General features: G+C 47.8%; 2 protein-coding genes across 19 annotated transcripts; one reads left to right on the forward strand and one right to left on the reverse strand.

Moving 5' to 3' along the window:
- The first annotated feature begins 103,043 nt into the window (after positions 1-103,043).
- IQANK1 (IQ motif and ankyrin repeat containing 1) lies at positions 103,044-191,735 on the forward strand. The gene is made up of 13 exons (XM_077810331.1): positions 103,044-103,190; positions 112,492-112,656; positions 113,208-113,399; positions 142,056-142,181; positions 146,690-146,832; positions 147,215-147,275; positions 147,957-148,049; positions 170,558-170,666; positions 171,775-171,871; positions 173,259-173,393; positions 173,823-173,900; positions 189,060-189,065; positions 191,561-191,735. The coding sequence occupies exons 1-13, from the start codon at positions 103,044-103,046 to the stop codon at positions 191,733-191,735; spliced, it is 1,527 nt and encodes a 508-aa protein (XP_077666457.1).
- Positions 191,736-194,372: 2,637 nt separating this feature from the next.
- On the reverse strand, positions 194,373-432,820 carry SCRIB (scribble planar cell polarity protein). 18 transcript variants are annotated; one of them, XM_077809567.1, is made up of 44 exons: positions 432,659-432,820; positions 404,460-404,577; positions 403,802-403,880; positions 402,463-402,552; positions 401,635-401,691; positions 397,096-397,159; positions 395,635-395,709; positions 395,399-395,543; positions 395,040-395,158; positions 393,564-393,763; positions 384,224-384,387; positions 383,437-383,561; positions 382,133-382,258; positions 380,906-381,139; positions 380,163-380,477; positions 377,809-377,871; positions 357,876-357,965; positions 357,365-357,442; positions 348,509-348,823; positions 347,783-347,863; positions 342,122-342,379; positions 341,749-341,859; positions 340,266-340,442; positions 339,462-339,578; positions 335,382-335,570; positions 327,500-327,619; positions 327,155-327,211; positions 307,817-307,900; positions 297,741-297,809; positions 266,202-266,252; positions 265,696-265,737; positions 263,101-263,226; positions 259,498-259,596; positions 259,270-259,317; positions 258,702-258,861; positions 250,526-250,700; positions 248,586-248,675; positions 247,961-248,149; positions 228,679-228,843; positions 227,802-227,941; positions 227,352-227,389; positions 213,461-213,512; positions 213,275-213,309; positions 196,406-196,544 (listed from the first exon to the last, which is right to left on the reverse strand). In XM_077809567.1, exons 1-43 carry the CDS (start codon positions 432,818-432,820, stop codon positions 213,305-213,307), a joined length of 5,262 nt encoding a protein of 1,753 aa, XP_077665693.1. In that variant the 3' UTR covers positions 196,406-196,544; positions 213,275-213,304. The 18 variants fall into 18 exon arrangements, with proteins under 18 accessions (XP_077665685.1, XP_077665689.1, XP_077665688.1 ...); XM_077809568.1 differs by having other exon boundaries at positions 196,413-196,544; positions 213,279-213,309; XM_077809559.1 differs by lacking the exon at positions 213,275-213,309 and having other exon boundaries at positions 194,373-196,544.
- Between the last annotated feature and the right edge of the window lie 38,775 nt (positions 432,821-471,595).

Raw genomic sequence — 471,595 nt, forward strand, 5'->3', positions numbered from 1 at the left:
AAATAATCATATGAATCCTGGACTTTCAGTTTATAAACACGTGCAGGTGAATTGTTCTGTCTGGTTAGATTCTAAGACCTTTGGGATAGGGCATCTTTTGCCGTCTACATTCTGTATGGTTTTAAGACACTCAATTTAAGATTATAGGTGTAGGATCAACTGCCCTTCCAGAGAGTGAGGGGTTAACATTTTCTATTTTAGTGCACATGAGCCCAGAGGACTGGCCTGGCACATATTTATCATCATCATCACGTTTCTATTACGCCTCTGGTGTTTAGGGCAGTGACGAAGCTCCTCCTCTCCTGTCTGTTTCTGGCAAGTCTTTCAATAGTTCCCCAGCTGTGCCCCAGGTTTTTCAGCTTGGCTTCCACAGCTCTTCGCCATGTTGTTTTCGGGCAGCCTCACATTCGCTTGCCTTCAGGTGTCCATCTTATTGCTACTCTGGTGATGGAATCAGTTTCCATCCGAAGCACAACGCCTCTTGGCAATCACGGTGCTCAGATCTTCTTGGCTGCACTGTCTCAATAGATCTTGGTTTGAGATTGTTCTGGGCCAAAAGATACAGAGGATTTTTCTGAGGCACATTGTATGGAATGAAGACAGTTTTGACATGTCATATTTTCTGATTTCCCAGCATTCTGTACTATAAACTAGTGTTGAAAGTACACAGCTCTGATAAATCTTGAGTTTGGTTTTGGTGCTATATTTTGACGATTTCCAGACTGAATTTAAGCTCTTGAAGGTGTCCCTGGATTTATTGATTTTGTTCCAGATGTCCTGGCTTGTTCCACCATCCTGGCTGATGGTGCTGCCGAAGTATGTGAATATTTCTACATTGGTGAGAACATAATCCTCTATCTGTACTGGTGACGGTGAGGCAATATTAAAGGTCATGATATCTGTCTTATTGCGGTTGATTTTCAGTCCAATTTGCTGGCTGAATGTGTTGAGCTGATTTGTTTTTTCTTGTATATGGTGTTGGGTATGTGATGGGAGCTCATCATCCTCTGTGAAGTCCAGGTCTTCAAGGGATGAGAAGAGTGTCCATTTAATGCCTCTTGGCATGTCTTCTGTTGTACGCCGCATTACCCAGTCGATGGCAATGTTGAAGAGGATTGCAGACATGACCACACCTCTGACGTGCTCCTGTCTTGACTTCAAAACTGAGTTCACTGTGATAACACTGCATGTGCCATTGAAATAGAAACTTTGATGACGTTGATTATACGGAAAGGAATTCCATATGCCCGCAAAATGCGCCATAGGCAGGTCCTGTGAATGCTATCAGAAGCCTTCTCGGAGTCTGTGAAATTTATGTAGTGTTGCCGTTGCCATTCTAAGCACATATTCAGATACATACAATTAGAAGCCTTTACCTCAAAGTTTCATCAGGAAAACGAGCAAGCCTGGGAAATATAGTCAGGGTTTTGTTTTTGCAGAGGTACTGAGAAGCCTTAAGTGGTCTCTGAGCCCTGTCTGCACTCAAGCTTTAATCTTTTTAAAGGAGTTGAACAAGACAGTCGGTAATCCCCTTATCAGCAAAGCAAGGCTAGGTGAGAGAGGTTAGCTAGAGTTTAGCATATTACTAACCCCTCTCCTCCAATGAAACCATGAGCTTTAAGAAATGGTCCAACTCATTCAAGATGCTGGAAGGAATTTGAGGCAAGGGGGAGGGAGAAGCATCAGTTACTGACAGACAGCCCCAAGTCTGACAGAGACAGCGAGATTCTGATCCCACTTACATTGCTTGTATGTTAGTGTAGCCATTGATATCCTGCCTCCCTCTGGTGTCAGAGCAGAACCAGTCCCAGTGAGTCAAAAGCCACATTGCCAATGGTGGCTTCAAAGAGAGAAGCCTCAACAATTAGGCCTAAGTTTAAGAAGCTGTAAGTTTAGGCCCTGTGAGCCAAGAGAGCAAATGAACACATGCTTTACAGAGGCCCAGGGTCTGACTTGTTATTGCTCTAAGGCCCTTTATGCCATGTAAGTAACCAATCCATCTTACCCCTACTGGAATGTTCATAGAAGGAGGGTGCTCAGGGGCCAGCTCTACACCAAACCCTCAAGATCCCAGGCTGCCCCAGTAAGGCCTAGAATACTGAGACGTGGCTTTAGGCCATCTTTGCCCACCCCTTGTGCCTACACTAAGTGCATCTAAGATGGGATGACATATTGGGCTGCTCAGATTGGTGCACCAAGAGCTGTGAGAGGCTGACCAGCAATGGAAAGAAATCATCATCTTGTATAGAGAAAGGCATCTCCTATGAAGTCCTGTGCCACCAGGAAAGGTTTACAACTATTTTTAGAGAAAGGTGGAGTCTGCTCATTGCTTCCTGAAGAGCCAGAGACCTAATTTACCTGACTTGGAGACCTGAAATCCTGGGGAAGAGAAACAAGTTCCTGGGCTGCATTTCATATCTGAGACACTAGCTGGATTTAAGAGCCAAGTACCTAGGGCCCAATTTGTCCTAGGCAAATTGAATTAACTGAAGCCAGAAAGTTACACCACAGTGAACTTGGCACCTGGTGCAGACCAGTACCTGACAGACCCTGAGGTATGCAGGAGTGGTCCCGAAATGCCGCTCCCATCCACCCACACTTGGATCAATGCAGCTTGGGAGGAAAATAGAAATTCCAGGAAGGAGCTAGCTTGGGGTGGGGGGAGGAGAGGGCAAAGAAACTCTCAAATCAGCAGGAGCAGAGAAGCCATCTCAGCAGGTATTACAGCCTGAGGGAAAGAGGAAAGATGGGATCCAGCCACAGCCACCCCTCCCCACTAGCAGCCCCTGGACTCAGAGGGACCAGGATGATCCCTGCACAATTCTAGAGGTACTAAGACCCAAGTGATACCTCAGCATCCTCCCCCAACATGCAGCATGTGGGCTTGGGAGAAGAAAAAGTCCAGGAGGAACCGGCTCACTCTGTAGCTGACCTGTCCCAAACTATATGCACCACTCCACAAATCTGTGCATCATCTGCAAACTTTATCAGCAATGCTTTTCTATTTTCTCTAGCTCATTGATAAAAATATTGAATACCAGCTGGGTGAGAACAATTCCCTGCAGGACTGTACTAGAAACCACCTCATTGGATGATGATTCTCCTTTTACATATACTTTGAGAACTATTAGTTAACCAGTTTTTAATCCATTTAATATGTGCTGCATTGATATTTGTTCAGTGCTAATTTTTTAGTCAGACTATCATCTGGGCCTAAGTTAAATGCCTTTCAGAAGTCTGAGTATGGTAGGGTAGGCTAGGTGTTAAAGATTGTTCTTATAAAAGTTATCAACACTTCTTTTTATCACTTTTTCCCATTTGACCCATCTTTCCTCATTGCTAATCTAACATAGGCAGGCAATGGTTCCATTTCTCTAATTATTTTATTCTAACACATTTCTTTAGTGGTAAGATACACTTACTGGTTGCAGTCACAAGAATTCTAAACAGGTGTATCTCTAGTGGAAAATTGTGACTGAATACCTTTTGCACACCAGTCATACAAAATAAATTCAAAGACTTTTGGTTTGCTTTTAGAAAATTAATGCCAGATCTATTTCAGGGATATATCCCACAAATTCCTGTTTATTATAAAGACATGTTTTACCATTTTTATCCATACATTCAAATGTGGGCAACCAAAAGCTGACGTTGCTTTGATAAATTATTACAGGTTTCAGAGGAGTAGCCGTGTTAGTCTGTGGGTTTTAGCCCGTGAAAGCTTATGCCCAAATAAATTTGTTAGTCTCTAAGGTGCCACAACAACTCCTTGTTGTTTTTCATAAATTAGACCCTCATCATCTTAGGATAGGCTTACACTACAGTTAGGTCAACATGCGACAGCTTATGTCAACCTAACTATGTCAGTGTCTACAGTACAGCATTGCTCCCACCGATGTAAGTGCCCTACTACACCGACATAACTCCACCTCCATGAGAGGCAGAGGGCTTATGTTGATGTAGTTAGGGCGAAGAAATATCTGTGTAGACACTGCATTCCTCCACAGGCTGTTGGCTGTCTTGTCAATTTCCTGGCTCTGCTGGAGCTATGAAATTGACAAGAAAGCCAACTCCTGGTTCCCCAGCCAGGCTGCTACCCAGTCTCTACTCCAAGCCGGGCTGTCATGTCCAAACTGGGCTGCCGCCTCCGGGGTCCCAGATCCCTGTTCCCTGCCAGGAGCAGGACAGCTGACCAGACACTGGGCACAGATCTCCCAGCTGGAGGCAAGAAGCCCCAGGCTGCTTTCCCTCGCTCCCAGCTGGGAGTGGGGAGGTGAGAAGACTGGGGGACAGCTAGGCTCCTGGTGGGGAGCTGCGTGGAGCCGAGAGTCTTGGCTCTCAGCCCCCCACACTGCCCCTCTTCAGTTGGTGGAAGCACTCCTGGTGAGGACGCGCACCACTGACAGAAGAAGGATAGCGTGGACATCAGGCACCGCAATAAGTCGACCTAACATAGGTCGACTTAAGATTGTATTGTAGACGTGCCCTTAGAGGTGAAAGATAACAGTGATAGATGCACAGGGCTGAGTCATGAGATCTGAATTGTGTTCCTGGTTCTCCCACAACATTCTTGAGTGATCTTGGGTGCACGAACACTGCAATGAAAGACCTGTTGCTGTTCTGAAAGGAGGCAGCTGACTCAGGCTCATAGGGCTTGTGCTGCAGAGCTATAAAATTGCAGTGCAGACATTTGGGCTCTGGCTAGAGCCCAGGCTCTGAGATCCAGTAAGTAGGGAAGGTCCCAGAGCTTGGGGTCCAGACCAGCCCAAATGTCTACACTGCAATTTTATAGCCCAAGCTCCATGAGCCCAAGTCAGCAGACTTGGGCCAGCCAAGGCTGTGCTGCTGTTTTTTAATCGCAGTGTAGACATACCTCAGGGTAGACCAGCACCGCAAAAAACACCCATTGGCAGTGAGTTTCAGAGCCAAGATCAACTGACTTAGGCTTGTGGGTCTTGCACTCTGGGGCTAAAAATAGAAGTGTAGCTATTCAAACTTGAGCTGGAGCCTGGGCTCCAAAACCCGACGAGGGAGTGTCTCTGAGCTTGGGCTCCAGCATGAGCCCTAATGTCTACACTGCTATTTTTAGCCAGATAGTGTGAGCCCAAATCAGCTGATCCAGGCTCTGAAACTTGCTGCCGTGGGTCTTTTTTCTTTTTTTTTCTTTTTTTTTTTTTTGCAGTGTAGACCAACTATTAGGCAAAAATTTTCAAGCTTGAATACTTAAAGTTAAGCAGCTAAATGAGGGGCCTGATTTTCAGAGGTGCTAAGCAAGTGGAGGTCACATTGACTTCACTAAGAGTTATAGGTGTTCAACACCTCTGTAAACCAGCCCCCTCATTTAGCTGCCTAGCTTTAAGTATCCAGTTTGAAAATGTTAGTCAGAACCTCTTTGTGCCTCAATTTCCCCCTGTGTTCAATAGGGATAATTCTCTTTCCTGCTTCAAAACGGGGTTTGGAAGGATACATGAACTAATGTTTGTAAAGTGTTTTAAGACCATCAGACAACAGAATGCGTCCGATGAAGTGAGCTGTAGCTCACAAAAGCTTATGCTCAAATAAATTTGTTAGTCTCTAAGGTGCCACAAGTACTCCTTTTCTTTTTGTGGATACAGACTAACACGGCTGCTACTCTGAAACTGGACAACAGAGAGGAAACCTTATTATTTATCATTTCCGTTATTTGTTTTTAAAAGCCTGTGTAGTTTTACCATCACTTTTCTGTTCCTGAAATGCAGACTGAGCTCATGCTACTGCTGATGTAAGCTTGGTGAAAGCTGTAGATACTTGTTTTGGGATATTCCTGGACTGATGCCTAATAGATGCATAGTTTAAGGCCAGAAGGAACCATTCGATCAGTATTCTCCAACCTTTTCATGCACAAGATTACTTTATGAATTTAAGATCAAGCCAGGATCTAACCCGCCTCTTCCCCGAGGCCCTGCCCCCTCCCCAAGGCTCTACCCCGCTTACTTCATTCCACACTCCCTCTGTCGCTCGCTCTTCCCCATCCTCACTCACATTCACCGGGCTGGGGCAGGGGTGCGGTGCTGGCTCTGGGCTGGGGCCGAGGGGTTTGGAGTGTGGGAGGGGGCTCCGGGCTGAGCCTGGGACAGGGGGTTGGGGTGCATGAGTGAGGGGTGCAAGCTCTAGGAGGGAGTTTGGGTGCAGGAGTCATATGGTCACACTGCACCTAATCTCATAGAATCCACTGGACATTTCATGAGTTTTACATGAGGCTCTAGGCTGGGGCAGAGTGTTGGGGTGCAGGAGAGGGTGAGGGGTGCGGGCTCTGGGAGGGAGTTTGGTGCAGGAGGGGACTCCAGGGTAGGGCAGAGTGTTGGGGGGAAGGAGGGGGTGAAGGCTCTGGGAGGGAGTTTGGTGCAGGAGAGGGCTCCGGGCTGGTGCATGGGATTGGGGTGCAGGAGGGAGTTGGAGTGCAGGAGGGGGCTCCAGGATGGGAAAGGGGTGCAGGAGGGGGTGCAAAGTGCAGGCTCCAGCTAGGAGGCACTTATCACAGGCAGCTCCTGGTCAGCAGGGCTCAGGCAGGCTGCCTGCCTACCCTGGCCCCACGCCAGTACCAGCAGTGGCTGGCTGCTGGCACCTCTCTGCGGCCCCTTGGGGGAGGGAGGCAGCGGGTCTCCGTGCGCTGCCAACACCCGCAAGTGCCACCCCCACAGCTCCTATTAGCTGCGGCCAATGGGAATGTGGAGCCGGTGCTCGGGGCGGGGGCAGCGTGCGGAGCCGCTTCACTCCCCGCTTCCCCCTCAGGGGCCAGGGGTGGGATGGGGGAGGGGGAGTGTTACAAAATCCTGTCCTAATAATTTTTTGCCACACCACCAATCTTTGTGTCAGCCACAAATTTTATCAGCAGTGTTTTTTTTTATTTATTTCCAGAGCACTGATAAAAATATTGAATAGCATTGGGCCTACTGGGGGGGAGGGATAGCTCAGTGGTTTGAGCTTTGGCCTGCTAAATCCAAGGTTGTGAGTTCAATCCCTGAGGGGGCCATTTAGGGATATGGGGCAAAAATTGGGGATTGGCCCTACTTTGAGCAGGGGGTTGGACTAGATGACCTGAGGTCCCTTCCAACCCTGATATTCTATGATTCTAGTACTGATACTTGCAGACCCTCACTGGAAATATATAATTGGATGATTCTCCATTTTGACAACTGTATTTTGAGATGTGTAAGTCAGCCAGTTCTTTAATCCATTTAATGTGTGCTTTAGTTATTGCACAGTGCTATATTTTTAAATCAGAATATCATGTGATTCCAAGCCAAATGCCTTACAAAAGTCTAGTATATACATCTATACGGTTACGTTTATCAATCTAACTTGTAATCTCATCAAAAAATGAATTCAGGTTTGTTTGACCAGATTTATTTTCCATGTTGATTGGCAATTGTTATATTCTTATCCTTTAATTTTTTATTGATTTGGCTTCTGCATCAGCTGTTTCATTATTTTGCTTCATACTGAAGTCAGGCTAACTGTCCTCTAATTATGTGGATCATCCCACTTACCCTCTTTTGAATATTGGAATAATATTAGTACTCTTAGGTGCAAGTTATCCGGGCCTGCAAATTTAAAAATGTTTATCCATAGTAGATGCTATTTAATACTCATATTAATGGACTAGAAAGTACTTCATTATCCACATGTGATAAGAATACATCCTCCTGCTTCTTTCCAAATTCAGGTCATAACTATGTATTGATCACTTTTGCCTCTTCTACACCATCACTATCAATCTTATCATATCAATTTAGTAATGAACCTATATAATTTTGAGGATTTCTTTTGTTCCTTATATACTTATCCTTATTATCCTTTGCTCTGCCAGCCATAGATATTTTTCTCTGATGTCTTTAGTATCCCTTATCCATTTTCTACACTTCATAATGTCAAATCTATATTGATTGTTGTCTCCTTCCTGTTTTTTTTTTCCATTTGTGGAAAGTGATTTGTATTTGGGAAGAAGCAGGATGATTTACTTTATCACATGTGGACGATGAATACTACATCCACTTCTGTTGTCAACATTTTAAAAAAGATGTTGAAAAATTCAAGTGGGTACAGAAAAGAACCACAGAAATAACAGGTAATAAATGACTGTTAAATCTAGCAGAGAAAAGCAGAGCAAGAACAAACTGCTGGAAGCTGAAGCCAGACAAATTTAAATTTTAAATAAGGCACACATTTTTAAACAGTGAGGTTGATTAACCATGGAACAAGCTGCCAAGGAAAGTGAACAAAAGCACAGCCATACGGGGTCAGACCAAAGGTCCATCTAGCCCAATATCCTGTCTTCCAACAGAGGCCAACGCCAGGTGCCCCAGAGGGAAGTGGTGGATTCTCCATCTCGTGATGCCTTAAAAATCAAGATCTTGCCTTTCCTGAAGACATGCTTTAGACAAACAAGCTATTGGTCTCAGTGCAGGAGTAGCTGGGTGAAATTCTATGGCCTATATTTCTCAAGGAGACAATATTAAAGGCACAAGTGCAAAGGAAAGACAGTAGGAGACCAATATGGTGCTGTCAGGAGTTCTTTAGCTGAAAATCAAAAAGGAATCCTACAAAAAGTGGTAACATGGACAAATTGCCAAGGAAGCGCACAAGAGATTAGCACAAGCACGTAGGGACAAAATCAGATAGGTGTAAATCATTTTGTGCCTTAGCCTAACAAGGGGCATAAGAGAGAAGGAGAGCTAATAACTGATGACATCAAGAGGGCTGAAGTGTTCAATGCCTGTTTTGCTTCAGTCTTCACCAATGTCGTATGTAAGACACAGGAGGCGACTGTCCTGCTCTACTCAGCACTGGTGAGGCCTCAGCTGGAATGCCGAGTCCAACTCTGGGTGCCAGACTGTAGGAAAGATGTGGATAGCTTAGAGAGAGAGCCCAGAGAAAAGCAATAAAACTGATAAAAGGGTTAGAAAACCTGATCTATGAGGAAAGGTTAAAAAATAGCTGAAGCAATCTCCAAACTGTTAGCAATTATCTTTGAGAACTCATACAGGATGAGTGAGGCCCCTGAGTTCTAGAGAAGAGCAAACATAGTACCTATCTTTAAAAAGGGGAACAAATAGATCTGGGGGAATTATAGACCAGTCAGCCTAACTTCCGTACCTGGAAAGATACTGGAAGAAATTATTAAACAATCAATTTATAAGCACCTAGAGAATAAGAAGGTTATCAAGACTAGCCAGCATGGATTTGTTGTGAACAAATCTTGCCAAACCAACCTAATTTCCTTCTTCGACAATTACTAGCCTAGTGGATGGGAGAAACAGATGATGTGATATATTTTGATTTTAGTAAAGATTTTAACATAGTGCCACATGACATTCTCAAAAGAAAATTAGGGATTTGTCCCCTAGATGATATTACTGTAAGGTGGGGTGCACAACTGGTGGAAAGACCATACTCCAAGAGAAATTAACACTGGTTCACTGTCAAACTGGAAGGGCAGATCTAGTGGGGTCCCACAGGGCTCAATGCTGGGTCTAGTACTATTCAATATTTTCATTAAAGACTTGCACGATGAAGTGGAGAAGCTGCTCATAAAATCTACATAAGATAAAAATAGCAAAACTGGGTCAGACCAATAGTCTATCTAGCCCAGTATCCTGTATTCCAACAGTGACTCATGCCACATGCTTCCATCCCCTGTCATCCAGTCATTCTAGCGCTCAGAAATTTAGGGACACCTAGCGCATGGAGTTGCATCCCTGACCATGTTGGCTAACAGCCATTGATGGACTAATCTTCATGAATTTATCTAATTCTTGTCTGAACCCAACTACACTTTTGGTCTTCCCAACATCCCGTGGCAATGAGTTCCTCAGGTTGTGTGAAGAAGTAATTCCTTATTTTTTTTAAAACCCGCTGCCTGTTAATTTCATTGGGTGACCCCTAGTTCTTGTGTTATGCGAACAGGTAAGTAACACTTCCTCTCACTTTGTCCACACCATTCACGATTTGAAAATCTCTGTGGTGACAGGTTTCAGAGTGGTAGCTGTGTTAGTCTGTATCAGAAAAAACAACAAGGAGTCCTTGTGGCACTTTAGAGACTAACAAACTTATTTGGGCATAAGCTTTCGTGGGCTAAAATCCACTTCATCAGATACATGGAGTGAAAAAAACAGTAAGCAGAATATATATTATAGCACATGAAAAGATGGGAGTTGCCTTACCAAGTGCGGGGTCAGTGCTAACGAGCCAATTCAATTAAGGTGGAAGGTGGTAAATTTGTTAGCCTCTAAGGTGCCACAAGTACTCCTTTCCCTTTTGCGAATACAGACTAACACGGCTGCTACTCTAAAACCTGTCATTCTGCTTACTGTTTTTTTCATTCCATGCATCTGATGAAGTGGGTTTTAGCCCATGAAAGCTTATGCCCAAATAAGTTTGTTAGTCTCTAAGGTGCCAGAAGGACTCCTCGTTGTTTTTGATAAATCTCTACGATATCCCCCCTTAGTTGTTTCTTTTCTAACCTGAACAGTCCCAGTCTTTTAAATCTCTCCTCATATTCCATCCCCCGAATCATTTTTGTGGACCTTCTCTGTACCTTTTCCAAGTGCAATAGATCTCTTTTGAGATGGGGCGACCGGAACTACACACAGTATTCAAAATGTGGCTATACCATGGATTTCTATAATGGCATGATGATATTCCATGTCATTATTTATCCCTTTTCCAATGTTTCCTAACATTCTTTTTGCTTTTTTGACTGTATCTGCACATTTAGTGGATTTTTTCAGGGAACTATCCACAATGACTTCAAGATCTTTCTTGAGTGGTAACAGCTAATTTAGACCCCATCATTTTGTATGTATTGGTGGCATTGTTTTCCACTGTGCATTACTTTACATTTATAAACACTGAATTTCATCTGCCATTTTGTTGCCCAGTCACCCAGTTTAGTGAGATCCTTTTTAACTCTTCACAGTCATTTTAGTTAAATCCAATCTTGAGTAATTTCATATAATCTGCAAGCTTTGACACCTCACTGTTTACCCCTTTTTCCAGATCATTTATGAATATGTGAAACAGTATTGGCCCCAGTACAGTAATTTGCAGATGACATCAAGCTGGGAGGGGTTGCAAGGACTTTGAAGGACAGGATTAAAATTCAAAATGAATTTGGCAAATTACTGAATTTCATTGTGTTGATTTCAGACCAGTTTTCTAAAGACAAGTGCAAAGTACTACACTTTGAAAGGAAAAATCAAATGGACAGCATCCATGGCTAGGTGGTAGTACTTCTGAAAAGGATCTGGGGACTACAGGGATCACAAACCCAATGAGTCAACAATGTGGTGCGGTTGCGAAAAAGGCTAATATCATTCTGGGGTGTATTTAACAGGAGCGTTGTATGTACGACACAAGAGGTAATTATCCCATTCTACTTGGCACTGGTGAGGCCTCAGCTGGAGTACTGTGTCCAGTTCTGGGTACCACACTTCAGGAAAGATGTGGATAAATTGGAGAGTCCAGAGAACAGCAAAAATGGTACAAGGTTTAGAAAACCTGACCTATGAGGAAAGGTTAAAAAAAAAAAAAACTTTTAGTTACATGCTCTTTAAAATCCATCTCAGTACTCCTAATTTCTTTCTTACATATTGCTTATTGCCTTCATTAGGGTTAACCTTCCACATTCTGGAGGACCTCTCTTTGTCTTGAATAATCTCTTGAACCTGGTATTTAGCCTTACCAGTTAACTTCTCGCCTTCCTAGTTTTTCTAAAGTCCTCATCTTTTCAATCTCTTTGTGAACAGATGTCTCTCCAAGCTTCCAAGCTTTCTCCTCAACTGCCTCTGAACCCTCTCTTTTTGCTGTACCCTTTCTGAAATAGGGCGCCCAGAATGGAACACAGTATCCCAGATAAGAATATCCTGTTGATTTATATAAAAGGCATAACACTTGCAGCATACTATTCCTAACATTTTGTTTACTGCTTTGAGCCCTGATGCCCACTGACAAGGTCATTTTCCTGACTTCTAATTTAATGATGGGAAGCAAGCAATGTTGCTATTTGTTTATAGTTTGTATTACAGTAACAGCTGGAGAATCTAATCAAGGATCCAGAATCTCATTGTGTTAGGTGCTGTACAAGCAATTAATGTCAGTTCCTGCCTGAGAGATCTCATAATCTAGGTCCCACGAGATACAATGGATGGATGAAAGAGAGAAGTGGGCTATGGCCACGTTACCAGGAAGATGAGCAAGTTTAGCATAGTAGGAGTAGCCCCAGCTCTTGTAGGACAAGTATTTTTCAGGCATAGCAGTAGAAGTAAGTTCTAAGAAGGGATCTGAAGGAGGACAAGGAGTTTTCTCCATGTGTAAGGGCAGCATGGGAAAAAATGGAAAGGTGCAGGGTGGACAAGTGGAATAGCAGGTTCACGACTAGCACTGTAGGCACAGCAGAGTCGGAGGCAGGGTCAATGGCAAGATAATAGAAACATTAAGTAGGATGGGACTAACTTATGAAGGGCCTTAAGAGTCAAGATGAGGCACTTGTGAAGCACTGTGTATGAGGGGTCCAAAATCCCTCTTCCACTGTGAATTTCACCTGCCATTACTTCCCAAGTCAGCTAGCTTGGCTAGGTCTTTCTAGAGTTTCTCAGTCTTGGTACAAGTTCTGGAGTTGTACTTGTGGGACCCAATTCACACACACACTGGAGTGATGCTCTGGCTTACAGTCACTTTTGCATTGCTATAAATGGCCATGTAAGGCACAGGACATAAAAATAATAAAAGGTCAGTTTTCAGAATGGAGAGAGGTAAATAGTGGCATCCCCCCAGGGGTCTGTACTGAGACCAGTGCTGTTCAACATATTCATAAATGATCTGGAAAATGGGTTAAATAATGAGGTGACAAAATTTGCATATGATATAAAATTACTCAAGTCAAAAGCCGACTGTGAAGAGTTACAAAGGGTTCTCACTAAACTGGGTGACTGGGCAACAAAATGGCAGATGAAATTCAGCATGGATAAACGCAAAGTAATGCACATTGGAAAACATAAGCCCAACTATACATACAAAATGATGGGGTCTAAATTAGCTGTTATCATTCAAGAAAGAGATCTTGGAATCATTTTGGATAATTCTCTGAAAACATCTGCTTAATGTGCCGGGCAGTCAAAAAAAGCTAACAATGTTAGAAACCATTAGGAAAGGGATGTATAACAAGACAGAAAGTATCAGAATGCCACTATATAAATCCATGGTACGCCCACATCTTGAATACTGTGTGCAGATTTGGACTCCCCATCTCAAAAAAGTTATATTGCAATTGGAAAAGGTACAGAGAAGGGCCACAAAAATGATATGGGGTATGAAACAGCTTCCATATGAAGAGAGATTAATAAGACTAGGACTTTTCAGCTTGGAAAAGAGATGACTAAGGGGAGATATGACAGAGATCTGTAAAATCTTGACTGGTATAAAGAAAGTGAATAAGGAAATGTTATTTACTCCTTCACATAACACAAGAACTAGGTTTCAGAGTAGCAGCCATGTTAGTCTGTATTCGCAAAAAGAAAAGGAGTACTTGTGGCACCTTAAAGACTAACCAATTTATTTGAGCATAAGCTTTTCAGAATGCATCTGATGAAGCGAGCTGTAGCTCACGAAAGCTTATGCTCAAATAAATTTGTTAGTCTCTAAGGTGCCACAAGTACTCCTTTTCTTTTTACAAGAACTAGGGGTTACCAAATGAAATTAATAGGGAGCAGGTTTTAAACAAACAAAAGGAAGTACCTTTTCACACAACACATAGCCGATCTGTGGAAATCTTTGCCAGACCATATTGTGAAGGCCAACACTATAACAGAGTTAAAAAAAGAACTAGATAAGTTCATGGAGGATAAGTCCAATGGCTCTTAGCCAGAATGGGCAGGGATGCAACACCATGTGTGCCAGAAGCTGGAAGTGGATGACAGGGGATGGATCACTTTTTGATTCCCTGTTCTGTTCATTCCCTCTGGGACAGCTGGCATTAGCCACTGTCAGAAGACAGGATATTGGGCTGGATGGACCATTGGTTTGACCCAGTATAGCCATTCTTATGGAGAGCAACAGAATCAGGTCCACAGGTCTTGCATCCTTCTCCAATTAGCTCTAGAGGCCTATCTTCCCCACCCTTCAGCGTGGCCTTGTCCAAAGAAGCTGGACTGGTCGCTGCTTCTGGGGACCTCTGTACAGGAAGCAGTGTCCTTTCCATTTCTGTATGTACCCAGAGGAGGCTAGCAGGGGAAGGGGAAGAGGAGAAGATCAAGCGTGAGCCCTCTGTTACTATCTGGTAGCTGAGGGAAGCAGTGAAGACCCTTGAACCCACTCCTTTGAAGGAGTACAGTTCATAGGTGTCCCTTAGTACCTTGGGAGGCCTTTCAGTCTAAGAGCCTTATGGGAAGTTTCCCTCTGGGCTGGGCTAGGGCCCAGTTCTACTCCCACACATCCTCATGTAACTTGGAGTGACTCAATTAAACCCAACTCTTTTCTCACTCATTCAGCCCAGTGTGAACCACAAGATTCATTAGTCTGGAAATCCTGCCTTAGACAGCTTCTTTTCTAAACTGAGCAGCCAAAAGCAGAACTCTCTATGACAGAAAGCCGAAACTAGGTACATTCAGATGAGAAATAAGGTGCATTTTTTAAATAGGGAGGGTAATGAACCACTGGAATAACTTATAGGGACATGGTATGTTTTAGGTCACTTGAAGTCTTACTGGATGCCTTTCTAAAATAAATGTTCTAGTTCAACCAGGAGTAATAGGCTCAATATAGGAATCACTAAGTGAAACGCTCTGGCCTGTGTTTACAGAAGGTCCAATTAGATAAATAATAATGGGCCCATCAGGCCTTAAATCTATGAATCAGTAGCAAATGCACAGGACTCAATTTTTCTCTAACCCTCATCTGACCCAGGAGTGAGGCCCCTGAAATCACTGCAGTGTTCTATGTCAATGTAAATCTGCTCTAAGTAAAAGGAGAAGTGGGTCAGAGTCATTCCTTTCTCACTTACATTCTACTGCCTGATGTCAGCTCCCACTGAAGTCTCAGTGCTCCAGGCTCACGCTGTTATTTTCCTGCCTAGTGCTGTGTCTCTGGTGCTTGTTGTTACGTGTTTCACTTGCACAGCTAGTTCCCAGCCTGCCTCTCTCTCAGCTGAGCCCCTCCCTGACTAGACCTGCTTGTCTGCCTCAGACACTCCCAAACATTGAGGTCTTCCTGGTGCTACAAGCACCAGTAGAAAGAAGGGCTGTGAAGCAGCAGTGCATGGGATAATCCCCCTGGAAAAGGGGTGGTTCCATGTGATCTCTGCCTGGTCCTAGCATCAGCCCTGCATGCACAGACACACACACACAACATTTTGGGATCAGGCACCTTGCCTTTCTCAGAGCCCCAACCTTTCAGCACATGAGAGACAAGTAACATGTGGAGAGGAACCGACTTCACAGAAAACTCCTTGACTTGTTGGATCTTTGAGGTACCAATGAAATGCCCAGATCCTACTCAGTAAGGAGGAGCTTCCAAATCCCAATGAGGACAGAGATATAATTCAAAAGGACCTAGAGGGGTTAGAAATCTGGGCAGGGAAGCAGAGGGAGGTGCAGCCTGGACACATGCAGTTAACAAATACTTAGACCTGAGTTCGCAATGGGCTGTGGCAACAAACAGATCAATGTGAGTTTGAAGCTGCATATCCAGAGGCTTCATGTGAACAGTCTCTTGCTAGGGCACTGGTGTGTTTGCACCTGAAATATCATGTTTAGTTCTGGGCACAATGACAGGCAGACACTGACAAATTGAAGGGAGTTCAGAAGAGCGACAGAAACAAGCAGCGGCAAGAAGACCTGAGTTATGGGGGCAGATTTAAATAATTAAACCTGCCTGGTTTGACTAAGGAGCACATCAGAGACCCAAGATGCCTGCCTCTACACAAATGAGAAGAAATAGGACCTTGTTTTCCAGGACATGGGGATGGACACCTTCATAAGAAGGAACAGTTTGGGACTGGCTTGCTGCTCAGGGACACTGGTCTGGGGACACACTTGGACCTTCACAGCCCCACCAGTTGTCTCCACCATGCCCTCACAGCAATTATTCTTTCCCTTTAATGTTTTTTCTTGTGCTTTCTACTGAACTCTCTCTGTTTCTGCCTGCCTGCAAAATGGAGTCTGAGCTGAGGGTTAACAACTTTGCCTGGGCTACAGTGGAGGCTCTTGCAGGGGACTGGACTAGATGACCTCTCAAGGTCCCTTCCAGTCCTATGTTTCTATTGAGGCATGTGCCTTCTTGTGACAGTGTTATGTTATTCACTCTTGCTCCAGACCTCCTCTCTGGGCATCTGACCAGCCTGTATTTGCCACTCTAGGTTAGTGCATTTGACTGGAATACAGTCCCATTCCTAGCACAAAATGGTTTCACATGAGCCAGTCACCATCTGTGCTGCATGATGCAGTGGAAAAAATGAGCAATACCTGCCTGCATCAGTCTAGAAGGAATTTCACTCTTGTTGAGGTCATGATTAGCGGGTGAGGAACTCACTTGCATGTATTCATTCACCTAATCTCTCAATTTCATTCAGTTGCCTGTATCATACCTAGTGTGCATATACACACTTCAGCCCATGAACTAGGCTAACAAGCTCTAACATCCACATTAGTAATGTATTGGGTACAACTGGACACAAGATAGACCTCAGGAAGACAGTGATTGGGGATCCTTCTCAATGCCTGATTGACCCTTCTGGACCCCTTTTCAACGCTACCTTCCCATTCTGTTCAGGAGGGACTTATGGCATATTCCCTCGTGGGGGGTAGACGGCTGGAACATCTAGGTGATTCTGAGACCAGAGTAAGACAAGGAGAAAAGTAGCAAAGTCGTCACATGTTCTAAGCTTCCCTTTGAAGTAGTTACTGGGACAATGAGTCATCCCTGCCTCTCTCACAAAGTAAAAAATCTGCTGTGTTACCGGTGAGGGATAGATAAATCCAGCCTGCACAAAGTCACTTGGACAAAGCCTGATGTTTAGAACTGGTTATTTTCTGCACATGAAAACAGACTGGAAACTAAGGGAGATAGAGCGTGGGAAGAGTCTGTGCAGAAAGTTATACATGGAGAGGGCAGCCCCAAGCAAAGGGGTTGAAGTGACAAAGTCAGACCCTCACACTGGATTTGTACATAGCAGGGAGCCACAGGAGGGATGTCTCATAACAGACAGGGAAAGCAACAAGAGAAGATGTAATTTGGGGAGGGGAGATTATGGCAAATCAGCAAAACTGATTACAAGGTTCCCTCTGTGGTTTGTCCTGGGCCTCTGTTTTCATTACAAGCTGGATTGGGTCATATGAGTTTACTAATAAAACTCCCATCCTTAGTGGGACTGTGCAAAACTTGCCAAATGGAACTTTACTAAAAGTTCAAAATATCTCATTTGGGCTAGAAATGTGCCAGGAACAGCTGCAGGATATTTTTGGTTTAGAATGTTTTGAGCACACGAAAATAGGAGCTCAGAATGCAGGTGTCTCCTGAGCCAGGACTCTCCCCTGGTGCAGTCATACCAGACTATGGAGCATGATACTATCACTTGCCTACTTTGGCATTTTATCCTCCTTCAGCCACAAAACGAGGTTAATGTTGCCTTCTCATAATACCATCACAGTATTCCACCTCTGACAGGGCATGACAGTCCCTCCAGAGCCCCAGACAGAAGAAGATACGCTATCTTGGGCCCATGGCTGGATGGGTAAAGGTGTGCTATAAACCCTCCGCATAGCCCCGGTTAAAGTGTGCTACAGCTTTTCTGCCCAGTGGGTTCTTTGCCTCTTACCACATTCTATGCATACATAGAATCATAGAACCATAAGGTTAGAAGGGAGTGCAAGGGGGCATCCAGTCTAACCCCCTGCCAAGATGCAGGATTTGTTGGGTCTAAACCATCCAAGACAGTTGGCTATCCAGCCTCCTTTTGAAAACCTCCAGTGATGCATCAGAGGTCCCAGATGACTGGAAAATGCAACAGAGGTCCCGGATGACTGGAAAAAGGCTAATGTAATGCCCATCTTTAAAAAAGGGAAGGCAGAGGATCCTGGGAACTACAGGCCAGTCAGCCTCACCTCAGTCCCTGAAAAAATCATGGAGCAGCTCCTCAAGGAATCAATTTTGAAGCACTTAGAGGAGAGAAAAGTGATCAGGAACAGTCAGCAGGGATTCACCAAGGACAAGTCATGCCTGACTAACCTAATTGCCATCTATGATGAGATAATGGGCCAGTTTTGTTCAATATCTTCATTAATGATCTGGCGGATGGCATGGATTGCACCCTCAGCAAGTTTGCAGATGACACTAAACTGGGAGGAGAGGTAGATACACTGGAGGGTAGGGATAGGATACAGAGGGACCTAGACAAATTAGAGGTTTGGGCCAAAAGAAATCTGATGAGGTTCAACAAGGACAAGTGCAGAGTCCTGCACTTAGGATGGAAGAATCCAATGCACCGTGACAGACTAGGGACTGAATGGCTAGGCAGCAGTTCTGCAGAAAAGGACCGAGGGGTTACAGTGGACGAGAAACTGGATATGAGTCAACAGTATCCCCTTGTTTCCAAGAAGGCCAATGGCATTTTGGGATGTATAAGTAGGGGCATTGCCAGCAGATCGAGGGACATGATCGTTCCCCTCTGTTCGACACTGGTGAGGCCTCATCTGGAGTACTGTGTCCAGTTTTGGGCCCCACACTACAAGAAGGATGTGGAAAAATTGGAAAGAGTCCAGCGGAGGGCAACAAAAATGATTAGGGGACTGGAACACATGACTTATGAGGAGAGGCTGAGGGAACTGGGATTGTTTAGTCTGCGGAAGAGAAGAATGAGGGGGGATTTGATAGCTGCTTTCAACTACCTGAAAGGGGTTTCCAAAGAGGATGGATCTAGACTGTTCTCAGTGGTAGCAGATGACAGAACAAGAAGCAATCATCTCAAATTGCAGTGTGGGAGGTCTAGGTTGGATATTAGGAAACACTATTTCACTAGGAGGGTGGTGAAGCACTGGACTGGGTTACCTAGGGAGGTGATGGAATCTCCATCCTTAGAGGTTTCTAAGGCCTGGCTTGACAAAGCCCTGGTTGGGATGATTTAGTTGGGGATTGGTCCTGCTTTGAGCAGGGGGCTGGACTAGATGACTCCTGAGGTCCCTTCCAACCCTGATATTCTATGATTCTATTAAATCAAGTCACCATTGACCTGGAGTGGGCAAACCTTTTGGCCCAAGGGCCACATCTAGGTATGGAAATTGTGTGGCAGGCAATGAGCGCTCACAGAATTGGAGGTTGGGGTGTGGGAGGGGGTGAGGGCTCCGGCTGGGCGTGTGGGCTCTGGGGTGGGGCCGGAAATTAGGAGTTCAGGGTGCAGGAGGGGGCTCTGGGCTGGGGCAGGGGATGTGTTGGGGGGGAACAGGCTCTGGGGTGGGGCTGGAGATAAGGGGTTGGGGGTGCAGGAGGGTGCTCCAGGCTGGGACCGAGGGGTTCAGAGGGTGGGAGGGGGATCAGGGCAGGGGGTTGGGGTGCAGGAGGGGGTCAGGGGTACAGGCTCCAGATGGCGCTTACCTCAAGCAGCTCCTGGAAGCAGCAGCATGTCCCCTCTGAATCCTATGCAGACGCACAACAAGGCAGCTCTGCATGCTGCCCCATCTGCAGATGCTGCCCCTGCAGCTCCCATTGGTCATGGTTCCTGGCCAATGGGAACTGCAGAGGTAGCACTTGGGGCAGGGACAGCGTGAAGCCCCTTGACTGCCCCTACATGTAGGAGCTGGAGGGGGGACATGCCGCTGCTTCCAGGAGCTGTGCAGAGTCATGGCACATGCAGAGCGGGGCAAGCCCCCAATCCCGCTCCTTGGCTGGAGCTCGAGGGCCGGATTAAAATGACTGAAGGGCCGGATGTGGCCCCTGGGCCATAGTTTGCCCACCCCTGCCTAAGAGACTATTCTTCCTTCAAGTCCCCATTTCCAGGATTGTCCCAGCAATACAGAGAGCCCCAGTCTGAAGCCAGCCCAGTGCTGAATTGCATTTCATTCACCAGAACCATTTCTGAGTGCCTGGGAAATGAGGCCTTCCCAGTGCTTGACTCGTGCCAGGGCTGAGCCCCAGCACCTCTAGACTTGGCAGTTCATAGCCCCGGAACCTCTGGGCTTGCTGCATCAGTTACGAATGTAAAAAAATTGCTTGAGCTCAGGCCACTCTTTCATTACAAATTAAGCACTGTGTCTTGCCCTCTCTCTACACAGGTTTCAGAGTAGCAGCCATGTTAGTCTGTATCTGCAAAAAGAACAGGAGGACTTGTGGCACCTTAGAAACTAACAGATTTATTAGAGCATAAGCTTTTGTGGGCTACAGCTCACTTCATCGGATGCACAGAATGGAACATATACTAAGATATATATATATGCACACACATACATACAATGGAACTTGTATGGTAATTCCCAGCTTATGTATCTGTCTATCTATCTATCTCTTACTATATGTTCCATTCAGTGCATCCGCTGAAGTGAGCTGTAGCCCAGGAAAGCCTATGCTCAAATAAATTTGTTAGTCTCTTAGATGCCACAAGTCCTCCTGTTCTCTCTACACACACAGTCAACTTCTGTCATAGGAAAGACAAAGGTTTCCATCCGCAGAGGAAAGCAAGGGAGAGAGAGAGAGAGAGAGAGTGAGTGTGTGCGCGCATATGGAGGGAGGCCAGGGCAGGCAAAGAAGCAGGGGGTGGCAGCAAGTCTTTCTGTGCCCCTGCCCACCTTGCCCCTCCCCTTTCCAGTCCGGTAACCCAGTTAGTCTTTTTCATCTTAATGCTCTGACCAGAACTTCCCAGTGCAGCATTTCCCGTCAAATTACACAGACATTCTGCAGGCGCCCCTCTGAGGAGTGAGTCACACGCATGCAGCTTCCATCAGGTTGTGGATCCCCTCCCAGGTGGAATCAGAAAAGTTACTTTCCGTGGGGCATTCAGAAGAAGACTGGACAGAGACCTGATAAAAAGCTGCAAGGAAGAATCCTGCCCCAGGGCTTGGGGGACAGAGGAGAACAGCTTCCCTCCGCAACGCCCTCCCCGCCATCTAGTCTTTACAGGGACCCTCTTTCCCCCAACAAGCATTTTTGGTTAGTCTCTGCTGCGATCCCCTTTTCCTCCCAGCCAGTCTGCTAGGATCTTCCCCTGCTGGGCTCCCCCTCCCCACCCACTAGTACTTCATAAACTGGGGGAGAATGGCTGTTTAGACACTGCAGCAGCAGCAGCCGCCTGAGGCAACGCACCCCCACTGCGAGCTGGGAGAGTCCCTGGTTCCCAAGCTCCCCCTCACCTGCAGCCTTTGGCTCGCTCACTCCAGGGCCAGGGCCAGGGCGCCAGTGAGTCCCCTGAGACCCTCAGACTAAGTAATGTAGGAAGCCTAAACTTTTCCTACCTTCCCAGGTGAGCCAGTGCAGGTGGCGGGTCTCGCTCTGGGCTCTGCCTCTCCCCCTGACGTGCCTGAAGCTTGATTCACTGGCACCTCAGACAGGCCAGAGTGAAGCTCCACCCAGGGGAGAGGGTGAGTAAGCGAGCGAGCAAGGCACAAACTCTGGAGAGTTATTCCTCGGGATTGCAGAAGAGTGAGAGATAAGGGCACCGCATTCCTGAGCTACAGGCTGTCTGCCTCTCCCTTCCTGTCTTCCCTGCAGCCTATCGCTCAGGTCTCCTCCTGCAGGAAGGGAGTAAACAACTCCCAGGGGCTCCCAGGGATTCTGAAATTCAACACTTCACAGAGCGAAAAGAAAGTGATTTAGACATGCCCTGACTGAGCCTTGCACAGCTCCATTCGGGAGTGTTCCCAGTCCTTTCCATCAGCAGATGACCAGCCCTGAGGTCTGACCAGGCCCAGTGTCCCCCACAGTGTGACGGGATAGCTTGTATTTAGCAGCAGCACTCATTCGGGTTAGTTTCAAAGATGATTTCTAGCTTTTTGGTCTTCACTAGCACAGGCTCATGTTGGCAAAGTTGCAACAAAAACGTTCAAGCCCTGGGGGGCCTATAGTCACTTTGACACCTCCTAAACCCACAGACTTCCAAGTGATGGGTGAGTAGAATAGGATACAATAACTGTGACATCAACCCCACACAGTAAGGGCCATAAATACCCACCTAGATTCCACTTAGAGAGCTAAAATGTTGCCCTTATCTGCACCCAGCACAGCTGCCAGGGCCCGGTGCAGCCGTCATTGTGGGCTGGCAAACCCCTTTGCAACGGAGAGGCCTGGAAATTTGCCATACTTAGAAACTGCAGCTACCTGGAGATTATTGGTTTACAAATTGAAAAGGAGGACTTGTGGCACCTTAGAGACTAACTAATTTATTTGAGCATAAGCTGTCGTGAGCTACAGCTCACCTCATCGGATGCATGCAGTGGAAAATACAGTGAGGTTTACAAATTGGTGCTCAGAATGTGAGCTGTTCGGGGCCTGAACCTATGTCTCACTACCTGAGCAGTGCACAGCACGATTCCAGTGGTTGGAGCCTTCAGCATGACAGTAGTGCTACTAATAATCATTCCCACAGGGGTTACCCCACACCCAAACTGCGTGCACACCCCCAACCTCCCCAGTCAGAGCCAGGGAATGACAAAAAGGGTGAGAAGACAAATGCAGCGTGCTCCAGAGTAGAGGGTTTGAGGTGAGGGAGCTGGCTCCAGCCTAGGTGAAAGAAAGTGGCTGGGCAAAAGAGTCTAGTCCAGATCACAAAGAGTTAACAAAGTGAAATTTCCCTCAGCTGCGGGTGGGGCAGCTGCCTGTTATTTTGTCTTTCATGTTCTACCTTATGAAGCTTGGCAGCAGCTGTGACTGGTTGTGCAAAGGGTGGTGCCCAGGACTGCAGCAGAGGGAGCGGCTCGGGAGGCAGCTCCAATAAGGGAAGCTGTGAGCTGACTCACCTTGGTAACCCAATTCCTGACAAACACAGAGAAGTCTCTCTGATGCGGGGCGGGGGAGGCTTGCAGTGCTTTGTGTTTGCTCTGACAAATGGACACAAGGGATCATAGTCCACACATAGCATGTAGCCTCTGTGGGATCACACACACGCACCTTGACAGAGACCTGAGGGTTTGCTGCCTCTTTCCTTACAGCAGCACTCATAGAGCTGACCATGTGAATAAAATCTCATTGAACTGGACTAAAAATTGCATAGAGACAGACAGGACAGGACAAGACCCTAGCTACAGTAAGTGGGGGAAAGAGTCTAGGACAGTGCTTAGGATAAGATTCACAAGGGGACTTGGCTCCCTGCCATCCAGTGGAATTTACAACTCTGAGTTAAGTGCCTTATACAATGCTTGGGGAAAGTTAGGAGCCTATTATTGTAGTGCCTAGGAGCCCCAGTCATGGACCAGGACCCCATCGTGCTAGGTGCTGTACAAACACAGAACAAAAAGGCAGTCCATGCCTCAGAGAGTTTCCAATGTAAGTAAAAGACAAGGGGAAACAGATGGATGGGGGAGAACAAGGAGACGATATTGGTCAGCATGAGAGGTGGTGGCCTAAGAATGGGATTCCCAAAAACCAGCATGCTGAGCAGGGAACTGTCTAAGCTAGCCAGTAGGAAAATCCAAGGAGAATGGTGTGACCTAAGGCAGTGGTTTTCAAATTGCGGGTTGCAACCCGGCACTGGGTCACGACAGCCAACTGGGCCATTAAAAGTCCCATTGGCGGTGCTGCCCGGGTAAGGCAGGCTAGTCCCTACCTGTTCTGACACTACACCCTAGAAGTGGCCAGCAGCAGGTCCAGCTCCTGGGTGGGCAGGAGGGAGGCACAGGGCTCTGTGCGCTGCCCCCACCCCAAGCACTGGCTCTGCACTACTATTGGCTGGTTCCCAGCCAATGGGAGCTGTGGGGGCTGTGCCTGTGGGCGAGAGCCACGCAGAGCTGCTTGTGCACCTCTGCCTAGGAGCCAGACCTTCTGCTGACCACTTCTGGGGCGCATGCAGTCCACGGTACCAGGACAGGCAGGAAGCCTGCCTTAGCACCCCTCTGTGCTGCTGACTGGGAGCTACCCAAGGTAAGCCTGTCCCCCAACCCCGTGCCTCAATCCCTTGCCTCAGCCCTGAGCCCCCCCAACCCGGAGCCCCTTCCTACACCCCAAACCCCTCATCCATGGCCCCACTCCAGAGCCTGCACCCCCAGCCCAGAGCCCTGACCCCCTCATGCACTCCAACCCTCTTCCCCATCCCTGAGGCCCCCCCACACCCTGAACCCCTCATTCCTGGCCCCACCCTGCAGCCCTCACCTCCACACGCCAACTTTCTGTCCCAGCCCTGAACCCCTCCCACACCCCCAAACCCCTCATCTCCAGCTCCCCTGGGTCACGGGCATCAACAATCTTTTAAAAAGGGAAGAAGGAGAACCCGGGGAACTACAGACTGGTCAGCCTCACCTCAGCCCCTGGAAAAATCATGGAGCGGATCCTCAGGGAAACCATTTTGAAGCACTTGGAGGAGAGGAAGGTGATAAGGAACAGTAAACGTGGATTCACCAAGGGCAAGTCATGTCTGACCAACCTGATTGCCTTCTATGATGAGATAACTAGCTCTGTGGATATGGGGAAAGTGGTGGATGTGATATATCTTGATTTTAGCAAAGCTTTTGATACAGTCTCCCACAATATTCTTGCCAGCAAGTTAAAAAAGTATGGATTGGATGAATGCACTATCAGGTGGATAGAAAGCTGGCTAGATTGTCGGGCTCAAAGGGTAGTGATCAACTGCTCAATGTCTAGTTGGCACCAAGCCGAGTGCCTGAGGTGTCGATCCTGGGGCCAGTTTTGTTCAACATCTTTATTAATGATCTGGATGATGGGATAGATTGCACCCTCAGCAAGTTCACAGATGACACTAAGCTGGGGGGAAAGGTAGATACGCTGGAGGGTAGGAATAGGGTCCAGAGTGACCTAGACAAATTGGAGGATTGGGCCAAAAGAAATCTGATGAGGTTCAACAGGGACAAGTGCAGAGTCCTGCACTTAGGACAGAAGAATCCCATGCACCGCTACAGATTAGGGCCTGAGTGGCTAAGCAGCAGTTCTGCAGAAAAGGACTTGGGAATTACAGTGGATGAGAAGCTGGATACGAATCAGCAGTGTGCCCTTGTTGCCAAGAAGGCTAACAGCATATTGGGCTGCATTAGTAGGAGCGTTGCCAGCAGATTGAGGGAAGTGATTATTCTCCTCTATTCGGCACTGGTGAGGCCACATCTGGAGTATTGCATCCAGCTTTGCTCCCCTCCCCTCCCCCCCCAACGCCCCCAACTACAGAAAGGATGTGGAGAAATTGGAGAGAATCCAGTGGAGGGCAATGAAAATGATCAGGGGGCTGGGGCACATGACTTATGAGGAGAGGCTGAGGGAACTGGGATTGTTTAGTCTGCAGAAGAGAAGAGTGAGGGGGGCTTTGATAGTGGCCTTCAACTACCTGAAGCAGGGTTCCAAAGAGGATGGAGCTCGACCATTCTCAGTGGTGGCAGATGACAGAATGAGGAGTAATGGTCTCAAGTTGTGGTGGGGGAGGTCTAGGTTGGATATTAGGAAACACTATTTCACTAGGAGGGTGGTGAAGCACTGGACTGGGTTACCTAGGGAGGTTGTGGAATCTCCATCCTTAGAGGTTTTTAAGGCCTGGCTTGACAAAGCCCTGGTTGGGATGATTTAGTTGGGGATTGGTCCTGCTTTGAGCAGGGGGTTGGACTAGATGACCTCCTGAGGTCTCTTCCAACCCTAATCTTCTCTGATTCTATGAATTTTCTTCAATTGGGTGGCTAGAAAAAAAGTTTGAAAACCAGTGACCTAAAGGGTTTAGGTACCTAAAGTCAGGCCAAAGGGAAGTGCCTCCCTTAACTTGGAATTTTTAACCCTCTCCTGAAGGTGACTAAGCCAGGTTAGTGTGCTTTAGTGAAAGATAGAGGTGTCCTTCCCCAACCCCCATAACTTTTAATCCACTTATCAGAGCACTCATCCAGGTTGTAGGACACTTCAGATTCAAATCCACCCCCTTCTGCCTCATGTGAAGCAGGGACTTGAGTTTCCCACCTCTCGGGAAAGTGTCCTAATCACTGGGTTAGTGAATACTCTGGAGCAAAAATCTCTCCTGTTGAAGCTTCTCCACTGTGTATAAATAATTATTACTTGGTATATGGGGACTGGAATCTGGGTCTCCTGCTTCCCACATAAGTGCCCTAACCACTGGGCTATACAGTGATTCTTGCCCTGTAGCCCAAAAAATATGTAAATATTTATTTAAGTTGCTGTGCCCAAAAAATGAGGAACATACAATTAGTAGCCACTTGTGAAAAGTTTGGTTTAAGTGACTTGCCCACCATCACACAGGAATTTATGTAAGTGACAGGGACAGAATCCAGTTTTCCAGGTGTCGTTCAGTTGCATTAGTCACACAACCCTCTTCTTTTCCTGCAAACTCCTGCCTTGTTCACTACACATCTTCCAGCTTCTGCAACAAATGAGGCAAGGGTCCAGCAGCCAACAGCCTCCTTCACTACACAACTCCAGTTCACTCCCAGAGCACCATCCATCCTGTGCACGGATTGAGACAGGGCTCTTATGGGAAAATAAGTTTCAGAGTGGTAGCCATGTTAGTCTGTATCAGCAAAAACAACGCACCTTAGAGACTAACAAATTTATCTGGGCATAAGTTTTTGTGGGCTAGAACCCACTTCATCAGATGCATGGAGTGCAAAATACACTATCAGGTATAAATACACAGCACATGAAAAGATGGGAGTTGCCTTACCAAGTGGGAGGTCAGTCTAATGATACAATTCAATTAACAGTAGGATAACAAGTGAGGAAAAATCACTTTTGTAGTGGTAATGAGAGTGGCCCATTTCAGATAAAAGAAAAGGAGTACTTGTGGCACCTTAGAGACTAACCAATTTATTTGAGCATAAGCTCTCGTGAGCTACAGCTCACTTCATCGGATGAAGTGAGCTGTAGCTCATGAGAGCTTATGCTCAAATAAATTGGTTAGTCTCTAAGGTGCCACAAGTACTCCTTTTCTTTTTGCGAATACAGACTAACATGGCTGTTACTCTGAAACCATTTCAGATAATATGTGATCAGATAATTAAAGACTTTATCAGAATGCATATGTATATAGGGGGTGAATTAAGGTTGTGGGAAGAACAGGTTAAACCAGTCTAGAGAGGATCCTGGGGGGGAGGAAATACAGCCTCCTGACCAGGAATCCTGTCCTTACCCCTCTTACTTTCACAGGGTTTCGGCAGTCGAACCCCTGGCTCCATGAGGTCCTCTCTGCTAAGGGTGATCCCCTCCCCCCCTCACGCTGCCCAATTGGAACAGGTTAAGTACAGTCCTGCTTCCCTGCATTCCCACAATAATTACAACATTGATAACACCATTTCACTATCCCTGCATTCAGTACTAATGTGATTTGTGACCCAATACCAGCCAAGTTGATTACAATGAGCAGAATACCACTCCATCTGCTGAACATCTAAGCAAAGCAGAAGCAAACTGTATTTACATAGCCACATCCAGAGTCTCTCACTCTCATGCTGTCAGAGAAGCATTCATTCAGACCCTGCTTACATCTATTGGGAACAAAAATAAAGGTATTGGTCCATTACTAGATGGAAATGGTAGAATTATCAATGCAGAAAAGGCAGAAGTGTTCAATAAATATTTCTGGTATGTTTTGGGGGAAGAAACAGATGACACAGTCTCATCATATGATGATGGTAACACTCTTTCCATTCCAGTATATCTGGCGGATGTTAAACTGAAGCTATTAAAGTCAGACATTTTAAAATCAGCAGGTCCAGATAACTTGAATCCAAGAGTTTTAACAAAGCTTGGTGGGGAGCTCACTGGACCATTAATAATGATTTTCAGTAAGTTGTGGAGCACTGGGGAAGTTCCAGAAGACTGGAAGAAAGCTAATGAGCCATTTAAAAAAAAAGCAAATGGGATGACCGGCTTAATTAAAGACCTTGATCCATGGCAAGAAAACGAAGCAACTGATACATGGGTTTATGGAAAATGGACCGTCAAACTAATTTGATATCTTTTTTTGATGAAATTACAAGTTTGGTTGATAAAGGTAATAATGTTGATGTAATATACTTAGACTTCGGTAAGGTATTTGACTTGGTACTGCACCCTATTTTGATTAGAAAACTAGAATTATATAAAATTAACATGGCACACATTATGTGTATGTCAGGATTCTCTCCCCACTCTGAACTCTGGGGTACAGATGTGGGGATCCACACGAAAGACCCCCTAAGCTTATTTGTACTAGCTTAGGTTAAAAACTTCCCCAAGGCACAGATCCTTTCCTTGTCCTTGGACGGTATTGCTGCCACCACCAAGTGATTTAGACAAAAATTCATGAAAAGGGTCACTTGGAGTCCCTGTTGCCCCAGAATATTTCCCCAAACCCTTTCACCCCGTTTCCTGGGCAGGCTTGAGAATAATATACTAACCAATTGGTTACAATGTGAGCACAGACCAAACCCCTTGGTTTTTAGGACACTGAAAATCAATCAGGTTCTTAAAAGAAGAATTTTATTTATAAAAAAGTAAGAGAATCACACCTGCAAAATCAGGATGGAAGGTAACTTTACAGGGTAAATAAAAAGATTTAAAACACAGAGGATTCCCCTCTGACTCTGCTTCCCAGTTACAAAACAGGAATGAAATTACCTCTTAGCATAGGGAAAATTCACAAGCTAAAACAAAAGAGAATCTAATGCATTTCCTTGCCCTTACAATTTTTGTAATCTTAGATAGATCATTTCAGGTATGCTTTCAAGAGATGTTTTACCTGCCTGGTCTCTCTCTCCATCCAGAGAGGGAACAAACAAAGAGAGCACAAACAAGACCTCCCCTCCCCCCCCCCCATTTGAAAGTATCCTCTTTCCTTATTGGTCCTTTTGGTCAGGTGCCAACCAGGTTATTTGAGCTTCTTAACCCTTTACAGGTAAAGATACAGTACAGCTGCTCAGGAGGGATTTTATGCTACCCTTAGCTATATGTTTATGACATGCCCTCCAAATCACAGATGGTGCTGGACAGCCTGTTCCACGTTGGCTGTGATTTCTTCCTGGAGCTCTAGGAGAAAACAGAGTTAATAAGACACATGCACCTCTAGATATACTACTGATTCTATAAAAACTAACAATATTTCCCACATTTTAAGGATGATTTTAACCACTTGATTCTGGGAAACTTTCATGGGAGATTTCAGAGTAACAGCCGTGTTAGTCTGTATTCGCAAAAAGAAAAGGAGTACTTTTGGCACCATACAGACTAACAAATTTATTTGAGCATAAGCTTTCGTGAGCTACAGCTCACTTCATCGGATGAATTCAGTTTTCATGGGAGAATGCATCAGCCGCTTTGTTAGAAGCTCCTGAAATGTGTTGTGTTCCTTAGCTGTATGTTTATGACAGTGGATTAAAAACAAGCTAACTGGTAGGTCTCAAAATTTAATTGTAATCAGGAAATTGTCATTGAGTGGGTATATTTGCAGCATGGTCTGCAGGAATCGGTTCTTGGCCGTAGGCTGTTAAACATTTTTTATCAATGACCTGGTAGAAAACATAAAAACATTATTGATAACGTTTGCAGATGACATCAAAAATAGGAAGTGGTAAATTATGAAGAGGACAGGTGGGTAATTCAGAGCAATCTGAATTGCTTGATAAACTGGGCACAAACAATAAGCATTTGAATATGGCTAAATGTAAACATACACATCTAGTAACAAACAACTGTCAGTATGGGGGATTCTATCCTGGGAAGCCATGACTTTGAAAAAGATTGAGTGGGGGAGAATGGTGGATAATCCGCTGAACATGAGCCCCAGTATGACACTGTGGCCAAAGAACTAATGTGATCCTGGGAGGCATAAACAGGGAAATCTCTGTAGGAGCAGAGAGGTTGTTTTACCTTTGTACTTGGCACTGGTGTGACCACTGCTGGAATCCTGTGTCCAGTTCTGGTGCCCACATTCAAGAAGGACATTAATAAATTGGAGCGGGTTCAGAGAAAAGCCATTAGAATGATTAAAAGATTAGAAAATATGCCTTCTAACGACAGACTCAAAGAGCTAAATTTATTTAGTTTAACACAGAGAAAATGTTAAGGGTGACTTGATTAGTCTATAAATATCTACATGGGGAACAAATATTTAATAATGGGCTCTTCAATCTAGCAGAAAAAAGTATAGGACAACCCACTAGCTGGAAGTTGAAGCTAGACAAATTCAGACAGGAAGTAAAGTGCACATTTTAAATAGTGAGTGTAATTAACCATTGGAACAATTTACCAAGGGTCATGGTGGATTCTCCATCCTGACCATTTTGAAATCAAGATTGGATGGTTTTGGGGAAGTTCTGTGGCCTGTGTTATACAAGAAGTCAGACTAGCTTGTCCCTTCTGGCCTTGGAATCCATGAATCTGTTTGCCCATAATTAATGTAAGCAGTTTATGATCTGGCCCCTGATCTGTGTTCACCTTCCCCAGATGTATTAGCTGCATGTATCCATGGTATGTCTTACTTTGCCATCCCTGCCCAGGTCTCCAACTCTTCTGGGATGCATTTGGATCATTTCTGTCCTGACTTGGATTTGTGGCTCCTCTCAATTTATTATCATGCGAGAATCTCATTAACCTGTTTAATCCCTCATCCTGGTCATTAATGGGGCGGTTATACCACACTGTTTCTAACCTCGACCTGTGTAACCCCACGGGACATCTTCCAGGCCCCTACCCTCTGCCACTCTATATGTTGCCCTTTATTGTTACTCTTTGCTTATGGTCCTCAGAAAGTCATCAGTCCACACGCTGAGTGATAACCAGACATATTGGAAAGCTAAATTTCATGAGTCACCCTGTCTAATATGTTAATAAAATCCACCTGCATTGAGCCCCTTGGACGCTAGTCTGATTCTACTGGGTTGGTTCAGCAAGATCTTTTATCCATAAAAGCACTCCTGCTCTTTAGTGTTCATAGTTTTGTTCCCCCCGCAGTGGTCAGTGATTTTTGTTTCGACTTCATATTTGTTCAATTATTTTACCAAGTAGGGAAGGTTAGTCATTTGGGTTGGTGCATTCCTTCTTTCCTTTTTTGAAAACAGATGCTACCTCTAGTTTTCTCTGATAACTTGCCTAGTGTCCATGGCTTTTCAAAAATAACTAGTAGTCAGGAAATTTAATTCTGTTAATAGTTTATGATGAATATCATCTGAACCAGCTGCTCTGTTTGTACAAATTTTCCATGTACACAGGAATTACCATATTGGATTAGCCCAGGAATGCATCTAGTTAATTATTATTTATGAATAGTGTCATGATTAGGACCGCATTGTGCTAGGCACTGTTCAAACATATGTCATTGTTATTATTTATTATTTGTATTATCAAAATGCCTAGGAGCGCCAGTCATGGGACAGGACACCGTTGTACTAAGTGCTGTACAAACACGGAAGAAGACAGTCCCTGTTCCAAAGAGTACAATCTAAGCATAACGCTGACTTTTATTTTTCCTGGTGGATGCACACCCCTGGCTCTGCCCTAAGGCTCCATCCCTTCCCCTGAGGCACCACTCTTTCTCTGTCTCTTCCTGCCCCACCTCCCCCAAGGCCCCCCTGCCCTTCGCTCGCTTCTCTCATCCCCCTCCCCTGAGGCCCTTCCTGTGTGCACCACTGGCTCCTCTCCATCCTCCCCCGAGTACCTCCCACCAGCCATCAAACAGCTGATCAGCGGACCTTGCCCAACAGATGATCGGTTGCCAGCTCTGGGGCCTCACCGAACAGCTGATTGATGTCCAGCCCTGGGGCCCTGCCAAACAGTGTGGCTGGTGGGTGCTGAGCACCCCCTACTTTTTTTTCCGTGTGTGCTTGGGCCCTGGAGCACCCACGGAGTCAGCACCTATGAATCTAAGGATAAGACAACGAAGGATACTAACAGATGGGAGAGTACAAGGAAACAGTGAGACTTAGCCTACCAGTAGCCTAACTGTTCTCAAATTTTTTGTAGGCAAAGGAGAGTTTTAAGGAGGGATATGAAGGACAATGACTTGGCTTTGTGAATGTTTATGGGGGGTGTTTCACATCAGAAAAAGCACAAAGATGCTTACTTGAAACTTTAACAAGCAGGTGACAGAGCTGGCATCTTGGGCTGATCAGATGCATGTTGATACGAATTGAAGGAAAGGGAGTGTGGGGATAGGCCAGGCAGAGCCTTGAAACTGAAGACAAATAGATGATATCTGATACAATAGAGATGGGGGAGCCAGTGGAGGGGTGCAAAGAGAGGGGTGACATGCTCAGAGCAACAGGCTAGAAAAATGATTTTTGCAGCAACGTTCTGAATGGATATGAGTGGGGTGAGATGGCCTTTATCAAGGCCAGAGGCAAAAGATGATGAGAGCCAGGATGAAAGTTTTAGCTATGTTGTGGATGGATTTGTAAATTATAAGGCAAAAGGAACAATGGTGATCAGTCTGACTTCATATATAACATAGGCCATAGGACTTCCCTGAATTAATTCCTGTTGGAACTAGAGCACATCTTTTAGAAAAATGTTTAATCTTGTTTTAAAATTGCCAGCGATGGAGAATCCATCACAACTTTTGGGGCTTCTCTACTCAGAGACTTAGCACACAGCAAGCTTGTATGTGAATGTACAATGCAATAACCTGGCACTCACTGTGAGCGTATGTCTACACTATGAAATTAGGTCAATATTATAGAAGTCGATTTTTAGAAATCGATTTTGTAGTCGATTGCTGTCAAGGTTCCTTCCCCACTCTGAACTCTAGGCTACAGATGTGGGGACCTTCATGAAAGACCCCCTAAGCTTATTCTTACCAGCTTAGGCTAAACGCTACCACCACCAAAGTGTTACACAAAGAACAGGGGAAGTGCCCGCTTGGAAATGTCTCCCCCCCAAAATATCGCCTCAAGCACTACACCCCCTTTCCTGAGGAAGGCTTGATAAAAATCCTCACCAATTTGCATAGGTGAACACAGACCCAAACCCTTGGATCTTAAGAACAATGAAAAAGCAATCAGGTTCTTAAAAGAAGAAAAGGTGTACTTGTGGCACCTTAGAGACTAACCAATTTATTTGAGCATAAGCTTTCGTGAGCTACAGCTCACTTCATCGGATGCATACTGTGGAAAGTGTAGGAGATCTTTTTATACACACAAAGCATGAAAAAATACCTCCCCCCACCCCACTCTCCTGCTGGTAATAGCTTAGCTAAAGTGTTCACTCTCCTTACAATGTGTGTGATAATCAAGGTGGGCCATTTCCAGCACAAATCCAGGTTTCCCCCCACACACACACACAGACCCACTCTCCTGTTGGTAATAGCTTATCTAAAGTGACCACTCTCCTTACAATGTGTATGATCATCAAGGTGGGCCATTTCCAGCAAAAATCCAGGGTTTAACAAGAATGTCTGGGGTAGGGGGGTAGGAAAAAACAAGGGGAAATAGGTTACCTTGCATAATGACTTAGCCACTCCCAGTCTCTATTCAAGCCTAAATTAATTGTATCCAATTTGCAAATGAATTCCAATTCAGCAGTCTCTCGCTGGAGTACCATCAACCTCAGCTTGGTCCATTCCACACAAGAGATCCACTTCCTGGACACTACAGTGCTAATAAACGACGGTCACATAAACACCACCCTATACCGGAAACCTACTGACCGCTATTCCTACCTACATGCCTCCAGCTTTCACCCTGACCACACCACACGATCCATTGTCTACAGCCAAGCTCTGCGATACAACTGCATTTGCTCCAACCCCTCAGACAGAGACAAACACCTACAAGATCTCTATCAAGCATTCTTACAACTACAATACCCATCTGCGGAAATGAAGAAACAGATTGATAGAGCCAGAAGAGTTCCCAGAAGTCACCTACTACAGGACAGGCCTAACAAAGAAAATAACAGAACGCCACTAGCCGTCACCTTCAGCCCCCAACTAGAACCCCTCCAACGCATTATTAAGGATCTACAACCTATCCTGAAGGATGACCCGACACTCTCACAAATCTTGGGAGACAGGCCAGTCCTTGCCTACAGACAGCCCCCCAACCTGAAGCAAATACTCACCAGCAACTACATACCACACAACAGAACCACTAACCCAGGAACCTATCCTTGCAACAAAGCCCGTTGCCAACTGTGCCCACATATCTAATCAGGGGACACCATCACAGGGCCTAATAACATCGGCCACACTATCAGAGGCTCTTTCACCTGCACATCTACCAATGTGATATATGCCATCATGTGCCAGCAATGCCCCTCTGCCATGTACATTGGTCAAACTGGACAGTCTCTACGTAAAAGAATAAATGGACACAAATCAGATGTCAAGAATTATAACATTCATAAACTAGTCGGAGAACACTTCAATCTCTCTGGTCACGCGATTACAGACATGAAAGTTGCGATATTACAACAAAAAAACTTCAAATCCAGACTCCAGCGATAGCCTGCTGAATTGGAATTCATTTGCAAATTGGATACAAGTAACTTAGGCTTGAATAGAGACTGGGAGTGGCTAAGTCATTATGCAAGGTAACCTATTTCCCCTTGTTTTTTCCTACCCCCCACCGCCCCCCCTGATATTCTTGTTAAACCCTGGATTTGTGCTGGAAATGGCCCAACTTGATTATCATACACATTGTAAGGAGAGTGATCACTTTAGATAAGCTATTACCAGCAGGAGAGTGGGGTGGGGGGAGGTATTTTTTCATGCTTTGTGTGTATAAAAAGATCTTCTACACTTTCCACAGTATGCATCCGATGAAGTGAGCTGTAGCTCACGAAAGCTTATGCTCAAATAAATTGGTTAGTCTCTAAGGTGCCAAAGTACTCCTTTTCTTTTTGCGAATACAGACTAACACGGCTGTTACTCTGAAACCTGTTCTTAAAAGAGAATTTTAATTAAAGAAAAAGTAAAAGAATCACCTCTGTAAAATCAGGATGCTAAATACCTTACAGTGTAATCAGATTCAAAACACAGAGAATTCCTCTAGGCGAAACCTTAAGTTACAAAAGGACACAAAAACAGGAATATACATTCCATTCAGTACAACTTATTTTATCAGCCATTTAAACAAAACAGAATCTAATGCATATCTAACTAGATTGCTTACTAACTCTTTACAGGAGTTCTGACCTGCATTCCTGCTCTGGTCCCGGCAAAAGCATCACACAGACAGAGAGAACCCTTTGTTCCTCACCCCCCTCCAGCTTTGAAAGTATCTTGTCTCCTCACTGGTCATTTTGGTCAGGTGCCAGTGAGGTTATCTTAGCTTCTTAACCCTTTACAGATGAAAGGGCTTTTCCTCTGGCCAGGAGGGATTTAAAGGTTTTTACCCTTCCCTTTATATTTATGACAATTGTGTATGTCCACACTAAGTGCATTAAGTCGGCAGAGTGCATCCTCACTACCGTGGCTAGCATCAACTTACGGAGTGGTGCACTGTGGGTAGCTATCTCACAGTTCCCACAGTCTCCGCTGCCCATTGGAATTCTGGGTTAAGCTCCCAATGCCTGATGGGCCAAAAACATTGTCGTGGGTAGTTTTGGGTACATGTCGTCAGTCACCCCTCCCTCCATGAAAGCAATGGCAGACAATCATTTTGCGCCTTTTTTCCATGTGGACGCCATTCTGCTTTCAGCAGACAATGTAGGAGGACTCTAACCATCATCACCCACCACTTCTGCTGCAACTCTGCTCTGCTACTATTGTCTCAATGGCGAATTTCTCCATGTTGTCTGTCATGGGCTCCCGGCTACGTGTGTCCTTCCTCGGGAAATGTGCGCAGTGTTAAACGTCATCCTCCACCGCTTCTGCTGCAACTCTGCTCTCATGAATCCACCTTGCAGGTCCTCTCGTCATTCTCTATAAATATCTATTCTCGTGGCATCTGTCATCAGCCACCACTTCCGCTGCAACTCTGCTCTCCTGCAGACACCATACCACGGCAAGCATGGAGTCCGCTCAGATCACTGCAGTGGTTATGAGCATTGTAAACACCTCACATATTATCCTGCAGTATGTGCAGAACCAGAACCTGCAAAAGCAGGCGAGAAGGCAACCGCAGCACGGTGACAAGAGTGATGAGGACATGGATACAGACTTCTCTCAAAGTACGGGCCCTGGCAATTTGGACATCCTGGTGGCAGTGGGGCAGGCTCATACCATGGAACGCCAATTCTGGGCCCGGGAAACAAGCATAGACTGGTGGGACCGCATAGTGTTGCAGGTCTGGGATGATTTCCAGTGGCTGAGATACTTTCGCATGCGTAAGGGCGCTTTCATGGAACTTTGTGACTTGCTTTCCCCTGCCTTGAAGCACAAGAATACCAAGATGAGAGCAGCCCTCACAGTTCACAAGCAAATGGCGATAGCCCTCTGGAAGCTTGCAATGCCAGACAGCTACCCGTCAGTCAGGAATCAATTTGGAGTGGACAAATCTACTGTGGGGGCTGCTGTGATCCAAGTAACCAATGCAATCACTGAGCTGCTGCTATCCAGGGTAGTGACTCTGGGAAATGTGCAGGTCATAGTGGATGGCTTTGCCACAATGGGATTCCCTAGCTGTGGTGGGGCCATAGAAGGAACCCATACCCCTATCTTGGCACCGGAGCACCAAGCCAACGAGTACATAAACCGCAAGGGGTACTTTTCAGTGGTGCTGCAAGCACTGGTGGATCACAAGGGACGTTTCACCAACATCAACGTGGGATGGCTGGGAAAGGTACATGACGCTCGCATCTTCAGGAACTCTGGTCTGTTTGAACAGCTGCAGGAAGGGACTTACTTCCCAGACCAGAAAACAACTGTTGGGGATGTTGAAATGCCTATATGTATCCTTGGGGACCCAGCCTACCCCTTAATGCCATGGGTCATGAAGCCATACACAGGCACCCTGGACAGTAGTCAGGAGCTATTCAACTATAGGCTGAGCAAGTGCAGAATGGTGGTAGAATGTGCATTTGGACATTTTAAAGCACGCTGGCACAGTTTACTGACTTGGTTAGACCTCCAGCGAAACCAATATTCCCATTGTTATTGCTGCTTGCTGTGTGCTCCACAATATCTGTGAGAGTAAGGGGGAGACGTTTATGGCAGGGTGGGATGTTGAGGCAAATTGCCTGGCAGCTGATTACGCGCAGCCAGACACCAGGGCGGTTAGAAGAGCACAGCAGGGTGCGCTGCACATCAGAGAAGCTTTGAAAACCAGTTTCATGGCTGACCAGGCTACAGCGTGACAGTTCTGTTTGATGAAAACCCACCACCTTGGTTCACTCTACTTCCCTGTAACCAACCGCCCTCCCCGCTTCGATCACTGCGTGTAGAGGCAATAAAGTCATTGTTGTTTCAAAATCAGGCATTCTTTATTAATTCATCACACAAATAGGGGGATAACTGCCAAGGTAGCCTGGGAGGAGTGGGGAAGGAGGGAAGCATCGGATAGGGTGGTGGAGGAGGGAAGGACAAGGCCACACTGCACTTCAAAACTTATTGAATGCCAGCCTTCTGTTGCTTGGGCAGTCCTCTGGGGTGGAGTGGCTGGGTTCCCCTGCATAACTTTGACTCCAGAGCCCCCTCCCCTGCGTTCTTGGGTGTCTGGATGAGGAGGCTATGGAAATTGGGGAGGAGTGTGGGCGGTTACACAGGGGCTGCAGCGGTGATTTGTGCCCCTGTTGCCTTTCCTGCAGCTCCACCAGATGCTGGAGCATATCAGTTTGATCCCCCAGTAGCCCCAGCATTGCATCCTGCCTCCTCTCATCACGTTGCCACCACCTCTCCTCTTGCTCCTGCAACCTTTCATCGTGCCTGTCCCTCCTGTCCTCGCGTTCATTTTCTGCTTTCCTGGACTCTGACATTGTTTGCCTCCATGCATTCTGCTGAGCTCTTTCAGTGCGGGAGGAGTGCATGAGCTCAGAACATTTCATCATGAGTGCATTTTTTTTTTGCCTTCTTATATGCACTAGCCTCTGGGATGGAGATGATAAGGGGAGCGTTGAAACATTTGCAGCTGCGGGAGGAAAAAAAGGGAGAGTAGTATTTAAAAAGACACATTTTAGAGAACAATGGTTAGACTCTTTCACGGTGAACCAAGCTGTTAACATTACATAGTACATGTGCTTTCTGTACAAGGTCGCATTTTGCCTCTTATATTGAGGGCCTGCCAGTTTGGTGTGAGAGATCACACACGCAGGGCTGGGAAACAGAATTTGGCTTGCAGGCAGCCATGGTAAGCCACAGTCTTTAGGCTTCTTCAACCTTCATAACATGTGGGAATGGTTTCAAACAGCAGTGCCCTCCTTTCCCATACCAGGCACCCGTTGGATTGGTCATTTAAAAGGAAAGGCTGCGGTTTTCAGGTTAACGTGCAGCACAAACCCAACTAACCCTCCTCCCCCAATTCTCTGGGATGATCGCTTCACCCCTCCTCCCACCGCGTGACTAGTATCAGGGAAGACCCCTACCTGCCAAACGTGAACAGCTCAGTGTGAAAGGGCTCCCACCCACCGCGTGGCTAAAAGAGGGGATGATTTCTTTTCAGCCACAGGCAAACAGCCCAGCAGGAACAGTCACCTCTGAATGTCCCCTTAATAATGTCCCTGGAGGATTTCCACTCCATCCCCAGACACGTTAACAGACTTTTCCAGTAGCTGTACTGGCCGTGAATGCATCCCAAGTCTTCAGGGCAAATTAATCATTAAACACACTTGCTTTTAAACCATGTATTATATTTACAAAGGTACACTCACCAGAGGTGCCTCCTTCGGCTTCATGGTCCGGGAGCCCACCTTGGGAGGGTTGGGAGGGTATTGGTTCCAGGGTGATAAACAGTTCCTGGCTGTTGGGAAGAATGGTTTCTCCACTTGCCTGTTGTGCGCTATCCTCGTCCTCCTCCTCATCTTCCTCGTCCCCAAAATCTTCATCCCTGTTGCGTGAGACTCCCCACTTGCAGGAGTCCATGTATAGGTGTGGGGTAGTTGTAGGGGCACCCCCTAGAATTGCATGCAGCTCATCATAGAAGCGGCATGTCTTGGGGGGGCTCTGACCCGGAGCGGCCATTTGCCTTTTTGTTTTTTTGGTAGGCTTGCCTGAACTCCTTAATTTTCATGCGGCACTGCTGCAGGTCCCTGTTATAGCCTCTGTCCATCATGCCCTTGGAGATTTTTTCAAATATATTGGCATTTCATCTTTTGGAACGGAGTTCTGATCGCACGGATTCGTCTCCCCATACAGCGATCAGATCCAGTACCTCCCGTTCAGTCCGTGCTGGAGCTCTTTTGTGATTCTGGGACTGCATGGTCACCTGTGCTGATGAGCTCACCACGCTGGCCAAACAGGAAAAGAAATGCAAAAGTTCCCGGTGCTTTTCCTGTGTTCCTGGCTAGTGCATTTGAGTTGAAAGCGCTGTCCAGAGCGGTCACAATGGAGCACTCTGGGTTAGCTCCCGGAGGCCAATACCGTCGAATTGTGTCCACACTACCCCAAATTCGACCCGGCGATGTCGATTTCAGCGCTAATGCCCTCATCAGGGAGGAGTACAAAAATCAATTTTAAGAGCCCTTTAAGTCGACAAAAATGGCTTCATCATGTGGATGGGTGCAGGGTTAAGTCAATCTAATGCTGCTAAATTTGACCTAAACTCGTAATGTAGACCAGGGCTAAGTGAGACGATCAAAGTGGCCCCTTCTGGCTTCAGAATCTATAAAAGGATAGAGTACTGGTTCTGAGATTCGGCTAAGAAGAGATCATTAGAGACTTTGGTGAGAGTGGTTTTAGTTGAGTGCAAGAGGCAAAGCCAGATTGAAGAGGCTCTAGGAAGGAACTGGAGGAAAAGAACTCCAGAAAGGAATGGTAAACACCACATTCAATATGTTGAGAGATGAAAAAGAGAAGGGAGATGGTGCAGTAGTTGAAGAGGCACAGTCTGTAGCCAGATTGCTCTCAATCTAGGTTAATGACAGAATGCAACAGGGGATGAAAGAAAGAAAGAGGTAAACAAGAAGAAATGAGCCAGATTACAGTTAGTAGGAGCAGCTGCAGAAGCAGCCAAAGCAGGGACTGCTGCACTGGGGGGAGTGGGGGGGGGGTGGAGGGGGAAGAGGATAAAACGGGGCATAGCTGTGGCTTCCCCTCTTCCTAACGTCCTCTGGAGTCAAAGCTATGCATGGGAGACTCCTCACACACTCTCGGGGCACACCCTTCACCAATATAGCTATGCTAGTATACATTTGAAGCATGCCTCATAAGTGGTGGCTCAAATATTTCTCAGGGGTTGCTATGCTTCAGGTGGTGTCAAGGGATGAAAATTGTGTGAGGGATGGTGGGGAGGGTAACACTGTTGGTCTGGATTAGAGTTTTCTACCTACTCTGGCTCCTGTATTTGATTGATCTTTTCTGTAAAATACAACAAGAAATTTTCTCTTCTCCTTCCTCAGCTGCAGCAGCACAAAGGGAAAGACCTTTCCCCTGGGACTGGAAAAACCAGCTGTCAAGGCTGAATCCCCACCCTGCCCTCACTCTGAGTGCAGGAAGTGGGGGCCTGCAAGGATTTTAAAAATTAATAGGTTTCAGAGCAGCAGCCATGTCAGCCCGTATTCACAAAAAGAAAAGGAGGACTTGTGGCACCTTAGAGACTAATAAATTTATTTGAGCATAAGCTTTCGTGAGCTACAGCTCACCTCATCGGATGCATTCAAAAATTAATACTTGCCACTTCAGGCTTGTATTACACTCTGAAGGTTACAGATTTTCTCTGACCTTGGCTTGGTAAATGCTGCCACCACGCAAATGCAAAAAAACCCGCTTTGAACCCAGGAAGGAGCACTTGGGAATTCCTCCCTGGGGAGTACCCTCAAGCCCTTTCACCCCCGCTCTGGGCAGGAGCTGAGAAAGAAAACAAACAAAATTAGTTGTGGCTACCAGCTAATCAAACAACATGCACAAACCTCTTAGGACACCAAAAATCCAATCCTGTTCTTAAAAAAGGTAAATTTTTTTTACAAACAAGAAGGAAAAAATTACATCTGGAATGTAGGCTTTTTACTACATCTTAAAAGAAACAATTACAAAAATTAAGCACCCAAAATAGCTTTCTTGGGGGTTCATCTTAAAGGTTACAAGCAAACAAAAGCATCTGGGGTTAGCACAGAGGAGAGCCACAAGCCAAATAAAGATAAACCTGATCGCATCTAGCTAAATGTTCCCTATCCACATAATTTCTTCTAGGTATGGAAGATACCTTTTCATACCTGGTTCAAACCTTACACAGCATTTCTGCTTATAGCATTGCTGCTCCATGTCATAGAATCATAGAATATCAGAGTTGGAAGGGACCTCAGGAGGTCATCTAGTCCAACCCCCTACTCAAAGCAGGACCAATCCCCAACTAAATCATCCCAGCCAGGGCTTTGTCAAGCCTGACCTTAAAAATATCTAAAGAAGGAGATTCCACCAACTCCCTAGGTAACACATTCCAGTGTTTCACCACCCTCCTAGTGAAAAAGTTTTTCCTAATATCCAACCTAAACCTCCCCCACTGCAACTTGAGACCATTACTCCTTGTCCTGTCATCTGCTACAACTGAGAACAGTCTAGAGCCATCCTCTTTGGAACCCCCTTTCAGGTAGTTGAAAGCAGCTATCAAATCCCACCTTATTCTTCTCTTCCGCAGACTAAACAATCCCAGTTCCCTCAGCCTCTCCTCATAAGTCATGTGTTCCAGTCCCCTAATCATTTTTGTTGCCCTCCGCTGGACTCTTTCCAATTTTTCCACATCCTTCTTGTAGTGTGGGGCCCAAAACTGGACACAGTACTCCAGGTGAGGCCTCACCAATGTCGAATAGAGGGGAACGATCACGTCCCTCGATCTGCTGGCAATGCCTCTACATATACATCCCAAAATGCCATTGGCCTTCTTGGCAACAAGGGCACACTGTTGACTCATATCCAGCTTCTCGTCCACTGTAACCCCTAGGTCCTTTTCTGCAGAACTGCTGCCGAGCCATTCGGTCCCTAGTCTGTAGTGGTGCATGGGATTCTTCCGTCCTAAGTGCAGGTCTCTGCACTTGTCCTTGTTGAACCCCATCAGATTTCTTTTGGCCCAATCCTCTCATTTGTCTAGGACCCTCTGTATCCTATCCCTACCCTCCAGCGTATCTCCCTCTCCTCCCAGTTTAGTGTCCTCTGCAAACTTGCTGAGGGTGCAATCCACACCATCCTCCAGATCATTTATGAAGATATTGAACAAAACTGGCCCCAGGACCGACCCTTGGGGCACTCCACTTAATACCGGCTGCCAACTAGACATAGAGCCATTGATCACTACCCGTTGAGCCCGACCATCTAGCCAGCTTTCTATCCACCTTATAGTCCATTCATCCAGCCCATACTTCTTTAACTTGCTGGCAGGAATAGTGTGAGAGACCGTGTCAAAATCTTTGCTAAAGTCGAGGAACAACATGTCCACCACTTTCCCCTCATCCACAGAGCCAGTTATCTCATCATAGAAGGCAATTAGATTAGTCAGGCATGACTTTCCCTTGGTGAATCCATGCTGACTGTTCCTGATCACTTTCCTCTCCTCTAAGTGCTTCAGAATTGATTCCTTGAGGACGTGCTCCATGATTTTTCCAGGGACTGAGGTGAGGCTGACTGAGCTGTAGTTCCCAGGATCCTCCTTTCCCTTTTTTAAAGATGGGCACTACATTAGCCTTTTTCCAATGTCCCTGCAGCCCAGAGAACAATAGACAAAAGGAAAGTTTCTTTCCCAATTTTAAAAAGTTCTGCCTTCCCATTGACCCTTTTGGTCAGATGCCCACTCCTTTTCTTTTACCTGGGGGTTTGTTAACCCTTTACAGGTAAAGGAAGCAGAGAACAGACCAAGAGGGATTTTACAGCTAACTGGCTGGCTGGGTGTCCATCAAAGGGAGCTACTCCGTCCCCCCTCCCCCACACCACTTCATGTATCACACCAGCGACGGCAGGCAGAGGAGAACTTAACAGGCTCTGTAGCATCATCTCTTTCCTCCTTCTTCCCAGCAGCAGAGACAGTAGGACACAGTCATCAAATGAGCGAAACTGCAATTGCTATAGCTCTTAAAATACATATTGTGTCTATATAAAACCTCCCTCCATCAATGAGATGCCTCCAACAGCTAGAGGATCTCCACCCTCTCAAGAGGAGCAGAACCTGGGTCCCACCCTCACCTCTAGGAACCAGTTTAGCCGCTAAATCTCGTGGGTCTGGAAGTTTTTAATTTGTGACCCATGAAGCAGTACCCTTGGTCTCTCCAATTCCCTTGCACTGCTGCCAGGTCCCAGCACTGCATCAGGACATGGGTTGCTTGGAGCAAGTAAATGGAGGGGAGTATAAAGTCAGCCTCCCATTTGCACCCCCGCTTTGCACTACTCTAGGCTTCTCTAGTGTTGTCCATTCCCAGAACACAGCAGCAGTCTAGCACACAGGGTTGCTGAGAACATTTTCTATACCTTGGCATCTGACGCATTACCAGCAGCTGGGGAGTGAAGCAGTCTAGCTGCTCTCTGAGTACCTGGCACACCCTAGATCACCACCACTGTCACTGAGGCTGACCATCCAGTTCTGATCCAGGACTTTTTTCGCATGACATGCTACATGAGAGTTGCCAAAGTGCAGAAGAGAGACAGACCCCTCACACCCAAAGCATTGAGGTCATCCCTTCCCTCTACAAGTTATAATAGGAAGAAATAGACAAAGAAAACACCAGCCAGTTGCTGGAAAGACCATTGGCCAGTTAAACCCAATTAATAAACATCTGCCTCGCACAGGCACAACACAGCTTTACAGCAGGATCTCAGCCTCACAATGATCTATGTAAGATCTGTGGTTGATAAGCCCTTCACCGACCTTGTCACAAATAATTTGCTCAGCCTGGCCAGCATCACAAAAGCTCATCATGATGAGAGTTTATCTGTCTCCTCTCTTCTCCCCCACCCATGGGAGCTTGTCTCACCTCCTCACTTTCATGGGCACACCATGAGCTTTTCTGAGATATTCTATTGTTTCTGTTCTTTATTTGTCTTGATGACAAGAAGTTAAGTCATTAACAAACCAAACAGGAAGTAGAGACTGAAACTGTAAACCCTCTTAACTCTATTGGCAGCATCCTACTGTTTATGCTTCTCATCTTTTTCACCTTAAATGACTCTGCTTTTTTGTGAGGGGTGTAAAATGCCCTATCTCTAGGTCACCAGCAAAAAAATTAGCCCATTCTCTTTAGAAAGGACCATTGCGGTTGGCCTTTACTGCAGGTATGTACAGGGCAGTGGGGCATGACCAGCTGTGGGGAATTAATACATTTCCCGAAAGGCTGGGGGGAGGAGAGGCTGGAAGGAAAGTAGGATATAAGAACATAAGAACGGCCATACTTGGTCAGACCAAAGGTCCATCTAGCCCAGTATCATGTCTTCCAACAGTGACAAATGCCAGGTGACCCAGAGGGGACAAACAGAACAGGTAATCGTCAAGTGATCCATCCCGTTGCCAATTCCCAGCTTCTGGCAAACAGAGGCTAGGGACATCATCCCTATCCATCCTGGCTGATAGCCGTTGATGGAACTGTCCTCCATGAATTTATCTAGTTCTTTTTTGAACCCTGTTACAGTCTTAGCCTTCACAACGTCCTCTAGCAAAGAGTTCCACAGGTTGACCGTGCATTGTGTGAAGAAATATTTCCTTTTGTTTTAAACCTGCTGCCTATTTCATTTGGTGACTCTTAGTTTTTGTGTTATGAGAAGGAGTAAATAACACTTCCTTATTTATTTTCTCCACACCAGTCATGATTTTATAGACCTCTATCATATCCCCCCTTAGTAGCCTCTTTTCCAAGCTGAAAAGTCCAAACCTTATTAATCTCTCCTCATATGGAAGCTGTTCCATATCCCTAATCATTTTTGTTTCCCTTTTCTGAACCATTTCAAATTCCTACATATCTTTTTAAGATGGGGAAACCACATCTGCATGCAGTATTCAAGATGTGGGCGTACTATGGATTTATATATAGGCAATAGGATATTTTCTGTCTTCTTATCTATCCCTTTCCCAACATTCGGTTCGCTTTTTTGACTGCTGTTGCACACTGAGTGGATGTTTTCAGAGAACTATCCATAATGACTCCAAGATCTCTCTTGGGTAGTAACAGTAACTAATTTAGACCCCATCATTTTATATGTATAGTTGGGATCATAGGCGCAGACTCCGTGCGTGCTCCAGAGCTGGAGCACCCATGGTGAAAAAATGACAGCCACCCTATCAGCTCCCCCTCCCAGCCCTCAGCCCTTCCTGCCCGCTGGTGGGCCTCACAGATCAGCGCCTCCCGCTCCTTCCCCGCGCCTCCCACCCATCTAAATCTACATCTATCTATCTCAGTGGCCCCTACAATTTAGTATCTGAGCCTCACAGCCACCTACTTTTGTACCTAAATGAAATAAAGTGGAATAATTCTCAGACTGGAATGTCACTTTCACTGTACAGGAGAGAGACAGGAATAGAGGGAGCTAGACGTATGAAAAATTTCTTACTTGTTAAAGGCCAACCATGTACGAGAAACAAATAAAAAGAGATTATCTACCACCAAAGAACTTATAACTGAAGACAGATGGAAAGCCCTAGAGACCCAGGGGGTGGAGTTGCCTGCCAAGAGCCGTAGAGACCCAGTGGGCAAAGTCACTTGTAGTTTTTCTTCCTTGTTTCCCATGCTCCTTGTGTTTGTGCACCGACTCTTCCTGGTGTTTTAAATTTTCTGGTCTGTGTTAGGCAAGAGATCAGACTAGATGATCATAATGATCCCTTTGGCCTTAAAGTCTATTAATAATACTCATTCCTCTTGTTTCTGATCAGTTCCAGTCACTTTCTTATTTTGCACATATGCAGTATAGCATATACAAGATTATCTGGGTTAAGTGCAAGCTCCCCTTCCTCCTCTCTTCCTACTTACTCTGAAGCTGACTAACAAGCCTTGCCAGTTTTTATCCTGAGTCAGTAGCCAGTATCTCTCATGTCAGTATCCAGGAGGTCTCTCCTGTTTAAATACAGATTCTAATCCTGACTGACTCTTAACATAGAAGCTATTAATTGTTCAGCAAATTCAAACACACATCTATACTATCTACAGCCCTGATGACTCCATTGTTTGGTCTCCAGTCTGTCTTCTCATCTCTGGCCTGGTATTTGATACCAAGAGACTCTGTGAGACTATCACCTGCCTTGCTGCCATCCCAGATCCACAAAGTGACTCTCAATTGTATTGCATGTTCCTTCATAGGTGTAGCTGGTGGAGGACATCCACCACTTTATTAATAAACAAGATTGACAGCTGAAGGGGGTCTAAGAGCAGAGGGCTGGAATTAGCATTAGCCCCCTCTAGTTTCACCTGTCAGTTACAGATTTTTTTAAGTATCAGGGGGTAGCTGTGTTCATCTGTATCCACAGAAACAATGAGGAGTCAGGTGGCACCATAAAGACTAACTATTTGGACATAGGCTTTCGTGGGTAAAAAACCCACTTCTTCAGATACATGGAGTGAAAATTACAGATGCAGGCATTATTATACATGAAGAGAAGGGATTTACCTTACAAGTGCAGAACCAGTGTTGACAGGGCCAATTCAATCAGGCTGGATGTAGTCCACTCCCAATAATTGATGAGGAAGTATCAATACCAAGAGAGGGAAAGTTGCTTTTGTAGACACTCCCAGTCTCTTTTCAAGCCCAAATTAATGGTGTTAAATCTGCAAATGAATTTTAGTTCTGCAGTTTCTCTTTAAAGTCTGTTTTTGAAGTTTTTTGTTGAAGTATGACTACTTTTAAATCTGTTATAGAATGTGCAGGGAGATTGAAGTGTTCTCCGACTGGCTTTTGTATGTTACCATTCCTGATGTCTGATTTGTGTCCGTTTATTCTTTTGCATAGAGGCTGTCTGGTTTGGCCAATGTACATGGCAGAGGGGCATTGCTGGCGCATATCACATTGGCAGACGTGCAGGTGAATGAGCCCCTGCTGGTGTGGCTGATGCGGTTGGGTCCTCTGATGGTGTCGCTAGAGCAGATATGGGGACAGAGTAGGTGACGAGGTTTGTTACAGGGATTGGTTCCTGGGTTAGTGTTTCTGTGGTGTAGTGTGTAGTTGCTGCACCACAGAAACACTAACCCAGGAACCAATCCCTGTAACAAACCTCATTGCCTACTCTGTCCCCATATCTACTCTAGCGACACCATCAGAGGACCCAACCACATCAGCCACGCCATCCGGGGCTCGTTCACCTGCACGTCTACCAATGTGATAGATGCCGTCATGCGCCAGCAATGCCCCTCTGCCATGTACACTGGCCAAACTTTATAGTAACAATAATACCAGAGTATTTAACAGTGCATTATCATATATATAGTGTTGTAATTGTAGATAAAACTAGCCATCTTATGAACCAGGATAATATAATCTAAAGTTACTAGTTTTTTTTCTTGGAAATGCTAGCATTGCTCAAGTTTTTCCTTTTTTTTTTTTTTTTTTTCATTCCTCTTTCACTGTTCACTCAGAGTGAATATATTTCATATAACAGTTTCCCAAAATTTCCAATGTTTCCATACTAGGCCTTTGTTTAAAAAAAAAAAAAAAGGAAACTCCCCTCTTTTTTTTAAAGTTTTCATATTTTCCCCAGACCTTCACATCTTTTCTGCACCTTCTTAAATTCTTCCTTTTTAAAAAATGTGGACACTTGAACTGGACATAATATTCCAATATTGATCTCACCAACAGAGGTAAAATCCCCTCCCTACTCTTACTCTTACTCACTACTGCTCTGTTTATGTATCCAAGGATCGCATTACCCTATTTTGCTACAGCACCAAACTGGGAGCTCATGATGAATTGCTTGTCCACTATGACCCCTAAATGCTTTTCAGCCACTGCTTTCCAGGATACATGCCCCATTCTGTAGGTATGGCCTGGATTTTTTGTTACTTGCTGTATAACTGCATTTGGCTGGATAAAAACATGTTTTGTTTCAATATGACTGCCCTGTCCTTATCATTATTTACCACTCTGCCAGTCTTTTGTCACCTGCAAATTTTACTGGCAGTGATTTTATACTTTCTGCCAAATCATTAATAACGTTGAATTGTCTCAGACCTAGAACCAATCCCCGCAGAGCCCCACTAGAAACATCCCCATTCACTAATGACACCCCGACCAGTCAGCCAATTCTTAATTCATTTAACATGTGCTTTATTGATATTTATAGTGCTACTTTTAAAATCAGAATGTCCTGGGTAATAAGTAAAATGCCTTACAGAAACTCCAAGTATATTATATGTAAAGAGACAAGGTGGGGGAGGTAATATCTTTTATTGGACCAACTTCTGTTGGTGAGAGAGAGAAGATTTCAGACTACACAGAGTCTTCAGGTCTGGGTGAGCTCGAAAGTGTCTCTCTCTCACCAACAGAAATTGGTCCATTAAAAGATATTACCTCCTCCACTTTGTCTCTCTAATATCCTGGGACCAATTCTAGGGTTGCCAACTTTCTGACTGCAGAAAACCAAACATCCTTGCCCTGTCCCCTTCCCCAAGGCCCCGCCCCTTCTTCAAGGCCCCTCCCCCTCCACTCACTCCATTCCCCCTCCCTCTGTTGCTTGCTCTCCCCCACCCTCACTCGCTCATTTTCACCAGGCTGTGGCAGGGGGTTGGAGTGCAGGAGGGGGTGAGGGCTCCGGCTGTGGCTGCAAGCTCTGGGGTGGGCCAGGGATGAGAGGTTTGCGGTGCAGGAGGGGGTTCCAGGCTAGGGGATGGAGCTAAGGGGGTTCAGAGTGTGGGAGGGAGCTCCGGACTGGGGCAGAAGGTTTCGGGTGTGGTAGGGGGTACAGGCTCTGGGCTGGGGGTGAGGGCTCTGGCTGGGGGTGCAGGCTCTGGGGTGGGGCTAGGAACAAGGGTTTTGGGGTGCAGGAGGCAGCTCTGGGCTGGGGGGGCCAAGGGGTTTGGAGTGTAAGAGGGTACTCCGTGCTGAGGCAGAAGGTTTGGGTGTGGAAAGGGGTGAGGTTGAGGGCTCTGGCTGGTGGTGTGGGCTCTGGGGTGGGGCCAGAAATTAGGGGTCTAGGGTGTGTGAGAGGACTCTGGGCTGGGGAAGGGGGTTGGGGTATGTGGTGGGGTGAGGGTTCTGGGGTGGGCCAGGGTGTTGTCACGGAGTGTGGGGGAGTCCAGGGCCTGCACCCCTCTTCCTGGGATTCCCCCCCCCCCGCAGGCTCTCTCCTGCAGCCTTTGTCCAGTTTCCCGGGCAGAGGTGTCACCTCCCCCTCCTGGCTCAGGTTACCAGCTCTCCAGTCTCCCATCCCCAGTGAAACTCCCCTGCCACATTCCCAGGTCACCACTCCCCCATCCCTGCTGCATCCCATCTTTCCCCCCTTCGAGACTGAACTGAGCGGGGTCGCTCTGACCAGTGACCTGGGGAAGTTCAGGGCTCCCTCTCCAGGACAGCACATCCGCTATCAGGTTGGCACTTCCCTTCGCATGGACCACGTCCATGTCGTAATCCTGCAGAAGCAGGCTCCACCTCAGGAGTTTGGCGTTGGCTCCTTTCATCTGGTGCAGCCAGGTCAGGGGAGAGTGGTCGGTGTAGACGGTGAAGTGTCGCCCGAAGAGATAGGGCTCTAGTTTTTTGAGGGCCCACACCATGGCCAGGCACTCCTTCTCGATGGCCGCATAGTGTTGCTCCCAGGGTAGCAACTTCTTGCTCAGGTACACGATGGGGTGTCTCTCCCCCTTTTCATCCTCCTGCATTAACACCGCCCCCAGTCCCGTGTCTGAGGTGTCGGTGAACACCATAAAGGGCTTGTCAAAGTCTGGGTTTGCCAGAACTGGGCCACTGACCAGAACATCCTTCAGCGCCCGGAAAGCCTCCTGGCACTGCTCGGTCCAGACCACCTTGTCTGGCTTCCCCTTCTTGCATAGTTCAGTGATGGGGTGGCGATGGCGCTAAAGTGGGGCACAAATCTTCGGTAGTATCCTGCCATCCCAATAAAGGCTTGGACCAGCTTTTTGGTGTGGGGAGCGGGCCAGTCTCTGATCACCTCCACCTTGGCTGGTTCCGGCTTTAGGCGGCTGCTCCCCACCCGATGGCCCAGGTAAGATACTTCCATCATCCCCACCTTGCACTTCTCCGCTTTTACAGTCAGCCCAGCCCCCTGGAGTTGGTCCAGCACTTGTCTAACCTGGGACACATGGTCCTCCCAGGTCTGGCTAAAGACACAGATGTCATCAATATACGCCACGGCAAAACTCTCCATCCCCCTCAGTAGCTGGTCCACCAGGCGCTGGAAGGTGGATGGCACTCCCTTGAGGCCGAAAGGCAGGGTCAGAAACTCATAGAGCCCCAGAGGGGTGATAAAGGCCAATTTCAGCCGGGCATCTGCATCCAGTGGTAAGGTATTGAGCTCCTCCCAATTTGTCTAGGAGCTCATCAGGCCTGGGCATGGGGTAGGCATCAGATATAGTGATGGCACTGAGCTTCCGATAGTCCACACAGAACTGGATCGACCCGTCCTTTTTGGGGACCAGCACCACCGGCAAGGCCCAAGGGCTGGCAGATGGCTGGATCACTCCCAAAGCCAGCATGTCCCTGACCTCTCTTTCCAGGTCCTGAGCAGTTTTCCCTGTGACTCGGAAGGGGGAGCATCTTATCGGCGGGTGCGACCCCGTCTGCACCCAGTGGACAGTCAGATTAGTGCGTCTAGGCTGGTTGGAAAACAGCTGTCCGTACGGATGCAGCACCCCCCTGATCTCAGCTTGCTGGGCAGGGGTTAGCTGATCCGAGAGGGAAATTGTTTCCAGGGGTGAACCAGCTCTGGTCCCAGGGAATAGATCTACTAAAGGGTCATCTCCCTGCTCCTCCCAATGTCCACACACGGCCAACACCACATTCCCCCTGGCATAGTATGGCTTCATCATATTCACATGGTACACCCGGTGGTGGTGCGCCCGGTTAGATGGCTCCATCACAGAGTTCACCTCATTTAGCTGCTTGACAACCTTGAAAGGGCCCTCCCAGGCGGCCTGTAGTTTGTTCTTTCTCACGGGGATGAGAACCTGATCCCCGGTGGCGTAGGCATGGGCCCGCGCCATATGGTCATACCAGACCTTCTGCTTCTTCTGGGCTCTGGCCAGATTCTCCCTGGCCAGGCCCATGAGTTCAGCAAGTCTCTTTCGGAAGATCAGGACATACTCCATTGACTCTCCATTGGGAGTGGCCTTCCCCTCCCATTCGTGTCTCATCAGGTCCGGGGGCCCCTTACCCTCCTTCCATATAACAGTTCGAAAGGCAAAAACCCGGTAGACTCCTGGGGCACCTCCCTGTACGCGAACAGCAGGTGAGGTAAGTACTTGCCCCAATCCAGTACTTGGCCCAGTTGTGCTGGACCCCACATTTCTCCCACAAGCACCGGAGCAGGGCTGACATGAACTTGGATCCTTGGTCTGTCAAGCCTTCCTTGGGGAACCCCACTCGGCTGAAAATGGTCAGGAGCGCATCTGCAACGGTGTCAATTTCAATGGAGGCTAAGGGCACTGCCTCGGGGTAGCGGGTGGCAAAATCTACCACCACCAGAATGTATTTCTTCCCCGACCGGGTCGTCTTGCTGAGAGATCCCACTATGTCCATGGCCACCTTCTGGAAAGGTTCCTCTATGATAGGCAATGGTTTCAAAGCTGCTTTCCCCTTGTCCCGGGCCTTTCCCACCCTCTGACAGGGGTCACAGGATCGGCAATACTGCCGGACAGTGGTAAAGACCCCAGGCCAGTAAAAGTTCTGTAGCAACTGCTGCTGGGTGCACCGGATTCCCTGGTGCCCTGCGAGGGGGATGTCATGGGCCAGGTACAGTAGCTTGCGGCGATACTTCTGGGGGACCACCAGCTGCCTCCTGATCCCACAGGACTCCACTTCCCCTGGGGAGCCCATTCTCGGTACAGGAACCCCTTCTCCCATAGGAACCTCTCCTGGCAATCTCTCCTCATGGTCCGTACCACACTGAGGTCGGCCAGGTCCCTGAGCTTCCACAAGGAGGGATCTTTCTGCAACTTGGCCTGGAATTCAGCGGCTGGGAAAGGGATGGGGCCCGGTTTCCCCTCACTGGCCGGGTCTGAGGCCACAGCCTCTCTGAGCCGTGCCCCTCGGTGCTCCCTCCCCACCAGGGTAGGGTCCTGCGCCTTGGGCAAGGTACCCTCCCCGAGGTCGGGGCGCATTGCCCCTCGCCAGCTCTGGCTACGGGTCACAACCAGGGCGGTCTGGGGGTTGCCTGGCCAATCCTCTACGTCCCCCCCATCAAAACCTCAGTGGGCAAATGGTGGTGTACCCCCACGTCCTTGGGGGCCCTCCTTGGCCCCCATTTCAAGTGTACCCTTGCCACGGGCACCTTGAATGGGGTCCCGCCCACCCCCGTTAGGGTCAGGTAAGTGTTGGGCACCACCCGATCTGGGGCCACCACCTCGGGCCGGGCCAGCATCACCTCCGCGCCCGAAATCCAGTATCCATTGACCTTCTTCCCATCCACCTCCAGGGGAAGAAGGCACTCGCTCCGCAGGGACAGCCCCGCGCCCACCCTGTAAACCGCGAACCCTGAGTCCAGAGCATCCAGCCCTCTGGAGGAGCTGGCTTGGGGTACTCTTCCCTCCTGAGCAGGTGGTAAGCTGCTTTGCCTGGGCCGTCTGCCCCTTGTCCAGCTGGGTTCCTACCCAGTTAACTCTGGGTAGGTTGGGTCTGCTCAGTCTGTCCCTGAGCCTGGGGCACTGGGTCCGTACGTGGCCCCTCTGGCCACAGTGATAGCAGCTCATGTCACGTTGGTCCCCTCGAGCAGGCTGGGTGGTCCTGACGCCAGGCGTTCCCTTTGGGAGGGGGATCTCCATATTTCCCCGCTGGGAGGTCCCATGGTGACTCTCTCTCTGCATCGTGGGGGGCCTGTTCTTTTGGGACTCCTCCCTGCTACCCCCTGACCGACTGTTCACAAACTCGTCGGCTAGCTGCCCTGCATGCTGTGGGTTCTCTAGCTTTTTGTCCACCAATCATAGCCTCAGGTCGGAAGGGCACTGTTCATACAGTTGCTCCAGTACGATTAGGTCAAGCAGGTCCTCTTTAGCTTGGGTCCCAGCTTGCGGGTATATCCCTGCATTCGGTTGACCAGTTGTAGGCATGTGACCGCAGGCGTTTTACGCTGACTCTGGAACCTTTTCCGGTACATCTCGGGGGTCAGCCCAAACTCACGGAGCAGGGCCTTTTTGAACAGTTCGTAGTCCCCTGCCTCCGCCCCTGTCATTTGGCTGTACACCTCCACGGCTTTGGGGTCCAGTAAGGGGGTGAGAAACTGGAGCCTGTCTGCAGGGTCAACCTGGCACATCTCACAGGCATTCTCAAAGGCAGTCAGGAAGCTATGTTCTCTCCCTCCTTACGCTGGGCCAGGAAGAACTTATCAAAGCTCCTTGCAGTCTTGGGTCCCCCCTCACTCACCACAGCCGGGGCTCCTCAGCCTGGCCAGCTCCAGCTCATGCTGACTCTGCTTCTCTTCATGCTGCCTCTGTTTCTCCTTCTCCTCCTGCTCATGCTGACGTTGCTTCTCCTCATGCTGATGCTGCTTTTCATGATTCTCCAGCTCCCTCATTTTCATCTCCCTCTCCCATTCCAGCCCCCTCCGCTCCCGGGATGGGGAGCTCTGCCAGGAGGATCCCCTGATGGCTGCCGGGGTCAGGGTACCCTCGGTATTCGCTGGGCTTCCCCCAACCGCTCCCCCAGGCATAGGTAGGAAGGGTCTCGGGATGTCCTCGGCAGCAGTCTGACCCCTTCCAGCCCGGTTAGGCCCCAGGGCCCACGCTGCATCCACCAGGCGGCTTCCCTCAGGGACAGGGATTGGGTCATCAAAGCGATCCTTCTCCTCTAACTGGGCAATCAGCTGTTCCTTGGTGGACCTCCCAATGTGCAGCCCCCTCTGCCTGCACAGCTCCACCAGGTTGCTCTTAAGGCATTTAGCGTACATCTCCCTGCTGGCCACTCGCAGGCTGGGCAGCTTTCCACTTTTCCAGGAAAAACCCCTAGGGTGCCAGTCCTTCTTGAGGTCACCACCTCTTTGCCAGGGTCGAGCTGCAGACTCCTCTGCCCCTGGGACGGCTTGCTGCAATCCCCCGGGGGACCCTGTTACTGCAAAAGTCCTTCTCTCTGGTCACACACTCCCAGGGCTTAATCACCCCCTGAAACTGTCTCTCTCTGAATCTTCAGCACGCCTGGTCCCCGTCAATCCCCTCTTCATTTTACTGTTCCCCAGTCACTTACTGCAGGAAGCACCGTTCACGGGGTGCAGTACATCCCACCGCTACCACCAGTTGTCACGGAGTGTGGGGGAATCTGGGGCCTGCACCCCTCTTCCTGGGATTCCCTGAGACTCTCAGCCAGCCAGTAAAACGGAAGGTTTATTGGACAATAGGAACACATTCTAAAACAGAGCTTGTGGGTACAACCAGGACCTCTCAGTCAAGTCCTTCTGGGGGGCAGGGAGCTTAAACCCCCAGCCCTGGGGTTCCCTGCGTTCCTCCACCCAGCCCCAAACTGAAACCAAAACGCCCCCCAGCAGGCTCTCTCCTGCAGCCTTTGTCCAGTTTCCCGGGCAGAGGTGTTACCTACCCCTACCCCTCCCCCTCCTGGCTCAGGTTACAGGCTCTCCGGTCTCCCATCCCCTGTGAAACTCCCCTGCCACATTCCCAGGTCAACACTCCCCCCGCCCTGCTGTGTCACAGGGTATGTGGTGGGGTGAGGGCTCTGGGGTGGGCCAGGGATGAGGGGTTTGATGTTCCAGGCTGGGGCCAAGGGGTTCGGAGTGCGGGAGGGGGTGCAGGCTTTGGAAGGGAGTTTGGGTGCAGGAGAGGGCTCACGGTGGGGCAGGCAGTTGGCATGTGGGAGGGGGTGCAGGCTCTGGAAGGGAGTTGGGCTGCAGGGGTTTCAGGGATGGGGGGAGTTCGGGGTGTGGTACAGGCTCCAGGCGGCGCTTGTCTGAGGTGGTTCCCGGAAGCAGCGACATGTCCCTGGCTCCTAGGTGCAGTACCGGCCAGTGATGCTCCGCATGCTTCCCTTGCCTGCAGGCACTGCCCCCGCAGCTCCCATTGGTTGTGGTCCCAGCCAATGGGAGCTGTGGAGCCAGCGCTCAAGGTGGTGGCAGTGCGCAGAGCCTCCCTGGCAGCCTCTGTGGCTAGGGCCCCCAGGGATATGCTGGCTGCTTCCGGGAGCCGGCTGGAGCCAGGGCAGGCAGGGAACTTGTCTTTGCCTTGCCGCGCCACTGACTGGACTTTTAATGCCCCGCTCAGCACTGCCAGGGTCCCTTTTCGACTGGGTGTTCCGTTGAAAAACCAGATGCTTGGCAACCCTAAAATCTGCTACAACATTACATATATTATACCTACATAGTTACCGTTAGCAACCAAACTTGTAATGCCATCTAAGAATGAAATCAGGCTTGTTTGACACGACCCTTTTTTCTTTAAAGCCATGTTGACGTGGGATGGGGGGTGGGTTTAGCCTTTGGAGAGGTGATGTGTGTGTGGGGAGCTGGCACCAGATGGGCGATGATGGTGTGGGGGCTAGTACCACAGAGCTGATGCGGGAGATGGTTATACCTGGATGGGCGACGGGGCTGGGGCAAGTTGGGGATAATTGGGGTGGAGGAGTGGTACCGGGGTGAGGGATGGTGGGTTGGTACAGGGGTGGAGGGTGAGAGGGATGGCGCTGCTTGCACGGGCCATGGCCGGGACGGGAGAAGGCGATGCTTGCAGGAGCACTGCAGATCTAGGGGGGAATGGGGACTAGGTCTCTGCATGGGCATGGGGGAGGAACGGGGGTGGTACCGGAGCGGTGATTGGTGGAGCCGGGGGAGCCGGGCCGCGTGGTACCGGAGCGGGGATTGGTGGAGCCGGGGAAGTCGGGCCGAGGGGGAGGGGTGGTGGTACCGGAGCGGGGATTGGTGGAGCCGGGGGAGCCGCGCCGCGTGGTACCGGAGCGGGGATTGGGGGAGCCGGGGGAGCCGGGCCGGGGGGGAGGCGTGGTGGTACCGGAGCGGGGATTGGTGGAGCCCGGGGAGCCGGGCCGCGTGGTACCGGAGCGGGGATTGGTGGAGCCGGGGGAGCGGGGCCGCGTGGTACCGGCGCGGGGATTGGTGGAGCCAGGGAAACCGGGCCGGGGGGGGGGGGGGGAGGGATGATGGTACCGGCGCGGGGATTGGTGGAGCCGGGGAAGCCGGGCCGCGTGGTACCGGAGCGGGGATTGGTGGAGCCGGGGAAGCCGGGCCGGGGGGGAGGGGTGGTGGTACCGGAGCGGGGATTGGTGGAGCCGGGGGAGCCGGGCCGCGTGGTACCGGAGCGGGGATTGGTGGAGCCGGGCCGCGTGGTACCGGCGCGGGGATTGGTGGAGCCAGGGAAGCCGGGCCGGGGGAGGGATGATGGTACCGGAACGGGGATTGGTGGAGCCGGGGGAGCCGGGCCGCGTGGTACCGGCGCGGGGATTGGTGGAGCCGGGGAAGCTGGGCCTGGGGGTATCGTTAGGCCCTGACGCTGCAGGAAGTGGGCGGGGTTCTGATCTGGGGCGGTCACTTCACCAACTGGGGCGCGACGTGTAGGGGTCAGACCCGCCCTTTCAGTTCCGGTTGGGAACAGGTGCGCTTCCGGCGTCGCCGTTGCCGGGTGACGGTTGGGGCGGCTGCCGTTACGGGCGAAGGCCGCGGGAGCTGGAGCGGCGCCGGCGGAGCGCTCATCCTGGCGGGCGCGACTTTCCCACGGCGGCCCCGGGACAGCAGGTCGGGGCCCGCGGCGCTGCCCGCGTCGGTCAGACGGGGGGGGCGGGAGGCCGGTAGGGAGTCGGCGCGGCGGGGTGGACCGTGGGCACGTCGGTATTTGTCTCCTGAGGACGGGGGGAAAGTCCGCGGGCGCCGCTACTCTACTGGCGCGGGCGCCTGGTGGAGGAGGTCACTGGTGCCCGGAGTTGTGTAAGGTGGTGGATAAAGCTGTATCTGATTTCTATGCAGTTTTTCTAAGGACATCCCTCTGGGATCTCGCCTGGGAGCTATGGGCACGACTGTAATAAAAACCTGGGTAAAGTTAAGATAGTTTGGGTGCGTTAACTACATTTCTATATTGTCAAATATTTAAATTGAGCCTTAAGTTTGAATTTTCTGGGTATTTTTTTTTAGAAGTATAGCATGCTTGTAATTTTTTAAACCTCTACATTACTGATATGTACTCTTATTCTTCACTACACATCTGGAATTTGTTCAGATGAAAATTCCCTTAGGTTCTAAACCACTTTGAAAATGTTTTTGACAAGCATTAGGGGAAGGGACCAAGATATCCCACAAAGATGCTGAGGTTTCTTAGCACCAGAATTAACTTCCCCTTCCCCGCCACATCCCTACCACAAGTGGGCCTGATACTGCAGACACACTCAGGTAATCCCATTGAATTTACTGGGGCTACTCACATGCATTCGTGTTTGCAGGACCAAAGCAGTTGCTGTCTCTTGGCTCATGCAAAGCTGAGCTCATTAGTGCTTTAAAGTTAATAAGAAACCTGCTGGCCTCTATTCTGTTTCAGGGAAATGAGTGACAGGAAAGCAGCAGGAAAAGGTGCAGCTCAGAAAGGTTCCAAACCAGCTTCACTGGTGAAGAAATCAGGAACGGCATCTAGAAAACCAGGTAGAGTTATGGTGGGGGAATCCAGGTTCTGTCTGTTGCTGTTGTCTTTCAGCCTTCTGCATCATCATTAGTTTGGGAGTTACAGCGGTTTCTTTCTGTTTAGGTATGGTGCTACCCTATGCAGCGGATATGGTCAACAATGGAACAGTCATAATGACCTGTGGTGGATGTGCTTTGTTTTCCTACATGCTGGAAAACAGCAGAGATTTCTTGTATAGGAATTTTAAGTTGGTGGCCATGCTGGTGAAGAAGATATATGATCTGGAATCACCAGTATCAGTGCTGCGTACCAACTGAGATGGCAAAGACTTATTGGACAACAAGATTTGGGAATTGTTGCCACCAATTCTACTGGATTGGTGAAGAAGGAACGTAAGAGTGTAGAAACTAAAGAAGATGACTGGCAATTTGTGAACAACAGAGGAAAGAGAAACAGAAGGCATTCAATTCTTCTAGAAGTATTGAATTGCAATATTCAGTGAGGCAACTACAGAAAATGTGTCTGAACATACATTTGGAGGAATGGAACAAAGTTACAGGGGGTAGCTGCTTGCTTCTTACTGGCAAGGATGTCCAAGAGGCTTTTAACGGTTCTAAAATGACAAGCAACCATCAAGTGATTCCATATAAAGAAGAATGGACGGAGAATTCAGCAGGATGATGTGTAGCTTCCCTGGAACAAAGACATGAAGTATAACTGTAAGATTGGATGGGGATCTGAAGTTGGTTGGCAAGTCTCCTGGTGATTATACACATTAGAATACATGATGGACAGCATCACATGGAAGTACAAAGATTATTGAAAATTTCAGGGTTGTTAGCCTTAGGTACTTTTATGGTCCCCATTATTGTAGTATCTGCGCACCTCACAGTCATTAATGTATTTATCCTTAAAACACTCCTGGGAGGTAAAGAAATGCTTTTATCCCCATTTCACAAATGGGGAGCTGAGTGGTTAAGTGATGTGCCCGAGGTCACACAGGATATTGTTGGTGGAGCACGGATTTGAACACACATCTCCTAAATCCTAAGCTAATGCTGTAACTGCTGGACCAAAGACTCATCTGTCTTGGAAGTGTTGTGAAGAAGAAAAATTCCAAGTCATCTCTCAGAGATCCTTCCATTCCTATAAATGAGGGTCAGCAGAAGGCAGAAATTGGTGGAACTGGACCATTATCTATGTGGGTGATATGAAACTGAAGGTTTTGGTTTTGTGGAACATTGGGTCACATTCCAGTGGGAGAAGGGCCTGAACAAATAGGACCTCCAGCAACACAGAAGTAGGTGGGCTAATCTCGGTTGAAAACCAGTTGGAGCAGGTAGGAGTATCTTAAACTAGCAATTCCAGGAGAAGATGCTAAGAAGGCAGTTGTGCTACAAATGCTTAAAGATATCACTCAAGCTCAAGGTACTGTGAATATATTGAGATGAGGTGGGAAAGAATTTGAAGGGGGAAAACATTCAGTTCCTTTTATACAAATGCTAGGACTCCGGGTAATAAGAAAGAAAAGTTGTAATTTAAAACTGTGTCATAGATTTTTAAGGCCAAAAAGGACCATTGTGATCATCTAGTCTGACCTCCTGTGTAATGCAGGCCATAGGACTTCATTGAAATACTTCCTGTTTGAACAAGAGTATATCTTTATAGAAAAATAGTCAATGTTGATTTAAAAATTGTGATTAATGGAGAATCTACCACAACCCTTGGTAAGATGTTCCAATGGTTAATTACCTTCACTGTTTAAAAAAAAAAAGTATGCCTTATTTCTAGTCTGAATTTGTCTACCTTCAGCTTCTAGTCATGGAATCTTGCTATACCTTTGTCTATTAGACTGATGAGCCCATTATCAAATTTTTGTTCCCCATGTAGGTACTTACAGATTGTGATCATGTCGCTCCTTAATCTTCTCTTCTGTTAAGCTAAATAAATTGAGCTCCTGGTACCTATCACTGTACGGTGTGTTTTCTAAACCTTTAATCAATCTCCTGGTTCTTCTTTGAATCCTCTTCAATTTATCAACTTCTTGCAACAATTATGGATACCAGAACTAGACACAATATTCCAGTTGTGATTGCACCAGTCCCAAATACAATGGTAATACAGACTCCCTACTCCTACTCAAGATTTCCCTGGGAATCCAATGATTGTAGTAGTCCTTTTGGCCACAGCTTTACACTGGAAGTTCATCCTCACCCCCAAATCCTTTTTAGAGTCTCTGATGCCATTATCTTTGGCCATTATCTTTGAAAACTCATGGCAATCGGGGGAAGTCCCGGACAACTGGAAAAAGGCTAATGTAGTGCCCATCTTTAAAAAAGGGAAGAAGGAGGATCCTGGGAACTACAGGCCAGTCAGCCTCACCTCAGTCCCCGGAAAAAGCATGGAGCAGGTCCTCAAGGAATCAATCCTGAAGCACTTACACGAGAGGAAAGTGATCAGGAACAGTCAGCATGGATTCACCAAGGGAAGGTCATGCCTCACGAATCTAATCTCCTTCTATGATGAGATTACTGGTTCTGTGGATGAAGGGAAAGCAGTGGATGTATTGTTTCTTGACTTTAGCAAAGCTTTTGACATGGTCTCCCATGGTATTCTTGTCAGCAAGTTAAAGAAGTATGGGCTGAATGAATGCACTATAAGGTGGGTAGAAAGTTGGCTAGATTGTCGGGCTCAATGGGTAGTGATCAATGGCTCCATGTCTAGTTGGCAGCCGGTATCAAGTGGAGTGCCCCAAGGGTCGGTCCTGGGGCCGGTTTTGTTCAATATCTTCATAAATGATCTGGAGGATGGTGTGGATTGCACTCTCCGCAAATTTGCGGATGATACTAAACTAGGAGGAGTGGTAGATATGGTGGCAGGTAGGGATAGGATACAGAGGGACCTAGACAAATTGGAGGATTGGGCCAAAAGAAATCAGATGAGGTTCAACAAGGATAAGTGCAGGGTCCTGCGCTTAGGACGGCACCGCTACAGACTAGGGACCGAATGGCTAGGCAGCAGTTCTGCGGAAAAGGACCTGGGGTGACAGTGGACGAGAAGCTGGATATGAGTCGACAGTGTGCCCTTGTTGCCAAGAAGGGCAATGGCATTTTGGGATGTATAAGTAGGGGCATAGCCAGTGGATTGAGGGACATGGTCGTTCCCCTCTATTCGACATTGGTGAGGCCTCACCTGGAGTACTGTGTCCAGTTTTGGGCCCCACACTACAAGAAAGATGTGGAAAAATTGGAGAGAGTCCAGCGAAGGGCAACAAAAATGATTAGGGGTCTGGAACACATGACTTATGAGGAGAGGCTGAGGGAACTGGGATTGTTTAGTCTGCAGAAGAGAAGAATGAGGTGGGATTTGATAGCTGCTTTCAACTACCTGAGAGGTGGTTCCAAAGAGGATGGTTCTAGACTATTCTCAGTGGTAGAAGATGACAGAACAAGGAGTAATGGTCTCAAGTTGCAGTGGGGGAGGTTTAGGTTGGATATTAGGAAAAACTTTTTCACTAGGAGGGTGGTGAAACATTGGAATGCATTACCTAGGGAGGTGGTAGAATCTCCCTCCTTAGAAGTTTTTAAGGTCAGGCTTGACAAAGCCCTGGCTGGGATGATTTAATTGGGGATTGGTCCTGCTTTGAGCAGGGGGTTGGACTAGATGATCTCCTGAGGTCCCTTCCAACCCTGATATTCTATGATTCTATGCCCAGGATAGAGTCCCCCATTCTGTAAGTCCCTCTGAAGCATCTGGAATTGGCCACTGTTGGAAGACAGGATACTGGGCTAGATCGATCTTTGGTCTGATCTAGTATGTCCGTTCTTATGACTGCTGTCCTCAACCTGGAGCTTTAGGCATTCGTCTAGGTATCCCTGGGTCAAACCATTGAAGGTAAGTACTGAGACCTTAAACTTCATTTATTGTTCTATGGGAAGCCAGCGTACTGAGCGGAAGACGGCCTGTGTTTCTGTATGAGGCAACTTCATTGTGTACTAGTCAAAGTTTCCTGAGGGCTTACATCTTCATTTTCAGGTGGATCACATTGCTGTAGGCCAGCTGCAAAATGACTGAAGTTTGTACAACTGAGCCCAGATCATCATCTTTCAGGATGGGACATGTCATAAATATAAAGGGACGGGTAAACACCTTTAAAATCCCTCCTGGCCAGAGGAAAAACCCTTTCACCTGTAAAGGGTTTAGAAGCTAGGATAACCTCGCTGGCACCTGACCAAAATGACAAATGAGGAGACAAGATACTTTCAAAAGCTGCGGAGAGGGAGAAACAAAGCCTCTCTCTCTCGGTCTGTGTGATGCTTTTGCTGGGGACAGAACAGGAATGGAGTCTTAGAACTTAGTAAGTAATCTAGCTAGATATGCATTAGGTTCTGATTCCTTTAAATGGCTGAGAAAAGAAGCTGTGCTGAATGGAATGTAGATTCCTGTTTTTGTGTCTTTTTGTAACTCAAGGTTTTCCCTAGAGGGATTCTCTATGTTTTGAATCTGTAAGGTATTTACCATCCTGATTTTACAGAGAAGATGTCTTTTTACTTTTTCTCCTATTAAAATTCTTTTTAAGAATCTGAATGTTTTTTTTTCATTGTTCTTAAGATCCAAGGGTTTGGGTCTGTGTTCACTTATGCAAATTGGTGAGGAGTTTTATCAATCCTTCCCCAGGAAAGGGGGTGTAAGATTTGGGAGGATTTTGAGGGGAAAGACGTTTCCACACAGGCTCTTTCCCAACCATATCCCTGTTAGACGTTTGCTGGTGGCAGTGAAAGTCCAAGGGCAAAAGGTAAAATAGTTTGTACCTTGGGGAATTTTTAACCTAAGCTGGTAAAAGTAAGCTTAGGAGGTTTTCATGCAGGTCCCCACATCTGTACCCTAGAGTTCAGAGTGGGGAACGAACCTTGACAGGATGGCAGAGCGGTGGGATTTACTTGAAATCAATTTGAGATTTTTGAATCAGAAGCACAGATTTTAAAAGGGAATTTTTTTTTCCTTTGGGCTGCTGGAAAGCAGGTTTCCAACTGAAAGCAGTTAGAGGTTTTTTTTTCTCTGCTTTGGGGCCAGAGTAGAGACAAAAGGGAATTGTCTTTTGTGAGCTGGAGTTTTCTCTACCTAAAGGCAGGGTAGTTAACCTCTTGCAGGGAAATTCACAAGTCTTCACAGACCTGAAGAAGTTTTTTTATTTTCCCCCCTAAGAGCAACTAGAGGGGTTTTCTGCCTATTTGCCTGGAAACAAAGGTGTTAGGTTGTTTTGTTTTTTTAAGGATTTCTCTGTAGGCTGACAATCACTATCAGAGAACATAGGTATCCTGACAGCTCAGCAAAATTTTACAAGCCAAGTTTTTTGTTTTGTTTTCTTTCTAACTCTTGGGTGTAAAGTTAGTTAAAAACAGAGAGATTAGGATGACGGACTCCACGGTTCAACAAAAGCTGGAATTAGCCAGATCTGAGGCTGAGGAAAAACAAAAGGAACATGAAAGACAGATAGAACTCATACGGATGGAGATGGACTCACACGCGGCCAGGGAAAAAGAAATGGGGACTGCCCACAGGAGGGAAATGGAGGCAAGGGACAAAGAAATGGAGGAGAAGGAAAAAAAGAGGAAGTATGCACTGGAGATGGAGAAGGCAAAGGCTCTGCAGAATATACCAACAAACTCTAGCAATCCTTCTCCAGGTACCACTTCCCATTCCAGAAAGTTCTCCACCTACAATGCAGGCGATGATACCGAGGCCTTCTTAGAAAACTTCGAAAGGGCCTGCCTTGGGTACAGCATCTCTACAGACCAATACATGGTAGAGCTGAGGCCGCAGCTTAGTGGACCCTTAGCTGAGGTGGCGACTGAAATGCCTAAGGAACAAATGAACCAGTATGAACTGTTTAAAACCAAGGCGAGAGTCAGAATGGGGCTAACACCCGAGCATTCCCGTTGGCGATTCAGAGCCCTAAGGTGGAAACCAGACGTGTCATTTACCCGACATGCCTACCACATTGTGAAACATTGGGATGCCTGGATATCAGGAGCAAGTGTTAAATCTCCAGAAGATTTACCCTTCCTAATGCAAATGCAACAGTTCTCAGAGGGTGTTCCTGAGGAAATAGAAAGATACATCCTAGATGGGAAGCCCAAAACTGTAATCGACGCAGGGGAGATTGGAGCCAAATGGGTGGAGGTGGCAGAAAAGAAAAAAACTGGTCGCAGTTGGAGCGGATACCAGAAGGGACAACCTCAGACCACACCCTACTACCGGGGGGCAGCCCAAGGCCCCAACTACCCCCCAAGGAACCCTCCAGACACCTTATCGTCCCGGCACACCATTCTCCAGCAACCCACCTTGCCCCAGTGACCTGTCAGCTGGACGATGTTTTAAATGTAACGAGCCGGGGCATGTAAAGGCCAACTGCCCCAAGAAACCCAACAGATTACAGTTCATTGCACTGGAATCACGCCAGAGGTCCTCAGGCCCAGATACCTCCCAGATACCCTTGGAGCGGAGGGAAACTGTGAGTCTGGGTGGGAAGAAGGTCACCGCGTGGAGGGACACCGGAGCACAAGTGTCGGCTATCCATGTTTCCTTAGTGGACCCCAATTTAATCAACCCAGAGATCCAAGTGACGATTCAACCCTTCAAGTCCAACTCTTTCAATTTGCCTACAGCCAAGTTGCCTGTACAGTACAAGGGCTGGTCAGGAACGTGGACTTTTGCAGTCTGTGATGATTATCCCATCCCCATGCTGTTGGGGGAAGACTTGGCCAATCGCGTGAAGCCAGCCAAGAGGGTGGGAATGGTCACCCGCAGCCAGGCTAAACCAGCCGTCACGCCTAGCTCTGTTCCGGAAACTTCTACCAGGACCCGGTCAGAGGTGATGGACCCAGACCCCAGGCCAATGTCTGCAACAGCAGTAGTGGATCCAGTCCCAGAGACCCAGACAGAGCCAGTCCCAGAACCAGAACCGGCGGAACAACTGGCACCAGACCCACTGCCAGCACTGAACCCAGTACTTGCAACCCCACCACCAGAGGGCCCCACCGAACCTGAACCGGCAGCAGCCGATAACCATACACAAGAGGCTCAGCCAGAGCCTGAACCCCAACACAGTTCCACAACAGAGAGTGGTTCACAGTCAGCGGAAACAGCCCCATCCCCTACATCGCTTCCAGAGGGACTAAGCATAGGTCCACAATCCAATGGGGAACTGATGTCTCAAGCATCAAGGGAACAGTTCGAGACCGAACAGGAAGCAGATGAAAGCCTCCAGAGAGCTTGGACGGCAGCATGGAGCAACCCACCACCTCTCAGCTCTTCTAATCGATCCAGGTTTGTTGTAGAAAGAGGACTTTTTTATACAAGGAAACTCTGGTGGACACCAGGAGGACTGGCATCCTCAGAGACAGTTGGTAGTTCCAACTAAGTACCGGGCCAAGCTCTTGAGCTTAGCCCACGATCATCCTAGAGGCCATGCTGGGGTGAACAGGACCAAAGACCGTTTGGGGGGTCATTCCACTGGGAGGGAGTTGGCAAGGATGTTTCTTTACCTATGTCCGGTCTTGTGAGGTATGCCAAAGAGTGGGAAAACCCCAAGACCAGGTCAAAGCCCCTCTCCAGCCACTCCCCGGCACTGAAGTTCCATTTCAGCGAGTAGCTGTGGATATTCTGGATCCTTTTCCGAAAAAGACACCCAGAGGAAAGCAGTACATACTGACTTTCATGGATTTTGCCACCCGATGACCGGAAGCAGTAGCTCTAAGCAACACCAGGGCTAAAAGTGTGTGCCAGGCACTAGCAGACATTTTTGCCAGGGTAGGTTGGCCCTCCGACATCCTCACAGATGCAGGGACTAATTTCCTGGCAGGAACTGTGGAAAGCCTTTGGGAAGCTCATGGGATAAATCACTTGGTTGCCACTCCTTACCACCATCAAACAAATGGCATGGTGGATAAGTTTAATGGAACTTTGGGGGCCATGATACGTAAATTCGTAAATAAGCACTCCAATGATTGGGACCCAGTGTTGCAGCAGTTGCTCTTTGCCTACAGAATCGTACCACATCCCAGTTTAGGGTTTTCCCCATTTGAACTTGTATATGGCCGTGAGGTTAAGGGGCCATTACAGTTGGTGAAGCAGCAATGGGAAGAATTTACACCTTCTCCAGGAACTAACATTCTGGATTTTGTAACCAACCTACAAAACACCCTCCAAACCTCTCTAGCCCTTGCTAAAGAAAACCTACAGGATGCTCAAAAAGAGCAAAAAGCCTGGTATGATAAACATGCCAGAGAGTGTTCCTTCAAAGTAGGTGACCAGCTCATGGACTTAAAGGCGCTCCAGGCCCATAAAATGGAAGCGTTGTGGGAAGGGCCATTCACGGTCCAGGAGCGCCTGGGAGCTGATAATTATCTCATAGCATTCCCCACCTCCAACCGAAAGCATAAGGTATACCATATTCATTCTCTAAAGCCCTTTTATTCCAGAGAATTAAAGGTTTGTCAGTTTACAGCCCAGGGAGGAGATGACGCTGAGTGGCCTGAAGGTGTCTACTATGAAGGGAAAAGTGCTGGTGGTGTGGAAGAGATGAACCTCTCCATGACCCTTGGGCGTATGCAGCAACAGCAGATCCAGGAGCTGTGCACTAGCTACGCGCCAACGTTCTCAGCCACCCCAGGACTGACTGAATGGGCATACCACTCCATTGACACAGGTAATGCTCACCCAATTAATGTCCAACCTTACCGGGTGTTTCCTCAAGCTAAAACTGCTATAGAACGGGAGATCCAGGATACGTTACAGATGGGTGTAATCCCCTCCTCTGGCAGTGCATGGGCATCTCCAGTGGTTCTAGTTCCCAAACCAGATGGGGAGATACGTTTTTGCGTGGACTACCATAAGCTAAATGCTGTAACTCGCCCAGACAACTATCCAGTGCCACGCACAGATGAACTATTAGAGAAACTGGGATGGACTTAACCAAGGGGTACTGGCAGGTACTGCTAGATGAATCTGCCAAGGAAAGGTCAGCTTTCACCACCCATGTTGGGGTGTATGAATTTAATGTACTCCCTTTCGGGCTGTGGAATGCACCCGCCACCTTCCAAAGATTTGTAGATGGTCTCCTAGTGGGATTAGGAAAATATGCAGTCGCCTACCTTGACGATGTGGCCATATTTTCGGATGCCTGGGCAGAACACCTGGAACATCTACAAAAAGTCTTCAAGCGCATAAGCGAGGCAGGACTAACTGTTAAGGCTAAGAAGTGTCAAATAGGCCTAAACAGAGTGACTGACCTTGGACACCAGGTGGGTCAAGGAACTATCAACCCCCTACAGGCCAAAGTGGATGCTATCCAAGAGTGATGTAGTGGTGGGAGTCTGCTATAGACCACCGGACCAGGGGGATGAGGTAGATGAGGCTTTCTTCCGGCAGCTCACGGAAGCTACTAGATCGCATGCCCTGATTCTCATGGGTGACTTTAATTTTCCTGATATCTGCTGGGAGAGCAATACTGCGGTGCATAGACAATCCAGGAAGTTTTTGGAAAGCGTAGGGGACAATTTCCTGGCGCAAGTGCTAGAGGAGCCAACTAGGGGGGGCGCTTTTCTTGACCTGCTGCTCACAAACCGGGTAGAATTAGTGGGGGAAGCAAAAGTGGATGGGAATCTGGGAGGCAGTGACCATGAGTTGGTTGAGTTCAGGATCCTGACGCAGGGAAGAAAGGTAAGCAGCAGGATACGGACCCTGGACTTCAGGAAAGCAGACTTCGACTCCCTCAGGGAATGGATGGCCAGGATCCCCTGGGGGACTAACTTGAAGGGGAAAGGAGTCCAGGAGAGCTGGCTGTATTTCAAGGAATCCCTGTTGAGGTTACAGGGACAAACCATCCCAATGAGTCGAAAGAATAGTAAATATGGCAGGCGACCAGCTTGGCTTAACGGTGAAATCCTAGCAGATCTTAAACATAAAAAAGAAGCTTACAAGAAGTGGAAGGTTGGACATATGACCAGGGAAGAGTATAAAAATATTGCTCGGGCATGTAGGAATGAAATCAGGAGGGCCAAATCGCACCTGGAGCTGCAGCTAGCGAGAGATGTCAAGAGTAACAAGAAGGGTTTCTTCAGGTATGTTGGCAACAAGAAGAAAACCAAGGAAAGTGTGGGCCCCTTACTGAATGAGGGAGGCAACCTAGTGACAGAGGATGTGGAAAAAGCTAATGTACTCAATGCTTTTTTTGCCTCTGTTTTCACTAACAAGGTCAGCTCCCAGACTGCTGCGCTGGGCATCACAAAATGGGGAAGAGATGGCCAGCCCTCTGTGGAGATAGAGGTGGTTAGGGACTATTTAGAAAAGCTGGACGTGCACAAGTCCATGGGGCCGGACGAGTTGCATCCGAGAGTGCTGAAGGAATTGGCGGCTGTGATTGCAGAGCCATTGGCCATTATCTTTGAAAACTCGTGGCGAACCGGGGAAGTCCCGGATGACTGGAAAAAGGCTAATGTAGTGCCAATCTTTAAAAAAGGGAAGAAGGAGGATCCTGGGAACTACAGGCCAGTCAGCCTCACCTCAGTCCCTGGAAAAATCATGGAGCAGGTCCTCAAAGAATCAATCTTGAAGTACTTGCATGAGAGGAAAGTGATCAGGAACAGCCAGCATGGATTCACCAAGGGAAGGTCATGCCTGACTAATCTAATCGCCTTTTATCATGAGATTACTGGTTCTGTGGATGAAGGGAAAGCAGTGGATGTATTGTTTCTTGACTTTAGCAAAGCTTTTGACATGGTCTCCCACAGTATTCTTGTCAGCAAGTTAAGGAAGTATGGGCTGGATGAATGCACTATAAGGTGGGTAGAAAGCTGGCTAGATTGTCGGGCTCAACGGGTAGTGATCAATGGCTCCATGTCTAGTTGGCAGCCGGTGTCAAGTGGAGTGCCCCAGGGGTCGGTCCTGGGGCCGGTTTTGTTCAATATCTTCATAAATGATCTGGAGGATGGTGTGGATTGCACTCTCAGCAAATTTGCGGACGATACTAAACTGGGAGGAGGAGTAGATACGCTGGAGGGGAGGGATAGGATACAGAAGGACCTAGACAAATTGGAGGATTGGGCCAAAAGAAATCTGATGAGGTTCAATAAGGATAAGTGCAGGGTCCTGCACTTAGGACGGAAGAATCCAATGCACCGCTACAGACTAGGGACCGAATGGCTAGGCAGCAGTTCTGCGGAAAAGGACCTAGGGGTGACAGTGGACGAGAAGCTGGATATGAGTCAGCAGTGTGCCCTTGTTGCCAAGAAGGCCAATGGCATTTTGGGATGTATAAGTAGGGGCATAGCGAGCAGATCGAGGGACGTGATCGTCCCCCTCTATTCGACATTGGTGAGGCCTCATCTGGAGTACTGTGTCCAGTTTTGGGCCCCACACTACAAGAAGGATGTGGATAAATTGGAGAGAGTCCAGCGAAGGGCAACAAAAATGATTAGGGGTCTAGAACACATGACTTATGAGGAGAGGCTGAGGGAGCTGGGATTGTTTAGCCTGCAGAAGAGAAGAATGAGGGGGGATTTGATAGCTGCTTTCAACTACCTGAAAGGGGGTTCCAAAGAGGATGGCTCTAGACTGTTCTCAATGGTAGCAGATGACAGAACGAGGAGTAATGGTCTCAAGTTGCAGTGGGGGAGGTTTAGATTGGATATTAGGAAAAACTTTTTCACTAAGAGGGTGGTGAAACACTGGAATGCGTTGCCTAGGGAGGTGGTAGAATCTCCTTCCTTAGAGGTTTTTAAGGTCAGGCTTGACAAAGCCCTGGCTGGGATGATTTAACTGGGAATTGGTCTTGCTTCGAGCAGGGGGTTGGACTAGATGACCTTCAGGGGTCCCTTCCAACCCTGATATTCTATGATTCTATGATTCTATCCAAAAGTGGCCTGTCCCAAAGTCAAAGAAACAGGTTCAATCCTTCTTAGGCTTGGCCGTTTATTACAGACGATTTGTACCGCAATACAGCCAAATCGCCGCCCCACTGACAGACCTAACCAAAAAGAAACAGCCCAATGCCATTCAGTGAACCAAAGCGTGTCAGAAGGCCTTTAACCATCTTAAAGTGACACTCATGTCTGACCCTGTACTAAGGGCCCCAGACTTTGACAAACGGTTCCTAGTAACCACAGATGCATCCGAGCGTGGTGTGGGAGCAGTTTTAATGCAGGAAGGACCGGATCAAGAATTCCACCCTGTAGTGTTTCTCAGCAAGAAGCTGTCTGAGAGAGAAAGCAACTGATCAGTCAGCGAAAAAGAATGTTACGCCATTGTCTACGCTCTGGAAAAGCTACGCCCATATGTTTGGGGACAGCGTTTCCACCTGCAAACCGACCATGCTGCGCTACGGTGGCTTCATACCGCCACGGGAAATAACAAAAAACTTATTCAGTGGAGTTTAGCACTCCAAGATTTTGATTTCGACATCCAACACATCTCAGGAGCTTCTAACAAAGTGGCTGATGCACTCTCCCGTGAAAGTTTCCCAGAATCAACTGGTTAAAATCGTCCTTGAGATGTGGAAAATATTGTTAGTCTTTATATACTTGGTAGTATATTTAGAGGTGCATGTGTCTTATTAACTCTGTTTTTTCCTAGAGCTCCAGGAAGAAATCACAGTCAGCGTTTCATCCTATCTGTGATTTGGGGGGGGTGCGTCATAAATATAAAGGAAAGGGTAAACACCTTTAAAATTCCTCCTGGCCAGAGGAAAAACCGTTTCACCTGTAAAGGGTTAAGAAGCTAGGATAACCTTGCTGGCACCTGATCACAATGACCAATGAGGAGACAAGATATGGGGAGGCAGAAACAAAGCCTCTCTCTCTGTCTGTGTGATGCTTTTGCTGGGGACAGAACAGGAATGGAGTCTTAGAACTTAGTAAATAATCTAGCGAAATATGCGTTAAATTCTGATTTCTTTAAATGGCTGAGAAAAGAAGCTGTGCTGAATGGAATGTAGATTCCTGTTTTTGTGTCTTTTTGTAACTTAAGGTTTTGCCTAGAGGGATTCTCTATGTTTTGAATCTAATTACCCTGTAAGGTAATTACCATCCTGATTTTATAGAGGTGATTCTTTTTACTTTTTCTTCTATTAAAATTCTTCTTTTAAGAATCTGATTGCTTTTTCATTGTTCTTAATATCCAAGGGTTTGGGTCTGTGTTCACCTATGCAAATTGGTGAGGATTTTTATCAAGCCTTCCCCAGGAAAGGGGGTGTAAGGGTTGGGAGGATTTTGGGGGGAAAGACGTTTCCAAATGGACTCTTTCCCAGTAATATACCAGTTAGACATTTGATGGTGGCAGCGATAAAGTCCAAGGGCAAAAACCTTGGGGAAGTTTTAACCTAAGCTGGTAAAAGTAAGCTTAGGAGTTTTTCATGCAGGTCCCCACATCTGTACCCCAGAGTTCAGAGTGGGGAAGGAACCTTGACAGGACACTATTCTCTGGTCAGATGTAGATGATAGAACATGTTACCTTCTAAATGTTAGAGAGAGCAGGAGGACCCAGAGGCGGATTGAGTAAACGGGCTTCTTTATTGCTGTACTTGTTCCCCTCAACCAAATTGTTGAGTAAGCACTGAATTAGTTACAGCACACTCTTTTTATCTAAGGTAATATGTAAATATCTACATTTACTACAATACCTCCATAACCCTTACTGAGTAATATAAATGCCCATACAATGAATATTAATAGCTATATACTAAATATAATTATTCCCACACCTGATTACTGTTTACAGCATTAGCATACTCTACAGATAACTTTTACTTTGAAGATACATTTCTTCACAATAATTGCAGCTACAAATTTCCTTAATCAGCAGTTTGCAGAGGAGAGAGGAAGGGGCCATGACCCCAAGCTCGTTTGTGTATCTGGAAAAGGAAGGGAGAGGGACGTAACACTGCTTTACCCAAAAGATATTCTTTTAGATCCCCACATTCCTTATGCAGTTGCGAGCTTGTCAATTCTTAACAAGCAGAAGGGAACTTTATGGCAGGATGACATTTTATCTATCAAGCGAAGAAATTTTGCATGCCTTTGCCTACTCCCTAATACCATGCCAGCACACCAGCTGTTTCCCAGGTCTCTACTTAACCCTTACATATCCCAACACTCCCCCACTCTCTTCAAAGAAGGGCCCAGGTGCCCCTCCTTCCCGCACACTGGACGGCGGGACACTCGGGCTGGAGGCCCTGGCTCTGGTTAGCCCGATACCTTGATCCACTGATCATGCTATGGGGAGAGAGAGAAGGCAGGTCATAAAAAGGGTAAGCTGCTGAGTTTACAAGCTTTCGGGGAGAGCCTAGGGCAGCATATAATTTTAAGCACCTCATGAATACAGTTAACATGAATAACACCCCTACAACATGAGCAATATGACCAAGAAGTGAATGAGTGTCCATTAGACCTGTCTGAAGGGCACAGGCTACATCAGTTCAAGTACAATCAGCAGGCAGTTCAATAGCTAGTTGGAAGGCATTCATTCCTTGAAGGGCCTGGGCTTCCAAGACCTGAGTCCGTCATCCGGGCTACCACCAGAAACACTGCTTCTCCTTTAATAGGGTTAAAAAATATACACCATTTTGGGGTGTATATTTTAAATGTGTCCAGTTGTTGACAGTTGCAGTAAGCTGCCCCTACAGTGTTCATGTGCTCTTGTCCATATCATGAGTCCAATGAATATTTATAGAAAAACAGGGTATTATCCAAACTAGCTCGACCACTTGGTATAGAATTGGGTAATGCACTGGTTCAATTGTCCACAGCAATGAGTTTCATAGACCCATTTATGCACGAAAGTCCCAATGGCAGCATGTAGATGTGTATAATTGTGTCAGATGCTTGTGCACTTGTACTCTCAAGTGTTATATTACAGAATTGTGAAGACTTCCAGCAGAACACTCCATACCCCATATACATTACATTTAATTGTCCACCCCTGGGACAGGCCATTGGGTCTGCTCCTTTATGGCCATTGGGGAGGGGCACATTTAAATATATATTTTTGGACAAAATTATTTAACTAATTATTTAAATTTTACACCATTTTAGTCTCCCTATCTATCCCACAGTGGTCCTCCCTTTCTTATTATTTCCATAGGGCTCATGTGGACAACCTTAGTTGCCATCTCATTCCAAGGTACCACTGCAACTATTACCCAGGTGCTAGCCCCCAGTTGAGCATTTCTATACACACCTTTCCCCCCAAGATTCTATACACCCAACCCTGTGGTTCCTGCTGCCCATAGATCCCTTTACAGCGGCAATTCCATGTGTATTCCCTCACCCACTAATTAAATTGTTACTTTAACCCTTCTATGTATGTGCTGCAGTTGGGGTGTACCCAATCCACCCACCATTCTTTGGGGTGTACCGCCCATCCATGTAATGTACTGAAAGGACACATTGACGAGCTCTGGTTGCACCCGCTCCCACAGTGGTTTCCACACGCCCTCCCATAAGGAAGTATTTCTAGCTCCAGGCTGCGGCCAGCTTAAATCAGAATCCTTCCAGCTTGGCATCCATATTACCTGTAGGGTTATATTCTGCAAAGCAGTTAAATTGTCATATTTCCAGCATTCCAGGGGAGACTTTATGCCCAGTCTGGTATGTACAATAGTGCAAGTTTAAGAACTGTCCTCTATGGAGGTACCATTATAGTTACACATAGTAAAACCACACCTCAATTGTGGAACCTCATAACCTCAACACCCCAGGAGACCAAAGGTTTATATGTTTTTGGGGCCCTCCGTGACAAATCACAGGTCCAGATGACTGTTTCCCACTGTCATTCATTATGGCATATTTTAAGGAATACCATGCAATATATACACTGCTGTATATCAGAGCTTAGTGTCAGAAAGGAATTCAGGAGCACTCCTAAACTGTGGTCTGAATTGACCAGCTGTGGTTATGTATCTTCAGCCAGTGGATACTGCACATTGATTGCACGCTCTTCAAAGTGCTTTTCTCTGCCAGTCAGCATAATTTCTGTCTTGCCTGGGTTCAGCTTCTTCCAGCTGCTCTTGTCCAAGCAGTGGGCCAGCTTAGTGCCAGTGATATTGTTGTATGTGGTGAAGCTTGGTAGACGTGTCTGTTATCTACATATTGTGGGCACTTGAGTTAATGTCATCTCGCCAGTTTTCCCAGTAGCAGTATGCAGATGTTGAATAGGACCTAAGAGAGAATTGATAATTTTGGGACTTGAGACAATGTTCCTTCTAATTTTTTCCATCCATGTGCGGAATGAATTTTGTTATGTGCAGCACCAATAGAGAGGATGTGCGCCACCAGTACACAAAAAAAACCCCTAGATACATATTTTTTAAAAGTTCAGAGTTATGGAAGAAAAAGAGAGAATATTAAAACAAGGTGCACTGCTTAAGATGTTTATTTAATATGAAATCAAAAAAAAAATTAACACTGCCCTTGGAGTACATGTATTTTATAATCCTTTCTAACAACTCAAGCTAGTAAACACACCAAAATGTGGCATACTGAAAACAGCTATATAAATAAAACAAAGTCATGGCCATTAAATGAAAGCATAAAAAATATGCACTAGAGGGCCAATTCAGTAACCTAATCCTACCATAGACTACTAAATCTTCAGAGAAAGCTGCTCTCGAAAAATGAAGCAGCTGTCAGAACACTAGCATGCTATGGACTTTTGCAGTTCACAAAACTATCCCTCTTGCATGCATATTATCTGCACACATAGCTCAGCTTTAAGATGCTAAACAAATCTATGAGTCAACTAGAAACAAACAGTCATGCTCTCATCACAAATATTAATACAATATTTTCTGATATTGGAAAGGAGAGTAAAAGGCATTCACTCAGGCTCATACAATTTCTATGGGATGTCAACTCTTAAGTTGATTAATACTTCACACACATAGAATAGTAAAAATAACTAATAAAGCAACTCAGACAGTAAACAAAACCACAAACAAACAAGTGAACAAACAGACAGAACAAGGAGTAATGGTCTCAAGTTGCGGTGGGGAAGGTTTAGGTTGGATATTAGGAAAAACTTTTTCACTAGGAGGGTAGTGAAGCACTGGAATGCATTACCTAGGGAGGTGGTGGAATCTCCTTCCTTTGAGGTTTTTTAAGGTCAGGCTTGATAAAGCCCTGGCTGGAATGATTTAGTTGGGGATTGGTCCTGCTTTGAGTAGGGGGTTGGACTAGATGACCTCCTGAGGTCCCTTCCAACCCTGATATTCTATGAAGTGACAACACTGAAAATACAAAGGGAAGTAAAACATCAAGTGGTTGGTTATGGGTATATTAAATGAGTGTTTAGACCCATGCTGTGCAAGTGCAACAGAGCCCTATAGAAACAGGCAAAGTTAAAGTTCTCCTGGTTTTATATTGTGTGTGTCACCAACTCAAAAACTCAAGAGTAGGCTCATTAAGTTTTTACAAGTCCCTTAAGTAAATAGAGCACATTAAAACATGGCTTCAGAGCTTGCTAATAAGGTCTTCACCATACAAAATCACTTGTCTGCAGTCCAGACAAGTGATTTCCATTACTTTTTAGAATTTGGGGAGAGGGCCAGACAAGAGTTTGGCCCTAACTCATGCACAATAAAGTGCTGGAAGCCCCTGGAAACATTGAAAGCTGTGCTGTTTACTGGTGAACACCCCTGGACACTGGTGAAGACCAGTGAAAATCAAGTACTCCCATTAGGTCTGGGAGACACCCACCATCCCCTAAATGACCAGGTAGTATCAGTGGCTAGAAGGGACCCCCCCAACCTTAAAGTGGTCTGTGGCAAAAAAACAAAAAACCAGAATCACACAAATACAACACCACCTTCTTCCACCGTCACCTGCTAAAATCCTCTACCGCTTCTTCCTTGAAGATCTAGCCTCAATAATCCATGTATTTGTCACCTTCAGACTTGATTACTGTCACTGTACTTGAGGCTAAACATTCGAGCAACAGAGACACCAGCTTGTATAGAATACAACTGCCAGCCACTGTGAGCTTAACTACTTTGTTCTCTGTTGGCTCCCAGAGGCATCTTCCCAGCCAGGGCAGCCCAGCTGGGGCTGGGAGAAAGGAAGCATGTTTCTCCCCAGCTGGGGGAGGGGAGCGGCTGAGCTCACTACCTGCTGCAGTCCTTCATGCCCCAAGTTCCCACCAACCCCTCAGCCCACTGCCCCCGACTATCCCTATTCCTCCCCCCAACACCACCAGCTTACATGTGTGTCCTCTCCAGGGTCCAGGCACATAATTAGTGGAGCCACACCTGCGCGGCTGCACTAATTAGGTTCATGGCCCTTGCTGCCCTCTTGTGCAGCCACTCAAGTGCGCACCTTAGAGGGAATGCAGGTCTGAGAGTATAGGTGCAGTTTCCCACTACTGTCCTTTGGGTGCATCCTGCCAGGGAGGATTCAAACCATTTTAGCATATCTCCCTCAGGCGGAATAGCAGTAGCTCATGACTGACAGTGTTGTTTGCCGAAGAGAGGCCCAGGAGTATGAGAATGAATGTCTGCCCTCCATCAACTTCAAGAGATCATTCATCAACATCACTAATGATGTTCTGTGTCCTGGCCTGACTGAAAACTTCAATGGGATTTGTGGGCGCCCAGCACTTTTGGAAGTTTTACAGATTTAGGAGCTTGTCTTTAGGCATCAGGTAGCCTCTGGTAAATAAAATAGCTAAAGTGTTTTTTTTTCTCCCCCCCCTTTCCCAGCGTTAGGCCAGCAAGCTGAGAGGAAAGGCACAGCTAAGCAAGAGAGCAGCTCCAAGCTCCCAAGGAAATCTAACAATAAGCAGAATGAGCCAGCCCTAATAAACAGCCCGCATATAGGTAGGTGCAATATAGAGTTGTACTGGGAGTGCTTGATCATAACGGGTAACAGGCCTTGTCTTTCTGTAAAGGTGCACTGGTTTAACTAAAGGTGTGATTTTTAAACTGATTTAGTTAACCCAGTGTAAAACCCTGTGGGGACACTCAGTACACTTGTGATCACTTTCACCTTGACAATCACTAATTTTTAATTCAGTGATCAATTAATCTTGGTTAGAAAGAGGTATAATATAGAATTACCTTGAGTTGATAATAGATCGACAGTAGTGATGTTATGGTGGGGGTCTATTTTAGATTACCAAATCAGGAAGAGGAACTGGATGTGTCATTCTACAAGCAGGTAACAAGATTAGCCAACACACATGAGCTAGTGTTAATGGGAGATTTTAACTTCCATGATATCTGTTCAAAGACTATTACAGTAAAACATATGTCCTGCAAATTCTTAGCATGTGTAGGGGACAAAAGTTGAGGAAACAACTAGAGGGTCATCCATTTTGGATCTGGTTTAGACCAACAAGAATGAATTAGTTGAGAATGTGAAGGTAGTCAGGAACTTGGGAGGAAGTGATCATGATCAGATAAAATTCAAGATCCTATGGAAAGGAGAACATGAGAACAGCAAAACTAGGACACCGGACTTCAGAAAAGCGGATTTCAACCGAGTCGGAGAAATAGTAGGCAAGGTCCCATGGAAAGACCAGTTAGGAAGAAAATGAGTTGAAGGGGGCTGGCACTTCCTAAAAGATGTAATCCTGGAGACTCAACATCAAACTATTCTGATGCAGAGGAAAGATAAGAAGAGCCACAGAAGGTCAGTGTGGCTGCACAACGAGATTTTTAGCTATATAAAAAGTAAGGCTGTCAAGTGATTAAAAAAAATTAATCGTGCGATTAATCGCACCGTTAATAATATAATACGATTTATTTAAATACTTTTGGCTGTTTTCTACATTTTCAAATATATTGATTTCAATTACAACAGAGAATACAAAGTGTACAGTGCTCACTTTATATTTATTTTTAGTTACAAGTATTTGCACTGTAAAAATACCAAAAGAAACAGTATTTTTCAATTCACCTAATACCAGTACTGTGGTGTAATCTCTTTATCATGAAAGTTGAACTTACAAATGTAGAATTATGTGCAAAAAACCTGCAGTCAAAAATAAAACAATGTAAAATTTTAGAGCCTGCAAGTGCACTCAGTCCTACTTCTTGTTCAGTCAACTGCTCAGACAAACAAATTTGTTTACATTTGCCGGAGATAATGCTGCTCGCTTCTTGTTTACAATGTCACCTGAAAGTGAGAACAGGTGTTCTCATGGCACTGTTTTAGCCGGCTTCACAAGATATGTGCCAAATGCGCTAAAGATTCATAAGTCCTTTCATGCTTCAGCCACCATTCCTGGGGACGTGCATCCATGCTGATGACAGGTTCTGCTCAATAACAATCCAAAGCAGTGTGGACCGATGCACTTTCATTTTCATTATCTGGGTCAGATGGCACCAGCAGAAGGTTGATTTTCTTTTTTGGTAGTTCGGGTTCTGTAGTTTCCGCATCAGAATGTTGCCCTTTTAAGACTTCCGAAAGCATGCTCCACACCTCGTCCCTCTCAGATTTTGGAAGGCACTTCAGATACTTAAATCTTGGATGGAGTGCTGTAGCTATCTTTAGAAGTCTCACATTGGTACCTTCTTTGCATTTTGTCAAATCTGCAGTGGAAGTGTTCTTAAAACGAACAACATGTGCTGGGTCATCATCCAAGACTGCTAAAACATGAAATATATGGCAGAATGCAGGTAAAACAGAACTGGGGACATACAATTCTCCCCCAAGGAGTTCAGTTACAAATTTAATTAATGCATTATTTTTTTAATGAGCGTCGTCAGCATGGAAGCATGTCCTCTGGTATGGTGGCCGAAGCATGAAGGGGCATACATTGTTTAGCATATTTGGCATGTAAATACCTTGCAATGCCAGGTACAAAAGTGCCATGGAAATGCCTGTTCTCACTTTCTGGTGACATTGTAAATAAGAAGAGGCCAGCATTATCTCCTATAAATGAAAAAAAAAAACTTGTTTGTCTTAATGATTGGCTGAACAGGAAGTAGGACTGAGAGGACTCTAAAGTTTTACATTGTTTTGTTTTTGAGTGCAGTTATGTAACAAAAAAAAAAAAATCTACATTTGTAAGTTGCACTTTCACGACAAAGAGATTCCACTATAGTATTTGTATGAGATGAATTGAAAAATCCTATTTCTTTTGTTTATAATTTTTAAAGTGTAAATATTTGTTATAAAAAATAACATGCAATTTGATTTCAATTACAACACAGAATACAATATATATGAAAATGTAGAAAAACATCCAAAATATTTAATACATTTCAATTGGTATTATATCGTTTAATACTGCAATTAAAACTGTGATTATTTTTTTTGAGTTAATCACGTGAGTTAACTGCAATTAATTGACAGCCCTAATAAAAACCAAAAGGGATACATCCAGGAAATGGAAGGAGGGGCATGTCACCAAGGAGGTAAACAGGAATAGCACGAGGATTTAGGGACAAAATCGGGAAAGCCAAGGAAAGAATGAGTTACAGCTGGCAAGGAACGTTAGAGACAACAAAAAGAGGTTCTTCAGATATGTCAGACAAAAAAGAAAGATCAGAGATTGTGTGGGTCTGCTGCTCAATGGAGAAGATGAACTGGTAATGGAAGATGATAGGAAGGCAGAGCTGCTCAATGGCTACTTTGCTTCAGTTTTCTCACAAAAAATAACATTTGACCAGATCACTAGCAAAATTACCATAGACAATAAAGGGGGAAGGTTCCATATCGGGATAAGTAAATAAATACATGAGAGATCTGACCAGTTTGAATTAATTCAAATCAGCAGGGCCAGATGCTATTCATTCGAGGGTACTGAAGGAATTAGCTAAAGAAATCTCGGAGCCACTGGCAATAATATATACAAACTCATGGATAACAGGAGAGAGCCCTCTCCAGTCTTCCAAGACAATGTAGTGCCCATCTTTAAAAAGAAGGAGCTGGGAATTATAGACCAGTGAGCCTGACTCTCATACCTGGGATGCTACGAGAGCAATGAATAATATACCTGGACTTCAGCAAGGGTTTTGACACAGTCCCACGTGACATTCTGATAGATAAGCTGGAGATATGCGGGCTCGACACAACTACCACGAAGTGGATACATAATTGGTTAAGCAACTGCAAACAGAGGATACTAATGGAATGCTGTCAGACTGAAGGGAGGTCTCAAGTGGGGTTCCACAGGGATCTGTTTTGGGATCTGTTTTGTTTAACATCTTTATTAATGACCTGGATGTAGGAATAGAGAGCATACTGATCCAGTTTGCAGATGACACAAAGCTGGGGGAGGGGTTGCCAACACTTCTGGAGGAGAGAGCTAAAATTCAGAGGGGTCTTGATAATAGGAGAACAGGGCTTTAGACAACAAAGACAAATGTACGGTGCTACACATAGGAAAGAAAAACCAAATGCATAAATTCAGAATGGGGGATAACTGACTTGGCAGCAGCGCTGCTGAAAAGGATCTGGGAGTTCTGGTGGATCACAACCTCAAAATGAGTCAGCAATGTGATGCTATTGCAAAAAAGGAAATACAATTTTAGGTTGTGTTAACAGAGGCATAGCGTGCAAGTCACGGGAGGTGATAGTACTGCTCTACTTGGCTCTGGTTAAACCTCAGCTGGAGTACTGTGGCCAATTTTGGTCACCAATGTATAGAAAGGATGTCAAGAAATTGGAAAAGATCCAGAGGTGAGCGACAAAGATGATCAAAGGGATGGAATGCAAGCCATATGAGTAAAGGCTGAAGAAACTGGTCATGTTTAGTTTAGAAAAGAGGAGATTAAGGGGGAACACAATAGCAGTCTTCAATAAAAGATGGAGAAAAGTTGTTCTCTCTGGCTACAGAGGGGAGGACAAGAGGCAGTGGGTTCAAACTACAGCACAGCAGAGTTAGATTAAATCTCAGGAAAAACTTCCGATGAAGTGGCATCCGATTAAGTGAGCTGTAGCTCACAAAAGCTTATGCTCTAATAAATTTGTTAGTCTCTAAAGTGCCACAAGTACTCCTTTTCTTTTTACTGATATCATAGAATCATAGAATATCAGGGTTGGAAGGGACCCCTGAAGGTCATCTAGTCCAACCCCCTGCTCGAAGCAGGACCAATTCCCAGTTAAATCATCCCAGCCAGGGCTTTGTCAAGCCTGACCTTAAAAACCTCCAAGGAAGGAGATTCTACCACCTCCCTAGGTAACGCATTCCAGTGTTTCACCACCCTCTTAGTGAAAAAGTTTTTCCTAATATCCAATATCAGACTAACACGGCTGCTACTCTGAAACCAGGAAGAACTTCCTAACTGTAAGAACAGTGGGACAACAGAATGGACTGCCTGGAGGTTTTCAAAAGGAGGCTGGACAGCCAACTGTCTTGGATGGTTTAGATGCTACAAATCCTGCATCTTGGCGGGGCTTAGACTAGATGACCCTTGTGGTCTTGTTAACCCTGATTCTGTGAGTCTGTGATTCATGAAGACGTTAATCAGAGCAGACCTAACGGCATTCCTGTCAGTCCCCACTAGATGTCTCACCACCTTTCAACTGATCGTTATATTTGGACATGTTTGAAACTAAAGTAGACAAAGTATTAGAAAAACATGAGTGAGAAATACTGCATTGGACTGTGAAAGGATGGACTAAATGTCACCTGTGAAAAGGCTTTTCCATCTCTAACTTCTGCAGTTCTCTTAGAATTTGCCTTTGTCATGATGTTTTAGCTGCTGGGTGTGTGAGAACTCCCAACTGCTCAAATCAGCCTTTCCTAACAGAACGTGCTGTAGGAAGTGGGGTAGGAACACAGGAGGGAGGGGGAAGCTCCTAGCCACTCCTGCCCCAGCAGAAGATGCTGTAAGGGCGTATGAGGTCTTTGACTATACCTTGGTGGAAAGGTTTTGTGGCTGTGATTCCCTGTGTGATCTTGTGCAGGTCCCATTAATCTTGTGCTTCTGTTTCTCCCTCTGTAAAGTTAAACTAATGCTACTTCCTGACCGCATGGGGCTAGGGTGTATGAGGATGAATTCCTTAATGTTTGTGAGTTGCCCAAATTGGGACCATAAAGACAAGAAAGAAAATGGTTTGGTGGTAATCTGAACTTGGATTGGTTAGTGTTTAGCAGAGAAAGGGCCTCAGCATCTCCTAAAAATTTTGGGTGCATGTTAATTTGGCCCTGCAGATTTAAAGATGTTTAACTTTAGTAGATACTGATTTTTTTTCTCTGGGAAGTTGCTTGAGGCGCGTTTGCCTGCCTCTGCCTGCTTGGGCTGAGAGCTGCAAAATTGTTATGTGAGAGGAATGCGAGCTTGTGCCAGCCTATGCTCATTTGTGCTGGCCTTGTACAAATTCCTAGGAACAGAGGCTGTGAAAACCACCACTGCTGCATCAATGAATAAGCAGTTCTCAGCTCATGGAGAGCAAGAATGCTCAGAACACAAACTGAGGAATAGAATGGCCGAGAGGACTCAGTTCCACTGCTCAGGGACTTCCACCAAGGAAGAGTTTGGACTCCAGAGGTCAAAGTTCAGGTCCACTGCTATGCTGGGGATTGCTCAGAGCAATGTCAGACAAAACAAATCTGAGGAACTGTCCCAGAATGAGGTGTCATTAGAGGAAGTTTTGGAACAAATTGACAAATTTAACAGTAATAAGTCACGAGGACCAGATGGCATTGTCCCAAGATTGTTCTATGCCATCATGGGCCAGCAATGCCCCTCTGCCATGTACATTGGCCAAACCTGACAGTCTCTATGTAAAAGGATAAATGGACACAAATCAGACATCAGGAATGGTAACATACAAAAGCCAGTAGGAGAACACTTCAATTTCCCTGGATACTCAATAACAGATTTAAAAGTAGCCATTCTTTAACAAAAAAACTTCAAAAACAGACTTCAAAGAGAAACTGCAGAGCTACAATTAATTTGCAGACTTAACACCATCAATTTGGGCTTGAATAGGGACTGGGAGTGGCTGGCTCACTACAAAAGCAATTTTCTCTCTCTTGGTATTGACACCTTCTCATCAAGTATTGGATGGAGTGGACCACATCCACCCTAACCAAATTGGCCTTACACCTTACAAATGGAGAACCAACGTTTATCCCTTCTCTTTATGTGCCAATATATATTTATGCCTATATCTGTAATTTTCACTCCATGCATCTGAAGAAGTGGGGTTTTTCACCCAGGAAAGCTTAAGCCCAAATAAATCTGTTAGTCTTTAAGGTGCCACCAGACTCCTTGTTGTTTATACTGACCCAAGAGTTCTGAGGAAACTCATATGTGAAATGGTAGAACTACTAACTGTGGTATGTAGCCTATCATTTAAATCAGCTTCTGTACAAGATGACTGGAGGATAGCTAATGTGATGCCAATTTTTTAAAAGGGCTCCAGAGGTGATCCTGGCAATTACAGGCCAGTAAGCCTGACTTCAGTACCGGGCAAATTGATTGAAACTGTAGAATTGTCAGACACACAGATGGACATAATTTGTTGGGGAAGAGTCAACATGGCTTTTGTAAAGAGAAATGCCTTACCAATCTACTAGAATTCTTTGAGGGAGTCAACAAACATGTGGACAAGGGGGATCCAGTGGATATACTGTACTTAGATTTTCAGAAAGCCTTTGACACGATCCTTCACCAAAGGCTCTTAAGCAGCAGTTCTCAAACTGTGGGTCGGGACCTCAAAGTGGGTCACAACCTTGTTTTAATGGGGTCGCCAGGGCTGGCTTAGACTTGCTGGGGCCCGGTGCCAAAGCCCAAGCCTGAGGGCTTCAGCCCTGGGCGGCAGGGCTCAGGTTACAGGCCTCCAAGCCTGGGGGGTGGGGCTTTGGCTTTGCCCTCATTCCACATACCCCCCCTCTGGGTGGCAGGCTTGGGTGGGCTCAGGCTTCAGTCCCCCCTGCTGGAGTCCTATAGTAATTTTTGTTGTCAGAAGGGGGTCACGGTGCAATGAAGTTTGAGAACCCCTGCTCTTAAGCAAAGTAAGCTGTCATGGGATAAGTCATGGATTGGTAACTGGTTAAAAAAGTATGAAACAAAAGGTAGGAATAAATGGTCAGTTTTCAGAATGGAGAGAGGTAGATAGTGGTGTCCCCCAGGGGTCTGTACTGGGACCAGTACTGTTCAACATATTCATAAATCATCTGGAAAAAAGGATAAACAGTGAGGTGGCAAAATTTGCAGATGATACAAAACTACTCAAGATAGTTAAGTCCAAAGCAGACTGCAAAAAGTTACAAAGGGATCTCACAAAACTATATACACACACACACACACACACACACACACACACCCCACTCAAGAAAGAGATCTTGGAGTCATTATTGATAGTTCTCTGAAAACATCCACTTAATGTGCAGCAGCAGTCAAAAAAGCGAACAGAATGTTGGGAATCACTAAGAAAGGGATAGATAAAAAGACAGAAAATATCATATTGTCTCTATATAAATCAATGGTACGCCTACTTCTTGAATATTGTGTCCAGATTTGGACACCCCATCTCAAAGAATATATATTGCAATTGGAAATGGTACAGAGAAGGGCCACAGAAATAATTTTAAAAAAAGGAGTACTTGTGGCACCTTAGAGACTAACCAATTTATTTGAGCATGAGCTTTTGTGAGCTACAGGTCACTTCATCGGCTGTTACTCTGAAACCAGAAATAATTAAGTTGATGTAAGGAGTATGGAACAGTTTACATATAAGGAGAGATTAATAAAAAGGGACTTTTCAGCTTGGAAAAGAGATGACTAAGGGAGGATAAGATAGAGGTCTATACAATCATGACTGGTGCAGAGAAAGTAAATAAAGAAGTGTTATTTATTCCTCATAACAAAGAACTAGGGGTCACCAAATGAAATTAAATAGGCAGCAGATTTAAAACAAAAGGAAGTATTTCTTCACACAATGCACAGTCAACCTGTGGAACTCTTTGCCAGAGGATGTTGTGAAGGCCAAGATTATAACAGGGTTAAAAAAAGAACTAGATAAATACATGGAGGATAGATCAATCAATGGCTATTAGCCAGGATGGGCAGGGATTGTGTCCCTAGCTTCTGTTTGCCAGAAGCTGGGAATGGGTGACCGTGGATGGATCACTTGATGATTACCTGTTCTGTTCATTCCCTCTGGGGCAGTGGGCATTGGCCACTGTCGGAAGACAGGATACTGGGCTAGATTGTTGCCAGCTTTGCCTGTTATTTTGGGGTATGCTCATTTATTAGGGTTATTCTTCTGGGAGGGTGGGGTGAGGGGTTCTGTATTTCTATTAATGTACTACTTGTGTTCTCATACGGAGCTCTACTTCTCCCTGCTGCAAGTTCCCTCCCAGTGGAGCTATCCTGCAGGACCTAGGTTCCCCGGGGTGGGTTCTTCCAGCCCCAGAATTAGACGAACACACACACACTAACAGAGCGCGTCTGAGAGGACCAGGTTAATCAGCGCTCCCAAACTGACCCCTTGTACCGGTATGTCCCTGGACTCAGCAGGCTGGATTGAGCAGCACTTCCAAGCTGTCACCCTTATATGTCCCTGGACTCAGCAGGCTGGGTTGGACAGCACCGCCAAGCTCATACGCCTCATACGCCTTGGGCACCGCACCGGAATAGAGCCCGCTGGAGCAGGCTAGGTCAAGCAGCACTTTCAATCCACCACTCTCGTATGCCCCTGGATTCAGCAGACCAGGTCGAGCAGCACTTCCAAGCTGCCAACCTCATATGTCCCAGGTTCAGCACGTCCCTATCCCCACTTTCACGTTACCGTTGTTCTGGTTGTAACCCACTGGATGAGCGAACCCCACAGGATTTTGGGGCACCGCAGGGATCTTTAGCTTAGGCACGAGGAGCGTTGCTGCAGAGCAAATGAGGAAACCAGAAACGCCTGGGGAGGCGGGGGGAGGGAGAGAGAGAAGCAACCAGCTTAATCATGAAAGTTATTTATTTCCAGGTAATAACCATAGGGGAGCCAAACAAACAAAACAGTTATAATATTAAATCTAACTTAAACTTGATTATAAAAGTCAGATTTAGAAAACTGTAACTGATCACACAAGTCAGAGTCAGAAGGCTATACTTAGAGAGAGAGAGCTGGGTTCTCACCACTCAATAAAGCTTGAATTGATTGGGGGTCCCAGGTGGTGGTGGTTAGTTAAGGGTCCTGAGTGGTGGAGACAGGCAGAGCCCCCAGCATGATTAGTCAGGAGAAGATGAAGTCCCAGTGGAACTGATGCAGATTTTGGATCCAGGCATCAGAACACTTATTTGAGCATGGATAGGGGTTTTTGAACAGAAGCAACAATGGTTCAAGGGAGAACATTAGATTTGTTTATATGTAAACAAGGGAGAATACCAAAGTTGTTTTGTTCAGGCTAGACATAGGAGCATTCTTGGCTTTGGGCGGTGTTCCTTCGAGGGAGCTCACAGTGCAATTAGGGACTTCACTATTTTGCATACTAATAAAGGATTTATTTCTCAAATTGGTCTGATAACTACTGAGCTGGGAGTGTGCAGGCGTGGGTTCATTAACAGCTGGAGCAGAGATCCCCCATCATGCAGTGCTTCCCTGCTTTTCAGGTCCCAGAGTTCCATGTGGATCTTGCCTTGGAATCTCTGTTCTCCATTCTGTATGCTAATGGCGATGCCTCCTTGTCCCATCTTTGATGCAAATGAGCCTAGGGGAGTTTCCTTAATTTTGTCATCCTTATCCCTAGGGTTTAGGTGTGTCTCCCACTGCCTTTTCATTGCTTTTTGTAAGTCTTTCTTCTGATGCAGATTTGGTTTAAGCAGAGGCTGGGCAGGGGGAAGGTCTTTCATGAGTCAGACAGGCTGGGTACTGCGCTCTGGTTCCCCAAGACACAGAGCTGCTAGGTAACAAGTCCCCCCATTGATGAGGTGCTTGCATTGAACGAGTATCCCCATCACATCCTTACTCCATGGTACCGGTTCTGATCTTCAATCCATTGCAGCCGCTGCATCAGTCGCTGGATCCAGCAAACCAGTAGAACCAGACCAATTGCTAGGATAGTTTGGAAACCGATTATCACCACAATGGGGTGAAGCATGATATTTAAAAGACCTGTTGCACTGGAGCTCCACCCAAGCAAAGTCTCCCACCAGGACTCATGGCCTGTGTTTTTAACTGTAGTTGATAGCCTAGAGATCTCTTGGGTTTGGTGTTGAATCTTGAGCTTGCCATTCTCTCCCAAAGTTCAGAGCTTCTGCAGCTCAGTTTGTAAGAGAGGATGAGTTACTAGTCCCTTAATGGCAGTGAGACCCATTACCAGCAAAATCAGGGAAACCTCCTTGTAGAGCTCAGGATAGGTTTTTAAATATTGTACAGTCCATATAGGCACAGTAAACTTAAATTTCACAACTACCAATAGTGCTTACATTACAGAAACAGCGATTAACGTAAGGCACCATGGGTTGAATCCAATGTCCATTAATCAATACAATATTGCATCTTGTTCTTACACACACATGCTTTACCAACATAGATAAAAACAGACCCCTTTTCGTAGATAACATCGAAGGAACAGTGAGACTTATTCCCAGGTTGTGGGAAGAAGCATTCATCATATTCCTCCAATGCTTGGTCTTCACAGATATAGCCCAAATCTCCTACACCTCTTTACATTTACTGTGTTCCACACATTATCTTTCTGCCCAGCCCAAGCGTTAGGATCTCTGGAGTGCATTACTGAATTATTATTAATCTGCAATCCCAATGGGACTACTGGGTGGATTACTCTAATTTCTTTGCCTGCCACAGTTATCAAGAATAACTGCAAGCTTTGCTGGTGGTGATTGTACAAAGCGTTAACTAGTCTCCACCAGGGCCGGAGGACTAATTCTTCCTCCGTTATGTTAGAGAAGAATGAGCAGAAGGACCCAGAGGCGGATTGAGTAAACAGGCTTCTTTATTGCAGTACTTGCTCGCCTCGACCCAATTGTCGAGTAAGCACTGGATTAGTTACAGCACACTCTTTTCATTTAACTTAGTATGTAAATACCTACATCCACTACAACACCACCAAAACCCTTATTAAGTAATAGAAACACCCATGCTATGATTATACACACCCCTATTGCCTGATTACAGCATTATGCACATTATACACACATCTTTACCTTGACAAAAGATTTCGTTGCAGTAATTTGTTGTCACAAGCTCCCTTAATCAGCAGTTCCCAGGGGAGGGAAGAAGGGGCCATGACCCAGGGCTTGCTTATGTAGCTGGGAAAGGAAGGGAGGGGGAGATAACACTTCTTTTACGCAAAGGGTATTCTTTAGACAACTACATTTCTCATGCAGCTGCAATGCTTAACAAGCAACAGGGAAGGGAAAAGGATGGCAACTTGTTTATCAAACGGAGAAACACTGCTTGTCTGTGCCTTTCTTCCCTAATGCCATGTCAGCACACCAGCAGTTTCCCAGGTCTTTACTTAACCCTAACATATCCCAACACGTTACATGGGGCCAAATTAAGTTGATTTCCTCCATGGGAATTTGTCTTGCTATGGCTTGCTGAATCATTCCCATGATTATGTTCTGGGTGAGAGCCTGAGCTAGCTCACATGCTGAGGTCAATGAGACATTATTCTGGAGGGACTGTACACCGGACATCATTAACTCTGTATCTTTTTCTATGAGGCTTTTCCACCCAGGAAATAACATAAGAATGGCCCTGCTGGGTCAGATCAAAGGTCCATCTAGCCCAGAATCCTGTCTTCCGATAGGGGCCAGTGCCAGGTGCCCCAGAGGGAATGAACAGAACAGGTAATCATCATGTAATCTATCCCCTGTCGCTCATTCCCAGTTTCTGGCAAACAGAGGCTAGGGATACCATTCCTGCCCATCCTGGCTAATAGCCATTGATGGACCTATCCTCCATGAATGTATCTAGTTATTTTTTGAACCCTGTTATGGTCTTGGCCTTCACAATGAACTCCTGGCCAGGAGTTCCACAGGTTGACTGTGCATTGTGTGAAGAAATACTTCCTTTTATTTGTTTTCAACCTGCTGCCTATTTAATTAACAGGGCCTTAGACTATCATATGAGAGAAGGCCTATAAACAGGCAGACTGTGATTTTGATTCTTTCTTTTGTACCTCTATAACTAGCTAAGTGATAAGAATACACCTAATTTCTTAAAGTATAGGCCTTTGCAGACAGACCTGAATATCTATATCCTAACAACATATGCCTCAGGTGTTGTCAGTACTGAGAAAGTTGTTTGTGAAATTGGTGCTGCAGATGAAGCTGGCCATGCAGTGGGTCTCAATAGTACCCCTTGAGGTGCTGGAGTCAACAACTCAACACTGCCAGGGAGCATCCCATTGTCCAGTCCAATCTTCTGGCAGTTGGAGCTTTAGGGTCACCCAGGGCATGGGATTGCATCCCTGACGATCTTGCCTAATAACCACTGATGGACCTGTTCTCCGTATTATGGCTAAAGTGACCCTCACTCAGGTACTTTAAGCAACTGGAGTAGGGATAGCTGTCTGGCATTGACTTATTGCAGCCATGACCAGTACTGAACTAATGTCAATAAAAAACAAAGAAAATGTAATTAAAACAGAAACCTATGAACACTAACTATTAAAACATTTAAACAAACTATTTACAAACGGAGCTTTAGAAATTCTCCAAAGAGGGAAAGCATGAGGAGGTCACACACACTGAGACCACTGATCACAAGTGTTAGGAAGAACCTGCAGAATGTCAGGGCAGCTCCACCCACTTTTGCTCGCATTAAACACCATGAGTGCCTGGAGGGTACAGGTGCTGCCTTGACAGGTACTGCTATGGGAAAAAGTTCTCCAGTTCCAGTGAAATGGACATGTGCAGCCACTTGAAGAACAGGAGAGACTTAGGTGTTGCTAATGCCCCTTCAAATAGAAGGGAACTGATTAGATGAGATATGCCCAGTTGATCCCAACAGGTGATCTATGCCCCAGGCTGCATACAAGATGTTTTTCCTACTTCTGCTTGATATTCCCCATTTTATACATCCAAAGATCACATTCGTTTTTCTGCCAGAGCATTGTTCTGAGAGTTCAAGTGGACGCAATTATCTAGGATGACCCCTAAGTATTTCTGAGTCACTGCTTTCCAAGCCAGTCATCCAGCCTGCATTATTAGTTGCCACCTGTATTATCTTGAATTTCTTCTTCTAACCTTACTCCTTCTATATGGGATTGGGTCTTTGAGTCCTTCATAGAATATCAGGGTTGGAAGGGACCTCAGGAGGTCATCTAGTCCAACCCCCTGCTCAAAGCAGGACCAATCCCCAATTAAATCATCCCAGCCAGGGCCTTGTCAAGCCTGACCTTAAAAACTTCTAAGGAAGGAGATTCTACCACCTCCCTAGGTAACGCATTCCAGTGTTTCACCACCCTCCTAGTGAAAAAGTTTTTCCTAATATCCAAACTAAACCTCCACCACTGCAACCTGAGACCATTACTCCTTGTCCTGTCATCTTCTACTACTGAGAATAGTCTAGAACCATCCTCTTTGGAACCACCTCTCAGGTAGTTGAAAGCAGCTATCAAAATCCCCCCTCATTCTTCTCTTCTGCAGACTAAACAATCCCAGTTCCCTCAGCCTCTCCTCATAAGTCATGTGTTCCAGACCCCTAATCATTTTTAAAAAGAAAACGAGTACTTGTGGCACCTTAGAGACTAACCAATTTATTTGAGCATAAGCTTTTGTGAGCTACAGCTCACTTCATCGGATGCAGTAGCTCACGAAAGCTTATGCTCAAATAAATTGGTTAGTCTCTAAGGTGCCACAAGTTCTCCTTTTCTTTTTGCAAATACAGACTAACACGGCTGTTACTCTGAAACCTAATCATTTTTGTTGCCCTTCGCTGGACTTTCTCCAATTTTTCCACATCCTTCTTGTAGTGTGGGGCCCAAACCTCGACACAGTACTCCAGATGAGGCCTCACCAATGTCGAATAGAGGGGAACGATCATGTCCCTCGATCTGCTGGCTATGCCCCTACTTATACATCCCAAAATGCCATTGGCCTTCTTGGCAACAAGGGCACACTGCTGACTCATATCCAGCTTCTCGTCCACTGTTACCCCTAGGTCCTTTTCTGCAGAACTGCTGCCTAGCCATTCGGTCCCTAGTCTGTTGCACGCCGACCCTTGGGGCACTCCACTTCTTCTCCATTAGAGTCTGACTGGAAGCAATTCCTCAGAAACTCTGCTGCTACTGTGTCCAGTGCTGATGTACACACTTGAAAGGATTGGAAATATTGGAGAGAGTTCACAAAAATGATCCGGGGCTTAAGGAGCTCACATATTCAGCGTATAGAAGAGAAGGTTGAGACGTGATTTGGGCACTCTGTATTTAGCATTTTACAGATAGAAAAGATAATGAGGACTTTAATATAAAGATAATGTCACCCCTGCTGACAAAGGCAATATGAAATCCTGTAGCTGAAAGTTTAAGGCAGACAAATTCAACTTTGAAATAAGATACATTTTCCTAGCAGTGAGGGTAATTAAATGTTGGAACAGGTTATCAGGGAAGGTAATGGACTCACCATCACATGGAATCTTTAAAATGAAATTTCAGGTTTCAGAGTAACAGCCGTGTTAGTCTGTATTCACAAAAAGAAAAGGAGTACTTGTGGCACCTTAGAGACTAACCAATTTATTTGAGCATGAGCTTTCGTGAGCTACAGCTCACTTCATCGGATGCATACTGTGGAAACTGCAGAAGACATTATATACACAGAGACCATGAAACAATACCTCCTCCACTCTCCTGCTGGTAATAGCTTATCTAAAGTGATCATCAAGTTGGGCCATTCTCACCCTCCAACCCCCCCCCCCCCCCACACACACACACACAAACTCAATCTCCTGCTGGTAATAGCTCATCCAAACTGACCACTCTCCTTACAATGTGCATGATAATCAAGGTGGGCCATTTCCAGCACAAATCCAAGTTTAACCAGAATGTCTGGGGGGGGAGGGGGGGGTAGAAAAAAAACAAGGGGAAATAGGCTACCTTGCATAATGACTTAGCCACTCCCGGTCTCTATTCAAGCCTAAATTAATAGTATCCAATTTGCAAATGAATTTCAATTCAGCAGTTTCTCGCTGGAGTCTGGATTTGAAGTTTTTTTGTTGTAAGATAGCGACCTTCAATCTCTCTGGTCACGCAATCAGAGACATGAAGTGTTCTCTGACTGGTTTATGAATTTTATAATTCTTGACATCTGATTTGTGTCCATTTATTCTTTTACGTAGAGACTGTTCAGTTTGACCAATGTACGTGGCAGAGGGGCATTGCTGGCACATGATGGTATATATCACATTGGTGGATGTGCAGGTGAACGAGCCTCTGATAGTGTGGCTGATGTTATTAGGCCCTTTGATGGTGTCCCCTGAATAGATGTGGGCACAGTTGGCAACGGGCTTTGTTGGAAGGATAGGTTCCTGGGTTAGTGGTTCTGTTGTGTGGTTGTTGGTATTTGCTTCAGGTTGGGGGGCTGTCTGTAGGCAAGGACTGGCCTGTTTCCCAAGATTTGAGAGAGTGTTGGGTCATCCTTCAGGATAGGCTGTAGATCCTTAATAATGCGTTGGAGGGGTTTTAGTTGGGGGCTGAAGGTGACGGCTAGTGGCGTTCTGTTATTTTCTTTGTTAGGCCTGTCCTGTAGTAGGTGACTTTTGGGAACTCTTCTGGCTCTATCAATCTGTTTCTTCACTTCCGCAGGTGGGTATTGTAGTTGTAAGAATGCTTGATAGAGATCTTGTAGGTGTTTGTCTCTGTCTGAGGGGTTGGAGCAAATGCGGTTGTATCGCAGAGCTTGGCTGTAGACGATGGATCGTGTGGTGAGGTCAGGGTGAAAGCTGGAGGCATGTAGGTAGGAATAGCGGTCAGTAGGTTTCCGGTATAGGGTGGTGTTTATGTGACCATTGTTTATTAGCACTGTAGTGTCCAGGAAGTGGGGATCTCTTGTGTGGACTGGACCAGGCTGAGGTTGATGGTGGGATGGAAATTGTTGAAATCATGGTGGAATTCCTCAAGGGCTTCTTTTCCATGGGTCCAGATGATGAAGATGTCATCAATATAGCGCAAGTAGAGTAGGGGCGTTAGGTGACGAGAGCTGAGGAAGCGTTGTTCTAAGTCAGCGATAAAAATGTTGGCATACTGTGGGGCCATGCGGGTACCCATAGCAGTGCCGCTGATCTGAAGGTATACATTGTCCCCAAATGTAAAATAGTTATGGGTAAGGACAAAGTCACAAAGTTCAGCCACCAGGTTAGCCGTGACATTATCGGGGATAGTGTTCTTGACGGCTTGTAGTCCATCTTTGTGTGGAATGTTGGTGTAGAGGGCTTCTACATCCATAGTGGCCAGGATGGTGTTTTCAGGAAGATCACCGATGGATTGTAGTTTCCTCAGGAAGTCAGTGGTGTCTCGAAGGTAGCTGGGAGTGCTGGTAGTGTAGGGCCTGAGGAGGGAGTCTACATAGCCAGACAATCCTGCTGTCAGGGTGCCAATGCCTGAGATGATGGGGCGCCCAGGATTTCCAGGTTTATGGATCTTGGGTAGTAGATAGAATATCCCAGGTCGGGGTTCCAGGGGTGTGTCTGAAGCAAATACTCACCAACAACCACATACCACACAACAGAACCACTAACCCAGGAACCAATCCTTGCAACAAAGCCCGTTGCCAACTGTGCCCACATATCTATTCAGGGAACACCATCAAAGGGCCTAACATCAGCCACACTATCAGAGGCTCGTTCACCTGCACATCCACCAATGTGATCTATGCCATCATGTGCCAGCAATGCCCCCCTGCCATGTACATTGGTCAAACTGGACAGTCTCTACGTAAAAGAATAAATGGACACAAATCAGATGTCAAGAATTATAACATTCATAAACCAGTCGGAGAACACTTCAATCTCTCTGGTCACGCAAACACAGACATGAAGGTCGCTATCTTACAACAAAAAAAACTTCAAATCCAGACTCCAGCGAGAAACTGCTGAATTGGAATTCATTTGCAAATTGGATTCTATTAATTTAGGCTTAAATAGAGACTGGGAGTGGCTAAGTCATTATGCAAGGTAGCCTATTTCCCCTTGTTTTTTTCTACCCCCTCTCCCCCCCCCGACGTTCTGGTTAAACTTGGATTTATGCTGGAAATGGCCCACCTTGATTATCATGCACATTGTAAGGAGAGTGGTCAGTTTGGATGAGCTATTGCCAGCAGGAGAGTGAGTTTGTGTGTGTGTGGGGGGGGGGGGGGGTCGGAGGGTGAGAAAACCTGGATTTGTGCTGGAAATGGCCCAACTTGATGATCACTTTAGATAAGCTATTACCAGCAGGAGAGTGGGGTGGGAGGAGGTATTGTTTCATGGTCTCTGTGTATATAATGTCTTCTGCAGTTTCCACAGTATGTATCCGATGAAGTGAGCTGTAGCTCACGAAAGCTCATGCTCAAATAAATTGGTTAGTCTCTAAGGTGCCACAAGTACTCCTTTTCTTTTTCTAAAATTAAATTAGATATCTTTTTAAAAGATATGCTTTAATCTGTCTGCTAGGAGAAATTCTAGATTGTGTGTAGAGGGGTCGGGCTGAATGGTCATGGTGATTTCCTTTGGCCTTGGAATCTGTGAATGTATCAATCACCTGTCAAAGCTTGTCAGGACCAAGCCCCTTGCTAGTCCTGTAACACTCAAAAATGCCTTTAGGCTTTTAAACTCCACAGTAAAATAAACAGTTTGTGGTATGCCTTAACTGAAAGTGACGTCAGACTGGTAGGCCCTGACTTGGGCCCATGTGGTTGGGGTTAGAACTGGGGAGCTCGTCTCCTGTTCTTGCTTCACTAAGCACCCCTTAAAAGAAGTAGGCAAGTCTTCTTACCTCACCTCACCTAATGGGTCTTGCTGGTTCTGCTAGTAGGAGAGCCTGAGTGTCTTCTCTAGGCAGTGCTCAGAGGTCTAAATTCACTGCCGCTCTTTTCCAGGTAATACTCTTCCTTCAGAGGGCGGTGTCAGGGTGATGGTGCCTCCAACAGGAGATAGAGAAGACCTGGTACACCCTGTCACATACCATGTTCATGACCTTTCTTCATGGGTCATGGGGAGAACAGGATTGCCTGCATTGTCCTCAACATGCTCTTAACACTTGCTGCTCTTGACTATAATCAGATCTCATGCTTCAGCTAGTCATGTGCAGGGGTCAGGAGGGAATTTTTCTCCCGATGCACAATAGAACATCAGGGCTGGAAGGGACCTCAGGAGGGCATCTAGTCCAACCCCCTGCTCAAAGCAGGACCAATCCCCAACTAAATCATCCCAGCCAGGGCTTTGTCAAGCCTGACCTTAAAAACTTCTAAGGAAGGAGATTCTACCACCTCCCTAGGTAACGCATTCCAGTGTTTCACCACCCTCCTAGTGAAAAAGTTTTTCCTAATATCCAACCTAAACCTCCCCCACTGCAACTTGAGACCATTACTGCTTGTCCTGTCCTCTTCTACCACTGAGAATAGTCCAGAACCATCCTCTCTGGAACCACCTCTCAGGTAGTTGAAAGCAGCTACCAAATCCCCCCTCATTCTTCTCTTCCGCAGACTAAACAATCCCAGTTCCCTCAGCCTCTCCTCATAAGTCATGTGTTCCAGACTCCTAATCATTTTTGTTGCCCTTCGCTGGACTCTCTCCAATTTTTCCATATCCTTCTTGCAGTGCAGGGCCCAAAACTGGACACAGTACTCCAGATGAGGCCTCATCAATGTCGAATAGAGGGGAACGATCACGTCCCTCGATCTGCTGGCTATAACCCTACTTATACATCCCAAAATGCCATTGGCCTTCTTGGCAACAAGGGCACACTGCTGACTCCTATCCAGCTTCTCATCCACTGTAACCTCTAGGTCCTTTTCTGCAGAACTGCTGCCTAGCCATTCGGTCCCTAGTCTGTAGCGGTGCATTGGGTTCTTCCGTCCTAAGTGCAGGACCCTGCACTTATCCTTGTTGAACCTCATCAGATTTCTTTTGGCCCAATCCTCCAATTTGTCTAGGTCCCTCTGTATCCTATCCCTACCCTCCAGCGTATCTACCACTCCTCCTAGTTTAGTATCATCTGCAAATTTGCTGAGAGTGCAATCCACACCATCCTCCAGATCATTTATGAAGATATTGAACAAAACCGGCCCCAGGACCGACCCTTGGGGCACTCCACTTGATACCAGCTGCCAACTAGACATGGAGCCATTGGTCACTACCTGTTGAGCCTGACAATCTAGCCAACTTTCTACCCACCTTATAGTGCATTCATCCAGCCCATACTTCTTTAACTTGCTGACAAGAATGTCAGCAAGTTAAAGAAGTATGGTGTACCTCAGTTTCCTCTCTTGTACAACTGACCAGGTTTGCAATAGATTCATAGATCCTAAGGTCAGAAGGGACCATTATGATCATCTAGTCTGACCTCCTGCACAACGCAGGCCACAGAATTTCACCCACCCACTCTTGCGAAAAACCTCTCACCTATGTCTGAGCTATTGAAGTCCTCAAATCGTGGTTTAAAGACTTCAAGGAGCAGAGAATCCTCCAGCAAGTGACCCGTGCCCCATGCTACAGAGGAAGGTGAAAAACCTCCAGGGCCTCTTCCAATCTGCCCTGGAGGAAAATTCCTTCCTGACCCCAAATATGGCGATCAGCTAAACCCTGAGCATATGGGCAAGATTCACCAGACAGATACTACAGAAAATTCCTTCCTGGGTAGCTCAGATCCCACCCCACCTAATATCCCATCACAGGCCATTGGGCCTATTTACCATGAATATTTAATTAACAAAACCATGTTACAGTTTCTCTGATGTATCAAGCTTTAAGTTTATTCTCAGTTAATAGCTGAGAGACAGCTTCAGATTTTAGCACTGTACACACCCCCCCACACACACACCCCCTTTAGGGTTAACCTGTTCCCCTTATTTTCAAACTTGACTTGTTTTTTCCCCTCCCTTTCCTGGGGGGCCATAGTCTGAGTCTTCTAGTAGCTTGTTTGCTGACCAGATGTATTCATTATTTGCAGCTCCTTTGTGCCCATCAGCTAAGTAATTTGCATTTACACAGAGGCTTTCTGGCTTGCTTTTGGATCCAAAGCTATTAACAGCTCAGAGACTGTCTTAAAAGGGAAACAGTCCACTTCCACTAGAGTTCTGATTACTTTCATCTCCTGCTCCAAAACACACAGAGATCTGAAAAAGAAAGCACAACCTATTGTGGCTCCTTTTGGAGCCCTAATAGGATTTTAATTAAGTACCATGTTTTGTTTGCATTTTTCCCCCACCCCTTCTCCAATGTACACTGCACACGTCCTGGGAAAATGCACATTCCTTCCATAGTTTAACCTCCATAACATTATATTAGCCATATTAATTTTACACAAGGTGTAACTGCCTCCCCCGTGCCCACAGAGTTTTTATGCACACCCACCAAAGCAACAATCCGATCCCCCAGAGCCACCCCAAGGCTTAGCGTTCCCATCATTCCTCCCCTTTTCCTTTTCTTTTTCCTTTTCCTGTGCACACACAAAATTCTTTTTTACCTAACATCCCTTGCACTGTGATTATTATTTTTTTTAACACAACTGTACCCCGATTACACTGCCATCTTGTACAACTGGACACAACCAGGGCAGCCAAGTTAAGTTCCAATAGAAACCCCTTACATCCTTTAGTGATTTTGATTACATTACCCAACAGTGAAATAATTTTGATCAGATTTTCTCTCTGCCTGCTGCCTACAGCAGTCCCTTATAGATGATTTCTGTGGGAAAAGGGCCCATTTTCCCTCAGAATAGCTGTAAAGGCTTCTGGGGACAGAAGCCTAGTGGTGGTAGTAGCCACTCTACCTGACCCCCCCTTGGATAATTTAATTACCAAGCTTCCATTCAATGTGACTGCACAGAGTTGCACATACAGTTACATTTATATAACTGGGTTTTATCATTAAACAAAAACTTCCTTCCTGTAATACCACAACTGTTACTCTTTTAACATCTTCACAACAGTTACCTTTTACCATTTCCACAACTCCCAAATATTTACTTTCCTGCAAACCCTGTATTATCAATTTTTGCAAAAGCTATTTCTAACCTTTCACTCACTTCTTTAAATCACTTACTCCTACATTCAGTTCTTTAAGGTAGTGCAATTTGTCTGTAACAACTCAGCCACCAAGTACAATTATTGCCACACAGCTGCCTTAACCTGTGCTGTCTTCGCCTTGAGACTGTTCAAAGAGGCAGTAAAACATTTGTCTCCATGGATGCCCATGGATCTTTTACTCCAAAAATTCCAGTGGAATATAGCAGACCTCCCTCATACTTTGTCCAAAATAACCAAAACATTTCACATAAGTATCCAAAGTACCCTCCATTAAAACTTCAGAAAAACAAAAGTGTGGAAAGGCGGGGGAGAGGAGGGTGAAGAGGTGGAAATAAACCAATTAAGCCTGTCAGGTCAGTTTGAAGTATAAGCCACCAGCAGCAAATTAAGTAAACTGAGAAAAAGAAGAAGGAAAACAAGAAAAGCATACAGTTAGCTCTGAGCCAAGAGTAGGCTTCCTGGGTTGCAATAGTTGGGAACCCTTACCCACAGGTTTTCATCCTGGCTCTGGGAGAAGAGTGGGAGTTGTTACCTGCTCCTGAAAACCCTACCATTTTGCACTTTGAAACCTCTTCCCCCCCTCACCACCACTCCCACAGGACCAAATACCAGCTCCAGTCTCTAAAGGTAGTCTGTTAACTCTGCTTTTGACTTTAAACCCTGTTGTGCCAAATCATGTGTAACCACCCCTAACTAATTTACAACCCTTCAGCAGCCCTTGCTGAAGCAGCACCAAACTTGAAAGATTCCTGGCAGCTTCCCATAATGCTGCCCTTACTTCAAACCTCTCACAAGCAGACTAAAGTGCCTCCTTTCCCTGGAGGGCATTCAGTCCCCATGGTCAGGGACCTTCTTCCACTACCCATAAACCAAAGAAGGGTGGGCTCCTCAGCCAGCCCCCATCCCTCTGGGTTCCCTAACGCTTCCTCCATTTCCTTTTTAATCTCATCCCAGGTTGACCCCTGTACCTGGTATGGGCCCTGGTTCTTCCTTATCCATTTATCCAAAAAATCCTTTACGCTGGCTTGCCAGAACCGGGAACTACCATCACGAGAGTTCGCTATACCCCCTCCAAGCAGCTGCACGGACTGTTGGGGAGGGGGACTTACAGGCTGTCAATCACCTATCCAATGTGATGTATCCAAGTCATGGCACTGAGATGTTTGGGGGCTTATTCCTTCACCCACTTACTTCTCTGGTCCTTCTCGCATGAACAGAGAGCAACAATACCAGAAGTCCAAGGTGCAAACAATTCAATGTTTATTGGGGTGAACTTCCAGCAAGCATGATTCTAGTTTCCCCCTTCCCAGCTCTAACACCACAAAGCCTTACCTGTGTCCCTGTTCCCATTAGGAAAACATGATTCCAATTTCCTCACTCCCATTCCCTGTTCCCATTCCCCCCACTTCCTGTTGACTGCAGACTATATAGTAAAACTTGAGTTCTGCTTAGCTATACCTTAACCAATCATTTTACTGAAATTTAACTAAACAATCCTAACATATTGTAATGTGATTATTTAACCAATTATATCCCACCACCTTAATTAGTTTACACCCAGCAAAATTAATTATACAGCAGACAGAAACAATCACAGAACCAGACAGAGATTGTACAGACAAACACTAGGGAAATGGGGACCACAATGATAGAACAACACAGAAATGAGGATTTCACATCCCAGCTGTTGATAAGTGAGTTCTTGCCAGACAGGATGCTCTCAAACTAAGTTTCCTTTTACATTTTCTAGGCACTTCCCTTTCTCTGGAGGCGATAGGCACTATCAGGATTGTATTCCTAACAGCCCAATAGCACCTTCTTTCAATGAGACTAGTTTGGAATGTGAGGAGGTGACTATTCACTTCCCAGCTTATGGCTGCCTCTGTTGCTTAGCCAGAGGCCTTAGCCTAAGAACAGGAGCTCAGACGTCACAGTGAGAGAAGACCCTTACACCGGCAGACTGTGATTTTGATTCTTTCATTTATACCTCTAGAACTAGCTAAGTGATAAGAATACACCTAAATTCTTAGAGTATAGGCCTTTACAGACAGGCCTGGATATCTATATCCTAACACAGGCATTCACCCCTCCCCTTTCAAAACTTCATGAGTCTTTGACCTTCCTCAGCATGGAGAGCTCACAGAGCTGCCGAAGATGCTGCTCCGGGTAGCTGAGGAGGCCCTGGGAGAACTTGGAGGGAATCACAGAACCATGAATGTGGAATCAGGGCCATCCTTACCCATACGCAAAGTATGCAGCTGTGTAGGGCACCAGGAAATTTGGGGCACCATATTTCCTGGTGCCCTGCGTGCTGCTCCAGCCCCTGCTCCAGCTCTTCCCCAGGACCCCGTCCCTGCTCTGCCCCAGCCCCAGTCCCGCCCCCACTCCCCTGAGGACTCCAGAAGCGGTGGGGCCTGCACTCACCAGAAAGTAGACCGGGAAGTGGAGTGACCTGGCCCCAGCCTGCTCTGCTCCCCTGGCTCCCAGCCAGGCCGCCGGCGAGTGCTGCGGGGCGGTTCCCCGCTCCTCCCAAGCCAGGGAGCCAGGGGACCAGAGCACGCTGGGGCCAGGTCACTCCACTTCCCGCAGGAAGTGGCCAGCCCCCCGTCTCCCCCCCAGAGGCCTGGGGCCAGCCCCCCGGTTCCTGCGGAGGCCTGGGGTGGGGCCCCACACAGGCCGCATGTGGAGGCCTGGGGCTGGGCCCCGCCCGTTCCCCCTCTGTGGAGGCCTGGGGCGGGACCCCACACAGCCCCCCCATGGAGGCATGGGGCCAGCCCCCACTGCTCCTCCCTGCAGAGGCCTGGGGCCCCACACAGCCTCCCTGCAGGGGGAGGGGGCTGCGTAGGGCGCCAAAATAGCTTGGGACGGCCCTGTGTGGAATCCTGCTCTCCCAGGCACTCGGAACACAGCAGCAGGCAGGCAGAGGGGGCTGCTGCTGCAGGGATGGGGGGGCGGTGGGTGAGAATGAGGTGCAGTTCAGAGCCAGGGGCTGATGTGTGTGAGGGGCATCCCCCCGTCTCAGGACTGGTCGCTCAGGCTGCTGTCTGAATTTAAAGAGACAGCATGCCGACACACTCTCCCCCAACACACACACACACTCTCGCTTTTTTTCTCTCTCACATATACTCTCGCTCCACACACACTATCTCTCATACACTTCCCCAACACATGCTCTGTTTCTGTCTCTCCCCCCACCGCACTCCCTGTCACATACACTCTCTCCCTTCCTGCCATGTACACTTCAGTTGAAACGTGGCTGGCAATCTAGTAGGATGCCCATGGAAGGATGGGATTGAGAAACCTGCATCATGTGACACTGTAACTGCCCCATGAGGCATTGCAAACCCTTCCCAAAGCACCCTGCAGCCAGTTGCACCGTGGGATAGATACCCACAGTACACTGCTCTCTGTGTCGATGCAAGAACGGCTAGTGTGGATGCGCTCTGTCAACTCAAGGAAAGTAGTGTGAACATGCAACAGTGGTTTAATTAAAGCAGCTTAACTTTTGTCGACAAAACTCTTAGTATAGACAAGGCCTAAAATAAACTAGACTAAATCTGTCATAACTGGAGCAGGCCTCTGCCTAAGCTAGGCTGTACTAAATCTGAAATCTGGGACAAGCTTTGTAATTCTATAACTCTTCCCCTACTAGCAATTACTAAGCGATGGCCCACTTGTTGTTTATAGCTCACCATGCTGCCACTGGAGGCCTGTTTGAAACATGCTCTTTTATCCATGGTAAATTTTTCAGGTCTTGCAACATGATTACTATCAATATATAAAAGGGAAATAATACCTAAACATAGTATTGTCACTCAAGCTGTTTTGGTAAATAGTATGGACAGTGGTGCAAGTAGGGCAGTACGGAACGGTACGCCGTACCAGTAAGATATTTATAACCAGTACGCCATACCAGAAAGACACAGGAGGAGCAAAACATGGGGCCACTGGGCGACCCCACAGTACAGCAGGCCTGCAGGAGGACAGGGCTGGGGGCAGTACAGCCATGCCGGAGGAGCTGCTGGCGTGCGGCCACTGGGTGGCTCCACGTTCTGCTCCATTTGCTGCTATGGTTCCCAGGAGAGCCCTGAACCGCAGCAGCGAAAGGAGCAGAACGTGGGTCCACCCAGCAGCCACACACTGGCAGCTCCTCAGGCGTGGCTGTTACGCCCCCAGCCCAGCCCTGTCCTCCGGCTGGTTCTGGAGAGCCCTGTAGTTCAGAAGTCTCCGGCGCAGCGGGAGGAGTACAGAAACACCCCCCACCTCCAGGTAACATGGGATGGATCATGGGAAAGGGAGGGGAAGACCACAGGGCCCTGGGCTGGGGGTGGGGCGGGGAGGAGTCACGGGGGGGTGTCATGTGGGGAGGTCACATGTGTCCCTCTCCCTTTTAGCTGGTGCAGCATACCGATAAGAAATGAATTCTACTTGCACCACTGAGTATGGAGCACTTTCACCCATTAAAACAGTACTTCTTATTCATATTGAGTACTAGCAACATGTTGGTCATCCAAGATACACACTAATTAATAATAAGGCACTTTAACATGGGGCTGAAAGTAGAAGTTTAATCACAAACTGGTGGAAATCGGTACTTTTTAAAAAAAATGTCAGCCTGGGTCCTTGGTTAGTTCCTGTATTTCCTTCTATCTCCAGGATATTAAATAGCAAAACAGTTATCCCAGGTTGTCTAACAGAGTGAAAGGAAATAGGATTCCATTTGAACAATCTCTCTGGCCTGATTGGAATTTTATGGAGTTTCTAGAAGTTAGAGCTGAAAAAGATCTATTTTGGCATTTGAATGCACAAATCAGTGTTCTGAGTAAGAATGGTGGATGTCCTATCCATTTCCAGCCTTTGACCACTGCTGCACATCGACCAGTTGTTCACAGTGATTCCCAAATCTTCTTTCTGAGTGGCTGGTTACCTTTAAATTATGTATCAGAAGTTTAAATTATTCCTTCCACTGTGCATTACCTTGCATTTGTGAACACTGAATTCTGTCTGCAGTTCTACCGTTTCAAATCCACATTCTGTTGCAGTCTATCTTCATTCATTCTCTATGCACCACACAGAACTGAACAACAAAGAAAAGGCTGTGCTAACGTTGCAGTGTGCTTTCCGTCGCATCCTGGCATGTAGAGCAAGGGAGAAGCGCCTTAGGGAGCAGAGAGAATACACAGAGTTAATGGAGCGCCTCCAGAGAGAGGTAAGAAGTAAGTTTAATTGGAAATACAGAGAGAGCATTTAGAAGATTAGTAACTGCACCAATATAGCAATAGCATATGCATGTGGAGGCCTTAATTGCATTCTGAGGCACAGAGTCCAGCACTCTCAGCCATCAAGTGCACTTCTGACTGACTAATGCCTAAGAACATAAGAATGTCCAGACTGGGTCAGACCAAAGGTCCATCCAGCCCAGTGTCCTTTCTGCTGACAGCGGCCAATGCCAGGTGCCCCTGAGGGAGTGAACCTAACAGGTAATGATCAAGTGATCTCTCTCCTGCCATCCATCTCCACCTTCTGACAAACAGAGGCTAGGACACCATTCCTTACCCATCCTGGCTAATAGCCATTAATGGACTTAATCTCCATGAATTTATCCAGTTCTCTTTTAAACCCTGTTATAGTCCTAGCCTTCACAATCTCCTCAGGCAAGGAGTTCCACAGGTTGACTGTGCTCTGTGTGAAGAAGAAGTTCCTTTTATTTGTTTTAAACCTGCTACCCATTAATTTCATTTGGTGGCCCCTAGTTCTTATATTATGGGAACAAATAAATAACTTTTCCTTATTCACTTTCTCCACATCACTCATGATTTTATGTACCTCTATCACATCTCCCCTTAGTCTCCTCTTTTCCAAGGTGAAAAGACCTAGCCTCGTTCCAAACCCCTAATCATTTTAGTTGCCCTTTTCTGAACCTTTTCTAATGCCAGGATATCTTTTTTGAGATGAGGAAACCACATCTGTACGCAGTATTCAAGATGTGGGTGTACCATGGATTTATATAAAGGCAATAAGATATTCTCCGTCTCATTCTCTATCCCTTTTTTAATGATTCCTAACATCCCATTTGCTTTTTTGACTGCCGCTGCACACTATCCACGATGACTCCAAGATCTTTCTCCTGATTAGTTGTAGTTAAATTAGCCCCCATCATATTATATGTATAGTTGGGGTTATTTTTTCCAATGTGCATTACTTTACATTTATTCACATTAAATTTCACTTGCCATTTTGTTGCCCAATCACTTAGTTTTGTGAGATCTTTTTGAAGTTCTTCACAGTCTGCTTTGGTCTTAACTATCTTGAGCAGTTTCGTATCATCTGCAAACTTTTCCATGTTGCTGTTTACCCCTTTCTCCAGATCATTTATGAATAAGTTGAATAGGATTGGTCCTAGGACTAACCCTTGGGGAACACCACTAGTTACCCCTCTCCATTCTGAAAATTTACCATTTATTCCTACCCTTTGTTCCCTGTCTTTTAACCAGTTCTCAGTCCATGAAAGGATCTTCCCTCTTATCCATGACAACTTAATTTACGTAAGAGCCTTTGGTGAGAGACCTTGTCAAAGGCTTTCTGGAAATCTAAGTACACTATGTCCACTGGATCCCCCTTGTCCACATGTTTGTTGACCCCCTCAAAGAACTCTAATAGATTAGTAAGACATGATCTCCCTTTACAGAAACCATGTTGACTTTTGCCCAACAATTTATGTTCTTCTATGTGTCTGACAATTTTATTCTTTGCTGTTGTTTCAACTAATTTGCCCGGTACTGATGTTAGACTTACCAGTCTGTAATTGCCAGGATCACCTCTAGAGCCCTTCTTAAATATTGGCGTTACATTAGCTATCTTCCAGTCATTGGGTACAGTAGCTGATTTAAAGGACAGGTTACAAACCATAGTTAATAGTTCCGCAATTTCACATTTGAGTTCTTTCAGAACTCTTGGGTGAATGCCATCTGGTCCTGGTGACTTGTTACTGTTAAGTTTCTCAATTAACTCCAAAACCTCCTCTAATGGCACTTCAATCTGTGAGAATTCCTCAGATCTGTCACTGACAAAGGATGACTCAGGTTTGGGAATATCCCTAACATCCTCAGCCATGAAGACTGAAGCAAAGAATTCATTTAGTTTCTCACTTTATCGTCTTTAAGTGCTCCTTTTGTATCTCGATCGTCCAGGGGCCCCAGTGGTCGTTTAGCAGGCTTCCTGCTTCTGATGTACTTAAAAAACATTTTGTTACAGTTTTTGGCTAGCCATTCTTCAAACTCCTTTTTGGCTTTTCTTATTACATTTTTACACTTAATTTGGCAGTGTTTATGCTCCTTTCTATTTACCTCACTAGGATTTGACTTCCACTTTTTAAAAGATGCCTTTTATCTCTCACTGCTTCTTTTACATGGTTGTTAAGCCACGGTGGCTCTTTTTTAGTTCGTTTACTATGTTTTTTAATTTGGGGTATATATTTAAGTTGGGCCTCTATTATGGTGTCTTTGAAAAGTATCCATGCAGCTTGCAGGGATTTCCCTCTAGTCACTGTACCTTTTAATCTCTGTTTAACTAACCTCCTTATTTTTGCATAGTTCCCCTTTCTGAAATTAAATGCCACAGTGTTGGGCTATTGAAGTGTTCTTCCCACCACAGGAATGTTAAATGTTGTTATATTATGGTCACTATTTCCAAGCAGTCCTGTTACAGTTACCTCTTGGACCAGATCCTGCGCCCCACTCAGGACTAGATCGAGAGTTGCCTCTCCCCTTGTGGGTTCCTGTACCAGCTGCTCCAAGAAGCAGTCATTTAAAGTATCGAGACATTTTGTCTCTGCATTTCGTCCTGAGGTGACGTGTACCCAGTCGGTATGTGGATAATTGAAATCCCCCACTATTATCGAGTTCTTTATTTTGATAGCCTCTCTAATCTCCCTTAGCATTTCATCATCACTATCACTGTCCTGGTCAGGTGGTCAATAATAGATCCCTACTGTTATATTGTTATTAGAGCATGGAATTACTATCCATAGAGATTCTATAGAACCTATAGAATCTATGTGGATTCATTTAAGATTTTTACTTCATTTGATTCTACATTTTCTTTCACATATAGTGCCACTCCCCCCGCGCCCTCCCCCCCACAGGACCTGTTCTGTCCTTCCAATATATTTTGTCCCATTGATTGTCCTCACTCCACCAGATTTCTGTGATGCCTATTATATCAATATCCTCCTTTACCACGAGGCACTCTAGTTCACCCCTCTTATTATTTAGACTTCTAGCATTTGTGTACAAGCACTTTAAAAACTTGTCACTGCTTATTTGTCCTTTTCTGATATGTCAGATTCTTTTTTATGTGAATGTTTCTCATCTGATCTGGCCCATACTTCATCCTCTTCTATCCCCTCCTCCTGACTAAAACCTAAAGAATCTCTATCAATAGACTCTCCTCTAAGAGAAGTCTCTGTCTGATCTATGTGCTCCTCCGCAGCAATCAGCTTTCCCCCATCTCTTAGTTTAAAAACTGCTCTGCAATCTTTTTAATGTGAAGTTCCAGCAGTCTGGATCCACTTTGGTTTAGGTGGAGCCCATCCTTTCTGTATAGGTTCCCCCTATCCCCAAAGTTTCCCCAGTTTCTAATAAATCTAAACCCTCCTCTCTACACCATCGTCTCATCCACACATTGAGACTCTGAAGCTCTGCCTGCCTACCTGGCCCTGTACGTGGAACTGGAAGCATTTCTGAGAATGCCACCATAGAGGTCCTGGATTTCAGTCTCTTCCCTAGCAGCCTAAATTTGGCCTCCAGGAGATCATAGAAGTCATAGAAATCATAGAATATCAGGGTTGGAAGGGACCGCAGGAGGTCATCTAGTCCAACCCCTGCTCAAAGCAGGACCAATTCCCAATTAAATCATCCCAGCCAGGGCTTTGTCAAGCCTGACCTTAAAAACTTCTAAGGAAGGAGATTCTACCACCTCCCTAGGTAACGCATTCCAGTGTTTCACCACCCTCCTAGTGAAAAAGTTTTTCCTAATATCCAACCTAAACCTCCCCCACTGCAACTTGAGACCATTACTCCTTGTCCTGTCCTCTTCTGCCACTGAGAATAGTCTAGAACCATCCTCTCTGGAACCACCTCTCAGGTAGTTGAAAGCAGCTATCAAATCCCCCCTCATTCTTCTCTTCTGCAGACTAAACAATCCCAGTTCCCTCAGCCTCTCCTCATAAGTCATGTGTTCCAGACCCCTAATCATTTTTGTTACCCTTCGCTGGACTCTTTCCAATTTATCCACATCCTTCTTGTAGTGCAGGGCCCAAAACTGGACACAGTACTCCAGATGAGGCCTCACCAATGTCGAATAGAGGGGGACGATCACGTCCCTCGATCTGCTCGCTATGCCCCTACTTATACATCCCAAAATGCCATTGGCCTTCTTGGCAACAAGGGCACACTGCTGACTCATATCCAGCTTCTCGTCCACTGTCACCCCTAGGTCCTTTTCCGCAGAACTGCTGCCTAGCCATTCGGTACCTAGTCTGTAGCGGTGCATTGGGTTCTTCCGTCCTAAGTGCAGGACCCTGCACTTATCCTTATTGAACCTCATCAGATTTCTTTTGGCCCAATCCTCCAATTTGTCTAGGTCCCTCTGTATCCTATCCCTGCCCTCCAGCGTATCTACCACTCCTCCTAGTTTAGTATCATCCGCAAATTTGCTGAGAGTGCAGTCCACACCATCCTCCAGATCATTTATGAAGATATTGAACAAAACCGGCCCCAGGACCGACCCCTGGGGCACTCCACTTGACACCGGCTGCCAACTAGACATGGAGCCATTGATCACTACCTGTTGAGCCCGACAATCTAGCCAACTTTCTACCCACCTTATAGTGCATTCATCCAGCCCATACTTCTTTAACTTGCTGACAAGAATTCTGTGGGAGACCGTGTCAAAAGCTTTGCTAAAGTCAAGAAACAATACATCCACTGCTTTCCCTTCATCCACAGAACCAGTAATCTCATCATAGAAGGCGATTAGATTAGTCAGGCATGACCTTCCCTTGGTGAATCCATGCTGACTGATCCTGATCACTTTCCTCTCATGTAAGTGCATCAGGATTGATTCTTTGAGGACCTGCTCCATGATTTTTCCGGGGACTGAGGTGAGGCTGACTGGCCTGTAGTTCCCAGGATCCTCCTTCTTCCCTTTTTTAAAGATTGGCACTACATTAGCCTTTTTCCAGTCATCCGGGACTTCCCCCGTTCGCCACGAGTTTTCAAAGATAATGGCCAATGGCTCTGCAATCACAGCCGCCAATTCCTTTAGCACTCTCGGATGCAACTCGTCCGGCCCCATGGACTTGTGCACGTCCAGCTTATCTAAATAGTCCCTAACCACCTCTTTCTCCACAGAGGGCTGGCCATCTATTCCCCATGTTGTGATGCCCAGCGCAGCAGTCTGGGAGCTGACCTTGTTCGTGAAGACAGAGGAAAAAAAAGCATTGAGTACATTAGCTTTTTCCACATCCTCTGTCACTAGGTTGCCTCCCTCATTCATTAAGGGGCCCACACTTTCCTTGGCTTTCTTCTTGTTGCCAACATACCTGAAGAAACCCTTTATGTTACTCTTGACATCTCTCGCTAGCTGCAGCTCCAGGTGCGATTTGGCCCTCCTGATTTCATTCCTACATGCCCGAGCAATATTTTTATACTCTTCCCTGGTCATAAGTCTAACCTTCCACTTCTTGTAAGCTTCTTTTTTATGTTTAAAATCCTCTAGGATTTCACCGTTAAGCCAAGCTGGTCGCCTGCCATATTTACTATTCTTTCGACACATCGGGATGGTTTGTCCCTGTAACCTCAACAGGGATTCCTTGAAATACAGCCAGCTCTCCTGGACTCCTTTCCCCTTCATAAAAAGAAAAGGAGTACTTGTGGCACCTTAGAGACTAACCAATTTAATTGAGCATGAACTATTCATGCTCAAATAAATTGGTTAGTCTCTAAGGTGCCACAAGTACTCCTTTTCTTTTTGCGAATACAGACTAACACGGCTGTTACTCTGAAACCTTTCCCCTTCATGTTAGTCCCCCAGGGGATCCTACCCATTCGTTCCCTGAGATCTCTCCTACCCTTCCCTATGTCATTGGTACCTACGTGGACCATGACCACCGGCTCCTCCCCAGCACTACACATAAGTCTATATAGATGCCTGCCCTATAGTGACTCATTGCTGTTATCCTGGCATTCATTTTTATTTAAAAAATATTTTTTTAAATCAGTTTTGAGATAAGCTATGTACCGTAACCTTCCACTATGTAGAGATGCTCCTAGGATTATGAGAGAGAAGATTCTAGAGAACGGATTCTAAATACCTTTTCTCTGCTGTCTTAAATATATATATATTTTCTTTTTTTCTAACCTTGTCTCTCTATTTTAAAGGTTCCCTGTACTATCTGGGATCATCCTCTTCCCCCTAACTCCTATCTCTACCTGAAGTTTCCTGCCCTTTCCACAAGAATTTGTAGCCTATCACTTTCTACTGTAAAAACTGAATATTAAATATTGGAAGGCTCTGTTAAATATGATTGGAGGGACCATCAATGGTGAAACTGGAAAATAATAAATGGTGACAACCTCCCATGCTCTGCCTACTACATTCTATGCTCTGTCCACATGTGATGCCAAAATTAACTGCTACTCAGAGTATATTGTGCAGATCTTCAATAATATGATTGTGCCTTTTCTTTCCTGCATGCTTTAATCAGCATTGAACTAATTAATCTTAATACTTAAATTGCCATCATTGGGCTTCATTTTTAATGCCACGTGGAGATGAACGGACTAGCTCACATCTCTCAGAACTATTGTTCTTCTTCGAGTGCTTGTTTATGTCGATTCTCAGTAGGTGTGCGCATGCCACATGCACAGTCGCCAGAAGGTTTTTCCCCTACTGTTATCTGTAGGGGTCGGCTCTGGAGCCCCCCGAGTGACCCCCTGAGTCACGCCCTCGTGGTGCTGTTTAGGGCCCTGCCAACCCCCTGCCTCTTCAGTTCCTTCTTAGTGCCCATGACGGTTGTTGAAACAGTGGTTCTCTCTCGCTTTGGCAAGTGATTTCCCTAGTAGACTCTTTTCTTTCTTCTTGTAAATAGTTAATAGTGTTAGTGTTTTAGTATTGGAAGTTAGGTCCCCACTTATCAGGGTCAATCCTACCCCTTTTTCCCTGAGATTGGGGCATGCCTCTGTCTCAAGGTTTAAACCGTGTGGGGCTTCCCAAAAGCCTATGCCTAGGGGCAATCCCCACATGTCATGTTTGAAGTGTATGGGAGAATCCCATCAAAAAGATCATTGCAAGATTTTCAGGGGATTTCGTCCCAGAATGAACAAGGAGAGGGACTAGAGACTGAAACTCCTCTTGATGGAGCCAGCTCTCCACCCACATTCAGAGCCAAGTCGGTCTGAACCAGTACCCATCACGTCTGCATCGGTGTGGAGTGCACTGGCTTCAATGAGGGAGCCCCCAGCACCAAGGAAAGACTCTGGGACTAAGGGTCCTCTGCACCGTCAAGACTCTCTGGCACCGAAGAGCTCCTCACATGGGGAGGTGCAGCACTGCTCCCAATAGCCAGAGCTGCGAAAGAAGCAGAGAAAGATGGATAGGGGACGCTCACCCACACTGAAAAGAAGCTGAGCGTGAGGGCTCAAGCGGAGTGTGACCAGCACCGGGCCACTCCAGCTCCAGGCCGTCTAGTGCGGTACCGTGGACTCTGGCCCTGCTGAGAGGTCTGTCAAGTCCGGTGCCTCTGGACTCCCCTCAGAGGAAGTAACACAGAGAGACACGAGAGCTTCACTCCACGCCGGAGACTTTTGAGGCAGCTAGGGACCTTATAGCCTTTATGGCACTGCTGTCTCTCACCAGGTGTGAGAGGGCACCGGATGCCAGACCACTTGCACCACAAAGGCACTCGGTGCCATCTAGAGGCAAGCCAGCCATGTCGTGGCACCAGTTGCCTTCTCTTCAGCACTGCTCTCCAACACCGTCCAGCATCGACCCGCCTGGTCACCACGGAGCGAGTCTTCACCATTGGAGGCAGAGTCTTATGCCTCAAAGATAAGTCAGCACCACTCACAGCATCGGCACCTAAGGCCCGATGCGGGGCAGTCTCTCCCCCCTATGCCCTGGCCGGCGCAGTGGCAAGTGCCTGCACAATGGCCCTTTTGGACCCCATGGGCATTTCATCCAGCCCAGAGTTCGTATTCAAGGGGGTCGCTATCAGTTGCCTCCTCTTCCTTCCTTCCTTCCTCCTCTGCTGCCTCCTTTGACCCACAAGCATTCCCGCAGTACCAAGACTGGCATCAGACCCAGCACCGAGGTCGACATCGAGCCTGAGAAACCAGCACTGCGTGATCTTTGAAAGCCACAGGGCAAGAACAGTGTCCCGTAGTGGCCTGAGCATCTTACTCTTCGTCTCTCAATGAAGCGGTGGTGGGGACCTCTGCAGCATCTGCCCATGATAGCAGGGCTCACCAGGTGCTCCTGAGGAGGGTGGCCCAAAACCTGGGGCTCCAGGTAGAGGAGGTGTCAGAGTCCTCAGACCTCATGGTGGGCATCTTGACCCTGGCTGGCCCTTCATGGCTTGCCCTGCCATTAATAAAGACGATCCAGGACATGACCAAAACATTGTGGCAGACTCCAGCATCTTTGCCCTCCACAGCAAAAAGAATGGAGAAGAAGTACTTCATGCCTTCAAAAGGGTACGAATACCTCTACACCCACCCTCCACCGGGATCGCTGGTAATAGTGGCCACAAATGAATGTGAGAGGCAGGGGCAACAGGGGCCCACGGGGTTCAGGCTCTGGGGCAGAGTTTGGTTGAGGGAGGGGGGTCAGGGCTGGATGTGGGAGGGGGTGCAGGCTCTGGGAGGGAGTTTGGGTGTGGAAGGGGGCTCAGGGCTAGGGTAGGAGTGCAGGAGGGGGCAAGGAGTGCAGGCTCCAGCCAGGCGGCGCTTACCTTGTGCGGCTCCCAGAAGCGGACAGCATGTCTGGCTTCTAGGCTCAGGGGCGGCCAGGCGGCTCTGCGCACCGTCCCCTGCTTGCAGGCACCGCCCCCACATCTCCCATTGGCCACAGTTCCTGGCCAATGGGCTTTGCAGAGTCAGCGCTCAGGGTGGGGGCAAATGCGCAGAGACCCGCTGGCCACTCTTGCGCCTAGGAGCTGAACATGTCAGCTGCTTCCGGGAGCTGCGTGGAGCCAGAGCAGGTAGGGAGTCTGCCTTAGCCCCACTGTGCTGGTGACCAGACTTTGGCCTATTAAAATCTCCCGGATTGCCTTTAATAGTCACTGGGAGATTGAGGCCGATTCCGGGAGACTCCCGGCCAATCTGAGAGGGTTAGCAACCCTACTTCAGCCCACTTTTCTTTCCATGTGGGTGCTTGGATCCTCTGTCTTCTCGTGCACATGGCTGAGAGTCCCTTTGAGTTTTGAGTTGTAATGACTGGTTTTATTGCAGGCCTTCATTGCAATGGTGAAGAAGGAGCAGGAAGAAGCTGAACGGGAGAGACAGAAAGAGGAAGAAAAAAGGAAGAAGCAGCAAGAAATACAACAAAGGAAGAAACGGATGCTGGAGGCGGCATTTGATGGGGATGTGGAAGAGATGAAGGCTGTGCTAAAGGAAGTTAGTACTTGGCAGGGGAGAGGTTCCATAGGAACTGGAATACACATAAGAGAGGGTGGGACCTCATGCCCTTTTCTGGGAGCTCTGTTCATTTCCAAATTTATTGATTTGGATCATAGTCCATTGTTGAAGGCTGTAGAAATGGTTCATTCTGAAATATGCTTTATGCAAGAGGCCCCAAGCCTCCTGGTTCCTCCCCTCAGAGACTTGTTCATTAGGTAACAAAGGACAAAACATAAATGAAGTAGGGAGCTAGTAAGGTGTTTGCCATCCATCTGGGTTGCATCATGCTGTGTTTGTCTCTTCCTGCCTCTAATCTCTTTTTGCCTGCTTTGATTGCCTGCTTTGATCGTGAGCTCTTCGATGCCGGGAGTATGCTTTGTGTGTGTCTGGAAAACACCTGAAACTTCACAATGTAAATAAACTGTATGCAAAAAATCTCTCTTCACTAATCTTTCAGATAATACATAATTCCCAGGGGTAGCCAGAGCAGAAGGCATTCTTTTCCCATTCTCCATGTTTATCTTCTCCATTTGTCTGTCTCTCTCCAGGTGTCAGATTTGGATACTAAGAATGGTGTGGGTACCGATGAAAAAGGGAAGGCCACGCGTCTCTGTAATCACATCAACATGGTGGAGTGCACTGACTCCAATGGGAACACGCCCCTTTCAGAGGCAGCAGGAGGTGGCCACCCCAATGCTATCAAGCTGCTGATAGAAAATGGAGCCAATCCCAACTGCAAGGTACGAAATTGTGGTGGTGGAAGGAAATAGGCCACAACTGGAATGGGAACTGCCTGAGATTCAATAGAACAAGACTCACTGCAACCTGTATAAACAGTGTTATGAAAGATAGCTTGGCCAGACCGTGGGGTCAGCTAATGTGTTATATGTCTAATCACACTTCAGTACTCAACTCATACTGCCGTACTTGCTGTAGTGGGGATAAGAGGGCAAGGTTCAATCCTTGGTAGGTAATTAACCCCTAAGACAGTCCATTGGGGGTCCAGAATTGATATCCATATGGGAGAGATCTCCAAGGTGGTAAATAGTTAGGAGGGGCTGTGTTAAGTCCTCCACTAGCAGAATCCCCAGCACAGTAATCAAGTGGTTTCTTCATGTGTTTGTCCACATGGATTGTAGTCTTTGTGCACATGTGTACCATGCATATGAGACTGGATTCTTTTGGCCAGCAGAGTCCATTGGGGCCATGCTTGTGCTCTGGATGCCCTTGCCTCCCCCCAACCCAAGGCCATCAAGTGTGGAGGTGCCCTTCTGTCCCTCAGTTCCTTCCTACCACTAATGGTAGTGAGACAGAATCCCTGCAGTGTCCTGCCAGCATTAGTGTTAAAGTTCTTAGGACTTGGCCACGCAGTGAGTTAATGCGTGGCAAGCTAGTGCACTGTAGATTCACACCCTGGCTTCCCATATGTTAACTTGCTGGGTAGACAAGTTCTTAGTATTATTAATTAGTTGTTTGTTAGTCTGCAAGCATCTCCGTCATCTCAGGCTTAACAGTCAAAGAGCAGCCAATAGCCTGACAAAAGTCCCTCTTCCACCTCAGTGCTGACAGTTAAACAGGTACCAGTGATACCCACGAAACATGTGGCCGGCCCTTCTTCCAGCGCCAACTGCAATGTACTAATCGCTCCAGTGACTTTTCATGGGTACCCAGTGCATAGGTACAGTCCCTGTCCGTACCTAGAGCATATATGGTACCAAGGGATTTAGCTATAGGCCAGGTACTGGAGTCGACATTGCTAGATAGGCTGAAGGTGAGGCTGGCTAGACCACTAGTCACCAAGACCTCTGTACTGCAGATGACAAGTGTCAGCAGTACAAACTCGATCAATACCAGAGTGGAGGGGACATTGTACACTTGAAAGTTTAGCCCCACCTTCAGAGCAGGAGTACTCCTTTTCATTCTCACAGTCAACGCACAGTAGGGGCTCATCTCCCACTTGCTCGCCCTCCCTCCCTTCTATGGGGATTACAGTGGGAATCTGGGAGGGACTCTAGGGACTGGTCTCATGATAGGAAATGGCACGAATCTAATAGGCCCCCTGGTATGTCTTCCAGTGCAGTATCCATATGCCTATTGACCTTGGCCTTACTGGACACCATGGGGCATGTGATCCCATACCTGCAAGCCAGTGTCTACTGCCTCTCACCCGTCGCCCCAAGACTAGATCCCTTTCTCCCCAGAGACAGAATAGACCTTCTCAGACTGGTCAATTACCGTAGCCTCAGATGCTAGAGACAGGAGGAGGAGAGCAATGAAGATCATGCAGATGAAGGAGAACAATTAATCCCATCTGAAATTTCCTCATCCTCTACATCTTCTTCAGACAACTATTTTAAGGGACCCTAAGATCTTATGAAATGCATGGCAGAGGCTCTTGACTTTCAACTGGAGGTGTTAAAAGAGAAATCATAGAAACTGCTGGACATAGCAGCATGGTATGGTAAATAGCAGAGTCCCCCAAGCATGTCTACTGGGACCAGTGCTATTCAACATATTCATAAATGATCGGGGAAAGGGGATGTGACAGGTTGGATCACAGAAACCCCCTTGGGAACTGCCAACTGATGTGCTGAGACTACTTCTGCCCCTGCTTTTCCTGCGAGCTTGAGACTCCAGCACCCTGTCGTGCTGAGCCAGACACGCCAGTCTGCTCCAACACAGACCCAGGGTCTGAACCACGGGCCCCAAAGCTGCAGACTTAACTGAAAGCAACTTAAGAAGTGTTCCTGTCTTTAACACTCAGATGCTCAACTCCCAGTGGGGTCCAAACCCCAAATAAATCCATTTTACCATGTGTAAAGCTTATACAGGGTAAACTCATAAATTGTTCGCCCTCTATAACACTGATAGAGAGATATGCACAGCTGTTTGCCCTCCCTCCTCCCCCCCCCCGGTATTAATACATTCTCTGGGTTAATTAGTAAGTAAAAAATGATTTTATTAAATACAGAAAGTAGGATTTAAGTGGTTCCAAGTAGTAACAGACAAAACAAAGTGAATTACCAAGCAAAATAAAATAAAACACGCAAGTCTAAGCCTAATATGGTAATAAAACTGAATAGAGATAAAATCTTACCCTCAGAGATGTTTCAATAAGTTTCTTTCTCAGACTGGATGCCTTCCTAGTCTGGGCACAATCCTTTCCCCTGGTTCAGTCCTTGTTCCAGCTCAGGTGGTAGCTAGGGGATTTCTCATGATGGCCGCCCACTTTGTTCTGTTCCACCCACTTACATATCTTTTGCATAAGGCAGGAATTCTTTGTCCCTCTGGGTTCCCACCCCTCCTTCTCGATGGAAAAGCACCAGGTTAAAGATGGATTCCAGTTCAGGTGACATGATCACATGTCACTGTAAGACTTCATTACCCACTTGCCAGCGCACACATATACAGGAAGACTTACAAGTAAAACAGAGCCATCTGCAGTCAGTTGTCCTGGTTAATGGGAGCCATCAAGATTCCAAACCACCATTAATGGCCCACACTTTGCATAATTACAATAGGCCCTCAGAGTTATATTTCAAATTTCTAGTTTCAGATACAAGAATGATACATTCATACAAATAGGATGAACACATTCAGTAGATTATAAGCTTTGTAATGATACCTTACAAGAGACCTTTTGCATGAAGCATACCCCAGTTACATTATATTCACACTCATTAGCATATTTTTATAAAATCATATAGAGTGCAACATCACAGGGGGTAAAGAGTGAGGGGGGCAAAGTTTACAGATGGTACTAAAATGACTCAAGATAGTTAAGTCCAAAGCTTATTTAATTGTTCCCATAATATAAGAACTAGGGGTCACCAAATGAAATTAATGGGTAGCAGGTTTAAAACAAATAAAAGGAAGTTCTTCTTCACTCAGCGTACAGTCAACCTATGGAACTCCTTGCCTGAGGAGGTTTTGCAGGCTAGGACTATAACAGGGTTTAAAAGAGAACTGGATAAATTCATGGAGGTTAAGTCCATTAATGGCTATTAGCCAGGATGGGTAAGGAATGGTGTCCCTAGCCTCTGTTTGTCAGAGGGTGGAGATGAATGGCAGGAGAGAGATCACTAGATCATTACCTGTTAGGTTCACTCCCTCTGGGGCACCTGGCATTGGCCACTGTTGGTAGACAGGATACTTGGCTGGGTGGACCCTTGGTCTGACCCAGTATGGCCTTTCTTATGTTCTTACTGGGCAACCAAATGGCAGATGAAATTCAAAACTGTTGATATATGCAAAATGATGCACATTGGACAACATAATCCCAACTATATATATGCAAAATGATGGGGTCTAAATTAGCTGTTACCTCTCAAGGAAGAGATCTTGGAGTCATTGTGGATAGTTCTCTGAAAACATCCACTCAATGTACAGCAGCAGTTAAAAGAGTGAAAAGAATGTTAGGAACCATTAGAAAAGGAATAGAAAAAAAGACAGAAAATATCATAATGCCACTATATAAATCCATGGTATGCCCACACCTTAAATACTGCATGCAGTTCTGGTTGCCCTATTTCAAAAAAGATATATTAGAATTGGAATAAAAACAGAGAAGGGCAACAAAAATGATTAGCAGTGTGGAACAGCTTCCATATGAAAAGAGATTAAAAAGACTAGGACTGTTCATCTTATAAAATAGGTGATTACAAGGGGATATGATAGAGGTGTAAAAAGTCATGAATAGTGTGGAGAAAGTGAATAAAGAAGTGATATTTACTCCTTCACATAACAAACCAGGGTCACCTGATTAATTTAATAGGCAGCAGGTTTAAAACAAACATAAGAAAGTACTGCTTCACACAACTCAGTCAATCTGTGGAACACATTGGCAGGGGATATTGTGAAGGCCAAAAGTATAACTGGGTTGATAAAAGTTTCCTGGAGGATAGGTCCATCAATGGCTATTAGCCAAGATAGTCAGGGATGCAATCTCATGCTCTAGGTGTCCCTAAACTTCTGACTGCCAGAAGCCAGGATGAGACAACAGGGGACGGATCACTCTATAGTTCCCTTTTTCCATTCATTCCCTCTGAAGTATCTGGCACCAGCCACTGTTGGAAGACAGGATACAGTGCTGGATGGACCACTGGTCTGACCCAGTGTGAACTTTTTTATGTTGTAATGTTCTTATGACGTTCTGCACCGTTCCATGCATGGTAGCCTTGCTCTGCCTAAAACAGGGGTTGTTAGATTCTACAAAAGACCTGTGGCAGACCCCAGCATTGATTCTAGATACATTCAAATGTGTAAACAAAGGGTTCTAAGTCGGGGTGGGCAAACGTTTTGGCCTGAGGGCCACATCTGGGTATGGAAATTGTATGGCGGCCATGAATGCTCACAAAATTGTGGTTTGGGGTGCAGGAGGCGGTGAGGGCTCCAGCTGGGGGTGCATGCTCTGGGATGGGGCCAGAAATGAGGAGTTCAGCATGCGGGAGGGGGATCTGGGATGGGGCAAGGGGTTGGGGTGCAGGGCGGGGTGAGGGCTCTGGCTGGGGGTGCAGGCTCTGGGATGAGGCTGGGTTTGGGGTGCAGGAGTGAACTCCGGGCTGGGACCGAGGGGTTTGGAGGGAAGGAGGGGGATCAGGGCTGGGGCAGGGGGTTGGGGTGTGGGAGGAAGTCAGGGGTGCAGGCTCTGGGCAGCGCTTACCTTAAGCAGAACACGAAAGCAGCAACATGTCCCTCTTCCAGCTTCTACGCTGAGGCGTGGCCAGGCAGCTCTCGCGTGCTGCCCCGTCTGCAGGCACTGCCCCTACAGCTCCCACTGGCCGCGGTTCCCAGCCAATGGGAGCTGTGGCGGGTGGCGGTTGGGGTGGGGGCAGCATGCGGAGCCTCCTAGCTGCCCCTACACATAGGAGCCAGAGGGGGCACATGCCGCTGCTTCTGGGAGCCACACGGGTCACAGCATGCGAGGAGCAGGGCAAGTCCCTGACCCTGTTCCATGGTGGGAGCTTAAGGGACATATTAAAAGGTCTGATGGACTGGATGCCCATATTAAAAGGTCTAGATGGACCTTTGGTCTGACCCAGTATGGCTGTTCTTATGTAATGCACCTAAACTGTTTGTGTCCTTTGCTGTTAGTGTTAATGATCAGGCAATATCCTTTTGGGTTATCAAACTGGATCTCTTGCTATGTAAAAACATGTTACAAACTAGCCAAGTTAGAGCTGCCTAGCCACATTAGAGCTTCTTCCACTTAAGTTCAGACAGCCCTGAGACCGTGTATGTTATGCAGACAAAACCACACAGGATCGTTTCAGGGGACAAGACAAGATGTCACATTTATTATCACACAATTTGATTTATGACCAATAACTTATATCTAATACCTATGTACACACACACACACACACTCTCCCAAATGTTCTGCAGCTGCTGTATAGTTACCAGTCCTGAATGTAGCTTGAGTTCATGGCTTGGGTTTGTAGCTTGTGGCGGCTAACTGGCCAGGAAAGCCGGGCACAAGGAAGAGCTGGGTCTCTGTTGGGCATGCACCGGTGCTCTTCCATGTTGGCAGCAGAATGTTACCCTCCAAAATCTTCCATCTCATCCATCCTTTTTTGTAGGCTTTAGTTTGAATCCAGAGTCTATAGGTCTTGCTGTGTCATGCTGCCTCTGGGTTCGGTGTGATTGATCACCCATCAATTGCAGATGTGACTTTCGGCCTCGGACCTGGCTTTGATGTTTCTTCAATTGTACTTTTGTTCTTTTCTTTTTAGGGTGGACTCTTCTTGCTTTGTCAGGGCTGTTGTCTGCATCTTCAGCCGTTGGTGTTTATACTTTATTTCATCAGGACAGGCTGGGGCTGGAGGTTGATTCCATTATCCGTACATACCTCATTCACACATCTAAACTAAACTAATAAGATTACAGCAGGGTTTTGCAAAATGGAATGAGCATTTTAAAATGGAGTTTGAGTTACAATATGGACAAGTGTAAGGAATGACAAACAGTGAGCAGAAGTTACAATGTTGAAACAATGCAAGTTTCAGCTATTTAAGCAGCAATTGGATTGAAAGTGAAACCCGAACAGCTGTGGCTCTTAACAAGCAGCTTAACTGTTAATTAGCCAGTTATTGGGGTATCTGGTTTTATGAATGAATGTAGTTTCATTCATGAAACTTTACTTATGAAGTTATATTAATAAAGTGAACAATTAAAAACAATTTCATTGGTCAGTTCTACATTGTCCCCCTTTTGACCCTTCAATCCAGGGGTATTGAATGGGTCACGCTTTATGTAATTGTTTCAAGGCTATATATTGTGAAACAATGTGGGCCTGTGTTTTCAGCTTAAAATACGTCTGTTTTATCCAGCAGCACATGCAGAGCATTAGAACCAACATAACCGTCAGGGTTACTAATAGAACAATGATGGGATGAAAAATTATATCTAGAACTGCTGACCAGGTGGGCTGCTCCTACAACACTCTGCCCCTTGATCTATGATCATTACAGTAGTTGTTGTCTTTGTAGGGCACAGGTGTTCTGTTGCAAACAAACCAAACGATCATAACCAGGTGAATATAACTAAAACCATTACAACTGACTAAACACCAGATATAACATAAACACTAATGCAAGCAATCATAATAATAATAATTGGGAATACAATAAAACCACCACCATTACCATAATTGGGTACATTGACAAACAAAATGAGGCTCCAGTCTGATGCTGCAATAGCCATCAAACAATAAAAGTAACTGAGGTCAGGATCTCCTTAAGCACACACAAGAAATAAGATTTTGTAGGAGTACATAGTTGTCATGAAAGGTAAAACTTATTTGGACTTAAACTAACATTTAGTTGCTAAAATGTTGCAGAGTCCCCTATTACTAACAGCTGTTCTCAAGAGGTCTCTGGGGACCTGAAAGACGGGGCCCTAAAGTCACGGGCCAAGTCTTACCAGTTATGAGGGCCCATGAACTACCCTTCAGGGCTTGGGGAAGTAGAACCAGAGTGCATACAGGAAGGGGTGGAATTAACAATAAAAGCAAATATAACTAACAATACAAATGTATCAATATAAAAAATCAACAACAAAATGATTATTAGAGTACCTAACAAAAAATAAACCTGATGCATTGGGGATCAAAGTCTTTTGGGCAGAGGTGGATGTGATTGATAATTTGTTTGGAGGTGGGGGAAGTAAACAGAGGAAAAGGCATTTACCCTGTCTTGTTTAGTATCCCCTCTCTTTCTGGACCCAGTGCTAGCACAGGACACCCACTGGAGACAGACACAGAACATGCAACACAGAACATGTAACACAGAACACTGAACACAGACTTTGTCGTGACACTATAACCATGGTATTTTTGACAGGTTTCAGAGTAACAGCCATGTTAGTCTGTATTCGCAAAAAGAAAAGGGGTACTTGTGGCACCTTAGAGACTAACCAATTTATTTGAGCATAAGCTTTCGTGAGCTACAGCTCACTTCATTTTTATAACTTTTCAGCTGGTACCAGCTCTCCTGATGTTCCAGTTCAGAAGCTGAAAGATAGATGCTTAGAAACAAATTAGCACAATGCTCCCACCGTGGCAGACCCTGCTTGTTTGAGTTGTCTGCAGTGTACCCATTTTCCCTCCAGGGTTTTATCTATGCCACCCAGGGTTTTTGCTAACTCTATTGCTTGCACGAGAGTCAAATCGGTCTCTGCCACAGTGTGTCCAGTACTTGAGGCTGCACAAATGCTTATTAAGTGGTGTATTTCTTGTGAGTTTAAATCCTCCCTTTCTTCCAGTAAAAGGGCATTAACACGTATGGGCTTTGAAGGCCAGGGTGGCAGAATTGGAGGAGCTAAGGGAGGCAGAGAGGTATGTTGATGAGGCTTTCTGGGACACTGTAGATTTGTCCCACCTCTGGTCAGACAGCCCCTGAATTGTTAAGGAGGATGAAAGGCCCAGAGGAGAGCAGGCAACAGGAACAGAGGGAAACCTTCCCATAGTTGAGACCCTTCTTCCAGATGATGTTGGTGTATCCTCTCGCACTGAGGTTACCTCTCTGGGGGAGGGAACTCCAGTCATTAGGAAAAGGCAGGTGTTAGTAATGGGAGATTTGATCATTAGAAACATAGATAGCTGGGTTTCTGATGACCAGGAGAACCGTATGGTGACTTGCCTGCCTGGTGCGAAGGTTGAAGATCTCTTGAGGAATCTAGATAGACTTATGTGTAGTGCTGGGGAGGAACCGGTGGTCATGGTACATGTAGATACAAATGACATAGGGAAGGGTAGGAGAGACATCCTGGAGGCCAAATTTAAGCTGCTAGGGAAGAGACTGAAATCCAGGACCTCTATGGTGGCATTCTCAGAAATGCTACCAGTTCCACGCACAGGGCCAGGTGGGCAGGCAGAGCTTTGGAGTCTCAATGCGTGGATGAGACGATGGTGTAGAGAGGAGGGGTTTAGATTCATAGAATCATAGAATCATAGAATATCAGGGTTGGAAGGGAACCCTGAAGGTCATCTAGTCCAACCCCCTGCTCGAAGCAGGACCAATTCCCAGTTAAATCATCCCAGCCAGGGCTTTGTCAAGCCTGACCTTAAAAACTTCCAAGGAAGGAGATTCCACCACCTCCCTAGGCAACGCATTCCAGTGTTTCACCACCCTCTTAGTGAAAAAGTTTTTCCTAATATCCAATCTAAACCTCCCCCACTGCAACTTGAGACCATTACTCCTCGTTCTGTCATCTGCTACCATTGAGAACAGTCTAGAGCCATCCTCTTTGGAACCCCCTTTCAGGTAGTTGAAAGCAGCTATCAAATCCCCCCTCATTCTTCTCTTCTGCAGGCTAAACAATCCCAGCTCCCTCAGCCTCTCCTCATAAGTCATGTGTTCTAGACCCCTAATCATTTTTGTTGCCCTTCGCTGGACTCTCTCCAATTTATCCACATCCTTCTTGTAGTGTGGGGCCCAAAACTGGACACAGTACTCCAGATGAGGCCTCACCAATGTCGAATAGAGGGGGACGATCACGTCCCTCGATCTGCTCGCTATGCCCCTACTTATACATCCCAAAATGCCATTGGCCTTCTTGGCAACAAGGGCACACTGCTGACTCATATCCAGCTTCTCGTCCACTGTCACCCCTAGGTCCTTTTCCGCTGAACTGCTGCCTAGCCATTCGGTCCCTAGTCTGTAGCGGTGCATTGGATTCTTCCGTCCTAAGTGCAGGACCCTGCACTTATCCTTATTGAACCTCATCAGATTTCTTTTGGCCCAATCCTCCAATTTGTCTAGGTCCTTCTGTATCCTATCCCTCCCCTCCAGCGTATCTACCACTCCTCCCAGTTTAGTATCGTCCGCAAATTTGCTGAGAGTGCAATCCACACCATCCTCCAGATCATTTATGAAGATATTGAACAAAACCGGCCCCAGGACCGACCCCTGGGGCACTCCACTTGACACCGGCTGCCAACTAGACATGGAGCCATTGATCACTACCCGTTGAGCCCGACAATCTAGCCAGCTTTCTACCCACCCTATAGTGCATTCATCCAGCCCATACTTCCTTAACTTGCTGACAAGAATACTGTGGGAGACCGTGTCAAAAGCTTTGCTAAAGTCAAGAAACAATACATCCACTGCTTTCCCTTCATCCACAGAACCAGTAATCTCATGATAAAAGGCGATTAGATTAGTCAGGCATGACCTTCCCTTGGTGAATCCATGCTGGCTGTTCCTGATCACTTTCCTCTCATGCAAGTACTTCAAGATTGATTCTTTGAGGACCTGCTCCATGATTTTTCCAGGGACTGAGGTGAGGCTGACTGGCCTGTAGTTCCCAGGATCCTCCTTCTTCCCTTTTTTAAAGATTGGTACTACATTAGCCTTTTTCCAGTCATCCGGGACTTCCCCGGTTCGCCACGAGTTTTCAAAGATAATGGCCAATGGCTCTGCAATCACAGCTGCCAATTCCTTCAGCACTCTCGGATGCAACTCGTCCGGCCCCATGGACTTGTGCACGTCCAGCTTTTCTAAATGGTCCCTAACCACCTCTATCTCCACAGAGGGCTGGCCATCTCTTCCCCATTTTGTGATGCCCAGTGTAGCAGTCTGGGAGCTGACCTTGTTAGTGAAAACAGAGGCAAAGAAAGCATTGAGTACATTAGCTTTTTCCACATCCTCTGTCACTAGGTTGCCTCCCTCATTCAGTAAGGGGCCCACACTTTCCTTGGCTTTCTTCTTGTTGCCAACATACGTGAAGAAACCCTTCTTGTTACTCTTGACATCTCTCGCTAGCTGCAGCTCCAGGTGCGATTTGGCCCTCCTGATTTCATTCCTACATGCCCGAGCAATATTTTTATATTTTTCGCTTTATTTTATTTTATTTATTAGGAATTGAGGAAACTTTGGGGATAGGGGGAAACTATACAGGAAGGATGGGCTCCACCTAAACCAAAGTGGATCCAGACTGCTGGCACTTCACATTAAAAAGGTTGCAGAGCAGTTTTTAAACTAAAAGATGGGGAAAGCCGATGGTTGCAGAGGAGCTGTCATAAATATAAAGGGAAGGGTAAACCCCTTTAAAATCCCTCCTGGCCAGAGGAAAAATCCTCTTACCTGTAAAGGGTTAAGAAGCTAAAGGTAACCTCGGTGGCACCTGACCAAAATGACCAATGAGGAGACAAGATAGTTTCAAAAGCTGGGAGGAGGGAGAAAAACAAAGGGTCTGTGTCTGTCTGTATGATGCTTTGGCCGGGGACAGAACAGGAATGGAGTCTTAGAACTTAGTAAGTAATCTAGCTAGGTATGTGTTAGATTATGATTTCTTTAACTGGCTGAGAAAATAGCTGTGCTGAATAGAATGAATATTCCTGGCTGTGTGTCTTTTTTGTAACTTAAGGTTTTGCCTAGAGGGATTCTCTGTGTTTTGAATCTAATTACCCTGTAAGGTATCTACCATCCTGATTTTACAGAGGTGATTCCTTTACTTCTATTAAAAGTCTTCTTGTAAGAAAACTGAATGCTTTTTCATTGTTCTAAGATCCAAGGGTTTGGGTCTGTGGTCACCTATGCAAATTGGTGAGGATTTTTACCAAACCTTCCCCAGGAAGCGGGATGCAAGGGTTGAGAGGATTTTGGGGGGAAAGACGTGTCCAAACTACGTTTCCCAGTAAACCCAGATAAAGTTTGCTGGTGGCAATGGAAATTCAAGGGTAAAATAATTTTGTACCTTGGGGAAGTTTTAACCTAAGCTGGTAAAAGTAAGCTTAGGAGGTTTTCATGCAGGTCCCCACATCTGTACCCTAGAGTTCAGAGTGGGGAAGGAACCTTGACAGGAGCATGTGGATCGGACAGAGACTTCTCTTAGAGGAGAATCTATTGATAGAGATTCTCTAGGTTTTAGGCAGGAGGAGGGGGATGAAAGAGGACAAAGTATGGGCCAGATCAGAAAAGAAACATTCACAGAAAGAATCTGACACATCAGAAAAGGGCAGACAAACAGTGACAAGTTTTTTAAAGTGCTTGTACACAAATGCTAGAAGTCTAAATAATAAGATGGGTTAACACGAGGCACTCTAGTTCAAGGAGGATATTGATACAAGGATATTGATATTGATAACAAGGTCAGCTCCCAGACTGCTGCGCTGGGCATCACAGCATGGGGAGTAGATGGCCAGCCCTCTGTGGAGAAAGAGGTGGTTAGGGACTATTTAGAAAAGCTGGACGTGCACAAGGCCATGGGGCCGGACGAGTTGCATCCGAGAGTGCTAAAGGAATTGGTGGCTGTGATTGCAGAGCCATTGGCCATTATCTTTGAAAACTCGTGGCGAACGGGGGAAGTCCCAGATGACTGGAAAAAGGCTAATGTAGTGCCAATCTTTAAAAAAGGGAAGAAGGAGGATCCGGGGAACTACAGGCCAGTCAGCCTCACCTCAGTCCCCGGAAAAATCATGGAGCAGGTCCTCAAAGAATCAATCCTGAAGCACTTACATGAGAAGAAAGTGATCAGGAACAGTCAGCATGGATTCACCAAGGGAAGGTCATGCCTGACTAATCTAATCTCCTTCTATGATGAGATTACTGGTTCTGTGGATGAAGGGAAAGCAGTGGATGTATTGTTTCTTGACTTTAGCAAAGCTTTTGACACAGTCTCCCACAGTGTTCTTGTCAGCAAGTTAAAGAAGTATGGGCTGGATGAATGCACTATAAGGTGGGTAGAAAGTTGGCTAGATTGTCGGGCTCAACGGGTAGTGATCAATGGCTCCATGTCTAGTTGGCAGCCGGTGTCAAGTGGAGTGCCCCAGGGGTCGGTCCTGGGGCCTGTTTTATTCAATATCTTCATAAATGATCTGGAGGATGGTGTGGATTGCACTCTCAGCAAATTTGCGGATGATACTAAACTAGGAGGAGTGGTAGATATGCTGGAGGGCAGGGATAGGATACAGAGGGACCTAGACAAATTGGAGGATTGGGCCAAAAGAAATCTGATGAGGTTCAATAAGGATAAGTGCAGGGTCCTGCACTTAGGACGGAAGAACCCAATGCACCGCTACAGACTAGGGACCGAATGGCTAGGCAGCGGTTCTGCGGAAAAGGACCTAGGGGTGACAGTGGACGAGAAGCTGGATATGAGTCAACAGTGTGCCCTTGTTGCCAAGAAGGCCAATGGCATTTTGGGGTGTATAAAAGGGGCATTGCCAGCAGATCGAGGGACGTGATCGTTCCCCTCTATTCGACATTGGTGAGGCCTCATCTAGAGTACTGTGTCCAGTTTTGGGCCCCACACTACAAGAAGGATGTGGATAAATTGGAAAGAGTCCAGCGAAGGGCAACAAAAATGATTAGGGGACTGGAACACATGACTTATGAGGAGAGGCTGAGGGAACTGGGATTGTTTAGTCTGCAGAAGAGAAGAATGAGGGGGGATTTGATAGCTGCTTTCAACTACCTGAGAGGTGGTTCCAGAGAGGATGGTTCTGGACTATTCTCAGTGGTAGAAGAGGACAGGACAAGCAGTAATGGTCTCAAGTTGCAGTGGGGGAGGTTTAGGTTGGATATTAGGAAAAACTTTTTCACTAGGAGGGTGGTGAAACACTGGAATGTGTTACCTAGGGAGGTGGTAGAATCTCCTTCCTTAGAAATTTTTAAGGTCAGGCTTGACAAAGCCCTGGCTGGGATGATTTAATTGGGGATTGGTCCTGCTTTGAGCAGAGGGTTGGACTAGATGACCTCCTGAGGTCCCTTCCAAACCTGATATTCTATGATTCTATGATATAATAGGCATCACAGAAATCTGGTGGAGTGAGGACAATCAATGGAACAAAATATATCAGAAGGACAGAACAGGTCCTGAGGGGGGGAGGGGAGTGGCACTATATGTGAAAGAAAATGTAGAATCAAATGAAGTAAAAATCTTAAATGAATCCACATGTTCTATAGAATCTCTATGGATAGTAATTCCATGCTCTAATAAGAATATAACAGTAGGGATCTATTACTGACCACCTGACCAGGACAGTGATAGTGACGATGAAATGTTAAGGGAGATTAGAGAGGCTATCAAAATAAAGAACTCAATAATAGTGGGTGATTTAAATTATCCCCATAGTGACTGGGTACATGTCACCTCAGGACAAAATGCAGAGACAAATTTTCTTGATACTTTAAATGACTGCTTCTTGGAGCAGCTGGTACAGGAACCCACAAGGGGAGAAGCAACTCTCGATCTAGTCCTGAGTGGGGCACAGGATCTGGTCCAAGAGGTAACTGTAACAGGAGCTCTTGGAAATAGTGACCATAATATAACAACATTTAACATTCCTGTGGTGGGAAGAACACTTCAACAGCCCAACACTGTGGCATTTAATTTCAGAAAGAGGAACTATGCAAAAATAAGGAGGTTAGTTAAACAGAAATTAAAGGTACAGTGACTAGAGGGAAATCCCTGCAAGCTGCATGGACACTTTTCAAAGACACCATAATAGAGGCCCAACTTAAATGCATACCCCAAATTAAAAAACACAGTAAATGAACTAAAAAAGAGCCACCGTGGCTTAACAACCATGTAAAAGAAGCAGTGAGAGATTAAAAGGCATCTTTTAAAAGTGGAAGTCAAATCCTAGTGAAGTAAATAGAAAGGAGCATAAACACTGCCAAATTAAATGTAAAAATGTAATAAGAAAAGCCAAAAAGGAGTTTGAAGAACAGCTAGCCAAAAACTCAAAAGGTAATAACAAAATGTTTTTTAAGTACATCAGAAGCAGGAAGCCTGCTAAACAACCAGTGGGGCCCCTGGACGATCGAGATACAAAAGGAGGACTTAAACACGACAAAAGAAAAAGAGTACTTGTGGCACCTTAAAGACTAACAAATTTATTAGAGCATAAGCTTTTGTGAGCTACAGCTCACTTCATCGGATGCATACGATGGAAAATATAGTGGGGAGATTTTATATACACAGAGAACATGAGACAATGGGTGTTACCATACAGACTGTAACAAGAGTGATCAGGAAAGGTGAGCTATTACCAGAAGGAGAGCAGGGGGGTGGGAGGGAAACCTTTTGTAGTGATAACCAAGGTGGGCCATTTCCAGCAGTTGGCAAGAACAGTGGAGGGGTGGGGGGGAATAGACAAGGGGAAATAGTTTTACTTTGTGTAATGACCCATCCATTCCCAGTCTTTATTCAAGCCTAAGTTAATTGTATCCAGTTTGCAAATTAATTCCAATTCAGCAGTCTCTCGTTGGAGTCTGTTTCTGAAGTTGTTTTTGTTGAAGAATTGCCACTTTTAGGTCTGTAATCGAGTGACCAGAGAAATTGAAGTGTTCTCCGACTGGTTTTTGAATATTATAATTCTTGAAGTCTGATTTGTGTCCATTTATTCTTTTACGTAGAGACTGTCCAGTTTGGCCAATGTACATGGCAGAGGGGCATTGCTGGCATATGATGGCATATATCACATTGGTAGATGCACAGGTGAACGAGCCTCTGATAGTGTGGCTGATGTGATTAGACCCTATGATGGTGTCCCCTGAATAGATATGTGGACACAGTTGGCAACGGGCTTTGTTGCAAGGATAGGTTCCTGGGTTAGTGGTTCTGTTGTGTGGTGTGTGGTTGCTGGTGAGTATTTACTTCAGGTTGGGGGGCTGTCTGTAAGCAAGGACTGGCCTGTCTCCCAAGATATGTGAGAGTGATGGGTCATCCTTCAGGATAGGTTGTAGATCCTTGATGATGTGCTGGAGAGGTTTTAGTTGGGGACTGAAGGTGATGGCTAGTGGCGTTCTGTTATTTTCTTTGTTGGGCCTGTCCTGTAGTAGGTAACTTCTGGGTACTCTTCTGGCTCTGTCAATCTGTTTCTTCACTTCAGCAGGTGGGTATTGTAGTCGTAAGAACGCTTGATAGAGAGCTTGTAGGTGTTTGTCTCTGTCTGAGGGGTTGGAGCAAATGTGGTTGTATCGTAGAGCTTGGCTGTAGACAATGGATCGTGTGGTGTGGTCTGGATGAAAGCTGGAGGCATGTAGGTAGGCATAGCGGTCAGTAGGTTTCCGGTATAGGGTGGTGTTTATGTGACCGTCACTTGTTAGCACAGTAGTGTCCAGGAAGTGGATCTCTTGTGTGGACTGGTCCAGGCTGAGGTTGATGGTGGGATGGAAATTGTTGAAATCATGGTGGAATTCCTTGGGTCCAGATGATGAAGATGTCATCAATGTAGCACAAGTAGAATAGGGGCATTAGAAGATGAGAGCTGAGGAAGCGTTGTTCTAAGTCAGCCATAAAAATGTTGACTTACTGTGGGGCCATGCGGGTACCCATAGCAGTGCTACTGATTTGAAGGTGTACGTTGTCCCCAAATGTGAAATACCTGTCATTAAACACGATAAAGTCATTGCGGAGAAACTAAATGAATTCTTTGCTTCAGTCTTCATGGCTGAGGATGTTAGGGAGATTCCCAAACCAGAGCCGTCCTTTCTACATGACAGATCTGAGGAATTGTCACAGATTGAAGTGCCATTAGAGGAGGTTTTGGAATTAATTGATAATCTTAACAGTAACAAGTCACCAGGACCAGATGGCATTCACCCAAGAGTTCTGAAAGAACTCAAATGTGAAATTGCAGAACTATTAACTATGGTTTGTATCCTGTCCTTTAAATCAGCTTCTGTACCCAATGACTGGAAGATAGCTAATGTAACGCCAATATTTAAGAAGGGCTCTAGAGGTGATCCTGGCAATTACAGACCAGTAAGTCTAACGTCAGTTCTGGGCAAATTAGTTGAAACAATAGTAAACCATAAAATGTTCAGACAGATTGCACAACATAAATTGTTGTGCAAACGTCAACATCGCTTCTGTAAAGGGAGATCATGTCTTACTAATCTATTAGAGTTCTTTGAGGGGGTCAACAAATATGTGGACAAGGGGGATCCTGTGGACATAGTGTACTTAGATTTCCAGAAAACCTTTGACAAGGTCCCTCACCAAAGGCTTTTATGTAAATTAAGTTGGCATGGGATAAGAGCGAAGATCCTTTCATGGACTGAGAACTGGTTAAAAGACAGGGAACAAAGGGTAGGAATAAATGGTAAATTTTCAGAATGGAGAGGGGTAACTAGTGGTGGTCCCCAAGGGTCAGTCCTAGGACCAATCCTATTCAACCTATTCATAAATGATCTGGAGAAAGGGGTAAACAGCAACATGGAAAAGTTTGCAGATGATACGAAACTGCTCAAGATAGTTAAGACCAAAGCAGACTGTGAAGAACTTCAAAAAGATCTCATAAAACTCAGTGATTGGGCAACAAAGTGGCAAATGAAATTTAATGTAGTAAAATGTAAAGTAATGCACATTGGAAAAAATAACCCCAACTATAAATACAATATATTGGGGGCTAATTTAGCGACAACTAATCAGGAGAAAGATCTTGGAGTCATCGTGGATAGTTCTCTGAAGACGTCCACGCAGTGGCAGTCAAAAAAGCAAACGGAATGTTAGGAATCATTAAAAAAGGGATAGAGAATAAGACGGAGAATATCTTATTGCCCTTATATAAATCCATGGTACGCCCACATCTTGAATACTGTGTACAGATGTGATCTCCTCATCTCAAAAAAGATATACTGGCATTAGAAAAGGTTCAGAAAAGAGCAACTAAAATGATTAGGGGTTTGGAACGGGTCCCATATGAGGAGAGATTAAAGAGGCTAGGACTTTTCAGCTTGGAAAAGAGGAGACTAAGGGGGGAATGTGATAGAGGTCTATAAAATCATGAGTGGTGTGGAGAAAGTGAATAAGGAAAAGTTATGTACTTGTTCCCATAATATAAGAACTAGGGCCACCAAATGAAATTAATGGGTAGCAGGTTTAAAACAAATAAAAGGAAGTTCTTCTTCACTCAGCGCACAGTCAACCTGTGGAACTCCTTGCCTGAGGAGGTTGTGAAGGCTAGGACTATAACAGGGTTTAAAAGAGAACTGGATAAATTCATGGAGGTTAAGTCCATTAATGGCTATTGGCCAGGATGGGTAAGGAATGGTGTCCTTAGCCTCTGTTTGTCAGAGGGTGGAAATGGATGGCAGGAGAGAGATCACTTGATCATTACCTGTTAGGTTCACTCCCTCTGGGGCACCAGGGATTGGCCACTGTCAGTAGACAGGATACTGGGCTGGATGGACCTTTGGTCTGACCCAGTATGGCCGTTCTTATGTTCTTATGTTTTTGGTTGTGCCTCCCCAGAGCACAGGCTGGGTGGCCTCCTGAGTGAGTCAGGGAGTGGAGGTGGCGCTTCCTCCCTGGACCCTGCTGTGCGGAGCTGGCTTGAGCCCTGCCAGCCTTTGCCTCCCCCACAAATAGAAGTAAAACTATGCCTATGCCCAAAGGTCCGCCCAGGCCTGGAGCCCCGTGCTCCTTTCCCCCCACCCCCCACCAGGCCCTGGCGTTTTTATAGCAAGTTGAGGGGGGGCCTCATGGAGAAAAAGGTTGAGACCCCCTGAGCTGGGTACAGGCACTGCTGGCTTTGATAATCCAATCTTGCATGCCAAGAGTGGACCTCATGTGGACAACATGTCTCAAAGAACCACAGTTATTCTAAGGTAAGTAACTTCTGTGATAGGGTCCCCGGTGTGCAGACTGGGACCATGGGACTGCTGTGTCTCCTTAACTCTCTCCAGCCTGGGCTGTCTCTCACAATGCTTTGCTAGTGACAAGCAGCAAACCCCTCCAGGCGCTGTTATCACTCAGCACAACTGCATGTGGAGCCCCATACCCAGCTAGATTGCCTGAATGCTCCCAGAGCCACTCACGAATCACACAGGGAAAGGCACCAGAGCGAAATCCCCCCAGCTCTGTACCTCAGGAATATACCATCTTGCACTGGACTGGGGGTGCAGGCTCTGGGATGGGGCCAGGGATGGGGAGTTTGGGGTGCAGGAAGGGGTTCCAGGTTTGGGGAGGCTCAGGGCTGGGGCAGGGGATTGGGGCGCAGGGCTGGGGCTCGAACTTACCTCCTGTGGCTCTCTGTCAGTGGTGCAGCCGGGGTGCAGAGGCAGGCTTTCCGCCTGTCCTGGCACCACGGACCTCGCTGTGCCTGAAACAGTCAGCTGCAAGTCCAGCTCCTAGGTGGAGCCACCGCCATCTCCCCAGCTCCAATTGCCCGGTTCCTGGCCAATGCTCGGGGCGGGGGTGCGTGCCGTGTTCCGTGGCCCCCCGCCTAGAAACCGGACCTGCTGTTGGCCGCTTCCGGGGCGCAGTGGGGTGTCAGAGCAGGTAGGCACTAGCCAGCCTTAGCTGGGCAGCACCACCAATGGGACTTTTAATGTCCCAGTCAGCGGTGCTGACCAGAATGACCCAGTGCCTAACATGTCGCGACCCAAACTTTGAAAAACGCTGATCTAGATTAAGCGGTTTTTCTCACCCCACTGGATATTGCAGTCCTTAATATACAGGTTTGTCTCTTAAACCTAGGCCAGTCTCCTCTGTTGGAGTCTTCAGTCTTTTGAGTCTCCTGGTTGCTTGCAGCATAGGTGGGGGCAGGAGAAAGGCCAAGCATGAGGCCCCTGTGTTCTGTTGTATACCCTTAGTCCATGTGCTTGGAGAACACAAGCCCAGGCATGTCTGGTGGGCATTGCTGAGTCCCCAGGCATGGTTTGAGCAATTTTCCTGGTTTGACCTTATACAGGTGAGTCATTGAATTGTAGCTCTCTTGCTGGACAATGGCTGTTGATGGTTGCTTGTCTCTGAGGAGCTAATATCTGGCTGATTCCCCAACTTACAGCATGTTTTAGTGACAACCATACAACACAATCGCATAACTTCATATGCACTAAAGATATACGTATTTAGATAGAACAGTGGATTTCAGCAGTTCATAACCTTTCCCCTGATGCCTCGCATGGCCTGCTGTATATGCAATATCACTATTATATATAAATGAGGCATATGGGGTTACAGGACACTACCCCAAGGTATAGAATGTCACACTTTCCCCCTTGGTTTACTGCAAGAGGGTTAGTCAGTGACTAACTCAAAGACACTTTGTGTTATAATTCTCTTGTCATCCAGCCATCAAGGCCATGAAGTGACGTGCCTCAGTTTCCCCTTCACACAGCAAACCAGATTTTTTTATCCCAAAACTTAACATCATACCAAATTTTTTATCACAGATGGCTGTTTACAAGTATCTTTGTGATACCACGCCCTCTGTTCAGATACTCTGGTTTGGGTTGGTTTGTTCATTACCCATGGTGTCATTTGACTCCTCTCTGTGCTCACAGCCTGTGGAAAAAGACCTCCCTCTCTGTCAGTTGGGTCATTTGCATTCTGACAAACGACCACCTTACAACTTCCTACTCTCAACTCCTCTGTTATCGCAGGCACTGGAGCTGCATCTTGATTTAAAGAGGCAGAGTTACTTTCCAAAAACTTATCAGAAATAGCATGCTGAAAAACTGGGGCCTGGATTGGGGTACCCTCTGCCATCCCCTTATGGTTACTTACCCTTTCTTTCCCCATTTATTTTCTGTTTTAAAAAAAAATTATACCTTTATTTCTAGCTGTTAGAACAGTTACTGTTCATCTGTAGGGATGAACCACCATAGTTGCAGTACGCCAGGCTGACCGGGCTTCAAGTGTTGCCTTTACTTCCGGAAGACGATCACAATATCATAGAATATCAGAGTTGGAAGGGACCTCAGGAGGTCATCTAGTCCAACTCCCTGCTCAAAGCAGGACCAATCCCCAACCATTAGACCTCATTTTCTATGCCAGTTTTGGTTTTCTGATTTCCTGTTCCACACTTTTCTTATATGTCAAGCATGATCTTAATTGACCCTTTTTGTGTGGACTAATTCAGTCTTGTCTTACTTTTGCATCTTTTCCCATCAGCATTTGTTATAGGTCATTGTGACATCTTATGAACTTACACTCACTTTTTACAGTTGAGCTCACAATTAGGGTAAATTTGTAGGCCCAGTTTTCAGAACAGATGGTATGCCATTCTAGACCTCAGATGACTCAACAAGTTCATCTGTCACCTCGAGTTCAGGATGGTCACTTTCATAATCCCTACACTAGCATCTCAAGGTTGCTTCAGGGCACTCATTCTCTAGGAGGCATAGTCACGTATGTACATCCATCCAGCCCACAGGAAGTACCTTTGTTTCCTAAAAGGAAACTCACACTATCAGTACAATGTGCTATTGTGTGGATTTTCTATGGCACTGAGAGCATTTACCAAGTGCCTTGTGGTCATGGCAGCTCATCTAGGAGCCAAAGGCTCACATTTATCCATGCTTTGATGACTGGCTGATCTGAAATATTTCCCCTTCCCTGCCCCCAGACATGTTTTCCAGACCTTGAATCTTTCTCGTGGCTCTTTTCTGAACTCAGTCTCTAATTTTTAAACACCCTTGTTAAAAGGACACCAAAACTGATGCACATTCCAGTAATGGTATCATCACTGCTGAATTAACAGATAATCCATAGTTTTATAGATTTAAAGGCCAGAAAAGACCATTAGATCATCTAGTCTGACCTTCTACATAAAACAGGCCAGATTATTTAACAAAGTTATCCCTGTAGTGAGCAAAAAATCACAGTGCTGGCATCATAGGGTGAAATTCTATGCGCCAGTGTCAGGCAGGTTAGCTTCATGATCATAACTGTCAATTCTGGCCAAAAATTCTATGTCTGTTTTTGTTTTTCTCTCTTGTATTTTTAATCTTTACTTTTTAAAACTTTTGTTATATGGAACTTATTTCCCACCCCTTGCCTAATTTCTCATTTAAATTTAATATCTAACATTTTAGTGTTCTCTTTCCTAGTTTAATTAACTTTTACCTATTAGTAGGGCTCTGTATCTGTCATGGAGGTCAGATGACAGTAGCCTCTGGCAGCTGGTGCCACTGGCCCCGGGGCACCCCCCCAATGGCTCCCTAGAGTGCCCAGCCAACAGTGGCCCCCGACCCCTCCCCCAGCAGCAGGTATTTAGAGTATAAGTCATGGGCAGATCACCGGCTATGAATTTTTGTTTATTGTCAACATGGACAAGTTGAGAGTCCTGCACTTAGAGTGGAAGAATCCCGTGCACCGCTTCTCTTTCTTCTTTCATATGGCTGGTGTAGAGCAACAACTACAATTTCACCTGAAGTTGATCGACCCAAATGGCTACATCAGGGGTAGCAGAATTTATTGCAGTGATGCCTCCTTCATATTTATACATTGGGCAGTGATATGTTCTATGGTCTGTCGCGGGGAACCACGCTCGCACACTGCAGAGTCCTTGATTTTCCATTTGTGCATTAGATATCTGCATCTACTATGGTTGATTCGCATTTGGTTCAGAGTTGACCAACATGACCATGGAAGGTCAAACACAGGAACCTTCTGCCTGGGATCTGGCACAAGGTGCTTATTTTTTAAGTCTTGTTTAGCCCAGTCTGCTTTCCAAGCCTCCTTCTGATTGTAGCCTGATTGCATGAGGCTAAACAAATGTTACCTGAAAGGCTTGCAGGACTTAAGATGTTGTGGGGGGGCTGTCAAGGTTCCTTCCCCCCTCTGAACTCTAGGGTACAGATGTGGGGACCTGCATGAAAACCCCCCAAGCTTACTTTTACCAGCTTAGGTTAAAACTTCCCCAAGGTACAAACTATTTTACCCTTTGCCCTTGGACTTCCACTGCCACCACCAAACGTTTATCTGGGTTTATTGGGAAAGCGTTGTTTGGAAACATCTGTCCCCCCAAAATCCTCCCAGCCCTTGCACCCCACTTCCTGGGGAAGGTTTGGTAAAAATCCTCACCAATTTGCATAGGTGACCACAGACCCAAACCCTTGGATCTTAGAACAATGAAAAAAGCATTCAGTTCTTGAAAAGAAACATTTTAATAGAAGAAACAGTAAAAAGAATCACCTCTGTAAAATCAGGATGGTAAATACCTTACAGGGTAATTAGATTCAAAACATAGAGAATCCCTCTAGGCAAAACCTTAAGTTACAAAAAGACACACAGACAGGAATATTCATTCTATTCAGTACAACTTAATTTCTCAGCCATTTAAAGAAATCATAATCTAACGCATATCTTGCTAGATTACTTACTAAGTTCTAAGACTCCATTCCTGTTCTATCCCCAGCAAAAGCATCACACAAACAGGCACAGACCCTTTGTTTTTATCCCTCCTCTTAGGTTTTGAAAGTATCTTGTCTCCTCATTGGTCATTTTGGTCAGGTGCCAGTGAGGTTATCCTAGCTTCTTAACCCTTTACAGGTGAAAGGGTTTTTCCTCTGGCCAGGAGGGGTTTTAAAGGTGTTTATCCTTCCCTTTATATTTATGACAGGGGCATTGTCAAGGTCTTGGTGAATAGGAAGGCATTTGGTTTCCTGGATTCGCTGAGCTTCGCCAAACGTTGCAGCAGTTCGGCGTATCGGCAGGGGAGCGATGTTAGACAGGACAGGTAGCCATGGTATTGGAGTCAACTTCAGGGTTCCTGTGATGCACCACATCACTGTATTCAGCTGGGTGGCCACAAGTCGTGTGTGGCTGCATCTGCTGCTTACCGGTGCACAATATTCAAATACTGAATATACAAGTTGTCAGGGTTCCCTCCCCACTCTGAACTCTAGGGTACAGATGAAAACCCCCCAAAGTTTATTTTTACCAGCTTAGGTTAAAAACTTTCCCAAGGCACAAATTTCTCCTTGTCTTTGAACAGTATGCTGCCACCACCAAGTGATTTAGACAGAGACCAGGGAAAGGACCACTTGAAGTCCTGTTCCCCCAAAATATTCCCCCAAGCCCTACACCCCCTTTCCTGGGGAGGCTTGAGAATAAACAAGATGAGCACAAACCAGCCTTGGATTTTTAAGACCCAAAAAACCCAATCAGATTCTTAAAAAACCGAACATTATTAGAAGAACAAAAAAAGATAAGAGAACAACTCTGTAAGATCAGAATGGAAGATAATCTTACAGGCAGTCAGATTCAAAACATAGAGAATCCCTCTAGGCAAAACTTTAAGTTACAAAAAGACTGAAAAACAGGAATACACCTTGCCTCCAGCACAGCGAATTTCACAAGCCAAAACAAAGAAAACCTAATGCATTTTCTAGCGAGATTACTTACTAACTTTACAGGAGTTGGAGGGCTTGCATCCTTGATCTGTTCCCGGCAAAGATATCACACAGACAGACAAAAGCCTTTCCCCCCATCCAGATTTAAAAGTATCTTGTTCCCTCTTTGGTCATTTTGGGTCAGGTGCCAGCCAGGTTACCAGAGCTTCTTAACCCTTTTCAGGTAAAAAATAAAAGGAGGGATTTTATAGCACTGTATACAGAAAGGTGGTTACCCTTCCTTTATATTTATGACATAAGTGCTATTACAGATGTTCGCAGCACTGATGTTGGTGCACCCCAGGTTGCAACTGAACTATGTTGGCTCTCGTTTTGATCTTTGCAGCTACCTTCTCAAGATGATCATGGAAGGAGAGGGTGCGGTCGAGTTTCACTCCAAGATATGTTGGAGTATAATCGTGTTGCACATTTTTACCCCAGAAAGCTACTTTCAGTGTGCTTTTGGCATTCCTATTATCAAGATAAAATGCGCTTACTATTGTTTTTCCAGGGTTTGGTTTTGTCATGGAGTGTGAGGGAGTCAAAGCCCTGCACCCCCCACATCCTGCAATTCACCATGACTCTCAGCCAGCCAGTAAAACAGAAGGTTTATTAGATGACAGGAACACTCTCTAAACAGAGCTTGTAGGTACAGAAAACAGGACCCCCCAGTCACATATGGGGCAACTTCCACACTTTCCCTTGGATGCTTGACCTCTTCCCACCTGCCCCCGGCCCTGCCCCCACTCCATCCCTTCCATGCGGCTCTGCCCCAGCCTAGCGTCTTCCCACCCCTGCCCTGCCCCCATTCCAACTCTTTCCCCAAAGTCCCCACTGCAACTCCGCCCCCTCCCTGCCCCTATTCCAACTCCTTCCCCAAATTCTCGCCCTATCCTCTTCTCTTCCCTGCCTCCTCCCCGAGCGCACCATGTTCCCACTCCTCCCCCTCCCTCCCAGCACGCCGCCAAACAGCTGTTTGGTGGTGGCCAGGGGGAAGCGCTGGGAGGTAGGCGGAGGAGCGGGGACATGGTGCGCTTAGGCGGGGAAAAGGAGGAGGAGGTGGGGCAGGGGGTGAGGGGAGCTTAGCGGCCAATGGGTGCAGAGCACCCACTAATTTTTCCCCGTGGGTGCTCCAGCCCCAGAGCACCCACAGAATCAGCGCCTGTGCTCATCCAGGTCCCTCCTGGTTCTGGGCATGTTGCCGTCTCCCCAGCCAGCTCCAAACTAAAACCCCTTCCTGCTGCCTCACCCAGCCACACCTCCAAGCCCTCTTCCAGCCTTTGTCCTGTTTCCCGGGCAGAAGGTGTCATCTGGTCCCAGTCCCCTCCTGGGCTCAGGTTATGAAGGCCAGTCACCATCATTTACGTGCTGGCCATCAAGTATCATCCGTCAGTGAAGTCACCCGCTTACTTGCCATCACCATCTAGTACTGGTGCAGTACCCCAGGGAAATGGAGGCATGCCCCATGTTAGCAGAAGACAGTAAACAAGTAAAACTCCCATGCAACATTACCAGGTTAATACTCCCTACTTTGTCACAGGTTTGAGCCTCCATTTCCGGAAATATTGTTCCATATTTTGAAGGTCCTCACTTAATACACTGTGACAGACTAGGGACCAACTGGCTAAGAGGCAGTTCTTCAGAAAAGGACCTGGGGATTACAGTGGATGAGAAACTGGATATGAGTCAACAATGTGCCCTTGTTGCCAAGAAGGCTAACGGCATATTGGGCTGCATTAGTAGGAGCGTTGCCAGCAGATCGAGGGAAGTGATTCTTCCCCTCTATTTGGCATTGGTGAGGCCACATCTGGAGATTTGCATCCAGTTTTGGGGCCCCCGCTACGGAAAGGATGTGGAAAAATTGGAGAGAGTCCAGTGGAGGGCAACAAAAATGATTAGGGGGCTGGGGCACATGACTTATGAGGAGAAGCTGAGGGAACTGGGCTTATTTAGTCTGCAGAAGAGAAGAATATGGGGGGATTTGATAGCTGCTTTCAACTACCTGAAGGGGGGTTCCAAAGAGGATGGATCTAGACTGTTCTCAGTGGTAGCTGATGACAGAACAAGGAGTAATGGTCTCAAGTTGCAGTGGGAGAGGTTTCGGTTGGATATTAGGAAAAACTTTTTCACTAGGAGGGTGGTGAAACACTGGAATGTGTAACCTAGGGAGGTGGTGGAATCTCCTTCCTTAGAAGTTTTTAAAGTCAGGCTTGACAAAGCCCTGACTGGGATGATTTAGTTGGGGATTGGTCCTGCTTTGAGCAGGGGGTTGGACTAGATGACCTCCTGAGGTCCCTTCCAGCCCTAATCTTCTATCGTTCTATAACCTGTCCATGATTTTTACTAAAAATACCCATGACTAAATTATAGCATTACCTATTAATTTCTCTTGTGCCCCTCCCATCTTCACACACTGATCAACTGCCTTTCGTTTAGTTATGTTCCAATGTCTCCCTCCTGGTAGTCAGTCCTCCTAACTTCACTCCCAAATCCCTTTTCCCTTCAGAAAATAGCAATTTGGTAAAGTCAACCCTTCTGATATTAGTGGGGTGGGAGCCTGCTTCTCAGGCAATGAAGGTGGATCGTGTTCCATAGCTGCTTTACATAGGCATTATAAACCTATACCTAAGGCCCCAGATTCTGAAATCATTTGAAGCCAGAACGTCCACTTCCATTTTAAAAAAAAAGTTAAGTTTGAAAATATGACTCAAGTGTAACCAATGCAGTAATGTTTGTCTGAGACTGCAGAGAGCCTCCAGCAGAAGGAAGACATGGCTGGCCCCACATCTACAACCAGAGGCAACTAGGCCCCTGCTGCGCTGAAGAGGACCCTGTCACTCTTTTGGCTCTAATGGAAAGGGGACGGAGGCAAGGGAAAAGGAAAAACTTCTTAGCTTGCCCAGGAGGCCCTGGGAGGAGTGGCCTTCCACTATGAGGAGCCCCTCTTAAGGGTGCTTGAAAGTACCAGGGAAATGGGACTCAGCTGCAGGGGAGACTCAGCTGCTGGCTCTGATGAACCTGAGTGGCCAAGAAAGGAAAGAGACAGAGGCACTGCACATCTCCTAGTGGCCTCTTTCTTTTACTGTGTGCAGAATGAATGACTGAGCACTCAAATTTAACAAACATGATGAAGGGGATGGGGAAGAGAGGGATAAGGAAAATTGAGAATGGTGGAGAGAAAGTGTTTAAACTCAGAAAAGAGCGACTGTCCAGCCAATGTGAGAGGAGAGATTGAGACAAACATTTTCTAGGCCAATATTGCAAATAAGAGGAAGAGCAAGATAGATGTTTTTTCAAATTATCCGGTATCATAAAGTTGTGTCATCAAAAAGTTATGAGGAAAACTGTTCTTGACTATGGGAAAAAAGAGTGACAGAGCATCATGCTGTGGAACAACCTGCTAGCAGCTCAGGAATGGATAGGAATGGTAAATGGGCAAAAGTTGAAACCTCAGATGAAGTGTGGGAGTCTATTGTGGGTGGGTTGCATCCACTCCTGACAGAGACCTGAGCAGTCTGTCTCTTCCTTGACCTTTGGCAACACAAGTGTAGTTTGTCATGCTAATTAAGTCTCATTGAAATGAATGTAGGATCTGGAATGAATGAAGAGGCAGGAAGGAGAATGAATGAAAGGAGCAGATGTAATGAGGGAGAGGATAGAGGAAGAAGGAAATGTGTGGGATGGGAGAGGGTGGGAGAGGCTGTGCTATGAGCTTGGGCAGCCATTTGTTCAACACACAAGAAGAAAAAAAAAAGAGGGAACATTAGTTGGTATCTCTACATGAGGGCCTTTTCTGACACCACATGAAAAGAGAACTCAGGGTACGTGCTGCAGCCACCCCATCATAGTTTGAGTGGGGAAGATGCATACATAGCATTTCCTGCCCACATGATAGGGGCTGAGACCTCCTTCCCTCTGGACAGAACCCAGCTTGTATGACAATAGAGTGATGTTCTAGAAAGGAGGAGAGACCACAGCTTGCACAAAGGGGAGCAATGGTAGACCACCCTCTAGCTCAGCAGGTTGCTTTTATATATATGACTATGAGAGAATGAACTGTCACAAGGGTGAAAAAAACCCAAACGCCAAGAATCTGTAGGTAGTGGACTACCTAAGAAAATTAGAACTAGGGTGTGATCCAGCTGGCTTTAATCAATCACAAATCCTCTCGGAAGCTGCTGGGAGTGGGAGGGATCTAGGATTTACATTAATTAGCCCCATCTCATTCTGAGGTTGGGGGAACAATTCCGAGAGGGGAGTTTTAAAGACCACACCAGATCAGTGTCTGAGGAGCAGTAAGACGTAGGAAAAGAAGGTACTGAGTTTGGATACAGGCTGGGCTCTGCCTCCCTATAAAGACTTTGGACTTTCTAGAGAATAAAAAGGCTTTGGGTACACAAAGAGACAACTTACAAGGAAATAGGACTGAAAGTAAATGGGTGTAGATAAAATAAATACTGGTAAACCTTCTTTAAAGAATTCTTACATTCTCTGGCTTCCTCCCCCCACAAGTGCTCCATATCTAAGGTTGTCAGGTCATCCAGATGACAGTGGCCCTGGCCATTACAACCCTAAGCAGGGATGGGATGATGGTGTGGAGGAGTAGGGTTGTGGCACAGAAGAGACCCCATGTGAGTGTGTTTAGGTCTGCAAATTGCTTTAATCAGGTCCTGCTGGTACCCACTTCTGCAGAGGGAGATGGAGCTTTATAGGTTGTCCTTTATGCAGAGTGGGTGGAGATGTGCAGAGCACTGATGACAGCAGATTGCTATATGTGACTGTCAGACACTATTTTCCTCATGTTCATTGTTTTTATTTGTGTAGGGGGCTTTTGGCAGGACCCCTCTTTATCGTGCTGCTTTTGGTGGTCACATGGCCGCCGTGGAGACACTTCTTCAATATGGAGCAGACCCCAGACTTTATGCTGATGATGGCAACACGCCTGAACAAGTAGGGGCAATTTGTTCTATTTCCCTTCGCCTTACAATAACATTGTTTCTTTTTGGCTTTTGGTCTCTTATGTTGTCTCATTTGTTGCTCTCTGAATGAGCCTCACAAACAGGGGTGGATATTGACTGACCATGCCGGGGGAGCAGTGGCAATGAGTCTACCCAGAGTGCTATAAACTGTTGGAAGTAAACCTGAAAACAGAGGTGAAAGTATATCCGTTTTTCTCTGAATTTACCTCCACTGATCTCAGGTGTTACTTGTAACAAGAACAGGTAAAGCATTTTCAGCCAGGCATGTGGCTTTGAGTTGAGTTGTGTCCAGTTAGTTTCAGTTTAACTGCTGTTTAATTTCTTTGAGTGATCGTGCACACAGATTCCATTCTTGGTGCACATGTGCCCTGTGCACATGCAATCATATTCTTTTGAATAGCTGTGTCCCCCGGGAATTCCTCTGCATCCTGGGAGCCCCTGCAACCACTGTAGCCGAGGGTATAAGGAGCAGGGCAGCCTGAACGGCCTTTCAGTTCCTTCTGACCACCTATGGCTTTAACATGGAGCCCTGCGATCTCAGTGACCTCCAATCTGCAAGAGATTATTTAGCTATTGTTTTCTGATTCACTATTTACAGTTCATTAGTTAGCATACCTGTCCTCTATTTAAAAAAAAAAAAACCCCTGTGGAAACAGTGTGTTGATAAGATTTCTGCTCCCCTCCCCCCCATGCCAGCCTCTGTACATGGTTAGACACCCCCCGCCACACACACACACACACATAAGATCAAAATGCCTAAAGGCAAGGCTCCAGAATTCAAGATCTCTTTACCGGGGACTCAGCAAAACCCATGATTGATGCTCAGCATCTCCTGTGCTTAGGCGAAGACCATATGCCTGAGCACTACTTAATGTAAGATTTTTTCAAAGTACACACTTTAATTCAGAGAGGGCAGACTGAAGTTACATCTTCTGGGAGGCTTTGATGCAAGCATTGTCTGATCCAGGCAAGCGGGCCAAGAAACCTCCCCGTTTGTCTCAGTCCATTAGTGCTCCTGTGAGCTGTAATATTATCCCAGACACCACAGATGTTCACAAGCCCTATTCCTCTTCTGCTTTTACTTCAACACAACACAGAGGCCCGAAGAAATCCAGCACCAAAGGAGATGTAGATCTCCCTTACCCACTGGGAGACGGAGTTCCTATCCTAAGCCTGAAATCATCCCAGACAGGGCTTTGTCAAGGGCTTTGTTAAAAACCTCTAAGGATGGAGATTCCACCACCACCCTCGGTAACCCATTCCAGAGCGTCACTACCTTCCCAGTGAAATATTTTTTCGTAATATCCAACCTAGACCTCTCCCACTGCAACTTGAGACCATTACTCCTCGTTCTGTCATCTGCCACCACTGATAACAGCCTAGTTCCATGCTCTATCGAACCTCCCCTTTAGGTTGCATGTTAGGAAAAACTTTTTCGCTAGGAGGGTGGTGAAGCACTGGAATGTGTTACCTAAGGAGGTAGTGGAATCTCCTTCCTTAGAGGTTTTCAAGGTCAAAAGCCCAGGCTGGGATGATTTAGTTGGGGATTGGCCCTGCTTTGAGCAGGGGGTTGGAGTAGATGACCTCTTAAGGTCCCTTCCAACCCTGATATTCTATGCTCCTTTAGTATCTCAATCCTCCAGTGGTCCTACTGATTGTTTAGCAGGCTTCCTGCTTCTGATATACTTACAAAAAATTTTGCTATGACTTTTTGAGTCTTTGGGTAGCTGTTCTTCAAATTTTTTTTTTGGCCTTCCTAATCATGTTTTTACACTTAATTTGCCAGAGTTTAGGCTCCTTTCTATTTTCCTCACAAGGATTTAACTTCCAGTTTTTAAAGGATGCCTTTTTGTGTCTCAGTGTTTTTTTTTAATTTGTTGTTAAGCCCTGGTTGCACTTTTTTGGTTCTCTTACTATGTTTTTTAATTTGGGGTATACATTTAAGTTGAGCCTCTATTATGACGTCTTTAAAAAGCTTCCATGCAGCTTGCAGGGATTTCACTTTTGGCACTGTACCTCTTAATTTCTGTTTAACTAACTTCCTCATTTTTGTGTGGTCCCGACTATGCCTTGGTTCAGGAGTCTAGGTCAGATTAAAAACTTTGGTAGAGCAGTCCTCCAGGTGATATTCCTCTTACCTATCTCTTAAGAAGGATACTGCTTGCTAGTGATGAAGAGAGGAATCTGTACAGACAAACACTTGAAAAAGAAAGTAGTTATTTACCCTACAGCACCCATAGTTCTTTAGGTGTATTGTCCTCACAGATTCCAAGATCTGAGAATGCTAAAGGAGTTGACGGATGTGATTGCAGAGCCATTGGCCATTATCTTTGAAAATTCATGGCGATCGGGGGAAGTCCCGGACAACTGGAAAAAGGCTAATGTAGTGCCCATCTTTAAAAAAGGGAAGAAGGAGGATCCTGGGAACTACAGGCCAGTCAACCTCACCTCAGTCCCTGGAAAAATCATGGAGCAGGTCCTCAAGGAATCAATTCTGAAGCACTTCGAGGAGAGGAAAGTGATCAGGAACAGTCAGGATGGATTCACCAAGGGCAAGTCGTGCCTGACGAATCTAATTGCCTTCTATGACGAGATAACTGGCTCTGTGGATGAGGGGAAAGCAGTGGACGTGTTGTTCCCTGACTTTAGCAAAGCTTTTGACACGGTCTCCCACAGTATTCTTGCCAGTAAGTTAAAGAATTATGGGCTGGATGAATGGACGATAAGGTGGATAGAAAGCTGGCTAGATTGTCGGGCTCAACGGGTAGTGATCAATGGCTCCATGTCTAGTTGGCAGCCGGTATCAAGTGGAGTGCCCCAAGGGTTGGTCCTCGGGCCGCTTTTGTTGAATATCTTCATAAATGATCTGGAGGATGGTGTGGATTGCATCCTCAGCAAGTTTGCAGATGACACTAAACTGGGAGGAGAGGTAGATACGCTGGAGGGTAGGGATAGGATAAAGAGGGCCCTAGACAAATGAGAGGATTGGGCCAAAAGAAATCTGATGAGGTTCAACAAGGACAAGTGCAGCGTCCTGCACTTAGGACGGAAGAATCCCATGCACCGCTACAGACTAGGGACCGAATGGCTCGGCAGCAGTTCTGCAGAAAAGGACCTAGGGGTGACAGTGGACGAGAAGCTGGACATGAGTCAACAGTGTGCCATTGTTGCCAAGAAGGCCAATGGCATTTTGGGCTGCATAAGTAGGGGCATTGCCAGCAGATCGAGGGATGTGATCGTTCCCCTCTATTCGACATTGGTGAGGTCTCATCTGGAGTAGTGTGTCCAGTTTTGGGCCCCACACTACAAGAAGGATGTGGAAAAATTGGAAAGAGTCCAGCGGAGGGCAACAAAAATCATTAGGGGACTGGAACACATGAGTTATGAGGAGAGGCTGAGGGAACTGGGATTGTTTAGTCTGCGGAAGAGAAGAATGAGGAGGGATTTGATAGCTGCTTTCAACTACCTGAAAGGGGGTTCCAAAGAGGATGGCTCTAGACTGTTCTCAGTGGTAGTAGATGTTAGAACAAGGAGTAATGGTCTCAAGTTGCAGTGGGGGGGGGTTAGGTTGGATATTAGGAAAAACCTTTTCACTAGGAGGGTGGTGAAACACTGGAATGCGTTACCTATGGAGGTGGTGGAATCTCCTTCCTTAGAAGTTTTTAAGGTCAGGCTTGACAAAGCCCTGGCTGGGATAATTTAGCTGGGGATTGGTCCTGCTTTGATGACCTTCTGAGGTCCCTTCCAACCCTAATATTCTATGATTCTATGATTCCATGTTCTGCTGTCTGTCTTTGCTAAAAGAAGATACATAACATTTATAGATACAAAAGCTTAGGGACATTTACTGTACTCATTAATTACCCTAGGGTAATTACCCTAGGGATCCTTATTGGCAAGGGAATGAAGAGGTGGTTGAGGCCATCCTGCCCCTTATAACCTCAGCTGTTGGGGGTTGCAACAATGCCCAGGGTACAGGCATGGCCCTGACAGACACTGCTGTTCAAAAGAATCCGATCTTACATGCATGGGGCACATGAGCACCAAAATTGGAATCCCATGCAGACAATACATCTTGAGCTACAGTTAATGTAGGGTAAGTAACCGTTCTTTATGTGAGCAAAGGATGGTTGATAGGCACTCATATATGGCAGTGATGCAGACTGTTTAACTACAAGAGTGAGATAAATCATCCTATCAGGTTCATTCATGCAAAGAGTAAAATAGTGTCAACAGGACAGTCCCTCAAGTTAAGAGTGATTATTTGGATTAAGGAAACTACACAGGGTTAGCAGTGCCTATGATGTTAGTGGTGCAGATTGCCCTTTCTTTGGTCCCACTTATCTTAGATGAAGGGTTATGTTCCCAGCCTTAGTACCCATTGTTGGTGCTGCTGAGATTGGAGTTTGGAGAGTGGGTCGCAGCCATTAATTTTATGTATTTACAGCCACAGTGGTGTTTGTGTTTGTTTCCAATAAGATTGCTTCTTTGGATAGCTTGGTTGCCATTCTGCAGTCCTGGGACATCAGCCTGACTGAGTCGATGCTACAGAAGATGGAGGCAGAACAGCAAAGAAGAGCCTTGCTGGAAAAGAAGCAGAAAGAAGCTGAGACTCACCGGTGAGAGCTGCACCCCAGCCCTAGCCAGGAAAGGGAAGATAGTTAAATACAGCAGTCACAAACACTGTTACACTGAAAGTGTTTTTTACCTTTTGAATGGGTTACAGTTTGAGAACTCGGACTTTATGAGACAAAAGGCAAAAGAAGCTAAGAAAGAGGCAGAATAGTAAGTTAAGAAGGGGTAAAAGAAGGAACCTCAAGTTTATGTCCCAGGTGTTGCCCAAGAGTTTGTCCCATTGCAGGGGGTGATGTCATTTGGTTCCTTTTCCTCACTTCGTCTGATCAGGACATCTTTTAGAATCAGGGAAGGGGGTCCAGAAACTGCAATGCTGCTGTGCCCCTCCCCACTGTGAAGGACTCAGAAACTGAACTGTGTTGTTCTTTCCCATAGAATGAACGAGGAGGTGGAGCAGCTGTCTAAAGTGCAGGAGAGATGTAACAAGGAGGTCAGGCCAGCTCTTTTTAGAAACTATTAAACAGCCCCCAGGTATCATTTTTTCCCCATTTCCAGCCCTTCCCTGTGGTGGCCATACTTCTTCTTATTCTTCAGTGCCCAACTTTCCTGGTCAGCTGATCCCTGATGGGATTGAGCTGGAATTGGTGTGCATTTAGATGCTGATCTCTGGACTTAGATGTCAGCCCTTCTAGTCTTAAAGAGAGGGGCAGCACTTGCTAATTGGTATCATTTGTGCAAGAATGGTTTGTACCTGCATGGAGAAAACGCAATTCCATCTGCTCTGTCTCCAGGAGAGAGTTGATGGGATATGTTCTGTACTCCTCACGGTGCATGCCTGGGACAGATATTCATGCTGCTCAGTTGCACTTGCATAGAGACTGCCAGCCAGCCTGCCCTAGCTATTGGTCAGTCCACTTTGACCTTTTTATACAGCCAGCCAACTGGTCCCAACATCTGATCCAGATTTACTGTCCCTCCTGAGAACAGTAGGGTAGAATTTATCCGCTGTGTGTGACAGGAATGTTGCAGCCCCATCTAGAGCATAGGGACAAAGAATTTAAGCCTTGCAGGTGTGACAAAGGATTCTGTTTTCCTCCCCACCTAAGACAAAGTTGTGTTGGGGGCCACCTTAATCTTTCCCATCTGTTTCCTCCTTTTTCCTCCCATGCAGCTGCAGCAGGCCTACTGTGAACTGAACAGGAGAATCACAGAGCATGACAAGTGTCAGAGAAAGCAGATGGTCAATGCAGAGCTGACCCTGCAGGTGAGGCTCCCAGGCCCTTCTGCCCCTTTAGGCCTGTCAAGAAGGGACTCCACAGAGGTTCCAAGCTGCCTTTGCTCCATTGGACCTGAGGGGCAGCTTGGGGCTCTCTGCCACATCCTTTCAGAATATTTGGGGTAGGAGGTCTGCACAGTGTGCACCCAACATTGGGGCTCCTAGATTATTAGGCCAGAAGGGACCGTTGCAATCATCTAGTCTGACCTGCTTAACACAGGCCATAGGACATCCCTGAATGAATTCCTATTTACACTAGAGCGTCTCTTTTAGAAAATATCCAAACTTTGTTAGAACATCCAGTGATAGAGATATCACAGTTCCAGGGTTAACTGCACCTCTGCCTTTGTCTGCTCAAAGGCACCCCTTTAAGACTCAGGCCTCCAGCCACCACCTCTCCATGGGCAGGGACCCATGTCCCTCTCCCTCCAGACTAGGTATTTAGGCTTGTAGTCCCTCTTCCGATTCACTATGCTTATCCCAGCAGGTCTGACTTTATTGCCTGCAGTTCTACTCTTTCCCAGTGGCTATGATGGTTGTTTCACAGAGCACAATATATATATATATATTCTGTAATGCTTTTTTCCTAAATATAATTTTAAAAAAATCATCTACGTGTGTGTTAAGCTTACTGGGTGACACCCATCATCCACGTGGAGACCCTGGTAGGGCAAGGTTTTTCCCTCTCAGTTACAGTCTAATGTTAATTTGAGGATCAAATAAGGGCCACTCAATCAGTTCAGGCTGAGCCTTTGTCATCTGGGTCTCTTGAACCTGGTCTGAATCAGTATGTGAAATGCCCCCCAAGAGCTGGTAATTATCTGGAGTTGTTTACCTGTCCTGGGATCTGCAGGATTCACCCCACACACACACACACACACTTATTGTAGTTGCTGGAGTTAGCTCTATAACCCTCCCCCATGGAGCTAGAATACAATTCTTATCTGACGAGATACATAACATTTATAGATACGAAAGCTTATGGACATTTACTGTACTCATTATCAAGCTGTCCTGCGGTGGCTCAAGAGCATGAGTACCAACCTCAGGGCAGACTGTTTTTTTGTTTTGTTTTTTTTAAAAACCGGCACAAACCCCAAACTGGTTGAGAGCTCTATACTTAGATTTCACCAACCAGTTATCAAGTGTATACTCCTTAGGCACTGTAACAGCCTTAACATGGAGTCACAGACAGTCGGTACTCCCTGTCTCGCCACCTAGGGAAGCTTGCCCTTGTGATAGATGGCCCTTACACCACGAATCACAGCAATATTCAGGTTACGCCCAGTCCTGAATTGCATGTTAGAGCTCACACTGAAGACAATGCTTGTAGCCAATCCTATACTAAACTATCTAAAGATTTACTAAATAGGAAAAGGTAACGATATTTTTTTGACAAGGTTAAAGCAGATAATAACTTACAATCTTAACTTTTAAAAAGTAATAGAAGCGTCTATAATAAGCAAGGTCTGTATGTCCTTTAGGGCTAACCCAGGATAAGCACTGGGAATCTTTTGTTTATTCTATTAATCCTTGTTCCCCCCAGAATCCAAGCAGTATAAAGATACAGTTCCTGCTTGTTCAGGGGTTTTATTCACTTCCTCACTTCTGCTTTGATCTGCCAACTCAGCTGATGGAAGCAATTCACTTGCAAGACTCATCTTCCCGGGGGTGGGAAGAGTAAACAACAGCCTTTCTTTTGTCCTCTTTAATCTTAGTTGAAGGCTGCTATCTAATCCATCCTCACTCTTCTCCTCTGCAGACTAAATAAGCCCAGTTCCCACAGCCTCTCCTCATAAATCATGTGCCCCAGCCCCTAATCATTTTTGTTGCACTTCACTGGACTCTCTCCAATTTGTCCACATCCTTTCTGTAGTGGGGGCACCAAAACTGCATGCAATACTCCAGATGTGGCCTCACCAGTGCCGAATAGAGGGGAATAATCACTTCCCTCAATCTGCTGGCAATGCTCCTACTAATTCAGCCCAATATGCCGTTAGCCTTCTTAGCAATAAGGGCACACTGTTGACTCGTATCCAGCTTCTCGTCCACTGTAATCCTTTTCTGCAGAACTGCCGCTTAGCCAGTCAGTCCCCAGCCTGTAGCAGTGCATGGAATTCTTCTGTCCTAAGTGCAGGACTCTACACTTGTCCTTGTTGAACCTCATCAGATTTCTTTGGGCCCAATCCTCCAATTTGTCTAGGTCACTCTGGACCATACCCCTACCCTCCAGTGTATCTATTTCTCCCCCCAACTTAGTGTCATCTGCGAACTTGCTGAGTGTACAATCCATCCCATCATCCAAATCGTTAATGATGATGTTGAACAAAACCAGCCCCAGGACAGACCTCGTGGCACTCCACTTGATACCAGCTCCCAACTAGACATTGAGCCGTTGACCACTACCCACTGAGCCCGATGATCTAGCCAGCTTTCTATCCACCTTATAGTCCATTTAGCCAATCTATACTTTTTTTAACTTGCTGGTAAGAATATGGTGGGAGACCATATCGAAAACTTTGCTATAGTCAGGACATATCATGTCCACTGCTTTCCCCATATCCACAGAGCCAGTTATCTCATCATAGACGGCAATCAGGTTGGTCAGGCATGACTTGCCCTCGGTGAACCCATGTTAACTGTTCCTGATCACCTTCCTCTCCTCCAAGTGCTTCAAAATGAATTCCTTGAGGACATGCGCCGTGATTTTTCCAGGGACTGAGGTGAGGCTGACCAGTCTGTAGTTCCCTGGATTCTTCTTCTTCGCTTTTTAGATGATGGGTACTATATTTACCTTTTTCCATTTGTCCAGGACCTCCCCTGATTGCCACAAGTTTTCAAAGATAATGGCCAATGTCTCTGCAATCACATCAGCCAACTCCCTCAGCACCCTCAGCTGCATTGCATCCGGTCGCATGGACTTGTGCATATGCAGCTTTTCTAAATAGTCCTTAACCTGGTCTTTCACCACTGAGGGCTGCTCATCTCCTCCTCATACTGTGCTACCCAGTGCAGCAGTCTGGGAGCTGACCTTGTCTGTGAAGACTGAGGCAAAAAAAGCATTGAGTACTTCAGCTTTTTCCACATAGAATCATAGAATCATAGAATATCAGGGTTGGAAGGGACCCCTGAAGGTCATCTAGTCCAACCCCCTGCTCGAAGCAGGACCAATTCCCAGTTAAATCATCCCAGCCAGGGCTTTGTCAAGCCTGACCTTAAAAACCTCTAAGGAAGGAGATTCTACCACCTCCCTAGGTAACGCATTCCAGTGTTTCACCACCCTCTTAGTGAAAAAGTTTTTCCTAATATCCAATCTAAACCTCCCCCACTTGAGACCATTACTCCTCATTCTGTCATCTGCTACCATTGAGAACAGTCTAGAGCCATCCTCTTTGGAACCCCCTTTCAGGTAGTTGAAAGCAGCTATCAAATCACCCCTCATTCTTCTCTTCTGCAGGCTAAACAATCCCAGCTCCCTCAGCCTCTCCTCATAAGTCATGTGTTCTAGACCCCTAATCATTTTTGTTGCCCTTCGCTGGACTCTTTCCAATTTAACCACATCCTTCTTGTAGTGTGGGGCCCAAAACTGGACACAGTACTCCAGATGAGGCCTCACCAATGTCGAATAGAGGGGAATGATCACGTCCCTCGATCTGCTCGCTATGCCCCTACTTATACATCCCAAAATGCCATTGGCCTTCTTGGCAACAAGGGCACACTGCTGACTCATATCCAGCTTCTCGTCCACTGTCACCCCTAGGTCCTTTTCCGCAGAACTGCTGCCTAGCCATTCGGTCCTTAGTCTGTAGCGGTGCATTGGATTCTTCCATCCTAAGTGCAGGACCCTGCACTTATCCTTATTGAACCTCATCAGATTTCTTTTGGCCCAATCCTCCAATTTGTCTAGGTCCTTCTGTATCCTATCCCTCCCCTCCAGCGTATCTACCACTCCTCCCAGTTTAGTATCATCCGCAAATTTGCTGAGAGTGCAATCCACACCATCCTCCAGATCATTTATGAAGATATTGAACAAAACCGGCCCCAGGACTGACCCTTGGGGCACTCCACTTGATACCGGCTGCCAACTAGACATGGAGCCATTGATCACTACCCGTTGAGCCCGTTCTACCCACCTTATAGTGCATTCATCCAGCCCATACTTCCTTAACTTGCTGACAAGAATACTGTGGGAGACCGTGTCAAAAGCTTTGCTAAAGTCAAGAAACAATACATCCACTGCTTTCTCTTCATCCACAGAACCAGTAATCTCATCATAAAAGGCGATTAGATTAGTCAGGCATGACCTTCCCTTGGTGAATCCATGCTGGCTGTTCCTGATCACTTTCCTCTCATGCAAGTGCATCAGGATTGATTCTTTGAGGACCTGCTCCATGATTTTTCCAGGGACTGAGGTGAGGCTGACTGGCCTGTAGTTCCCAGGATCCTCCTTCTTCCCTTTTTTAAAGATTGGCACTACATTAGCCTTTTTCCAGTCATCCGGGACTTCCCCGGTTCGCCACGAGTTTTCAAAGATAATGGCCAATGGCTCTGCAATCACAGCTGCCAATTCCTTCAGCACTCTCGGCTGCAACTCGTCCGGCCCCATGGACTTGTGCACGTCCAGCTTTTCTAAATAGTCCCTAACCACCTCTATCTCCACAGAGGGCTGGCCATCTCTTCCCCATTTTGTGATGCCCAGCGCAGCAGTCTGGGAGCTGACCTTATTAGTGAAAACAGAGGCAAAAAAAGCATTGAGTACATTAGCTTTTTCCACATCCTCTGTCACTAGGTTCGCAAAAAGAAAAGGAGTACTTGTGGCACCTTAGAGACTAACCAATTTATTTGAGCATGAGCTTTCGTGAGCTACAGCTCACTTCATCGGATGCATACCGTGGAAACTGCAGCAGACTTTATATATACACAGAGAATATGAAACAATACCTCCTCCCACCCCACTGTCCTGCTGGTAATAGCTTATCTAAAGTGATCATCAGGTTAGGCCATTTCCAGCACAAATCCAGGTTTTCTCACCCTCCACCCCCCCCACACAAATTTACTCTCCTGCTGGTGATAGCCCATCCAAAGTGACAACTCTTTACACAATGTGCATGATAATCAAATTGGGCCATTTCCTGCACAAATCCAGGTTCTCTCACTCCCTCACCCCCCTCCAAAAACCCACCCCCATACACACACAAACTCACTCTCCTGCTGGTAATAGCTCATCCAAACTGACCACTCTCCAAGTTTAAATCCAAGTTAAACCAGAACATCGGCGGGGGGCGGGTAGGAAAAAACAAGAGGAAATAGGCTACCTTGCATAATGACTTAGCCACTCCCAGTCTCTATTTAAGCCTAAATTAATAGTATCCAATTTGCAAATGAGTTCCAATTCAGCAGTTTCTCGCTGGAGTCTGGATTTGAAGTTTTTTTGTTTTAAGATAGCGACCTTCATGTCTGTGATTGCGTGACCAGAGAGATTGAAGTGTTCTCCGACTGGTTTATGAATGTTATAATTCTTGACATCTGATTTGTGTCCATTTATTCTTTTACGTAGAGACTGTCCAGTTTGACCAATGTACATGGCAGAGGGGCATTGCTGGCACATGATGGCATATATCACATTGGTGGATGTGCAGGTGAACGAGCCTCTGATAGTGTGGCTGATGTTATTAGGCCCTGTGATGGTGTCCCCTGAATAGATATGTGGGCACAATTGGCAACGGGCTTTGTTGCAAGGATAAGTTCCTGGGTTAGTGGTTCTGTTGTGTGGTATGTGGTTGTTGGTGAGTATTTGCTTCAGGTTGCGGGGCTGTCTGTAGGCAAGGACTGGCCTGTCTCCCAAGATTTGTGAGAGTGTTGGGTCATCCTTTAGGATAGGTTGTAGATCCTTAATAATGCGTTGGAGGGGTTTTAGTTGGGGGCTGAAGTTGACGGCTAGTGGCGTTCTGTTATTTTCTTTGTTAGGCCTGTCCTGTAGTAGGTAACTTCTGGGAACTCTTCTGGCTCTATCAATCTGTTTCTTTACTTCCGCAGGTGGGTATTGTAGTTGTAAGAAAGCTTGACAGAGATCTTGTAGGTGTTTGTCTCTGTCTGAGGGGTTGGAGCAAATGCGGTTGTATCGCAGAGCTTGGCTGTAGACGATGGATTGTGTGGTGTGATCAGGGTGAAAGCTGGAGGTTGCCTCCCTCATTCAGTAAGGGGCCCACACTTTCCTTGGCTTTCTTCTTGTTGCCAACATACCTGAAAAAACCCTTCTTGTTACTCTTGACATCTCTCGCTAGCTGCAGCTCCAGGTGCGATTTGGCCCTCCTGATTTCATTCCTACATGCCCGAGCAATATTTTTATACTCTTCCCTGGTCATATGTCCAACCTTCCACTTCTTGTAAGCTTCTTTTTTATGTTTAAGATCTGCTAGGATTTCACCGTTAAGCCAAGCTGGTCGCCTGCCATATTTACTATTCTTTCGACTCATTGGGATGGTTTGTCCCTGTAACCTCAACAGGGATTCCTTGAAATACAGCCAGCTCTCCTGGACTCCTTTCCCCTTCAAGTTAGTCCCCCAGGGGATCCTGGCCATCCGTTCCCTGAGGGAGTCGAAGTCTGCTTTCCTGAAGTCCAGGGTCCGTATCCTGCTGCTTACCTTTCTTCCCTGCGTCAGGATCCTGAACTCAACCAACTCATGGTCACTGCCTCCCAGATTCCCATCCACTTTTGCTTCCCCCACTAATTCTACCCGGTTTGTGAGCAGCAGGTCAAGAAAAGCGCCCCCCCTAGTTGGCTCCTCTAGCACTTGCGCCAGGAAATTGTCCCCTACGCTTTCCAAAAACTTCCTGGATTGTCTATGCACCGCAGTATTGCTCTCCCAGCAGATATCAGGAAAATTAAAGTCACCCATGAGAATCAGGGCATGCGATCTAGTAGCTTCCGTGAGCTGCCGGAAGAAAGCCTCATCTACCTCATCCCCCTGGTCCGGTGGTCTATAGCAGACTCCCACCACTACATCACTCTTGTTGCACACACTTCTAAACTTAATCCAGAGACACTCAGGTTTTTCTACAGTTTCGTACCGGAGCTCTGAGCAGTCATACTGCTCCCTTACATACAGTGCTACTCCCCCACCTTTTCTGCCCTGCCTGTCCTTCCTGAACAGTTTATAACCATCCATGACAGTACTCCAGTCATGTGAGTTATCCCACCAAGTCTCTGTGATTCCAATCACATCATAGTTCCTTGACATCACCAGGACCTCCAGTTCTCCCTGCTTGTTTCCAAGGCTTTGTGCATTCGTATATAAGCACTTGAGATAACCTGTTGATCGCCCCTCATTCCCAGTATGAGGCAGGAGCCCTCCCCTCACAGACATTTCTGCCTGTGCTTCCTCCCGGTATCCCGCTTTCCCACTTACCTCAGGGCTTTGGTCTCCTTCCCCCAGTGAACCTAGTTTAAAGCCGTCCTCGCTAGGTTAGCCAGCCTGCTGGCAAAGATGCTCTTCCCTCTCTTTGTAAGATGGAGCCCGTCTCTGCCCAGCACTCCTCCTTCATGGAACACCATCCCATGGTCAAAGAATCCAAAGCCTTCTCTCCGACACCACCTGCGTAGCCATTTGTTGACTTCCACGATTCGACGGTCCCTACCCAGGCCTTTTCCTTCCACGGGGAGGATGGACGAGAACACCACTTGCGCCTCCAACTCCTTTATCCTTCTTCCCAGAGCCACGTAGTCCGCAGTGATCCGCTCAAGGTCATTCTTGGCAGTATCATTGGTGCCCACGTGGAGAAGCAGGAAGGGGTAGTGATCCGAGGGCTTGATGAGTCTCGGCAGTCTCTCCGTCACATTGCGAATCTTAGCCCCCGGCAAGCAGCAGACTTCTCGGTTTTCCCGGTCAGGGCGGCAGATAGATGACTCAGTCCCCCGGAGGAGAGAGTCCCCGACCACCACCACCCGCCTTCTCCTCTTGGGAGTGGTGGTCGTGGAACCCCCAACCTCAGGACATCGCATCTCATGCCTTCCAACCAGCGGAGTCTCCTTCTGCTTTCTCGCCCCAGACATATCATCTGGTCCACTCTCCGCAACAGTACCTGCGGAGAGAACATGAAAGCGGTTAGTTACCTGTGTCTGTGTTACTGGAACCCGGACATTCCGCTTACCTCTTCTGGAGGTCACATGTTGCCAAGCTTCTTCACTGGCCTCTTGGCTCCTCTGTGCAACCTGCTCTATATCTTTAGAGCTTTGTGCCCCTAGAAGCCTATCCTGAGTTTTGTCCAGAAAATCCTCAGTTTCTTGTATGCAACGCAGGGTCGTTATCTGTTGCTCCAGACCTTCAATCTTCTCTTCCAACATGGAGACCAGCTTGCACTTTGTACAGACAAAGTCGCTTCTGTCCTGTGGAAGAAAGACAAACATGGCACATCCAGTGCAGGTCACAACAGCTGAACCCCCCCCTTCCATATCACCTTCCTACTACGAGCTTCCTCAGAGCAGTTTGCAAGACGTAAGCCTCACTGGGCTCACTCCAGGCGAACTCCCAGGCAAACTCCTGCTGTGAGCTGCTCTGCTGTCCCCCGCTGCTCAGCTGGTTCGCCGCATCTGTCACTAGGTTGCCTCCCCCATTCAGTAAGGGTCCCACACTTTCCCTGACCACCTTGTTACTAACGTACCTGTAGAAACCCTTCTTGTTACCCTTCACATCCCTTGCTAGCTGCAACTCCAATTGTGCCTTGGCCTTCCTGATTACACCCCTGCATGCTCGAGCAATATTTTTATACTTCTCCCTAGTCATGTGTCCAAGTTTCCACTTCTTGTAAGCTTCCTTTTTGTGTTTAAGCTCACCGAAGATCTCTCTGTTAAGCCAAGATGGTCACCAGCCATATTTGCTATTCTTTCTGCACATTGGGATGATTTGTTCCTGCGCCCTCAATAAGGCTTCTTTAAAATACAGCCAGCTCTCCTGGACTCATTTCTTCCTCATATTAGCCTCCCAGGGGATCCTGCCCATCAGTTCCCTGAGGGAGTCAAAGTCTGCTTTTCTGAAGTTCAGGGTCCATATTCTGCTGCTCTCCTTTCTTCCCTGTGTCAGGATCCCGAACTCAACCATCTCATGGTCACTTCTGCGCAGGTTGCCACCCACTTTTACTTCCCCCTACCAATTCTTCCCTGTTTGTGAGCAGCAGGTCAAGAGGAGCATGGCCCCTAGTCGGTTCCTCCAGCACTTGCACCAGAAAGTTGTCCCCAACACTCTCCAAAAACTTCCTGGATTGTCTGTGCACTGCAGTATTGCTCTTCCAGCAGATGTCAGGGTGATTTGAAGTCCCCCATGAGAACCTGGGCCTGTGATCTGGAAACTTCCGTTACGTGTCCGAAGAAAGCTTTGTCTACCTCATCCTCTTGGTCTGGTGGTCTATAGCAGACGCCCACCATGACATCACCCTTTTTCCTCTTGCCTCTAAACTTAACCCAAAGACACTCAATAGGCTTTTCTCTAGTTTCATACTGGAGCTCTGAGCAATCATTCTACTCTCTTACATACAGTACAACTCCTCCACCTTTTCTCCCCCTCCTGTCCTTCCTGAACAGTTTATACCCATCCATGACAGTGCTCCAGTCATGTGAGTTACCCCACCAAGTCTCTGTTATTCCAATCACATGATAGTTCCTTGACTGGTCAACCACACTCCTCATTTGGAATCGGAAGCAGGCAATCAGGCAGCAGAAGAGACAGAAAAAAAAAGTCAAATACAGTACAGTACTGTATTAAACATAAACTACGAAAAAAATAGCGGGAAAGTTTAAAAAAAGATTTGACAAGGTAAAGAAACTTTCTGTACTTGATTCATTTAAATTAAGATGGTTAAAAGCAGCATTTTTTTTTGGCATAGTAAAGTTTTAAAGCTGTATTAAGTCAATGTTCAGTTATAAACTTTTGAAAGAACAACCGTAATGTTTTGTTCAAAGTTACAAACATTTCACAGTTATGAACAACCTCCATTCCTGAGGTGTGTGTAACTCTGAGGTCCTACTGCAGATAATTTGGTGGTCTCTTCTGGGCTTCAACTCTATGAATCTGTGATTCTTAATTGGGGGTGTGGTGCAGTGTAGGCACACCCTCCACTGGCTGTAATACTGGAGAAATTCTAGAAGACTGAAGGAGTGCCTGTATGGTGTCTGACAGGGTCGGGCCGGGTGGCTACAGGAGAGTAACAGAAGGCAGATATATTAGCCCCAGGTTAAGTAGGACCCTTTTCTCTGGGTAAGGTAACAGGGAAGGTTCCAGAACCATCAGGAACTTTCTGGAAACAATTAAGGCAGACGGGCTGATTAGAACACCTGCAGCCAATCAAGAAGCTGCTAGAATCAATTAAGGCAGGCTAATCAGGGCATCTGGGTTTAAAAAGGAGCTCACTTCAGTTTGTGGTGTGCGTGTGAGGAGCTGGGAGCAAGAGGCACTAGGAGCTGAGAGTGAGAAGGCGTACTGCTGGAGAACTGAGGAGTACAAGCATTGTCAGATACCAGGAGGAAGGTCCTATGGTGAGGATAAAGAAGGCGTTGGGAGGAGGCCATGGGGAAGTAGCCCAGGGAGTTGTAGCTGTCACACAACTGTTCCAGGAGGCACTCTAGACAGCTGCATTCCACAGGGCCCTGAGCTGGAACCCGGAGTAGAGGGCGGGCCCAGGTTCCCCCCAAACCTCCCAACTCCTGAGCAGACACAGGAGGAGTTGACCTGGACTGTGGGTTCACGAAAACTGCCAAACTGAGGGCTGCCGTGAATCTCTGAGGTGAGCAAATTCGCCAATAAGTGCAAGACCCACCAAGGTAGAAGAGGAACTTTGTCACAGGTGTCAGCAAAAACAACAAGGAGTCCTTGTGGCACCTTAGAGATGAACAAATTTAATTGGTGTGATGAGGCAAGGCTATAGATGGCTATAGAAAAGTAGTGGGAGATAGATATATTAGCTCCAGGCTAAACAAATCCCTGGTACCAGGATAAGTGAAATGGCAGCTGCTCCAGGTCAATTAAGACACCTGGGGCCAATTAAGAACTTGCCAGAAGGCAGGGAGAAGGCTAGGTTGATTAGGACACCTGAAGCCAATCAGGGGCTGGCTGAAACAAGTTGAAAGCCTCCCAGTTAGTCAGGTGGGTGTGCATGTCAGGAGCTGTGGGAGGAAGTTGCGCTGTTGGAGAGGCTGAGTAGAACACACCATATCAGGCACAAGGAAGAGGCCCTGAGGTAAGGGTGAAGTGGAGCTTGAGGAAGTGAGGGCTGCTGTGGGGGAAGTAGCCCAGGGAATTGTACATGTCATGTTTCTAAAAGGTCAGATACCATAGCTGATACTATTCGGGTCCCTGGGCTGGAGCCCAGAGTAGAGGGTGGGCCTGGGCTCCCCGCCCCCTTTTCCCCCTGATTAATCACTGAGACTGGGAGACAACAGAGACTGTGCAAGGAAGGATAACTTCTCCTCACCTCCCTCACTGGCTTATGATGAAAATGGCTCAGTAGACTGTGACCCTTGTCTCTAGAGAGAGAAGGGTTACGTGGAGGGTCACAGTGAGCCTCTGAGGCTAGCAAAATCTGCCAGAAAACGTGGGACCCATGGAGGCAAGGACAGAGCTTTGTCACAACTGGTGTCAGGAGTGGGACTTCGTTCACAGCATGGCGGAAGAAAGAGATTTAAAAAAAATGTGCACTGGGGTTTTGGATTTTTTTTTTGTTTTGGTTTGTTTGTTTGCTTTGTACCACAATGGAGGAGGTGGTAAGAACTCTGGTACAAGCCACGGCAGCCCAGCAGGAGGTCACCCGGGTTCAGGCAATGGCACAACAGGAGTCTATGTGGCTACAGCAGGAAACCAATCAATTATTGATGAGCCAGGTGACCCAAAATCATGCCCTCTTGAGAGAGGTGGTGGACCGGCTGAAGATCCTCACCACCGAGGCCCGGGGGTCCGACAGGACGCGAACCCTGAGGGCCACTAGTTGTCTGCCAAAGATGATGTCAGGAGATTGACATAGAGGCATATCTCCTCTCATTCAAAAGGACTGCTCAGCGTGAGGTGTGGCCCCAGGAGCAGTAGGTCAGCATTCTCGCCCCTTTTTTGTGTGGAGAGGCCCAGAAGGCCGACTTTGACTTCCTGCCACGAATGCCACTGATTATACCCGTCTGAAGGCAGAGATCCTAGCACGATCAGGGGTAACGGCAGCAGTAAGGGCCCAGAGATTCCATGAGTGGAAATACCAGGAGAACAAACCCCCGAGATCCCAGCTATTCGACCTCATACACCTTGCGCAGAAGTGGTTACAGCCCGAGGTATGCAGGCCAGAGGAGATTTTGGAGACCCTGGTCATAGACCATTACATGCGGGGACTGCTGCCAGATCTCTGCAAATGGGTAGGCCAGAACGATCCCTCCACGTACGACGAGATGATCACGCTGGTAGAAAGACAGATGACAGCCAGGGAACTGACTCGACTACTCAAGGAAGGCCCCTTTTGAAGCAAGCACCCGACCCCAACCCTGGAAGGTTGGGCAGCCAAACCCCTGGGGAGTCCTAGGTGGAAGAAGGAGGGGGCCGAAAACCAGCGGGGACCCCAGAAGGAAAGGATTGGCCTGAGTGGGGGGAACCCCGGGACTAAACCCCCTAACCCCCAGGATAGGGGAGTGATTAAAAGCAATTATAGATGTTATGCATGTGGGGAGTGGGGACACATAGCAGCACAGTGTCCCAGCACCGAGGAGTCTATGCAATGTAATTGGGGGATTGGGAGGTCCCATGCTCCCTTATCCACCTCGCAGGGGTCGCATTAGCCCTGCATAATTACACCAGGCCAGTGAGGATAAATGGAGCAGAGGCTTCAGCGCTTGTGGACTCTGGGAGTGCTATCACCCTCATATCGGGTAAGCTGGTAAAAAGTAGTCAGCTGCTACAAGCCAAACGAGTAGCAATGACTTGCGTGCATGGGGCCGTGAGCCATTACCCCACCATCCCAGTGGAGATAGAGGTTCAGGGAAACCCCATTGAGGTGACCGTGGGTGTAGTTCCTAAACTCCCATATCCTGTAGCCATTGGGAGGGACTATCCAGGGTTTGATAATTTACTCTCCCTGGAGAGGCTGGAGGGAGGTGGGGACCCTGAGGACAGCGATTCGTCACCGCGGGAATGTCAACCCCCGATGTTTGCTGAGATTTCTCAGGATCTGTTCTCAGTCCCCCGAAAGACCCGGAAGACAAAAAAGAGAGGAAGGCCGCGAAGGCCTTGGGAACCCGGATCCTGACCCAGGGCCAGAAGACCTCCCTAGTAGGCTGATGGATGCGAGCAGCCAACAGAGAAACTTGCACCACAGAAGGTGAGCCAGAGGCTGCCCCCAGCAATGACAGTGGCGAGCCATTGGAAGAAGCAGAAGCCGGCCCCTGGAAGCTTGGGCAGGTTAGTCCTAGGAGAAAGACTTTTGGGCGGGACCCAGCGGAGGACCCCAGATATGATAACGCCAGGAAAGAGGTGGCCGAGATTGATGGGATACGCGTGGATGGGAAGGTCCGGGGTCCCGGACCTTACTTTATAGTGAAGAAAGATCTCCTGTACCACGTGGTGCAAATGCAGGAGCAAGAGATACAACAACTTCTGGTGCCACAAAAACATCAAAAACCCATATTGAGTCTCGCCCATAGTCACCTATTTGGAGGACACCTAGGGGTAGAGAAAACCCAGGCACGGATCCTGCGGAGGTTCTTCTGGCCAGGAGGACATGAAGATGTCCAGCGATACTGCACCTCTTGTCCAGAGTGTCAGTTACATAGCCCTTGCCCGCACTTGCGGGCTCCTTTGATACCTCTTCCAATAATAGAGGTTCCTTTTGAATGGATAGCCATGGATCTGGTAGGGCCCCTAGAGAAGACAGCTTGGGGCCACCAACATGTGCTTCGTGTACTGGACTATGCAACCCAGTACCGGGAAGCTGTTCCCCTACGCAACACAGCTTCCAAGACAATAGCTAAGGAGGTGGTGCAGATCTTTGCCCGGGTTGGGCTACCCAAGGAGATATTGACTGATCAAGGGACACCTTTCGTGTCCAAGTTGATGAAAGATCTCTGTTCATTGCTCCATGTACAAGCCCTACAGACCTCTGTATACCACCCGCAAACAGATGGCCTTGTGGAAAGTTTCAATAGGACCATCAAGACCATGATCAGGAAAGTGGTGAGCCGGGATGGGAAAGATTGGGATACCCTATTGCCTTACCTCATGTTCGCCATCCGGGAGGTTCCGCAGCCTCCACGGGTTTCTCTCCATTCAAACTACTATATGGGCGCCACCCTCGGGGTCTATTGGATATAGCCAGAGAAGCCTGGGAAGAGGAGCCAAATCCTGGAAGGAACACAGTTGAGCATGTACTGCAGATGAGAGATCAGATAGCCCGAGTTACGCCCATTGTACGGGAACACTTGGAGAGAGCACAGGAGACCCAACGAACCCATTATAACCACCAAGCGAAGCTTCGACTGTTCCAATCAGGGGATCGTGTGATGGTACTGGTGCCCAAAGCAGAAAGTAAACTGTTGGCCCAGTGGCAGGGACCCTATGAAGTAATCAAAGCCATGTGAGAGGTGAACTATAAGGTGCGGCAGCCAGGCCGCCGGAAATTGGAGCAAATTTACCACATCAATGTTCTAAAACCTTGGCACGATCGAGAGGCATGTTTAGTCATGCAGGTGACCCTTCCCCAGGAGGATAACTTACACAAGCAAGTGAGGAGATCATCCGACTTGATGCCGATCCAAAAGATTGAGGCAGCCAACATGATTAATCGCAATCTAGATATGTTCTCTACAAAACCAGGGCGGATGACTGAGACCTAGCACCATATCCGCACGATCCCTGGAGCCAAGGTAACATTGAGACCCTACTGAATTCCAGCAGCCAAAAGAGAAGAAATCAAGGCCGAAGTAAAGAAAATGTTAGAATTAGGGGTTATTGAAGAATCTTACAGTCAGTGGTCCAGTCGAATTGTTCTAGTGCCTAAACCTGACGGTACCATGAGATTCGGTAATGACTTTCGCCGACTGAATGAAATATCCCAGTTTGATGCATACCCCATACCACGCATCGACGAACTGATTGACCGACTGGGTAGTGCCCGATTCTTGACTACACTGGATCTGACCAAAGGGTACTGGCAGATTCCTCTGACCAAAGAAGCTAAAGAAAAGACAGCATTCTCCAACCCGGATGGGCTATTCCAGTACACTGTCCTCCCTTTTAGGCTACATGGGGCCCCAGCCACATTCCAGCGCCTCATGGATAAGCTGCTGCGCCCCCATACTAGTTATGCAGCTTCATACCTAGATGATGTCATCATCCAAACACCAGACTGGGGAACCCACTTGGAGAAAGTTGAGGCAGTACTGCACACCTTAAGGCAGGTTGACCTCACTGCTAATCCCGCTAAATGTGCCATAGGGCTAGCAGAGGCTAGGTACCTGAGATATATTGTGGGAAGGGGCATAATGAAGCCCCAAACGAATAAGCTAGAGGCAATTCAAAACTGGCCCCGGCCGACCCGAAAGAAGCAGGTCCTTGTGTTCCTAGGCATGGTAGGCTACTACAGACGTTTTATTCCCCACTTCGCCACTAGGGCAAGTCCCCTAACAGACCTGGTGAAGGCCCGAGGTCCAGACATGGTAAAGTGGACCGACGCAGCAGAGGGGGCATTCACAGACCTTCAGACGGCCCTCTGTAATGACCCCGTACTCATAGACCCGGACTTTAACAGGGAATTTATCTTACAAACAGACGCTTCCGAGGTGGGATTGGGGGCAGTTCTGTCGTAAATGGTGGGAGAAGAGGAACACCCGAGCCTCTACCTAAGCAGAAGGCTTCTTCCAAGAGAACAGAAATATGCAGTAGTTGAGAGAGAATGCCTTGCTGTCAAATGGGCTATGGAGACACTGCATTATTACCGCTTAGGCCGGTGATTTACTCTTGTGATGGACCATGCACCCCTCCACTGGATGCAGCGGAATAAGGAAAAGAATGCAAGGGTCACCAGGTGGTTCTTATCCCTCCAACCATTCCAGTTCCGCATACAGCACAGGGCTGGATGCCACCATAGCAACGCTGATGGTCTGTCACGAGCATACTGCCTGGCGTCCCAAGTTGCCCAACTCTATGGTGTTGAGCGGGGGGAGGGGAATATGTGACAGGGCAAGGCCAGATGGCTATAGAAAAGTAGTGAGAGATAGATATATTAGCTCCAGGCTAAACAAATCCCTGGTACCAGGATAAGTGAAATGGCAGCTGCTCCAGGTCAATTAAGACACCTGGGGCCAATTAAGAACTTGCCAGAAGGCAGGGAGAAGGCTAGGTTGATTGGGACACCTGAAGCCAATCAGGGGCTGGCTGAAACTAGTTAAAAGCCTCCCAGCCAGTCAGATGGGTGTGCATGTCAGGAGCTGTGGGAGGAAGTTGCACTGTTGGAGAGGCTGAGTAGTACACACCATATCAGGCACAAGGAAGAGGCCCTGAGGTAAGGGTGAAGTGGAGCTTGAGGAAGTGAGGGCTGCTGTGGGGGAAGTAGCCCAGGGAATTGTACATGTCATGTTTCTAAAAGGTCAGCTACCATAGCTGATACTATTCGGGTCCCTGGGCTGGAGCCCAGAGTAGAGGGTGGGCCTGGGCTCCCCGCCCCCTTTTCCCCCTGATTAATCACTGAGACTGGGAGACAACAGAGACTGTGCAAGGACGGATAACTTCTCCTCACCTCCCTCGCTGGCTTATGATGAAAATGGCTCAGTAGACTGTGACCCTTGTCTCTAGAGAGAGAAGGGTTACGTGGAGGGTCACAATGAGCCTCTGAGGCTAGCGAAATCCTCCAGGAAATGCGGGACCCACGGAGGCAAGGATAGAGCTTTGTCACATTGGCCATAAGCTTTCATGGGCTAGAACCCACTTCATCGGATGCATGGAGTGAAAATACAGGAGCAGGTATAAATACATGAAAGGATGGGGGGTTGCTATTACCAAGTGTGAGGTCAGTCTAACAAGTTAAATCAATTAACAGCAGGATACCAAGGGAGGAAAAGTAACTTTTGAAGTGGTAAAAGTCTGTCATAATTTGGGGCCTCTTTGTGCCCCACCACCTCCACAAACATGATACAGTTCTGCGGTGACCTAGAATCCTACTTTCGACGTCTCCGACTCAAGGAATATTTCTAACACACCACTGAACAGCACACTAACACACACGAAGCTTCCTGCCAACAAAGAGTATTCTGCGTGGACGCCTCCTGAAGGTCGAAACAACAGATGGACTTCTACATAGAGTGCTTCCGTCGACATGCACGGGCTGAAATTGTGGAAAAGCAGCATCACTTGCCCCATAACCTCAGCCGTGCTGAATACAATGCCATCCACAGTCTCAGAAACAACTCTGACATCATAATAAAAAAGATTGACAAAGGAGGTGCTGTCGTCATCATAAATAGGTCGGAATATGAACAAGAGGCTGCTAGGCAGCTCTCCAACACCACTTTCTACAAGCCATTATCCTCTGATCCCGCTGAGGGTTACCAAAAGAAACTACACCATCTGCGCAAGAAACTCCCTGAAAAAGCACAAGAACAAATCCGCACAGACACACCTGGAACCCCGACCTGGGGTATTCTATCTGCTACCCAAGATCCATAAACCTGGAAATCCTGGATGCCCCATCATCTCAGGCATCGGCACCCTGACAGCAGGATTGTCTGGCTATGTAGACTACCTCCTCAGGCCCTACGCAACCAGCACTCCCAGCTACCTTCGAGACACCACTGACTTCCTGAGGAAACTACAATCCATCGGTGATCTTCCTGAAAACACCATCCTAGCCACTATGGATGTAGAAGCCCTCTACACCAACATTCCACACAAAGATGGACTACAAGCCATCAGGAATAGCATCCCTGATACCATCACGGCAAACCTGGTGGTTGAACTTTGTGACTTTGTCCTCCCCCACAACTATTTCAGATTTGGGGACAATTCATACCTTCAAGTCAGTGGGACTGTTATGGGAAGCCACATGGCCCCTCAGTATGCCAACATTTATATGGCTGACTTAGAACAATGCTTGCTCAGCTCTCGTCCCCTCACACCCCTACTCTACTTGTGCTACATTGATGACATCTTCATCATCTGGACCCATGGAAAGGAGGCCCTTGAGGAATTCCACCAAGATTTCAACTATTTCCACCCTACCATCAACCTCAGTCTGGACCAGTCCACACAAGAGGTCCGCTTCCTAGACACCACAGTGCTAATAAGCACTGGTCACATAAACACCACCCTATACCAGAGACCTACTGACCGCTATACTTACCTACATGCCTTCAGCTTTCATCCAGACCACATCACATGATCCATTGTCTACAGCCAAACTCTAAGATACAACCACATTTGCTCCGATCCCTCAGACAGAGACAAACACCTACAGAATCTCTATCAAACATTCTTAAAACTGCACTACCCACCTAGTGAAGTGAAACAGAGACAGAGCCAGAAGGATACCAAGAAGTCACCTACTACAAGACAGGCCCAACAAAGGAAGTAACAGAATGACACTAGCTGTCACCTACAGCCCCAAACTAGAACCTCTCCAGCGCATCATCAAGGATCTACAACCTATCCTGAAGGACGATTCCTCACTCTCACAGATCTTGGGAGACAGGTCAGACCTAGCTTACAGACAGCACCCCCAACCTGAAGCAAATACTCACCAGCAACTACACACCACACAACAAAAACACCAACCCAGGAACCAAACCCCGGTGCCAACTCTGTCCACATATCTATTCAGGGGACACCATCATAGGGCCTAATCACATCAGCCACACTATCAGAGGCTCGTTCACCTGTGCATCTACCAATGTGATATATGCCATCATATGCCAGCAGTGCCCCTCTGCCATGTACATTGGCCAAACCAGACAGTCTGTGCAAAAGAATAAATGGACACAATGGACATCAGGAATCCTAACATTCAAAAACCAGTAGGAGAACACTTCAGCCTCTCTGGTCACTCAAAAACAGACCTAAAAGTGGCAATTCTTCAACAAAAATACTTCAAAAACAGACTCCAACGTGAAGCTGCAGAACTGGAATTCATTTGCAAACTGGATACTATCAGATTAGGCCTGAATGGAGATTGGGAGTGGTTGGGTCATTACAAAACCTAAACTTAATTTTCCCTACTGTTACTCACACCTTCTTGTCAACTGTCTGTAATGGGCCACTCTCTTACCACTTCAAAAGTTATTTTTCCTCCCTTGGTATCCTGCTGTTAATTGATTTTTAACTCATTAGATTGACCTCACACTTGGTAAAGCAACCCCACATCCTTTCATGTATTTATACCTGCTCCTGTGTTTTCACTCCATGCATCCAGTGAAGTGGGTTCTAGCCCACGAAAGCTTATGCACAAATAAATTTGTTAGTCTCTAAGGTGCCACAAGGACTCCTCGTTATTTTTGCTGATACAGACTAACACGGCTACCACTCTGAAACCTGTATTGTGTTAATATTCTAAAAGGGCAAATAAATTAGGTCTTGTCTTGTCAGAAAAACCTAATATCATTTAATTGGAGATTAAAATGTTGGTTGATAAACGTAAGTACAGAGATGTAATATACTTAGGCACTATACAATATCAATAAAGCACACATTACATGATTTAAGAACTGGCTAACTGAGAGAACTCAAAGTAGTTGTCAATGAGGAATCATCATTGAATGGGAGTGTTTTTAGCAGGTTCTGCAGGGATTAGCATTAGGCTTGATGCTAGTCAGTATTTTTGACAATGATCTGGAAGTAATTGTAAAATCACTACTGATTTCAGTAGAATGTGAGCTAATATTCTGCCTGCTGTACAGAGGAGAGTAATGCCTCTGTAGTTTCCGCAGTTGGCGTTGCTGCCTTTTTTTGAACAGTGATACAATAATAGCATCTTTGAAGTCTTGTGGCATTTCTTCTTCCTCTCTAGTGCTACTCAGGATGTCATGAAACACCTCGATAGCCTTTGGGCCTGCTCCTTTATACAGTTCTGCTGGAATACCATCCTTTCCAGATGCTTTGCCAGAGTTCAGTTGTTTTGATGGCTTTTATAACTTCCTCAACTGATGAAGAGAGATCGAGATCCTCTCTGATGGGTTTCTCAGGTAAATGGTCAAGGACACACCAGTCGACTGTGGATGGTCTGTTGAATAGACTGCTGAAGTATTCAGCCCATCTCTGTATGACTCCAACCTTGTCTTTGAGGGTTGTGCTATCTGTCGACTTTAAGGGGGCTGTGCCAGATTTAGATGGTCCGTAGACTGCTTTGATAGAGTCAAAGAACATGTTTGCGTTGTTTGTATCTGCGTAATGCTGGACTTCTGCAGCTTTCCTCTCCCACCACTCTCCTGCATTCTCCTTCGTTCAGACTGGGCCTTGCTCTATAGGTACTTAAACCTATCTTTCTTTGAGATGGAAGTGAGTTCATTCTGCCATTCAACAAATGTTTTCTGCTTGTCACTTAGAAGTTTGGAGATGTCCTCGTTGTTCTCATCGAACCAGTCCTGGTGTACACTTTTTCTTTGGCCCCAGCACTGATTTAGCTCTCATTCTACTGAACAGACTCATTGCAAACGTATCTGAGGAGAATCTGCCAGAAGCGCAGAGTGGTTTCAGACCAAGTTGTAGAACTATGGACATGATCTTTGTTGTAAGGCAGGTCCAGGAAAAATGTTTAGAGCAGAACATGGATCTGTATGCAGTTTTCATAGATTTGACCAAAGCTTTTGATACGGTCAACAGAGAGGGTCTATGGGCCTATGGGCTATTCTACATAAACTGGGCTGCCCAAGAAGGTGCATACAAATCATCTGCCTGTTCCATGACCACATGACAGTGCAAGTACTCGACAGTGGTGACTTCTCCGATGCATTTGAAATCTTGAATGGGGTGAAGCAAGGCTGCATACTTGCTCCAGTGCTGTTCAACTTGTTCTTTGCCTGTGTCCTCAGCCATGCCCCAAGGGACTCGGATCAGGGGATATACATCCACTATTGACTTGATGGCTCCCTCTTTGATCTTTGAATACTCAATGCTAAGACCAAGATGCTGGAGAGGCTTCTTGTCAAGGCACTTTTCGCAGATGACTGTGCCTTGATGGCTCATAGACATCGGGTCATCATTGATTTTTCTGAAGCATCTCAGCTCTTTAGTCTCACCATCAGTCTCTGGAAGACAGAGGTCTTGTTTCAGCCAGCACTTCATTCCAATGCCCCAGTGCCAGCCACCTTCATCCATGGTACACAGTTGACAAATGTGGATCAATTCAAGTATATGGGCAGTACCATCTCAAGTGACAGTTCTCTTGATAAGGAAATCTCCTCCAGAATTAGGAGAGCCATCCAGGCCCTTGGCCGACTTCAAACAAAAGTTCTTAATCAACACAACATCTGTCTCTCCACCAAATTGAAGATCTACAGTGCAGTGGTTCTAACTTCACTCCTATATGAATCTGAGACGTGGACTCTTTATAGACATCACATTAAAGAACTTGAGCAATATCACATGTGTTCCCTCCGCCCAATAATGAGCATTCGCTGGCAGGAATATTAAAGTCCTTCAGAGAGCAAACACAACCAGCACTGAGGAAATTTTATTGAGAATATAAGTTAGGTGGACCGGGCATGTCCTCAGAATGGAAGACCACTGTCTTCCAAAACAGATCTTGTTTGGGGAGCTGAGTCAGGGCAAAAGAAAGAAGCGTTGTCCGTATAAGCACTTCAAAGATAATCTAAAGAATCACGAAATTATCTCCAGGCTGCATGTGAAAGGCACCACAGAGCTGCATAATCACACCCCATAGATACAGACTTCCCATGCCCTCTCAGTGCGGTTCACTCTGTGCATCAGGATTCAGAGTCATATGCGTAGCCATATATGAGAACTATGACAATATCGTCGTCATCGCCAGGGATGGACTACCAATAATACTGATTAGATTTGCGGATAATACAAAGATTAGTAGAGTGGTAAAAAATGACCAGGACAGGAGAGTCATAGGGGGTGAAGTGGATTGCCTGGTAAACTGGGCCCATTCAAACAAAATGTTATAACAAAGACAAATGGAAGGTCATATCTCTAGAAGCAAAGAAAGCAGCCCCTATTACAATCCCCCATTCTGTATCCCGGAAATCAGTGACTCTGAAAAGGATTTAAGGGTCATAGTGGACAAGCAATTGAACATGAGCTCCCAGTGTGATGCTGTTTCAAAACGGTCTAATGCAATCCTTAGGTGTATAGGGAAGTAGTAAGTAAAAGAGTGATGATTTTATTTCTGTATACTGTATTGGTGAGCTCGGTACTGGAATGAAATTCTGTGGCCTGTTTTTTATACAGAGTTCAGATTAAATGATCCAATAGTCCCATTTGGCCTTAAAATCTATGAAAAACTTGTCCTAATGCATTTCCTTACTTTAGGCAATTGGTGATGCAGAGAAGTTGGTGGAGACTCTACGTCTGGCTGCTGAGAAAGCAGAGGAGAAACTGTCCCTGGCCAGGCTCAGGTTGCGAGAACAGACTCAGGAAGGTAGGTTTAGGCCTTGGTCATGAACTGCTTGATAGAGTAAGATTGGGGGAAGAGGGAGATTCTTGATCAGGACCCAGGTGTATCTGTAGTTCTTTAAGTCTTTGTTCATATGGATCCTACTCATGGTGTGCACGTGCTCCATGAATATGAGATTGGAATGCTTTCACCACGTAGGAAAGTTCCTCTACAATGAGCCACTAGTCAGAACTAAAAAAACCCCAAGATCGTGCCAGCTGGGCACAAGACACTTCATTAACTATATTAATTATTAAGACTAAAACTGTTAGGAAAAAAGATGCTAAACTTAGAGACAGTGAACAGATACTGTTGAGTTCTTTCTCGCTACTATGGGTGGTTAAGAGGCGATCAGTGCCGCTCTGCCCTATCTGACCTCAGGTGTGTTCCTGGAGAAACCTTGCTTGTGATGGGTTAGGAAATGAGCAGCCTCTGGCCACGAGAGACTTTGTCTGGGGTGGAGGATACAATACAACTTTGTTATGTCTTTTATAGTTCTAAGCATATTTTCAAACCTTGTCACCTACATTTGGTGCTTAAATCTTGTATTTGAGCTAAAATATCCAATGTAGGCCCTTAAATCCCAGTATGAGAACCCAAACGGCAGATTTGTTCGCAGTCTATAAGTATCTACATGGAGAACAGAAATTACTGGCCTTTATGAAAGAGTTACTGGGTGATGTTTCGTGGTCTGTATTACGCAGAAAGTCAGATTAGATGATTCCAATGTTCTTTTCTGTCTTTATAATCTGTGTCTATGAAGATTCAAATCTCCAAAGGGCATAAACACCAAGGAGGAAGAAGAAATGTTGACTAGTCCAAGTAGGTATACCAAGGGCAATAGAATGAAATTAAGAAAGGGAGAAGTTAGGTTAATATCTGGGAAATTTTCCTGACTGTGAGTGTTATTAGTCTATGGACTCCTCTTCCAAGGGAAGTGGCAGTATGGTAATACAAATAATCAATAATAGTTTCTACTGAAGGGACTTGCACCACTTTCCTTGGAAGTGCTTAACCATTCAACATTAATGTTCTTGCTGTTTTTTGTGTAGAATAGATAATGCTATTCAGTGCTTTCTCTATCCTTTACTAGGGGTGGGGAATGAATTCCAAGGGCTGAAGTGCTCCGTACAGGAGCTTGATGATGTGCTATTGAAGGATGTGGGAGGCAAAATCCATTCAGATGGACGGTGAGTTAGAAAAGACAATGGTCATACTTGCTGTCATGTTTGTATCCAGCAGAAATGGCTTAACAACAATGCTGCTTCCCCTCAACTCCGAGGAAGAGAGCCTTCGCAAAGGGACTGACCTAAAAGTACTGATACACCTCTTGCCATTAAGCAGCCCTGATGCAGTGGGCTGTTGGACTAGTACCATTATATCCCATGGTGAAGAAGACCCTTTTATTGTTGGTATTAATAATTCTATTTATTTGTTAAATACATGAAATCTGCTCAGCTCTGGTACAAGACACACAATTATTGTATTCCCTGATCACCTTACAACCTAAAGGAAGAGAGAAAAATGGAGAAGAGGAAGGAAACCTAAAGGAGGAAGGAGACATATGGAGTGGCTTTATTTTAGACTCCCTTCTGGGAATGGCATAAGAAGGTTTTTAAGGAGGGATCATCTCCCTGCTGCCACCAGTGTTACCTGGGGTTTCTCAGAACCCAAAGCTGGGGTAACTTAATTGTTTCTCTCCAGGCGGTGTTAGGAATAAATCAATGGGAACACAGTGCTTCCATCTGATAAATGATTGATACAAGCAAGTGTGCGCTTATCCAAAATTATGATTTATTAGATATTAAGCACACATACGCAATAGGTTTAAGACATCCCAGATATAGTTACCCACAGTCTGAGATGGTTTCAAGTGATCACCATCCAGGCTTCCAGGGGCCCTCTTTCTGTCCAGCTGACCGGGAGTTTAGATGTCAGCTCCTTGCCCAAAGAAAAGCTCCCTTGGACTGCTCAGAGGTATTTACTTTTACCTAATCTTTTATAGCTATCTCTGACAAAGCACGTAACCTATAGTGACTCCTAGTGGGTCAGCATCATAACCCCTACAGGTTCCACTAATTCTCCTAATTTCAGCAAACTACTCATTATCTCAAAACATTTCTAATATTTCCAGCCATAACAACAATACGTCAGGGGCACCTAAAACCAAGGTTGCTCTTACCTCACTCTCTTCCATAACTTTCTGTCTCATCCTGCCATTCTGATTAACAAACTGCAAGTATGCAGTTGTCTGACCTTGTCTCACAAAGGCCTAAGATTATTCCTAGCAATGTGATGTTTGGTTTTCAGCTGGCAGTGGCTGAACATACAAAATTGCTTACTGCAGTACTGTCAAGTTCTGGGCTACATGCAGGAATATCAAATTCCGGGGTAACACCATGTTCCTCCCTGCAGGGCTGGAGGGAGTGTCTGGTTGTTGCTACTTCTCCAGCAGGTGTAGGGGGAATATTTGCTGTTTGTATTGGGTTTTGGTATTTGGTCTTTCAGCTCTAGTTCAGACGCTTAGTTCCCTGTCCCCACTAATGATGGGTGTCTCTGTCTCATCTTCACATACAGATGGCCATTAATCATTGATCCATCTGGACAGGCTGCAACTTTCCTGCGGTATCGAGACACAAATTACTTGAACACACTGAACCCAAATGATACGAACATGGAGACCATTCGATTGGCCTTGCTGGGGGCCCTCCGGTAGGTGGCAGAGCACCAGGAATGGGAGGGCAGGATGGCAGGCTTGGACACAGCATAGGTTGGTGTTCCTGATGATCTAAGAGTGCACATATGAGTGAGCTGGAGGAATAAAACAATTAGCTGGTAGTGCATGTGGCTGTGAGGGAGTAAGTTGCTTTTTGATACCCTCTGCCTGGGGAAGTAGCTGCACTTCCTTCACAGTTAGTATTTCTGGTCGTCTTTCACAAAAGGGAATGCTGGCTGAGTGAGGGGCCTTTTCTCCACAGTCCCCTTTCCACATTGTGCTAAAGGGAAGGCTGTCCATACATGTAATACTTGAGACCCATCATTATCAAGAGAGAGAGAGATTTGTTTTGTCTATCTTTTGTATTAAGGACCTTGGACTGTCCTGTAGTACATATGATCAACCATTCAGACCTCTGCCCTTAGGTATGGAAAGCCAGTGGTGTTTGACATGATGGAAGTGAACATGTTTGATGCCGTGAAGAGACAGTTGGAGAGAATAGAGTCTGGACTGGCAGAGGCAATTCTGAGCAAGCAGATACTGCAGAATGAAAGGTAAAAATTTGTGGGTATGGTAAACTCCATGAGCTTCAATGGAGAAATGGCACCTCTTCCAACCCTATTCCCTCCCAGCTTGGGGATGTAGGAATGTGCCAATCCCTTGGCCCATATCAGCCTTGTCCCCTCCCAGCCTGGGAAGCCAGGGAGAAGGCTGAGCACCTCTACCCCAGAGCCCTATCTCCCACCATTCTCAGATACTAATGTTATGAGAGCCAGGGACAAATAGTATCTAGCTGTAGATATCTAGGGGTGAGGGACTGGCACCTCCAGCCCTTTGGCCGCCTCCCCTTATAATTCTGGGAAAAGGCCAAAAGATTGCTGGAATATTTACCCTTTTCAAGCTCGGGGATGAGACTGTCACATCAGCCACCCCAACACTGGCACGTAACAGTCCAGGGTAGAGTTTGAGAAATTCCTGCACCCTAAATAAAGTTTTCTGCAAATCCCACTCTTGATGCCCAATCAGGTGTGTGAATTGTGCTATTCAGTCAAGGCTGCCTTTGATTCTGAAATTTAACAATGACTTTTTAAATGTCAACTTTAACTGTCTTGTCTAAGAGACATCCAGTAAATGGGCTTATCTCATAATCATAAACTCAAACCACTGCCATGTCTCTTGAATGCCAAAACCACCAGCTTCCCCTGATAGCTTATAGGATGTATCGTCAGTGTTCTAGGTACAGAGAATATCATGTAGAAGGGGCTCTATAAATGTGTCAGACAAAACAGAGTGATCAGGGATGGTGAGCTGGTAATGGAAGATGATAGAAAAGCAGAGCTGCTCAATGCCTACTTTGCTTCAGTCTTCACACACAAAAATAATGTGCCCAGACAACCAATGATCTTATCATAGACAATAAAGGGGAAGGGATGCAGATTAGGATAAGCAAAGAACATGTCGAAGGTCTTCTGACTAGTTTGAATGTATTATAGTCAGCAGGGCCTGATGGTATTCACTCCAAGAAGCTGAAGGAATTAATTGATTTAGTTGGGGATTGGTCCTGCTTTGAGTAGGGGTGGACTAGATGACCTCCTGAGGTCCCTTCCAACCCCGATATTCTATGATTCTATGATTCTATAAACTGAAGAACTCTTGGAGCTGCTTGCAATAATATCTGCAAATTCTTCTTTGAGTGATCATAGCATCATAGAATATCAGGGTTGGAAGGGACCTCAGGAGGTCATCTAGTCCAACCTCCTGCTCAAAGCAGGACCGATCCCCAATTAAATCATCCCAGCCAGGGCTTTGTCAAGCCTGACCTTAAAAACTTCTAAGGAAGGAGATTCTACCACCTCCCTAGGTAACGCATTCCAGTGTTTCACCACCCTCCTAGTGAAAAAGTTTTTCCTAATATGCAACCTAAATCTCCCCCACTGCAACTTGAGACCATTACCCCTTGTTCTGTCAACTGCTACCACTGAGAACAGTCTAGAGCCATCCTCTCTGGAACCCCCTTTCAGGTAGTTGAAAGCAGCTATCAAATCCCCCCTCATTCTTCTCTTCCATAGACTAAATATCCCCAGTTCCCTCAGCCTCCCTCATAAGTCATGTGTTCCAGTCCCCTAATCATTTTTGTTGCCCTCCGCTGGATTCTTTCCAATGTTTCCACATCCTTCTTGTAGTGTGGGGCCCAAAACTGGACACAGTACTCCAGGTGAGGCCTCACATCCCTCAATCTGCTGGCAATGCCCCTACTTATACAGCCAAAAACGCCATTGGCCTTCTTGGCAACAAGGGCACACTGTTGACTCATATCCAACTTCTCGTCCACTGTAACCCCTCGGTCCTTTTCTGCAGAACTGCTGCCTAGCCATGTGGTCCCTAGTCTGTAGCAGTGCATTGGATTCTTCCGTCCTAAGTGCAGGACTCTGCACTTGTCCTTGTTGAACCTCATCAGATTTCTTTTGGCCCAATCCTCCAATTTGTCTAGGTCCCTCTGTATCCTATCCCTACCCTCCAGCGTATCTACCTCTCCTCCCAGTTTAGTGTCATCCGCAAACTTGCTGAGAGTGCAATCCACACTATCCTCCAGATCATTTATGAAGATATTGAACAAAACCGGCCCCAGAACCGACCCTTGGGGCACTCCACTTGATACCGGCTGCCAACTAGACATGGAGCCATTGATCACTACCCCTTGAGCCCGACAATCTAGCCAGCTTTCTATCCACCTTATAGTCCATTCATCCAGCCCATACTTCTTTAACTTACTGGCAAGAATACTGTGGGAGACAGTGTCAAAAGCTTTGCTAAAGTCAAGGAACAACATGTCCACTGCTTTCCCTTCATCCACAGAGCCAGTTATCTCATCATAGAAGGCAATTAGATTAGTCAGGCATGACTTGCCCTTGGTGAATCCATGCTGACTGTTCCTGATCACTTTCCTCTCCTCTAAGTGGTTCAGAATTGATTCCTTGAGGACCTGCTCCATGATTTTTCCAGGGACTGAGGTGAGGCTGACTGGCCTGTAGTTCCCAGGATCCTCCTTCTTCCCTTTTTTAAAGATTGGCACTACATTAGCCTTTTTCCAGTCGTCTGGGACCTCCCCTGATCGCCATGAGTTTTCAAAGATAATAGTCAATGGCTCTGCAATCACATCTGCCAACTCCTTTAGCACTCTCGGATGCAACGCATCTGGCCCCATGGACCTGTGCATGTCCAGCTTTTCTAAATAGTCCCGAACCACTTCTTTCTCCACAGAGGGCTGGTCACCTCCTCCCCATGCTGTGCTGCCCAGTGCAGCCATCTGGGAGCTGACCTTGTTCGTGAATGGACAAGTGCAGGGTCCTGCACTTAGGATGGAAGAATCCAGTGCACCGCTACAAACTAGGGACCAAATGGCTCGGCAGCAGTTCTGCAGAAAAGGACCTAGGGGTTACAGTGGACGAGAAGTTGGATATGAGTCAACAGTGTGCCCTTGTTGCCAAGAAGGCCAATGGCATTTGGGATGTACAAGTAGGGGCATTGCCAGCAGATCGAGGGACGTGATCATTCCCCTCTATTCAACATTGGTGAGGCCGCATCTGGAGTACTGTGTCCAGTTTTGGGCCCCACACTACAAGAAGGATGTGGAAAATTTAGAAAGAGTCCAGCGGAGGGCAACAAAAATGATTAGGGGACTGGAACACATGACCTACGAGGAGAGGCTGAGGGAACTGGGGATGTTTAGTCTTCAGAAGAGAAGAATGAGGGGGGATTTGATAGCTGCTTTCAACTACCTGAAAGGGGGTTCCAAAGAGGATGGCTCTAGACTGTTCTCAGTGGTAGCAGATGGCAGAACAAGGAGTAATGGTCTCAAGTTGCAGTGGGGGAGATTTAGGTTGGATATCAGGAAAAACTTTTTAACTAGGAGGGTGGTGAAACACTGGAATGCGTTACCTAGGGAGGTGGTGGAATCTCCTTCCCTAGAAGTTTTTAAGGTCAGGCTTGACAAAGCCCTGGCTGGGATGATTTAGTCGGGGATCGGTCCTGCTTTGAGCAGGGGGTTGGACTAGATGACCTCCTGAGGTCCCTTCCAACCCTGATATTCTATGATTCTAAGACAGAGGCAAAAAAAGCATTGAGTACATTAGCTTTTTCCACATCCTCTGTCACTAGGTTGCCTCCCTCATTCAGTAAGGGGCCCACACTTTCCTTGGCTTTCTTCTTGTTGCTAACATACCTGAAGAAACCCTTCTTGTTACTCTTAACATCTCTTGCTAGTTGCACCTCCAGGTGTGATTTGGCCTTCCTGATTTCACTCCTGCATGCCCGAGTAATATTTTTATACTCATCCCTGGTCATTTGCCGAATCTTCCACTTCTTGTAAGCTTCTTTTTTGTATTTAAGATCAGCAAGGATTTCACTGTTAAGTCAAGTTGGTTGCCTGCCATATTTACTATTCTTTCTGCACATTGGGATGGTTTGTCCCTGTAACCTCAATAAGGATTCTTTAAAATACAGCCAGCTCTCCTGAACTCCTTTCCCCCTCATGTTATTCTCCCAGGGGATCTTGCCCATAGGTATCCTGAGGGAGTCGAAGTCTGCTTTTCTGAAGTCCAGGGTCCGTATTCTGCTGCTTTCCTTTCTTCCTTGTGTCAGGATCCTGAACTCAACCATCTCATGGTCACTGCCTCTCAGGTTCCCATCCACTTTTGCTTCCCCTACTAATTCTTCCCAGTTTGTGAGCAGCAGGTCAAGAAGAGCTCTGCCCCTAGTTGGTTCCTCCAGCACTTGCACCAGGAAATTGTCCCCTGCATTTTCCAAAGACTTCCTTGATTGTCTATGCACTGCTGTATTGCTCTCCCAGCAGATATCAGGATGATTGAAGTCTCCCATGAGAACCAGGGTGTGTGATCTAGTAACTTCTGCGAGTTGCCGGAAGAAAGCCTCGTCCACCTCATCCCCCTGGTCCGGTGGTCTATAGTAGAATCCCACCAGGAGTCCCCATGAGGAGAGAGTCCCCGACCACCACCACCCGCCTCCTTCTCTTGGGAGCGGTGGTCGTGGAACCCCCAACCCTAGGACAGGGCATCTCATGCCTTCCAGTCGGCGGAGTCTCCTTCTGCTCCCTTCCCTCAGACGTATCATCTGGTCCACTCTCCGCATTAGTACCTGTGGAGAGAACGTGAAAACGGTTACTTACCTGTATCTGCGTTGCTGGTACATGGACGTTCCCCTTTTTTTTTCTGGAGGTCACATGATGCCAAATTTCTTCACCATCCTCCTGTCCCCGATGTGCAGCCTGCTCTGAATCTTCAGAACCTTGTGCCCATAGAAGCATATCCTGACATCTGTCCAGGAAATCTTCAGTTTCTCTTCTGCAACACAGGGTCGATACCTGTTGCTCCAGACCTTCATAGAATCATAGAATATCAGGGTTGGAAGGGACCTCAGGAGGTCATCTAGTCCAACCCCCTGCTCAAAGCAGGACCAATCCCCAATTAAATCATCCCAGCCAGGGCTTTGTCAAGCCTGACCTTAAAAACTTCTAAGGAAGGAGATTCTACCACCTCCCTAGGTAACGCATTCCAGTGTTTCACCACCCTCCTAGTGAAAAAGTTTTTCCTAATATCCAACCTAAACCTCCCCCACTGCAACTTGAGACCATTACTCCTTGTCCTGTCCTCTTCTACCACTGAGAATAGTCTAGAACCATCCTCTCTGGAACCACCTCTCAGGTAGTTGAATGCAGCTATCAAATCCCCCCTCATTCTTCTCTTCTGCAGACTAAACAATCCCAGTTCCCTCAGCCTCTCCTCATAAGTCATGTGTTCCAGACCCCTAATCATTTTTGTTGCCCTTCGCTGGACTATCTCCAATTTATCCATATCCTTCTTGTAGTGTGGGGCCCAAAACTGGACACAGTACTCCAGATGAGGCCTCACCAATGGCGAATAGAGGGGGACGATCACGTCCCTCGATCTGCTGGCTATAACCCTACTTATACATCCCAAAATGCCATTGGCCTTCTTGGCAACAAGGGCACACTGCTGACTCATTTCCAGCTTCTCGTCCACTGTCACCCCTAGGTCCTTTTCTGCAGAACTGCTGCCTAGCCATTCGGTCCCTAGTCTGTAGCTGTGCATTGGGTTCTTCCGTCCTAAGTGCAGAGTCCTGCACTTATCCTTATTGAACCTCATCAGATTTCTTTTGGCCCAATCCTCCAATTTGTCTAGGTCCCTCTGTATCCTATCCCTGCCCTCCAGTGTATCTACCACTCCTCCCAGTTTAGTATCATCCGCAAATTTGCTGAGAGTGCAATCCACACCATCCTCCAGATCATTTATGAAGATATTGAACAAAACCGGCCCCAGGACCGACCCCTGGGGCACTCCACTTGACACCGGCTGCCAACTAGACATGGAGCCATTGATCACTACCTGTTGAGCCTGACAATCTAACCAACTTTCTACCCACCTTATAGTGCATTCATCCAGCCCATACTTTAACTTGCTAACAAGAATACTGTGGGAGACCATGTCAAAAGCTTTGCTAAAGTCAAGAAACAATACATCCACTGCTTTCCCTTCATCCACAGAACCAGTAATCTCATCATAGAAGGCGATTAGATTAGTCAGGCATGACCTTCCCTTGGTGAATCCATGCTGACTGTTCCTGATCACTTTCCTCTCATGTAAGTGCTTCAGGATTGATTCTTTGAGGACCTGCTCCATGATTTTTCCGGGGACTGAGGTGAGGCTGACTGGCCTGTAGTTCCCAGGATCCTCCTTCTTCCCTTTTTTAAAGATTGGCACTACATTAGCCTTTTTCCAGTCATCCGGGACTTCCCCCGTTCACCACTAGTTTTCAAAGATAATGGCCAATGGCTCTGCAATCACAGCCGCCAATTCCTTTAGCACTCTCGGAGGCAACTCATCCGGCCCCATGGACTTGTGCACGTCCAGCTTTTCTAAATAGTCCCTAACCACCTCTTTTCTCCACAGAGGGCTGGCCATCTATTCCCCATGTTGTGATGCCCAGCGCAGCCGTCTGGGAGCTGACCTTGTTCGTGAAGACAGAGGCAAAAAAAGCATTGAGTACATTAGCTTTTTCCACATCCTCTGTCACTAGGTTGCCTCCCTCATTCATTAAGAGGCCCACACTTTCCGTGGCTTTCTTCTTGTTGCCAACATACCTGAAGAAACCCTTCTTGTTACTCTTGACATCTCTCGCTAGCTGCAGCTCCAGGTGCGATTTGGCCCTCCTGATTTCATTCCTACATGCCCGAGCAATATTTTTATACTCTTCCCTGGTCATATGTCCAACCTTCCACTTCTTGTAAGCTTCTTTTTTATGTTTAAGATCCGCTAGGATTTCACTGTTAAGTCAAGCTGGTTGCCTGCCATATTTACTATTCTTTCTGCACATTGGGATGGTTTGTCCCTGTAACCTCAATAAGGATTCTTTAAAATACAGCCAGCTCTCCTGGACTCCTTTCCCCTTCATGTTAGTCCCCCAGGGGATCCTACCCATCCGTTCCCTGAGGGCATCGATGTCTGCTTTTCCTGAAGTTTTTAAGGTCAGGCTTGACAAAGTCCTGGCTGGGATGATTTAACTGGGAATTGGTCCTGCTTCGAGCAGGGTGTTGGACTAGATGACCTTCAGGGGTCCCTTCCAACCCTGATATTCTATGATTCTATGACTCTATGACTCTAAGTCCAGGGTCCGTATTCTGCTGCTTACCTTTCTTCCCTGTGTCAGGATCCTGAACTGAACCAACTCATGGTCACCGCCTCCCAGGTTCCCATCCACTTTTGCTTCCCCCACTAATTCTACCCGGTTTGTGAGCAGCCGGTCAAGAAAAGCTCCCCCCCAGTTGGCTCCTCTAGCTCTTGCACCAGAAAATTGTTCCCTACGCTTTCCAAAAACTTCCTGGATTGTCTATGCACCTTGAACCTTCTCTTCCAATATGGAGACCAGCTTGCACTTTGTACCGACAAAGTCGCTTCTGTCCTGTGGAAGAAAGACAAACATGGCACATCCAGTGCAGGTCACAACAGCTGAACGCTCCCCATCCATATTACCTTCCTTCTACGAGCTTCCTCAGGAGTTGTAGTAACTACTCAGAGAAGCCGGCCAGATGTAAGCCTCAGTGGGCTCTCCCCGGGTGAACTCCCAGGCAAACTCCTTCTGTTCGCTGCTCAGCTGGTTCACAGCTGACTGGCTTTTTATACAGTCAGGCCCACTTAAGGGTCACCTGGAACAAACCACTCCCAGTTCCCGCCCTTTTCAAACAACCAATCAAGCACACGGTCAAACTGTCCTCACAACAAACACTCAGATACACTCAGATGTCCCCTTGGGTGCTCCACTGTAGGTGTGATCGCGCCTTTGCATCTGGAGTCAGAGATCTTCAATAGCAGTGCCTGTCAGACCGCACATGCACACCTCCCCTCTCTCGCGCTATGCACGTGTCTTATATATAGCGCCGTGTGGTCTGACGACCCCCAGTTCCTTCTCTACCACCTGAACTCTGGAACAGAACACTTAGCAGAGCTCACATTGTTATTTAGAGAGTATCTTACCTGTTTTTCTTCTCATAGTTTTTAGTTCCTTACTTTCCCTTTTCTGTTTCTTCCTCCTAAAACAAAAAAAATTATTAGTTCGTTCTCCTGTTTTCCCTCCCTCCCCCTCAGGGAAGCTACACTCTCATCCTTATGCCTGGTTCACCCGGGTGTAAGCGGTGTGTCTTGTGTGGAGCCGCCTTCTCTATAATGGACAGCCACGCAAAGTGTGTCTGCTGCCTAGAAGAGGGACACATTCTTCAGAAGTGTTCCCATTGCCTGGGTTTGAAACTGAGAGCCAAAAAGAACATGGACCTTAAACTCAAATTAATTCTAGGGCTCTCAAGTGATTAAAAAAATTAATAATGATTAATCGTGCTGTTAAACAATAATAGAATACCATTTTATAAATATTTTGGATGTTTTCTACATTTTCAAATATATTGATTTCAATTACAACACAGAATACAAAGTCTACAGTGATCACTTTATATTATAAATATGTGCACAGTAAAAATAAAATAATTAGTATTTTTCAATTCATTTAAAGAGATTGCACTACAGAACTTGTATTATCATTACTTAGAACTTAGAAATGTAGAGTTATGTACCAAAAATAACTGCATTCAAAAATAAAACAATATAAACCTTTAGAGCTTACAAGTCCACTCAGTCCTACTTCTTGTTCAGCCAATCTCTCAGACAAACAAGTTTGTTTACATTTGCAGGAGATAATGCTGCCTGCTTCTTGTTTACCATGTCATCTGAAAGTGAGAACAGGTGTTTGCATGGCATTGTTGTTTATGATTATGGAACAGGTGCATACACCACTGCATCAATCTGTCAGCACATATACCTGTCAGGTATTCACAATGTATTGGCAGACAATTTTAGCAGACACTTCTCCCCAGAACATGAGTGAGAGATTCAGAAGTCAGTGAGTCACTTTATCTTCCATAAGTGTGGGATATTTTGTTCCAGAGAGGGTCAGAGTCCAGGTTCTCTGGCAGATGCACTCCTGATCTCTTTGTCACAAAATGATGCATGCCTGTGCACTGATCCCATTACTTCCCAGAGTATTACAAAAGATCAAACAGGACAAAGCACTAGTTATCCTAGTGGCCCTTGTGTGACTGAGATAGTATTGGTTCCCAGAACATTTTCATTTGTTCACTTGACCTCTGATGCCAGATGTCCTGTCTCAGAATGAGGGAAGGGATTCATCATCCCTAATCTGTCCTCCCTCCACCTGACTGCTTGGTTTTTGGGTGGATGTCAGAACTAGAAAGAATGTAGAATCATAGAGTCAGAGGAATGTGGGGCTTGAAGGGATCTCAAGGGGTCATCTAGTCATGTGAGACTGTGTCAAAAGCCTCATTAAAATCAAGATATATCAGATCTACTGCTTCCTGCCCAATCCACTAGGCCAGCAACGCTGTCGAAGAAGAAAATTAGGTTGGCTTGTCATGTTTTAGCAGGAGTGTTGTAAGCAAGACATGAGAAGTAATTCTGCTCTGCACTGATTAGGCCTCAACTGGAGTATTGTGTCCAGTTCTGGGCACCGCATTTTAGGAAAGATGTGGACAAATTGGAGAAAGTCCAGAGAAGAGCAACAAAAATGATTAAAGGTCTAGAAAATATGACCTATGAGGAAAGATTGAAAAAACTGGGTTTGTTAAGTCTGGAGAAAAGGCTCAGAGGGGACATAACAGTTTTCAAGTACATAAAAGGTTGTTACAATGAGGGAGAAAAATTGTTCTCCTCAACCTCTGAGGGTAGAACAAGAAGCAATGAGCTTAAATTGCAGCAAGGACAGTGTAGGTTGGACATTAGGAAAAAATTCCTAACTGTCAGGGTAGTAAAGCACAGAAATCAATTCCCTAGGGAGGTTATGGAATCTCCATCATTGGAGATTAAGAGCAGGTTAGACAAACACCTGTCAGGAATAGTCTACATAATATTTAGTCCTGCCACAAGTGCAGGGAATTGGATTAGATGACCTCTTGAGGTCCCTTTCAGTCCTACAAATCTATGATTCTGTGATTTATTCTTGATGAATCCTTGATGGCTATTACTTATCACCTATTGCCTTGAAGTTAGGCTGACTAGTTTATAATTCCCTCAGTTCTCTTTGTTTCTCTTTTTAAAGATTGGTACTATGTTTGCCCTTCTTTAGTCCTCTGGGACCTCACCCATCCTGTATGAGTTATCAAAGATAATGCTAATGGTTCAGCGATTGCTTCAGCTAGTTCCTTAAGTACTCTAGGATGAATTTCATCAGGCCCTACAAACCTGAATACATCTAACTTACCTTAGTTTATATCTGCAAAGAGCATATTATCTTGATAAACAGTAGAAAGGATCCATAAGAAAAATGTACAGTTTAAAGTGGAAAAGATTTGTTTCTTGGTGTGACCATCGTGAACTTCTTCCATTACAATATCAACTACCTGACATTTTAGGCTATATACTTTCACTGAAGAACTCTGTCTCTCACTCTGTTTTCTCAGGGTACTCTTGGTGGTCACTAGTGCCTTCTACCCATATATAGTCATTCTTCAGTATTTTCCCACCCTACCACATCTAGATTTCTAAGGGTATTTCCACTTGTTGTAGAACATACACCAGCATCGGACCTTCCTATACTATTAACAGATCTTACAGCATCAGCCTTCAAACCACTGGCTTCATGTCCTTTCCTTCACCTATCAGTGAATACTCTCTTTCTTATAGCAACAATATCAGCAAGAAAAGTGGGAGGGTTAAGAGTTCTTATGATTGACCATCCTTATATAGATTTTCTCCAAGACAACATCTCCCTCAGGCCACACCCTAAGTTCATATCCAAGATTGTGTCTGAATTCCATCTAAATCATATTATCCTTTTACCCGGATTGTCTGAATCCTCACACTAATAGGGATGAGGCCAAGTTATATACTTTAGACGTTTGGAGAGCTTTAGCCCTTTACCTCCAGAGAACAAAACAATTTAGATCCTCCCTGAGACTTAGTTTCATTCACTGAGAGAATGAAAGGTTCTCCGATTCTACCCAAAGACTGTCAAAATGGATTTTGAATTGTATTATCTATCTTGTGTTATGAGTTAGCCAAACTTGATCCACCAACCAGTGTTAGAGCTCATTTGACAAGGGCCCAAGCATCCTCAATAGCCTCTCATAAGAATGTTCTCATAGTTAAACTCTGTAAGGCTATCCTGTGGGACTCTATACAGACTTTAAGAAGATGGTATGCGTTGGTGGAGGCATCTAGGCCAAATGCTTCTTTTGTTAGGGCAGTTCTTCAGTCTGTTCTTAGAACCCCAATAAATCACCACCATAGTTAGATTACTGCTGGGAAGTCACCTGAAGTGGAATACACATAGGGACAAGCATTTGAAGAAGATAGAAAAGTTACTTCTCTGGACAGTAATTGAAGTTCTTAGAGATGTGTTTTCCCTATGTATATCCATGACTGTCCTTCTTCCCCTGTGTTTTCAAGTCCCTTGTATCTGCATACCAAAAGAGCTTCAACTAAAGGTTGAGGACCTACCTTTCAATAAGGACAAACTCTTTCGTCCTACACACCATAAAGAACTCTTGGGCGACCCTGTGTATACTTGGCATATATACACCACCCCCAAAAAGGAAGCGGTATCAACCATACCAAAGAAACAGGGATACTCAATACACCCACCCTCAATCCAGACCTTACAAGGCGGCCAGACACAGAAATAGACCACCTTGACAACGCCAGACACAATTACAACAAGCGGCATCACAACCATCAGGAAACAAACCACAGTTTTGAAGGCTTGGTCGAGGATCTGAACAACCTCCCCTTTACACCAGCACCTACCTGCCTATTTGGTCACTGTCTACAGCATTTTTACCAAGCTTGGGAGCATATTACACAAGACCATTGGGTCTTAGAAATAGTTCAGTCGGGCTATTCCATCCCTTTTACTTCTTGCTCCCCTACCCCCTATCTCTGCAGGGACCCTTCGCATGAGCACCTTTAAAGACAGGAAGTAGATTGTCATCTACAGCTGGGTGCCGTGGAACCAGTACCCACACAATACAGAGGGAAGGGTTTTTATTCCCACTGTTTCCTAACCCAGAAGAAAAGTGGTGGATGGTGACCGATACTAGACCTACAAAAACTCAACAAATTTGTACACTTCCAAAAATTCAAGATGGTCACCTTAGGCACAATAATCCCAGCTCTGGAACAGGGGGACTGGTTTTGAGCCCTCGACCTACAAGATACATATTTCCACATCTCAATACATCCAACTCACAGACTATTCCTCCTATTCACAGTGGAACATGACCACTTCCAATACAGAATGCTCCTGTTCAGACTGTCTACTGCACCGAGGGTGTTCTCCAAAACTCACAGCCCACCTGCACAAACAAGGAATCATAATTTTCCCATACCTAGACGATTGCCTTATCAAAGGACATTCATACACAGAGACAGAAACAATCACATGACTGACTGTCAACCTCTTCAAAGACTGGGGTTGCAAATAAACTTTCAGAAGTCCACATTGACACCCACACAACAACTGGAATTCATCGGGGCACACCTGGACTCAATTCAAGCCAGAGCCTCACTACCTCATGCCAGATTCCTAGCCATCAAACATCTCATAGACACCATCTCCATCTGTCCATGAATCAAGGCAGATTACACATGTGGTGTCTTCAGGGCTGGCTGCGTTCAGTATACAAACCCACCAAACATAGCCTCAACATTATGGTAACACCACCGACCAAGGTTTAGCATCCCTACAATGGTGGAAAAGACCAGAGAACATCTGCGTAGATGTTCCCTTTCACCACAGACCTCCTTCAGTCATGATCACAACAGATGCCTCCCTACTGGGCTGAGGGGCACACCTTGACTACCACATGACACAAGGCAGGTGGTCGACATCAGAAGCGGGCCTTCACATAAATTTGCTAGAACTCAGAGCAGTAAGATATGCCTGTCTTCACTTCCTACCGCTCATAAGAAACAAATCAATTTGCGTGATGACAATGTCACATGCATATTCTACATCAACGGACAAGGTGGGGGGCTGATCCCACTCCCTAGGCTTTGAAGCCATGAGACTATGGAACTGGTGTATCCAGCAGGACATTGACATCTCAGCTTCTTACCTATCAGGATGCTAGAACACAGCTGCCGACACGCTAAGCAGATGGTTCTCACAGGAGCACGCATAGGAACTGAACCCTACGGTCTTCAACAGATAATCTATCAATGGGTTACTGCACAGGGTGAGTAACCCTCTCTTCTGCTTTACCAAGCCCTCCTTGGAACCAAAACAGGACGGGCGTCCCAAGATGGTTCTCCATACAGGGGTTATCAAAAGCCACTATCAGATCATAGACACTGAGACTACCTAAGAAGGCCCTGGCATCAAGCGGTCATTAGCACTGATGCTCTGGATTGCTGTGTAAAAGTCACGGTCCTGGCTTAGAACTGGAAGCTAATCAAAATTGGAGGTTGGTAGCCCAGAACCCAGCAATAGTCTAATAAAATTCTCTTCTATGAGGCTCTGTCCACATATGGGTCAGTCAGAGCTTTGAGGCCCTGAAACCACATCTGTGCTTGGCTGCTAGTACTAATTTTTACAGCCCCCCAGATTTGTGCTGGATCTTGGCTTTACAGATCCAGTTTTTCAGAAGTGGAACCAGAGGCCAGAGAGCCAGTCTAGGCACACAGCCAGACTTTTTAGATCAACCTAGACAGACCCAAGCCTCTTGACAGACGGAGGGATCTTGATGGTGAGTGGATGCTTAAGTCAATGCTGGATTTACAGATGGCCAGACTTAATCAACTAGGGCTGAAGAGCCTCTCCCACTGCGTGGGCACTGAGTCAGCCCTCCAGTATCTGCAGGACAATCCTTTCAGTCGATGCTGAGCTTGCCCAGTGCCAGCCATTGACAAATTGTGCCTCCCGACATTGTGGGGGGCACAATCTAAAGAGGAGGACACATGACTGCCCCACCTGCATCCCTAGCAACTCCCCACCTTGTGCCCAGCCTGGGGCTGCCATGCCCTCCCCACCCTACCAGAGTTACCTGGGTGGGGGGTGGTTGTGCTCCTGCTGCGCCTCCCCCCTGGCATGTTCAGCCCCTGTCCCTGGCAGGTGGGGAGCGGGAGGGAGCCACTTCTCATGCTGGCTGAAGTTTGCCACTCCAGGTCACTGCTCTGTGCAGTGTGGCAGCTGCCTGAGAAAGCCCAATTGGGGTGGTGTTGGGTCACCCCGCCACCACATCTGGCTGCCAGAGACAGGGGCTGAGCGAGTCGTAAACATGCTGTGGTGGGGTGGGGGCGGGGAATGGCTTCCGTCTCCCTCGTCCCTGTACCGGCAACCAGCCTGGGCGGGGAGCGGCCCATCACTACCGCCACCTCCCTAAATGGACTCTCAGGCAGCCGTTGCACTGCACAGAGCAGCGATCCACAGCGGCCAGCACTGGTGGCTGGTCCCACCCCCTCCTGTCCCCACCCAGGCCTGGCTGCCAGGGACAGGGCCAAGCAAGCCTGAGGGCAGGCGCAGCAGGGGGAAGGCCAGAGCCCCTCTCCCCAGTGCCAGCAGGCCAAGCAGAAATCTGGAGGGGGGTCACTTGACTCGGCATGCCCCCCCATGTTGTACCTATGGTACTAATCTTAGTCAACTGGACTGAAGAGCCGCCCTCGTCAGTAGGACTATGCGAGGTAGCCCTTCTGCTGCTCAGGTCCAGCCAAAGCTCTCCTCTTACGTTCCTTATAGAACCCCACAGTCTCACTCTAAACAAAATTTGCTCCCAAAGGGCAGACGATGAAAACAAGATGAGAAGCATGGAAAACAGTGAGTGTGCTCAGAGCTCACTCAACTTCAGTGGCTCAAAGGAACTGAAGAGTAGTTTCGACCAAGACTTCTCAACCCTTCTCTTTCTGAGACTCCCTGCCACAACATACGATAAAAACTCCAGGGCCCGGGGGGGCTTTGGGCTCCTGGCTTCAGCCACTAGATGTATGTCGGGGGGCGTGCTCTGGGGCTTTAGCTCTGCAGGGCTTGAGGCTTCAACTGCGGCAGGGTTCTGGACTTCAGCCACCAAGCAGGGACAGGTTCAGGGCTTCAGCTGGGGGCTCTGGGCTTGGGCAGGGCTTGGCTTAGACTTTCTGTGCTGCAGGGTGTTGGGTGTATGGGGGGGCTCAGGGCTTCACCCACATGGGTCGCTGGGGCTCTGGGCAGGATGGAGCTTGGGGCTTCAGCCCCACAAGGGCACTGGGGCTCCAGTCTTTAGGCGCATGGAGACGCCACTCCCAGCTTCAGCCCCGTGGGGAGCGCTGTGGCTCGGGGCGCCAGGCTTCAACCCTGTGGAGGGGCACCAGGGCTAGGGGTTTTAGCCCTGGTGGGGGGAGTGCTGAGGCTTGGGCCTCCCCGTGGCTCCACTCCTGGTTTCAGCCCCTTAGAGGTGCTGGGGCTCAGGGTACCAGGCTTGAGCTGTGGGGCCCTGTGGTCCCCTGAAACCAACTTACAGATCCCCAGGAGGCTGCGCACCCCTGGTTGAGAACCGCTGGTTTGGACTATGCTGGCTTTTATGCCTCTGGAACTCTCCAGGATGGGAGGAGAGGCAGAGAGGTGTGAGTGCATGCCAGATCATTTTAATGATACACACTGCAGGGTTCTTGATTCTACCCCGGCAATATGCAGGAAGTTTGTCTTCCCTGAAGCTGTCTGTGGAAAAAGTTTGTTGTTTCAGCATATTTATTTTTATTTATGTAATGGGTATAACAAGTTCAGGCATTAACACAGGTAATCTCACATTTAAATTTTAAGAGGTTTAGTTTTTAAAAGCACTTACAATAACTTAGTTTTTTATTTTATTTTAAAATTGATTTTTGAAAAAAAATCCTGCTTTTTATCTACCTTTATGCGGTACGCCCCCTCTTTGAAGCCTTATCCAGCTGATTGGGGATGGTTACCAGAGAACCTTGATGGTTGAGGAGAGAGAAAACCTGCTTCCCTGGTGGTTAGTTGGGCTGCACCCTTGAGTCCTTTGTGTGTCTCTCTTTTGCTTCTCTGTTTGTTCCATGCATTCTTGTTGCTTGCATCCACTTGTGCTCCTGAGCTGTTGAATGGCTTGGGAGCAAAGCTGGGGGGGGGCGAGACCTCCCGCTGTAACAACTGTCTCTCTTTCTTACAAAGCAGCGCTGGCCCCTACCAGAATGGTCCCAAGAGGCCTTGTAGATCTAGCATCTCTTGGCCTTTGTTTTGCTCCATTTGGGTTTCACCGCCATGAGAGGGAGCAGGAACAAATAGAGTCAAAGCGTTCTGTGTCTGGGCCCTGGAAGTCTCAGTGCACTGAGGGGTGACGGAGCAGGGGCGATGATGTTTGTTTCTGCTGCCGCCATGATAAAAGCTGGGGTTACAGTGGCAAAGGTGTGACTGCAGCACGTCCACGTTTTTGCCATTGCTGAAGGCAGCGAATGGGACCTGTAGCTAGAAGGAGGTGCGGCCAAACCCTGTGAACACATTAGAACTATTTCTTATATGTGCTGGAGAGAAGTGCAGTCCCAAAGGGCTAGATTTATAAAAGGACTTTGGCAGCTAACTGCGTCTTTAATCCATAATGTCGCTGCCACTGCCGTCACAGAACCACAGCTCAGTTGACACATAACCCTGCAGACACCGAAGGGTCTGCCAGTAACGTCCCCTAACTACCGAAGTCCTGACACCACAAAGATGCTCAGCATGTGAGGTCACACCTAAGCCTGGCAGCATTCTCAAACTCTGCAGCCACTGACTTATCGTGGCTAAGGGGCCTGAGCTGTCAGGCCACTCAGAGCATGCCTAATTCCCCAACAAAAGCCAGCTAGGGGAGGGGAAGAGTGAGTGGGCAGGCATGTTTACAACCAATAGCTAAGTGATTAGCTGGGATGTGGGAGACCCAGGTTTGCAGTTCAGTGCTGCCTGACTTAGAGAAGGGTCTAAGTCTGGGACCAAGTAGAGGGAGGGTTGAGATGGTATCTGAAACCATGAAAGGCAATAAGGTTATGCAGGGCAGGGCCACAGAAAAGCCTGAAGGGCCTCAGAGCAACCATGAGGGGCTCTGAGACAGTGCTGGGAGTAATGCTGTGAGGAAAGGAAAGACGCACAAAAGCCCAGCAAGGTGCAGGAAAGGCGTGAGAACCAGATCCCCAGAAGTATTTAGGCACCAACACTCTTTTCTGATACTGTACCATTCTCAGTATTCCCTCAGGGCGTCCCCTTTTGCACACCATTGAGGTCTTTCAGACGTCTTTATGGCACGTCACCCCTATGTAACTCATTGCTCTTCATGGCTTCAGCTGCCATCTCATGGCCCTCGCCTTCCGCCATTGTTAGTCAATCATCAAGGCAGAGACGTTCGCTTTGCACAGACGAAGGCTTCGTGCCTTTGTTTGCGTATTCTGAGGTTGCTGGCCCTAACCAGGGGAATTGTGTTTACTTGAGCCAGTGGCTATGCAACACCACCTGTGGCTTTTTAGAAGCAGAAGTCAGTGTGGCCAGGTGAGTGCAATAACTTGGCATGCCTATAAACCATGCTGTTCAACTGCCTGTTTCCTTCCTCTTACAGGTACCTGTCCTTAGTCAGAGCAACAGATGGACCAGAGTATTCACAGACTGAATTTCAAGCAACCAGGATTGGAAACTTTAAATTATTTGTTGTCATCAAACGTCACCAGCCTCCTGAGGAATTGCTCCAAAGTCTCCTTCCAATTTGGATCATTCTGGCCAAGTGCAGCCTGTAGGCGTGAACAACAGGCTGCAAGTGGTGTGGCAGCTGGTGTCTCATTAAAGTGAAATTGTATTACAAGGCTTGTGTTTTGTAACCAATCATGGGCCGCACTGGGAGGGGGGTGGCTTGCTGCATTTCTGAAGGGAAGGCCACAAAGTGCAGGGCTCATAATAGGGCAGAGGGGGAGGTGCCAAACAACTGAGCTGAATTCACCCTTCCAACAGCTAAGAATGCAAGATGCAACTATGGTCAGCAGCACTACCGGCAAGGCTATAAATTTATGATGCAAGGCCCCCTTCCCTGCCTTTGCAGGCTCAGCTAGTCTCCCCTAGACAGTGAATCACCTCCAGTGAGATATGTTTATTTTCTTTCAGACAGGCCTTTTCTCGCAGTCCCTGCCCTTTGCACTGATACCTCAGCAGCAGGCAGGAAGTATGAAGGAAAAGTGCATCTGCCTGACCCCTGCAGTCATCTCCTTTCTGTGGAAGCATGGCTTTGCTCCCTGAATGCAGGAAGTGGAATATGCACTTAAGCCCAGCTGAGCCAAACCAGCAGCCAACCTGGCACAGAGCAGGTACTGACTGGAGTTTTACAGACCCAAAATAGAGGTGACTACACCAAATTCTATTATGGATATAAAAAGCACCTTAGTTTTAGAGCCTTATCTGAGCATGGGTGCAGCGTGTTTCAAGGAGGGATGCAGCCATCCTGGCCCCAATGTGATGCAGTCCAAATGCCCATAGATCAAGTGGCGAGCGTCAGGGTGGATTTGTGGCACCATGGCAGGATAGTGGAAGGCTAAGCACTGAAATGGTGGGGTTGTGTTTTTCATACATGCGTAGTCATCGCTGTTTGTCCAAGTTGTCTTCCTTGAACTTGGTTCTTCTAGCACCCAGCAGGCAACTGTCCTGCAGTGACTGCAGTGGCAGCATGTCCCCTATAGCCTGCTGAAAACTGGCCACGCTGAGCTCAAGATGATGGGTATCCTCCTGAAGCAAATGTGAAGATGCTTACTGAGAGGGCAGCTGGTGGGCTTGTGCTTACACTGTATCACCCCAGGGTAGGGAAGGGCTGAGTTATGAGCCATCTGGTCCCTACCACTGCTGGGAGTCTTTTGTGGTAGTCCCTAGATGCCCTGCTGTGCAGGTTGCTTCACAAAACCCAGGGTTCCCCATCCATGAGAGCCTGCCCACAGGCAAACTACTGCCCACGGGCCACATGTGGCCCGCAGGACTGTCCTGCCTGGCCCCTGAGCTCCTGGCCCAGGAGGCTTGCGCCTGGACTCTCCCCTGCTGCCCTGCAGCCTCAGCTCACTGTGCCACCGGTGCAACCCTCTGGGCGGGGGTGGCATGGGCGAGCTCCCGGGGCAGAGCAGCTGCAGAGCCCGGTCTGACCTGGTCTCTGTGCTGCGCCGTGTGGATGCCTCTCATGGTGCAGCCGCGCTGCCAGCCACCGGCGCTCCAGGAAGCACAGAAAGGGGGCAGGGAGCAGGGGCGGGGTTGGACAGCGGGCGGGGTAGTTTGGGGGGGTTGTCAGGGGCGTGGATAGGGGTTGGGGGCGATAAGAGGGTGGGGAATGGTGGGGGGGTGTTGAATGGGGCAGGGAGTCCCAAGGGGGGCAGTCAGGAAGGAGCGGGGGGTTGGATGGGGTGATGGGGGGGCAGTCAGGGGACAGGGAGCTGGGGGTGTGTGTGGATGGGGCAGGGTCTGAGGGGGGGCAGTCACAAAGGAGAGTTGGGGATTGGATGGGGTGGCAGGGTCCAGGGGCGGTCAGGGGACCGAGAGCCGGTGGGGAGGTTGGATGGGGCAGGCGTCCTGGGGGGACTGTCAGGGGGTGAGAAGCAGGGGGGTTGGATAGGGGGCAGGGGGGGCCGGGCCATGCCTAGCTGGTTGGGGAGGCACAGCCTTCCCTAACCGGCCGTCCATACAATTTCCGAAACCCGATGCGGCCCTCAGGCCAAAAAGTTTGCCTGCCCCTGATCTAGAGAGTGTGTGTGAGACAGTGAAACATGATTATGTTGGCAGGTGACATGCACAACTTCACGTGTGACGGGGGGGATAGGAAGGAGTTCAAGGAGTATAATAGACTCAAGGAGCTCAATCTATGTAGTTTAAGAACAGGTTAAAGGATAATTTGATTTGATCTGCAAATATGCACATGGGGAACAAGTATTCTATAATGGGCTCTTTAGTCTGGCAGAGAAAGGTAAAATACAATCCAGTGACATTGAAGCTAGACAAATTCAGACTGGAAATAAGGCATACATTTTTAACAACGAGCATAATTAACCACTGGAACAATTTACTCAGTTGTTGTGGTGACCACTCCATCTTGGGCAATTTTTAAATCAAGACTAGATGTTTTTCTAAAAAATATGCTCTGGAAATTAGTTTGGGGCCGTTCGCTGACCTGTTATACAGGTGGTCAAACTAAAGGGGTCCCGCGGTTCCTTCTAGCCTTGAAATCTATGAAATAAGTCTCAAGATAGGAGAGACCATAGCAGGGCAGATGTGATGGACATTGAAGCAGAGATGCTGGAAGACTTGCCTTTCTCTAGATTTGAAAGTAGAAGCAGTGAATAGAGAGAGGCCCTTCCAGTGCTTCCCACTGGCCTGAGGAAAAAGCTTCATCCACAGACAGACACAGGCTCTAAAATGTAAAGTAAACTTTATTCTCCTTGAACCACAAAATAGATTTCTTTGGTTGTACAAATTTCACTAGTTACAGTCTTGATGAGCTAATTTTAACTCCACATCTCTCAGGAGAGGAGAGAGATCAGAGCCTGGCACCCAGGTACCACAAAGGGAAAGGAAAATCACAAGTTAGTCACCAAAACCAATTCATGATTGTATCCAGAAATTGTTCTTGTTAAAAAGCAAATGCTAAAATGAGGTTTTAAAAAGGAAAAGCTCAAATTGCTGATGATGGCAGCAGCCATGGCTGCAGTTTGATAGACTATCAGATTTCCCCCATCCAAGCCCTGTAAAATTAAACATATCAATTCAGTTCAAATGAGCCATGTGATTTGGTGTGAAGAGAGGAGATTCTCAACTAAAAGAAACCGCATCCAGTCATTTAGTAAATGTACAAGCAGAAGTGCCCTCCACTCCCGAGTCACATCCTGGCACTGGGAGGATTAAGGGCCAACTCTGGACTTACTGCTGGCGGCATCAGCAAGTAAGAGAGCACCGATTTGTTAGAGGGAGTGGAAAGATCACTCAGACCATTGCCAAACCAAGCTCAGATGCCTTGCTTTGATTTGGGGCCTGTGTGGATAAGGGCTGCTTAACTTGCAGAGGGCAGTAAGAACAAGAGAAATGATAGTTTCACTGGTAGATACAGGTGCCTAGTCACTGGCGCCATAGCCTTGGGTTCACTTGGTACTGAGGCGGACAGGCTCTTGTTCCAGTCAGGAAGCCAGCAATAACAGCCTTGGTGCATGTGTAAAGAATCTCTTGTTTGCCCTAATCTGCAGGTAAAGCGTCAGGACGCCACCAAGTCGTCAGAGAGAGACCGTAGGATTTGTAGTTAGTGGGATGCATATCTCATTATCCGTTATCTCCTGGAGCTCCCTGCATGGTGCTCACTTCGTCTATGCTCCAACCCCACTCAAAACTCACATTTTACTGCAGTGGTCATGGGCAACACAGTGAGAGCCACCAGCTTCTGCTGCCACCACCATCGCTCTCTGTGTACCATCATCATCCTGCACCCAGTACCCTTAACTTGACCCCAGCCAGTCCACATCCCACCTTCCTGCCTGCACCCCTTACTCTAACCTTACCCCCCGTCTCTTTATTTGTACCGCCTGCTGCTGAGTCACCACATTCTAATCCCCACCTAGTCTGTCCCTACTGCTGTCACATGCAGACACTGCTGTAGCCTCGCACTCCCATCTGCCCTAGTTCATCCATCTCATGTAGGCCACTCTCACACAGGACAGTCAGCACCTGTTCCCCGCATTGCCCCCCCCCCCCCGCCCCGTAGCGTGTTTGCCTAGAATGGACCACAGCCTGTGCGACATGAATTACGTGAGCATCTGAGGGGCAATGCTAGTGCCGGAGGAACAGCGTCACACCAAGCCAGATTACCACTGGCCTGGTGGGGGAGTGGCATGGGGACAATGTGTTCTAGAGAGGTCGCAGATTCCTGCCCCTGCACGGACAGGACACTCCATGGTTTAGGGGGGGAGCTGGCTTTTAACAAATCAGTGGGATTTAAAAGGGAGTAAAGGGCTGGCCCTTCCTGCTAAGTCACATCAGAACAAAGCCCCCATAGTAGCCACTGAAAAACCCAAGTGGAGGGAATAACAGGTGCCGCGTCACACACCCACACACGTGCGTGCGCACACATACACACATACTATTTACAGACTAACAAACTGCTGCTGCCCACTGCCCTGCCCCTCCCACCCTTTGTCAGACATCTACAAGTCCAGCACTGTCCTGTTTTGTTCAGCACGTGCCCCAGTGCACTGTGGGTAGCGAGAGAAAAAGGAGGTTCCCAGCCTAAAGGAAGTTCATTAACCACAACGCCTTCTGGGTGCGCAGGTCCCAGCCAATGTCAAGGAGGCAGCTGTGGGACCCAGTCCAGTCTGTGGAGTGCAGGAAGTTGTAGAGCCCTGTGCTGGGCTGTCCTGTTGCCCTGGTGCAGCAGACCCTCTATGTGGGGACAGCAGCCTCCAGACTGCGACGGCTGTGTCGGAGTTTGCGCTTGCTGCTGTACAGAGCCATTTCTTCAAGTGCTGATGTGGTGGGTGTTGAGGAGTCATGCGTTACTAACAGCTCCTCTTCCTCTGCTGGCTCATCCTGATCCTGGGGAACTGAGCAGAGACAGACAGACAGTAATCAGGGAGGAGACACAGTATTTCCCACAGAGCAGCATGCCTCTCAGATACAGAGTGATCACTTTGTGAACAGAGACACTGGATTTGTGGCTTAGTACGACAATCTATAATGCACTAACAACCACCTATCCTCGCTCTTCCTTCACTCCCTATGACTGGAGGGGTGTTAACGGGCCACTTCACCTTGAACGGTCTCTTGGACTAACTACTTATGCTAAACAATCTGTTCCACCTTATATCTAGCTGTAACACTCTGAGTACCTGCAGAAGAGCTCTGTGTAAGCTTGACAGGTTGTTTCTCTCACCAACACAAGTTGGTCCAATAAAAGACATTACCTCCCCCCACTTTGTCTCTCTAAGACCCTTCCAGGCAAGCAGCTGGTAAACTGGAAAAAAAAAAATCCCATTTTGGTTCCCCTGAAATGGAATTTTTCTGAATTTCTGTCCCATGAAAAATTTCAAATTTTTAATTTTGTCCTGAATAAGCATTACTTTTTTTCCCTGAAACCTCACAGCTAGCTATGCCCTGTGGTCTCCTAGACTCATTCCCGCCCTACAGTCAAACCAAACCAAATTAACTGGATGCCAAAGAAAAGTCATTTCATTTCCACTTGCTGTTAGGACCCTTTCTGCCATGGCCAAGGACAGAAGGGTTTGGGAGAGCAATAGGTGTCCCCCTCACTGGACTGGAAAAATTATGGAGCATGTCCTCAAGGAATCAATTCTGAAGCACTTAGACGAGAGGAAAGTGATCAGGAACAGCCAGCATGGATTCACCAAGGGAAAGTCATGCCTGATTAATCTAATTTCCTTCTATGATGAGATAACTGGTTCTGTGGATGAAGGGAAAGCAGTGGACGTGTTATTCCTCGACTTTAGCAAAGCTTTTGACATGGTCTCCCACAGTATTCTTGTCAGCAAGTTAAAGAAGTATGGGCTGGATGGATGCACTACAAGGTGGGTAGAAAGTTGGCTAGATTGTTGGGCTCAACGGGTAGTGATCAATGGCTCCATGTCTAGTTGGCAGCCGGTATCAAGTGGAGTGCCCCAAGGGTCGGTTCTGGGGCCAGTTTTGTTCAATATCTTCATTAATGATCTGGAGGATGGTGTGGATTGCACTCTCAGCAAGTTTGTGGATGACACTAAACTGGGAGGAGAGGTAGATACGCTGGAGGGTAGGGATAGGATACAGAGGGACCTAGACAAATTGGAGGATTGGGCCAAAAGAAATCTGATGAGGTTCAACAACGACAAATGCAGAGTCCTGCACTTAGGATGGACGAATCCAATGCACCACTACAGACTAGGGACCGAATGGCTGGGCAGCAGTTCTGCGGAGAAGGACCTAGGGATTACAGTGGACGAGAAGCTGGATAGGAGTCAACAGTGTGCCCTTGTTGCCAAGAAGGCCAATGGGATTTTGGGGTGTATAAGAAGGGGCATTGCCAGCAGATCGAGGGACGTGATCGTTCCCCTCTATTCGACATTGGTGAGGCCTCATCTGGAGTACTGTGTCCAGTTTTGGGCCCCACACTACAAGAAGGATGTGGAAAAATTGGAGAGAGTCCAGCGAAGGGCAACAAAAATGATTAGGGGTCTGGAACACATGACTTATGAGGAGAGGCTGAGGGAACTGGGATTGTTTAGTCTACGGAAGAGAAGAATGAGGGGGGATTTGATAGCTGCTTTTAACTACCTGAAAGGTGGATCCAAAGAGGATGGATCTAGACTATTCTCAGTGATAGCAGATGACAGGACAAGGAGTAATGGTCTCAAGTTGCAGTGGGGGAGATTTAGGTTGGATATTAGGAAAAACTTTTTCACTAGGAGGGTGGTGAAACACTGGAATGCATTGCCTAGGGAGGTGGTGGAATCTCCTTCCTTAGAAGTTTTTAAGGTCAGGCTTGATAAAGCCCTGGCTGGGATGATGTAGTTGGGATTGGTCCTGCTCTAGGCAGGGGGTTGGACTAGATGGCCTCCAGAGGTCTCTTCCAACTCTGTTATTCTATGATTCTATGGACTTACAAATCAGTAACTGTGCAGTGACAGTCACACCCATAGGAGAGAGCCAGCTACCTCTGAAAAAAGAAAAGGAGTACCTGTGGCACCTTAGAGACTAACCACTTTATTTGAGCATAAGCTTTCGTGAGCTACAGCTCACTTCATCGGATGCATCGTGAGCTGTAGCTCACGAAAGCTTATGCTCAAATAAATTGGTTAGTCTCTAAGGTGCCACAAGTACTCCTTTTCTTTTTGCGAATACAGACTAACACGGCTGTTACTCTGAAAGCTACCTCTGAGGGATTTGTCATCAGGTTACCTCGGTGCAGGCCCTCTTGGGTCATGCCTAGTGCTTCTCCAACACCAGTGCAGTACTGGTCTAGCTATAATGTCCCTAGCACTGTAGGATGTAGTTGCATCCGAGAGTGCTGAAGGAATTGGCGGCTGTGATTGCAGAGCCATTGGCCATTATCTTTGAAAACTCGTGGCGAACCGGGGAAGTCCCGGATGACTGGAAAAAGGCTAATGTAGTGCCAATCTTTAAAAAAGGGAAGAAGGAGGATCCTGGGAACTACAGGCCAGTCAGCCTCACCTCAGTCCCTGGAAAAATCATGGAGCAGGTCCTCAAAGAATCAATCTTGAAGTACTTGCATGAGAGGAAAGTGATCAGGAACAGCCAGCATGGATTCACCAAGGGAAGGTCATGCCTGACTAATCTAATCGCCTTTTATCATGAGATTACTGGTTCTGTGGATGAAGGGAAAGCAGTGGATGTATTGTTTCTTGACTTTAGCAAAGCTTTTGACACGGTCTCCCACAGTATTCTTGTCAGCAAGTTAAGGAAGTATGGGCTGGATGAATGCACTATAAGGTGGGTAGAAAGCTGTCTAGATTGTCGGGCTCAACGGGTAGTGATCAATGGCTCCATGTCTAGTTGGCAGCCGGTGTCAAGTGGAGTGCCCCAGGGGTCGGTCCTGGGGCCGGTTTTGTTCAATATCTTCATAAATGATCTGGAGGATGGTGTGGATTGCACTCTCAGCAAATTTGCGGACGATACTAAACTGGGAGGAGTGGTAGATACGCTGGAGGGGAGGGATAGGATACAGAAGGACCTAGACAAATTGGAGGATTGGGCCAAAAGAAATCTGATGAGGTTCAATAAGGATAAGTGCAGGGTCCTGCACTTAGGACGGAAGAACCCAATGCACCGCTACAGACTAGGGACCGAATGGCTAGGCAGCAGTTCTGCAGAAAAGGACCTAGGGGTGACAGTGGACGAGAAGCTGGATATGAGTCAGCAGTGTGCCCTTGTTGCCAAGAAGGCCAATGGCATTTTGGGATGTATAAGTAGGGGCATAGCGAGCAGATCGAGGGACGTGATCGTCCCCCTCTATTCGACATTGGTGAGGCCTCATCTGGAGTACTGTGTCCAGTTTTGGGCCCCACACTACAAGAAGGATGTGGATAAATTGGAGAGAGTCCAGCGAAGGGCAACAAAAATGATTAGGGGTCTAGAACACATGACTTATGAGGAGAGGCTGAGGGAGCTGGGATTGTTTAGCCTGCAGAAGAATGAGGGGGGATTTGATAGCTGCTTTCAACTACCTGAAAGGGGGTTCCAAAGAGGATGGCTCTAGACTGTTCTCAATGGTAGCAGATGACAGAACGAGGAGTAATGGTCTCAAGTTGCAGTGGGGGAGGTTTAGATTGGATATTAGGAAAAACTTTTTCACTAGGAGGGTGGTGAAACACTGGAATGCGTTGCCTAGGGAGGTGGTGGAATCTCCTTCCTTGGAAGTTTTTAAGGTCAGGCTTGACAAAGCCCTGGCTGGGATGATTTAACTGGGAATTGGTCCTGCTTCGAGCAGGGGGTTGGACTAGATGACCTTCAGGGGTCCCTTCCAACCCTGATATTCTATGATTCTATGATTCTATGTAGTGTTAGGATATAGCTATTCAGGCCTGTCTGCAAAGGCCTGTACGTTAAGAATTTAGGTGTATTCTTATCGCTTGGCTAGTTCTAGAGGTATAAAAGAAAGAATCAAAATCACTATCTGCTGGTGTAAGGGCCTTCTCTTACTGTGACAGTCTGAGGCCCTGTTCTTAGGCTAAGGCCTTTGGCTAAGCAGCAGAGGCAGCCATAAGCTGGGAAGCGACCGGTCACCTCCTCACATTCCAAACTAGTCACATTGAAATAAGGTGCTATTGGGCTGTTAGACACTATCAGGACAGGATTGTATTCCTATCACCTCCAGAGAAAGGGAAGTGCCTAGAAAATGTAAAAGGAAACTTAGTTTGATAGCATCCTGTCTGGCAAGAACTCACTTATCAATAGCTGGGATGTGAAATCCTCGCTTCTGTGTTGTCTTGTCATTGTAGTTCCCACTTTGCTATTGTTTGTCTGTATAATCTCTGTCTGGTTCTGTGATTGTTCCTGTCTGCTGTATAATTAATTTTGCTGGTTGTAAACTAATTAAGGTGGTGGGATATAATTGGTTACATAATCATGTTACAATATGTTAGGATTGGTTAGTTAAATTTCAGGAAAATGATTGGTTAAGGTATAGCTAAGCAGAACTCAAGTTTTACTATATAATCTGTAGTCAATGAGGAAGTGAGTGGGTGGGGGTGGGCATGGGCATGGACATGGGCATGTGGGTAAGGGAGATGGGAACAGGGAATGGGGGTAAGAAAATTGGAATCATGTTTTGCTAAAGGGGGAAATGGGAACAGGGAATGGGAGTAAGGAAGTTGGAATCATGTTTGGCTAAGGGTAGGAATGGGAACAGGGACACAGGGTAAGGCTCTGTGGTGTCAGAGCTGGGAAGGAGGATACTAAGGAAGGAAACTGGAATCATGCTTGCTGGAAGTTCACCCCAATAAACATCGAATTGTTTGCACCTTTGGACTTCGGGTATTGTTGCTCTCTGTTCATGCGAGAAGGACCAGGGAAGTAAGTGGGTGAAAGAATAAGCCTCCTAACATGTAGTTGCATGTTCTCTATAATCAGGGCTCTGCCCACATAGTTTTAAATGTCCCAGGATGGGATTCCCACTCCTTCCCTGGGGAAGATTCCCCAGACTGAGAGCTCTTAGTTTGGAATAACTAACAAAATCATCCGAAGCACAGGGCTTGGTGGTGATGGGGGACCTTCAGCTACACAGACAGCTGTTGGGAAAACAACACAGCAGGGCACAGATCATCCACCAAGTTCTTGTAATGCTCTGGAGACAACTTTTTATTACTGAAGGTGGAGAAAGCGACTAGGGGAGAGGCTGTTCTGGATTTGATTCTGGCACATAGGGAAGAACTGGTTGAGAATTCTAAGGTGGAAGGCTGTTTGGGAGAAAGTGATCATAATATGACAGAGTTCATGATTCTAAGGAATGGTAGGAGGGAGCTAGAATCCAGGATATGACGGACTGTCTGCGGAGACTGATCAAGCCCTCAGACTGCTACCCTTTCCTACTTCTCCACGTGGGCACAAATGATACTTCCAAGAATGACCTTGAGTGTCTCACTGCAGACTATGTGGCTCTGGGAAGAAGGATAAAGGAGTTGGAGGCGCAAGTTGTGTTCTCGTCCATCCTCCCTGTTGAAGGAAAAGGCCCAGGTAGAGACCATCGAATTGTGGAAGTAAATGCGTGCATACGCAGGTGGTGTCGGAAAGAGGGCTCTGAATTCTTCAACAATGGGATATTATTCCAAGAAGAAGGATTGCTAGGAAGAATCATAGAATATCAGGGTTGGAAGGGACCTCAGGGGGTCATCTAGTCCAACTCCCTGCTCAAAGCAGGACCAATCCCCAACTAAATCATCCCAGCCAGGGCTTTGTCAAGCTAGGTCTTAAAAACCTCTAAGGATGGAGATTCCATCATCTCCCGAGGGAAGCCATTCCAGTGCTTCACCACCCTCCTAGTGAAATAGTGTTTCCTAATATCTAACCTAGACCTCCCCCACTGCAACTTGAGACCATTGCTCCTTGTTCTGTCATCTGCCACCACTGAGAACAGCCGAGCTCCATCCTCCTTGGAACCTCCCTTAAGGTAGTTGAAGGCTGCTATCAAATCCTCCCTCACTCTTCTCTTCTGCGGACTAAACAAGCCCAGTTCCCTCAGCCTCTCCTTGGAAGTCATGTGCCCCACCCCTTAATCATTTTCATTGCCCTCTGCTGGACTCTCCAATTTGTCCACATCCCTTCTGTAGTGGGGGGCCCCAAAACTAGACCAATACTCCAGATGTGGCCTCACCAGTGCCGAATAGAGGGGAACGATCACTTCCCTCAATCTGCTGCCAAGGCTCCTACTAATACTGCCCAATATGCCGTTAGCCTTCTTGGCAACAAGGGCACACTGCTGACTCATCTCCAGCTTCTGGTTACAGTGGATGAGTAGTAGTTGCTGAACCGACAAGAGGGGATGCCATTTGAGATTTGGTTTTGGTGAGTAGTGAGGACCTCACAGAATAAATGGTTGTAGGGGACAACCTTGGTTCAGGTGATCATGAGCTAATTCAGTTCAAACTAAATGGAAGGATAAACAAAAACAGATCTGTGACTAGGGTTTTTGATTTCAAAAGGGCTGACTTTAAAAAATTAAGGAAATTGGTTAGGGAAGTGGATTGGACTGAAAATCTTGTGGATCTAAAGGCAGAGGAGGCCTGAGATTACTTCAAGTCAAAGCTGCAGAAGTTGTTGGAAGCCTGCATCCCAAGAAAGGGGAAAAAGTTCATCGGCAGGAGTTGTAGACAAGCTGGAGGAGCAAGCATCTCAGAGAGGCGATCAAGAAAAAGCAGAAAGCATACAGGGAGTGGAAGATGATAGGGATCAGCAAGGAAAGTCCAGGAGTCCAGGAGAGCTGGCTGTATTTCAAGGAATCCCTGTTGAGGTTACAGGGACAAACCATCCCGATGAGTCGAAAGAATAGTAAATATGGCAGGCGACCAGCTTGGCTTAATGGTGAAATCCTAGCGGATCTTAAACATAAAAAAGAAGCTTACAAGAAGTGGAAGGTTGGACATATGACCAGGGAAGAGTATAAAAATATTGCTCGGGCATGTAGGAATGATATCAGGAAGGCCAAATCGCACCTGGAGCTGCAGCTAGCAAGAGAGGTCAAGAGTAACAGGAAGGGTTTCTTCAGGTATGTTGGCAACAAGAAGAAAGCCAAGGAAAGTGTGGGCCCCTTACTGAATGAGGGAGGCAACCTAGTGACAGAGGATGTGGAAAAAGCTAATGTACTCAATGCTTTTTTTGCCTCTGTTTTCACTAACAAGGTCAGCTCCCAGACTGCTACGCTGGGCATCACAAAATGGGGAATAGATGGCCAGCCCTCTGTGGAGATAGAGGTGGTTAGGGACTATTTAGAAAAGCTGGACGTGCACAAGTCCATGGGGCCAGACGAGTTGCATCCAAGAGTGCTGAAGGAATTGGCGGCTGTGATTGCAGAGCCATTGGCCATTATCGTTGAAAACTCGTGGCGAACGGGGGAAGTCCCGGATGACTGGAAAAAGGCTAACGTAGTGCCAATCTTTAAAAAAGGGAAGCAGGAGGATCCAGGGAACTACAGGCCAGTCAGCCTCACCTCAGTCCCTGGAAAAATCATGGAGCAGGTCCTCAAAGAATCAATCCTGAAGCACTTGCATGAGAGGAAAGTGATCAGGAACAGCCAGCATGGATTCACCAAGGGAAGGTCATGCCTGACTAATCTAATCGCCTTTTATGATGAGATTACTGGTTCTGTGGATGAAGGGAAAGCAGTGGATGTATTGTTTCTTGACTTTAGCAAAGCTTTTGACACGGTCTCCCACAGTATTCTTGTCAGCAAGTTAAGGAAGTATGGGCTGGATGAATGCACTATAAGGTGGGTAGAAAGCTGGCTAGATTGTCGGGCTCAACGGGTAGTGATCAATGGCTCCATGTCTAGTTGGCAGCCGGTATCAAGTGGAGTTCCCCAAGGGTCGGTCCTGGGGCCGGTTTTGTTCAATATCTTCATGAATGATCTGGAGGAGGGTGTGGATTGCACTCTCAGCAAATTTGCGGATGATACTAAACTGTGAGGAGTGGTAGATACGCTGGAGGGGAGGGATAGGATACAGAAGGACCTAGACAAATTGGAGGATTGGGCCAAAAGAAATCTGATGAGGTTCAATAAGGATAAGTGCAGGGTCCTGCACTTAGGATGGAAGAATCCAATGCACCGCTACAGACTAGGGACCGAATGGCTAGGCAGCAGTTCTGCGGAAAAGGACCTAGGGGTGACAGTGGACGAGAAGCTGGATATGAGTCAGCAGTGTGCCCTTGTTGCCAAGAAGGCCAATGGCATTTTGGGATGTATAAGTAGGGGCATAGCGAGCAGATCGAGAGACGTGATCATTCCCCTCTATTCGACATTGGTGAGGCCTCATCTGGAGTACTGTGTCCAGTTTTGGGCCCCACACTACAAGAAGGATGTGGATAAATTGGAGAGAGTCCAGCGAAGGGCAACAAAAATGATTAGGGGTCTAGAACACATGACTTATGAGGAGAGGCTGAGGGAGCTGGGATTGTTTAGCCTGCAGAAGAGAAGAATGAGGGGGGATTTGATAGCTGCTTTCAACTACCTGAAAGGGGGTTCCAAAGAGGATGGCTCTAGACTGTTCTCAATGGTAGCAGATGGCAGAACGAGGAGTTATGGTCTCAAGTTGCAGTGGGGGAGATTTAGATTGGATATTAGGAAAAACTTTTTTACTAAGAGGGTGGTGAAACACTGGAATGCGTTACCTAGGGAGGTGGTAGAATCTCCTTCCTTAGAGGTTTTTAAGGTCAGGCTTGACAAAGCCCTGGCTGGGATGATTTAACTGGGAATTGGTCCTGCTTCGAGCAGGGGGTTGGACTAGATGACCTTCTGGGGTCCCTTCCAACCCTGATATTCAATGATTCTATGAAAGCTACCTTTTTGAGGTCAGAACATGTAGGGATAAAGTGAGAAAGGCTAAAAGTCAAGTAGAGTTGGACCCTGCAAAGGGAATTAAAACCAATAGTAAAAGGTTCTATAGCCATATAAATAAGAAGAAAACAAAGAAAGAAGAAGTGGGACCACTAAACACTGAGGATGGAGTGAAGGTTAAGGATAATCTAGGCATGGCCCAGTATCTAAACAAATACTTTGCCTCAGTCTTTAATAAGGCTAATGAGGATCTTAGGAATAATGGTAGCATGACAAATGGGAATGAGGATATGGAGGAAGATATTACCATATCTGAGGTAGAAGCGAAACTCGAACAGCTTAATGGGATTAAATCGGGGGGCCCAGATAATCTTCATCCAAGAATATTAAAGGAATTGGCACATGGAATTGCAAGCCCATTAGCAAGAAGTTTTAATGAATCTGTAAACTCAGGGGTTGTACCGTATGACTGGAGAATTGCTAACATAGTTCCTGTTTTTAAGAAAGGAAAAAAAAGCAATCCAGGTAACTACAGGCCTGTTAGTTTGACATTTGTAGTATGCAAGGTCTTGGAAAAAATTTTGAAGGAGAAAGTAGTTAAGGACATTGAGGTGAATGGTAAATGGGACAAAATACAACATGATTTTAAAACACGCAGATTGTGCCAAACCAACCTGATCTCCTCCTTTGAGGAGGTAACAGGTTTTTTAGACAAAGGGAACGCAGTGGATCTAATTTACCTCGATTTCAGTAAGGCGTTTGATACCGTGCCACATGGGGAATTATTAGTTAAATTGGATAAGATGGGGATCAATAGGAAAATTGAAAGGTGGATAAGGAATTGGTTAAAGGGGAGACTACAACGGGTCCTACTGAAAGGTGAACTGTCAGATTGGAGGGAGGTTACCAGTGGGGTTCCTCAGGGATCGGTTTTGGGACCAATCTTATTTAATATTTTTATTACTGACCTCAGCACAAAAAGTGGGAGTGTGCTAATAAAGTTTGCGGACGATACAAAGCTGGGAGGTATTGCCAATGCAGAGAAGGACCGGGATATCCTACAGAAGGATCTGGATGACTTTGTAAACTGGAGTAATAGTAATAGGATGAAATTTAATAGTGACAAGTGCAAGGTCATGCATTTAGGGATTAATAACAAGAATTTCTGTTATAAACTGGAGACGCATCACCTGGAAGTAACAGAGAAGGAGAAGGACCTCGGAGTATTGGTTGATCACAGCATGACTATGAGCTGCCAATTTGATATGGCCGTGAAAGAAGCTAATGCGGTCTTGGGATGCATCAGGCGAGATATTTCCAGTAGAGATAAGGAGGTGTTAGTACCATTATACAAGGCACTGGTGAGACCTCATCTGGAATATTGTGTGCAGTTCTGGCCTCCTATGTTTAAGAAGGATGAATTCAAACTGGAACAGGTGCAGAGAAGGGCTACTAGGATGATCCGAGGAATGGAAAATGTGTCTTATGAGAGAAGACTCAAAGAGCTTGACTTGTTTAGCCTAACCAAAAGAAGGTTGAGGGGAGATATGATTGCTCTCTATAAATATATCAGAGGGATAAATACCAGAGAGGGAGATGAATTATTTAAGCTCAGTACCAATGTGGACACAAGAACAAACGGATACAAACTGGCCATCGGGAAGTTTAGACTTGAAATTAGATGAAGATTTCTAACCATCAGAGGAGTGAAGTTCTGGAATTGCCTTCCAAGGGAAGCAGTGGGGGCAAAAGACATATCTGGCTTCAAGATTAAACTCGATAAGTTTATGGAGGAGATGGTATGATGGGATAACATGATTTTGGCAATTAACTGATCTTTAACTATTCATGGTAAATAGGCCCAATGGCCTGTGATGGGATGTTAGATGGGGTGGGATCTGAGTTAGTACAGAGAATTCTTTCCTGGGTATCTGGCTGGTGAATCTTGCCCACATGCTCTGGGTTCAGCTGATCGCCATATTTGGGGTTGGGAAGGAATTTTCCTCCAGGGCAGATTGGCAGAGGCCCTGGAGGTTTTTTGCCTTCCTCTGTAGCATGAGGCACAGGTCACTTGCTGGAGGATTCTCTGCACCTTGAAGTCTTTAAACCATGATTTGAGGACTTCAATAGCTCAGACACAGTCAAGGAATTAAGATGCGATTGGAATAACAGAGACTTGGTGGGATAACTCACATGACTGGAGTACTGTCATGGATGGTTATAAACTGTTCAGGAAGGACAGGCAGGGCAGAAAAGGTGGGGGAGTAGCACTGTATGTAAGGGAGCAGTATGACTGCTCAGAGCTCCGGTATGAAACTGCAGAAAAACCTGAGTGTCTCTGGATTAAGTTTAGAAGTGTGAGCAACAAGGTTGATGTAGTGGTGGGAGTCTGCTATAGATCACCGGACCAGGGGGATGAGGTGGATGAGGCTTAGAGACTAACACCTTAGAGACTAACAAATTTATTTGAGCATAAGCTTTCGTGAGCTACAGCTCACTTCATCGGATGCATTCAGTGGAAAATACAGTGAGGAGATTTATATACATAGAGAACATGAAACCAAGTCACTTGCCATCCTGTTCTCATACTTTTTAACATAGAGTTTAAGGTCCCCATGACTAAGAGGTTTTTGGGTGATATAGGGCGGATCTCAATTGTTTTGCCCCACACATCCTCCATAACTCTCAAAATAGGTGGGACATGAAATTTGAACCAAGAAATAGAAGAAGACTGTGGATGCATTGGATAGACTTGGTGAAGAATGACATGGAACAGAAAGGTTTAAAGATGAACAAAGTTGTGCAAAATGAAAAGTGATGGAAAGATTTCATTCAGACCCATTGTCGCTGCTGAGCTGATGGATGGAGAAGAATTGTCTATCCTTAGTTGGAGAGAAGCCAAAGAGGTCCTGCCTAAGAGGTTACGTCTCTTGGGGTCCTTATATTTTTGGAAATGACTGAATTTTTCAGCCTATTTGTATTTTTCCTCAACTACAGAACTCATTAAGGACCATGGGCATGGATGGGAGTAGAAATTCTTAAACCCTTTCTGAGGGATTTGATACCTCTTCATAGCTACAATATTTGAGAGAACTGAGAAGGCTAGAATCTTCGAAAGGCCTTTCACAGGCTCTGTGAATCTATGAATGAATGATTAATGTCCCTTTATGGATTAGCACTGCCAATTGCATGGGAAAGTCAGATGGAGAATATTGGAAAGTTTGTGAGCTTTCTCCTATATAATGGGTAGCTCAACATCATACAAGATGATCTGAATGACCTTGTAAACTGGAGTAATAGAAATGGGATGAAATTTAATAGTGCAAAGTGCAAGGTCATACATTTAGGGACTAACAACAAGAATTTTTGCTATAAGCTGCGGCTGTATCAGTTGGAAGTGACAGAGGAGAAGAAAAATCTGGGTGTACTGGTTGATCACAGGATGACTATGAACCAGCAATGTGATGCAGCTGTGAAAAAGGCTAATGCAGTCCTAGGATGCATCAGGTGAGGTATTTCCAGTAGAGATAAGGAGGTGTTAGTACCGTTATACAAGGCACTGGTGAGACCTCATCTGAAATACTGTGTGCAGTTCTGGTCTCCCATGTTTGAGAAAGATAAATTCAAACTGGAACAGGTGCAGAGAAGGGCTACTAGGATGATCTGAGGAATGGAAAATGTGTCTTATGAGAGAAGACTCAAAGAGCTTGACTTGTTTAGCCTAACCAAAAGAAGGCTGAGGGGACATATGGTTGCTCTCTATAAATAATCAGAGGGATAAATATCAAGGCAGGAGAGGAGTTATGTAAGTTAAGTGCCAACGTGGACATTAGAATAAATGGATATAAACTGGCCATCAACAAGTTTAGGCTTCAAATTAGATGAAGGTTTCTAACCATCAGAGGAGTCATCGTGGATAGTTCTCTGAAGACGTCCATGCAGTGTGCAGCGGCAGTCAAAAAAGCGAACAGGATGTTAGGAATCATTAGAAAAGGGATAGAGAATAAGACGGAGAATATCTTATTGCCCTTATATAAATCCATGGTACACCCAAATCTTGAATACTGTGTACAGATGTGGTCTCCTCATCACAAAAAAAAATATACTGGCATAGAAAAGTTTCAGAGAAGGGCAACTAAAATGATTAGGGGTGTGGAGGAAAGATCTAGCAGGCCTAAACTTATAGGCCTAAAACTTTGGTCAAGCTAACTGTGTATACAGAGCATAAGAAGAGGGTGAGGAAAATTCCATTGTAGGGCAGATACAACAGCATGGCTTAAGAAATGTAACCATAGCAGCTAGAAATTAGGAAAGACCATTAACTGCAAAAGAACAAACCTGTCAATAACAGGAAAAGCTTGTTTTGCTGTATTCCAAATAAGGCAAAGCAACTGTTAAAAGCTTACATTATATACCAAACAAGGGAAAACGCAGTTGGTGCAAGTGTGCTTGACCAATTGTGGTTTGGGAACAGAACAAATTTGCGGTAGTCAAGCTTATGAAATATATAGCTGCAACAGCTGTGTTAGAAAGGTAGCTGACTGCAAAAGAACGGACAGTGAATAACAAGAGGGGCTTAGTGGGGGAGACGCTTGTTTTTGCTTTTGACCAGTGTTAATTTTGCAATGTATTCAAAATAAGGTAATTAATATGGAAGTATGTGTAATTTGTCTGTGGTTTTAAGCTTTAAAAAGCTGTGTGTGCTTTGCATCAGGGGGCAGCTACTTCGAGCTGTTACTCCCCTGCGCTTGTAATCAATAAAGGAGCCTCAGGCCTGTTCTGATCCAAACACAACGCGTGGTTAATTTTCCACCACAGGAGTTTGGAACGGGTCCCATATGAGGACAAATTAAAGAGGCTAGGACTTTTCAGCTTGGAAAAGAGGAGACTAAGGGGGAATATGATAGAGGTCTATAAAATCATGAGTGGTGTGGAGAAAGTGAATAAGGAAAAGTTATTTACTTGTTCCCATAACACAAGAACTAGGGGCCACCAAATGAAATTAATGGGCAGCAGGTTTAAAACAAATAAAAGGAAGTTCTTCTTCATACAGCACACAGTCAACCTGTGGAACTTGCCTGAGGAGGTTGTGAAGGCTAGGACTATAACAGGGTTTAAAAGAGAAATGGATAAATTCATGGAGGTTAAGTCCACTAATGGCTATTGGCCAGGATGGGTAAGGAATGGTGTCCCTAGCCTCTGTTTGTCAGAGGGTGGAGATGGATGGCAGGAGAGAGATCACTTGATCATTACCTGTTAGGTTCACTCCCTCTGGGGCACCTGGCATTGGCCACTGTCATTAGACAGGATGCTGGGCTGGATGGACCTTTAAGTTATTACAGAGAATTCTTTCCCAGGTGTCTGGCTGTGGGTCTTGCCCACATGCTCAGGGTTTAACTGATCACCATATTTGTGGTCAGGAAGGAATTTCCCCCCAGGTCAGATTGGCTGAGACCCTGGGGAGAGGGCGAGGGGGGGTTCACCTTCCTCTGCAGCATGGGTCACTTGTAAATGTAAACTAGTGTAAATGCTGAATTCTCTGTAACTTGAAGTCTGTAAATCACGATTTGAGGTCTTCAGTAACTCTGCTAGAAGGTTAGGGGTCTATTTCAGAAGTGCGTGGGTGAGATTCTGTGGCCTGCAATGTGCAGGAGGTCAGATTTGATGATCATGATGGTCCCCTCTGACCTTAAAGTCTATGAGTCTACGAATCTAATCAGTCTGATATACTTCACAGCAAACCTAGCCTGGAAGTCATCTGAAGCAGGAATTGGGGTGGATGTCACTGCTTTGTCCAGTGATGATAGGGCTTTTCGAAGACATGGGAGGGAAACGGTTAGGAAGCTCCTGAGGCTCCCAGAGTAACATCCTCTTCCCTGTTTTGCTCTCTATCTTCATCCTCCTCCTGTTCTGGTTCTCGCTCTCTATGGAGACCCATATCACTGGGCGGACAAGGGACAGACCTAGTTAGTGAATTAGATCTGGGTTCTTTAAAGAAGAACAGGAAGGTGAACAAGTTCAAGAGGGCTTAGAAGGGGGGGGTCCCAAAACACCCAATAAGGCCCAGGTGGAAACTGAAGGGGTAAGACCATGGAGGAGATGGAGCTCATGGAGAAGACTAAGAAAGCTCATGGAGAAGGTAGAATGAGCGGGAGATATTTAGGAGGGTTTCTCTGTGATCAGGGAGTGGAGAATGAGAGGATGATGTAGGTCTAGCCAGCAGGCAAGGAATTGGTGATAGTTCCCTGCTTAATTCAGGGGAAAAGGAATGGGCAGGAGACAAGAACTGGTCATGCTCTACAGGCGGTGTCGAGCTCTCTAAGCAAGGGTGAGAGGTTGTCGGCAGTAGGATCAGGTATTGTGGCACCTGACATATTGGGACTGCCGTTGGTATGGAGGGCTCAACACGTGCGTTACATCTGCCAGACCTGTCAAGGACTCCACTGTGGGTGCCAATTTTGCGACTGACCACTTGGCAACAAGGAGAGTTAATTGGTACCAGGCTTCAGTGCTGGGGTGGATTTCATTTCCCTCAGATCTGAGCAGTTGAAGGACTCAGTCATTTTAGACTTTTCAGCATGATTAAGCCCAAGGCCTGACAATTTTGGATAGACAGTGCTATGGCTCTTCTGTGGTCTCTCTGTCCTATCCTATTCTGGGTGCCAAGAGCCTCCCCGGGAATGGAGCTCCAATCTGCCCTTCCTCAAGGTGGAGGTAGTGCCAGGCCTCAGTGCCAGGCTCCCTGCCAGTGCCAAACTTGCCTTAAGGAACGGACGAATGTCAACACAGGGGGCTGCAGGCACTTAGGCCTGGCAGTCTTTGGGTTAGTCTGCACTAGAGGAACTACTGCACGCAGCTGCTCCAACACAGCTCTGCCGCAGTAGCGTGTCTGATTATGCTCCCATTGGCACAATAAATCCGTCTCTGGGAGAGGCAGCGCTGTCCACACTGGTGCTTAGGTTGGTGTAACTTACGTCACTCAGGGGGCATCTTATTCACGCCTCTGAGCGACATAAGTTATACCTGTGTGAGAGTGACAGTGTGCTCCTGGCCTTAGGAGTCGAATCCCTAATTACAGGACACTGACTGAAGGGGACCTGTGAGGAGAGGGTGCCTTTCTTAGTCAGAGGGACTTCCTTTGGGATCCAGTGCTCCTCTAATGGACCACATCAGGAGGAAGTGTTTTAGTTGGCTGTCACAGGAAAAACGAGCCCTGGGGGAGAACGGCCAAGCCACCGAGCACTGGTCTGGGACACGGCTGTCACCCAGACTGAAGACACCAACTGTGCTCAATCATGGGGAGTAAGTGCACCGCGTGGTGGACAGGGCTTAAAGCTGTGACACTCTGAGACCACCACTGGTGCGAGGCACCACAAAAGCAAAAGTTTTTTTGTGAAAATGAAATGAAAAAAAACCATGCAGGGTGCATGCTGGCCAATGCTGGCCAAAGACTCTGAGTCCATGTGCATGTGGTCATGTACATGCACACAGACTCGAAGAAGAACCCTGGTTCCCAAGTGCTCAAATGTTCTCAAGCCCTGCAACCCACCACATACCTCCCATTCCCAGCTGCAGGCAGCCAGGCTCTCCACTCCCGCCTAGGATAGTCCCAGGGGACATACTGGGGCATGCACACTGCACACCAAAGTCAGCTGCAGGAGGCCAGACCCTCCCACCCTTTGCCTCAGGACAGAGGCCAGGAACAAACGGAGGCATGCTCACTACACACTACTCCCAGCAAATCAGTCATCATCCAGCCACAATGCAGAAAAATCCTACCCACAATTCAGTGCTGCTGGACTGGAGGGTTCAATCTAGAATGGGACAGAAACAGGAGATTGCTTCAGACAACAGAACAAACTGGATTCGTCAGTGCTCTGTGGACTCCCCAGTACTGTGGCTAGGAGGGTTGATGTGGGGGAGGTGGGGGTTGCATGGCTCCCTATTACTAGGTCAGTAACTTACCTGTGCTATTTGTGTCATCCACGTATCTGAGATTGCCAGCTGCTTCGGGTGACTGGAAGAGAAAAGAGCAGAGGGCAGTCAGCATCAGGCACCGATCATTCTCCCCAGTTGCCTGCCCCAGCACCAGGGACATGGCTGACTGTAGACATAGCCTTTCGCCAAAGATCTGGTGGTAGAGGGGCTGAATCAAAGGAACTCAGAAAGAGCAAATGACCCCATGTTAATGCTCAGTGCCAGAGTTGGGCAGCTTGAGCACTGCCCATGGGCTGGATTCAGAGGAGGAAGGTAGTATGCCCAGCAGGGTATCCCCTTGCTGCCCTAGTTGGATTAAGAGAGAGTGAGAGAAATAGGTAGGGCAGGAGAAGTAAGGAGGACAGAAGATGGGGAGGACGGCAAGAGCAATGGGAATCTACAGCCTCCCTGAAGGCCTTGGGCTCTCACCCACAGCCTGCAGCATCTGTTAGACTGACTTCCTCAGCAGCAGAATCCATTCTCTTTTGGTTCAGTAAACTCCTTCCCTTAGATGAGACAGGAAGCACAGACAGCCCAGGGCATGGCAGCAGCCAGCCTGGGGAAGGGTTGCTAGCTGGCAACTGTGAAACTCCAGAGCTCCTGCTAGTTTCAGAGGCCTCGGTAAACGGAGGCACATTTCAGCAAATGGAATTCTTTGCAAGAGATCCTCTTGGCAGCCCCCTGCCTTGGGATTCAAGCCAGAGTGAGACTCAGAACAGTTAAAAAGAAACTAATTTTGCTCAGGGCTATAAGTCTTGAGGTGCTCCAGGGACTAGGCCCATTGCTAGAGTGGGAGGTACAGGGACCTAGCACCTTATCCTGGATACTGAATCTCTGAGCTCTATGGGAAAATGGCTTTCTGGAACAATAAGCTCAGAGTCCTCCAGTGAGTAAAGGAGCTCTCTCCTCCACGACAATGGTTCCACTAGAATCTCTGCTATTCAGCTCTACATACTGCATCCATTGCTAGGGATACACGGCCTGCCTCGTCATCCCTCACCCTGAGGAGAGTGTGTGAGCAGGGGCATTATTGTGATTAGTCACTGACATGTTCTGGGCAGTTGTTTCGGACGGGAGGGGCAAGTGCACTTTGCATTTGGACTAGAAAACACTGAGGGGTTTGTGGTAGTTCCCAGGCTCTGCAGGAGGGAGTTCTACAGTCCTGGGTGAGCCCCAAGAAGCACCAACTCCTGCCTGCTCAAGTTTCACCCATTGTGCCTGAGCAGCAGACTCACTGAGGGTGGGGAAGGTCCTGGAGAGTGAGATGAGCCTCAGGTATCCAGACCCAGATCTGTTCGTGCTTTGGAAACAAGGACAGAGATCTTGGATTAGCTGCAGGGCTCTATGGGAGTGGAGCATAGGCCTGAAGTGACCTGTGTTGCTGAGGAGGCAGATGTTGCCCCAGTGTAGTTTCCTCAGGACTGATGCTTTCTAGTGCCGGTCAACAGCAATGCTGTAATCCAAGCGGACTGGCAGGCCTGTGTGATTAATGCCAAGAAGGGATGTGGTCTCTTCCTATCCACTCAAAAGTGGTAGGAAGCATTACTCATGGCCATTATTGTGTGAGAGTTCCAGAAGATCTCCTGGCCTGTGACTGCCTGGCCAATCTGTGGGTGTGTCCTCTCCCAGTGAAGGCTGCTCCATGGTAGCCTGTGGGAAGAATGCTCCCCTGGCTTGCATTACCACCTCAGCATGAGCTTGGAAAAAATAATGTTTAATAAGGATTAAAATTAAAAATGATCTGAATCATAGAATCATAGACGATTAGGGTTGGAAGGGACTCAGGAGGTCACCTAGTCCAAACCCCTGCTCAAAGCAGGACCAATCCCCAACTAAATCATCCCAGCCAAGGCTTTGTCAAGCCTGACCTTAAAAACTTCTAAGGAAGGAGATTCCACCACCTCCATAGGTAACCCATTCCAGTGTTTCACCACCCTCCTAGTGAAAAAGTTTTTCCTAATATGCAACTAAACTTCCCCCACTGCAACTTGAGACCATTACTCCTTGTTCTGTCATCAGCTACCACTGAGAACAGTCTAGATCCATCCTCTTTGGAACCCCCTTTCAGGTAGTTGAAAGCAGCTATCAAATCCCCCCTCAGTCTTCTCTTCCGTAGACTAAACAATCCCAGTTCCCTCAGCCTCTCCTCATAACTCACGTGTTCCAGTCCCCTAATAATTTTTGTTGCCCTCCGCTGGACTCTTTCCAATTTTTCCACATCCTTCTTGTAATGTGGGGCCCAAAACTGAACACAGTACTCCAGATGAGGCCTCACCAATGTCAAATAGAGGGGAACGATCACGTCCCTCGATCTGCTGGCAATGCCCCTACTTATGCAGCCCAAAATGCCACTGACCTTCCTGGCAACAACGGCACACTGTTGACTCCTATCCAGCTTCTCACCCACTGTAACCCCTAGGTCCTTTTCTGCAGAACTGCTGCCCAGCCATTCGGTCCCTAGTCTGTAGCGGTGCATGGGGTTCTTCCGTCCTAAGTGCAGGACTCTGCACTTGCCCTTGTTGAACCTCATCAGATTTCTTTTGGCCCAATCCTCCAATTTGTCTAGGGCCCTCTGTATCCTACCCCTACCCTCCAGCGTATCTACCTCTCCTCCCAAACAAACTGGACAAACTGGAGAAATGAAGGTAATGCAAAGTACCCCGCTTTGGAAGGAAAAAACGGTTACTCCCTTTTTGTAACTGTTGTTCTTTTAGATGTGTTGTTCACCTCCATTCCGTTGTGTGTGTGTGTGCACCCATGTGCACAGCTGTCGAAGACTTCAAGGCGTGGTATATTAGGCACCACCAGCCCTGCGCCCTCTTGGATCCTTCTTGCTGACAACTCCAACAGAGGGTCAGGAGGGTGGTTATTGGAATGGACATGAGCAACATACAGAGCTGTACAGTAGGTATGGTGAATCGGGGCGACCGCTCCGGGCCCTGTGCTTTGGGGGCCCCGCAGGCCGCCAGTGCAATTGGCCGGCACCAGGCGCGGCTGGTCCCAGAAGTGATGGGTCGGTCCCAGAAGTGATGGATTCATCACTTCTGCCCTGGGTCCTAGGGATGGTGCTTCCAACACATCTCGAAGAACGACAGTTACAAAAAGGTGAATAACCATTTTTTCTTCTTCAAGAGCTTGCACATGTCAATTCCACTGTAGGTGACTCACAAGCAGAATCGCAGGAGGTGGGCTTGAAGTTCACAGTCAAGCAGATTGTAGTACTGCTCTGCTGAAACCAGCATCAGCCTGGATTTCCTGGATCGGCACCTGAGTGAGGAAGCTGCCGCCGAGGCCTGCACCCTAGTGGCTTGTCACAAGTGGTGGCGGGGGCACCTTCACCAGTTCATAGCAATTGTGGATACAACTCGTGATCCAGGATGAGATCCTCTGGGTGGACACTGGACAACCCTTCATTCGGTCCGCGACAGCAACAAACAGCTGCGTAGACTTACGGAATGGCTTCGTCCTCTCTATGTAGAAGGCCAGAGCCCGCCTAACATCCAAGGTGTGCGGCCTGCGCTCCTCATCCATCGCATGAGGCTTCGGGTAAAGGACTGGAAGATATATGTCCTGACTCGTGTGGGACTGGGAGACGACCTTGGGCAGAAAGGCCAGCGGTGGACACAGTTGGACCTTGTCCTTAAAGAAGATCGTACACGGGGGCTTTAACGTGAGCGCCTTAATCTTGGACACCCTATGGGCTGAAGTTATAGCAACCAAAAAAGAGAACTTCCAGGATAACAGGAGAAGGGAGCAGGAAGCCAGGGGCTCAAAGGGGGGAGAGGGGGCCCTGTGAACCTAGAAAGCATAGGTTCAGGTCCCAAGGAGGGACCAGGACTCAGCATGTGGGTAAAGGCACTCCAGACCTTTCAGAAACCACGCCGTCATGGGATGGGCAAAGACCGACCTTCCTTTAAACAGAGGGTGAAAGCTGAAATAGACGCCAGGTGCACCCTGATCGAGGACAGCGACAGGCCCTGGAGCTTCAGGTGTAGCAAACAGTCTAGGACATCCTGCAGAGGGGCCTTCTCCGCCTGGATACAGTGATCCGTAGACCAACACGTGAACCGCTTCCATTTCGATATGTAGATAGCCCCGGTGGAGGGCTTCCTGATGCCCAGCAAGACCTGCTGGACACCAGTGGAACACTGCTGCTCCTCCCTGCTCAGCCATGCAGGAACCAGGCTGTCAGGTGCAGTGCCACCAGGTTTGGGTGCAGCAGGTTGCCACGGTTCTGGGACAGTAGGTCCGGACAAAGAGGCAGCTGTAATAGGGTGGCTGCCAAAAGGCTCAGGAGCATGGCAAACCAGTGCTGACGAGACCACGCCGGGGCTATGAGGATGACTGAAGCTTGGTCTCATTTCACCTTGAGCAGGACCCTGTGGAGCAGTGGCACGGGTGGGAAGGCATACATGAGTGCTCCTGACCATGGGATCAGGAAGGCATCTGACAGGGAGCCCTTGTCCCTGCCCTGCAGAGAACAGAACAGAACGTGTGGCACTTCCTGTTCAGTCTGGAGTCCCCCACCTTCGGAAGACTAGGCTGACCACCTCCAGGTGGAGCAACCATTCGTGGTGAGATGAGAAGGTCCTGCTGAGGCGATCTGCCAGGCTGTTCTTGGTACCGGACAGGTGGGCAGCCACCAAATGAATGTTGTGTCACACACAAAAGTCCAAAAGGCTGAGCCCGACAAAGGGCTGAAGACCGGGTGCGACCCTGCCTGTTGATGGAGTACATTGTGGCAGTATTGTCCGTCAGGACCTGCAACACCTTGCCTTTCAGGCAAGGCAGGAAAGCCTGGCACGCCTGGACTTCAGAAAACCAGACTTTGACAACCTCAGGGAACTGATAGGCAGGATCCCCTGGGAGAATAACATGAGGGAGAAAGGAGTCCAGGAGAGCTGGCTGTATTTTAAAGAATCCTTACTGAGGTTACAGGTACAAACCATCCTGATGTGTAGAAAGAACAGTAAATATGGCAGGCGACCAGCTTGGCTTAACAGTGAAATCTTTGCTGATCTTAAACACAAAAAAGAAGCTTACAAGAAGTGGAACAAGGTCACGAACAAGGTCAGCTCCCAGATGGCTGCACTGGGCAGCACAGCATGGGGAGGAGGTGACCAGCCCTCTGTGGAGAAAGAAGTAGTTCGGGACTATTTAGAAAAACTGGACAAGCACAAGTCCATGGGGCCAGATGCGCTGCATCCGAGAGTGCTAAAGGAGCTGGCGGATGTGATTGCAGAGCCATTGGCCATTATCTTTGAAAACTCATGGCGATCGGGGGAAGTCCCGGATGACTGGAAAAAGGCTAAAGTAGTGCCCATCTTTAAAAAAGGGAAGGAAGAGGATCCTGGGAACTACAGGCCAGTCAGCCTCACCTCAGTCCCTGGAAAATTCATGGAGCAGGTCCTCAAGGAATCAATTCTGAAGCACTTCGAGGAGAGGAAAGTGATCAGGAACAGTCAGCATGGATTCTAAAAGGGCAAGTCATGCCTGATGAATCTAATTGCCTTCTATGACGAGATAACTGGCTCTGTGGATGAGGGGAAAGCAGTGGACATGTTGTTCCTTGCCCTCAGCGAAGCTTTTGACACGGTCTCCCACAGTATTCTTGCCAGCAATTTAAAGAAGTATGGGCTGGATCAATGGACTATAAGGTGGATAGAAAGCTGGCTAGATTGTCGGGCTCAACGGGTAGTGATCAATGGCTCCATATCTAGTTGGCAGCTGGTATCAACTGGAGTGCCCCAAGGGTCGGTTCTGGGCCGGTTTTGTTCAATATCTTCATTAATGATCTGGAGGATGGTGTGGATTGCATCCTCAGCAAGTTTGCAGATGACACTAAACTGGGAGGAGAGGTAGATACGCTGGAGGGTAGGGATAGGATACAGAGGGCCCTAGACAAATTAGAGGATTGGGCCAAAAGAAATCTGATGAGGTTCAACAAGGACAAGTGCAGAGTCCTGCACTTAGGACGGAAGAATCCCATGCACCTCTAAAGACTAGGGACCGAATGGCTGGGCAGCAGTTCTGCAGAAAAGGACCTCGGGGTTACAGTGGACAAGAAGCTGGATATGAGTCAACAGTGTGCCCTTGTTGCCAAGAAGGCCAATGGCATTTTGGGCTGCATAAGTAGGGGCATTGCCAGCAGATCGAGGGACATGATCGTTCCCCTCTATTCAACATTGGTGAGGCCTCATCTGGAGTACTGTGTCCAGTTTTGGGCCCCACACTACAAGAAGGATGTGGAAAAATTGGAAAATGTCCAGCGGAGGGCAACAAAAATGATTAGGAGACTGGGACACATGACTTATGAGGAGAGGCTGACGGAACTGGGATTGTTTAGTCTACGGAAGAGAAGACTGAGGGGGGATTTGATAGCTGCTTTCAACTACTTGAAAGGGGGTTCCAAAGAGGATGGATCTAGACTGTTCTCGGTGGTAGCAGATGACAGAACAAAGAGTAATGGTCTCAAGTTGCAGTGGGGGAAGTTTAGGTTGGACATTCGGAAAAACTTTTTCACTAAGAGAATGGTGAAACACTGGAATGCGTTACCTAGGGAGGTGGTGGAATCTCCTTCCTTAGAAGTTTTTAAGGTCAGGCTTGACAAAGACCTGGCTGGGATGATTTCGTTGGGGATTGGTCCTGCTTTGAGCAGGGGGTTGGACTAGATGACCCCCTGAGGTCCCTTCCAACCCTGATATTCTATGATTCTCTGATTCCCTGACACTGATATGAAGGGCTAGGTCATGTTGCAGCCAACGGCACTGGGTGCTGAGGTCACCCAGATGGGCCCCCCAGCCCAGGTCCGACATGTCCGAAACCAAGGGGAGTGAGGGTTCCGGGGTGAAGAAGGGGACTCCCTGAAGCACCGACCTGGGATCCCGCCACCAGTAGAGGGAAGGGAGGACATGGCTCGGCACCCAAGGTGTGCCTGCTGGGAATATAGACCGAGGCCAGCCATGTTTTTAGGGGCCTCAGATGAAACCGGGCATGGCTTACCACATAGGTGCACGTGGCCACCATCAGTCGCAGGCATGTGTGGGCCGTGGTGAGAGGTTGGCTCTGAATGTGGATGATCAGGTCAGACATGGCTTGAAAACGTGTTTCTGGCAGGAAAGTCCTGGCCCGCCTGGAGCTGAGAACCGCACCAATGAACTCTATGTGTTGAACCGGTGCTAACATGGATTTTTCTGCGTTTATTAGGAGACCAGGTCACTGCAGATGGAGTGCACCAGATCAAGGTTCCTCTGGACCTATTCCTGAAACCTGTCTTTCATGAGCCAGTCGCCGAGACACAGGAAGATCTGGACCCCTTGTCGCCTCAGGTAACCCGCCACCAGCACCACGCATTTCGTGAACATCCTGGGGGCCGAGGACAGGCCAAAGGGCAGCGCCGTAAACTGGAAGTGGCGCCCTGCCACTATAAAGCGCAGGAAACATCTGTTCCCCTGGAAGATAGAGACATGAAAGTAAGCGTCTTTTAAGACAAGATTCGCTTACCAGTCGCCAAGAACCAGAGAAGGGATGATGGAGGCCAGGGATACCATGTGGAACTTCCACTTCAACAGAGACTTGTTGAGGCCCTGCAGGTCCAGGATGGGTCTGAGCCCCACTTTTGCCTTTGGGATTAGGAAGTAGCGGGAGTAGAATCCTCTTCCTTGCATATCCTGAGGTGTAGGAGGTTCTTAACCTCCTGAGCGAGGAGTTGCTTGTGAGAAGGGTCCCTGAAGAGGGATAGGGAAGGGGGGGGCAGGAAGGAGGAGTGGACAAAAATTGCAGGGTGTAGCCCCGAGCCACTATGTCCAGGACCCAACGGTCCAAGGTAACCCACGACCAGGCCAAGCAGTAAGAGAAAAGGTGGTTGAGGAAGGGGCGGGAAGGATCCGGGAAGTTGGCTGATGCATCGCTCCCGAGCCCACCCTCAAAATGAGCGCTTCTGGCTCCCCTGGTGTTTTGCTGGGTCAGGCTCCGCAGGAGATTGGGACGTTGAAGGGCGGCGGCAGTTGAACCCAGTGTCCCTTTTCCTCGTTGGCCCCTGCAGAGGCTGCCACTGACTGGGAGGTGGGGGAGGCCAGAACAGCTGCCTAGACGACTGAGGCATGTGCATCCCCAGGGAACAGAGGGTCGCCTTTGTGTCCTTTAGGCCGTGCAGACGAGCATCCGTTTGATCAGAAAACAGGCCGACACTGTCAAACAGAAGGTCCTGGATCAAGGCCTGCATCTCCTGTGACAGGCTGGCGGTCTGGTGCCAGGAACTGCGCCGTATGACCACTGCTGAGAAGACCTCCTGGGCAGCTGAATTGGCGGCGTCCTGACCCATCTGGAGAGAGGACCGAGCTGCTACGGTCCCTTCCTTCACCAGGGTGGCGAATTCCTGGGCCGCTTCCTGGGACACAGAATCCTTGAACTTGAGGAGAGAGCCCCACAAGTTAAAATTGTAGCGGCCTGGTGATTTGCCACCTGAAGCTGGAGGCTAGCCGTAGAAAAAATCTTTTGGACGAATAAGTCATCTTTTCACCTCTTTATTCTTAGCGGTAGAACTGGTGGACCCCCGTTTGTCCCGTTCGTTGGCCACTGACACCACCAATGAACCCGATGGCGGATAAGCATTTAAGTATTCGAACCCCTTTGCGGGGGGCAAAGTACTTGTTTCCGCCCTTTTCGAGGTTGGCAGGATGGAGGATGGCCTTGGCGATATTCAGGAGCCCTTTGTGAACTGGGAGCGCAAACTGGGTTGGGGCAGACGCAGAGAACACGTTAAAAAGCATGTCCATCTGCTCCTCCATCTCCTCCACTTTGAGGCCCAAGTTAGCTGCCACCTTGTGGAGCAGATCCTGATTCTCACAGAAATCTTCCGGTGGACTAGCTCTGGATGGTTCCGCTACCACTTCGTCCGGGGAGGAGGAAGATGACGGGGTGGCCAGAGGGGCCTCGATGGTGTCTCCGCCCACCAGGGACAGTGGCCTTGGGGTGGGTACTGGCTCCTCACCTGAGGCGGTTGCCGGGACGTCCTGCACCAAGTCCGGTGCTGCAGGGGCTGGGGGTGCTGCCTGTGGCCTGTCTGATGCGGCAACCGAGGGCTGGCAGGTGTGGGGCACCGGCATGACAGGAACGCTCCATGTGTTCCAATGCGGCCACTGCGACAGCCCTGGCTTTGGTGCCAGCTTGGCACCATGCTGCTAATGTGCCTTCTGGAGCCCACTCAGGCTGCCTGAGCGAGGGACTAAATGGTGCCTCCGAGCCCATGAAGTGGTCTCCCTACGGTGACCAGGGCAGGGCTGTGGAGGCTTGAGCCTGAAGGCTCATGTTGCTGCTGGAGGCCGGTTCTGGGACCAGTCTGACCAGTGCTGGGGGTAGGGGGAGTGGCGTTGCGTCACGGACTGCCCTTGAGGTCTCAGTGATGGTGACCGACGGTGTGACGAGAACTGGTACCAGGGTGGTCAGCGATGCCTGGGTGAACCTCCGCGCGATGACAGAGAGCGAGAGTACAGTGCTGGCGACTCATAGCGACTAGCCAGGGACCTGGGCTGACGTGGCAACCAAGAACGTAGAGACCTCTGGCTCTGTCTTGGCTCCGGAGACCCGTGTCACACATCTGATTTGTGCGAGGCCTTTCTGGTGGGCTTGCCCTCAAGGGGAGCCTTAGCCTGGTCCTTTGCTGCACGCAGCGGAGGTGCTGTGGACTCTCTCGGTGTAGCAAGGGACAGAAGTGCTCCGACTGACCACCATGGGCAGTAAGAGGGAACTGAGAGGGTGCAGAGCCGAGGTGCTTGATATACTGAGCCATCAGCACAGAACTCCCGAGGGCGCCATAGCCGGCCCCACAGATATCACTAAGGCAAAAGTCTCTGACGGCCGTGCATGTGGGCACGTGAACACCTACAATGGAATCAACATGAGCAAGCGGTCAAAGAAGAACAATTAGTTGCACTCATACAAAATGGGAAATGACTGCCTAGGAGGGAGTACTGTGGAAAGGGATCTGGGGGTCACAGTGGATCACCAGCTAAATATAACTCAACAGTGTAACACTGTTGCAAAAAAAAGCAAACATCATTCTGGGATGCGTTAGCAGGAATGTTGTAAGCAAGACATGAGAAGTAATTCTTCTGCTCTACTCCATGCTGATTAGGCCTCAACTGGAGTATTGTGTCCAGTTCTGGGTGACGCATTTCAGGGAAGATGTATACGAACTGGAGAAAGTCCAGAGAAGAGCAACAAAACTGATTAAAACATGGTCTAGAAAACATGACCTCTGAGGGAAGACTGAAAACATTAGGTGTGTTTAGTGTGGAAAAGAGAAGACTGAGAGGGGACATGATAATAGTTTTCAAGTATGTCAAAGGTGGTTACAAGGAGGAGAGGAAAAAATTGTTTTTCTTAACCTCCAGCGGGTAGGACAAGAAGCAATGGGCTTAAACTGCAGCAAGGGTTAGGCTGGACATTAGGAAAAACTTCCTGTCAGAGTGGTTAAGCAATGGAATAAATTGCCCCAGGGAGGTTGTGGAATCTCGATCATTGGAGACTTTTAAGAGCAGGTTAGACAAACACCTGTCAGGGATGGTCTAGATAACACTTAGTCCTGCCATGACTTCAGGGGACTGGACTAGATGACCTACGGAGGTCCCTTCCAGTCCTACAGTTTTATGAATGATTCAGTCTGTTTCAGCAGTGATTTCCCAGCATCAGCACTTAAGTTTCTGTCCCTCTCTCTTCATCTGGCCCAGGGACCTGATAATGATTTGTGTCTGTGTGCACAATGAAAACATTTAGAGACTACAGAGCAGTAACCATCTGAGAGTGGCCAAAATTGTAACTAAGGGATAACATGGGTAACAGTATAGACCAAACCCTTAGCAGCTACCTTGAGCTCTGCCAATGCCAGTCTAGCTCTGGGGGATGAACGGTGAGACTCCTGGGCCTGAGATCTTTGCCTCCTGATTGAAGATTCAATACCACTGTAATAAATGAGTGCTGGGAAACTACTCTTCATTTCCTGGCTCCCACCCCATCCTGGGCCAGGGTAACAAAGGTAATATCCCTGGGGGCTACTGTTACATCTTCCTTTTTGAAAATCAAATGTGAATTAACCCTAATATCAGCCAAATCAGCTACCCCAGACAAAAAGCTTGTTAATGACACACCCAGACAGAAACACCGAGGCTGGAGGCTGAGGAGATGACCTAACACAGCATGGATTAGAGGATTATTCTCTGCTACAGACATCTATCCAGAACTGTTATCTCTGAGGCCCAATGGCTCTCTCACCACATGGCCACGGCTCAGTTCCTCTCCAGTGGTCTGTTCAGCTGCTGAGGTGGATCTGCCACATGGAGCCTGTGTTTGCTGTCCCTGATGTTTCACTGCCAGTGACTGGCAAGGGGTTTGTGCCTTCTGTGAGCAGCATTCTGGAGGTCCTCAGAAAGCAGAGCTCTAGTGTCCTCTTTGGCTTTGTGGAGATGTCTCAAGTTCCTTGCGTAGGACTGACCCTCAGGGTTTGTGACATTGGAGCTGCTGGTGCAGCTATTTCCTTGGCAGGTTGTCAGCCACATTCTGGTTTGAAGTTAATATTCCTCCTACTTGCAATGGAATAGCTGTTCGGCATTCTTGTCCTAGTATTTCTTCTGTTCTAGTTCCCTGGTGCTTAGCTCTTTGTTAATTATGTCAGGGTCAACAGTCTCTCACTCAAACAGTTTGTCAGATGTTGGCACCAAGGTTTTTGCCCATAAGGCCCCTGTTTGGTAACCCTAAAAGCACTGGGAGGTCTGTGGTGATATTTTAACATTGCTAACAATGGATGATTTAAATCCACAATGTTTTAAAAAAATCCAGCTCTTTGTTATTTGGATTGATTTTCCCCACAATCCCATTTGACTGCTTGTAATAAAGAGCTTGAACTGATGGATCAGGAAATTGCTAAAATGAGTAACTCATGAATTGCTCTTACAGCTCAGAGGGAGGTCACTACTCATGCCACACCATTGCATCCTGCATGGAAAGGGCTCTAAGGATTAGTCTCCTATCTCAATAATTCTGTTTCTGTGGTTCCTTGTCAGGTGCTGAATGGTACCAGATCTCTCATTTGCAGTAGCTGCCTCAGCTAAAGAGTCTGGGGAACAGACGGTGGAAAGGTAAATGGGAGTTTTGCTTGGCATAAACTCTCTGGTTTTCCATGGAAACTGCAGCTGCAACAACTTCCAGTTGTGCACAATGTCCTGTACCCAAACATCCAGTAGATTGTGAGGCTTCTCCTGTACTAGGCAAGAGGAACTTTTCATTCCTAGTCAGCTGGAGAAAAAACTCCTGGGAAGCTTTGGCATCACCCATCACAATTCATCCTTTATGAATAATTCTTACTTAGAAGGGAGATCTTCAAGGTCATTAGTGAGGGAGACATGTTCTGTTGAATACAGCTCAGTTTCTTCCCAAAGGCCAGAAGCATGTCACCTAGTCAGGCTTCCATTTAATCCCAGGGGAGACAGGGAGACTGCATCAGCAGCCCCGTTTGTCTCAGCTCCACCCATAGAATGAACTGCAGAGACCCTTTGGCATGATTGCTAAGAGCAATGAATTAATGACCTGGTCTCCAGATGTCCCAGGAGGTGGGGTGAGATCCAGGCTGGGGAGCCAGATTCACACTCTGTGACATACACCATGATTCTGCCATGTTCCAAAGACATTTTACCCACAATACAAATCCCCACCCTGAGGGACCCTCTATTAGACCTCTAAGTCACATAACAGAGCTTCTGGTGAGAGGAAGCCAACCAGAATCAGACCCTGATTGCTTAGCTGGCGATTGTATGAAGACAGGAATTCTGCATGCAGCTTATACCTGAATTTCGTGAACAGGTTTGGAAGAAGGAATAGCGGCAAATTCCCGGTAGTCAAACTTCTTTTCAGACATGGACTGGAAGGGACAGCAAGAGAAGAGAGAGAGAAAGAGAGAGAGTGAGCGAGGGATCAGCAGCAAGCAGAGGGCTGCAGCACACTGTGGAAAGGCTTATCAGGAGACAAGGGCAGAAGGAATGGTTTGGGTAAAGGCAATGGTGACACTTCTCATCTGTGAAAGGTGGCACCAGGACCTGCATGAACAATTGTCTATTGCAACAAGTCATCTCTGGGATATAATCCTTCATACTCTGAGGCTCAGGGCCAGCAAAGGACAGGGGTGCCTTAAAACCCTGGGCATATACAGGGTAGTCCACTGGATCAGGCACCGAACTGGGGAAAATCCAGGTTCCACTGAAATCAATGGCAAATTCCCATGGAGTTCATTGGGGTCAGGATTTTAAACCTCCATATATTCCTGGTTCTACTATGTGACCGTGGGCAAGCCTCTTCTCTTCTCTGTGCCTCAGTTCCCTTCTCCCCAGTCTTGTCTTTGTAAACAGTGAGCTCTGTCTCTCAGTGTGTGCGTACAGTGCCCAGCACTGATCTCAGCTGGGGCCACCTGAGGTAAAGAAAACAACCACAACAGCTGGGAGCAGGTATTGTGAAGCTTGTAGAAGGTGTCTCAGGCATGAAAGGCTTGCTGAGGGTAAAACGCAGAAGCTGAACTGAAGAAGCAGAGGGGATGGAAATGGAATGTGTGGGAAAGGGACAGGTTCACAGACAAGCGAAATGGGAAACTAGGGAAATGAGACCAAATCTCAGCTGTGAAACTGGGGCTCTCAGCAACAGACATGGCTGAGCACACAGGGCCAGGTGGCTCACTCTCATGGCCTGTGTCATGGCCCCAGGTCTGGGATGAGTATGTGAGTGGGGATCCCACATCCCAGCCATACGGTCATTCTCCCCTCCCTGGCTCGCGGGAGGGTCAGTGGGCATCCCAGGTTTAGAGACAAGACAGAGAGGGGGTGGCAGCAACTCCTACCAGCCTCCCTGGTGAAGTGACATTCCTGTGGCTGCAATCTGAAAAAGACGAGGCAGAAGCACTGGTTAGTGAGAAATGTATTATGTACCCCTTCCCCCTTTGGCAGCATGCCTAAGCGCTATAAAGGGCTATGCCAAGCCTCCCGGACACACAGTCATTTCTCTCTCCTGTTTCTCGGGCTATGGTGTTGAGTTTCCACTGCTTGGGTTCCCTGGAGAATAACATGGCAAAGGGGTGGGGCTCTGTCAGTATCATACAAGCCAGGACTATCCTGGCTGAAGGATTCCAGCCCAGCCCTAGAAGTGCCCTCTCAGCCTAGAAGAGGGGAATTCACTCTCAGTGGGCCTGTGTCTGGGACATCTGGAAGAGTCCTGGCTAGTGCCCAGATGTTGGCCTCTCTCCCCAGTGATGTGGCGAACACCCCTCCCAGGACACTGTGGCATACAGTACCTTCTGGAAGCGTTGGGGACGGGGTGGGAGCAGGTGAAGGCGATTCAGCCAGCTGTTCCAGTGTGCTGCGCTTCTTCCCCTCCTTGGACTTGGCAATCACCATCTGGGCTTTGAGGGCATCCTGCTCCAGAGACTTCATCCTGCCTCAGAGGATGGGGAGAAAGTGGACATCAGCATCATTGAAGAGAATTATGGGTAATGCCTTCTTCTGTACACAGCAGCTAGCCCATGGCTCTGGGACTGAATGTCGGAGGGCAGGGATGGAGCACTGGCTCCCCGGTTCCCTCTTTGGAGTGGGTGAGGATATGTTGTGGCAGACAGAGAAAGTCAGCGTAGGAGAGAATTCAGAAACCAGCTGAATTTGCTGTGATCAGCCATTAACATCCTCCTGACACACACACACACGTGTGAATCTGGGACAGACACAGCCGAGCACTGCACACCCAAGTGAGAAGCTGCAGAGCTCTCCAGAGGTGCCTGGGGATGTGATGGGGAACCATTCAGGCCAGGAGGGGGGAGGCGAATTGCAGGTATAAACCATAAGGGCATGAGGACTATTTCAGGCACTCTGATCTCCCCCACACTCCATCAGTGCCCCTCTTCTGGCATTTGTGAAATTCAGAACTGACTATGGCAGGATGGGCTCTGCACTCGGCAGTGGAGGCTCCCCAAGCTGGAGACCTTCTCTCTCTCTCATTAGTTAGATAACTGCCATCAGCCTGCAGAACCAGGGGGCAATGAGGGCTAGCACACTGCAGCAGGAGGGGGGACGTTTCTCCCCACTCCTACAGCAGCAGCAGAGAGGGCTGCAATACGAGGCAGAAATACAGATAGGGATTGTGGAACATGCAGCTGGAGGGGCAGGGGCTGTGCACACCTGGATTGACTTCCTGACCCAGGGGTTCTTGAGACGTGACTCTGCACTGGGCTAGACACCTGAGCTGGCCTGGCCCCTGGTGCAGGTGCCCGCTGTCGGGACTGGTAGAGCTTCCTGGCCAGATCCTGCTCGTACTGTTTAATACTGTCTTCAAGAGTGGAGGATCTGAAGAGGAGGAGGAGGACGAGGAGAAGATAGTGGTGATGAACATCATAGCAGTCGACCACAGAGAGAGAAAGAGACAGACAAAGAGAGAGAAAAAAGAGATTGGAATGTACCCTGGAGAGAGGAGGAGTGAAGGGCTGATGCATGTATTGGCTAGGATCAGACCAGGCTCCCATCTCTGAGCCTGGCCAGCACCAGCTGCTTCAGAGAGTGGGGCAGGAACACCCTGGTGTGCAATTCAGGAATAACCTGCCAATGGGGACAGCCCTTCCCAGCCCCAGCAGTTAGACTCTGACTTCTGCCCTTGGCTGGTATGCACTGGGTGGGAGGGACTAGACATGGCAGGCACCACAGACACATGGAGGGACTGACAAGGTGCTTACACAAATGTGTGTGTGGGGGGGTGATTGAGGCAAACAGGGTGGATGCATGCTGAGCTGGGGGAGAGGGTGTCTGTATGCACCCGTCAGAAAGGGAAGAGGGCCCAAGACAGTGGACAAGCACCCAAGGGAGGGCTGTGTTTGCCATATGCTGGATGTGTGTATCCAAAATGGCATAGGCACACATCGGGGAAAAGTGTGTTCACAAGAGGGCATGTGTGCACTGCAGAGCAGTGGAGGGATTCACAAGATGTGTTTCGCTCCCTTGTGGACACACTTCTCCCCCACTGGCATGTGCCCGTGGCCTTTCAAACACACCCTTCCTAGACATGCGTGCCAATGTAGGTGTGTGGGGGTGTCCTGACAGGAGACACATGGCAGTGATTGGAGGGGTCGGGCCTCACAGGGTACACAAGCGGAGGAGTCCAGGGGTGCTCATGTCCCAGCAGGGCCCAGGGACCAGCATGTGGGTATGGGTGTGTGTCCTAACAGGGCACTGATGGCAGAGGGTGTGGGGGAAGGCCCAGCAGGGTGGGTGGTGGTGGGGGACACACATCAGACAACTGGAAAGAAGCAGAAGACAGAAGATTAGACAGAAAGTGATACAATTTGCATTGTGCAATATAAGGAATACAGTGAGACTGAAGGGCAACCTAAACCTCCGTCTACCAAGCAGCTCATGGAGTTGTACATGGGGATCCCCTTGGAGGGAGACCTGAGCTCTGGCCCCTGATCACTGTTACACTGCACCTAGGACTGAGCCAGCTCTAGCAAACAGAGGAGACGTGGTTCTCCAGAAGTGCACCGCCTTTTGTGGTAGGAACAGAGGAAGCTGCAGAGCAGACTGAGCTCAGGTGTCTGTGGTGGCGCCATGTCATCTCATTCTGGGGGGGGAGCTAAAATGTGGTGAATTACATGCTCTTTGTCAGTGCAGACACAGCCATGGAGAGGTAGCAAGCAGACAAGGACATACTCCACCTCAAGGGTCTTTAAACCCAGAGCAAGCAGGGCCTTTAATTGGCAGCCAAACCCCCAAGAATGCTGTGGAACTGAAATGCTATGTAACAGCTCTGGGGAAAGCTGGAGAAAGAATGTGGGAATTTTCTGAGTCAAGAGTCCCTTGAAATTGCAATGATAATGGAGGAGTGTCAGAAATATTAATAGGTTTTAAGGCCAGAATGGACCAATAGATCTAGTCTGACTTCCAAAAAGGGCAGAGCAACTAGAAAGGGAATGTCTATAGTGCCTGGCATCTGACTCAGGCTTGAGCCCAAGATCCCCTTCCAGCCACACACAAATCAATCTGACTTGGGGCAGTGAGCACCCAGGACCTAGGTCCTAACACCCTACTGGGGGATGGGTCACAGCCTAAGTCCCCCTGTGATTCTGTCCAAGCCCTGTCATCAACAGTATGAATGTAGCTCAAGCTGCAGACCCAAGTCAGAAGGTATGTGTAGTGCAGTATGGATGCATTAGCACAGCCAAAAGACCTGGGTGCCAGCAACTGTAAGCCCAGATTTACAATGCAGTGTGGACGCTCAAGCATTGGCTTGGAAACAGCAAATCCACAAGCCCAGGTCCCACAGACTGGGTTTACAATGCAGTGTAGACACCCAAACACTCATTCGTTTGATCTGAAGTCAGATGCCTTTTCCATTAGGCCACAGACTTAGGAAGTTTTGTGCTGAGCATTGGGTGTTGGGGATGGCACTGCATTATACCCACTGGCTACTTCCCAATAAGAGGGGAATGATGCAATGCCCAGTGGTTATTTTCCAAATAAAGCATTCACTGTTAATGCAGCCTTAGGGCTGACAGTTTAGGTCCAAGAAATAGAGTACTGGGAGTGGGAGGTCCCTCGGCAGTATTTAGTCACCCACCCTGCAGGAGGGGCATCTCCTTTCATTAATTAATATTCCACTAACAAAAACTGTGTTTAAAAGGGATTAGGTTAAGAGCTCCTTGAGTGCAGGGGCAGACTCTGCAGTAAACTACCTTCTGTTCCCAGCAGAGAAGGAAACACAGTACACATTCATCCCCCTCACAATGCAATGCCACACCTTTACTACAGCCTCAACAAATATTCAGTGCTGATCTAGGTGGTCAGGTCAGGTGTGTGATGTGTTTGTGGGTGTGCTGGCGGCCATCATTTAATTTTTACATTGCTGTGTGTAGTATGCCTGTGGCAATTCCTCAAGAAGGGCTACATTTTTGGAGATTCGTGTATCCACCCTATACACATCCACACCAGATATCACTTTAAAGCTTATTTTAAATACGTTTAGATGAGGTACGATGTGGAGTTGTCAAGTGGTGCTGTAAGCCTTTATGTGAGGTGAAATAATGGAACCCAAACTGAGAAAATGTCCTTTTTTGCACAGTGCCAGAAACATGGCAGGTTTCAGAGTAACAGCCGTGTTAGTCTGTATTCGCGAAAAGAAAAGGAGTACTTGTGGCACCTTAGAGACTAACCAATTTATTTGAGCATAAGCTTTCGTGAGCTACAGCTCACTTCATCGGATGCATACTGTTTCAGTATGCATCCGATGAAGTGAGCTGTAGCTCACGAAAGCTTACGCTCAAATAAATTGGTTAGTCTCTAAGGTGCCACAAGTACTCCTTTTCTTTTTGAGAAACATGGCAATATGACTACGACTACAGTTTTTACTGTAGAGTTAATTTCAACACCTAAATGTGGTGTTTACTGGTCAAAGCTACCAAACGACAATGTATTCAAAGATGTGTACTGGTTTTTGTCATCCTGCACAGCTACACCATGAATCTGGGTCTCAAAATGTAATTGACATACTAAACCTTCATGGATTCTACATCATTTATATATAATTCCAGCATCTGTCTGGCAAACGTTTGACACTCAAAAGATGTTAGAGTCCGAAGACACTGAGTCCTTACAATGTCATTAGAGAGCTTGATGATGCTATAACTCAGCATGTGCTCCTGCTGCTGGAGGAACGTTAGGCATGGGGGTGTAGCCGGTCTCATACATTGAAGTTCTGGGATCATTTTCTCCAGGTTATGCAGATACTACTTCTAATATCCATGTAGAGCAAGGGGATGATTGGAAACTTCACCTACAGACACAGCATGCCACCCTTCCATCCATCTTTACTGCAAACAGGCCCAGCTATGCTAGGTGGATACAAATTTACATTCTTGATATGTTAAATCTCCTTGAAAGATGTACGTAGTGCCTTCGAGTCTGGGGAATTTGCTGTGTGTCAGACTCCTTGTTCTTTGAATGGGACTTGGAATGGAATGGACTGACCCCAACACCATCCCAATACAAGAGGGTCACTGATATTTGGTCCTACATTTCAGCTCAGAGTACCCCAACTCACTACTGTCATAACCTGTATCTAAAAAGTGTCTTGAAAGATATCAACAGAAAGCTAATATCATACTGATCATTAATATTATTGCATGTTATATGTTCAGAGGACAAATTCAAAATTACAGACATATTGGAAATTATGTTATCAAAGTGTGTCTGCCAGGCAGGGCTAAAGATACTCCACCTTAGTAAAAGGAATGTGGTTCTGCCATCCGGAAGTTATTTCCAAGGTAAGAACATAAGAACGGCCAGACTGGGTCAGACCAAAGGTCCGTCCAGCCCAGCATCCTGTCTGCCGACAGTGGCCAATGCCAGGTGCCCCGGAGGGAGTGAACCTAACAGAGAATGATCAAGTGATCTCTCTCCTGCCATCCATCCCCACCCTCTGACAAACAGACGCTACGGACACCATTCCTTACCCATCCTGGCTCATAGCTATTAATGGACTTAACCTCCATGAATTTATCCAGTTCTCTTTTAAACCCTGTTATAGTCCTAGCCTTCACAACTTCCTCAGGCAAGGAGTTCCACAGGTTGACTGTGTGCTGTATGAAGAAGAACTTCCTTTTATTTGTTTTAAACCTGCTGCCCATTAATTTCATTTGGTGGCCCCTAGTTCTTATATTATGGGAACAAGTAAATAACTTTTCCTTATTCACTTTCTCCACACCACTCATGATTTTATACACCTCTATCATTTCTCCTCTTTTCCATACTGAAAAGTCCTAGTCTCTTTAATCTCTCCTCCTATGGGACCTGTTCCAAACCCCTCATCATTTTCATGAAAAATCATGGAGCAGGTCCTCAAAGAATCAATCTTGAAGTACTTGCATGAGAGGAAAGTGATCAGGAACAGCCAGCATGGATTCACCAAGGGAAGGTCATGCCTGACTAATCTAATCGCCTTTTATCATGAGATTACTGGTTCTGTGGATGAAGGGAAAGCAGTGGATGTATTGTTTCTTGACTTTAGCAAAGCTTTTGACACGGTCTCCCACAGTATTCTTGTCAGCAAGTTAAGGAAGTATGGGCTGGATGAATGCACTATAAGGTGGGTAGAAAGCTGGCTAGATTGTCGGGCTCAACGGGTAGTGATCAATGGCTCCATGTCTAGTTGACAGCCGGTGTCAAGTGGAGTGCCCCAGGGGTCGGTCCTGGGGCCGGTTTTGTTCAATATCTTCATAAATGATCTGGAGGATGGTGTGGATTGCACTCTCAGCAAATTTGCGGACGATACTAAACTGGGAGGAGTGGTAGATACGCTGGAGGGGAGGGATAGGATACAGAAGGACCTAGACAAATTGGAGGATTGGGCCAAAAGAAATCTGATGAGGTTCAATAAGGATAAATGCAGGGTCCTGCACTTAGGACGGAAGAATCCAATGCACCGCTACAGACTAGGGACCGAATGGCTAGGTAGCAGTTCTGCGGAAAAGGACCTAGGGGTGACAGTGGACGAGAAGCTGGATATGAGTCAACAGTGTGCCCTTGTTGCCAAGAAGGCCAATGGCATTTTGGGATGTATAAGTAGGGGCATAGCGAGCAGATCGAGGGACGTGATCGTCCCCCTCTATTCGACATTGGTGAGGCCTCATCTGGAGTACTGTGTCCAGTTTTGGGCCCCACACTACAAGAAGGATGTGGATAAATTGGAGAGAGTCCAGCGAAGGGCAACAAAAATGATTAGGGGTCTAGAACACATGACTTATGAGGAGAGGCTGAGGGAGCTGGGATTGTTTAGCCTGCAGAAGAGAAGAATGAGGGGGGATTTGATAGCTGCTTTCAACTACCTGAAAGGGGGTTCCAAAGAGGATGGCTCTAGACTGTTCTCAATGGTAGCAGATGACAGAACGAGGAGTAATGGTCTCAAGTTGCAGTGGGGGAGGTTTAGATTGGATATTAGGAAAAACTTTTTCACTAAGAGGGTGGTGAAACACTGGAATGCGTTGCCTAGGGAGGTGGTGGAATCTCCTTCCTTGGAAGTTTTTAAGGTCAGGCTTGACAAAGCCCTGGCTGGGATGATTTAACTGGGAATTGGTCCTGCTTCGAGCAGGGGGTTGGACTAGATGACCTTCAGGGGTCCCTTCCAACCCTGATATTCTATGATTCTATGATTTTAGTTTCCCTTCTCTGAACCTTTTCTAATGCCTGTATATCTTTTTTGAGATGAGGGGACCACATCTGTACACAGTATTCAAGATGTGGGCGTACCAAGGATTTATATAAGGGCAATAAGATATTCTCCGTCTTATTCTCTATCCCTTTTTTAATGATTCCTAACATTCCGTTTGCTTTTTTGACTGCCGTTGCACACTGCGTGGACATCTTCAGAGAACTATTCACGATGACTCCAAGATCTCTTTCCTGATTAGTTGTAGCTAAATTAGTCCCCATCCTATTGTATTTATAGTTGGGGTTATTTTTTCCAATGTGCATTACTTTACATTTATCCACATTAAATTTCATTTGCCATTTTGTTGCCCAATCACTTAGTTTTGTGAGATCTTTTTGAAGTTCTTCACGGTCTGCTTTGGTCTTAACTATCTTGAGTGGTTTAGTATTGTCTACAATATTATTTGTAATAGTATTTACCACCTCACTTTTTACCCCTTTCTCCAGATCATTTATGAATAAGTTGAATAGGATTGGTCCTAGGACTGACCCTTGGGGAACACCACTACCCCCTCTCCATTCTGAAAATTTACCATTTATTCCTACCCTCTGTTCCCTGTCTTTTAACCAGTTCTCAGTCCATGAAAGGATGTTCCCTCTTATCCCATGCCAACTTAATTTATGTAAGAGCCTTTGATGAGGGACCTTGTCAAAGGCTTTCTGGAAATCTAAGTACACTATGTCCACTGGATCCCCCTTGTCCACATGGACAAGGGGGATCCAGAGGTACAGGGGTACATTAAGAGACAGTGGGAATCCCATTTACTTAGAATGTAAACAGGAGCATCAAGCCAACTAGGGGAGGAGACACCACTCAGCATCATATTCGGGGAGGAGATTACAGGAAACTGATCAATTTGCATTTTACCAAAAAGTAGCAGGGGAAGAAACCAGCATGGAGCTTCCTTCACCGCCAGACTGCATGTCACCTTCCTCACTGCTTGAATGAACTTTACTTTGAGGGATAACCTTCAGAAGAATCCATTTCAAAAGTTCACTGGACTATAAAAGAAAGGGGCAAAGAATCCCAAGTTATCTTTTGCCTAAGAACACAAAGAAACCAAGGACTTTGGATTTTTTGGGAGATCCTGACAAGTGGGCTTGATCAGCCATCTTGCTGGAAAGCAATGTGATGAGAAGCCTACCCTGAACCAAGACTGTAGTCTTGTTAAATTTTAGTCTCTAAAAAGCATTTCTCATTTGTATTTGCTTGTTACCATTTCTGACTCTATCCTTTACACTGAACTTACTTAAAATCCTCTCTCCTTTTGTTAATAAACTTGTTTTACTTTTAATCTAAACTAGGGCTGTCAAAGAATTAAAAAAATTAATAGCAATTAATTGTGCTGTTAAAGAATAATAGAATACCATTTATTTAAATATTTGTGGATGTTTTCTACATTTTCAAATGTATCGATTTCAATGATAACACAGAATACAAAGTGTACAGTGCTCACTTTATATTTATTTTTGATTGCAAATATTTGCACTGTAAAAAAGAAATAGTATTTTTCAATTCACCTAATACAAGTACGGTATTGCAATCTCTTTATCATGAAAGTTGAACTTACAAATGTACAATTATGTACAAAAAATAACTGCATTCAAAAATAAACCAATGTAAAACTTTAGAGCCTATAAGTCCACTCAGTCCTACTTCTTTTTCAGCTAATTGCTAAGACAAATAAGTTTGTTTACATTTGCAGGAGATAATGCTGCATGCTTCTTGTTTACAATGTCACCTGAAAGTGAGAACAGGCATTCATATGGCACTTTCGTAGCTGGCATCGCAAGATATTTATGTGTCAGATGTGCTAAAGACTCATATGTCCCTTCATGCTTCAACCACTATTCCAGAGGACATGCGTCCATGTTGATGATGGGTTCTGCTCTATAACTATCTGAAGCAGTGCGGATCACCGCATGTTCATTTTCATCATCTGAGTCGGATACCACCAGCAGAAGATTGATTTTCTCTTTTGGTGGTTCAGGTTATGTAATTTCTGCATCACAGTGTTGTTCTTTTAAGATTTCCGAAATCATGCTCCATACCTCATCCCTCTCAGATTTTGGAAGGCAAGTCAGATTCTTAAATCTTGGGTTGAGTGCTGTAGCTATCTTTAGAAATCTCACAATGATACCTTCTTTGCGTTTTGTCAAATCTGCAGTGAAGGTGTTTGAAATGAACAACACACGCTGGATCATCATCTGAGATTGCTATAACATTAAATATATGGCAGAATGTGAGTAAAACAGAGCAAGAGACATACAGTTCTTCCCCAAGGAGTTGAGTCACAAATTTAATTAATGCATTGTTTTTTTAACAAGCGTCATCAGCATGGAAGCATGAACTCTGGAATTGTGACTGAAGCATGAAGGGGCATACGAATGTTTAGCATATCTGGCACATAAATACCTTGCAATGCTAGCTACAAAAGTGCCATGCAAATGCCTATTCTCACTTTCAGGTGACACTGTAAATAATAAGCAGGCAGCATTATCTCCTTTAAATGTAAACAAACTTATCTGACTTAGCAATTGGCTGAACAAGAAGTAGGACTGAGTGGACTTATAGGCTGTAAAGGTTCACATTGTTTTATTTTTGAATGCAGTTATTTTTTGTACATAATTGTACATTTGTAAGTTCAATTTTCACGATAAAGAGATCGCGTTACAGTACTTGTATGAGATGAACTGAAAAATACATTTATTTTGTTCATCATTTTTACAGTGCAAATATTTGTAATAAAAAATAATAATATAAAGTGAGCACAGTACACTCTGTATTCTGTGTTGTAATTTAAATCAATATATTTGAAAATGTAGAACATCCAAAAATATTTAATAATTTTCAATTGGATTCTTGTGTTTAACAGTGCAATTAAAACTGCGATTAATAGCAATAAATTTTTTATCACAATTAATTTTTTTTAATTAACCGCGTGAGTTAATTCCAATTAATTGACGCCCTAATCTAAACCAATCCAGAGGGGTGTTTAATGTAAAGTGAATGTTAACTTCAATGTGGCAAGCTGCTAGGTATTGTATCTTTAAAGGAACAAATGAATCTTAATGTCTCTCTCAATGATCCAGGAAGAGGCTGGACTTTGCAGACCACACAGTTTGGGGAAAATTCAAGACTGGGAGATGCTAGTGTTATTTTTCTAGGGTAACCAAGGCCGGTGGAGCCAGAGTGTGGCAGTGGTGTAACAAGCAGGCTGCTGGAATCAGAATTGTTGTGTCAGGGCGTCTTAACGCACAGACACTCAGTGCAGACTTGTCTGCTGGCTGGGAGTGTTCAGACAAGAGAATCATATCAGCACAGCATTTTGAGGGCAGGTGGTGATGCAACCCTTCACTGGCCTCGATTGCAACCTAGCATGTGCCACATGGTAACTGAGAAAACTGTCAAGCAGACTCAAAGGGCAGCAGTGGGATTGTAGGACTGACAAGAAAGAAGTCAGTCCTTGTCAGATGGAACCTCAAAAGACATACCCTAAAATGCAAAAGCTCTGACAGAAAGAAGGGTCTAACAAGCAGTAGTGAAGACAAAGTCCACAAACAAGTCCTTGCCTCTGCACTGAAGAGGGATGAAGAGCCTGTTATAGCCCTTACCAACCATGTCATCAACACTATGACAAACCCACCTGACCCTGAATCCCATCCAGAGGTGCCGATCAACATATCTACTGTAACATCAGATGTACAAGAGTCTCTACAGAAAATACCAGATGTTGGTGAAGAACGAATGGAGATATTTGAGAGAGGTGCACTTGAATCTGATGGGGCATGTAGCTTCTTCAGCCCAGTCAAGAAATCTGGCATCAAAACATTTGCTGACATGACCAAGATGACCAAATTTGAGTCTGGCAAGGGAGGGGCAATCACACAGGAATCAGTCCAGAAACTTTTTCCCACAGAGCCCTGTCCTCCTTGTAACAACCTTTTATAGACTTAAAAATGGTTATCATGTCCCCTCTCAGTCTTCTCTTTTCCAGACTAAACAAACCCAATTTTTTCAATCTTCCTTCACAGGTCATATTTTCTAGACCTTTAATCATTTTTGTTGCTCTTCTCTGGACTCTCTTCAATTTGTCCACATCTTTCCCGAAGTGTGGCGCCCAGAACTGGACACAATACTCCAGTTGAGGACTAATCAGTGTGAAGTAGAGCAGAACAACTACTTCTCATGTCTTGCTTAGAACACTCCTGCTAATACATCTCAGAATGATGTTCCCTTTTTTTGCAACAGTGTTACACTGTTGACTCCTATTTCGTTTGTGATCCACTATGACCCCCAGATCCCTTTTTGCAGTACTCCTTCTCAGGCAGCCATTTCCCATTTTGTATGTGTTCAACTGATTGTTCCTTCTTAAATGGAGTACTCTGCATTTGTCCTTATTGAATTTCATCCTATTTACTTCAGACTATTTCTCCAGTGTGTCCAGATCATTTTGAATTTTTAATCCTATCCTCCAAAGCACTTGCAACCCCTCCCAGCTTGGTATCATCCACAAACTTTATAAGTGTATTCTCTATGCCATTATCTAAGTCATTGATGAAGATATTGAAAAGAACCGAACCTAGAACTGATCCCTGCGGGACCCCACTCATTATACCCTTCCAGCATGACTGTGAACCACTGATAACTACGCTCTGGGAACAGTTTTCCAACCAGTTTTACACTCACCTTATAGTGGCTCCATCTAGGTTGCATTTCCCTAGTTTATTTAAGAGAAGGTCACGCAAGACAGTATCAAAAGCTTTACTAAAGTCAAGAAGCCCAAGATTTATACAATACTCAAGAAGAAGCGGACACAAGGATGCTGCTGCATGTTGTATGTGCCAATATAGCTTTTGGATCTCTTGGTACCAAAGAAACCATAGTAATTAGGTCACTTGATACAGATGATTTGGTCCTTACTGTTCACTACTTTCCAAAAATGGAACACATAGATAACATGTGGATTGAAACAAGCAACATTACCGGCAAAATTGACAAGTGTCACTCTATACCTGTGCATGCAATTTGTGACACACTCACTCCTAACTTCTACAACATACATAGATGTGACTCTGTGTCATCCCTATTTGATAGCAGGAAAAAAATCTGCGTTTAATGTTGTCAAAACAAAGGGAGCTTACCACTTCAGAGATCTTGCCAAATTAGGAGAGAGTGACCGACAAGCCGCAATTTCTGCAGCAAGGAAGTTGGTAGCAGTGCTGTATGACCAGAGCAACAAAGAAAAGGAGACCCACAGAGACCTCAATTGTTTGTGGCTCCATCTAGCCAGCAAAAAGGACGAGACACTGGCCAAACTCCCACCATGTAAGAACAGTTTTGAAGGGCGTGTCGAAAGAGCATTTGGCAAACAACTATTTGGATGTCTTAACACACAGGTAAGCCAGATGTTGGATCTTTATTGCAACATGGATGAAAAAATGTAGATGATGAACTACTTCCTGTATTCTTCTAAGGCCCAATGGCATCTGAGCTTCTACAAGATCTTGTGTGCACCTGTGCCAGGAGGGGTTGCTGCACAAGCAACTCTGCCTGTAGTCAGCACACTTTGTCTGTGCTGAGGCAGCGAAGACTGTGATAACCCGCGCACTCCTGACAGGGGTCACAACGATGAACAAGATGAGGATAATGGTGTTGACCAGAAATGTCACCAGCTCTGTTACGTTTCAATTATACCTGTACAAATTTATTATTAGATTTTAATTTACCTTTTAGATTGTTGCTGCAATACTTTGAGGTCACAAAGAAATTCAATTGTATTTCTTGAAATAATACAGAGTCATTAAACTAAGAGAAACAAATCCGAAAATTTCAAAGTGGTCATTTTAACGTGTTGAAGATGTCATTGTTTATCCCCGTTTTCTATGGTAATGGCACAAGTTGACAGTTCCACATCATACCTCACCTTTAAGTAGCCATCATAAGCTTTCAATGATGTATAAGGTGTGTGTATGTTGAGATGGTACATTAAGCTGACCAAATCAATGCTGTCTGCTGCTTGCCTATAGTGTGTTTCCCCTCTCTACTGGGGAATAGAAGGATGTTCATTGTGATAATGCAGAGTCTTGAAATATGCAACGTGGGTGTTAGAGTACAGGAGAAATGTTCCATAATGTGGCATAGCCTTGCTTTTAAAGGCTTGAGTTGGGGGATTTCACAGTTATCCAGCTTTAATCCCTTTAAAACAGAGCTTTTGTATATATATTTAATAAGAATATAAGAATGGCCATACTGGGTCAGACCAAAGGTCCATCTAGCCCAGTATCCTGTCTTCCAACAGTGACCAATGCCAGATGCCCCAGAGGGAATGAACAGAAAAGGTAATCATCAAATGATCCATTCCCTGTCACCCATTCCCAGCTTCTGGCAAACAGAGGTTAGGGACATCACCCCTGCCCATCCTGGCTAATAGCCATAGATGGAACTATCCTCCATGAATTCATCTATTCTTTTTTGAACCCAGTACAGTCATGACCTTCACAACATCCTCTGGAAAGGAGTTCCACAGATTGAATTTGTGCTGTGTAAAGAAATACTTCCTTTTGTTTGTTTTAAACCTGCTGCTTATTAATTACATTTGGTGACCCCTAGTTCTTGTGTTATGAGGAGTAAATAATATTTCATATTTACTTTCTCTACATCAGTTATGATTTCATAGACCTCAATCATATCCCTCCTTAGCCGTCTCTTTTCCAAGCTGAAAAGTCCCAGTCTTATTAATCTCTCCTCATACGGAAGCCGTTCCATACCCCTAATCATTTTTGTTCCCCTTTTCTAAAACTTCCAATTCCAATATATCCTTTTTGAGATGGGGCAACCACATCTGCACACAGTATTCAAGATGTGGGCATACCATGGATTTATACAGAGGCATTATGATATTCTCTGTCTTATTATCTATCCCTTTCTTGAAGATTCCCAACATTCTGTTCGCTTTTTTGACTGCTGCTGCACACTGAGCAGATGTTTTCAGAGAAATATCTACAATGATTCCAGAATCTCTTTCTTGAGTGGTAACAGCTAATTTAGACCCCTTCGTTTTATATGTATAGTTGAGATTATGTTTTCCAATGTACATTACGTTGAATTTCATCTGCCATTTTGTTGCCCAGTCACCCAGTTTTCTGAGATCCCTTTGTAGCTCTTTGCAGTCTGCTTTGGACTTAACTGTCTCGAGTAGTTTTGTACCACCTGCAAATTTTGCCACCTCACTGCTAACCCCTTTTTTCAGATCATTTATGAATATGTTGAATAGGACTGGGCCCAGAACAGACCCCTGGGGGACACCATTATTTACCTCTCTCCGTTCTGAAAACTGACCATTTATGCCTACCCTTTGTTTCCTATCTTTTAACTAGTTACCAATCCATGAAAGGACCTTCCCTCTTATCCCATGACAGCTTACTTTGCTTAAGAGCCTTTGATGAGGGATCTTGTCAAAGGCTTTCTGAAAATCTAAGTACATTATATCCACTGGATCCCCCTTGTCCACATGCTTGTTGACCCCCTCAAAGAATTCTAGTAGATTGTTGAGGCATGAGTTCCCTTTACAAAAACTATGTTAACTCTTCCCCAACAAATTATGTTCGTCTATGTGTCTGACAATTTTGTTCTTTACTATAACCAGTTTGCTCGGTACTGAATCAGGTTTACTGGCCTGTAATTGCCGGTATCACCTCTGGAGCCCTTTTTAAAAATTGGCGTCACATTAGCTGTCCTCCAGTCATTTGGTACAGAAGCTGATTTAAATGATAGGTTACAGACTACAGTTAGTAGTCCTGCAATTTCACATTTAAGTTCCTTCAGAACTCTTGGGTGAATCCCATCTGGTCCTGGTGACTTATTACTGTTTAGTTTATCAATTTGATCCAAAACCTCCTCTAATGACACCTCAATCTGGGACAATTCCTTAGATTTGTCACCTAAAAAGAATGGCTCAGGTTTGGGAATCTCCCTCACGTCCTCAGCCGTAAAGACCGATGCAAAGAATTAATTTAGTTTCTCCACAATGGCCTAATTGGCCTTGAGTACTTCTTTAACATCTCGATCAACCAGTGACCCCTATATGGTAAGTACTGGAGGTGGCACAAAAGGGGGGAAAGGATGACAGCCCCACATACAAGTTTCTCCTTCTGGTATGTTGAGATATGCATAAAAAGCAGATGTTTGAAGTGGGGGGTGAGGAGACACCAAGCTGGGGGGAGAGCAGGGGAACTGTGGGGGAGAGCAGATCTGTTTCTGCCACCCCTCACACCAGCACAATGATGCAGAAATCTCTGGGAAGGGGGAAGCCTGCCGTGTGCCACTCCTCTTCCACTGGGCTAGCCACAGCGCCTCCGAGCAAAGGAAATCCTGTTAAAGCTACAGAGGCTGAAGAGATTCCATAGCGGGGAACCTCAGCTGCTACCCCCTTTGACTATGGAACGTCGAAAGCCCCCTTTGCCATAGGATCTGAACAGCTCACAACTTTTAATGTGTTTCTTCTCTCGACACTCTGGTGAGGGAGAGAAGAGCTGTGTCCCCATTTTACACATGGGGAACAGAGACATAGATATACCAAGTGATTTGCCCAAGGTCACACAGGAAGTCTGTGGTGGAGTAGGGAATTCAACCTGGGTTTCTGGAGTTCAAGCCCCAAACCAATGGACCATCCTTTGTCTTCTGAGCTGGGTTCGTGGCATAGACTAGCTCTTCCCAGTTTTACAACCAGAGTGTAGGGGCAGCCATCATCACTGCAGGCCTCCTGGTTTCAGTCCCATTAGAAATGCACAGACAACCTAGGAAGGTTTTGGAGAGTGTTGGGGACAACTTCCTGGTACAAGTGCTGGAGGAACCAACTAGGGGCTGTGCTTCTCTTGACCTACTGCTTACAAACAGGGAAGAATTGGTAGGGGAAGTAGAAACGGGAGGCAATCTAGGCAGCAGTGACCATGAGATGGTTGAGTGCAGGATCCTGACAAAAGGAAGGAGAGTAGCAAAATACGGACCCTGGACTTCAGAAAAACAGACTTAGACTCCCTTAGGGAACTGATGGGCAGGATCCCCTGGGAGGCTAATATGAGGGGGCAAGGAGTCCAGGAAAGCTGGCTGTATTTTAAAGAAGCCTTACTGAGGGTGTAGGAACAAACCATCCCGATGTGCAGAAAGAATAGCAAATATGGCAGACGACCAGCTTGGCTTAACAGTGAAATCTTTGGTGAGCTTAAAGTCAAAAAGGAAGCTTACAGGAAGTGGAAATTTGGACAGATGACTAGGGAGGAGTATAAAAATATTGCTCGAGCATGCAGTGGTGTAATCAGGAAGGCCAAGGCAAGACTGGAGTTGTAACTAGCAAGGGATGTGAAAGGTAACAAGAAGGGTTTCTACAGGTATGTTAGCAACAAGAAGAAGGTCAGGGAAAGTGTGGGACCCTTACTGAATGGGGGAGGCAACCTAGTGACAGATGATGTGGAAAAAGCTGAAGTACTCAATGCTTTTTTTGCCTCGGTCTTCACAGACAAGGTCAGCTCCCAGAGTGCTGCACTGGGCAGCACAGTAGTGGGAGGAGCCCTCAGTGGTGAAATAACAGGTTAAGGACTATTTAGAAACACTGGACATGCACAAGTCCATGGGTCCAATGTATCCAAGGGTGCTGAGGGAGTTGGCTGATGTGATTACAGAGACATTGGCCATGTTCTTTGAAAATATGTGGTGAGTGGGGGAGGTCCCAGACGATTGAAAAAAGGCAAATATAGTGCCCATATTTTAAAAAAGGAAGAAAGAGAACCTGGGGAACTACAGACCGGTCAGCCTCACTTCAGTCCCCAGAAAAATCATGGAGCAGGTCCTCAAGGAATCCATTTTGAAGCACTTGGAGGAGAGGAGGGGGATCAGGAACAGTCAACATGGATTCACCAAGGGCAAGTCATGCCTGACCAACCTGATTGCCTTGTATGATGAGATAACTGGCTCTGTGGATATGGGGAAAGTGGTGGATGTGATATATCTTGACTTTAGAAAAGCTTTTGATACGGTCTCCCACAGTATTCTTGCCAGCAAGTTAAAAGAGTATGGATTGGATGAATTGACTATAAGGTGGATAGAAAGCTGGCTGGATCGTTGGGCTCAATGGGTAGTGATCAATGGCTCCATGTCTAGTTGGCAGCTGGTATCAAGCGGCGTGCCCCAGGGGTCGGTCCTGGGGCCAGTTTTGTTCAACATCTTCATTAATGACCTGGATGATGGGATGAATTGCATCCTCAGCAAGTTCGCAGATGACACTAAGCTGGGGGGAGAGGTAGATATGCTGGAGGGTAGGGATAGGGTCCACAGTGACTTGGACAAACAGGAGGACTGGGCCAAAAGAAATCTGATGAGGTTCAACAAGAACAAGTGCAGAGTCCTGCACTTAGGAAGGAAGAATCCCATGCAGTGCTACAGGCTGGGGACCGACTGGCTAAGCAGCAGTTCTGCAGAAAAGGACCTGGGGATTACAGTGGACGAGACGCTGTATATAAGTCAGCAGTGTGCCCTTGTTGCCAAGAAGGCCAACCGCATATTGGGCTGCATTAGTAGGAGCATTGCCAGCAGATCAAGGGAAGTGATTATTCCCCTCTATTCGGCACCGGTGAGGCCACACGTGGAGTATTGTTTCCAGTTTTGGTCCCCCCGCTACAAAAGGGATGTGGACAAATTGCAGAGAGTCCAGCGGAGGGCAACAAAATGATCAGGGGGCTGGGACACATGACTTATGAGGAGAGGCTGAGGGAGCTGGGGTTATTTAGTCTGCAGACGAGAAGAATGAGGGGGGATTTGATAGCAGCCTTCAACTACCTGAAGGGGGTTCCAAAGAGGATGGAGCTCGCATGTTCTCAGTGGTGGCAGATGACAGAACGAGGAGTAATGGTCTCAAGTTGCAGTGGGGGAGGTTTAGGTTGGATATTAGGAAAAACTTTTTCACTAGGAGTGTGGTGAAGCGCTGGAATGCATTACCTAGGGAGGTGGTGGAATCTCCTTCCTTAGAAGTTTTTAAGATCAGGCTTGACAAAGCCCTGGCTGGGATGATTTAGTTGGGGATTGGTCCTGCTTTGAGCAGGAGATTGGACTAGATGACCTCCTGAAGTCTCTTCCAGCCCTAATCTTCTATGATTCTATGATTCTAATGGGATATGGAGGCAATCTTAGTCATGGAAGGTTCACTGCCACACGCCATGACTTTAGTGAAGAGGCAGCCATCTTCCCTAAGGGCACTCTTTGGCTTCATTGCCCTGAAAGTTATGGGAAATGATGGCCATTTTGAATAAGGCCAAATTGTGAACTTTAAGGACAAAACTTAGACGTTAAGATTGTTAGTAACTTTGCTTAATAATAACAGGGCTTTGGAGCTGTGCTGCGGCTCCGCTCCAGCTCCAGGCAAAAACCTGCAGCTCCACTGCTCTGGAGCTGCTTCGTGCTCCATCTCCGGGCTCCACGCCGAAGCCCTGAATAATAACCTAGTTTCTTCAAATGTACATTTAAGACTATCTTTTCAGTTTGTTAGCTAGAAGGTGCCCCAAAAATGAGAGAAATGTTTCTTAAAGGACTAATTTTTAACTAATTTACACTTCAACCGTTAACTGAAAAATTCTCAGAAAATTCCATTCCTTTTCAGATTATGTGCTGTAAATTGGGGGAAGATACACTGTACTCTCCATGAAAAACAATGAGGGAAAATCCCTGTTTCAAGTGGAAAAACAGAACCCATCCTTAATGACAGCAGTGCTCTGTGTCATGTGCCATACAAGTGCAAACCCCTGACACTATGCGTGGGGGAGCAGAAATGGCCAGAAGGGAGCTACGAGAGCAAAGAGCCATTTACAACAGAGTGTACAATGTGACACAGTAACAGAATGAGACCAGTGCTACTTGGGCCTGCTCTAGAGAGGCATGAAATGAAAAGCAGAGATAGCCCATAGTAATACACTGACTGAAATGTCATGCCTATATCTGGGTGCCTCATATTAAACAGTGAAGAAACTTCAGAGAAGAGCAACAGTGCTCCGGCAGCCAGAGGGCCAGATTTATAGGGAGAGATTATACAGAATGCCATAAAATGTGGTGAAATTAAGGAAGTGCTATGGAAGAACGTCCTGGCTGGAAGAGGGATCTGGCTGGAGAATCATCCCCTCACAGAGGAAGGAATGGGAACCCTGTTACTGAGGCATCGTCTCCCCAGGGAAAGAGGGATGAGCCCTGGTTCTGTGAACATTGGTTCAATTTGGTTTTAAATAACTATAAAAGGTACAGTAATACTATGCGACCTTTCTAATAACATGGGACTCTCAGCTTTCCAGCCTCAAACCAATGCACTGGCTCCAGCATCTTCCATCCAAGGCTCTAGAAGACTTTACAAACATTAACTCATTCATCCTCATAGCCTCCATGGGAGGAAGATCCCCAACATACACAGGAACATAGGAATTGCCAGACTGGATCAGACCCAAAGTCCATCTAGACCAGTATCCTGTCTCCAGCAGTGGTCAGCACCAGGTGCTTCAGAGGAATGGGCAAGAAACCTTGTGGTAACAATTGTGGAATAATCTACACCCATGAAGATCTCATTCTAACTCCTAATAGAGACTGTTTTAAATCCCGAAGCAGGAGTTTTTATCTTGTTTCCAAAATGTTTGTTTGCATTAATTGTTATAACTTTGGACATGTTTGTTATCCATATAACTGTTCAATCCCTATTTGAACCTGGCCTCAATAACATCTTGTGGTTGTGAGTTCCACAGTCTAATTGCCCATTATGTGTGTAGAAAGGAATTTCCTTTTATCAGTTTTGCATTTGCCACCTTTTAAGTTTCACTGCAAGTCTCTTTGTTCTGATTCTATGGAACAGGTGGAAAAAACAGGTGCAAAGAGAGGGAAGGAAATTGCGCACGGTCACATGAACGTCAGTGCCTGAGCTGAAGTCAATACAATGAGACTTTATTGTCATGAAGACCTACACAAGTGTTGCTAAAGTATAAAGAAGAGACGAACCCCTCAAGCTCCTGTCAGAGGTAGACAGGATTGGATAGGCAGATAGGCCTGTGCACTATGTTCTGGTCACTACAACCTCCCTTACCCCTGGCCCCTAAACATTCCCTCTCTCTGATGCTACAGATTCAATGACACGACATCAGACCCTGCTAGTAAAGAAAGAGGGATAGCAGGCTCCCCTTGACTCACCGTGCTGCCCTCCACATGGCTCGTTTCTCTGCCTCCAGGGCCCGGCGCTCAGCTGGAGACAGCTCCTTCTCCTGGGTACTCAGGAATTCAGGGCTCTGCATCCGCAATCGCTCCTGGTGCCGTCGCTCAGCTTTGGCCGTTCGCACAGGTGCCCCTGTCTCGCCCCCTCCTGGGTAAACTGGGATCAGTCTGGGAAGAGAAGCCAGGAATAACAAGGGGCTTGGCCCAGCCCACCCTCCAGTCCCCAGACTTCCTGCTCTCCCTCCTCAAAGTAGAGGTCCTACCTTGTACCCTGCCCAAAGCCCTGAGCCCCCCAAGATCTCCTCAAAGGAAGGGCCCCACAGCATCCCTAGTCCAACCCCCCAGGCTTCTGGCTCTCACTAAGTACCCAACCCATGCCCCGCACGCCCTGTACCCGACCCATGCCCCCCAACACCTATCCCTCCCCAAAGACATGTCTCTGCTCTATATCCCACACCTCCCCGAAGCCTGCCTGTTACCCCATTCCTTGCTGAAAGGCAGAGTGGTCTGGCCCACTATGTGGCAGTCTGTGGGCAGCAGGCAGGGAAGGGCAGGGGGTGTTGCAGTGCAGTGTTACTCCTCCCCCTCCAGAGTCCCCTCTTACCCAGACATAGAGTTAGGTCTCTGCTCGGGCTTGAATCCTTCTTCCAGTGAGTTTCTCTGGGAGCTGCTGTGCTCATCCGCCTCAGAGATCCTGGCAGCAACACAGACATGTCAACCAAGCATGCTGGAGGCATGCATACCCTGGAGGGTTCAGAGCACAGATCCCCCTTCCCATGGACCTGAGCCACAGGAAGCAGACACTACAGTCACCTGGTAACCAGGTCAGTTGGTGAAACCAGAACTTGCAGATCATGGGAAGAGCCTCCCAGGTCCTACGGCAGAACCTCAAGAGACTGGGAGCAGGCTGACAGGTACACATCCTCTTCATTCTGCCTCACCTTTGTTATCACTGAGACTGCCGGCACCTGCCCTGTAATCTGAGAGCCATCCCCCTTCCTTCTACCTCCAGGCTCGGGATTTCTCCTCAGAATCTCGAAGAGCCTACCTTTCTCTCTGTTCTGACATCATGAGCTCTCAGCAGGTCCAGGCCCCAATCATGTCCCATCTCCATTATCACAGCTGCATCCTCTCTGATATATGCATCTATCTCACCCCAGACAGGCAGCCAAACTCATCTTCCTCACCCAGAGGTCTGACTGTCACCCTGGCCTGATGTATCAACTGTAAATTATTGTGCTCACCTGACAGCTCTTTCCTAAATCCAACCCTGCTCCCTCCAGCCTCCAGGCTGTGATGGTTGACTGACCGCTTCTTGCTTTTCCTTTGCTGATGTCAGATCTCTCTGAAGGCACAAAGTCTGCCCTCAGGCAGCCCTCGTAGACACCCTTTGCAATGCCATTGGCCCAGTGTGCTCTATGTATAAGTCAGCACAGAATTTGGCCCTGAATAAGCAACCAAAGATTTTATTTCCTATCACAATATTGCCACCAGCTGCCTATTCCCACCCAGATCAGAGAAGGAGTTGATTGGGTAGAGAAGTTGTAGCCTGTTCCCACCCTAAGTACCGTCCTTCTATTAAACTCACTGGAGACCAACTGAGCAATCAGCCTGAGGTGCAACTGAGCCAGTGATGTGGATGCCACAGATACATTCTCCAGAGCTCACTGTAGGATGGACTGGCCCACAACCCTTTAGCCCACCAAAGGGAGAGCACCAAAGGGCGGTGACCTGCACCCCACCTTCACAGAGTGACGCTATCTGAGCTGCATCCGGCTGTGGGGAGAGGAGGGATAAACTGCCTCTGCAAAGACTGCATGTTTGGCTGCTGCCCTTCTTTAGTGTTTGCCAGGAGCCCAGTTTAGCACGGCAGTGCAGTGGGGAACCCTCACTATGCAGGTGTAATGCGAGGTGTTTCTGGACTGAGACTGGATGCTACAAATGTTAATGAGGAGATGGGGAGCAGAAACTGGAGCAAACATGAGGGCATGGAGCGTGGTCAGGCAGGATGAGAAGACTCTAAGCCAAAGCATACAAGACAAAGATGATTGGCCCTTTGGCCCGAGGCATGGTCCTGCTGCAGCTTATGGGGAAAGAGTCAGACAGACAAGATTCTGAGACAGTTCAAAGGCAGCAACCTGAGCTTTATTCCGTTTGAAGCCCAATGCTCCACCTGTAAGGCAAATCTGCAGGGCAAGGAATGAAAGAAGCACCACCAACGCAGAACCGCAGCCTGGGGAAAGAGACTCCTGCAGACCCAGGCATAATGCAAGAGCCTAAAGGGCAGGGCTTGGCACAGGCTCAGCAAAGAGGTGCGTGTCCCAAGCTAACCACAACTACAATCAATGACTCCAGGTACCCAAGGGCAGGATCTGGGCAGCCACTCATTTGAGAACAAGGACCTGGAGACAAACTGTATGCCTTGTGATACCCAATTCCCCAGCAAAGGTGGTGGGGCCTGCCCACACCTCCCCATCTGGGGAAAGGTGATGCTGGCCAACTCCTAGGACACAGAGCTGGATCTGAGCTGCCAGCTGGTCTTACCGAGTTGCCGGGGACTGGATGCTCCTTCCATTTAGTCTCTTGATCTTGTACTCCACTCCTTCGATGATGACACTGGACTGCATGCTCATATCGGGCATCTGCGTCCCCACATCCTCCTCTTCCTCCTCCTCCTCCTCCTCCAACAGCAGAGCCCGTTTCTGCTGCAGTTTACGAGCTGCCAAAATGAGACAGACCCATATGAGTGGGAAGAGAACTGCAGAGCTGGCTGCCAGCAGTGTTTCCCATGGCCACCGAGGTTCATGGGAACAATCTCTGGGTAGGTCCTTTCCCTTTAAGGGCCTCGCTCACTCTCTGCAATAGAATCCTACAATTTCTGTAACCGTCTTTGAATCGATTCCCTCCCTGAAGAAACACTTCTCTTGAGCTCTCTTAGCATCTACTCCTTTACCAGCCTCGATGCCTTTCAACCTGTCCTCTTAATCACTTCTTTGTAATCAGCAAAACCTTTTCCCTACCTTTCTTCCAGCTATAATCTCAGAGAGCCTCCAACTGCTTCACCCTCTGTAACTCCTCCATGGATGGGAACCGCCTAGGAACCAATGGGCAGACCCCCTGTTGAGATGGGCTGGATGAATGCACTATAGGGTGGGTAGAAAGCTGGCTAGATTGTCGGGCTCAACGGGTAGTGATCAATGGCTCCATGTCTAGTTGGCAGCCGGTGTCAAGTGGAGTGCCCCAGGGGTCAGTCCTGGGGCCGGTTTTGTTCAATATCTTCATAAATGATCTGGAGGAGGGTGTGGATTGCACTCTCAGCAAATTTGCGGACGATACTAAACTGGGAGGAGTGGTAGATACGCTGGAGGGGAGGGATAGGATACAGAAGGACCTAGACAAATTGGAGGATTGGGCCACAAGAAATCTGATGAGGTTCAATAAGGATAAGTGCAGGGTCCTTCACTTAGGACGGAAGAACCCAATGCACCGCTACAGACTAGGGACCGAATGGCTAGGCAGCAGTTCTGCGGAAAAGGACCTAGGGGTGACAGTGGACGAGAAACTGGATATGAGTCAGCAGTGTGCCCTTGTTGCCAAGAAGGCCAATGGCATTTTGGGATGTATAAGTAGGGGCATAGCGAGCAGATCGAGGGACGTGATCGTCCCCCTCTATTCGACATTGGTGAGGCCTCATCTGGAGTACTGTGTCCAGTTTTGGGCCCCACACTACAAGAAGGATGTGGATAAATTGGAGAGAGTCCAGCGAAGGGCAACAAAAATGATTAGGGGTCTAGAACACATGACTTATGAGGAGAGGCTGAGGGAGCTGGGATTGTTTAGCCTGCAGAAGAGAAGAATGAGGGGGGATTTGATAGCTGCTTTCAACTACCTGAAAGGGGGTTCCAAAGAGGATGGCTCTAGACTGTTCTCAATGGTAGCAGATGACAGAACGAGGAGTAATGGCCTCAAGTTGCAGTGGGGGAGGTTTAGATTGGATATTAGGAAAAACTTTTTCACTAAGAGGGTGGTGAAACACTGGAATGCGTTGCCTAGGGAGGTGGTGGAATCTCCTTCCTTGGAAGTTTTTAAGGTCAGGCTTGACAAAGCCCTGGCTGGGATGATTTAACTGGGAATTGGTCCTGCTTCGAGCAGGGGGTTGGACTAGATGACCTTCAGGGGTCCCTTCCAACCCTGATATTCTATGATTCTATGGACCCCACAGGATCTGATATGCGTGTCTGGGATCAGACCTCTAGGAGTCAACAGCTAGATTCAGACCTATCCCTCCATGGACATAGAGCCCCAGGAGCTAACGGGCAAACATCATCCCCCCCCAGCTGAGCTGACAAGCAGACCCACTCCCCACACATCAGGGACAGTGAAATGGGGAGCCAATAGGTAGGACTCTGCTGGGGGGATGGAGGCCAGATTAGCTGATGATCCTGCCCACCCAAGGAAGGCCAGAGTCATGGCAAGGGATGGGCAAAACTCCACCCACCTCCCATGGGCACAGACTGTTCAGAGGCCTATATTCTCATAGATCTATAGACTGATAGGCTTTAAGGTCAGAAGGGACCATCGTGATCATCTAGTCTGACTTCCTGCACATCATAGGCCACAGAACCTCACTCACCCACTCCTGAAATAGATTCCTAACCTTTGGTTGAGTTACTGAAGGCCTCAAATCATGGTTTAAAGACTTCAAGTTACAGAGAATCCACCATGTACACTAGTTTAAACCTGCAAGTGACATGTAACCTGTGGTGCAGGAAAGCGAAAAACCCCCAGGGTCTCTGCCAAACTGACCAAAGGGAAAATTCCTTCCCAACCCCAGGTATGGCGATCAGTTAGACCTTTCACCTAAGATGGGTTTAAGCATGCAGGGGTTGGAAGGCAGGGGAATGCAAGAGGGGGATACTTTTTTTTTTATACAAGAAGGGGATATTTTTGAGACCTGTCCAACCACTTTGCCTGCTTCCATGGCCCGGACATCTTGGGAAGCTTGAGTAATACTGTAGTGTCTGGAGAAGGTATGCACAACCACTACGTTGCTGCTTTGTAAATGTCTGCTATTGCAATGTTGTTCAAAAAGGCTGATGAAGTAGAATGAGCCCTAGTGAAGTGGGCTATTATCCTTGGTGAAGGAGGGACCTTTGCCAGATCTTGTGTGGTCCAGATAAAATGCCAGAGCCCTCTGAAAATCCCAGGTATGAAGTTTTTCTTCAATCCTGGAAGAATGAGGCTTCAGAAAGAACACTGGAAGATAGTCTGGTTGAAGTAGAATGAAGATATGACTTGAGGCATACATTTAGGGAGTGGCCTGAGAGAGACCTTGCCTTTGTGGAATACTGTAAAAGGAGAGTTGGCTGAAAGTTCCTGTATCTCTCTCAAACACCTTGCAGAGGTAACTACTATCAAAAACACTGGTTTCATTGATAGCTGCAGTAGAGTTGTTGCCAAGGGTTCAAAGGAGGAACCCATCAAGTGAGACACAACTAAATTCAGGTCCTGTGAAGGTACAGGATTGGAAACAGGAGGGTACACATGAATAAGACCCTTTAAAAAAATGGATGTTTCTCTGCAAATTATTATTTTGGGTAAGTTTTATGCTCTGTTTTATTCAGGAGGTCAGACTAGATGATCACAGTGGTCCCTTCTGGTCTTGGACTCTATGAATCCATGAAAATCAAAGAATATTAGGGTTGGAAGAGACCTCAGAAGGTCATCTAGTCCAATCCCCTGCTCAAAGCAGGACCAACACCAACTCAGTCATCCCAGCAAGGGCTTTGTCAAGCTGGGCCTTAAAAGCCTCTAAGGATGGAGATTCCACCACCTCCCTAAGGAACCCATTCCAGTGCTTCACTACTCTCCTAGTGAAATAGTGTTTCCTAATATCCAACCTAGACCTCCCACACTGCAACTGGAGACCATTGCTTCTTGTTCTGCCATCTGCCACGCTGAGAACAGCCTAGCTCCATCCTCTTTGGAACCCCTCTTCAGGTAGTTGAAGGCTGCTATCAAATCTCCCCTCACTCTTCTCTTTTGTAGACTAAATAACCCCAGTTCCCTCAGCCTCTCTTCGTAAGTCATGTGCCCCAACCCCCTAATCATTTTCGTTGCCCTCTGCTGGACTCTCTCCAATTTGTCCACATCCTTTCTGTAATGGGGGACCCAAAACTGGACACAGTACTCCAGATTTCAGAGTAACAGCCGTGTTAGTCTGTATTAGCAAAAAGAAAAGGAGTACTTGTGGCACCTTAGAGACTAACCAATTTATTTGAGCATGAGCTCACGAAAGCTCATGCTCAAATAAATTGGTTAGTCTCTAAGGTGCCACAAGTACTCCTTTTCTTTTTGCGAGTACTCCAGATGAGGTCTCACCAATGTTGAATAGAGGGGAACAATCACGTCCCTTGATGTACTGGCCTCACCAGTGCCAAATAGAAGGGAATAATCACTTCCCTCGATCTGCTGGCAAGGCTCCTACTAATGCAGCCCAATATGCCATTAGCCTTCTTGGCAACAAGGGCACACTGTTGACTCATATCCAGATTCTCGTCCACTGAAATCCCCAGGTCCTTTTCTGCAGAACTGCTGCTTAGCCAGTCAGTTCCCAGCCTGTAGCGGTGCATGGGATTCTTCCATCCTAAGTGCAGGAGACTGCACTTGTCCTTGTTGAACCTCATCAGATTTATTTTGGCCCAATCCTCCTGTTTGTCTAGGTCACTCGGGACCCTATCCTACCCTCCAGCATATCTACCTCCCCCACATCTTAGTGTCATCTGCAAACTTGCTGAGGGTGCAATCCATCCCATCAACCAGATCATTAATGAAGATGTTGAACAAAACCGGCCCCCGGACCAACCCACAGGGCACTCCACTGATACCGGCTGCCAACTAGACATCAAGCCATTGATCACTACCCGTTGAGCCTGACGATTTAGCCAGCTTTCTGCCAACCTTATAGGGTTCATTCATCCAATCCATACTTCTTCATTCATCCAATCCATACTTCTTTAACTTGCTGACAAGAATACTATGCGAGACCGTATCAAAAGCTTTGCTAAAATCAAGGTATATCATGTCTACCACTTCCCCCTTATCCACAGAGCCAGTTATCTCATCATACAAGGCAATCAGGTTGGTCAGGCATGACTTGCCCTTCGTGAATCCATGTTGACGCTTCCTGATCACCTTCCTCTCTTCCAAGTGCTTCAAAATAGATTCCTTGAGGACCTGCTCCATGATTTTTCTGGGGAGATTTGTTGGGGAAGAGTCAACATGTTTTTTGTAAAGGGAAATCATGCATCACTAATCTACTAGAATTCTTTGAGGTGTAAACAAGCATGTGGAAAAGGGTGATCCAGTGGATATAGTGTACTTAGATTTTCAGAAAGCCTTTGACAAGGTCCCTCACCAAAGGCTCTTATGCAAAGTAAGCTGTCATGGAATAAGAGGGAAGGTCCTGTCATGGATAAGTAACTGGTTAAAAGATAAGAAACAAAGGATAGAAATAAATGCTCAGTTTTCAGAATGGAGAGAGGTAAATAGTGGTGTCCCTCAGGGATCTGTACTGGGATCAGTACTGTTCAACATATTCATAAATGATCTGGAAAAAGAGATAGACAGTGAAGTGGCAAAATTCGCAGATGATACAAAACTACTTAAAATAGTTAAGTCCCAGGCTGACTGCAAAGAGCCACAAAAGGATCTCTCAAAACTGGGTGACTGGACAACAAAATGGCAGATGAAATTCAATGATAAATGCAACGTAACGCACATTGGAAAACATAATCCCAATTGTACATATAAAACGATGGGATCTAAATTAGCCATTACCACTCAAGAAAGAGATTTTTGGAGTCATTGTGGAGAGTTCTCTGAAAACATCTGTCAATGTGCAGCGGCAGTCAAAGAAGTGAATAGAATGTTGGGAATCATCAAGAAAGGGATAGATAGTAAGGCAGAAAATATCATATTGCCTTTGTATAAATCCATGGTACGCCCCCATCTTGTATACTTTGTGCAGATGTGGTCACCTAATCTCAAAAAAGATATATTGGAATTGGAAAAGGTTCAGAAAGGGGCAACAAAAATGATTAGGGGTATGGAATGGCTTCCGTATGAGGAGAGATTAATAAGACTGGGACTTTTCAGCTTGGAAAAGATGTCTAAGGGGGGATATGATTGATGTCTTTAAAATCATGACTGGTGTGGAGAAAGTAAATAAGGAAGAGTTATTTATTCCCTCTCATAACACAAGAACTAGGGGTCACCAAATGAAATTAATAGGCAGCAGGTTTAAAACAAACAAAAGGCAGTATTTTTTTCCACACAATGCACAGTCAACCTGTGGAACTCTCTGCCAGAGGCTGTTGTGAAGGCCAAGAGTATAACAGGGTTCAAAACAGACTAGATAAGTTCATGGAGTATAGGTCCATCAATGGCTATTCTCCAGGATGGGCAGGGATGATGTCACTAGCCTCTGTTTGTCAGAAGCTGGAAATGAGTGACAGGGGATGGATCACTTGATGAACACATGACTTATGAGGAGACGCTGAGGGAACTGGGGATGTTTAGTCTACGGAAGAGAAGAATGAGGGGGGATTTGATAGCTGCTTTCAACTACCTGAAAGGGGGTTCCAAAGAGGATGGCTCAAGACTGCTCTCAGTGGTAGCTGATGACAGAACAAGGAGTAATGGTCTCAAGTTGCAGTGGGGGAGGTTTAGGTTGGATATTAGGAAAAACTTTTTCACTAGGAGGGTGGTGAAACACTGGAATGGGCTACCAAGGGAGGTGGTGGAATCTCCTTCCTTAGAGGTTTTTAAGTCAGGCTTGACAAAGCTCTGGCTGGGATGATTTAGTTGGGGATTGGTCCTGCTTTGAGCAGGGGGTTGGACTAGATGACCTCCTGAGGTCCCTTCCAACCCTGATATTCTATGATTCTATGATTGCCTGTTCTATTCATTCCCTCTGGGGCACCTGGCATTGGCCACTGTCGGAAGACAGGATACTGGGCTAGATGGACCTTTGGTCTGACCCAGTATGGATGTTCTTATGTAAACAATGAGGTGTCAAAATCTGTAGCTGATACAAAACTTCTCAGGATAGTTAAGTAGAAAGCAGACTGTGAAGTGACACAAAGGGATTTCACAAAACTAGGTGACTGGGCAACAAAATGGCAGATAAATGCAAAGTAATGAACATTGGAAAACATAATCCCAACTATACATACAAAATGATGGGGTCTAAATTAGCTGTTACCACTCAAGGAAGAGATCTTGGAGTCACTGTGGATAGTTCTCTGAAAACATCTACTCAATGTGCAGTGCAGCCAAAAAAGCAAACAGAATGTTGTGAATCATTAGGAAAGGGATAGATAATAAGACAGAAAATCTTATATGGCCATACTGGGTCAGACTAAAGGTCCATCTAGCCCAGTGTCCTGTCTTCTGATGCCAGGTGCTTCAGAGGGAATGAACCCCTGTCGCCCATTTCAGCTTCTGGCAAACATAGCCTAGGGACACCATCCCTACCCATCCTGGCTAATAGTCATTGATGGACCTACCCTCCATGAATTTATCTAATTCTTTTTTGAACTCTGCTATTGTCTTGGCCTTCACAACAACCTCTGGCAGAGAGTTCCACAGGTTGACTGTGCATTGTGTGGAAAAAAATACTGCCTTTTGTTTGTTTTAAACCTGCTTCCTATTAATTTCATTTGGTGACCCTTAGTTCTTGTGTTATGAGAAGACTGCTGGGCAGGACGAAAAGCATTTAAAACTTGGCTTCTTAGTTTTCAGATCTGTCATAGAAGACACCTCAGTTTGGAGCCAAAGCTTACTTATCGTTGCTAAAAACTACCTATCCAAAACTGTAACTACTAACTATGTACAATCTTAACAGTGTAAAACTCTAAACCAAAATGTTTTTAGATAGCACTTGTATCAAAAATAGGATCTGGATCCAGGTCCAGAGAGGTTGGTAGTCTGCTGCTGCGGGCGGCTGGAAGGAGTGCTGCAATCCCTTTTTATAGCCTCACCCTTAGACCCTTCAAAACAGGGAAGAGACGGGCAGGAGGCAGCATATAAGTGCTTCAGTGGGCACTGCTAGCTACTGTTAACTGTCAGAGTTGTACAGGCCAGCCCATCCCAGGAGTGGGAAGCAAGCAAAGGAGAATCTCAGCTTCCATTTAAAACACAAACACGGTAGCACTCCTGGCTGTGGAGAGAAGCTTGAAGATGGAGCTCAGAGGGGCTCCAAAGCCAGAAGGCAAAGACAGACCCAACACATGTCATTTTAAAGCCAGTCTCATGATTTTTCAGGCCTGACCACAGGGGTTCAATATTTTATGGTACTGTTGCTTGAGACACCCTCCCGCCCATCCTAATAAACTGGAACCCAGGAGCCGATGGCTGGAAATTAGAATATTTCCAGTTCCAACCATCCAAGCAGCGGGGTTCTGGAATAGCCTTCTGGTAGGAGCAGGGGGCAAACAGCCCAACTACTTGTAAGGTGGAGCTTGGTAAGTTTATGAATGGGATGATAGGACAGAGTTGCCTGTAATAGCAGTGGACTGGACTCAGTGACTCAGGAGGTCCCTACCAGTCCCATGTTCAATAGGCAGGATCCCCCACTCTCAAAAGCCAACAGGCAGGGGACAGACCCCGCAAGAGCACAAAAGAGAAACCTAACACCCCAAAACTGACTCCATCGCACCTTCCTCCTCCTTCATTTTCTTCAGGTCATCCTCCCCCACCAGGGAGACACGCTTGGGGGGCTTCTCCACCTGCTGCTGCTTCACCTCGATCTCAAAGTACTTTTGCCTCTCACGGAAGGATCGCTGCTCTGGGCTGTGCAGTCCCCTAGACGACATCATCTGCAACAGCCACAGCAGCATGTCAGCCACTAAAAGACCCTGCCCCATATCCAATCCCCGCAGGCAAGTGCCCATGCCTACCTTTCCTGTGTCCCTACCCCACGTCCAATCTCTTCAGGCATGTGCCCTGTGCCCACCTTCCCTGGATCCCTGCCCCGTATCCAATCTCCCTGAGTATATGTCCCATGCCTGCCTTCCCTAGGTCCCTACCCCATATCTAGTCCCTTCAGGCACAGGCCACATGCCTGCTTTCATCAGGTCCCTACCCCATGTCTGAACCCTCTCTCCACATTGCCACAGATGGGAACTTTGCCTCCTATCTACCCACATTGGGATCCTGCCCTTATCCCCCAAAGTCTGTGATCAGGACTCCCAACTCCAACTCCATTTCCAGCCACTGAAACTCACCTCAGGAGAAGCTTTAGGTTTCTCGGTGCTTGTCTGACCGTGCGTCTCCTGAGGAGAGAGAGAAAAGGGAAACTTTTGAGAGAGGGGTTATCTTTGTCTTTGCCTCACCCACAGCACCTCCTGCCTCCATTCTCATTCCTGACCCACCTGTGATGCTCCCAGTATCCCCATCGTCCCTGCCACCCTGGTGTCTGTGCAGCCAGGTCATCATCCCTGCCCTACCCCTACCTTATTTGCCTGCGACAGGGGCACCGCTGCAAAGGTCTTGTATGCCTGCTTGACATTGACTGGGACATCCTCAGGAGAGGGGGGAGAGGGGGGACGCAGCTGCAGAGACAGAGACAGAAGAGGTCAGGCTAATCATAGCTGCTATAAAGAAGAGAATAGGAAAAGAACCAGCCCCTTATGTGTTTTGAGACTGGAGAGCGGAGCATCAGAGACAGAGCCCCCAGCCTCGGACAGAGTAGCTGCCATGCACCGTGGCTTCCTTGGACACGAGCATTTTACACTGCTGGCTCTCATGTCCTGGATAGGCCAATGCTTCTTCTGGCGGCAGAGCCTCCTGGTTCAGTGGGGGTTTCCCAGGTGGCAGTGCTGCTCCCAGGCTCCTTGGGGATTGCAGGCAGACATAAGCTAGTGTGGCTGAGCCGAAAACAATGGGCTCTATGGGTAGCCAAACACTGCACTCCAGTTCCTAAGTCTGGATTGGGTATGCCAGATTTTAGAGTACCTCACAGTATCTGTGAAGGCCAAGACTATAACAGAGTTCAGGTTACCTCTCAGCCTTGTCTCTGGTGCTAGGCCAGTTATCCCTGCAAGACGGCCTGGCCGTTTCCTCCTGTATTTCAGTGCAGGACTATTGCACTCCTACTTAAACCACTGTCAGTGCCGGTGCTCACACACCCCCTACACTGAGGGCTCCTGTAGATTTCTGTGGTCCTCTTACTAGCACTGAGAACATCTCAGCTGCCTTCTAGGAAGGGATCTATCATCTGGAGGACCCACCATCTCCTCTTCTTGCCTCCTTAAGCGTTTCCCCACTTAGCATCTTTGCCAATGTACTGACAGAAAAGACTGAGACGATCCAACAGGACTTCACGTTCCTTGTAACTTTTCTGCTCTCCTCCTTTCACCTTCTGTCTCCCCCACCCCCCAATCCCATCCCAGACACACATCTGCCTTGCCCCTATTCTCACCCCCTTCACAACACAACCACACCCTAATCCCCCGGGATAAAAATCCACCTGAGATCCCGCACTTCTGCCACCTCCCTCCTCCCCTTCATCACTACAGTCAGTGAACGTGCCACCTATGACCAGTGCCTTGACCTCCTGCTTCCAGCCTCACCCTTGACTCTCTCTGATCTGGCTTCTCCTCTCTCCCCTGAAAAGGGAACACGCCTGCTTTACATGGCTGCCTATAAACAAAGTCCTCTGCTCCTCGCCTTTTCCTTCCTATATGGGGAGCGGTACCCTGTTCAGGGCCTCAGGACGGTGGGGGCAAGAGCTTTCCTCACCAGTGGTTACATGGTCTCTCCCCTTCAATTCCACATTTGATTCCTTCCCTCTTTTCTCGCTCCCTCAGCCCCTTTGGCTGCCTTAACTCAGCCTTGCTTGTTTGCTGCCCTTCTCTTTGCTCTAACAGTGATATCTATTCTTGTTTGGTTGTCTTCCCTTCTGCTCAGATTAACAATAATCTACCCAGCTTGGAAAGAGATTTTAAAATACAGTAACTCCTTGCTTAACGTTATAGTTACATTCCTGAAAAATGCTACTTTAAGCAAAACCATGTTAAGCGAATCCAATTTCTCCATAAGAATTAATGTAAAGAGGGGGAGTTAGATTCCAGGGAAATTTTTTTCACCAGACAAAAGACATTTTATATATTTTATATATATATATATATATACACACAGCATACGTTTTAAACAAACAGTTTAATACTGTACACATTCTAAGCTTGGTTGAGGTGATGGAGTCAGAGGGTGGGATATTTCCCAGGGAATGTCTTACTGCTAAATGATGAACTATCACTCGGCTGAGCCCTCAAGGGTTAACACATTGTTGTTAATGTAGCCTCACACTCTACAAGGCAGCAGGAATGGAGGGAGGGGAGACAGCATGGCAGAGAGACAGAGACACACACCCTGTGTGAGAGAGAGAGACATGCATTGGCCCTTTAAGTACGCTGACCCCACTCTAAGTACACTGCCTTTTTAAGGTTTCAGAGTAGCAGCCCTGTTAGTCTGTATTCACAAAAAGAACAGGAGTACTTGTGGCACCTTAGAGACTAATAAATTTATTTGAGCATAAACTTTCGTGGGCTACAGCTCACTTCATCGGATGATTTAAGTAAATCAGCAAGTTGAGACAGCAGCCGCTGCCAGCAAGCTCTCTCCGTCCTGAGCCCTGTCATGTCCCCCCCGCTCTATGGAGAGCGGATAAGCGGAGGGCAGGAACGGGGGGTGGGGGACACTCTGACATTAGCACCCCTCTTCCCCCGCCTACTTGCACAGCAAGCAGGAGGCTCCCAGGAGCAGCTCCAGGGCAGAGGGCAGGAGCAGCACACAGCAGTGGAGAGAGGGACAGCTGAACTGCCGGCAATTGATAGCCTGCTGAGCAGCTGCTGAACAGGGAACTTAGGAGAGTGGGGAGTTGATGGGAGGCTGCCGGTTCACCCTGGTGCCAAGCCGCCACCAGCTTGCTCCAACGGGCTGCTCTTTCTGCCAGCAGTGGACAAAACAGGTGACTGCCACACAACGTTATAAGGGAGCATTGCGCAACTTTAAACAAGCATGTTCCCTAATTGATCAGCAACGAAACAATGGAACAACATTAACCGGGACGACTTTAAGTGAGGAGTTACTGTATCTGAATCACTTGAACTCTGGCTCTTCAGCCTAGGTCTCATTTGGGCCCAGACAGGGATGTCTGTCCAGTTCATACTGGGACTCTTTGAGGCAGGCTGGATCTCTCTCTAGGTTTTCAATAGTGCCACACAGGCACTGTGAAAACGAGTAACAGGACCATTGGCATATTTCCCTGCTGCAACTGGACCAGTGTTCTCGTGTGGTAATTCTTGCCAGAGCACAGAAATCCTGTGTCTGGGCCCCTAATGTCCAGGCCACAGAGACCTGCAGAGATTCCTCGCTCCTGACTGTGATACCATCTTGTAGCAATTGCCAATGTGCAAGCAATCATTCTGCAAAGCAGCAATGGTGCAGTGCTCCCCAGCGAAGGGGGCAGAGCCACACAGCTAGGTAACAGCAAGAAGCTGTTGCCCTGGTGTGTGAGAGATGACAGGACAAAAGATCTGAAGGGCTTTATACATCAAGAGAACGCAGCACCTTATAGGTAAATGAAGGTCCGAGACTCTATCTGCCCTGGGGATTTCAGCCACTGGTGCAGCTGCACTGATGCAAATCCTGGCACAGACAAGCAAAGTCGTCATGTGCCACTGTGCTGCTCACCCCTGTTTGAAACCAGAGTAAGCTGCACTGGTGCGAATCAGGATTCTGTCTGTCTTTCCTGGGGTTCTCACCAGGATAGCGTCACTGGTGGTTACCCAAAGATGGCTATAATGAGAGCAAATCCCAGCGTACACAAGACTACGGAGCACCCAGCACTCCAGTGCCTTTCAGATGGGGCAGAGAGCTCCTCCAGGGACCAGAGAGGGTTGGTTGGCGTTTCGGCCCATAATGAGCAAATTCCCTTTAAACCCGATGGGCATCACTAGGAGGGTGTGTGTAGCTTGCCTGCCAGGAAGGGTGGCACAGCAACCACCAGGAACAGGCTGACTCAGCTCAGTGAGAAGGAACTGCAGGCCACTTACAGAGTTCTGGACACTGGAGCATGACTCAGGTTGCTGGAAGGGGTTGGGGCTGTCCCTGCCCTCCGAACTAGGTGGGGCCGCGTTTTGTCGCACACGGGAGAGAGGCTGAATGACGCCCGGCTTGGTCTGCTTGTGCCCACACCACACAACAGGGAAAAGGTAGAGTAAGGGACAAGAGACAGAAAAGAGAGACAAGAAAAGTTAGGGCAGCAAGACATCCCTGGCATCCAAAAGAGGGGGGCAGATCCTGTTTGAAACTCTTGGGTGCAACTTCTCAGCCACACTGCCGACCCAGTCAGAGGCAGCAGGCTGTGAGAGGGATAAAGGCACCTTATCAATAGCCCCCACTGGTATGTGGGAGGGAGAGCAACAGCAGCTATCAAGCATCAGCCAACCCCCCAGGATGAAGATGTGCAGAATTAGACAAGCAATAAGGTCAGGGCAGGGCCCAGTGGCTCCACACAAGCCCAGGGCACAAGCACAAGTCTACAATGCAAGCAGGCAGATGCCAGGGGTGCAGGAGGGAAGTGTAAGTAAGTAAGAGCCTGGGGAGAATGTGGGAGTCGTAAGTAGGAGATGCAGGTAACAAACAGCAGCTAGTGGCTGTTGTTGCCAGGAGTGAGAGAGTAAAGGATGAACAAGCACCGCGGGCTCCAGTGACAGATTGGGCCACAAGCAGGGATGTGAGAGGGGACGAGGGTGTTGAGGCTAAAACTAGAGCCCGTCACTCTGGGATGTTTTGAGGAAATGAACAAATGTGAGAAACTGGAGTGAGGGGTAGCAGAGAAGCAAGTAAGTGAGCGAAAGAGAGCACCCACCACGGGAATGAGAGCCACCAGAGCAAGGACCAGAGGGAGCAAGGCTATGGAATATTCACACTGAATTTTGAGAAAAGGGAAAAAATAAGCCTGTGTGCATTTGTGCAAATGTGAGGTCTGGCAGTGAGCAGCGTGAAAGGAAAGTAGAGAGCAAGGCCTGGCAGTGTGTAGCATGCAAGGAAAGTAAAGAGCAAGGCCTGGCAGTGAGTAGCGTGCAAGGAAAGTAGACAGCAAGGCCTGGCAGTGAGCAGTGTGCAAGGGAAGGAGAGTGTGTGGTCTGACAGTAAACAGAATGCGAGGAAAGCAGAGGGCAAGGCCTGGCAGTGAGCAGTGCGCAAGGAAAGGAGAGTGCTAGGCCTGGCAGTGAGCAGCGTGAAAGGAAAGTAGAGAGCAAGGCCTGGCAGTGAACAGCATGCAAGGAAAGGAGAGTGTGTGGCCTGGCAGTGAGCAGCATGCAAGAAAAGGAGAGTGTGTGGCCTGCTGGTAAGCAGTGTGCAAGGAAAGGAGAGTATGAGGCCTGGCAGTGAGCAGAGTGCAAGGAAAGGACAATGCAAAGCCTGGCAGTGAGCAGTGTGTAAAGGAGGGAGTGTGTGAGGCCTGGCAGTGAGCAAAGTACAAGGAAACCAGAGGGCAAGCCCTGGCAATGAGCAGCGTGTGAGAAAAAGAGAAGGTGAGGTCTGGTGGTGATCAGAGTGAAAGTAAAGGAGAGGGCGAGGCCAGGTGGTGAGCAGAATGGGAGGAGAGGAGAGGGCGAGGCCTAGCAGTGAGCAGAGTGCAAGGAAAGGAGAGGGCAAGGCGGGGCAGTGAGCAGAGTGCAAGGAAAGGAGAGGGAGAGGTGGGGCAGTGAGCCGAGTGCAAGGAAAGGAGAGGGCGAGGCCTGGCAGTGAGCCGAGTGCAAGGAAAGGAGAGGGTGGGGTGGGGCAGTGAGCCAAATGCAAGGAAAGGAGAGGACGGGGTGGGGCAGTGAGCCAAATGCAAGGAAAGGAGAGGACGGGGTGGGGCAGTGAGCCAAATGCAAGGAAAGGAGAGGACGGGGTGGGGAGGTGAGCCGAGTGCAAGGAAAGGAGAGGACGAGCCCTGGCAGTGAGCAGAGTGCAAGGAAAGGAGAGGGCGAGGTGGGGCAGTGAGCCGAGTACAAGGAAAGGAGAGGGCCAGCCCTGGCAGTGAGCAGAGTGCAAGGAAAGGAGAGGGCCAGCCCTGGCAGTGAGCAGAGTGCAAGGAAAGGAGAGGGCGAGCCCTGGCAGTGAGCAGAGTGCAAGGAAAGGAGAGGGCGAGGCAGGGCAGTGAGCCAAGTGCAAGGAAAGGAGAGGGCGAGCCCTGGCAGTGAGCTGAGTGCAAGGAAAGGAGAGGGCGAGGTGGGGCAGTGAGCTGAGTGCAAGGAAACGAGAGGGGGAGGCCTGGCGGTGAGCCAAGTGCAAGAAAAGGAGAGGGTGAGCCATGGAGGTGAGTAGGATGCCAAGCTTGGCATGGATCACAGTGTGAGGGAAGGAGAGGGTGAGCCCTGGCAGTGAGCCGAGTGTAAGGAAAGCAGAGGGCGCAGCCTGGCAGTGAGCAGAGTGCAAGGAAGGGAGAGTGCTGCGTGTGAAGAAAGGAGAGGTCAAAGCCTGGCAGTGAGCAGAGTGTGAAGGCGAGGGCGAGGCCTGGCAGTGAGCAGAGTGTTAGGAAAAGAGAGTTTGCGGTCTCGCAGTGAGCAGCGTTTGAAGAAGGGAGAGTGAGAGGCCTGGCAGTGACGAGTGTGCAAAGGAAGAATGAGAGGTCTGAGGACAGAAGCACTTACTGATTTGCTGTCATCCTGCGGTGGGATGAAGTTTATGGCAGCCTGAAAACAGACAAGAGAATGTAAATTGAGAGTCCTAGCTGGAGTCCCCTGCCCAATTTGGGAGCAGTACCAGAGCTCCCAATCTACCCCCCCCAGCTCCTCCTGTCATGTGCAGGGAGAGGCCTGGAGTTCTCATTCTGCGCAGCCCATGGCACCAACCCAGTGCCACCCCAGCATAGCCTGTCCTAGCCCTGGCTTAACATCTCGCGCTCTCATAGCTTGTTACTGAGCTTGAGCAAAGCAACTGACACCACAGCTTTTCTGCCCTGAAGCGCTCACAGACACCAGCCCAGCAGCAGCGAGCAACAAGGAGCAGCGGTGGAGCAGCTTCTATCCCCTTGGGGCCCTGGCCCTACAACTGCTCCCCACAGCACAAGTCTCAGCAAATACCAAGTCCGTGAGACGATGGAGCCAAGGAACGTGCTAAGAGCAGCAGCATACACTGCACACCAAGAGGCACTTACAAAGCGAGTCTCCCTGCCTGACAGGTGAGCAGGCCGAAGGGCTGCAGGTGGCTGGAGAGGGGCGCCAGGGAGAACAGAGAGGGGAGAGAACCAGAGAAACACTGAAGACACCAGAGTTCCTGCAGGAAAGGCAGAGACAAGCACCCCTTTCCCCAGAACTGAAACGCCCTTTCCCCAAGCCCCATAGCGAGCATGCTCACCCTTTTCTAACCCACGGCAGAGAGAGGAGCCCCCACCCCAACTGCTCCTGACCTGCCACAGAAAAAGGACCAAGCACCTGCTGCTCAGCAGGGAACAACCCCTTCCCCACTGCCTCCACCCCACCACGTGCAGAGAGGGGAGGCCTTGTTGGCTTCTCCCCTGCCAAAGGATCACAGGATTTATCAGAAGGGACCATTATGATCACCTAGTCTGACCTTCTGCATAGCTCCGGCCAGAGAACTTCAGGTAGGAATTCCTTTGAGCCCAGTAACTTGTGATTGAACTAGGCTTGAATAAAGACTGGGAGTGGATGGGTCATTACACAAAGTAAAATTATTTCCCCATGTTTATTTCCCCCCCCTACTGTTCCTCATACGTTCTTGTCAACTGCTGGAAATGGCCCACCTTGATTATCACTACAAAAGGTTTTTTTTTCTCTCCTGCTGGTAACAGCTCATCTTAAGTGATTACTCTGCTTACTGTGTGTATGGTAACACCCCTTGTTTCATGTACTCTGTGTATATAAAATCTCCCCACTGTATTTTCCACTGAATGCATCCGATGAAGTGAGCTGTAGCTCACGAAAGCTTATGCTCAAATAAATTTGTTAGTCTCTAAGGTGCCACAAGTCCTCCTGTTCTTTTTGTGGATACAGACTAACACGACTGCTACTCTGAAACCTGACCTAGAGTGTGTCTTTTACATTATGAGATGCACATATCTGAAGGCCAGAAGGGATGATTATGATTATCTAGTTTGGCCTCTTGTCTATGACAGACAAAAGAACCCCGCGCAGTAACTCCTGCATCAAGCCCATCAATCTTGTTTCAGCAAGAGCATATATTTCACCAAGATCTAGCTTAGTTATAAAGATCAAAAGTGATGGAGAATTTGGGACATCCCTAAGAAAGTTGATCCAATGGTTAATTATCTTCACTGTTAAAAATGTGCAACTTATTTCTAATCTGAATTTGTCTAGCATCAGCTTCCAGCCAATGGATATGGGTTTTTTTGGCCAGTTTAAAGAGCCATCTTTTCTAGCTGGACTGAAGAGCCATACCACTGTCAGAAATCCCTTCCTCATGTAGGTATTTGTAAAGCATGATCAAGTCACTTCTTAACTTTCTCTTGGATAAACTAAATAGATTTGTTTCAGAGTAACAGCCGTGTTAGTCTGTATTCGCAGAAAGAAAAGGAGTACTTGTGGCACCTTAGAGACTAACGAATTTATTTGAGCATGAGCTTTCGTGAGCTACAGCTCACTTCATCAGATGCATACCGTGGAAACTGCAGCAGACTCTATATATACACAGAGAATATGAAACAATACCTCCTCCCACCCCACTGTCCTGCTGGTAATAGCTTATCTAAAAGCCATTTCCAGCACAAATCCAGGTTTTCTCACCCTCCACCCCCCCACACAAATTCACTCTCCTGCTGGTGATAGCCCATCCAAAGTGACAACTCTTTACACAATGTGCATGATAATGAAGTTAGGCCATTTCCTGCACAAATCCAGGTTCTCTCACTCCCTCACCCCCCTCCAAAAACCCACCCCCATACACACACAAACTCACTCTCCTGCTGGTAATAGCTCATCCAAACTGGCCACTCTCCAAGTTTAAATCCAAGTTAAACCAGAACATCGGGGGGGGGGTAGGAAAAAACAAGAGGAAATAGGCTACCTTGCATAATGACTTAGCCACTCCCAGTCTCTATTTAAGCCTAAATTAATAGTATCCAATTTGCAAATGAATTCCAATTCAGCAGTTTCTCGCTGGAGTCTGGATTTGAAGTTTTTTTGTTTTAAGATAGCGACCTTCATGTCTGTGATTGCGTGACCAGAGAGATTGAAGTGTTCTCCGACTGGTTTATGAATGTTATAATTCTTGACATCTGATTTGTGTCCATTTATTCTTTTACGTAGAGACTGTCCAGTTTGACCAATGTACATGGCAGAGGGGCATTGCTGGCACATGATGGCATAAATCAAATTGGTGGATGTGCAGGTGAACGAGCCTCTGATAGTGTGGCTGATGTTATTAGGCCCTGTGATGGTGTCCCCTGAATAGATATGTGGGCACAATTGGCAACGGGCTTTGTTGCAAGGATAAGTTCCTGGGTTAGTGGTTCTGTTGTGTGGTATGTGGTTGTTGGTGAGTATTTGCTTCAGGTTGCGGGGCTGTCTGTAGGCAAGGACTGGCCTGTCTCCCAAGATTTGTGAGAGTGTTGGGTCATCCTTTAGGATAGGTTGTAGATCCTTAATAATGCGTTGGAGGGGTTTTAGTTGGGGGCTGAAGGTGACGGCTAGTGGCGTTCTGTTATTTTCTTTGTTAGGCCTGTCCTGTAGTAGGTAACTTCTGGGAACTCTTCTGGCTCTATCAATCTGTTTCTTTACTTCCGCAGGTGGGTATTGTAGTTGTAAGAAAGCTTGACAGAGATCTTGTAGGTGTTTGTCTCTGTCTGAGGGGTTGGAGCAAATGCGGTTGTATCGCAGAGCTTGGCTGTAGACGATGGATCGTGTGGTGTGGTCAGGGTGAAAGCTGGAGGCATGCAGGTAGGAATAGCGGTCAGTAGGTTTCCGGTATAGGGTGGTGTTTATGTGACCATTGTTTATTAGCACTGTAGTGTCCAGGAAGTGTATCTCTTGTGTGGACTGGACCAGGCTGAGGTTGGTGGTGGGATGGAAATTGTTGAAATCATGGTGGAATTCCTCAAGGGCTTCTTTTCCATGGGTCCAGATGATGAAGATGTCATCAATATAGCGCAAGTAGAGTAGGGGCTTTAGGGGACGAGAGCTGAGGAAGCGTTGTTCTAAATCAGCCATAAAAATGTTGGCATACTGTGGGGCCATGCGGGTACCCATAGCAGTGCCGCTGATCTGAAGGTATACATTGTCCCCAAATGTGAAATAGTTATGGGTAAGGACAAAGTCACAAAGTTCAGCCACCAGGTTAGCCGTGACATTATCGGGGATAGTGTTCCTGACGGCTTGTAGTCCATCTTTGTGTGGAATGTTGGTGTAGAGGGCTTCTACATCCATAGTGGCCAGGATGGTGTTATCAGGAAGATCACCGATGGATTGAAGTTTCCTCAGGAAGTCAGTGGTGTCTCGAAGGTAGCTGGGAGTGCTGGTAGCGTAGGGCCTGAGGAGGGAGTCTACATAGCCAGACAATCCTGCTGTCAGGGTGCCAATGCCTGAGATGATGGGGCGCCCAGGAGTTCCAGGTTTATGGATCTTGGGTAGTAGATAGAATATCCCAGGTCGGGGTTCCAGGGGTGTGTCTGTGCGGATTTGATCCTGTGCTTTTTCAGGAAGTTTCTTGAGCAAATGCTGTAGTTGCTTGTGGTAACTCTCAGTGGGATCAGAGGGTAATGGCTTGTAGAAACTCGTGTTGGAGAGCTGCCGAGCAGCCTCTTGTTCATATTCCGACCTATTCATGATGACAACAGCACCTCCTTTGTCAGCCTTTTTGATTATGATGTCAGAGTTGTTTCTGAGGCTGTGGATGGCATTGCGTTCCGCATGGCTGAGATTATGGGGCAAGTGATGCTGCTTTTCCACAATTTCAGCCCGTGCACGTCGGCGGAAGCACTCTATGTAGAAGTCCAGTCTGCTGTTTCGACCTTCAGGAGGAGTCCACCTAGAATCCTTCTTTCTGTAGTGTTGGTAGGGAGACCTCTGTGGATTAGTATGTTGTTCAGAGGTATTTTGGAAATATTCCTTGAGTCGGAGACGTCGAAAATAGGATTCTAGGTCACCACAGAACTGTATCATGTTCGTAGGGGTGGAGGGGCAGAAGGAGAGGCCCCGGGATAGAACAGCTGCTTCTGCTGGGCTGAGAGTATAGTTGGATAGGTTAACAATATTGCTAGGTGGGTTGAGGGAACCATTGCTGTGGCCCCTTGTAGCATGTAGTAGTTTAGAAAGTTTAGTGTCCTTTTTCTTTTGTAGAGAAGCAAAGTGTGCGTTGTAAATGGCTTGTCTAGTTTTAGTAAAATCCAGCCACGAGGAAGTTTGTGTGGAAGGTTGGTTTTTTATGAGAGTATCCATTTTTGAGAGCTCATTCTTAATCTGTCCCTGTTTGCTGTAGAGGATGTTGATCAGGTGATTCCGCAGTTTCTTTGAGAGCGTGTGGCACAAGCTGTCAGCATAGTCTGTGTGGTATGTAGATTGTAATGGATTTTTTACCTTCAGTCCTTTTGGTACGATGTCCATCTGTTTGCATTTGGAAAGGAAGATGATGTCTGTCTGTATCTGTGCAAGTTTTTTCATGCAGTTGATAGATTTCCACTCCATACGGCTAAATGCAGTGCCTTGCATAATGACAGGTATTGTTTCATATTCTCTGTGTATATATAGAGTCTGCTGCAGTTTCCACGGTATGCATCTGATGAAGTGAGCTGTAGCTCACGAAAGCTCATGCTCAAATAAATTCGTTAGTCTCTAAGGTGCCACAAGTACTCCTTTTCTTTCTGTAAATAGATTTGGACTCTACAAGATAGTTTTTCCAGACCTTGAATCATTCTTGTAGCTCTTTTCAGAACCTGTTCCAGTTTTTCAACATCCTTTTTGAAGTGTGGACACCAGAAATGGACACCATATCCAGTAATGGTTTCATTAATGCCAAATAAAAAGGCAATACCACCTGCCTACTCCCACCTGTTAATTCCCTGCTTGCATGTCTGAGGGTCACATTCACCATCTTAACTACAGCATTACATTAAGTACTTTTCAGTGCCACTGCATTTCAGAATACAGTCCAATCTTGTAAGTCCTACATTCTTTGTTCTTAGATATATGAACTTGCATTTAGCTATAATAAAACATATGTTGTTCAAATGAGCCCACCGTACCAAGTGATCCAGATTGGTCTGTATAAGTGACCTGTCCCCATCATTATTTACCACACCACCAATTTTTGGATCATCTGCAAACTTTACTAGCAATGATTTTGTTTTTTCTTCCATATCATTGATAATGACAGTGAATAACACTGGGTCAAGAATAAATCACAGTGCGAGCCCATTAAAACATCTCCTTTGATAACAATTCTTTTTTTATAATTACATTTTGTGAGCTATACATTAACCAGATATTAATCCATTTAATGTAGGCCACATTGATTTTGTTGGGCTAACTGTTCTAAATGTCAGAATGTCAATTGTCTGCATTTCCTAACAGCTTATTTGTACTCATCGCTAGCAGCTTCCCCATTTTTCCATTTATATAAAGTCCAAGTTGACTACCCCAATCTTCCAAGGTAGAGAAGAGTATCATCAATCATTCAAGCATATCTGCTAGTTATATGGTATCTGCATAAGCTAAAGAGCTCAATTCTAGATCACCCAACATCACGCCATTCAACTTGTATACCATTCTGAATATCAAATTTAGGAATCTGTTGAAAAGTGACGGTGCTTCCATACCCACTTGCTGTACACCAAACTTTGACTTGAACCAGTTGCTTAATATTCCACCAATTCTTATGGCACTACAGGAGTTTTCATACATAACTTTTATAATTGCAGTTGTCCTATCTGGAACTCCATATGATTTTAACTGCTTTCTACAATGCTTCCCTCCAAACCAAATCAAATGCCTTTGTGAAGTCAATGAAAACAGCAAACATTTTCAATCCCCATTCTCACTTTTTTCCATCAACTGTTGGCATGTGAATATCTCATCAATGCAACTTTGGCGTGGTCTGAAGCCACACTGTTCCTCACCTACTACTTCTTCTAAAACTGGCTTTAATCTGTTGCCAATTGCTTTCATCATGATTTCTTCCTGTACTGGTAATCTAAGCTTATACCTCTAAAATTATTCAGATCCGCATGATCTCCTTTCTTCATGACTGGTACAACTACTGCCTTTAGCCAGTCATGCATTCACTCCCTCTGGGGCACCTGGCATTGGCTGCTGCCGGCAGACAGGATGCTGGTCTGGATGGACCTTTGGTCTGACCCAGTCTGGCCTTTCTTATGTTCTTATGCAGTACCTCCTCTTGCTCCCATACCTTCTTATATATTTTTCCTAGAGCTTTGATAGCACTTGTCCCACCAACTTTTAACAGCTCAGCTGTTATGTCTATTTCCTACAACTTTCCCATTTTTAACTACTTCACTGCTCTTTCTATTTCTTCTCCGGATGGTGGTTCAGTGCTGCTATCCATTCTGCCTTGCAAGCTTCCCTGTTCATTTAGTATGTCTAGACGGGGTTCAGCACTTTGTCCAAATGTTCCTTCCCTGCTTTCAGGCCCTCTTCAGGAATTGTTCTCAGTTCACCAATAGCCTTTCTTACAACTTGCATAGTTGGCCTAATGGTATTTTCCATAGAACATAGCCTTTTTGTACATTGTTTTCATAGATTGTTTTCCTGACACCTCCTCTAATTGTTCAGCCTCTTCTCTTCAGAACTTTTGCTTGTCCAATCTGTCATTTCTTCACTGCTTTGCATAACACTTTTATTTCTTCCACTTTCCCAGCAGTCTTGGCTGTTTTGCTGTAATGCCAAGAAGACGAAGTGGGTGCATCTCGGAAAAGGGACAAGCGATAAAGTGTTGAAATGCAGCAGTAGAGAAGCTATAGAACAAGTAAAATGTTACATGTACCTAGGAAGCTTGATCATTGTTGATGGTTCCATCAAGAATGAAGTTAAAAGGAGATTTGCTTTAGCTACAAGTGCTACATAGATATTGATGAAATTACGGACTGATAAACATGTTATATTTGGTACCAACATGAAAATTTATCAGACTAGTGTACTAACAGTATTACTCTTAGGTCTGGAAGCAGCTGCTTTAAATGAAACAGACATTAGAAAGCTGGAAGCAGTAGAAGTTGGCAGGTGGAAATAAAGAAGACAAAGTAGGATGTGAAGTCAGGGTATGGTATTGGCTGTAACTGAAAGGATTACAGTGGTGGGGACACTATAGACGACAGAGGATAGGATGCCAAAGAAAATAACGCAACGCAACCAAGATCAGCCAAACCTAGAGGCCGACCACCGATGAGATGGCAGAACATCACACACATTGGCAAGATCAAGCTGTGTTTAATGGAGAAACAAGCCACAGACAGGACTGAAGTTCCTGGTGTTTGTAAAGATTCTTTGGGATGAGAATTATATATAAATTGGTCATTTCACCTCCTCTCTTAACCAGGATGGTTTTTTAATCAAAGTAGCCTTTTTTCATGATTGCAGAATTGCACTTTTTTGAGCAGCTAATAAAACATTATTAAACAACTCTCAATTATAAGGAACATTTTTGTTTATTGCAGTGTGGTTGTAGCCATGTCAGTCCCAGGATATCAGAGACACAAGGTGCGTGAGGTAATATCTTTTATTGGACTAACTTCTGTTGGTGAGAGAGACAAGCTTTTGGGCTGACACAGAGCTCTTCTTCAGGCCTGGGAAAGATACTCAGAATATCACAGCTAAATATAAGGTTGCTTACAGGCTTAGTGGATCATAGATTGTTGTAACGAGATACAAATCTAGTGCCTTTACTGAGTCCATGATTTTTAGTGTCTAACAAAGAAGTGAATTTAATGTCCCAGACTTGTCTTTTGAAGGTGTTGTACAGGCTTCCTTTGAGGATGAGGACTAAGAGGTCAGATATGGAGGGAGCACTTTGTGAAAAATGTTCGCTCAGGGGTGAATTGGTGTTTTTGTCTTTTATCATTTTCCTGTGTGAATTCATTCGAGAGAGAAGTGATTGTCTCGTTATACCCACACAGTTGTTATTGGGGCCTCCAGTTCACTGGATGAAGTACATTTTTCTTTCCACTCAGCTTTGTTGTGATAATTGGACCTACAGATTTACCCCAAATTGTGAGCTCAACTGTAAAAGTACATGAAAGTTTGAAAGCATCACAATAATCTACAATTGATGTTGATGAGAAAAGTTGCAAAAGGGAGCAGAAAGACTAAATTAGTACAAGCAAAAAGGTCTACTGAGGGTGACCAGATGTCCCGATTTTATAGGGACAGTCCCGATATTTGGGGCTTTGTCTTATATAGGCGCCTGTTGCCCTCCACCCCATCCCGATTTTTCACACTTGCTATCTGGTCACCCTACCTGATATAATTCAAGGACCGTGTCATAGTTGGGTGGTTAAAGACAGAGTACCAGTCTGCTGGAGGGAGGAAGGCATGAACAGCTGCTAGGTGGACTTGTAATGAGGTGATCAAGATTTCAGGGTTCTTTAGAGACAGGAGGTAATCTAAAATGATAGGGGATGCTTGAAGAGACTGGGTGAGACTGATTGTGCTGCACCCAGGCAGAGAAGTGTTTTCATTTAGCCAAATAACAGGTTCTGGTCGATTCTTTTCTACTGTGTAAGTATAGCCTGGACAGGGGATAAACAAGAGCGCTCTACTTCCGATGGCCATCCAAACACCAGGCCATGAGGTGGAGAGAACCTGGGTTGAGGTATTTGGCCCTGCTCCTGTCCTGCATCTGGAGTTCTGAGAAGGGGTGGATTTTGATTGGAGTGTGGGCTGACACTGACAAAACTGTCTGGGATTATGGCTCCTCTGGAACAATACAGGGGAAGTTTTCTGTTCGTTTCTGATGCAAAGAGGTTCCATAGAGGTGTGCCCCACTGTGTGAAAATGTCTGTAAGAACATGTATTTCCCACTCGTGGTCCACTGAGAAGCACCTGCTGAGGTTGTCTGCTAAGGAGTTGTGAACTTGCAGGAGGTATGCCATCTGGATTGTGATGTTGGGCCTGATGCACCAGTTCCGAAGCCTGACTGCCTCTAGACACAGTGGGAGAGATCTCGCTTCTCCCTGTTTGTTTATGTAGACGACGGTGATGATACTGTCTGACATCACCTGGAGGTGGAGGGTGCGAATGAATGGGAGGAAGGCCTTCCATGCAAGGGTGAGCTCCCACAGCTCCAGCATGTTGATATATAGTCTGGCCTCCTGTGGGATCCATATGCCCTGAGCAATGTGACTGTTCAGGTGGGTACCCCACCCCAGAAGGGATGCATTCATGTACAATGGTGACAGTGGCAGTGGATAAGGGAATTCCCAGTCGTACCTTATCTGGGTTTGATCACCAAACGAAGGTGGAGGTGATCCTGGTAGGAATGGTCACATTGGAGTTGATGTGGTTTGTTGGGCTAGTGGACCGAATTGAGCCAGGCCTGCAGGCAATGTAGATGAAGCATGGCAAAGGGTGTGCCATATGACTTAGAAGCAATAGGCATATTTACACTGTAGTCCTTGGTCTGCAGGAAATCAAAGAATTAGGTTGTGCATAGTTTGAAACCTAAGAGGAAGGTTCTTGCAGAAACAGAGTCCCGATAAAGTTTATTGTCCTCGTGGGGGATAAAACAGACTTTTCTCTGTTTGTACGAACCCCCACAGCTGCAAGACTTTGAACAAGGAATTGAATAGCCGACCAGCCCTCCTGTCAGTGTGACCTACCAGGAGCCATTTGTCAAGATATGGAAAGACTATGTAGCCCTGATAGCTCATCCAGGCCACTGCCTCAGAGAAAACTTTAGTAATCACTCTGGGTGCCATCACTAGCCCAAAGGGGAGGACTCAAAATTGGAAATGCTCCCAACCCACCGTAAACTGTAGGAACCTCCTGTGGGAGGGGTGAATGTCTATATGAAAATATGAGTACTTCGTGCTGAGAGCCACGAACCACATCCCTTCTTGAAGAGAGAGGTTTGCAATCACGAATGCTCCCCATAATAATACCAGGGGCCAAGCTTCTGGATGCTGTATCTGCTGCATCAGCTGCAGCCTGAAGAACCATTTTCGCTACCAACTTGCCTTTCTCTAGAAGAGAGAGGAGCTGGGCTCTGTCCTCAGAGGAAAGTTTGTCCTGAAAAGCTACCAGCCTAGAGTAGTTATTAAAGTCCTATTTACCTAACAGGAACTGGTAACTGGTGATGAGGAATTGCAAACCTGCAGAGAAGAAGGCCTTTCTCCCCAGGAGGTCCAGTCTCTTAGAGCCATTATCTGATGGGTGGTCCTTAGGTATTGTAATCTATTACATTCCATAGCAGCCTGTACCACTAGGGAGTTGTGGGGTAGGGTGGGAGAACAGAAATTCAGCTCCATTTGCCGGGATGAAATACCACAGCCTCCTTAAGTGTGGGGGCGTAGGATGCTGGGGTGTGCCAGACCAATCTCGCCGGTTCCAGTATGGCCTCATTAACTGGGAAGGCTAACTTACTTGGGCCCTGAAGCTGCAGAATGTTCCACAGTCAGTAATGTGGGTCTTGGACTTCCTCCAGAGATATATGAAGATTACTAGCCTCTCTTCGTAGTAAGTTCTGGTATTGCTTATAGTTGTCTGGTGGGGATGAGGAAGAAGGAGAGTCTGCCTCATCTGGGGAAGAGTAGGAGATTCCCGTTGGAACCATCAGTTAAATCCTGAGCATGTGGGCAAGACCCACCAGGCAGATACTTGGAAAACATGCCATTGTAGGCATTCTCATCATACCATCCCCTCCATAAACTTATCAAGCTCAGTCTTGAAGCCAATTAGGTTTTTTGCCCCACTTGGGCATACTTGGAAGGCTGCTCCAGAACTTCACCCTTCTGATGGTTAGAAACCTTCATCCAGTTTCAAGCCTAAACTTGTTGATGGCCGGTTTATAGCCATTTGTTCTTGTGTCCATAACTCCTCTGCCTCCCTGGTATTTATCCCTCTGATGTACTTATAGAGAGCAATCATATCTCCCCTGAGCCTTCTTTTGGTTAGGTTAACCTAGTCAAGCTCTTTGAGTCTCCTCTGATAAGGCAGATTTTCCATTCCTCGGATCATCCTAGTAGCCCTTCTTTGCACCTGTTCCAGTTTGAATTTATCTTTCTTAAACATGGGAGACCACAATTCACACAATATTCAAGATGAGGTCTCACCAGTGCCTTGTATAATGATACTAACACTTCCCTGTCTCTATTGGAAATATCTCGTCTGATGCGTCCCAGGACTGCATTAGACTTTTTCACTGCCGCATCCCATTGACAGCTCATAGTCATACTGTGATCAATCAATATACCCAGGTCTTTCTTCTCCTCTGTCACTTCCAACTGATAAGTCCCCAGCTTATAGCATAAATTCTTGTTGTTAGTACCTAAATGCATGATCTTGCACTTTGCACTATTAAACTTCATCCCATTTCTATTACTCCACTTTACAAGGTCATCCAGATCTTCTTGTATGATATTCCAGTCCTCCTCCCTATTCACAATACCTCCCAACTTTGTGTCTATCCGCAAATTTTATTAGCACGTTCCCACTTTTTGTGCCAAGGTTAGTACTAAAAATGTTAAATAAGATTGGTCTCAAGACTGATCCCTGAGAAATGTCACTTGTAATCTCCCTCCAGCCTGACAGTTCACCCAATGTACTCACCCCTTTAACCAGTTCCTTATTCACTTTTCAATTCTCATATTAATCTCCATCTTCTTCAATTTAACTAATAATTTCCCTCATTGGGAATTTGTCCTTATGCCCATGAGAGTATCCCTTGCTTTCATGGAGCGAAGCCCTGTAGTATCTTTGGGCTTAGAAACCAAGGGCTCCACTCATAAGCACTTGGCCGAAGACATGCTGCTCCTTTGGTGAGGCTGATGTACAGGGCAGGTCTCCCTGGCCCAGATCAGAGAGGGGCCTCATGGCCTTCTCCATTAAGAGTTTCTATGGCAAAGCTCAAAGGCTTCGTGCATTCTCAGTGGCAACAAGTGACAAATGCTGGACTTCAACGAAATGTGTGTCTCACCAAGACAGTAGCGGCAGCATTGGTGTTCATCACTGACAAAGAAGGATCTAGGGCAAGAGATGCTGTTTTTGAAGCCTGGGACTCTAGGCATAGCCCCCCCGATCACAGAGAGGGAGTCCCCGGTCCGGGGAAACAAACTACACTAAGTATACAAAAACTAACTGTACGAAGTTAAAAGAATAACTATTTACAATTTTATTTACAGGTTTTCTGAAAAGGTGAAGCAGGAGAGGACACTGGATTCCGACTCAGGCCCTGAGATGGTAAGAAGGAAGTGATGGGGCGTCGACCCAGACTCCCTTTCATACCCTCACTTGAGAGCATAAGAAGATCTATTGTGCATGTGTAGGCCAACGGACACTGCTTGTTAAAGTCTCTGGACTTGGGCGCATGGTGTGCATGCATATCCACACATGTGGAATACACACAGGGACCAGCACTTGAAGAAGAACCGTTTCTTCTTCTATGGGTGATTACACGTCTCACAAACAGATTATCCTGGAGGTGGGCCCATGAATGGAGAATAACTCATCTGAAACTAGCATAATTCCTGGATTGATAGGAAATGGCGTAACAAGTAGCAAAGATGTGGACTGATGACAAAGTTGCTGCTTTGCAAATTTCCCGAATAGGCATTTGTTCCAGTCAATGGGCCACCCCTCTAGTCAAATGGGCCAGCACTCTACCTGGTGGAGTCACATTTGTCAGCTGTTACCACAAACAAATGAATGAAGAAATGCACGAGGAAATCTTCTGAGTGGAAACCATCTGGCCTTTCATTCTGTCTGCAACTGCAATAAACAACTGTGTTGAGGGCTGAAAACACTGAGTGTGGTCCAGGTAGAAGGCTAAAGTTCCTCTCACATCTAAAGAATGACGTTTCTCCTCATCTCTCTGAGAGTGAGACCAGGAAGAAAGTTGGAAAATAAATTGCCTGGTTAATGTAAAAATTGAACACCATCCTTGTCAGGAACTTCAGGTGAGGGTGGAGATAGACTTTATCCTTCTGAAAAATCATATATAAAGGATCTGACACTAATGCTTTCAAATCACCCACCCTCCTCACCCAAGTTATCACAATTAAAAATGACACTTTCATAGAGAGGTGAATAAGGGAGTAAGTTTCAAGAGGTTCAAAAAGGGGCCCCATTAATTTTGCCAACGCCAGATCAGATGCCATTGGGGAATAGGTTCTTGCACCTGTGGATATAATCTGTCCAACCCCTTTAGAAATCTGGTGGTGAAGGGGGTTGGAAAAAAGGACATCTATTATCCACAAGGGGTGAAATGCAGAAATAGCCGCCAAATGTACAGTGATGCGTCTGTGGCTTAACAACCATGTAAAAGAAGCAGTGAGAGATAAAAAGGCATCTTTTAAAAAGTGGAAGTCAAATCCTAGTGAGGTAAATAGAAAGGAACATAAACACTGCCAAATAAAGTGCAAAAATGTAATAAGAAAAGCCAAAAAGGAGTTTGAAGAACAGCTAGCCAAAAACTCAGAAGGTAATAACAAAATGTTATTTAAGTATATCAGAAGCAGGAAGCCTGCTAAACAACCAGTGGGGCCTCTGGACGATCGAGATACAAAAGGAGCACTTAAAGACGATAAAGTCATTGCAGAGAAATTAAATGAATTCTTTGCTTCAGTCTTCACGGCTGAGGATGTTAGGGAGATTCCCAAACCAGAGCTGTCTTTTGTAGGGACAAATCTGAGGAATTGTCACAGACTGAAGTGTCACTAAAGGAGGTTCTGGAATTAATTGAGAAACTTAACAGTAACAAGTCACCAGGACCAGATGGCATTCACCCAAGAGTTCTGAAAGAAGTCAAAAGTGAAATTGCGGAACTATTAACTATGGTTTGTAACCTGTCCTTTAAATCAGCTTCTGTACCCAATGATTGGAAGATAGCTAATGTAATGCCAATATTTAAGAAGGGCTCTAGACGTGATCCCGGCAATTACAGACCGGTAAGTCTAACGTTAGTTCTGGGCAAATTAGTTGAAACAATAGTAAAGAATAAAATTGTCAGACACATAGAAGAACATGAATTGTTGGGCAAAAGTCAACATGGTTTCTGTAAAGGGAGATCATGTCTTACTAATCTATTAGAGTTCTTTGACGGTGTCAACAAACATGTAGACAAGGGGGATCCAGTGGACATAGTGTACTTAGATGTCCAGAAAGCCTTTGACAAGGTCCCTCACCAAAGGCTCTTTCGTAAATTAAGTTGGCATGGAATAAGAGTAAAAATCCTTTCATGGATTGAGAACTGGTTAAAAGACAGGGAACAAAGGGTAGGAATAAATGGCAAATTTTCAGAATGGAGAGCGGTAACTAGTGGTGTTCCCCAAGGGTCAGTCCTAGGATCAATCCTATTCAACTTATTCATAAATGATCCGGAAAAAGGGGTAAACAGCGAGGTGGCAAAGTTTGCAGATGATACTAAACTGCTCAAGATAGTTAAGACCAAAGCAGACTGTGAAGAACTTCAAAAAGATCTCATAAAACTGAGTGATTGGGCAACAAAATGGCAAATGAAATTTAATGTGGATAAGTGTAAAGTAATGCACATTGGAAAAAATAACCCCAACTATACATACAATATGATGGAGGCTAATTTAGTGACAACTACTCAGGAGAAAGATCTTGGAGTCATCGTGGATAGTTCTCTGAAGATGTCCACGCAGTGTGCAGCGGCAGTCAAAAAAGCAAACAGGATGTTAGGAATCATTAAAAAAGAGATAGAGAATAAGTCAGAGAATATTTTATTGTCCATGGTACGCCCACATCTTGAATACTGTGTACAGATGTGGTCCCCTCATCTCAAAAGAGATATACTGGCATTAGTAAAGGTTCAGAGAAGGGCAACTAAAATGATGAGGGGTTTGGAACAGGTCCCATAGGAGGAGAGATTAAAGAGGCTAGCACTTTTCAGCTTGGAAAAGAGGAGACTAAGGTGGGATATGATAGAGGTATATAAAATTATGAGTGGTGTGGAGAAAGCGAATAAGGAAAAGTTATTTACTTGTTCCCATAATATAAGAACTAGGGGCCACCACATGAAATTAATGGGCAGCAAGTTTAAAACAAATAAAAGGAAGTTCTTCTTCACACAGCACAAAGTAACCCTGTGGAACTCCTTTCCTGAGGAGGTTGTGAAGGCTAGGACTATAACAGGGTTTAAAAGAGAACTGGATAAATTCATGGAGGTTAAGTCCATTAATGGCTATTGGCCAGAATGGATAAGGAATGGTGTCCCTAGACAACAGAATGGTGTCTGTTTGTCAGCGGGTGGAGATGGATGGCAGGAGAGAGATCACTTGATCATTACCTGTTAGGTTCACTCCCTCCGGGGCACCTGGCATTGGCCACTGTTGGTAGACAGGATACTGGGCTGGATGGACCTTTAGTCTGACCCAGTATGGCCAGTCTTATGTTCTTATGATAGAACTAATGGTCAGACTTTGATGGTCTTGGTGCAAAAGTCCAATATGTGATTGATGGAATCCTGCTCTGGAGTAACATCCTTCTGTGGGGACTAGATGAAAAGGCACTTTCTTGACCTGAGAGGAGGTTACAGGAACGCACTGCATTCTCAAGTTATTACATAACCAAATTCCTAAGAGATGGTACATGGACACACGGACCCCTTATAAGATAAGGATGGAATAACAGGATCATGGATGAGGATGTTTTGTTTGAACACTCCTGTACCAGGGCACAAAGTTCACTCAGCTTGAAGGAGTCGGCAAAGAGATCCTCTTTTTGGATGAGTGGTGTTACTCTTGCTTCTTATGAGTCTGTTTCCTACTCTCCTTGTGCCCCTCTTTGGAGGAGTCCTTAGCTCTAATCCTGTGAGTACCAGAGCGAGGAATCACTGTGCTCATAGGAGCCCTACTTGGTGACTCTGCCTGACATACAGGTGCTTCTGACAGGCCAGGATCAGACTGGGGCCTCACAGTACAATCCATTAGGAATCTCTGAAGCCTGTACTCATGGACTTGATGTGTTTGGCTTAGGAAGAATCAGCAAATGGTGCACTTAAAGGGAATGTGAGCTTCCCAAGGCAGTACAGGCACCTGAGGTGGTTGTCACTGACCGGGAAGGCTGGGGGCAGGAAATACAGTTCCTGAATCCTAGCATCTTGGGCATACTAGTCACCCCTTATGGGTGAGGGAAGAAAGGCACCCCAAGGCCTTAGCTACTTCCCCTTGAATACTGCGTGCAGATGTGGTTGCCCCATTTCAAAAAAGATATATTGGAATTGGAAAAGGTTCAGAAAAGGGCAACAAAAATGATTAGGGGTATAGAACGGCTTCCGTATGAGGAGCGATTAATAAGACTGGGACTTTTCAGCTTGGAAAAGAGGGGACTAAGGGGGGATATGATAGAGGTCTATAAAATCATGAGTGGTATAGAGAAAGTAAATAAGGAAGTTTAGAGTAGCAGTCATGTTAGTCTGTATCCACAAAAAGAACAGGAGTACTTGTGGCACCTTAGAGACTAACCAATTTATTAGAGCATAAGCTTTTGTGGGATACAGATGGCTATAAAAAAGTAGTGGAAGATAGATAAATTAGCTCCAGGCTAAACAAATCCCTGGTACCAGGATAAGTGAAATGGCAGCTGCTCCAGGTCAAGTAAGACACCTGAGGCCAATTAAGAACTTTCCAGAAGGCAGGGAGAACACTAGGTTGATTAGGACACATGAAGCCAATCAGGGCCGGCTGAAACTAGTTAAAAGCCTCCCAGTCAGTCAGGTGGGTGTGCATTTCAGGACCTGTGGGAGGAAGTTGCGCTGTTGGAGAGGCTGAGTAGTACACACCATATCAGGCACAAGGAAGAAGGCCTTGAGGTAAGGGTGAAGTGGAGCTTGAGGAAGTGGGGGCTGTTGTGGGGGAAGTAGCCCAGGGAATTGTACATGTCATGTTTCTGAAAGGTCAGCTACCATACCTGATACTGTTAGGGTCCCTAGGCTGGAGCCTGGAGTAGAGGGTGGGCCCGGGCTCCCCCCCGCCTTGCCCCCTGATTAATCACTGAGACTGGGAGACAACAGAGACTGTGCAAGGAAGGATAACTTCTCCTCACCTCCCTCGCTGGCTTATGATGAAAATGGCTCAGTAAACTGTGACCCTTCTCTCTAGAGAGAGAAGGGTTACGTGGAGGGTCACTGTGAGCCTCTGAGGCTAGCAAAATTCGCCAGGAAATGCGGGACCCACGGAGGCAAGGACAGAGCTTTGTCACAACTGGTGTCAGGAGTGGGAATTCATTCACAGAGTGGCGGAAGAAAAAGGTTTAAAAAAAAAAAGTGCACTGGGGTTTTGGATTTTTTTGTTTTGTTTTGGTTTGTTTGTTTGCTTTGTACCACAATGGAGGAGGTGGTAAGAGCTCTGGTACAAGCCACGGCAGCCCAGCAGGAGGCCATCCGGGTTCAGGCAATGGCACAACAGGAGTCTATGCGGCTACAGCAGGAAACCAATCAATTACTGATGAGCCAGGCGACCCAAGATCGTGCCCTCTTGAGAGAGGTGGTGGACCAGCTGAAGATCCTTACCACCCAGGCCCAGGGGTCCGACGGGACGCGAGCCCTGAGGGCCACTGGTTGTCTGCCAAAGATGACGTAAGGAGATGACGTAGAGGCATATCTCCTCTCATTCGAAAGGACTGCTCAGCGTGAGGCGTGGCCCCAGGAGCAGTGGGTCAGCATTCTCGTCTCTTTTTTGTGTGGAGAAGCCCAGAAGGCCGACTTTGACTTGCCTGCCACGGATGCCACTGACAATACCCGTCTGAAGGCAGAGATCCTAGCACGATCAGGGGTAACGGCAGCAGTAAAGGCCCAGAGGTTCCATGAGTGGAAATACCAGGAGAACAAACCCTGAGGTCTCAGCTATTCAACCTCATACACCTCGCGTGGAAGTGTTTACAGCCCGAGGCGTGCAGGCCAGAGGAGATTTTGGAGACCCTGGTCATAGACCATTACATGCGGGGACTGCCGCCAGATCTCCGCAAATGGGTAGGCCAGAACGATCCGTCCACATACAAGATGATCACACTGGTAGAAAGATGGATGACAGCCAGGGAACTGACCCAACCCCAACCCTGGAAGGTTGGGCAGCCAAACCCCCGGGGAGTCCTAGGTGGAAGAAGTGGGGGGCGAAAACCAGCGGGGACCCCAGAAGGAAGGGATTGGCCTGAGTGGGGGGAACCCCAGGACTAAACCCCCTAACCCCCAGGATAGGGGAGTGATTAAAAGCAATTATAGATGCTATGCATGTGGGGAGTGGGGACACATAGCAGCACAGGGTCCCAGCACCGAGGAGTCTATGCAATGTAATTGGGGGATTGGGAGGTCCCATGCTCCCTTATCCACCTTGCGGGGGTCGCATTAGCCCTGCATAATTACACCAGGCCAGTGAGGATAAATGGAGCTGAGACTACCGAGCTTGTGGACTCTGGGAGTTCTATCACCCTCATATCGGGTAAGCTGGTAAAAAGTAGTCAGCTGCTACAAGCCAAACGCGCAGCAATGACGTGCATGCATGGGACCATGAGCCATTACCCCACCATCCCAGTGGAGATAGAGGTTCAGGGAAACCCCATTGAGGTGACCATGGGTGTAGTTCCTAAACTCCCATATCCTGTAGTCATTGGGAGGGACTATCCAGGGTTTGATAATATACTCCCCCCGGAGAGTAGGAGGGAGGTGGGGACGCTGAGGACAGCGACTCGTCACTGCGGGAATGTCAACCCCCGACGTTCGCTGAGATTTCTCAGGATCTGTTCTCGGCCCCCCGAAAGACCCAGAAGACAAAAAAAGAGAGGAAGGCCATGAAGGCCTTGGGAACCCAGATCCTGACCCAGGGCCAGAAGACCTCCCTAGTAGGCTGATGGACGCAAGCAACCAACAGAGAAACTTGCACAACAGAAGGTGAGCCAGAGGCTGCCCCCAGCCATGACGGCGGCAAACTGTTGGAAGAAGCAGAAGCCGGCCTCTGGGAGCTTGGGCAGGTTAGTCCTAGGAGAAAGACTTTTGGGCGGGACCCAGGGGAGGACCCCAGATATGATAACGCCAGAAAGAGGTGGCTGAAATCAATGGGATACCTGTGGATGGGAAGGTCCGGGGTCCCGGACCTTACTTTATAGTGAAGAAAGATCTCCTGTACCACGTGGTGCAAGTGCAGGAGCAAGAGATACAAGAACTTCTGGTGCCACAAAAACATCAAAAACCCATATTGAGTCTTGCCCACAGTCACCTGTTTGGAGGACACCTAGGGGTAGAGAAAACCCAGGCACGGATCCTGCGGAGGTTCTTCTCGCCAGGAGTACATGAAGATGTCCGGCGATACTGCACTTCTTGTCCAGAGTGTCAGTTACATAGCCCTCGCCGGCACTTGCGGGCTCCTTTGATACCTCTTCCAATAATAGAGGTTCCTTTCGAACGGATAGCCATGGATCTGGTGGAGCCCCTAGAGAAGACAGCTCGGGGCCACCAACTTGTGCTTGTTGTACTGGACTATGCAACCCGGTACCCGGAAGCTGTTTCCCTGCGCAACACAGCTTCCAAGACAATAGCTAAGGAGCTAGTACAGATCTTTGCCCGGGTTGGGCTACCCAAGGAGATATTGACTGATCAAGGGACACCTTTCGTGTCCAAGTTGATGAAAGATCTCTGTTCATTGCTCTATGTACAAGCCCTATGGACCTCTGTACCACCCGCAAACAGATGGCCTTGTGGAAAGGTTCAATAGGACCCTCAAGGCCATGATCAGGGAAGGGGTGAGCCAGGATGGGAAAGATTGGGATACCCTATTGCCTTACTTCATATACGCCATCCAGGAGGTTCCACAGCCTCCACGGGTTTCTCTCCATTCGAACTACTATATGGGCGCCACCCTCAGGGCATATTGGATATAGCCAGAGAAGCCTGGGAAGAGGAGCCAAATCCCGGAAGGAACATAGTTGAGCATGTACTGCAGATGAGAGATCGGATAGCCCGAGTTACGCCCATTGTACGGGAACACTTGGAGAGAGCACAGGAGACCCAACGAACCCATTATAACCACCAAGCGAAGCTTCGACGGTTCCAACCAGGGGATCGGGTGATGGTACTGGTGCCCACAGCAGAAAGTAAACTGTTGGCCCAGTGGCAGGGACCCTACGAAGTAACCGAAGCCGTGGGAGAGGTGAACTATAAGGTGCAGCAGCCAGGCCGCCAGAAATTGGAGCAAATTTACCACATCAATCTTCTAAAACCTTGGCACGATTCAGAGGCATGCTTAGTCATGCAGGAGACCCTTTCCCAGGATGAAACTTACATGAGCAAGTGAGATCATCCGACTTGACGCCAATCCAAAAGATCGAGGCAGCTGACATGTCTCTTTCAAAGACGGCCTCCTCCTTTTGCTTTAAAGATGGCGCTGACATTTGAGAAATCCTAGACAAATTGGAGGATTGGGCCAAAAGAAATCTGATGAGGTTCAATCAAGAATCCAATGCACCGCTACAGACTAGGGACCGAAAGGCTAGGCAGCAGTTCTGCTGAGAAGGACCTAGGGGTGACAGTGGACGAGAAGCTGGATATGAGTCAACAGTGTGCCCTTGTTGCCAAGCAGGCCAATGGCCTTTTGGAGTGTATAAGAAGGGGCACCAGATCGAGGGACATGATTGTTCCCCTCTATTCAACATTGGTGAGGCCTCATCTGGAATACTGTGTCCAGTTTTGGGCCCCACACTACAAGAAGGATGTGGAGAAATTGGAGAGAGTCCAGCGAAGGGCAACAAAAGTGATTAGGGGTCTGAAACACATGACTTATGAGGAGAGGCTGAGGGAACTGGGATTGTTTAGTCTACGGAAGAGAAGAATGAGGGGGGATTTGATAGCTGCTTTCAACTACCTGAAAGGTGGATTCAAAGAGGATGGATCTAGACTATTCTCAGTGATAGCAGATGACAGGACAAGGTCTCAAGTTGCAGTGGGGGAGGTTTAGGTTGGATATTAGGAAAAATGTTTTCACTAGGAGGGTGGTGAAACACTGGAAAGCATTACCTAGGGAGGTGGTGGAATCCTCTTCCTTAGAAGTTTTTAAGGTCAGGCTTGACAAAGCCCTGGCTGGGATGATTTAGTGGGGATTGGTCCTGCTCTGGGCAGGAGGTTGGACTAGATGACCTCCAGAGGTCCCTTCCAACTCTGTTATTCTATGATTCTATGACATGATTAATCACAACCGAGATGTGTTCTCTACAAAACCAGGGCGGACGACTGAAACCTAGCACTATATTCACACAATCCCCGGAACCAAGATAACATTGAGACCCTACTGAATTCCAGCAGCCAAAAAAGAAGAAACCAAGGCCAAAGTAAAGAAAATGTTAGAATTAGGGGTTATTGAAGAATCTTACAGTCAGTAGTCCAGTCCAATTGTTCTAGTGCCTAAACCTGATGGTACCATGAGACTCGGTAATGACTTTCGCCGACTGAATGAAATATCCCAGTTTGATGCATACCCCATACCACGCATCGACGAACTGGTTGACCGACTGGGTAGTGCCCGATTCTTGACTACACTGGATCTGACAAAAGGGTACTGGCAGATTCCTCTGACCAAAGAAGCTAAAAAAAAGACAGCATTCTCCAACCCGGATGGGCTATTCCAGTACACCGTCCTCCCTTTTGGGCTACATGGGGGCCACAGCCACATTCCAGCGCCTCATGGATAAGCTGCTGCGCACCCATACTAGTTATGCAGCTTCATACCTAGATGATGTCATCATCCATATGCCAGACTGGGGAACCCACTTGGAGAAAGTTGAGGCAGTACTGCGCACCTTAAGGCGGGCTGGCCTCACTGCTAATCCCTCTAAATGTGCCATAGGGCTAGCAGAGGCTAGGTACCTGGGATATATTGTGGGAAGGGGCATAATGAAACCCCAAACAAATAAGCTAGAGGCAATTCAAAATTGGCCCCGGCTGACCCGAAAGAAGCAGATCCGTGTGCTCCTAGGCATGGTAGGCTACTACCAACGTTTTATTCCCCACTTCGCCACTAGGGCAAGTTCCCTAACAGACCTGGTGAAGGCCCGAGGTCCAGACATGGTAAAGTGGACCGACGCAGCAGAGGGGGCATTCACAGACCTTCGGACGGCCCTCTGTAATGACCCCATACTCACAGCCCTGGACTTTAACAGGGAATTTATTTTACAAACAGATGCTTCTGAGGTGGGGTTGGGGGCAGTTCTGTCGCAAATGGTGGGAGAAGAGGAACACCCCATCTTCCACCTAAGCAGAAAGCTTCTCCCAAGAGAACAGAAATACGCAGTAGTCGAAAGAAAATGCCTTGCTGTCAAATGGAGACACTGCATTATTACCTCTTAGGCCGGCGATTTACTCTTGTGACGGATCAGGCACCCCTCCAGTGGATGCAGCGGAATAAGGAAAAGAATGCAAGGGTCACCAGGTGGTTCTTATCCCTCCTACCATTCCAGTTCTGCATATGGCACAGGGCTGGATGCCACCATGGCAACGCTGATGGTTTGTCACAAGCATACTGCCTGGCGTCCCAAGTTGCCAAATCTACGGTGTTGAGTAGAGGGGGGGGATATGTGACGGGGCAAGGCCAGATGGCTACAGAAAAGTAGTGGGAGATAGATAAATTAGCTCCAGGCTAAACAAATCCCTGGTACCAGGATAAGTGAAATGGCAGCTGCTCCAAGTCAAGTAAGACATCTGGGGCCAATTAAGAACTTTCCAGAAGCAGGGAGAATGCTAGGTTGATTGGGACACCTGAAGCCAATCGGGGCTGGCTGAAACTAGTTAAAAGCCTCCCATTTAGTCAGGTGGGTGTGCATGTCAGGAGCTGTGGGAGGAAGTTGTGCTGTTGAAGAGGCTGAGTAGTACATACCATATCAGGCACAAGGAAGGAGGCCCTGAGGTAAGGGTGAAGTGGAGCTTGGGGAAATGAGGGCTGCTGTGGGGGGAGTAGCCCAGGGAATTGTACATGTCATGTTTCTAAAAGGTCAGCTACCATAGCTGATACTATTAGGGTCCCTGGGCTGGAGCCCAGAGTAGAGGGTGGGCCTGGGCTCCCCGCCCCCTTTTCCCCCTGATTAATCACTGAGACTGGGAGACAACAGAGACTGTGCAAGGAAGGATAACTTCTCCTCACCTCCCTCGCTGGCTTATGATGAAAATGGCTCAGTAGACTGTGACCCTTGTCTCTAGAGAGAGAAGGGTTACGTGGAGGGTCACAGTGAGCCTCTGAGGCTAGTGAAATCCACCAGGAAACGCAGGACCCACGGAGGCAAGGACAGAGCTTTGTCACAATATATACATACAGAGAGGGTGGAAGTTGCCATACAAACTGTAAGAGGCTAGTTAGTTAAGAGGAGCTATTATCAGCAGGAGAAAAAAACTTGTGTAGTGATAATCAAGATGGCCCATTTAGACAGTTGACAAGAAGGTGTTAGGATACTTAACATGGGGAAACAGAGTCATAGAATCATAGAATATCAGGGTTGGAAGGGACCCCTGAAGGTCATCTAGTCCAACCCCCTGCTCGAAGCAGGACCAATTCCCAGTTAAATCATCCCAGCCAGGGCTTTGTCAAGCCTGACCTTAAAAACCTCTAAGGAAGGAGATTCTACCACCTCCCCAGGTAACACATTCCAGTGTTTCACCACCCTCTTAGTGAAAAAGTTTTTCCTAATATCCAATCTAAACCTCCCCCACTGCAACTTGAGACCATTACTCCTCGTTCTGTCATCTGCTACCATTGAGAACAGTCTAGAGCCATCCTCTTTGGAACCATCTCTCAGGTAGTTGAAAGCAGCTATCAAATCCCCCCTCATTCTTCTCTTCTGCAGGCTAAACAATCCCAGCTCCCTCAGCCTCTCCTCATAAGTCATGTGTTCCAGACCCCTAATCATTTTTGTTGCCCTTCGCTGGACTCTCTCCAATTTTTCCACATCCTTCTTGTAGTGTGGGGCCCAAAACTGGACACAGTACTCCAGATGAGGCCTCACAAATGTCGAATAGAGGGGAACGATCACGTCCCTCGATCTGCTCGCTATGCCCCTACTTATACATCCCAAAATGCCATTAGCCTTCTTGGCAACAAGGGCACACTGCTGACTCATATCCAGCTTCTCGTCCACTGTCACCCCTAGGTCCTTTTCCGCAGAACTGCTGCCTAGCCATTCGGTCCCTAGTCTGTAGCGGTGCATTGGATTCTTCCATCCTAAGTGCAGGACCCTGCACTTATCCTTGTTGAACCTCATCAGATTTCTTTTGGCCCAATCCTCCAATTTGTCTAGGTCCTTCTGTATCCTATCCCTCCCCTCCAGCGTATCTACCACTCCTCCCAGTTTAGTATCATCCGCAAATTTGCTGAGAGTGCAATCCACACCATCCTCCAGATCATTTATGAAGATATTGAACAAAACCGGCCCCAGGACCGACCCTTGGGGCATTCCACTTGATACCGGCTGCCAACTAGACATGGAGCCATTGATCACTACCCGTTGAGCCCGACAATCTAGCCAGCTTTCTACCCACCTTATAGTGCATTCATCCAGCCCATACTTCCTTAACTTGCTGACAAGAATACTGTGGGAGACCGTGTCAAAAGCTTTGCTAAAGTCAAGAAACAATACATCCACTGCTTTCCCTTCATCCACAGAACCAGTAATCTCATCATAAAAGGCGATTAGATTAGTCAGGCATGACCTTCCCTTGGTGAATCCATGCTGGCTGTTCCTGATGACTTTCCTCTCATGCAAGTGCTTCAGGATTGATTCTTTGAGGACCTGCTCCATGATTTTTCCAGGGACTGAGGTGAGGCTGACTGGCCTGTAGTTCCCAGGATCCTCCTTCTTCCCTTTTTTAAAGATTGGCACTACATTAGCCTTTTTCCAGTCATCCGGGACTTCCCCCGTTCGCCACGAGTTTTCAAAGATAATGGCCAATGGCTCTGCAATCACAGCCGCCAATTCCTTCAGCACTCTCGGATGCAACTCGTCCGGCCCCATGGACTTGTGCACGTCCAGCTTTTCTAAATAGTCCCTAACCACCTCTATCTCCACAGAGGGCTGGCCATCTCTTCCCCATTTTGTGATGCCCAGCGCAGCAGTCTGGGAGCTGACCTTGTTAGTGAAAACAGAGGCAAAAAAAGCATTGAGTACATTAGCTTTTTCCACATCCTCTGTCACTAGGTTGCCTCCCTCATTCAGTAAGGGGCCCACACTTTCCTTGGCTTTCTTCTTGTTGCCAACATACCTGAAGAAACCCTTCTTGTTACTTTTAACATCTCTTGCTAGCTGCAGCTCCAGGTGCGATTTGGCCCTCCTAATTTCATTCCTACATGCCCGAGCAATATTTTTATACTCTTCCCTGGTCATATGTCCAACCTTCCACTTCTTGTAAGCTTCTTTTTTATGTTTAAGATCCGCTAGGATTTCACCATTAAGCCAAGCTGGTCGCCTGCCATATTTACCATTCTTTCGACTCATTGGGATGGTTTGTCCCTGTAACCTCAACAGGGATTCCTTGAAATACAGCCAGCTCTCCTGGACTCCTTTCCCCTTCAAGTTAGTCCCCCAGGGGATCCTGGCCATCCGTTCCCTGAGGGAGTCGAAGTCTGCTTTCCTGAAGTCCAGGGTCCGTATCCTGCTGCTTACCTTTCTTCCCTGCGTCAGGATCCTGAACTCAACCAACTCATGGTCACTGCCTCCCAGATTCCCATCCACTTTTGCTTCCCCCACTAATTCTACCCGGTTTGTGAGCAGCAGGTCAAGAAAAGCGCCCCCCTAGTTGGCTCCTCTAGCACTTGCACCAGGAAATTGTCCCCTACCCTTTCCAAAAACTTCCTGGATTGTCTATGCACCGCTGTATTGCTCTCCTAGCAGATATCAGGAAAATTAAAGTCACCCATGAGAATCAGGGCATGCGATCTAGTAGCTTCCGCGAGCTGCCGGAAGAAAGCCTCATCTACCTCATCCCCCTGGTCCGGTGGTCTACAGCAGACTCCCACCACTACATCACTCTTGTTGCACACACTTCTAAACTTAATCCAGAGACACTCAGGTTTTTCTACAGTTTCGTACCGGAGCTCTGAGCAGTCATACTGCTCCCTTACATACAGTGCTACTCCCCCACCTTTTCTGCCCTGCCTGTCTTTCCTGAACAGTTTATAACCATCCATGACAGTACTCCAGTCATGTGAGTTATCCCACCAAGACTCTGTTATTCCAATCACGTCATAGTTCCTTGACATCGCCAGGACCTCCAGTTCTCCCTGCTTGTTTCCAAGGCTTTGTGCTTTTGTATATAAGCACTTGAGATAACCTGTTGATCGCCCCTCATTCCCAGTATGAGGCAGGAGCCCTCCCCTCACAGACATTCCTGCCTGTGCTTCCTCCCGGTATCCCGCTTTCCCACTTACCTCAGGGCTTTGGTCTCCTTCCCCCAGTGAACCTAGTTTAAAGCCCTCCTCACTAGGTTAGCCAGCCTGCTGGCAAAGATGCTCTTCCCTCTCTTCGTAAGATGGAGCCCGTCTCTGCCCAGCACTCCTCCTTCATGGAACACCATCCCATGGTCAAAGAATCCAAAGCCTTCTCTCCGACACCACCTGCGTAGCCATTCGTTGACTTCCACGATTCGACGGTCCCTACCCAGGCCTTTTCCTTCCACGGGGAGGATGGACGAGAACACCACTTGCGCCTCCAACTCCTTTATTCTTCTTCCCAGAGCCACGTAGTCCGCAGTGATCCGCTCAAGGTCATTCTTGGCAGTATCATTGCTGCCCACGTGGAGAAGCAGGAAGGGGTAGCGATCCGAGGGCTTGATGAGTCTCGGCAGTCTCTCCGTCACATCGCAAATCTTAGCCCCTGGCAAGCAGCAGACTTCTCGGTTTTCCCGGTCAGGGCGGCAGATAGATGACTCAGTCCCCCTGAGTCAATACGTGTAATGAGCCAGCCACTTCCAGTCTCTATTCACACCCAAGTTCATGGTATCTAGTTTGCATATGAATTCAAGCTCAGCAGTTGCTGCAAACTAGATACCATGAACTTGGGTGTGAATAGAGACCGGAAGTGGCTGGCTCATTACACATATTGACTCTGTTTCCCCATGTTAAATATCCTCACACCTTCTTGTCAACTGTCTAAATGGGCCATCTTGATTATCACTACACAAGTTTTTTTCTCCTACTGATAACAACTCATCTTAATTAATTAGCCTCTTACAGTTTGTATGGCAACTTCCACCTTCTCTGTATGTATGTATTGTGAGAAAGCTCTGTCCTAGCCTCCGTGGGTCCCGTGTTTCCTGGCGGATTTCGCTAGCCTCAGAGGCTATATATATATATATATATATATCATAGAATCATAGAATATCAGGGTTGGAAGGGACGTCAGGAGGTCATCTAGTCCAACCCCCTACTCAAAGCAGGACCAATCCCCAATTAAATCATCCCAGCCCGGGCTTTGTCAAGCCTGACCTTAAAAACTTCTAAGGAAGGAGATTCTACCACCTCCCTAGGTAACGCATTCCAGTGTTTTACCACCCTCCTAGTGAAAAAGTTTTTCCTAATATCCAACCTAAACCTCCCCCACTGCAACTTGAGACCATTACTCCTTGTCCTGTCATCTTCTACCACTGAGAATAGTCTAGAACCATCCTCTTTGGAACCATCTCTCAGGTAGTTGAAAGCAGCTATCAAATCCCCCCTCATTCTTCTCTTCTGCAGACTAAACAATCCCAGTTCCCTCAGCCTCTCCTCATAAGTCATGTGTTTCAGACCCCTAATCATTTTTGTTGCCCTTCGCCGGACTCTCTCCAATTTCTCCACATCCTTCTTGTAGTGTGGGGCCCAAAACTGGACACAGTACTCCAGATGAGGCCTCACCAATGTCAAATAGAGGGGAACGATCACGTCCCTCAATCTGCTGGCTATGCCCCTACTTATACATCCCAAAATGCCATTGGCCTTCTTGGCAACAAGGGCACACTGTTGACTCATATCCAGCTTCTCGTCCACTGTCACCCCTAGGTCCTTTTCTGCAGAACTGCTGCCGAGCCATTCTGTCCCTAGTCTGTAGCGGTGCATTGGATTCTTCCGTCCTAAGTGCAGGACCCTGCACTTATCCTTGTTGAACCTCATCAGATTTCTTTTGGCCCAATCCTCCAATTTGTCTAGGTCCTTCTATATCCTAACCCTACCTGCCACCGTATCTACCACTCCTCCTAGTTTAGTATCATCCGCAAATTTGCTGAGAGTGCAATCCACACCATCCTCCAGATCATTAATGAAGATATTGAACAAAACCGGCCCCAGGACCGACCCTTGGGGCACTCCACTTGATACCGGCTGCCAACTAGACATGGAGCCATTGATCACTACCCGTTGAGCCCGACAATCTAGCCAACTTTCTACCCACCTTTAGTGCATTCATCCAGCCCATACTTCTTTAACTTGCTGACAAGAATACTGTGGGAGACCATGTCAAAAGCTTTGCTAAAGTCAAGAAACAATACATCCACTGCTTTTCCTTCATCCACAGAACCCGTAATCTCATCATAGAAGGCGATTAGATTAATCAGGCATGACTTTTCCTTGGTGAATCCATGCTGACTGTTCCTGATCACTTTCCTCTCGTGTAAGTGCTTCAGGATTGATTCCTTGAGGACCTGCTCCATGATTTTTCCGGGGACTGAGGTGAGGCTGACTGGCCTGTAGTTCTCAGAATCCTCCTTCTTCTCTTTTTTAAAGATTGGCACTACATTAGCCTTTTTCCAGTCGTCCGGGACTTCCCCCAATTGCCATGAGTTTTAAAGATAATGGCCAATGGCTCTGCAATCACAGCCGCCAACTCCTTTAGCACTCTCGGATGCAACGCATATATATATATTCTTACTATATGTTCCATTCTATGCATCCGATGAAGTAGGCTGTAGCCCAGGAAAGTTTATGCTCTTATAAATTTGTTAGTCTCTAAGGTGCCACAAGTACTCCTGTTCTTTTTGTAAATAAGGAAGTGTTATTTACTCCTTCTCATAATACAAGAACAAGGGGACACCAAATGAAATTAATAGGTAGCAGGTTTAAAACAAACACAAGAAAGTATTTTTTCATGCAACTCACTGTCAACCTCTGGAACTCCTTGCCAGAAGGTGTTGTGAAGGCCAATACTATAACAGGGTTCGAAAGGGAGCTAGATAGATTCATGGAAGATAGGTCCATCAATGGCTTTTAGCCAGGATGGGCAGGGATGGTGTCCCTAGCCCCTGTTTGCCAGAAGCCTGGATTGGGTGACAGGGCATGGATCACTTGATGATAACCTGTCTGTTCATTCCCTTTGAGGCACCTGCCATTGGCCACTGTCAGAGAACAGGATACTGGGCTTGATGGACCTTTGGTCTGACCCAGTATGGCTGTTCCTATGTTCTTATGTTCGCTATACATATCTAACTATAAAACTGACTAAAAACTAAAATAGTGTACAAATTATTTACAGTTTGATGATGAAGAAGCTAGCTATTGCTGCACATACTGAAGAGGTTCCATCTCAGGCCATGGGTAGTAGAAAGGAACTGGAAAGGCGATCGGTCTGCACTGTCCCTTATATCCTTGGTTCAGAGCACAAGGAAGGGAAGGCTACAGGCCTGGACCAGCGGAAACTGCAAACAAAAATCTTCTGGTCTCAGGTGTATGAAGTGTGTGCACTCCCACACTGGAATACTCATAAGGACATCTCTTGAAGAACAAACAAGATTCCTTCTCATTAAGAAGAAAAGGAACACTATCGAAACCAAACTAACACTAACCAGTAACTGCTAAGAACATGTCTATTTTCAACTATTTACAAAACAATGGATAAACCACAGTGAGCAGAGATGCTCTGAAACTGTGATGAGACAGAACAGGGGTTGCCCCACACTTTATGCCCTTTGTTGGGGGCATGACGACACTTCGGGCACAGGTACGTCCCCCCATGGACATTCCTGCCCAAAGGAATCTGATCTTGAGTGTACTGGGTGCATGTGCACCAGCAGTAGAGTATATAGGGGTAAGTGCTTAAAGAAAAACATCTCTGTACAGTGGGCTGCTGCTGAAGTCCTGGTGCACAGTGAACGGGCTGGAGACTATTCTAATGCTGTTGAATAAATTGATGGGATAGCTTGCTTTTACACACTGCACCCCACGCTGATCATCATATCCAAGAAAGGAACCATCAGAAATCAAAGGGGCTCAAAATGGATGTAGGGAATGACTGGAGGCCTGGAAGAACTCTCATAAGAAGGGATTTTGAAACGATTAGGGCTATTTACCTGACAAAGGAGATGACTAATAGGAGCCATGACTGAAAGACACAAAATAACGACTGGCATAGAGAAGGGTTTCATAGATTTTCAAGGTCAGAGGGGACCACTGTGATACTAGGCTGACCTTCTGCATAACACAGGCCATAGAACTCCCCCAGAATAATTCCTACAACTCATCTTTTAGAAAAGCAGCCAATCTTAATTTAAAAATTGTCAGTAATGGAGAACCCACCACGACCCTTGGTAAATTGTTCCATGGATTAGTTACCCTCACTGTTAAAAATTTATGCCTTATTTCCAGTCTGAATTTGTCTAGCTTCAACTTCCAGTCATTGTATCATCTTAGACCTTTCTCTGCTAGGTTAAAGAGCCCATTATTAAACAAATGTCCCCCAGGTAAATACTTATAGACTGTAAGCAAGTCATCCTTTAATCTTTATGTTAAATTAAAGAGATTAAGCTCTTTGCAACTATCACTATAAGGCATGTTTTGTAATCTTTTAAACATTCTTGTAGCTCTTCTCTGAGTGCTCTTCAGTATATCAACACCTTTCTTGAATTGTGGGCACCAGAACTGGACACAGGATTCCAGCAGTGGTCACACCAGTGCCAAATACAGAGGTAAAATAACCTCTCTACTCCTATTCGAGATTTCCCTGTTTATGGATCTAAGGATCACATTAGCTCTTTTGGCCACAGCATCACACTGGGAGGTCATGTTCAGCTGATTATCCACCACAATCCCCAAGCCTCATTCAGAGTCACTGCTTCCCAGGATAGAGTCCGCCTTCCTATAAATATGGTCTACATTCTTGTTCCTCAATGTAAACATTTACATTTAGCCACATTAAAATGCATATTGTATGCTTGTGTCCAGTTTACCAGTAAATCCATATGGTTCTGAGTCAAGGATCTGTCCTCTCCATTATTTACCACTCCCCCAATATTTGTGTCATCTGCAAACTTTATCAGTGATGATTTTTTGTTTCCTCCAAGTCACTGATAATAAAAACGTTAAATAGCCTAAAGACAAGAATCAATCCCTGCTCAATGACAATTCCCCAGTTACATTTTGAGACCTATCAGTTAGCAGTTTTTAATCTATGTAATGTGTGCCATGGTAATTTTATATCATTCTAGTTTTGTAATCAAAACACAGAGAGTTGGCCTCCTGTTCCACCCTCCCATACTGAAACCTTCTTGCCCTTGAGGTACCCCCTGCCCTTCCCCAAACTGTCAGCCCTGTGTGTGAGGGACTCACCTGCTGGCTGCTCGGTGAGTAAGAGGCATCCCGCCTGGAGCTCCCAGGCTCACACTCGCCTGCTGGAGCCTGAAAAACACAGACAAAACTATGCAGTTACTGCACAGCTGCAGCTCCTGTGCATCTGACCTGGCCCTGGGCCCAGGAGCAGGGGCCATGCAGCAGGGGAGCAGAGCTGGCAACTGGACTGGTGCCAGGAGCAGCCACCACACAGTCGGGGAGCAGAACCAGCACTGGACCCAGGAACAGCTGCCACACAGCAGGAAAGCACAGCCAGCATGGGGAACAAGAGAGCAGCGCTACCCCAAGCTCCATGCCCAGCTGCTGGGGCAAGGCTGCCTCCCCTGCCTGAATCAAAGCCCTAAAATAGCCTCTATTCATCCCATAACTCAGTTAGAGGCCTCAGCTCCTCTCCAGCAAATGATAAAGGCCATAGTGCAGACAATTCCTCCTGTCCCAGGGCCCCTTCTGAGTCTCTGCTGCTTGGAGAAGAGGGAGATGACACGTCTCCCTCTCACTGACCAGCAACAAGAAAGCAAAAGATCCAAAGAGATGGGGAAGGGGGAGAGCCTTGAACCTTCCTCACTCTCTCTGTCTTAGACTTGGTCTGCGCTACGAAATGAGGTAGATACAACTATGGCGCTCAGGAGCGTGAAAAATCCTCCTGAGTGATGCAGCGAAACTGACCTAACCCCCAGAGTAGACAGCGCTCGGTCAGCGGGAGAATTCTGCAGTGGTGCCTCTTGGGGAGGAGGAGGAGTACCGACACGGATGGGAGACCCCTCCTGTCAGCAATTGTAGCGTCTACACACAAGTGCTACAGAGAAACCGCTGCACCGTTTTAAGCGTAGACAAGATCTTACGCCCTTATACGGCCCCCACTGCAATTGACTTTTAAACAACTTTGTATTCGTGGATAATCTAGGCACTATACCCAGATGTATAGACACTCTCTTCTTAACCTTGTATTATATAATTTTTTAACATTCGCTTTAATAAATTTTTAAAATCTGAGCATCTTCCAGTCTTCCATGTATTTATCCTCCCAAAACCTCTGTGGGGTAGGAAGGTGCATTATTATCCCCATTTCACGGATGGGAACTGAGGCATAGAGGGCTGGATTCACAAAGCTATTAGCTGCCTAAAGATGCAGATAGCCTAGTGGGATTTACAGCCGTGCCCAAGTGCTTAGCTCACGGAATTCCTGTACACTCCACTAGGCACCTATCTCTGGCTCCAGACAACTAGATACCTTTGCAAACCTGGCCAGCTGACTTGCCCAAACTCTGTGGCAAAGCCAGGAATTAAACCCAGGTCTCAAGTGTCATGCTAGCCCCCAAATCAGTCGATCAGCCTTCTTCTCTGTTTCTCTTCCTATTCTGCCCTTTGGGGCAAACCACGCGGGACATGGCGGTGCAGCTGCAATGGTCTTTTCATCATTGTAGCCTAGGTCCTCAAACAAAGGATTTGTCCTACACAGAGCAGAGTAAACCTGAGAGTTCATGTTCCAGCCCCAGTTGTGAAATCGGGGACTTTGTCAAGGCCAGCAGCAGAGCTCTGGGGAACTGGCTGTGCGTGCCTAGAGATAGGACCTGTGCTGCATACTGTCCTAGCGAGCTGGGCTGTCTTCAATGTACAGATGTACAGAAAGGACTCGGGTTTGGACAACGCCAAGTACGTGAATGTGACACCGACACAGGACAAAAGGCTCCATTCTTTGCCACTCCCTGCTGTGACCACACCACAGACAGACAGGAGCACAAGGGCATGGCCACCCTCCAACCATGCGGTCAGTAACACTTCCAGAGAAATGGCGCTCTGGGGGCACTGTCATGCAAACCCCTCTGATACTGATCACCCTCCCCCAGTGCAGACTGGGGCACGGGGTGCTGCCACCCCCACCCTGTGTCACTGACCCTCCCAGCACAGACAGGGGCACAGGGGCACTCCCACCCCCACCCCATGCCATTGCTACCCCCAGCCCGTGTCACTGACCGCCCCAGCACAGACAGGGGGACAGGGGCACTCCCACCCCCACCCCGTGACACTGACCCCCCAGCACAGACAGGGGGACAGGGGCACTCCCACCCCCACCCCGTGTCACTGACCCCCCAGCACAGACAGGGGGACAGGGGCACTCCCACCCCCACCTCGTGACACTGACCCCCCAGCACAGACAGGGGCACAGGGGCACTCCCACCCCCACCCCGTGTCACTGACGCTCCCAGCACAGACAGGGGGACAGGGGCACTCCCACCCCCACCCCATGCCATTGCTACCCCCAGCCTGTGTCACTGACCACCCCAGCACAGACAGGTGCACAGGGGCACTCCCACCCCCACCCCGTGTCACTGACCCCCCCCCAGCACAGACTGGGGCACAGGGGCACTCCCACCCCCACCCCATGACACTGAGCCCCCAGCACAGACAGGGGGACAGGGGCACTCCCACCCCCACCCCGTGACACTGACCCCCCAGCACAGACAGGGGCACAGGGGCAGGGGCACTCCCACCCCCACCCCGTGACACTGACCCCCCAGCACAGACAGGGGGACAGGGGCACTCCCACCCCACCCCCAGTGTCATTGACCCTCCCCCCACCCAGCACAGGCTGGGCTCATTCATTGTGTACTAGTTGTCTGGTGGTGGGGCACGTCAGTGACCCCAGCACTGATCCCTGCTATGGGAATGACAAGCTCACACACACAGCAATGTGGGAGGCCCTCAGGAGTCCAGTGCGACACAACACACATGGCACACGACATTGCTGTATGTTAGGTGGGGTTAGCCTCCGAACAGGCCTTGTGCTACCAGCATCCAGGGGCAGGGCATGCTCACTGATTTAGTAGGACACTGGTGGGCTTTAGTTGATGTGACTGCATGCTACACACAAGATGCTGCAGGACTGCTTGCCTTGGAGTAAAGGTTGGTCTTCAGAACTCCCCCCTGGCCATAGCCAAGGGGAGGGCCCCCCAGACAGGCCTTGCCTGCTGCCTTCCCCCTTCGATTAGCCACCACAAAGGGGTTCTCACTGAAGAGGATTGGTTGGGAGTCGACCATACTCTCTTGCTCTGGCTCCTGTGGCTTTGGCAGCTGGTTCTGGGTTAGGGGGCAGCCCACAGGCCCCGGCATGTGTAGCAGGACCAGCGCTGCCCTTTCTGTGTGCTTGCCAGGTGATGCTGGGTCCTGGGGCGGGCTAGTTACACTGCGGCTCAGGCCTGCGATTGGGTCAGGGTCTGAATTCTGGCTGTCCAGAGCCACTGGCAGAGGCAGCAGAGCGCAGTCACTCTCCATTCCAGGGCTGGCTCGATCACACTGAACGAGCTGAGAGGGAAACAAAAGGGTCAGAAACAGAAAGAAAGAACAGCTAGCGTAAGGGAGAGGAGGCAGCAAACATGGTGCCAGTCACTGCCACCACTGCTCCTAGACAACGGGGACAGGAGAGCTCCCACACACAACGCCCATCTCCACAGCTCCCTGGCTCTGCACTAGGGGAATCACAATGCTGAACAGCCTCACGTGCAATGGAGGTGCGCAAAACTCTCCTGCCTCCTGGCAAGGCCTTACCTATGGGATCCCATGAGCTGCCTCCAAGAGGACAGCTTCTTGCTCTGTCTGCATATACGGGAGTGCACAAAATAAGCACATCCCTGTCACATGCCACTTGGATACTTTCTGTACATACTAAGCCCACACTTCCAGCCAGAGACACACACTGAGCCTGCATACACCCACATACACCTCCAGCTCACACTCCACCCGTGCTCCAGAGCATTAAACAGGAAAGGCTCCTGGGAAGAACATGGAAGGAAATAGCCAGGGCACCATCCACCCGCTCATTGTCACTGCACAGGCACAGACTAAAGCCTTCCACCGCACTACAGTGCACACAAAAGCAGCTCACTGTCCCTGTAGGGGCTAACACCACCCACCTCACTACAGCACAATAGGAGAGCAGCTCACTGTCCCTGTAGGGGCTAACACCACCCACCTCACTACAGCACAATAGGAGAGCAGCTCACTGTCCCTGTAGGGGCTAACACCACCCACCTCACTACAGCACAATAGGAGAGCAGCTCACTGTCCCTGTAGGGGCTAACACCACCCACCTCACTACAGCACAATAGGAGAGCAGCTCACTGTCCCTGTAGGGGCTAACACCACCCACCTCACTACAGCACAATAGGAGAGCAGCTCACTGTCCCTGCACTCACTATCTATCATGCACACGAAAGCAGCTCACCATCACCACATTGCCTAATGCCACCCACCTCACTACAATGCACATGAAAGCAGCTCACCATCGTCACACAGGCTAACCACCCACCTCACTACAGTGCACACAAAAGCATCTCACTGTCACCACACAAATTCTTCCCCATCAAAAGGCAGCACAAACATCTCTGGACCCACCATTGTGTCGGCTGTAATGCGGCATTAAAAGGTTGAAGGAAGTCTTGCTCCATCAAGGCCGCAGCTTTCCCCTAGGCTCCATTCACCCTCTCCACAGTGGTTTTACTGGAAGAAGCACTGACCTTTCCTCCTCTAACACTGCAGAGGCCAGACTTTCAGTGGCAGTCTCCTGGTGCGCAGCCAGAGCCCTCTCCAGAGAAGCAGAGACAGTCAGAGCCCAGCACTCCAACCTCCTCCATCCAGAAACAGACTAAAGAGCTGTGAGACCCTTTCTGCTCCAATCACGTTCTGCGGCCCGAGTCAGGGTGACACTTACAAAAATAGCCCTCCAGGGTGGGGTAGGTGTGTGACTGTAATGGCAGCTGGGAAGCTGAATTCATGCAGAAATTCCTGGCGCTCTCCTGCTCCAACCCCCAGCCTTCCCCATCCCATGCTAAGGCAGCAAAGGGGAGAGTGACGGCTCGTATCAGGTTTCCACAGACACTGAGGTCTGGGTGACACTTATAAAGAGAAAATCATACACCCAACTGTCATAGTGATGCCAGAAAAAACTCTGTGCAGATGAAGTTATAACAGCAAAACAGCCCTTTTGCTGGGATAGCTTATTTCGTTTGGGAAGCTGGTATAAGCTACACGGGCAAAAGAATGCTGTTGTCTGTCTGATCTGCATCTCTATGAGGAGGTTTGCCAGTCTAGCTACAGGCAAACCCTTCCTAGTGTAGCCAATGCCTGCCACACCATGCTCCTCCCTGCTTGTTTCTCTAACATTGGGAGAAACCCAGAAACGCTACCGGAGCAGAGACCCCGGGGTGTGGGAGAGTGTAGATCCCACTAGTCCCACACCAGTCTGTCTTGCTCACATAGGGGGAAGGAGAGCACTGTCCCTCTCAGGCATTGTGGGGAAGGGAAGGCGAATGCAGCTCTGCTGAATCTGGAAAGTGAGAAGTGCACTGACCCATAGGATGCCTCAGAAAACTCCCTGCTTTGGCTCATCCACACTGCTAGCTCCTGAGCCCCTCCAGCTCTCAGTCTGATCTCCAGGGCTGCTGCAGTGCATTCCGGGGACAGACTCCCAGCTTCCACCTCGTCTCCCTCTCACTGGATTATTTTTACTGGCTAAGCACAGCTCCTATTTTTGGCAACTGAGGATCTGTTAACATTGTACCATTGACCCGGTCTTGTCCCCCAAGAAATGGGCTCCTGTCCAATGCAGTGAGCTGTAGCTCATGAAAGCTTATGCTCAAATAAATTGGTTAGTCTCTAAGCTGCCACAAGTCCTCCTTTTCTTTTTGCTCCTGTCCTAGCATAGGGAGATAGGGAATACATGCCCCCCAGAGCAGATACAGGGCTAATGCAGTCATAGTCTGCCCTGGTCCACCACTTTGGCCCAGAACAGGAACCCTAATCCTCTTCTGCTAGCACAGTCAGGCTCTGGAATCTAACAGGCAGAACAAGATCCAATGGCTGGAAGCAGAAGCCAGATAAATTTACGCTAGAAATAAAATGCAGATTTTTAACAATGAAGGTATTTAATCATTGGAATAATTTACTTAGGACTATGGTCGATTCGCCATTCCTTGGAGTCTATAAATCAAGGTCTTTCTAAAAGATCTGCTCTGCCTCAACCCAGAGTTATGGGCTTGATGCAGGTGTCACTGGGTGAGGCCAACCTGGATTAACACTGGAGCTTTAGAGGCTACAGCCTGGGGCCTCAGATTTTGAGGGGTCCCTGTGACGAAGTGTGAAAGTTCTTAATGTTTTCTCTGAACATGGTATGTGCCTCAGTTTCCCCTATGTATTGCTTAAGTATCTGGGTGGTGGAATAAGAGTGTGTGATCATTGCAGAGACCCCTAGAGAGTAGGTGTGAGTACTATCAGCACAGAGAGTAACCTAGCAACTGATAAATAAATGAAATAATAAATAAATGAATAAAGAAAGAATAAATGGACACAAATCAAACGTCAAGAATTATAACATTTAAAAACCAGTCGGAGAACACTTCAATCTCCCTGGTCACTCGATTACAGACCTAAAAGTCGCAATATTACAACAAAAAAACTTCAGAAACAGACTCCAATGAGAGACTGCTGAATTGGAATTAATTTGCAAACTGGACACCGTTAAATTAGGCTTGAATAAAGACTGGGAGTGGATGTATCATTACACAAAGTAAAACTATTTCCCCATGTTTATTTTCCCCCCCTACTGTTCCTCACATGTTCTTATCAACTGCTGTAAATGACCCATCTTGATTATCACTACAAAAGGTTGTTTGTTTTTTTTCTCCTGCTGATAATAGCTCACCTTAACTGATCAGTCTCGTCATAGTGTGCATGGTAACACCCATTGTTTCATGTTCTCTGTGTATATATCTATCTATCTATCTATCTATCTTCCTACTGTATTTTCCACTGCATGCATCCGATGAAGTGGGCTGTAGCCCACGAAAGCTTATGCTCAAATAAATTTGTTAGTCTCTAAGGTGCCACAAGTACCCCTGTTCTTTTTGCAGATACAGACTAACATGGCTGCTACTCTGAAACCTAGCAACTGATAGTCGCAGCCCCATCCTCCTCTGCAAGGTGCTGGGAGCAAAGAGATCAGGTGACCTTTTGCAGGGAAAGGGACAAAGGACAGAGGAAGGGCTGGGGGGGGGGTCGGGTCTAGAGGATGGGCTGGTGGAAACTGGTCAGTTTCCTGTTTTGATACTCGGAGGGGAAGTCCAGGGCACCAGGCCCTGGATCCCCCAAGATGGACTTCGCTGTTCCCGATTTCTGTGGTAACAAGCTCTGTTCTACGCTGTGTTCCTGTCAACTAATAAACCTTCTGTGTTACACGTGGGCTGAGAGTCACTGCTGCCTGAAAAGTTGGGGGGCAAGGCCCTTTGGGGGTGTACAAGGCTTCCCCAGGTGTCCCATCCAGGGGGACTCACTGTGGGGAGCTCACAAGGTGAACAGGGGGCTAATCGCTCCGAGGTCAGACCTAGGAAGCGCAGAAGCCAAAAAAGGCTTCTTGCCATGGTGCAAGGGTACCCTGTGGGGAGTCACACTGCACCAGAGTCCTGCCTGGCTTCTCTCAAAGCAGTTCCAGAGCATCCAGCCTGGGACCCCCATGACACTCCCTAATATATATATAATTTGTATAGGTGATTAGATAATTAAAGCCATAGCATCACGATGTGTATTACGACCAGTTATGTGCCAAAATCCAAATGGTTTTGTTTGTTTTAACTTTCACTCAGCTCTATAACGGGTCCATCACGCTTAAAAACAGGAACTAAAATAACCAAGGGAATTTAACAAAAGAGTGTTTAGCATTGGGCATGGGTAGTGATAAAGCACGAAAGATAATGAATATGCAAAAAGGGGTTCCCAAAACAATAACAGCCCTGGGCCCCCTTCACACTTAATCTGGCCCTGGGTGAGAGGGTCACTCGGTGTTATGCAAGAGGTTTCAGTACATGATCATACTGGTCCCTTCTAGTCTTAAAAATCTCAGAATCAATGAATCTATGAAAGAGCCAAGCTCATCGCCCATGAACTCCACTGCACTGGGTACTATACAGACACGACTCAGACAGAGGGATCACAAATAGTTCTAGCAAACAGTGGACCAGAAACAACTCTGTGCACAATTTGGAGTTGACTCATTCAAGGCTGGCTTTTAAAAGGTGTAACGTACAAATACAAAACATGTTACTTGCAGTAAATCCCTGATATCAACCCACACAGAGGGGCCTATACATAGCAGAATAGACTGACACACCCTGGGCTTAAATTCTTGCCCCTTCTCTGGGGTGCTCCCAAGAGAAATCCCATTCAGGACCCAGAGCAGAGCCCTGTAGCAGCACCATGCCTTCCATCACTTCCACCTCTGCTCGGGCATGTGAGAAACAATGAGTTTCCAAGGGGAACTGGGCCTTCCCTCTTCATTGCCCCTCCAGATGGGCCTCATTCCTCAGAGATGTGTTCAGCTAGACAGGCACAGACACTCCAGATGGCACTGACTTTCTCTCAGTCATGCTCCTGCAGTAAAATCCACCCTTCTCAAACTGGCTAAAAGGCTCTCTCAGACCCAGCTGGAATTAATGGCAATGAGACTAACACAGCCAGGAGTAAATGAGGCTATATAGGCTGAGCCAGGGCTCAGGCTGCATCTAAAATGAGACAGACCAGAGGACAGATACAGCTTGATTAGACAGAAAGGTGACCAGCTGGAAGAATCAGACATACAGCAAGAACTGGGAGCTAATGCTGCTGTGGGAACAAGGAAACAGAAATAGTCACCTTCATTAAACTTGACTGTCAGGCTGCAAAATACCTGATAAATTACCAATTCACTTCCTTGCCAGCTGCCCTGATCCTGAGCTCAGCCTTCCTGCCAGAGGCCAAGTGGACTAACTGCACCTCCAGAGGGAAAACCCAGCACCCTTGTCACCCCTGCAGCCCCCAACTCCATGCTTTTTGTGTTGGGGTATGTACAGGGCAGGCAGGACAGCTGGAGGGAGATGAACATGGACATCAGCTGTCACTCTGTCTGAAATGAGACATTTATAGATGCTGCTGTCCCCTCACATTCCAAAATAGCAGCTTGTGCAGCCCTGCATTCCACAGCCCCCAGAAACTCCCAGTCTGAGGCAGGGACCCAGTAGGGCAGCAGTTCCCAAGCAGTCCTTCATGGGCACCTCATGGTGGGCTGAAGAGAGACAGCTGCTTACAGGGGGCCGGCTCTTCCCTTGATTCCAGCTGCTAAGTCACATTAAAAGATGCTAAAAATACATTACATTCTTTCCTGGTGGGACTTTTCTGTGTGAGTAACCACCAGTAGGCAAGGAGGCAAGGCCAGGGGAATGGCAGGGCAGGGAATGTGGAGCCAAGCAATGGTGGGCATGGAAGAAAGGGGAGGTGGTGTCTCGGGATGGTATTGGGAAATGGAATGGGACAGGACAGGAGGTGAAGCAATGGAGGAATGAGGGGGGAGGTGGAAAATGGGCACTATGAGAAAGGGAACAGCAAGGGAGGCAGGGCCTAAAAGTGACGGGGTGACTGGGGTGGGAGGTAGGGCCCGGATGATGGGGGAACAGGAGAGGCAAGACAGTGCTCAGGGCAATGGGAGGAGAAGAGAGGTGAAGTGGGGCTCGCTGGGGATGGGATTGGGACGGGAGAGGAAGAGACATGGAGTGTGGGTGATGGAAGAGACAGGAGGGGGTCATGGCCTCTCTACCTTCAAGGCAGCATTAACTAAGCTGTGAAATCCAGTTAGCCTTCCCTGGAACTAAGAACCCCTGCCCCTCCATCCTGGGATTGACACAAGGGAAGTCCCATAAACTGCAGTGTCAAGTTTGTGTCCTAGACGGGGTGCGCCATGTCCTTTCATTTGGCCTCCTGCCATTCCAGCTGGATCTGGGATTCTCCTCTCCTGTCCCACGTCGGTGGGTAGTGCTGCGCATCTTGTTGGGCACCAGCTGCTCCCCACCCCACCCAGCAGCCTACAGCGAGCTCTGCCTGTGACATTACTGCTTCTCAGAGGGCACAGGCCAGGTCCCCCTCAGGACACACTCTCCTTTTCTTCCCCTAGGGACCTCTTCCACCGGCTGTCTCCATCCCTGGCCAGCCTCCTGCCTGAGCCCATCCACAGCCCCAGCGAGGACCCCATCACTTACAGCACGGGTGACTCTTGGTGAGTTGTTGCTGGGCAAAGCTGCCAGGGTCCGATAGTCCAGTCGCAAAGGCTCACTGCTGATGCTCTGGAAAGGAATAAAAAACAGGGACAGGTCAGGCCAGGAATGGGATAAGGGAAGAAGGAGGGATCAGGCCAGAGAAAGAGGGGCAGCTCCTCTGCGGGCCAATGAACCTATCAACAAGCAAGGCCTCATCTCCAGGGAAAACTCATGAGAAACTCTCATTGCCTGGGAAAAAGACCAGCCAGTGACCCAACCACTGTCACCTAGGAAACACTTTAGGCATCAGCTTGGAAAAAAAGCAACACACAGCACACGCCAACCCACTGCCACCCAGGACGTGCCCCTGCCAGTATTCCAAATCCCCATAATTTCTCCTGCCTCGCCTGTGCCTGACTTGAGGATTTCCCATTCATTCCTGAATGTCCCAACCTCTGGTGCAGGGCTTCTCACAGACTGATACATTTTAAGGCCAGAAAGGATAATTAGATCATCGAATCTGATCTCCAGAATGAAACAGGCCATAAAATTTCACCTAATTATGCCTGTATTGAGGCAATTTTTTTTGACTAAATCATCTTCCAGAAAGGCATCTAGTCTTGATTTGAAGACATCAGGACACGGAGAATCCATTACTCCATTTAATTGTTTGTTCCAATAGTTAGTCTCGCTCATAGTTGAAAATTTTGCCTTATTTCTAATTTGACTTAATCTGACTTCAGCAAGTGGCCATTGGTAATTGTTATGCCTTTCTCCACTAGATTTTAGAGCTTTTTAATATCCAGTATTTTCTTCTTATGAAGGTTCTTATTCATTGTAATCAAATCACCTCTCAATCTTCCTTTAGATAAGCTAACCAGATAGAGCTATTTAAGTCTCTTGCAGTGATGTTGTAGCCTTGTTGGTCCCAGGATATTAGAGAGACAAGGTGGGTGAGGTAATAACTTTCATTAGACCAATTTCTGTTGGTGAGAGAGACTGAATGCATCCGATGAAGTGAGCTGTAGCTCACGAAAGCTCATGCTCAAATAAATTTGTTAGTCTCTGCGGTGCCACAAGTACTCCTTTTCTTTTTGCGGATACAGACTAACACGGCTGCTACTCTGAAAGCTCCTCTGTGGAAGCTCAAAAGCTTGTTTCTCTCTCACCAACGCAAGTTGATCCAATAAAAGACATTCCCCCCGCACCTTCCCTCTTTCACAGTAAGGCATTTTCTACACCCCTTGAATAATCTTTGTGGCTCTCTTCTGCACCCCTAGAATCCTCCCACCAAGCTCCTCACCTCTGCCTCCTCCTCAAGGAGTTGCGTGGCTGCCTCCCGCTCCCTACGCATCCTCTCCTTCCATAAGAACAGGACAGAGTCAGAACAGCATCCAAGCAGCACAAGCAAAGAGAGAGGGAAAGGGGTCAGCACCACACTGGACAGTCCCTCCATCAAGGGGAGGAGAAAGAGGTAGCGACCCCACACAGCACAAGTTGGGCAGTTACCAGGGGAGCAAAGGGGAGCAGAGACCCCACACAGCACAAGCTGGACAGTTATCAGGTGAGGGGAGCAGAGATCCCACACAGCACAAGCTGGACAATTATCAGGAGGGAGGGAGAAAAGACCCCATATGGCACAAGCTGGGCAATCATCAGGGGAAGGGAGACATTACAAGGCACTAGCCCCTTAGTGCCACCATCCCTCCAAGGGCAAGGAAAGGCAGAAACTATGACAGAACAAGGACAGGCTTGAACTGAGCTGCTCAGTTCTCTGTCACTCCACATGAGAAGACCATGACTGAGTCTAACCTGGGTGGCAGTGACTCAGCTCAAAGGGATCCCTCCCCCAACACTGGGCCTGCATATGAAAAAGAGAGATTACTTACCAGTAAGTGCTGTTCTTTCAGAGTCACCTCTGTCCATTCATACCGGTGGGACTTGGCGCCCCAGGCTTCGAGCTGTGGAACTGCCATGAAAATCCATGTCCATTGGGAGAAGCACAAGAGATCTCCCATGAGGGTGACCTCATCGCCCTGCTCTATACACAGGAGTGCACCCCCAACCCCCTCTGGCCCTTCTCCCCAACAGCAGACCCCTGAAGTTCTATAGAACTCAAGGGAGAGGGAAAGGTGGACAGGTAGTACAAATGCACAAAGGCAACTCTTTAAGAACAACAACTACTGGTAAGTAACCTCTCTTTCCTCTTCTAGGGCCTCTGTGCTTTCCCAGTTGCAGTCAATGAGCGAGCATTCTAAGGCACATAAGCACTCCAGCCCCTATCTCCCAAACAGAGAGTTGGAGCAGGATGGTAAATTCAAAGAGCAGTGCCTGGTGCCTAGTGAACGCAGATACTGCTGCTTTGCACCCCTCCACTGAGGGAACCCGTCTAAGGCAGACCAAGGATGCTGCAGTGGTTCTCATGGAGCAGGTCTTTAAACCAGGAAGTACTGGTTTCCAAGCTACGATGAGACAATGTTTCATACATCTCCTTATGAAGTATGAAAGTGTCTGTCTGGTAATGGATTTCTCCTGGCATTGTTCCCCATGCACTATGAATATCCTGTTAGATTTTCTAAAGGACTTGGTCTTTTCCAGGCAAACACGAAGTTCTCTCCTGTACATCTAGGACATGGAGATAACTTTCCATTGGATGAGAATGGGATGTGGGGAAAGACATCGAGCTGGTGGAACTCTGAGACCACCAATGCATGAAAGCTGGGATGAGCCTCATGTCATGGTCTTTGTCCTTGTGAAATACAGTATAAAGTGGAATAGCCATCAAACCCTGAGCTTGCTCACCCTCCGAGCAAATGTAATTGCTATCAGAAAGACTGTTTTGTTTGGTAGACGCCCACAAGAGAGGCTTGAGCAAGAGGCTCATAAGGAGGGCATATCAGTTTCATTAGGACAACATTTAATTACTCTTAGGGGAATTCTGCGCCACTGTACATGTGCAGAATTTATGTCCCTCACAGATTTCTTTGCTTCCTTGCAGAAAAATGACTTTCTGATGGGGAAGCAAAGAGAAGCCACAAGAATGGTCATGTGACCCTCCCCAGCAGTTTTGGGTGCTCAGGACAGCCATCAGAGAGGTAAATCACTATGGGGCATGGAGTGGGACTGGGGAAGACCCGGCGGGTTGCTCCTACCTTGTGCCAGGCTCAGCTACTAGTCCCGGCTGGGCTGCGGAGGACAGAACTTCCTCTTCCCCTGCACGGTATCTGGGGCCGGGTGAGACCCACCCTTAGATTTCTCCCTTGGCTATAGGAAGCTGTGTAAATCCTCCCCCCTGCCCCACCCTGTGCTTCCTGCAGCCATTGCTACTCAGCTGCAGGGGGAGGGATTGCTGTACAGGGAGCTGCTCCCCTATCTGCCCAACCCATGTGCATCTAAGCCCCCTAGCACCCAGACCCTCCCACCAAGCCTCACCAGGTCCCCCCTGCACTCAGAACCCCCCTGATGAGCCCCACTCCCCCTGCACCTGGACCATCCCAACCAACCACCTGCACCCAGATCCCCACCCCATTGAGCCCCACTTCCCCAGCATCTGGACCCCCCCCACACTGAGCTCCCCATACCCAGGTCCCCCTACCAAGCTCTATCCCCTCCACACCCAGACCCCTCCCTGCTGAGCCCCAACCACCTTCACCTGGACCCCGCTGCAGAATCCCATTACCATTGTACCCAGAACCCCCAAACAAGCCCTTTTGCATCCAGATCCCCCCTGCACCTGGATTCCCTACTGAGCCGCCCACACCCAGATTGCCTGACACAGAACCGTCACAACCCACACCTGGATCCCCCCACACTAAACCCCTCCACTCTTAGATCCTGCCTTGCTGAACCTGCCCACCCACACCTGGTGCACCTGGCACGGAGGGGCAGGGCCCTGCGGTTTTTCTGGGGCAGGTCCAGTCCTTGCACTCTGTCAGGGTTGGGTGCAGCCTCACCACTGAGTCCATGTCTCAGGGGTGAGCTGCCCAGTGATCTCCCACCTCTGTGCAGCCAGTAGCCTGTGCTCCCCAGGGCCATGCTGGAGCCTCCACATTCATTTGACAAATAAAATTTGCAGAATTTTACAGAATTTAAAAATATTGTGCACAGAATTTTTAATTTTTTGGCTCAGAATGCCCTCAGGAGTAAACATTTAGGTTGCATGAAGGCAGGGGTACTCTAATAGGGGAAAACGCACTGACCATGCCCTTAAGGAACCTGAATATCTTTAACATAACTGTGATGAGCAAATATTGCTGCCATATGGACCTTTAGGGAAGCTCCAGCTAAGCTCTGAGAGTTAAAAGGTAGAATGTACTCTAGGACTTTGAGAACCACAGCTCAAGATGGAGCAAATCCTTTACCAGTGGTCCGGATAGAGAATTGCTTCTATTTCTGTTTATGACATTTCAGGTGGAGTCTTTCACAGATTCATAGATTCTAAGTTCAGAAGGGCCCATTGTGATCATCTGGTTTGACCCCCTGCAAACCACATTCCATAGAACTTCCCTGAATTAACTCCTTTTTTAACTAAAGCATATCTTCTAGAAACACATCCAATCCTGTTTTTAAAATTGCCAGTGATGGAGAATCCACCACAACCCTTGGTAAATTGCTTCAGTGGTTAATTACCCTCATTATTAAAAATTTATACCTTATTTACAATCTGCATTTGTCTACCTTCAATTTCCAGCCATTGGATCTTGTTATACCTTTTTCTGTGAGACTGAAAAGCCCTCTATAATCAAATTTTTATTCTCCTTGTGAGTCCTTATACTGTGATCAAGCCACTCCCTAGCCTTTTCTTTGTTAAGCTAAATAAATTGAATTCCATTAATCTCTCTCTATAAAGCATGTTTTCCAGTCCTTTAATTATTCTTGTGGCTCTCTCTGAATCCTTTCCAATTTATTAAGATCCTTCCAGAACTGTGTACACTAGAACTGAACATAGTATTCCAGCAGTGGTTGCACCAGTGACAGATACACAGGTAATATAACCTCTGTTCTCTTACTCAATATTCCCCTGTTTAGGTAACCAAGGATCATATTAGTCCTTCTAGGCAGTGTGTCACTGGGAGGTCATGTTCAGCTCACCATGACTCCCAACTCTTTTGCTGAGTCACTGGTTCTCAAGATAGATTCCTCCATCCTGTAAAAATGGCCAACATTCTTTGTTCCTAGAGGCATACATTTACATTTGGCTTTATTAAACTGCATATTATTTGCTGGATTCTCCATCACTGGCATTTTTAAAAATCAAGATTGGATGTTTTTTAAAAGATCTGCTCTACTTCAAATGGAATTATTTTGGGGAAGTTCTATTGCTTATTACATAGGAGGTCAGACTAGATGATTACAACAATCCCCCTTCTGGCCTTGGAATCCATGAATCTATGCTTGTGCCCAGCTCACCAAGTGCTCTATGATCTGTCCTCTTAATTATTTACCACTCCCTTCAAGCTTTGTCTTATCTGCAAACTTTATCAGCGATGATATTATGGTTTCTTCCAGGTCACTGATAACAATTTTAAATAGTGAGTGGCCAAGAACCAACTCCTGCAGGACCCCACTAGAAATACACCCGTTTGATGATGATTCCCCATTTACAATTACATTTTTATGTACCTCAGCTAGCCAGTTTTTAATCCTTTTAATATATGCTATGTTAATTTTGTAGTGTTCTAGGTTTTTAATCAATACATCCTGAATTAACAAGTAAAATGCCTTACACAACTTTAAATATATTACATCAGTACTATTACTTTTATGAACCAAACCTGGAATCTCATAAAAAAAAAAAAAGCTAACAAATTAGTTTGACAAGATCTGTTTTCCACATACCCATGCTGATTGGCATTAATTATATTACCCTCCTTTAATTCTTTATTAATCGAGTCCCGTATCAGCTGTTCCATTATTTTGCCTGGGATCGATGTCAGACTAGCACCCAAATAGTTACCCAAATCATCCCATTAATCCTTTCTAAATATTGGTACAGCATTGGTTTTCTTCCAGTCTTCTGGAACGTTCCCAGTGTTCCAAGAGTTCTTGAAAATCAACATTCATGGTCCAGCAAGCTCCTCAGCCAGCTCTTTGAAAACTCTTGGATGAATTAAAAATTTTTAACTTTGGCAGCTGCTGTATAACATTCTCTTAAGTTACTACTGGAACGGATAATTTCATCATCATTACATAATATAATATCCTGTTTTTTTCCAAATACAAACAAAAATATTTATTGAACACTTCTGCCTTTTTTTGCATTATTGACAATTCTATAATTTCCTTCTCCCAGTGGATCAATACCACTGTCAGGACTATTTTTTGTTCCTAATATACTTTTAAAACTCCTTATTGTCCTTAACTCTGCTGGCCACAGATTTTTCCTTTTGTTCTCTTATACATTTTCTACCTTCTCATTTATATTCATAAGTATCATGGGAAACTTGAAATAGAATGGCTTGGGGCCCCCTGAGAGCCAACGTGATCCACATTAGCCAGCAGGTTATCTCCATATTGTGAGATGGAGTCTCTCTGGGTCAGGATGCAAAATCCTCCCTTGCTGTTGCGAGAGGCATCTGGAGAGAGAGGCAGCAGACACAGTGCAGAAGATCTGGGTACCAGTCCTGACGAGACAACATTGGGCCTATTAATATAATGTTGGCTTTGTCCAACCAAATCTTCCTTATGACCCTGAGTCTGAGGGGAATGGGAGAGAAGACATACAGAAGTTGGCTCCAGTCCAGGAGAACCACATCCAAGATAAGACTTTTCTCTGTGTGCTCCTGTGCAGAACACATGGCATCTGGTGTTTTGTTCAGCTGTGAAGAGGTCTACTACAGGGTTACCTCATCTCTGAAACACTGCTTTATCCATCACTGGTTTAGGACCACTGGGGATGATTCTGAGACCTCCTGCTGAGCAAGTCTGCCTCCATGTTCTCCTCTCATGAAGTGCAGAACAACAGGGAAGATTTTGGATGCACCACAGCCATAGTGTTCTTGCCTCGACTAATGGCAGACAGGAATGCGCTCCTCCCTGCTTGCTTATGTAGTAAATGGGTATGGTGCTGTTGGTAAGCACCTGTACTACATGATGTTGCAGGGACAGGTGACGACCCTGAGAGACCATCGTACTGTCCTGAACACCAGTACACTGATATGGAGTCTGGACATCCAGAGCTTCCACAGGCCAAATACTTTGAGGTCTTGTAATGCAAACCTCAGCCTAGACTAGAGGCATTGGTGGAGCATGTGAGGGTAGGGAAGAGAGAGTAAAGGGTATTTGCCTGAGGACATTGTCCCTGTTCTCTCACCATTGAAGCTGTTGGTACACTCAAAGAGGGATGGGCAGTGCCCTTTGCAGGCTGTGTATATTCTGTGTGGCTTCTTGTCGTCCAGAGCAGCAAGGGTCTCACGTTCAGACAAACAAAGGGTGCAATGTAGATCAATGAAGCCTCAGGCCTAGTAGTTGCAGGAAATGTGTTGTGGTCTGCATAAGTTGCTCATTAAGAGTTGTTAAGGTGTCTCATATTTTGCAAAATCTCTCCTCTGGAAGAAAGGCTCTGCCTGAGTGCAGTCTAGGATGCTCCAGGTAAGGTGATATGCTGTGCAGATAGAAGCAAGGATTTAGTGACTGGAAGAAGTTGCTCACGTATTGGATTGCTGAGGCGAGACAGTCATCCAGGCATGAGCAGAAGAGTGACAAGGTTTGAAGGGAGGGGATTGGGGGGATGGGTTAGCGATGTGGTGCACATCAGTATGCAACTCTCAAACAGACCGTCAAAATCACTGTTGAGAGACTGATGCAGAGGGCTGTGAGGAAAAGCGCCCCGGGATCCTGCTCCCATACTGTTGAGAGTATTTGCCAGCAGCCAGCTTAGTAGGTGGCCTATATCATCTATGAGACTACATCCCTTGGTGTTGTGAGGAAAGCAGAATGACGAGTAGGAAAATCTCCTTAGAACTGAGGAAGAATGTTAATCCCAGGGAGAAGGCAGTGGCCATAGTGGCCTTGATCTTCTCCAGGGTCTTGACAGTTTTGTCACTACAGAGGCCTCTGCCCTCAAATGGAGGTTTTTGTTTTTTCCCTGAGATTCCAGTGTGAGACCAGAGGATCTTAGCCAGAAATATCTCCTGAGAGCCACTCCTGTGACCAACATCCTTGCACTGCTGTCTGAGACATCAGAGGCTGCTCTTAAAGAGCATCTAGCAAGCATGCAACCCTTGGTGTCTCAGCTGCTGCCATCTGTTCCTCTGGCAGGGAGTCGAAGGTAGGCTCCTAGAATCCCACAGAGCATAAGTGTAACAGAGCAGGATGGCCTGCTAGTAGCAGTAGTAGCAGACTCTCCTGCCAAATGCATCCAGCTTGCACCCTCGATGTCAGAAGGGGCAGACTGCCCCAAACTCTCCCCTATGCTGAGCACATCACCAGAGGATGCAGCAATAGACACGGATATCCTTTCGCTGGCTCACAGCTCGGGCTGTCACTCCAGGGCAGGTGGGAGGCTCCAAGCTAGAGCCCAGCTGCTCCCCAGCTCCCTGGCTCCCCACTGGGCTTGTAGCCAGGGTCCCTGCTCCAAGCTGGGCTTGTGCCCAGGCTTCCCGCTCCGAGCCGGGCTGCCACCCAGACTCCCCATTGGGAGCCTGGCTGAGCCCAGGCTCCTGGTTCCAGGTGCAGAGCTCCCCACTGGGAACCCAGCTGCTCCCCAGGGCTCCTGGCTCCCCTCTCCCAGCTGGGCTTTCCGCTCTGAGCCTGTCTGTCGCCAAGGCTCCCCACCCCTCACCAGGCTGCCACCTGGGCTCCCAATTCGCTGCTGGGAGACTGGGTGCCGCCTGGGTTCCAGGCTTCCCACTCCACAAGGAGCCCGGCTGCCACGCAGGCTGCCTGGGCTCCAGACTCCCAGCTGGGATACTGGCTGCCCCCCGGGGCTCCTGGCTCCCCGCTCCTAGCAGGGCTTGTGTCCAGGCTCCCCACTCCAAGCCAGGCTGCTACCTGGGCTCCCAGTTCCCCACTGGCATTCTGGGTACTGCCCAGGCTCCAGGCACCCTGCTGCCCACTGAGAGCCCAGCTGCCTCCCAGAGGTCTTGGCTCCCTGCTCGCTGCTGGGAACCTGGGGAACAGGGAAACCCGGGGGAGGGGGGTAGGGGGGGCAGCCAGGCTCCTGGCAGGGAGCCCAGGCAGTAGCAGGGAGCAGAGCTGAGAGCCCTGGCGGTAGCTGGGCTCCCATTGGAGAGCGGAGAGGAGAGCCTGGGCAGCAGCTGGGCTCCCAGTGGGAGCTGTGTGTGGACCTGAGAGCTTGGGCTCTCAGTCCTCCACACTGTCCCTCTTAAGTCAGTGGAAGCGCTCCTGTTGGGGACGTGTACACCGACAGAAAGAGGGTAGTGTGGACATGAAAAACCGCAGAAATAATTCAGGTGGCCTATGTTAGGTCGACTAAGTTTGTAATGTAGACATGTCCTCCATAACAGCTCCTGAAACTGCTTTTGATCATCCGTAAGGAAAACAGATGAAGCAACAATCTGATCGTCTGGTGGGGGTGCTAATAGTGTGTGCCTTAAAGGGAGACTCGTATGGTGCCTCTGAAGAGGTATTGTTCCATTCCTCAGATATGGACAGATCCTCCTAGAGACATGACAGATCCAGGGCCTGCACTAGTCCAGCAAGAAAGGTGCATTTGTTTCGGATGAGGAAGAGGCACTGGCAATGGCAGTGGTCCCAGAAAGGGCACCAGCACCGGTGCTGAGGTCAGTGCCAAAGCTGATCTTGCAGCATCCAAAAGAACCTTCAAGTCCTGCATGTAGAGCCACGTGAACAGCTGAAGAGGGACCTGCATCATATCCTTCTGTGATGTCTGGATTTGAGGTGAGAGAAGAGGTCTGATGTCCTGAGATCAAACTGAGGCATGCTCCAAGTCTATCTCCTAAAGACTCGAAGGTACACCAAAGAGGCTTCTGACTGAGACTGGAGGAACAGACCAGAGCAGAGAGTCAGGGAGCAGAAAAGCATACCGTGGAGTGGCTAGTAGGTGTGCGGTGGACCTCCATGCAGACATGGAAAGTTCAATAGTGTCATCAGAATCTGAACCAGAGGGGAGTCAAAGTCTGTTAGTGCCAAGATGTCTGGCTCTGGTGGAGAATGGAGAAGAGGTGACAGCCGTACTATATGAGAGACTTCAAAGTACTCAGGTGATAGGGAGCATGAAGAAGACGAGACATGATTCTTCCTCTTTTTCTTCTGTTTATGACCCTATTGTAGTGAGATGTGCACTCTCTTCTCTCTTTTACCCAAGCCAGCATCTGACTGGACTTCAGATCCCAATATGAAGGCGCTGGAGGATAGGTCCAGAGACTGAAGCCTCAAGTGTCTCCCTCTTCTGGTGTGGTAGGAGAAAATGCAGCAAACCATATACTCCCTTTCCAACTGTGTCTCTTCGAGGCATAGATGCACTGGATGTGGGTGTTGGTGTCCTCTCTGATTACCAGGCAAAAGACACACCTGTTGAATTGTTTACTGGGTTCAGGAACCAAAGAAATACTAGTAAGAGGCAAGTGCTCCCAGGACAAGGAAAGGTCTAGTTATACTAAATCATCCTATTGTGAGAGAAATGCATATATGGGAATACAGACCTTATTTAGACTTTATTTTTATTTTTTAATGGGTTTCATATTTATAGGTTTTTAAAGTACCTTTTCTCTATCAAGCAGAAGAGATAAGTTGTTTGACTGATAACATAGTTCCCAAATAGAAAAATTACTGTAATTGTTTTGTTTGCAAGAAGAATTATGACATCCATCATAAAATGTCCAAACTTATTTTTAATTCACTGGTGCATAATTGTTAAGTGGCTGGTTGTTGCTAGGGCTTTTCCAATCAGTTATTTGTACAGGATTTTGGGTTGAATTTGGTGACATAATATCATCTCAAGCCCTTTTCACCCTGATAAAAGCATTATCAGCTTTATTCTTGTATTCTTGCGTTGTGCAGGAGGTCAGACTAGATGATCATAATGGTCCCTTCTGACCTAAATATCTATGAATATTCCATATTTTTGATATTTTTAGGGGGGGGTCACAAAGTTTAGTTTCTGTGGTTTGCAAACACCAAACAATTTTTAAATTACTGTGTTAAGCAGAACTTTCCCCAAACTGCCACTAACCAAGGGTGACTTAATTTGAACCTGACTGAACCAAACTGCATGGCTCCAATGTAGGCCTGGCAACTGACCAGGCCAAAGAAGGAGGTACTGCAAGAAGGAGTGACAAAGCCCACAAACTGTCAGAATCAAGGGTAAGGCCAAAGAGTCTCGCCTTTCGTGACAGTGAGCCACCTGAGGGAAGCCTGATATTACAGAACCTGTGAAGTGGGCCACCTTGCGAACAGGAAGTCAAGACATCTACGCCAGCCTTTGACCAGTCTCCCTGCACCCAAAGAAGGTCTGCTAGCGAGAAGCACTATATCACCATCTGGCTTCTTAACTGCAGTTCCAGCTCCTATTCTACGAGAGTCGAAGAGTTCATGAACCCCCGTTATACCCAATATCTTATTTTTAGTTTTTCTTTTTGTCTTTATTAGCTGGGAGACATCCCAGTCTTTCTATTGTCTAGTTTTAGGGTGTGAAGGTGTGATCGTGTGCATGAATGTGTCTGAACACCCATAAAGTACATATGGGGAAGGTGCCAGAAAATTCCCCAGGTTTAATTAGCCTTAAACATAGTATCATATGGGTACTCAATAAAGAGTGTTCTGTGTTCCATGTTCAAAAGTCCTAAGAAAATTAAAACTAACATTGGCTTATCAGAGTATTCTGTATTATATCATCTCTGGACATCACCTCATGCAAGAACACTCATGTAACCCCCCACACCGCCCCGCAACAGACATGGTCTTTCAAGGCACTTCTGCAGCTCAGTGAGTCGGACACCAAGTCCCAAAGGTGTGATTGCACAGGCTCTTAAAGGACTAGAGTTGAACATGCCCCACCCCTACAGCTCAGCATAAAAGAGCATTAAAATGACCAAAGCACACCTGTGTGAGCTGCTGGGAAAACAGGGCTTCCTCCTAGCCCTGCACCCTGCTGGTGAGCCAGAGCCCCTGGGGGCTAGAATGTGTAGAAGATCACTGCGGCTGCAAAGGTGTGATTTCTAGTTGAAATTGAGTGTGCATTTGGCAATTGCAGATTCAACATGCCTATGCTCTCAATTTATGTTCCTAAGTTTGTGGCACTTTTATTGCTTTCCGCAGCTTGTACCTTTCTCAGAAATGTCTCTTTTGGGCCCTTCAGCCATTCTGTAGCGTCATTCGTCTCTGAAGGGCTTTTTCTCATTACAATAGATCCACATGGTCCTGGGGAAAAGGAACTACACTGACCTCAAAAATTTTGGATATGAGATGCTGTCATAGGATAAATGTTAAGTGAAACTGTACAATGGGGTATGTTGTGGGACAAGACGAAAAAGAACACATGCCACTGGGTGCATGGAGAAACAGACTTGGACTCCTGGATGGACATTCCACTCAGATTGCTCATTCAGAACTTTGGGGGGTTGAATTTGTTGGCTCCTGTGAGAAGGGGGAGAAGGATCATAGAGAGAGTTGGAGACCTAGACTGTGGTCATGAGGAGAAACATTGCTGGGCTCTAATAGGATTAGGCTATCCCTCTTGGAGTCAGAAGCAGAAAGGTTACTGAGTGCTATTATCAGGTTTATGTTCTGTTTACTCAGACTAAATGAAACTTAGTGTTTTGTCAAACCCAGAAGTTGGAGGCATAGTAAACAGAAGGGTTCTGAAAAGGGCTGCTGGGCCCTAGAAACAGAGCTCAGTAAAACAGCCACAATCACCTGGTATTCAGAGGTGAGTGCCCTGAGAAGATTAGAGAGTTAAAAAGGCTGTACTAGCAACCCAGAGGCACTGGTATTGAATAAGGTGTGTGCGTAGGAAGGGACAGGTCATGATGGGCCCTCACTTGAGACTGACAAAGATTGCTCTTGCTGAAACTGTAATGTCATTGGTCTCCAGCAGGCAGAGTCACAAACCAGGCTTGCTCCTGAACAACAATGACACCCTCCAATTTCATATCTCCGTGAAAGATGAAACACACACTAGAGGGAAATGACGCTTCCAGCCCCTTGGGGCTGGCAGATGGCTGCGGAACTATTAAAATGAAAATCTCTTCTGAGAACAAACACACATCCCTTCTAGTAGATCTCCACTTGCAGACCCTGCAGTTCCAAGGATGGATCCAGGGGAGTCTCCAAAGAGTAATAAAGGGAACACTTCAGAAGAAAGATGTAGCTCTGCCAGGGAGGATGTACCTGACGGTAAATGACACCTAAACAAACTCACAAGGGGTACAAGCATCATGCATAGCCCAACACCAAACCTGCTGTAGAGGGGCAGTTACCTGGCTCCTGGGGAAAAAGGTAGGCTGACTGGGGAAGCAGCCACAGCTGTGGCCACCCCCAACCAGGCCACAGCTGTGGCCACCCCCAACCAGGCCACAGCTGTGGCCACCCCCAACCAGGCCACAGCTGGCTCTGATATAAGGGCTAAGGAGCGGGAAGGACCTGGCTGCCTGGGAGTACAGGGTACCCGGGGCAGAGCTGTGCTGGGGAAGGGCAAGAGGAGCTGGGGAGCTCCAGCCTGACAACTCCCCAGGCTGAGGGCTTGTTTAAGGCCTAAGCAGGTACCGGGGCTGAAGAGGTGTAGCCCAGGGAGAGGCAAAGGCGTAGGTCCAATCCCTTTGTCAGTGATGAGTGGCCATCAAAGACTGCAGTTTGCCCCAAGGAAAGAGGGTTAGAGGATGACTGGCAGTAGCCACTGAGGCAAGGTGGGCATAGAGGGTTTGGGGTTCCCCTGGGAGGGGAGACCCAGAGTGTGGGGGTACTGTGGTGGGCAGGACCCTCAGGTAAAGGGCACCGGGGTCTGGGAGGAACATGGGGGGGCCTGAGGCAGGAGAGACACTGGCCGGCAGGAGGCTCTTCGAGGCTGGAAAGAGCTAATTCCCAGAAGACCAGCAGGAGGCACCATGCTGGTGAGTGCTCGATCTGCTACACGCACTATGGCTGAAGAGTCAATGGTGTGGACTCTATGACACTGAAAAACTATGTGAATGTCCTGACACCATGTGGCTGCCCTGCAGGTCTCAGAATAGGGACAGGTCAAGAGCTGGCTGCAGGAGTTGATATGGCTCTGACTAAGCTGTAGGCCTGCCAAGAAGCAGTAAGGAAATGCTAGGGAGCCCCTAATACAAGGGAACCCCCATCCTCCCTTTTTATTCAAGTCTTCTTTAAAACTTTGCTTCTCTGCAGTCAATCAAAGTCATAGACTTTAAGGCCAGAAGGGACCATCGTGATTGTGACACTGTATACCTTGGGGAAGCACCCTGTAACCCCCATATTAGTCATTTGTGTATAATTGTGATATTTCATATAAAGCATACCATGTGAAGTATTGTGGGAAAGGTTATGTTCTGCTGAAACCCACTGTTCTACCTAATGAGTGTATCATTAATGCATATAAAATTATAATAATTGTGTTGTATGGTTTTCACTAAAATATGCCGTGGGTTTGGGAAGCACCCAGATACTAGCTCCCCAGAGACAATGATAAGGGAGGTAACCAACACCCTGGTGGGTGCTGAACAAATTTCACCAACCGTTGTCCGGCAAGGGAGTTACAATTCAATGACTCACTTGCATAAGGCCACACCAGGGGAATTGCTCAACCTTGCCTGGTGACTCAGCAATACCCACCAGACATGTCTGGACTTGTGTTCTCCAAGCACATGGACTAAGGGTATAAAACAGAAACAGGGGCCCCATGCTTGGCCTTTCTCCTGCCCCCACCTATGCTGCAAGCAACAAAGACACTCAGAAGACTGACGACTCCAACAGAGAAGACTGGTCCAGGTTTCAAGGGCGAAATCTGTGTACTATGAACTTCACTATCCAGTGGGGTGAGAAAAACTGCTTAATCTAGATCAGGGCGGGCAAACTTTTTGGCCTGAGTTTCTGAAATTGTATAGAGGGTTGGTTAGGGTAGGCTGTGCCTCCCCAAACAGCCAGGCATGGCCCGCCCCCTGCCCCCTGCCGGCTCCCCCCGGCACTCCTGCCCCATCAACCCCCTCTGTTCCCTGATGGCCCCCCGGAGACCCTTGCCCCATCCACCCCACCCCCCTACTCTCAGTCCCCTGACCACTCCCAGACCCCCCTGCTGCCACATTCAAACCCCCCTCTCCTTCCTGACTGCCCCCCTCCGGGACCCCTGCCCCATCCAAACAGCCCTTCTCCCTGACCGCCCCCAGACCCCTCGCCCCTAACTGCCCCCCCACCCCATCCAACCCCTCCTCTCCTTCCTGACTGCCCCCCCGGGACCCCTGCCCCCATTCAACCCATGTTCCCCGCCCTCTGACCGCCCTGACCCCTATCCAACCCCCCCCCCCCACTTTCCGCACTGCCTGGAGCACCGGTGGCTGGCAGCATGGCTGCATCAGGAGAGGCAGCCATGCTGCGCAGCACAGAGCACCGGGTCAGGCCGGGCTCTGCAGCCCCACCGCCCAGAGCATTGCGCTGCACGGCGGCTGGCTGCAAGGGAGTGGGGACAGTCTCCCGGGCCAGGAGCTCAGGGGCTGGGCAGGACAGTCCTACAGGCCGGATGTAGCTTGCGGGCCGTAGTTTGCCCACCTCTGATCTAGATGTTTCCCAGCCTAATAGGGTTGAGAGTTTAGACTGCGTACTTATATTTTATCTTATTTTGGTAACTAACTCTGACTTTTTGCCTATCACTCATAATCTATCTTTTGGAGTCACTAAACTTGTTTTCCTGTTTATCTTTACCAGTGAGTTTGCCTGAAGTGTTTGATATGCCCTGCTTTGAGCAGGGGGTTGGACTAGATGACCTCCTGAGGTCCCTTCCAACCCTGATAGTCTATAAATCTGCTCAGGTTTACGAAGGCTGGTGTATATCCACTTTCCATTGATGAAGTGGTGAACCAAATAAAAAACTTGCATTACTCATCTTGAGCAGTGCAAGACAGTACATTCGTGAGGTACAAGGCTGGGAGCTGGGGGAATTGGGCTGATGTCTTTCTGTGTGTGATTCACGAGCGGCTTTGGGAGCATTCATGCAATGTAGCTGGGTGTGGGGGTCCATAGGTGGTTGTGCTGAGTGATTACAGCACCCGGAGGGGTTTGCATCGTATCACTAGAAAAGCATTGTGAGAGACAGCCCAGGCTGGAGAGTTAAGGGGGAACAACGATCCCACACCCGTCACAGTGATCATCGAGTCTGACCTCTTGCACATCGCAGGCCCCAGAACCTCACTCCTGTAATGGACCCTGAGTTACTGACGGCCTCAAATCATGATTTAAAGACTTCAAGTTACAGAGAATCCACCATTTACTCTAGCTTAACCGAGCAAGTGACCATGCCCCATCCTGCATGGGAAGGGCACCAAACTGAGAGAATAAATGGTTATAAATGCCTAAATCCCCACCACATGCCTAAAATCCCCAAAGCGAACAAAAATGCTAAAGATTCCTGGGCTCAAAAGCCTGTTGTCCAGACCCTTATAATCTGCTTCCCTTATCAGTTTAAGATTTTGGTCCAAATCTTCAAAGCAATTAATGGATCAAGTCTCAACTACATTAGAGACCTCATATGCAAACTGCCAAGATTGATTATTTTCTCCCCCCACCATAACCAGACTGATATTCATAGCATCCGCCATTCTTTTTAAACCCTATCCCTTAAAAAACAAAAAACAAAAGACCTACCCCATGCAGAGCTTTGTATCATTTCAAAAGGGAGGAGTATCACAGAAGTACACAAAGTCCATAAGAATCTTGATTTTTGCCAATCTATTTTATATGGCAGATGGTCAGCTATCACAGTGATTGGCAGTAATACAAATACGCATAAATAAGACGATAATGGTCATATTGGGTCAGACCCAATGGTCCATCTAGCCCCATATCCTGTCTTCTGACAGCAGCCGGTGCCAGACACTTCAGAGGGAACAAACAGAACAGGGCAATTATCAAGTGATCCATCCCCTGTTGTCCAGGCCCAGCTTCTGGCAGTCCGAGATTTAGGAACGCCCAGGGCAGGGGACTACATCCCTGATCACTTTGGCTAATAGCCACTGATGGACCTATCCTTCATGAACTTATCTAGTTCTCTTTTGAACCCAGTTATATTTTTGGCTTTCACAACATCCCACAGCAATGAATTCCACAGGTTGACTGCGTTGTGTGAAGAAGTACTTCCTTATGTTTGCTTTAAATCTGCTGCCTATTAATTTAATTGGTGATCCCTCGTAAGGCCCGTGGGTCTAGAATCCTGGGCCTTCAGATCTGCCAGGCAGCGGGAATCTTCATGCTGCCACCTAGCAGAAGCCGTAACCAGCCTGTGCTCCAATGCCCATGACCTGTTGTGGACACAGACCATGGGAAGTCCCGCCTTAAGGGGTCTGACAGGCAGCAGCCCATGGCTTCTGATTGGCTGCCTGCCCTATATAATCCTAAAGTGCATTCCAGGAAGTGTTCAGGCATGAGTGTGATATTACTGTAGCTGTCACAATCATTTCTTGCTCCTGAACTCCTGGTTTCAACTGCAGCTTGATTTGGACTTTGCCTTCTGACATGGACACTGAAATCAGACCCTTGGTATCGATCCTGGCCTGGAATCTGACTACGCACTCCTACACTCCTCCCTGTCTCAGGTTTGCCCCTGCTTTGACCATTGGTCCTGATTGCCTGTGGTGGGATCCTGACACCCCTGGTTCTTGTGTTGTGTGAAGGGGTAAATCACATGTCCTTATTCACTTTCTCCACCCCAGTCATGATTTGATCGACCTCCCTCGTCTCCCCCCCACTCGTCTCTCTTCTCAGCTGAACAGTCCCTGTCTTTTTAATTGCTCCTCATGTGGAAGCTGTTCCATCCCCCGCATCATTAAGGCGAAGATTTTGTCATGGTTATTTTTAGTAAAACTCACGAACAGGTCGCAGGCAATAAACAAAAATTCACGGTAGCCGTGACCTGTCTCTGACTTTTGCTGCTGCAGCTCCATGGTTTTTCCTGCTACCATGGTGGCTGGAAGCTGTGGGGTTCCCCTCCCGCCACGCATGCAAGGCTGTCGCCTGTCGCTGGAACCCTGAGGAGGCTGTCGCCTGTCGCTGGAACCCTGAGGAGGACCCTGAGGAGGCTGTCGCCTGTCGCTGGAACCCTGAGGAGGCCGTCGCTGGAACTGCTGGGGCCCCTCTGGCTGCCAGCTCCAGTCCTGTAGCCCCAGTGGCCAAAGCAGAAAATATCACAGAGTTCTCTGGAAGTCATGGATTCTGTGACCTCTGTGACAAACACAGCCTTACTAATCATTTTTGTTGCCCTTCTCTGTACCTTTTTCCAATTCTAATGTATCTTTTTTTGAAATGGGATGACCAGAACTGCATGCAGTATTTGAGGTGTGAGCATACCATGGATTTATATAGTGACATTATGGCATTTTTTGTCTTATTATCTATCCCTTTCCTAATTGCTCCTGACTGCTGCTGCACATTGAGCAGATGTTTTCAGACATCTATCCACAATGATTCCAAGATCTCTTTCTTGAGCAATAATAGCTAATTTAGATGCCATCATTTTGTATGTATAGTTGGGATTATTTTTTCCAGTGTGCATTACTTTGCACTTAGATAGGTAAAGGAATGTTTGGATTGAGATGCAGCATCTTGTACCAGGACCTGCAGTTGTGTCTCCTTAAAATATGGACAAATATGAGTTGTGTGTTCCCATCTTTGACTTTACTAGCTGTATGCAGTTAATGGTACTGTTTGGAGAGAACTGATCATCAACTGATCATCTGATGAAGTGAGCTGTAGCTCACGAAAGCTCATGCTCAAATAAATTGGTTAGTCTCTAAGGTGCCACAAGTACTCCTTTTCTTTTTGCGAATACAGACTAACATGGCTGTTACTCTGAAACCTGATCATCTTGGAGCTCCCATCTAATCCAGAGAACAGAGGCTTCTGCTCTTACCGTGGAGGCCTGCCTTGTGATTGAGGCACAAGTATAGTGAAGAGCAGCATGAAACCATGTTACAGATGCTGGAATAGTCTCAATGAAGCAAGGGAAAAGAGGTATGGGAAGACGAAAAAAGAGGGTCCGGAGAGCTGGGGATATTGGTGAGCAGAGAGAGCTAATACCCCAGAGGTGAGGAGAGGACCCAGAGCTTCCTGTGGGAAGTAGTGCTCTGGTTAGGGCAATTCTGCAGCATTTCCCTCAGAACTCACCACCTTGGTCAAGATATTGTCAAGGTCAGAATGTGAGTGTGAAAATGCTCTCACCACTTTCTCCATTTCTTCTCTCTCCCACTGAGTCGCCTCCCTCACCATCTCCATCTCCTGGGAACAAAGGGAAAGATAAGAGGGCCAGATCCTAAAATGACCCCTGCTCTAGGGGCAGCACCATCACCCCCAAAGGAGAAGATATGAGAGTCACATCCCTGAGCACTTCTGGGAGAAGCATTACCACTCTTCCAGTCTTATGGAAACAGCAGGTGCACCGGAGCTATGGGGAGGAGTGAAATCTTCTACCATGGCGCAGGCTCCATAGGCCAACGCAAAACACTGCAGAGCTTCAGAGACCATTCTGCCCTATCCCATTCTCCTGAAGGTAGTTACAGCACCCACCTTTTGTAGGATCTCCAGCTCCTCTGGGGTCAGGTCACGGTCAATGGAGGAGATGCTTTCCAGGCTATTCTTGCGGCCAATGCCAGCGGCAAAGGGGTTGGCAATGATTCCTGGGGACATCTACAAAAAAGAAGGTAACATCACATGTCAGGAACACCCAGTGCCTTAGAACACAGAGACCCCCACCTGCCCCCTGGGTACTCAGAGAACGGAGATGATCCCGCCCAACAGACCACAGTCATGTACCTCTTGAGACCCTTCCCATCCCCTAGGGCACCGAGACCACCTCACCCATGTGCACAAGGGCATTCATTGGTAAATTCACTGGTAAATTCTGGCTCCTTCTCAGGCTCTGGTTGGCCACACCTGTTGGAGAGAGTCCAGCGGAGGGCAATGAAAATGATTAGAGGGCTGGAGCACATGACTTACAAGGAGAGGCTGAGGGTGTGTGATTTGCAGTGTGATTTGCAGTGTGATTTGCAGCCCAACTGGCACTGGATGCCAAAGACCTCAAAGTGCATCTCCTGTGGCGATGTCTCCTCTAGGCCCTGCACGCCAGGGAGGGCCAGGCTTGGGGGAGCAAGAGCCATTCAGTAACTCTGCAGAGTGCAGGCCCATGGCTGTGTAAGGACGACTGTGAGTGCGCTCACTGCAGCCCTCCCCTGCACCTGCCAAGAGCATTGTGACAACTGGGCAGCACTGGGAGAATGTGCACTCTGAGGCCAGATTTCCTCACACTGCCCTTTCTGCCCATGAAGTTACCAGCCCTGACTGACACCTTCCATCATTGTCGTTGATAGCTTTCCCCCCGAACTGCTGAGGAGTGAAACACCAGGCTGGGCACTGACTTCTTGCAGGTCTCTGTCCTGTGCAGGTATATTCTGATTACTCTTCCAACAGTTATGCCGTGCCACATGATTTTCGGTTTGGGACAGGACGGCAGCAACAGAAATGGTTACTTCCTGTAACTGTGGTTCTTCAAGATGTGATGCAGACAGATCGAGGGACGTGATCGTTCCCCTCTATTCGACATTGGTGAGGCCTCATCTGGAGTACTGTGTCCAGTTTTGGGCCCCACACTACAAGAAGGATGTGGATAAATTGGAGAGAGTCCAGCGAAGGGCAACAAAAATGATTAGGGGTCTGGAACACATGACTTATGAGGAGAGGCTGAGGGAGCTGGGATTGTTTAGTCTGCAGAAGAGAAGAATGAGGGGGGATTTGATAGCTGCTTTCAACTACCTGAAAGGGGGTTCCAAAGAGGATGGCTCTAGACTGTTCTCAATGGTAGCAGATGACAGAACGAGGAGTAATGGTCTCAAGTTGCAGTGGGGGAGGTTCAGATTGGATATTAGGAAAAACTTTTTCACTAGGAGGGTGGTGAAGCACTGGAATGCATTACCTAGGGAGGTGGTGGAATCTCCTTCCTTAGAAGTTTTTAAGGTCAGGCTTGACAAAGCCCTGGCTGGGATGATTTAACTGGGAATTGGTCCTGCTTCGAGCAGGGGGTTGGACTAGATGACCTTCTGGGGTCCCTTCCAACCCTGATATTCTATGATTCTATGATTCTATGTATTTCCACTTAGGTGTGTGCATGGCCAGTGCTGGAGCTGGAGAATTTTGCTTGCATCTTATGGCTGTAGCCCCTCCCCTAACCATATGAGGCGACGGCCTGACCCTCAATTGCTTTGCACAAAACACCAAGATGAGACTCTGATGCAGAGGGGCTGGAGGGTGGGTCAGGGAATACACATCTGCATCACAATGCGAAGAACCATAGTTACAAGAAGTAACCATTTCTTCTTCTTTCAGTAGATGCAGCTGTGTATTACACTTAGGTGACGCTCAAGCAGTACACCTCCAGGAGGCGGAGCTCGGAGTCTATGTAAGCAAGAATCGCAGGACCATCCTATCAAAGCTTGCATCTGCCCTGGATGATGCAGTGATGGCATAATGGTTCATGAATGTAGGTATGGATGACCACACAGCAGCCCTGCAAATGTCCAGTATGAAAACCTCACTGAGGAAAGCTATGGACATCGCTTGTGCTCTTGTAGAACGAGCTCACACCCACTGAGGAGGCATAGCCAAAGCCATTTCACATGCTGTCTTGATGCAGGATGTTTTCCATTTAGAGATCATCTGTGAAGAGACTGCCTGATCCTTTATGTGATCTGTATACAACACAAACAGGCAAAGTGAAGCACAAAACCGTTTAGTCCTGTCCAGATAGAAGGCTAGACGTGGCCTGACATCTAATGGATGGAGACACTGCTCCTCCAGAGATGGATGTGATTCAGGGAGGAACACAGGTAAATATACCTCCTGGTTCAAATGAAACTGAGAAACCACTTTAAACAACAATTTTGGGTGTGGTCATAAAGTCACTTTGTCTCTGGAGAACTGTGTATTCACCGCTGGGGAACTCAAGATGGGTTCACATCAGAGCCTGCAACTCTCAGACTCTTCTTGTGGATGTTATCTCTACCAGGAATTCAGTTTTTGATACAAAAGTGGAAAGGGACAAGATATGGGCTTGAACAGAGGTCCCATCAAAGCTGCTACGCCCGTGTTAAAATCTCACAGAGAAACTGGCTCTCAGATCAGAAGAAGATGTGGATGAAGGAGCCCTTTTAAGAATCTTATTATCATGGCACTGGAGAAGACTGATCTTCGCTGAACAGGGGGTGAAAACCAGATGCACTTTCAATGAACTAAGTGCAAGCCCCAACGACTGAAGGAGCAGCAGGTACTCTCAGATGTCCTACATAAAAGCCACTGTCAGCTGAATTCCACAGGCTAAAGATCACACTGAAAACTGCTTCCATTTAGCTGAACAGGCCATTTTGGTAGTGGGCTTTCTACTGTTGAGCAGGACTGCCAGGACAGCCGCCGAACTTCCTCCTTATTCAGCCGTGCAGAAGCCATGCCATGAGTCGCAGGGAGCTGAGCACGGGATGCAAGGTACAGCCGTGATTAAATTGGGATGGAGAGGAAGTGGTATTGGAGGCTGAATAGATAGTGTGAAAAGGCCGAGAACCAGCACTGCCTGAGAATGAGACTCTGCCTTCATCTGAGGATGACTTTTCGGATGATTGGGAGAAAAGCATACAGGAGAGTCGACTGCCAGCAGACGTGGAAAGCGTCAGACAAAGAGCCTGGAGTGAGGCCCCCTCGATAGCAGAACAATGACATTTCCTGTTGTCCCTTGTAGCAAATAGGTCAATCTTCAGGATGCCCCAAGCTGTGAAGATAAGCCAGAGGACATTTGTCTTCAGGGACTACTTGTGACTCAAGGAAAAATTCCTGCTGAGATGATTCTGGATTATGGACAAGTGAACAGCTCTCAATAATGTTCTCTTCAAGGCAGAATTCCCATAATCTGATTGGTTTCAGAGTAGCAGCCGTGTTAGTCTGTATTCGCAAAAAGAAAAGGAGTACTTGTGGCACCTTAGAGACTAACAAATTTATTTCAGCATAAGCTTTCGTGAGCTACAGCTCACTTCATCAGATGCATGCCTCTCAGCAGAGTAGCCTGGAGTGCGCTACTCCTTGATTGTTCACATAATACATTGCGGTGGTATTGTCCGTAAGTATGTGAACCACTAAGCCTCTGATATGGTCCCAAAAAGTATGAAATGCATTGCAGAGGGCCTGAAATGCCATTCTTTTTAGGTGGCAAATCTGAGGAACTGTCCCAGATTGAGGTGTCCTTAGAGGAGGTTTTGGAACAAATTGATAAACTAAACAGTAATAAGTCACCGGGACCAGATGGGATTCACCCAAGAGTTCTGAAGGAACTCAAATGTGAAATTGCAGAAATACTAACTGTAGTCTGTAACTTGTCATTCAAATCAGCTTCTGTACCAAATGACTGGAGGATAGCTAACGTGACGCCAATTTTTAAAAAGGGCTCCAGAGGTGATCTGGGCAATTACAGGGTGGTAAGCTTGACTTTAGTACTGGGCAAACTGGTTGAAACTATAGTAATGAACAAAATTGTCAGACACATTGATGAACATAATTTGTTGGGGAAGAGTCAACAGAATTTTCGTAAAGAGAAATCATGCCTCACCAATCTACTAGAATTCTTTGACGGGGTCAACAAGCATGTGGACAAGGGGGATCCAGTGTATTTAGATTTTCAGAAAGCCTTTGACGAGGTCCCTCACCAAAGTTCTCTTAAGTCCCAGGCAGATTGCGAAGAGCTAAAAAAAGGATCTCTCAAAACTAAGTGACTGGGCAACAAAATGGCAGATGAAATTCAATGTTGATAAATGCAAAGTAATGCACAATGAAAAACATAATCCCAACTCTACGTACAAAATGATGGGGTCTAAATTAGCTGTTACCACTCAAGAAAGAGATCTTGGAGTCATTGTGGATAGTTCTCTGAAAACATCCATTCAATGTGCAGTGGCAGTCAAAAAATGCTAACAGGATGTTGGGAATCATTAAGAAAGGGACACATAATAAGACAGAAAATATCATATTGCCTCTATATAAATTCATGGTATGCCCACATCTTGAATACTGCATGCAGATGTGGTCGCCCCATCTCAAAAAAGATATATTGGAATTGGAAAAGGTTCAGAAAAGGGCAACAAAAATTATTAGGGGTATGAAACCGTTGCCAGATGAGGAGAGATTAATTAGACTGGGACTTTTCAACTTGGAAAAGAGATGACTAAGGTAGGAAGTAGCCCAGAGAAACCAGACTTCAGTTTGGTGGTGTTGTGGCTTAACAGCCAGTCAGTGTGTTGCGGAAGGATCCCCGCTGACCCAGTGGCCACTGTTAGGGCCCTGGGCTGGGACATAGTGGAGACAGGTGGATCTGCGTCCCCCTACCCCTGCCACCCCACCCTTGGGGTGGCAGCCTCCCCACCATAGGCTACGAAGCCTGTGTTTGTCGCCTGCCACAGCCAGGACAACAGCATGCTTGTTAGCTTTCCCCTGCCTAAGGGTTAGAGCTTATAGACTGCTCGTTAGCTCTCCCCTGCCTAAGGGTTAGAACATAAGAATGGCCATACTGGGTCAGACCAAAAGTCCATCCAGCCCAGTATTCTGTCTGCTGACAGTGGCCTATGCCAGGTGCCCCAGAGGGAGTGAACCTAACCTGCAAGAACTCTTCTTGGATACCTAAGGAAGCAGCTAAGCATTGCAAAAGAACTTGGTACACTTTGAAACCCCGTGATAGTGAAGGGGAGGAAAAGCCCAGCAGCATGGGAATCACCTGGAGACAAAGACAAGGCCATCAACTGAGCCAGAGCCAGATCCTTTTCCAGGGCTGACGGGCCGAGACGGGATGACTCTGTAGGCTCTGCAGAGAAGGCAAGTGTGGTAAGAAGGAACTGAGGGACGCCACCTCATATAGTCAGGGGAAGGGATATGGCCATGAGGCATCCTGGAGAGCAAAACTGTTTGGCTGCGGTGCGCAGGGTGTGTCCACACCTAAGTGGAATGCATGAAGAAGAAGTCTCTTGTGCTCTGTCAGAGAGGGTTACCCTAGGAATGAATGCTGGGTTGGTTCTGAGGACCACCTCATCCCAATGGAAAGTGCAGTACTGAGGCACCGTAGGTAAAACTCCTTTTTCCAGACTCAGACCTTGACCATGAAAAAATACAGCAGTGCTCACTTCAGCAGCTGGAACATAGCTCTTGTCTGTGTTGGGGGAACACAGTTCAGGCTCCAGGTACCGATCAAGTGGCTGAAAGGGGGCTTTATCAATGATGCTATCCACAGAATCTCATCATGTGTCAGTGGCTAGCAAATGGCTGAGGCTTTTTACAGATAATCACACTTATACTAGCCACAAGGAAGGATGGCCTAATGGATAAGGCCCTGTACTGGGAAGCAGAAAGCCTGGGTTCACTCTCCAGGTCTACCACACTCTGTGTCACCTTGGGCAGGTCACTCCCCTGACTTCATGTCTCAGCTCTCCATCTCTAAGGGTGTCAGGACAGATCTGTGAGATGCAGACAAACTATGACAATGGAGCCAATCAAAGTGCCTAGATAGAGAGAAATGTGCTTTTCAAGGCCCACAGATTAGCTGTTTTGTAGTAACTGCTGAATGTGCTTGCAGGACATGTGGAACTGATTGATTTCTTCCTGGAAAGCAGAAGCATGTCAGTGACAGGATTCTAGGGACCTCAGATCCAGCGGGCTGAGGTTTGGGTGGCTCCTGGCATGTATGTCAGAAGATCTCTGCCGGAGGCAGCATTCCTTAGCGTGTAGTCTGCATCTGGACTGGGTCAGACCCTCACAGATTCTGTGGCCAGTGAGGGCAGCCATTGTCAGCATGCTTTGTTCTGCATCTTCTCCATTGTCCTGGCCAGGCATGGTCTGGGAGAGAGACCAACTGCAGCTCTGGGAACGTGTCTGGGACAGTTCTTATTGCTGATTCCAGATGGTGCTGCCTGGCCAAAAGCCTTTATCTCTTACTGTTTGAAAAACACGTGGAGGGTTGAGACTCCAAAGATCCAGAGGAGGCTGTAAGTCACTGCTTCCCTGGTGCTAACCCTGGCTTTGCTGAGCCACTTAAACACCAAATTCACCTTCCCCTGATACACCAGACCCAAATCGATTGCAAGCAGGGCAATGATCTAGCCTCCTGGTGTAGTAGTGGTGTCTTTGCGGCCCTGTCTGCTCATGTATGCCATTGCCATGGTATTGTCAGTGCAGCTCTCCCCTCTCTTCCATCCCAATCAATTCATGCGCCTTTTTCATTCTTGGCCCATTCCCCATGTCACTCAGTCACTTGGGAGGAAAGGCCCCATCTGTGGAGACCAGTGCTGGTTGTTACAACTGTTCTGACTCCAAGATTAGGTGGGAAGTGATGATTCATAAATCTGCCTCTCCACTGGTCTCTCTCCATCTGCTTTCAGCCCATCTCATATCTCCTCCTGGATGTCTCAACATGGCCCAACAGGAGTTCCTGATCTTCCCTCTCCACACCTTCACTGCCACTGTGCACAGTGCCACCAGCCTCCCTGATACTCAGGCCTGCGAAGTGGGGGCAGCTTTGGTTCTGCCCTCTCTCTAGCTCCTCATGGTCGGGCCAAGATCAAATCTTTCCCCTTTGTCCACCAAAACATCTCTGAGATCCAACCCTCTCTTCCTGTCCATGAAGCGAATACTCCGATCTTCATCACTGCAGCCTCCTTCACATCCACCACCCCTCTCCGGTCCTTACAAAACACAGCTGATAAAATCATCTTCTTTGCCTGTTGCTCTGACCACCTCACACCCTTGATGAATCCCTCCCCTGGCTCCCACATATCACCTTCACCACTGTCCCTCCATACTTGTCTACTCTTGCCTTGAATCATATTGTCCCTGACTCCTCAACTTCACGAGCAATGCAGCCCTCACTGACTGTTGCCAGCTTCTCTCACAGACGTGGATCTTCATTCATGCTGCCCTGTAGGCACAGAACACCTTCCCCAAACTGGTGTGTAAGGTCCCTACCCTGTCCTGCTTCAAATCCCACTCCAGCCCTGCCTGCGCTGCACCACTCATGAGAAGTGGGTTCCGATGGGTTCAGGGTTGCTGCTGCCTAGCAGGGCTTTCTGCTCTTCGTGCCCTTCTGGAAGGCGTGATTTCAAAAATTTGACATGGAAGTGTAGAAACACAAGAAATGCTCGCTTCAGGCAACATTCCCCACACAGCACCCCAGACACCTTATCTCTGCCCTCTGAGGGTGCCAACATAAGGACTCACTGCACTGTAGGTGTCAGCCTGGGGTGGGGTGTCACTTTGTGGCAGTTGTGAGGGTCACTCCATACATACATGAAGACAGTGTTTTTATGAAGGAACCTGTCCGCCACAGGGCTCCTCCTGGCGCTGGCCTTACCCCCCCCTTCCCTCCCCAGGCTCTCACCTCAATGGCAGCTGCGGCTTTGGGGTCAAACCCATCACACACAAGCACAAGGAGCTTGTCACCCACACTGCGTAGGATCTGCACTGCCTCTGTGTGCGTCATTCCCAGCAGGCTCTGGTGATTCACCTCCAGAATCCGCAGCCCCACCTTCAGCCGGCCATCCCTGGCAGCAGCCCCAGAGGAGCTCACCTGGAAGGAACAAGAGGGCTGAGAATGGGTAGGGGGACAAGAAGAATGTGCAGGGAGTCGGGGGAGGGAAGGGAGTGTGAGGGTCAGTGCAAGGAAGAGAGGACACTGCACGCACGCAGGAGGGAAAGCGCGTGCCCATGTGTTTATGCAGGGGGGAAGGGAACGGAGCATGAGCACAAGAGAGGTTTGTCGGGGGTTGGGAAAGGACAGCACTCAGGCAATTCCTTGGAGAGAATGGGAAAAGAGAGTGATTGCATGCCATTCCTGGGGCAGGGAGAGGGATTGCACATGTTTTCTTGGAGAGAACATACATGCGTGACTCCTCGGCACGGCGGGGGGGAGGGGCTCATGTGTGACAGCAGAACGGCGGGAATATGGGGAGTGCCTGCCCATGATGGCGGGGGGAGTGCTTGCCCACAACTCCTCAGCACGCGGGGGGGGTGGGGAGCGCTCACCCATAACTCCTTGGCACGGTGGGGGAAGTGTGTGAAAAGAAAACTGGTTTCAGAGTAGCAGCCCTGTTAGTCTGTATCCACAAAAAGAAAAGGAGTACTTGTGGAACCTTATTATTTGAGCATAAGCTTTTGTGGGCTACAGCTCACTTCATCGGATGCATACAGTGGAAAATATAGTGGGGAGATTTTATATACAGAGAACATGAGACAATGGGTGTTACCATACAGACTGTAACAAGAGTGATCGGGTGGGGGGTGGAAGGGGAATAAACATGGGGAAATAGTTTTACTTTGTGTAATGACACATCCACTCCCAGTCTTTATTCAAGCCTAAGTTAATTGTATCCAGTTTGCAAATTAATTCCAATTCAGCAGTCTCTCCTTGGAGTCTGTTTTTGAAGGATTCTGGATGGACTCCTCCTGAAGGTCGAAACAACAGACTGGATTTCTACATAGAGTACTTCTGCCGATGTGCATGGGCTTAAATTGTGGAAAAGCAGCATCACTTGCCCCATAACCTCAGCCATGCAGAACACAATGTCATCCACAGCCTCAGAAACAACTCTGACATCATAATCAAAAAGGCTGACAAAGGAGGTGCTGTCGTCATCATGAATAGGTCAGAATATGAACAAGAGGCTGCTAGGCAGCTCTCCAACACCACTTTCTACAAGCCATTACCCTCTGATCCCACTGAGGGTTATCAAAAGAAACTACACCATCTGCTCAAGAAACTCCCTGAAAAAGCACAAGAACAAATCCGCACAGACACACCCCTAGAACCCCGACCTGGGGTATTCTATCTGCTACCCAAGATCCATAAACCTGGAAATCCTGGGCGCCCCATCATCTCAGGCATTGGCACCCTGACAGCAGGATTGTCTGGCTATGTAGACTCCCTCCTCAGGCCCTACGCAACCAGCACTCCCAGCTATCTTAGAGACACCACTGACTTCCTGAGGAAACTACAATCCATTGGTGATCTTCCTGAAAACACCATCCTGGCCACTATGGATGTAGAAGCCCTCTGCACCAACATTCCACACAAAGATGGACTACAAGCCGTCAGGAACAGTATCTCCGATAATGTCATGGCAAACCTGGTGGCTGAACTTTGTGACTTTGTCCTCACCCGTAACTATTTCACATTTGGGGACAATGTTTACCTTCAAATCAGCGGCACTGCTATGGGTACCCGCAGGGCTCCACAGTAAGCCAACATTTTTATGGCTGACTTAGAACAACGCTTCCTCAGCTCTTGTCCCCTAATCCCCCTACTCTACTTGCGCTATATTGATGACATCTTCATCATCTGGACCCATGGAAAAGAAGCCCTTGAGGAATTCCACCATGATTTCAACAATTTCCATCCCACCATCAACCTCAGCCTGGACCAGTCCACACAAGAGATCCACCTCCTGGATAATGAGCGATGGTCACATAAACACCACCCTATGTCGGAAACCTACTGACCGCTATGCCTACCTACATGCCTCCAGCTTTCATCCAGACCACACCACACAATCCATTGTCTACAGCCAAGCTCTAAGATACAACCGCATTTGCTCCAACCCCTCAGACAGAGACAAGATCTCTACACCTACAAGGTCTCTATCAAGCGTTCTTACAACTACAATACCCACCTGCTGAAGTGAAGAAACAGGTTGACAGAGCCAGAAGACTTCCCAGAAGTCACCTATTACAGGACAGGCCCAACAAAGAAAATAACAGAACGCCACTAGCCATCACCTTCAGCCCCCAACTAAAACCTCTCCAAATGCATCATCAAGGATCTACAACCTATCCTGAAGGATGACCCATCACTCTCACAGATCTGGGGGACAGGCCAGTCCTTGCTTACAGACAGCCCCCCAACCTGAAGCAAATACTCACCAGCAACCACACACCAGAACTATTAACCCAGGAACCTATTCTTGCAACAAAGCCCGTTGCCAACTGTGCCCACATATCTATTCAGGGGACACCATCATAGGACCTAATCACATCAGCCACACTATCAGAGGCTCGTTCACCTGCACATCTACCAATGTGATATATGCCAGCAATGCCCCTTTGCCATGTACATTGGCTAAACTGGACAGTCTCTACGTAAAAGAATAAATGGACACAAACCAGACGTCAAGAATTATAACATTCAAAAACCAGTCAGAGAACACTTCAGTCTCTTTGGTCTCTTGAAAAACAGACTCCAAGAAGAGACTGCTGAATTGGAATTAATTTGCAAATTGGATACAATTAACTTAGGCTTGAATTGAGACTGGGAGTGGTTGAGTCATTACACAAAGTAAAACTATTTCCCCTTGTTTATTCCCCCGCCCCACTGTTCCTCAGCCGTTCTTGTTAACTGCTGGAAATGGCCCACCTTGATTATCACTACAAAAGGTTTTCTTCCCCCCCTACTCTCCTGCTGGTAATAGCTCATCTTTAGTGATCACTCTCCTTACAGTGTGCATGATAAACACCCCTTTTTTCATGTTCTGTGTGTATATAAATCTCCTCACTGTATTTTCCACTGAATGCATCCGATGAAGTGAGCTGTAGCTCACGAAAGCTTATGCTCAAATAAATGTGTTAGTGTCTAGGGTGCCACAAGTACTCCTTTTCTTTTTGCGAATACAGACTAACACGGCCGCTACTCTGAAACCAGACCTAAAAGTGGCAATTCTTCAACAAAAAAACTTCAAAAACAGACTCCAAAGAGACTGCTGAATTGGAATTAATTTGCAAACTGGATACAATTAACTTAGGCTTGAATAAAGACTGGGAGTGGATGGGTCATTACACAAAGTAAAACTATTTCCCCATGTTTATTCCCCTCCCTCCCTCCCTCCGCACTGTTCCTCACTGTTCCCCCCGCCACCGGTAATAGCTCACCTTATCTGATCACTCTTGACACAGTGTGTATGGTAACACCCATTGTTTCATGTTCTCTGTGTACATAAATCTCCCTACTGTATTTTCCACTGCATGCATCCGATGAAGTGAGCTGTAGCTCACGAAAGTTTATGCTCAAATAAATTTGTTAGTCTCTAAGGTGCCACAAGTACTCCTTTTCTTTTTGAAAAGAAGATGATTCACATGCCATTCCTCATGGGGAGAGCAGGAAAATGTTTGCACAATTCCTCAGGGGAGGGGGGAGAGCACTCACATGCCATGCGTCAGAGCAGGGAGAGTGACTGGTAAGGAAAGTGAATGAGCACAGACATTCCATGGGAGGTGGGGACTTGCGGGGAACTTAAGCACACTGTGTGGGGTCTAGCGGGAAGGAATGTGCATGCATGTTTACATGGGGAGAAGTGAGATCAAACAGGGAGACCACATGGGAACTGGGAGGAGGGCTGATTTCCCACAGGAATTCCTTTCTGCTTCCTGCCTAGCAGCCCCTGCTCTGTGAAGGGCACCCTGAGTCTGGTACCTTGGAGATGAAAATGCCCTCATCGGTGGGGTCAAAGGGGTTCCCAGCGTGGCCTTTCGCTCCCCCCCGAATGCTGATGCCCAGCTTTTCTCCAGGAGCCTTCTCAATGCAGATTTCCTGTGGACACAAAAAGGTCTCTGTCTCTAATTTGATTTAGTTTGGGCTAGAAATGTGGCTGACAGACTCTGATTGGGGGTGGAGGGGAGTGTTGGTGCTGGTAGCAGACCATGCACAGAATAGCCAGGAAAGGGCCAGCTCTGTGGCTTCCACCTTCTTTGGCCTGATGGGTTTGCTTTGGATCTCCTTTCCTATATTCTGCTCCCAGTTCAGGGTCTAAGAGGGGTGAACCCGATCCAGCCTCCAGCCACAGTGACTGCTGAGTATAATGATGAACCCCTGCTAGTCCCATGCTGGGTACCTGCCTGCTCATCTGAGACTGGCTCCTGCTACCAGGAGAGAGGGGAAACTTCATCAAGGTGCAGAGCTGAACCTCTGATCCAGCCTTCCATCTAAGCTCAGATAGAGCAGGGACTGCCTGCCTGAGGACTGAGCCACCTGGGGAGCAAGGACAGGAGCCCCACTCAAACCATCTCCCCTGAGGAGCAGGGCCATTTAACCTGAAAACAAGGGAGATCTGCTCCTGCTCAGGTTTCCCCACTTCACTTACTGCATTTCCTAAGGGGGAGATCCCAGGGCAGTGTCCATGAATTTTCCTACAAGTGCTTTTGTCAATAGAGCTGCCAGGCTGTGCCCAGACCAGGGCTGCTGCTCCCACTTAGGCTCCTCTCCCCTCGCAGAACCTACCTGCATGCCAGGTGGCGGAGGATCTCGTCGCACCAACATGCTCAGCTCCTGTGTACTAGACAGCAGGGCGTTCACAGCCTCCTGGTGGGTAGCATGGCGCAGGTCAATAGTATTCACCTCCAGGATCCTGTCCCCTACTCGCAGGCCACTGCGGGATGCCAGCCCATGGGGAATGACCTGCAGAGAGCCACTGGTGTTAAGGCTGGAAAGGGACTCTGATGGGAGCAGATATCCACCTCCTAGCAGAGCTGCTGATGTAGCCATACACACCCTGAGCAGACTCTATCCAGCAGGGAGATGAGTGGCAGAGCTTCCCTAAGAAACCCCAATGGACTCCTCCCACTGCCCTCCTGATCTTCCAACCCTCCCCACAGACTCCTGCCACTGCCCCTGAGCTGCTAAACACCCCGTGACACCCTCCCCACAGACTCCTGCCACTGCCCCTGAGCTGCTAAACACCCCGTGACACCCTCCCCACAGACTCCTCCCACTGCCCCCTGAGCTCCTAACCACCCCGTGACACCCTCCCCACAGACTCCTGCCACTGCCCCCTGAGCTCCTAACCACCCCGTGACACCCTCCCCACAGACTCCTCCCAGTGCCCCCTGAGCTGCTAAACACCCCTGTGACATCCTCCCAAAGACTCCTGCCACTGCCCCTGAGCTGCTAAACACCCCGTGACACCCTCCCCACAGACTCCTGCCACCGCCCCTGAGCTGCTAAACACCCCGTGACACCCTCCCCACAGACTCCTGCCACTGCCCCTTGAGCTGCTAAACACCCCGTGACACACTCCCCACAGACTCCTGCCACTGCCCCTGAGCTGCTAAACACCCCGTGACACCCTCCCCACAGACTCCTCCCACTGCCCCCTGAGCTCCTAACCACCCCGTGACACCCTCCCCACAGACTCCTGCCACTGCCCCCTGAGCTGCTAAACACCCCTGTGACATCCTCCCCACAGACTCCTCCCACTGCCCCTTGAGCTGCTAAACACCCCGTGACACCCTCCCCACAGACTCCTCCCAGTGCCCCCTGAGCTGCTAAACACCCCTGTGACATCCTCCCAAAGACTCCTGCCACTGCCCCTGAGCTGCTAAACACCCCGTGACACCCTCCCCACAGACTCCTCCCACTGCCCCTTGAGCTGCTAAACACCCCGTGACACCCTCCCCACAGACTCCTGCCACTGCCCCTGAGCTGCTAAACACCCCGTGACACCCTCCCCACAGACTCCTGCCACTGCCCCGTTGATCCAAGGTCTTGTGACACCTCCATGGAGAAGCAGCTAAGGGAATCGAAAGTTTTCACACACAAACCCTCATGCCTCAAAACAAGTCGGTTCCATCCCCTGCCTCCTTCCCCACCCCCAAGCTTCGTTGAGGCATTTCGATCCTTCAGTCTCCTTGTTCTAGAGACTCCATCCCCAATGGCCACATTCCCTCAGACATGCCCAGCCTGGGCTGCCCACATGGGTCCGTACCTTTGAGATAAAGACACCTGGTTCATGAATCCCAAACGGGTGGCTTGAATGGTCACTGCCTCCAACAATGCTGAGCCCCAGGGGCCCCCCAGCTTTGACCAGACAGATCTCCTGCAGGGAACAAAGAGCATACAGCCAGGGAGAGGACAAGGAATACCAAGCAGCGACTGTGCCTAGAAAACTCCCCCCAGACAGAGATTCTGCTTGGGAATGAGCGTGAAGGAGGTTCTCAACACGTGGGAGACCCAGCCCCTTCCCAACAGCCCAACTACATGGTGGCCAGTCCTTTGAGGGACAGCTTGGAACCCCAATCCTGTCCAATTAACAGAGCACCGGGCCAATCAAAGCCCCAAATCCCAACAGCCAACCTTACCTCGATGGGGTACTGATCCTCCAGGCATTTGGGCAGATGGTTCCTTTGTAGCAGAGGCATCTCCTCGGGCGTGCTCTCCCCATGGCTGGGAGGTGGTGGTGGGGAGTGCGTGCGCACTGGCTGTACCACTGGTGAGTCTCCCTCGCTGAGCTGCTGTGCACCCTCTCTCTCTACCAGCAGCGCGATGGTGGGGGAGGATGCGGTAAGCAGCGCTACTGCCTGATCATGCCTGGCTTCTGTCATGTCTACCCCATTGATCTAGAACAACCCGCAAACCCAGTGTCAGCACATCACCCCAGTACACCCTGCCCTGCCAGGCACCTTGCTGAGGGTCACATGGGACACCATCCCTCTGGGAGATCTGTCCAGCAGCCTGTCCCCCCCGTCCGGAGCCAAACCACCATGTGCCTCACCAACACTACCCTTCCCTAGATGGCTGAGCCCTGAGTAGCTGCCAATATCCCACTGGGCCATAACCCCTCTTCTAGCCAGCCATCTAGCTGCCCATCAATGCCCCCTCCCACCACTTTACATGGCAGAGCCCAGAGTAGCAGCCAGTGCCTCAGCAATGTATCAGGAGAGCACACTGGCTAAGCACCAAGACCCAGCTTCCTGGAGTCCCATCACACAAGCTAGCCATCCCCACAACTCTGCTCCTGTTTAATAAGTACCCAGGAAACTGCGCCTCACCCTGCACTGACTCTGCACAGACTCCCACACCCCAGCTTTCCTGCAAGATCACAATTGCCAGGCTCAAGGGGCCGCACTACAGGAATGAGGGCCAGGAAGATCCGAGTGTGGGAAGAGGCTGGAGAGACGCTTCCTGACTGGAGACTGCCACATTCAGAAGGAAAATTATTGCTCAAGCAATAAACTCTTCAGTTATTATACTTGTGGACACAGTAGTTCTGAAGCACCCACTGGTCCTACCATTCCCCCAGGGCAGAGCCCAAACATGCCAGGCCACCCTGGGTGTAGTGATGAGCCTCTGCCTCTCACAGCGAGCAGAGTGGGAGATGAGTTGGTCCTCATGGGGTGCCTCATTTCCCATCCCTCAGGATGGCTCATGGTGGCCCTTCATCACCACTGGGTACTGCCCTCCTAGGTGTAATAACACCATGTTTCCTCCAGTCTGTCAGAGCAAAGCCTGTCAAGGGGCCCTGGGGAACCAAAAGGGCAACAACTCTGCTCTGAAACAAGCCAGAGACTTGTAATGTCTCGGACAAGCAGGGTCTGGGCTCCAAAGGGCCGGATGGAAATGTTACAGCTAATTTGCAGCTCTGCACCAGAAAGGAGCTCCGAGCCAGAGCCAGCCATGCACAGACGGGGCCTGCAGCATCCTCCCAGTAGGCCTCAGTGGGACATGTGGATCCCGGTGACACTGCTCACAACCAGCCTCATCCTCACCCTCACCAGACCTGGCACTACCCACTCCAGAGAGCAAACTTTACACCCCCCCAAGCCACAGGAGCTTATACCAAAGAAGCCTGAGGTGAGGCACCTCCTGACATCCCTGGCTCCCATCTCCATTACCTACCCCATCACCTCCTTCCCGGAGCCATTTTCCAGCCCAATCAAGAGGAACACTGGAAGTGCAGGGCTCTCCTCCTGACCACAGCACAGACATGGATGGGAGGGACTCTCCCTCTGCCCTCACAGTGAGCAGTCCAGGAGGGCCTTCTCGGTGCAGACCCTTCCGATTATACTAACTACCAGGGATGGGGAGAGAACCCACCCCAAGCATATACAAAGCAAGAGGCTCTGGCGGGGTGCGGGGTGGAGAATAAACCCAGCCACTAGCTCCCGGGGGCCACCGGGGGCCAAGACCCACCAGCTGCATCGGGGACACCTGCGGCAGCCGCACAGGCTCCCTGGACTGAGGTCTGGTTTTGTGAACGGCCCTTGGCCCGCTGAGCACTGTTCTTCATTCTGGACCCAGGCTGCAGCTCAGGGTGCTGTGCTCACCCACAGAGCAAGTTTTCCTCTGTAACCTCAGCTCAGCCCTGTCATGGCCAGACAGAGCAGGGCCGGTAAGAGCAGGCGAGGCTGCCCAGTGCCCAGGGAAAGGGAGAGCTACCAGCTGCCCTCTGTGCAAGCAGCTGGCTACATGGTCCCGTGTCACAGGGAGGCTATGGACTCCCTGCTATATCTCCCAGTGACCAGAGCCCAATCTCCATCTCTGTGTAAGCACAGAGCTGCCACTGCCCTCTCACTTCCACCTAGTTCGCTACCATCTGCCCCATCCCCAATTCCGTTGCTGCTAACTGACTGCCCTCTGCCTCCACCCCCAAAATCCAGGGACCCCTCTCTGCCCCAGGCCCTGCCCTGTGTCCCCAGTCTGGTACCTTCCCCTCCTGGGCTCCCTGCCCTCCATCCCCAATCCTGTACCTCCTCAGTTCACCCCCACCCCCACTCCCTGCCTTGTGTCCCCAATCCTGTACCACCCACCACCACCTAGGGTCCCTGCCCTCTGTTCCCACTCCTATATGCCTTCTGCCCTTCATTCCATCTCCTCTGGCCTGCCTCCTCCAGCTCCAAGAGGGTTCTGGTTTCCTTCTAACACACACAGCCATCGGTCAGGGATATTATTCACAACGAAGGAGAAAGACTGGTCAGAACAGGAGTGAGGACTGGAGGGTTAGTAGCCAATCACAGGCATGTTTTTGGGGTGTTAGGTTTGGAAAAAGACCTTGGTTGGGTCCCTCAATCCACATACTCAAAGTCCCCCCAGCAGAGGGCAGGGGGAGCCTCCCGCAGAAGAAGGGTGCAAAGGAGGTTTTGAGGACAGGGATGAGAGTAGGAAGCTGCGCTGTATTTCTTTTCTCAGGAAAATATAGGCCCTTTAGGACTGGTGGGAGCTAAGGCCTAAGAACGGATACCCCCAGCTGGCACCATGGGCACTGGGTACTTGCTCTTTCTCACAGAGCCGTGTACTGGCATCTGCCTGCCCGCAGCACTCAGAGGCAGCCTGCCTGTCTCCTGCCCGCAGCATGCCAAATCTGCCCAACTGCCTCATTCAGACCCTGCAGACGGTCACAAACTCACACTTGTGCATGCCCAAGACTGTCACCTACTGAAAACCAGCCCAGTAAGGACAGGCAGGTGCTGCCCAGTTGAAATCTTTGTAAGAAACAGATTAACATGGGGCCTCTCGCTGGCCAAGGTGCTGCGTTTTGACCTGGATTCTCATATTTTGGAGGCTGAGAGCATGTCATCAAACCTTCAAGGAAGAATTAGAAACATCCACTCAAACAGTCACAGCAGTCCCACAGGGCCAACCTAGCTGAACCATGGGGCACTGGCTCCTGGGCATTCTGCACGGGCTCCAAATCACAGAGCTCCACAGAACAGTCAGGAAGTAGGAATGCCAGGGGTCTAAAGACACTTAGCAGGTGGGGATCGAATCCCAGCCCACAGGGCAACTGGATGCTCCCGTGGGGAGATATCATCCTAGCAGCAACACAGCCATCCTGCACCGCAGCAGGGTAAAAGGCATAGTGGCAGCTCTTGTCAGGAGACACACAGCTGCTGGAGAGGCCATGGCCTGCAAAAGCCATTGCTAAAGGCAGGGAGCTCTGTGCAACGCCCAGACTAGGAAAGCGGGGGTCAGGCTGAAAGAGGAAAGGATCTCTGTCTATGGATGGATACTGCACTCATCCCCAGGGCCCCAAGTGCTGGACTCTGAGGCTCAGCACTACAGTCTCTTGTTACTCTGCACGCTCAAGCATGGGCAATAGGCTCACGCGAGCAGGGATGTGCCAGTGGAGGAAGAGGGGTCCTTTCTCTATACAAGCAATGACACCGCACGCACCGTGTCACCCAGAGTAGCGGCTCTCCACCTTTCCAGGCGACCGCGCCCCTTGCCAGCGTCTCATTTGTCTTGCCGACCCCAAGTTTCACCTCACTTAAAATCTACTTGCTTACAGAACCAAACATAAGCATACAAAAGTGTCCCGGCACACTAGTACTGAACAATGGCTGACTTTCTCATTTTTACCATATCAATTATAAAATAAAACAACTAGAATATAAATATCACACTTACATTTCAGTGTATAGTCGATAGAGCAGTAAAACAAGCCATTGTCTGTATGAAATTTGAGTTTGGTACTGACTTCATTACTGCTTTTTATGTCACCTGTTGTAAAACTAGGCAAATATCTAGATGAGCTGATGTACCCCTTTGAAGACCTCTGCGTACCCACAGGGGTATACATATCCCTGCTGACAGCCGCTGACCAAGAACACTCAGATGATTGATGACAGCAAGACCTATGCGTTCACTGAAACCAAATACCCTTCCTACAAGCCCTGATCCATGCAGAGAACGGTCTGAGGGGGCAGCCTACCTACACTGCTGACACTGAGGAGCGCTGAAATGGCCTCATCTTCCCACCCTGAGAAGGCAGACTGCACTCTGACAAACAGCTCGAGAGTCTTTCTGACCCCGCTGCAGAGGGTGCCAACCGGTACCATGTGGATCTGGCCTTGGGTGCCATGTGGCTACAGTTATACAATCCTCCCACCACGGCATGCAGAGATACCCCACAGGGCTCTAGCTAGTCTAGGCAGCTCCCAGGGATCAGCTGCTGTCCAAGCCATGGCTCAATTTTGGAAGGCCTAGAAGAAGAGGAGCAGGGAGGGAGGGACGGAGGGAGGAACGGAGGGAGAGATGCTAGGCCACCTGAGCCCCTTGTGAGGAAAAAGGGTGCCAGGCCCAGCCCAGTGCTCCAAAGGGTTTTCAGGAGAAAGGGAAAACAGCGCAGACCCCAGGCCCAGGGATAGAGCAGACAGAAGCCAGCACTGACAAGGCTGTATCAGTGCTTACCCGCACCAGCTCTGTGGTAACTCTTGCTCTTACCACAGCAGCCGGACTAGAAACCCACCACCAGCACCAGGATGCAGGAGCTTCCATTCACTCAGAGGCAGCATGCGAGCTCAGGGAAAGGGGGCGGGAAGGAGCGCAAGTGACACAGATTAGCAGAGAGGTATAAGGTTAGAGGAAGAGGTGGGATCCGTGTCACTGGCACAAGAAGCAGCAGGAACTGGGGACCAAAGCTTCAAATCAGAGACCAGGAAAAAGGGTTCCACCAAGTCCCCCTGGGCCCCACTCTCGGCTTGACAACCCTCCCCTCTCCATCTACAGCCTACACTGACCCCCTGGCTTTCTGGAGGGAACAACTGCCACCAACACTGGCAGGAGTCACTGGTCCCCTGGGCAGCACCCACAGGGTCCTAAGGGGAAGACTTGCCCAACCCCACACAGTGTTGCCTTGCAGAGCCCAATGGGGGAGCAGCCCCCCACCTACCCAGTGAAGCACCAGGAGTCCGCAACTCCCCAGTGCAGCCAGCGCTGCTGGAGGGACTCACCAAGGTTTTGTGGTTCGAGTATTCACTGTGGAAGGGTGGGCACCAGCCTTGCCAAGAGCCAGTCAAAGCTGGGACAGCAGGAGCAGGAGCTGCTGGTCTCCCTAGGGCCCTAGGAGCTGGGAAAGGAGCCCAGAGGTCAAGTGACAAGGAGACAGACCCCTGGAGGAGGGGCCGAGGAGGGACAGTGGGATCTGCTTTCCTAACTCCTATGAACAGAAACAGTAAACGACAGGCTTCCGGCGAGACTCACCAGCACCACACCTCCCTCCCATGGCTGCCCCAAGCACTCACCGAGATGACACGGTCTCCAACATGCAGCGTCCCGTCCCGATGGGCCGCACCACCCTCTGCGATCCGCGAGATAAAGATCCCCTGAAATAGAGCCCCAGGGGTCAGAGCAGCCCCAACCCCATCACTGGAGCACCTCCACATCCAGACCCCTTTCCAGCAGCTGGCAGAGTCCCAAACCCTCCCACCTGGGCCCAAAGCCCCCTGCCCCTCTCTAGCACTCCACACCCTCACTCCCCATCCCCCTTCTGACCCTCGCCCCTCCACACCTCACCCTTGGACTCCTCAGTCCCCCAAACCGTGTGTGGAGCCTCTGGCTCCAGGAAAGCCTGACTCAGCAGGAGCTCAGAATACACAAGCCGAGAGGAGAGGGAGCCAGGACTGAATGTCACTGGCAACCACTGACAGCCCCACCCCTGCCCGCCTGAGCTCCTCTGCCTGGCACAGAGCTAATGACAACCCCATAGAAGTGCAGGGAAACACCACCTGTCCCCTGGCCTGCAGAGATCTGGGGCTGAGCTCCCCTCCCTCCGTGCCCACCTGCCCTGTGACATGGGGGCTGAGCTCCCCTCGCCTAGGAGTGCAGGGAGACACCTCCCCCTCCCTCTGTACCCACCTGCCCTGTACACAGACCCTGGGGCTGAGCTCCCCTCCCCCAGGAGTGCAGGGAGACCCCAGCCTGCACAGACATCAGGCAGTGCTCTCCCGAAGGCCCCCCTGCCGGCTCACCGTGTCACCCGCCCGGTAGGGCGTGGAGCCCTTGCCCCCAGCAATACTGAAGCCCAGCCCCTTCTCATTGCGCATGAGGCAGGTGGAGAATCTGTCCGTGGGTGGTGCCCCCTCAGGTCGCTCTGGAAAGCGAAGGCCGCCCCGTGGCTCTCGTGGGCTGTAATCATCCTCAGGGCGCAGCGGTGTAACCGTGATGGCGTTCTCAGGCTCCACCATCCGCTCCCGAAGAACCATCATAGAGACGGAGCTGCCTGAGCCACGCAGCGCCTCCACTGCCACGTGGTGCTCCGCACGGTGCAGGGCCACTCCGTTCACCTGGGAAGGGACAGGGGTCAAGGTGGGAGACTGGCCCACAGGGAGTCCTCAACCCCTCCCCCAAACTCACAAGGAGCTCCCCCACACCAACAGGGAGCCCCCACATACTGACCCCACAAGGAACCCCCCACACACCCCACCCCACATGGAGTCCCCCCCGCCCCCCACACACACCGACCACACAGGGAACCCCCCACATGCACACACCACCTCACATGGAATCATGGAATCATAGAATATCAGGGTTGGAAGGGACCTCAGGAGGTCATCTAGTCCAGCCCCCTGCTCAAAGCGGGATCAATCCCCAACTAAATCATCCCAGTCAGGGCTTTGTCAAGCCTGACCTTAAAAACTTCTAAGGAAGGAGATTCTACCACCTCCCTAGGTAACACATTCCAGTGCTTCACCACCCTCCTAGTGAAAAAGTTTTTCCTAATATCCAACCTAAATCTCCCCCACTGCAACTTGAGACCATTACTCCTTGTTCTGTCATCTGCTATCACTGAGAACAGTCTAGATCCATCCCCTTTGGAACCCCCTTTCAGATAGCTGAAAGCAGCTATCAAATCCCCCCTCATTCTTCTCTTCCGCAGACTAAACAATCCCAGTTCCCTCAGCCTCTCCTCATAAGTCATGTGTTCCAGACCCCTAATCATTTTTCTGCCCTTCACTGGACTCTCTCCAATTTATTCACATCCTTCTTGTAGTGTGGGGCCCAAAACTGGACACAGTACTCCAGATGAGTACTCCAGATGTGTTAGGACAGAAGAATCCCATGCACAGCTACAGACTAGGGACCGAATGGCTAGGCAGCAGTTCTGCGGAAAAGGACCTAGGGGTGACAGTGGACGAGAAGCTGGATATGAGTCAGCAGTGTGCCCTTGTTGCCAAGAAGGCCAATGGCATTTTGGGATGTATAAGTAGGGGCATAGCGAGCAGATCGAGGGACGTGATCGTCCCCCTCTATTAGACATTGGTGAGGCCTCATCTGGAGTACTGTGTCCAGTTTTGGGCCCCACACTACAAGAAGGATGTGGATAAATTGGAAAGAGTCCAGCGAAGGGCAACAAAAATGATTAGGGGTCTGGAACAAATGACTTATGAGGAGAGGCTGAGGGAACTGGGATTGTTTAGTCTGCAGAAGAGAAGAATGAGGGGGGATTTGACAGCTGCTTTCAACTACCTGAGAGGTGGTTCCAGAGAGGATGGTTCTAGACTATTCTCAGTGGTGGAAGAGGACAGGACAAGGAGCAATGGTCTCAAGTTGCAGTGGGGGAGATTTAGGTTGGATATTAGGAAAAACTTTTTCACTAGGAGGGTGGTGAAACACTGGAATGCGTTGCCTAGGGAGGTGGTGGAATCTCCTTCCTTAGAAGTTTTTAAGGTCAGGCTTGACAAAGCCCTGGCTGGGATGATTTAATTGGGGATGGGTCCTGCTTTTGAGCAGGGGGTTGGACTAGCTGACCTCCTGAGGTCCCTTCGAACCCTGATATTCTATGATTCTATGATTCTATACCACAGCCTTTATTACTGAGCTAGGCCTACCCTTGTGCACAGCCAAGTGTCCTTCCCCACCCTTTAACAGCGCAACTAACTCAGGGGCTGAGCTGGGAGCAGAACCCAGGTTTCTGATAGGGCAGATCCAAGTCCCACCTGCCTTTCAGAAAGAATATGCCAATCCTATGGGCTTGGCTATGCTATCTCTAAAATGGGGCTACACATACGTACCCACCTTTGCTTTGAGATACACAGATGAATGAGTACTATGTAAATGTAAAGCAACAGTAACAAATAGCACTGAGGAGTCAATAACCCTCAGTCTTCTGCTCTAACAAATAGACTATGCTCCCCTTCCAGCGCCAGAAACAGATCTCAGGAGTCCTAAGCCTATGGGTATGTCTACTCTGTATTCTTAGTCTGTGGTCCTACAGGTTTGTGCCCAAACCATCCACACACTAAACTCTCAAATGTGCTTCTTTGAACCAGTGCTTGCTTGAATGGCTGAGTGTCTGGGTTAAAACCCAAACTGGAACTCATGCACTTTGCAGTGAGGCTGCAGGCAAATTCACTTGAGTGCTGATAGGCCTCCAATGCCCTTCCCATAAGTTCTCCCAAGGAACAGACAAGTTCTTCCACAACTGACACAATTGATTGGGAAAGAATCCTAGAGCATCTCAGCACAAAAACCCATGGGAGTGTCCCCCAACACATACAAGAGCACGCAGAAACACTGAAGACACAGTAATGTGGGTAGGGCTTTGCTGTGGGAGTACTCATATGTGGGCCAGGCTAACCTGAGAGCTCAAATCTGCATGCCAACACCCAGGCTGACTGTGCAGAGAAGACATGCCCTGTGTGGCGTTCTATCAAAGAGTTAAATATGATGAAATTTCTCTGCCAAGGCGGCTCTCCATCTCTGGATGTCTCTGGATCCAGACAGGATGCCATTCTCAAAGATGCTTTAACCAAACAAAAGTAAATGGCTCAGTACAGGAACAACTGGATGAAATTTAATGGCATGTGTCATATAGGAGGTCAGACTAGTTCTGGCCTTCAAATCTATGGAACGATTAATTTAAATAATATTATTAAGATTGAAAAACCCAGCACTGATCAGTTAGGAAATGCCAGAATTAAGCTTGCCCCTGTGACAGCAGCATGATCCAGTCTTTGATTCCATGGATCACACAGTATTTTTTCTACATGATCCCTGCTTCATTCAGTGCCCATGGTGGGTAGTGAGCAAGACTGGACTGTGTAAGCAGAATGATGTCCATTCCCATAAATGCTACCAAGTTGCTGGCTGCACTCAGTAGGACAGGGAACATGTGGGGACCATAAGCAGTGCCTGAATAGGGAGTTGAGCTCTTGTTACAGACACCTTGTGTTATTTCTCTGGCCTGAATGCTGACTGCCATTCCTCCCAATTCAGTGATGTACCATTTGCTCCTTGCACTGGTCCATTCATGCTTCAGAAGCTGGCTACTCATGGGAGTTGAATCCTGCAGGACTCAGCAGTTTTTAAAGATTTTTTGAGGAGGGAGGGGTAGTGGATATTATTATTATTTACTATCAGAACCCCTCAGAGTCCCCGTGATGAACCACGACCCCACTGCATTAGGTGCTGTACAAACACAGAACAAAAAGACAGTCCCTGCCCCACAGAGCTTCCAGGGTAAGGGTATGTCTGCACGCACTCACGGGGTGTGACTGCAGCTCCTGTGAACGTACCTGAGTGAGGGTTCATCTAGCTAGCTTGGACACTGCAGCAAAGCTGTGGCATGTGCACTTGAGTGTGGGCTAGCCCCACAAGTAATGACCCAGGGGTGTGGATGGGCTTATGCAGCCCACACTGCCATGTACACTGCCGCATCTTCACTGCTCCACTACCCAAGCAAGCTACATTAAATTTAGCTTGGCTATGTCTCCATAAGCTGTAATCACTTCCCGTGATTTCAGTGTAGTCAGACCCAGAGGGATACAGACCAAAGGTAGAGTACAAGAAAACAATGAATCACTTTTTGTCAGCATGCTAGGCAGTGGTCGCAGGGTCTCTGGGGATGAGCTAGTCTTGTACCGGACCCCTCTTCCCACATTCAGGGAAGAGGGCAAGGAAGCAGAAAGTGACTGACTGCTATAAAAGGTCAATCAGCTGCGAACTAGCTAAGCGGCGAACAGAGGGAGTTTGCCTGGGGAGAGCCCACTGAGGCTTTCATCTTGCCGGCTTCACTAAATAGTTATTGCAACAGCTGAGGAAGCTCGTAGAAGGACGGTAATATGGATGGGGAGCATTCAGCTGTTGTGACCTGCACTGGATGTGCCATGTTTGTCTTTCTTCCACAGGACAGAAGCGACTTTGTATGAAGTGCAAGCTGGTCTCCATATTGGAAGAGAAGGTTCAGGGTCTGGAGCAACAGGTATCGACCCTGTGTTGCATAAGAGAAACTGAAGATTTTCTGGACAGACATCAGGATATGCTTCTACGGGCACAACATTCTGAAGAATCAGAGCAGGCTGCGCAGCGGGGACAGGAGGATGGTGAAGAAATTTGGCAGCATGTGACCTCCAGAAGAAGACAGAGGAGCGTCCATGTACCAGCAATGCAGATACCGGTGAGTAACCGTTTTCATGTTCTCTCCACAGGTACGAATGCGGAGAGTGGACTAGATGATACGTCTGAGGGAAGGGAGCAGAAGGAGACTCCACCGATTGGAAGGCATGAAATGCACTGTCCCAGGGATGGGGGTTTCATGACCACCACTCCCAAGAGAAGGAGGTGGGTGGTGGTGGTTGGGGACTCCCTCCTAAGGGGGACTGACCAGGAAAACCGAGAAGTCTGCTGCTTGCCAGGAGCTAGGATTCACGATGTGACGGAGAGACTGCTGAGACTCATCAAGCCCTCGGATCGCTACCCCTTCCTGCTTCTCCACGAGGGCACCAATGATACTGCCAAGAATGACCTTGAGCGGGTCACTGCGGACTACGTGGCTCTGGGAAGAAGGATAAAGGAGTTTGAGGCGCAAGTGGTGTTCTCATCCATTCTCCCCGTGGAAGGAAAAGGCCTGGGTAGAGACTGTCGAATCGTGGAAGTCAACGAATGGCTACGAAGGTGGTGTCGGAGAGAAGGCTTTGGATTCTTTGACCATGAGATGGTGTTCCAAGAAGGAGGAGTGCTAGGCAGAGATGGGCTCCACCTAACGAAGAGAGGGAAGAGTATCTTCGCAAGCAGGCTGGCTAACCTAGTGAGGGGGGCTTTAAACTAGGTTCACCGGGAGAAGGAGACCAAAGCCCTCAGGTAAGTGGGGACGTGGGAGACCGGGAGGAAGCACAAGCAGAAGAGCGCAAGAGGTGAGGACTCCGGCCTCATACTGAGAAAGAGGGGCGATCAGCGAGTTATCTTAAGTGCCTATACACAAATACAAGAAGTCTGGGAAACAAGCAGGGAGAACTGGAAGTCCTGGCACCGTCAAGGAATTATGATGTGATTGGAATAACAAAGACTTGGTGGGATAACTAACATGCCTGGAGTACTGTCATGGATGGATATAAACTGTTCAGGAAGGACAGGCAGGGCAGAAAAGCTGGCGGAGTTACACTGTATGTAAGAGAGCAGTATGACTACTCAGAGATCTGGTATGAAGCTGCAGAAAAACTTGAGAGTCTATGGATTAATTTTAGAAGTGTGAGCAACAAGAGTGATGTCATGGTGGGAGTCTGCTATAGACCACCGGACCAGGGGGATGAGGTGGACGAGGCTTTCTTCTGGTAACTAACAGAAGTTACTAGATCAGAGGCCCTGGTTTTTGTCATAGAGAGGAAAGAGGCAGGATGCCAGAGGATCAAATGAAGGTCCCATCAGAACCGCGAAGACTGTGCTAAGATCCGATAAGGGAACCAGATCCTGTACTGGCAGATGGAGACGAAGGATTCCTTTTAAGAATCTAGACATCAATCACCCTGATATCCGCTGGGAGAGCAATACAGCGGTAAACAGACAATCCAGGAAGTTTCTGGAAAGGGTAGGGGACAATTTCCTGGTGCAAGTGCTGGAGGAACCAACTGGGGCAGAGCTCTTCTCGACCTGCTGCTCACAAACAGGGAAGAATTAGTAGGGGAAGCAAAGGTGGATGGGAACCTGGAAGGCAGTGACCATGAGATGGTCGAGTTCGGGATCCTGACACAGGGAAGAAAGGAGAGCAAAAAAGTACGGACCCTGGACTTCAGAAAATCAGACTTTGACTCCCTCAGGGAACTGATGGGAAGGATCCCCTGGGAGAATAACATGAGGGGGAAAGGAGTCCAGGAGAGTTGGCTGTATTTTAAAGAATCCTTATTGAGGTTACAGGGACAAACCATCCCGATGTGTAGAAAGAATAGTAACTATGGCAGGCAACCAGCTTGGCTTTACAATGAAATCCTTGCTGATCTTAAAACACAAAAAAGAAGCTTACAAGAAGTGGAAGATTGGACAAATGACCAGGGAAGAGTATAAAAATATTGCTCGGGCATGCAGGAGTAAAATCAGGAAGGCCACATCACACTTGGAGTTGCAGCTAGCAAGAGATATTAAGAGTAACAAGAAGGGTTTCTTCAGGTATGTAGCAACAAGAAGAAAGTCAAGGAAAGTGTGGGCCCCTTACTGAATGAGGGAGGCAATCTAGATTCATAGATTCATAGATAGATATTTAGGTCAGAAGGGACCATTATGATCATCTAGTCTGACCTCCTGCACAACGCAGGCCACAGAATTTCACCCACCACTCCTACAAAAAAAAACCTCACACCTATATCTGTGCTATTGAAGTCCTCAAATTGTAGTTTAAAGACCTCAAGGAGCAGAGAATCCTCCAGCAAGTGACCCGTGCCCCATGCTACAGAGGAAGGCGAAAAACCTCCAGGGCCTCTTCCAATCTGCCCTGGAGGAAAATTCCTTCCCGACCCCAAATATGGCGATCAGCTAAACCCTGAGCATATGGGCAAGATTCATCAGCCAGATACTACAGAAAATTCTTTCCCAGGTAACTTGGATCTTACCCCATCTAAAACCCATCACAGGCCATTGGGCCTATTTACCATGAATATTTAATTACCAAAACCATGTTATCCCATCATACCATCTCCTCCATAAACTTATCGAGTTTAATCTTAAAGCAAGATAGATCTTTTGCCCCCACTACTTCCCTCGGAAGGCTATTCCAAAACTTCACTCCTCTGATGGTTAGAAACAGAGGATGTGGAAAAAGCTAAGGTACTCACTCAATGCTTTTTTTGCCTCTGTCTTCACAAACAAGGTCAGCTCCCAGACTACTGCACTGGGCAGCACAGCATGGGGAGGAGGTGACCAGCCCTCTGTGGAGAAAGAAGTGGTTCGGGACTATTTAGAAATCTGGACGAGCGCAAGTCCATGGGGCCGGATGCGCTGCATCCGAGGGTGCTAAAGGAGTTGGCGAATGTGATTGCAGAGCCATTGGCCATTATCTTTGAAAACTCATGGCGATCAGGGGAGGTCCCGGACGACTGGAAAAAGCCTAATGTAGCGCCCATCTTTAAAAAAGGGAAGAAGGAGGATCCTGGGAACTACAGGCCAGTCAGCCTCACCTCAGGCCTGGAAAAATCATGAAGCAGGTCCTCAAGCAATCCATTTTGAAGCACTTAGAGAAGAGGAAAGTGATCAGGAACAGTCAGCATGGAATTCACCAAGGGCAAGTCATGCCTGACTAACCTAACTGCCTTCTATGACAAGATAACTGGCTCTGTGGATGAGGGGAAAGCAGTGGATGTGTTGTTCCTTGACTTTAGCAAAGCTTTTGATACGGTCCCCCACAGTATTCTTGCCAGCAAGTTAAAGAAGAAGGGCTGGATGAATGGACAATAAGGTGGATAGAAAGCTGGCTAGATCGTCGGGCTCAACAGGTAGTGATCAATGACTCCATGTCTAGTTGGCAGCCGGTATCAAGCAGAGTACCCCAAGGGTTGGTCCTGGGGCCGGTTTTGTTCAATATCTTCATTAATGATCTGGCGGATGGCGTGGATTGCACCCTCAGCAAGTTTGCAGATGATACTGAACTGGAAGGAATGGTAGATACACTGGAGGGTAGGGATAGGATACAGAGGAACCTAGACAAATTAGAGGAATGGGCCAAAAGAAATCTGATGAGGTTCAACAAGGACAAGTGCAGAGTCCTGCACTTAGGATGGAAGAATCCCATGCACCGCTACAGACTAGGGACCGAATGGCTCGGCAGCAGTTCTGCGGAAAAGGACCTAGGGGTGACAGTGGACGAGAAGCTGGATATGAGTCAGCAGTGTGCCCTTGTTGCCAAGAAGGCCAATGGCATTTTGGGATGTATATGTAGGGGCATTGCCAGCAGATTGAGGGACGTGATGGTTCCCCTCTATTCGACATTGGTGAGGCCTCATCTGGAGTATTGTGTCAGTTTTGGGCCCCACACTACAAGAAGGATGTGGAAAAATTGGAAAACGTCCAGCGGAGGCCAACAACAATCATTAGGCGGGCTAGAGCACATGACTTATGAGGAGAGGCTGAGGGGACTGGGATTGTTTAGTCTGCAGAAGAAAAGAATAAGGGGGGATTTGATAGCTGCTTTCAACTACCTGAAAGGGGGTTCCAAAGAGGATGGATCTAGACTGTTCTCAGTGGTACCAGATGATAGAACAAGGAGCAATGGTCTCAAGTTGGAGTGGGGAGGTTTAGGTTGGACATTCGGAAAAACTTTTTCACTAGGAGGGTGGTGAAACACTGGAATGCGTTACCTAGGGAAGTGGTGGAATCTCCTTCCTTAGAGGTTTTTATGGTCAGGCTTGACAAAGCCCTGACTGGGATGATTTAGTCGGGGATTAGGTCCTGCTTTGAGCAGGGGGTTGGACTAGGTGACCTCCTGAGTCGCTTCCAACCCTAATCTTCTATGATTCTATGAAATAATAATAATCTTCATAATCAGATATCGGAGCCACATCTGCAGCCCACAATCAGCACCCCCAGCGTAACACCTTGCCATTTCACAGAAGCTGGGCTCTTACCTCCAGGAGCTTGTCCCCGACACGGACTCCTGCTCGAGCTGCAGGACCCTCCTCCGACACACGGGAAATAAAGATGCCCTGGAATCAAAATGTCATGTTAGCAAGAGGAGAACAGGCCCTTCACCCCAGGAGCTGATGTTACTGGGGGAGCAGAGAGGGAGGAATTCCCCCTCCTGGGGATGTATGTTATTGGGAGGGGAATGCTCAGGCCCAGGAGTGGTGCTGTGTCTGATTACTACACTGTGACCACAGGGAAGTGCTGGTTTCAGCCCAGAACCCACATTCCAGAGGTGACACCTTCCCCCTTGCTCAGCCCTACCAGACTCCTGCTTCCAAGAGGGTCTAAGGCTAGCCCTGCCTTGCCCTATGTGCCCCCAGCACATCCACAGAGCAGGCCCAGTACACACAGAGGTCAGGCACTGCCATGATGGCGCACACCTCACTTCTAGATAGACAGATCCTGCCCGAGAGCAGGCAGGCACTTCCCGGCTTGGGCAGCCCAGCTCCTTACCTCGTCATCACCCTTGTAGGGAGTGGAGCCTTTGCCCCCTGCGATGCTGATGCCCAGCCCCCCCGTCTGCCGCAGGATAGTCAGGGTCAGCTGCAAGCAAAATGGAAACAGATCACAGCTCAATGCAGAGCAGCTGCCATAAAAACAGCTGGGGGAGTAAGGAGGGTGGCGGGCACAAGAGCGCATGCAAGCTGGCATACATACCAGCACACAGGAAAATGACTGCGAGTTTCGTTTAAGTGTGTACATGGCTGCTCATGTCTTTGTGCAAAGCAGAAGGGCTGATGGAGGATGGGGTGGCAGCCACATCTGGCTGTTAGTGCCCAAAGCCATGGCACCAATCAGCCGGTCAGCCCCTTTTCCATGGATCTGTCCCTAACCTTTAGCCCAAGCCCCAGCCTGCCAGCAACAAACATATCAGACAGTGCGGCCAACACCACAGCAAACTGAAAAGCAGTGGGTGTGGGCAGAAGACTCGGGGTGGGATGGGGGCACTGAGCAGGAGTTGGAGGGGACTTGGGGAAGTCAGGGGTGACTGAACAGGAACTGGGCAGTTGGCAAGGGGTGGAATTGAGCCAAATGGCGAGTGACAGGAGCAAGGGACGCTGCCTGTGCCACCTCCCAATTATGTATCTTGGTCTCCTTTCCTTTGGGGTCCAATTCTATGCAGGTGCTGTGAAATTAAGGGCCCCACCTGACCCTAACATGGCCTGCACTTGGCTCCCACACACGGATCAAATTACCCCCTTTGCCCTACTGGCTGCAAACAGGATGGAGTGGCTGCCTCCTCTTCTCTCCTCAGGTACAGGCAGACTCAGGATTCTGACTGAGGCATTCAACAGCTTCCTTCCCTCTCTGCTCTCCTACTCTCCCTCGCCCTGAGAGCACTCTGCACGTGTCTGGGCCTCAGCTGGCTGTGTCTAAATCCAGGGCCAGCAGAAAGCGCTGTGTGGAGAGGTGCTCGGCTCATACACCCGCAATGACAGGGAAGGAAGGAAGGTGTTCCTGGGGCTCACTGAGTGCCACAGGCCCAAGGAGCCATGTGAGGACAGCCCATTGGGCAGTGGTGACGGAAATGCACAGAGACCCAGCTGGGGAGAGAAGGGTGCTGGTGGGGGAGGAAGGAGACGGGAAGAAATTTGCTGCCCTCCAGATGTCACTTCTCTGGAAACAAAGTCTAGAGCAGAGAAAGGCTGCTGCAGAGGCATCAAGCTCTAAGAGCACACACAGCTGGGTCCATCCCCAGAGACTGCACTGAGGTGGGAGGCCAGAGCAGATTTGGGCCACCTCCTCTGGTAGCCTGTCTCTGGTATGGTCCCTGCTAGGTGCTCCTCAGAGATATGTCATGGCAAGGGAACCATTGAATCTTGCCTGCCTGGGGTAGGCAAGGTGCAAGGGGTAGGGACCCTAGAGTTCTTGGAAAAGTCCACTTCACTCAGCTCCAGCTGCAGCTTAATGCATGATGTGAGCAGTGTGTGCAGAACTCGACTTTATGAACTGAAGTTACTTTGCAGCTACCATATTTTTAAGTTCCATGGTGCTTTGAGAGACATGGCCTCTGGAAAGCTGCCTGATCAGTCACGGAAGGTTTACAGTCCAGTAAGTCACTAGGCAAATGGAGTCTCTGTCTCTGCTCTCTCTTGGTTTCCTCTGCCCTTCTTGCTTTCCTGTATTTCTGCTCCCATTCTGGTTCTAACAGGAATGAACCCTGTGCAGCCTCTGGCCATGGTGTCTTGCTATACTAATCTCAAGAGCACCGCTCAAATGGATTAAAAACCGGCTGACAGATCAATGGGGAATTATCAAATGGGGGTGTTTCTAGTGGTGTTCCCCAGGGATCAATACTTGGTCTAAAATTATTCAGCATGTTTATCAATGATATGCAAGTAAATATAAACTCACTACTGCTATAATAGGTGGATGAGTCAAAGATTAGAGAAGTGGCAAATAATGCTTTAGCTAAACCCAAGTTATTGGGCTCCATATAGTGATAACAGAGTGAACTTTAAGGCCTTGTGATATATAGATTAGACTACATGATCTAATAGTCCCTTCTGGCCTTAAATTCTGCTAATCTATGAGCACAGAGCAGCCATACAAACTGATCTGGCTGCCTTGGTAACCTGTGTCCACTCAAACAAAATGTTTTTTAATATAGCCAACAAATGCAAAGTTATACAGTATAAACCAGGAATGCAGGCCATACCTATAGAGTAGGGAATTACATCCTAGAAAGCAGTGACTAAAAAGGACTATGGAGCCATAGCAGACAAGCAACAGAACATGAGCCCCCAGTGGGATGCTGGAGTAAAAAGGGCTAACGTGATCCTTGGATGTATAAACAGGGACTAGAGAGTAGGGAGATAATTCTACCCTCTGTATGGCTCTGGTGAGACCAATACGGGAATACTTGGTACAATTCTGGTATCCATGTTTGAAAAAAATGTTTAAAAAAAATTTAAGAGGGTGCGGAATAAAGCCACAACAATGATTCAAGAGCTGGAGAAAATGCCTGACATGGAGACTTACAGAGCTCAATCCGTTTACAAAAGTGACTGAGAGCAAGGGTTGATTACCATGTATACGTACCATCATGGGGAGAAAATATCATACTAAAAGGCACTTTAATTGAGCAGAGAAAGGTAGAAAATCAACCAATGACCAGATGCTGAAGTCAGACAAATTCAACTTAGACATTAGGCACAAATGTTTAAAAGTTAGTGTGATTAATTACTAGAATAAACTATGGAAGGACATGGTGGATTCTCTGTCTCTTCCTGTGTCCCAATCCTGGATGACTTTCTGGAACAGATGCTTCAGTCAAACACAAGTCACAGGGCTCGATAAAGGGGTAACTGGGTGAAATTCAGTGGCCTGTGATATACAGATAGTTATACTAGATGTTCTAATGGGCCCTCTGGCCTTAAATTCTGTAAGTCTTAAGCCATTGCCATTAATACTCTAAGTAGGGGGAAAAACCCTCCCTCCCCTGCAACTAACTCTACAGTAAGTGAAAGCAACACGGGGCCGAGGGGCGCTAGAGATCATGGCAGGAAATAACCGAGTGAGATTCAACCTGGATACAGACAGCACATACATCCCAAGAGGGAGAAAGCAAACCCCAGATTCCGAATGGACCTTGGACCAGGATGGGGCGGTAGCAGTGAGTTAGACCAGAGTTTGCAGTGGGGTAGAGCAGCTAGAAAAGCCCAATGGGATTGTGTGAGCAGGGAGGGGGCAGTCTCTTCTCTCTCCAGCTCTGTGCTCAGCTTCAGGTCCCTCAATCCCACATCTCCTGCCTGGGACAGGGAGGGGAGAGTCCTTCTCCATCTGCTCTGGGGAGGCCTCACCTGGATACCCCATTCAGCTCTGGATACCAGGTGAGATACTGAAGGAGTGGAGGGTGCTCAAAGAAGCAGCTCAGGAGCCAGAAAGATTGACTCACCAGGAGAGATTAGAAGAGCTAAATATGTCTGGCTTCGCTAAGCAACAACTAAAGGGGACATGACGACAGGCTGGAAATACCCGAAGTGTGTGATCAGTGGAGAGGTGGGAGCTTATCGCTTGGGCTGTTTTGAACTAGACTAAAGCAAACAATCAAAAAGCTAAACAGGAGTGAATGATCCTGCCCTGGCCCCAGAGATGGGATGTGGTGGGGAATTTCCAACTCTAACCATAAGAACAGCCCTATTGGGTCAGACCAATGGTCCATCTAGCCCAGTACCCTGTCTCTGACAGTGGCCAGTGCCAGATGTTTCAGGGGGAATGAACAGAGCAAGGCAATTATCAAGTGATCCATTCCCCCTCCGCAGCTTCTTGCATTCGGAGGTTGAGGAACATCCAGAGCATAGGGTTGTGTCCCTGACCATCCTGGCTAATAGCCATTGATAAACCTATCCTCCATGAATTTAGCTAATTCTTTTGGGAACCCAGTTATACTTTGGACCTTCACAACATCCCATGACAATGAGTTCCACAGGTTGACTGTGTGATGTGTGAAGAAACACTTCCTTCTGTTTGTTTTAAACCTGCTACTTATTAATTTAATTGGGTGACCCCTAGTTCTTGTGTTATGTGAAGGGATAAATGACAAGTCCCTATTCACTTTCTCTGCAAGTTTTAGATTTTATAGACTTCTAGCATTTCCACCCTTAGGCCTCTCTTTTCCAACAGTCCCAATCTTTTTAATCTCCCTTCCTATGGAGGCTGTTCCATACCCCTAATAATTTTTGTTGCCTTTCTCTGTACTTGCCCTTCGCTGTACTTTTTCCAATTCTAACTTTTTTGAAATGGGGCAACCAGAACAGGACGCAGTATTCAAGATGTGGGTGTACCATTGATTGATATAGTGGCATTACGATATTTTCTGTTTTATCTATCCCTTCCTAATGGTTCCTAACATTCTCTTAGCTTTTTTGACTGCTGTTGCACACTGAACAGATGTTTTCAGAGAACAATCCCACTTGAATAGCCGGGTATATACTTCGGGATCTGGCCTGAGGCAACGTCTGTGCCACCATGGCCACACTATTTTAGCTCACTGGTTCTCAACCAGGGATACTCAGAGGTCTTCCAGGGGGTATAACAACTCATAGATATTTGCCTCATAGATAGTTTTACAACAGGCTGCATAAAAAGCACTAAAATTTCATTGTGACTTGATTGTATTGCTCTATGTACTATACACTGAAATGTAAGTACAATATTTATATTCCAATTGATTTATTTTATAATGATATGGTAAAAATAAGAAAGTACGCATTTTTTCAGTAATAGTCTGCTGTGACACTTTCATGAGCAAGTCGTCTTTAAGTGAGGTGAAACTTGAGGGTACACGAGACAAATCAGACTCCAGTAGTCTGGAAGAGCTGAGAGCCACTGCAGTAGCTCAAATAACAGCCCCCATATGTATGTCTACCCACACTTTGAATCACACCTCCCACCTGCTGTGCAGCCGTACACTATATTCTTTATTCCTTTTAGCGGTTGTGTTGTGTTATCTCTCTTGTTCTTGGTTTGTAGGGAACAAATATTCATAATAAAGGGCTGGTGAGCAGGGAAGGGAAGAGCCAGCTGATCTTCCTCCCTCAAACTGGCACTAAGGGGAGGGAGAGCAGCACAGCAGCCCGCACGAGCCAGTAATGGAGAGCAGCATCTAATAAGGCCAGGATCTGGGTTCAATACTGCTAGGTGCCCTGGGGCATCCCTGCAGATCTCCTCAAAGCCGCTCCAGGGGCAGGGACAACTTTTCTTTTATTGGGGAAGGGCTAGAGTTAAAAGATAATAAAATTATAGCTGTTGTGTACGTTTGAGTGTAAATAAATTTAGTTGTGGTACAAAACTATTCTGTTCTAAACTCAGTGCAATCCTTATGTTACTAAAAACCCCCAGGTGCCTAAGCTCCTGGGCTCTGTTGCTCCTGCTCATGACAGCACTGTGGACCTATTGTTATATGCTAACCTGTAGGCTTGAGAAATCCCAATCATCATGATCTGCCGGTTTTCCATATTCTGAGGTCTTGTTTATAATCTCCCTAAGGAACAAGTGGGAGCTCCCTGCCCCCAGCTGTTTGTTAGAGCCCTTTGGAATTCAGTGCAGGGGTATGGGGGCAAAGCAGGAGGAGGGAATGGAAATATCAGAGCGGTTCTCAGGGTCTCTTTGAGCAGCAAGGGTAGCAGGGAACAGTGCTAATTAGAGAGGACGCCAAGCTCATGATGCCTGCAAGCTGAGTCTGCCCCACAAGGAAGGATGCTCAGATGACACGGTGAGGGGGGGCAGGCTCACCAGACTATAGCAAGTGTCCAACTCTGTATGGGAGACAAGTCTAGGCCTCTCAGTTACATGGCAAGTTCAAGAAATATGGATGAGAGAAGCTAGTGCTTCCTGCATTAGGATCCTCAGATCTCCTAGTTGTGCCACTTGGGTAGACCCACATGTTGGTAAAGTCTGCTCTTGACAGGAATCTAGAGGAAAACTGCAGGAAGGTGAACTGGGCAGCTGTGATGGCTGATAGGACAGTCATTCGTGAATGAGCTTCTCCAGCCTGAAAGGGGAACATCCGACCTCTCAAAGTGGCAACAAATCAGGGATTGGACCCAGACTGCAGTGCTTTCGCCCTTCCTTAGCAGGGGAAGTGGGACAACAACCCCTATTTCCAGGAGTTTCTACTAATTTTTTGGCTTTTCCTTGACCCCCATGAGCCTCCCAGACAACAGTCAACTTTTCCTGCAAGGGGACTTGTCAGGATGGCATTACAGGTCCAGATTCTCAAAGGAAGTTAAGGCTCTTCACTTCCCTTGAAATCAATGGGAGTTGGGCACCTAAATACCTTGTGGATCTGGACCATACTCCCTGCTTTACAAATTCATAGAATTTAGGGCCAGAAAGGAGCAATATGTTCCTATAGGCTGACCTCCTGTGTAGCACACATCAGAGAACCTCAAACCCAGGGACTCCTGCATCCAGCCCAGTAACCTGTAGTTGAATGAGAGTGTCTTTTAGAACATCATTCAATCTTGATTGAAAGACTTCAAGTGATGGAGAATTTACCACAGCACTTAATAAATTGTTCCACTGGTTCTTGTTGATGAACTGAGGAATAGTTGGGGAAGTGACTTGCCCAAGCTCATGATTAGCTGTATGGAAAACATTTTATATGAAAGGAGAATGAGAAAAATGGGATTGCTTATTTTAGAAAGGAGACAAATCACAGTGGATATGATAAAAGTATGTAAAATAATGGCCTAGAGAAGGTAGAGGAGTTTCTAATTCCCTGTCTCACAACAACAAAGGAACATACAATGAAATTGGAAGGTAGCTAATTCAGTTATAAAAAGAAAATATTCTCTCTCACCACATGTAATTTAACTGAGGAACTCACTGCTACAGGATGTCTCTCAGACTAAGAACTTATAAGATTCAAAGAGCAATTAGACATGTATATGGTAACAATATCCACTGATGTAATGAAAAAGGTTTGGGAAGGGAGATAAAACCTCCTATTTCAGGGCTACAGTCCTGGTACTGACTTCGGTGGGATGGGAGACTGGACTAGTTGAATCCTGAGTCTGATCCACTATGGCAAGTCCTGTGCTCCATGGCTGGGGCAGGAGATTATTGTTTCACTGCCTGGTTCTGAGACACAGGCCAGCGTCATAGTTCCAAGATTTTGACACTGTTCTATTCTATGCAGATTCTTAGGCCTGGTCTACACTAGGAATTTACATTGGCATAGCTACATCTCTCAGTGTGTGAAAAATCCACACTCCTGAGAGATGTAGCTATATCGACCTAACCCTCAGTGTAGACAACACAAATTCTTCCATCAAGCTAGCAACCGCCTCATGGGGAGGTGGATTACCTATTCCAACAGGAGAATCCTTCCCCTAGGCAGAGGTAGTGTCTATACTGAAGTGCTACGGCAAGACAGCTGCACCCCTGTTGCATATTCTTATACTACCCTCAACACCATAGTATCTGAGCACCTACCACTTGTGCATCAAGTGACACGAATAACATTGGTCACGCGTAGCTCGTTCTCTCTCATTCTCCCCCCAGGGTAGAACTGTGCATACAGTGGCGTGTTTTGCAGTTTGGGGTTTTAAAAAAACGTTGCACTGTGTTTATGTTAGAGAAAGCTAACTGGCCGAGTGTACCTGGGACACAGAGCAGAAGGTGGGGAGATCTGTAATAATCCTTAGTTCCGTGGAAGGCTTTTTCCAGTCTGGGACCAGACCCTGAGAAAGCTTTGTTTCCTGCAGATACTTACCCCATTCACTGCCTAAACTGGAAGCTACCAGAGCTGCCCCCACCGCACTAGATCTAGTCCTCTGCAGGGATGGGTGGGGGGAGGGAAGTGAAGGAATGATATACTCTTATTACATGAGGATGATAAAGTATGTTCCAGTCCATTAGTAACTAAGTAGAATGCTGAACAGCATCTACTAGGGATAAACAATTTTAAATCAGCAGGTCTGCAAAACTTGCACCCAAGTGTATTAAAAAAGTTGGCTAAGGAGAGGTCTGGCCCACTGATGTTAATTTTTAATAGATCTTGGAATATTGAGGAAATTCTAGTAGACTGGAAGAGTGCAAATGTCATGCCAATATTCAAAGAAGGCAAGCAAGATGACACAGGTAATTACAGGCCAGTTAGCCCGACAACAATACTGAGCAACAAAGCTAATATGGGATTTATTCAATAAAGAATTAAAGGATAGGAATAGAACTAATAGAAGCTGACATGGTTTTATGGAAAACTGGTCTTGTCAAACAAACCTGATTTCATTATTTGATATGCTTACGAGTTTGGCTGATAAAAGTTACTGCATAAAGACCTCCTGTGTCAAATTCAGTCCTTTGCTCTTAGAACAGAGGTGGGCAAACTACGGCCCATGGGACTCTCCTACCCGGCCCCTGAGCTCCTGACCCAGGAGGCTAGTCCCCGGCCCCTCCCCCAAAGCCTCAGCGCGTTGCACCGCCGGCACAAGGCTCTAGGCAGCCGGGCAACGCAGGTGCAGAGCCGCAGCCTGACCCGGGGGTGCTCTGGGGGGCGCAGCTGTAGCGCCGCCAGCCACCGGTGCTCCAGGCAGCGTGGTAAGGGGGCAGAGTGGGCTGGATAGAGCGCAGAGGAGTTTGGGGTGGTGGTCAGAGGGTAGGGGCGTGGATAGGGGCCGGGGCAGTCAGAGGGCAGGGAACAGGGGGGGTTGGATGGGGCAGCAGGGGGCAGTCAGGGGTGGGAGGGTCCAGGGGGAGGGGGTGGTGGAGGGGGCAGGAGTCCCAGCGGAGACGTCAGGGGGCAAGAAGCGGGGGGACGGAGGCAGGGGCCAGGCCATGCCTGGCTGTTTGGGGAGACAGCCTCCCCTAAGCGGCCCTCCATACAATTTTGGAAACCTGATATGGCCCTCAGGGCAAAAAGTTTGCCCGCCTCTGACTTAGAGGCAACCCCATCATAGAAATGTAGGGCTGGGAGGGACCTTGAGAGATCAAGTCCAGCCCTCTTTGCTGAGGGAGGACCAAGTAAACCTAGACCCGCACTGACACGTGTTTGTTGAACCTGTTCTAAATACCTCCAATTCCTCAACCTCCACTGAAAGCCTATTCCAGAGTTTAACTATGGTGATAGCAAAAGTTTTTCCTAATAGCTAACTTTGCTGCAGATTAAGCCCATTACTTCCTGTCCTACTTTCAGTGGATGTGGAGAACTATTGATCGCCATCCTCTTTATACCAGTCCTTAACATATTGGAAGACGTATTAGGTCCCCCCCCCACTCTTCTTTTCTCGTGACTAAACGGGGCCAGTTTTTTTTAAGCTGGTTCACATCTTGCCTAAAATGTATTTACCCAGAATTGGACTCAATACTTTAGCTAAGGCCTCATCAGTGTCAAGTAGTGCAGAACAATAAGCTCCTGTATCTTACATATGACACTCCCGTGAATATACCCAAAATGTAGCCTTTTTCACAACTGCATCACATTGTTGACTAATATTCAATTTGTGATCCACTATAATTCTCAGATCCTCTTCAGCAGTACTGCCACCTAGCCAATTACTCTCCATTTTGTAATTGGACATTTGATTTTCCCTTCCAAAGTGAAGTGCTTTACAATTGCCTTTATTGAATTTCATTTGTTGAATTCGGAACAATTCTCTAATTTATCATGATTGTTTTGAATTCTAATTCTGTCCTCCAAAGGGCATGCAACCCCTCCCATCTTGGTATAATCTGCAAATTTCATAAGTGTACTCTCCTCTCCATTATCCAAGTCATTAATGAAAATATTAAATAGAACCAGACCCAGGACTGACCCTTGCAGGAGCCCCCTAGATACACCCTCCCAGTGTGAGAGCAAATCATTTAAAACTATTATTTGAGTGCCGTCTTTCAAGCACTTATACACCTACCTTATAGTAATTTAATCTAGACCAAATTTCTCTAATTTGAGACTGTCAAAAGCCTTACTGAAATCAAGACATCCTGTCTGCTGCCTCCCCACATCCACTAGGCCAGTAACCCTGTCAAAGAAGGATATGAGGTTGGTTTGGCATAATCTGTTCTTGACAAATCCATGCTGGTTATTCTACATAACCCTAATATCCTCCAGGTTCTTACAAACTGAATGTTTAATAATTTGTTCCAGTTTCTTTCCAGGTATCAAAGTCAGGCTGACTGGACTAGAACTCCCTGGGTTCTCTTTCTTCCCCGTTTTAAAAGACAGGTACTATGTTTGCCCTTCTACGCTGTCCTGAGACCTCACCTATCCTCCATGAGTTCTCAAAGGTAATTGCTGACAGTTCAGAGATTGCTTCAGCGAACCTGTTCTTTCCCTAGTTTGGCTTGCATTTCTTCCCCTTGTTAATAGTAATTGTGTTGAGTATCTGGTATTAGCCTTCTTAGTGAAGACCGAAGCAAAACGGACATTACACATCTTGGCCTTCTTGATGTCATCCGTTATTAGGAGCGCTGTCAATTAATCGCAGTTAACTCACACGATTAACTCAAAAAAATTAATTGTGATTAATCGCAGTTTTAAATCGCACTGTTAATCAACAGAATACCAATAGAAATTTATTAAATATTTTTAGAAGTTTTTCTACATTTTCAAATATATCGGTTTCAATTACAACTCAGAATACAAAAAGTGTACAGTGCTCACTTTATATTACAAATATTTGCACTATAAAAATGAAACAAAAATAGTATTTTTCAGTTCACCTCATACAAGTACTGTAGTGCAATCTCTGTTGTGAAATTGCAACTTACAAATGTAGATTTTTTTTTGTTACACAATAGCACGCAAACAAAACAATGCAAAACTTTAGAGCCTACAAGTCCACTCTATCCTACTACTTGTTCAGCCAATTGTTAAGACAAACAAGTTTGTTTGGATTTATGGGAGCTAATGCTGCCCACTTCTTATTTACAATGTCACCAGAAAGTGAAAACAGGCATCTGCATGGCACCTTTGTAGCCAGCACTGCAAGGTATTTACATGCCAGATATGCTAAACATTCGTATGTCCCTTCATGCTTCGGCCACCATTCCAGAGGACGTGCTTCCATGCTGATGACACTCATTAAAAAAAATAATGAGCTAATTAAATTTCTGACTGAACTCCTTGGGGGAGAATTGTATGTCTCCGGCTCTATTTTACCCACATTCTGCCATATATTTCATGTTTTTGCAGTCTCAGAGGACGACTCTGCACATGTTGTTCACTTTAAGAACACTTTCGCTGTAGATTTAACTAAAAGCAAAGAAGATACCAATGTGAGATTTCTAAAGATAGTTACAGCTCTCCATCGAAGATTTAAGTATCTGAAGTGCGTTCCAAAATCTGAGCATGGAGGAGGTAAAAGAGCAACACTCCAATGCGGAAACTACAGAACCCGAACCACCAAAAAAGAAAATCAACCTTCTGCTGGTGACATCAGACTCAGATGATGAAAATGAACATCCGTTCGTCCGCACTGCTTTGGATTGTTATCGAGCAGAACCCATCATCAGCATGGATGCATGTCCCCGGGAATGGTGGTTGAAGCATGAAGGGACATATGAAACTCTAGCGCATCTGGCACGTAAATATTTTGCAAAGTCAGCTTCAATACTGCCATGCAAGCGCTGTTCTCACTTTCAGGTGAGATCGTGAACAAGAAGTGGCCAGCATTATCTCCTGAAAATGTAAACCAACTTGTTTGTCTGAGCAATTGGCTGAACAATAAATAGGACTGAGTGGACTTATAGGCTCTAAAGTTTTACATTGTTTTATTTTTGAATGCAGTTTTTTTTTTTTGGTACATAATTCTACATTTGTAAGTTCAACTTTCATGATAAAGATTGCACTACAGTACTTGTACAAGGTGAATTGAAAAATACAATTTCTTTTGTTTTTTACAGTGCAAATATTTGTAATCAAAAATAAATATAAAACGAGCACTGTACACTTTGTATTCTGTGTTATGATTGAAATCAATATATTTGAAAATGTAGAAAACATTGGAAAATATTTAAATAAATGGTATTCTATTATTGTTTAACAGTGCCATTAATCGCAATAATTTTTGTAATCGCTTGACAGACCTAGTTATTAGCTCTCCTTCCCCTCCCCCTTTTTCTTTCTCTTGTTCCTAATGTATTTAAAGAACCTCTTCTTATTGCCTTTTATGTCCCTGGCTGGTGTAACTCATTTTGTGCCTTAGCACTTCTGATTTTGTCCCTACCTGCTTGTGCTATTCTTGTGTGTTCCTCCTTAGCAATTCATTCGTGTTTCCACTCTTGTAGGACTCCTTTTTGATTTTCAGATAATTAAAAAGCCCCTGAGGGAGTTATATTGGCCTCTTACTATTCTTTCTATCTTTCCTTTGGATCAGAATAGTGGACAGTTGTGCATTTAATATAGTCTCTTTGAGAAACTGCCAGCTCTTCTGAACTCCTTTATCCCTTAAATTTTCTTCCCACAAGACCTTACCTCCCAGTTCTCTCAGTTTAAGTCTTTTCTTCTTTTTCTTTTTTTTCTTTTTTTCTTTTTTTTTTTTTTTTTTTTGAAGTCCATTGTCCTTATTCTGCTGCTCTCACTCCTTCCTTTTCCTTGAATCATGAAATCGATCATTTCATGGTCCCTTTCACCCAAACTGCCTGCCCTCTTCCTTTCATCCCATACATAGAGTTAACAAGCTCGATCTTCAAACTTGTTAGGGTGTTTGCCCCACTACTCCCTCTTGGGAGGTTGTTCCAGAATCTCACTCCTCTGAACCTTTTTCTAATTTCCAGCCTCAATTTATTCATAACCAGTTTATCCCCATTTGTTGTTGCACCAACATTATGTTCTGGCTTAGGTAGCTCTTCTCCCTCCCTGGTTATTAGCCCCCTGTTGTATTTATAGAGAGCAATCAGATCCTCTCTCATCTTTTACTTTGCTAGGCTAAACAAGCCAAGCTCTCAGACTACTCTTGTGAGACAGGCTTTCCATTGCCCTGAGCATCCTAGCAGCCCTTCTCACTCCCGTTCGAGTCTGAATTAACCTTTCTTGAGCCCAGGCTCCAGAACGGCACACAGTATTTTAAATGCCAAGTTATACATCTAGGAACACTGAGTGAATTCCAGACCTATGGACTGGGGGACTCATCATGCAAGGTACTGACTGAAAAGGATTTAGGGGTCATAGTAGACAAGCACTGAACATGAGCTCCCAGTGAAACACTGTGGCAAAACAGGCTAATATGATCCTTGGGTATACAAAGAAAGCACAGGGAGTAGAAAGGTGATTTTACCTCTGTTTTGTATGGATGGTATTGTTAAGACCAATGATGGAATACTGCATCCAGTTCTGGTGACCACATTTATAGGAGGATGTTGAAAAATTGAAAAGGCCACAAAAATTATCTGAGAACTGGAGACAATGCCTTACAGTGAGAGATGTAAAGAGCTCAATCTGTTTATCTTATCAAAAATAAGAGTGAGAGATGACTTGATTACAGTCTACATATACCTATATGGGGAGAAAATATCTGATACTAAATGGCTCTTTAAGCTAGCACAAGAAGACACAACAAGACCTGGGCTGAAATGGCTAGACACTGAAGGCAGACAAATTCAGATTGGAAGTTAGGCTTTTTTTTTTTTAAAAACCAGTGTGAGAAAATGGCCGATGTTAGTATGGTGGTCCTCCGCTTTTCTTGGCGGGGGGTTAAGATGCCACCCCTTGCCCCTGCTCTTGGGGCGTCGAGGGCCCAGCTAGTGGCCTGGGAAGGTAGTAAAGAAGAGAAGCAGGGGAGGGATCTGGGTTTGCTCCTTACTTTGAGCCCCAGCCCCTCTCAACCCCTGTGGGTTCTTACCCTCTTCCCCCTTGGGTTGCGTGCCTTTGGTCTTTAGACACTGGGGGGAGGGAGTCTCCCTTATTTCGGTTCTCTGATCTTTCAAGTCTCACAGCACACCTCCAAGCTCCAGTCCTCTCTCCTTCCTCTGTCTGCCTGAAGCAGGGGAGTTTTATTAGGTTCCTGACAGGGCCTTAATTGACTGCAGGTGCTCCAATTAACCTGTAGCCACCATCCCTAGTCTACAGGGAAGCACGCCTTAATTAGTCTTGGTCTTATATATTTCCTCTCAAACACTCTACCACTGCTCTCTGGCCCTCCTGTATCACAATAGCAAGAGAGATTAACCACTGCAACAGACTCCCAAGGGAAGTGGTGGATTCTTCATCTCTTGAAGCCTTCAAATCCAGACTGGATGCTTCTCTGGAAGCTGCTTTAGTCAAACACAAATCATTAGGCTCAATACAGAAATAACTGAGTGAAATTCTCTGTCCTGTATTATACTTTCAGGCCTTTAAAAAAAAAAAAAAAATCTATGAACCAACCCCCCTTTCAGGTGGACTGAAGATTTGTATCCCCAAGTTCCCCAAAACGGGCAGCATCCTCCACAGGCCTGTAGGTCCTACTGGGCAGACACCAGAGGTACAACTCCGCCCTAGGGATCCAGACAAAGGGGGCATGGGAAGTCTGGTCCAAGGAAGGGAATTTATAACTGTGGTGCCCACATGGGGCTTGCACTTTGGCACGAGGGGATTATTTGTATCCAGAGTGACATTTCTGAGCTATCCTTGCAGGAAGACAGGTAAGATTATTTTTAAAGGGGAGAATGATTATTGGCTTTTTCTCTTCTTCTGATTCAAAAACACCAGATGGTATTTTGCTTCAATTTACCTTCACTCACAGGCTGAAAGTGGAGAATCTTGGCCCTCAGGTGCATGTGTCAGGGAGCTCTGAGCCTGCGAGAACAGAGAGTTTGAACGGAAATTGTCTAGCAGCTTTAGCTACAGCAGGAGATTCCCAGCATGTTCTCTGTAGCTCACCTTGTGCTATTGGGAAAGCCTCCTCTAGGAATAAGGAAGCTTGCCAGGCTCCTCCCAGCCGCACAGCAAACACTGCTAGTTCTCAGCTCTGTCCTTAGTGAGGAGAGTGCTATGGGACAGTTCCAGATGGGTGACCAGGAGCCCCCCACACACCTGGCCTTGACAGCAAACACTCTCTCATACCCCTTTCTCCTCGGATTTTGGTCTCTAGATTAAGAAACCTGAGTCAGTTACACAGACTTTGGTGGAGCACCCAGCTGCCATTCTCAGTCCAGACACGCTCTGTGGACCTTTTTTATTTCTGAGATGACATCTCTGAAACAGAGCAGCCTCACCACTTAGAACAGCAATATCTTGCCCTTCAGTTCCTCACAAACAGCCTGTCGCGCAGCAGGGCAGCATCAGCTCCAAGAAACAGCTGTGGAAACGGAAGCACAGAGAGGGGAAGGGACTTGCCCAAGGTCTCAGAACTGGGTCAAAGCCAGAAGCAGAATCCGTATCTGACATGTAGTCTTGTGCTTTAACCACACACCATCCTTCCTGTAGTGGCAGAGTTCTATGAAACTGGGTTCCAGCTCCATAAGACACAGAAGTCTAGGTTAGATGGGGCCCCCAGCAGTTCTTCTGTTTCTCTTTGGTCTCAGATGCCTGCCTAGACCCAACAGTTGTCTCCATGGAGGTGGAGGTAGATATCCATAGACATGGACTCCTGAGGCCACATGGTCTTTGGCCTGGATTAAAAGGAACCTCCAGCAGGTCATTCCTGACTGTGAAAACCGGATGAGTGGAGGGGTAGGGGAGGCTGCAGCACTGTCTTCTATCTCTGCTCATAACTTTCCTTCCTAGGCTGGAATTACATTTTGTTGGAGAGCTTGTGCAGACATGGCTTGGCATTTCTAGAGCACAAGACAGAGAACAAACCTCACACAACTGCAGCACTAGCTCAGCGTGGGCCAGAGGGAGAAGAGGCTGGGACTGGGCTGTACATGCTCTGCAGGAAGAGGGAGAAGCCATGCTGGCACCTTCTGTTCAGGGGAGGACAGCTGCCTCTCCAGGATGCTCTGGGGCTTCACACTCCCACTGGCCCTGTTGTTCCTGCATTTCCCTGAGGCTGCCACAGCTCTCTGGTGAAGGCCTCAGTGCTCAGCCAGGCCTGTTACCTACTGCAATAGGCTGTGACTGAGATTGTCCTCACACCCACCTGTGAGCACCAATTGGGGCAGAACACAGCTGTTCATCCCCTGGGATCACTTCCCAGGGAGGTGACCTTCTCAGATGCTAGACAGGATCCTTAAGGCCCTGGCTGCTCTGGGAGTTGCTCTCATCCACCCACTGGGATGCTCCTGCTCCTGGGGCTGAACATGCCAAGAGAGGTGGCTGAAGACCTTCCTTTCTGGGATTCACTCCCATTGGCAGTTCCAGCAGAGCCAAGGCTGGTGCCCCACAAGGTATCGGGCCAGGCACATGGGGCTCATGTCCAAATTTGGTTTTGCTTTCTCTGGACTTTCCAGGTGCAGATGCTAGAGCTGTGACTCACATACTGGAGGACTGCAGACATTGGTGAGTCCTGGCCTGGCCCGGCCCAGCCCTGCAGATACAAAACCACTGTTTCCTGCTGGACCCCAAGGACCCCCATGAGCCCACGCACAATCAGTGCGTCTGTTTACACAGTAGTTTCCCTAGGGACACAACTTTTGGCTGAAGGCGAGTCCCACCCAGACCAGCTACAGCCATCAATCACCTGCTCTGAACCTAAGAATTTCCATCCTCTGGAAGTTACACTGTCCTACCCCCAGCCTGGTGCTGCTCCTTATTGCACACTGGGCCAAGAGAACATGGGGCCCCATAAGCAGGGGAAACATCTCAAGACAGCTGTTCCCAGAAGGGGGAAAGGGAGCAGCTCAGGACCCTAACCCGCTCCTTCCCCCAGCCACTGCCTACCCTGCACAGTACCCCTTAGTGACTTTCACAAGCTCCGGGGACTTAGCCCAGCCCCACACTACATCCAGCCAGGACCCAGGCACTTTCATCAGTTATGCATATTCAGTGTAAGCACCAGCCTCAGATGGAAAACATGAGGCCAGAGGAGGAGCCGAAGAGGGCCGAGGGGAGCTCCCCTGGAGAAGACAGCCCTGAGCCTGGACTGATCTTATGCTGCCTTCTGACACCAAGACGTGCCAGGTCCTCAGGAGGCTCATGGAGGCAGCAGCAAGGGACTGCTCTGTACACAGCCACACAGATGGGGACAGGAAGCCCTAAGCCTGGGACAAGCGGGCACAAAACAGGAGGGACGAGAAGACCAGAGCAAAGGGATAGTCAGGCTCAATAGCATGGAAAGCCTCCTGGGCTGGCAGCGAAATGGATCACAAAAGGGATTTGTCTCCCTTGATGGAGGGGGAAGGTAGGCCCCATCACCAGGGGAAGCATCTCACACAGGCGGAACACATTGCTAGTGGAAGAGCAAGAGCTCCTTTACACAAGCCATTTAAACTGGACTGGACACAACCGTGCAGAATACAATGTAGGGACCAGCCCTGCCCTGGGCCCAAGACAGGGAGGATTTGGGGAAACAACAACCAAATGGAACTGAAGAATCCGTCTGGAACAAAGTAGTTTATGTGCTGAACAACCGAGCACAGACCAACAGCTGACTGTGGGGGCTTCTTGGATTCTGTGCCAGCCAGAGAAAAAGATAACCCCTGGGGTAATGCATAGAAATCCTTGCCCCTGCCATTAGGAGTCATACCTATATATGGGGCTTCTTCCTTGCACAGGACCTCACTTGAGCCCCACAGGCGGAGTCCATAAGCCAGGGGAACATCCCTGCACACAGCACCCTTCAGGTCAGAGCACGTGCCCATTACTGGTGCCAAGAGAAAACCTGGCCCAAGAACACCTGCTGAACAGTGTGTTCATGCCCTGCTCCAGCAGCCTCACCCTGAAAACACAGGCAATACCTAGTGGTGATGTCCTGGCATTCAGTGCCTCATGCCGCTCTTGAAGCTCCCACCTGCGATTTCACCATAAGACCTGCTTCTGCACTCCGTGCTCACTTATTTAGTGATCCCGGCGCCCTGGGCTCCATTCGCTAGTAAGAAGGTTGGTTTTTCTAGCTGACAGTACTGCCAAGTCCATGGGGCCTGAGCACCTCACCATCTCCAGAGTGTGTGTGCTACACCCCCTCAGGGAGAGGGAGAGAAAGCAGAGCTGGGATTTCCTGGGCTCTTACATTTTCAGCAGCAGAAGACACTCCGAGCCTGGAGCTCAGTGTCAAACAGCAGGAAGGAAGGGCATTGAACCCGATAAGAGAGGAGGGAAGCACCCAAGCTTTACTCAACAGTGGGGGTATGTCTACATTGCAATAAAAGACTCGCAGCTGGCCTGGGTCAGCTGACTCGGACTCAGGCTGTGGGGCTATAAAACTGCAATGTACACATTCAAGTACTGGCTGCAGTTGAGTTCTAGGGCCCTCCTGTCCATTGTGGGGTCTTGGGCTGAAGCCCAAGCCCGAGCATCTACACTGCAATTTTATAGCCCCATGAGTCTGAGACAGCTGACCCAAGCCAGCCATGGCTGTGCTGCAAGTCTTTTATCACAGTGTAAACATACCTGAGTGACAGGGAAGGATGTATTGTCAGAGCTTCCTCATCTGATGTGAATGTCCTTCAGCACTCCAGAGCCATGGAGACATTCTTGGGATACATAGAGAGAACTGCTCAGAATCATCGAGCCTGCATTCTTCCCCAGGCCAACATCTCTCCAACATTTCCACAGAAAGAGCAGACCTTTCCTCACTCCGCTCCAAGAAACTCCTGCTCCTGTACCAGATGGAGAGGCCTGGCTATCAAGCACAGGGGAGGGAGCAGACAGGGAAGTTCAAGGACACACTCTTGCATCAGCAGCAATGCCAGGAGTCTGGTACAGCACCCAGCTCTTGGGGGCTTGGCATGGCACATGCTAGACGAGATGCAGAGATCATCATTACAGCTGAAGCATTCTGGGTGCGAGCATTCAGTGCTGACAACATGGTCTGGCTGTCAGTAGTTCAGATGGCACCCATCTCATTTCTGTACTCTGCCAGCTCCCACCAGACCAAAGTGCCCCCTGAGTGGGAATGGAGCAATAGGGCTGATGGCAGGAGACATTCCAACAGCAGAGGCTGCGTACGTCACCTGGAAAATCAAGAAGAAACCTCCTCCTTCCCAGCCGCGGAGCTGGCTCCACTGCAGAGTGGCAGTGAGAGGGTGAGACTCCCCTGGACTCAAGGAACAGGACAAGCCCACTCAGAATATGGTAACGGTCAGAAAGTACATAGACAGAGTGAACCCTGGTAGCGAGAGGCAGAAGCTTGATCTGTGACACAGATGGGGCTCTGGAAAATTCCAGTGAGTTTGGAAGGCAGAGAAAATATCCCCCTGCTGTCACCTGCTGCAAAAGTGACTCTTACAGCTGCTTTCAGAATCTCCTTTGAAACATCACAAAGTCCTGAAGAGGGGCAGAAGAAGAGAGGACATTTCCATAGTGCTTTTGAGAGCTTCCCTTAAACTGCCCTGAGAATGAGTCACTGGACCACACGGTCACTTGGGCTGGGAGACACTTGCTCCAATCCCCACACCTACTGCACCACACAGGCTCCTGAGTTACAGCCTCACCGTAGGGTACAAGCAGTCATTCCAAGCCCTTGTGCTCAGACACCACCTCCAACAGATTTCGCTGCTGCCTTAAAACCCCCTTCACAAAAGGGGTGCTTCTTGCTCTCCCGCTCCCCACGCGCCTGACTGGCTCCCCTCTTCCTCAGTGCAAGCAGGGATTGAACTCTCAACCTGCACAGGGTTCCTAAATGTCTCCCACCTCTCCCCAGATCTGCTGCAGCCATTCTCACCTCAGTTATGGAAAGGCAGGGAAGGAGGGGAAAGATGGGGAAGAAACAATCATTGTGCATTTGTTATTTGTCAGGTCCAGAAGCCACTTGTCCCAGACAGAGCAGAATTCCCCCTGCAACAATGACTCAGACTGGGAAGCAAATCAAGCAGGTGGGATGATTTCTGGCAGAGAGAGAACAGCAGGAATGGTACAGACCTCTTCCTCCTCAATGCGAGCAGGCTCAATCAGCAGATTATTGGCTTGATCAAACGACACCCCCTGTTAGGACAGGAACCAGCAAAGAGGCATGCGGATTAGTGGAGCAAAAACCAAACCCACCACCATTACCACCACCACCACCACCCGACTGCACACCGCTGAGAGACAGGCCCTGCCACACAGCATGGGGATAGATCTCCTCTCCCACACCACTCACCACACAGAGCACCAGACAGGGCCACCTCCCCTGTGGTCAGAGCACTGAGAATGCCAATCCTGCTAGGCCAGACTCATAGAACTCCATGCCCTGGGACCACATTGTTTGTGCTTGGCACTTAGGATCTGAACTCCAGCCTCACGAGCTGAACATTACTTGCCATTATGAACCCTGTTGTGCCCCATCCAGGAAGAATGAAGGATTGAATGATACAGAAGAGAGGAGAGAAGGGCCCTGTAGCACCACCCAGCTGCTGCACACAGGGGACAGAGGCTACCCCACAATCTCACCATGCCACCCTCCTGGAGAAAAGGCTCCAGCACAACAGCCCTTCCTGCCAAAGGCCACAAGTGTCCTGCTCCCACGTCCATCATCAGTACACAGGAGACCTCTAGTACGAGACCCCTCGGGATTTCCCTAGGGCACCAGTTTTCATGCCAGAAACTCTAAGTCATGATTCACTCCCACCTCCACACTGCCCTGCCTCCTCTCTGCCTGTCCAACACACGCACACACCCCCACCCCTCCTGCAGTTCCCCATGGACACAGCACTCACATCCCCACTCCAGGAGAGAAGCTCAGAGAAGAGGTCAGGCCTGCAAGTCTGCCTTGCTGGAAAAGGCGTCTGCCCCAATCGCTTGAGAAGGGCAGCTCCTAGTAGAGGCCTTGCAACCATCAGCAGCACAGATCTGACCATGGGGAGATGCAGAAGCTGTGGCACTGGTGCCTGCATGATCTTCATTGGGCTTTACCTACAGGAGTGGGCCCTAAGCCCACGGTGCCAGGCTGGAAGAAGCCTTCTTGGTCCAGGCCATTTTCCAGGTAACAACTGAACTCTGAGGCAGGGAGGGCCAGAGCCAGCTTTGCACACTCCTGATACACATCTCTCGTTTTCAGCTCGGAGCGTCTCACATGGCAAGGGGCCTGTGTGCTGGGTACCACGGCAGCCCCAGGGGAGCAGGCAAAAAGGGAGGCCCCAACATCAACCAAAGATGCTGAGTGCATGAAAACCTCCCTCACTTTGGTCAGGGAGCCTCTCCAGCCCCACAGGAGACAGAGGGCCTCCTAGCCTGAATAGGACCATAAGCTTCAACCCAGCACCTTATACCAGCTCCAAGGCACAGCTTGGGGGGGAGGGGGCACGGCAATTCCACAATGGAGACTACACCACATCATAACCCTAATTCTCTCCCAGCTTGATATGCCTTACAACATAGCCACCAACTCCAAACCCACTTCCAGCTGACACCACAGATCATCCCAGTTACCTCATTAGCCACACACCAACACATCTCCATGATAACCCATGAACACCATTCTCTCGACAAATGTTCCCGTAAGTGCCTGCCCAAGCGTGTTAGCTCCACTCAGAGCTGGGCAGATACCCTCCCACCTCTCCAACTGCTGGCGGGGCAAACATGAGCAGGATGGTGCTCCCTGGCCCCAGGTTCCCATGGTACGTGGTAGGGCAGTGCCCTCAGGGCAGCACTGGGCCTGCTGTGTGAAGTGAATGCAGAGTACAATTCTCCTAGTGCACACAGTGCTTGTGCCACTCGAATGCATCCCCACCCTGAAGACTCGGGAGTAGCACAGCTCCTCAGGACAAGGGAGACCAATGTGTTACTCTGCAGCCACTACCCATTCCTCCCACAGGGGGCACTTCTGTGCAACAGGCTGGGAGCCGGCACCCAGAGCAAGTATGACAGATCTGCCCAGAAAGAGAGCTCACCCCAGTGCAGAAGAGAAGCAGCACCCACAGAGCTGGGAGGAGAAAACCTGTCTCAGGTTGGGGGACGAGGATGACTCTCACAGCATGGAACACATCCTACAGCAATGGGTGAGACATACTGTCTGGACGGAAGACAGGGAGGAGAGTCTGGGAAGCTGGCAAGGTTACAAACCAGCAGCACTGACCCCAAGACAAGCCCAGCTCTTCCACCCACAGCACAGTGTCTCCTGAAGTCTCTCTTCTCAGGTTTTCTCTTCAGCACCATGTGGGCTTGGCAGCTCAAAGTACTGCCATTTCGGGGCTCTGGATACCCACCCTCTGCCTCCCAGCAGCTGGATAGGCAGAAAGGCAGCCCAGAGAGCAGCAGGGAGTTCCCAGCCTGTGCAGCACCCCCCAAGGCCCTACCTTGACTGACGGCTGCGTGGACAAGGCTCCGTTCTTCATATCGTCCTTGTCCCAGGCCTCCTCCTGCTCCTCAGGCTCTGCATTGTTATTGCAGCCCACCAGCTCCTCCTCCTCAGGGACCCTATCACTGTTCAGCCCCTGCAGGAGCGCCACCACTGCCTCTGGCTTGGGCAGCTTGGTGATCTTAAAGTGTTTCTTATAGTGCGGTGTGTCCTTGCGGATCAGCCGCTGCTTCTCCACTGGGAACGGGCGGTCTTCATCCTCTTCCTCATCCTCGCTCCGGATCAGAGTGTCCTCAGCAAAATGCACTGTGGGCTACAATGACAAAGACCCATGAATGGCTGTGAGCCTCAGACAACAGCTGGACCTGGGGGCAAAGGATTGACAGCTGCTGGTCTGCAATGCCAACCTAATCAGGGCTGGGCCCTGCACACAGGCCGGAGGAACAGACCAAGGGCTGCTCTTCTGACACTGTTCAGGGCAGGTCCAGGAGCAACATCCAGAGCAGCTTCCACCACACTCAGCTCCACAACCCTGCCAGCACCCCTGTTCCCCTGACCTTCCACCCATACCTGACTTCCATGGCCTCTGCCTGTGCCCACCTGCTCTGCAAACATTCAGGTTCTATCCCACCTCCCATTCCCATCCATGCCTCCAGACATCTCCCTGCTGCTCTGCCTCTGGGAGATCTCCAGACAGGCCCCATCAGGATCCTCCACAAAACAACCCAGAGCAGCTCCTACCTCATTGTACTCCACTTCCAGCTCCTCCTCTTGACCAGCCACTGCCTCCACCTCTTGCTCTTCTTCAGCTCCAGACTTCGCCTCATTCTCCAGCTCCTGTGTTTTGGGCACTTGCCCATTCAGCCTGTCTCCCCCTCCCCCCTCCTCCTCTTCCTCCCTGAAGTTGGCAGAGACAGTGCTGTTGGAGACATGCGAGTCCTCGCTGCGATTGGACATGGCACTCAGCCTCTTCTCCTGTGGGAGAGGGACAGGCAGTGAGAACTGAGGCAAAAGCCAAAGGGGCACACAGAAAGGTGGAATGGGACCAACACCGAGTGCTGCAGACCCTGGCCCAGCAGGATCCCAACTGCTTCAGTGGGCTGCCCGGCCTCATCTGTGCCACTCCCCAGCTCACTCCATCCCAACTCGTGGCACAGCCAGCCTGGTACTTATCAGCACAGAGTGCGGTCACCAGTGTTACACCTGGGAGGCAAGGCTTCGGTAGGGAACTCAGCAGCTAGCAGCTGCAGAACAGTGCATTGTCACTCATTTGGGGATGACCAGGGTACGACTGGGAGCTCTCTGAATGGAGTGAAGGGAAAGCCATTACAAGCGTATTACTACGGCTCCTTCCCCGCTGAGGGGGCCGCATTATCCCCAGGACAAAGGAACACAGACAGAATGACTCAGAAGGGCAGTGATTCACACAAAGGTCACAGAGCAATCCAGTCAGGGTCAGAGCCAGGGGCAACTCCCGAGTTGCCTGATGCCAAGTCCTGTGCCCAAAACTGCCCTAAGAATGCATCACTTTGCACACAGGCTGTCAAGGTCCTGCTCTGCCTTGGCCCAGCCCACATGCAAGCTGACCTCCTTTGGCCTTCCTCATACTATGCCAATGGTGCCAGTTTTCATGCCCACTTTTTTCCTTGTCCCTCTCTTGCTGCCCCCTCTGCATGGGACTCCCACACTACGTCAGTGCACCAGGATTCCACGTGCTCTTCCTTTCAGTGCCTCCTAACAATTCTCTCCTTTGGCCAAGCCTGCAGACATTGCTGCCCCACCGCAGAAAAATGCTGCACCACCCCCCGCACTGTCAATCCAATAAAGCCCCAACTCCAGAGCTCCCACACTACTGGCTCTGATCTCTGCAGGGGTCAACTAGTGCTCAGCTGGTGCAATTAAAGGTGCATGCCAGAGAGCTCTGCAACTTTCTGGTCTGGTCCCGCTCTCTGTGCGGGGAGCACTCACCTCTGAGTTTGGAGAATCCAGGTCCACATCAGGCTTCGCAGAATATACCTCATTGCGCCGAACTTCGATCACTTTCTTCATGACCTTCAGCTCACTAGGGTGAGGAGTTGCTCTGCGCTGCAGGCCCTGCCAGGGAAAGAGAGCATCAGAGCAGATGAGCCAGTGCACAGAGCCTCTGGACCTTTTGACTGCACATCAGCTTATCCTCACACTTTGCCAACAAAGAATGCCAAACCTGGAGCTGGCCCCAACCCAGGGGGAGATGCAGCCTCAACTATGCCCCACCTCACTGCCACTGGGCTGAATACTGCCCCCCACCTCTAATTCTGTGCTATGGTGAGCAGGAGCCCTGAGGGGAGAATACAGGTAGATTCCCCTTAATCTCTCTGGTATTCCTTTAGTGCATGCTACAGTCTCCTGCATCTCAGCAGTGCCAATGGCACTTATTGAGTGGATCTGTCCCAAAGCAACAGGCAAGAGAACAGCATTTCAAACAATAGAACATGGTGGTAGAAAACCACAAACACTCATGGGGCTGAAGGCCCTAGGGACTCCCAGAGCAGGCCCAGCACCGGGACTTGCTCTAACCTCTTTTTATTACAAAGGGCTAGATTCCAGACCAATGACTCTCCCTCTGCTAAAGTCAGAACTCCTGCTGGATGCTCTAGCATCACAGACAGGTCGCTGTGGCCTCCACCATGCCTCACCACTCTAGAGTTTGGAGTAAAATAACTGGCCATGTTTCTCTGTGACTTCACCTAGGGCTGTAAAAGCTGAATGACTGAAACACTGTCATGGGATACAGGGTTTTCCCCTCCAGTGCATTAGTTCCCAAGTCAGGGGGACTGTCTGTCCAGATCAAGAGGCTGAGGACTGGGAGCAGTGCAGTGGGACTGCAGGGACTGAAAGCCACTGCCATGGGATGACTATTTGGTGAACCTTTTTGAAGTGAGTTAGTAGCAACAGTTCTATTCCTCATATACAGGTGTCCGGAATGCAACCCTCTACAGGCCCCTTATTGGCAGCTGCTGCTCTTACGCCTGCAAGCCCTCATGCTGTACATGTCTCTGGAGTGGACGACCTGGCACAGAGACTAGTTCCCCTGAGCCTGGATGGTGTCCCCACTCTGGGACACAAGGGCTGGAGAAGATGCAGCTCATACCACACCCCATACCATATCCCTTGGGGAGGGAGAGGCAGCTCTGGGCAGACACATTGCTCCTTGCCCTGCAGAAGTCTCCAGAACACATTTCCATAGGAAGCTGGCAAGGCCCTGAACAACCCACCATGCCTGTTTCTCTTACTCTCTTCTCAGCTCCAGCCTCCTCGTCATCATCAGCTTTGGGCTCGTCCAAAAACTGAATCACACTGACCCGGTTCAAGTTGGTGTCTGTCCAACTTTCATCCACGCTGTTCTGCAGGAGATTCTCTGCAGAGAAAGAGGATAAAGAGAGAGCCGGCTCCTGAGCGACGAGGATTTGGGGCCTGGGTGAGACACACTTCCTACTGACAAGGCCATCTCTATCAGAGAGCCCCCCCATAGCCACCAAGCGGCAGGGGCTTTAGAGAGAGAACTGTTGCCAGGGTCCTGTCACCCCTTCAGTGGTCCCTGACAGGGTTGCATGACACTTGGCAACCTCTACAAGGGGCCTTGAAGGATCCAGCTCCAGCGCTGGGTAGGAAGAGAGGAAGCTGTGATGCTTGTATAGCACAGAGCAGACAGAGCAGCCTCTGGTTCAGCAGCAAAAGGGAATGGTTAGCTAAAGGGAGCTGATGCCACCTGCTGAAGAGGCAGTTTCACAGCTTTAGCATTCTCCAACTTGGGGAGATCCCCCATGTCACCAGCTGGGAGCCCAGGCCTGTTACATCAACCGCAATAACCACATGAACAGAGACTAGTCCAAGGGCGGTGAAGAGGAGACATCTGGGAACAGGAACCGAGAGACACACACCAGGGGAGAGGGCAACAATGGAATCTTGGCCTCACATCTCAGAGAGAAGAGAAAGGACAGCCCTTCTCCACAGGACTGTCTCCCTATTCTCCAGAGGAGGCAAGGCACCATGGAGAAGCACTCACATGGGGCATCTTACCTAGACTGGGAGACGGCTGCTGGGGCAGCAGGTAACAGGTGAGAACCTTTTCGCCCGTCTTATCATCTTCTGTCTGGAATTTCAGCATGGGCTGGGACTGGTTCTCTGCAAGCCACAGGGCCTTCAGGTTGAGATTTGTCAGGGCAAAGGGCAAATTCTGCAGCCTGTATGAGAAAAATGGCTGATGAGACCCCCATTAGCTTAGAAGGAACATCCACTGGACCCTTGAATTCCTCCACTTGCATCACGTTAGGATGGAACAAACCCTGAGGCAGGGCCTCTCTCCCCAGGGGTTGAATCTCTCTCATGATGGAGACTCCACGCAGCTCTTGCCAGACTGTTCTGCAGTATAACTGTCCTCCCACAGCCTTCCACCACCACACTGTCAGCTCTATGACTGTGGGTAAAAGAGGGGCACTTGTATTCTAACCACCCAGGGCTCACTCCCAGCCTGCATGTGGAGTTTGTCTGGAAAATGGGAAGGAAACCCCATTGATCTGCACAAGGGAAAAGGAGACTCTGCCCCGGGCCAATCAAGTTCCTGAAAACTCCTGACAAGCAGAGCGTCTAACCAATCCAAGACCTATGCACTTCCCGCTGCAGGACTCCAATCAGGCAGTGCCAGGAGATCATACTTAAGACTATGTTTTAATCATGGTTATTTTTTAGTAAAAGTCATGGACAGGTCAAAGGCAGTAAACAAAAATTCATGACCTATGACCTGTCCATGACTTGTACTATATATCCCTGACTAAATCTTGGGGGAAGAGGGCAGCCTAGAGGGGACCACGGGTGCTCTCGGGGGGGAGCCCAGACCCCCGCTGATACTCGGGGAGGGCGGGGGAGGAAAGGGGGGTGTTGGCAGTGCTGGTAGGCTCCCTACTCGGCTCCACGCAACTCCCTGGAAACAGCGACATGTCCCTCCCGCGGCTCCTATGCAGAGGCACAGCCAGGAAGCTCTGCACGCTGCCCCCGAGCGCCAGCTACACCAGGGAACTGCAGCGAATGGAAGATGTAGGAGCAGCACCTGTGGGCAGAGGCAGCATGCAGAGCCGCTTGCCCATGCCTCTGCTTAGGAGCTGAGGGAGGAACATGTCACTGCTTCTGGGGAGCCCCCCCAAAGTAAGCGCCGCCCAGAGCCCTCAACCCAACCTCCCGACCTGAGCCCCCTCCCATACCCAAACTCCTGCTGCTGCTGAGGAAGGGGGACATGGTGGCCCAAGACTGCCCCAGCAACAGCTAGTGTGGCTGGCCCAGGGGCTGCCTGAGCTACTCAGGAGGCCCCCAGGGCAACTGCACTGGCTCTGCAGAAGTCACAAAGATCCCACAAAGTCATGGAATCCATGACAAACTCTCAGCCTTCGTCATCATGCAACATGACAACGGGCTGCTCTAACAGAGGAGGAAAAAGTGGCATCTCGAAGCTCTGGTACCCATCAAATCCCTTTCAAGGTGCAGGATTTTGCTGTAAAGCCGGAAAGCAGACAGCAGAAATTCCACTCTGACCCCGAGCCTGCAGAGACTCTATGGTCGCTGTCACTTGTTCTCATTGTGTGTTACAACAGCACTCAGAGTACCAGACAGTGCAAGGTAAATATAGCCAGGTCATGATCTAACAGAACATGGTACCAACCAGGAATATGTATATTTGGAACTTTAAAAGGGCCAATTTTCTAAAGCTTAAAGGAACTATTGGCTGACTGGGAATTTAAGTGGGAAGTGTTAACAAAAACTGAGAATTGTTCAAGGACATGCTATTCCATACCCTAAAAATCACACTTTTACAGACATAAAAAAAGTTACAGATGGCAAGAAGCCATCCTGGTTAAAAAGATATATGGAAGTGGTGATAAAACAATTTTTAGGGCTGTTAAGCGATTTAAAAAATTAATCGTGATTAATCGCGTTGTTAAATAATAAAAAAAATACCATTTAAACAAACATGTTTGGATATTTTCTACATTTTCAAATATATTGATTTAAATTACAACACAGAATACAAAGGGTACAGTGCTCACATTATATTTATTGATTGCAAACATTTGCCCTGTAAAAAACAAAAGAAATTGTATTTTTCAATTAACCTAATACAAGTACTGTAGTGCAATCTCTTTATCATGAAAGTTGAACTTACAAATGTACAATTATGTACAAAAAATAACTGCATTCAAAAATAAACCAATGTAAAACTTTAGAGCCTATAAGTCCACACAGTCCTACTTCTTTTTCAGCCAATCGCTCAAACAAGTTTGTTTACATTTGCAGGAGAAAATGCTGCCCACTTCTTGTTTACAATGTCACCTGAAAGTGAGAACATTCGTTCACATGGCACTGATTCATATGTCCCTTCATGCTTCAACTACCATTCCAGAGGACATCGTTCTGCTCGATAACTATCCAAAGCAGTGGAGACTGACACACATTCATTTTCATCATCTGAGTCAGATGCCACCAGCAGAAAGTTGACTTTCTTTTTTGGTGATTCGAGTTCTTCAGTTTTCACATTGGAGTGCTGCTTTTTTAAGACTTCTGAAAGCATGCTCCACTCCTCAATCCTCTCAGTTTTTGGAAGGTACTTCAGATCCTTAAATCTTGGGTCGAGTGCTGTAGCTATCTTTAGAAATCTCACATTGATACCTTCTTTGCATTTTGTCAAATCTGCAGTGAAAGTGTTCTTAAAACGAACAACATGCTGGGTCATCATCCGAGACTGCTATAACATGAAATATATGGCAGAATGCGGGTTAAACAGAGCAGGAGACATACAATTCTTCCCCAAGGAGTTCAGTCACAAATTTAATTAACGCACTGTTTTTTTTAACGAGCATCATCAGCATGGAAGCATGTCCTCTGGAATGGTAGCCAAAGCATGAAGGGGCATACAAATGTTATGCATAACTGGCACGTAAATACCTTGCAATGCCAGCTACAAAAGTGTCATGCAAACATCTGTTCTCATTTTCTGGTGACATGGTAAATAGGCAGGCAGCATTATCTCCCATAAACAAACTTACTTGTCTTAGCGATTGGCTGAACAAGAAGGAGGACTGACTGGATTTGTAGGCTCTAAAGTTTTACACTGTTTTGTTTATGAATGCAGTTATGTAACAAAAAAAAATCTACATTTGTGAGTTGCACTTTCATGATAAAGAGATTGCACTACAGTACTCGTATGAGGTGAATTGAAAAATATTGAATCACTTGGTTAAATGGTCATAGTCTTACCAAACACATTTTAAACGGAGCCAAATCCCAGGTAATGCTGCTGAGAATCAAGAATACCAGTTATACCTATGGGATGGGAGACTGTCTTGGAAAGCAGTGACTCAGAAAAGGATTCAGAGGTCACAATAGATAATTTCCCCAACATGAGCTCTCAGTGCAATGCTGTGGCTACTGCCATCCTTGGGTGCATAAAAAGCAGAATATCAAGTAGAAGTAGAGAAGTCCCTCTGCCCATAGGCTCCGAACAGCAATGCCCAGTGGACTACTGCACAGGGAAGGGAGATCTGGCTGAGACCCTGCCTGCCCAGACAGAAACTCTGGATACTGTGCCAGTCTGGAGAGAAAGGGGTCCCCACACCCACAGAGATTGGCATCTGTAAAGGTGGCCAGCCAAGCTGCCACACTCCTGTGCCTAGTGAGACTAAGTGGTGCTGACCCCTCGTGCTGTCCTTTAACAGGGTCACATTGCACTCCACGAGTGCTGACAGCCTAAGTGAGACACTTGGGAAAAGAAAGTGGATACGAGGGCTGAAAAACAGTGGAAGCTGGAGCTGGACAGAAGGGGACAAGAGATCAGTGTTCTTGTCCTGCCTCTTCAAGAGCTGGAGTCAGGTGGCTGCTGGGTCAGTCAGGGAGTAGGGATTTAGAACATGAGAATGGCCATACTGGGTCAGACCAAAGGTCCATCTAGCCCAGCAACCTGTCTTCCAACAATGGCCAATGCCAGGTGCCCCAGAGGGAATGAACAGTACAGGGAATCATCAAGTGATCGATTCTCTGTCACTCATTCTCAGCTTCTGGCAAACAGAGGCTAGGGACACCATCCCTGCCCCTCTTGGCTAACAGCCATTGATGGACCTATCCTCCATGAAAGTATCTAGTTCTTTTTTGAACCCTGTTATAGTCTTGGCCCTCACAATATCCTCTGGCAAAGAGTTCCACAGGTTGACTATGCATTGTGTGAAGAAATGCTTCCTTTTGTCAGTTTTAAACCTGCTGCCTATTAATTTCATTAAGTCCAGGAGAGCTGGCTGTATTTTAAAGAATCCTTATTGAGGTTACAGAAACAAATCATCCCGATGTGTACAAAGAATAGTAAATATGGCAGGCGACCGGCTTGGCTTAACAATGAAATCCTTGCTGATCTTAAATACAAAAAAGAAGCTTCCAAGAAGTGGAAGATTGGACAAATGACCAGGGATGAGTATAAAAATATTGCTCAGGCAAGCAGGAGTGAAATCAGGAAGGCCAAATCACACCTGGAGTTGCAGCTAGCAAGAGATATTAAGAGTAACAAGAAGGGTTTCTTCAGGTATGTAGCAACAAGAAGAAAGTCAAGGAAAGTGTGGGCCCCTTACTGAATGAGGGAGGCAATCTAGTGACAGAGGATGTGGAAAAAGCTAATGTACTCAATGCTCTTTTTGCCTCTGTCTTCACGAACAAGGTCAGCTCCCAGACTGCTGCACTGGGCAGCACAGCATGGGGAGGAGGTGACCAGCCCTCTGTGGAGAAAGTGGTTCGGGACTATTTAAAAAAGCTGGACAAGCACCAGTCTATGAGGCCGGATGCGCTGCATCCGAGAGTGCTAAAGGAGTTGGCGGCTGTGATTGCAGAGCCATTGGCCATTATCTTTGAAAACTCATGGCGATCAGGGGAGGTCCCGGACGACTGGAAAAAGGCTAATGTAGTGCCAATCTTTAAAAAAGGGAAGGAGGAGGATCCTGGGAACTACAGGCCAGTCAGCCTCACCTCAGTCCCTGGAAAATCATGGAGCAGGTCCTCAAGGAATCAATTCTGAAGCATTTTGAGGAGAGGAAAGTGATCAGGAACAGTCAGCATGGATTCACCAAGGGCAAGTCATGCCTGACTAATTTAATTGCCTTCTAGGACAAGATAATTGGCTCTGTGGATGAAGGGAAAGCAGTGGACGTGTTGTTCCTTGACTTTAGCAAAGCTTTTGACACGGTCTCCCACAGTATTCTTGCCAGTAAGTTAAAGAAGTATGGGCTGGATGAATGGACGATAAGGTGGATAGAAAGCTGACTAGATTGTTGGGCTCAGCGGGTAGTGATCAATGGCTCCGTGTCTAGTTGGCAGCCGATATCCAGTGGAGTGCCCCAAGGGTCGGTCCTGGGGCCGGTTTTGTTCAATATCTTCATAAATGATCTGGAGGATAGTGTGGATTGCACCCTCAGCAAGTTTGCAGAGTACACTAAACTGGGAGGAGAGGTAGATACGCTGGAGGGGAGGGATAGGATACAGAGGGACCTAGACAAATTAGAGGTTTGGGCCAAAAGAAATCTGATGAGGTTCAACAAGGACAAGTGCAGAGTCCTGCACTTAGGACGGAAGAATCTCATGCACCGCTACAGACTAGGGACCGAATGGCTCGGCAGCAGTTCTGCAGAAAAGGACCTAGGGGTTACAGTGCATGAGAAGTTGGATATGAGTTAACAGTGTGCCCTTGTTGCCAAGAAGGCCAATGGCATTTTGGGATGTATAAATAGGGACACTGCCAGCAGATTGAGGGACGTGATGGTTCCCCTCTATTTGACATTGGTGAGGCCTCACCTGGAGTACTGTGTCCAGTTTTGGGCCCCACACTACAAGAAGGATGTGGAAAAATTGGAAAGAGTCCAGTGGAGGGCAACAAAAATGATTAGGGGATTGGAACACATGACTTATGAGGAGAAGCTGAGGGAACTGGGATTGTTTAGTCTGCAGAAGAGAAGAATGAGGGGGGATTTGATAGCTGCTTTCAACTACGTGAAAGGGGGTTCCAGAGACGATGGATCTAGACTGTTCTCAGTGGTAGCTGATGACAGGACGAGGAGTAATGGTCTCAAGTTGCTGTGGGGGAGGTTTAGGTTGGATATTAGGAAAAACTTTTTCACTAGGAGGGTGGTGAAGCACTGGAATGGGTTACCTAGGGAGGTGGTGGAATCTCCTTCCTTAGAAGTTTTTAAGGTCAGGCTTGACCAAGTCCTGGCTGGGATGATTTAGTTGGGAATTGGTCCTGCTTTGAGCAGGGGGTTGGACTAGATGACCTCCTGAGGTCCCTTCCAACCCTGATATTCTATGATTCATTTGGTGACCCCCTAAGTTCTTGTGTTATGAGGAGTAAAGAACACTTCCTTATTTATCTTCTCCACACCAGTCATGATTTTATAGACCTCAATCATATCCCCCCCTTAGTCATCTCTTTTCCAAGGGGAAAAGTCCCAGTCTAATTTAATCTCTCCTCATACGGAAGCCGTTCCATACCCCTAAACATTTTTGTTACCCTTTTCTGAAACTTTTCCAATTCCAATATATCTTTTTTGAGATGGGATGACCAAATCTGCACACAGTATTCAAGATGAGGCATACCATGGATTTAAATAGAGGCAATATGATATTTTCTGTCTTATTATCTAACCCTTTTTTAATGATTCCCAAAGTTCTGTTCACTTTTTTGATTGCCCCTGCACATTGAGTGAATGTTTTCAGAGAACTATCCACAATGACTCCAAGATCTCTTTCTTGAGTGGTAACAGCTAATTTAGACACCATCAATTTATATGTATAGTTGGGATGATGTTTTCCAATGTGCATTACTTTGCATTTATCAACATTGAATTTCATCTGCCATTCTGTTGCCCAGACACCCAGTTTTGCGAGATCCTTTTCTAGCTCTTCACAGTCTGCCTGTAAATTATCTATCTTGAGTAGTTTGGTATCATCTGCAAATTTTGCCACCTCACTGTTCACCTCTTTTTCCAGATCATTTATGAATATGTTGAATAGGACTGGTCCCAGTACAGATCCCTGGGGGACACCACTATTTACCTCTCTCCATTCTGAAAACTGACCATTTATTCCCACCCTTTGTTTCCTATCTTTTAACCAGTTTCCAATCCATGAGAGGACCTTCCCTCTTATCCCATGACAGCTTACTTTGCTTAAGAGCCTTTGGTGAGGGACTTGTCAAAGGCCTTCTGAAAACCTAAGTACATTATATCCACTGGATCCCCCTTGTCCACATTCTTGTTGACCCCCTCAAAGAATTCTAATAGATTGGTGAGGCATGATTTCCCTTTACAAAAACTATGTTGACTCTTCCCCAACAAATTATGTTCATCTATGTGTCTGACAATTTTGTTCTTTATTATAGTTTTAACCAGTTTGCTCGGTACTGAAGTCAGCCTTACTGGCCTGTAATTGCCGGTATCACCTCCGGAGCCCTTTTTAAAAATTGGCGTCACATTAGCTGTCCTCCAGCCATTTGGTACAGAAGCGGATTTAAATGATAGGTTACAGACTACAGTTAGTAGGCCTGCAATTTCACGTTTAAGTTCCTTCAGAACGCTTGGGTGAATACCATCTGGTCATGGTGACTTATTACTGTTTAGTTTATCAATTTGTTCCAAAACCTCCTCTAATGACACCTCAATTGAGGACAGTTCCTTAGATCTGTCACCCAAAAAGAATGGCTCAGGTTTGGGAATCTCCCTCACATCCTCAGCTGCGAAGACCGATGCAAAGAATTAATTTAGTTTCTCCACAATGGCCTTATCATCCTTGAATGCTCCTTTAGCACCTTGATCATCCAGTGGCCCCACTGGTTGTTTAGCAGGCTTCCTGCTTCTCATGTATTTAAAAAAAATTTGCTGTTACTTTGAGTCTTTGGCTAGCTCTTCCTCAAATTCTTTTTTTGGCCTTCCGAATTGTATTTTTACACTTCATTTGCCAGAGTTCATGCTCCTTTTATTTTCCTCATTAGGATTTAACTTCCACTTTTTAAAGGTTTCAGAGTAACAGCCGTGTTAGTCTGTATTCGCAAAAAGAAAAGGAATACAATGTAAGGAGAGTGGTCACTTTAGATAAGCTATTACCAGCAGGAGAGTGAGTTTGTGTGTGGGGGGGGGGGGGGAGGAGGGGTGAGAAAACCTGGATTTGTGCTGGAAATGGCCCAACTTGATTATCATACACATTGTAAGGAGAGTGATCACTTTAGATAAGCTATTACCAGCAGGAGAGTGGGGTGGGAGGAGGTATTTTTTCATGCTTTTTGTGTGTATATAATAAGATCTTCTACACTTTCCACAGTATGCATCCGATGAAGTGAGCTGTAGCTCACGAAAGCTTATGCTCAAATAAATTGGTTAGTCTCTAAGGTGCCACAAGTATTCCTTTACTTTTTAAAGGATGTCTTTTTGCCTCTCATTGATTCTTTTACTTTGTTGTTTAGCCACGGTGGCACTCTTTTGGTTCTCTTACTATGTTTTTTAATTTGGGGGTATACATTTAAGTTGAGCCTCTATTATGGTGTTTTTAAAAAAAAGTTTCCATGCAGCTTGCAGGGATTTCACTTTTTGAGCTGCACCTTTTAATTTCTAGGAGTCCTTGTGGCACCTTAGAGACTAACAAATTTATTTGGGCATAAGCTTTTGAGAGCTAGAACCCACTTCATCAGATGCAAGCAGTGGAAAATACAGGTGCAGTTATAAATACATGAAAAGATGTGAGTTGCCTTACCAAGTGTGAGGTCAGTCTAACGAGACAACTCAATTAACAGCAGGATACCAAGGGAGGAAAAATAACTTCTGAAGTGGTAATGAGAGTGGCCCATTTCAGACAGTTGATAATCTAGCCAGCTTTCTATCCTCCTTATCGTCCATTCATCCAGCCCATACTTCTTTAACTTGCTGGCAAGAATACTGTGGGAGACCATGTCAAAAGTTTTGCTAAAGTCAAGGAACAAGACATCCACTGCTTTCCCCTCATCCACAGAGCCAGTTATCTCGTCATGGAAGGCAATTAGATTAGTCAGGCATGACTTGCCCTTGGTGAATCCATGCTGACTGTTCCTAATCACTTTCCTCTCCTCTAAGTGCTTCAGAATTGATTCCTTGAGGACCTGCTCACTATCAGATTAGGCCTGAATAAAGACTGGGAGTGGTTGTCATTTCAAAACCTGAACCTAATTTCCCCAATACTAGTTTCCCCTACTGTTACTCACACCTTCTTGTCAACTGTCTGAAACTGCACTCTGTTCTCCTCCTTCCCATGTGGCTTCTATGATGGGCATGCCTGAAGCCTGGGCTACCCCGTAAAGGCCCTGTGTACCACTTACCTGTTCCCTGCCACATCCAGCACATGCAACTCTGTGGTGCTGGCAAGTTCTGGAGGCAGAAGCACCAGGCGGTTGTCACGCAGGGACAGAACATTCAGACTGGCACAGCCCCCAATCTCAGAGGGAAGCGCTGTTAGCCGGTTCCGGTCCACATTCAAATTTGTCAACTTTGTCAGCTTCCCCAGGGATTTTGGCAAGGCCTGGATGGGAGATAGAGTGACAGCACAGAAACCATGATGCCAGAGTCTTCACTACAGTGGGCCTCACAACCCCAAAGCAAAATAAAGGGGAAAGAACATAAGAACGGCTTCACTGGGTCAGACCAATGGACCATCTAGCCCAGTACCCTGTCTTCACACAATGGCCAACACCAGGAGCTTCAGAGGGCAAGAACAGAACAGGTAATCAAGTGATCCTTCCCCTGTTGTCCAGTCCCAGCTTCTGGCAAACAGAGGCTAGGGACACTTCAAAGCATGGTTTTGCATGCCTGCCCATCCTGGCTAGCCAAGCCAGGAAGATAGCCAAGAAGTTTAGCTGTCTGTCATCTCATGGCAAGGGGAAGAACAGCAACACCTACATTCCTCAGCAACTGATAACTGCTGGTGAAAATCATCACTTCCCTCTGCATCACAGCCACAATCCCTGCCTCTCCCATCACGAGGCACTGTGGGGAGCAGAGCAGGAGCACTGGCTGTGGCAGGAGCTCCCATCTACTCCAGCCCCAGCTTCTCCCAGCAGGGGGCACTGTAGGGAGAGGGGCAGGAACACTGGCTGTGGGGGGAGCTCCCGTCTACTCTGGTCTACTGTTACACTGGATGGAGGGGAAAAAACAGAACGCACATAAACTCTTCCTAGTTGAGGGCATAAGACAGCGTCTGACTGATAGGGAGTGGGTAACAGCTCCACCTTGGGCAAGTTATTCCCTAACTGCTCAGGATGGGAGTTCACCGCCTTTGGGAAGCACCTTGTCCTTCCCCTCACGTGTTATTTACCCATCTGTGCTAAGATTTTGAGCTCTTTGGGTTGGGGACCATTTTCTACCATGTGCGTATGGAGCACCCAGCACAATGGGGCCCTGGTCCCCGACTGGGGCCTACCAGTACACAGTCATCTGGTGCTGGCCCTGGCTGAGACAGGCCACTGGGCTAGAAGGACTCAGGCTGATCCACTTCGGAGAGCCCAGGGGATTCTTCAGCCAACTCATGAGATGACATCAGCTTCATCCAGGGATCTCCCAAGGACGGACTGTGGTTTCGCATCACCAGAGAGGAGCACAGCAGGTGCAGCTCACTGAAGACTATGGCCCATGGTCGAGGTCAAGGGCCCTGAGTCCTGTGTGGTGCTGGCTGCAACTCCCAAAGCAGCAGCTTGTGGGCAGAGCCCAAGGAGATGACAGACTGGCATGGAGCAGGGCCGCCAGTAAGGGGTTGAGCTAAGCAGCACAATAAGGGCTGGCGTGACTGCCAGAACACATACTGTCAGCACATTCTCTGTCAGGATGAGCTCCGAGAGATTTTCACAGTCCCCAATCGACTCAGTCACCGCAGCCAGCCGATTCTGATCCACTTTTAGGATGGAAAGCTGCTTCAGCTGACCTGAGCACGGGGAGAGACAAACATGAGCTGCACCAGAAAGTGATATGGGCCCTGCCCACACTGCTCAGCCAAATCATCCATCCTTTACCCTCCCAGCAGGGCTTAGTTCACTGTTACCATCCACAGGGTGACATGGTCCCTGCTCCTGTCCCATACTTTCCCATCCAGGGCTCCCTCCCTTTCCAATGGGGTAATAACGTACCCACGCAAACACGATAACCCTCGTTCCAGCGCACTTACCAATCCCATCAGGTATGCATTCCAAAAGGTTCTGTGACAGCAGTAGGTCTGTCAGTGCCATCAGCCCGCTGACCTCACTGGGCAGCTGCTCCAGCTTGTTCTCAGACACATCCAGACAGACCAAGCGCCGAAGATTCCCCAGCTCCTGGGAGGGGAAAGGAGACACCACCTGGCTCACGGGAGTGATGGAGTAGGGAGCACAGCAGCAAGGCAACACTCATGGAGTGGGTACTCACCGGGGGCAGGGCCGAGAGCTGGTTTCGGTCTAGCCAGAGCTCCCGCAGGTTTGGTAATGCTCCCAGAGTGTCTGGCTGCAACAGAACAAGAAAGCAGAGTGTTAGCCCCTTGCTACAGGAGAGCACCTGCTCTGGAATAAAGGCTGTTCCCAAATCACCACGATCCAGCAATGACAGACACTGCAGCTCTGCCGCCTTCTCAAGGCCATTCACCACAGACTGCTGGGGAAGTAAGCAAGCCAGGGTACATGACACGGAAGACCAGGTATTGGGGAAGATATCAGCTGATATGCTGCTGGTTTCTAGATTGGCCATGCTGGCTGCAAAAGGTCCCCAGGAGCAGGCGAGAAGAGGATAATTGAGATTGTTTGGTCCCACAGAGGGGTGAGAGGTGAGTGAAGGCTTCAGAGTCTTTCGCCTCAGAAGGAATAAATCTCCCCTCTCCTTCCTCCTTGTGGGAATAGGCAGAGATGACTTGATATTAACCAACCACCCCACTACACCAACATCATCCACCACCAGCCATCCATAGGGGGACACACATTAGCTGGATGTTGCTGCTAAAATGATCAGCAATGGAACAAATTAACAGCACTAACATGTTGGGAATAATAGTTAGGTTTAGGAGTTAATGCTCCACTGAGAAGCAGTTCATGCCTCAGAACTATTCTTGCAGGTCATCTGCAGGTTCTGGCAGAAAGGGCTGCACCACCTCATGTGGCTCCCGCTTTAGGAGGTTTTCTTCACCACGAGGTTAAATCCTTGGAAAGCCAGTTCTGGAGCAGCACTCTGTGGCACCTGTCTCTGCAGCTGTGGAAACTACAGAACACACCTGGATTCCAGCTCAGTCAAAGGCTGAAACAAATACGCAAGAGCAGCTGAATCCAGGTTTCACTCAGGCACTCTGTGTCAGTCTCCAGCTTTCACAAAGGAGAAGGGCCTAGATGGAGGTTTCAGTGTCTGCAGCCCTCAGGGCCTCCATACTAAGACTGGGTATCTATACCTCCTGGGGAATAACATGGGCCATTGCTGGGGTCTCTCTCTAATGGCAAAGCCAAACCAGAAAGGGGAAGAGCAGCAAGCCAGCACAGCAGGGCTGAAGCAAATGACAAGGGGTGGTTGGGATGGGGATGCAAAGGCCAGAGGCAGCAAAGGCAAGCGACAGAACTGGAGAGGCATAAATCCTCCGGCAGCTAGAGAGCAGGGGAGAGTGCACCAGAGAAACGGGGATGGGATGTGAGGGGGGAGCAAGATGTGCAACGGAAAACACACAGTGCCAACACAGCAAGAGAACAGAAAGCTGGGAACAGTTACTGGGCTGCAACAGACACACTGGAGTCACCTGCTGCTCCTTGTGATTTCAGATCCCCTCCATCCATCCCCAAAGGGGACGGGGGCACTGTCCCAACCACCACCCACCTCCTCCCATCCCACCTCCTCCCTTCCATCCCCTTCACCTACCAGCACTTCCAGGTCATTGCCACCAAGATCCAACTGCTCTAACTTGACAAGGAATGAGAGCGAACTGCAGACCATTTGGGGGTGGGGGGGGGGGAGGAGAGAGAGAGAGAGATTAGCACCAGGGACCCCAGCTCCCCAGTCAACATCACTGTGAATCCCCCCTGCACCAGGAGATTAAAGAGTCAGTCTAGATAGCTCTTTCCATGGTGCCTCCAAGCCAAGGGGCTCAGGCGAGTTGGGGCTCTGCCCCACCTCCTATCAGAGTGGCCAAAGCCAACAAGGTCCTGTCTGCTCTGGGCTCAGTGACTCTGGGAGCCTCAGGAAAGTCGAGTTGCCGGTGTTTCCTCCACCAACTCAAGCAGGCCTGCTTTGAGCAGGGACATGTGAGCAGGTGAGTGTCCAGAGTCCGGACCTGCTGCTGGTCTGTTCTGCCATGGTGGAGCCCTGAGAACAGGACGATGGAGAGAACTGGAAAAAGCTAAGGGAAAATGACACAAACGCTGGGGGCCACAGGAGCTGAGTTACAGGAGAGCGGAGGGAGCAAGCCCTCTAGTTTCCTACCCTCAAGACTGGGAGCCCCATTGTCCCTGCAGGGGATGTGGGAGCACCCTGGGCACTGTACTGCAGAAAAAGAAGCAAAGAGATGATAGCAGACAAGGTGTTCACTTGATATGGTCTTGCAAGAAGCCTGCCTGGGAGCCAGGTCCTGGCAGCACCTTGGGGGCAAGTTTCTAGGGCTGGATGAAAGCAGGAGCTGAGCAGCGCCTGCATCCCTGGGGACTCGTCCTAGACATGCCTGGAACCACTGGTGTGTGCGTCTCCACTCCAGCAGCCCCACAGCCCGAGGCAACACAGAAACTACTCCAAGTGAGATGGCTAAGAGGTTAATCTGCATTGACTCCTGGCCCTAAATCCCCATCCCATCCTCTGATTCTCAAAACATGGGTCGCTATCCCACCCCCTCAGGTCAGAGATCTTCCTTCCTTTACACCTGCACAACCTCCTTCCCCTGCCCCCGCCCCCCAGCAGCTCTTCTGCCCTTTTATTCTCTTCAGATGGGTTTCGCTAGCTCAGTTTTCACCATCTCTGGAAGGAGACTCCTGTGCAGGCAGCTGCTCTGACCCCTAAACCGACTTAAGAGTCTGGTTGCATGTTCATGGGAAAGCCAAGAGATGACTGGTGGAAAGGGCAGGCTGCAAAAATACCAAAACAGGGGAAGAATGGTTCTCCTACAGTAACTGACCATGGTTCTTCAAGATGCTGCCGTCAGCGTGGATCCCACTGTGGATGCACGTGCACCTCATGCGTATGAGGTCAGAATCTTTTGAATAGCAGTGTCCATCAGGGCTACCCACATATGGGCCCTGAGTCTCCTCGTGTTCCCAGTCAAGCAGCCATGACCCTCCTTAAGACTCCTCCCAATTTGAAGACTGTGTTAGCGGAGGATTCCGAAAGCAGGGATGGAGGGTCGGTCGGGGGTTGCACACCAGTTATAACATCTCAGAGAACCACACTTACTGCAGGGTAACCATTCTCTATTCAAGCGTGTCAGTGAAATCCCACTGTAAGTGACTGGCAAGAAGCACCCCTTTCAACCAGTGGAATGAGAAGCGTCAGCTGCAAACAAACAGGGACCCCAGTTCTGCTCTCTGGAATTTGGCATCTGCTCTGGCAGGTAACTCCAATGCATAACGCTTGACAAAAATCAGTGGATTACACATTACTGCCTTGCAGATCTCAGAACCTGGCACATTTCTGAACCAGGCAGAGCTCTGGCGGAGTTAGCGTTATCATGCAGTGGAAGAGGTGTACCTGCCAGTTGGTAGCAGGTTCATCGTGTTATGCACTTAGCTATCCTTTGCGATGAGATGGCCTGGCCCTTGGAATGGTTGGCTACAACCAGAATAAATGGAGACACAGAGAACCAAACCATTCAGGCTCTGTAGTAAAGTAAGGCTCTGAAAATGTCCAGCACATGCAACTTGGCTGCTGATTAAGAGCGGTGTCTCAGGAAGAAAGCAGGCAGGTTAAGTGAGTGAGATGGAATTGTGAGATCACCCAAGGTGAGGTCTCAGCAGCACTTTGTCCCTATGATATGTCATGTAGGGAGGGTCAGCCACAAGTGCTTGAAGCACGCACAGTCTCCAGGCTGAAGTGATAGTGACTAGGAAGACCATCTTCAGAATGAGATGAACTACGGAGAATTCTGAAAGGGGCTCAAAGGGTGACTGCATGGCGGCGAGCCTCCCAGCTCGGGTAGATAGAGCTATTTTTAGCATGCTAGTATGAGCCTGTGGCTGTTGTAGCTCTGGTGAAGATTCTGGCTAGAATCTGCCACCCGACCTCAGGCCCACTCTAAACTCTATGGTGACCATGGGTGACTCGAGCGTCTACCACAGCAGCAACAGCCACCCACCTAATTTTAGCGCGCTAGCTCAAGCCCCACTAACACAAGTCTGTCTACCTGGGCTGGAAGGTTCGTTCCCAGCTGGAACATAGACAGTCATGGAGCCTCCCCTCAAGGATCTCAGAAGGGCAAGGGCCAGGTCCCAGGTAGGAACAGGTTCTTGTCCCAAGGGTAAGTACATAACAGGGCCTTGAGGAACTTTGACACCATCAGAAAAGGGCACAACTGTACAGATGACAAACCACGATTGCTGAGATGTAGACCTTAATGGAGAGTTCCAGATGCAGCAAGCTGTCGAGCAACAGCAGTATCAAAACCCACATCCCTGTTGAGCACATAACCCAAGAATCTCTCATTTTGATGAGGATGTCCTTCTGGTGGACGTCTTCCTCCTCTGTATTAGGATCTCCTGGACTTGTCTAAAGAAGACTCTCTCTGTACTACTTAACCATATAACATCCAGGCCGCCAGATACAGATCAGGATGGATTATCTCACCCTGGTGTTACGAGATCAGGTATGAGTAGCCTGGAAGCTAGACTGGCAGCTAACGGGACATCTGCAGCAAAAAGGCCTGGGCCAGTGTGGAGCTATGAGAACGATCGTGGCCTTTCCCCTTTTGATTCTGGAAGTCACCCCAAGGATCAGGGGAACCAGAGGAAAGGCATAAAAAAGAAGCCCTGGGTTCCACTGCAGAAGGAAGGTGCTTGGTATTGATCCTGGGCTCATGCCCTCTGTGGGGGAAAAAAGTTCTAATATTTTGTGTTGTCCTTCATGGACAACAGGTCTCTCACAGGAACCCCCCCAACGACGCAGGCCAAAACAAGGCCACTTCTTTTAACAGGTTCTCATCCCTGAAGAGGGATGGGAAAGGGGTAAGTAGGGTATAAGGTATGGAAACTATCAGGGGCAAGACAGCTTCGGAAGGCAGCAACAGGCTTTGGATCACCTCCAGTGTGGCTCTCAGCACTCCCATCAAACCTGCTGCCTCTGATGGTGTGGGGCTGGTGGCAAATCCAGAGGATGGCCATCTCCTAGGATATCAAAATCTTTTCCAAGGTGGGTATGCAGTCGCCAGCCGTGAGAGTATGATGTTCTTTGTCTCCCCTGGAGCTGATTCTTACAGGGTTACTGATAGGGATTTGTACTCTGGGTCCCTAAGGACCTTAATGTAGCCCTGGGTCTTTCAGGAACCACAGAGTTCCATTCTCCTCAAAGGGCATGTCCTCGAAGGTGACTTGCATCTCTTTGGGTATCTTGGACACTAACAGCCACAACAGCATGGCTGTGTCAGACTTGCCATGGCTGCCTCCAGTGACTGAGTGACCCTTTGGACTTTTTTTTTTAATTATTTTTTAAACTCCCACACAGGAGCACAGGGAGATCTTCAACAGGAAGGGAGCAACCCACTCCAAAGCAAGGCAGTTGTATTTTTCGCGAACAAGGCCTGGTAGTTCACCACCTGGAGCTGAAGTGAGGAGTATGTTTTGCTCGCAAACATGTGCGCCGTCACCCCACGCCCCCTCCCAAATCCTTACAGCAACTCTTGGTGACTCAACTTCTCTCCTTTAAGGCTGGCTTCTTACCCCCCACCTGCCCGAGAAGACCAGTATTCTACTGAAGCCCAACACCCACACCCCCGTGAGAGCTGCTGGGCCAGGACAGACATGTAAAAAAGCAAAGGTGTCAGAAAAAGGGAACAAATTTGCCACATTCCCCAGTTCCCTTGCTCTACTTTACCATATACTGCAAATCCTCACCTGCACCCCCATAAACACCATCATCTCTTGCCCTCCAAAACCACCTTCAGCTAACTCTAACCCACAAATGAGGGACGTTCTCAGCAGTTCCACCAGGCACCTCAGCAGCAGCCCTCCAATTCCACTGCCTCCTCCAGTGTGCCCATGACCTCAGCTAAACAGATTCCAAATGTCCCTCCCTACCTTTATTGCTGGAACAAACCCCTTCTCCTCATACCACCCGCAATAATTCACCGAAGGAGAGCTTGTTCATTCAAAGCCCTGCAGGCCCCATAGCCAGGGTGCTGAGCTCTGCACTGCAGATGGTTAGCCCCTGGGGCTGCCCTAGGCGACCAGCCAGGAAGGTGCCACAGTCACCCGACAGGACACTCACGTGGGGAGAGACTTGAGCAGGTTCTCACGCAGCTCCAGAGTCACCAGATTTGCCAAACTGCAAGAGAAAAGGGAGCGAGGAAGCCAGAATCACTGGGAGTGGCAGTAGGTGGGGCCCTTCAGGGACAAACTCGGATGCACAGACCCTCCCACAGGGCAGTCCTTCGTATACATGGGTGCATGGTGTACACCAGTAGCAGAAGTGGGCTGGGGTTGAAATAAAGACGTCCTCAAATTATCGGGGCTGATGGAGACTTACTATTAAAACACCATGGAGGACGCTGTTCCCAGTCCAGGGGACAGGAGAGAGATGGCATCAGCCTATGGAGCAGCCTGCATCCCGGAGATCAAACCTCACACACAAGGTGATGCCCTGCCCTGGGGGAAGGAAGGACATGCCCTCTCTGAGAGGGCCCTGAGGGTTCTGCCTAAGCACTCAGAGCTCATCATGCTGAGAGTCTTGCTGAATTGACTGCAGCTACTCGCAGGGGAGCAAGTGGTGTATGTGTAGTAGAGTGGAAGATGGTCTTGTGGGACTCAGGAGGCCTGGGTTCAATCCCTGCCTCCAGCAGAGACTCCCTGTGGGCAAGTCCTTTCCCCTCTTGTGCCACAGTTGTCATCTAGGACACAAGAACAATGATCCTGACTCAGCTGCTGGACTGTGTGGGGGATAACCTCATTAATGTTCCTAAAGCCACAAGGAGTTCAGATAAAGAGCTCTTTCCCCCATGGTGTAGGCATCCTCCACGATGGTGGGGGTGCTCTCCTCCTGCCCACCCCACCCCCCTACACTCCCCACACAACTAGCAAGAAGCATAAGTGCACTCACTTCCCGATATCACTGGGGAGGCTCTGCAGGGACACATCATTCAGGGCCAGGTGGCCCAGACTCCGCAGCTGGGTGAAGCCCTCAGGAAGCCTACGGAGGAAGCAGACTCATAGGACCGGAAGGGACCTCAGTAGGTCATTTAGTCCAGTGCCCTGCACTCATGGCAGGACTTAGCATTATATAGACCATCCCTGACAGGAAGTGACAAAGCCAGCACCGTTACAGATTTGTGCACAAACAACCCCGAGTCCCCTCTGCCTCATCCTACTCCCTGAAAAGCTAATCCCTATCCCTGCAAACCTTTATACAGGGAGAGAAACTCACTGCGGCCCTACCCATTCCAAACAAACGACAATACCTACTGCCTAGATGCATTATGGGGGAGTCACACACATTGGAGGCAGTTCTGCTCCTGTCTGGCAAACCTTATGCTCACATACCAGCACCAAAAGGAGGCAGCAGAGAGCTAACTCTGATTTAAAGGGGCACAAAGTCTGCAGAGGCCTTGGTGCCCACAAGGTACAATGGGTAGGGCAGGAGGAATGGGAGTGTCCGTCTACAAAGACTGTAATGGACGTTGGCGCACAACATCACCAAGTGGAAAGTGGGCACCTCGGACTCTGTAGTGGAGGGCAGAGGAGTCCCAAAGGACACAGGAGTAAAGGCTACAAAGGCATCAGGATGGGACATGAAGGGGAAGAGTCTCTCTCCGTAAAGTTCTGGGTAGACTCCCTGAGACCACGTGCTCAGCTCCAGGCACTGTATTAGCAGAGAGATGCTGACAAAAGGGAAGGAGCTCAGAGCAGTTCTGGGGACCAGCAGGGCTGAGTTACCAGAGGGACACCAAGAGCAGAGCACCTAGGGGCTGACAAAGAAACAAGGCCACTTCTTTTAATAATAGGTTCTCATCTCTGAGGAGGGATGGGGAAAGGGTAAGTCGGGTGTAAGGTATGGAAACTATCATGGGCAAGACAGCTTTGGAAGGCAGCGACAGGCTTTGGATCACCTCCAGTGTGGCTCTCAGCACTCTCATCAAACCTGCTGCCTCTGATGGTGTGAGGCGGGTGGTGAATCCAGAGGACGGCCATCTCCTAGGATATCAAAATCTTTTCCAAGGTGGGTACGCAGGTCGCCAGCCCTGAGAGTATGATGTCCTTTGTCTCCCCTGGAACTGATTTTTACAGGGGGGTCACAGGCTTTGCCTCTTTCTATTTTAGTTCTACGGAATGTCAAATACGAGCTGCTGGGCAAGGCAAGCTGGAGAGAATAGGGTGCTTCCCCCTTCCTCACCCCATGTACCAAGTTCAGCCAGGAGAGGAGACTGCCTGCCCCTCCTTACCTGGAGAGGGGATTCCCACTGAAGTCAGCAATCTCCAGGGATTTGCAGAATTTGATGCTTTCAGGGATTTCTGGAATGTCTGAAGCAAAGAGGGGGGAAAAAAGACCCCAGTAAGAGCCAGTCACATGGAGATAAGAGAGTACGGCAAAAGCCCATCACATGGATTCATAGATTTCAAGGCCAGAAGGGACCATTGTGATCATCTAGTCTGATCTCCTGTGTAGCACAGACCACAGAACTTCCCCAAAATACTTCCTAGAGCAGATCTTTACAAAAACATTCAGTCTTTATTTAAAAATTAGCAGTGATGGAGAATCCACCACAACCCTTGGTCAATTGTTCTAGTGGATAATTACTATCACTATTAAAAACGTACACCTTATTTCCCACCTGAATTTGTAGAGACAAGGGAGGCCCCAGTGAGAGCCTGTCACACAGTGGGAGGACGGAGACATGGAGACTCCATGGCACAAGAGCAGCTCCCAGCAAAGTTCCCTCTAGGAAGCTCCTGAAGGGCACATCTTCCTTCAGGCACAGACACTGACATCCTGGTGACAACGGGTGGCCCATGGAGCAGTGCTCTGGGTGGGGCACTGGAAGAGCCTGGTACTGGTCTCCTGACAAAGCCCCCCCAAGTTCCCTGGCTGGTTGGCCTTACCATTGCGAGAGATGTCTAGCTCCACCAGCTGCATGAAGTTGGCCACCTCGGGGGGAAGCCTCTGAATCTCATTGTCACTCAGGCCTAGCTTGCGCAGGTTCAGGAGCCGGAAGAAAGGCTGAAAGGAGAAAGCAGCAACAGCTCCATAGGGGATCTCATCCTACCTGCTTACCCCAGCCCTACACAACTGCCAGCAGTGGACAGCTTCCTTCTGCCCAGGCCCCTTCCTGCAGACACGCCACCTCTCAAGGCTGCTGCTGCCACGCAGGAGACAAGCAATGTGAGACTGAGCAGCCAAGGGGGGTGGAGCTAGAATTATCTGGCACAATCCGTGTAGGGAGCAAGAAGCCGTAGGGACCAACTGCTTAACAGACTCATTGGTGATCCAGAACAGGTGTAGGGAAGGAGTAAATGGAGTCGTTAAGTGTGTCGTGGCCCCAACCCCATTATTCTACAGCCCCTTATCACCCCCCTCCCCTCTATGCAGGCTGGAGCTCCTCAGGGCAGGGAGAGCCTTTGCTTCTTTTGCAGGCACACAGCAAATCACAGGAACACTAATGCATAAGATGTCTCCATTAGTGAAGTCGCCAGTACATACCACACAGACATGGGGAAGCCAGCCCACATGTGTCAACAGAAAGGAGCAAACAAAATGGCAGGTGACACGGATGCAAGGAGAGAGATTAGCAAGAGAGACTATCAGCCTGTCTGGAACAGGAAGCCCACAAGCAGATGCAAGGGGATGCTGGGCACCACAGGTAGGAGGAAGCAGTTAAGGAGAATAAGGAAATTGTGGAGACACTACATGGTTTTCTACATCAGTCTCCACCTCAGGAATGTGGGGAGATCCCCGCCCCAGCTTTCATCTTCTCACGTGATGCAGAGTGTGCGCTCTCAGGGACTATGGTACTTGTAGAGTCCATGTCAGCTGCAATCTGCATATGTTGTAGGGGTCTGAGCCGCTCATTATAAAAGAAGAACAGTAACAATTCCTGGCTTGCCATCCCAGCTTACAGCTGATCCCAGACACATTTATCTAATTTCTCAAGACCTCCCATTGTTAGTCAGGGCCCAGCCGCCTGATCAGTCTCTTGATACATTTTATATACCTTCCCCTCTCAGGGTGGCACCCTGTCTATGGGACCAACGCCCTATTTTATAAACATTCTCCATTCTCTGGGAGGCATCTGGGTCCCAGGCACTAGGGTCCCCTCATACCAAAGGGCACCTGCTCACACTGTGTTCCAGCTGAGCAGGATCATGGTCTTAGTCCTGTGAAGGCCATGGACGGGTTCCAGCTACTGCAAGATAGGGCCACTCAGGAGGGAGGGAGCAAGCCAGCCTGGGGACTGAGCTGGTAACTGTACCTTGCTCTCCAGAGCTTTGGAGAACTATTCCCTGTTCTCTTAGGACCCTGCTTTGCTCTGCATGGGTACCAAAGAAATAAGCTACAGCACCAAAAGCACTAGGTGCTGGGCCATAATGTGTACTACTGTACAGGGCTAAGGCTGTATGAAGTTTCCATTCTAACTCCCTCACTTCAGGACATGGCTCAGCCCAACCATTTGGAAGTCCAAGTGAGAGACCACATGCACTGCCCCAGTGTAAACAATTCCTGTGACCAGTGCCGTGGAGGATAGGAGGGAAGAAGTATGCTGGAACTGGGGAGGGAAGCAAGCCTTGCTGAGGCAATCAGCCATTCAGAGACCCCCTTGAGACTGGTCAGGAGTATGACCCATTGAAAGCTGAACAGAGGCAGTAGGTAAGATGCAGGTTTTTGTCTCTATGGCTGTGTCTACACTGCCACTTTCAGCGCTAAAACTTTTGTCATTCAGGGATGTGAAAAAAAAACCCTGAGCGACAAAAGTTTTAGCGCTGAAAAGCGCCAGAATAGACAGTGCTTTATCGCCAGAAGCCGCAGCTCCTGTTGATAAAGCTACCACCGCTCGTTCAGGGTGTTTTTTGTTTGTTTGTTTTTTTAAAATCGCGGGGAGAGCTCTCCCACGGCAATAAAGCATGTCTACACTGCCCATGTCACAGCGCTGTCGTGGCAGCACTGTTGTGGCCGCGTCATAACATAGGCAGTGTAGACATACCCTATGCTCAAAACCATGAGCTAAGGAAGACGGTGCACATGCACGTCTATAGAAAACTCTACTGACAGAAGGCAAGCCTCTATCATGAAAGATACTCATAGCCTGGACAGCTCACTACAACAAGGTACCTCTGAGACTAAGAGCTTACTTAGCAACATTCAAAAAAGGAGATTGGGAACACAGCTCATGAGTTAGATAGGGTGAGGCAAGAGGCTTTCCGTATAGGTAGCTGATTCCATCATTGTCCAGTAGGGAGTTTCTTGCAGCTGGTACTAGCCAGAGTCAGAGACTGAATTTTGAACTAGATGGGCTACAGGGCTGTAGCAATTGCTGTGTTCCCTGAATCACTGCAGAGACGTCAGGGACCACTTTCCAAAGGCCCCTCACCCGTTCCCACTGAAATAAATGAGACTACTTGCAGAGCAGGCTGCTCACCATGAGAAAGGAGGACATAATTTCACCCTTGGTGGATTCTCAACACAGCCTCCATGAAGAGGCAGGGACTCATGTATGGTGTGTACTGCAAAGTGGCCCTAATTCCCGATTGGGGTCTCTGGACTCTACTGCAATATAAATAAAAACTACTCCCACTCTACAGCTATCTGCCTATGATTGTCAGACACCCTCGGAGATGGTAAGTGTCTTACTCAGGGTCACACAGGAAGTTTGTGGTAGAGGTGGGAACAGAGTTATGTCTAAGTCACTAGACTACAGAGCCACACACACAGAAATGACTTCTAACCTATGTAATTATTCTGTCTGCCCATAAGTCACAGGTGGGTACCCAGGTGCAGCAAGTGCAAGGACACCTTTATAGTAGACCAGAAAACTGACCCAGAGGCTGGGTGACTTACCTAGACAGCTACACATGGGCCTGAGTTAGACCTCGGTCTGACCCTTCTTTACTAGGTGACCACCCCCACCTTCAGAATGGGTCATTGATATGAATGAGCCACACTGAAGGCTGCCAGGGGCAACAAAATCTGTTCAGTACGTGTGGTGAGGTAGCTGCCCCATACAGGTAAATGGAGGGTTAAAGCAGCCCTCAGGGAGGCTACGGTGGGGACTCAGACCCTGGAAGAATGAAGCAGGTTGCTCCTTGTAGTAGATAGCCTGAAGCAGGAGAGAGACATCCTGCGGGCCCAGCTGAGGGAGAAACTGGGGAGACAAGACTGGAGGGGGGCCTCTAAGGGGGAGGGTGTATGGTGGGGCAGCTTCCCCACACAGGTGGATGGAGGGTTAAAGCAGTCCTCAGGGACACTGCACAAAACCCAACCAATGGAAGGAGGGCTTGTAGAGAGCCAATCAGGAGAAGGTTTGTTTGAACAGCCAATCAGGGCCAGGGAAGCCCATAAAAAAGAAGGGCTGCTCAACAGAGCAGAGTCAGTCTCTCCCTAGAGTGCAAGGGAGAAGGACCGGCTGCCTTAGAGTACCACCTTAGATAGAACAGTGCTGGACAGGGTCAGGGGAGCAAAAGGGAGCTCCAGCCTGAGGACTGCCTGGCTGAGGCCCCTGATACAATGGGCCAGGAAGGGGCTAGGGGAAAGTGGCCTAGGGAAACAGGCGGTGGGAGTTGGAGGAACAGCAGCATGTGTCCACTGGCTATAGGGTCCCTGGGTCAGAGCCTGGATTAGTGGGGGGCCCAGCCCCCCCTTTCCCCCCCACTTGCCACAGAGGGGTGGCCAGTATTTGGACTGCAGTTTACCCCTGAGGTGAGGGGCTAGACCGAAGGCTACAGTAGGCTGCAGCGACAAGTGAATGGACTAGAAACAGCCGATTCCCCCAGAAGCGGGGAGAAAGTGGAGTGGGGCACAGCCTGGCTGTGCCCAGAAGAGGACGCTGTGGTCCGGGGAATGTCGTGGGTCTTAGAGGTGGAGCAGAAGCGACAGCGGTGAGACACCACTAGAGGAAGGTGCACTGGCAACCAAGAGCTAATTCCCAGCACGAGGCACCGAAGTGGTGAGTCCGACCCCATCACAGTAAGATACCGGCCTAGTTCAGCACTGCATAGTAGAGAACAAGGTCTTCTGTCTTCTACAGAGGCCAGATAAGGGGGAGAAAGGTTATATGAAAAGCAGGGAGACAGTACCTATGCCATGAATGGAGCTGTCCACCCTGCTGGAGGGGCTGGGCTAAGGGCTCCCAGCAGCAGGTTTGAAATACTCCTCCTTCCTAGAGCTATTAGTTCAAGTCAGCTCTTCACAATCAATAGGCCAAGACCTATGCAGTTTACTGTGTAGGTTTCTCAAACCAGACCTTAAGTACAGTTGCTTACGTATGTGTATTAGCGAGACAACAAAGCATTGCTGCTCATTTGCTAAGGCTGTACAGAAGATGTAAACTGCTTTAAGAGGAAAGGTGCCCATATAAATTTACAAAAAAAAGGAGGATTTGTGGCACCTTAGACTAACAAATTTATTTGAGCACAAGGTTTCGTGAGCTACAGCTCACTTCATTGGATGCACTGAATGCATCCGATGAAGTGAGCTGTAGCTCACGAAAGCTTACGCTCAAATAAATTTGTTAGTCTCTAAGGTGCCACAAGTCCTCATTTTCTTTTTGCGAATACAGACTAACACGACTGCTACTCTGAAACCTGTTTTATGAAGATTTCAGCAGGGTCATCAGAGGGGTGCCAAACTAGGACAAACTCATTGTACCTGAAGATTTTAAATGCACATGTAGGAGCTGACTCTGACACGTGGAGCAGGGTGCTAGGCCATCATGACTTTGGATGGTCAAACTCAAATTGCCAACTACTTCTCTTCAAGTGTTTCAAGTTCAATCTCACTATTCCCAACAGTCTTCCAAAAGCCAACAAATATAAGACAACACGGAAGCATCCCAGGTCAAAACAGTGGCACATGCTGGACTATGTAATTGTATGGTCTAAAGACATCCAAGATGTACATATCACCCTGTCATGCTGTGTGGTATGGCTTTCAACAATGAGTGCCAATCTCAAGTTAGGCTGTCAGAAAACAAGGAAGACTCCTCAAACTGGTTTATTTTCTATAATTAGATTTCACCAAGCCCATAACAAATGTGCACTCCTGGATCACTATACCAGTATTACCATGGAGTCACAGACAGTCCCCTTAGGATCTCCAGCCCACCTTACCACCCAACCAAACTAGACTTTGATATTGGTCACAATACCAAATATTGCATCACATTAGTTTACTCACACACCAAAGGGCCAGTCGCTTTCCCCAGGTCAAATTGGTACTCTGGATCTCACCAAAGACAATGCTGGAGCCAATTTCTCTAGTAAACTGACTAAAGGTTTATTAGCTAAGAAAAAGAAATGAGTTATTGAGAGGTTAAAGCAGGTAAAATATATTCACAGGAGAATCCAAGTTTGTAGATTAAAAGGGACAGCACAGATATAGTGATCTGCTAGTTTTCCATAAGCCTCTCAGGGTTCCCCAAAGTAATTTTGGGTATCTCTGTCTAATTACTCAGTATTCTACCATTAAAGAATATCAGTTCAGAGATGCAGGATCATTCCCTTAAGCCAGTATTTATAGATCCTGTTCACAGAAGGCAAGCTGACAGGTGTCTTCACCAAAGCCTGGGCTTTTCCTCTGTTGACAGGGAGTAGGAAATGCAGTTTGATCTGTGAACTCAATGACCCTTGCTTTGACTTTAGCTTTCTACTTCTTTTGCATTCACAAGTAATTTAGTTACAGTGACATATCTAATGCAATTGCCTGCCATTACATTCTTATGGGGATAGATAAATGAAAACAATAGAAGTATCATTCATTAGTATTAATGAAGTTCTAATGCCTGAATATACACACTTTGATCTAGGGCAGCAGTACTCAAACTTCATTGCATCGTGACATCTTCTGACAACAAAAATTACTACACGACCCCAGGAGGAGGGGACCGAAGAAGGAGCCCACCCGAGTCCTGCCACCACAGCTCCACTGCCCCAGGCAGGGACGGGGGCCAAAGCTGAAGCCCTTCGGGGGCCCCGACCCACAATTTGAGAACCCCTGATCTAGGATTACTTAATTACAGAGACATACACAATGTAATGCAATAAGCAATCAACAAGTTTATAGACAAGTAAAGGCAGTGCCATTAACGTTCCCTTTGAACTAAACTAACACAAGTAAATTGGTCCATGCATACTAATACACTTAACATTTCTTTGAAATTCACACACGTGAAATGACCTATAGCGCCAAACTAAGCTGGTCTGTCAGCGTCACACACCTGTTGTTTGAGAGATGTCGAATGCTCGTCAGACCATCAGCTTGTGAGAAGCATGATGTCACTACACTTCTCACTAGAGTGCCCCAAAAGATGCCTCAAACCACCAAAGAAGATCAATGTGACTGCCATTAAGGCAACCTGACAGAAGCTCAGAGATAAGAACGGCCATACTGGGTCAGACCAAAGGTCCTTCAAGCCCAGTATCCTGTCCTCTGACAGTGGCCAATGGCAGGCGCCCCAAAGGGAATGAACAGACAGGTTATCGTCAAGTGATCCATGCCCTGTCACCCAATCTAGGCTTCTGGCAAACAGAGGATAGGAACACCATTCCTGCCCACCCTGGCTAATAGCCATTGATGGATCTATCCTCCATTAATCTAGCTAGCTCCCTTTTGAACCCCGTTATAGTACTGGCCTTCACAACACCCTCTGGCAAGGAGTTCCAGAGCTTGACAGTGCGTTGTGTGAAAAAATACTTTCTTGTGTTTGTTTCAAACCTGCTACCTATTAATTTCATTTGGTAGCCCCTTGTTCTGGTATTATGAGAAGGAGTAAATAACACTTCCTTATTTACTTTCTCTATACACGTCACATATAATACAGCATGCAAGGTTCTTGGCTTTGTCAGGTAGTAACACCAGGGATGGTTCGATGAGAATGACCCGAGAGAGACTGGCTACTGGACACCAGGCACACTACCCAAAAGTCCTGCATGATGGACAAGAAATCAACAAGAAAGGCGGCCACACACTGTCAAGCCACACATACATTACAAACCCGATTGAGACGAATGAAGAACCACTGGTGGGAGCAGAAGGCTTCAGAACTGCAGAAAGTGGCTGATAAACATGACATGAAGGCCTTCTATAAAGGTCTCTGTGCTGTGTATGGCCCAAAATCCAGTGATTCAGCCCCTGTCCTCACAGCAGATGGTAACCAGCTGCTCACAAACAAAGGTGACATTCTTTTGCGCTAGGCTAAGGACTTTGATAGTCTCCTGAACTGTCAATCCATTATGTCCAACAAAGCCATCGACTGACTCCCACAGCGTCCTGTCCTGGAGGAGCTGTCTGTGTACCCCTCTTTAGATGATGTTACCAAGACCATCAATCAGCTTTGCACAGGCAAATCTCCAGGCCCTGACAGCATTCCACCTGAAGCGTACAAATGTGGAGGTGTTCACCTGGTCAGGAAACTCACCAGTATTTAAGACCATCTGGGAACAGGGTACCATGCCCCGGGAGTATAAGAAAGCTTTCATAATCTATCTATATAAAAGGAAGGGAAGCATACCTAGCTGTGAAAACCATTGTGGAATCTCACTGCTGTCAAAAGCAGGGAAGATCCTTACACTGGCTGTCCTCAAGAGACTCTTCTCTCCCCTAGCAGATTCAGTGTATCCAAAGTCACAGTGTGGCTTTCATGCTGACTGTGGCACTAGGGACATGATTTTTTGCAGCCCACCAAATACAAGAGAAAGCTCATGAAGAGAACAAGGACCTATGCATGGTGTTATTCACCTAACCAAAGCTTTCTATATGGTGAAACACCTTCATAAATTCGACTGTCTTCAGAGAAGACGATTGCTGTAATCCGCTCACTTCATGATGGTCAGAATGATGGAACGTGGTGACTCAGAGGCCTTCCCCATCACCAATGGCACCAAACAAGGATGTGTAACGGCTCCCATCCTCTTTGCCGTTGCCTTTTCAGCCATGCTCTTGTTCGCATTCCAGGACTTTGACAGAGGTGTACCCATCTGGTTTAGATTGGATGGGGTTGGGGGGTCTATTCAGTGTTCAGCAACTCAGGGCCTTCACCAAGGTAACTGAACAACTGCTAAGAGAGCTCCCGTTTGCTGACAACTGTCCCCTCACTGTGCAGACACTCAACAACATTCCACTTATTGTGGACCGCTTTGCCTATGCCTCAAAATGCTTCGGTTTCACAATCAGCCTGAAAAAGACAGAGGTCATGTACCAGTCCGCACCAGACCACCAGCACCATGATCTCATCATCACAACTGACAACACACCCCTCAGTCAAGGCAATTCTGCTACCTGGGCAATATACTTTCCAGCAATGCTATGTTGGATGAGATCACTCAGCACCTGGTCAAGGCCAGCTTGGCATTTGGCAGGCTCGCCCATAGGCTCTGGAAGGAGCATGGAGTCTGCCTCAGAACCAAGATAAAAATCTATCGCACTGTTGTACTCACCTCGCTCCTCTACGGCTGCAAGAAATGGACGTGCTACCAATACCTCAAACAGCTAGAGAGCTTCCACCTTTTCTATCCAGGATCTATCTGCAACATCAAGTGGCAGGACAGGATCCCTAACACTGAAGTCCTTGAGAAGTGCCAAATCCTTGGCATTGAGAACATGCTCATCAGGGCTCAACTTCTGGGTCAGACACATGATCCACATGGAGGTTTCCTGTATACCAGAAGCGGTACTCTACTGCCAGCTGAGCACAGGAATTCGCTCTAAGGTTCGACCCATCCTCAGATATCAAGATACCACAAAGGCTAACCTCAAAGCATGCAAGATAGACATTAAAACCTGGGAACTCATTGCACTAGACAGACCCAGATGGAAAGGTCTGCAACATGAGGCTGTGTCCACTTTTGAGGTCTCTGCAAGAGAAGAGAACAAGCCAATGCCTCAAACCCTCCCCTCCAACTGCACTTGCATTTGCAAATCCAGGATCTGACTCACTTCCCATGTGAGAAGCCATAAAAATCAGTAAACCCATAACTTAAGTCAACACTAGCTGAATACTCCTCAGTCCAAGTGACAGGAGAATCCAACAGTATGCCAGTAAAACTTTACCTGTCGACCAGGCCTTACAGCAATAGTTTTCAATGATTAAAGCCCTGTCGGCGTTGCTTCAGTAGTAGATCTGACTGTAAATACAATGTTACAAAATAACTGTATATACTGTGTACATAAAATGTTTTCTCAATTCACAATAAAATGCAGTTTGCTATGCACTTGTCCTTATCCAATTAAAGTATCACAAAAAATTTCCACAGCAGTGGACAAGTATCAGTTCTGCACACAATTCCCATTTAGTAAAGAGCAGTATTTAATGATAGCACATCCATTTCTCAGAGTCAGAGCTGAACTTTATTAAAAATATTTTGACAATAAACCATATAAAAATAAAAACTAGTTACAATGGCAGGAAATTGGGTTTTCTATTTCCTGAAGCAAGTCCAAAGCTCTCTCTAGTGAGCGCCATTAACTTCTGCAGCATCTCCGCTTCTGTTTACAAAAATTAAGATTGTAGGTCTTATGACTGCAAAGAAAAACATCTAACTGTGACCCAAGTGTAACTGATGCCATGATTTCTGCCCGAGTCTGCATATGGTCAACTCTGGTACTTCTGTCAGTGTTCAAAAGCTTTGCCAAGTTGTAGCATGTCAATTACTCCGCTGCAGCTCAGCAAAGCTATGAACCTAGGCAGATGCACTATTAATACAGCTCTATTCCTGAGACACAGTTTGAGATGTTAAACTACTGTTCAAAGGTGGGTCAGTCTAAAAAAACTGTTTTCCCTTTTTCAAAACTGCAGTATATGACTGCTGAGAAATGTAGACTACAAAGCCACAAGAGAGAAGGACAAACAGGGTAAAGGCTTTTACTCAGAAGTGCGGAGCAGCAGCACCTCTCATTGAAGTCAACAGGATGTGCAAGTAAACAGCAAGTGCTCAGCGTTTAGCCTCTCCCAGTTAAGGCTGATTAAGACAACAAAATTAGCGTACACAGAAATAGTCTGAATTGTTCAGAGCTATCAGAAGGATGCAGACACAAGAGGGCAGAGTTAAGGTGATGCAAGCAACTCACAGTTCAGTATTTCCTGACTTCTGAGTGCTTAAACCTGTAACTTTAATGGTCTAAAATTTACTAAGGAAGATTTTAAAATACAGTCATTTGTGACACTGGAAACAGATGAACAATAATCAAGTATCAGAGGGGTAGCCGTGTTAGTCTGTATTCACAAAAACAACGAGGAGTCCAGTGGCACCTTAAAGACTAAGATTTATTTGGGCATAAGTGGGTTTTTATCCATGAAGCTTGGAGCTGAAAGTAACACAATCATAACAGCCCCTGTTTAAGTCAAATATTGGACTTGTTTCATTTGGCAGGCACAAAATAAGCCAACCGTGTGGCAGAACTACGCTGCATGTCTGTATAAGGTAGATATGTTCATGTGACATCTCTTCAGGATTATCTCAGCACCTGAGGTCACCAAAACATCATATCCTACTCCTTTGATGACCTGCATAGGATTGAAGTATTTATTGAGGAGCTGCAAGTGTGGGGTAATGACTGCATAATCATTACACAATCTCTCTCAGTGTTTTCTGCAGTGTGCCAAAGGAGTCAGAACAAATGCGAGATCAGGCTCACTGAAATTAGTTACGTACATGTGCCCAGTGACAAAGGAATTAAAACAGCTCCAAGATAGGTGAAGGCAAATAGAAATGTCATATAACAAGGTGGCCTTGGAGAAAGCTACTTGTCTTCACCTTCAAGATCATTAACATCTTATCTCCCCTTCCTATCATCTCTCATGCACTATTGAAAGGTCGATTCCAACGTCCATTGCCCTCGTTACATTTTCAAACAAGCACCTTTGTGCTTTCTCCCATGCTGACACTCACACTTGGAAGAAGTTCCCTCTAAACATCCACAAAACTAAATTATCCTCCTTCAAAAAAGAAGTAGATAAATTCATGGCGGATAGGTCCATCAATGGCCATTAGCCAGGATGGGCAGGGACGGTGTCCCTAGCCTCTGTTTGCCAGAAGCTGGAAATGGGCGACAAGAGATGGATCACTTGATGACTACCCATCCTGTTCATTCCCTCTGAAGCACCTAGCATAGGCCACGGTCAGGAGACAGGATACTGGGCTAGATGGACTTTTGGTCTGACCCAGTAGGGCCCTTCTTATGTTCTCCTTCAAAACCCTCCTTGAAACTGTCCTTTGCTGTGAGGCCTCTATAATACAGCCCCAAGATCACAGCCTGCTATGCTGACTGATACTGACTCACCATTTCCTTGTACTCCCCTGACCGTTGTCTCTTGTCTTATATAGTCTGTAAGCTTTTTGGGTCAGGGACTGTGTTTTCCTTTGTTTGTACAGCACCTAACTCAACGGGGTTCTGGTCCGTGACTGGGGCTCCTAGGTACTACAGTAATAATGTTACATGCTAAACCCAATTCACCATAGCCATCTGAGTACCGAGAAGGGAAACAGAGCATGAGATGCCCTATTCTAACTAGATACGAATGCTGAGGTCAAAGTTTTTGTGTGTGCATGCATCCAAACAAACACAGGAAACAATACAAAAGAGCCACTGAATCTATATGAGAGATTTCTGACTGTCACCAGTCCAAGGTTAGTGCAGATCTTTTAGATTTAAGTCATTTAAGCTGTTCTGAAATTGAGCTATTGCAAATCACACTTCTTCTTACCACACACTATAAACCACAGTTTGGTCATGAAAAGAAAAGGAGTACTTGTGGCACCTTAGAGACTAACCAATTTATTTGAGCATAAGCTTTCGTGAGCTACAGCTCACTTCATCGAATGCATTCAGTTTGGTCATGAGTGTCAAGGGAGCAATCTTTAGTATTGTTTGAGTATCACAATACACCTCATTGTCAAAAGAACAAAAACCTTGGTGACAACACCTAACAAGCTTCCAGAGCCAGACACAATTGACACTGACAACATTAAAAAAAGCTAAACACTAGGAAACTAGAACAGAAGAAATGCCAGGACAAGAATGCCAAGCAATTACCCTCCACCCCATTGCAAGTAGAAAGAATGTTAGATTCAAACTAGAATGCGGCAGGCCAGCTGCCAAGGAAACAGCTGTATCAGCAGCATCAGTGTCACACCTCATGACACCTGAGGATCAGTACAATGAGAGGAACAGAAGACACAGAATCATAGACTATCAGGGTTGGAAGGGACCTCAGGAGGTCATCTAGTCCAACCCCCTGCTCAAAGCAGGACCAATCCCCAACTAAATCATCCCAGCCAGGGCTTTGTCAAGCCTGACCTTAAAAACCTCTATGGAAGGAGATTCCACCACCGCCACCCTAGGTAACGCATTCCAGTGCTTCACCACCCTCCCAATGAAAAAGCTTTTCCAAATATCCAACCTAAACCTCCCACACTGCAACTTGAGACCATTACTCCTCGTTCTGTCATCTGCTACCACTGAGAACAGTCTAGATCCATCGTCTTTGGAATCCCCTTTCAGGTAGCTGAAAGCAGCTATCAAATCCCCCCTCAGTCTTCTCTTCTGCAGACTAAACAATCCCAGTTCCCTCAGCCTCTCCTCATAACTCATGTGTTCCACTCCCCTAATCATTTTTGTTGCCCTCCGCTGGACTCTTTCCAATTTTTCCACATCCTTCTTGTAGTGTGGGGTCCAAAACTGGACACAGTACTCCAGGTGAGGCCTCACCAATGTCGAATAGAGGGGAAAGATCACATCCCTCGATCTGTTGGCAATTCCCCTACTTATACAGCCCAAAATGCCATTGGCCTTCTTGGCAACAAGGGCACACTGTTGACTCCTATCCAGCTTCTCATCCACTGTAACCCCTAGGTCCTTTTCTGCAGAACTGCTGTCTAGCCATTCGGTCCCTGGTCTGTAGCGGTGTATGGGATTCTTCCATCATAAGTGCAGGACTCTGCACTTGTCCTTGTTGAACCTCAGATTTCTTTTGGCCCAAACCTCTAATTTGTCTAGGTCCCTCTGTATCCTATCCCTCCCCTCCAGCATATCTACCTCTCCTCCCAGTTTAGTGTCATCTGCAAACTTGCTGAGGGTAAAATCCACAGCATCCTCCAGTACTTTTGGCACCTTAGAGACTAACCAATTTATTTGAGCATAAGCTTTATACTAAAAAACGAAAGCTTATACTAAAATAAATTGGTTAGTCTCTAAGGTGCCACAAGTCCTCCTTTTCTAATTACTGACAGATATCCAGTACCCTGACCTCAATCCTATCCCTACTATTTAGTGCAATAGCACACAGGGGGCCCAGTTATGGATCAGAGCCCAGTAGTGCTAAGTACTGAACAAACCAAAAGACAGTTTCTGCCCCACAAAGCTCACAATCTAAGGCAGGGGTGGGCAAACTTTTTGGCCCAAAGGCCACAACTGGGTGGGGAAATTGCACGTAGGCGATGAATGTAGGGCTGGGGCAGGGGTGCAGAAGGAAGTGCGGGGTATGGGAGGGGGTGTGGTGTGCAGAAAGGGGCTCAGGGCAAGGGGTTGGGGCGTGGAGGGGTCCAAGGTGTACGAGGGGGCTCAGGGCAGGGGATTGGGGTGTGGAAGGGTGCGGAGTGCAGCAGGGGACTCAGGGTAGGGGGTTGAGGTGCAGGAGGGGTGCGGCTGGGCGCTCAGGGCAAGGGGTTGAGGGCTCAGGAGAGGTGTGGCAGGGGATTGCAGTTCGGACTCCGGCCCGAAGCCACTTACCTGGAGCAGTTCTGGGGTGGCAACAGCACGCAGCAGGGCTAAGACAGGCTCCCTGCCTGCCCTGGCCCCACGCCGCTCCCGGAAGCAGCCAGCACCACGTCCCTGCAGCCCCTGGGGGAGGCGGGGACAAACAGCTCCGCGCACTGCCCTCATCTGTGGGTATCTCCCCCAAAGCTCCCATTGGCCACGGTTCCCCTGTCCCCTCCCCCAGGCATCGCAGGGACGTGGTGCCGGCCGCTTCCAGGAGCGGCGTGCGGCACCACGGGGGTGGCAATCCCGCGGGCCGGATCCAAAGCCCTGAGGGGCCAGATCCAGCCAGCAGGCTGTAGTTTGCCCACCCCTGGTCTAAGGCTATGTCTACACTACACAACCTATGGCAGCGTAGCCCTGAGCACAGGTGCAGCAAATGCTAACAAAAAGACTACTGCCAGTACAGGAACGCCATCTCCCTGAATGAGATTAGCTACGCTCACAGAAGTTCTCGTCCTTTGGCATTGTAGCATGTACACCAGGGGTTTGGTCAGCATAGCTCCGTGGCTAGGGGTTGTGGGTTTTTCACACCTCTGATTGACATAGCTATGCCAGCATATGCTTTAGGTGTATGGCAAAGCCTTGCTCCGTTTGCACTTTAATCATGGGTTGGGTGAGTCTCCAGCTCAAGCTTTGGCTAACAGTATTTGATTATTTGCATCAGGAAGCTGTAAAAGCAACCCCTGAAAGGAGTGGATACTGACTCCTGCTATAGGACCTTAGCCTTTGCTAACCCCAAGTTGCGTGGCCCCCAGCTCTCTCCTGTGTCAGACCTTTATCACAGGTGGTCTCACTGAAGGGTCTGTGGGGAGCAAGAGAGATCCCCAGCTCCCTGTGGGTTGGAGCCATGACCAGCCCCTTGAATGCCTCCTGTTGTCACATACCATGTTAGAGTAACTGACACCCCATTCCCAATAGAGTGGGGAGGGAGGGACGGAGGGCTCTAGGCACGTAACAGCCTATTAGGGAGGGACAAGGAGCCAGCTGTCCTCCTGCTATCACACACACAGACACTTTCAGCCAACCTCGGACTCAGGCAGCAGCTTCCAGCCACACATAAGGGGCTTGATGAGTTTGTAAATATCCTCCTCAGGGAGTAAGGCTATCATAGGTGCCCAGCGAGCCAAAAACAAGCTGCAAAGGAGCCTGGGAGCCCCTAGCAGCATCACCAAAGCTAGATGCTCAGGCACCTCCAGGGCTGACAAAGGCCAAGGACAACGTGCATCAGAGGAACAACTGAGTCACAAAGACCACCAGGGCCATCTCAACTTCTACCCACAGGCACCCTTTCATCCACAGAGCCACTTCAGAGCTCCCCTCTCACACTTAGTCTGTGGGGAGGGTGCCCACATCGGCCCTTTGTTACTCGGGCTTCCTGACTTACTTGCTTTCTATAATTCCCCAACCCTGCCCCTCTGGCTACCTGCATTAATGTCAGTAAAGCCCTTAGGATTAAAAGCGACTGGGCTCTAGGGTTTGGGACAATGCCCTCAGAATCTGATGGAGGCCAGACTGGGAAGCCACAGACTCAAAAGGGGATGCTTGGAATTTTGAAAGTGTTCCCCAGTACCCTCCATTTCCCACAGAGAGCCCCCAACCCAGCTCAGCCCCCTCCACTGGTCACTCATTCAACCAGATCCGGTGGAAAATGAACAAGGAGAAAGGGACAGTGAATAAAAGGATAAGACTAGCTCTTTGAACTGACAATGAATGAAGCAGCTTCCCAGCAACAACAAAATTCCCAGGGCAGGCCCTGAAAAGCCAGCCATTCTCCAGATAGGATTAAGCACCAGAACAGTCAGCCACAGACAGCACAGCGGGCAGTCCCTTCACCACAAAGGGACAGTCCCTAAATGAATCCACCAGTGTGTGACTATGCCAGCACTTGCTGGTTCCCAGCAAGAGGCACATTAGAGGTAGGTCCATTGGTCTGACGTGGGACAGCAGGAGGAGGGGGAAGGATACAGTGCTAGCTCGACTCATTGGTGTGATGCAGTATGGCAAGGGTTGGGGGGAAGCGAGGATACAGAGCTAAATGGTTACAAACTGCTGGGGGTCAGTCTGACAGCCAATGGGGCAAAAGAAAACTGGAGCCACAGAGCCAGGATGGCATGGCCAGAGCTGAGTGCCCTTCCTCAAATCACATAGTAACAGGACTCTAAGCCAGTCCTTGCTGTGCCCTCCCCCATCCCTTGGATCTGAATGTAACTTATTCATGTATAGCCAAGGAGAGGGAGGATGCGGAGGACTTTGACCACTGAGTTACAGGTCCCTAGAACTCTCTCTCTCTCTGGAAGAGAGTGGGGAGAATATGAGTGTCTTCCCAGTTCGGCTTCATGATTCTTCCTTTTTTGAATCAGTTCTCAAAAATACTGCAGATGAGGCTGAAGGAGGCCTGTTCTGTCCGAGGCTATAGCACTAGCTGCCCTTCCGCCTCCCCTGTCTGATCGCTTCCGGAAACACGGGAACAGAATGGGTCCCTATCCCAGGTTACAGATCTGTGATTTGGGAGGTTACCATATGGTGTCTGACCATCATATGCGCTACTGAATTTGCCCATTTCAAACTTCAGTAACCAGTCCAGCCCCCTCATTGGGTACAGCAGCCTCATCCAGGGAGAGAGCCCCCCAGCTCAGAGGGGACTTTGTTCCCTAACACTCAAGGGTTCAGCAGCCCACTGCTTTTATCCCTCCACTTTCATCTAATTGACAGTCCCCACCCCCTTCTACCTGCACACAGTGAAGAGAGGTTTCCGAGTAGCAGCCATGTTAGTCTGTATTCGCAAAAAGAATAGGAGGACTTGTGGCACCTTAGAGACTAACAAATTTATTTGAGCATAAGCTTTTGTGAGCTACAGCTCACTTCATTGGAGAGCCATCCCTAGGCCGGGAGGGGGAAGGGCACGAGGAATCCCCAGTCCCCTTTCCAATTCTGCATGGGAGAATGACGCTCATTGTTCTGCAACACAGAGAGCTCCAGGGAAACAGGTTTCACAGCCCGGACCCCTCCCAGCAGACAGCGGGGACCATGTGGGGAGGCATGTCAAGTGCCATCAGCTTGGGGTGACATTTGCCTCCTGAGTTAAGTGGGTTTGGAGTCAAACCCATGGCATGCTTCGTCCTTGAGCCCCCATGAGAGGGGACTCCCAACTGGAGCAGAGCAGCAAGGGAGACATTCTGCTGCCTCACAGCATTTCAAAGACTCCCTGAGCCAGAGCAGCTGCAGAAGCCATGATTAAGATGGAGCTCTCTATATGGGGCAACCTCTGAGATACGGAGGTGGAATGTGTAGGAGATAACCAGTATGACCGCTAGAGACCTGTGTATGACCTGCATTGTAAACAAGTTCTTTACAACTTACAGGAGAATAGTGCCAGGCCCAAGAGGTTCAAAGAGCTACTGTCAAAGTCGACTGAGCTCTGCCCTTCAGGGTGAGGAGACTCCCAGGCTCCACCAGCCACAAAGAAGCTCTTGGTTCTCTCCCCACTTTCGTATTAAATAATACTTCATCACCTCAATGTGACCCAAAGGCTGCACTGTGAACGAGGTCCAGAGGTATATCGGGCTCTGCTCAGCAGTACACAACATCTGGGCTCTCTCAGAAACCAAATCAACAGGCACTGTTTTTCCAGATCCCAGTTCTGCAAACCTCTCCCCTGCCTGGGATCAGAATAACAAGGCAGACTCTGTCCTGTTTACAGCTCATCAGCCTTAGGAGAATCTTCAGGCCAAGCTCTGCCAATGAAGCGCCACTGACTTCAGCATGACAACACACCCGTAACTAAGGGCAGGATTAGATCCTGTAGCTAGAACATAATTAACAGTTCTGCTGCATTGCTATTCATGAGCCAGAACAGAGCTCAGCTCCCCAACCAATTACTGGGCCGGACTGGCTACACAGGTTTCAGAGTAACAGCTGTGTTAGTCTGTATTCGCAAAAAGAAAAGGAGTACTTGTGGCACCTTAGAGACTAACCAATTTATATAAATTGGTTAGTCTCTAAGGTGCCACAAGTACTCTTCTTCTACTGGCTACACAGTGCTCCAAGAGAGAGCACCCAATGCCCCGCACCATCACTGGGCCGGACCAGGCTGGCTGCACAGAGCTCATAGGAGCAACGTAGCAGAACTGTATATTTGTCACTGAAGTGGAGGGGGAGGCTCAGACAACAGCCGGGTGCTTGGCAGTAAGATGTCACACAAGTGGCTCCTCCTCAAGGAGCTCACAGAGATTATTGTCCATTCCTCTATTTCTGTGTAGATGTGGACCTTTGTATGTTGCAAGTTTGCCTCAAACACACGGCATAAAATCTGCTGGGTGTGCCCCGTGGCCAAGTCAACAGTACTGCAAAACCTGCGCTTCTGCCTTCCCAGCCTGTGGGACTGGCCACATCGACAGAGGAAGCAGACAGTAGGAACTGTCTCTTTCTGGACTACGTAGGTGGAATCCTCTTGCTTGGGGAAGGCAGGCTGCATTGGTGACACCCAGCAGGGCTGGGAGCAGACACTGTAGAGCACACACAAGATCAGATCATCCCTAAAAGGTTCTCCCTGCCCTGCCCATTTCTCCCCTCCAAGCAACCGTGCTCAGAGCCAGCTCCTTGCACACTCAGACCATGGAGTCAAGGAGGACCCTAGAACGTTTGGGACTCAGTCAGCCAGCCAGTCCTTGCAGGCTACATAATCTGCCTCAACAAATTTCAGAGTGGTAGCCATGTTAGTCTCTATCAGCAAAAACAACAAGGAGTCTTTGTGGCACCTTAGAGACTAACAAATTTATTTGGGCACAAGCTATCGTGGGCTAAAACCCACTTCATCAGATGCAAAGTAACTGTCCAGCTTCTAGCAGTGACCCATCCTCCTGCTGACACAAACTAATGATCAGGGAGAGTCGAGCCTAAGCACCACACTACTTCAAATGCCAATACATATACACATACACACACACACACCCCAGCATTGAGAGAGGAATCCCAAACAAAGTGCACTCCCAAGCCAGTCCCCCTTCGCTTTCACCCACTGCTGTGGTTTGTCTTAGCCCAGCCCCTCCTGCTACAGTGGGAGAGATGGGGATGCTTTGCCCTGCTCTAGGGCTGCCTGTCAGAGTATTGCACAGGTTTTCCAGCCATTAAATTCAACCCTCGAGAAGGCAGGTGTAACACATAGGATCACCTGGCACTGAAAATGCTAATGCAATTCTGGAACGCATAACACAGGGATCTCAAGTAGGAGTAGAGAGGTTGTATTACCTCTGTATTTGGCACCAGTGAGACCGCTGCTGGAATATTGTGTCCAGCTCTAGTGTCCACCTTTCAAGAAGGATGTTCTTGAGTACGTAGAGAGGGGTCAGAGAAGAGCCACAAGAATGATTAAAGGATTAGAAAACGGGCTTTATAGTGAGAGACTCACGGAATTCAATCTATTTAGCATAACAAAGAGAAGGTTAAAGAGCACCTTGATCACAGTCTATAAGTACCTACATGGAGAACAAATATTTGATATTGGACCCTTCAGTCTAGCAATGGCTAGAAGTGGAACTGAGACAAAGTCAGAGTGGAAATAAGACGTAAGTTTCTAATAGTGAGGGTAATTAACCATTGGGGCAACTTACCAAGGGTTGTGATGGATTCTCCATCATCAGCATTTTTAAATCAAGATTGATTGAATGTTTTCCTACAAAATATGCTCTAGTTCAACCAAGAATGATTTTGGTGAAGTTCTATGGTCTGTGTTATGCAAGAGGTCAGATTAGAGTATCACAGTGGTCCGTCCTGGCTTTATAATCTATGAAATGCAACTCCCTCTGAACAGCAGCTGTTCAGACAAGGATCTCTCACCTGGTGCCAAAATGTCGCATCCTCTGTTGTTGGGATACAGCAGCTGCTTAACAGCTACATAGTAACACTACAAAACAGTTTAGAAGAGTGAAAGGGCAGAGGGAATATCTAATTGAAATGGCAGAGGGAATTCAGAAGTAGGATGGAATTACCCAAACTGAGATTTTGTCAAGACAATGGGGTTAGTTAGCACACCTACTGCTGTGAGAAAGCCCAAAGGACCATGAATAACTATGAGAGATCACAATGTCAGTTTTAAGTCCCATTTGAAAGACTTCTCCAGCATCACAGCACCCCTAGCACAGGATTGGCGCATGGGGTCAGTTCTGAGTTCATTTCCTCCGGGGCACCTGGCGTTGGCCACTGTCAGAAGACAGAATGCTGGGCTAGATGGACCTTTGGTCTGACCCAGTATGGCCGTTCGTATGAATCAGATGGCAGAGCATCCCCTAGTCAGCTCCCCACCCCCAATCCCTGTAGTATCTGATGTCCCTTGGAGGTCCGCCCCCATCATAACATTAATCAGACCCAACCAGTCTTGCTTAGATAACAAGATCCCCGCACAAGGGGGTGCAGATCCAGGGTGGGGGAGATGCTAGGCCAGCGAGAGGACAACTAAACCAGTAACAAAGGCAGTAGCTCAGTGACAGAGCCCTGAGCAGAAACGGATGATACTCTGCAGCAACAAAACCACATGCACAGCAGCACTCACCAGAACCTAGGGCTGCAGTGAGGAGAGCAAAGGTAGGACACACTCACCAGCGCTGCAGCACACGGACCAAGACAAAAGCAGACTAGGCTCCAAGCATGCACACACACCAGAGTACAAAACCCCAAAACCAATGGAAGGGGTATGTGCACATGGGCTGAGAGCAGAGGAGTACCCATACACCTGTGGTCTGACTGCTCCTTGGCAGCAGTGACATAGCCCCCTGTAATGCAGATCAGCCGGATTTCCTGCTATTTAACCCCACATATCAGGCCCTAAGGAATGTGTTTCAAATACATGAAAATACTTAAATGCCAGGAAAACATTCCAGCTAAGACATGAAGCAAGCAGTCTCAGAGCCCGAGGCTCTCCAGCTGATTCTTCACAGGCACCTCAGCAGGAAACTGGGAATTTAGCCCCCCTCTGGGGTGGAATGCAGCAGCTGTTTCACAGCTAACTGCAACATTACACAAGAGTTTAGAGCAGAAGCAAAGTGGATTTCCAGGTCCAGATTAAACTTCAAGGGAATTTAGGTTGTGAGAAGAAAACCTGAGCTAAAATTTGGCCAGGACACCAGGGCTAACACTTCACTCCTGCAAAGTACTGTGGGATTGTTACAGACCACAACTGCTCAGGGCTTCAATTTAAATCTCATGTGAGAGACAGTAACATCAGCAGCACAGTACCCCCTAGCGCCACGCTGGGGCATTACGGTCAGCACTGAGTAAAGACAGCCCCTACTGCCACTCCATGGAGCACAGCACCCCTCGAGCACCACACTGGGGCATGGGTCTGTCACGGACTCAGAGGGAAGAGTGCCAGCTGAGGCACCGCCATTTCTTGCTGCTGCTGCGCCCTGCAGGGTGGATAAAAATCAATGATTTAAAAAAAAAACACCTGATTTTTTTGTTTAAATTGGATTTTTGAGGAGAAACCTATCTAAGGATAGTTTTAATCAAGATATCTTTGAGCTATAATGACAGGTTTCAGAGTAACAGCCGTGTTAGTCTGTATTCGCAAAAAGAAAAGGAGTACTTTTGCATCTGATGAAGTGAGCTGTAGCTCACGAAAGCTCATGCTCAAATAAATTGGTTAGTCTCTAAGGTGCCACAAGTACTCCTTTTCTTTTTTCAATGAATAGAAGATTGTTGGGGGCGGAATAGATCTGGACAAGGAGAAGAAATCTGGAGATAAATGTGAGAAGAGAGGGACGAGGGACAGGCAGTAGAAACAAAAGTGAAGCTGTTTGAGCAGCATATACCAGAAGTCTTGAGGTCTTTCTGAGTGTAGACTTCATTGATTTGAGACCTACCATACTATTTCCCCTAGAAGGGAAAACCTAGAATGGCAGCAGTCCGTAAGAGAGACCCAATTTGGGTCTCATCTATCTCTGAGTTGCGAAGAGTATGTATTAAGGTTATAACAACCAATAAGAATGCACTTTTATGCATTCCATGATTAAATCGAGTCTTCCTGACTAGTGATTTAAATCAAATCCACCCTGGCACCCTGAACATTCGCTGGAGATCTCCCATCCAAGTACTGCCCAGGCCTGAACCTGCTTAGCTTGAGAGATGAGTCTAGATCAGTGGTTCCTAAACTTGTTCCGCCACTTGTGCAGGGAAAGCCCTGGGCGGACCGGTTTACCTACCTGCCGTGTCCGCAGGTTCGGCCAATCACGCGCTGCTTCCAGCGGCTCCCATTGGCCTGAAGCAGCGAACCGCGCGGCCGAACCTGCAGATGAAGCAGGTAAACAAACTGGCCCGGCCCGCCAGGGACTTTTCCTGCACAAGCGGCGGAACAAATGTGGGAACCACTGGTCTAGATCATAGCAGAGGGTGGACCACAGCTGACAAAGCAAAAATTTACAAAAAAGTCCAAGAAATATCCAGATCTCCGCTTCTTGTTGCTTATCTGCTCTATCACAGAGAGATATAGCTGTAGCTCACGAAAGCTTATGCTCGAATAAATTTGTTAGTCTCTAAGGTGCCACAAGTACTCCTTTTCTTTTTGCGGATACAGACTAACACAGCTGCTACTCTGAAACCTGCTCTATCACACACCCTTCCCCTCAATGATGCCAGCCACGAAGGTCCATGTGTCAACTGCTCTCACAAATATCCTCATGCTTTCTTCCATGCCATCCTTATGTATGGAAGGCCCTTCCTGCACTGATCCGTCAGGCTACTACTCCCTCCTTCCAAATCCTCTCCAAATCTACTTCTGCCAGGACTCCTACAAGGAATCAGCCATTAACAACAGGCCAGCTGAGCAGTCATGAATACGCAATTATTTGCTTGAACTATACCAAAACAACTGTCAGTGACTGAGAACCCTCAAGTTATGCAATAGCTACTCACACACACACTTGGTGCATCTTGTTTGCAATTGGTTTACAGCTTCTTCAGGGCAGAGGTCACGTCATCCTATGTGTTTGTGCAGCACCCAGCACCACGAGGTGCCATTCCTCATGGGGGGCCTTTGCGAGGCACCACAATACAAATACCAAATAAGATCTACCTCTGAAAGGAAGCAATGGGCTGAGAATGTGAGAATGACAGGATAGTTGGGAGTCAATGACCCCATGCAGCCTGAACTTAGCACAACAAGGAGTGCGGCATTCAGAGAGTGCAGTAACACAAGGCGTTAGAATGCAGCGAAGCAAATTTGGGGGAATGAAGAAATCTCATGGGGGCCCTGGGAAGAAGAGTTAAAATCCCCCTGAGTGGGAGGAAGCAGTGGGGGCTCCTCAGGCACCATTAGGTACAAAAGATTCCTCTGAAAATGAAGAACGCAGAGAATAGGAAGATGGATTGTAAGGGACTAGCTCAGAGACATGGCTAAAATACCCTGAAGCCAAATGGAAGAGGGAGAGGTAACAAAGCTTCACAGGATCTACAGATGGACAAGGCCCATAGATCACCTAGTTCATCTTCCTCCCCACATAGGACGGTCCAGCTATCATTACCTCTCACTACGCTGCTCCCTATATTTATCAATGTCATGGTTCAAGGAGACACAGCCAGATACATCTGCAAAAAGCAGCATGAATTACTACAGTCAAGTGGAGTAAGGAGGGATTATATAAACAAAGCACAGAGAAGTAGGTCCAGCAATCAGAGGGGAAGGGACCCAACCGTTTCTAGAGCCCCTGAGATACTGAGTAAGTCACAGTCTGGCTAGCAGGTAAAGGAGGGAGATTCTGTGAGAATAACTATCACTAAGGAGCTGACAAGGGGATCCTCAAATATATAAAGATGTAGCAGGCAGCTGGCCCAGGGCTGCCTGTACCTCAGCGGGTGCAGGAAGTTAGCTAGTGAAATTACTGAGAGGAGAGATTCAGCGGGTGCAATAAAAGCCCCAACTGGTCCCTGAAAAAGGACTGAACAGAACCTAACTAGTCTTTCCCATCTCTCTGCCTCCACCCTTCCTTGCTTTGTACAGGGCCCAGATAACGGGCAAGCACAGCATGAAGGCCACCCTGGGCAGAGAGAGATTTCTGCCATTCAGTCCAATGTAACTGAGTACACAGCAGCCTGCATAGCTTTGTGGTCCTGCTGCTCCCAGCCCGCCTCTACTGTTACACTAATTTGTGCTTTGTCCTAGAATGAGTACTCCTTGGTGTATCCCATGTGTCTGTACACTGCCCAACACACTGATATTGACTCTGGCCTCAGAACCCCCACAGATGGGGGTATCAATCCACATTTCATATATTCATTTTCATATAGTTTAAGGCCATAAAGGATCATTATAATAATCTAGTCTTGATATGAAGACATCAAGAGATGGAGAATTCACCACTTCCATAATTCTGAGGCCAGAAGGGGTCATTGTGATCATCTAGCCTGATCTCTCTATAACACAGGCCGTAGAACTTCCCCTAAATAATTCCCAGAGCATGCCTTTTAGAAAAAACATCCAATCCTGATTTAAAAATTGTCAGTAATGGAAAATACACCATGACCCTTGGTAAATTGTTCCATGGGTTAGTTACCGTCACCGATACAAATTTACACCTTATTTCCAGTCTGAATTTGTCTGGCTTCAACTTCCAGCCATTGGATCATGTTAGACCTTTCTCTGCTAGACTGAGGGGGCTATTAAATATTGGTTCTCCATGTAGGTAGACTGTAATCAAGTCACCCCTTAACCTGCTCTTTGTTAGCTGAATAGGTTGAGCTTCACTTGGTAGTTTGATCCAATGGTTAATTAACCGCACTGTTAGGCACAGACTTTAAATTTGAATTTTCTTGCTTTAAGTTGCAGTCATTGGTTCTTGTTATGTCTCTCTCCACTGAATAGAAGAGCACCTGGCATTTTCCTCCTCTCAAGGTTCTTATACACTATAATCAAGCCATATAATTTTTTTTTTGATAAACTATAATAGATTGAGCTCTTTCAGTCTCTCACTATAAGGCATTTTCGTCAGCCCTCAACTCATTTGTTTGTCTTTTCTCCAATTTTTCAACTTCCTTTTTTAAAATGTGGACACCAGAACTGGACACAGTATTCCAATATTGGTCTCAACAATACTGTATTGAGATTTAAAATCACCACCCCACTTCTACTCCCCTGTTTATATATCCAAGGATCATATTAGCTTTTTCTACCCCAGGATCACAGGGGGAGCTCAGTGCTTGTTCACTGTTATCCCTGAAATCTTCGTCAGAGTCACTACTGTCCAGGATTTGACAAAAGGGAAAGCTGTGGCAGAGGGGAAGGAATGAGTTGAGTGAGGAAACCAGCTGCTCAGCCTCAGACAGGACCACTACAGCAGCAGCTGCCCCAGCTACACCTAACTTAGAGAAACACAGGCTATGTTGAAATACAAAGGTTCTGCCAATTTAACTAAACTGATTCCTAACACATTCAAGCACCAATCAAACAAAAGCAGTTTCTAAGCTGAATTTGTTAAATTACTGCCACTTGTGTGTTTAGACAAGGCCTGAGATGCAGAGAATTCCACACAAAGACCAAGGGGACCTGCTCATTGCCAACCCTCCTTTCCAAAGGGAAGCAGAGTGCAACAAGGCAGTACAAGAGGCAGGAGGGGAAGAGCTGAAGCCATTGATTAATCTTTGCTGGCTGTCTCCCTCCATACCAGGGAGGGGCTGAGTTAGTGTTGAGAGATTAGAAGGAGCAGCTTTACTCCTCCACGGAAGTAAATAAAAACCCAGAAGCCTCCACCCAGGTCCCAGCAAAATAAAGGCTGATCTTAATTAGCCCAGCAGAGGCCCCGTCTGGCTTTGGGTTTCACACAGCTGGGCTCAGAGCTGCAGGAGCCCAGCCCGTGGACAAAGGAGGTACCTCCTGCCCCAGGCCAACTGCAGTGAAGCAGGAGGGAACTCTACAATCAACAACTCCCACCTACCAGGAAAGGGCCCTGCTACTGATGCAAACAGCAGGGAGCCAGAGCAGGAAGAAATCTATGCAAAGCAGTCAGAGCTTGCCAGTGCACCCACAAGCATCATCCTAACTTCCCTCCTCCACACTAGGAGCCAGCAACGAGAGCTCTTTGGATCAGCTGCAATCTGGAACCCACAAGGGAGGCACCTTCTGTCCTGGGTCAGTGTCACTCCAGGAGTTTGGGCAGGAAGGAAGTGCTCAAAGGATCTGGACCCCACACGGTGAGAGTCCCCACGGCTACATTCCTTTGTCTCCTGCAATCCTCAGCATGGAATATGAGCAACTTTAGCCTTTGCTTCTCCAGCCACACTTTCCATGGTGAGACCTCAGCTGCCATGTTTAATTTGGATGATTTCCCAAGTCAGACACTACCCATGTCAGCCCTATGTCTCCCACTGCCAGCTCTCCTCCTCCTCAGTCACTCAGCATGGCAGTCATCCTTACATGTCTGTTGTCAAGCTTGGTTCCTTGTCCCAGCTCTTTCCTTCTCTCCATGTAACTAGCCTGCCTGCCCAGGCTTCCATCATCTCCCACCTGCTAGTGCAGCCTCCCATCCTCACATCTCCCATCACTACCCCTCCAAGATGCAGCTACCCTGTAACTTCTCTATTACTTTCAATCCTACGCAATTCCACCCTCCTCCACAGTCCCGCTCTCTCTGCTCCACCCAAGTTTCTTCTGACCTCTCCCCATCAACTCCTTCACCCACCCACTCTAGACTCAATGCCTTCTTTTATGACTCTCCCTATGCATGGAAGAGCCTCTGAATCTCTGTTGACCAAGCTCTCTCCCTGCCCTGTAACAAAACTTTCTTGCTAGACTATGCTCATGTCATTCAGTATTGCATTCACCCGCCATGAACTGGTCACAGAGACTGGATTAAATGATCTAAGAGCCCCTCACAACTCTAATGCAAGAATCTGACCTGCTGTGCTTGCAAACTAAGCCCCTAAGTACAGGGACCTGCTATTTGTTCCCCTGCTGTATATACTGACAGTCCTGCGGAAGTCATCCTACAAAGGCTAAAAAGTGCAGGTGTCCGTGGGAAACAGAGTGCTTCCTTTCCTGGAACTCAGGCACTATGGTGATGGGCACAGGGCAATTATAAAACCCTAAAAAGATTCAGGGGACTAAAGTTATCAGGCCACATAGAACTTAACATTTCAAACTAAGGCTTGATCTTATGTCAGTATAACTTGGTCGCTCAGGGGTAGAAAATCCACCCCCCGAGCAACGTAATTTTACGGACCTAACCCCTGTGTAAACAGCGCTCTGTCAAAGGAAGGGCTTCTCCCAGCAACATAGCTACCACCTCTCATGGAGATGGATTAACTATGCAAACGGGAGAAGCTCTCCGGGTCAGCCTAGGTAGCATCTTCACTAAGCGCTAGAGCAGCACCAGACCAAGTGCAGCTATGCTGCTGGTTGCTGTAAGTGTAGACAAGCAGAAGAGCCATCAGAAAGAGCTCTGGTAGCGAGTCCCCAGGATAGGACAAATGCTCCCAACACACAAATCAAATCTATCCTTGCAAGCTGCTAGAGCCCAGTCCAGCCGCCACAGAGGAAATCTGGATTTACACATGGTGGGATTCTCCAAGGAGTAGGTAATAAGAGCAGGTGAAATGGAAAAGGTGCTACGAGGAAGTGAGGTACATTTATTCAGACTTTTACCAAGCGCCCTCCATCCCCGCACCAACCCTAAAGATGAAGTTGCGGAAACTGAACGGGTGATGGGTCAAGCCTGTTCAAAGCAGTCTCAGCGGCAAGAGAAGGCAGAAGTTTGAACCAGACCAAGAGCCCTTCCCACTGACCCCAACATTTGAATGGGCTGGGTTTTTTCAGGAAAATTTCTACAGGGAAATAAAGATGGATTAACTACAACCCCTCCAGCTCCTTATTCCCTGCCCCCATACTCCAATTCCTTCTACTTAGAGTCTATCGATGCCTTCCAGAGCCTCCCTGTTACCTGTAGGCAACCCCACGGCTACTACAATATCCCTTCCCCCCATTACCAGTACCACCTTGCTATTCCTGCTGCCTTGCCCGGTTCCCCGCCCCGCTCGCCAGCCAAGCGCTCCTCTTTCACCCAGCCCCACAACGGCACACGCGCTTCCCCCTTTCCAGTGCTCCCCATCACCGGCGCCCCTGCCCCAACCCCAGGGCTTCTGCGGCCACGCCCCCTCCAGCGCCCCCCAGTACTCCCCCCCGACGGCTCGCCGCCCGCCCCGCCCCGCTCCGCCCGCCCCACCCTTCCCACCCTGGCCCCGCGCCTCCAGCCAGCCCCAGGCCCGCGGCCCCGAGACCCCCAGCTCCGTGCGGACCGGGCCCGCCCCCGACACGGGCTCCCGCCCCACACAGCGGGCGCCGCCGCCCGCGGGCGCCGACCTTGGGCAGCTCCCGCAGCTGGTTGGCGTCCAGCAGCAGCTCCTCCAGCGAGCGGCTGTAGCGGTAGATCTCCTCGGGCACGGCCTGCAGCGAGCAGTGCCGCCGGTCCAGCGCCTCCACGTGCCGGTTACAGCGCCACAGCGGCGGCATGCAGCGCAGCATCCTGCCGGGGCGGCCGCGCGCCTCCGGCCGGCACAGGGGAGCGGGCCGGGGCGGCCGCGCCGGGGCGGGGCGGAGGCGGGAGCCGCTGAGGGGTGGAGCCGCTGAGGGGGGGCGGCTCGGGGCCGGGGCGGGAGCCGCTGAGGGGCAGGTGGGGGGGGGGCGGAGCCGCTGAGGGGGGCGGCTCGGGGCTGGGGCGGGGGGCGCTGAGGGGCGGGGCGGGGGGCGCTGAGGGGGGGCGGCTCGGGGCGGGAGCCGCTGAGGGGCAAGTCGGGGGGGGAGGGGCGGCTCGGGGCCGGGGCCGGGGCCGCTCTGGAGGGGCCGGGGGCGCTGAGGGGCGGCTCTGGGAGGAGGAAGGGCCGGGCCGGGGAAGGGTCCCGACGCTCCGGCTCCGGCTCCTCCTGGGCGGCCCCGGGTCTCAGTGGCCGGGGAGGCGCGAGCTCCGCATGGCCGCCACGTTGGGCCTGGTTCCCTCAGACTCAGGCCGCGGCGGTTCCGACTCCAGCCCGGGTCGCTGCAGCGCTCGGGCCCCGCCGGCTCCTCAGGCCGCAGCCGCTCCGCCCCCGTGATGGGTCCTGGGAGTCCGAGTCCGGTCATCTGGAACTACGGCTCCCAGCATGCCTCGCGGGCCCTCCGCCCCCCCGGAACTACGGTTCCCAGCATGCCCCGCGGCCGCCCCGCCCCGCCCGGATCTACGGCTCCCAGCATGCCCCGCGGGCTCCCCCGCCCCTCCCGGAACTACGGCTCCCAGCATGCTGCGCGATATTCGTGGCCCGGTGGGAGGACGCTGAACCGGCCCCGTGGGGGGGCGCAAATGTCACCCCTGAAAGCGGGAACCCCGCCCGCCCCCGGCTACAAGCCCCCAGCCCGTCTGCAGCCGCCGGTCCCTCCCGCCCCCCCTTCCCCCGCCACCTCCCACCGACCCTTCCTCCCGCCCCCCCTACCGTCCCTTCCCCACCACCTCCCTCTTCCCGACCCTCCCCTCCCTCCCACCACCTCCCCCCAACCCTCCCTGCCCAGCGACCCTGCCCCTGCCACCTCCCTCCCGCCACCTTCCTCCCTTCCCCTCCTGCCCCCCCAGACACTCCCTCCCCCCGCCACCTCCCACCAACCGTCCCTCCCCCCAGACCCTCCACCTCCCTCCCACCCCCCCAGACGCTCCCTTACCCTCCCGCCCCCACAAACCCTCCTTTCTCCCAGCCGGCCCCTCCCCACCAACCCTCCCCCTGCCACCTCCCTGCCCCCCTTTCCCCCAGCCGGCTCTTCCCCACTGACCCTCCTCCCGCCTTCTCCCTCACATTCTTCCCTCCCACCCCACCCACAGACTCCCCCTGCCACCTCCATCCCTCCACAGATCCCCCCCCCGAACATCCTCCCACCACCTCCCTACCACCTCCCCGGACCCTTCCCCCACAGACCCTCCCCCCACCATCTCCCTCACACTCTCCCCTCCCCCCACAGTCTCACTCCCTCCACGGACCCTCCTTTCCCCCACCATCCCCCCCCTGCCATCTTCCTCCATCCGCCCACCATGTCCCTCCCTCTCTCCCACAAAGATTCCCCACTGTCTCTCTCCCACCCCCCAAACTCCCCATCTCCCTCCTACCCCCAGACCCTTCCCACACCCCCACATTTTCCCATCTCCCTCCATAGACCCTCCCGTCTGTCACTATATCCCTCCCTCCCCCACAGACTCCCCCCATCGTCTCCCTCCCCCCACAGACCCTCCTTTTCCCCAACCAGTCCCTCCCCCACACACAGAATCTACCCCCACCATCTCTGTCCTGCCCCCCCCAGGCTCTACCATCCCACCACCATGTCCCTCCCTCTCTCCCACAGATTCCCCACTGTCTCTCTCTCATCCTCCCACACACACTCCCCATCTCCCTCCTACCCCCCAACCCTTCCTGCACCCCCCACATTTTCCCATCTCCCTCTCACCCTCCCCCACAGACTTCCCCCATCATCTCCCTCCCTACACCCCTTCTTTCCCCCACCCAGTCCCTCCCCTACACACAGAATCTCTACCCCTGCCATCTCCCTCCTGCCCCTGAGGCCCTACCCTCCCACCACCGTGTCCCTCCCTCCCCCCCAGGAAGATTTCCCACTCTCTCCCTCCCACACACACCCCTCCATCTCCCTCCCACACACATTCCCCTCCCCATCTCCCTCCTGCCCCCCACAGTCCCTCTCCCCATCTCACTTGTGCTCCCCCTAACACAGACCCTCTCCACCCCCACTGTCTCCCTACCACCCCCACCACAGACCCTCCCTTTCCCACCCACTGCCGTCTCCCTCCTGCCTCTGCCACAGACCCTTCCTGCCCCCAACTTTCTACTTCCCACCCCACAGACCCACCCAATCTCCCTCCTGCCCCCTATAGACCCTCTCCCATTGTCTGCTGCTCCAATACACACACATCCTCCCCCGTCTCCCTCTTTCTCCCCCACACCCAGACCCTCTCACCTCGTCCCCATTCTTCCCTCCACCATCTCCCTCCCTCCACAGAACCTCCTCCTTTCCTCCACCCACTCCCTCCCCTGACTGCCTCCCTCACATACCCCCACATGTAGTCCCTCCCCCCCCAGGTCTCCTTCCTGCTCGCCACTGTTCCCCATCAGTCTCCAGCACTGCCAGCTTCCTCTGCCGTTTTGAAATCCCAGTAGAACCTCAGCGTTACGGACACCTCAGGAATGGAGGCTGTCCATAACTCTGAAATGTTGCGTAAGTCTGAACAAGAGGTTGTGGACTTCAGCCATGTGGGGGCTTGGGGCTGCGGGGGAGGGGGTCGGGGCTTGTGCCCAGCAGGAGCATCAGGGCTCAGCCCTCGAGACCTGAGGGGAGCGCTGGGGCTCCACGCCCAGTGTCACCCTCGCGGTGGGCACCAGGGCTCTAGCCCCAGCAGTGGCACTGGAACTAGGGCTCCCCCGGCTCTCTTCTCGGTTTTAGCCCCAGGTGGGTGGAGCCAAGGCTCGGGGCTTTAGCTATGGGGGGAGCACTGGGGCTGAAACGGGCTCCACTTGTAGCTAAAGCTCTGAGCCCCAGCACCCCCAAGCAGGCTGAAGCAAAGAACAGAGCCGCGGGGCTGAAGCACCACACCCAGCATCCCCCTCGGCCTAAAGCCCTGAGCCCCAGTGCTCCCAAGGGTCAGAAGTCCCAAGCCCCCATTGCTGGAGCCCTGAGCCTCGGGCAGTACAGTATTTCCTTTTTTTTTTTTTTTCCTCCGGGGCTGCACTGCTGCCTGATTGAGGACTTCCAGTTCCACATGGTGTCAGGTTGACCGGTAAGTCTGTAACTCTGCTGTTCGTATCTTTGAGGTTCTACTGTGTTGCCGGCACCCAGTGCCGAGAGGCTGAACAACAGCTTGAGTAGGTTCGCTACCCGGTGTGCTACACCCAATAATCACAACGGGGTGGAGAAGCAGAAAAGTTTATTTGAAGCTTCAAAAAGGTACAGGGAGATTTGAATCTCAAATCCTGTACACAGAGCAGGAAGTTACACAGGCTTTTATACATCCTTTTTCCCAGCATACTTATCCAATAGTAAACTGCCCCAAGTATCCATATAGCCAGCCAATCCAGCTCCCAGCTAGTTCCCTTGTTCTCTGTATCATTTCTTAAACCATACATAAAGCTGCTTTATTCAGCACTGTTCTTCCATATCTGCCCTGTGTGGCCTTGCTTAGTTTCAGGCAGTCTGACTCCGCAGCATATTGTTGCAGATTCTCAGCATAACTGCTGTGTGCGCCTCCGGGCAGGGGGGCCAAAGACACTTGGGCCTAGTACGCAGAGCCTAGTGCGAGGGGGCTTCATCGACACTCGTGGTCTTCCATCCCCTCGAGTTACCCAGTGGCCATGCCCCAGTGTCCCCAACAACTGTATAGGGCATGGAAAGTAGCCATCTTTCCTGCTGGCAGCCTGATTCCAACCCTTGTGGAAACAAGGGGAGATATATGGTGGCCATCTGTACTAGGAGCAGCCTAGTGGGTATCTTTGTGTATCAAGGGAAACGGAAGATTATCACAGTCATATTGACTGAGGGCGCTTTGTGATTCAAAGCAAAGGGAGATTGGGCCATTTTTGAAAAAGGCCAAACATACCTGGGTAAAAACAATTTTGTAAAAGAAAAATACCACATGAGTTGTGGGAGCCTGTGCTAATGCAGCCCCAGTGTGTAGACGCAGAAGGAGTTTTTCTGTCGCTAGAAGAAAACCGCCTCCCCGCTATTCCAGCAGAAGCTCTCTTCCATTGGGAAAGCGCACTGGGGCTTGGTTTGTTGGCATGGCAATGTTGCTGCACGTGTTTTTGCACACTCCGACTGAGGTAGCTATGCCAATATAACTTAAGTCCAGACCAAAGTTTACACTCAACTGCACTGTGTCTCCTATTCTCTGTGCTTCCCTGCCGGCAAGGGGCAACCTGAGGGCACCTGGCTTCAGCCTCATTGGGAATGATGGGCACTGCCAGCCATCTTTAGCAGGGGCAGCCTCCCTGTCACCTAATAATCTGTGGTGAAATTGTTCCTACTTTAAGCAGGGGCAACCCAGCATCAGTCCTGTTAAGAACAATGGGAGACAGCTGCCATTTTGAAAAAGGAAGAAACTTCACAACCTTACTCCTGATCACCTGTAGGCCCTGAGCTTTATATTTATTTGAATATATAGGATGGCCAGCCCCAAAGGCTCAAAAATCATGAGTCCAACCACAAAACATCATAAGATTTAAAAAAATACTCGTTTTACTCTTGGATTGTTGAACTCCCACCGCTATTTGCTGCTCCCACCATATGTGGGTCAATGCGTTGCCAATACTCCCAAATTTATTACAGTGATATTGGTTCCTGCTCCAGGAGTTTTTGCCTCCACAGCCACTTGTTGACCCCAAAGCCCACCAATCAACTCAGTTCTTCCCACAGCTAGCCTCGCTTCTGCTCCTGCTATAGCTCTATGGGTTCATACCCATCCCATCCAAACATACACATACAGCCCCTGTCCGAGTCCCGGTTTTGCAGTGGGGGAGCAGGGAGGAGAAGCAGAGGAGCTGTCCCATTGCTCATAGGAGGAGAAGGGGAGTAGAGCTGCCCAGTCCTGGTGGAGTCTTTCTGCTTCCTCCCTTCCTGCAGCAGCTCTGACTGGCTGCTCTTCCCCAGGAGGTGGTTCTGCCCCAGTCAGAGCTGAAATTTGTGAAAGTGTTGAAGCTTCTTGTGTCATCGTTCTCACATGGGCTCCAGCCCCAGCCTAAGTTGTCGGAGTTGGCAGCGCTGTGTACAATACACCCACCCATTACATTAAAATAACCTAATGGTTTCACTAACAGAAGTCGGTCCAATAAAAGCTATTACCTCACCCACCTTGAGTCTCTAACAGTTGCAAATTCAAGCACTCTAAAGTTAAGAGATGCCATTAGTAAAGTTGCCCATGGAATCTTAACTTGGGCCCATTGGGTGTATATATTATGATACAACATATAATTACATGATCACATACTATATTTCTCACAGGATCTTGCCTCATTCAATACACAAGATGGATTGTGGTCCCTGAATGAACAAATATTCAAAATGTTGTTTTATCCCTGTTGTTCATTGTGTGGCCTCCATTTTTATTTACTGCACACCATTCAAACCGTGCTCTAAAAATTATAAATTTTCTCACGGGCTTTTCTATGACATTCAGCTCTGTAGTACTGAAGTGCTTCACAATCATCAGTGAACTAGTGAAGCAAGATCAACATGAGCTCCCAGTGCAATACAATTGGCAAAACGATCTAATGCAATCCTTGGGATGTATAGATTAATAGATTTTAAGGCCAGAATTGAAAATTAACTCATCTAGCCTGACCTCCTGTATAACACAGGCCCTTCGTATAAATAGGGAGAGTAGTTAGTAGGAGTGGTAGACGATTTCCCCTCACAGTACAGTGTTAGTAAGACCAGTACTGGAATACTGTGTCCAGTTCTGGTGTGTACATTTTAAAAAAAATTTTGAAAAATTGGAGAGGGTGCAGACAAGAGTCACAAAAATTATTCAAGCTCTGCAGAAGAGAAAGTTACTTAAGTAACTGGAGGGTCTTCAAGATGTGTAGTCCCTATATATATTCAAATGTTGGTGCTTATGTGCTCCACGCACCTGGAATCAGAGAATTCTTGCAAGCAGTGTCCACTGGTCTGCACATGTAGCCTTGCTCTCCTGGTGCTTCCAGCCACAGTTATTAATGGCAGAGTGGACCAACCCCCTCTCCAGTTCCTTCTCTGAAGCAAATCCAGGTATGATCTAAAGCAGAGGGAAAAGAGGGTGGGTAGTAGAATGCAGACACAAACTGCACATCTCGAAGAACCTCCAGTTACTATAAGGCAGTGGTTACCAAACTGTAAACCCCTTTCACTAAAATGTCAAGAATCACAAACCCCCTCCTAAAAATGAATATTTCCAGGGATTTTCTCCTTTACCTGAGTATAAATTATAAAAGCAGTGATCTTGGAAATATACAATTTGTTTTTATGACATGCTTATTACACACTATTATTATTAATCATTACAGTATTTTTATTACATTATGAAAATGACAACACTCTTCCCAGATCTCACTTTCGTAGCTTGTATCACTTTGAATAAGCATGTTATAAGACAAGGCTCCTATGTTTCAACAAGGAGTATCAGATGTGAAACAGCATGAAGGTATTTAAGAAGCCAACTCAAAGAGTTCCTCATACACAAGCATTTGGGTCTTGAGCAGTCCAGGCAAACAACGCATGTTACAACAAAGCTTAAACTTGTTCTTCATAATAATTTTAAAAATACTAGCTGCCTATTTAATTTTAAAAAGAGCAAATAATATCCACCTCCCTTTCCATTTCTTATAAGGAGTCTTGAAGTTTAAATCTCCTCAGTCTGCTAGAAATGCTTGCTTCAATCTGCTTAGCTCTTGGAAGTCCAGGGGCACCAGGCTGCTGGCTCCTTGCCATTAGAGAATTTTCCCCTGAGAACGCCCTGTAACATTTCGCGAACCCCCAGTTTGGGAACCACTGCTATAAGGTAAGTAATAGCGTTGCTCCCATTGTGTATTCCATTGCAGGTGACTGACAAGCAGTACTCAAGTAGGAGGAGGGAGCGAAGATACAGAGAGCAAAGCTGTTTGAAGGACCACTGTCCCAAAAGATGAGTCAGTGAAGGAGCCTTGGACCAGATCACAATCTCTCAAAAACTTGTGTCTGGAACTTCACATAGCTACCCTGCAAATGTCAAGCAGGGGTACTTGAGGCCATGCCACTGAGGCCACTTGTGCCCTGGTAGAGAGAGTCCTTATCCCATGAGAGTGAGGAAGCTGTGACATCTATTAGCAAGGTAGGATACTGTCAGAGATCCATTTAGAGATCCTCTGAGAGGATATCCTCCAATTTGTTCTGCTATGGCAAGAAACAGTCTAGGTGATTTTCTGATTGGTTTTGTCCTTTGTAGGTAAAAATCTAAAGTCCATCACATGTTGAGGGAATGAAGTCTCCTCTTCTCTTCAGATACTTGGGGTTTCAAGAAAAAATACAGGCAAGTGGATTGACTGGTTTATGTGAAACTCAGAAACTACCTTGGGGGTTACCTTCGATGTACTCATAACAAAACTTTGTCCTTATGGAATACTGTGTACGGCGGAACCACCATTCAGGTTCTGAGTTCGCCTACCCTTCTGGCAGAGGTGATGGACACAAGGAATAAAGCTTTCATCAATAGGCGAGACATGGAACTTGTGGCTAGTCATTTGAAGGGGAAGGAAAGGCCTTAGTGAGCACCAAAAATATAAGGTTCAAGGCTCAGTGAGGAGTTGCTTTCCTTACTGGTGAGAAAGTTCTGATCAGGCCTTTTAAGAATCTGCTAGTCAGCAGGCGAGTGAAAACTGAATAACTGTCTGATGGTGGATGGCATACCTTGGACTCATACAGAACTGGGGGAGAGACCAGTCATTTTGAGAGAAGGAAGATATTCCCCTTATTTTGGACTATCTGCTGACTCTGGAGATGTGTTTCTGCTGTGCCCAGAGGGAGAAATGCTTCTATTTAGATAAGTAGCATTTCCTAATAGAATGGTTTGTACGGCTTCGGAGCAGGAATGTTCTAGGTTTGACTCCCATCTGAAAACCAAGCCATGAGATGAAGTGCTTTGGGGTTGGGATGCTTGATCCTGCCATCCTCCTGGATTGTCTTCTGGAGGAAACACAGATGCCAAGGTGATTGCTTCATTGGGAGATGAAGATGTGATAAATAAAGGGGGGGCGGGGGATATCTCCCTTTGATGGACACCCAGCCAGCCAGCGGTAAAATCCCTCTTGGTAGCTGTTCTTTACTTGCTTTACCTGTAAAGGGTTAAAAAGTCCCCCAGGTAAAGAAAAAAAAAGTGGGCACCTGACCAAAAGAGCCAATGGGAAGGCAGAACTTTTAAAAATTGGGAAAGAAACTTTCCCTTTGTCTGTTGTTCTCTGGGCTGGAGGGACAGAGCAGCCATGCTATAAAGCAGCTTAAGCCAGGTATGATCATAAATTATCAAAGTATTTCTTCTTGGCTTGTGGACTCCTCTGTGCTAACCCTAGATGCTTTTGTTTGCTTGTAACCTTTAAGCTGAACCCCCAAGGACGCTATTTTGGGTGCTTGATTTTTGGACTAGCTCTTTTAAAATTTAACAAAAGCCTAAGTTTCAAATGTATCTTCTTTCTTTTTGTTTTCAATAAAATTTACCTTTTTTAAGAACAGGATTGGATTTTCGGTGTCCTAAGAGGTTTGTGCATGTTGTTTGATTAGTTGATAGCCACAGCTAATTTCCTTTGTTTTCTTTCTCAGCTCTTCCCGGGATGGGGGGTGAAAGGACTTGAGGGTACCCCACAGGGAGGAATTCCCAAGTGCTCCTTCCTGGGTTCAAAGGGGTTTTTTTTTGCATTTGGGTGGTGGCAGCGTTTACCAAGCCAAGGTCAGGGAAAAGGTGTAACCTTGGGAGTTTAATACAAGCCTGGAGTGGCCAATATTAATTTTTAAAATCCTTGTGGGCCCCACTTCTACACTCAGAGTGACAGAGTTGGGAATCAGCCTTGACATGGTGGCAGTGGTGAGATAGTTTTGAACCAGCAGCACAGACCTCAGGAGTTTAAAAGGACATTTTTCCTTTTGGCTGCTTGAAAGCCAGGGAGGTACCCCCCACTTTTATGTGCTCCCTGAGGGGCAACAGGCTTGCCAAAGAAGCCAGGGAGTCCAACAAGCAGTTTTTTGGTTTTTTTTCTTTTCTAGCTTCGTGGCAACAAAATAGTTAGGCTAGAGTAGGGCAGCCTGTGCATGAGGTTGAGGTCAGGCACCGAAACCTTAGAAAAACCAGTCTTCCCAAAGCAGCATGACATGGAGAAGACAGTCCCAGATCAAGCTCAGGCATCAAGCTCCATGTCGGAAATAAAGGGAGGGGATGGGGGACTGGGAACTTCCCAGGAGGGAAGGGTCAGCCTTCCCCCAACCAAGATCCAGGTGCCAAGATGGAGGGATGCCCTTAATCCAGACCGAGTTCTGACTGCAGAAGACAGGGATTTCTTCCTACAGATGATGTGTTTGGAAGCAGAGGACAAAAGAGAGGTGAAGTGCTTGGAGTTGGAAGTGGAGGAGAGGAAACAGGCGAAGCGCTTGGAAACAGAGTTAGAGCTGAAGCATTTAGAGTTGGAAAGGGCTAAGCTGGGTCCAGCAGTCCTTCTCTAGGTGCCGCTCCCCATTCCAAGAAATTCCCCACCTACAAGGTAGGTGATGATACAGAGGCCTTCCTAGAAAATTTTGAAAGGGCCTGCCTTGGGTACAGCCTCCCTACAGACCAGTATATGGTGGAGCTGAGGCCACAACTCAGTGGGCCCTTAGCAGACGTGGCAGCTGAAATGCCTAAAGAACTCATGAATGAGGAGAAACTTTTTTTTAAAAAAGGCCAGAATTAGAATGGGGCTAACACCCAAGCATGCCCGTCGGCGGTTCAGAGCCCTAAGTTGGAAACCAGACGTGGCATTTTCACAACACGCCAACCACATTGTACAAAATTGGGATGCCTGGATATCAGGAGCAAGTGTTAAATCTCTAGAAGATCTGTCTCTCCTGCAAATGGAGCAGTTCTTAGAGAGAGTTCCTGAGGAAATAGAAAGGTACATCCTAGATGGGAAGCCCAAAACCGTAATCGAGGTGGGGGAGATCAGACACAGGGGCAGGAGAGGTGTTGTCAGTGATTAAGGAAACTGTCCCAGTTGTTAGCTGGCAGAGCTCCGCAGCTGAACAAAGGATAGAACCCTTCCCAGGGAGCACAGAGAAATGTGTCTTCGGAGGGAGCCCAGAGGAGGAAACTGCGGAAGGAATAGTGCGGGTAAGGGAACGTCTCCTCACCAGTCACTCAGGGCAGGATGCCCAGGACACTCGGAGAATGGCTGGCTCAGCGTCTGTGCACCCAGGCACTCAGCCTGTGACCCAGGTTTTGAGAAGGAACTGTGTAACTGACCTCTTGGGGAAGAGCCGTCACACAACTGACTTCTGAGGGACAGAGAAAAGGGTGGCGGAGGGCGCCCAATCCAGGTCCCGGTTTTCAGGATGCTATTTCTGAAAAGGTTTTGGAAGGTAACTGTGTCTCTTTACATCGAGATACAGCTCCAACGGCTGGGACAGCAGAGGAGTTGGGACCAGGACATTGCCAGGGGGTCATTTGTAAGAACATGAATGGCCCAACTGACAGAGAAGGGGGGTGTCTCCCCCAGGCTGGTGAGACTCAGAGAGCAGTTATGGGAAAAGTTTCAGAGTAGCAGCCGTGTTAGTCTGTATCCACAAAAAGAAAAAGGAGGACTTGTGGCACCTTGACTAACAAATATATTTGAGCATAAGTTTTCGTGAGCTACAGCTCACTTCATTGGATGCATTCAGTGGAAAATACAGTGGGGAGATTTATATACACAGAGAACATGAAACAATGGGTGTTACCATACAGACTGTAACCAGAGTGATCAGGTAAGGTGAGCTTTACCAGCAGGAGCGGGGGGGGAGGGGGGACTTTTTGTAGTGATAATCAAGGTGGGCCATTTCCAGCAGTTGACAAGAACGTCTGAGGAACAGTAGGGAAGGGCAGGGGGAATAAACATGGGGAAATAGTTTTACTTTGTGTAATGACCCATCCACTCCCAGTCTTTATTCAAGCCTAAGTTAATTGTATCCAGTTTGCAAATTAATTCCAATTCAGCAGTCTCTCGTTGGAGTCTGTTTCTGAAATTGTTTTTGTTGAAGAATTGCCACTTTTAGATCTGTAATCGAGTAACCAAAGAGATTGAAGTGTTCTCCAACTGGTTTTTGAATGTTATAATTCTTGACATCTGATTTGTGTCCATTTATTCTTTTGCGTAGAGACTGTCCGGTTTGGCCAATGTACATGGCAGAGGGGCATTGCTGGCACATGATGGCATAGATCGCATTGGTAGATGTGCAAGTGAACGAGCCTCTGATAGTGTGGCTGTTGTGATTAGGCCCTATGATGGTGTCCCCTGAATAGATATGTGGACACAGTTGGCAACGGGCTTTGTTGCAAGGATATAAATCTCCCCATTGTATTTTCCACTGAATGCATCCGATGAAGTGAGCTGTAGCTCACGAAAGCTTATGCTCAAATAAATTTGTGCTGGAAATGGCCCAACTTGATTATCATACACATTGTAAGGAGAGTGATCACTTTAGATAAGCTATTACCAGCAGGAGACTGGGGTGGGGGGAGAGAAAACCTTTTGTAGTGGTAAACACCCATTTTTTCATGCTTTGTGTGTATAAAAAGATCTTCTGTACTTTCCACAGTATGCATCCGATGAAGTGAGCTATAGCTCACGAAAGCTTCTGCTCAAATAAATTGGTTAGTCTTTAAGGTGCCACAAGTCCTCCTCTTCTTTTTCTGGGAAAAGGTGACTCTGATCAAAGAGTAAACACACCTAGCCCAGAGGGATCTCACAAAACTGCATGAGTGGGCAATAAAATGGCCCATTAGATTCAGTGTTGATAAATGCAAAGTAATGCACATTGGAAAACATAATCCCCACTCAAGAAAGAGATCCTGGAGTCAATGTGGAGAGTTCTCTGAAAACAGTTGCTCAATGTGCAGCGGCAGTCAAAAAAGCGGAGAGACCATTAGGAAAGGGATAGATAATAAGACAGAAAATACCATATTGCCTCTCTATAAATCCATGGTACGCCCACACCTAGAATGCTGCTTGCAGTTCTGGTCACCCCATCTCAAAAAATATATATTAGAAATGGAAAAAAGTTCAGAAAATGGCAACAAAAGTGATTTGGGGTATGGAACAGCTTCCGTTGAAGGAGAGATTAAACAGACTGGGACATTTCATCTTAGAAAAGAAACGACTAAAGTGGGATATGATAGAGGTCTATAAAATCATGACTGGTGTGGAGAAAGTGAATAGGGAAGTGTTATTTACCTCTCCACAGAACACATGAACCAGGGGTCACCCAATGAAATTCACAGGTAGACAGTTTAAAAGAAACATAAGGAAGAGGAGGTTACATATCTGTAATTTAAGGTTTTTCAAGATCTGTGGTCCCTATTTGTATTTCATAGAATCATAGAACATCAGGGTTGGAAGGGACCTCAGGAGGTCATCTAGTCCAACCCCCTGCTCAAAGCAGGGCCGATCCTCAATTAAATCATCCCAGCCAGGGCTTTGTCAAGCCAGACCTTAAAAACTTCTAAGGAAGGAGATTCCACCACCTCCCAAGGTAACGCATTCCAGTGTTTCACCACCCTCCTAGTGAAAAAGTTTTTCCGAATATCCAACCTAAATCTCCCCCACTGCAACTTGAAACCATAACTCCTTGTTCTGTCATCTACTACCACTGAGAACAGGCTAGAGCCATCCTCTGGAACCCCCTTTCAGGTAGTTGAAAGCAGCTATCAAATCCCCCCTCATTCTTCTCTTCCTTAGACTAGACTAAACATCCCCAGTTCCCTCAGCCTCTCCTCATAAGTCATGTGTTCCAGACCCCTAATCATTTTTGTTGCCCTCCGCTGGACTCTTTCCAATTTTTCCACATCCTTCTTGTAGTGTGGGGCCCAAAACTGGACACAATACTCCAGATGAGGCCTCACCAGTGTCGAATAGAGGGGAACGATCACGTCCCTCGATCTGCTGGCAATGCCCCTATTTATACAGCCCAAAATTGCCATTGGCCTTCTTGGCAACAAGAGCACAGTGTTAACTCATATCCAACTTCTCATCCACTGTAACCCCTAGGTCCTTTTCTGCAGAACTGCTGCCGAGACATTCGGTCCCTAGTCTGTAGCGGTGCATGGGTTTCTTCCATCCTAAGTGCAGGACTCTGCACTTGTCCTTGATGAACTTCATCAGATTTCTTTTGGCCCAATCCTCCAATTTGTCTAGGTCCCTCTGTATCCTATCCCTACCCTCCAGCGTATTTACCTCTCCTCCCAGTTTAGTGTCATCTGCAAACTTGCTGAGGGTGTAATCCACGCCATCCTCCAGATCATTAATGAAGATATTGCACAGAACCGGCCCCAGGACCGACCCTTGGGTCACTCCGCTAGATACCAGCTGCCAATTAGACATGGAGCCATTGATCACTACCCGTTGAGCCCGACAATCTAGCCAACTTTCTATCCACCTTATAGTGCATTCATCCAGCCCATACTTCTTTAACTTGCTGGCAAGAATACTGTGGGAGACCATGTCAAAAGCTTTGCTAAAGTCAAGGAACAACACGTCCACTGTTTTCCCTTCATCCACAGAGCCAGTTATCTCATCATAGAGGGCAATTAGATTAGTCAGGCATGACTTGCCCTTAGTGAATCCATGCTGACTGTTCCTGATCACTTTCCTCTCCTCGCAATGCTTCAGAATTGATTCCTTGAGGACCTGCTCCATGATTTTCCAGGGACTGAGGTGAGGCTGACTGGCCTGTAGTTCCCAGGATCCTCCTCCTTCCCTTTTTTAAAGATTGGCACTACATTAGCCTTTTTCCAGTCGTCCAGGACTTCCCCCAATCACCATGAGTTTTCAAAGATAATGGCCAATGGCTCTGCAATCACATCCGCCAACTCCTTTAGCACTCTCGGATGCAACGCATCCGGCCCCATGGACTTGTGCTCATCCAGCTTTTCTAAATAGTCCTGAACCACTTTCTCCACAGGGGTCTGGTCACCTCCTCCCCATGCTGTGCTGCCCAGTGCAGCAGTCTGGGAGCTGACCTTGTTCGTGAAGACAGAGGCAAAAAAAGCATTGAATACATTAGCTTTTTCCACATCCTCTGTCACTAGGTTGCCTCCCTCATTCAGTAAGGGGCCCACACTTTCCTTGACTTTCTTCTTGTTGCTAACATACCTGAAGAAACCCTTCTTGTTACTCTTAACATCTCTTGCTAGCTGCAACTCCAGGTGTGATTTGGCCTTCCTGATTTCACTCCTGCATACCCGAGCAATATTTGTATACTCATCCCTGGTCATTTGTCCAATCTTCCACTTCTTGTAAGCTTCTTTTTTGTATTTAAGATCAGCAAGGATTTCATTGTTAAGCCAAGCCAGTCGCCTGCCATATTTACTATTCTTTGTACACATTGGGATGGTTTGTCCCTGTAACCTCAATAAGGATTCTTTAAAATACAGCCAGCTCTCCTGGACTCCTTTCCCCCTCATGTTATTCTCCCAGGGGATCCTGCCCATCAGTTCCCGGAGGGAGTCAAAATCTGCTTTTCTGAAGTCCAGGGTCCGTATTCTGCTGCTTTCCTTTCTTCCTTGTGTAAGGATCCTGAACTCGACCATCTCATGGTCACTGCCTCCCAGGTTCCCATCCACTTTTGCTTCCCCTACTAATTCTTCCCGGTTTGTGAGCAGCAGGTCAAGAAGAGCTCTGCCCCTAGTTGGTTCCTCCAGTACTTGCACCAGGAAATTGTCCCCTACACTTTCCAAAAACTTCCTGGATTGTCTGTGCACCGCTGTATTGCTCTCCCAGCAGATATCTGGGTGATTGAAGTCGCCCATGAGAACCAGGGCGTGTGATCTAGTAACTTCTGCGAGTTGCCGGAAGAAAGCCTCGTCTACCTCATCCCCCTGGTCCGGTGGTCTATAGTAGACTCCCACCACGACATCACCCTTGTCGCTCACGCTTCTAAACTTAATCCAGAGACTCTCAGGTTTTTCTGCAGTTTCATACTTGAGCTCTGAGCAGTCATACTGCTCTCCTACATACAGTGCAACTCCCCCACCTTTTCTGCCCTGCCTGTCCTTCCTGAACAGCTTATATCCATCCATGACAGTGCTCCAGTCATATGAGTTATCCCACCAAGTCTCTGTTATTCCAATCGCATCATAATTCCTTGACTTTGCCAGGACTTCCAGTTCTCCCTGTTTGTTTCCCAGGCTTCGTGCATTTGTGTATAGGCACTTAAGATAACCCGCTGATCGCCCCTCTTTCTCAGTATGAGGCAGGAGCCCTCCCGTCTCATGCACTCCTGCTCGTGCTTCCTCCCGGTATCCCACTTCCCCACTTACCTCAGGGCTTTGGTCTCCTTCCCCCGGTGAACCTAGTTTAAAGCCCTCCTCACTAGGTTAGCCAGCCTGCTTGCGAAGATGCTCTTCCCTCTCTTCGTTAGGTGGAGCCCGTCTCTGCCTAGCACTCCTCCTTCTTCAAACGTGAGTGTGCATGCATGCCATGTGCCAGAGATGGACGGTTTTCCCTGTCAGCATCCACTGACCCACACGTGTTCCCTCGTGCTCACAGCCAAGGGTATAATAGGCCTTGCAGGTCAGTGCCTCTCCAGTGACCCTCTTTCTGCTGAGTAGACATAAGAACGGCCATTGGGGGGATCAGACCAATGGTCCATCTAACCCAGTATCCTGTCTTCCGATGGTGGCCAATGCCAGGTGCCTCGGAGGGAATGAACAGAACAGGGAATCATCAAGTGATCCATCCCCTGTCGCTCATTCCCAGCTTCTGGCAAACAGAGGCTAGGGATGCTTCAGAGCATAGGCGTCAATTTTTACTTTTCCCCAGGGGAGTGCTTCACCCCTGCTCCACCCCAAGGCCCTGCCCCCCTCTACTCCTTCCCCCAAGGCCCCACCTTTGCTCCGCCTCTTCCAGCCCCTGCTCTGCCCCCTCTCCCAGGCTCCACCGTTGCTTCACCGCCTTCTCCAAGACCCCGCCCTCAGTCCACCTCTTCCTGCCCCAAGGCCCCCACCCACCACTCGCTTATCTCCGCCCTCCCCCAAGCCACCAAACAGCTGATCAGCCGTGCTACTGAGCAGCTGTCACTGGTGGGTGCTGAGCACCCACTGTTTTTTCCCAGGGGTGTTCCAGCCCCGGAGCACCCACCGAGTCCGCGCCTATGCTTCAGAGCATGGTTTTTCATCCCTGCCCATCCTGGCTAATAGCCACTGATGGACCTGTCCTCCATAATTTACCAAGTTCTTTTCTGAACCCAGTTGTACTTTTGACCTTCACAGGTTGACTGCGTGTTGTGTGAAGCACACTACTTCTTCGAGCATATACGCCGGGTGCCTCCTCATCCTGGGGGGACACAATATAACAGGGAGAACAAGTGACCGCCCCACGTGTCTCTTCCCCTAGCCCAGGACCGCTATGGTCTCCCTGCCCCCACCCCACCCGTTACCTGTGGGCCAGGGGCTCTGTCCTTCTCCTGCTGCGCCAGCTCCCTGCCAGCACATTGGGCTGCTCTCCTGGCAGCCAGGCCCCGGCGGGGAACAGGACGGAACCGCTCCTGGCCACTGTTCTGCGCGGCATGGCAGCTACCTGCAAGAGAGCCTGGCTGGGGAGGGGCAGTGGCTGGGATGCTGCTCTGTGAAGCGGCGGCAGCAGGCTGACCCCTGCCCAGGCTCAGCTTCTGGGGACAGGGGCTGCGCATACCAGGTCGGGGGGCAGCCCATACTGGCTCGCTCGGCCCCTGTCCCTGGAAGCCGAGCCTGGGTGGGGGTCACCCTGCTGCCGCCGCTGCCAGACTCTCTCACAGGAAACTGCAGAGCTGCAGCGGCTTCACAGAGCAGCGTCCCAGCAGCCAGCGTGAGAAGAGGCTCGGGTCTCGCCCCTTCCGCTCCCTGCCCAGGCTGGCTGCTGGGGGGCGCTTGACCCCACATGTCCCCCCTCCATATCGCCTCTGTCTTTGGGTGATGGTCTCTAAATGTATTCCAAACATGGGTGCGCCATGCGCTGGAACCGGAAGGTTTTCCCTAGCAGTGGCTGCTATCTCACTGTTGCATCGTGTCCCCTCATGCTTGCAGCTGAGGGTATAATAGACTGGGTGGGTCAACACCTCTCCAGTTCCCTCTAAACGCCGCATGGCCTGAGTTGGAACCCCTCTTCCTTCGCACAGTGGTTTTGTCCATTGTGAATAATTCGTATAGTCGTTTCTCAGTGTAGATAGTTTAACCTTAGTAGTAAGTTAGTGGTAAGTTTAGTAAGTTACTTAGTTCTCCGCATCCAGGGACTGCCACCCCCACTTCACCCCAGGGACTGTGTCCCACGTCCCGGGCTTCAAGACCTGGGTATCCTGCCCCTGCTCCCTCTCTGTGAGCGACGAGCACCAGAGGGGTCTCTTGCCTCGGAGAGACTCATATCATGGCACATTGCTTGACTTGCAAGTCGTTCCCTCCTCAGACCCAGGAAGCTCGAGTGCTCTGCCTCTGCAAGTTCCTCACGGAGGAAGTAATGGGGCTGTGTACGCAGTCAAATCCGGGACTATCGGAACCATCACTGGTAGTGAGCACTCCTCTGACCACTTCCCATGCCCTGGATCTGGCCATTAAGGACAAGCCCCAACCTGAGAGCAAGAAGCACTCTCACAGGCACAAAAGCGGTCTCCAGAGTGGACTGCTAGTAAGCTCATTTCCTCCCCGAGCCATGCCAGGTCAGGTGAGATGTCGTGCACGGAGGGTAGGGATAGGATACAGAGGGACCTAAACAAATTAGAGGATTGGGCCAAAAGAAATCTGATGAGGTTCAACAAGGACAAATGCAGAGTCCTGCACTTAGGACGGAAGAATCCCATGCACCGCGACAGACTAGGGACCAAATGGCTGGGCAGCAGTTCTGCAGAAAAGGACCTAGGGGTTACAGTGGACGAGAAGCTGGATAGGAGTCAACAGTGTGCCCTTGTTGCCAAGAAGGCCAATGGCATTTTGGGCTGTATAAGTAGGGGCATTGCCAGCAGATCGAGGGACGTGATCGTTCCCCTCTATTAGACATTGGTGAGGCCTCATCTGGAGTATTGTGTCCAGTTTTGGGCCCCACACTACAAGAAGGATGTGGAAAAATTGGAAAGAGTCCAGCGGAGGGCAACAAAAATTATTAGGGGACTGGAACACATGACTTATGAGGAGAGGCTGAGGGAACTGGGATTGTTTAGTCTGAGGAAGAGAAGAATGAGGGGGGATTTGATAGTTGCTTTCAACTACCTGAAGGGGGGTTCCAAAGAGGATGGATCTAGACTGTTCTCAGTGGTAGCGGATGACAGAACAAGGAGTAATGGTCTCAAGTTGCAGTGGGAGAGGTTTAGGTTGGATATTTGGAAAAACTTTTTCACTAGGAGGGTGGTGAAACACTGGAATGGGTTCCCTAGGGAGGTGGTGGAATCCCCTTCCTTAGAAGTTTTTAAGGTCAGGCTTGACAAAGCCCTGGCTGGGATGATTTAGTTGGGGATTGGTCCTGCTTTGAGCAGGGGGTTGGACTAGATGACCTCCTGAGGTCCCTTCCAGCCCTGATATTCTATGATTCTATGTCTGCACCGGTGCCCAAGCTTCCCCAGGTTAAGGGGAAGGTTAAATATAAGAAGGATCTGGCAGTACCAGCGACCACCTCAGTACCCGCCCGCTGCCGCTGCCTCGCCATCTTTAGCGCCCTGTTGACGCTGCCTGTACCCTTGGGTGTTTCCACAGGCATCTTTCAGACTCCTGGACATTTGGATCATCTTCTCTCTGCAGCAGAATTGCATAGAGAATAGGTCTATCAGTGGCTATTAGCCAAGATGGTCTGAGGGACAACCCCATGGTCTGGGTGTCCCTAAACCTCTGACTGCCAGAAGCTGGGACTGGATGACAGGGGATGGATCACTTGATAATTGTGCTGTTCTGTTCATTCTCTCTGAAGCATCTGGCACCAGCCACTGTCAGAAGACAGGACTCCGGGCTAGATGGAGCATTGGTCTAACCCATTCTGGCTCTAATTTGCCAAGCATCACAAAGGAACTCCATGGCAGAAGCAGGGATAGACTCCAGTTCTTCAGGGCAGCATTGAACTGCTTCAAATCCCTCTCTTCCTGCAAATCCCAATCTCACTCACCACACACATTTCAACTTCTGCAATAAATGAGGCTGGCATCCTACCAACAACAGTCTCCTTCACGATGCAACACTTTCATTTCCAGAGCACCATCCATTCTGGGCACTGAATGAGGCAGGAAGTTTTTAAAAACAAATTGAAAAAAAATTCCATCATGTAGAATCATATTGACACCCACATGGTTCGTCAGCAGAGCTGGAACCATTAGATACACAGTACAGGCCTCCAGCACCGGTGGTAACTGTGCAACCAATAACAGTAGTAGGTTGTCGTCTTATAGATCCAAAGCCCAGAAGGATCCCTTGTGGATTATCTGGCCTGCCTTCCTGTAAAACATGGATCACAGAACGTCCCCAAACTAATTCCTAGAGCAGGTATTTCAGAAAAAACATCCAATCTTGATTTAAAAATGGTCAGTGATGGAGAATCCACCACCATCCTTGGTCAATTGTTCCAATGATTAATTACACTCGCCATTAAAAATGTACACCTTATTTCCAGTCTGAATTTGTCTAGCTTCAAATTCTAGCCACTGGATCATGTTAGACCTTCCTCTGCTAGAGTGAACAGTCCATTGTTAAATATTTGTTCCCCATGTAGGTACTTACAGACTGATCAAGTCACCCCTTAACCTTCTCTTTGATAAGAAAAATAAATTGAGCTCTTTGAGACTCTCGCTATAAGGCAGGTTTTCTAATCCGTTAACAATGCTCATGGCTCTTCTCTGAATCCTCCCCAATTTATCAACACAATTTGAATTGTGGGCACCAGAACTGGACACAGGATTCCAGCAGCACTCGCACCAGTGCCAAATAAAGAGGTAAAATAACCTCTCTACTCCTGCTCAGGATTCCCATTTATGCACCCCAGGATCGCATTAGCTCCTTTGGCCACAGCGTCACATTAGGAGCTCATGTTCAGCTAATTATCCACCAGAACCCCCAATTCTTTTTTAGTCACTGCTTCCCAGGCTAGAGTCCCCCCTCTGTAAGTAGGGCCTGCATTCTTTGTTCCTAGAGGTATACATTTACATTTAGCTGTATTCAAACACCACATTCTTTTGCTTGCTTCCAGTTTACTAAGCAGTCTAAATTGCTCTGAATTATTAACCTGTCCTTTTTATTAATTTCACTCCCCCAATTTGTGTGTCATCTGCAAGTTTTATCAGTGATAATTTTATGTTTTGATCATTGATAAAGATGTTAAATAGCATAGGGCCAAGAACCAATCCCCCCCGGGACCCCACTGGAAACAGACCCGCTCTGACAATTTCACATTTAGAGTTACATTTTGAGATCTAATATTCAGCCCATTTTTAATCCACATAATGTGTGTCATGTTAATTTTACATCATTCTGTTTTTTTTATCAAAACATTGTGCCATAACTAGTCAAACCCCTTACAGAAGTATGTTACATCAACACTATTACCTTTATCAACCAAACCTGTGATCTCATTTAAAAAAAAGATCAAGTTAGTTTGACAGGATTGATTTTCTGTAAATGCATATTGATTTATAATTACATTATCTTCCTTTATTTCTTATTAATCAAGTCCCGTATTGGCCCTCCATTATCTTGCCTGAGATTGACGTTAGGCTGACAGGCCTGTAATTATCTGCATCATCCCATTTAACCTTTTTAAAAATTAGCACAACTTCAGGTTTTTTCCAGTCTTCTGGAATTTCTCCAAGACTTATTGAAAATCAACAATAACAGTCCAGCAAGCTCCTCAGTCAGCTTTTTTAAAACTCTTGGATGCAAGTTATCTGGATCTGATTTTAAAATGTCTGATTTTGGTAACTTCTGTTTATCATCATCCAGAGATACTAGAATGGAAAATGTGTTATCACTATATGATGAGCCTGCATCACCTGTTCCTCTCCCCCTCGCCCCAAATAAAGAACAGAAATATTTATTGAACACTTCAGCCTTTTCCGCATTATTATTGATAATTCTACCATTTCCATCTAGTAATGGACCAATACCATTATCAGGATTTACTTTGTGCCTAGTTTATTTTTAAAAACTCCTTCTTATTGTCCTTAACTCTGCTGGCTTTAGATTTCTCCTTGTACCCTTGGCTCTCCTTATCAATGTTCTACAATTCCTAACTTCTGATTTATAATAATTACTTACCCTTTCTTCCACTTATGGGTGTGTGTGTATATATATATATATATACACATATACACACACACACACACACACACACACTCCTTTTAACAGCTGCTTTTGCTTTCTCTCTAAACCAGTATTTTTTTTCAAACCAAACAAAAAGTCCAAGTTGATACAACTCAAGGACTATGTTAAAATCATGCTTGGTAAAAACAGAAGATGTGGAACCAGAAATTAATGACCCAAAATGTTTGTATTGGCTATTAGGCCTAATTGGTGGACAAAATAATAAAGGGATGGGCTATCCACCCATCACTCCCTTTTTGGGTCTTAAAGAGATGGGGGAGGGGGGAAATGGGGACAGAGAAAGAGGAAAAACAGATGGAGGCTACTGAAGCAACTTCACCATCATTGCTGTCAGTGTCAACAGTTCCTTGCACTCCAGATCTTCTTTGTCCTAATCCTAGGAGATGATCTGACCAGACTGGGCCAGAGAGCAGGACCCAGATAACATCGCCACCTCTACTGGCTCCAGCTAACCCCAGCCACCACCTGTGACGAAATGGGATCGGACTTTAACAGCAGCAGCTATAACAACAGCGCCTGCTCATCTCAACTCACGTCTCGTCTTTTCCCCAAAAGGACAGTTATCCTCTTTAATGACATCTAAGAGCCTGTAAAACAGGGTAGGGGGTGGGAGTGTTCCCTTCTAAAATCTCTTTCCAGCTCAAGAGAAAGGCAACAGGAAATGTTAAAATGAAGGCCTTACTTAATACTTTACATTTCAAAGCCTTTAATTGCTTTTCCTTCTTTTCTGTATCTTCATGAAAATGTTAACCTTTTATTAGTGTGCTAAGCAAGTTGTGGTGTCTGTATACCAAACCCCAAACCTTGTTGTAACAGTTTAATGTTGGACAGGGACTGGGTTAACACCTTTGGCCCATTTATTCCATGTAAATTAATACAACACCCCTTCTGCCTTTGCCACTTCCAGCTTGATCCTGTGCCAACCTTGTCTCCCCCCTACACTTCTCATTCTGTCTTCCCTTTCCCCCGGATCTTCTTCCCAATCTCCACCCCCTTCATCCTATTTCCAGTCTCCTTTGAGCCTCTCAGTCTCCCTTCTGTGATTACCATCTGCGTCCCAGCCAGTCTTAATACCTCCCCAGCTTCCAAACGGTCTTCCCCTCCCACCCAGGTTTCTTATCCCAGTCTTTCCCCTCAGTTCAGCTCTTGTCCACTCTGCATTTCAGTGTTCTTCCTCCTCCATGCTGCCTGGGCACAGCAGCGGGTGCACTGAGGGCACAGAAGAGTTTCCCTGCTTTCAGTTCTCATGCCCAGTGGCTTCTGGAACCTGGAGCAGCAATTGCAGAAAAGTCCTTATCAGCACCGCTATCTCTGTTGGAGCAAAAACTTCAGAGAATTTAGCTGCAAAACTCTAACAAGGCTATTGGGCATATGCAAACTCAGATTTTTTTCATAGGCTTGGCCAAATGTGGGCTGTTTTTCCCACAGGGAAGGAAAAGGCACATCCCTATCTCCAAGGCAAACCCTCCCTCAAATTTCAAGTTCCTGCTTCAAAACATGGAGGTGCTAGAGCTTCCCAACAAATCAACTACAAGGATTTGTTGTAACATGGACAAAATAGCAATTTTTTCCTCCTGAGAAATGTGTGAACCACTTTTGCCATAATTTTCCAGTAAAATTTAGCTGAGGCAGACACCTGGCATGGAGAAATTCAGCCGAAATGGTTAACATTTGGCAAAGTTAGAAGCAACAGAAAACAAGATCTTATAATAGGAAGTATGCTGGGCAACCTTAACTCTAGGCATCACCATCAGCTCTGCCTAAAATGTATTCTAAAACAACAAAAGTCAGCACCTCTGCATCTGTGCATCCATCGACGCCAGCCTGTGACAACATAGCCATTATAAGAACAGTGTGAGATAGCACTACGTGCCCTAGAGGTACGTAGACACTTACATGGAGTGCCGTTGTAGCACAAGGGCTCGTTTCAGCCTACACATGTCTCTTGTGAGGTTCTGCGATCTAGAGAATGTTATAGCATCAATCACTGTATTCATTACTTCTCATTAGCCATAGCAACAGCTGATCCTTGTCTGAAATCAGATAAACTCTTGGCCTTTGTATCCAGTGGCAGTGAGTTCCACAGACTGACATAAGAAAAAGCATTTCCTCTTACTAGTCTTAAATTGGCTGCCTTTCAATGGCACGGAATGTCCCCATTTCCTTGAATTACGAGCCAGGGTTAATGCAAGTGCCCGATCTCTCTTTTTTATCCCATTCATTATTTTGTTTCCTATATATGCCCCATCTCATCTCTAACCTAAAACAGTCCTAATCTTTTCACGCTCTCCAGGCTTCTAATAGTATCACTTCCTTTCTCTGGGCCCCCTCTCTATATCTGCTAGATCCTGTCAGATGGGGGACCAGAACTGAGCAATGGAAACATCCCACTGGCTTATATGATGACGTACCCACTATTTCACTATTGTGCATCTATCCCTTTCTTGGTGCAAGCACTATTAGCAATAGCAGGAAATGAAATGCAGCTGGGGCTCCCCTCACAGCCATCCTGGACCCACAGGGAGGCCCCCTCTCACCCCCAGGCCTGGGGAAGACAAGTCCAGCCAAGAGACTCCTCCTTTCCCCAACTGCAGCTGGAGGTCAACAATAGGGCCTCTGGGACTTTTGGACAGACCATTTTCTTAGGTGTTAATTTCTGACATTCTTTCCTCCTTGCTAACTGGTTCATTCTTCAAACTCCCTCCCTCTGCTTTCCATATTGCCTATCCTTTTCCCAATTCCTATTCTCATTACTCATCCCTGTTAGAACATAAATGGCCATACCGGGTCAGACCAAAGGTCCATCTAGCCCAGTATCCTGTCTTCTGACAACGGCCAATGCCAGGTGCCCCAGAGGGAATGAACAGAACAGGTGATCATCAAGTGATCCATCCCCTGTCGCCCATTCACAGCTTCTGGCAAAGAGAGGCTAGGGACACTTCAGAGCATGGTTTTGCATCCCTGCCCATCCTGGCTAATAGTTAACCTATATCCTCCATGAACTGATCTAGTTCTTTTTTGAACCCTGTTACAATCTTGCCTTCACAGCTTCCTTTGGCAAAGAGCTCTGCAGGTTGACTATGCCCTGTTCCCTTTATAGGCTCCCAGTAGGACTTTGTCAATGGCTTTTTTGGAAGTCTAATAAATGGTCAGACAATTCTTTAGCCACTATTTTGTCAACACACTCAAATACTTCCAGTCGACTAGAGAGGCACAGTTTTCTCTTGCAGAAGCCATGCTGGTTAGTCTCTATCAAGTCATGGTCATCAAGGGGATTTACAACTCTATTTTTCATGATCATTTCAACCAAATTAGCTGGGGCTGAAGTCATCCCTTCTGGTCTGCAATGGCCTGAAGCACTTCTGGACTCTTTCTAAGGTAAGAACATTTGCTATTTGCAGTACAGGAGTTTATTTTAATGTGAGATTTTTGTTGTGCACTCACCTACTTCGTTCTTACATTTCTTCATAATTCAGGGTTATTTTTCTCATGAGAGACGTATTACAGGCCCTACAACCTGTGAGCTTTATTTGTTCATGTGCATAGACAAAGCCTCGACCCTTGTGGGTGCTCTCAGAACATAAACAAACGTTCTAGGCACAGCATAAAGCCTCACGAACAAACCCCACGTTGCCCCCCTACCACGGTTGGTGGAGTGAGCAAACGAGACAAGGGCGAGGAGCGGGCATTCACTTCTACTGTTGCATTCTTCAGGGCTGCCGCTTGGGGGAGCAGTATGAGCAGCAACCATGTTCTCTGTCCGGCAGCCTGCTGCACAAGGAGTCTTAGCACCATCCTCCAGTTCGCACCCAGAAACGGGATATGACACGTACAGGTAGAAATGCCAAACAGTTCCACTTAAAATAAGGATCTCACAGTGGCACAAGCAGGACAAGTTCTTCTACATATTCTCTTTTAAGAAAGTGGCCTAATCCAGGGTGTGCTTGATGGGGAACTGAGGCAGAGAAATAAGGCTCAAAACCACAAAGGCACTTAGGTGTTGCAACACTGTGCATCACGGTGCCTAATGTTTAGGCTCCTAGAAAATCACAGAAACACCACCATGATTCATAAAGCCTGAGTTAGGCACCTAGGCTCCCTGCACAATGAATGGGGAGAGACAGGTGAGTCCAAGAGGAGTTATCAATGCTTCCCTGTCAAAGGGGGAGGGCGTATCTAAGTGGGACCCTGCAGTTGTCAGTCCTGGGTCCAATATTATTAAAATTCTCATTAATGACTGGATAATGACATGGAGAGTATGCTTATAAAATCTGCGGATGACACCAAGCTGGGAGGGGTTGCAAGCAGGAGGACAGGATTAGAATTCAAAATGACCTTGAAAAATTAAGAGAACTGGTCAGAAATCAAGAAGTTGACATTCAAAAAAAGACAAGTGTAAAGTACTACACTTAGGAAAGAAAAATCAAATGTATGACTACAAATGGAAGAAATTGGCTAGATGATAGTGCTGCTGAAAAGGATTTGAGGGTTATAGTGGATCAGAAATTTAATCTGAGTCAACAAAGTGATGCAGTTGCGCAAAAGGCTAATATTCTGGGGTGTACTGACAGGAGTGTCATCTGTAAGACATGGGAGGCAATTGTCCTGCTCTACTCGCCTTGCTGAGGCCTCAGCTGGAGTACTAGGTTCCGTTCTGGGCATCGCACTTTAAGAAGGATGTGGGTAAGCTGCAGAGAGACCAGAGGGGAGCAACAAAAATGATAAAAGATTTAGAAAACCTGACCTATAAGGAAGGTTAAAAAAACTGGGCTTGAAAAAACACTGGGTAGCTGGGGGGACTTGAAAACTGTTTCCAACTCTGTGAAGGGCTGTTACAAACAGGACGGTGATCCCTCGTTCTCCAGGTCCACTGAAGATGGGGGCAAGAAGCAATGGGCTTAATTTGCAGCAAGGGAGATTTAGGTTAGATATTAGGAAAAAACTTTCTACGGGTCGTTAAGCTCTGAAACAGACTTCCAAAGGCAGTTGTGGAAACCCCATCACTGGAGGTTTTTAAGAACAGATTGGACAAGCACCAGTCAGGGACGATCTAGGTTTAGTTGATCCTGCCTCAGCACAAGCAGCTGGACTTGATGACCTCTCAAGCTCCGTTTCAGCCCTATATTTCTATGATCGTCTGAGTCACAAGGTCCAGAGAACTTCATCAAGTGGTTTCTACATCATGCCCGTAACTTCTGATTGGTCTTTTAAAAAGATCCAATCTTGATTTAAAGACTTAAATGGAGAAGATTTCCAGAAAGCCTTTGACAAGGTCCCTCACCAAAGGCTCTTACGTAAATTAAGTTGTCATGGGATAAGAGGGATTGAGAACTGGTTAAAAGACCGGGAACAAAGGGTAGGAATAAATGGTAAATTTTCAGAATGGAGAGGGGTAACTAGTGGTGTTCCCCAAGGGTCAGTCCTAGGACCAATCCTATTCAACTTATTCATAAATGATCCGGAGAAAGGGGTAAACAGGGAGGCGGCAAAGTTTGCAGACGATACTAAACTGCTCAAGATAGTTAAGACCAAAGCAGACTGTGAGGAACTTCAAAAAGATCTCACAAAACTAAGTGATTGGGCAACAAAATGGCAAATGAAATTTAATGTGGATAAATGTAAAGTAATGCACATTGGAAAAAATAACCCCAACTATAAATACAATAGGATGGGGACTAATTTAGCTACAACTAATCAGGAAAGAGATCTTGGCATCATCGTGAATAGTTCTCTGAAGATGTCCACGCAGTGTGCAGCAGCAGTCAAAAAAGCAAACAGGATGTTAGGAATCATTAAAAAAGGGATAGAGAATGAGATGGAGAATATCTTATTGCCCTTATATAAATCCGTGGTACGCCCACATCTTGAATACTGCGCACAGATGTGGTCCCCTCATCTCAAAAAAGATATACTGGCATTAGTAAAGGAACAGAGAAGGGCAACTAAAATGATGAGGGGTTTGGAACAGGTCCCATATGAGGAGAGATTAAAGAGGCCAGGACTTTTCCGCTTGGAAAAGAGGAGACGAAGGGGGGGGATGTGATAGAGGTCTATAAAATCATGAGTGGTGTGGAGAAAGTGAATAAGGGAAAGTTATTTACAGTAACTCCTCACTTAAAGTTGTCCAGGGTTACCATGTTTGAACATTCAAAAAAGAGGACACTCCACCGGGGGGGGGGGGGGGGGGAGATTTGCTCGCACCCCCCCCCGGCCCTGTCCCAACTCCACCCCTTGCCCGCCCCCATTCCAACCCCTTCCCCAAAGTCCCTGCCCCAACTCTACCCCCTCCTTTCCCATTGGACCCCTTCCCCAAAGTCCCTGCCCCAGTCCCGCTTCCTCCCGTGTGCTCGCGTTCTCCCTCTTCCCCCTCCCTCCCAGCCACACGAAACAGCTGTTTCGCGGTGCAAGCGCTGGGAGCTAGGGGGAAAAAGAGGGCACTCTCTCAAGTGATCAATATTCACACTCTTTCTTGAATGATCAGCTCTTCTTTGGGGAAAAATAATGGCAAAATCCCAGATGCTTTTAGATATTTAAAAATTCCTCCCCGGTGGTGATTTAAGAACCAAAAAGCCAGACATGTCTGGGAAAATACAGACGTATGGTAATCCTAAAGTTGTCCCAGTTAACGTTGTTTCGTTGCTGATCAATTAGGGAACATGTTCATTTAAAGTTGTGCAATGCTCCACTATTACGTTTTTTGGCTGCCTGCTTTCTCCACAGCTGGCAGCCTCCCTACGCCCCATGCCCCCCCCCCCCCCCCCGGGTCTCCCACCCACCAGCAGACCCTGTGGATCAGCGCCTTCCCCCTGATTCCCCCCTCCTCCTGCCCGCGGCAATCAGCTGGCTTGTGGCATTTAGGAGGCAGGAGGGAGGGGGCAGAAGCAAGGACTCAGCACACAGACTCTCCCTCCCTCCTGAACACCACAAACCTGATTGCCCCAGCAGGATTCGGGGGGGGGAGGGGGGGGAGGAGGGAGGGGGAGCCTGTGCGCCAAGTCCTCACTCCTCCCCTCTCCCTCCTAAATGCCGCAAGCCAGCTGATTGCCCCGGGCAGGAGGGAGGTGGGAGGAGTGAGGACTTGGTGTACCTCCCCCTTCCCTCCCCTGCCTCCTTCCCGCAGCAATCAGCTGGCTTGCTGCGTTCAGAAGGGGAGGGGAGGAGCGAGGATGCAGCGTGCAAAGTAAAGGGGGAGAAGGTAGCGGGGGAGAAGAGGCAGGTCAAGGGTGGGGGCCTGGGGGAACGGATGGAGTGGGCGGGCTGAGAGTTGACAGGGAACGCAACTCCAAAGTGATTAGGGCAGTTGGTCATCTAATGACTTGCTATAAAGAAATTTACCAAGAAAAAAAAAAAAGGAAAGCAAAACAATCCCTAGCTGTGTTTTTTCGAGTTCAGAAAGTTCAGCAAGAAGAGCAGCCAGACAATCCACCCTCTTCCACGCTCTGACTCCACCACCTCAACCGAGCTTCATACTCAGCAGTGATGATTGTAGTATTAAATTGCTTGTTTAAAATGTATATAATGCCTTTTGTCTGGCAAAAAAAAAATTCCCTGGAACCTAACCCCCTCATTTACATTAATTCTTATGGGGAAACTGGATTCCCTTAACATCGTTTCACTTAAAGTCACATTTTTCAGGAACATAACTACAACGTTTATCTTTGAAAATTCGTGGCGAACGGGGGAAGTCCCAGATGACTGGAAAAAGGCTAATGTTCAAAAAGGGAAGAAGGAGGATCCTGGGAACTACAGGCCAGTCAGCCTCACCTCAGTCCCTGGAAAAATCATGGAGCAGGTCCTCAAAGAATCAATCCTGAAGCACTTACATGAGAGGAAAGTGATCAGGAACAGTCAGCATGGATTCACCAAGGGAAGGTCATGCCTGACTAATCTAATCGCCTTCTATGATGAGATTACTGGTTCTGTGGATGAAGGGAAAGCAGTGGATGTATTGTATCTTGACTTTAGCAAAGCTTTTGACACTGTCTCCCACAGTATTCTTGTCAGCAAGTTAAAGAAGTACGGGCTGGATGAATGCACTATAAGGTGGGTAGAAAGTTGGCTAGATTGTCGGACTCAACGGGTAGTGATCAATGAATCCACGTCTAGTTGGCAGCCGGTGTCAAGTGGAGTGCCCCAGGGGTCGGTCCTGGGGCCGGTTTTATTCAATATCTTCATAAATGATCTGGAGGATGGTGTGGATTGCACTCTCAGCAAATTTGCGGATGATACTAAACTGGGAGAAGTGGTAGATACACTAGAGGGCAGGGATAGGATACAGAGGGACCTAGACAAATTGGAGGATTGGGCCAAAAGAAATCTGATGAGGTTCAATAAGGATAAGTGCAGGGTCCTGCACTTAGGACGGGAGAACCCAATGCACAGCTACAGACTAGGGACCGAATGGCTAGGCAGCAGTTCTGCGGAAAAGGACCTAGGGTGACAGTGGACGAGAAGCTGGATATGAGTCAGCAGTGTGCCCTTGTTGCCAAGAAGGCCAATGGCATTTTGGGATGTATAAGTAGGGGCATAGCGAGCAGATCGAGGGACGTGATCATCCCCCTCTATTCGACATTGGTGAGGCCTCATCTGGAGTACTGTGTCCAGTTTTGGGCCCCACACTACAAGAAGGATGTGGATAAACTGGAAAGAGTCCAGCAAAGGGCAACAAAAATGATTAGGGGTCTGGAACACATGGCTTATGAGGAGAGGCTGAGGGAACTGGGATTGTTTAGTCTGCGGAAGAGAAGAATGAGGGGGGATTTGATAGCTGCTTTCAACTACCTGAGAGGTGGTTCCAGAGAGGATGGTTCTAGACTATTCTCAGTGGTGGAAGAGGACAGGACAAGGAGTAATGGTCTCAAGTTGCAGTGAGGGAGGTTTAGGTTGGATATTAGGAAAAACTTTTTCACCAGGAGGGTGGTGAAACACTGGAATGCGTTGCCTAGGGAGGTGGTGGAATCTCCTTCCTTAGAAGTTTTTAAGGTCAGGCTTGACAAAGCCTTGGCTGGGACGATTTAATTGGGGATGGGTCCTGCTTTTGAGCAGGGGGTTGGACTAGATGACCTCCTGAGGTCCCTTCCAACTCTGATATTCTATGATTTTATGAACGTTAAGTGAGGAGTTACTGTACTTGTTCCCATAATATATGAACTAGGGGCCACCAAATGAAATTAAGGGCAGCAGGTTTAAAACAAATAAAAGGAAGTAGTTCTTCACTCAGCACACAGTCAACCTGTGGAACTCCTTGCCTGAGGAGGTTGTGAAGGCTAGGACTATATCGGGGTTTAAAAGAGAACTGGATAAATTCATGGAGGTTAAGTCCATTAATGGCTATTAGCCAGGATGGGTAAGGAATGGTATCCCTAGCCTCTGTTTGTCAGAGGGTGGAGATGGATGGCAGGAGAGAGATCACTAGATCATTACCTGTTAGGTTCACTCCCTCTGGGGCACCTGGCATTGGCCGCTGTCGGCAGACAGGAGACTGGGCTGGATGGACCCTTGGTCTGACCCCGTCTGGCCTTTCTTATGGTCTTAATCCACCCTGTCTCTAGGCAAATTTTTCCAGTGGTTAATTAATTTACCTTCACTGTTTAAAACCCTGTGCCTTATTTCCAGTCTGAATTTGTCTAGCTTCAACTTGCAGCTACTGCATCTCATTCTGTCCTTGCTAGATCAGAGCCATACCACCATCAGAAATCGAATGCTTTGTAGGTACTTTTAGACTGACGAAAAATACACAATGTAAAGGTGATAAACTAACAGACAGAGCTTCTTTACTCTCTCTCACTGTAAAGGCAGGTTTTCAAGACCTCAAAGCATGCCTGTGGCTCTTTTCTGAATCCTTTCCAATTTTTCAATATCCTTCAATATCCTTTTTGAAGTGTGGAGACCCAGTATTCCAGTAACAGTCTCACAAATAATGGATCCAGAGGCAACACCACCTTACAAGAATTGCATCAGCCCTCTTAGTCAAAGCATTACACTAAGTACACATTCAGTTTCTACCACGAACCCCAACTCTAAAACAGAGTCTCTACTTTCCAGTCCCCCATCTTATAGGCATGACAGACACATTCTTGGTTACTTGATGTATGATCTTCCTTTTAGCTGTATTAAAACAAATTATGTTAGAGTCCAGCTTGCTGTATGATCCAGATCCCTTAGTCAAACCTGTCCCCATTATTTATAGATTCATAGCTTTATCCATGGATTTTGAAGGCCAGAGGGGATCATTAACTCTAGTCTGACATCCTGTATAATACAGGCCAGAGAATTTCATATAATTACTGCTCTATTGAGCCCAACAACTTCTGAGTAAGCGTCTTTCCGGAAAGGAATCTGGTCTTGATCTGAAGACCAGATGTGGAGAATCCATCACTTCCCTTGGTAGTTTAACCATAGGAACTACAACCGTCACTGTTAAAAATGGGTGCCTTATTTTAACTGGAATTTGTCCAGCTCTACCTTCCAGCCATTGGTTCTTGTTATGCCTGTCTCCGCTACGTTAAAAAGCCCTTTAATACCCACTATTGTCAAGCAACCTCTCAATCTTCTTAAGTTAAACGGGTTGATCTCTTTGAGCCTTTCATTGTACAGCATTTTCTTCAGTACTCAAATTATTTTTGTGGCTCTTCCTTGCTCCTTACTCTCCACTCCCTACTTGGTGTATATGTATTGGTGTATACATCCCAGGATCGCATTAGACCTTTTAGCCACAGCATCGCCCTGGGAGCTTATGTTCAGTTCCTTGTCCACTAGGACCCCATAATACTTTTCAGCTGTTGCCTTTCGTGATCCAGTCCCCACTCCGTAGGTATGGCTTGCATTCTTTGTTCCTAGATGTGTAACTTTGTATTTGATTGCATTAAACCACATTTTGTTTGAACGGGCTCAGCTTACCCCAGGATAGAGATTGTTCTGTACGACTGCTCTGTCTGCATTATTATTTCTCACTCCACTCACTGTCACTGTGAGTCAGAAGCGACTACTGTGATTGTCTCCCTCCTGTATAACACAGGACTTCCCTGAAATAATGCCAGAACACTGCTCCTGGAAAAACATCCAAACTTGTTTTTTAAAAATCGTTTGTGATGGAGAATCCATTACAATACTTGGTGAGTTGTTCCAGTGGTTAATTACTTAGACCTTATTACTAATCTGAATTTGTTTAGCTTCAACTTCCAGCCTTTGGATCTCATTATAGCTTTGTCTGCCAGACAGAAGAACCAATTGTCAAATATTTGTTCTTCATGTAGCTACTTATAGACTGTGATCAACTCAATCCTTAATTGTTTCCTTGTTAAGCTAGATAGACTGAGCTGCCAGAGCCTACCAAGACATGTTTTTTTACTAATCCTTTAATAATTCTTTTGGCTCTTCAAGAAAGATGTTGATAAATTAGAGAGGTTTCATAGAACTGTGGACACCAGAACTGGACAGCAGTCTCACCAGGGCCAAGTACAGAGGTTAAATAACCTCTCTGCTCCTGCTTCCCCTGTTCATTGCAGTGTTGTTGGATATGGTCTCAGGATATGAGAAACATAGACCAACTTCATTTGGTGGAAGTGACAAGCTTTCGAGCTACATAGAGCTCCTCTTCAGATCTGGAACAAGTTACCAGAGCGTCACAGCTACATATAAGGTGGGACAGATTGTTAAGCATAAGCACATGTGGCAAGAAACCACTTGAAATGAAGTGGGAAATAAACAGCTCTGAAGTCCCTGGACAAAGGAAGGCTAGTAGATTACAAATTGTTGTAATGAGCCATAAAACCAGTGTCTCTGAGCACGATTTTTACTGTCTAGCAGAGTTATGAATTTAAGTTCCCAGGCTTGTCTTTTGATGGTGTTGCGTGGGTTAACTTTGCGGATGAGGACCAGTAAGGATATGTAGTGATCCCTTTGTGAAAGGTGTTCGCCCATGGGTGATGGGGTGTTTGTCCTATTTTTCTGTGTAAGTTCATTCGAGGCTGTAGTGATTATCTGGTTTTAGCCACATAGTTGTTTTAGGGCATCTGATGCACTAGATGAGGTACACCACATTGTGGTAAAAATCTGTAGGGTCCATGGATCTTGAATGGTGCGTTTGGGTTTTTGATCACTGTGGCAGTGGAGATATGTTTGGAACCTGGCCAAGCTCCCCATCAGAAGCAAGCTCCCCATAGACTAGGACACACCAATTCAAAGTGGCACCAAACCCTGCCAGAACAGATGCAAAGTCTGAAGATATCTCTCCACTGCTATGACTATCAATACTCCCCACAACACACCTTTCATAATCCACGGGTCCTACACAGCCTATCACAACATATGATGTACCCCATCCAGTGCAAATGCAGGATCTGACCAATCAGTCCCCATCCTCAAAGGAAACCTGCACAGCACCTTCAAAAGACGAACCTGGGAACTTAAATTCATAGTTCTCCTAGACACTAAAAATCATGGGTCAGTCACTGGTTTTATAGCTCGTTACAACCATTAGTAATCTACTAACCCTAATCTAATCACCCACCTTGTCTCACTCTATGACTCCCTTTATGGATTCAAGGATCTCTTTAGCCCTTTTGGCCACAGCATCACACTGGGAGCTCATGTTCAGCTGATTATCCACCATCACCCCCAAGTCCTTTTCAGAGTCCGTGCTTCCCAGGTTAGAGTCCCCCATCCTCTAATTATGGCTAACATTGTTTGTTCCTAGATGTACACAGTTACAGTTAGCCATGTTACAATTCATATTGTTTGCTTGCACCAGTTTACCAAGCAATCCAGATCACTCTGTACCAGTGACCTGTCCTCTTCCTTATTTACCACTCCCCCAAGGTCTATGTCATCTGCGAATATTTACTTCTGGATGATTAGCACTGGGTTAGAACCAATCACTAAAAACACATCTGCTCCATGATTCCCCACTGACAACTACTTGTAGAGATCCGTCAGCCAGTTTTTAATCCATTTAATGCAGTGGTTTTCAAACGGGTTTTTCAAGGGCAGGGGTTGGCAAACTTTTTGGCCCGAGGGCCACATCGGGGTTGTGAAACGGTATGGAGGGCTGGGTAGGGAAGGCTGTACACCTCCACAAACAGCCTGGCCCCAGCCCCCAATCCACCCTCTCCCACTTCCCGCCCCCGACCCATCCAACTCCCCCTGCTCCTTGTCCCCTGACCGCCCCCTCCTGGGACCCCCTGCCTCTAACTGCCCTCCCCCCGGGACCCCACGCCCTATCCAACCCCCCCTGCTCCCTGTCCCCCCTCCCCAGGACTCTCTGACCCCCCGGGACTCTCCCCCCCATCCAACCCCCCCTGTTCCCTGTCTCCTGACTGCCCCCCCCAAACCTCTGCCCCATCCAACTGCCTTCTGACTACCCCAGGAACCTCCTGCCCCCTATCCAATCCCCTCTCCCCCCGCCCTCTTACCATGCCGCTCAGAGCGGCAGGACAGGCTTATTAGAAAGCGTGAGAGGTGGGCGGACACAAGCCGCGCTGCCCACACAGCTGCGGGAGAGGGGGGACGGCAGGGAAGAGGCCAGGGGCTAGCCTCCCCGGCTGGGAGCTCAGGGGCTGGGCAGGACGGGCCCACAGGCCACAGTTTGCCCACCTCTGCCTTAGGGACACACAAACTCTCATAGAATATCAGGGTTGGAAGGGACCTCAGGAGGTCATCTAGTCCAACCCCCTGCGCAAAGCAGGACCAGTCCCCAATTAAATCATCCCAACCAGAGCTTTGTCAAGCCTGACCTTAAAAACCTCTAAGGAAGGAGATTCCACCACCTCCCTAGGTAACGCATTCCAGTGTTTCACCACCCTCCTAGTGAAAAAGTTTTTCCTAATACCCAACCTAAACCTCCCCCACTGCAACTTGAGACCATTGCTCCTTGTTGTCATCTGCCACCACTGAGAACAGTCTAGATCCATCCTCTTTGGAACCCCCTTTCAAGTAGTTGAAAGCAGCTATCAAATCCCCCCTCACTCTTCTCTTCCACAGACTAAACAATCCCAGTTCCCTCAGCCTCTCCTCATAAGTCATGTGTCCCAGTCTCCTAATCATTTTTGTTGCCCTCCGCTGGACTCTTTCCAATTTTTCCACATCCTTCTTGTAGTGTGGGGCCCAAAACTGGACACAGTACTCCAGATGAGGCCTCACCAATGTCGAATAGAGGGGAACGATCACATCCCTCGATCTGCTGGCAATGCCCCTACGTATACAACCCAAAATGCCATTGGCCTTCTTGGCAACAAGGGCACATTGTTGACTCGTATCCAACTTCTCATCCACTGTAACCCCTAAGTCCTTTTCTGCAGAACTGCTGCCGAGCCATTCGGTCCCTAGTCTGTAGCGGTGCATGGGATTCTTCCGTCCTAAGTGCAGGACTCTGCGCTTGTCCTTGTTGAACCTCATCAGATTTCTTTTGGCCCAATCCTCCAATTTGTCTAGGTCCCTCTGTATCCTATCCCTGCCCTCCAGCGTATCTACCTCTCCTCCCAGTTTAGTGTCCTCTGCAAACTTGCTGAGGGTGCAATCACCATCCTCCAGATCATTAAAGAAGATATTGAACAAAACCGGCCCCAGGACCGACCCTTGGGGCACTCCACTTGATACCGGCTGCCAACTAGACATGGAGCCATTGATCACTACCCGTTGAGCCCGACAATCTAGCCAACTTTCTACCCACCTTATCGTCCATTCATCCAGCCCATACTTCTTTAACTTGCTGGCAAGAATACTGTGGGAGACCGTGTCAAAAGCTTTGCTAAAGTCAAGGAACAACACGTCCACTGCTTTCCCCTCCTTTTTCCTCACTGGGGGGAAAAATAGGAAAAACCCCTGTAACGGCGGAGAAGTTTCCATAAGCGCAGTTTGACTTCTACCCATGGAGGGGCAGGGCCCTTGGCCGGCAGTCGCCACTCTCCGGCTGCCCCGCTCTGAAAGCAGTGCCGCCACCAGCAGCAGCACAGAACATCAGAGCCGGGTGGCTGGAGAGCGGCGGCTGCTGGCCAGGGCGCTCACCTCTGTGGTGGGGGAGGACTATTTTTTAATCCCGCTCCCACCCGCTCCCCCAGCGTTTCTAGAACTTTTATCCCGCTCCTGCTATTATGGCAGCTGGTTCCACGGGATCCCAGTCCCCCTGAAGGGCTCTAAAATTGTCCCAGCTATGACTGGACATGCTGTTCTCAGCAGATGTCTCCCCACCAGCACCCACCCACTCCCTGCACCCCTGTGCAATGGGATGGGAACCCCCCAACCCTCCCAACTCACCCATCCAGAGGTGTCTGAGTCCTCATGCACCCTTACAAGGGGATGAGCAGCCCCTGCGTCTCCTCTTCCCCACCTTTAATCCTCCATGCAAACGGCTGGAGAACCCCTGCATCGTCATGCAAGGGGGGAGGGAAGCCCCACCATCCCCAGGCACAAGCTGGGAGAACCCTCACTGACACCCTCACTTCTGTGCTGCTGCCAATGGTGCCTTCAGAGTAGAGCCCTGCAGTAGGACTGGGATCCTGTGGGTCCTGGAGGACCCGCTGCCAGAACAGCTGGTGCGGGATTTAAAAAAAATATATATATGAAGAAACAATGTGGGAGTGGGACAGGATTTTTTTAAAAATGATTTTCCTGCACCACAACCACCACCACATTAGCACTCTTCCAGCCTTCTGGAACGTCTCCAGCATTCCAAGAGTTATTTAAAATTAACTTTAGCAGGCCAGAGATCTCCTCAGCCAACGCTTTCAGGACTCTTAGGCCTTCTGATTTACCACTCTAGTTTTTGTGTCATCTGCAAACATTACCAGCAATGATTTTTATATTTTCTTCCAGCTCACTGACAGACATACTAAACAGCACTGGGCCAGACAGATCCCTCAAGGACATCACTAGAAACACCCTCATTTACAATTACTTTTTGAGATCCAGTTAGCAACTTTTTGATCCATTTAATATGTTACTATCCATCATGTGCTGCACTGATTTAGTATAGTGCTAATTTTTAATCAAAAGTAAGTCAAATGCCGTACAGATGTCTATTATGTTAACCAAACTTGTAATCTTGTAAAAAAAAAAAAAAAAAACCATTATCTAGTTGATCTGAAAAGACCTGTTTTTCATAAACCATGTTGACTGGTATTAGTCAGCCATTCTTAATTCATACCTGCTTTACCCCTGCATTTCCCCCGATAGTTCCAAGAGACTATATGAGAACCCTCTGAAATACTCTTTTGGGTTCCTGAATCCAGCAGATGGAGGAAGAACAAGTCTAATGGCTGGATGTAGAAGCTAAACAAATTTGAATGGAAATAAGATGCCAATTTTTAGCAATCAGGGTAATTAAGCGCTGCAACAACTCACTTAGGATGTGAAAATCTGTATCTTACCTCAGGAGCTATGGCCTGCACTGTATGCAGGTCAGACAGATTATATTACCATCAGACCTTGGAATTTATGAACCTTAAATCATTAGAGAGAGAGCGATTGTAGTAGATCAGAGGGGTAGCTCAGTGGTTTGAGAATTGGCCTGCTAAACCCAGGGTTGTGAGTTCAATTCTTGAGGAGACCATTTAGGGATCTGGGACAAAAACTGGGGATTGGTCCTGCTTTGAGCAAGCGGTTGGACTAGATGACCTCCTGAGGTCCCTTCCAACCCTGATCTTCTATGATTAACTCCCTGCCTCACACACTAGTTAGACAGAGGCCAACTCTAGAGGACATATATGCACTGGCTTTCAAATTCTGCCCTCTGTACAGGACACGCTCAGTGGCTGTCCTTTCACTTAAGGAATGGGTGCCTCAATATAGTGCCTAGGGGCAGAAAGAAACTGAAAGAGAGCACCACAGGGACAGATTTCTAAGGTCCAATTTACCACATGTACATTGGAGGCTGCCTGAACAAAGCAGTCGTACGAACACTGCACCTGTGAGAACCCAGGCCGCAGTCACTCCTCTCAAGTCAGCTGTGAACCTTCCCACACGTACTGCTTCTCATACCCCTCTTACCTTTGGGAGCAGTGTGCATAAGGGGCCTTTGTCACGGTGCAGCTATATGATCTCCATAGTATTAGAGCAGCCGACAGATCAGCCTGCCCTGAACCACACCGGATCACAAGTAACAGGACTGTACATTCAAATCCCAACTGACTTGTTACTGGGCTATAGCCGGGCTTCACAAGCTTGATATTTCCATTAACCTGAACTCACGAGGCCTGCGTAAAATGCAAGTTCCCAGGTGGGACAGTCCCCCCACCATT

This window comes from Eretmochelys imbricata, chromosome 2 (assembly GCF_965152235.1).
Source record: "Eretmochelys imbricata isolate rEreImb1 chromosome 2, rEreImb1.hap1, whole genome shotgun sequence".
Taxonomy (NCBI): Eukaryota; Metazoa; Chordata; order Testudines; family Cheloniidae; genus Eretmochelys; species Eretmochelys imbricata.

Bases quoted from the DNA above. Each gene is read 5' to 3' on its own strand.
- IQANK1 (XM_077810331.1), top strand. From the start codon at position 103,044: ATGCACCACACAGAACTGAACAACAAAGAAAAGGCTGTGCTAACGTTG. The intron at 113,400-142,055 runs GTACGAAATTGT...TTATTTGTGTAG, and splicing joins GAGCCAATCCCAACTGCAAG to GGGGCTTTTGGCAGGACCCC. The intron at 147,276-147,956 runs GTCAGGCCAGCT...CCTCCCATGCAG, and splicing joins AGGAGAGATGTAACAAGGAG to CTGCAGCAGGCCTACTGTGA.
- SCRIB (XM_077809559.1), bottom strand. From the start codon at position 432,820: ATGCTGCGCTGCATGCCGCCGCTGTGGCGCTGTAACCGGCACGTGGAG. The intron at 342,380-347,782 runs GTGAGTGCTTGG...GGGTTGTTCTAG, and splicing joins TTGGAGACCGTGTCATCTCG to ATCAATGGGGTAGACATGAC. The intron at 248,150-248,585 runs GTAAGAGGGGAC...TTCTCTTCCCAG, and splicing joins AGACCTAACTCTATGTCTGG to ACTGATCCCAGTTTACCCAG.